Source organism: Talpa occidentalis, unplaced genomic scaffold (assembly GCF_014898055.3).
Source record: "Talpa occidentalis isolate TD23 unplaced genomic scaffold, MPIMG_talOcc4v2.1 talOcc4.13, whole genome shotgun sequence".
NCBI classification, from domain to species: Eukaryota; Metazoa; Chordata; class Mammalia; order Eulipotyphla; family Talpidae; genus Talpa; species Talpa occidentalis.
Window position 1 is genome coordinate 98,169,719 of NW_023601322.1, and position 503,059 is coordinate 98,672,777.

Genomic DNA, 503,059 nt, shown 5'->3' on the forward strand with positions numbered 1-503,059 from the left:
TGAAAGGGGCCAGTCCAGGAGGCAGAGAGCTAGCTAGGCTCCTCGCCTTTACTTCAGGTCTGCACTGCCAAGGAAAAGCAATAGGGCTGGCAGGGCCTCCCAAGGACAGCTGGAGCTTCCCGGAGCCCCCATGGCTAGTGCTAAGTCTCCATTCCCAGGGCCTGAGGCACCAAGGTGGCAGTGTGCTTTCCTGACGCGTGTCACGGGCCCTGTTACACACAGCCAGGGGTCGCCCCTACCCGCGAGGCCAGACGTCAGCTTCCTCATCAATTTACCCCAGTGGGCTGCAAGCGCCTGCGGACCTTGACTAGTTAAATTTGTTGAAACTAAATAGATTATTTTCAGCTCTTGAGGATCTTTGTTTCAGATAACTGTTTTAGGACAGTGGACTTCGAGTAATGAGAGAATTTTTTTCTGAAAGACTGTAGCAAAAATGTATTTGAAATATAACAGGCTAAAGAGGTAGGCCGCAGAAGGACAGAATGGATATTGAGAGGAGGAAAAGTGATAATTTTTAAAAGCTGAGAGTGGTTTGTGTCTAGATAGAATCAGCCAGTTGTGGCTGGATGACATGGCTGGCTTTCCTTTGCTGAGCAATAAAAGATCTCTAGTCCCAGGAGCCAAATCCTGCATGAGAAGTTACATCTTCTCACGCAGTAACTACCCAGTGGTAAAGGAAAGACAAAGGCCTGGGCTACCAGGGGCACCTGGACTGCACGTGTAACAGTGTAGCCTCCATGAAAGGGAAGGTTCCAGGTTCCCTGCCCACCCAAGGAAGGGCTGAGCTGAGCAGCAGGAGGGAAGGAAGGTGAGCAAGGAGACTTGGAGGAGGCATACGGAGCAGAGACACATGTAAAGAAGCAGCTGCGCTTGCTTCTCAGCCTTGGACCGGTACCAGGAAAGCGAAGAAGTGGCAGGAGACATTTGAAAGAGACGTGGGTGAGACACCCGTGGGGAGGCTGCCAATGCAGCCTCTATCCTGACTTGTACTTTGATTTTGTGCTTTTCCTTCCAGACTTGCCTGCCCGCTTCTGCCCCTTTCCTCTGGGCCCCACCAGAAGCCGTAGACTTGTGGCAGGCCTTGAGCCTCAGTGGTCCTGCTTTGGGCCACCCATTTGGCTGGGTATCCCCACAAGGGGATGAGTAACTTCGGGAGTTTTATGGGGAAACTTTTATATTCTATCTCTTTTCTCTACTGCACACTTAATTGTATTAAAGGTCTTTCCTACTGAAGGTCTTACACACAAAAGTATGTTTCGTATTAATGTGATGGATAGTACAACCGATTTAGAGTGGGCAGGTTTGGGGGTTTCAGGGTACCCCTCATTCTTCCCAATAACAGACTGGAGTCAAATGTGCCAACAGATTGTCATCCGACTGCTCCCTTTCATTCATTCTTACCTTCTCTTTTTTTTTTTTCAACCAATTGTGAGTGAGATGACAAAAAAGATCCCCTTCCTTACAGTCTACTGAGTGGAGACAGGTCATCAACCACATATATTATAGGGCACCTGTTGGATGCTGGCGGAAGCCAAGGACAGCAGTCAAGTGAGGGCTGGGGAGGGCAGTGTGAGAGCAGGTGCAGGGGCGGATCAGGAGCGCAGGGAGACCTGGATGAGAAAGCGTCAGTGGGGTCCAGATGTGAAAGAGGTGAAGCTGGGTACCTGGGAAAAGGAATTCCAGGAAGGGAACAGCAAGGTCCCAGATCTGTGGGTGGAGCACACTGCACCACGGGACACCAGCTGCAGGCGGGGCCTGGCTGGAGGGAGGCGAGGTCACCTGGAGAAGGGAAGCCAACCCAACTCAGCTGTGCATAGATGATTACAGCAATAATTCCAAAAGTGTTTGAATTTTTAAAATCTGAAGCAGGCGAGCGCCCTGGTCTGTTCTGGAAGGGCCCATCTCCAGACGGCTCACTGAAGGCATTCATTCACAGTCTGGGTTTCTGCTTGATCTGGCAGTTTTACATAATCATAGCCTACAGCTTCATTCATTATTAATTATCCCAGTGAGAATGATGCCACGTAGCTGCTGCTGTGTTCTAAATGCCCTTTTTGCCTTTAGTTAAGGAACAGGCTTACTGTGGAGTATATATATGCTCAAAGAGTAGAAAAAGCAGACATGGCTCTAGGTTTGGCTAAGCCGAAGCTGGGGCAGGACTGAGACCTCTTTGGGAGGCATCTGGAGAGTAAGATCCAACCAGGCAGAGCACGGCCGCCTTTATCGGATTCACATGGTTCCAAATATGACCCCTGGTTCTTCGAAAGTCAGATGCTTAAGAAACATGGACAACCGTGCAAACATGCACACACAGGTGTTTCCTTAAGAAACACCTGACTCTGTATGTGGCCCAACTGTGGGTCCCTTGGGCATGGGCCTGGCTGACTTCCACCCCGAGGAGCTGTGTGCTCTTCAAAGGTGAGCAGCCGTGCTGCTGCACCCGAGCTCTGGACACATCCGCCAAAACGCATGCAGATTCCCAGTGAGTAGGAAGTGGGTACCTTTCATCAGAGCAAAATAATGTGCAGCTATAAAACTCAGAGCACTCAAGAGCAAGTCAACAAAAAATTTAAACCCCAGACAAATTCTGAGTTCAACAAGCACTGTCAAAACCCCAGGGGTATGTCAGTCTTTTCTTTTTTGAACATTTCCACGATAACCACATCAAGGCCAGCGGTTGAGGGAGTGAATAAATCAGAATATAAAATAGATAATTAAGCATCCACACATTCTTCTGTCTTCAGTTCAAAAAGAGGAGAGACAGAACAGCCAGTAGTCTCACACAGGCCTTATAAATAAGACTAAGTTGTCAAAACCCGGGCCATGGAAAGCAGGACCGCCCAACCCAGTTGGTGGAAAAAAGACTAAAGAACGCTGGTGGTGCCATAGACGAGGAGACTGGAGGGAGGAGGGCCCGGGGGCAGCTGTCATCTGGATGTGGAGCCAGGAAGAGGGCGCAAAGGGCTGATCCAAAGTCAACGGAGTCTTGATGGAAGACGGGCTTCTGCAGGCATTTCCCGTGAAAACCTTCCAGGACCTGATTAGCCTCATCGGCCGAGGTGTCATCTAAACACAGCTGGTGCTCACACCTAGACTCTCAGGGTAGAACCCCTGCCAGATGCAGGCAGCTGAAAAGGAATGTGCCCAGAGAAAAGGCTGAGCGGAGGGCGCCACCAATGGCTTCCTGACGCCAGCCCTGTGCTTTCCCGTCTCCTCCGCTGCTCCCACGGCGCTGCTTGCTCACAGCTTGGTTCCCGTACTGGCCTGTGCACACACGTGTGTCGAGTGTCAACGACGCCACTGCCCTATGGGAACATTACCATGTCTGATTCCACCATGAGGACCTAAATGCAGGCAGGTGCAGAGCTTGGTGCTGGCCCTGCAGCCGCCAGTGCGGAGCTGAATGCACCCCCCAGTGTGCCAGCCGTAGTTCTGTCTGGGTTTGCTGAATTCAAAAGATGACAAATGACAAAAACATGGGGTCGGGGGCAGTTACAAAAAGACAAAGAGAAAAAAAAAAAAAAAAGAACCACACCATTTGTGGTAATAAGGAAGGGACCAGACCAGCAGGAGTCCTGTGCATGTGTGGGTGTGGACGTGTGTGCATGTTTGCACGGTTGTCCACGAATATGTCTGCTGTGCATTACTCGAGGGTGTGTGTATGTGGGTTCCTGGGTTTGTGGTGTGTGGAGCTGTGTAATTGTATGGGTGTAAGTGTGTATGTGTGCTCGTGTACATGTTGTATATGCTCATGGTGTTATGTCTATGTGAGCATGTGTTGTGCATGTATGTGGCTTTGTCTTCACATGTGAGCACATGTGTCTGTGTTCGTGTGTGGTTGTGTTCATGTGTGTGTGTGATAAAAGGGCGACCGAGCACCGTGTGAGGCCCTGCCTTGGTTAGCGGCATGGACAGGCTGAAGGGACGACGTCAGGCACTGCTGACCTTGGTCTCTGGGACAAGGAAGCTGGAGGACTCCGTGTCACCTGTGAAACTCTCACCCAGAAACCAACAGGCCCCGCGACACTGATGATGTTAGTGGCACAGTGCTACCCAATTCTCAGAGAACAGAGGAGTCTGTTATTTGTATTTGAAGTGAGAGCAGTCCTGGGTTGAATCATGACGTCCCCCCACTTCCCTCTGGGTGTGGCCTCATCTGAAAACAGCCATCGAGGATGTCACTGGTTGGCCAAGGCACACAGGTGGGGGCTGGGCCCCTCTGTTACAGGAGGAAAAGGAGGGGACGTCCTGAGATGATCTCCGCAGAGAGGGTGAGCACTCTAAGCCAAGGAAGGCGAGGAAGAGGGGCAGAACTGACACCCCCGGAACTCCCAGAAGGAACCAACCCCCAACACTCCGATGCACACTTCTGGCCTCCAGACTGGAAGCCACATATTTCTGCTGCTGTGAGACACCGACTATCTAACACGAGAAACACGCACTTCTGAGACAAAACACTGAGGTCCTGCCTGGGAGACCAAGGTGCGTCCTAACACTTACTGGGGCTACCCTAACAACCCAATGTGCTAAGGGCCAGCACCCCCATTTCTCTGATGAGGAAACTGAGGCACGGGGGGGGTAGATAACTTGCTAAGAGGAACCACACTGTCTGGGCCCAGCTTCTGCTCCCAGGACCTCCGACGCCCTGCCATCCCTAGGCACCATCTAAGACACAGCCTCATGCCCCAGGCACTGGGGATCTGCGTTACATCACCTCCCAGTGACGAGAGACTCATTTCTGCCCTCCACAGCCTTCTGGCGAATGTTTCTCTTCCCAGTGAAAGTGAGTACCAAACTTTAATGGGCCCCTTTTATCTGCCCAGATCAATCCTCAGAGCTCTGTGTGAACCTTCTTCATGCCTATGAATGAGCTCTGTGACTTGGTCATTATCACTAGACTGCAGCAATAAAACAAGAGGTCCTGGAGATTCAATACATGGTTCACAGTTCAAAGTCAGCCAGGATATAGCCTCCCATTCAAACCCCGGTCTCCACCACTGGGAGATACTGTTTTCCCTGGAGGTGCAAAGAAATCTCGGTAGAAACTTGGCAGAAATGGAGGTGAGGTCATAACAGCATTTAAACAAGATCTTTTTGGCAAGGGTTTTTCAAAAATAGTATCACATTTAATGCCCGAAACACTGTGTAGTCGCCCTGACTGTTATCTGTCTTATGAGAGAGAGGACTCAGCTCCGGGAGGTTAAGACCTAGTCCTAGAGTCACAACTAGGCCTGGAAATGCTGGACGTCAAACAAGGTCCACCGACGACAAAGTGCCCACTGTCCCCTCCATACACCCTCCTGCGTGACACCTTCTGGCTACATCCCCCTCTACTGTTCTCAGGCTCTCACCTATTCTGCAAAACCCCATGTTCACACTGCCTCTGTCTGAGAAAAGGGCCAGGTGAGGGCACATATGCAGTACTCGGTGCCGAATGCCACACACAGAGCAGACGCCAGCATAGCAGGCATTCGCTGAATGGGGCAAGGCTGATCCATGTACTGCCCAACAGAGCAGGCCTCCACAGCCCCCAACTCCTGTGTGTGTGCTCAGCCTCTCCTCCAGCTCATCCGGTCTCGTTCTCCAGAAGCCCAGAGCCCTGGGGGCTCCCTTGGCAATGCCCGCTGGCTCTAGGGGGCCCCAGCGCAAGCGATAATCATGTGGCACTGGCAGGAGTGTGTCCGTGGTGCCATCCTGCCTGTGGACAGGCAGAAGTCACACCAGCCTCCTGACTCGGTGAACAGCTCCCAATATTGTTACAATAAGACAGAATAGAGCAGAGGGTGATTAGCTGTGTGGGAGACTCATGCGAGGCTGCACAAGTCAGCACAAGTCAGCTGAAGTGAAGGGCAGAGCTGCGCCCTTTGGAGGCTGCCGGTTCTCTTTCACAGCCGTGGACCTTTCCTTCGTTAATAACAAGGATGGATACTCCCTCCCCTGAGGGCCCACAGCAGCCCCTCCAGGAGAGGTCAGGACCCAGAGCCTGCCTCCCAGGCCTGAGCTAGGCCTGCTTCGGGGTGGCGCACTCCCCCGAGCCCCAACAACTTTCCAAGAATCCACCAGATTCTCCAAAAGAAATAACGCCGTGAAGCTGAGGAAAGGAAGGCAGAGAGAATGGAGCAAGGCAATTACACTCTGCCTGGAGACCGGCTGCCTCCAAGCGGAGTCCGCAGCCGCAGGAAGGAGGGAGAAGGAGCCAGTGGAAGCGTCCCCGACTGCAAGGTCCAGCAGGTCACAGCTCCCTTGACTTTCAATTCTCTGCTTTCTCACCTCCTCTGTCAACCTATACCAAAGGCAGGTCACGAGCCAGACGAAATTTGAAGTCCACACTGTGGGGAAGCTCTACTTGTGGTACATGAGAATGTCCAATTTGAAGAACAGTGAACAGTTTGCCACTCTTGCTGATTTCAACCAGAAACCAGGCAGCTTCACAGCCTGAACGTGGAAGCCTTGGACGGAACACACAGCTGGGCGGGCAGGAGGAGAGGACAGCAGTGAGTGAGAAACAGCCTCTGAGGTGACAGAACTCAACCCAAGCATCGCAGAAGCTCCTCGGGTCCCACTCATTTCCAAAGCCAGGGGCTGACTCCCTGAAACATGCCACTGGGTCTCCCATGGAAACGCCCCTAACAGGTGCACCTGGGCTCGCCGGCAGCTGCTCCCATGCGTCCACCCTCTGCGCACTGACACCACTGCTATGCCTAACACGTCTCTCCCTCATATTGTCACACTTACGAACAAATACGCCGGGTGGTGGTCTCATAATCATCACAGCACGAGTGGAGAACAGCTGGAGAGGCCGTCCCAGCAAAGACAGCCCCTGTCGGGGCAGAATCAGTTCTTTTCCGGTACAATAACCCAGCTATTTCTTTCGGCTAAGCCGACTGTCCTATCTGCCCTTATCAAAGATCCCCGAGCGTGGGGTTCTAGCCAAAGACCAACCTTCAGAGCTAGTGGCCGGCCGGCGTCTGCTCTGGAGGGGCCTCTAGCGGCTCCATGCTTCCTTCCTCCCACTGACCTGCGTCGCTCAGTGGTCCTCTGGCCACGTCTGCGCGTGCACTTGGTCCGTGAAGGACCCACCCAATTAGGATCTACTTCCATACAAGACTCACTTATTATTTTCACTGCTTACTTATTTGGGAAGAATCATTTCTCCCAAATAAGATTTGGGAAAACTAATTCAGGGCTCCTAATCAGACTAGGCTGGAGATTATGGCTCCAAATATTTGCTTCTAAAATGAGTGAACTCATTAAAGTAAATTGCATCATACAGGAAACATTTTAGACATATGGGGAGCAGAATATTGTGAAAAAATAGATGATATGTGTGAAAATGGTTATTCAGTTTGGCAATCAAAATTGTACCTCTGGTAGGGAAGGTATGAAGCACATCAAACTGTCAAAATTTCTGGCACCCCTTTTATTATCTATCCTAAAGTGGGTCAAATGTAAAGTAAAACAAAATGCAGAAAACTTAAAATCAATAAACATAATGAAGGGCAGTACGATGTCCTAAATGCACAGTGATTTAGAGCTCCAGAGAAGTTCAGAAATTATCTCAGCAGGGAGCCTTGTTTTTGTTTTTGTTTTTTTTCCCAAAAAGAACTGAAGTTCAGAACAGTCAGGGTCTTGCCTATGGTTATAAGCCAGTTGAGGAGACAGCCAGAGTCCTTACACTTCTCAGTCCAGTGCCTTCTCCCACACCCACTGATGCCAGCGATGGCGGAGGACCAGCCTGTAACCTGAAGTGGAACGAGCACTGTGGCACCTACGGCCAGTCCGCCTCTGTCCTTTCCTCTCTGCCTCTCCCCTACCTCAGCCAAACCCGAGGAGAAAGAAACAGACTTCGCAGCGAAGGCGTCTGTCCTTTCTCAGAGCTGCGGCTGCAACTCCAGGCTGAAGAGCAGCAGCCGCCTTGGTGGGCGGCAGGGGTCACGCGGGAGGGGCGGCGACAGCGGAAAGCATGCTGCCTTTGCTTCCCTACTACCTCATTCCGTGCAAGGGGCGCAAATCACACGCAGTAAGAGCTGGCTGTGGCAACACTAAAAGAAAGAAGTCCTAGAGGAAGAACTTCACACATCAACAGAACGGGAAAGCACATGAACCCACAAAGCACGAGCTGCCCTCTGGCAAAGCGAGACCCATGCACTGAAGACAAGCGTGGGACAGAGCACAAAGGATGAAGGCTGCCCAATGGGTTCAAGGACACCGATGTCCTTGACACGCATCATTTTGACTGAGCAGTGTGGAAAAACTGACTGGGCCATGTGCAGCACTGAAGGAAACATCCAGAACAATGTTTGAGTACCGTGGTCTGGGTACCGTGGCCCAGTTAAAGGTCAAAATTAACCAATACAAACGGGAAGGAGGAAAGTGGAGTGTTAACGTTAATGGGGAGTAAGAAAAGAAAAAGGTTTTCAGATGGTAGAAACCAAAGCATCTTGGCTGACTGATCAAACGATCAAGTAGAGGCAAAATGTGAGAAAGACGACTATCCAATATCCCCGGGTAGACAAAAGGGGTGTAAATGGATGTACAGGGAGAGGGACGAACCTTCACGAGGAGGCGGGAGAGTGCTGAGTACCAGGAGGGGAAGCAGAGACCTCAGGCAGCGGGAGGTTAGAGCCACATCATTAAGTTTTGTGGTGCTGAAAACTTCTTTTTTTTTTTTTTTAAAGATTTATTTATTTATTTATACAAGCACTGGGTACAGTCAGAAGCGTGGGAGGGTGAGAGGATTCACCAGAGACAGAGCGGGAAGCAGAACAGACAGACCGACGAAATACACTGCTGAGGGGAACAGCGGGCGGCAGGAGGGGTCTGCGCGCCCTGTGGGGCCCTCGCTGGCGGCCGGGGATTGAACCAGCGCTGCAGAGACTGCGGGCAGCTTCGCAGCCCAGCGCTCAACTGCTGCGCCACGGGGGAGGCCCTGAAAACTTCTTGTGGAAATTCTCTTGATTACTCAGGAGCTGTTCTTCAGTTGCTTTAAAACGGCAGGAAGTTCTTCTATACCATGGAATATTACTCAGCATTCAAAAAAGATAAACACATGCAATTTGCTGCAACATGGATGGCGCTGGAAGGGATCATGCTCAGCGAAATAAGCCAAAAAGAAAAAGAAAAATACCGGATGGTCTCACTCATAGCAGGAATCTAGAAAACTTAAATAATGGACCAGGAAAATGAAAAACTATAAGAAAGTGAAAATCAAAATCAACAAAAAACTATGAACCAGAGACACTTTTAGGGGGGCGGGGGCGGGAGGGGAGGGATTGGGGTCAGAATGGGGGGCGGCAATTGTATGGGGAATATAACAATAAAATTTATAAAAAAAAAAAAAAAAAAAAGAGCTTCACAGTGCATAGAAATAAAAGTAATAAAACTATTCAAATTAAAAAAAAAAAAAAAAACGGCAGGAATGCTGTTGGCGTGTCAGTAGCCTGGGGCTGAAGTGAGCGGAGGCACCGGACAGGGGGCGAGGCGGCTGAAGCTGACGACATGTGCTACAACGATGCGTTAGACTGTGTGTGTTTGAGTAGGAGGCTGGGAAGGGAGGTCTGGAGCCAGCAGTAACAAGTCAGGAGGGTCCTCCATGTGTGGGGCGAACGCCAAGGAAGACACCGGTCACCATGTAAGAGCAGATGGTGAGAGCGAAGACAGCAAGGGGAGACTTGGTTTCGGTCACAGCAGAAGAGAAAGGGAGAACACAGGGATACGTGCACAGCACAGAGGTCTTGGATGACAGGTGGGTGCTGTCGGAGTGAGCTTGGAGAAGGGAGTCACAGATGTTTCCCAGTGCCCCTTGGAGGCCTCTGCCAGGAACAGTTCGCCTCTCAATCTCCCCACGCTCCCTTCTCCTACACCAGCTGACCCGACTTCCGGTTCCCCTCCCGCCTGTGGTGCTGCCATTCAGATGGCACTGCCCTTGCACAGAAGCACGGTCTCTGAGCCCACTCAGTGAAGTGAAAGTGGACCAGGGCCTCCTCCTCTGCGCTCACCTTCTGAACCATGCCCTCAGGACGCTGTGCCTGACAGCAGAGCCCCCGCAGGCGACCCCGGGCAGGTCACAAGGGAGCAGCGGTGAGACAGGGACGAACTGCCCACAATGGGACGAGAGTACTGGGTCACACTTGAGGGTGACATGCACCTGGGGACAGGAAGGAGGAGAACCTCTTTAGGATAAGTGGGATTTCTGGTTTGGGTGACAGGGCAGGTGGAAAAACTGTTCACTGACCTAAGGAGGACATTACGAAGTGATGGCTGGTTTTGTTTTCCCTTTGGAGGCAGTGAAATGGAGAGATGCTCTGTTGTGCTTTTGCAGGGGCCACACACTCCCAGAACGCAGAGAAGACGCTGGGCCCTGGCCCTGGCAGAGCTGTGCCAGCCTATACAAGGAGCAAGAGCCGTGGGCTGCCAGAGAGCAGCCCAGGAGACCTAGCATCCCACCCTTGACTTCTGTGGTTATGGGTCACTGGCGTGTCCAAAGAGAAGGTCCACGCAGTCCTTGACTAGCCCTGGCATGGGCTGCATGGCTGCGGGACGGAGAGCTGTCCGCAAGCACTCCCTTCCCAGCTCGGGGCCTTTCCTGCCTCTTCTGTCTAGTTTGCAAACAGAAGTTCCTTTCACAGTGTGTTTTACAGCCTAAGGTGATTGACTTCTGATAAGGGAAGGTCTCTGGCAGCAGCTCCTAAGGAACCTTTATCCATTCCCAAATGCTCCATGGTGGTGGATGGGGGGGCCAACCCAGCAGAAAGACTGAGAGGAACCAGGTCAGAAGTTGAGAGCTATTCCCTCTGCGGAGAGATTAGGAATGATGGTTAGCCCCAGTATTTATTTTCTACTTTTCTATATATTTCTAAAATGCACCTAATAAATAGTCATTGCTTTACTAATCAGAGAAAATAGTTTTAATGAAGTCAGTCTATCAAAAACATCCAAATGAGCCTAAGGCTCTGGCACAGTCGACTGAAAGGGGGTTTTATGGAAATCACAGTGGGAAATGCTCAGCCCAAAATTACTGGATGGATGAAGAAGACTAAATCAGAGGCCATCGTCAGCCAGCGAATGTGCTCGGGATCCTGCTGTTGTCTCAGGAAAAATGGTCTAGACCTCCCAGAAGAGCTTGCAACAAACACAGCCTCCAAGCCTCGGGCTGCATGCTCTAATGGTTTCCGCAGGGAGCAAGCACAAGTCCGTCCTCTGCAGAAGTAATTTTCTGGGGGGCAGCTTACATTTGTGAGCCTGTGTCGGGCTCCCAAGGCAGGAGCTCTGAGTCAGCCAAGAGGAGAGACGAGCTCAGGAGCGCTGCACGCCCTCATGCACGCCCTCAAGCAGCCGCGGGCCCTATAGGCGCCCTTCCTGGGGAGAGATTCAGCGCCATTTCCCAGCGCATGTGGTCAGGCCGATTAGGGGCCAGATGGCCGGAGAGCAGCGGTTTGGACTGGCCTGCAGGCCTCAGCGACAGTGTGGAGCAAGGCACAACAACCGCTATTTCCATGGGTTTCCTCAGAATTATTAGAATAAAAGAATCATTGCCCTTTTGTTAAAACTCCTTCTGAAACACAGCACAACATCAGTTCTCAAGTTAAAATGAAGTGTGACACTTCAATAAAAAGAAAGCTATGGAAGCCAAGTCCTGGGCCCTCAGCACACAGCGCAGGGAGTCGCCTACAGATGGAAGGGAAATAACAAACTCTTTTGCCTATATTTGCCAAAAAGCAAAGAAAATCAAAACCATCAACCACTTACATACCATGTCTAGTATTTAATACAATATTTACACATAGCAATAGAATAAGTAAAAACACAATTTTGTGTATGCTGGTGATTATGCAAAACAGCACATTTCCATCCGCTCATCAGATGCCCAAGTCCACGGGATTCTGCCATCACGTAAACCAGGATGTGGTTTTGTTTTGACAACCAACAAGCTCCTAACAAGTGTCTTGACTTCCAAGGAAGATTTTGTTTGAATACCAGACATGGCTGTTGAAAAACCAGCTTTTACAAAGAAAAGTAGGTTTGCTTTTTCTCTCTGAAGCAATCCATTATTATAAATGTTAGAAGGGGTCTTGATTTTTTCCATTGATGGAGAATGGATTGTAATTGAGGAGGCATTCCTTTCCGCAGACGCATCTCTTCATCCTCTTTAAGCTGTACCTCGAGAGCTGGGCAGGGCAGTCCCGGACACCTGTGTGGACACACCCTGTCTGTCTCACTGTCAGGCTCCTCATTTTAGTTCAGCTACAGGTTTAGCCCGGGGCCTGTGTGTTACTCTGTTCACATTCCAAGATATACGTAAAGCTTACTGGGATTCACTTCAAGCCCTGATAAGAACAGATAAAATTAAGTGCAAAGGTTTGGAGAAAGAAGGAAGAAGAAATAATTGAAGAAAATCAGAAGATAATTCTTGGAAGCGGTGGCTTGAAAGACAGTTGAACAGAGACACCTCACAAGCGGGGAAGGCGTCACCACGTGAGTGTGCTAAATGCCACTGATTTCGTGGGTCAGGAAATCAGTTTTCATGGGATCAGCTTTTTTAAATTAAAATAATTGCAAGCCTGCACAAAGAATCAAAGAAATGTGGTGACCCAGAAGTGAGCCTGAGGTGGGAAGGGGCTGGTGCTGCAGTCCGCGAGAGTGGAGACCCCAGTAGCCTGGGGACATCAGTGAGGGTGAAGGAGGGTGAAGCCTTAGCTGTGCGGCTCAGCTATCCTGAGATGAAAATCTGTGAAAGGCCTGGATGAAGAGATTTTAAAGACACAAATTGAATCCAGGGAGTGATGCTGGCCATGGGCGAGGCTGCTGTGCATGTGGGGTGGAGAGTTCATGGGGATCTCTGACCCTTCCACTCCCTATTGTTGTAAAGGCAAAACTGCTCTCAAAAAATAAGTCTCAAAAAATAAAAAAATAAAAATAAATGATTGAGATAATTTGCAAGCAGCTTAACTGTTCGGCAGAACAAAGCCCAACACCCCTTAAAGACAAGAAGATATGGTCACATGATAATGTAACATTGAGAGTGCCCAGTCCTATTAAAGGGTTCAACTGTGGGGTGCTGGATGGAAACCAGAATTCTCATGGTGAACACAGTGTAATATGGATAGATGTTGACTTGTAAATCTACCCTTGAAATCTAGATAGTGCTCTAGTGTTATAAGCCAATGTTCTTTCAACAAGAAAATCAATAATGTCCAGTATCTAATCCAAAATCCTTGATACTCCAAGAGCAGATCAATGTGATCCATAAACCAGGAGAAAATTCAGCCAATAAAAACTGTCTCAGAAACTGCAAAATTAGCAGACAAGAACTCAAAGAAGCTATAATAAATATTCAAGGCCCTATAGAAAAACAGAAATGAGAGAAACAAAAATGGAAATTTTTAAAACTGAATTTTAAATTTTAAAACTGAACAGCACAATCAGAAATGATGGTTTCACTGGATGAGTTTAAAAACAGATTTGATGCTGCAGAAGAAAAGTTCAGTGAATTGGAAGTTACAATGGGACTGGTCAAAACAGAAGCACAAAAAGATAAAACTTTAAACACAAGAATATATGTGGTCAATATTTTTACAAGTCTGTTTTTCTTAAAAAAAAAAAAATCAAGAAAAAAAAGTCACAGAGTAGAAGAAAGATCTTCAATGCACACATTTGACAAGGAATTACTACCCAGAACATCTAACAGCTTATAGGACTTAATAAGAAATTAAGCAACATATTAAAAATAGGCAAGTGAGCTGAAAAGAAACCTCATAAATACAGATATACAAATGGCCAATGGGCACAGGAAAAGATGTCATCATTGCTAATTAGCAATTAAAATGACAATTAAAAACCAACATGAGACTAAAGTTTAAAGATCAATAATACCAAGTGTTAGGATGTGAAGCAACTAGCACTTTCCTAAATTGCTGGCAGGATTGTAAAATGGCAAAAAATTTTAGAAAAATGGTTTTGCAGTGTGCTTCAAAATGAAAGCACCCACCTACCATATAGTCTGACAATTGTATCCTCGTATGTTTACCCAAAAACAACACACACACACACACACACACAGAGCCACATAAAGATATCGCACATGCATGTTCAGAGCAGGCAAAACCTGCAGATAACACAAGTGTCTACCATAAAGTGTGGGAAAGTTCATATATGGAATACTACTCAGCAGTGAAAAGGAACTCATACTGACACGCATGACTTGAATGACTTTCAACAGCATTGTGCTAAATGAAAGAAGCAAACCCCATCCCCCAGATATATTCTTTATCATTCCTTTTATATGAAAAGTCTAAAAAAAGGCAAATCTAGAGTGAGAAGGAAGCATGTCAGTGGTGTCTAAGCCAGGAGTGGGCGGGGGTATTAACTACAGGGATTCTAGGGAACTTTTTAGGATGACAGCAATTTTCTTTATTTTGATGGTGGTGGTGGATAGAGATTAATACATGCATCAACCACATGTACACTAGAAACAGATACGTTTTACTGTATGTAAATTATATAACCATAGCTCAATAAAATTGATTTAAAATACACATTAAAACACATATCAGCATAATGAACGAATATTTTTTTTCTAAAACATCTGCAGACTAGGAGGTGGTTAAGTGAATACTTATTTTGAGGTTGCTGTGTCATTCCTATTACTTTTAATTCAACAAATAAGAAGGCAATTAGCTATGCTAACTGAAAGTTTTTCTATAATCCACAAAATATTTCTCAAATGACCTTGGTATCATTATTATGGCCCCTTCACTCTTATCAAGAGGAATTATTAGTATTGTATATAGAAAATTGAGGCAAAATAATTGGGATGAATTAATTCCGAAAGTAAACTGAAAGGAAGCTATAGTGAAGCTATATAACAAAGTATGTACCTATATTTTGCCAACATTTTATTTATGAGAGCTCACTGATTACACTCCAAATCTATTGGAATTCTGGGATTTACTGGTGCTGAAATTAATGTAGAAAATGGTCAAATAATTGTTTTTGGAATATTAACCATTGTGGCTGATATTATTTTGATTATGTCAAATCAAAATAATCACTGTTCTCAAATCAAATAAATCACTGTTCTCAAATCACTGTTCTCAAATCAAATAATGTGTTTTTTTAAGTATACTTGATTGACAATGTTCTCAAAGAAAACAAAGTGTAAAAGTTTACAAACATAAAAAAACCCAGCATTTTTCGCATGTAAAAGCATATCCTATCTATATATATCTTGGTGGCTTTGTTTTCTGTCTCATAATTTTTTGCTTATTAAACAGTTACGTGCTGTATTCACTCTTAGCAAATACAATGCAGAGAAGTGACATAAAGACATCCTTTTTAACTGCGGGATTAACACCATATCTTATCCAGATCTACACTTTAAAGACAGAATCAACTTCCAAAAGGGGCTTTTCAAACTGCTTATCTTCAGGTTCCATTCATTATATCATCAATTCCTTTACATTTTCTGGGACAACACAGTGTGGCAGGGTTATCTGTATATGATACAGCCAACCCTACTGAGACAAGGATCCATAGCTTCAGGCCTCGGAGCTCATGGAAGACACCTCTAAAGGGAGCACATTCTGCCTTTGCTCTGGAATGCTCTCTGGATACTTAAATACTGACAATAAACTACTTGAAAAGGTTACAGAAACTCAAGCTTGTTCTCTTTCTTCTGTGATTCCATTCAAGTTCAATTTGTACGCATCCATTGGAAAAGGACTAAAATGACCCAGGAACATGTTGTGAGTTACAATAAAATAAATGAGCACCAGAAAGATTTATTCTATTTCAAATTCTCTCCTCGTGCAACCCATCCATCAGTATGTGGATCTTGATTTACAGGTCTTATTAAACAATGACTTGCCCACTCCATAAATATTAGTGCTATAGTATGTGTCTCTCTGTCCACTGTGAGTGGAAATAGATGAGGTGAGTTAGATTTCTGCTTCCTTCTTTGCATATCACCTCACAGTTTCGCTTAATCACCGAGGAGTGACCTATCTCATAACCAAAAATACAATCACAATAAGGCAGCAGTACAAAGCAACAGTCCAATTTAGCAGCCAAGGAAAACATCTGTACTGAAGACAGAAAAATTAGTCTCCATTCTCATGCAAAGATGGCTAAAATCAAACTCGGGCATTAATAATTAATCCAGGATGTCTCAGAACTCCATGACCCTTAGCCGTCAAAAGTCACCGCTACAATAAAAATGCCAGAAATTGTGGTTGTATTGATGGAATGGGGGTGGGGAGGAGTCCAAGGTAATTTGGCAAATATATGAAAGGATTGAAAAACTGGAACTGAAGAATCTGTACAAAAACTAAGCCGAAACATACCAACTGAATTATTTTTTTTATTGGCAAGGCACTTAACTAATTGTTCTGCTTTTAAAATAGGAAGGAAACACTGATAATTGAAGGGGCATAAGATATTTGTACTTTGGGGATGGCATAAAGTCCACCCACAAGAAAATCTACCAAGGGCTTTAAAAAGCAAAATGGGCAAGGAGAATTTCTGGAAGGTCGTTTGGTGAGTCCTGAGGGTCCCTTCCTGCTTTTCCAAATGTCACATGACAGAATTGTTCTTAAAATCTTCACAGAATGTTCTTTGGACACAGCTGAGGATATTTCAGAGGTGATATTTTTATAATTCCTTCACAAAGAGACAAGCAACCAAGGCAATTTATTCTAGTTTTGAGACAGCATGATTACATAATAAAAATATAATCTAACATCTGCACACTTCAAACACTATCTGCTTGGTTGGCTTGTCCCTGGGGGAGGAAACCTCTCTCTCTGAAACACTCTTCCTGTCTTCCCTATCACAGATCTCACCATCCTCCCTCTGCAGCCCCATCACACCTTCCTTGTTTTACTCTAGTGGGGATGTCTTTTCCCAAAATGCTTTAGTTCAAAATATAATAATAGCCATCTGGGTCATTACAAGTTAAAATGAAAAGAGAAAATCCTTTCTTTTGCAAATATTTTTTTCCAGAATCGTTTTTTTCTGCTGGCCTTCAGTTTTAATAGCTAACACTTGCCAAAATGTTCTGTCTACCTGGCATTGTCCTAACACTCTGACATACAACAATGCATCTCGTTCTCACAATAACCTGAGGAGGTGTTATTATAACTCCATCTACGGATGAAGAAACGGAGGCCCAGAGAACTCAAGGGCCTTACTCACCGTACGTGTGAGAGTCAGGGTATCAATGTGGGTGTTGTGACTCAAGAGCTAGTGTGCCTGAACAATATGCTTGAACAACAAGGAAATCAGAGAAATATTAGTTGTTGGAGAAAAAAACTATCATCTCAGCTGCATTGACATGTGTTAGCCAGTCTTTGGGCTTGGATGGGATCTGAGATTTGCATTTCTAGCAATTTTCCATGTGAAATGCAATGGTTTTAACAAAATGCTAAGGAGGATCACGTGAGGCTAGGGAGGAGTAAGAATTCCTTCCCCAGTCAGGGTTCTCAAGAGATGCAGAGGCAATGGGCTGTGGAGAGGCGGACACAGAGATGGAGACAAGACTGGTTACAGGAACTGGCTCATAGGCTTGGCAGCCAAAATGTTGCACAGTCTCTCCGATGGTCACGGAAGACTGAGTGTGAGTCTGAGAAGCAGACACACCAGGATACGAACAGGAGAGGGTGAATGTGCCAGGTCAAGAAAAGAGAACTGGAATTTCCTCTGCTTTCTTTGTTGTGCTCCAGGCCAATGATGGATTGGAGGTGTGTGAGCCGCCTCAGTGAGGGCAGGGCCACTCAACTCTGCTACTGATTCGGAGTTAATCACTGCCCCAAACACCCTCACACGCACCCATTAATAAGGCTTTGCAGCTACCTGGGCATCCTTCACCTAGTCAAGTTGACATAAAATTAACCATCACGGTATCTGAAGCAATACGTGTATGTGTGCGTGTTGGGCAAGAAATAGAAACCCATCCAAACTACGTCAGGTAAGAGACTCCCATAGACTGTGCCAGAGACAAAGGGTTACAAAAGTGTAGCTGAACCAAAGCTGGAAACTTCTGGTACAAAAGCTCCTCTCTGCGCCTTTCTGGACCCACAGGCTGGTCCTTCGAGGCCCCTCGCTCTGTGCAGGGTTCATGCTCCATCACGTGTGAAGATGACGGCTCAGCTCGATCCACTTTCCCACTGGACACATGATCCCCAGGCCCAGCCAGTCCCTCCCCAGCACATGGGGCCCTCTGACACCTCCACTAATTTCCTCGCACTCTTTCCGCTGCTAAGTCCCAATGTCCCCTTGTTTCTGTTGGGTGAAGAAGTATCATAGTTAGGAGTCAAAGCCACCACCCCCTCCAAGTTTATCCAAATCTCCCTGATTAAGGTTAATTTTCCCTTCCCTGCCTCTTCTATGTCAGTCTATCTCTACATATAAACACAGATTGGTCTCCCAGAGAAAAAGCACCAAGAAAATAATTCAACAGAATGTCAAGAGGCTTTGAAAGCCCAAGAAAAGGGACCCACACTCAAAATCCCACCCCAAACCCAAGCCTGTCCTGTGGAGAGAACAGCTACTAAGTGCCTTCCACGCACAGCTTTCCATAGCCTCGTATCATTTTAGCACAAGATTCTAACTAGGAGGACCAGCTCAACTAAAACCGGAAGTAAATATCTTCTTCCATCAACTCCCACCCAGATTGGGGGAACATTCATACCGTTGAGTTCCGTTCCCCATAGCTCATGGTTAGAAAGTTAAAGGAGGACGACGACCATCAGTTCAGGCTGCAGCTCAGCGCCCAGTCGTCACCCCTGTCGAGGGCTGCCTATGTCACAGCCTTCAAGTCCAGCCCTGTGGATCCCATCAGGAAATCCCAAGGTGTTGGAAGAGAAAACACAATCAAAACAGGATATGGGCACATGCTTTTGCGCTCAAACATACAAGAGAAACTGGAGGCAGCTTCTGTAGTAAAAAATGACTGGGACTCTCCCGGTGTCACTAAACGATGTGTCAGGTCTCTGCAACGAACAGAGCCAGGCTGAGATCACCAAGGCATTCCCAGGATATCTCCTTTTGACCCATTTGTTCAGATAGATCTCCATTATCTCCACACACTCAGAGCTGCCCCACGCAGGTGTGTAGGGCTGCGTCCGCGGAGACTCGCGGATGTTGCTCTAATGACACAACTTGCTCTACTGAAATACAACAACCACGGGTTGATTTTCTCTGTCCACTGGAACATATGCTATGCTTCTGCTATATGGAAGTTGAATTATCATCCCTTTCCTTTTCATATCTTCTGTATTTAGAAAAGATAATTATCACTCACCCATTATAATGGGTTCCTGAACTGCTTGTTTTGAAGAGTGTTGTGAAACACCTCAGTGACACATCACTAACAAAAGCATCAACTGTCACCTAGTACAGCATCCCTCATATATCTGACACAGCAAGGAGATGGTGATATTCCCATTTTTCCAGAGGTGGAAACTGAGGCTCACAGAAATTAAACTACTTTGACAAAGCCACACTCTGAGGTACTGTCTCCCAAATGTGAGTGAGCACCACTAACCCCTTATAGAAACAAACACCACAGTTTCTGCTTTGGTGGGTCATAGTAAGCTATGAAAATGTGCATTTCTAACCTTTTCCCTGGTACAATGCTAGCGGCTGTAACAAAACACCCTGAGAACATGAAAGCAGGTGGATTCCTTCCCACAGCCAGGGGAGGGAAAACAGCATTTGCAGAAGTTGTGATATGGGAGCTGGACCCCAGAGGTCTGGCTGGAGGTCACCATGCAGGAAAAGACCCCTCAGGCCGGGTCACAGAAAGGATCCAGAGGCACAAGCGCTCCAAACACATTGTTTGGGAGTTGACTAGGAGGGCCCATGACAGATTGTCCTCAAGTGATGGGATCAATTTATTCAGTTCCATCCTTGAGAGAGGAGAGCAGGAGAATATGATGACTAAAGAAAATCAGAGAACGAGGAAGGGGAAGCTGAAGTAATTCATACCCAGTAAAATCCAAGCTGCCAATCCGAATGTCGAAGATCAAGAAAGAAAATGCTTGTGGACTATTCTTACAAGTACCTCCTCATTGCTGGGCTTTTTTTTTTTTTTTTTTTCAACATCACTACCTGACACCAAGGAACATCCACCTTTACATGTGTCCGTACACGTGCTTCGCGCATCTCCTGCAACCTTCTTAACACTTTACCTCCTCACCTGCTTGTCGCTTACTGTGTACAAGGAACCCCCTAACAACCCTCACGGAGCTGGATCCCATGCACAGAAACGAGGTTGACACCGAGCCCCAGCACAGACAGCGGTGTTCACTCTTGTCTGATATGAGCACTTTTTTAGAGAGAATCTATATTGGTTGTTAAAAATTGATGTTTATTAGTAAAGACAGTTAAATTTCAAGAACTGTCACAATCTAATGCTGCGGTCTTTGCGGTTGTTTTGGAGAGCAGTGCAAGCACATTGCACAATGCAAACCCCAGCTGCTTGTCTTTCCTGTGCAATGAAGGATAATTCTTTGGGAAGCCGGATATCTGGTTATTAGTATATAGCCATGCTCCGGTTCTACTCTCTCAAATAAAGTCTTTGTCTGACAGATGTTGTGCAATCTTCTTCAGACCATAACCACATCTGGCACACAAAGAAGGTCATGTCAATATTCCAAAGAGCCATTATGTTTGCCCTAAATATCCTCTCATTTCATCATAGTCTTGCCTGAGACAAAAGTTGAGACGCTTCTTAGCGCAGAAAATATTTCCAGGGTACTATTTCTCTGGGGGAAAAAAAAGAATTATTGGAGTTTCCAGTCATTATGCCACTGTCTATTTGAGTAAATAAATATCAATGTGACCTGGAGCAAATCACTTAGCTTCTCTGTGCCCCAGTTTCCCAACCAATAAGGATAGAAATGATACCTGCTTCACACAATGACCAAAAATATAGTTTTTAATTTTTTTAATTGAAGTAACATTGGTTTAAAACCAAGGTACACTGCATTATAATTCTACATCTACATCTACAACATTATGATTACCACCAAAAGCATAGCCTTCATCCACCACCACACAATTGGCCCCTTTCATACAACTTACTCTTCCCACCTCTCCTGCCCCCTCAGGTAGCCACCATTTTGTTCTTTTCTTTTGCTTTTATTTTGAAGATTTGTTTTACTTATTTATGTATACAAGAGCTGGGGTGTAGACCAAAGGTGCGGGGGTGAGAGGATTCACCAAAGACAGAGTGGGGAACAGAACAGGCAAATTGACTGAAATACACTGCTGAGGGGAGCAGCAAGGAGACAGGAGAGGTCTGCTGTGCCATGTGGGTCAGCTCCCTGGCCAGGGATCAGGGTATTGAACTCATGCTGCAAAGGCTGCCAATAGCTTGATAGTGCTGAGACTTAACCCCTTATGGCACCAGGGAGGCCCTCTTTTCTTTTTCTTAATTGGAGTAACATTGGTTTACAATAACGTACATGACTTGTCGGTACACACCTCTTCAGATGAATGTTACCATGCCATACCCACCACCAAGGCATTTTTCTCTTACAATCTATATAAATCTACAGTTTGTTTTTATTTGGCCTAGTATTTTTTTTTCTTTTTGTTCGATTGATGCATGAAATCATGCAGTATTTGTCTTTTTCTATTTGACTTATCTCACTAATCATAATATCCTAAAAGCACTAAACTTAACACACTAAATATAACATTTGTTGTTGCAAATTTTTGTTATTTTTTTAAGCAGAGTTGTATTCCATGAGTGTATATACCACCCCTTTTTCATGCACTCACCTATGGATCCTTATGGACATTTAGGTTGTTCTAACCTCCTGCCACAGTGGGCACTGCTGCTATAAATGTGGGGGTGCGTAAATCTGCTTAAATCAGTGTTTGTGTATTCTTAAGGTAAATACCCAGAAGTGGAGTAGCTAGATTGAATGGCATTTCCATTCTTAATTTTTTTGAGCACTGTCCATGTTGTTTACCATATTGGCTACAGCAGTCTCCATCACCACCAACAGCATAAGAGGGTTCCCTTTCTCCACACCCTCACCAACACTTGTGTCTTATCATTCTGAGAACAGCCATTCTTACAGGTGTGAGATTCTATCTCATTGTGGTTTTGATTTGCATTTCCCTGATATGTGTCAAGGAACTTTTTTTTCATGTGCCTGTTGACTATCTGTATGTCCTTTTTGGAGAAGTGTCTATTCAGATACTTTACTCAATTCTAATTGTTTTTTTTGTTCTTGAGTTGTATGAATTCTCTATATATTTTGGATATTAATCCCTTGTCAATTGTGTGAGTTACAACTATCTTTGATAGGCTGCCTTTTCATTTTGATGATTGCTCCTTTCTTTGTACAGAAGCTTTTAAGATTGTTTATTTGTGCTTCTTTTCCCTTCCCATTGGCATCAAATCCTCAAAGTCATGTCTAAGGCCAATATAAATGAACCTATCAGCTATGTTTTCTTCTATGTATTTCATGGTTTTATTCTTACATATGAGTCTTTAACCCATTTTAGCCGAATTCTATGTATGACATAAGACAGTGATTGTCTTATTCTTTTGTATGTGGCTGTCATGTTTGCCCAATACCATTCATTGAAGAGACTTTGCCTCAAAATCAGTTGTTATGACAATTAAATCCATTAAAATATGTAAAGCACAGACCAGTGACTGGTCTTCAGTGTGACATCTCCATTTTTTCCACCATTTGTTGAGATCTATTGTTACCAAAAAAGACACAGTAAATTTATTTAGTTCATTGTTTTCCAAAATTAGAAAAAAAATGCTTACTGTAGAACATTTGTATTGCACCAATTTGGGTGTGGTTTCACAAGGTTAAGAAACAACTTGAACTTGTACAGGATGTACATTTGTTTCCATTTTGGTTAGCTGGTCTTCTGGGAATGTCAGATTTGAGGGTAGTGGTTGGGGGAGAAATATGGTCCCTGGAGTTTATAATTTACCAGGAAAAATGAGGAAGTTTTACATGAAAAGTTGGGAACACTATTTTGGAAGTGAAAATTATTTATTTTATGAATTTAGATGAATAATGCTAAATTATATTCTGGGTGTGTCTACATCTTTGTACTTGGATTTTAAAAAATCTTGCCAAGATTTCTCTCTTCCAGACTTATACAGCCTTAAATTAAGTACATAAGTATGGCTCTGAAATGATTTTGTGTGACCAAAAACAAGATTATTTTATTAAAATGTGGCAATTGGTGCTAGTGAAGTTATCTTGTAGAGTAAGCTATCCTGTATACATCTGTCAAAACCAACAGAACCTCAGAGCACAAAAAGTGGACCTTCATATATCCAGATAACAAAATAATTTAGGAAGTCACTGTAAGTGCCAAAGAGGCACAGAGCTAAACAAAAGCTGGATCAATCCAAGCATCATACAGTGTTAGATACTTGCCCAAAATATAAAACAAGTTTCCATAACTCCATATTGAGAGAAGAGAATAATTCAATACATAAACACATGGGGGATAAGAGAAATTCACCCCTCCAAATGTATGTAACTACTCTACCCTTAAGAGGAGGAATATAACTCCCCATTTCTTAGGTGTCAGCTGTGCACAGGAATGGGTAGGACAGAAAGGGGGAGAAAGGGCAGGAGCTTCACAGGGGAGAATCGTAAGCCCCACCTCTTACCAGGTGATTAAGTTAGGGAGGACAGACCCAGTTCACCACAAAGGTCCTTAAATGTCATGATGAGGACGTCACCACTTCTGTCTTTACCCAAAACCCACATAATTACTGTCTAATTCTGAAAAAGAACATCAGCCTAATTCCAAGAGAGGGGAATCCTACAAAAGACCTGACCTGGGGCCTCCCCTGGTGGCACAGTGATAGAGCGCTGGGCTATGAAGTTGTCCGCAGCCTCTGCAGCGCTGGTTCGATCCGGCTGGCCAGCGAGGGTCCCATATGGTGCAGCAGACCTCTCCTGTCTCACCCACTGCTCCCTCAGCAGTGTATTTCATCAGTCTGCCTGTTCTGTTCCTGCTCTGTCTCTGGTGAATCCTCTCACCCTCCCGCGAATCTGACCTGTACCCCGGTTCTTGTATAAATAAATAAATAAAATCTAAAAAAAAAAAGACCTGACCTGTACGCCAGCCTGCCAACCCCACTAGGAACAAAGCAAGTCTGAGAAAGCACCACAGCCCGCAGGAATCCCGGGAGCACGCGGTGTTCTAGCTGAAATCCTGAAACAGAAAAGGCACTACGTGGAAACTAAGGACATCTGAATAAAATGTGAAATTTTTTAATGAATTCAGACCGATGTATTATGCCAACGTAAGTAACACTCATGAAAGTAAGAGGGAAAACATTCATGCAGGGTAGACGGGAACTCTCTGTACCAGCTTCTCAATTTCTCTGTAAATCTAAAATTGCTTTTGAAACAACAGGAAGTTTATTTTTCACAAGTGATCATGGGTACCAGAAACTGTGATAGGGTGCAGTGCCCCTGAGGTCTGGGGCTGGCATGGTTCAACTGCATGGCAGGGCACAAAGGGCAACAGCTGCAGCAGCTTTGGGGTGACTGGTCCTGTCTAGGGGTCACATCCACCCTGCAGGAAGGGAAGGGCGTGGCTCTGATATGGTGGTGTCTGCAGCACTGCAGCTGACTCAGTGAGCCAGCTACATTTCTTTTTATTATTTCCACTTTTTTGAGATGCAACTGACATACGCATTGTTACTAAGGTATTTAAAGAGCATGTCCTGGTGACTTGCTGGACGGATCCATCAAGAGCGTGTCTGACACAGGGCGCTGGTGCAGGGGCTCAGAGGCACCTCTCTTAACTAAAGGAGGTTGGGTATGTCCATATGACTGCTTATCAAGCAGACTCCCCAGTTGCTGCACCACTGGTGCTGTCTCAGCCTGGTTGTTTTCCCACCAGGACGCCTCTGAGTCAGCGCTGGAGGAGGGGTATGGAAAGCAAATGAGAAATGACCTGAAGAAACGACTAAAACCTTGGCGCCCACGACAGCAAGGCCAGCGTGAAGGATCCGCTGTGAAGCTAGTGGAGCTTAGCTTAAGGGACGCCTCACTGGCATGAGCCCTCTAAAAGTGTGTGTACTTAAATATCTGTACGTTCTTCACTTTCATGTTTGTTTTCTAAAAGAAAGTCTGTTAAGTGGTAGGAGTTCCAGGCCGATGACACCCAGGGAGCCATCTGCAAGTCATATCATGAAAACAAGGCCTATCAAAGATATTCTGAAATCTAGAAATAAAGTCTTAAATTAATCAAATAAATTCAACACTTACACCAGCCTCATCTGTGGCAGAATGGATAACTAGCAAATGAAGTCATAGCCTACCTGCTACTCCCCGACACATTCCCCTGAGTGCACCAAGGAGCACTGATGAAAACAAATGGAAGGAGCAGACCAGACGGGGCCTTTTTATAGGCTAACTATCTGCCGTTACGCATTAACAATCCCTTGATAATTTCATTTTACACGTGATATGTGGGTGTTATTAACTCACCATGCCTGAGAATTCTCACTGATTTCTGTTAACCTGAATCTGCAATGTAGGTTAGAATATCACAGTCCTATTGAGTCCTTCAGTGGCTTAAAGCTGTTCTCAGAGAATGTTTCCCTTGTGTTGTAGGACAATGGGAACTTATTACCCTAATCCACTCCCGAGCACATCATCCTGTCTTACTGAAAAATCAGAGAATGAGGGGAGGCCGCTTTCAAAGGACCATCCCCGTCCTTCAGGCCATTTCATTGGGTGTGTCAGACACTAAGCTGTGCAGATGCTGGGGTCCAGAACACCCCTGAGCTGACATGGCTCACCAGCGGGGGACGGGAGGAGGGACACCATGGTCGGCTAGCCCACATGGTGACAGAACACTGCAGGAACACAGTGGGACAGACGGCACACGCAAGCGGAACATTACCTGGCTGGAGCTGGTGACCCCTGAGAACAGGAAAATGTTTACTATTGTCATCTATTATGAAGTTTGCTGTCAGGGAGCATCAGGGTTATGAAGAACTGAGGCTGGGAAGTCAAACAGCCAGGATTGCGGATAAACTTCACAAAAAATGAGAAGGAATGGGACTTATCTTGCAAATGGTAAGTAGCTGAGCAATTTGAAAGGTGTAGTTGGTGGTGCCAGCATTTTAATTAGATCATTCTGAAGGCTGTGTATCACAGGGATTGTGAGTCAAAGATTAGAGGCAGGAAGGTAAACGACGAGACTGTTGGATCTGATGAGGCTTTGGTCATGGGATTGGTGGAAAGAGAAAGGACGCAACAAATATGAGAAGATAAATCAATCGGCTGAATGCAGCAGGTAAAAAGAGGGACTGTCGGGGGAGAATTCCCAGACTTTCGGCTCCAACACTGATTCCAAGATTACTGCCAGCAAAGAATACTGAAGGGGAAACTAGTTGAAAAAGGAAGGTTCATTGCAGTCCCAAATAAATTAGACACTTTTTTTTTCTATTTCTGTGAAGAAAAGAATTCATGGGATTTCCCTAGGAACTGCATCGAGTCTGCATATTGCTTTAGACTACAAGTACAAAATAGTGGTTTCCAGAATGGAAGGGGGTAAGCAGTAAATTGGGTAAAGGGACCAAGTATATGGTGGTGGTGGAAACTAGAATTCTGGATATAATGCAGTACAGATGTTGGCTTATAAATTTGTCCACATGAAACCTGTATAATGTTACAAGCCAACGATATTTCGATAAAAATGAATAAACAGGGTGGGAGGTTGTGGGGTCAACATTGGATTTTTTTTGTTTGTTTGTTTGAAGTGCTTTTGGCTCATTCATGTGAAAATGTTGTGAGCAGCAAGCTGAGGTTCTAGGTAGTGATGTGGCTATATGTCCTCTCTGATTAACCCGACCAGACCAGACGGGTGTTCCCTGCACAGAGAGTCTCCACCACACTCATGAGGGTGTCCGGGCCAGCCGGGCAGATCAACGCGGTACCCGGGGGAGGAAGCAGGGGCTTGGTATAGGACAGGGGTACACGAGGAGTGGAGACAAAGCCAGGATCATCGCCAGTCTCATTTATTCAGGAATGTGTACAATGTTATATAGGGTTCAGAGGAGGAGGTCTCTCGTTATCTCTAGCAAGGAGAGACCACCAATACAAACAAGCCACAGTAGCAAGCAGGGGGAAAGGTTCAATCGTCACAATAGGAAACTTGAAACCTTCACTCGAGCTAACATTCAGTACCTGCTTCAGGCAAGAACCCGGATGTTCAGGTCTGGGCCCCAGGTCTGGGCCCCGACATGAGGGAAGTGAGCACAGCTCCTATGACAGGACTCTAACCCTGTCCCCCGACTTACTCCCGGTGCCTCTACTGTACATGCCCATGTTGGCGGCTGCCTTGACAGAAGCAAGTCTCACGTGTGTGTACTCTTACCCAAAAGGCCCAATGGATGTTTTACACACAGAAGATGTAGGAGGCACATAACCCTGCTCATATTTTTTGAATGAATGAATAAAAATAAATTGAGTTGATGTTAATTACAAATAATAAATATGCAAGTTATACAGGCTTTGCTAATTACATTTCCACTTGAAAACACAGACTGCTTTACATGAGCATTTGACTCTTTTACTAAAGATTAACACATCCCAGCTACCTTAATAACCACTGCCGTTTTCCCTAATGTCATGTTAGCAGAGTCAGAAGGCCCACGAGTGAGGGAGAGAGGGGCGCCAGCACCCACACTGCTGGGGCGTCTGCCCTTCCCAGGTGTGCGTAGATCCCTGGCTCTTGGCACCGTCACTGGCATATGGACTTGTTAGCGCAATGATGCTATCCCAGCAGCGAATTCTCTGGAGACCATTCTCTTGGGAACTATAAAGTGATAAGGTCTGATATGAAGAGCCATATAAAAATTTTAAAGTACTTTTTTTGTAAGGTACTTTGTTCATGTATGTTATTTCCTAAATACCTGGAGTGGAGAGTATACAGAGTAAATTTGTGTAAATTTATGGGGACATTTTAATCATTGCTATGAAATAATAGAACAATTTTGTTTAAAGGAATGCTGAAGTTCCTAGGGAAAAGCTAACTCGCTCTTGTAGGTTGGACTTTACAGACCACCCCTTAAAGAGAAATAAACAAACAGGATTGGGATTTAATTTGAGGATCTAGCTTAACTGATCCCAGATGTGGGCAAACTCATTGGAGCCAAGAGCATGACGCCATGTCAGTGACCCGCCCCTTCAGCTCGCGGTTTTCTGGCTACTATTAAGTCTTTTGGTTCATTGTTTAATGCCTACTACTGAACCCATGGTTTCAATGAAGCTCAATTTATTTTTAGAAGACAATCGTCTCCATGCGTGCTCCTCTTGCATATACTGATATGCAAGTGTAGGTGACCCATGATACAAGTGTGAAGGCTAGAAGGATGAACGAACAAACGTTAGCCCAAGGCCTGCTCGGAACCCAGGGAAAACGGGCAGACTGTGTTTGTAGCTGACACTGGTAATGCATCTTTCCCTCATACTGCTCCTGCTCAAGCATGGGGATGATGGAGATGGAGGTGAAATACCAACATAGGATTTTACTCCATTTTATACCTACGGCTATTTTTCAAGAAAGAGGGGTAAATGGGCCACACATCTGGCTGGAAAGAGCTCTCCCCCATGTGTTCCTGCACCTCTTCCCCAGCCCAAGGCAGCCTCTGGGCCTCTGGGGTTTCCTTGCTTCCTGCACAAAGGCTTTTACCAACAGGTACTTTCTGCACATTCTCTCAGGACTGGTGCTAGGTCCTGAAGACACCTAAGTAAAAGGCCCTATCTCGAGCTCATAAAGACCCGAGAAACTGCAGAAACGTAAGCTGAGAAATAAATCTAGCTGCCTGGTTACTGTGAGAAAGGTGTGCTGGTTGTGTTTGTGTACAAACGAGGTAAGAGGAAAATGACTTAGAAAGTTCTCTGAGGGGTGACAAATGAGCTGACTTAGAGATTAAAATTTTCCCCCTGGTTTGGGCTACCCCTACAATCACTAGTATACGACTGATCAAACAACATAAACATAAAGCAGATTTTAGTAATTCTCAACTCTTACAATACTGAGTTAGAAACAGAGCCCAAGACATTGTTCTCCTGAAGTTTATGTACTTACACACTGGTTATAGACTTTTCTAGACCAGAACATGGTTCAGCATCAGTTCTGTTGCTACTTTCATTTTTGTATAAATAAAGCGAGATACAGTCTTACAAGTTAAGTAGATGGAAACAGAGAGCATTTTAACAACAATCATACCCTTGGGCCCCTCCAGGCCTTTGGGTCCCATGCCAGTATCACCTAATTATCTGTCATGAAATATAAATCATAACGAGATATCAGCTGATAATTCAGTATATTCTTCAAATTTGCTGAGAGCACAGAATGGGAAGCCACCTGCCTTTTAAAAAAAGGATTCACCAGAGACACTCTATGGGGGTGGGGAGGGGAGCGATTGGGGTCAAAATAAGGGGGTCGCAATTGTATGGGGAATATAAAAATAAAATTTATAATAAAAAAATAAATTAAAAAAAAAAGGATTCAGAATAATGTACTTGCAGTCACGACCTTGCGGGAAACACTTCTGCACAGAAAGGGCTTTCTGAATACACGACCCACCGCCATCAGGATGACTGGATGGCAAACAACCCTTCCCAGTCAGCTGGAGGCTGCAGAGACAGCAGCAGCCACTCCCTGGGAGAGGTCCGTGTTCCAGGGGTGGCAGGACTCCCACTGCCCCAGAGAAGATGTCCTGGCATCTGCAGCAAGGTCCCTGTCTCTGGAGGGAGGAGGGCCAACTGTGCCAGCTGCCCATACAAGCATCTCCATTTATAGCCTCAGGGTCTCTCCCACAGTACAAAACCCGCCTGGTGCTCAGAGAACATCTGTGACAGCCGCATCCCCCGCAGAGAGCTGTGGAAGGAGAAAGTGATGCAGGAATTTTCTATAAGTCTGCATCTGGTCCTGAGGGCTTGTGGCTGTACGTGTGTGTGTTGCACGGATAGATACATAGCAGTGTGTAAGTGGAGTAACAGCTCAGACCCTTCACAGTTTCAGACTCAACAGAGACTGACTCACTGCCTCAAGCCCAGTATTACCAACTGTCCCTGTTCTGAACTACTGAAGGTTTCGGCGCTGCGGGGTAGGGTAAGGACAGGAGAGTCTTTCTTCTGTAAAAGGAGAAGGAATTGTTGTAAAAGTGGAGATGGGAAAGTAACATCGAAAACTCTGCGGCTCTGGGCCTCCCGGTTGGCGCAGCGGTTGAGCGCTGGGTTGCGAAGCTGCCCACAGCCTCTGCAGTGCTGGTTCGATCCCCGGCTGCTCCCCAGCCACTGGAGGAGGGTCCCACATGGCGCGCAGACCTCTCCTGCCACCCGCTGCTCCCCTCAGCAGTGTGCTTCGGTCCTTCTGCCTGCTCTGCTCCCCGCTCTGGCTCTGGTGAATTCTCTCACCCTCCTGCGCTTCTGACTGTACCCAGTGATTGTATAAATAAATGAATACAAATAAATAAATAAATAAAACTTAAAAAAAAAAAAAAAAGAAAGAAAACTCTGCAGCTCTGCAGCAGGTGCCGCCTGTGCCAGGACGCCCTCGGCACGCCGAGGGGCCACTGAGCTGGCACCCATGGGGAAAAGCTGCAGAGGGAAACACTGAGCACGATGCCACTCAGACAAACTGAAACTTACAAAAGTGGGTATTTTATTTTCAGAGTCGCATATGTCTACTAAGAAAATAAGGAAGTGATCAAAATTCAGCACAGTGACTGACCACTCTTTGAGGGAAAAGGACAGTTATGGGTGGCTAAAGCAGGAAGGCTTCCAAGAGATGGGTAACATTTCATGTCTATGCATTTCGTTACTTCTGTAAGCTACACGGACATTATTTTACACCTTTAAGTATGGAATATTTTGTGATCATTTTTAATCAATTATTTTAACTGTTGATGTCACAGCTGAGCAAAGATTGAGAGGAGCACAGTAACACACGTCCGGTGATAGAAGGCAGCCACAGAGAGTATTTTACTCACTTCATTCATCCTACAAATGTCTGCTGAGCACCTGCCTGGGCCACCGTTCTAGGTGCTGGTGCAATTGTTCGTGAAGCCAGTGGGATGAAGAGGAGTAGCGACATGGCCATTACAGCCAGCCGGGGCGGGGGGGGGGGCGGTGGCTATGACAAGGGGAATAGAGGTGGTAAGTCACCCAATACCAGTTATAATTGAAATGTGGAACCAACGTGTTTTCTGAGAGTTTAGAGAGAGGTTGCACGAGAAAAAAAGAGTTTAGTACAACTCTAAGGTTTGGATGTACGCGACTAGAAAGATGGAATTCCCGTGACATCAAGACAGGTGAGAGCATGGATGAAGCAGGTTTGACAAGAAAGGAACACCCTCTTCATCAGATGCCAAGTGGCACTGGATGTGGAGGTCTAGAGTTCAAGGGAGAAGAGCTCCAGGACCAGATGTGCAGCTTAGCAAGTCTGTCAACAAAAAGTATCTTATTCTTACTCGAAATTTTCGTTTGTGTTTTTTCTTCATGACAACCCAGTTAACATTACTGAAAGCTTCTCTTCACTCAAAACTACTAATAATAAAAGGTAGCTTTTAATGGTGAAACTAACTTCAGCACAAATACATGTATGTGCATATATATGCATGTGTGTGCACGTGTGTTTAATAAGCTACATTGCTACTATGGTTTTGGTGCCGACTTTCGAACTGTGAACTGAAACTTGAAAATAAAGACAGAGATTAAGTGCACACAGAAGCTGGGCTGGGCCTGACACCAGTACTGGGTTTTGAACAGCAGAGTAAGCCAAGGGTTGATAACAATGTGTAAGAGTTAAACCTGATACTTCTGAATTAGGCAGAGCTAGGAGGAGGAGACTGAAGTCCCCATTCTGCGCTACCACCAAGAAGTTAAAACAAATCGTCTGTGGAGAAAGTTAATAAAAATTTAGAACCCCAGGATTCCCACTAACCAAGTTCAATTACACAAGGAACTAAACAGCACAAGTCAAGAGATCACCCTATGAAAAAATTCAGATAACAGAACTGCTGAGTCTTTAAAAGACATGTTTAAAAATCTTCAATGACATGTAAGAAGAAATTTTAAAATAGAAAATAAACATGGCTATCAAAAATTATTAAGAATGGGCCTCCCTGGTGGCGCAGGCAGTTGAGCACAGTGCTGTTAAGCTGTCTGCAGCCTCTGCAGTGCGGGTTCGATCCCAGATGGTGGGGGAGATACCCACAAGGTGCATTAGAGCTCTCCTGTCTCGCCCACTGCTCCCCTCAGCAGTGTATTTCATCAGTCTGCCTGTTCTATTCGCCACTCTGTCTCTGATGAATCCTCTCACCCTCCCGCACATCTGCCCTATACCCCGGTTCTAGTATACATGACGAAATAAATCTTTTAAAAAATATATTAGGAATATTTAACAATTAAACAATTCAAAAGAGGGCCTCTCTAGTGGCGCAAGGGGTTAAGACGCAACCTGTGAAGCTATCCACAGCCACTGCAACATGAGTTCAATCCCCCGCCAGGGAGCAACCCACGTGGTGCAGCTCCTGACTCGCCCACTGCTCCCCTCAGAAGTGTATTTCAGTCAATCTGCTTGTTCTGTTCCCCACTCTGTCTCTGGTGAATCCTCTCACCCCCCACACTTCTGGCCTGTACCCCAGTTCTGGTATGCATAAACAAAATAAATCTTTAAAAATAATAAAATAAACAATTCAAAAGAGTCTGAGAAAAAAGATATGATAGTTTAAAATTTTTATATAAATATATTCAATGAATTGGTTAAAAATAGGTGAAACACTGTCAAAAAAGAGAATTTGTGGATTGGAATAAGATCTGAACAAATTATCGAAAATGAGTGACTGTGAATCAAAACGATGAACACATTAAAAAGGATTTTAGAGAAGTGTAAGATAGCATGAGAGGGCCTCCCCGGTGGCGCAGCGGTTGAGCGCTGGGTTGCGATGCCGGTTTGATCCCAGGCTGCTCCCCAGCCACCGGAGGAGGGTCCCACATGGCGCGCAGACCTCTCCTGCCGCCCGCTGCTCCCCTCAGCAGTGTACTTCGGTCCTTCTGCCTGCTCTGCTCCCAGGTGGCTCTGGTGAATTCTCTCACCCTCCCGCGCTTCTGACTGTACCCAGTGCTTGTATAAATAAATAAAATAAAATAAAAATAAATCTTTAAAAAAAAAAAAGATAGCATGAGAAATTTTAACATATGGCTAATTAAAATAACAGGATAAAAGAACAGAAAGAAAGGAGATGATATAATTCTAATGTGACAACAGAGAACTTTTAAGAATTGATAAAAAGCACGACTCTACATGTACAAAAAGTTACAACATGAAGCAAGAAGGATAGATAAAAATAAATCTGTACCTATACATACTGCAGATAGAATAAAATAAAAAAATTCAAAATGAACTATCCAAACTGACTCAATTTCTTGACATGGACAAATAATAGGAAACAGATTTACTCCCCATTATTGTGAGCAATTGGAAAGAGGAAGAACTATTTTCAGATATTGGACAACCAAGAGTTCAGGATTGTGATCCCTGAATAAAGAGAAATGAACAGAATGGACTTATGATTGTCTCAGATGCCTTTATGAGATCACATTCTAGAACACAGTGGAGAGGAAGGAATCCTAAGTCAAGCACGGACATTTCATTCAATTTCCTTTTCTGAGGTCAGGAATCTGAGGTGAATGGAGTTATGAGTGAGAGTTTCCAAAAGGAGCTATTGACAGAAAAAGATATTTCAGAAGTACTCATAGAGGTCTCCTGATTTTTTTATTGAATAATAAACCACTCCATGGTGAAATTCTGAGAGACTGGGCAAAGATATAGCTGAGAAGTGAAAAACAACCAATTCAAGAGTTTTTGCAGAGCTGGGAGATATTCAAACTCCGGCTCATGAAAGCAGAGATTCACCACTGGACATTGAAAACATTCTGCAGATGGAAGACAGCTCAGCATAAAAAGGGTAACTACCACTAGGCCAGTCTAAGTCTGCTTTACAATTCTTAAAAATAAACCTCAGTAGGTTTTAGCTAATTTGCAAGTAACTTTACCACTAGAAAGCTAATAAGCCAGAACAAAATCCAGACAGTCAACAATGTGACACTCACTAGACAAGAACTATACCATCAGCTTCCCTGGACATTCAGCTCACTGACAGAAAATTATGGGACTTAGGGGCATTTACCATCACATGAATCAATTCCTATAATGAATCTCTTCTTTCATCCACCTATCGAGCCATTTATCTTGCTACCTATCTATCTACCTATCTTCAATCACCTGCTCTCTTACATCTATCTACTTTATCATCTATCATCCATCAATCATCTATCATTTATTATCCGTCCATCCATCCATCCATCATCCATCCACCCTAACGGTTTGAAGAACCCTAACTCATCTACAAAAAGAAAAAAAGATAATAATGATCATAGTTTTCTCATTATAAAATATTCACTACAGATGGAAATCAAACTTTTTTTAAATATTTAAAAAACTTTCATCCAGAGAAAATAGCCTCAAAAATAAAGATAGGGCCTCCCTGGTGGCACAAGGTTAAGACGCAGCCTACAAAGCAATCCGCAACCACTGCAGCATGAGTTCGATTCCCGGCCAGCCAGGGAGCAACCCACATGGCGCGGCAGACCTCTCCTGTCTCGCCCGCTGTCCCTCAGCAGTGTATTTCAGTCGGTCTGCCTGTCCTGCTCCCCACTCTGTCTCTGGTGAATGCTCTCACCCCCCACACCTCTGACCTGTACCCCAGCTCTTGTATGCATAAATAAATAAATCTTTAAAAATAAAATAAAATAAAATAAAGATAAAGAAAACCCCTTCCTGTGGCAAACAAAAACAGAAAGAACATGATATCAACATTACAGAAAATTTTAAAGCAGAAGAAAAATAGCAGATGAAACCTTGGAACTCTATAAAAGTATAAATAGTGTGGGACATGGTAAATATGCAGGAAAACAAAAAAGGGTTTTCCTGTTTTAAATTATAGTTGGCTGATTGATGTAATAATAATAATGATGATGATGATGATGATGATGATGTATTGTAAGACTTAGGGAAAATATAGAATAAAACGCACGACAACAAGATCACCTAACATGACAAAAGGTAGTCGAAATACACGTTTGCAAAAAGTGACATAATTCTGGATGATAGATTGTAATGAGATAAAGACAGAACTTTAAAATCAAAGCAATCATTTAAAAAAATAAAATTAATCAATATTAATCTCAAACATTAAAATTTCAAATAACTTAAAAGAAGAAAGTAAAGTAGTAAAAGAAAAAAGAACAGGTGGGATAAATAGAAAATAAATAGCAAGATGGTAGATTTAAATCCAACCAAACTGATATTCACTTTAAATGTATATACATGTTCTAAATATTCCAAGCAAAATACAAATATTGGAAGACATAATACAAAGGCAATACCCAACAATATACTGTCACTTGAAATCTATTTAAATATACTTAATTATGTAACAGCAAGTTGCTGGAAAATAGAGACTATGCAAACATTAATCCTAAGTAAGGGTTACATTAAGGAGTTTGAATTTTATCCTATAGGTCATGGCTCTAAAGGTATGTATAAAAGATGACCCTTTGGTATGTATAAAGAATGCATTAGAATTTCTATTTTTACTTTCTTTTAAAATGGCGAAGAATTGCGGTTTCAATTACAATAAACCTAGATTTTTGGATCCCTAATCCATGCTGTATGAGGTGACCAAAATGCCCCCTATGGTATCCTGAGGGAAGAATAGGAAAGCTTCCCAAATAAGAAGTTTTTATGTGTGCTTTCTGAGTATTTCCAAATAATGCACTGTTTATGTGCTCAGTTAACTGCACACAAACTCATGAATTATAAACTGCACATACAAATCATGAATTACACTTCTAATTTTATCAATGCTAATTATACTTTTAGCCAAACTGATCTCCACAACATAGACAAGTGGTTTATAAAAAACCAGTTCTCTGAATATAGCACTAATAATGCCACATAGCAGTGAGGGCACAATGGCTTGGCATTTCATCACTTCTGTGATGTCAGAAGTTATGATGATTTAAGAAAATCTGACATGAAGGCAAAACAAATTGAAATTAATACAGTTATTTGAAATATAGATCTACAGCCACTATAATTTGTGGCTCATCTAAATTTAATTTGTCTTGAAATACCAGCTGGTAAGAGCAGCAGAGCACTTAAAAATAGTTTTTGCGCTTTAATTTTTACCCTTTCATTTTCCTATTTGGAAGTACACTTAGCTCATTGATAAACAGGGCTGTGCAATCAGAAAGGTATGGAAATACAGGCATAAGCACTGCAGAGCCATTGAGAAGTTTTCAACAAGACTGTAGGATGCTATATTTTCACTCAGAAAATTGAGAGTGGAATAAAGTCCAGGCAAAAAGTTAATGTTAGAGGAATTGGTAGTAACTCAGACAAGAGATGATTAGAACCTGAAATAACAGTAGTAAGAACAGAGGCAGGAAGACTAGTTTGTGAGCAATCCAGGCCACAGAATAAAGAACTGTGCTGACTGACGGACACTAGGCTGGGCAGTGCTGGCCCCTGGTGGCACAGGGAGGCCCGCCGGCCCCCAGGGGTGTGGAAAGAGACGTGTTTTAGGGAGTTGGGGAAAGCTCTCAAACTCCTTCATAGGCAGCTTAGAGCACTTTATACGTTGCTAATGCTCTTCTTCATACGGAGTTACTGTAATTACACACATACTATAAAACTCAAGGGATAATTATATAGCAGTGTATCTGTGACTGTCAAATCAATGTCGTCTAATCTACACGTACTATGTAGAGAATCTCTGTTCATCAGCTCGGTACTGAAATGCCAGAGATGCCTCCCGCCCGGGTTCCCATCATGCATGACAACGGGCGTGCCAGCTGCACTGCCGCCCCCTGTGCATTCACAGCAGGTGGCCGCCCACCATTCCACTTGAAAACTGTCATATCGTAAGGAACAGATATGAAAAAAGGCTACTTTAACCAGAGGAACTGTAGTCTTAAAAATTTCTGGACAATATCTTCACCGTTTTCTGTATTCTGCAGTGCTGCCACGTTGCGTTTTGGACATTTTTGCCTGCCTTTTCTCACAGCCTCTCTCCGAGAGTGGAAAAAGCTAGAGTTATTAATGATACAATAAGTGAGTCTGAAAAGTAAAATGAACTCTAAGCCAAAAGAAGTGAAAAATTACAATATGGCTGCCAGTGAAAATCACAGACTAAAAATATATTAACTGCACGGCTGAATGAGAAAAACAGAGAGAAGGGGATCGAGTGAGAGCAAAACGGGGCAGCGGGAAGAGAGGCGGCACGCGCCGCCAAGCGTAAACACAGGCTCCTCGTCCTCCCGGGCTCTGGCAGTGACCTTGGCGAAGTTATTGCAACCCTTGTCAGAAATTACGTAACAGACGGTTCTGATAGGGGGAGTAAGTTAATGCATGTGCCTTTACAGCGACATAAGAAAACACAAGATTTTATTATATTTGAACAATACCTGGAGCATATCTACTGGAAACACGCAGAGCATAAACAAGCCGCCTGCAAGCATTTAACAAAGAGAAGAACACTGGGAAAGTTTGTTTCCCCATCTTCCCTTTTTCGCTCCTAATTGCTTTAGAATTCCTGACACTATTAATTAGGCAAAAATAAAATGCAAAAGGAATTCCAACTGGCATTTGGCAATATAAATACTGTGTGTACAGGGATGATGTTTTGTTAACATTCTGCAATCCCTGTTTTCAATTTCCTCCGTTCTTTTATATAATACAGTTTCAGTTATGACTCCGGATGCAGGATAAATTAGGCAAAGTTTAAAGCCCTGTCTTCCTAATTACTCTTCTTGTAAAATACCCTAAAAGTCCACCTAATTGGTTCCTTCAGCAGTTTAAGTAGAAGGGCACTAACACATTTACATGTGATGAAATGTTTGACATGAGACTCAGAAACATCACAATTATGGGATACCTGTCTGTTCCGTCTGAGATTACCCACCCTCTGACCTACGGGGACATTTAGACTCCAGTTTTCCCTGATTCAGAATCCTAATGACCCAAAAGGAGAGACTGCAACTTTCAGACTAGTCCTGATTTTCAGTCTTCCTTAAACTTTATGACAGAATGACATATTCTGTCACAGTTTAATATTCCCTTATTCACAGTTTATTATCTATGTATTAAAGTCAACTGAAATGCTAGCTTAAAAAGAGTGACAAACGCATAAACAACATGTGATAGGTGGATAGGTGACTGACAGACAGACAGACAGACAGGTGGATATAGGCAGGCAGATGTGAGAGAGAGAGCATACTATTCAGCCTGAAAAGGAGGGCAGTGTTAACATCTGGTCACAACGAGGATGTGCCATGAAGACACAACATAGCAGCACGGGACATGCCGACTGACACGGGCCAATCACAGCCCGTGAGCTGTTTCCACATAGGTGAGCTGTTTCCACATAGGTGAGGTACCCAAAGGAGGGTCAAATTCACAGAAGCATAGAGAAGAATGAAGGCTGCCAGGGGCTGGGGCGGAAGAGAGGGGACTCAGCCTTCAGTGGGTACAGACACCACGTCCTGGACACAGACGTGCTGAGGGCTGCGCACCAGGGAAATGGACTTCACGACGCTGCACCGTGCACTGACATGGTCAACATGGCCAGCTGGCTGCTATGTGAATTTTACCATATTTAAACACAGTTTTTAAAAAGATTTACGTCTTCTTGACTTTACTTGCCATTCATTTAACAGGACCGTTTTCTTTTAAGAGATTCAAACAAGGCAGAACTCGATAGGGTCATACAAATTCCTCCTCAGTTTATACTCAACTTCTCCCCCTGCTGAGGTCACAGGTTCTGTTGTCTACGGGACCGATATTCTTCGATCTATAAAACATTCACATGTGTGGGTTTCTTAACTAATGGTGGCATTTCCTATCCATAGTTCTCTGACTTCCTTTTTTCAGTTAATACGTCTTAGAGATGCTTCCAGCTCACAGCATTCCTCTGTATGACAGTGATGTCATTTGTTTAATCATTTCTCTATTGATGAGATGCTGAAGTAGTTTCTTCTTTTTTTTTCAAAGGTCTTACCATGATCAAGAGCCATATAATGTTGAAACCCTTGCATGGAAGTGTTCCCAGACCGACCATAGTCCCTAGTATGTATGTCCAAGTTAAATCACCTCGTAGATTTAGGTCCTTGAGGTGACGGCCTTCACTTCTATTCTTGGCATGTTAGACAGTAAAGGAGATGGATGTGCAGGTATGCATGCCAAGTGTACAAATGAATGGTTATAACACATCAGAGCACAATTACTAAGAAACTAGAGATGCGGTATCCAGAGGAATTGCTTTGCCAGTGACAAAACTATTTTGCTAAAATTACTGTTTCCCTAAACAAAATACTTAATGCAAATCCAGGGCTTGCTGCAGTAAAATAAGGAACTTGAATAGCTTCTTTCCTTCCCCTAATTCCTTCCCTCCCAGCCACAGAGGGTATTTCAAAACACTTTGTTCATCTTTCTAACACTTCATTTTTTTTTCCTAAAGGGAATATAATATGGAAGCAGGCTGTGCTCTGGGCCACTGAAGCTGAGATAAAACTAAAATCACTCTAGGGCCTCCCTGGTGGCGCAAGGGGTTAAGCACCGCACTGTGAAGCAATCTACAGCCTCTGTAGCACAAGTTCAATCTCCAGGCAGCCAGGGAGAAACCCACATGGTGAGGTAGACTGCTCCCCTCAGCAGTGTATTTCCGTCAGTCTGCCTGTTCAGCCTGTCTCTGGTGGTCCTCTCACCCCCCACATCTCTGGCCTGTACCCCAAGTCTTGTATGCATAAAAAAACCCTAAAATCACTCTAAAGAAGACAGTCCATAAAGACTATTGATCCACTATAAAGGCACTTGAGCCTTCAACCCAAGGCAATATAAAAGTTTAAGGTTATTACTACATTAATATAAAAACTACAGTTCTTTGTATGCTTACCCGGGGCTTACTAAGAACATGATCTATCTATGAGAGAGAATTGATACCAACACCCCTACTACAGATACCAGCACCTCTACTTTGCGGCAGTGGACACTGTCATTTCAAGTGGTCAGCGACCTCCCAGGTCTTGTGGTTTGGAAGCAGTGCTTATGCCTAAGTCTGTGTGACTGAATCCCACCACACTCCAAGCACATTGCACCAGTGACCACAGCCTCACAACATCTAGGGAATTGTTTTCAAGATTTGACCATGAGATTGGCAGAACCACTGGGTTTCAGTATGCTTACATGCTAGATTCTTTGGAAACAGATGAAAGACAACAAAAAATTACAGCAAATGGAATCTTCTGACCCTCCTTCTCCCTTCTCAAAATTAAAAAAAAAAAAGACAATGCAAGACCAACTATGAAAATCCATCTCTGCAATACTTTATGATGATCAAGCACTGTTTGTGGTGGTTACTGCTGCTATATTCCAAATCCCTGAACAACAACCCACGTTCTACCCGAGACACACTCCCTTCCTGGGAAACATACCTTGTGGAGCAGAGCACTGGCTCCCCTGATGCTCCTGAGGAAACGCAGGTGAGGAGTCCCAGTTGGCTGCTGAGGGGCTTCTCTTTGGGTGCACAGCGGCGCAGGGGAAGTGAGCCCTGTAACACACAAAAACTTCTACCTGAGCAACGGTAACCCTATTTGTAGTTTCACAACATAAAATAAGATGTGACGGCAAGACATTTTTATCTAAGTGTTTTACTTTTCTCAGCTCAACTAGGACAATGCATGTTCCCAGCAAGGGAGTATGTGGCTCTCCTATAAACTACACCCGCAATATGGGGAAGAATCAGCAACTGAAAAGGTAAGTAAATAAACAAACAAATATTTTCATCAACACCAAAAAAAAAAATAAACAGCCAGAGAAATTCCTCAAATCTCTCATTTAAAATTGTGTTTCTTACCCATAGGAAACTCACCTTATAGTTATAGGCATATCATTCAAAAAAGTAAAAAAAAATAAATAAAAATACAAGTCATAGAGGCGAGAAATTACAAAACCAAGCAACCTGAAGTGACTGGATATAAAACAAAATCAGATAATATGATCATACTATTTTATCATTTTATGGCTCATTAGTTGCTATTCATGATAGACCTGAGATAGTAAGAAAATGTCTACCAGATACCCTTTTCTCTGAAAAGGCTAAAGAAATGTGCAGACATATTTTTCAAATGAGTCTTATAAATAAAATTTTAAATTTTAGCAAAGATAGACTATCTGGAAGAATCATGTCCACGGAACCTTCCACACACACCTAAAACACAAGGGGTCCACCCTTACTTGTGTGGAACATTTTTTCAATGGATCACTTAATCTTTTCTTGAGACTCTGGAAGACAATGACTCTTGCATTTTAACATCTAAAGAAATCACCAGCTTTTCTCTTTCATAAATTCATGACTAGAATCAAAAACATCCACCCCTCTCTGCCTCTCCCCCGAGCCTGTTAACCAAGTTGTTCTGCGTCCAGAGAGCTTATGAAAGGTTTTTTTCCCCCTACATATGTTACATTGGCTGCCACCTAATCTCCCAAACCTCTGAAATAAATAATAAAGAACTGAAATAAATATGATAAGGCATTCCAAGATAGAAATTATAAAACAAAAATTCTTGACATTCAAGGATAGTCTGTTCGTCGTCAGTCACTACTCAGAGGAGGTGAGAGAATTTTCCATCGCAGCTTTATCTTCAGCTCCAGCAAAGTCTGATCTGAGCAGCAATGGGTTGGATGTAGAATTGTAACTTTATTAAGATTAGAAAGAAAGTACCTCCTTAGAACTACAGAATGCTAGTGAGGGTTAGTTTCCAGCACAAGTGTTCTTTCTATCATGTGACTTTAACCCCAGAGCCAGGAGAACAAACGGGAAACATAGCAGGACAAGGGGAAGGATCAGGTCTTCAGCCTCGGTCCTTACTGGGCAAGAGGTCCCTGGAGTGGGGATTAAGTCAGAACAAAACCTGTAACACCCACACTCGATAATCCCGACATTCATCTTAGCAACAAACTATCTTCCTAGAAATTGTCCTGTTGACCACAGATGAAGCCATCCAAGTGGTTCTTCCTTATAAGAGGTTCGAGTTGAATCTCCACGCTCAAACCGGGGCTCTGGAATCTTCCTTGACTGTTGCTCATTTGCATCCCTTCAACCAACAAAACAACAAGCCTGTAGCCACCGTCACAGTATCAGTACGAGACTGTCATCTGCTGCTGAGGTTTCCGAGGCCGCAGGGCAGATGGCCCCCCACGCCGCTGCACTGACCCCACCTCCAGGACAGAAGCAATGCTCCCACTCATAGTCACTGCTTTTTGCAGGTAAGTGACTGCTAAAATGCAAACACACCTGCTTAAAGCTCTCCCATACACAGGGTCCAGCTGGCCCAGGATGAACCCCAAATTCTGTCACATAAACTACGAGACTCCTCAGTTAAATCCCTTCACACCTTTTTGTGCCAGGAAGGTTTATTTGGGATCTATATCCATGAAAGGGCAAAGAATTAAGACGGGGCAGAGGAAAACGGTGAACTTGATGTGGCTCTCACACAGGGCTTGGTCAGCCTGGAGGCACATGTGGAGCTAATCTTGCCCATTAGAGCCAACCCTCCTGGACATGCCTATCTGTCTCCGCAGCCAGCTGCCCGGGACAGGCGTGGACGCGAGGGCGCAGCTCCGAGCTGCAGAGGCGGGGCGGGAGCAGACCTGTGCGCCTGTGCTCACACATGCCCACGCTGAGCGTCAGGCTCCCTGGAGGAGAATGTGGGTGGTGGGGGCCCTGATCTACCACAGTCCCATCTCTCACGAGACTCAGGTGGAGTCCTCCATATATATTTGGGAAGCAGTTTCATCTGGATTTCTGGGGGCCTCCCTTCCAGAGGGAAAAGTTAGAAGAAAGTTTAGGGGAATGTGTGACAGTCTTGGCTTCTATAGGGACTCAGGCCCAACAGCAGTCATCATCTCTCTTCCCCGCAGTGTATTCTAGATGTCCTTCCCACTTAGCTTCTACCTCTTCTGGCCCTGGCGGTTTGCCTGGTGCCATAACCAAGTCCGCATGCTGGTGCACCCTGGTTTCCTGGCCACTGTGCATTCCTCAGGTGAGTGGCCGTGACCCTCCGTTCGCAATAGCACTGGAGACAGGCAGTGCCCCCAGGCCCCGGCAGTCATCACTGGAGTTTCCCATACTCCTCCAGGTCTCACTGAGCAGCACAGGCCCACTTCCTCCTCACTATTAGAGTCAGCTACCCCTGCCAAGATGCTGACACGCATGTTATCCTGGTCCTGGAATGCAAGGAGTCCAAAGTGTGTAGCAGAAGATGCAGTGACATCTTTACTATGTCCCCAGCTAAACGCATGCCCTTCTGGAAGAGTAGGCCCTCTAAGCTCTAACCATTGGAGTCCAGAGTTGTAAGAACATGAATCACAAAATCCCCCAGGGGGTTATGGGAAGTGATGGTACATGGGGTCATTTTCCTTCCCTAATGGGGGTGCAGTGCCATAGAAGGTCTTTGATTTGATGCATATGCCTTGGAAAATGCATGCCATGCCTGCAGCATCAGGCCCCAACAGGCAGTTCCAACATTCTGCTCTGGCTACCAGGCTCCAGGTAGTACAATACCTGATGTAACCAGGTGATCCCATGGCCATGGGTTCATTCTCACATCCCCTATCTTGACAGAAAGTACACCCCCTTTTCTGAAGCATTGTGATGGGGGATCTCACAGCAGTGGGCCAAACACTTAAACATCTAGATGTGGTACTGGCTAAGGTCCTGTGGACTGAAAGGCAAACCCACGCCTAGAATATGTGCACACTCTTGTTAGAGTGAACCACCAGCCCTTCCAGGATGGAAAGGGCCAATAATATAATCAGCATATCAACAAGGGGTGGATTTACCTCCTTGAGAAATGACACCAAGGGGAGTTCGGCACTTGTCTTGCCGCTGGCAGACTAGACACATCCAGCAAGGCAGCAGCTAGGTGAGCCTTGTTAAGTGGGAGTGTATGACACTGGGCTCGTGTTTGACCTCCATCTCTGCCCCTGGTTCTTAGCTGCTAATCGTGTCAGCACTGAGAAGACACCCACAGAGACTGGCTGATGTCAAACTGGCTGAGCCCTATTGTCCACTTGGTCACTGTGTGCCTCCTCTGTATCGATGCCCTCTGGTGGGCATGGAATAACGATATGAAGATCTTTCTGTGTGTGCCCATCTGTGTTTATTCACATGCTTCTACCCCAGACACCTTGTCGCCAGTCTTCCGTTCTTTTTCCTTCCAACCTCCTGCGAGGTCATTTGTCTCTTTTCATAATTCATATCTACTCTAAGCAGGTGCACAGCCCCAAACTCTGCCTGTTGGAAAATGCGAGATCACTACTATTTTCTAGTGCTACCCCGAGTGAGGCTGCTCAGGGTGCATTTTGCGTCAGTGCATTTTTGATGGGTTCATTCATTAAATTTTAATAGAAACATCTACTCGGTATCAATTACTTTTCTAGGGCTCGGGAATTGAAGAAGAGTAAGACACCATCTTTGCTTATGAGTTCACAGTCTAATGAAAGATAGGGAAGAAAAATACAACTTGTTAAGTAACACAAGCAGCATTAATAGCATGTTGTCAAGGAAACAGATATAAGTGTTAGATGCTTCAAAGATGGACATTACCAAATAAGCAAAAGAATAGCTGCAGACAATACACACAGCTTTGCAGGATTATGGCTGTAAGTAAAAAGAACTCATACACAGCCTGCAAATGCGATTACCAGTCACAGAGACAGAGTTCAGGGCACACTTTGGGGAAGCTGGCAAATTTGTCGCTGGTTAGCACTAAATGTAGCACACCAAGCTCTGAACTGATGTCATTCCTCTTCTTCACACACGTGGCTCCAGGAAGCTCTCCGGCGCCATCATTGTCTGCCAGCACTGGATGGATTGCCACCTTGGGAAGGTGACCGGGGAGAGTGCCAGAGGAGTCAGAGAGAGGATGGGGTGGGCAGAAATAAAGATGAAGTACCAGGAACAAAGTGTTCCTAAATAACTTATTACAGCTCAGAGTCCATGTGGTTTCTGGCACAACCCCTCAAAACAAGTCAATTAGACAGAGACAGAGGCAAATGTTCTCAGCATTGCAGAGTGAATGGTCAAAAGCCCAGGAAGGAAAGTATACTTCGACTGAGATTCTGAAATAAAAAATTCCAGCTACTCCAAAAGGAAGTGGGCCAACAGATACTCTGAAAGAAGGTGCTGCTCACCCCCAATTCAAGATTATCAGTCAAAGTCTTTAGGTGGGAATAAGGGAACTCAACCTAGGAGACAACTCCTGTCAACAACAGTCACAGAGTGAACCTTACCCCCAACCAGATACTAAACACAATTCTGAGGAATGTTTCCTGTATGCAAGTGATAAAAAGGAAGAGAGAAAACATTGGTAAATTCCCCAAACACTAACAGAACAGACTTTGAAAGATACAGATCGTTGCTCAGGTCTTTCAAAAGTCCAAATATTCTTAAGAATGCTGGTCATCTAGATCATGGGAAATATATGGAATTATGATATTGCCAGAACTTGCATTTAATCATAAAGTCCCTCAGGCCTCCTGCATGATGCAGCACACTGAAGATGAGTATGAAAATCAAAGGCTACTCTTGGTGGATATGGCTATTGTATTTGAGTAAATGACAACAGACAAGTCTAGATTAATTGCTATGGCTTCCCATGCATCAATGGCGAGGGGTGAGGCTGAGCAACTGGAAACCTTAAATTAAGCTGTTTCTTTTCATAGAATAAGGTTTAGAGATAACCAAAAGGTAACAGTAAATGCCCAATAAATAAAAATTAAATCAATGGCGATAAATCTTTCAAGAATAAATAAGCTTCAGTATTTAAAAGTAAACAATTGTGAAAAATCAAGTCAAATTCTCATTTGCAACTAAGGAAACTAAAGTGTATGAGAGTTAGAAACTAAAGTGTAAGAGAGTTGAAATTGTTCAAGATCATATAAGAAATCAGCACAAGGCAGAGCTGCTAAGACCTCCTGGATTCTGGCGTTGTCTCAACTCCAGCCACTAGGGCAATGCTCTGTGTGGTGCCGTCTCTAGGTATCAAGACAGACCAGCTATGATTCTTTAAAAAGAACATGAAAATCATTATTGCCAATTGTACAAAATGCTCTCCTGTCAGCACGAGCAAGGGGAATCAAGCACACCCCTGCTTTTTTAGCATCCTGTAACAACTGGTGACTGCACTACTAGAACTGGCTCCAATAACAGATCACCTGCCTCATGCCAGGCGCTGCACCGGACGCTTTGCAGTCACTACCTCTAGTTGACCCAACGCCCTAAAAGGGAACTCTTATTTTCCCTTTTGAGGTGAACTGAAGTTCCCAAACTTGATGTTACCTGCTAGAGATGTGATTCTGGGGTAAGGATTAAAACCCCAGTTTGTTTCAATTTTAAAGTTCCTTCAACCTACTAACATTCCTCAAAAGGTGCTTAAATAAATTCCTGCTCGATAATCCATTTAAAAAATCCTAGTTTGAATATACTTGGAAAATACTGTGCTTTGCATCCCTCCCTGGACGATTGAAAATGTCAATGTCAAACTTAAAAATATGGGAAATCCTACAAAAATAGAAATTTACCCAATTCTGTTCAACACAGTATTTGCTGGTGTTCACAGATTAAACTTCCTTCACACGATATACGATGACCTATGGAGACACCAGGAGCCAAGGCAGCAAAAGCACTCTGAGACGCTGAGGGTTCTGTACTGCCAAGGAAACCAACCTGTCTTTGACTGCTTGAGTCTCCACGCAGTCCATGGGTGCTCAGACCTACCTGAACCGGGAGTAGGCTGCAAAATCTGAGCAAGTCCCAGCAAGCATATCCCCAAAGCCCACTAGAGGTGAGGCCACCAAAGACAACAAGCAGGCAGAACACACACACACACAGACAAGGAGAGACGAAGGTCATCTAGAATCTAGACCTGCCAGAGCAGAGGCCCCTGGAGATCATCACTGCTGTCTGTCACATGCTGCCTTGCCCATCCCTTTCCATACCCAAAGCTGCTGGTCTGGCTCTGCGTCACTGTCACATGTTAGGGACAGAGACTGAAGTGAGCAGACAAGCTGTCATTTCCGAGTCTCTGCATGACCAGAAGCTACCGCTAGAGCTTCTTGACAACGAGGCAAATCACCGGGGTTTCAGACTCACTGAATGGGAGGAGACAGGGCAGGTCAGTAAAGCGAGTACTAAGAAGAGCATAATGGCTAACTGGTGACTAGAACAGCAAGGGGCTGTTCCAGGGAGAGCCTGTTTGCTTTGCCCCAGGGCACATTTCTAAGACCTCTTTGCATCCAGGTGAGTCACACACAGAGGCCATGCGTGAAGAGATGCATAGCACATTCGTGGGTAGTCCAGGCCACTAACAGTCTCCCTAGATGCTCATGTTGAAGTCCTGACTCCCGTTCCTCAGAAAGTGACTGTATTAGCAGACAGGGCCCTGGCAGGAGGGAATGAGTTAAATATGAGGTCACGGGGGTGGGGCCTAAAGCAATATGACTGGGTCCTTAATAGAGGAACTCTAGACACACAAAGAGGCCCCAGGGATGCGTGTGCACAGAGGTCGCATAAGGACAAATGGAGAAGGCGTCTATCTGCAAGCAAAAGAGGAAGACCCACAAGAAACTGTGTCTGCTGACACCTTGATCATGGACTTTTCACCTCCAGAACCGTGAGAAAATGAACTCGAGTTGTCTAAGCCACCTAGTCTGTACTCTTTTGTCATGGCAACCCAACCAAACCAAGCCAGCCCAGAAAGCCTCCCGAGGGCAGTCCTCTGGCTAGCTACAGTGGAGTGGACGCCCCGGGATATGGCGGGAAGTCACGTGCTCAAAATGGCAGCCTTACAAGCTGGCAAGAGTTCCCTGGAAGAAAAACCTTCCAATCAGGAACTCCCACACTGTTCAGCTACATGAGTGAAAAATGAAATTTCGTTTTACTCTGAAATATATGGGTTTGTTAGCTAGCATCACTTAAGTAACACTCCCTGCTAGGCTGAGGGTCCTCTCTTCCCTCTTCTTAGTCACTGTTGGCAGGGGGTGGGATGTACTTTTCACCTCTTAACAAGTGCTGTGGGGATATGCTAAGCTTCCATTACACAACGCCTTTCAAAGGAGGGTACCTAGTGCCTCTTAGCTACAATTCTTTTACCTGGTTCTTCTGCAGTGTTTAGTGAGTGAGTGGATGAGGGAGGTTCTTCGTGTGTTCAATCTGGTGAGGTCATTAAAAGAAGGATGGGAGTAAGGGTCAGGTTACCATTGCTTCACAGGAGACCATAAAAATGACTCAGGAGAAAATGTCACATATGTTAATTTTTCACCTTTAGGGCAGGTCAGAATTGATAACCAGATGGCCTGTGTGATTAAAAACAATTACTGTTACTTATACTGAACAATTTCTTATAAACCGTAAGGTCAGAGACTATATACTGAAGTATTTTTTTTTTTCCCCTTCATAAGCAAATTCTCTTCCTTATGTACTTTGTCAGTAAGGCTATCTCTCACATTTACCATGAATGCCTTGAGACAGTAAACTCCAACTAATTCAATAAAGAAGATCTGATCATAGTGATTACATAATTACAAAATCACAAAGTTATAGCTTGAAGACAATGGGAGCACTAAATTTCTAAAGCAAATTAAAAAGAATAGAAGTTTCTGTGTCCTTTGGGTAAGTACCTAGGAGTGGAATTGCTGGATCCTATGGAAGCTCTATGTTTAGTAGGTCAAGAAATCTCCACACAGCTCTCCATAGTGGTTGGACCAATTTGCACTCGCACCAACAGTGCAGGTGTTTACAATAGCTAAGCTTTGGAAACAACCCAAATGCCCAAAAATAGATGACTGGATCAAGAAGATGTGGTACATATACATCATGGAATATTACTCAGCATTCAAAAAAGATAAACACATGCAATTTGCAGCAACATGGATGGCGCTGGAAGGGATCATGCTCAGCGAAATAAGCCAGAAAGAAAAAGAAAAATACTGGATGGTCTCACTCATAGCAGGAATCTAGAAAACCTAAATAAGGGACCAGGAAAAAGAATAACTATAAGAAAGTAAAAATCAAAATCAACAAACAATTATCAACCAGAGACACTCTATGGGGAGTGGAGGGTGGGGAGGGGAGGGATTGGGGTCAAAATAAGGGGGTCGCAATTGTATGGGCAATATAAAAATAAAAAAAATTCATATAAAAAAAAAAAGAAAGGAAAAGAAAGGAAAAAAAAAAAAAAAAGAATAGAAGTTTGTCTCTCCAGAAAGAAAAAAGGAACCTCTTGTACAGATGGGACATAAAATTTGAATGAAATCATTAAATGTGCAGGAGTTCCAGGTATTGGCAATGTTCTATACTTTATATTTTGATATTGGACAAGGTTTCAAGTCTTGGCTTTAAAATGATATGCAGCCAACCATAGCAATGTCAGAAACTCTGGAAAGAACCAGGTTATCTTGCGAACTAGATTGGCAATGCAGACAAGTCTTTCCAGATCAGCAGATGTTAGGACATGGGATGCAAGGAATATGCCTGGAGTGACGCAAATCAAAGCCCTCTGGGTGGTTAGCTGTATGGACAGACAAACCTACGAAAGGAGGAGATAATGGCGCTGCCTCTAAACAGCTGTTTCCAGTGGAAGCTGGAGAAGATGTTGAACGCACAGGGAGGTGAAGGATGACAAGGATTTTAGAGCAAAAATTATAAACGATCCCAGAGAGAAAGCAAAAGCAACATTATCTGACTAAAAAGGTTAGGGATGAATTTGTGGGTCATTGGATCACACCAAATTTCCCCCTTGTCAATTTCCTCTTGGTCTTCCACCCCTCACTACAGAAAACAGGATTTATAACCCGAGCCAGAAAGTGAGAGCTCACAGTTCTGACGCAAATCACAAATGAGGCTATAAGATGATAAAAGTAGCAGTTCCCAAGACAGAGGCTGACAGTGACTGCTGCTGATAGCGTTTGCTTTCAGAAGATGAGTGTAAGGAAATCTTAGTGAGACCCAAGAGGAAATCTAATCGCCTTCGGTTACATCATCCACCTCATTTCTAACCCTGGAACAGTGATATCTGCCCGAACTAGGGAGAGAAGGGAATCATCTCCTGCCAGAGCCAGAGAGAGAAATACCAGCAATATCCCTGGAAAAAGAGAAAAGGGTTTCACAATTATTCGACTTTACCCAACTTCAGTTCCCTCCCTGAGCTCTTGGCTTTTTTTCATTTTGTTCAACATTGCAGACAGGCTGGCACCATTACGTGAAGCCAAGCTAGGGACCGTGGCAAATGCTGTTAGTTCAAGAATGTGAAGTTCACGCCTGGGAAATAAGGCCGGAGGATGTGAGGCAACCTTCAGACCAGCAGCCACGGAAATCTGAGCCAGGGCTGTGCAACGGTCCCACCTGCAGGCTCCCCCGACGTTCAGGCTCAAGCAGCTCACGTCACTTCGGGGCAGGAGTCTCCACCAGTGCTCTGCCCTCCCACCCTCACAGACCCCTGGTTGCCTTCCAAGGCATCTCAACTGCTCTCTCTCCTGGTTTTCTGCTGTCCTCCTCCTGTGCACAGAGCCTCTGTATACAGATTCTGCTGGGGCTCAAGTCCAGAGCAAGTGTCCCCCGACTCCTGCAATGCGCTTCTCACATGGGGTTATTTTCCTATCATCAAACTGCGATTTACATGGATGGTGATGGAAATGATAAAATCCCCACTTATTTTATTTGTTCTATAAATGTTTAGGCCAATATTCTAGAGTGCTGGGAAGAAGTAACCTTTTACCTATACCTCTCAGAACCCACCTTGCCAACCATGGTTCCTAGAACCCTTGTTACATTGGCCCAAAGGAAAGGAAAGTCTTGCTCCCATGAGGATTACACTCTACCAGAAGAAAACAGATGAGCACCAAATAAATGAGAAAGAATGAACAAATAAAGAGTAAAAACTAAGGCAGACCTACAAAAGGCCTGTGAAAAAGTGAATTCAACCAACTCTTCCAACAGACTGAATACAAACACAGGGAGAGACCTCCAGTGACCCATATCTCCGCCTGCCTCTCCAGACATCTTGCCGAGATGTCCAGCTATAGAATTTCTTTCCTTTAGCTACATCCAGATCTGCCCTGGGAGAGTTGCAAGTGATGGATCTTCTTTGTGCTGGGACGGCTTCTGCTAATGAAGTTCTTGAAGGCGAACGTCACTAACACAAATCAAGGCTGGGTCTCTCTGTGTAACCTTGGAGTTGATAACTCTCCAAACGTCCATCTTCATTCAATTATTTTACAATCTAGTCTCTTTCAACCATAAATTTTCCTCTCACTTTATGTGTAACTGGATCACACAGCAACTGACATGATGCCCAGCATGGGAAGGACTTGCAGTGTGAGCTCTCGCCCTCACGCACTCCCATTGGGGAGGCACTCTGCCCAGGCTGCCCTTCACCATCCTGGGGGCCACATCCGGAGTAGCCAGGGCAGACCGTGCCATGTGGACAGAGCATAACTCCATTTCCCCAGGGACTAGGAAAAGGAAACCCCCCATGTGCTAAAATGCTTCCTGATATCGAGATGGGTATTTTAAATGATGAACAGAGAGGCGTCTAATGCAGGATTTCCTGGCAGAACTTTTAGGGGCATATTTTTCAAACTGTATAAACAACATGTGATATTTCTTCCCAGGATGTGTTTTGTGCTCTGTGTCGGAGCATATGATAGCATATGATCTTGAGAGCAGGAGGAATTCACAGGGAAGCTGCCAGAGGTCCGCTGTCTTCCTTAGTGTGTGTGATTCTGCACAGCAGGATGTGAGGGCCATCACTTCCTCAGCATCGGGGTCAGGAATAATAATCCACAATTCCAACTTAAATTTTATGGTCCAAATATAATGAGCTCTGTGCCCCCAACCTGTCTAAATTCCTTTATCTCCATGACTACACATGGCCCTTAGTCCTGTCCACACCACCTAAGCCCCTTTCGGTAGGGTCTTGTTCCTAATGAGAACACCTATCACAAAGGTCCTTTTATAAATAAACAAGTGAAAAGAGCAATCAGTAATTTCTCACGCAGTTATAGATGGATTTGCTGGCCCCATATAAACATATCTTATAATATGAATGACATTCTTTTATTACAAGAATTTCACCCAGTCTACTTTTCATAAAGCAAACAGATACCATGGGTGGGGTGGTTGGGGAGAGGTTCTTTGTGCTGTGCTGACAACCTATCCTCTATCTGTGAGAGGGGATGGCCACTCCCGACAGGACCCAGCAGTGACCACGGACCCTGTAGGCAGAGATGGGGGCTGGAGAGAGCATGGGGCTTTGGCGCTAGAGGCGTCAGATCTATGTTATCATCACACTTGTCAAGTCTGTGCACTGGGCCTCAGTGCCACATCTAGTCATGGACACACGTCATAGGTTAGCTATGAGGTCTAGAGGAGAAAATATTTGTGGCTGTTTACCATGATGCCTGGCGGACGACCACTACTCAATGAAGACTGTAGGTAGTTAGAATGTGTCATGAACAATGTGGCAACTGCAGCTTGGAGATGCTGGGAAAACTAAGTGTGGTCAGGGACTGGTTTTGTTGTCAGGGACTGGAACATTTTGATTTTTAGTCCTGCATTAATTACTATAAATTATTGGGATTCCCATAAGAAAGTAAATGCGGGGCATCCCTGGTGGCACAAGAGGTTAAGCACCGCACTATGAAGCAATCCGCAGCCTCTGCAGCATGAGTTCGATTCCCGGCCGGCCAGGGAGCCACCAATATGGCGCAGCAGACTCTCCTGTCTCGCCTGCTGCTCCCCCCAGCAGTGTATTTCAGTCAGTCTGCCTGCTCTGTTCCCCACTCTGTCTGGTAAATCCTCTCACCCCACCCCCACATCTCTGGCCTAAATAAATCCATAAAAAGGAAGGAAGGAAGGAAGGAAGGAAGGAAGGAAGGAAGGAAGGAAGGAAGGAAGGAAGGAAGGAAGGAAGGAAGGAAGGAAGGAAGGAAGGAAGGAAGGAAGGAAGGAAGGAAGGAAGGAAGGAAGGAAGGAAGGAAGGAAGGAAGGAAGGAAGGAAGGAAGGAAGGAAGGAAGGAAGGAAGGAAGGAAGGAAGGAAGGAAGGAAGGAAGGAAGGCAGAAGGGAAGGAAGGAGGGAGGGAAAGAGGGAGGGAAAGAGGGAGGGAAGGAAGGAAAAATAAATGCAACTTCATGGTTGAAAACTTCAGTTCCAACTCACCTTTTTGCACTGAAAAAAACTATTTTATAATATGGCTTTTTCTGATATGAAAGGTTCTCGGGAATGCAACTAAGAGTTTGCAGCTTAAGATTAAGCACATAGGGTCTCCCCTGGCGGTGCAGGCAGTTGAGCACCACGCTATAAAGCTGTCCGGCGCAGCCTCTGCAGCACAGGTTTGATCTCATTGGCTGGCGAGATACCCACACGGCGTGGCAGACCTCTCCTGTCTCACCCGCTGCTCCCCTCAGCAGTGTCTTTGGCCCCTCTGCCTGCTCTGCTCCCTGCTCTGTCTCTGGCTAATCCTCTCACCCTTCCGCACATCTGGCCTGTACCCCAGTTCTTGTACAATAAATCTCTAAAAAAAAAATGAAGAAAAAAGGTAATAAAATTAAAAAAAAAAAAGATTAAGCACATAGCCTTATATCCAAGGTGCTGATATAGTTGAGGAACAAAACAAAAGGATACTGAAGATTAAAGATTTCAGAGAAAAGCATTTAGTACTAGATGGACAACTCAAGCCAGAAATTACATCCACCAATGCTTTCAACACTCTTGAAAATTTCCCCCACAAAAGATCGGGGCCAATTGGTGTGATATTACACATAGATCAACACATTAACTCTCAAAGTTTTAAAAAGCACAATATTTCCCATCCAGTTAGAATTCCTCTGATCAGGAAGACAAAAAGGAGCAGATCAAAGGCAGATCATGTGAGTGAACCCAGCTGGAAAGTCACTACAATCCATTTCACAGAAACAGTCTAGATGATGATGGTGACATGCATACATGCACGGGCAGATACAGAGAGAGAAAAATTAAGGGGGGGGCAAAAATCACTTTAAATCCTGCTACAGAGCAGCAACCTTATCCTCTTCAGTTTCCAAGTCATAGGTCAATATCCCTGGCCCTGACTAGCTAAATGAAACTCCAACTGATGTCATGAATGTACACATCGAGCTGGTACTTGGTCCGAGCACTTGGCAGTAAGCTTGAACGACTTCTTCTTAGGAAAAAGTTCCTGGAACATCTTCTCTAAGCAGGTCTCTCTGGTTAAGGTCCATCATGTCCCCCATTTGTTTGTTTCACGTCTGCTTGCTGTCTGCCACACAGCTCCGTGAGCACTGGTGCCATTTGTGTTTGGTTCACCTCCAAACACCAAGGATGTACTTTAGCACCCTACTCATGGCAGGCACTCAAGCTGCCTGAGTGGGTGAAAGGAATAGGGATCCCAGTTACACAAAGATAAACCCCACAGTTCAACCAGCATCCGCTCCACAAACCGGTGTCTCACCCACGGCTGGGTGAAAGGGGAGCAGCAAGTCTAGAAGTGCAGTTGTTGGAGTCCATCCTGTCCTGGTGTTTGTGTTCCACCATTTTTTTCTTCTTTTTTGCTCCTCACTGTTTCTTTTATCTTCTCTTGTTAATACAGAATTTTTAAAAATGGAATGATAGTGCCTTATACAATAATTTTTGTAAGATGCATTACAAAATGACTTCCAAAAAGCATTTCCTCACTAGCTACGGGGAGGAGACATCGAAGTCATGAATGAGAGGATAGACTGGCATCTTTGCCTACCTGCCCGGCTCATGAATAATGCGTTCTCCAGTGAGCCCATGAGATGTGGGGTTGAAGTATTTACTGAAACAAGTATTGGTTGAATCTTAATCACAGTGAAAGCTCTTTCATCAGAGTAAAACAGGCCTTTATTGGAATTCATATTTCAAGGCAGAATAGATGTTTGTGCCTTTTTAATTCCTAACATGATAAAATATTCACTAAGTAAACTAACTTCAGCTGTTTGTATCCAATTACTGAAATTGAGCAAAAAGAAATACAGCTTGTGAGGAAACAAAATGGACATATATATGAGTCCCAAATCCAAAAACGTATGCCACAATAACTTCTTGGTGGCTTGCAAAATATCCCCACAGGTCTTTCTTGTGACCAGAGGTTATACAGTCACGGGCAGAGGTGGTCCTTAGGGGTGTGTGTCAAGTTTTAAGAAGTCATCTTAGGTTCAATGAATTACTTCCTAAATATCAACTTCCAAGCCATTTGCCTATGTATTTTGTGAAAATATTGCAATAATAATTGATGAGTAAAATATGAGCAGTTATAGAAAGTTGACTTTTTTCCAAGAATTTTATGTTCCTATAGAGAAGGATCCCCGAGGACATTTTTGGTACTAATCTTACAATGCTATACTGCCTGGGAGTGGGGAAATTGATGCTTGGTGGATTGATGTTTCAGTTTTTCCCCCCTCAATTCAATTTCCTCCAATTCCCTAGGGAAATCAGAGAATCTATTATGTTATTCCTTTCATGAGTGAATACCTTTTTGACATCTTAGATGAGTCATGACAAAGAAGTCTGCAGTTTCCTTTGACTACTTTATCATACCAAGAAGGATTTTATGCAACATAAATAAAACTCAAAACAGAATTTAATTTGAAATAATAAATCATACAGCTATTGGCAGGGTTGACAGCTAAAGCTGACATTTAAGGAGATACTTAGGACTCAGAGTCACACATAGTCTATTGTTCTGTTTAATTTGTTTTACATCATTTTTCTTCCTCTGAAATGGTCTCATTTACTTATTAGTTAATTGTCTTGTCTGTGGTATCCCTCTCTTCGCCCCTAACAATCATGATACTAAGTCCAAGAACATGAAGGTTGCTCTGTTATACACTAGATCCTGGACACCGTTGAGGTTCTCAATGAATCTGCTGAATTAATGAATTCAGTGGAATGAAACAGGCCTTGACTGAGAACATGAAGAAAATATCTTGACTATTAAACTATTTAATTCACTCAGGTCTATATGGGCTTAACAGCCCCCACCCCCAAAAGTATATCCAAGGCCTAACTTCTAGTACGTGGAAATGTCAACCTTTTTTGGAAATTGGGTCCTAGTAGACGTGATGAGGTGAAGAGTCTTGGGCTGAGACCATCCTAGATGTAAGGTGGGGCCTGAATGTGCTGCCTGTTATTCTTGGAAGAGAAAGAAGAGGTAGTTTTGCGATTCAGAGATCATTTGGGGAAAAACGGCTCTAAGAAGTTGGAGCAAAGACTGAAGATAGGCATCACCAGACGAGAAACACCCCAGGAGACCCAGCAGTCCCCAGGAGCCAGGCGTGGACACACCCTATGGCCTGCAGGAGGATGTACCCAGCCACCCTCTGTGCATTTATGGTCTCTGGAACTGGAAGAGAATAAATGTGTGTGGCTTTAAGTTACTAGGTTTGTGGTAATTTGTTGCATGATCCCTAGGAAAGTAAGACAAGAATACACTGAAATCAACATTTAACCTTTTTTGTCTTCTACTGGCAGAAAAGGAAGGAAAGATAAGAGCTTAACTGGCCATTCATCAGTGTGTGATGATATGAGGTGATATAAGAAGCTTTCACTTATAACATTTTTTAATAAACAGTAATGAAAAATCACAAAGCACTGGAAGCAGCGGTTTGATGAGCTAATAACTGAGTGGAGCTGTAGGAGGTAGTTGGGTCAAACTTTTGCTTTCGAATCTGAGGTCCCGGGCTCAGTACGCGACCTCGGACAATCTATTTCACCACTTCTGGAAAATGAGGGTAACCACAGTATTTGCCTCCTACAGTGTGTGTGTGTGTGGAGTAATACAAGTCAAACTCTTCAGCAGGGCCTGAAATTCAGGACATGCTGGTGATTATTCATGAACTTCCTAATGATTGCTTAGAGCTCAGTTATGCTAATAGATCATGGGATTAACAATAGTCAAAGACAGCATAAAGGGAGATACCAATAAATATGTTCCTGATTTTAAAAGCTTTCCAAATTAAAAACACAGCTTTCAAAACCGTGAGGGTTAGGCTCTCATCCCCCTTTCCGCTCTCATTCTCTTGCTAACAAACAGTTCTATCTGGAAAAGAAAGGGGGAAGGGTGAGGCTGCCTCACCTTCTTTCTTCAAGGTTCTCCTTCAGCATCCTAATGTTCTTGCAAAAAGGACCATTTGGGAGCCAGTAAGTGTGGAAACCTCAGCCCCCTTCCTCCTGCAATGTTGATGGCAAAGATTAGGAATATTGCATTTGAGAACCAGAAGTTTCTTTCAAAACCATCAACTCCATTGCTTAAAGATATCCAGGGAGTTTATGAAACTCATTCAAGACTACCTAGTTCTGTGACGACAAACTGATTCCTCTATTAACTCTATGAACATGCATGCTTCCAGACAGGCCTGGCAAATCAAAAGATAAATGAATGACTCACCAGTGATGGGAGCCGTCACCACTGGTATTGCATTAGTTTCACATCTCTTATGTGAGAAAATAAAATGCATGATAATATAGTGGAAGATAAATATACTGACATGCTCAAAAGTATTTAACTTTGATTTCTTTTTATATTGGAGAGATGGATGAGCCCTGATTTCACTGAAAATGGATTACCACCTCACCAGAATCCACACAAATTGCCTAAGTCTAGAGCCCCTTATAAATACGGAATGTATCCTTCCCTATCCCTTTCTTGCTCTACAAGTTTTCTCTCAAGGGTCTATTAGCAGAATACCACATACTTCCATAGTGGTTGGACCAGTTTGCACTCCCACCAACAGTGCAGGAGAGTTCCTTTTTCTCCACAACCTCGCCAACATTTGTTGTTGCTAGTTTTTTTAATATGTGCCATTCTCACTGGTGTGAGATGGTATCTCATGGTAGTTTTGATTTGCATTTCCCTGATTGCAAGTGATGTTGAACATTTTTTCATATGCCTGTTGGCCATTCGCATTTCCTCTTCAGAGAAGTTTCTTTTTAGCTCCTCTGTCCATTTTTTGACTGGACTATTTTCTTTGTTGTTGTTGAGTCTCATCAGCTCTTTGCAGATTTTTGTGATCAGTCCTTTATCATTAGTGTTGTGTGCAAAAATTTTCTCCCAGTTGGTGGGGTTTCTCTTTGTTTTTGTTATTGTCTCTTTTGCTGTGCAGAAGCTCTTTAATTTGATGTAGTCCCAGCTGTTGATCTTTGCCTTCACTATCACTGCTTTGGGTGATGTGTCTGTAAAGATGTCTTTGATATGCGAGAGCTGTGTGGAGATTTCTGGACCTACTAAACATAGAGCTTCCACAGGATCCAGCAATTCCACTCCTAGGTATTTACCCAAAGGACACAGAAACATCAATTCCAAAGAACACCTGCACCCCTATGTTTATAGCAGCACTATTTATAATAGCTAAGCTTTGGAAACAGCCCAAATGCCCAAAAATAGATGACTGGATCAAGAAGATGTGGTACATATATACCATGGAATATTACTCAGCATTCAAAAAAGATAAACACATGCAATTTGCAGCAACATGGATGGCGCTGGAAGGGATCATGCTCAGTGAAATAAGCCAAAAAGAAAAAGAAAAATACCGGATGGTCTCACTCATAGCAGGAATCTAGAAAACTTAAATAAGGGACCAGGAAAATGAATAACTATAAGAAAGTGAAAATCAAAATCAACAAAAACTATGAACCAGAGACACTTTTTGGGGGGTGGGGGGACGGGAGGGGAGGGATTGGGGTCAGAATGGGGGGATTGCAAATGTATGAGGAATATAAAAATAAAATTTATTAATTAAAAAAAAAATACCACATACTTCCAAAAACACCTGACCCCTTTTGATCCCACCTGCAAGACACATGCAGCCATCTCCTCTGCCTTTCAGAGGGAGTCAGCCTGTGTCCCTATTCCAGAAAGTCAGCCAAGGCCAGCCATTTCAACTGCTTTGTTGCCTGCTGTGCAAGTGGGGTGACACAGACCTTAGTTCCCAGGCTCTGCCACCAGCGCGCACTTCCCATAGTTCCTCAGCTGGGGCATTGACCCCTGGCAAGGAGCACTGTGAGGGTTGCAATCTCTTGCAGGAGTGCTGCTACTGACACCCCCCAAAGGACATTGAGGAAAACTAGGCAAACTGACCATAGTAAGCTTAAAACACTCTTCTGCTCTTTCTCACTTCATCTGACCTCTGCCTCACTACGAAAGCACCTTAGACACATCTCCAATTTAATAGCATCCTGTGAACGGAGGCCTTTTATGTCGGGGTCAAGTGCAGTGATTGGGGAAAGCGTTAGGCATCTACATAGAAAACGTCACTAAGATACATGAGCACTAAAGGATTCGCTCCACGTTTTGTACTTAATTTACTCCAGAGGAAGAATGACTTTCATTTGAACCAATACGATCTCAGGTTTCCCAGTACACTGCCAGGGGACACTCCGTGAAGAAGCTTCAGAGTAAGAGAAATACAGACTTAGGAACATTTTCTTTTCACCAAGAGCTACATTAAGTGGCCTGGTATTCCTTCCTTCACACTTCCAGAATGGAAACTCCTTTTTAAAAATGATGTTTTCCTTTTATATTCTGAGGTCTATTTATTTATTCAGTTTATTTATTTATTGAGGGGGAATTTAATTCACTAGCCAAAAGATAATTGTTCTACTCTGACCAAGTAATCAGCGGGTCACAAGCCCAGGCAGGTTTCTCAGAGAGACTTTTCCTTACAGGTTAGAGCCAGAAAGTAACACCTTTATAAGCAGATGTAGCCATAGCTCAGCTATTGTTAACAGCACTGCAGTGAACACAGCATGTGTATTTCTCTTCAGATGAGTGTTTTGGAAGTCTTCGGGCAGATAGCTGGGAGAGACTGCTGGGCCACGTGGTAGATCTACTTTTAATCCTTCAACCCGCCACACTGTCTTCGGCAGGGGCTAGGCGGTCTGCATTCCCCCACAGGTTTAGGCTCCTTCTCCACATCCTTACCAGCACTGTTGTTCCTGGTCTTCTCGATGCTGGCCATCCTTACAGGTGTGAGGTGGTATCTCATTGTGGTTCTGAGTCACATTTCCCTGATGATACTGATGAGCATTTTGTCCCATGCCTGTTGGCCATCTCTATGTCTTCTTGGAGAAGTGCCTGTATAACTCTTCGGTTCATTTTATGATTGGATTATTTTCTTTTTGCTGAGTTCTATGAGTTCTTTGTAGACCTTGGCTAGTAGCCCTTTGTTGGTGTTCGGTGTGTAAAAATCTTCTCCCATTCAGTAAAGGGTTTTTTCATTTTAATGATAGTTTCTTTTGCTGGACAGAAGCTTTTTAATTTGATATAGCCCTGACTGTATATTTTTCCATTGGTTTCTTTTGCCACAGTGGCCAAGGCCCCAGAGCTATCCCTGAATTACTATAAATCAATGTGACCCTAATAACCAAATTTTTTTTAAAAAGTAGGGGTAAGTTTTTTAGCACATGGGCACCAGCAGTTTGCTATGAGGCTCATCACCAAACCAACAATTCTTTGGCCCTGTTGTGTGTTCCCATCCTTCTCTTAGGCTTGGACTGAGTGTAAAGTATAAGTAGTAGGACAGGTGAGAATTGTCGCCGGTTGCTGGAGACAGCCTTCATGACATCACTAACGCTGTCTCCCTTTACACCAGGTGAGTGTCTGTGAGGGGAGGGGTAGATTCCCCTGCATAAGACATGCTGGTATCTTGACCTCTCCCGCACTGAGACTGTGAAAGAAACTTTACCTCCAGTTGTAGCTTCTTCTCTGAGAAGTTTAAATGCTTACCACCAGCGTGCCACGTCTGAGAGTTGCTTTGCTTTCTTTCTACAGGATTGACACACATACGCCTTCCTTATTATTTACCTCTTGACCAGTTCTTTGGAATAACAAACCTAAAGAAAAGACTAACCGGGAATAAATGTCCTTTTTTAAAACAAAGACTAAGCCCTGTGTGTAGAAAGAATAACACCACCTATGGCAGGGCAGCTTTGGGTTACTCTGATCAAAGACCTGGCCAGGGCATTCTGCCTGGCAGCTCCAGTGACACACACCCCCACTTCCTATTGCAGGCCAGCCGGAGAGGACGTGCACTTTTGGTAGTGCTAAGGTTCTAATTTCCAGAGCTGTTTTTTCTCTTCAGGTTGACTTAATAGAAAACTTAAGTAGTTGGTTATTATGAGGAAGACTGAATGTATTACCAGATCTTTTTCAAAGTCCATTTAAAAGATCAGTCATACCTCAAAACATCTGTGAGAGGCGATGCAGCAGTCGGGGACCTCACTTCACTGATTTGGTTCTCGCATCAGTGAAATGAAGGGCTTAGCTTCAAGGTCCCGTCCAAACCTAAAAGCCTGTTAAGAGCTGAATATTTTGTTCCCGGGGGGTCCATAGGTTCTGAGAAGCTTCCAAACACAGGAGTTGTGTCAGAATCCCAAACTACATCTCTAAGCCCCCTCAAGTCAGATACGTCCTCTGCCATCCTTGCGAAGCCAAGCAGGCCTGCACAACGAGCTGCCAATTCACCGAAACGCCTTCTTCTTGGACCTCCACTCACTTTGCTCAACTGAGCTCCTGAAGCCTGAGAGAGCACTCTCACGATCTACTCTGAGATAAAGGCAGAAAGGTGAATAGAGGTCCTTAAAGAACCCTTCAAAATCAAACTAAGGTGGGTCTAGACATGGACGACTATAGCAAATAAATCACAAATACAAAAGAAAAGAAGCTACTGAATACTGAATTTGCTTCCAAAACATTAATCTATGAAATTAAAACTAGTAACACTGACATTTTAGCAACAAAAGAAGAAAATCCCTCCTCTGGAGTTAAATGCACCTCTGCTCCTTACTGCCAACATTCCAATGACACGAGAAATAAATAACTATACAAATGGAGAGCTTTTGCCTGTATCTCTGAAATTTTATTGCAAGTGACTAAAGAAACCTTAAAAGCATTCCTACTGGTTAATGAACACAATGTGAGGCAGAACTCTGCTGAAGAACACAGTATTTGTCAGGAAGGTTTGCTGGTTCCTCATCTCTGCTGTAAGTTTTCCAGAAATGTACTTAGCATGTGACCTTTATGTGGTCACATTTTCCCAACTGTTTTCATAGCTCATAAAATGCTTGGGAAGTGTTTATAAAAATTGCCCAGAGAAATTGGGCCACCAAGAACTTGAGTTTCATAGATCTCAATGGCCCAGCTTTAATTTCGTTTTCAAGGGAGGAATATTTTTAAAGCGAATGCATTGGTAACATCTGCCTTGCAGGGGTCTCTTGGAAGAGCAAGTAAGAAGTGGTTCTGCCCAGTGTGTATTACTTGGCTGCGACGCTGAAATGCGTGCTGCTCCAGTTCCTCTCCTCATGAAATCATGCACACAAAGGGACCCTCCCTCTCGTAGCATCACCCTCCTTCGGTTGGTCACTTTCAGTTATCTGACTATGCCGAAAAGACATTATGTCATAAAGAGCATAATAACATCTGCAAAGAATCCCTCTGGAACCCGCTGCATGAGCTGTTAAAACCGAAGTGTGCTCTTGGATCTGAAGCTCACTACTTAGAAGGGCCAACCTTTAGCCCTATAACATTTGAATTTTTTTCTCTTTTTTCATATAGGTTGCTGCAGGATGCATGGCCAGTGAGGCATCACTAGCAAGATCTCAGTTTATAGCTCTCTGGAGAATGGCTGAATCAAGTAACGGCACAAGTTAAATGTGTCGGCTTGCCTTTTCTATGTGGTGTGGGTGTTTTACAGGACAAAGGGTGGTACTGGAGGGCCTGAGTTTAATTGAATGTGTGGTCTCTGCTCGGAAATGATGTTTGGAGCTCTATGTTCGAATATTATGCTGAACTTTACATGATAGAACTGCCATCAATGCAGACTAATAAATAGACCAGATATTAGGTGTGCAGGCATGGATTCATGTAGGAACTGCAGTGGAAGCTGACAGACTCACCCTCAGCCTTGAGGCCACACACCTAGCAGCAGTCCCAGACAGAAAAGAATGTTCAGCCTCTCCTCTTCAATTCTATCAGCTTTTATAACGTGTACATTTCCCTTTAGCCATGCTGACTCAATAATTTGGGGATAGAATGAAAAGATAGTCATACAGAATAACACCATAACTTCACTTGACAATTCGAGCATGAAAACGGGCTTCTGACCCTCCGCATTCACATAGCTAGCCCAAAGGATTCCAAAGTTGCTTCTTTGGAAAGAAGAAATGAACCCCACTGACACATGGGCGGTGTCTGCCTTCTCAGCTGCTGTGCTTTTAAGGAACTGAACAACTCAGGGAGGATGGGGCGCCAGTGCTGGGGCCATAGGCTCCTCTGCCCCACTCTGCAGATGAGGTGACTGCAGCGCATGTTGCCTGGATGCGGTCACGGCTCATTACCACGAGTCTGCTGCAACCTTCCCCATAGGGAAAGGATTTTTCAAGATCTTGTCAAGCACGTGGTGTATTTCTGCCTCCTGAGAAAAAGTGAATCCAGCCTGCTCCTCACTCCCAAGGCCTCAAACCCTGACCACTGTAACACTATAAGCCAACTTTAGAGACTGTGGGGAGGAAGGGAGAGGGGCGATACCCAGATTGTAGTGGGGCATAGAAGTGAAATGTGCAACCAAGGAGGCCTAGCCATAAAACTTAAGAGAAAAGAGAAGTGTGAACTCAATCTGTGATAGAAGAAAATTATTTAATTTATGAAATGAACTCCCAGTTAACTGTTGCAGCATTCAGCTCTATGATAACTGAGGTGCTATGAGATTTCACACACCTCGCTGCCTGTAAACAAGCAAAAGCAGGTCTAAAGCCAAAAGCGTTTCCAACTCTCGGGTGCGGAAGAAAGGTTTGCCAAACACACAACGCAAATGCAAACCGAAACCCTTTCAAGCACTTTTCCTGGTCTGGGGCTTCTCCTGGGGTACCACTGCCAGGACCAAGAAGAGCCCCAGAGCCTGACCCCACAGGAGCCGTCAGCAGGCACCACACTCACTGGGTGTCCTGGCTGCTGCTCTGGCTGAGACACAGACACAGCAGGACTGATGCAGTGCTGGGAAAGGACACAAGAGAAATACTCCACCTCCTGAGCCTGAAGTTGATTTTGCCAACTAGGAATAAGTTGAATAAGGAGCAAGTCTTATTTTTGAGAAAAGAAGAAGGCTCCGGGATGCGGCCGGGGACCACATGAGCTCGCCGGGCATCTTGGCCATGGTGAGTACCTAAGGGGAACGAGGAGGAGAAAGACTGCGTGCAGGCCCACTCACCAGCCCCAGGCTGTCTTAGGAAGACGCTTTCATGTCTTTGGAAGGCACAGCAGCTTCCAGAGGGGGATGCTGGCCCCCACAGGCAACCACACAGTTCCTTCTGCTCAGGGGTTACGCTGAAGCCCACCCACCAGCTGGTGACCAGCCCCGGGACCAAGGGGAGAAAGTAAACTGTGCAAGGGCGGCCCTGTGGCACACACACGCTGACGCAGGCACGCTACTTCAATGTGATGCTAAGTGCCCATGAGGCCACATGGTGATTGAGTGAGCAGAGTCGAGAGTATTCAAGAAACCACTAGGGTCAGTGTGAGTTCAACTGGGTAACCTTCCCACTGCAGATGCTCACAAGGGGGTGAAGAGTGAGCAGACTAAGATGCAGGAATCAAGATCCAGGTCTGGGAAGGAAACTGGCAAAACACAAGCTCTGCTGTTCTATTTGAGCTTTGCAGCTGGTCCCCAATTTTACAGGAAATGTAGCAAAAGCGAGAGGTGGGTCACATGCATGAAACCAAGATACAAGCAGGTCCACGTGGAGGGCCAGTATGTGAAGGAGAAGGCTGCTGGGAGGGGAGGCTACATTTTCTCATACATAAAATATGTGGCAAATGTGACTGATGTAATTTTTTTTTTTTTTATAAATTTTATTGTTATATTCCCCATACAATTGCAGCCCCCCCATTCTGACACCAATCCCTCCCCTCCCGCCCCCGCCCCCCTAAAAGTGTCTCTGGTTCATAGTTTTTTGTTGATTTTGATTTTCACTTTCTTATAGTTATTCATTTTCCTGGTCCCTTATTTAAGTTTTCTAGATTCCTGCTATGAGTGAGACCATCCGGTATTTTTCTTTTTCTTTTTGGCTTATTTCGCTGAGCATGATCCCTTCCAGCGCCATCCATGTTGCTGCAAATTGCATGTGTTTATCTTTTTTGAATGCTGAGTAATATTCCATGGTATATATGTACCACATCTTCTTGATCCAGTCATCTATTTTTGGGCATTTGGGTTGTTTCCAAAGCTTAGCTATTGTAAACAGTGCTGCTATAAACATAGGGGTGCAGGTGTTCTTTGGAATTGATGTTTCTGTGTCCTTTGGGTAAATACCTAGGAGTGGAATTGCTGGATCATATGGAAGCTCTATGTTTAGTAGGTCCAGAAATCTCCACACAGCTCTCCACAGTGGTTGGACCAGTTTGCACTCCCACCAACAGTGCAGAAGAGTTCCTTTTTCTCCACACCCTCGCCAGCATTTGTTGTTGCTAGTTTTTTTAATATGTGCCATTCTCACTGGTGTAAGATGGTATCTCATGGTAGTTTTGATTTGCATTTCCCTGATGGCAAGTGATGTTGAACATTTTTTCATATGCCTGTTGGCCATTTGCATTTCCTCTTCAGAGAAGTTTCTTTTTAGCTCTTCTGCCCATTTTTTGACTGGATTATTTTCTTTGTTGTTGCTGAGTCGCATCAGCTCTTTGCAGATTTTTGTGATCAGTCCTTTATCATTAGTGTTGGGTGCAAAAATGTTCTCCCAGTTGGTGGGGTTTCTCTTTGTTTTTGTTATTGTCTCTTTTGCTGTGCAGAAGCTCTTTAATTTGATGTAGTCCCAGCTGTTTATCTTTGCCTTCACTATCACTGCTTTGGGTGATGTGTCTGTAAAGATGTCTTTGATGTGCAGATCACGTAGTGTTTCGCCTATATTTCCTTCTATATATTTTATGGTTTCAGGTCTTATGTCTAGTTCTTTAATCCATTTTGAGTTGATTTTTGTGTATGGTGTGAGGTAGTGGTCAAGCTTCATTCTTTTGCATGTAGCGACCCAGTTTTCCCAGCACCATTTATTGAACAAACTTTCTTTGCTCCAATGCATAGTCTTTGCTCCTTTGTCAAAGATTAGTTGACCATAAATCTGTGGATTTATTTCTGGATTTTCTATTCGATTCCATTGGTCTGTATGTCTGTTCTTGTTCCAATACCATGCAGTTTTGATGATTATGGCTTTGTAGTATAGTTTGAAGTCTGGGAGTGTAATGCCTCCATTCCCTTTTTTTTTTTTCAGGAGAGCTTTGGCTATTCGGGGTTTTTTGTGATTCCATATGAATTTCATCAATAATTGTTCTATTTCTTTGAAGAATGACATTGAAATTTTGATTGGAATAGCATTGAATCTGTATATTGCTTTTGGAAGGATGGCCATTTTAATAATGTTTATTCTTCCAATCCACGAGCAGGGGATGTCTCTCCATTTCTTTGTGTCTTCTTCTATTTCTTTTAACAGTGTTTTATAGTTTTCTTTGTATAGGTCCTTTATCTCTTTTGTTAGATTTATTCCCAAATATTTGATTTTTTTTGTTTCAATAACAAAAGGGATGGTTTTTTTGATTTCTTCTTCTTCAGATTTATTGTTTGTGTATAGGAAGGCTACTGACTTTTGCGTGTTGATTTTGTATCCTGCCACTTTACTGAACTGATTGATGAGTTGAATTAGCTTTTCTGTGGAGTTTTTGGGGTTCTCTATGTATAATATCATATCGTCTGCAAATAGTGATAGTTTGACTTCTTCTTTTCCTATTTGGATTCCTTGGATGTCTTTCTCTTGTCTTATTGCCCTGGCTAGGACTTCCAGTATTATATTGAAAAGCAGTGGTGAGAGTGGACATCCTTGTCTTGTTCCAGATCTTAATGGAATTGCTTTCAGCTTTTCACCATTGAGAATGATGCTGGCTGTTGGCTTGTCATAGATGGCCTTTATGATGTTGAGGTATGTTCCTTGTATCCCAAGAATTTCAAGGGATTTTATCATGAATGGGTGTTGCACTTTGTCGAAAGCTTTCTCAGCATCTATTGATATTATCATATGGTTTTTATATTTCTTTTTGTTGATGTGTTGGATAACGTTGATTGATTTTCGGATGTTAAACCATCCTTGTGCCCCTGGAATGAATCCTACTTGGTCGTGGTGAATTATCTTATGGATACATTGTTGGATTCTGATGGCTAAAATTTTATTGAGGATTTTTGCATCAGTGTTCATTAGGGAGATTGGCCTGTAGTTTTCCTTTTTAGTGTTGTCCTTGTTCGGTTTTGGTATTAGTGTAATGTTGGCTTCATAGAACGTGTTTGGTATTGTCCCTTCCTTCTCAATTTTTTGGAAGAGTTTGTGAAGGATAGGCACTAATTCGTCTCTGAATGTTTGGTAGAATTCATTTGTAAATCCATCAGGTCCTGGGCTTTTGTTTTTGGGGAGGTTTTTGATTACCATTTCAATTTCGCTAATTGTAATTGGTCTGTTTAGGTGTTCTATTTCTTCTTTATCTAGCTTTGGGTGATTGTAGAGTTGTAGGAATTTGTCCATCTCCTCTAGATTATTAAACTTATTTCCATATAACTGTTCATAATAGTTACTGATTATTCTTTTGATTTCTGCTGTGTCCGTTGTGATTTCTCCTCTTTCATTGATGATCCTGTTTATTTGTGCTTTCTCCCTTTTTTCCTTTGTGAGCCTGGCTAGGGGTTTGTCTATTTTATTGATTTTTTCAAAGAACCAGCTCTTGGTTTCATTGATCTTTTGGATTGTTTTTTTAGTTTCAATTTCATTTATTTCTGCTTTGGTTTTTATTATTTCTTTTCTTCTACTGGTTTTGGAGTTTTTTTGTTGTTCTTTTTCTAGATCTTTGAGCTTCGAGATTAGGTTGTTTCTTTGAGTTCTTTCTTGTTTCTTGATGTGAGCTTCTATTGCTATATATTTTCCTCTTATTACTGCTTTTGCTGCATCCCATACATTTAGGATATTGGTGTCCTCCTTGTCGTTCAATTCAAAAAATTTTTTAATTTCTTCTTTGATCTCCTCATTAGTCCAGTGGTCTTCCAGTAGTGTGGTTTTTAATCTCCATGAGGTAGGATAGTTCCTTGCCTTCTTTTTATGGTTTAGTTCTAGTTTGATGCCTTCATGGTCAGAAAAGATGGTTGGTATGATTTCAATCTTGGTGTATCTGTTGATGTTTGTCTTGTGCCCCAGTATGTGATCGATCCTGGAGAATGATCCGTGTGCGCTTGAGAAAAATGTGTACTCCGTTTTTTTGGGGTTTAGTGTTCTATAGATGTCTGTTAAGCCCAATTGCTCTAGGTCCTTATTTAGAGCTTTGGTTTCTTTACTTATTTTTTGTCTTGTTGATCTATCCATTGTTGATAGTGGTGTGTTGAAGTCTCCCACTACGTATGTGTTTTCTCTGATGTCTGTTTTCAGAGAAGACAACAGTTGTCTGATATATTTTGGTGCTCCTTCGTTTGGTGAGTATATGTTAATGAGTGTTATTTCTTCTTGAAGTATTGTCCCCTTGATCATAATGTAGTGACCATTGGGGTCTCTTTTTATCTTTTTTAGTTTGAAATCTGTTTTATCTGATATAAGTATAGCTGTTCCTGCTTTCTTTTTTGGCCCATTTGCTTGTAGGATTGTTTTCCATCCTTTGACTTTGAGCCTATTTTTATCTTTTGTAGCTAAATGTGTTTCCTGGAGACAGCAAAAGGTTGGGTTTTGTTTCTTAATCCAGGCTGCAACTCTGTGTCTTTTTATTGAAGAGTTTAGTCCATTTACATTTAGAGTTAATATTGATATGTTAACATCTGTATTTGCCATTGTGTTTGTCTTTCCTTTGATTTTATTTATTTATTCTTTTAATAACTTTTTTTTTTTTGGCCTTCTTTCATTGTTATTCGTCCCTCTGAGGTTCTGGCTTTAGGACTCCTTGTAGTATTTTTTGGAGTGGGGGTTTAGTTGCAATGAAATTCCGGAGTTTCTGTTTGTCTGGGAAGGTCCATATTCTTTCTTCAAAGAGGAAGGAGAGCTTTGCGGGATAGAGTATTCTTGGTTGGCATCTGTTTTCTTGGAGTCTGTTGACTATGTCCCTCCACTCTCTCCTTGCCCGTAGTGTTTCTTCGGAGAAGTCTGATGTCAGCCTGATTGGCTTTCCTTTGAATGTTATCTGTTTCTTCCCTCTTGCCAGCTTCATTATTTTTTCCTTGTCCTGGATTCTTGGGAGCTTTACTATTATGTGTCTTGCTGTATTTTTTCTTTCGTCGTGGAAGTTTGGTGTTCTTCTTGCTTCTTGTATATCAATTTTCAGCTCCTTCTTCACATTTGGGAAGTTCTCTTCAATTATCTCTTTGAATATTTTCTCTGTTCCTACTTCTCTCTCCTCTCCTTCTGGTATTCCTATAACTCTTATATTTCCTTTCCTCATGGAGTCAGATAGTTCCCGAAGTCTTTCTTCATTCTTTTTCCTTCGTACTTCTCTTTCCTTTTCTGTTTTGGTTCTTTTTATTTCTGTGTCTTCAAGAGCACTTATTCGTTCTTCCATTTCATCAATTCTGCTTTCATTGCTTTTCCCAGAATTCTTTAGTTCTTCCACTAATTCTTTGATCTCCTGCATTTCTTTTACTTCCCTCTTTAGGGACTCAATTTCATTCTTCTGATCGTTGATTATTTTTCCCTTATCATTGTTTTCCTTTATGACTTCTGTCAGTTTTTTAATCACGGCAATTTTAAATTCTCTTTCTGGAAGGCTCAGAAGTTCTTCCAAGTTACTGTCGTTGCAATCTGGGGGCTGGTTTTCTTTTTGTGGTGTGCTTTTTCTCTGGAGAGTTGCTAGGTTGCGTGTGGTTCTTCTCCTCCCTACTGTCTGTTTTCTAATTTGCCGTATGCGTTGGGACACTGTGTTGTTGGGACTGGCCGGCATCTTGGGTGGGCTTCTCTTCTCCCCTCTGGTTCCTCCTGGAGTCATCTGTCAGTTTCAAGCAGTCTTTATTGGAGAAAGGTCCCTGTCCTAAAATGTCGATGTGGGGACACACTCCCCTGTGCGCCTGGTCTGCCCCGGCGGTGGGTTCCTGCTCCCCCTCTGGGCTTGGACTGCAGGCCAGAGGGGGTCTGGCGTGGGCGAACTTCCCCCGCTCACCTCTGGCTCCTGAGGAAGCCTTCTGCAGGTAGTCTTTACTGAAGAAATGTCCCTGTTCTAAAATGGTGATGTGGGACACACTCCCTGCGCGTCCGGTGTCAGGCACACTCTTCTGCGCGCCTGGTCTGCCCTGGCTGTGGGTGCTCGCTCTCCCTGTGGGCTCAGACTACTTGTTCGGAAGGGGCCGGGTGTGGGCTAACTCCCCAGCTGGCCACTAGCTCCTTCAGGAGCCTGTGCTGTCTACAAGTCGCTAGGTGGCGCCAAAGATCTCTCCTAGAGCCCTTGGGGAGCTGATTTTCCACCCCGTGGGACAGGGAGCAGAGCGGGGATGGTAGGGTACACCTCAACGGCTTTGGGGTGCTGTGTCTGCCTTGTGCCCCACCGTCGTGGGGAACCCACGCCCCTAATTTCGTGCCCCAGGTCTCAGTTCCAAAGCCCTCAGTTCCAGGACGCGGGCTGTAGCCCAGTTCAGTGGCGCGGGAAGGGCGCCTTTTGCACCGCTCCCGTGCCTGGGCGCCTGGTTCCTGCTTACTCAGGGAGGGACCTTCACCTCAGTGAGGACCTCCGCGCCTCCCCGCAAGCCTAGGTCGTCTCCCAAGCCTAGGTCGCAGGCGCGTGGACCTGGGCAGCCGCGATCCTGGTCTGCACTTGCTTTTCAAGCGCGCCGAGCGCGCCGCTATCCGCGCCAGCTTACCAGCAGCCCGGGCTGTGTGCGCGTCTCCCGGGGTCTTTGTTCTTCTCTAATGGCGCCCGGAGCCGTTCGCTCACCGATGCGGCGAATCCTGCAGGGTTCGCCTCAGCTCCCGTTCACGGGGTGTGGTGGCTGAAATAGTTCCTTTCCACTCACAGTCCCGCTTGCTGCGTCCGTTTTTCTTGTTGGCCGTTTTGGTTTGTTGTTTCCTCCCCTCTGCCGGTCGGAGACTCGTGACTGATGTAATTTAAAACTATAACTCAAGAAACTTTCCCAGATTTATAATTTTTTTTTCCTTTTGCTACTTTCCTTCAGAAACACCTCCACCTCTATTGCTTTTCTGACTCACTGTCACCTTTTTGATTATGTCCTCATCATTCTATGAGATCCTGAGTGTTGACTGCATTGTTTCTGATGCTCAAATTCCTGGACTTAGCCAGCACTGCAGAGCTGACATTTCCAGGGTACTGAAGGCATCAGTAACATGAACAGTAAGACATGGCACTCATGTTTCCTTTTTTTTTTTCACAAATACAATTGTCCTCCTCTGACCTAATGAGGTGAAAAGCACAGAAAGTACCAACCTTCATGCCTTAAGGGATGACCCACGCCCCTTCCCTGGCGTCTGAGACACACACCTCCTTCTCTATGTGTCCCTAGAGGAGCCACCCATCATGACCCCCTCCTTGCATGTGATCACCTGGATCCAGCTGTGATACAACAGCCGCCAACACACTTGAGGGGTTGGCACAGACCAAGGACCCAAATTGGATTGATCAGAGTCCTCTTGGGCTCTGTGCCACAGCTGTGGCAAAACTCTTCTGTGTGGATCACAAGATCTAAGACGTTCACCGGGGATGACCTTTCTGCCAGGTGATGCACGTCTATCCACACAGGAGAAAAAGACCAGCTCACACGTACAAGCAGTGAGAAGTAGGACCAAGAAATGGAGAGAGCTCCGGTCATGAAAGCATCTTTTGAGTCCCAATACCAATCTTGCCCAGCCAGATAGATGAGCCAAAATATACTATACTTTGCTTAAGCTAGGTTAAATTGGGTTCCAGTCACTTACAAGTAAAAGAACCTTGGGCTTTATAAATGTCAAACACTATTAACAGCAACACAGCTGACAGTAATACAAAGTTCACACAGTTTAATGATAAATGACTAATGTATGCTGTTCCGATTTCCCAAAAAATGTTGACGCCCTCTGTCAAAGTTGTCGTAAATGCTCATAAGGCCAGAGGACATTTCAGTTTCTGTGGTTTATATAAGAATTTCCAGGTCAGTGACCTCCTGATGAGCTGCTATTTTAAACAGCAAGTTGGAGCACAGACTTTGAATTTAGGATGGCACGGATCTTCTTGCCTCCTGGATGCTAAACAATAGTGGAAGTGAAGTGGTTAAACAGTAAAAGATTGCATTCTGCTGGAGCCAGAGGTAAAATCTAACAGTCACACATGAGAAGTATCTTTCTGTATCTTCTCTCTACTGAGAGAAATCTCTTTGCATTCAGATTCGATCTAGAAGTTATTCTCATGCTCATATATAAATATGGTGAATGTAAAGCACCATCCTCTCCCCACTGTATTTCCAATATCAAGTGGGCTTATCCACTGAAACAGCATTTATCGATGTCCTACTGTGTACCAGGCAGTATACTGCAGGTGGCCCATGGCAGCCGGGAGGATATAGCTCAGGCCAGTGGTGAAGTTGGGTGATAAACTCATAAACAATTAATTTTGAGTAGTAATAAAGGTAAAGACAACTAAGTCAGAGAAGTGATTTGGTACAGGCAGGCCTTCCTGAGGAAGTGGCATTTAAGAAGACACTGAAAGGATTTAAAGGAGTAGTACGGAGGACAGTGAAAACTGGAAACTGGGAGGTCTCAGGGAGGGAAGGGGCTCAGCACATTCAAGAAGTGACGAGAAGACCAGCCTGAAAGAGGCAGCCTGACAAAGCCCTAGAAGCCTGGGTAAGATGTGTGGGCTATGTTCCAAGTTGGTAAGCAGAGTGAGGTGTGTCCTCTGCAGGTTACCTGGGGTGGGCAGACGGCCACGACTGCAGAAGCAGGGAGTGTCTAGAGGCCTGAGAAGGAGCCAGTGCTGAGAGCCAAGTGAGAGCCCATGCTGGGTTGGGTTAAGTTGGCGGCAATGGAGTCCAGCAATGAGTCGCTTAGGGGTGAAGCAATGAGTTGCTTAGGGGTGAATGACAATAAAGGCATAGACAAGACATGGCCCTGCCTCACCGCTCCTGGAAATGCTGAAATATTGCCTGCTCTGTCTGGAGAACCTAGACAAGGCTTTGGAATCACGTGAAAAGACCCAGGCGGAGTGAGAGTCATCAGACATGTACTAAGTCAGTGGCCACGACCTGCCTCCAATCTGGACATGTGCATGTCCTGTAGGGCTGCGGGCAGGGGACATGGGGAACCCAAAGCAAAGAGAGGGGTCAGTGAAGGATGTGAGAGCTGAGCACAAACCTACTCCTTCATCACATTCGACCAAGGGTCCCAGCAATTTCTATGGAGGGTAAAAGCCAGGACCAACCTCTGGGATAAATGCACTGACTCAACGCCTGGAACATAAAATATTTTTACAGATAAATTTTAAATTGTGTTATCTTATTGAGGTAGGTTTACAACATTATAAACCAAGACACCTGCTCAGATGGATGTCACCACACCACGCTCAGCACCAAAGCACCCAAAGCCCTCCACCACAGTCCACTGGACGCCTCCCCACATAACTCCCCTCCACCACCTTCCCCCTCTGGTAGCCTCAATTGTGGAGTCAATTATAGCTGATATTTTAGAGACCCAGTCTGAACACTATAGTGAACAGTACAATTTAAAATCCTAATAGAAGTTTGGTTATCCCTAATTAACTCATTTTATGAAAACACAACTTCAAAAGAAACATTCAGGTATTGCTACATCATGCATGGGGGGGGCATGTGCACCCCAAGTGACAAAGAATGCCATGATGCTGGTACTCAGCATCTCAGATAAGTCATACCATCTACTAAATGTCATCTCAACGAGGTTCACACATGCCACAAAGGCAGGGATTTCTTTGGAGAGCTGGATGGTGATGTGTCTGGTGTCACACTGCATCAAGCAGTCCGCACTGTCTCTGGATTCCCACTGGTGCATTCAGCAACCATGAGCTCGCATCTGTGTTCATTATGAGGAATGACCATCGATCCAGATGTGAGTTATGATGAAGGGGGAGATATCATCATTTTGGTAAGCAATGATATAGAACTGATGCTTTTTAATTCTTCAGTATAAACACATATATCACTGGCATAGAAACATGCTTAAGACTTAAGAACTACTCACAAATTTGATGAATTGTTCCAGGAATGACCCAAAGTATAGGGTGGTGACATCAGGAGCTATGGCTTTTCACTGCTCTGTCTTCAATTATTCTCTAATATCAGATGACATGGGGCTCTCTGAGACGGAGGATGGCTGTTTTGTGAGCTTATGTTTTCATGACTCCATGTTCCATTTCCATAATGTGCAGAATCAAAGACAAAGCCATAAAACACAATATCTCTCTCCAGAAGGAAAGGGAAAATTCCAGGGATAGCAGACATTCCAAACTGAAGGTGATTTTTGTGAAAAATATTTAGGTGACAGGCTGGTATTTGATAGCTGCAATAACACCACTGACCACCAGCTGAGGAGGATGAACCTGAACTATGTCAAGTTTTCCAAAGGTTTTCCACAATAGAAGCCCCCAAAATATTTTTTTCAAGAAATATGGGTGCAATTCTAGAGCCTTTGTGCCTAGTGCATTGGTAGTTGGCACAAAATGTTGCTATATGAAATGATAATGTGGGACAGTTACCATGAAATCCACACTGAATCGCAAATTACTTTTTGTCTATATGTTTAAGCCATTTTTATTTTTTTTTAAAAAAGATTTATTTATATATTTATTTATTTATTTATTTATTTATTTATTTATTTATTTATACACGCACTGGGTACAGTCAGAAGTGCGAGAGGGTGAGAGATTTCACCAGAGCCAGAGCGGGGAGCAGAGCAGGCAGAAGGAGCGAAGTACACTGCTGAGGGGAGCAGTGGGCGGCAGGAGAGGTCTGCGCGCCATGTGGGACCCTCCTCTGGTGGCCGGGAGCAGCCAGGGATCGAACCGGCGCTGCAGAGGATGCGGGCAGTTTCATAACCCAGAGCTCAACCACTGCACCACCGGGGAGGCCCTGTTTAAGCCATTTTTAATGTGTATTCCTTTAAAAACATGAAATGTTCCAAGTGTTGATATCAAACTAGTGGAACACCTAGACCCCCCTGGCAGAACACTGTAATTCCCAAGAAAGTTCCCACTCCCTCTGAAAATAGCTTTAGAAAATCGAATATCTGTAACTTCTGAAACAAGTGTCCATGGTGGTTTAAATCACTTTGGTGCAAGTCTTCCAGCAAAACATTTAAAAGTCACCTTATTGATTGAAAGCATACCCAGGATTGTTTATGTCTGCCTGCCCAGCAACCCCTCATTCTAGCTGAAACTGAGTGCAGTTCAGCTTTTGAAAATTACCTTTTCCCCCAATTCAAATGACTTCAATAAAACCATAAGTGATATCTCCATGGTCTTTTCTCATACGTGTCCCAGCTGAAGGAAGGGAGCTGGATCCATCTGTCCCAAGGCCTAGCTGCTCTTCTTTAGATTCCAGCGACTATCCCATAATCTTCCCATAATTTCATTTTAAACTTAGCCGAGTAATTCCAGCTGACCAAACACACAATTATTACTCTATTGACTCAAGTTCATTCCTGGCCATTTGCGAGGTATGTCATGGGTGCCACAGAATCTGAACCGTGCTGTCTGTGTGCAGGTGACTGGAAGGGTGTCCCTGAGCTGACTGCGTCAGGTGCTGAAACGCACACATTGTTGTATTCTGCTCTCCTTAGGTGCTACAATAATGGTATTATCAAAAATTCTCATTTGTCCTCAATGTGGTGAAAATCTCACTTGCAAGAGCATTTCTTAGGGCTACTATGAATATTAAAATTTGTTCAGTCAAGAGTCATTGTAATAATAATGCCTTCCATTGTACAACACTTCATATTGTATAAGAAAATTTGGAATATATCTTTTAGCTTGTTGTTGAGATCACACAAATGGGAAAATGGAGACATCGGAGGCTGAACTTTCCACTCGTATAGTTGATAAAGGTCAGAATTGGGATGAGACTCAAAATCCAAAGTTCATGTATTTATATTGTACTGGGTCTGCCTAGAAGATCTCACTGTAAATGTTACGTGACTGGTGCTCTAAATGTGACGTTTAGAAGCACCCCCATCTAGGAGCTGGTACAGAATGTATGTGGCAAAAATTCAATCAAGATGTCACTGTGTTTGGGATGAAAACATTTCTGTTTAAAAGCCTAAATGTGTGAAGAATGATTCAAGATAAGGGTTAGAAGTTTGCTTTTAAATTTTTCACAGTTTCATGGGAACATTTTATATTTTTGCCTATTCTGTGTCTGTGAGAGAATAAAAACCTCTCAGCCTGCACATGGTAGATGGTCCCCATCTGGCCAGCATGTCTGTGAGGAAGAATCTCAGTCTGGGGATTTGAGATGAAACCTCTTAGTCTCAGCGTGTGGCTATCGCAGGGATCCACAGAAACAAAAATGAAGCCAAGCCCTGGATTCATGGTGCTCATACACCAGTGAATGGAAACTGGACGCTGTTACTCGCGGGCACCGTCACGGATACTACCTGTTTTCCCATGTTTGAAACAGGAGTCCTACGTTCATCTCGAAGGTGCAGTTTTGGGTGACAGTAAACACTAGGTGAAGGACCAACAAGCTTCTACAAACTGTCCATTTGCTAGAGCCAAAACTAGTCTGGGTGACCTCACGTTAATTCAGAAAAATGTACTTCAACAAAATTTTCTTTCACAATTCAGGAACGCTAACATGGAACCTCAGCCAAAATGGAATTTCTTTCATGTAGTTCTGCTTCTCTAGCGTGGTCAGGCTGAAACGTGCTTAAGACCCAGAAACCAAAGCCAGAAAATACCAAAAGCCTAGGGCCTGACATGTGATGTTTTCAAAGACTTCTTTCTTGATTGTTATATTTATTTTATATAATTTAATCTTGCTGCTTTTAAAATCATGTCATTTACCATGCTTGTTATCAGTTACCTAAAACTTCACAGATTACAACAATCACCACTGACGCAGCTCAAGATTCTGCAGGTCGGCAGTTTGGGCTGGGCCACCTGCCCATGACCATCCTGGTCTCAGCGAGGCCACGCCCAGGCTTCTGGACCACCAATAACATGGGCTGCTTCTTTCTGGAATCCAGGGGGGCAGCTGGGATGGGGCTCTCACTGTCCCACTGACCAGCGCAGCTCTGTGCACAACACAGGGGCAAGGCCTTTCTCAACCCAGCCCGCATCTCTCTTCACTGTCTAGCTGGACAAAGCAAGTGGCAAGACCAGGCCAAGATCTGCAGGAGGCACTTCTAATGGGTGAGGAAGAAGCTTGTTTGTAGTGGTCCTTGCAGCCCAACACAGCTCAGTTATGTGGTGCTAGATGATTTTCAAAGCCAAGCCAGCTTAGATATGTATGTTCTATGTGACACAAGATATTCCACTTTCATATAATTTTCATTAAATTTGAAAATCAGGAAAGTGGGCCTCCCTGGTGGCGCAAGGGGTAAGCACAGCACTGTGAAGATATCCGCAGCCTCTGCGGCACGAGTTCCATCCCTGCCCGCCAGGGACCTACCCACATGGCGCAGCAGACCTCTCCTGACTCGCCCGCTGCTCCCCTCAGCAGTGTATTTCAGTCAGTCTGCCTGCTCTGGTCCCCACTCTGTCTCTGGTGAATCCTCTCACCCTGCCCCTCACCTCCGGCCTGCACCCCAGTTCTTGTATGCATCAATAAATAAATCCTTTTTTTAAAAAAAAAGAAAATCAGGAAAGTTAGGTTACATCTTTTTAAATTATCCATTTAAATTCCTAGTCAATTGAAAATGAAGTGGATAGACACAAAGGTCTTCCAGATTCTCCAAGTCTGTTAAGTACAACATGCCTTGACCATGTCTTCCGGAAAATACCACGTGCATGCTTCACTCTTTGCAGCACAGAGTAGGCAGACTTCCAAACATTCCTTTTTTCAGTTTATCCAAAATCTCTGTTGTTTTGGCTAGAAGGGGCAGTCTCTCAGACCTCCTCCCTGTCACTGTCATCATGACGACCAGTCCCTGGTCTTCTTTGCTGGGCCACTTTTACACATACAGGTTGGTGTCTCTCTCTCACACACAATCACTTCAACTATTTCAAGGAATATGAGTGGAGAGAAGATGAATCATAAGGCCATGAAGAAGCAGGAGATCTTGAGACTCAGGCGCTGCTCGATGCGGTCTCCTGCCGAGGCGGCCCCTCCAAGCCCACAAGGCACCTCAGCAGAGCCACCAGGTTTCTTGGGGCCCCATGCAGACCTGGCCCCTAGTATGGGAATATGAAGCCCTCAAATGCCTGGATCCTTCACTATCTCACTCCTCATCGTCAGTAAAATGGCTGAAATTGTAAGTGCATCTTAGTATATGGGTCGATGCAGATGCCGGTGCATTTTTCAATAGAACTTGTATTACCTCACCCACAACTTGTTTTTGAAAAGTTATGGCCATTTTGGGCCTCCCCAGTGGCGCAGCGGTTGAGCGCTGGGTTGCGAAGCTGCCCGCAAACCTCTGCAGTGCCGGTTCGATCCCCGGCTGCTCCCCGGCCACCGGAGGAGGGTCCCGCATGGCGCGCAGACCTCTCCTGCCGCCCGCTGCTCCCCTCAGCAGTGTACTTCGCTCCTTCTGCCTGCTCTGCTCCCCGCTCTGGCTCTGGTGAATTCTCTCACCCTCCCGCGCTTCTGACTGTACACAGTGCTTGTATAAACAAATAAATAAATAAATGAAAATAAATCTTAAAAAAAAAAAAAGTTATGGCCATTTTATCTGAAACCTCTCAATATGTTACATTTAGAAGGAATTTAGTTCTCCAAACTATCACCAAAGACATGATCTGTAGACAAGGGAGTCCTGTCTTCCCCAGACCCCAGAGCCCAGCAGCGGGAGCGACCCTCACACAGGCGTCCACATGGCCTGGTGCCCCAGGACTCAGCATTCTGCAAGGGTGCTGACAGCCTCCGCTGACAGTGGCTCTGTGGCCTGGTACACCTCTACCCAACAGTACCCCACAGTTAAACAAATAAGAGGAGCTATGAAATGCGTCAGCATAAAATTTGATGAATTTTTTTTCTTCCACACACCGAAAAAAAAAAATCTGTCTCAACCACCAAACAAAAACGAGACTATGGCAGCAAGAGAGGGGATATGGTGGCCAGCAGAGGAGTCCCAGGGGGAACGTCTGGGAAGACATTTTGATCTCTGCTGGATGTGCCCAGCACGGTTAGCGGGAGATGCTTCCCTCTTTGCATAGAGCCAGGACTCTGGAAACTGCCACATGCTCACTGATGCTGCCTGGAAATGAGAGGTAAGGGGACTGCACTTCCTTTTGCTGCCACACCGCACAGTGGGCAGCTTGCAGCGTCCCTGATGCCCTGTCCTTTCTCCAGAAGTTCAGTGCATCCTCTGAGAAGCTTCCTGAATTGTGATCCTGTACTGTTGTTCTAGAAAGGCAATAAAGGAACACTGTAGCATGCTCTATTTGGACAGCCTTCTCATGAGGCAAAACAGATGTCAAGAGAGGAGGAAGTTCAATCTAAAGCTGAAGCAAGAGGATAAAATCAAGACCAAAACTGCAAAATAAATCATTCACTAGGGAGGCAGCAGAAGACAGAGAGGGGCGGTAGCCTCCGGGCAAGGTTCAAGATCCCGTTTGAGAACCGAGGGCACTCGGGGCACCACTCTCCACTTTTTAAACAAGATCATCTCTGGGTCCACAAAGGACTCGCAGGAGGTAGGGATTTTTATTAAAACAATCACAGGACCCCACTGCTATCTTTGGACAGGCAGGTCCGAAAGCTGGTGATGAGTCTATAATCAGCACCAGCTCTAGGGTGTCTTCCCGAGGCGTCAGCTGCCAGCACCGTGTTGGCACTCTCCACACACATGTGCAACCACCACCCTGCGGTTCTCTCTGCGCTGCCCGCCACCTCCCCCACCGTGGATGCAAGGATGTAGGTACGTATGCCCATGTGTAGGTGTGCACACGTGCATGTGTGTCTATCCATGCAGAGAAAGGATGAGGAGATGAGGGCAGCCCCAATGGTGGAGCCCTGGGACAGATGTGGAGCACAAGAGGCAGGGCCCATGTAAGGTAGCTGAGGTACAAACTTGTCTGAAACTGAAAAAACTGACTCACTGCTCTGCCTTTGGTGGCAAGTCTTTTTTTTTTTTTTGGTGGGACCCTCGCCAGCGGCCGGGGAACAAACCGGTGATGCAGAGACTGAGGGCAGCCTCGCAGCCCAGCGCTCAACCTCTGCGCCATTTGGTGGCAAGTCTTACAGATGTGACTCCAGTCAGGAGAACCTCCTCTTTCCCCAAAGGACAGGGAGCAGCAGGATCTGCAGGGCTTGGGTCTCCTTTCCAAAACGCACCCCCGCGTGCTCAAATCACAGGGTGGCTGCTGAGAAATGCTCTTGCTCTGTCCGATGACTCACGAGCTTTAGACTACTTCTACAAAACATCACGGAAAATATGGATGTAATAGAAGATATACAATGAAAAACAAGTGTTTTCAAATGTTTTCAGAAGAAAAATGCCAAGATCCTGCTTGGCAGAGACATGTGTCTTTATTCGATTTCAATGGCACTTCAAGAGGGATGCCAGAGCCAGAAGTTAATATTTAAAAAACAGAGGAAAACACAGCAAATCAACACTTTGTTTTCGTAAGTTCTATATTTTGGCACGAGAGAATATTGCTGGGGCAGGATTCTTGATTCTGTGACACATGATTGGAAGATTCATAGCCCTCAGGCATGGCAACCATGTATTCAGTCAATGTCCAGAAAGCTGTGGTTACACAAAGAATCCATCTGGTCTAATCAAATTAGTGCTTAGGAGATAACCAGGGCGAAAACAGTGATGCGGGGGAGACAGGACATTATCCAGTTCTCTAAGGAGATGAAGTTCCCACAGAGAAATGAATTCCTTCAGGGAAAGAGGAGATTCCTGTGACTAGAGCCCCACTTATAAGACTTGCCAGCCAAGACAGAGGACTAAGTGAAACACCGCCTTTTCAGTTTCAGGCCAGATGGCGCCTCAACTGCACCTCACACGGGCCCTGCCTCTGCTACGGCACATCCACCCCACCGCCCCGCCGCCAGATTTCCTTCATTCTTTACCCACAGGAGAAATGCCTTCTCTCGAGGTCGCTGGCCTGAGAATTTCAAGTTCCTGCACCAAGAAGTTCCTGCTATCTCTATAGCCTGTTTGAAGTCAGGCCCCTTCGGCCTTCCAGCCTAAACACAACGCACGGAGACGCCCGTGAGCCATCTGAAAATAATAAAGGTCATTTCAGGAAGACCTAGAATAAGACCCCTTCTAATTAAGAGTGAGCCAATAAAAGAATAAGGAAATGCCTCAGCGCACAGGTCAAAGGAACACAATTCCTTTTTCTTCAGTTTTAGATAATACAGGAATTCACTTAGGCAGCATGCCGGCTTTAAATATTGATGTCATCTCCCGAGACGAGACGGCAGAACGCCTTTCTGGGGGCTGTGGGGAGTGTAAGTTTAATCAACAGCGAAGCGACAACTCCAGATAATGCGAAACAGGTACTTCATCCCCAGGCCTGTGGAGAGGTCGGGAAAGTCGCGGAGCCACAGAACAAGCACCTCTGGCCCGAGTGCCGGCTGTAAAGCTGCGCGTGTTGGGGGAGCGCTGAACAGGACTGGATGCCCAGGGCTCTCGCCACCGCAGTGTGAGCTCAGCTTGGACAAGGGCCTTTGCCCCAGGAAGAGAGTGAAAGGGAGTGAGATGTCATCTCTGCGAAGCCAGGTGGGTGGCCCAGGGACAACTCATGGAAGCAAGACGCTACACCAAGGAAATCAAAGTTCCCTTTACGATTTGGGAAACGGGTTTCAGCTGCAAATTCTTCCCTGTTCTGAAGGACAAGAGGAGGAAAGTGGGTGAATGCTGTGCAAGTCCTGGGGGTCTCCTCAACCCGACTTCCTGGGCACATTTTTCTGCTCTGGTGTCAGACTGATGGGCTAAACGGACAAGAGCATTTTCACCCCATCACCCAGTTAATTACATGGAAGTATGTATGATCCCTGGTGTCCTGTGAGGCGGGAAACTTCACTCCTTGTGGGGACAGGAATTCTCTTTGCCCAGTAAACAGTTTTGTACTTTACAATCAATATGGATATATTTCACATAAGCTCTGAAATCATGGTTAGTTGAGAAAACTGTTTTAAAAATGTTGGCGCAAGGGATTAAGTCTCAGCACTATGAAGGTATCGGCAGCCACTTCAGCGCAAGTTCGATCCTTGGCCAGGGAGCTACCCACATGGCGCAGCAGACCTCTCCTGTCTCGCCTGCTGCTCCCCTCAGCAGTGGATTTCAGTCAATCTGCTTGTTCTGCTCCCTGCTCTGTCTCTGATGAATCCTCTCACCCCACCACCCTGCATCTCTGGCCTATACCCCAGCTCTTATATACATAAATAAATAATTCTTAAAAAAAATTATAAAGGCCCAGAAATGAAAATTTGTCTACTTTAATAAAGTAATGTTTGAAAATTTGCTCTGTCCCCAAAACTCTTTTTTAAAAAATAGATTTTTAATATTTTTAAGTTTTTGGCTTTTCCAAATAAGCTTCCCTAACATTTTTTTAATGTATTGGAAAATTTTGCATATATGGCTATTCTGTTTTTAAATGGTCAAATTGTGACTTAAAATAGACTAAACAGGGGCCTCCCTGGTGGCACAAGGGATTAAGCACTGCACTATGAAGCAATCTGAAGCCTCTCCAGCACGAGTTCAATCCCCGACCGGCCAGAGAGCAACCCACATGGCGCAGCAGACCTCTCCTGTCTCGCCTGCTGCTCTCCTCAGCAGTGTATTTCAATCAGTCTGCCTGTTCTGTTCCCCACTCTGTCTCTGGTGAGTCCTCTCACCCCCCCACATCTCTGGCCTGTACCCCAGCTCTTGTATGCATAAATAAATAAAACTTTAAAAAAATAGACTAAACATAAGGAACTTTTTTAGTATTTGCATTGTCTTTCACATTTTTTCATTTTTACTTTAAATACAAATGTTTTCTATATATTTAGCTATATGTCATTATAAAAAGGAAATATTCAGAAAATGGAAAGACAACTTTAATATGTCTCAAAGGTGAAATGCAAAAATGTCTATTACACTGGCTCTGTTTTGGTTCTCACATAAATCTTTTTGTTTATAACCAACAACAACAAAAAAGGGATAATAAAAATAAAGCAGATTTATGAAACTTTCATTTCAATTGAAAACACACTGAAATGTGGCTGCGTAAAAGTCCAACCTCAGTTCTAGAAGCACATTCCCTAACGCCCAGGCTGGGTAGGTCCACTGTTGGTTCTAGTGATTTGAAAAGAGAATTTGAAGCCTGTGGAGTTGTTTTCACGGGTTTTATTTATTTTATTATTATTTAAAAAAAATTTTTTACACAATATTTGCTTCCCCCCACCCCCTCAGGTTGAGTCCCCATAGAATTTCCTTCCTCAAGGCACCTGTGCACCATCACCTCAGTCCCCTGTGCTCCTCCCTCCCTCCCTCCCTCTGATCCCTCTCCCTCCTCCTCCCCTGCAGGATGTCTCTGGTTTATAATTGTCTGTTTTTGCTTTGTTGTGTTTTAGACTGTTATTTTTTTTGCACTGATGTCTAATTTGGTTCCCCTGTATTCCTGTTATAAGTAAAACCATCAGATATTTTTCTTTAAAGACCATCACCCAAAGCAGTGATATTGAAGGCAAAGATAAACACCTGGGACTACATCAAACTGAAAAGCTTCTGTACAGCAAAACAGAGAGACATCCCATTGATTGGGAAAAAATCTGCACTCCATTCAACTGATAAGGGACTGATCGCAAAGATGTCCAAAGAACTCACATGGCTCAACAAAAACAAAATAAACAGTCCAGACAAGAAATGGGCAGAAGAACTTAAAAGACATTTCTCCAAAGAGGAAATGCAAATGGCCAACAGGCATATGAAAAAATGTTTGTTTTCACGGGTTTTAATGGTAAGCAGGGGAAACTAGCCAGCAGGAAGACAGCAACTTGAGCCCCCTGTGAATCTCTATAGGCTCTTTCTCTTAGCTTTCTCTGATGTTCTCTCCTTCTCTCATGGTCTCTTCCTCTCTCTGTCTCTGAGTAAACCCACCCTTATAGCCCTGACCTCTAAGGTCAGGTGTGCACACACCCAAGCTCAGGTGAACATGGTCAGCCACGAGTGCCCCCCACACACCCACTCGCCTTCTACTTAACAAAATCAAGGCAAATAATAGCCAAAGAGGCTTAAAAGCCTGCCCACTTCATTTACACACCCATTGTGGATAATCTGCACAGTAGTCACTTACTCACAGACTCCAAGAAACACAGTGAGGTTAGAAAAAGAAAGCCATAAATACAATCATTACCAGTAGGTTTTATATGCCGAGTTGTAACACTTATTAGATCAGCGACTCACTTACTTTGGAATGTGAAAAGCTTTCCTGCTTCTAAAACACTATCAGCTAGTACCTAAATGATGTGCTCTTTTTTCCTGAGTCAAATTTAACTGCACTGCTTTCTCACTCACCAGGTAAATACTATACTATTCTAATAAGTGAAAATATGACTGCATGCTCGAATGATTAGCTATGAGTTTTTTAAAGTAATACTGTTAAAAAAAAATTTGGTCCTATATTTTTGTACACTTTTTGTAACACATGCCTGGAAATATATTCCTCATCAAATTATAGCGGGATTTCAGGGACTGAGGCTAAAAAGTGATACTTTTTAGAACTATTTTAATATTATACTTAGTACTGGTTTACCCTGTAGAAAGGAAAAACATATTCTACAAGGCAATAGTAAATTAGTGACCAAAAACTGTGGCAGAGACCACATGAAAGCACACAATTGCCAGATATATCGCATGTTGATGATGAAAAAATAGTCATCAGATTAGTTTTCCAAAGCTTAACAGTTTGTATCAAAGGTGACTTTTCCCAGCACATTAACAACGTCACAACAGTTAGTCTGATATTTGAAAGTTGCAATTAAAATAAGGAAGGGGTCATCCTGGTGCCCCTAAAATCTTCAAAAGGAATCATTCAAACAGCAAGTAAAAAGCAAAGAATTATAACAGCTTTCCAGTGACCCTAGGTTTCAATAAGAATTTTTGTTGTTGTTGTTAAAACATGAAATGCTGAGGGAAGGTATTTAAGTAACTTGCAACTTAAGGTTTATAAAGAGGATAATTTCTATGCAGAATGGGAACTTAGTATTTCCTTTGGAAATCAGAATACATTATACATTTTCCACTCATTGTATCTTCAGGGTCCATCAAAGAGCCATGTCTGGCCCAGTCCCCGATCTATAATTTTCTCTATTTTTAGTATAAAATCCTTAGTAAATGCCTTTGGCCACTTCATGGGCTTGGTCATGCAGGGTCTCAGTTGGACCCCATGCTCAATGTACATAAATATATTCAAAAGATGAGTGTTGCAGCAAACTGTCTAACTCTTAGCCATGGCAACTCAATGGCGTGCATGGAGACACTTACTTTCCATCTAGACCCAGATGGATCCCACTAAATCAGTACCTACTGATATTTGAAAGGATCAGTTTGCCAGCTAGATGGCAGAGACTTCCTCAACCTTTACCCAAGGATCACAAATCTGACCAGAAAACACTCGCCACAATTTGAAAGAATTATTTCACTGGAGATGGATTAAACTAGAAAACTCCTGGCCATGCAGGAGAGTGGTGGAGTTCAGTATGAAAAGCCTGGTCCCTGCATGACCACTTGGAGGAGATTCTCTGCCCTTTCACCTGCACTGAACTTCAACAAAAGCAGAACACAGGCTTTTATGTGGCAGGCTTCCTCCAGCTTAGAGACTATTTACTGGAGCATTTAGCCTACCCTGCTTAATAAACTACACCTTCCACAAATGAGTATCACAGTAAATATAAATGAGCTACCCTTTAGATTTCTAAGTACATACATATATGTATATGTAAATATATATATATATCTCCCCCTATAGTGGAAGGCATCTACCATGGCCAAGGCAGTAGGAGCTTTACAAAGCGTCTCTCAGCTGGAGTTATTCTTTGCATCTTCCTAACTCATGACTCATCCAAAGACTGTTCTAAAACCATTTCCTTGTTTGCTACTATAATTCACTTGCAAAGATGGAGCGGTTCCTACAGTAGGATAATGACCTTGGATTCCACTGAGAGGCTAGCGGTACAAAACGGAGATGAGATCACCTTGTGCTGAACTTTATAACTATGATTTCAGAATCACAGAAGTGTTAAATCATGTTAGGCCACTACCTTTGGTCTTGCTGGAAATGTTCATTGCTCTACAACATAATAAACTATTCCACAAAGCAGAGATAAGTGGAGAAAGACACACATTCAAGTAGCTGAGTGGAATTAGCCTTATCTTGTAGATACTGCAGAATTTCCTACATTTAATATTTGTGAGCGGTCTGCTACAATTCTTTGGGGATGAAAAACACAGGGAACACGTTAGAAACTTAAATTCCACTGTTTAACACACTGGAATTTTCAACCATTGTTTTCAGCTGGAAAAGAATGAAATAATAAACTTAGATGTTCTAAGTGTGGCCTTTGGAACTTGCTTTGTTGATGCTATCATGAACACACATATTAAAAGTGAAATGGAAGATGAATAGTTTACAGGAGAAAGAAATATTTTCCATCTTCACCATCTATGGTTTCAGGGCTCCCCTAAGACCTTAAAATGAAGTCTACTTGGTGGTCTCAACTCTAACCCCTGGAGAATGTACTGCACTCTCCAACACAGAACACCTGACTCTGCGGAATTTGACACTTTGCTGCAGCCTCCACACAGAAGAAACGGAGGACTTGACATGCATGGAAATTAAATTATCTTCCACCCCTAGAGACGTGCTGTCCTCCCAGGTCAGGGTTACCTTAAGGTCAAACGAAGGAACTCAAATTTCAACCAATTCCGCCCTAGCTGTGAATGGACAGAAAACACATCCTTTTGAGTTCTTGACAATCTGCTGCATTGTATGTGATCCATCAAAAATAGGAATAGCATAAACACACCAAGTAAATCACCTTAAAGGAAAAATGGTTTTGTGTTATCACACAAGGCGATTACTTTAAAAGTCCAGAGTTGCCTCAGCAGTGTGAGTTTCCCACACATTTGCAAACGCAAAAATTCTGAGATAGTTATAAAAATTCAGCTTGTGTTGGCCAAGACTTAGCCTAACTTCAGTGTAACCTTCACAGAAACCTAGCATCGGTCACTTGGTTTTGCTGATTAGAAATTCATGACCCAAAGTTAATCCGGATGACTTAGACATTCAAAACAGAGACCATAGAACCCATTGTGAAGGACTTAAACAAAATATAGAGGGTCTTAAATATGCCACAAAATCCTTTTCATCAGAATTAATTATGGGAATTTATGGATGTATGTTCAATGCATAATTACATTTACCTAATTTATATATCATATATTTTCAAAGACAATTCTCATCGAGGAAAGTGGACTGTGCAGCTTCCATTCAACACCTTCTGAGCTGACAGGTCTGGTGGTCTATTGGCTGAAACACAATAAACCTCAGCCAAACCAATAAAATAAAAAAAAAAAATACATAACCCTAGCACCATAGAGTTTTCCAGCTCATTGAAAAACATTACAATTCCCACCCAAAGTTTGGAGCATTTCATGAATTTATGCGATGACATCTAGAAATGCGGGTTCATTTCCAGTCCCTGAAGACACCCAGACTTTGAATGCAAGAGCTCTACGGTCTTCTGAATTTCCAAAGTCACCTCCTCAAGATCACCTATTCCCCTCTCCTGTACTCTGTGGGCTGCTTCGTCCAGGTCCCAGTTATCACACGAGAAGAAAGTCAAGAAAGGAGATTTTCTTCACTAGGGTTTACAGCAAGAATAATCTATTCACGTGTTCTCCACTGAGAACCAATGACTTGACTGTGCCACCCCATGGGGAGCAGCAGGAGAAACCACAAGACATGTAAACAGTTAGAACTGGGGTCACTCTTTCCAAATGTTGGGGGGACCTCCAAACTGTGAACTCGTCACCACGCTCCTGGCCCCACGCATGTTTTAATCGTCCTGCACTACATCAAAGTGTTCAACAAGAATTTCATGTCACCGGCTGCCCAGCAAGGGCACAGGGCTAGGCAACTCCTTCACTTTCTGAATTCAAGAGGTGGAGAGATGGGGATGGGATCTGGGAGGTAGGGGTGGGAGCTGGGGGAGTGGGGGCTGTGAGGGCTGAAGGGGTGTTGGGGGGACGCCTTAGAACTGGGCCACGAAAGCAGGACACGCCGTGCCACAGAGGGATGACCCAGAGAACATAAAGCCAAAGGACCCAGCTACGCCTCACCTGAGCCTGCCTACGAATGCAGTCTCTTGTAATAATCTACCCATATATTCACCTTTTTAAACCGGCACAGGAAACCAAGTGCACACGGCACGCAGGTGGGGTGATAAGAAATGCAGCAGCAGCAGGTCCCTGGCGACGAGCCCTCGGGCTTCCCCCTCGTGGCCCCTCGGCCCCCGGCTCTGCCGCACAGGCCACGCCTCACCTTCTCCGGGTCTCTGCGGGCCGCACAGTTGAGGAGACGGCTCCTGGCAGGCCAGTCCCCCACCGGTCCCCGGCCTGGCGCTGCGGGCCTGCACGCTGGGAACTCTCGGCGTCCTGCATGCACCTCTGCAGAGCGCCCGGAGCCCCGTGAGGCTGCCAGCGCCTGCACACCTGCGTCGCCTGCACACCTGCGTCCTCGCCAGAGACACAAAGCGCGTAGCGTCACGTGGGCATCACGTGGGCGCTGCACCTGCGGGATGGGGGCTCATCCGCCCGAGTGCTCTCCAGGCTGTCAGGGCCTCCCCTAATACAGCCCAGCCTTCCTCCTTGGGGCCGGTTCCCGTGCCCAGGTGACCTGGTAGGTGACACCTGGGTGAATGCAGAGTCACCGCGGCCGCACTGTGCTCCCACTCAGCCTCACAAGGGTTTCCTGGAAACCCACTTCCGATATCGGGGAAACCCTCATGCCCAAAGGTATACAAGATGAAAGCATTCTTTCTGCTTAAAATTGCCACATTCCCCTGAGAGGCAGTAAAAACGTGCTCACTAGACATAAGCACCCACCTGCAAGGTGAGTTGAGGCCTAGTCGCAGCACCTTGTGGGAGGCAGCACCCCAGAAGTCTACTGGCTGGGAGTACCCCCACTCAGTGGTCACACAAGGACACCGGGACTGATCTGGCCAAAGCACAAAAATCTTGAAAGCTCCTATTCCCAAAAGGTAGATATGTATTTTCCATGTAAAACCTTTAATGCTCATGTAAAAATCTTTAATTCGGAAGGAGAAACAGTAATATATGCTGATTTTAGAGCATGCACAGATACATACATTCATCCATAGATTTCACCTGTCTCCAGCACCACAGCACTGACCAGAGGTGACCCTCACATACTATTTTCTACGCATTTTTACAACAGGTACTATAATTATCAACAGTTTACAGGGGAAAAAAGCTGAGGCGCAGAGAAATTAGGTGATTTGCCCATGTTGCACAGCCAGTAAGTGACCCAGCTGGGATTTGAATCCACTTTTATGCGTGTTTTAACACCATGCAATATTACGCCTCAATAGCTCTAGGGTGATGGCCATGGTGTGCAGGGAGAGGTAGCAGCAAGATGGCTCTCTAAGGTCTTAGCAACAGAGATGGAGGTCCGCAGAGGTGTGGGAGTAGAGCAGGCAGGGACACAGATGTGGTTCAAGATGGTTTGTGTTATTTTCTTACATTAATAGGATCATTCTCTGCATATTCTGGGATTTTCTTTTCCTTAATTCTGGTTATTGAGGCATAACCTACACACAATTGTTTTTATGGTACAGTTCTGTGAATTTAGTCTACTATTGTATAATCACTAACACAGGAAAAATATGGAATGTTTCCATCATCCCAAAGAGTTTCCTTATGCCACTTTAAAGTCAGTCTTTCCCCAGCCCACAGGCCACAGCAACCATCAATCTGCTCTCTCTGAGATTTGCCTTTGAATGTAACAATATAGGTTGGAATTTATAGAATAGTAAAGGTGGAATGAATTCCAGAGATTTTGCAAGATACAATCTACATTAGATAACTGTGACCAATGTTTCATATGTTTATAACGGAGTTTTCACAGTACATTGGAAATGGGATCACAGAATCAATTTATACATTAGACCTTTTATATCCTTCCATTTCAAAATCTACAACAAATGCTAAATGAAAGCAGTGTGCATGCCACAACTTTTCTGGGAAAAAATCACCAAGCGTTAGAAAGAAATAACAGTTGTCAATTTACTCTCCTTCCGCTCGCTGCAAAGCTAAGAAACAGGATAATGGGAATTGGTAGAGAGCAGGGAGAAAATGAAAGAATCCTCAAAAACATGGCAAAGTAGTTTGCCTATTTTTAAAATGACTTCACTATGTTTACTATGTGGGATGGAGTCAAAACAAATTGAAGCGTATCTCTGGGCTTGCTCTCCAGCAAGCTGAAAATAGAAGAAAACAGCCAGGGGACAAAGGACTTGGAAGATTCTTGAAGGGATTTTCATCCTCATATACTCCTATTGCCAAAAAATAGAAGAGGTTTTGAATAATTTCTTCAGCACAGCACGACCATGACCCTCAAATATCAGATTTAATATTCTCATTTAGTATTTCATATGCTTCCATAAGGTTCCAACGCAGAACAAGTACATTTTTTTTCCCCTCCAGATTAATTTTGTTTGGCAAACTAAAATGTGCCCAGAGGATTCCACAAGCCATATTCATTCACACATGCATGGAGCGAAGGCTGAGCTTATTCACTAACAGGTTGATAAATTGTAACCCAGCCAGCAGCTGGTTTTCCTGGAATTGCTTTGTCGTGTATTGAAATGACAGGCACAAAATGCCTGCACTTTCTCTGTGTGTATTGCATCTAGTAGAGTATAAGATTACAGAAAATAATGCTATCTGACTTAGAAAAAAAAAATGGTTATACTTGTTTTGTGTATTCAGTTGGACTTGTTGGCTTAAGCAAGTGTAAGCTGATGGCAGACATGTCACCTGGACGTCCCTGGGAGGGATAGCAGCACCGCGGCCTCACGGATCAGCTGCAGGACAGCGTTCTGGAAGTGCATGATGAGAAAATGCAAGCATGTTGTTCGGTAATTCAGTCTCTGTTAAGAGGTACTTGAGAGCCAAAGATTCTGAGTCTGTCATTGACAGGGTGCGCTCTAAAGAGGGCACATATGAACCCAAGAAATCTAACTGTGGAATTGAGGCTGCCAGGTTTTTTAATAGGTTTTGTAATTTTGCCTCTATTATAAGAGGGTAGGTTAGAGATTAAACTGGGGAGCTAGCATTTCTCAATTTGGAAAACAGATGCCATTGAAGAGATGACTTTAAAATACTGATCTCAAGACTCAAGTAGGAACTAGATTTTGATACAGTGACTATTTGTAACAGAGGTTAACAAAGCAACAGGCTCTCTTGCTTTCTTTTTAGTTGAGGTAGTGTTTTTTTAATTTGCCATTCATTTTTAAAAGACAAATAATAGCAGTTGCCCAGAGTTCATTTTGACCACTCTACACAATTAACTCTCTAAACAGCCACAGCAGTTTATGCTCTTACTTTATATGGTATACGTGAGTCCCAGGGAGGTTCGCCGTCCAGCCGAAGAATGAGCAATTTTTTTTTAAAGATTTATTTACTTTATTTATGCTTATGAGAACTGGGGTACAGGCCAGATGTGCAGGAGGGTGAGAGGATTCACCAGAGACAGAGTGGGGAAGAGAACAGGCAGACTGAAATACACTGCTGAGGGGAGCAGCGGGCGTGACAGGAGAGGTCTGCCCCGCCATTTGGGCATCTCCCCGGCCGGCAGGGACCAAACCTGCGCTGCAGAGGTTGTGGACAGCTTCACAGCGCTGCGCTCAACCCACTGTGCTACCAGGTAGGCCCTGAATAAGCAATTTTTAAGTGAGATTACTGGAGCTAGAACCCAGGTTGTAGGTGAGCTAGTCCAGTGACATTCCATTATGCCACAGTTGTATCCTAGGTCACTTAGTCCCCGAAGGAAAATATGGCAAAAGTTACATGGAGTGAATTAAGGAGAAAGTTGGAATTTGTGAGACCCTAATGATTTCTAAAACTAGGTATTAAAAATGTTCTCTACAATACTGAAGCCATTAATGAATTGATTTATTAATACTGGACTCCCTTTATCTTGCCTTAAATCCCCCAGGTTGAGTCATGCAGAATGTCCCAGAACCTGAAACAGGATCTTTCTCAGTCGGTAAGAACCAGAAGATGGGAATGAGAAATGAGACCTTGCCTGTTGCCGAGACGGAGATCTCAAGGCTTTTGTTAGGCCCTGGGGATAATCTGGTTCCTGGCATTAAAATCGCTCATTGAAAAGAATTGAACTTTTTAAAAGAAAATAGTAGTTTTCTCTACATATTTATTAGGGATTGTGACATAGATCAATAGTTAAAATTCCCATCAATTAAATCAACCCTCAAGCACAGGGTCAGAAGAGAATTGGACTGGTTTCCAAAAGCAAACAAACCAAATATGTAGTCCTCAAGCCAAATGACATTTTGTGGCTCTAATAATTACTTGCTCTTTATCAAAGAAAGTATTTTTAGTATTCTGCACTTCAGTCCTAAGTATATTTATGGAACAATCTGACACACTTGCTGTTTGAGAGTATTTAAGATAGTGTTGGTAAAGTGGATTAGGCAAAGATATTTATGTCTTCTAATGAAAAAATTTGTATTTTGGCCTGACCAAACAATAAAAATTCCTTTCGTCAACATTTAATATTTCTCAATTTTATTAGCTTGATAAAATAAAACGTTGCTTTTGCATGTTAATGGCTGGCCCTCTCTTTAAATTGGTCTTGTATAATTTCACAGTGAAGCAATATTTATTATTATAATAGTTTGGTCTAGAATATCTGAACATGCATATAGATGAACACAGAAAAGTTCACAGATATTCTTAAGACAGATTTTTTAAAATATTGAATAGTGTATGGGAAGAAGTTTTTTTTTTTTTAACTTCATTTTGACCAACATTATATGCAAAACTCTCATTTGAAATCAGCTTTATAACTAAGATGGCGCTTTAATTCTTTCTTTCCAAATTGTCATGGCAACTTTTAATTTTGTTTGCAGTAGCTGCAGCAATGCTGCTGACCGGCTTATTTCACTGTTTAGCTTAACCCTGTAAGACCTGAAGATGCACAGACAAGCAAGATGCTCTCATCAAACAGCCACTCTGATAAAAGTTGGTCCCTGCTCAGGTGCCGGCCTCGCCACCAGCAGCGCACGGCCTGGAGTTCATTACGTATGCACAGTTAACCTCATAGCCCCTACATATCCTTCTCCAGAGCTTCACACCACTGAAATCTAAACAGCCTGGAGACCAAATCGCTTCTTTCTTTCACTAACCCCAAAACCACCTAACAGAGGTTTCTATTCTGGGATGGCAATTAAACATCTGTTAGGTAGATTTGGTGAATACATTCTGATATTTTCTACCTGATTTCAATAAAACAGATCTCAGCCAGAAGTGCAGGGAATGTAGCCATCTTCAGAGTCACTGGGTTATGACAAGCAGCACATGGAATCCCAAATGCTGCAGCCCTCCTGACACTCCATCTTTTGGCAACTTCACCTTTTGGTGAGAGTAAGTCAGCGTGATCGATGGTCATAAACAGGAGTTATGTGATCTCTGGCCTTAGTGTGATACAAAACATTTTTTGGAAAAACACTGTCTTGTATAATCCATCATGAAACAATCTTTCCATTGATCTGTTGTGACTCCAGTCCTCCCGCACCAGCAGAAATGTGCTTCGGATCATGTTATCCCAGCTCAGATGAAATTCTGCATTTGGCAACCTACCGCCCATTGCCAGCTGGAACGCGGTCTCCTTTCAGCTAACAACACACATTTCAAATCCAGGACCAAATACAGGCCGAGGCATTTGCTGACCGCGGAGCGTGCGTGTGAGCACACAGATGTGGACATGCCGCTACAGACACAGGGGCGCTGGCAGGCAGGACGAGGTGGGGGGCTCACGCTGGCTGCCACGCTGGGTTCCAGAGGTGGTCCAATCATCTCTGTCCCACCAGCAAATGCAAAAGCTGTCACTTGCAGTGTCAAAGTTAGAGTTCTGTTTGGCTTTTATTTTTGGTGGTTGTTTTTTTTTTTTTTTTTTTTTTTCAGTAGCCACATCACTCATCAAGAAATCATTTTCTTACAATGTTTGTGCAGGTGAAAACCAGCAGGAGAAGGAACTTGGCAATTCAGAAAAGAGAAAACCAGCTACTGCCCCTTGAATTGCTTTTTGGCAGAGTAAAATGCGCTCATTGGGCTGTGGATTCACAACCTTGGAGAAGGCAACTGTGGGTGTGCAACTACTTTGATTATTTAAAATACAGATTGGTCTACCCTTTCCTCTTTCTCTCCCTCCCTCTCTCCCAGTTTCCAATTGCATACAGTGAACAATCTGTTTGCAATAATAATAGGCATAAAAATTCCCCCACATCCTACCCCCCGCCCCAGCTAAATGAATGCTGATAGTAGATCTGCAGTGTTTACTCTGCACCTGAATTCCACTGTGGTGAGTATTTGGGAGTTCCATATTCCAAGAGAAGATTCCAAATGGCATTCTGGCAGATGACAAAGAATACAAGCGTAGTTCGTTTTTATATTAATTTATAGGCAGCCATGTCCTAAGCCCCGAGGGCATCTTAGAAAAATCAGAAAAAAGAAAAATAACTACAAACACATCCAAGAGAAACATATTCAAATAACAAAGATCAAGAGCTCAAAATAAATAGTTCTGTAACAAATACCACAAACTACACAAAAAAAAAGCAAAACTTTAAATTACTCAGAACCCTTGAGACTGAAGATGTGACTAACCAATTAACAGTTGCAAAGTATTTTGGAGCTATAAAGTTTTAAGTCAACGAGATTTTTATGAGTTTGTAATAATGATTCACAAGAAGGAATCCTCCCCACAGACCCTCTCCTGGTTGCAGCCAGCAGGGATCACTCCAAAGCTGAAGCTTTTCCCAGCAACTGAGTCAGGACCAAGAGCACAGTGTCCATCACTTGATTTATTCCACACATGTTTCAAAATAAACAACAAAAAAATCAAAAGACAGCTTCTACCAAGCAAACTGAAGGATTTCTTCCTTAATACAAAGAAATAACTGGTCTTTTAAAAGGGGGAATTTAAAGAATAAAGGTCACATTAGATGAAGAGAAGATTTTTTTAAATCTATTGAATTTAATCTGTTGAGGTTTTTAACTTATTTTTTAATCTATTGAGTTTATTAGATAGTTAACCACATTACTGATATCCCTGAGAAGGGTAGGGAGGCACTTTGCAATGGTATAAATCATCCTAATCCCAGAATATGCCTACATGGAATATTAGATTCAAACTCAATTTGTGGTGTTAATGCCTGGATTTAAATGTTTGGGTTCTGTACAAAGTCAAAGAAAACTTCAGCAAATAAATGACTAACAGTTTTGATGTATGGTTACATTATGAAAATAGCTGATTCTGTCTTCTCATACATCTGGGTTCTGAAACCAGGACAGTCTAAAAAGAAGTTTAGAAATCAGAAAATGGGGTATAGGGTGGACCCCAGAAGTTGGCTCTGTCATCTGTACCACACCTGAGGCACACCTGGGAACTATAGCTGAGACAAATTTTAGGTTACACCTAGAGTCAGATACTGAGACCTTTATCCAGGGGCAACCACCATGTGCAGACCATACAGCGACTATTTTAACAAGCTTCACCTTCTTTGCATGACTGAAATCTGAAGGTGAGAGTAAGAGGGAAATAAAACTGTGGCATCAGCAAATATGTTCAATATTTTAACTGAAATGACCAGGATCTCTGCCAATACTGAGAAACATATTCAGATTTTTATCCTCTTTAAATTTAACTTTAATTATCACATACTTATAAATGACATTGTCAAAAAAAAAAAAAATGACGTCCTCAAAATTGTTCTCGAACTTATATTTAAGCAGAAGAGTGATGTTTGCAACATTCTTTTTCATGAACTCAAGCAAAATGTCAGAATTTTCTCTCTCACACAGATAAAAATGGAACTGGCCTTAGGGAAGCAAGACCAAGGGCCTAGGGTTCGCTGCTTCTGCCTACTCTTCCTCATATCATATCATGATTTTTGTTTACTTATTTTAGTCCCCCCTTACCAACACAGGCTCCGTGAAGGCAGAAACTATGCCTACCACATTTCTTCTCATATGCTGACTACCAGACCAGGTGCCTGACCACAGTTATAATAAATAAACTTGGAAGAAAAAAGGGAGGGAGGACGAGAGTGGGAAGCAGCAAGAGAAAATAACCAGAAGTTTAGAACTTAAAAAGTACGTCACAGTCAACAAGAAATAAGAAGAAACATGGAGCTCTTTGAGCCTGGGTAAGTAGCAGAGTCTGGTGGTTACTGAAAAGCAGGCGCCAGGCACATCCAAACAGAAGCTGGCCGCTCCTGTCCACCTCCAGGGAAGAACGGCAAGAAAAAGGCAAGCACCACAGGGCACAGGGAGTGAAACCAGTCACAGCTTGACAAACTCTTTGTTTAATTTGCACTTTATTGCACCACTTGTGACTCTGTTGACTTTTACCCAATTTGCAGAGCAGACCTGAGTGAGACCCCCATCACTTTCGTATGTATTAGAAGCCCTCCCAACTCCAGGCAGCCTGGAAGGAGTTCAAGGACTTCTTGAGTCTGCGTCTCCCAGGCTGCTGTCCTAAGCCCCTACATACCTTTTCTCTGTTCCAGTTCCTGGGCTAACATCACACAGGGGTATTATTAGTATTTGTGTCAGGTGTTCTGGGCAGTAAAAGGCATAAGTTGTGCCTAGGGTGTGCTTTTATTAGGCAAGAGTGAAGAAAGGCCTACAAAGGTGCTTCATAAGCCCTCGCCCCCCCTTTCTAGATTAGGACATCCAGCACATTTTACTTCATTGTCTCAGCATATGAGCACCCTCTCAGAGGTCACAGCACCTCACAGTCACAACACCTCAAAAGTGATGGCGCTTTCTTATGTAAATGTGCATCCTTGACACTTTGCACAGTGTTTAGGACATAGTAAGCACTCAAGAAATACTTGTTGAATGAGTGATCTTTTTATGTACTTATAGGGACCTTTGTGGAAAAGATAATATTTAACTACAATTTTTAATCTGGGAATTTATCAGTGTATACTTTGATTCTCCTTGTACAGGAAAGCATGATTAGCAAATTTGATATTAAATAGGTTAAACATGTCTTTCGTTTAATGTAGTAACATGTGCATTGGAATCAAAATACCCTTACTCTTTCAAAAATACTTACTGCACAATTTCCTATAATTGTAGGAAATTGGAAGATAGCCAAATGTCAAAAAATTGGACAGTGGTCAATTGGAAACTAGTACCTATCTTCTTGATGAAAATACATATCTATTTAGAGGGATAACTTTGAAAGCCATTTAGAAATACTTAAAACAGTTAAGATACTTTTTTTTAAGGAATATATACTCGAATATCTGATGATACAATATTTGTATGACTTTGGCTATAGCATAAGATTTCTGATTGTTGGCTTAGCAATAGAACGTGAGGTACTATCATTTTTCCAGTGGTATAAACATATTTATATATCAAAACTAATTTTATTCTGACAGTCTATAAATTGAGTTATTCAAGATATTTTAACTTATGCCTTTTAAGAACACCTATTTCTTCTTCATAGGGATTAAATAGCACTTGCTTTTTATTCAGAGCATGAAAAGGGAAGGAAATGATTGATTTTGAACACAGTGCTGTGAAAAGTATTTTGTTTTTATAGCATTTGATTATATCTACTCCTCTTTGCTCATTCTTTGGTATGGGACAAGAGAGTGGTGAACAAAATCACCAGGAAAAGAACCTCACCAGCCTTTAGACCCTGGCTGAAGTCACTGGTAGGCCTCACCGTGTGCTCACCAGTGAGCTGGGGTGACTTAGAAATCATACCTACCACATCTTGGAGTGGGATCAACATGCAAAAGTAAGACAGATGCCTCGTTATTTTGAAAACAGAATTGTAGCCTAAAATGATCTTCACAAATGTAAATAAGAGCTAACAATACTTGTCAGCAAGGCAGTCAAGAGAGAAAGGCAGATGCACACATGAGTTGGGGAGAGGAAGGAAGGGGTTCCAGGAGCTGAGAGGTGAATCTAAGTGACCCTGGTCAGCAGCACACATCAGGGTTTCAAAAACCAGTGAGCTAGAGGAATGCTCTGACAGAACAAGACATTAGGCACCAGGAAGCGTCGTCCCATGGGGAACGGGAGGCCTTAGTAGAGCCTGTGTCTACTCTGAACTCCATCCAGAAAGGTGTCTACTCTGAACCTAGAGAAAGGTGAGGATTATTGGACGGGAATGAGAGAAAAGCAAAAGAAAAGATTAAAAGTTCAAGACCAGGGGCTAGGAGGAACTGGAATTCACACAGAACGGCCTGTGCAAGAGGGACCTTTTGTGGAGCTAAATGGCTTTTCCATAAAATTTTCAATTGTATAGGCAGTTTTGGATTTTTCCCTTTGCCTCTTATAGCCTTTTAATCATGGATTAAAACAGTATTTAAGTTGGCAGTCATAAGGTGAGATGGAAATATTGGATATCGTATCTGTTTATTAAAAAAAAATCGCACCATCATCTGCAGAACATATGTTATGGATACCTGACTTAACAAAGTGAATTTCCTGTGTCAAAGCTGTCGTTCTTCTCACATCCCCGATCTAATTCCATGGTATCACTGTGCACCTGGATGCCCAAGACTGATCAGGAGCCACCTTTTATCTTTCTGGCTCCCTTGCCAAACACTTCTAGTTCATCATGAATTACCATCGACTCGACTCACTAATAATTCTGACTTGACCCCTGTCCTCTCCGTCACTACTGCTGTTATTCCAGACCTCACACTCTCTGACTTGGACTAGGCTCCATGGGTTCCCAACTGTATATCCTCACAATCAAGCTCACTGTCCGCACTATCATCCTAAAGAATCCCTATTTTAGCACATCCCAGCTCTACCTGAGATTTCAACTGGCTTTATGCTGCTTAAGAGATAAAACCTAAGCTTTGCATCAGGAACTGAAACATGTTTCACGTCCCCAGCGAGCAGCTGGTCTAATACTCCCTGACCACGCTCTCATTGCCTCTCCTGTCTTCGAGACTTTGCAACGATATTCTGCTTTGCCTGAAAGGTCTCCATCCTCTTTATGATCTCCAGAACTCCTGTGAGTCTTCATTTTTTCAAAATTTGTGTAAGATGTTACATCTACCTGAGAATCCCCACAAAACCCCAGCCCCAAAGCTAGGTGAAACTCCTGACGCAAGTGCGGCCTTGCACTCTGCACTCTGCTACAATATCTGCCAGGTTATAGCTGCTCCAAGTGGTGAACCCCTGAAAACAGAACACACACATTTTGCTCTTGTGGCCTCTGCACTGCTGTCTCTATTTTTGTCCTTATACTAACAATGCCTGACACATAACAGTCAAATATGTTCCCCCTCAAAAAATTCTCCCCAGAGACTTTGATCATCTTCAATGTACATATTGTCTTAATCAGCTTTGAATTTGATTGAATGAAACTTGAAAAATTAGACAGTTTAGTATCAATCAGTGGCCACACTTGTAAGCTTTTTAGCTCTTTCATAGGTTCCTATTTGTAAGCTGATATTAAAATTCACTGATAGCATGCAGGTTGGGGTTTGAAATAAACGCCAGCATACCTGAGAAAGAAGATCTAATTTCCACTGCTTCTCACCTGGATCGTGGGAACTGAACCTAGGAAAATTGGCATCAACTCAATCACATCTGTGGAGCTGGCAGAAGCTACTCAAAGAATAACTAGCTACATAAAATATATGCAACTCTCTCCTTATCAAAAAAAAAAAAAAAAAAAAACAATTCTAGTGAATACTGGCCACAGTTCCAGTTCCAGCTGCCAGCTAACCTAAGAAAATATAAAATATGTACTCTTTCAACCACTGATACATAGAAAATAAATAACATATTCCTAAATTTGTTCACAGAGATTCAAATTCTACATCTATATCGATATTAGTACATAATGAGAAAATGCATTAAAATTACAGAACTGAATTTAAAAAAATCTACAAAATTAAAATGAAATATTTTTATAAACACCACTTAGGAAAAAGGGGCTTTAAGTTATTAAACTATATGTTTACAATAACTAAGTCTATTTTAATTACACAGTGGCCTAAATTACAATTTACTAGAAATTCTAAAATATTAAAAGACTGGTAACCTGTGCAACAGTTTTATTTATTGCCAATTTAATTCTTTTTTAATAATACTAGCTGAATAACTTAATTTAGATATCAATGTCTCCTACACATCTGTCCAACTTGAGAGATAGCACATGCTTAGTAGATCTTAGAAAAAACTGTTGCCCTCCTGTCTGCATGTCTTCTAAGTAACATCCATGAAGAAACAATTTCTTGAATATTTGAGATTAAATATAATGTTTCTAAATTGAGTTTAAATGTGTGCACATTGCTTTTCATTGTAGCCACTGTTCAAAGTGTTACTGTTGTTGTTAGTTGAAGTATCCTTGAGAACACAGTCCTAGCTCAGTTCCATGAGTCCTGAGAAATAATCACCTAGTAAAATGACATTTCGAACAAGGTCTGAACAGTTGTATCACCCCAGTCAGTCCCTCTGGTCTCACACTGGTCAATGCCAGAGGCAACGTTCCAATGCCTATCCCTGAAAGTGGGGGGTATAATTCATTTCCAGTCCAGAGGCCTGAGAAGGGGTTGGGGGATTAGCCTTCCTTTCTGAGTCCCAAAACCCGAGAACCAGCAGTAACAACGCTATCTGAAGGTATGGGAAGAGGCTGTCTCAGCTCAAGAAGAAAGCAAATTCTCCCTTCCCTCCCTTCTGTCCTGGTCACTTCCTAAGCAGATTGTTGGAAGCCCAGTCATGTGGGTGCAGGGGTCTCCCTTACTCAGCCTACTGCTCAAATGGCAATCTCTTCTGGAAACACCCTTACAGACACATGCAGAAGTAATGTTTTACCAGCTACCTGGGCATCTCTTAGCCCAGTCAAATTTTTACATTAAATCAACCATCATACCACATGTCCACAATTTTCTGAGAAAATGATATTTAAGCTTCTATTCTTAGCTTTGCTTTGAGAAGGCAAGAAAAAAGTTACTAAAATAAATACTGAGTACAGATTATATCACGCCTTACACTTTGTGTAATGGAAGTTTTCCTTTGCTGAAAGATAACAAATCTTACAAAGTAAAGGAGATCTTACACAAACTAACGAAAAGACAGGATGCAATGGGATAGGTATGTGAAAGACATACGGGGCACATAAGCACTCAGAAAGAGACAACAAATCATCACAATAACATCCAGCACTAAATATATGCCAAACTTTACTCTAAGTGCTTTATAACTGCTACCTCATTTAATCATCACAATAACCCACTGAGATAGTATTCCTCCCATTTTTTTTTTTTCAGTGAGTACACTGAGACACAGAAAGGTTAAGTAATGTCCAAGATCACACAACTACAAGTTGCTGGAACAGGAAAACAGAACAATAAGAATTCACTATAGAAAATCAAGTAAAACCCATAAACTTATAAGTCAATTTAGACACAATAAAGAGCCAGTCCCATTAACCTCTAAAAACATAATGCTGAGAATTTCCAAAAGTCTCCTTCTACTCATTTTTCACAAATTGCACATAAATATCCTCAAATACAACTGCTCTAGATTAAATACAGATTCTTATTCAATTTTATTTTTCCATTCTTTCATCATTGTTTTTTGCAGTGGTTTTGATTTTTACTTTTTTTTTCCCTTTGTAATCAGAAGTATTTCAGACAATGGGTAAAGCAGACTTTTATAGGTCATATAATAATCTAACAATCAGATCTCTAAAAACCAATTTACAAATGGCATTCGAAACAGAACTTCCTTGTGCGCTGAGAATGTCTGAATACATAGAGAAATGCACAGACACACACGCACACAGAGAGCTGTACACATAGATACATACATGGTATATGTGTTTCATTAGTATGTGCTGGATACTGGGCACTGGGCCGAGTAGGCAGGGATACAAAGACCAACTCGGAACAGATACTGCCCTTTTAGAGGTTTTGAATGTCATCACTCATACAGACACCATTCTCTAAGAGTTTCTAGTACTGAGGAGGAAATATGTAAACACAGAGTTATAATTCTAAATAGTGAACTAAAGCCATCAAAGAGAAACACAAAAATTACCAAGTCAACTTGGGAAAATGTTGTGTTGAACATTGGTTATTAGTGAAGACCTTTGGATTTATGACAACAAACTAGTCAAACACTTCTGTGAATACTGGGCATCATTGGTCAACTATCCCTGCCATTAAATCACTGACACAGATCGCATTGAAGTAACAAGAAAGAGGAAATAGATGTCAAAAAAAACCAACCAAAACAAACCAAACAGCACAAATACTAGGAGACCACACACACAGCAGGAACGGCGGCACGGAGCTTCAGTGCAGAGTCCTTTCCAGCTGGGTAAGGAGTCTGGGCCCCCTGACCTCTCCCATCTCCTCCTACCGTACAGAGTACCATGCACCCCTATACACACAGTTGAACTTCAGAAAATTCCATATTTACTGAGTAAATAATAATGTTTAAGAGTCTTCATTTATCTCCAGAAATCAAAGGTGCACATATTAAAAGCACATTTTTCATAAAGTTTATTTCTAAAAGAAGCATTTAAAATGCAATAATCAGATCATAATGCCAGTATTTTAAATGATTACATCCTGAAAATTCATATTCTATCACAAAGAAATGAATAGATTGTAGATAAAAACTATTTTTAGTTGACTTCAATGGATTTTGTAGTTCCCAGCAATTAGCTACCTTATTAAGAATCATTTATAGCTCTTGCTTATTATCAATAAAGGAATCACTATATTGAGATAAAAGATAATTTTCTACCCACAGTTGCCATTTATAATTTGACATGAGAGATTTTTTACCCTTGATTACCAAGCCAAACATCACTTTAAAAGGCAGCTTTGAAGCAATTCTTTGGAGATAACATGGGAATTACCAGAAACTTGTGATTTGGAAACTGAATGAATTTAATCAAAATATCATTTTACAGTAAGAATTAACAGGCAAATATATATCTCCCCCAAGACTTTCATTACTTATAATTGTAGCAATTCCAGTTTAAAAGTTACTTGTACTTCCACATTAAATCACCTTGAATTAAATTTTATTTACTATGATTACAATAAGTACTACCTACTATTTTGATGAAGAATAACATTAGAGGCTATAAGTTTCATAAAACTTCTATCACCTTACCCCCTGAACTTGGAGAGTAATGAAAACTTCTCCTTCTAAGTCATTGTTTTTCAGAGGAAATTTGATTTTGAACATTTCTCTGGGTAAAATTAAGCCTCTTCTAAAGCAAACATCAGAGTTATTCTAAGAAATTTGGGGAATAAAGTTCTTTTGATGCAGCATTTCAGAGTTTGAACTCTGACAGCAATGTGGAATGAGGAACTCGGTGAATTTAATTTATAGCTCACAATTTTCTGTTGGATTCTAAATTTAAGACATGGGCTCCTCCCTTTTGGAATTTAAATCTGATATCTTGATAAGTGCTTTCTGGACAAAGGAACACTTAAAGTGCTTGCAATCAGAACACTAGGAGACTTGGCTACTGTATTCATGCAGATTTATTTCCAGAAAGTGTTTGAAGAACTGAAAAAACAATGGGCCTTTAATTATAATTCAATTACACTAGTGAGACTTAAAGAAAAATTCAGGCTGAATAATTTCCCCCACGGTAATAAAGGGAAGATTTGGGGGAAAGCATTAATTAGTGAAGCCACCATTTAGCATTTACTGTTCCCTTTGAGATGTCTGCTTTTTTAAGTATGGAATTTGATTTATTTTGCCACTATAAAACTAAAATAGACTTTTTGTGATTAATGATTTTCTAAATTATAAATAACCATGATTTCTCAAATTGGTCTCTCAAGTAGCAAAACCAGAGTGTACAAAAGGCTCCGTCTCTGTAAAAAACCAGATACTGAACAGTGTTTCACAATCCTGTTTCCAAAAATGTAACGTATTTTTCCAAAAGTACTTCTTTAGCAAGACTCAGAATGATATTTTTCAAATTTTACTTTTTTTTTGTTGAAGCATAATATATACTCATACTCCAAAGAACACAAATGTCATTTTAAATGTTAGTGATTAATTTCCAAACATTCCTGGATTTCCTAGCTAATTTTTAATTTCTAGCTTAATTCTACTGGGTAAGAGAAAATACTTCATATAATTTCAAGCCTTTGAAATTTATGGAGTCTTTTAATGAATCAGTATATTTTGGTAAATGATACATTTGCACTTGAAACAAATTCTGCCAGTGCTTGTTATAATTTCATTAACAAGGAAATCTGTAATAAAAAGAAAATAAGAAAAAAACCCAAATTAAGAACCTAATTGGGCTTACTAGCAGATCATATTCAAGAATGAAGGATTGTTGAATTAGAATAAAGATCAGTTTAAAAAAAAAGAAAAATCCAGTTTAAAAGGAAAAGACAAAATAAAAGGGCAGAAAATGTAGGAAAGAGCTAGACTGGGCATAGTCGGAATATCTAGCATATATCTAATTGCACTACCAGAATCAGAGGAGGAAAGACAACATAGAGTGGAAGCAATACTCAACGAGAGAGAGGTCACTAATTTTTTGAAAGCTGTAAAAAAGAATCAAGTGACAAATTTTAGAAGCTCTATAAGCATCAAAGAGTAGAGATAAACACATCAGAGTAAAATGCTGAAAAGGAGGAACAATAATACTTTATCAATAGAAAATTGGAAATGGTAAAATAAATTGATTATATCAAGTTAGAGGAAAGAAATGATTAACCTGATCTCTACACCCAGCAAAAAAGCCACTAAAAATTAAAGTGAAATGGTATTTACACACTGAGGGGAAAAAAAAGAAAGAAAAGAAAACCTATCACAGCAATGTACATTAAAAGGAATAGTAGAGGGACAGTAATGAGGTCACAAAAAGCAGGGAGGGAAAAAAGATCAGGGAAAAGTGTAAATGTCTAAGGAAATACTAACTCATAATACAAGCAAAAGTAATACTATCTTAATAGTATGTCTAAAATATATGCAGAATTAAATTTCATCTCAGCATCTGACCAGAGGTAAAAGACCTAATTAATGCAGACATAATAACACAAGAATAAACAGTCACTGGGGGAACCACTGAAATAGCAGAAGAAAAGTAACAATTACAAGCTAGTAACTGGCACAGTGTTACATGCATGCCTTACTTAGATTATATATTTTCTATAAGGTTTGCGAACTTAAAAGGTCTTTAGTTTCTTTTTGTTTTTCTATTCTACATTTCTTACCTGAGATGAGCACTTCTGACTATTTGGGAGAAATGCTAAAAGGTGGAAGAACAAATAAGTACAGAGATCTGCAAGCACATTTGATAACATTTCAAAAACTGTTACCTTATCCCATTTGCTTGCACATGTTTTCTTGTAAGACAAAGGCAAAAACTTCTTTTAATTAATTAATTAATTAATTTATTATTATTATTATTTTAATTTTATATATTTTTACATCATTTTTCATTTTTGCACAATGCATGCAGTTTCATCTTGGTTATAGTCCCCATACAATTCCCACCCCCCCTTGTTTTGCTCCTACTTCCTCCTCCCCGCCCCTGTAGTGTGTCTCTGGTTTATAGTTGCTTGTTGGTTTGGAATATTACTCGGCACTCAAAAAGATAAACTCATGCAATTTGCAGCAACATGGATGGAGCTGGAATGGATCATGCTCAGCAAAATAAGCCAGAAAGAAAAAGAAAAATACCAGAAGGCCTCACTCATACCAGGAATTTAGAAAACCTAAATAAGGGACCAGGAAAAAGACTAATTATAATAAAGTAATAATAAAAATCAAAAACCTCTTTGAAAATAATTACATGGTCTATGTTTTATAAGTTTTGGAGTCAAGAGAGGGGTTAGATCAGTTTGGACAGAAAAATAGTGAGCTGGTAAGGATTCAGTCTAGCACAGATGTGACCTGACACTGTTCATGGGGGACAGTTAAGAAGACCAGGGTAACTCTCTGGATCAGAAAGCAGACCGATATGGCTTCTTTTACATATACCATGTCCCTCACTTTTTTCTCCTAGATCCTTGAAATGAGCACGACAGCATAGTCTGAGGGTATACATAAGAGCTATCTTCGTGACTTTCCATTTCAAAAATTGGCATTGGAAGATTAAAGTCAAATCAGGAATATGAGCATTCATAGAGGCCCATTAATACCAAAATTCAGAACTGGTTTTGAGTGGCTAGGAGATTTCAAATCAGAGTCCTCCCTCGTACCTCTTTTTACTGAAGAATGTGAACTAGTGATAGCATATTCATCATTTTTGGTTCCCTTTTCTAAATGTTCTCAACAATTCACAGCTTCTTCTAACCTCCATAACCTTAGAAGAGGATAATAAATCAATATGAATGTGAGCTCAATATTAGTTATTTCACTTCCCAAAGAGACAAAGGAAATGTCACACAGAGCATTCGAAATAAAAGGAACGACCCTCACCTCACACTATTCCAAAAGGAGGATTCATTTAAATACATCTGTTCATCTTTCTCACAAAGACAAATTTTGCAAAAGCCGGCCAAGGAAGGACAGACAATACAGCATGGAAATCCCCTACACACTAGCATGTTTCTCTGGAGCATGCTTATTGTTAATTTATGACTTTGCACCTTTCACAAAAACTATTGGGAAGAAATTCTTCTAGGCACCTTTATTCTTTTGAATGTATGTTCATAAATAAGATAATAGATGGCAGGAAAATTTGGGGGCCACTATGTATTACTTTCATTAACCCCTGAATTCTCACTGACTTCAGAAAAGAAAAAAGTATATGATGAGCACAGCAAGAGCTGCAGAATCAGCTCTCTGCAATCCCCCTTAAAAGTGCTACAGGAATCCAGAGGCCAAACACTAACAGGAAGTTAAAGTATATCTATACACTAGCACTGAACTAAGGGGCTCCTGAGATGCAGAATACCTGTTTCACTAAGTGCTTATAACCTCTTATACATCAAAAGAGGCCTTTTATCCACAAATGATGTGTGTTAAAATAACATGTAATATAAGGTGATCCTTGACTAGGGAAGAATACTAGATTTTTATTTATTTTCTGTCTATTTAATGAAAACGACATCATCAAAACCTGACAGAGTCTGTGGCACAGGCTTTGCACATTAGGTCAGCAATGGGAGGCCACAGCCATCCAACTTTGCAATTTGAGAAAAGACTCCCTGTTCCATCTTAAACAAGTTCAAGCAGAGTGACATTCAGAAGGGAACCATGTTTGCCTTTTAAGTGCTCCATGAATCTTGATACATACAGTATATTATTTAGTCACTCAATGATTAGGTTAATAAGTGGCTAATAATACAGAACCTGAAATCCTATCTGGCACATGATATCCTATCACTGATTTAAATAGACTGACTGGCTAAAGAGACAAATGTGCTTTTGGAGCAAATAAATCTCTCAAGCCCAATGCCTTCACTTCGTGGCTGTATGGATCCAAACAAAGAGCATGTTTGGCCAGAAGTTTCCTCATCTGTAAGACAGGGACAAAATCATCTAAACTGTAAGAATGTTGCAAGTAGCTAATATGTGTGTAAAACATATTGGCTGAGTTACCAACTCAGAGTCTGTGTAGGCCAAGCACTGGGCCCCTCTCATCTATTTTTCCCTTTTCTGTCATTAAATATGAAAGGCAAGTTGAGAAGACGGAAGCAAAAAACAAAGATGCCCCACCATTCAGCTCTAACATCTACTGGGAAACATCCAGTTAGCCCAGGTTGCTTAGAATATAGGGTCTGAGAATAGCTTCAGTACTGGCACATGGCAGAACAGCAAAAATGAAAACAAAGCACAGACGTGATGCACCAGGCAGGTCCTTGCTTCATGAGGACACAATCTTCCTCTGCCACTTGCAACCTTAACAGAGAGGCACAGAGAAACACTGTGCTCCATGTGGGCACAGGATGAGCAATAGAGAGGGACTTACTGCATCGTCGGCTTCTGCCATCTTCTGCAGGTCAGTGCTCACCCCTGGGGAGTTCAATTCACAGTTGCCTGCCCAGCTGAGCTGGCAGTGGATCCTCGGCAGCTGCTGGAGCTGGGTGAAGGGTCAGGATAAACTGAGGCACCGTGGCAGCACCTGTGAGATGTCAAATAGTACAAACATGGTCCTCAACTCCCGTGCAGTCTCACTAAACACTATTTCCTATTCTAAAACAAAAACATCACCGTTATCTGTATTTAAATGTAACAGAACTAAGAATGAAGGAAAAGTAAGGAAATTACAGTACTGTTCATTGTCTCTAACCAACAGCTCTTTTTTTTTTTAAGTAATTTTTATTTATTTATTTTTTTAAAGATTTATTTATTTATTTATTTATTTATACAAGCACTGGGTACAGTCAGAAGCACGGGAGGGTGAGAGAATTCACCAGAGCCAGAGCGGGGAGCGGAGCAGGCAGAAGGACCGAAGTACACTGCTGAGGGGAGCAGCGGGCGGCAGGAGAGGTCTGCGCGCCATGTGGGACCCTCCTGTGGTGGCCGGGGAGCAGCCGGGGATCGAACTGGCGCTGCAGAGGCTACGGGCAGCTTCGCAACCCAGCGCTCAACTGCTGTGCCACTGGGGAGGCCCTCTAACCAACAGATCTTAAAGGATCTTCTGAGATTGACTCAACACGATAAAGACCATTATAAGATTAGAGTCATTTGATTATTTTAACTATTTTTTTTTCTTTGAAATATTATTAACTGTTTCCACGATTTGGAAGATAAAAAAGTAAAACAGTATCTTTTGCCATCTTCCCTCCCCATGACACTTTGAAAGTTTATCAATTATTTTGTATTTTTGAGGTTTGTAACACTTGTAGTCTTCTCTTAAATTATCATTCCCACATTTCGAAACAAATATGTGTGTTCTATATTTAAAAAAGAACATGTTCCAGCAGTTCTGCATTGTTATTTTGGCTTGGTTTTGTTATTTTTGCTATTATTGCTATTTGGTCTGTAGTTTTAAAGCTCGGTTGAAGTGTGACTCCTTGGTTTCAATTCACCTCTTGCATTGCCTGGGTTTCGTCACCAAAGGAACTTTTTTCAAGAAGAGCTCAAATATGCTTTATTCTTTGTGCCTGCCTGAGATGTTGGTGTCTTGCCTTTATTCTCAGAACACAGCTTGGCTTGGTATAAAATTCTTGAGTCTGGTTCACATTCTTCTAGCAAAGCTTTTATATCCATTGCTTCCTTTGACCAGCACTGGGCTCTGCCTGAGTCCAACCTTGCCTTCTTCCACTCACCCTAGTGGCCTGGATTTCATCAGAATTCTGTTTTCAAGGTTTCTAAAGGCTTCCACTCCTTTGAGTTCTTCCTGTTGAGGAATATCTGCCAGTTGTTGGGAGGGGTTGCGGAGGGGTGGGTGGCAAGACTGCTCCATTTATCTATTTGTTTTTTATTGAGGCGACATTGGTTTTCAACACTGTGTCTAAAGGTACAGGACACTTATCAGGCTTGTGGGGGCCTTCAGCTCACTTCTTGCTCCGTGGGGAGCCTTCTGCCGATTTCAAGCAGTCTTTATTGAAGGATGGTCCCTGTTCTAAAATGGCAAGTCGGATACTCAAATTTCCTGCAAACTTGTCCAACCACTATGGAGGGCTGTGTGGAGATTTCTCAACCTACTAAAGATGGAGCTTCCATAGGATCCAGCAATTCCACTCCTAGGTATTTACCCAAAGGACACAGAAACATCAATTCCAAAGAGCACCTGCACCCCTATGTTTATAGCAGCACTATTTACAATAGCTAAGCTTTGGAAACAACCCAAATGCCCAAAAATAGATGACTGGATCAAGAAGATGTGGTACATATACACCATGGAATATTACTCAGCATTCAAAAAAGATAAACACATGCAGTTTTCAGCAACATGGATGGAGCTAGAAAGGATCATGCTCAGTGAATTAAGTCAGAAAGAAAAAGAAAAATATCAGATGGTCTCGCTCATAGCAGGAATTTAGAAAACCTAAATAAGGAACCAGGAAAAAGACTAATTAATACAAAGTAAAAATCAAAATCAACAAGCAACTATGGACCAGAGACACACCACTTGGGCGGGGGTGGGGGGGAAGAGAGGAAGGATTAGGGTCAAAATAAGAGGGGGGTGCAATTGTATAGGGAATATAACCAAAATGATAATGCATACATTGTGCAAAAATGAAAAATGAGGTAAGAATTATATAAAATAAAATATTAATTAAAAAACAAACAAACAACAAAAAAATAAAGGTACAGGATCCCACCTCTTCAGGTGTACGTGACCACGTCACACCTACCACCACCACACCTACAGTCCTCCCCCACAGTCCATTGGGCCTCCTCACCACTCTGCTCTCCCCCTCCCCCTTACCCTCTAGTAGCCTCAACTCTACAGTCCGATTTCTGGGGTTTGCTATTGGTTTGGTTTTATGTGACTGTTTTGCTTCAAGTGTGCCATGTATAACTGAAACCATGCGGTATTTGTCATTCTCCTTCTGACTTACTTCCCTTACCATAATCCACTCCAGTTCCATCCACGTTGTCACCAATTCTGCCAGTTATTTTTAAACCCAAGCAACAAGCTGGGAATCAGGAAAGGATCCCAGAAAAGGGCGTCAGAGAGTGGGCCAGGATTCATGAGCGTAACAGGACAACTCCTGGGTTATACAGTGAAGGGAGAATTCAGAGGCCAGAGTATAGCCGGGGTCTCTGGTGACCCATGGACAATGAGAAATCCAAGGAATCATGGCAATGCCAGCTGGGTCCTGGGGGTCAGTAGCTCAAGTCTGACTTTTCATTCACTCCCATTCAATCCATCAAGGGAAACCTTCCGTCCCTTTACCTTTCAGAACTGGCTCTTAGAAAACAGTTTTCGGGACGGTGTGTCGGCTAGTCATGCGAGCCTAAAACCGGAATGGCAGGGATGGACGAAAGTCATTTCAGATTTTAGAGAGAATATTCCCCACTTAGAAGGCCAAGATTTGGGTCCACTAAAGGCACAGGATAGAGGTGCCACACAGGTTGCCCCTAAAGCTTATCAATTCCACAAGATTTCACCTTGCCCTGAGGTTTTACCTCAAGCACAATTGCAACAACCCAGTGACTTGTGTGATGTGTTTACAGACATCTCTCTATTTTCACTTAGCATGATCCCCTCAAGTGAAATAAGTCAGGAGAAAGACAATGGATGACTTCGTTCCTATGTGGAACACAGAGAAACAAAGCAAAGGAACAGATAAAACTAAACCAGAACAAACTCTAGAAATCTGACTGCAGAACTGAGGCCACCAAAGTGGAGGGTTTTGCCAGGGGACAAAGTGAGGAGAGGCCCCAGTGGGCCGTGGTGGAGAATTACTGGGGCTGAGGTGGTGGGGGTGGTGTGGCGACATATACCTGAAAGGTGTGAGCCTCCACCTCTGAATCATATGCATTCTTGTCAACCAACACTACTTCTATTAAAAATAATACAATTAAAGCCTCCCTAGTGGCGCAGGCAGTTGAGCACAGCACTATGAAGCTGTCCGCAGCCTCTGCAGCGCAGGTTCAATCCCAGCCGTCCGGGGAGAAAGCCACATGGCGCAGTAGACCTTTCCTGTCTCACCCGCTGCTCACCTCAGCAGTGTATTTCGTCAATCTGCCTGTTCTGTTCCCCACTCTGTCTCTGGTGAATCTGCTCACCCTTCCGCACATCTGGCCTGTACCCTGGTTCTTGTATAAATAAATAAATCTTTTAAAAAAATTAATAAATAGGGCCTCCCCAGTGGCACAGCGGTTGAGCGCTGGGTTGAGAAGTTGACTGCAGCCTCTGCAGCACCCGTTGATCCCTGGCGGCTGGGCGAAGGTCCCACATGGCGCACAGACCTCTCCTGCCGCCCGCTGTTCCCCTCAGCAGTGTACTTCGTCAGTCTGCTTATTCTGCTCTCCGCTCTGGCTCTGGAGAATTCTCTCACCCTCCCGCGCTTCTGACTGTACCCAGTGCTTGTATAAATAAATAAATCTTTAAAAAAAATAAAAAATAGTAATACAATTTAAAAAATCAAACATTATAAATAAGAGTCTAGCTCACTAAAAAAACATTTGATTAAATATGAGTACGAGAGTCAGTTTCTCTTTAGAATTTCCTTGCCTATCACTATTATTTCTTGTCCTCTCTCCCAGGAAAAGTGACATTTAAAATTTTTTTTGCATAAATTGCTACACTGGAATTATATTGTTTTATCTTGTAAAATTTTAATTACTTGGCAGATTGGCTAACATTTCCCTGAGCTCCGGCTGTCTGACCGTGTATGTGTTTTAGACATCAATTCCTACTAGAGCAGTCCTTTCCAAAGAAGTTTTGGGGTAGCCACTTATTTATGATGGCAAGTGGAAAATTCTTTGTGAAAAGGGCTCTATTACATATTCCCAACACAGTTTCCAAAAATATCCTCTGTGTATTCACTGCAATAAAAAAAAAAAACACTTTTTTAAAGAAGTACTTAGCTGTAGAATACCTTTTAGTATTTTGAAATCTTAACAAGAGTTTTCCTTTTGCCTATTTGCACACAAAAAAATGTTGGTACACTTTGTGGTCTAATTTTGCAAGTATTCTTAAATTTCTCAGTTTTAATTTCCTATACAGTATAAATTTCTGAGGTGTGAAATAATTTTAAGAGTGCAAAGGGATCCTGAGACAAGAAGTCTGATAAGAATCAATCTAAACAAACTTCACGCCTGAACATGGAGATCTCTGGGGAGCACACTTAAAAAATGAAACAAAATGTATTAAGAGAGGACCATAGCCAAAGAGGAATCCATAAAGTCATACAAAAGCAGAGTTAGGAGCCAAAAATGTTAAACTCAAGATCAAATCCTTGTTTAATCGTTTCAGAAAAAAATAAACATTCTAAGGAGGAAGATGGTCTAAAGGTAAATGGAGACATAGAAGAGTGGTTCCAATATTACTTATACAGTGGAAAACAAGCACATCTGTGTCCAGTGGATTTATTCTGGACTAAAGAAAATAAATTTGTGCACTGTTTCCTTTTTGTTATTGCAGAAAGGTATAGGTATGGAATATCACATCCCCTCTTTAGAGTGGGTGGGCAGAAGACAGAACCTTGCGCAGACAGAAGGCAGGTATGGGCTCGAGTGAGCGGTTAGTGGCTATGTTGGAAAAAGGCAGTTGATACATTTTTTTTAATTATGTGTAAAACTCTACCAAATGCAACTTACCTTTAAACTAAGGGTTCTTAATACATCTTTTATGATTAGATGTCACAGGATCTATGAACATTTCACTAAAGTGCCTAAAAAATGCTTATATGATCATTTCTCTGGAAAGATGAGCCCAAACTTTCTTAAGAAAGTTTGAGTCTCAGAAGATTCTTAAAACACAAGCTATGACTAAGTTTTAAAATAACATTCAATGGAAATGGCTAAGCACGTCAGTGCAGCAATTTTTAAAAGAATGTCTTTGTCATCAGCATCATTGTAATGAGGTCCAAATTTAAGAATGGTTCTTTTTTCCTTATTTATAATTTACAAATATATGAGGCTATGGAAATTTAATCATAAATGTCTTCTATAATTCACTTTAAAGAATGTTTGATTTTTCAGAGAGTTGTCAATGTTTCCAACATAAACAAGGTAAGTGAATAGTATATATTGTTTAATTGGGGAAAACTCACATTCTTTTCATGTTTACCTTACAAGAAAATGTTTCAAGACAATATGGAAAGCAGCTGATTAAATGAGTAAGATTTATGATGATGTGCATTTCATTAAGCCTTAGTGTTCTTTGCTTAAGCTCTGTGTCTTCTAAGACTAAAATGGGGAATTTCCTGTCTATTTTAACTTTGGGCTTAGTCAAACTTTCCTCTATTTTTTATTCAAATGGAAAAATTATTAAACTGAAATGCACAGAAAGACATTTTGAAGACATTTTGAACACATGGAGAAGACTCGGATGTTACTAACAAAAAATGGATGTATTAGGACTATAGTTATTAGTCAAACTAAAAATAATGACCACATATCTTTATTTTAGTCAGTCCAGCTACAGCTGTTGTAATGAGGTTAAAAAAAAATTACAAAGTTTCAAAGGCAACTTTTTCGATAGTAGCTTCATCACTGTAGAGCCTAACATTTTCAACAGTAGGGACTTCCTGTGACAGAAATCCAGAGCGATTCGGAACCCAAGACTAATGAACTGACCTCACAGAACTCAGCTCTTTCAGCTGTGCTCCCCACGGCTATTCCCAGGGTGCAGTTCTTGCCTCAAGTTCCAAGGGGGCAGCAGGATGATAAATTTAAAAAGGCCCCTCTCCTCCTGGCGAGGAACATTCCCAGAGTCCTACAGTCTGCTCATGAGCCAGAAGGCCGTGACCACCATTTGAGATAGAGAGAATGGCTCCCTCAAAATGTCACCCAAGCCCTGGAAGTTGCAAAAACATTAAATCGCATGGGCAAACAGGACTTTGAAGGTGTAATCAAGGTTACAGATCTGCAAACTGCTAAACTCTAACCCAGATTATCCAAGTGCAGGCAACTGAATTATAGGATTTCTTAAAAGCAGAGACCTTTCTCCAGCTGGAGGCAGAAGAGGCAGAGGCCCAAGAGTAAGTGGGAGGGACTGCAAGCAGGAGTGGACACACACCTGTCCTGCCCAGGACAGGGGGACCATTGGCTGGGATGTCAGGAGGCCTCTAGGCATGAGGGCAGCCTGCAGCTGACAGCAAGCAGGAACCAGAGTCCAAGAAATTCAAAGAGCTGAATTCTGCCGACCCCCCAAGTAAGTGTGCAAATGGGTTCCTCCTGGACTCTCCCAGTAAAGAAGTCTCCTTGAGTCTGGCTTTGTGCAATCTGGAATACAGAAACATGTGCTATTCTAAGCTGCAGATGTGCTGACTGTTACAGCAGCCACAGACAGGTGATTATCCTGAACACACAGCAGCAATGGAGGCTGGGAAATGCTATCCTTCTTCCAATGCATGGCACTATATGTGGCTGAGAACTCATTTGAACAAGAATGTGGAGGATGTGTGTTAACAGCCAGTCTTTGACAAAGAAGGGAGGTCTGGAATAGTGTAAGTATAATGTGGGTTAAGTATCTTTTAACATTAAATGGAATAGAAGCAAAGTTAATGAAGGTAGTTGTCAAAGAGGTTCAGAAATTAAGGACCTTTCAATATATCAAACTCATTACTTTCAATTTTGCCACAGAGTGTCCAAGCCTCCTACCATCAAGGCTGTCTCTCATGGATGAAAGTGGCAATGGGTCAGTTCATAATTTTTTTTTAAGTCTGCTACATTTGGAAAACAAAATACTACATGCACACCTAATGGAGAGACAAATGTACATCTGTTGGCCCATTATTTTTATGCAGTCTGACCTTTCTTTAAATGTCTGGAAAGTCATGGTTTGCATGCTTTATAAGATGTCCAGTTTGAGTTTCTCTGAAACAGAGCAAAGACTTAAACCCACAATGCCATCCAAGTGCTTAATCTTTTCCAGTTTCTTGATTCCTTCCCACTACTCGCCTCTTCTACAACCACTTCATCACCTGTCCTTTCACCTGCATACCTTTATGTTTTTCAAAAGATTCACCTTCACTCCCTACAACTGCCACTCACCTCACCCCCCTACTTGACCATGTACTTTGGCTTTTATTAAACTCAATGGTCCCAAAAATGAGTTCTAGGTGCATGGCCAGATCTGACTGTCGATGAATGTGAGGGGTATACTTGAGGGGACCTAGAGCTTGGATTTGGGGTGCAGTAGATGGGAATCAGCATAGCTTAACTGCATGGAACCATTCAAAAGAGGAGGAACAGAGGACTTACCAGGTTCACCACACCAATAGGAGACGGGTGAAAAGAAATGATCTCTCTTCTTATGCACTTGGTTCCTGCTGTCATTGAGACCTCTGAGCTTGTTCTCTCTCCGTCATGTTGAATCATCAGTCACTTCTCACACACCACAGACTGTGATACCCAGAAAAAAAAAAGAAAGAAAACTCAGACACTATTTCCTTCTTCTTTTGGAAAGATCTCATTCCTTTGTGAGGCATGTCTGAGAGGAAAGGGGATGTGAGGGAGACCCCACAGGGACCAGCACACACAGGATGTGGGAGCAGGCAGGCACCCAAGGCGCTGCACCCCTCGTTTCTGACACAGCCACCTTAACGAGAATTTCCAGGGAGAAGAACATTAGTTTCTAGTCAAACAATTTCAAAAGTTCACCTTTAGGCACTAAACTCGATCTGCTATAGAACTTGTTAGGTCCTGACTTCCCAGACTGATTCTTATTATAATTTTCATTTGAGAATGGTTTCTTTCTGGCACTGAGCTTTAAGGTTCTCTTACTGGATTCATCAAGCAGCTTTAATTTATCTAATTGAACTTATGAAAAATATTATCGACAACATTTCAATACTGGAAAAGATTTTTCAAGAAAAAAAATGAACCAGGTCTCTGAGCATTCCAAGGAAACTGTTTTCCTTTTAAATTCTCTTCCAGGGTTTTGTCTCTATGCATGCAGAGTTTTGACATAATTGTAAACACTGTGTACACTTATATTACATTATACTTTCTACATCTGACATGATATGATAAACATCCTTCCATGTTTGTTAAGGAGTTCTCACAATTACCATTTGGAGGATTCCTTTCCAAACTAACATATGCTTCATTTTAGGATGAGATTCTCTGTGCCATAGCCTTAATTTTCTTACTGCAACACGCAGATGCATGATCATTACCTATATGCTAGCGTTGACTGCACGGTGAAGAGCTTGGCTTCGGAATCACAAAGCTTCCCAGTGAGTTCAGGCTCTGTGGGACTTTGGGTAGACATCGTGATCCACTCTCTGAGGTTGTCATCTGCAATTTGGGGGCAAAAGAGTACTTAAGCCATGGGAAAATTGCCAAAATAAAATAACGCATATAATACAGTTGCACCCAGCACCTGACACATACTTAGTGAATGGTAGTTGTTATGAGAGAATACTCATTCTGCATAAGCTCGCAATGCCTTTCAACCCTCACACTCAGAATATCTCACAATTTTCAAGTGAGGATTAAGAGGGAAGGAAAGTCAATAGAATTGAGTTGCCCTCAGATACGGCCCCCAGCCATATCAGCTCTGGACCAGCACCCACGGCCCTCCCAGCTGGGTCACCTGCTCTAATGGGCCTGGCCCTGGCTCCTCGGTAACAGATCAGCTCCCCAGGCAGCTTTGGGCCTCTGGGGGCTCAATACCAAAATGTCATCACTTTCACCCGCTATGTCCCCAAAGCAGCCTCATGTGTCCACACTGGCCTGGACACTGGCCTTGCTTCCAGTGTGGCTCACCTCCTCACACATTCTAACTGGGCTTTACTGTTTCAGCTCATCTTCCTTGGCCTGGGTTTACACAGCTTCAAAATTAATGTTAAGAACATTTGGATTTCAAAAAGAGATTGTGGTGGAAGAAAATGTCGCTTTGGGTGGAGAAGAGTCTTCCAAGTACTAAAGTGAATAAATAAATTTGAACCGTTTGTTTAAACTTGTTTTCCATTGTATTTATTTACTGTTACAAATCCTTTACTGAAGCAGCCTTAAATACAAACACATTTGAAACAAGAGCGTTTTTAAACATATGCACAGGCATTATCCAAATATATATATAATAAGCCCTTGCCCCAGCGTCAGCCAATTTCGTTCAGTTTGGCAGGTTTCAGAACCAATTCTTCAGGAGAGGGGCCCGGTGCGATCACAAACCTCATCATATTTGACAGGTTTATCACCCAGGCCCCCACAAACCAACCTGCGCTGACACAAGGATTGAAGGAAACCCATTTCGACCACCACAGAAAAGGCAAATGAAATTGAGACGGGCCCTCCTCTGCACGCTGGTGTCTGCAACTGCAAAAGCACCATCTGTCAAAGCCCATGCTGGCCGTGGGCTCCGTTAGCCACATCCTAGTCTGCGGGTGCCAAGTCCAAAGTTATGACTTTGGACTCTCTGGGTCCTTCTCACACCACAGCATACAATAGGGGATTGACCGCCATTCAGGACGAGAGGCAGAGAATACAAACTGAGGAGGGTTGAATGGGGATCGTGTGACATCACAGGATCATTTTAAACCCAATTACACTGATGAGCTATCGGTGGTTTCTAAACTGGTGAAAGCTTTATTTGCGGCATTTAGAGGTTGCTTGGGATAAAAATAATATCTGATTAAAATTGAATTTGTAAAACTCAACCTCATAAACTTATGCTATGGTAAACCACAGACCAAAGCAATTCTCTGAAATGAAGTCTCCTTGTGTTTTCAGGGCAAAATATAAGAGATACCCAACTGGGGCATTGTGAGGGAGGGACATGAGCTGCCGGGGATCCCAGACCCACTGCAGCCATTGTTAGTTAGGGAGCCCTTGCTCAGAATTAGCATCAGTGAAAGGTCTGGTCAATGAATGAGAGATGTTATAAATGGGGGAGAGGCTGATTATAAAGGAGAAATTACAGAAAGATTATTTCCAGAAAGAGTGGGGTCTTCCCTGGGGTCTTAATCCTAGTCCCTAGGATTAAGTGGTTTGGGTTTTAGACTTCTCTGCTTCTCTCCTGCTCGATCCTACCTTTGTGTCCAACAAGCACTTAGGCCACCTCGTCTGGAAATCTTCCCCGGGGAGCCACACCACGGTCTCCTGAGACAGGGCCCTATGCCCTGCCCGCTCCAGCGGAACAGGAGGACTTTTTACAGGGACCTCGCCCAGGTGCCCAGTACAACCAGGTCTCCGCACTGACCGTTGCCACGCAGCAGGTGGCAGCAGTGCCGCCGCCAGCAGAGCAGGAGGCTGGGATCCATTCTGCCCTTGGCCCTGCATTTGCTCCTTTTTCCTCCCTCCACCATTGAGAGCTCGGCCCTGGACAGGCATTCTGAGCGGTGCGCAGGCCCACAGCTGATGCACCTCCGAGTTGCAACTCTCTGTGTGCTTATCTGGAAAACGGAATCATGCCCTTCCTTCTTCCCCCTATCACAATTTGAAACACGTGGCATAACTGCTGTTCACATGGCAGAACATGTATGTGATGTGTAAAGCGTGTTCTTGGGCGGCAGGAGCATGCATAAGCCATCCTCCCGTCTCCAGCTAGGAGGCTTTCGCTGGAGAGAAGCCTGTCCACACGGACTTACACCTCCCTGGGGGTTTCCTCTGTCTCCCTTTCCGGAGTCATCTATCCAAGGGCCCCGCCTTCCGGAGGGCTCTTGGTCAAGTGGAAAACATGGGGACCCCGTGGGAGAGTTGCACTTTGACAAAGCAAGGGTACGGTGACCACTGGTTAGGAGGGGTTGAGATTGCTTATCTATGGCACAATCATCAGACCAGATTGTGGTTAATAACAAAGCTGGCATTTTGATCTCCATCTATCTGATTCCTTAGTTCATATTTAAAAAGAGGAGGGCATTTTACTTGGGCGCCCCCCAAGCCCCACAAGTGGCATTCAGAACTTCCCTGTTTTAAAGCTCAATAAAAAGAATACGAAATGTACTCTTCTGTTTTATCGTACCTAAATATGTTCTCTTGTTCTACAGCCAACATGTAAACTACACACATTAGGGTTTCTTACTTCAATCATTTGCTGCTTCAGCAAAGGCTGAAATTAAATAATATTTTTTGAAAAAGTACTCAAACTCTTGCTTTTACTGCAAATAACTGGCATGAGAATATGGCATCAGGCTACAAAAATTGGCATCAAAATGAAGTGATTATAATCTGTACCAAAGAATAATTTAATTTGGACTCGGCCTTTTATGGGTCCTCTCCATGCCCCAAGTGGGGAAGTTTTCACTCTTTCCAAAGTAGTCGGCCATATTTCCAACACTGAGTTAACCAACTGAAGCAAAACACAGTTATTTAACTCATTGAATAAAAAGCTGAAGCGTATTTTGCTTTCTTGACTAGCCAAGTCTTATAGCTTTGTATATGTTCTATTTCTTAATGACATCTTAAGCAACTAATTATTTCAAGGCCCTAGGATAATCTTCGATATTCTCAAAATAAACCTTGACATATTTAGTTGCTAACAAGCTACAGCCAAAGGGAAATTTCAGAAGTGTTAATGGGATGGGTCAATGATGTGTACTTTTACATTTTGAGGCCAAAAATTCCTCCTTTTAATCCTAAATTAGCATAATGCTTGGCCAATCTTAAATTAAAATTCAAACAGCATCATCTGTGGCCTCATCTTCACTCCTTTCCCAAGATCATTTAATCAGTAGGGAGATCCATAAACTAAGAATACCAAGTTTATGCCAAGCTGCTTCTTATCCTGATAGTCGTCCTTTTCACCCTGGTTCTTTGTTTTGTTATTAATTTTGAAAATCTCAGCTGCATCCCATCACCACAATCTATGACTCATGCCATAGTCTCATCGTTGGTGTATTCAAGGGTTGGTTTTACTTATTATTTACTTACTATTTTAATTATAACTTTTATCAGCGGGGTAACAACCTATAATTCCACCTCTGATAATGAAGATCTTTGTCCTCAGGGATAGTCAAGCATTATACTCTAGTGGGAGAAAAGAAATTAAATAACAAGCATATTTTTAAGTAAACTGTGTTCAAAGATTTAAAAAATGCTATAAAACACACACACACACGCAAGTAGGATAAGAGAAGCAGGAAATGACGGGAAAGAAAGGTTATAGTACTAAATGAGTTGGTCAGGATAGGCTTCCTTCAGAAAGAAGACAGTCAAACACTTCAAAGAGATGAAAATTTTATCCAAGCAGGTATCAGGGAAAAGATTACCCCAGGTAAAAGGAGTGTCCTGAGGGAAGACCTCATGGTGGGAGAGTCCTGGCATATACATCCTGTTGCAACAGGATGGGAGGAAATCTAAGAGAGTGTGTTATTCTGGAAAGCAGGTGAAGAAGTTTATTAAGGAAAAGGGAGAGATCAAATTTCCTTCCACTGCTTATGCTAATCTCCCAAGAATTGTAAGGAGTAGAAATGAGGATAAAATTCAAAATCTAATCAAGTTGAACCTTTTTAGAAGACCGTAAGATTAAAGTTGGTAATGATAAGAGGTTATTTACAAAATTCATTTGAGAATTTTGGGAGGACTTCACTTCCATGTTATTCATATTTTTGACTGCCAAAACGTTTTCGAGTTTCATGTCTGCAACTTAGAAATCGTTTTAAAAAAGAACAGATTTGGTGGAAACCTGGGACCTCTGGCATAGCTAAAGAGATTTCAGTTATTAATTACAATAAACAACTGGGTACATAATGACATAGTTTACAATGAAGCACATTTCCTCTTGTGAAAATAATTGATTGCCTGAAGACTTGCCCGTGCAATAGAATATTATGTAGGCGTTAAGAGAGAAGTGTCTGTATTCCTTCTTGTAAACAATTTTCCAATATGCTCCCACTGAAACAGGCTGGTTAGAATAACATGCCTAATTATTATGTCAACATAAACTTAGAGAAAAAGTCAGATGACACTCCTAAGAGAATATTAAATAATACAAAAATATTCAATAATACAAGCCCTTCTTGTACTGCTGAGAATTCAAGTGATTATCTTATCTCCTATTCTTTTCTGCATTGCTTAAATTATATCTAGTATGCATTTTATAATTAGAAAAAGTGTAACAAAGCCATTCTTATTTTGACTCATAAGAGAGGCAACAATCAAGAAAATAACGAAGTTATAACACAAATATATAATGTTAGTGAGCAGTTCCTGTGAGCAGCCCAGAAGCACACTTAGAATGGGAAATTTGAACCTTCATTTGTCACTCTTTTGTTTGTGTGGCTTCAAGCAAATAATAAGGTCATTTGCATGACTGCTGTCTCATTGCAAAAAAAAAAAAAAAAGATAATAAAGAGTGATTACACCAGGGTGTGGTGGATTAACTAATCAGGGCTTGAAAGCAACTTTGGAAAAGTGATGTCAATAATTTTGAAGATTTTTTTTTTTTTAATTCATAGAGGAAGGTCTGTGCTTTTCCAAGAAAAAAATTCAGAGTTCCCCGAGGCTTTCAGCTCCAAAGGCCAAACTCTGCCCTCAGTTATGTGTGTGCAATTAGCTACATGTACATAATTGAGGGCAGAATTTGGCCCATAAAATTTGAAATAATCTGGAAATTTTTGAAATCTGGAAAAAATTAAATCTGTTTGATAAAATAAATTATGATGTGACCCAATTCAAATGAGCTTTGATGTGTTTTAGAAATGGTGTTTTCACTTATGTGAGAAAATAAAAATTTCATTTAGCCCAATCTAGAACAGACAATTCTGGAGGATAAGAGGAAAGAAAATATCACCACTTATTTTTCTCCAGGGATACCAAGACAAGCCTATAAGAAGGGAGGTTGTGTTCTGTTACGATTAATGAATTCCTCCCACAATAGAAGAAGCAGGAGAGGGGAGAGAGATGAAGGGTCTGTGTGGGAACACTCTGGAACTGTCCAGGGAATCCCCGTGAGGGGCTTGCACAGGCATCTGGCTACTTGTGTCCTCTCCAAACCCCGCTGCCCCGCTGCCTCACTCCCTGCACTCCGTTCCCCTGAGCTCCCCTGCGCAGAGCTCCTTCCCAAGGTCATCAGCCAAGTCTAAGACCAGACCAGCCCGCCAGCCAGCTTTCTTTCCAGCTTTTGTTTCTACTTCAATTTTCCTTTCACATGTCATCTAAAGGGGACCACCAAAGAAAGTGTTTGCTTCTAATAATTCCTGAAGCCACTTTCAATCTGTCCTTTTAAAACAGAAATTAGAAAAAAATAAAAGACAATTAAGCTCCCTACCTACACCTTTATCTCAGTCTAAACTTTTTTTTTCGATGTAACATGTTAAATTCAGACATGTGCTCCTTACCCTTGCCCTGTTGCCCAGCGAGGGGTCGGGGTGGGGACAGAAACCCTGAGTCCAGCTGCTGTCCCCAGCTCTGCCTTAAAAAAAAAAAAAGTCTGCCAAGTTAGCTGTGCAGCGCTGATCCTTCTGGCGTTGTGCGTTGAGCTATTTATCAGCCCACGATGTATGATCTGTTACTCCTTTATGGCCCTTTCAACAGACAAAAAAAATATTGGCATTGCTCCTCCCTACCCCTCCAGAGAGACGTCTGGTTCGTAACCGCACGACCTGCGGGATTAAACCACTTGTAAAGGAGTGGAGTCTTCTGCATTTGGGTCTTGAAATTTTGAAAACAATCTTAAGCTAGCTGCCTAAAAACAGTAAAAGGGGCATTTTTGTGTGCTCGTCAGGCATCTTTACAAGTTCTTGTGAAAGGATAAACATGACTAGTTTGAATTTTATATGTTCATTACCTCAAAAGCGCCTCACCAATCACCATAGATATGGTTATAAAATCGGGAGGTGAAGGGCCAAAGTCTTTCTAAATGGTCTTTTTCCTTTTCTTGCTCTAGACACCAAAGGCAAGATATTTCACAACTAAATCTCTGCCCGCAGCTTCAATCAAGACCCACTGAGGCGTCAGCACCCAGGAAGACAGGATACCTGCTCTTCCTGTCACTTTCAAGAGGCAGGTCTGGCCTGTCAGCAGCTAACAGTGTTTGTCTCGCCCATGCAATCTAGAAATTCTGCCTAATGGCAGAAAGAATTTTATCCTCTTTGAAGCATGTTCCTTTTTCATAGTCTATCCTGGCTCGGGCTGCCCGGACAAAATACCAGCCCGGAAAGGCAAAAGCACACAAGTTGATTTTCTCACACTTTTAGGGGGCTGGAGCCCCACATCAAGACTTGGGCAGGGTCTGTTTCTCCTGAGGCCCCTTAGCTGGGCCCCATCATGTGGCAGTCCCCTTGCACGAGTCCCTGAGGTCTATCTCCTCCTATAAGGACACCAGTCGTGCTGAACTAGTGCCTTATCCATAGGGCCTCATTGTAACTTAATCTCCTCTTATTTCCTTAATCAACCTTATCTCCAAATCCAGTACACTTTAGGGTTTGCGATTTCAACAAATGAATTCAGGTGAGGACAGGACACAATTCTGCCCAAACACAAAATTTAACTTCCTTAATTCCTGCTACAAACATGCAAGAATTTGTATGTTATTGACGAATAGCACTTTGGAAATATTTTCACCAATGTATAGATTTTGTGTCTTGAGCAATATATGAAATCAAGAATTAGTTGATAAAGAATCATGAGCTAATGAATGAAACAACAAGGCAAGTAGATGAACTGGTTTCCAACAGCAACACCCCACCCTGCCAGGGGTCACGTGTGACCCTACAACTAAATGTGCCTCTACTAATTCTAGCAGCATGGAAATTTATTTATTACAAATACATCTCTAACAATTTTGTAGTCCAGAGTAAATTTGGTTTGGGGTAATTTTTTTTTTTATCCTCACTATTAAGTGTCATAGATTGATTCAGGGAGTCCTGGGCTAAGTCAGTAGACATTTCGAGCAATCACACAGCCCACCTGCCCTCCCTTGAGGCACTTGCAGCGTCCTGGCCTTCAGCTGCTCCCTTCTCAGCTCCCCCTAAACACTTTGCTGGGTTCTTCCCATGATTTCACTCTCACCTTTCCAGAGATGACGCATGCACCTCACATGGAAAGCATCTTCTAAAAACATGACAACCATAAAAGGTGGTGATACCGTGACATCATCAGAAATGTATATTTGGTCTTCATTCCTGGCTCTTGGCATACCTCTTATAAAACTCTTGTAATTTCCCAAGTGGTAAGGGTGAAAGGAGCATCCTTTATTATTTGTAACAGTACCTGAGTTATGAAATGAGGGGATTCTTGGAAGGTGAGGGGGTTACCACTGGAACCAGTCCTGTGATCAGAGCTTGGAACCCCAACCTCCAGGTGCGGCAGAGGAGGTGGGGAGCATGTGAATTGCCAATAATGATTAATCAGTCTTGCCTGAGTAATGACAATTTCAGAAAGAAAAAAGAAAAAAAATTCATTGGTGAATATGTATGTGCCAGAGGGGGACGCATCCCAAACTCTACAGGACAGAGCTCCTTGCACCCAGGACCCTGCCAGACCTTGCCCTGTATACCTCTTTCACTGATTGTTCATTTATAACCTTTAAAATATCCTTTGGGCCTCCCTGCTGGTGCAAGGGGTTAAGATACAACTATGAAGCTATCCACAGCCACTACAGCACGAGTTCCATACCCGGCCAGGGAGCAACCCACATGGCACAGCAGACCTCTCCTGTCTCGCCCGCTGCTCCCCTCAGCAGTGTATTTCAGCCAGTCTGCCTGTTCTGTTCCCCACTCTGTCTCTGGTGACTCCTCTCATCCCTCTCACTTCTGGCCTGTACCCCAGCTCTTGTATAAATGAATAAATAAATCTTTTTAAAAAAAATAAAATATCCTTTATGATAAACCAGTGAGTATAGCACTTCCCTGAGTCCTGGGAGCCATTCTAATAATGTCCAGACCTGAGGAGGTCCTCCCCCATTCTGCAGCCATGTCAGACAGAAGTATGAGAGTCCTGGAGCCCCACTGTTTGTGGCTTGCATTTGAAGACCGAGTCCTTAACCTGTGGGGGCTGTGCTAAGTCTGGATGGTGAATTTCAGTATGAGTTAAATTGTAGAGTGCCCAGTTGGCAGCGGCTGAGAAGTGGGGGTTTTCTGGGGATTTCATTTGGTGTGAGACGTGTTGTGAGCTCAGACAATTTCCCTTTAGAGACCAAGAACGTGGTCTTCCAAAATCACGGCCATGTGGGTTCCAACCCAAGCACCACACTCACTATTTGGTGATCTTCAGCAAGTGACTCAAGCCCTCTGGGCCTGGAGGTCAATAATTGATCAAGCAATCATTAATGACAGTCAGCATCCTTCACGGGACATTGTGAAGAGTAAATGAAAAAGATTAGACTGAAAAATGTTATGCTTAGCATGTGCTCCACAAATTAGCATGGCGCGAAACTGAGGAAAGGAAGGGAGGGAGGAGGGGGGAGAGCAGCAAGGGAAGGGGGTTGTGGGGGGAAAGGAGAGAGAGAAAAGAAAGGAATGGGGAAGAGGGAGAAAGAAAAGAAGGACGGTGAGATTTTGATATATGCACATATATTAACTTGACCGATGGAAATGTCATTCTCCCAATTTACATGATTAGAAGTTTTGTCAAAACTTCTCTCTTCCTCAACATCCACATCTAGTCAATAATAAAAATCTGTTGATTCCACCTCTAAAATAGGTCCCTAATACGTCTCTCTCTTCTGTGCTGCCTGAGCACTTCAGTTCAGACTCCTGTCCCTCTTCAGCTGGATCGGGTACCAGGCCAAATTTTCTCCTCTTTTTCCTCCCTCCAGCCTTCCCCGTTATCAGTCCCCAGGCTTTCCTTTACACTGCTCACACACACCCGTTACCCTTTCAGTATCTGGCCATATGGATTAAAAATCTCCCATGGTTCTTTCTTGTGCAGAATATCAGTCACATTTGTTTCCACTCTATTTCAATTTTTTTCCACTATAATGCTTCCAGAAGCATGCAAAGCTCCAGCCACAGAAAACATGTTCACAAACACACCCTGCAGAAGGCGTCACTACCCTGTTCACTTTTATGTACGATGGCCCTGCAGCTGGAACACCTCTCTCCATCATCATCTGCCAAGTCACCACTCTTCTGATGGGACAATGATCTTTCCTCCCAACTCGGCGTGCCCCTCCCTGTGCTGAACTGACTGAGAGTAAATACAGCGATTCCTCAAGCACGCGTTTAGTGAGATAGTATTTAGACATTTTCAAAATATTGGGTTTTTCACGGGTAATTAAACCAGTAATGTTGGTAATAACATCGGTAATATTGGATTAAAGAGTACGGCATCTCAGTGATCAGATTTAGTCTTTTTTTTTTTTTTCACGCTCTTTCCCCAAATCTATGGATGAAGACTATTCCTCCAAAGCAGCTGAGGTCTTCAGAACAGAAACCATGTCTAGAATCCCTCCCACACTTGGAGCTGGGGCCCCGTGGTGAAGCTTCCAGAGATGGCCCTGGAATGCAGGCCCTAGACCAACCGCCTTCACAGATGAGAAGCCCAGGGAGAAGCACACTCCTCCAGAAAAAACAATCCCAAGGGGGTCGGGGTACCCTCAGGTCAGGAAAGTATGGTGACCCTCTTCTTGTTTCACCAATCCATTGGCCAGTCATATTGGGGGCAGGAGGAGGAGCTAAGCACATGGAAGAAAGGGTAAAAGCTTCTCATTCATTATGGAAGGGTCAGAGCTTCTACCTCTTGAGTGCAAGGAGGGCAGGTATTACAGCAGAAGAAGGAAAATGAGGCATTAACCAATGTGCAGCATTTTGGGGGTGAACTCTGAAGTCTCAGAGGACGTAAGTTGCTATGCCTAGGAATCACACGCAGTGTCATAAACCAACATTAGCTCGATAAGAAGAAGGGATAAAAATTAAATAATTTGTGCGAAAGTTGAAGTTACAACTCAACATAGACCCTGTTTTAAAAAGTATGACTAAAGGCCTCCCCGGTGGCGCAGTGGTTGAGCGCTGGGTTGCGAAGCTGCCCGCAGCCTCTGCAGTGCCGGTTCGATCCCCGGCTGCTCCCCGGCCACCAGAGGAGGGTCCCACATGGCGCGCAGACCTCTCCTGCTGCCCGCTGCTCCCCTCAGCAGTGTACCTCAGTCCTTCTGCCTGCTCTGCTCCCCGCTCTGGCTCTAGTGAATTCTCTCACCCTCCCGTGCTTCTGACTGTGCCCAGTGCTTGTATAAATAAATAAAAAATAAATCTTTAAAAAAAAAAATAAAAAGTATGACTACTTAAATGAGACAAGAGGTGACAGGAGGAAAAAAGTTGAAACAACAGGCTGGCCAAGATGGGAGTAAGAAAGAACAAAAACATACCTAAACTTTAGTTTGTGATTTATTAAGGTGCATGCAGCCAACAAAGTTAAAGAGAAAAGTTTGTAAACGTTTAAATACATTTGCATTCCTCTTCCCTCTGTGGTGGGTAACATCATAGGGCCGATTTGTGTTTTATTTAGCTGCATTGTTTAAATTTCCTGAGAGGAAAAGCAAAGACTGCCTGACATGAATAAAAAGATTTTGGGCCTTTTCCCAACATACTATAAATGTGGGATTATAAAATTCAGCTTGGTTTTACTGCTGACAGTACTATAGTGTCATGTGTAATTGTGGTGGAGAAAGCACTTGAATAAATATCTGAAAACAGGTACTTGAGTTTTTCTCATAAGGAAGAAAATCTGTGTATATATGTATTAATATAAACATAAGTATAGACACATGTACATACATATCTTTAAGGCTGAAATTTCTCATGCTCATTTTTCATTCCAAAGGTAAATTTTTTCTTTGAAAACATAAAAGACTTCCACTCAATCATGTGTGATTTATCTAAGTATTTGTAAACCGTACTTTTTACATTAAAAATAGATTTGATGTGTATTTTGTGTGCTCAGATGAGTGCAAGCTTTGCTTTTGAAAGGGAACTTTGAATTTGACATGGATTAAAAGTCTCTTTGATATATTAAGGGGGAAATGCACCTACAATTATAAATAGCCAAGTCAAAAACTTCAAAGTTGTGTTCAAATTACCTCAAATATTGAATTTTCCACTATAGCTAAAGTTAAACTCAAGAAAATGCAGTATTCCAAATTCTTAAGGTAGCAAACAGGCAAGAGTCTTCACATTAAATCATTAAGAGGTGATGTAAAGGAGTCAAGATTCACTTACTCATTATTCAAAAAAAATGCATTTGCTGTCCACCCTGGGTCAAGCACAGATTTTTTTGGTTTGTTTTGTTTGAACAAAGAACAAAAAATAAAAGACTTAAAATTCCAGCTCTGATTGAGCTGGTGTTAGGGGACAGAGACAGATTATAAATCAGAGAAGCAAAATGCATAGCATGTGACAGCTGAGTGCGGAGGCCCAAACTGCGGAGCAGGGGAGGGGAGGAGAAGCATTTGGGGGAGGAGACCTTGGTGACTGGGCTAAAAGCTTAGCCAGTGCTCCCAGGACAGTGAGTGGGCATCTGGGGCTGGCCCAGCCTTGGGCCCAAGAGGAAGGCTTCCCACCACCTGAGCCTGGAATTGGTTGGACGCTGTGGGATCCGCCCATCAGAAGAGGCACTAATGAGGCACCCCAGGGAAGTGAGAGCTGAACAGGGCACCTCCGGGTACTGGCCTCTGGGGAGTCAGATCTATTCTTCATCTTCTAAACCACCAACCAGGCCCCAAGGGGCTAAAAGCAAGATTATTCAGTTGAGTTCGTGGCAGACAAGTGCCACGAACGAGTCAGTGGCAAGAGCCGTCCGAAGAGCAGCTCCCTGACAGTGGCTGGGCCTTAGTTGTTTTCACCCCTCCTCAACGGGAGAAGGCAGAATTTAAGAGAAAAAAACAACACATTGAAACTTCTGCAGCAACTCGAGAGATGTTTTCTATCTATCTTAACAAGTAATAAAAAGAGTTACCGCTCAGGTTTTTGTTTTGTCTTTACATTTTATTTTCTGGTATTCTTTTTTTTTTTTTGTATTTTATAAAAGACTGACTACAGTGTCAAAAAAACAAACTAGTTTTTCTCCACAGTTAGCTGGAAAATACTGATTCCTCCACTCAACATCACTCCCAAACAATCACAGACCAGCGTCAGGGCGGCCCACGTGCCAGGCGCCAGGTAGGGGGTGCGGGTGCACCACCTGGAGCAGAAAGCCAAGCAAACACACAGGACTCCAGGAGGCCCTTGCTTCCACTCCAAACTACCAGCCCCAGCGGGCCCCCTGAAACAAAAGCTTGGGTCCGATGACGACCCACCGCCACCAGCTGGACTCACCCTCGCAACAGCAGTCCTCACTGCCCATGCCTAACCCCTGGTGAATCTGTATTTTTTTTCAATAGGTTTATTTGGTGAATAAATCTGCCTGTGTGAAGGAATAGGGGTTTGAAGAATAAGATTGAGGCATTTTTTTTTTATAAGCTGCCTTCAGTCCCACTCCCGTGGGTGTATTCTGAATTGTGAACAGGAATGCACATAATTAAGGGTCAGTCAAAATCAAATCACTAATAAATTTTTCAGATCTGACTGGGAAACTGAGGCAACTGGAGAGTAAGGGGAGGCAGGGTGGGAGCTGCTGAGGGAGGGGGCCCAGTGCAGTATGGGGGAGGATTATGGGGCCCCTGGTGGCAGGCAGAGTGTGGAAATACCAATTAGAAGAGGTTCAAACCTATAACCCCCAAAGATACAATGGCGTAAACCAACTTTACTCAATAAACATAACTAAAAGAAATAAGTAAAGTAAACAAAATGTAGTGAAAAGGGTATTCTCTGCAACCTGCCCCCCGCCCCAATACGGTCATCCTTCTGCTTTTGTCTGCCAAGAAGTTGTGACTTTCCATCAGCCTGTGGCTTCAGCCTTGTGGCAAAGTCTGGTAAGCAGACTTTTCATTTTTATCCTAACCTCAGTTTGTTTTCTTTAAATAGTAAGTAAAGTTGATCACTAGAATAAAACGTTCTTTCAGAGGTAGAAGAAGAAATTCTGGGAGTCTCTGAGGATTCCAGCCTTGAGCCCACCTCAGACTTAGGAGGTTAGCCTGGGTGGTACTCACTTTGTTTTTTTACTACTACTCTTCATTTTAGTCAGTGGCTTTACACATAACAATGATGGAAAGAAAGAGATTAGGAGGAGGTAGGTGAGATGTTGTGAGAGATTTTTGCAATATCTGTCCAGTGGTCTCTGGTGAAGGACACTGAAATTCAACATTCATCTAGAATAAAAATATCAGTGCTGATTGCTACCATCTACAAAAATAGGAGATCTGTTTGAGGAGGGATTTAACTTGGTGGGTGGGGGAGAGAAAACTGTTCAGTTGAATGGGGTGAACAACAGATAGTGAAAGGCACCCAATATTTTTCAGGCACAATGGCAAGAACGATAATCGTGGCTCAGCTCTCCAAGAGGCTGCTGAGATCCTCTAGTCATTCAAGGCTGCTCCATTCTTCGAGAGGAAGAGCGCCTGATAAATTTGCGACTTGCATTGAAAATTCAATCTCTTGAAAAGTGGATGAAGCAATGAGAAAAAAATCCAACCCATAGGACCTGATTGTTTGCAAAGGGAAATCACAGCTATAAACATGTCACTTCCCAGCTCCAAAACCTTCAAAGACCAAGAGTTGTTGGCTGAGTAAAATACTAATAGCAAGGTCCCTCTGCAATTTGGCTGGAGTTTCCTTTCCAGGCTGAGCTCCCACAATTCACTTAGGAGAAAAGGGATGGGAAGTGTGAAGAAGAGCATGAAGTTGAGGACATGCTCCCAGCCAAGCCCAGCATCCTGTAATTCCACTTTATCCTCACAGCCTTCACATCAGAATTCTTGTGAGGGTTGAATAAGGTCATGAATGTTAAGTGTCTTGCACAGGTATTTAAATTAACAGGATTAATGTGCTTAGAACAGTGTCGAAAGCATGATAGGTCTTCAATGAATGTCAGCGCTTGCTATGAATAGCTTAGAAGAACAGAGGGAAAGAGAAAATCAGCATCTCCCTTTGAGTATGGAGAAACTGATGATACTAAGTGGCGTCCTTTAGAAGCTGATTCCCACAGTGCCGGCGGTGCCAGGGCTTCCCATGACTCACGGTACCTGTTCTCCCTGCTCTGCCAACCTTTCTCCACTACCACACTCTATTCTTCAGCTAAGCTGGACTGAGCTTCCCCAGCCCTTTACCTCTGCTCATGCTTTTGAACTCTGTTACCATGTTGCTGACCTTATATCATCTAAACATAGTCGACGAACTGGAACTAAGTGTCCCTTCCACACTCTGCAATCCATGCGTTTGCCAACCGCCTGCTGGTACCAACACAGAGCAAACGTGTTCACGAGTCAACCTGGCTCGTTTATTTTCCTCCCGCATTATGACTCTATTATTTGTGAGCTTCGAAGGACCTTCTCCTTTAAAGTCTCCCACACTCCTCTCTCATAGCATACAAAGACATCTCAATACAAAGACATCTCAATCTGGGAGACTTGCTGTCACTTCTCTAGACGAGATGCTAAGTTTGCTTTGACAAGGCCCATCAACGTGCTGTTGGAATCTCCCAGACATGCTTCCTCGGAGACTTAAGAGATGGAGCTCTTTATAAACTCCTTTTGGCATTCCATCCTCACATTGCTGATCATCTTCCCAGGTCCTCAAAGTCAAGGACATGTGATTAATTGGAAGCGTACTTGGCTATTAACGTTCTTCCCCTTTTGCACTACCATGTGTTTCATCACAAGACCAAGGCCCTCGGTCCAAAGACTCACAGTGCACCCCTACCACATGTGCCCCCAGGGCTCGCCCCCATCACAGACTGCCTGCTTCTGGGTACTAAGTACACTTGATTACTTTCTATGGGTTGTTAAATTGCTTCACTTTAGAAGGAAATTGTCTGGCCACTAAGTGCAGAGTGTTGGGTGTTAATCGAGCCATCTGGGTTTATTTGGCGAGCTCCTGAGGCAGGTTGTTTTTTTAAACTGGATGTGTATTTCTAACACCATTCAAGTAATGAGTTGAAACTTCCCTTTGAAAACTATGATCCAGGGTTTACAGTTGCCCTGCCATAGTTCAAAGCTGGGAGAAGAGTTTCTCCCCGCCAAGTTTAAATGAATCAATTGAGGGTTCTGGGCTAGGTTCCTACAACCTGTCCCCTCTGGTCAAGTAGGGGAATCAGCAGACACTGTCAGATGGAGAGGGGAGGCCGGCTTCCAGGCTGTTCCAACACACCTTCAGAACAATGTTCCTCAATCATCTCACATTCACACACCCCAAAGGCTGCCACTGCCATAGAATAAAGGGCAGTCTCCCCACCATGCCTGAAGACCCCATACCTCAAAGCCCCAGAGGGGCTCACATCTCTCCCTTTCCCACTGCACCCAGCCATGCTCCTACATCATAGCCACTAACGTGTCTTTCCTCATAGTAGAATATTCTTCCTTCAGAGCTTCAAGTGGCTGCTTTCTTCTCACCTCAGTCTTGGCTCTGATGGGATGTCTTCAGAAAAGCCCTTGCTGAGGCTCTGTGGGGATCCCTGGCAAACCTCTTCCCCCATCACACTTTACCCCATCACCCTATTTCACAGCACATCATCCTATTTCAGAGCACATCACCCTATTTCAGAGCACATCATGATATCTTAAATATTCTCTGCTTTGTTTTACTAATAGTCTGTCTCTCCACCAGCAAGTCGTTGCCACAAACAAGGACTCCCTCATCTGGAGCTCTCTCACCAACACTCAGAGCAGTGCCTGCCAAGGTAGGTGCTAAATAAATATTTGGTGAGTCAGTAAACAATAGTTATTTATGAGGGGCTGAGTGCTGCATGTGGTAAGATCAAAGAATGAAGGGAGTCCGTGGCAGCTGTGGTCTCCACCCTGCTGTTCTGAGAAATTAAGCAATGCCCTGCTGGGCAGGCCTCAGGGAGGGCGAACCTGGCCCACCCCTCCTGGCAGCAGGATTTGGTGCTAAGGAAGCCATGGAAGGGTCTCACCTTCCCCACCCAAGTGACTTAGCAATGGTTTCTTCCTAACCACTTGCAGTATCATCTGTGCCAGGACTCCTGCTATGTAACACTCTCCACACCAATGCACTTCCAGTGATGCTTCAGCAGCTCATACGACTGTCACCGGGTTTCTCCCAAGTTTGGCAGATTTCCAACACAGCATTCAGGGACATAGACTGCCACCCCCTCCTACAGCCTCCAGGAGGCTCGTTCATTCATTCACTCACTCCATGTGTACTTATGGAGCAGAAAACACTCTGTTCCACCTTTCTAGCCACTGAAGATAATTCCTAAAACATTCTTTGCTCTCCTGTAACTCACATTCCAGTAGAAGCAATCAGACAATCAGCAAAATAATTTCAGGGCCTCCCTGGTGGCAAAATGGGTTAAGACACAGCATTATGAAGCTGTCCACAGCCACTGCAGCACGAGTTTGATCCCCGACTAGAGAGCTACCCACATGGCGCAGCAGACCTCGCATGTCTCCCCTCAGCAGCGTATTTCAGTCAAGTTGCCTGTTCTGTTCCCTGCTCTGTCTCTGGTGAATCCTCTCACTCCCCACACCTTGGCCTTTACCCCAGTTCTCGTCTGCATAAATAAATAAATCTTTAAAAAATAATAATAATTTCAATTACATGATATGGTGAGAGTTCTAAATCCTGGAGTAAAGCATAACAGGGTCTGGGGCTAGGGAATGCAGCAGGGGAAGGGTCATGACTCTGACAGTACTGTTACAGAATCCCTTACTAAAAAGTGGAAATGTAAAGCCGAAGGCTATGAGGAAGCAAATCACGAGACTGTCAGGAGCAACGATGACTGTGAAGGAACAGCAAACAGGCTGGCGTGGCTGGAGTAGAAGGACAGAGAGGTGGAGATAAAAGAGGGTTCAGAGAAATGAGAGGGGCCAGATCCCAGGCCAGGCGGGCTCTGCTGTAAGGGCCACAGCTATCCTGCTGAGAGAGTCGGGAGTCCTCGGGGCACTTTGCACCAGGGAGAGCTCTGATTTGCCTCTGTTTAAGGGTGCCCTCTGACTGCTGATTAACAGCGGGCTGGAGGAGGACAAGGACCGGCGGAGAAGACCTAGCCAAGAGCTATGGCAATAATCCAGGAAGGAGGTGATAGACTTTGGACAAGGGTGGTAACATCTGGTGCGAGGACGTATTTGGATTCTGGATAACCGATGTTTACTAACAGCCTGCTCCAGCTCCCAGAGGAGAGACCAGCGCGTGGGAGACCAGTGGCATCGTTTGGTGCATGGACTTGTTTGGCACTGCAGCACGTAACCATAGTTCTGTCATGTGGGTGCACCACATCCATTGACCCATTTATCTGCGGAGGAGCATCTGGGTTGTCTCCACCTTTGGCTCTGCCCTTGCAGCCCCCATTCTTGCAGGGGCACTCAAGTGTCAGCCCCAAGGAGGCCTTTGTCCAAAGGTGGTGGTGGCATTCATAGTAACAGAGTGGTGTGGTGGAAAGATTGCCAGGTTTGATGCCAAGACAACCTGGACTACTGATTTCCTTCTCTCTGAGCTGCTTGACCTTAGAAAATAACTTCTCCCTTGCAGGGATGATGAGCCTAGAATGGGAGTTAACACAGGAGATGCTCCACAATTGTGAATTCCTACTCTCCTGTCCTTCCTCTATGAACTCCTAGTCTTCTCTGTGATAAACTCAGAACCTCTTATAAGCACCCCCAAATGTTGAGCCAGCACTCCCCACATTCATGTGGACAGTTGTGCAAGATGGTGAGGAAAGTGGGGGTCTCTCCATGTGTTGTCTGGAGGAAGTCACTTCTCTGCCTCTCTCTTTTCTGACTGGTCAGTAAGTCAGAGCGTCTGATCTCAGCCGTGCTGGCTGGAAGCTTCCACCTTCTCTTCTAGACCACGTGCTCCTCTCCAGGAGGGGCAGTGAGGTGTCTGCGGGATTGCTGAAGCGTCTGCTCTTCATGGGCCAGGATTTCCCCAGCAGTCAGGGTGAGCATGGAAAGTCACCACGCACACAGGAAGCCTTCCTCTGGGGCCCCGGTTGCAGCTTCCTGGCGCAACTTGGTGAGGCATCACTGGTTGGATCAGTTACTGCTCTGGAGGTCTTGCCACTCAAGCAAATTCAAATGTAATTCTAGAAGAACATATGAAATGCCAGCTAGGCCACACTCAAGCCACATTTGCCAATCTAGCTTTACCTTCAACAAAGCTGACATTACAGTTTTCTGATTCCTGGGCCATTTTATGGGGCAGAGGATGTGATTCATTCCCTCAGGTCCACATACAGAGGCTGTTTGTCTCTTTCTGAAGACAGTGATGGGTACGTATTTGCGCATACGGATTTGGGAGTCTCTCTTCTTCCATGTGTGGAAGACTCTTAAGGACTAACCACCAGCGATGTGATGTTATTATCCTATCATTTAACACAAGTGTATCCATTCCCTCTTGGGTTTCCCAAAAGAATTTGTTAGCTTTCCTTCTCTGAAGTAGCAAATTACAGTGTGAGCCTGCCTCATTGACCACATCAATCACTGTTCAATCCCTGGGATTGCTAAATGATTGACCCAGTTGGGTCGCTTCAGCTGTCCAATCATTTGGATTTGGGGTGTCAAAATGACTGAAGTGGTCTGACTACTTAGACTTAAAATTCCTGACAAACCATGGTGAAGGCTGAAACATCCAATTTAACTGGAAAACAAACAAAGTTTTGGAATCTTTTAGTTGAGTCCACATGTGAGCCAGGCACGGGGCAGCCCACAGGTCCCCTTCTTTCTCTCCTGGCACTGCCTGCTTCTGCCCTCCACTCTCTGCTCTCATCTCATGTTTGTCTACCTCCACCTTGATCTCTTTGTGTCTTTACTCCTTCGTAGAGTTAGCGAATGTTCATAGTGGTGGTGAAATGTACAGTTTGGAGTGGCCGTGCTTCCTCCCATTTCAAATAACATAAGAATCTAAGAAAGGCTAACAAGAAATGGCTGTGCTTGTTTTCTTGAGGATTGGGATGAGTCAGAGAACTGGTTCATACTGCACAGAAAGAAACAATTTGATTTTGGCAGAGGGGGTTGAGATACAAGGAACAGCCCGGTTATGATAGCAGGTCCCAGCTAATTATTACAAAGACAGGGCAAACCTCCCCGTAGTCCTTAAAATTTTCTAAATCTGGTCCCTTATTTAGGTTTTCTAAATTCCTGCTATGAGTGAGGCCATATGATATTTTTCTTTTTTTTTCTGGCTTATTTCACTGAGCATGATCCCTTCCAGCTCCATCCATGTTGCTGCAAATTGCATGAGTTTATCTTTTTTGATTGCTGAGTAATTTTCCACTTTGTATATATACATCACATCTTCTTGATCCAGTCATCTATCCCTGGGCATTTGGGTTGTTTACATAGTTTACCTATTGTAAATAGGGCTGCTGTAAACATAGGGGTGCAGGTGCCCGTTTGAATTGTTTCTGTGTCCTTTGGGTAAAAATCAAAATCAACAAGCAACTATAAACCAGGGACACACTACAAGCAGGGAGGGGAGGAGGGAGCAGGATCAAAACAAGGAGGGTGGGAATTGTATGGGGACTATAACCAAGATGAAAATGCATACATTGTGCAAAAATGAAAAATGATGTAAAAAATGTATAAAATAAAATTTAAAAAAATGTATTAAAAAAACAAAAAACTTTCTAAATCTTTAGAACAACAGCTTGAAGGTTGCCCTGCTTATTTACAATCCAGTGTTAACCACTTGGCAGGCTTCCTGATCCTTAGCCTCTCTTCACCTCTGAGTGCTCTTGGCCGTGGCTGTGTGGCCGGAGTCCCTCCGAGAGCGGTAAATCACTAGCTCTGTGAAGATGCAGGCCCCAGCTGTGATCACTGAAGCAGGATAAAAGCTGAACAATTAGGAAGTAGCAGGAGACACACAACACTTCCAGCAGAGGAAGGTCATCACCATCTGGGCTTCAAGTTAGCCTCTGCAACCACGAGCTTGTCCTTTGAGCCTAGAAGGTTACAATCCCAAGGTCCCAGCAGGTAAACATCCCGGCAGCACTGAGACTTGAGCTGGGCCGTCCCCAGAGGGGCCACACCTTTACGGTGGCACTGCAGCAAGCCTGAGGAAGCCAAGCAGCTGTCTGACAACTCCCTTTGAAGACAACTCTCAAGGACTGGGCTTTTGAAACCTTGGCTCGTCAAAGCATGTTACCCTCGGCACTACTGAAAATAACAGTGTTCGACCTAAGGACTTGACCTAAGAAGCATTCTTGCTAATGCATGTAAAAGGAAGAGCACAAGGAGTAATCAAATACTGTGATATCTGGAAAACACTTTTCAGTTACACAACAGATCACTCATCACAGCAAATGTTTGTGTGTGTGAGAAACGTGGAATAATTTAATCATGAGTTCATTAATGCACTGCAAATTGATCTTTGTTTCAGTTCCTATTTGATTTCTTTTAAAATAAGCTGACAATTTTCCTGCTGTCAAGACTTATTCTGAAACACCATATGTTTTGAATATTGTATTCTGGATTATACTTTGACCTGAAAAACTAAACAGAGACTTGGAGATGGGAAAGCTTTTATTCCAATTTACTCAATTGGAACCTTTTATTTTAATGTCTATCGATAGCAGTTATCAAGTACACAATGTTAAGGAATAAGATAGCACAGAAAATTTAACATTGATGGTACTTTATAAATGCTGAGAAATGACATTTGGGCCTTAAATTTATTCACAATCTTTATGGATTCTGTATCTATAAATATCAAATGTTTGGGCCGATGTTTTCATTCTTCATATATCTACTGGAAACAATTTCACATATGAGGAGGTCATAGAATTATCTTTACAGTTTAACTCTGCCATAAAAATGTTCTTTCTGTTTAACATTTAAATGTGACAAATTATGTGGTGACAATATGTTAAGTAAACAACAACCCTGGGACCAGCATTTTCATTCTATGTTCAGGACTGACCAATGTGAGTAATTCTCTTCCCAAGGAAGACATCGGGGAGGAAAATACATGCTGCCTGGGAGATAGACACTCTGTAAGCGAGCTGGGAGTCGGCAGACCGGCGATTGGAGTGGCTATGGCTCACGGGCAGATATTTGCTCATTCCTTATTCTAATACATACTTTTTCATTATTAATCTTTAATATGGAAACTTACAGAGAATAAAAGAATAGCCTGTATCCACCGTACAAAGGCTAACACGGGTTAACAGTTAAATGGATTTACTTCATCTTTTGATGTTGATGTACATCTTTTTGTCGGTTGTTTATTTGATAATTCTTACTGGGAACTAACACCCTACTGATAAGGTAGAGATTTCATTGCACCCTCACGATTCCCTCCATCGCCACAGGACAGATCTATCTTATATTTAGTGTAAATCCTTGTACGTGTTTTTATTCCTTCTCTCCATGGAACCAGAGATGACAGCGATAACCAAATCCAACATACAGGACTACTTTATCAAAATATATGTGTGCTCCTTAATTTTTAATCAATAGGTTTTGTTGTTGTTGTTGTTTTTGCTCTATCAGTGTCAATACCTACAGGTATAGTTCCTTTCCTTTAGTCTAGCTCATTAGTACATACACCACAATTTATTTCTTCACTCCTCTACAGATAAATTTTTAGGTTTCTGCTGGCTTCACTATTAAGCATAGTGCACACGTCCAGAGTTCTCTTGGTAACATGAGAACTGCTGGGCTGTGCGTTTTTTATGTTATCACTGTCAAGTCACTTTCCAAAACTGACACTCCCACCATTACCGTGTGAGGGGCCTATATTTTGAAGTCCTCACTTAACATTCGCAGACTTTAAACATTTAAAAATTTTCAGTTTTTTAAATTATTGCTAGTAAATGACTATGAAATCGTACTGTACTATAATTTTGACTTGCATTTTATTTATTATTAAACTTTCCAACACTGCCTCCCCATATGAGTCTCCTCTTTCCTAGACTTCATCTTCATACACTGGGACCATTGTAATGGGGCTGAGAAGGAGTTTATTTGGACAATGGGTTGGGTCTATGAACCAACTGGCAGTAATCGATTGTTATAAATAAGTTAAACATGCTTGGAGTTATCTGCTAAATTTTAACATGCATATTCTTAACCTAATTGTGACCAAATGCCTCCAGTAACTTTGTTTTTCTGACTCATCCAAAAACAGATTGCAGGATTCTAAGACTGAGTGATTTCAGATACAGATTTCCATGTATTCTAACAATAGCTCTGTATTACATTCTTAGAGCAAAGTAAACCATTTCTTTGTTCACAGAAATATGTAAGCTTTCTTGTATCCTGTCCAAAAAAGTAAGTAGGCACTTGTTCCCAATTCTTCCTTTATTGAATTCTTTCCCCTGTTTTTTTGTTTGAGATCTATAGTTGTGGATGTGTATTCACATACACACACACACACCCCTATATTCTAGATATTAACTTTTCTCTATCTTTGGCTGTTTAAAATTTATAATTTCAATATTATTAGATGCATAATTATACATATTAATTTCAATGTAATGAATATATTCATTATATTTGTCAAAAAGTTCTAGATTTTTTTCATCAGCTAGAATTACATATATGTATATCTTTTTTCCCATTTTGATATGCAGTTGTTCCAATATCTATTTATTATAGTTTGACATATTGTTAATGATACTTCTCTCATGAAGAGAAATCCCGCATGGTTTTGTCACCTTTGTCCTTTTAATGTTCTTGTCCTACCTGAGCTAAACCGCAGTGATTGACATTCTATAAATAAATAGGTCCTGATAACAGGTATGGCAGGTGTTAGAATTAACTCAGCTCTTTTTGGACTTATACTCTTCTGTATTAATCTTACATCAACTCCCCAAATCCCATAAAAAACACTGTTGAATATTTTATGGAAAGCATACTGGATTTATAGATAAACCTTTATGATGCAGACCCTTTCCATCTATGAACACAGTATACTTTTCCAGTTAAACCTATTAAATGCTTCAAAACAATTTCACAATTTTATCCATATAAAATCTGTATCTGCTTTCAATTTATTCTTAGATATCCTATATGTTTGGTAACATTGCAAATGTTTTTTTTAAACATTTATAACATTTTCAAAGTGTTTTCTTACATAGGAGAAGGGTTACAGATTTTCTATATAAATCTTTTCTCCATCACTCCACTGAACTTTTCTTATTATTTCTACTAGTTGACCTGGAGATTCTTTTGCATATTTTTTTTTGAAAAAAAAAATCATAGTCTTAAAATTACAATTTTGTCTTCTTATACTAATTCATACATCTCTCATGTTCTTTCCTTTTTTTATTGTAATGACGGAAGTGACCAACCAACATGGGTGGCACTGGTGACAACAGTGATTTTTGAGGAAGATCAATCATGTCCCCTGTCCATTCCTGGTTTGCTAACAGGTTTTATTATTAAAGGGTGGAGAATTTTATATCATGCTTTTCTTGCATTTATTGCAATAGTTGTTAAATTATCCCAATTAATTTTATCACTTAATGTGCTGATTGCATTAGTATTTTCTCTGGTTGAATAAAGCATCTATACTGAAATAAACACTATTTGGTCTTTTTGCTGGTAGATTCAATTTACCTAAAAATTCTCTAGCAAGACTAACCCAGGGAAAGGGTTAGTTTTGGACATCAAGATAATAAAATTATTCTATACTAGATTTTTAAAAAACTGACTAAGTCGCTTTCCCCCTTCTATTCTCTGAAACATGTTGTAAAATCACGATTATCTGTAGCTCAGGTTTCTCAAAGTAAAATGCTCAAACTCTCTGAGCTTCGGTATTTGGTGTCTTTGTGGGTGAAAGGTCAGTGAGTGTGAATTGTGATCACCAAAGAAGTGTCTCATGATTGTTGGTTTTCCAGGTCTACTTTCTTTTTCTTCAATCAATTTTCATAAATTTAATTTTAATCAATCCAATTTATTTAAGTCATAAAAATGATTTACAATATTCATTTTAGATTTGGAAGATTAAAAAAGATGGTACCTGTAATTTTCACTCCATCTTCCTGAGAGGTGCTGTTGTTATTTATTTTTGCCTTTCTCTTTTTTTCACTGGATTGGTTTTTCTTATCTAATTTATTACTACTTTTTTCTTTGAGTGACTTATTGCTTGTCAAAATTATTTCCTATTTATTTAATCCTGCTCTTACTTTTTAATATTTCCTTCTTCCTACACTATTGGGATCAGAGTGGTTTTCTTTAACTAGGTCCTACAGAAAAAGCTTGCTTCGTTAACTTTCAATCTTCTCATTTTACTATATAAACACTACTAAACTACCATTTCACAAATTTTTTCAAAGAGATGCTTTAGGTACAGCTCAAAAGTTTCTTCAGTGCCTTAAAAAACTTGGTTTCCTCTTTAACCAATTAGTTCTTCAGAAGTTTGTTTTTGTTTTCTAAACACAGGGGAGTTTCACTTTTTATTGTTTTATTGCATGATGCCCAGAAAATGAGAGTTTCATTTTATCTATTTGGAATTCATCAAAAATTTCTGTTAAGCTGGATTTAAGACCAAACTTTGTAAATTTGTCCCGTAGTTCTGAAAAAATTGGATCCACTGTTCTGTGTGACTACAGTGTGTATAATCCCTATAGCATGGCTATGACATTTATAAGGAGTAAATAATATTTGTAACTATTTATTTTTATAAAACACAATTTAAGAAGATGGTTAGTTATATCTTAAAACTCAGATTATTCAATACCAAACCTATTTAGTTTGTGAGGAAGATGTACTGAGTCAACACTTTCATATAAACATGATTATTTTTTTTTTTAATTTTTTTAAAGATTTATTTTTATTTTTATTTATACAAGCACTGGGTACAGTCAGAAGTGCGGGAGGGTGAGGGAATTCACCAGAGCCAGAGCGGGGAACAGAACAGGCAGACTGACGAAATACACTGCTGAGGGGAGCAGCGGGCGGCAGGAGAGGTCTGCGCGCCATGTGGGACCCTCCTCCAGTGGCCGGGGAGCAGCCGGGGACCGAACCGGCACTGCAGAGGCTGCGGGCAGCTTCGCAACCCAGCGCTCAACCGCTGCGCCACCGGGGAGGCCCCTATAAACATGATTATTAAGTACCAGAAAGAAAACAGAAAATATTACACAAGCCCTGCTGTAACCACGTGTTTAACACAGTTGTCATTTTAGTGACCATAATAACCTTAGGAGCTACTAATATTAACAACAGTGACTCAGTTGGACCTAGTTTTTATTGTGTGCCTCTAAACCGTTCATAGCACTGAAATGTCCTAACTAATTTAATCCTCGCAACAAGGTGAATTGCTAAGTTAGTTTGCTCAAGCACATTGCTGGGAAGGAGCAGAGCTTTGAGTTTCTCTGAACTCAAAATATGGAATATTAGTCTTTTTTTCTTAGCTACAGATGCTTTGCCACAATTCTGAGAAAACAGGACACCCCACTGGGTCCTCACACCACTCAGGCATAATATTGTGATTTACATCGATCTTATCACAGCTGTGATCTTTATTGTAAATCACTACTGCTAAAGAGAAAAGAAACTTTCTTTACCCTAAATTTGCACCATGTTTACATGCTCCTCACGGAAATGAAAAAAAAAAAAAAAAAAAACAGTGACCACTAAATTCACTTTTCAGTCTTTTAAAATTCTGACATACTAGTTCATTCAAATTTATCTCAAATAATCCCGTTCTTTGAAAAACCCAAAACTCTTACTAACTTTTAGTGAAGATTATAAAAGATCCTCTGTTTATATTAGGAAACCAAAGTCCTAGGAGGCTGTAGAAGTCTACAGTTCAAAGTCTCTTGGACAGTCAGATGTGGAATTGTTCTTCCACAGGATTTCTAAGTAAGCTCCCTCTTTGACCTTCCATAAAATGCAGATGGAGATCCAATACCTCAGTGATATTAGAGATTAGCTTAACTAATGTTTATCAAGCAAGACAATAATATCCTTTCTTCAAAGAGAAGTTAAACTAACATAGGTTTTTGGTTTGTTTTTTTTTATAGTCATAATTTGAGTCCTTATATAGCAAAACAGAGCTTTAATTTGAGAATAGGTAGAAATCCAGTAAAATAAGTCCTAAAAAACTCAGTTAAGTTTTATCCTCTTAAATCTTATCATTCTCTTAGTTGATGTCTCATTTTGTTTACACATATTTTGTGGGCTCTTCTTTCAAACTGTGTTGTGGGATCTCTTTGCTATGTAACACAGAAGCCCTTGGGGCTAACCAAGGAGCATAGATCAAAAGGAGACTCAGCGGCTGAAGATACAGGAAACTACCCCTTCCTCTCTCTATCTGCAGCAGCTTTATTTTTGATCTGTGATAGACAAGTACTGATGGATAAGAATACATTAAAAAACAGTTCTATCAAAACCAGTCCAAAAAATGCCATAAGAAAAGAAAATTTTTCTTAAGCTAAAATCCCCAAGGAACACAGATGCAAAAATCCTCAACAAAATACTAGCAAACTGAATTCAACTATACATTAAAATGATCACACATAATCATTTTATAGACATATACATATATTATATACATAATCAAGTGGGATTTCTTCCAAGGATGCAAGAATGATTGAAAATCCACAAATCAATCACTGTGACACATCATGTCAACAAAATAATGGATAAAAAATATATTGCCTCAATAGATGCAGAAAAGCATTTGACAAAATTCAACATCCGTTGTGAGAAAAACTTTCAAGAAAGTTGGCATAGAGAGCATATAGCACGACCTAACAAAGGCCACACATGACAAGTCTGCAGCTAATATTAGGCTCAATGGTAGAAACTAAAAGCCTGTCCTCTAAGATCAAGAACACGACTGGGAAGCCCACTCTGGTCACTTTTGTTCAACACAGCATTGGATGTCCTACCCAGGTCAGTTAGGCAAGAAAAAAGAAATCCAAGTCATCCAAATTGGAAAGGAATAAGTAAAAATGTCACTATTGGCAGATGACAAGATTTTATATATATATATATATATATATATATATAATATATATAACATATATATCCCTAAAGATTCCACCAAAAAGCTGCTAGAATTAACAAATTCAAAAAAGTTGCAGGCTACAAAATCAACATGCAAAAATCTGTTGTATTTCTATAAACTAGTAACACATTATAAGAAGAAGAAATTTAGAAAATAATAACATTAACAATTACACCAAAAAGGATAAAATATCTAGGAATAAATGTTTTCACCAATGAGGTAAAATACCTGTGCCCTGAAAACCATATAAAATTGCTGTGAGAAATCAAGAAAGACAAAAATAAGTGAAAAGATAGTCTGTGTTCATGGATTGGAAGAATTAATATTGCTAAAATGTCCATATTAACCAAAGCAAGCTACCAGTTCCATGCAACCCCTATCAAAGTTCCAAAGGCATTTTCCCCATAAGTAGGACAAGCAATTCTAAAATTTTTATGGTACCACAAAAGACCCCAAGGAGTCAAAAAGTAGTCAAAGCAATCATCAGAAAGAACACAGCTGAGGGCTTCCCCGGTGGCGCGCGGTTGAGCGCGGGGTTGCGAAGCTGCCCGCAGCCTCTGCAGTGCCGGTTCGATCCCCGGCTGTTCCCCGGCCACCAGAGGAGAGTCCCACATGGCGCGCAGACCTCTCCTGCCGCCCGCTGCTCCCCTCAGCAGTGTTCTTCGGTCCTTCTGCCTGTTCTGCATCCTGCTCTGACTCTGGTGAATTCTCTCACCCTCCCGCGCTTCTGCCTGTACCCAGTGCTTGTATGAATAAATAAATAAATAAATAAATAAATAAATCTTTAAAAAAAAAAAAAAAGAACACAGCTGAAGGGGTCATACTCCCAATTTTTCAAAATATTATAAAACTATAATAATCAAAAGAAAATTTTATTGGCATAGAAACAGATAAATATCTGTATCTCTATCTACAGGCAAGAATAAATAACTGTAGGAAAAATGGGTTAAAATGGTCAAAAGGTTGAGACTGCCAGTTATAAAATAAATATGTCCTGGAGGTGTCATGGACAGCATGGGGACCATAGTTAATAACATTGTATTTGCATATTTTGAAAGTTGCTGAGAGAATAAATCTTAAAAGTTCTCATCACAAGAAGAAAAATGTTTTGTAATTATGAGTTGTGACAGCTGTCAACCAGACACTGTGGTGACCATTCCTCAAAATTGCAAATAGAGAATCATTGTTATATGTCAATTACAACTCAATAAAAAATAAAATAGGAAGACTTAGTTTGAAATCTATTGTTTCAGACCATCTATTCAGTTGAAATGTCTGTTTAACTAACCATACACCTTTTCTTATAAGTCTGTTATTACAGATTGAATCAGCTAAGAAGCAACTGACTACGATCTCATGTCAAATATAAAGGATTTACTTTTCAAAAAGAAAACCATTTCTCAGACAGTGCTGATTTAGATTATGCAGTGCTGCATTTATTTATTTGATGACTTACATAGAGTTCAGTGCCTTGAGTGCCGTACTGGAAACATCCTCTATCAATACCCTAGAGTACCCTAAAGAATTGGTGTAATTCATCCTGAGCTTTTAGTTATTTCTGGCATCTTCAATGTGCTTGGCTTTGGTCCTGATACTTAATACTTGGTTCTATTTCTGGCTGACACAAACAATATATAAACACTCATAAACACAAAAATTATTTTAAATCCACACCAGGCCTGTAAATCAGTTCAACAAAAGCAGGCCTCTTGATGCTTTTGCTGTGCCATATATTAAAACATCTAGCATTCATCTAACATGTGTATTCAGAGTGGAACCCTCCTGGTAATGATGCCAAGGGTAGAGTTGAAGAGGTGTGGACATGCGCTGTGGAGCCTGAACCTTTGCTCTTCCACTTCCTCACTGTGAGACCCTGGGCAAGCAAGTAAACTCTCCTGCACCTGAGAGATACAGGACGATGCCTGTTTCCCTGGCGCCCTGAGGACCCGACAGGAAGGCACACCAACCCCACGCACATGCCCTGGCGCAGCTGCAGAGTCAAGGTCAGTCAGCACAGAGCTGGGTGCATCACTGATACCCTGTCCCTGTTCCTAGTTCCTAGAGTGGAGCAATAATTTACCTGCAATATTAATAACCAAATCTATGCGGGACTACCTTTTAGTTTATAGACACAAATGGCCTAGATGGGCCTAGATCAACTTAAGAAACACTAACGAGTGACCATTAAAACTTCTGTTTTTTTTGAGTGAACCTTTTTGTTAGTCTTTGCTTTTTAAAACCTCGGAGTTATTTTTATCTCTATTGTTTTCTGGGGCTGGACCTCCCCATTTGGTGTTTTCTCCTCTTCAAACATTAGCAAGATTCAAGCCCCTCCTCCTGGGTTGCCAGTTAGTTTGCTTTCCTCTGCAGGCCGCCTCACATTACAAACTAAAAATTGAAAAGGAAACCTAAAAGAACAGGCATGCAGTTTGGATCTGCTCATCAGATTTTACAAAGCAGAGCAGAACATGTCTTCATCAGGCCCTCCATACGCTCATCAATTCTTCCTTTCTGGGACCGCTGACTCCCTGCCTGGGTCATTATCATCTATCATCCTTGCTTTGCAGTGAACACATTTTTGAGGAATTATGCCACCTACGGAAAGGCTCTCTCCCTCATCTGGCAAGTGCCAAGAAAGGGTCTGGAATTAGATGGGATCACTGCAGAGAAAGGAGGAAGAAAGAGTTGCTGTTGCTGATAAATAACCATCAAATCAGCAGAACACAAGAACATACAAGTGGCATCAGGGGTTGGCCTCCTCCAGAAGGAAACAATACTTATCAAGTGGCACGTCAGATTGTTTGAGTTTTCATCTACCATGGGATGATTATAAAATAATTTGAGAAAGCACAACCACCCACAGAACAGGCAGTGAGGCCAGAATGTTTGGCAAACTGAGCTGCCTCATGTCTGCCTTGCCATCACTTGTGGTTTCAAAAACTGGCTGATCCCTTACAGAAGAACAAGGATGATAGATGCTAATGACCCTAATTTTACTTAACCTTCAAGTAGGGGTGGTTAGGCCCTGGCCTTCATGCTTGGGGCCCGTACCCACAGCAGAGTGTGAAGAGGTCTTCCGGGCCTCAGTAACGTGACCTCACCAATCTCAGTCAAGACTGACAATTCAGCACATGCTCCTGGGTCCCAACTGAGTTCATCCTTCCCAAGTTGTAGCACTCAGGGGTGGGGTCTTAGCTTATTATTTACTACATTCTGCACTTGGTAAGCAGGGCAGTTTATATTGATGAGCATGTCATCTGCTGAAGACCTGGTCCTAACATAATCATTTAAAATGACCCTTTTCTTCTTCAAATGCATCCCAGTATGGGTGAAATATTAGATGGCTGCTATGAGCACCTAATAGTTAGGAGATAGTCTATGCAGTTTACGTATATTGATACATTTCCTCTTCACCGTATCTCAGTAAGGTAAGAGCTTGTTGTCATCCCACTTTACAGAGAAGGAAATCCTGGCAGAGAGTGGTTAGGAAAACTGTCCAAATTCCAACAGGAAAACAGAGATGGTGGATATTGAACCCACTCTGCAGTCTTAGCCCCGTGCCTTTTTATACTCCTTTCCCCTTTGAAGTGACACTGGGACATGAGGACAACCTTGTGTGCACAAACCTTGTGTGCACAAACAATTAATGCACAGAGGCCCTGGGGTATGTTTTGATCCAACCCTCCAGAATCCAGCATCTGACTAAGGATTTTGGAGGATGCGAGAAAGCAGAGAAGGAAGAAGGAAGGCCCAAATCCTATCATCAGACACCTGTCTAGGAAATAAGGCAGTATTTCCCCCGGGGCCGTGCGCAGACCAGCACGCTGGGAAGGAGAGGAGGTGAGCACCATCTGGAATCTGGAGATGACTGCACTGCACAAAAGCGAGAAAGACAGATTGTCATGTGCGTGCAAAGGCTATGAAGTCTGAGTTAGGAGACATTCACTGCAGGAAGATACTTGATAGGAGTGACTTTGAGCAAAGGGAGCAAGCTCAGCTCCCACTCCCAGTGTGGGCGCGAAGGCTGTATTTCTCAGCCGCTGCCAAAACCCGCCTACAGGTGTCAGGTCTGACATCTTCAATCACTTAAACCTGCCGTAGAAAGACAGATTCACATCCAGGGACTCGTGTTAACAGGACGCTTCAGTTTCTTTCAACTCGGTCCAAAGAAGAATGACTGCTATTCTATTTCACTGAAATTTTTATCTCAGTCATTCCAGCTCACACTTTCAGACAGCTTTGGAAGTTTTTCCAAGGAGATTCAAATTCCAAGAAGGATATGGGGTCTTGTGTTTTTCACCAAGTTATGTCTCACCTATTCCCATTAAACTGCTGGAATTGAAAGTGGTCCCAATTAATGTCAGCAAAATCACCACAATTATGTCCTCAGCATTTTGCATTTTAGACAGAATGTGTGTGTGTGTGTGTGTATATATATATATATATAGTTTTTCAGTTTCATTTTAAAAAATTATATTTTTTACAATTTTGAATAAACATTTTTCTTGCCAGATGATAACTGCTAGTAATATGCCAGTATATGGAGATTCAATAGGAAGTTAAAGCTGTTTCCCAGCTTTTTACTTCGTATTACCCTTTCAACATAATGATGAGGTGTGTTGGCATCCCCAGAGCTCCCCTGGGTTTGATGATTTGCTAGAGGGGTCCCAGAAGCCAGCATATCATCTGTCTCAAGCTCTGACTTATTACAACAAAAGGAGACAAAGCAAAATCAGCAAAAGGAAAAGCTATCGGGGAGAAACCAGTACGAGCTTCCAGATCTTGTCCTGGTGGAATCACACAGGACCCGCCTAACCCACCACCCCCACCCCCTGAAAGAGTTGGGACAACAAATGAAAAATGCTGTCTTCCAGGAAAGCTGCTGAGACTCAGCACTGGAGTTAGTATTTGGGGCCAGTCTTGTAGGCACCCCTTGCCTGGCACAGACACAAATTCCAGATGCCCAGTAGGAAAAGCAGGTGTTCAACATCAGCCATATTGTTTCTATGAGCACTTCTGGCCCCTGTTAAGAAGGAATGGTGGAAACTCCTGAAATCCAAGTTCCCAGCTACCAGCCAAGGGCCAGCCTTGTCAGCAGACCTTTCTAAGGAGAGCAGTCAGACTTGCTATGTTTGCACATATTTCAGAGCTAGATTTTCCATAAAAACAACTTAAAGAAGTCAAATTCTTTTCTCATAATCATGAGTTTTTGGTTGGGCCAAAACCCAGTTATCCCAACTCCCTTGCCAATATTCTTTCCAGTAGATTATACAGCTGTTCAAAAAAGCATCTGATATCTAAGCAACAAAGACTGATTCAAACAAATTGAAGTGATTAATATTAAGGATGCAGTTAGAACATTTTGCCCTTTGTACACAAACTGACAATCCTAATAGATTAGCACTGTCCATCACGACTTTGTGCAATGCTGTTAATCTACAATCTGGACCACCTGCTAGTGTCTTCACTCTTGACCTGTGACTACTGAGCACTCAAAGTGTGACTAATGTTGTTCAGGCACTAAATATCTAGTTTTGTTTCATTTTAATTAAATTAGCTGATATTGTTAGTGAGCACACCTTGCAAGCACGGTCCAGAGAAGTTCAGATGTACTCTATTCCAGCAAACTACTGAGAGATAACAGACTAAGAAGGCCCTGGAACACCAGAGTTCCCTTTGCATTTCTGGAGGAAGCCCAAGACACCATGTGGCCCCTTAAAGGTCTTGAATTCTTGTGATCTTAATGCAACTGAAAAGACTTTATCCAGAATGAAGAATACTCCAACACCACCAACTCGACTTTCTATTTTAAAAAATAACCAAGTGTCGAGATCTCCACAGTATACGACTGACAGCCTCCAGGAAAAGGAAGAGCAGGAGCAGGCCTAGACTAACAAAAACCAGTGAATCGTAATGTGTGAAGATCAGGTCACTATCTTTAGAGTTTCCTGGCATTTATGCTGGAAAATAGGGAAGGGAGAAAAAGCAAGAGCAATCATTTTCTCCTAAAGAAAAAATTCTAAAGCAATAGATAATAACTTTAAACTTATACCAAATATGGTAATGTTGGGAAAACACACCTTCTGGATAATATGTACCAAAAATCCCACAGCAATAATTTTTGAGTATTTGCAAAATAAAATAAAGATGATAGCAAATAAAGTAAACAATACCTTGTTTGAAAGATAGTCAAAACTCTATTTTCGTTTTCCTTGACTGGATAAAATCCACATATTTTTCCTTCGAGTTGGAAACAAATGAGTGCCACCTTGTGGTGGCATCCACCGCTCCTACGTGACTTGGTGAGTTGACCCACTGTCCCAAACAGGTTTTCCGACCCCAGAAGAAATACTTCTGACCTCAGCCTTAGGCACATGCTCAGATTTGGGCTCCGATCCAGTTTCAGAATGGAGAAAAGAAAAATAAAAACCAAACCGAGTTCCCAGAGGAAGAAGGAAGGGATCAAGATTATTCACCTCTAGAGAAATGAACACCAGAGTGAAAAAAAGATTTCTATGAAAAAATGAAAGATATTTGAGTATAAAAAATGACTTTGAAAATTAACAAAGTGAACTGGCCGCCTAGGGAGAAAACTTAAGTCTATATTATGCAAAATCCTTTTAAGAGAAAAGAAAAAACTACATAAAGTAATCTTTACCCTACTGGCACTAAGACTGCTGATAGAACTAAAGGGGAAAAGCTGGTTCAATGTATTTCATTCTGCCTTAAAAAAAAAAAAAATCTGCAGGGCCTCCCTGGTGGCACAAGGGGTTAAGCACAGCACTATGAAGCCTCTTCAGCACGAGTTTGATGCCCGGCTGGCCAGGGAGCTACCCCCATGGCACGGCAGACCTCTCCGGTCTCACCGCTGCTCCCCTCAGCAGAGTATTTCAGTCAGTCTGCCTGTTCTGTTCTCCACTCTGTCTCTGGTGAATCCTCTCACCCCCCCACACACCTCTGGCCTGTACCCCAGCTTTTGTATGCATAAATAAATAAATCTTTTTTAAAAAGCTGCAAAACAATATTACTAACATGAAAGGTACTTCCTTACTAATAAATACATAAAATCTTTTGGGATAGAAAGTGCTATTCAAAAATAGAATGCTTGATTGTCGAGAGAGTCAAATGGGATTTACCAATAAATGTAGCACAACAGGGTTCGGTGCTAAAACATGATGATCCCACACAAATGTTAAGAAAGCTATGGTTAAAAGTAAAGATTTCTTTATGCAACATTATTTGGAATCTTTAATATCTTCACGTGTGAATACTCAAGAGAGAAATTTGAGATTCACCATTTTGTAAGCTGTTATAGGTAAAGAGCCATTTTTTTTTTCCTTTGGAGTATATCCAAGGGCAAATGTTCTATAAAGACATTTTGGGAAACAATGCTCTCATTCAATAGTTCCAAATTATTTTCATTGAAGAAACCCTTCAGCGTCCTTCCTCCCTTGTTGTACTTAGATATGTTACCACGAAGAAATGTTCACACATAAGTAAGTAAGGCACTTATTTCTAAACGAGTACCTGCCATATTGATTTTGTGCCGGCCATTACTAAATGCTCCAACTCAGCCCGTGTTTTCTTTCAAAAACTCTGCTTGTAGCTGTGGACTAAGAATCCCAAATAGAGACTTTGGAGAGCTGACAACTGTTCTCCAGGACAACTAACAGCATCAGGACAGATGGCAGTAACATGACAAAATGACCAGCAGTGATATGGACAAGCTATGTGAAGAGGTCTTGGTGGACAAACAATGTGTGCTGCAGACTGGGTAGCTGTTCATCAAGTTATTTCACTTTTCTCCTTGTCACAAAACTAGGGCCCATTTCCAGTCTCCTTTATTTCTGAGTGTTATCATCCAACTAATGTCCGACCAATGAAACGTGGGTGAGATGATGTACATAACTCCCACGCTTGGCCACAGATACCCTCTACATGATCATATATGCCTCTCTTTTTCCCAGAAAGACCTGGGATCCTGGGGGTGGACATGAGTCCTCCTTAGTTGGGTCCCAGAATGACTAGCTGCAAAGAGGTAGCCCTCTACCACGACCCTAACTGCACCTGACACAGACAAGAAAGAATTGCATCAGGTCATCTAGATAACAGGCCTACTTTGCTCATCACCTCGAGCACAGCTTTATACCAAAGGCAGACGTGGTATTGTTTGCGACCTGCTAAACTGGTTAACTTTATTTTGAATGTTATAACAGTACTTTGACTTATTCTTTTTCATGGTGTTCCATATCTTGTTTATTTATTTTTATTAAAGTTGGAGGGCCAATGAGAAAAAAAGTAAAGCACGTGAAATCAAAAACTTGCTTTTAATTCCACTACTTTGCAGCATTGTAATGTTGAGTATGTCACTTACATTTCCCTGTCTCTGAATAAACTGACTCTTTGATTCTCTTTTCTGAAACACACTAGCTCCACTCCACACACTCCCCTAATACAGCATATACTTGTGCCTTTTTTGACCTAGATTTTTCTTATCCTGCCTTTCTCGCATGCCAGTTTCTACTTCTAAATTCTGGTGATATAACTTCATTGTGTAATTATATTTTCCCTCTTTAGCTTACTCCTTTAAATCACTTGTTGACCCAAAATTCCTAATGGTTCTCCAGCATCTTCTTTATCTGGCTCAATGTTTGGGTCAGACACATCCAAGGCAGTTCCTCTTAACTGAGGTGTGACTATGTTCCCAACACCCCATTAGGATGACTTCAAGATGTGACACCAGGACTCAAGTCCAGGTCTTCTGTTACCAAGACAGACCATATCCTGGGCTATAAACTAGCCACAATAACTCTCAAAAGAATTTAAATGGAACAGAATGTGTTCCCTGGCCATAACAGAATCACCCTAGAAATCAATAACTAAAAGCCAGCAGGAAAATGTCCATATATGTGGAAATTAAATGAGTAAGCTACATAAAAATAATCCATTGGTCAAAGAGAAAGTATCAAAAGAAAAATTAAAATGCATAGCACTGACCAAATGAAAATTGTGTAGGGTATAACTAAAATGGCAGTACAGAAAAAGACCATTCTAATGGCAAATGCTTACATTAGAAACATGCAAGGCCATAAGTCAATGATCTAAGTTCCTAACTCAAAAATACAGAAAAAGGAAAATAAAGTTGAAACAAGCAGAAGTATAAAAATATTAAAGATAAGTCAATGAAACTGAAAATAAGTAGAACATTACAAACCCCTCATTGATGAAACAAAAAAAAAACTATTTTTTAGTCAAGAAAATTGATAAAACTCTAGAAAGACTGACAAAAAGAAAAGATAAGGAACAACAATATAACAAATGAAATAAGGGCTGTCACTGCTGAACCCGCAGTTGCTAAAGGGACAATACGGGAACACAAAAGGGCTTTGTCCACAGAAATTTGACAACTTTGAAGAAATAGGCCCATTTCTTGAAAACCACAAACCACCAAAAACTTATCCAAGATAAAATACATAATCTAAATAGTCATGTAACCATTAGATAAATAAACTGTATTTGTAATTTAAAAGCTTTCAAGAAAGTAAACTCGGGTACAGATGGTCTTGCTAGAGAATTCTACCAAATATTTAAAGAACAATTAACATCAATTGTACCCAATATCTGCTACAAAACAGAAGAGGTGAGAATACTTTCCAACTCACTTTATGAGGGCAGCATAGCCATGATACATATTAAAGCAAATAAATAAATAACAATTACCAATATCTTGTGAACTTGACGTAAAATTTTTAAATTACATTTTGGCAAACTGCATCCAATAATTTATAGAAAGAATTATACAGCACGATCAAATAGAATTTTTCCAGATACTTAAGGCTGATTCAATTAAAAGCAAACAAAAAATAATCAATGAACTCCACTATGACAACAAGTAAGAAAAGTCTTATGATCATATCAATTGATGTTGAAAAAGCATTTGACAAAATGTCCAGTCATCACAAAAATTCCCAGCAAGTCAGAAATAAAGGAAAACTCCTTTAACTTGTTAAAAAAAAAAAAATCCCAAAAACCTAAATCAGATTTAATGGTGAAAGGTTGAAGTCTTGCCCCTAAAATCAGGACTAGATTAAGGATGTTGTTTTGCTACTCTTATTTAGCATTATACTGCAAATTCTACTCACTTGAATAGAATCAAGAATTCGATCAAGAATCTGAACAAGGGCCCACCCGGTTGCGCGGTGGGTTGAGCTCAGCACTGTGAAACTGTCCGCAGCCTCTGCAGCACCAGTTTGATTCACGGCCAGCCAGGGAGATACCCACATGGTGCGGCAGACCTTTCCTGTCTCGCCCACTGCTCCCCTCAGCAGTGTATTTTGGTCCTTCTGCCTTTCTCCTCCTTGCTCTGTCTCTGGTGAATTCTCTCAACCTCCCGCACCTATGGTCTGTGCCCAAGTTCTTGTATAAATAAATAAAAATAAAAGAATCTGAATAAGACTAGTGGATTGTATCAACACTCAGGTTATAATATGACTTTGGAAGATATTAACAGGGATAAAAAGTTCAGGGATCCACTCTATTATTTCTTACAACTGTGTATAAATTTCCTGTGGCACTTTCACTTTTAAAACAGGGACAGTCTCTGTATAAAAAACTAAAGATGGCATACACACACACATACGCACACACTCACACACACACACACCCCTGTTAGAATTCAAAAAACAAATTCAGCAGGTCACAATATTAATATTAATCAGTTCCATTTTTATACACTAACAATGAACTATCCAAAAAGAAATTAAGAAAAGAAATCCATTTATAATAGCATTAAAAAGTATAAAATAGTGAAGAACAAATCTAACCAAGGGGGTGAAAAACTTGTACACTAAAAATGACAAATGTTGCTGAAATATAGAAGGCACATATAAATAGGAAGAATCCCACATTCATGAATTGGAAGATTTCATATTTTTAAGATGTTCATACTATCCAAAGCCCTCTACAGATTCAACACAATTCCTAACAAAACTCCAACAAAACTTTTTGCAGAAATAGAAAAAACAGCAAAATGTTAGTAATGATTTCTTGCATATGTAACCAAAAGCATATGCAACAAAAGCAAAAATAGCTTCGTTGCTTTAAAAAAGATAAATAATAGATGATAGGTAGATATTTGTAGGAAGGTAGGTAGATTAGATAGATAGATAGATAGATAGATAGATAGATAGATAGATAGATAGATAGACAGGCAGACAGCCTGACAGGCAGACAGGCAGACAGACATACAAATATATCTTTGTATCTTCACTGGTTAATGAACTGTTAGAGGGAGATTATTTTTTGTTACATTTTTATTCCTGGCTCAAAAACTGATTGCTGTATGAATGAAAATATTAAATCAAGAGACAATTTGGAACCAAAGATTTAAAGATGAGTGAAATTTTCTTCATAAAGTTTTCTCCACATCTATCTCTAGATTAAAAAAAAAAAAGTTCCTAAGTCCTCTCTTACAGGTTACATAACAAATAACATTAATTTCTGTGCCTCTCAGAGCAGATTTTCCACATGCACCCCCAAAGAACAGCACAGGGCTGGACATAGGTGAGTGAACACACAGACTCTCCCCACTACACACACACCCTGTGAGAGATTACAGTGCCTTCTCCTTTGCCTGGATTTTCCTCCCACATACCTTAAAATAATTGCACCATAATATGCAATAATCACTTTGCAAATTTCCTTTTCTTAAAATGAAAGAATGGTTTTAATTAGAAAGAACAAAAGAAAACACAAAGATTTTTTCATTCTTTCATAAGCTGAATATGACTTAGGAATTCCTTATGGTCACATTCTGCAAGGAAGAAAACTGATTCCTGCGGGCTGCATTCTGTGCCCCAGAATCAGATTAGGATTGAAGGGTAGTGTTTTTCCTTAACACTATGGAATCATTCTTTTAAAAAGGAAATGCTATTATAACCCAGCTAGCAAGATTCCAGGCAGGTACTTTTGAAATTTCACGTCCTTGATAATGAAACAATCGCAAAGAAAGCATCAACTTGGAAAATAATTTATTAAAATTCCCAATAAGACGTATAAAGATGGTAAAAACTTCATAATGCACCATGATTTTTTCAGAAATATATTACAGTGAATATATCAAGTTCAGTGGTGTCAGAGAAGTCTGATTCCAAACCCCAAAACTACACTGAACCCCAAATGTGCAAATCCCAAATCTAGCACTTATTAAATGGTAACCACAGGTAATTCATTGAGCCTATTTGAGTCTCCATTTCTTTATAAATAAAATTTATTTGATAATAGTCTTTGTAATTTTATTGCAAAAACTAAATGTCATAATAGATATAAAGTGCAGTACCTAGCACAACTGATGTGTATTAACTATCATTTCCCTTTCTCTGTTAATACCTCTTGAGGCACTAAATTTAAATGAAAATTTTTCTAAAATTCATAATCTGAGAATAAAATATCCCAATAAGAAACAGAAATAAACTTGGTCAACAGCTGACACAGGAATAAATATTTTATTTGCCATTTTTCTTTCCTTGTCTTGATATGTACTGGCTGAAATGGTGCCATGCAGTCAATACTAATTTTTTTTATTACCACTCCTTTAAAAATAACTGACAGAATATTGTAGCTTACATGTCAAGAGGAAAGAGTCAACTGGCTTTTCAATGTGAATGTCATGCTTCTAATCCACATTTTTTTTTTAATTTTTTTTTTCTTTTTTATAGAGGCATGTTTTATTTATTTATTTATTTATTTGTTCGTTTGTTTTGTTTATACATGCACTGGGTACAGTCAGAAGCGCGGGAGGGTGAGAGAATTCACCAGAGCCAGAGCAGGGAGCAGAGCAGGCAGAAGGACCGAAGTACACTGCTGAGGGGAGCAGCGGGCGGCAGGAGAGGTCTGCGCGCCATGTGGGAACCTCCTCCGGTGGCCGGGGAGCAGCCGGGAATCGAACCGGCGCCGCAGAGGCCGCGGGCCGCCTTGCAACCCAGCGCTCAACCTCTGCGCCACCAGGGAGGGCCCCCTAATCCACATTTTTAAAGCCTGTCCGATTTGAATTTGCATTTTATTTATTTTGCTTTATAGCAGGAAAAAAAAGCCTTAATAAAATCAGTAACAACTTTCCTTTTGAGCCAACAATTACTGTGCTTTATTTCTTTTATTATAGGAAAAGCTTATTAACTTTCCAGATCCTTGAATGTGGTGTGTATTACCAATATCGACCTCAAAAAATTATCTGCTTCAGCGTGCACTACAATAGCAAGTCACGGTGATAAATCAGGAGAGAGAGAGAGAGAGAGAGAGAGAGAGAATGACACAGAGGAATACCATGGTTTTCTTGACCTTATTTTGGCAACTTGAAAAGAAAATCACTAAGATCTGAGGTTATTGTTGTTCCAGAGGAATATGTTCAGAAAATTTGGGAATTGTCATGGTAAGACAACTATGAAAAATAATAAAAATAAACGAAAAGAAATGACAATTCAACTACATGAGACCATATTTACTATTCATTGTTTATGAGAGTTAGTGAAATGACCTTGAAAAGCAATCATACATTAGAATACTTTTCACAAAGAATTCTACACCCTCTATGCTAAGTGAAGTAGGGCAGGAGGTGAAAGACATATGCTGTTACGGTTTCACTCCTTTGTGGAATATAAAGACAAAACAACTCCCCCCACCCCCACATACACACACTGGCATCAGAATGGTGGTTGTTAGGAGGGCAGGTGGGAGGGTGACTGGATACATGGCTGCAGGAGTGGTGAGAAAAATGTTGCATTGGGGAGTACACAATGTTGTCAACTATTGTTACCTCAACATACAGACACACATACAAACAGGAATTCTACATCCTCATCCTTTCAGAGAAGTTAGGATAAGTCAAGTGACCAGTTGGAGTCTAATATCTAAAAAAGTGCTATATAACTTGGTGGTGATGCTTCATAGGGGGAGGGATCCTAATGTTACTTCAATCAAAATAAATGATGATAATAAGAACTGAAAACATGTTTCAAAAAATAAAATAACAAACTAAAAAGTGCTATTTAAATGCAGACTGTAGGGGCTGATTAGTTAGTGATGGTCCCACTTTTCTGACATGAGGTTCTCCGTTTTCTGGCAGTAAGGAAAAAACAGCAAGGAAAAAAACATACACAAGACTAGGATTCTGTCATTACCCACGAGTAGATCTGAGACACTCACATGAGTATGTTTTCCATCTTGCGTCTGGCCGATGGGTCTGAATCCCTAGTGAGTTAAAAGGGTGTGTAACAAGGGACACACACAACCCCCCCCCCAAAGTAAGCCGACAACCCCCACATCATACCCCCATTCTGTTGCAGCTCCCTGCTGACTCTCCTTCAGCTCAAACCCCAGGCTAGTCATGCATCTCATTCCATTTTGCTCGAAAGCCAGCTGTGGCCATCCTGACCCCAGCCCTGCTGTGAGGGGTCTGTGCAGTCCCATGACATGCCGGGCGTCTACCAGCTAAATGTGTCCAAATACTCCAAAAAGCAATGACCCTTTTCTCATTTCACATTGCTCACATAGAATTTTCTCGGTGTTTAGTTGTCTTCAGCTTTTTTCTGATATGCCTTCGGAGCCTCTTATTTTTCAACTGTGCTTTCCCCACCACACTGATCTCCTTAGTGGTTCCTGTAACTGCTTTTATATTCCTTTGTCTAAAATATTCCTTTCTCCTTTCTTATCGCCCCATCTTTCCTCGTCTAGCAAAACCCTTTCCATCCTGCAAGAAGAACAGATGATATCTCATCCTGGCCTCTGGTCCTGATGTGCCCTTTATGCCACCAAGCTTAACTGGCAGATCCTCCTCAGGTGTTTTCACTGACTACCTGCTGACTGTGGTTTTCCACAGGTGACAGAATCAAGCCCGCTCCAGAGGCATGGTCTCCACATGCCCTGACAGCTAGCCCTCACTCAATAGGGTGACATCGCGGGCTGATGAGATCTTTATTGAATGCCATGACAGGCGCTAAAGAATACAAAATAATGGAAGAAGCTGCAGAAAAGTCTTAAAGCCAAACTTGGAAAGAGTTATTGCCCTCATTCATCCGGTTTTCACTCCATGGACGCATTTAATTGTTATTTTTGTTGTGTACACAAATAGTACAATTATTTTCCCCTCTTTTGCTTGAGGAAAAAATCTTTCAGGTTTAAAACACAATTTTCTGAAATTCAACCACAAAGCCACTACCCCCATTCATTTCCTAGTTTCCCTCCATCACAAACTCCATCCTGGGTATATCTCTTTCTGATTCAAGCTTTTCCTATAGCTGAAAGAACTAATGAGACACATTGAACCATAAAACCTGTCCCTTCTTATGAGAAGACATTCTCATTCTTGGCCTCAAAGGCTGCAAAGACCTTTGAAGAACAGGCTTGTAGGGAAAGCCTAGGTGTTGGCTCACATGAGGTCATTATCAGAAGTGGGAGATACATGATCCCATCACCTCTGCCCCTCCAGGACATAGATTTCAAGAACCTATCCACAGTGCAGATCTGCATGGAAGTATACCTTAAATAAAGTACATGATATCACTCATTGTATCTCTGGGGAAAAGTTTATTTAAAATTCAGTTTTTCTACAAGAGCCTAGAAAACTCTCTGTAGTTATTGTGTAAAGAAAGACTTCTACTCTGGTGCCCTTTTAGTTGACATTTATGATGGCCATTAATGTCGCTTATTTAATATATGCAAAAAGATGCCCAAAAAGGTCTAGGAAAGTTAGAAGCAGGGGTGGAGACGATGATGGGAGTGATGACAAGGACACCAGTTGATTGGGGTAAGGACTGTGGTGATGAGCTGTGGTGATGGGAGTGTCGGCTGTCACCAGTGGCGATGGTGATGTGGTAATGGTAATGATTGTGGTATGGTGGTACAGTGGTATAAGGGTGGTGGTGGGAATGGTATTCATGGTTGGCTTGTAGTGTCAGTGGTGGTGATGGTGATGGTGACGATAGTAGTGGCGATATGGTGTGTGTTTGAATTTAGTGGCAACAGTAATGGTGGTAGTAGGGAGGCAGTGCTTTCTTTTCAGGATTTTAGAAACTTAGTTTAAGGTTAAGAGAGGTGACTTTTGAATAAGTCACTGACAAGTCTTCTCCACTGATATCTGAGAGAAAATCAACTAACACAAATAATCAACTAATACAAGGAAAAATTCTTCCTGTTACATTTCGGCAAATGGTGCCCAGAAATGAGGCTCAGATGCTAAGATTCATCTTTCCTGAGTTCCATCTGGTTTTTGTCCCTCACCCCCAACCCCCAGGCCCTCTGACTACACCTTCACTTACTCCTTTCATCATTTACATACAGAACTCAACCAGTTGTCATTTCCTCTGAGAAAACTCCCCTGACACCAACCCCACCATAGTTTCACGGTTTCCACTCACCAAGTATTTATCACAGTTTTAAACTATTTAGCTATCTCTCCAGTAAGTAAAAAAGATCCTTTAAGACAAGCAAAAACTATTTTTTTTTCATTTTTGTATTCCCAGCATCAACCGAGGATGTGAAGAAAATATTTGTTGAATTCTGCATGCAAGAAACAGTGAATTTGGACGGCTCATGTCTTTCTCATCTGAGTGGTTCTGTCTATCTTCCAAAGGTTTCTAAATACTGGGTTCTATCTAAAAACGAGGTAAAAATGAATCTAATACATACCTTGAATATTCATTTGACCCACAAAACAACACTAAAATAGGCACAGTCCAAGGTCCCTCCCGTTCCTAAGAATCAGTAGCAGCACGGGGTTGGTGAGGGGTAACTGCAGGTCAGATGCCTACTCCAGTCACTCAGGCCTTATCACTGCCTGTCTAACTCTCTCCTCACAAAATCACATGAACTTATAACTAACTCTTTTCTTTCTTTTGAATTTTTTAATACCTGCTAAAACAGTCCTCCTCCACTAAGGCACGAAGTTAATAGTAGCTATATTCTTTCTGTCTGTAGGACCCACCCCCGCTCCAGTCATAGCACAGGCAGTCACCTAGGAAAATAACACCTGCAAAGAAAGAAGGAACTGATCTGGTCCATATGGTCATGCTTGGCAATTGCCAACAGATTCACTCGGCCAGCGCTTCAGGCCAAGGAATTCCATCACACCTTTGCTTGGAGATGGGCTGAAAACAAAAACAAGGCCAATTCCCTGGGTCATTACAGTTTCTTTGATGTAGACGTGCACCCATTAGGGACCAGGTCTGGGAAGAGAGATCAAAACAAGTGGTCTCTATTATCCTTTCTTGTTCCCTCTGACTCAGCTAGCTCAAAGAAAAGGAGGTGAAGGATTTCCAACTTGGGTTCAGCCCTCCAGAGAGGCCTGTGGTTTCCTGAGTCTGAAAACAGTACAATCATTCCCAAGGCGCCTTTGTCCAAGAGTGTTCATAGGATCCCCTGCTCCCAGAGCAGAGCTCTAAAACCCATTCCTTCCAAGTCAGCCAGTTCAACCAGCAGCCAAGAGTCAACCTTGATAAATACGATTTTAATAAGTGCTGGAAAATCAGGAAATTGCAGGCTCTTGGCTCTTGTGATTTTTATCATACCGAGTTCCCTGCAGAGAGCTGAAGAGGAGCCAGTAATGTGTCATCCTTTCCATCACAGTCCTGCAAAAAGTCAGTGTGGAAGAGACATTTTCCTGTCAGGTACTACTGTATATCAAGTGTATCCACCTCGTGGAGAAAAAGATGAAATTAACTGGAAAACAAAGAGAAGAGTCTGTAGCAACACTGGCAGAGGACAAGGTTTATAAGCCGACCCAAGGGGACTCCAAATCTACCATAAGGGAAACATCTGACAGAGAAAAATGTGTGCTGGCAACTTGTTTGATTGTAATTTCAATGAGAAATTGAAACCATACTTTCATGGGATTAGCCTCCCCTCATTCACCAGAAGGAGGTTCCTGTTAACAAATATGGACCATGTTAGCATCCCCCGTCCTTCTCCTTGCAGGCTGCTTGCCCACAAGTATCCATCGCGAGCTCTGTCTGCCTCGAGATGGAAGAAACATGCTCAGCGTGGCCAGAGGTGGTGGGTGGGTTTTTACTATGTCGAGGACTCGAGTGGCTGCAATGGTGGCGGCAAGTGGCCATATGCCTTGCAGATGAAACATTAATTAGGGGAATAAATAAGTCCAAAGGGTTTCCCTTCCAGAGAGCAAATAAGGCTCTCTTGATAGTGTGCAAAGGAAGCCCCTCATTTACCCACCATAGTGTAAGATGCTGAGTGGAGGGAAGACACTTTAATTTATTTTCCCCAAGGGAATTTTTGTCATACACAGGAGAAAGATATAAGGAAAATGATCTTGCTTGTGGTTTGCAAAAGAACAAATGTTTGGTAAGGTAAAGCAATGTACTTGAACCCAAGGGTCCTTCACCGTATGTGTTTGCAAAGAAGACCAGAACTGTTTACAGCATGTAAATAAATCCCACAGAGAACGTCGAAGCCGTGATAATTAATGTGTTTAAAGATTAATGAACATAAGGCCAGTATGTGGTGAATACAGCTGACAGTTTAGCAAATGCAAGGGCTGGAAGAAGGAACTGCTTTGCCTGTGTTTATATTGGATTCTTTCTGCCAGGACTGTAGCAGGCCTTGTGCGAGGGTCTCCACTTGCCTCTGTCACAGCCCTCTGATCGTCTGCAGAAACACAGATATTGACCTTCTGTGACTAGGTGTTTCAGAGAAAAATCAACCTTTGGGGACAGAGCAAGGATTCTCTACTCCAATGAAGTTATTTCACTATATTGAATGATTTGGGTGTGCTTGGAAGAGAAACACATCTGGGATGAGGAGTATGCATCTGAAGGTTAATCCCTTATGAAAGGGCCTCAGCCAAAGAAACTTCTATAGAGTGTGTGATGAAATACACTCTCCCCAGGTAGCTCTAATTATGTAGCAAAAAATGTCTGCCTTTGCCCGTCCTTGTCCCCATTTTACAATAAGTTCTGGAGGGCAGGAGGCATGTCTTTTAAACAATGACTCTATTATCTGCCTTTGATTGATGCTCAGTTAATAAAGTCAATAAAATGTCCTTGATAGAAAGTCTGCTTTTATGCAATGCTGAAGAAAGCATGTACAAATCAGAAGCTCAGATCTTTCCAATACAGAAATCAATAAGATTTGCTATAACAAAAGAACAAGCAGGTGGTTCTCAGTTATCCCATCCAACTTTACCAGAAGCGGGCCACCCTATTTGCTAGGCGCTCCCCCAGTGCTGAAGAGACTAGCATTAAGGCCTGAACTATCACTCGATCTCCGGTGAGACTGCAGCGTTTGTAGGCAAATGGAGAGTGGAAACTCCATCACCTTATATAGTTAACACTGACAGAAAAGAGCAGTTTTACCAAATTCCTGTCCTTCCAGTGTACCAACTGGCAAATTGGAACTATGGAAGCAACCAGAAACCCACAGAACATGTCATTGCAAAGTGTGGATGCTGGATGAACAGCCGCAGCACCCCTGGGACACCAGCTGGAAAAGCATGTCCTTGGGCCTCTTCCAGCCCCACCGGGAGCTCTTGAGAAGCAACTCGCACACAATCACAGCCTCTGGATGATTCTGGAACTTGCTAAGGTTGAAGAATCACTGCTGTGGACTAAGGGCACATGCAGAAGAAGGGGTGGCTGGGGAACAAAACTGCTTGCCAGATGGAGAAGAGCTGAGGAATGGAAGCAGCCAGCAGACAGACAGTACACATGGCAGCAGACGGGCTGACGGAGTGAGTTGTGGAGACCGACCTTCTACACATACTCAACCTGCTCTTATTGCTCGGGACTTTTGAACTAATCCTCTGATACTAAGGTCTAAAACTTTAGAATTGAGAGGAAATGTGACATTTTACTTACTTAGGGACCATATCTTAATAAGTTTCAAGCCTTAGAAACAAAATAAAGACCAAGGGACCTAACAGACAGCTTTGGGATGATTCAAGGAAGATTTTTAGTTCTAAAATAGAAAAAGGGACCTCAGTTAAGTTATTTAGCAAAAGGACAAGGTGAAAATCTTCCATTTTTAAGATCATAAAGCAATTCTTATCTTTTGAAATGGTTTACAAGCAAGCTAATTAAAAGGCAAGGAGATATTGGGCCTTTAAGTTAATCTTCTATACTCAGGCTATGGACTCGAAAATAACATTTTTATTAAAAGATGGATTTTCCCATGTAAGCTGATAAATAGGCTTTTCTTTCTGAAGTGAACCCAAAAAGCATAAGATGGTTGCTGAGAGGTCAAGCATTTAAGAGACAATATGCGAGGGAGACACAACTAAAGAGGTTTAATGTCTTCTGTACTTAAAATAGAAGATTTAAGTCTTACACCTTGTTTCTTCCTCGCTGTGTCTTATAATAAATCCCTTAATCTTTTGGAGACACATTCCTTACATTTAATATGAAAGAAATGAGATCTTTCTCAACATATTTTGACTTTAAAAGGCATAAAGTAAAGTCTGTATAGTGTTAAGAAAATCTAGAACATACACAGGCTCTAAAACTTGTTCTTAAAGAATCGTTTAGCACAATCAGAATTTTTAAAGTATATTGCTAAAATATGCACTATTACTTGAGGAATTTTTTTTTTGTGAGTAAATTTAAAATGTTCACTCTCTGTTTAATACAGCAGCTAACCTGTTTCTTCTGAACTACTCTGCAAAAACTTTTTTGCTTACATATTAAGTTTATTGGATTGAAATTGTCATTTCATTATGACAAACCAAAAATGACCTCGGTAAGCATTAATTTGACTTGTGCTAATAGAGGGAGCAATTATAAGGAGAACTCTTTGTCCTCATATGCAACACTTAGCAATTTATGACCCAAAACAGAGATGCTCCAAGAGCTGTTTTGCAATCTCCCTGTCCTTCCCATATGCGGAAAGGCCAGGACGATGAGGCCTCTGGGACAAGAAGACATTTTGGGAGCTGTAAACAGAACAGCAGCCTAAATACTCAGGTGACCTGGAACCACAGACAGACCATCGCACATGGGTTTTAAGACACAAACACAGCTGAGAAATGAGTTGATCTGATGAACTTTCGTATCATTTACGGTCAGAATACAGTGAAATACAAGGAGACCTGAGAGATTCGTTGAGATCCTATTAAACCGTTCCACTCTGTCATCCCCAGAGAATCAAGTGATCTGAAAAATGTGATGTGTATTCTGGCTCATACAACCTTTCAATGTGATCCCAAGTTGTAGGAGGACCTGGCCCCTACCCCATTTTACTGGTGGCAGTATCTGATGAAATGTTCTATGTAAGGGTGATGTCCTGGAGGAGGGTAATTCTCCTCAAATTATCTAACATTTCTGTGAAATCCTGGCTTTGCAGTCTATGCTCTTGAATTTTACAGGGAAGAGGCTTTTCTGCACTGGGAGAAACTCCAAAATACAAAGGCTTGGGAATAGGACTGGCTTCGTGTTAAGGGACCACGGAGGAGTGTCACATTTGCTGAGCATGTACTTTCTGAAGTGTTTACACATGGCTCGCATCTGTTCCTCTCTGGAGCTCCCTTACCTTCAGCATTTCGTGGCCCAGTGAGGTTTCCACTGGTTTCACTTATGGAAGAAAAGCACATTTCCAACATGGAAACTGGTGAGCTGTCAGCCCTGCGTCCTTGGCCGAGGAGTCAAAATGGTGCTGTTTATTTATGTGCCCTATGTAGAAGCAATGCAGGGTGTAGAGCAGGAAGCCCGGTTCGAGTCACAGTTCTGCCATTGCATGATTTCAGACAAATCTCTTAACCTCTGAGGTCTCAGGCACCCCTCTGAGTAAAGTGAAACTGGCCTGAAAAATGACGATGGGTCCCCTTTTAGAATTAGGGCTGTGGGGACTAGTCTAGTATAATCCGAAAGCTCTGTCTCCGGGGGCAGTTACGCTACTGACAACTCCTCTCTGATATCTGGATTTCTGTGTTCACTGACGGAGAGGAGATATGGTTCACTTGGGGTAAACCCCACAGTCATAGACACAGAAATTGCTTTCATCATAAACTATGACAGCTCCTTCCTCTATGTTCAATGTCAACTCAGCCTCTCACCTGAAGGTTAACTGTTCCGGGGTCTAGCTGTCAGCTGAGCAGTCTGGTCGGGGCCCTACGACTGGCTCTGGCTGTCGGCGGAGAAACCAGTTAGACGATATTTGGAGTCTGGACATTGACTTCGGGGCTTTATGATCCAGAGGGAGGTATCAAATATTATGTGGATCAGGCACTAAAGCCCTTCCCAGCATAGTCAGGTTTCCCCTGCCATAGTGACCCTATAAACTGGATAGAGCCACCTCAGTGTGGTGGGCCTCCACAGAGAAGTCTGAAATGGTCCAAAGGGCCCCGGGGAGCCAACTTTTGAGTCCCTCCCAAACGTGAAGCTCGCAGCTGCCCCCCACCCCCAGCCCGGCTGCTCATAGCTGTTTGCAGCCTGCCTACCCTGCATAGAACTTTTCCTGACGTGGACTTAATCACCTGCTCTTGGATTTGCAGGTCCAGAGGGAAATAGAGAAGGGGCCGGAGAGGTGAGGGAGAGGGAAGCGGCCTGCGTGCCCTGTGTCCTCCAGGGACTGACATCTGGAGGTCATGTGACTGGAGGCAGGTCGGCTACCTGGCCACGGCCCCTGGCAGGAGCTCCATCTAGCAATCTCTCCTTGCCTCTCACAGAGCCTCTCTGGCCCTACACCCCAGGGCCCTTTCTCACCCCTTAGAACCCTTCCTGAGGGACTGTCCCTTGTCTCCCTTTGACTCACAGTGTGTCTTGTGTCTGTCTGTCTATCTCTGTGCCGTCACTGGGCCTTTCTACTCTCGGTATGTGTCTAAGTCTTTCCTGATTTTCACTCTCTTGGTCTGTGACTATGTGTTTCTCGTTCTGTTTCCATCTCTCTCCCTGCTCTTCCCCAAACCATTCCTGATCAGGTAGAAAGGACAATAAATTTCAAGTCCCTAAAACATATCAACCACTGATATAGTAATTACAGAACCACTTACAATACCTCTACATTTATTCATTTGACCATTTGGAATATGATTAATTAATCTGGGCAAGGAACTACAATAAGCAGAGGGGAGACACATTTAAAGTGAACCTGGACATGATCAACAGGAATTTACAGTCAAATAGAAAACACAGGAGGTCAAGGGCCTCCGTTGGTGGCACAGTGGTTGAGCGCTGGGTTGTGAAGCTGCCCGCAGCCTCTGCAGCGCCAGCTCGATCCCCGGCCGCGGGCGAGGGTCCCACATGGTGTGCAGACCTCTCCTGCTGCGCCCACTGCTCCCCTCAGCAGTGTTCTTCCACATTCTGCCTGTTCTGTTCCCTGCTCTGGCTCTGGTGAATTCTCTCACCCTCCCACGCTTCTGACTGTACCCAGTGCTTCATAAATAAATTAAAAAAAAAAGTTTAAAAAAAAAAGAATAAAGAAAAAAAGAAAGAAAACACAGGTCAAGCTTCCCCCAAGAAAAAAATCACACAGAAAAAAACACAAATCAAATATATAATTATCAATTATAGTAAGTGCCATAGATAAAAAGAAATTCTAAGAATGAATACAGTGGAAAGGGCCTTACTTCAAAGGTAGGAATGGGGTGCTTCTTGGTTCTCATTAGTATTAAACATCCTGCCATGCCCATTCTTACCTTTCAAGTCAGAAACGCTTGCTATGCAAAATGTTGTTTTGTCAGAGATTCCTTAATACATTGGAAATTTAACTTTTAAATTTAACTTATAACCTTTTATAACCATGTTGATTTGGTCTTCCTAAAAGACTGAAACAGACAATGGGCACTGCTGGTGGCATTATGAGTTCTACTTTAGGTGAAGACCCAGGTTTGCACATGTGAGTGACGAGATGAGAGAAAGAAGTGTTTCATCATTGGTTTGTTACTTAACTTTAGGAAGTTGGATTCATCCTTCAGTGAAATGATTTATCCTCTCATGTTCAGAATAGTGATGCTTCAAGTAACCAAAACAGTAGCTAGCTCACTGTTCATTATAACCACGTTACAAATTACTTTCTGCGTAGGTTGCTATGTTCACCTTCATTTCACATCTTAACGCTGAAACATGAAATTTTGGTGTGGGAACAAACATCTCTCCTTATGCTGGGTCAAATCACAAATGGACCCAGCAGTCCTACAGGAAATAGAGGTAGAACATAGGAAAAAGGAAATTCCCTACGTCACTTTACCATAAAATTTGCAATAATGGCTCTAAAGCTGTCTGAGTAACTTCAGATGTCTGAGCTCATTGAGAAGTTAGCTATTCATTTTTTGTCACATCATCACATTATCAAACGCCAAAATGAGTTTTCTAGGAAACAACAGTGGGGGAAATATGTTTCTTTTTTGGAAAGAGAGTTGGATGACCTGGGTGAGGATTTGACTGAAACATTTTTTTTTACATCATTGTTCATTTTTAAAAAATATTTGCTTTGATTGAAACATTTTTTTACTATGACAGATTTGCAAGCTGAAATGCCCCCCTCAATATGAATGATACTATTTGAATCATCACTGGAATGGATGAGCTACAGCCAATCTATTTTTTTAAGTTCTCTTCCATAAAAATTTGTTGAGAAACTTTTCTTCTCCTCCTCTCCCATCTTTTTCTATGAGGCTTGGACTATTTTGAACATTGCAAACAAAAGAGTGAAATTAATGATGCTCTTCAAGGTAGAAGAGACAACAGAAACTCTCTTGACATCATCCTGAATGGAACTTATAAAAGCCCACTGGGGCGAGGAGCCTTTACTCCTTGTAGACCAGTAGGCCATTTGGGGGAGACCACTTTTGCTGGAGAGCTTACTGTTGAGCAGGTCGTGTGATACTACCTAGTCAACTGTTTGACATCTTAACTGTTAGCACTTATGATGTAAACTAGTCAAAAGGGGAGAGAACAGAAGGAAACAAGTAGGTAGGCTGAATTCAGGTGATATGATTAGACTATTCACAGATATGCATTTTTTAAAAATGGGGAAATTAATCATTCAAAATGGCTAACTACAAGCTGCCAGTCATCTGTAGACTCAAAACTGAGTCCACAATTTTCTTTGAAGAGTCTACACTTTTTTTTTGAATCTCACTTCAGAATCCACCACTCACACCAGTGTACTAATGTCAAGGTGTTTGAATCAGTTGATATCCAAGTGGTTTGACACCATAAAAAGTCAAATGCTAGTGCACGCATGAGTCCAAAGCTCATGTTCCTGGCCAAAAGTTTTCCAGGCTCTCTCCTTTAGAGACTCATGGATCTAGGTCATCAGTGCCCTCTCCTCTCGAAAACAGGGAAGTACAGTAGTATTTGGGAGCATTCCACTGGATAGAAGTTATTTATAAGGCCATATCCAACCACAAGGAAAGCTGGGAAGAAAAAAGGGAACAAGTAGATTCTGCTACAATTAGTAATGCTTCCAGGTACCCAAATACGTTTATATTGTTTGAACTCTCAGACAAATTCAAGGCTGTGAAGAAGCACTCCTTACAGCACTCATCTCTTGGCTTCTGTGATACCGCACTCTAAGAGCCCTTCTACCTCTCTATCCAACTACTGGGTCTTCTTTGCTAGCTCTTTTGCTACCTAATCGGGAAATGTTGCTTTGATTCCAGGACTCATTCAATGCCTTTGTTGCCTTTATATACATCCTTCTTAGGTGATTTTTTTTTTTCAGTCCTATAGCTCCAAATACAATTCACATCCAAATGACTTCCAAAACTATGAATCTGGACCTGACCTCTCTATTATCTTCCAGATTCTTTATCTATTCATTTTGCCACTTTACTTAAATGTCTAGTAGAGGGCCTTCCCGGTGGTGCAGCGGTTGAGCGCTGGGTTGCGAAGCTGCCCGCGGCCTCTGCAAAGCCGGTTCGATCCCCGGCTGCTCCCCGGCCACCGGAGGAGGGTCCCACATGGCGCGCAGACCTCTCCTGCCGCCCGCTGCTCCCCTCAGCAGTGTACTTTGGTCCTTCTGCCTGCTCTGTTCCCTGCTCTGGCTCTGGTGAATTCTCTCACCCTCCCGTGCTTCTGACTGTACCCAGTGCATGTATAAACAAACCATCAAACAAATAAATAAATAAATAAATAAATAAATAAATAAATAAATAAAACATGCCTCTATAAAAAAAATAAAATTAAAAAATTAAAAAAAATGTCTAGTAGATATGCTGCATATAGCATCTATCACAAATAATCTCCTTGTGTGGATAAGATTTTGTGTCCTTTGTTAATAATTAAGGAATTCAATCCAGCCTTCACAACACAACTTATGTGTATGTGTGGGGGTGTATGTGTGGGAGTGTTACATATTTCTGTCTGTAACATCAGAAAGACTGACCAAATCTGACGGTAATAAACATAAAGATGATAGAATTTAGGGGGGTATTAAAACTACAAGAGCAATTTTGGAAATTATCAGAAGAATACAGAAGAGTTAAGAATAGCCACGTGAGTTACAAGTGAGTTAACCAAGTGACAGATTATATTAATGACCATTAAAGTATATATGTTAAACACAGTATAGATTACATTTAAGATACCACTTCAGAATCTTGGCGCTATAAAATATACCCTCCAAAAAGAGGTCTGGGAACAAAAATGTTTAGAAAAGCTACTGAAAAAAAAAAAACTACTCAAAAAAATCTGTAATATACATTTATCTAATAAAACTTTTGAAGACCAGTTGTTTGAGAAATGACTGTATAATAGGATGGATGGATGGATGAATGGATGAATGGATGGATGGATGGACTGGATGGGACTATTGTTTAAAGTAAACAAAATATAGTGCTCTGTAGCTCACCCACATACAGCTAACCCTTCCAAAGTTCAAGCTTCAATGAAAGGGGAGGAACAAAGTAAGCAAATGGCACAGTCTGTGCCTGGGACAACTATAAAAGAAATTTTACTTGATATTCTTCTAGTAAGCACTGAAGCTTGTGTAACATTCCAAGTTAACTTTACAACTTCTACCAAGAAGTTCAAAGCAAATTTTAATGCTTACTGAAATCATTCACTAGTGACTTATTGGTTCACTTGCTCATACATTCAATGAATCACCATCTATCTCATGGTTCACATATGCTAAACTCTAGCTAATAAGACAGTGTCTTGAAGATCTCAGCCAAGGTGACTGTGAAAAATAAATATTTGATTTTTTTGTACAAGACAGAAATAATCTAAAGAGTTTTTTTACTATTTCATAAAACTATATCTTCAATGGATATTAGTGAAAAATTAAAACTTGAAAAGATGCGATGTATTATTTCAGTACAAAGAAAGGTTAACCTAACCTCAATACATACTTCTTAAAGGTCAAAAACTTTCTTTCTCAGATATCACTAACACATAAACTCTAATTTTCTTTTGAATTGATGAATTTTAAATGTGATTTTATTTTTAATCATTTTTGAATGGCAAAATAATTAGACATTCTCAAAGTATATAAAATCATTAGCTAAGAGAGTTTGTGGCAACATTGCAAAAAGAAAAACCATTTTGCTTATATGGTCTAACAAATCATATCATGAATCTGGACTATAAAGAGAGCTGGGCTATTTGAAGAGTTCTAATTTTACCTCACCACATATTTTCAGTCTAGCTAATTTATAAATTTTAATGGTATTTAATTAGCATCCTTTTTTTCCTCATCTAGGATTTGGAAAAATAATCAAAATTGCGCCAATAAACCAGGCAACTCAACCAAGTGTAACTAGGTTAACAAAAGGAGTAAATAGCATCATCATCACTTTAAAAACTTAAAGTGGGAAAGCTTGATTTGCCATCACTTTTAAAATTTAACAATTGGGAAATCCTTTTGGAAAGTGCAGCTCTTCAAGCTGGAAAGGCCACAGGGTATCAAGAAGAGAGTTCCTTGATTTGTGTCAGAATGAGGGCTCAGGGGAATCTGACCCAGATGCCCAAGGGAGGGGGAGTGAATGTCTCCATTTGGTAACTTGAAATCACCAGCAAAAACGTCGTGGGACATTTTTGAGAAAAAATAAATTTATTTTGAGCAAAATAAATCTGCTCAACGTCACCAGTGGAAATATTTAATTATTTGTGGATCTGACTTGGAGTAATTTCCCCAGTATTTAAGAATGCATCAGTTGTTACCATCTTTATATTCAAACTTTTCAAAGAGAGGATTTATATAAAAAGAAATCCTAAAACTTTAATTATAGGTAGTATAGGAATACACCAAAAATATAAAATGTGGTTTTTAAAAATATTTTAGAATTATCTCACAACTTGTATTATGTATTTTTTTAATTTTCAAATTTTATATATTTTTACATCATTTTTCATTTTTGCACAATGTATGCATTTTCATCTTGGTTATAGTCCCCATACAATTCGCACCACCCTTGTTCTGATCCTACTCCCTCCCCCACCCCCCATAGCATGTCTCTGGTGTGTAGTTGCTTGTTGATTTTGATTTTTACTTTATTACAATTAGTCTTTTTCCTGGTCCCTTATTTAGGTTTTCTAAATTCCTGCTATGAGTGAGACCATCCGGTATTTTTCTTTTTCTTTCTGACTTATTTCACTGAGCATGATCCCTTCTATCTCCATCCACGTTGCTGCAAATTGCATGAGGTTATCTTTTTTGATTGCTGAGTAATATTCCATGGTGTATATGTACCACATCTTCTTGATCCAGTCATCTATTTTGGGGCATTTGGGTTGTTTACATAGCTTACCTATTGTAAACAGTGCTGCTATAAACATAGGGGTGCAGGTGCCCTTTTGAATTAATGTTTCTGTGTCCTCTGGGTAAAAACCTAGGAGTGGGGTTGCTGGATCATATGGAAGCTCCATGTTTAGCAGGTTAAGAAATCTCCACACAGCTCTCCATAGTGGTTAGACCAGTATGCACTCCCATCAGCAGTGCAGGAGAGTTCCTTTTTCTCCACAACCTCGCCAATATTTGTTGTTGCTAGTTTTTTTAATATGTGCCTTTCTCACTGGTGTGAGATGGTATCTCATGTAGTTTTGATTTGCATTTCCCTGATTACAAGTGATGTTAAACATTTTTTTATATTCCTGTTGGCCATTTGCATTTCCTTTTTGGAGAAGTTTCTTTTTAGCTCTTCTGCCCATTTTTTGACTGGGTTATTTTCTTTGTTTTTGTTGAGTCTCATCAGCTCTTTGTAGATTTTTGTGATCAGTCCTTTATCATTAGTGTTGTGTGTAAAAATTTTCTTCCAATCTGTGAGGTGTCTCTTCATTTTGGTTACTCTCTCTTTTGCTGTACAGAAGCTCTTTAATTTGATGTAGTCCCAGCAGTTCATCTTTGTCTTCACTATGACTGCTTTGGGTGATGTGTCTTTAAAGATGTTACTGAGGTGTATGTCATGTAGTGCTTTGCCTATATTTCCTTCTATATATTTTATGGTTTCAGGTCTTATGTCTAGTTCTTTAATCCATTTTTGAGTTGGTTTTTGTGCATGGTGTGAGGTAGTAGTCAAGCTTCATTCTTTTGCATGCAGCTACCCAGTTTTCCCAGCACCATTTACTGAACAAACTTTCTTTGCTCCATTGTATATTCTTTTTTCCTTTGTCAAAGATTAGTTGATTGTAATGTATTATTATGTATTTCTTAGTCACACTTGACTACAGAATTATCTAGTTGTTTTCTGATTGACCAAACTTTCTATAACTCCTTCAGCTCTGTGCTTCTACAATCCAAAATAAAATGATACTTCTTGAAGTACATTTTTTTTTCCATCAGAATGTTTTATTTAATCTGGTCAAGGAGAGATAATGTATGTCAGGAGAAATATAAATCAAAATTTCATTTATTCAACAAACACTAATTGAGCTAAGTACTGCTCTAAGACATTGAAGTGTAATAGTGAATGATGATCTAAAAATTCTTAATTTGACTAAGACCTCTGTGATAGTTACTTTTGTGTGCCAACTTGGTTAGCTTTGGTTACCAGCTGCTGGGAAAGCATTTGCTATGAAGATGTTGCTGGGAAAGTAATCTTAAAGGTGATTACATTTACATAGGTGGATTTTGAGTAGATTATCCTCCATAATGAGAATGGGCTTCATCCAAATAATCAAAGCACTTAAAAGAAAAGTCTGAGTCACTGCAAAAGAAGGAATTCTACCTCCAAATTGCCTTTCAACTCCACACTGCAACATCAACTCTTTCGCGAATCTCCAACATGTAGATTCTTGACTTGCCAGCCCCCACAATTGTGGGAACCAATATCTTAAAATAGAGAGAGAGATAGACAGGTAGACAGGTAGGTAAGTAGATTCTACTAGTTCTGTTCTCTGGCAAGTCTTGATACTATAATCTTCATGCTATCAAATTCAATGGTCAGAGCTCATCTTCTGTGAGAGCCTATCAGCAGCATTTGACTTAGCTGATAATTTAATTTAATATGCTTTCTTCAATTTCAAAACAAAACTTGCTTGATTTTCCTCCTACATCACTTATGTTCTATTCAGACTCCTTTATCTGGTTGTTTCTTTTTTTTTTTTTTTAAGATTTATTTATTTATTTATACAAGCACTGGGTACAGTCAGAAGCACAGGAGGGTGAGAGAATTCACCAGAGCCAGAGCAGGGAACAGAACAGGCAGAGTGACGAAATAAACTGCTGAGGGGAGCAGTGGGCGCGGCAGGAGAGGTCTGCGCGCCATGTGGGACCCTTGCTGGTTGCCGGGGATCGAACTGGCGCTGTAGAGGCTGTGGGCAGTTTCGCAACCCAGCGCTCAACCGCTGTGCCACCTGGGAGGCCCTCTGGTTGTTTCTTATCTTGGTTTCTTAGTGTTGGGGTCCATCTGGGTTACTTTAGCTCACTTTCCTTTCTCTATTTAACTCTCCTTTGATGATCTCATCCAATTTCATAACTAGAAAAGCCATCTATACATCAGTGACTCCTGACTCCTAAATTTAATTTTCCAATCTAAATGTACTGTGTAACTGCAGATTTGTATATTAACAGTATCTCATGTCCCATCTAGCTATCTAAAACATATTCTCACTACTAACATGTTCCTATCTGAACTTCTGTTATTCCATCACCAATGCACCCCACTCCATTTTTCAAAATGGAAAAATGGTGTCAGAGGAGGTTCCCCACTTTGTTCCTCAGAGAATAAACTAGAATAGCCCAGGCAGGCACTAGACTTGGAGGATGCTGTGACATGGGGTGAAACCAGAGCACCTCCTGAACATCTGAGCGCCCTGCTGACAGGGAAGGACACTCAACTCCAGGCAACAAAAGGGGTGTGGACAGTGTTTGCCTGGTGGAAACAGTGGTTCACGCCCATGCCTAGGGAGGGCAGAACTGCTGGTTTTGGACATCACCATGGGAGATACAGGGGAGAATGCTGGATGAGCTAGGGAGACAGGTGAAGTTGTGAGGAAGGCAAAGCTCAGAAAGGCAAGATTCCCCCCAACTTCCCTCGGATCAGGCAGACATGAAACTGATACAGATAGACTGAGTGGAAAGTGCCGGGAAGGTGTATGAAAAGCATGGCCCAAAGACTGCAGAGAAGTGATTGCAAAGGACTGAAACTAGCCCACTATCTCACACCACACACAAAAATTAACTCAAAGTGGATAAAAGACTTGGATGTGAGGCTGAAGCTACAGGTACAGAAAACAGGCAAAACATTCCATCACATAAACTTCAGAGATGTCTTTGTGGATTCATCTCCAGCAACGAGGAAAACAAACAACAAAAAAAATGTAAACAACTGGGACTACATCAAATGGCATCTGCACAGGGAAAGAAACTGTCACAAAACCAAAAAGATACCCTACTGACTGAATGGGGGAAAAATATTTGCACACCATTCATCTGACAAGGGGCTGATACCCAAGACATACAAAGAACTCATACAATTCAACAACAAAAAAAAAACAATGAGCCCAGTCAAAGAATGGGCAGAAGTGCTAAATAGTCACTTCTCCAAAGAAGATATCCTCGCGGCAAACAGGCACATGAAAAAATGCTCACCTTCACTTATTATCAGGGAAATGTACATCAAAACCACAACGAGCTACCGCCTCCCACCCAAAAGAATGACCCATGTCAAAAAGCCCAGAAACAGTAAGTGTTGTCGGGGTATGGGGGAAAAGGGAACCCTATTAAACTGTTGCTGGGAACATAGACGGGTCCAGCCCTCTATGGAAAACAGTCTAGAGTTTCTCAAAATATTAAAGATGTGTCTACCAGACGGCCCAGCAATTCCACCTCTTGGTAGAATTCAAAAATTTGAAGGGAAATAGGCACTCCATGTTCATTGCAGCGCTACTGACTGTAGCCAAACTATGGGAACAACCTAAAATGCCAAAGACAGATGAGTGGATCAGGAATATGTGGTTATATTCATATCAAGATATGGAACTAAAGTTATCATCTGTTTCAGAAAATCAATCAATCCAAGCACTCTTAAAGCACAAATTATTGCCACAAAAGCTAAACATATATTCAATGTCTCAATTTGATGTGATTTCTTAGGGAAGTTTACCAAAAAATCAGTTTATCTAAGAGGAACTGATTATAACCACCCAGAGCGAGAGTTCAGGGTAACATTACTCCCAAGGTCAGGAAGGGGTGAGTGGCGGGGAGACTGTACCTGCTATTGCTCTCTCAGCCATCCCCCGGCTCTTCACCCTCCAAATGTAGTGTCATAACAACATAGAATAAGATGATGGTAACTAACCTGCTTAGCTGTAGCTCGAATATCCTGGCCCTTTTAGAACATTATTTGAGTTGGCCTATATGTCTATGTGCCTTGTTGGACACAGGGCATGACCATTCTATGTAATCACTGTAATGTAGTCTAACTCACAACAATGCATTCATATTTACTTCTAGATTTAGCATACTGTCTCTCATGAACATTTGAACCATCTAGGGCAAACCACAGATCACTCTCCACCTAGTATTATGTTTCTAAACAGAACATGTTATATAGAATGATGTCTATTTGTTGGTGAGTCACTTAATTATTTGAGAGCTTATGACTTTCAGAATATTATCCTAGAAGGAATCAGTTATTAACACAAGTTGAAGGTATCATACTCAATAATGTAACATATGCAGAACATAATAGTGTTGTTAGTTATATCACCATCATATCCCAGAAAACGCTTTTTGAAGCATTAAAATCAATCACCTGTATGTAAATATTTTATTTCTTTAGTCCCCACATAGTAAATAAGTAAGATATTTCTCTATATAGCAGTTAATACTATACCAGACAGTGATAACCCAGTGGAAGAGGAGAGTAATAGAACATAACAGCAATGCCATGACTGCATACCTTTATTGTATTTTTAATGAAGTTAAGAGCTGAGTGTAGGGCCTCCCTGGTGGTGCAGGCAGTGGAGCACAGCTCTGAGAAGCCATCTACAGCCTCTGTAGCATAGGTTCGATCCCAGCTGGTAGCGGAGATACCCACATGGCGGGGCAGATCCCTCCTGTCTTCCCTGCTGCTCCCCTCAGCAGTATTTTTTCAGTCAGTCTGCCTGTTCTGTTCCCCGCTCTGTCTCTGGTGAGTCCTCTCACCCTCCCACACATCTGGCCTGTACCCCGGTTCTTGTATGCATAAATAAATAAATCTTTAAAAAAGAAAAAAAGAAGTCCTGAGTGTAGCAGGAAAGAGTGTGCTAAACCTACAAAAACTGAGTCCTTCATTCATCAAAGCAATCTTGAAGTCATAAGGTTTGAGACATAATTCTCAGTACTTAGTTCTTTTTGTAATCTACTACAGAGGAAAAATTTTATAATAATCCCCTTGCAGAAAAAACGATCCCTGCTCTTTTCATAAGAGGGAGAGGGAATATACAACTGATTTGTGTGATTTTATACACTGTCTATATAGGATGGTTACAGAACATTTGAAAAAACAGGTTTTATTTCTTTAATAAATTCTTTTAAAACACACAATTAAAATTAATAAGAGAAATACAATCTAACCTTAAATGAGAGCTTATATATGACATTCCTTACAACAGCTGCTTCTATTTCACTTTAAATTAGCCAAGCTTTATGTAGTCTTTGGAGCTGACCTTATAGAACAGCAATACTATTAGCCCTAAAGCACATGTTTCTGATTTTGTGTAACTGAAATAACATTTCTTATAATATTCGAGAAATGAGACTGCATTGTGCCTGAGAGGTAAAAAAAATATATATATGTATCTTTTAAAATACACAGAAATCGTTACCCACCAAGGGCACAGAGAACTTCAGACTTTATTTCACTCTTGCTTAATCTACCATTTTCACTTTCTAGAGAAAACTAATTTGCAAAATAAAAGTAAGTCCTCAATTTTGACTTCTAAAATTGATAGAGTAAACATGGTAATGAAAGATATTCTGTTAACTTCTATTCCCAGTGAAATTGTGTGTCTATGTATAATAACTTTCTTCTATGGAGCTTTAAGAATTTTATGTACAATAATTGGTGAATCCTTTTAACAACCTTATGAAATAGGCAGGAAATTCCTGTTGGGCAAGACATGAATGAAAACAAAGTGATGCTTTATTATTAACCATGGAAAAGGAAATCGAATGAATTGTTGCACAGAAACCATTAATTAGCCATTCTCCTCTGTTGAGAACCAAACAAAAGGAAATTGATTATAAATGCTCTTAAATTACAGTAGGGAAGAATATAAGATAGCAATATGAAAGTCTTTCTTATGGGTGAGAGTGAAAATAAGACTGGGTGAGGTTGCTTAGCCCACAGCAAGTGCCTGAAAAGAGCAAGATGACAAGCAAGGTCAGCATCTTTACCTCACCTACATCTCTGCTGCCCGGCTCCTGCCCTTGCACTTGAATTACTCTACCATCACCTCCCCAGTCTTCAGAAAACTGTTCTGTGCCAGGGGTTAACCCAGGCAGGCACTGGAGTGCTACCATATTGTAAATCATTGTTTTTTATTTGCAAGAAGGTAAGTAAAGATATTTTTCAGAGGTAATTTTTCACATTTGTTAATACACAGAGGAAAGCAATTAGTGTTCATTTGGAACTCTTGCAAACTCAAGAACTTCCTATCATTGAAGACTACATAGAAGCAGTTTTTGGATCAATGTAAGAAAAAGAGAGTTATCAAGCACAGTCCTCTTATAAGGATAGTGGCCAAGAGATTATTGACTGAATGGGCAACCCAAGTACGTTTACTCTATGGTGCTGTGGGGTCCTGAAAATTTTTAAAAATTAATTATTTATGGTCTCAACTACACTCAATGAACAACCATGACTTTGAACCCCAGATAATTTACTCATCCTTTTTATTAATCTTTCCCAAACGTGCTATCATTTGCATAAATGGTTCAGAGCATCTGCATTAGAAGTCCCACCACCAAAGCAAGTCTTCATTGACTTCATACAATTCAGTTACATAATTTTTCACAACTACTACTTGTAATTTTTTATATATTTTAGAGACATTGGTCAAATACATAAATAATTCCAGGGGCCCAGGGGAGATGTACTGATCCAACACCATTTTACCTTTTGCGATTTTTAAAAAGTATTAGCAGCGGCCTACAAACATTTTCAAAGTTTTGCATTTTAATCCTAATAATCTCACGTTCTGTGAATATCAGAGGTAGGTAAGTAGGCAGATATATGATATGTACATGTATAGATAAATGATAAAGATATATACGGATAAAATCTCTACAAAATAGTCACAGATATCCTATATGATAGGAATCATCAATGAGATTAAATTTATTGGCTTAATTTAAAGAATGATGATCTTCAGAATTTAATGTATTCTTCTAAAAAATATAATTTTGGGTCCAAATTTTAATTAGAAGTTCTTCCAGACACAACACCTTGCCTTATTTTTCACATTTTCGAGTTTGGCCTAACTGGTATTTTGTAAAAGAAAATGACTAATGAACACTGAATTTTCATCTACATATTTAGCTCATTAATTTATTCATTTTCTTTAATGAATAAGTTATACCTTTTATATAAACTTATTTCAAGAATATTCCTTTACATTAGGAGATCCATGAAATACAAACATTATTATTCCGATGTCTCAGGCATTGCTAAGATGGCCTATTCATTTCAAATTATTTAATGATTTAATTATTTGTACTAGTTCTATATCCTTTTGGGAAGCCACACCTAAAAGTAAAATCACACATTCCAGTGTTCTTCAGGCAAAATGAGGGGTCTTCATAAAAAACACCTTTCGGTCATGCTTGGATTTTTTTGTTGTTGTTGTTCTAACATTAAAAATGAAAGTATTATTTCTCCCATACACTTTTCTATTTTTCCCCTTTCGGGAGCCAGACATAACAGACTAGGACATTCAAAATATAACCGCATATACAAGAAAAATTAGAAAGTCACCAGTCATAACCAGGGGAAGGAACAGCCTGGGAGGACCTTAAGTTTATACCTGAGGCTCATCATTGGCATGTAGCCAGCCTATGGCAACCAAAAGGAAAATGGAAACCAAAACAAACAGCAAACCAAGGGGTGGTTCTGGTTACCGGAGGGGGAAGTTCCATTTCCAGAGTTACCACATTATTAGATTTAAATGTCCAGTTTTCAACAAAAAACGATAGGGCATACAAAGAAATAGGAAAGTATGGCCCATGCACTGTAAAAAATACGATAATGGTAATAATGTTTATAAATCCACTTTCTTTTACATTATCTAGGAGACTAATATGTTTAGAAAGTGATTAGTCTAAAAGCTAGCTAGCATCGGCATAACTTTCGTTTGTAGCTCCATATATTGTTTTCTACACAATTTAAGAAACTAATGCATCAAAACCAATTTTTATGTTTTTGGACACATGGTGCACAAAGATATAATTTTGTGACATCAGCAATTGAAAGTGGTGGGGACTACAAGTGAGTGGAGTTCCTGTATGTTATTGAAGCCAATCTGGTATAAATTCAAGTGACAGTGTTATAAATTTGGGATGTAATCCCCAAGGTAATCCAAAGAAAGAGAGTTCTAGAACATACACAAAAGGAAAAGAGGGGAATTAAAACATTTCTTCCAAAAAAGTTTATCTTTATACAAAAAAGAACAGAGTGGGTCTCAGAGATATATGCATAAATGGAGAAATACAGAAACAATCCAAATGTCCATCAATGGATGAATGCATTAAAAAAAAGTGTGTGTGTGTGTGTGTGTGTGTGTGCGTGAATGCACTGTTACAGAATGGCATATTATTCATCCTTACAAAGGAAGGAAATTCTAACATAACCACGACATGAAAGAACTTGGAGGACATTATGCTCAGTGACATAAGCCAATTACAAAAAGACAAAAATTATTTGCGGTACTTTGAGTAGTTGGAATCATTGAGACAAAAAGTAGAATGGTGGTGGCCAGGCATGGTGAAAGGGGAAAGAGTTATTTTTTTAATGGGTATAGACTTTCAATTTTGCAGGATGAAAAGAATTCTGGAAATGGATGGTGGTAAATATTGCACAATAAAATGTACTTAATATCGTTGAACTTTACACAAAAATATGGTTAAGTTGGTAAATTGTATGTGTATTTTACCACAATAAAAAAATTAAAGAAGAATAGACTTTCCCTCAAGGACTTTAAACATCAACAAGTTTTCGAAGAGGTTGCTATGATTAATTAGCCTCTAAGTTTAAGCAGGCCTAAAAGTCAAACCACAATAAAGCACATATCATATTAGTTTTCAGAGGAGAGCGTGGAAAAGGGAATCAAAGTCATTCAAAATAATTTCACATTTAGATTATATTTAAAGTTAAAAGACGCATTTTTATAGTATGCAAAATATAAATTAGCAATCTCATTGCTTTTCATTTGCTTTAGGGAAATATGGAGACAGAAGAAAAAATGCAAGCCCAAGTAAGTGATATTTTGTGTGCATTTTTTGGACTTTGGAAGCACAGCTTGTTTCAAATCTGAGCCCTGTCATGAAAAAAAAAAAAAAACTAAGATCCAATGAACCATAGCAAAGACTCAAACTTCATGTATGTGCACATTTGGTGGAGGATAATACAGTGAGTCAGAGTTACAGAGTTACACACACACACACACACACACACACGCACGGACGCGCGCGCACATCACCCTTTAATTTTTCCAAATGGTTTCATTTGTTCATTTCACTAAAATAGAGAACACACCCAAAAAGTGTTTTTATATTACTTCATCATATGTTTTGACTTCAGATATTCACATCATTCAAGTAAGTCATTTCTAACAGAAAAAATAAGATCATTCAAAATAAGATCTTCAAATTAAGATCATTTGTAAAGCAAAATTTTCTTGGGAAGCGTGATTAAAATACAGAGAGGGAGTGTGCTCAGGTCTCCTTTGCTTACTTTGCCTTCCATTGCCATGCAAATGACTGTACAGAAATAATCACTAATCGGAGCAAAATTTTTTTTTGAGAGGGAAAATTAATGAGTACACAGAAACCTACCATATTCTCTCTGAGAAATTTTATCCCTATGGATTATGAAATTCTTGGTTTTGGTTTTGTGAATTTCTAACTAGAGTTTTCTTCCTGTAAACTGTGTGAGTTTATCAGAATGGCATAAAGTTACACACTGTATGCTCTCTGGAGAAAAGAAGGAATAATCTCTCCAATGAAGACAAGAGTGATAATGAAAATCGAATGTGAAGTAATCAAACCCCTGGCAGTGCATTTTCAAGGGAAATGTTTCATTATTTAAGTTAAAACCTTATCTAATGAACTGTCAGGGTAGTGATTTAGCATATAACAGAATTTGTTCTTGGATGTCTTTTCGGTAATAAAATATCTGAGCTTTTCACTGTCCCACTTCTTAACATAGAACCATTTCACTCGTTTGTCATTCAAACACCATCTGTTGAGTGCCTATGACCTTGCCAGGTCCTTGCCCTCAAGGAGCTCGGGGCAAGAGAGGGATGGGCTGGAAGACCAAGGGCAGCAAAGTCATAGGTGCTTTGAGGAGTTCATGCAGAGGAAGGGAATGTGGACTGGCTGGAGTACAGGCAAAAAGACGTGAGAAAGTTAGTCTCACGAGAGGTTACTGTGCCAGCCGCAGAAGAGAAAGGAAGACTTTCAGGCCGCAGGACAAAGAATGAACAGAGTAGAGAGGTATATCAGAAGGTGAAATACCATTTGGTAATCAGACGTGGGAGGTAAGACGGAAGAAGGCTAGATAAAGGGAAACAAAATCATCTCATTTTCCCCCTGAAATGTGTAACTTAATTAGCGCTTTCTATTTGCCAGGCCAAATACTAGTTAGGCCCTAAGGAGAATACAATTACAAAAAACATACAGTCACTGTCCTTAATAACTTCAAGTTTAGTAATCCTTTAAAGCTAACTAGAGAACTAGAGCATCTAGAGGGGGCGTAGGCACGGAGAGCAGAGAACAAAGTGGAGAGCAAGTGCTGTAGACTGGGGGTGTTTCAGTGGTGGGTGTGCTATAGTTACTACACCTGAAGGGGGAATCCTAAAACTTCCAAAATGCCAGCTACAATGTAAACTGACATTACTGTGTCAAAAAAAAAAAAAGATTAAAAATTAAAGCAAAACTTCAAGTTTACTTAGTGCTGACGCCATGGAGGTAGAGTGCAGAAGACTTTCTAAAAGCAAGTGCGTCGGTATTACTGTGATGTATGATAAGCAGCATACATTTGGTCTTTGCCCCGTTTCTGGCACAGAGCTCCTAAGACATCAACATTTCCTAAGTCAAGAGAGAGGGATGTTAGGTGAATGAGATGACTTTGGAGGAACACCTATGGATGGGGGTGTGGAGTCAATGGAGTCAGCCAAGCTATTAGAACATTGGAACTTCCAATCCCACCCATCCCACCTCCAAGGAGGAGATGGGGGCTGGAGATTGAATTCAGTCACCCCTGGCCAATGATGTCCTCAATCACATCTATGTAATGAAGCTTCCACAAAGACCCCAAAGGATAGGGTGTAGAGAGCTCCTGGGTTGATGGCCACATGGGACAGAAGGCGTGATGGTTCTGTGTCCTCTCCTCATGACTTGCCGTGTGCTTCTTTTGTATCAGGCTGTTCCTGAGTCATATATAAGCTGTTATAATAAACCAGCAATGCAAAAAGTAAAATGTTTCTCTTAGTTCTGTGAGTTGTTCTGGCAAAGTAATTGAACCCAAGGAGGGGTTATTTGGAACCTCCCATCTATTATCCTTCAGTCAGAATCCAAGTGACAACCTGAACTTGTTCATGATGCCCACGGGGCAGGGGGATGGAGAGTGTGTGTGTGGGGGGGAAGACAAGGGCAGTGTTGTAGGTCTGAGGCTTCCCTTGCAGGATCTGATGCCACCTCCAGGTAGACAGTGTCAGAATTTAGTTCACCCTCACTGGAACTGGGTGCCAGAACCTGTTAGCAGTGAATTTGGCCTGGTGGAATTTCAGAGTAACGAGGTGATATACAAAGGAGGACTGGACCTATTCCATCTGGCTACGAAGAAGGGGCTGTACAATTGTTGAGTCAAGGTGCCATCCCCTCCCTTCCCACAGCCAGATCCAAAGAGCTCAGAGCGTCCTTCCCCACCAAGGCCAGGTTCACGGCTCCACAGTCCCCTAAGCACCCATAGCCAGTCACAACCTGCACACGTATATGCTGTTTTCTCACCAGCAGGCAGCTCTTTCAAGGAAGAGAAAGCAAGGTGCGAGTTAAAGGTCAGAAAACAGATGAGGAGAATCCCTGAGGTAAAGATGGAGCCTGCTTCTCCGGCCTAACTAGAGAGAGGAGCAGCAGGGCAGTAGGGCCTTCACAGGGCATGAGTGCTTGCCTCGGTCCATGCCACCCTGCACAACTGTCCTCTGGGAGAAAATCCCAAGGGCTCCGAGCCCAGGCGTCTTCATCCTATAGCACACACCAGAGATGGAGGGGAAGACAGAGATGTTCTGCAAACCAGAGAAAGGGGCCACAGGGAAAGGTTTATGGCGCCTAAGTGGGGATAAAGGAGAAGGTGAATTACAAAATTATTATGAATGGCAGCAGAGGCCAGTGGGACCTCATGGGGAAGGAAGCCAGGCTTCCTTGTTCCTCAATATAAAACAATTCCAGCATTGCACTGGAAAGAGAATGGAATGCTCATCAATTATATTAAAAGTAGATTGACTTTTTAAAAATGCAGCAGTGTTTGCCAAAAGCAGATGGAAAACAGAAATTCAAAACAAGGAGAGGTCATTTGCAAACCCCCAGCCTTGCCACTAAATCCCCAAGGTGGACAGTTCTCCTTCATCAGCGCGGTGCTGATGTGAGAAGGGTGGGAAGGAGGAGGCCATGTGTGGGAGGGGGCCGAAAACCCAAGAAATGGTTTGTAGGCTCTTCCCCTCCATCACTTTTCAATATGGAGAAAGACATCTCCCTGTCCCCCTCTGTGTAACAGGCACTGGTATCAACTTGGAGTCCATGAATAGCTAAGTTACATCCTTGTGGGAGTCAGGATTTCCCCCACATCCCTACCCTAGATACACACTCATTAATCGTGGACAGTGCAATTTATTACAGCTAAAACCAGCCAAACACTGGTGATTTCTGAGCTTGAACTTGGACAATCACCCCCTTTTATAATATTGGAATTGTAATTCTCAAGTTTGAAATAACTCTAGAAATATCCACTCCATCTTTCTCCAGTTCCCTATTGGGAAAGTCAAATTCAGAAACATCGGCTGATTTGCCTGAGTCTGCAGAGCATGTTAGTAGCAATAGCAGGGCTAAAATCCAGGACTCCTGGCAGTTGTTACATTACAAAATTGAAGAAAATGAATGACTCTGGCTTTGAATAATTAGTTCAAGAACCAGGTTTATAATGCAGCCAGTGGATATTCTAACAACATTTAGTTATTATATTGTTTTAATAAGATCTAGGAAGTGCTGATGTAACGAAAATAGCAGGAATGATAAGCATACAGAAACATTAATCATGATTCAAATGTTTTAGGGTGCCATAAAAAAGCTTTAAAATATCCTCAGAACTCTTGCCATAATGAAGTCTTACTTTATTTGAAACAAACAATGGGAAGGAGGGGGACTAAAGCTTTCCCACCTATTTCTGGGGGAATCAGAAAAAACTAGTGTGACCGGCAGAGTTTGCTAAGGTCAGATTAAATTAAAAGAACGTGGGCCCCCGTTACTTTAATCATCAACAACATGGAAATGTTTTTGACAATAACTGTCAATTTGCACATTAAGTCACTACTCAATTATCCAAATTTGAAACACAAAACTCTGATTTCTTCTACAGTGGAATTAAAAATTAAGACGTTACAAATTATGGGAAGTTGACTGTAATCAGTTCCTCTTACAATTTCTTTTCTTCTTTCTTTCTTTTAAATGAGTTCTTCAAATTAGGACATACAAAACATGGATTCCAGAAGACAGATGTGAGGGAGTCTAGAAACAGTTAGAAAAATAGAGAAAATAACCAAATGATTTTAGATACTAGAATCCTGGCTGGTGTTAGAGAATAGTGGGCTTCTGAAAATAAAGAAAGAAATAAATAAAATTGAGATTTCTTTTTAAGAAGTTCAGTTCTTCCAGGTCACTGTGACTTCTGTTGTGCATTGCCAACCTCAGCATTACCCAATGTCTCAGCTTCTTTTGTTAAGAAATGGAAAATGACATGTACCTCTCAGGTTTTTAGGAGAGTGAATGTCTGAATAGTTCTTTTTTTTTTTTTAAGACTTATTTATTTATTTATTTATTTATTTATTTATACAAGCACTGGGTATAGTCAGAAGTGCGGGAGGGTGAGAGAATTCACCAGAGCCAAAGTGGGGAGCAGAACAGGCAGACTGACGAAGTACAATGCTGAGAGGAGCAGCGGGCGGCAGGAGAGGTCTGTTGTGCCATGTGGGACCCCCCACCGGGGGCTGGGGATTGAACCGGCACTGCAGAGGCTGTGGGCAGCTTCGCAGCCCAGCGCTCAACCGCTGCACCACCAGGGAAGGCCCCTGTCTGAATAGTTCTTAAGTGAATTTCTGTGAGAAATTTGAGATGTTTCACTTTGTTCTGTAACTCCCAGTGTCAACAGTTGGCAGTGCCTTGTGGTCAGAGTCATCTAAGTGAGTTAACTCAGCAGATGGGGCAGGATAGGGAAGGGAAAGGACAGTGATCATGGGTAGGAGAGAACACAGCCCTCAGCGCTCTGCTCTGCTTCCTTTACATTCTCACTGAGAGGACGCATCTCCTCTCACCCAATAATGTGGCAGCTCCAACATGCACCTCTAAGCATGCTCCTGCCTTTCTATGAATATATTTGTGTGATCTGTGACTACAGTGAAACCATTACATCCCACAGTGATACCACCAATCCACAAACACAAAGAGCCAACACAGTGGGAACTGCAGAGAGGAAAGATGGAAAGGAAGATGGCACCCCAATGACATGATTCTGAAATGCTGACATCCAGACTTCCTCAAGTGTGAGACCACTAGACGTCATCAATGCCTAAGCCACTGTGGGTTGAGGGGGCTGTTGTTTACATCTTTTCTTTTCAGGCTTTGTGGATCAAACCTTTTCTCAGTAGAAGAGTCCAAAGAAAGCATCCCGCACACTATCTACCACTGCTCATCGCGGGAATAATGGCACGTTATCCCATAGCTTCTGTGTCCTTCTACTCTGTCCCTCTCTGATTGCCAAATGGTGACCATTAAGCACCTCTTTAATGGACTCCCTTGGTTGCAGGCTTCCAGTCTGTTTCACACAACGGGATTTACCAGCAAAAGAGAAGAGGGTGGGAAGAGCATGAGTCATCTTGGGTCAGGATTTTCTTCATCCTTCTACTGGAAGCCACAGTTCCTGTCAGGGCTCATCTATTCTCTCTGAGTTCTAAGGACCACTTTCGTCCTCAACCCTCTAGGCAGGGAGCCTTCCCCTGCCACTAGCCCCAGGATCCAAGCCCATTTTTTTTGCTTCCTCTCATCAAGGCCCACGCTGTCATGAATAGTTTGCTTATTAAGCTCTTCAGTCCCCCTGTCATTTGTTTCCTGCTGGATTCAGACCAAATGAAGTAGAAAGGACATGGGATTTTGCTGATAAACTAAGGGTACAAGTAAAAACTTACTAACTAAACTGAAACAAGTTACAGAAGCAAGAGCGCTCCACTTTTGCAAGTGGAAAATAAGACCTACTCCAGAGGGTTGATGTGAGGGCTAGAGGTGAAATGCCCTAAGTGCCTGGCACATGGTAGACACTTAATGAAGGCAGCTTCCTGCCCCAGTCCCTTCATTCCAACTCTTCCCTAAATGACTGCATAAGAATCCGTTGATTCCAAAGGCACTGATTTTATGTGAAGGACCCAAGGCCTAGGTAGGAAGAGAAAGGCCTAAGATGGAAGAGAAAGAAATGCCCTCGTCACCACAGCCAATGCAAACACTAGTCACTTTCTGTAGGACCTCTTCTCTCTGAGCTTTCAGGTGATCTTGGAATCCTGAAGGAAGTCCTCTAAGAAACCATTTCTTCCTCTCCTCTTTATCTGACATCACTTCTAATCATTCCAGGAACATGGAAGTCCCAAACCAGATTGTGAATTAATAAGAGTAATTGATAAGAGTCAATTGATAAGAGTAATTGATAAGAGTCCATGTTTTCATAATTATCTCTGGTATCCTCAAGCAGCTAAGGCTTGGAGCCTGTTTCTTGAGTGGCTGAACAATGAATTATAGATTCATCTCCTGGCATAATTCTGTCATCTGGGGTGCAACTTGAAATAAACACACAAGCAAGTAAGGGAACAAAATCAGAAGCCTGAGATCTTTTTTCTTAAGGAGGGGTTAAATGATCCACTTACATAAAAAAGCTGATTGTGACATGAAACATTTCTACACAGCATTCAAGACACTCACTGCATTATTGTTTATTATGCGACTGAACTTCCAAAAGGAAAGAAAACTGAAAAGATACTGTTGTGGATAATGTTTTTTGAGCAGTTTGTAAATTAGAACTGAGATAATGAAACATGCTAAAACTTTGATGTATCATATAGAAGGCAAAGGTGTATTTCCTTGCTTACAATTGAAAAGCAAATCTAAATGACTAGTGTACTTGATAAGCGCGCGTGTGTGTGTGTGTGTGTGTGTGTGTGTTGGTGTATATGCCCACTAGCCCTCAAGAAGCATTACCTCAAGTAAGGTATCTGTGAGTATGTACTATATCCAAACAACCTATAACTACATGTAAAGGCATTAACCTAAGCTCCTTACAGAATAAACTAATTGAACTGCAGTAGCATGGCATGATAAAGAATGTATTGTTATTATCTCCATTTTATAGATGAGAAAATCAAGGTCCAAAAATGTTATGTAAATTATCTAAAGTGCCAGAGCTTCTAAGTGGCAGAATCAACAGTCAAAGACAGGACTTTTATTCAAAAGTCAATGATCTTCAAAAATTATTACACTCTCGGGCCTCCTCGGTGGCACAGCGGGTTGAGCGCAGGGCTGTGAAGCTGTCAGCAGCCTCTGCAGCGCGGGTTCGATTCCTGGCCAGCCAAGGAGCAACTCACATGGCAAGGCAGACCTCTCCTGCCTCGCCCGCTGCTCCCCTCAGCAGTGTACTTCCGTCAAACTGCCTGTTCTGCTCCCACTGTCTCTAGAGAATCATCTCACCCCCCACACCTCTGGCCTGAACCCCAGCTCTTGTATAAAAATAAATAAATCTTTAAAAAAATTATTACACTATTTCATGTAGCACCAATAATCACAAAAATAAGCCAATAAATACCCACTGCACATTGTAAATGAAAGTAAAGTTATAACATATTACCTACATCTATCTAAAGTTAAAAAGCACAGTTATTTAATGTAATAAAGGTTCATAATGAATGATCAAATATATCAAGGACAGAACCGCCCTGGTGACGCAGGGGTTAGTTAAAGTCTCAGCGCTATCAAGCTATCACCAGCCACTGCGGCCTGAGTTCAAACTCTGGCAGAGGGAACTGACCCACATGGCACAGCAGACCTCTCCTGTCTCCCTGCTGCTCCCCTCAGCAGTGTATTTCGGTAGATCTGCCTGTTCTGTTACCCGCTCTGTCGCTGATGAATCCTCTCACCCCCCGCTCCTCTGGCCTGTACCCCGGCTCTTCTATGCATAAATAAATAAAAAAATAAATCTTAAAAAAATATATATAAAAGACACAATGGAAAAGGACTAATAGTTAAGTGAACAGAAAAAGGAAGGATGGAAATTAATGTTTGACATTTAACAAACATTTGTCAAGTCACCAGTAGGTTCTGGGCCCCATGTTCAATGTAGAAATGCAAGAATCCATAACCCACCTGCCCTACCTTTATAGAGAGGTTCAGGTCAAACAGAGAGATGTGGATGTATAAATAACTTCAATATGTTATTCCAAAAGAAATGAGAAAATTGCTCCCAGGCACAGTGAGGGCACACCAAAAAAGCTGTTGTCATTAAGACATCTGGTGGGGGGGGGGTCAGAGGGAGGTTGGAAAAGGAGGGGGAAGACTCTATTGAGAAGGTAACTAGAGACTGTAGTAAATAGGAAAAATAATTTTTTTAAGTTTCTATTTTGTAAATACCAATTTATTGAAATAGAATTCATCTACCACTGAATTCACCTTTTTAGAATAAGCAATTGCATGTTCTTCAGTATGCTCAAAATCTGTCTAATTTTAGGATATATTCATCACATCAAAGAAACCCCAAACCCATGCCTATTAGTAATCAGTATCCATTTTCCCAATCACCTACCCCCCTGGAAATGACTACTCTATTTTCCATCTCTGGATTTGCTTATTTTGGACATTTCATGAAAAGGAATCACATGACACGCAGCCCAGCGGGACTGGCTTCTTTCTCCCAGCAGCGTGTTTTCAAAGTAGCACATAGCAGCACTTCATGTGCTCTGTTGTAGGAACAGACAATATTTTATTTATCCAGTAATTAGTTAATGGACATTTGGGCTGTTTACACTTTTTGGCTATTATGACTAATGTCACTATGAATAGCCATGTACAAGTTTTCACATGGACATGTTTTCCTTCCTCTTGAGTACAGATGTAGGAATGATCTGTGAATCTGTCAAATTAGCACCTGTTAAGTGGGACGCCAGTGCCAGGTGGTGAGAGGAGGTTCAACAGCAGACCACAAGAGCAACAGAACGAGAGAAGTTCACTACTCACAAGTCCTGAAGGAGGGTCCACACATACCTTAAAGGGCTGCACAGAGAGGCCATTGTCAAACACAGACAGTGACAGGGTACATGTCCATGGGTGGTGTATTTGAGATGACTGGTCAATTCAAACCAAAAAGTCAGGGTGTGGGTAAGTCCCACCTTGCCTCATCTAGGGGCACCCAAAGGTAAGGCCTTGTGAAGCACAGAAGAGTACCACAAGTATATTGGGGAACCACATCAGGAACTCACATTTGCTTGTGACCCTGTGGGCTTCCTCCAGAGTGTGCACCTGCATGAGGGCATCATGTCAGTCTAAGCCTCCCGAGGGACGCTGGTCAAAACAAGTGGACATCGAGCCACAGTACCATGGAGTGGCTTAGCTAAACTCTCACCAAGTAGAACTTCTGAGTCATAAACTATTCAGTTGAACATTTCCTGGACCTCCCAAAGTGGCTGTATCACCAGCAATGTAATGAGAGTTCCAATTTTTGCAATCGTGAGAGGCACTTTTTGTTTCAGTCATCCTAGTGGGTGTGAAGTGACATTGCATTTTAGATTTGATTTGTATTTCCCTGATGACTTTATGATAACCAGCATCTTTTCGTGTGTCACTGGCCATCTGTAGATTTTCTTTGGGGAAATGTCTATTCAAATCGATTGTCCATTGTACAATTGGTTTGTCTTTGATTATTGAGTTCTAAGAGTTTTCATTAATGTGTACTCTTAGTTTAAGTCCTTGGCAGATATAAGAGTTGCAAATGTTTTCTCCCATTCTGTGAGATGTCTTTTCACTTTCTTGATAATGTTATTTGAAGCACAAAGGTTAAAATGTCAAATTTACCTATTTTTTCCCTTGTCATTTTATGCTTTTGGTGTCATATCATAAAAAAAAAAATAGCCCTAGTCAAAGTCATAAAGATTTATTACTATGTTTTCTTCTGAAAGTTGTAGAGTGTTAGCTGTTTTATTTAGTCTGTGGTCTAGTCTGAATTAGTTTTTGTATATGATGTGAGGCAGGGGTCCATTTCATTTCTTGCTTATGGATAACCAGTTGTCTCAGCACCATTTGTTAAATAGATTTTTTTTTTAATCTTTGAATTGTCTTGAAACTATTTTTGACCATAAACGTAAGGATTTTTTTCTGGATTCAGTTTTATTCCATAATTTTATATGGAAAAACTCAAGACTTTTTGAATCTTAAAAGATAAATGGGAATTTGTCAGCCAGGGTTCAAGTGAGGTAGGAGTAGGAGGCAGAGGCATTCTGGCCAGAGGTAAATGCATGGGTAGACCTGGGGAGGGGAAGACCATGGGCACATTAGTGAAAACAAGGGGGAGCTCTGGCAACAGCATTAACAGCTAGGGCAGTGAGAACAGTCAGATGTAGGAGTTGGACATCTGACCTTTACCCCACAGAAACATGGAGGTTGTAAAGACTTGCACTTGATCATATTTGACGGTGGAAAGCTCTTTCTGGAAGGAACAGGAAAAATGAACTAGAAGACTGAAAGGAAGACAGAGACCACTTCAGAAGTTATCTTGTGTGGATCACAATGAGTTGATCAGAAGGTAGTACAGCGGGGCCAGGAAGAGGGCTGGGGGCATAAAGATGTGTAAGGGGAAGAATCGCTGCTATTTCTTCACCAGTTCAATGAGTTAGGTTAAGGTAAGCGGAAAAGTTGTTGTTTTACATGTAACATTTAATTTTAATGTATATGCATTCTATCACTCGCTCTGTCAGGTCTTATTGATTTCATCTACAGAAGACAAAGTGACATCTCAGAGAAAATACAAAATACCCATTTTATATGACTAGTTATTAATGGAGCAGACATTTAAAACCAGACCTAAAGCTTTTAAATATCTATAACAATTGAAGGTAATTTGAATGATTATATTTCAACCTATTTCAATCACAGTGGCGATAATAAAATTATACTACTTGTAAGCTCAAAACAAAACTCCTACCTACTCTTCACTACTCTCACCTTTCTCTGCTGGAATGACTTTAAATTTTCACCACTGTCATTTTATAAAGAAAAAACCCCACAAAAACAAACTGTGATAGGGTGCATATTAAAAAAGAATTGTATTTAAAAATATGCCTTATTGTAAAGACAAATTTAAATTCAATTGATATTTATTAAACATCTACTACACTAGGATACTTTGTGTAAGAAAAAAAAAAAAAAGCCACTAATGTAAATCTACTCATTTTATAAAGATATACCCTATTCTCAAAGATTATATTGACTTTTAATCCAGTTCTTTCTACTTTATTTGGTTTCTCCTTATCATGCATTCATATAAAAATATTCAGCAGCCAATTATTGAAAGACAGCAACTGTTCTTCTAGGTGCTAATACAAGGTGATCGAGCCTTCTGGCTTTATAACAATGATCTGGAGCTTTGGTGTGCCCAGATTCTGAATCTTTGAATCTCTGAATACTTCCTGTATGACGTGAGATCTAAATAAATACATCTATTAATTCTGTAGAATTCACATAGTTATTTTACCAAGCTCCTCGTTTCTGGAAAAAAATGATGTACCTAGCACACAGAAGTTAATCAATAATATGTATGGAATTTACTAATTAATTCACTATCTTTGGGCTTGACTTAAGTAAGCTTCTTTAACATCTATAGTACTGGCATACATTTTAACAGACACATGTCCATGCCATTTTATTTAAAAAAAAATTCTTTTTAAAAATTACCTTCATCTTAAATAATAGTAACACACTTTATCTTCAATGTCATAAAAAGAAAGCATGTGTTATAATTACCATTCATAGTCTCTTACTGCCTCCCTGGATTGTGATAATGCATCTATGTACTTACTTAGCATAACATCTCCAAACACTATCTTTTGCCCTAAGATTATAATGTAAATCTGTGTACACCACAGAATTTTAAATTACTCTAAAGAATATCTGGCTGAGTTCTCCAAAACAAAGTATTATAACCCGGGAATGAAAAGAAAATCACTATCACAAAGGACCACCTTGGCCATGGAGCCGTTTCACTGAGTGAGTATGCAATCTCTGTCTTGCCATTTCTTTTGCCAAATTAAGCTTACTATTAGACAATGTAAACATGATCTTTATTTTATTTTGTAATATCCTGTATACCTTCCCAAATTGGCCAGAAGACCAAATTCAACTCTTCCACCACATCTAAGCTTCCTTACAACAATATGTTTCAGACAAACGTCTCCAAGTACTGCGGGCCTACAGTTTGTGTTTCAGCCCAGCAATTTTATAGCAATGCTGTAAAGCGATGACTTCAATTTCATATAATCATGCTTGGCACAGATAGTGGCTCTTATCCAGACCTATTTAATTTCACCTTTTAGGAATTATGTAAATATCATATGTCTCTTTTTGAAATTTACCACTACAGGGTTACATTACTGACCTCATCTCTCACAGACCACACAACGGATCAAGCTTAGCATTTGTCTTTTTTGCACTTAGCTCATGTGGTGAGCACCTGAAAACCATTCCTAAAACTTACCACCCACTTGCTAGCCTGCTCTGCCTCTGACTTTTAAATCATGTTTGTTAATTTCTGTGGAGACTTAGCTGACAAGCAGGAAGTGATGTACCATGCAGGCCATGATCACAGAGGTACAACAGCAGGTCGGTGTAAGGTTTTAACAACCTGGTTATTTGTGATAGTTATTGGGTATAACAAAAATTAAGAGGAACATAAGCGAAAGACTTTCTAAAGCACTTAACGCTTTATTTACTTTTGCATCCATATCCATTTTGTGGTATGATGGATAAGCTTATGGTCTTTGTTCTCAATTAGAGTTGGGTTAGAATTCCCCTCTGCTCCTCCTAAGCTGTGTGACATTGGGGGGATTCTTTTCTGAGGCTCACTTGGCCCATTGGGAAAGTGGTCATAATTGTGCCTACCACCCAGATGCATTATGAGGATTATATGAAAAATTTCACATAAAGCACAAAGCACCTGCATGCTTGACAGCATCTGCCCACAAAGCACAGCTGTCATCATTGTTATAGTTGTTGCTATTATTGGTTCGGTCTTCAGGGGTATCTTTATGATTAAAATGGCCTGGATCAATGAGATTGGGTCTCCAAATGTAGTAAAGTACATTACTGCCAAATTTCAACTAATTCTGGACAACTTTAACTTTTCCTTTAGAAAATCCATCATTTCTTGATTTTGTTTTAAATGTTTTTCCAAAACATTTTTGTGAAAATAAGCATAAATCTGAAGTGCAGTAAGTCCTCACTCAATGTGAGGTCTTGGAAACTGCAGCTTTAAGCAAAATGACATAGAACAAAACCAAGTCGACTAATTGATACAATGAAGGCTTAAGCTAATTGACACAATGAAGACTTAAGTTCCTATGGTCGAATTCTGGTGACAAAAATGTCACCAAACCACTTCTAATAGTCAAGAATCATTTCTATCCATCCATTCATTCACTTTCTGACCCACTTAATGCAGGTGGCATCCTGGGTGGGGGGCAGGTGGGAACCTCTCCAGCAGCTCAGGGTCAGGATGGGACCACTCTGGACAGGATGTCCTTCCATCTCAGGGTGCATCACTCTCAGCCCCTGCTGCTCCAACTGGGACCTTTAAGACACCCAATGAATCTCCCCTGCACATCTATAGGATGTGGGAGGAATTAAAGAAGAGAAAAATGAAGAAAACCATGCAGACATGGAAAGACAGTGACAGTGGTCCAGAATTGAATTTTTTGTCACATTAAAACAACACTAAATGAAGTCATGTCTTTTGGGACCCAATATAGCATTTCACATCTACTAATAAATTGTACTTCACATGTCTCCTTGATTTCTCTGGTGTGCCTTCTCCCCTTCTCTACACGCTGGCATGTGACCTACTGTTCTGACCAAGAGCTGCAGCTAAAATGAAGCTGGTTGAAAAAAGAGTAGCCCAATTCAGCCATGTAAGTCACTTTACCCTGGATGTCCTTTAAGATAAGGCAACAGCACTCCCCAACTCAGAGGGCTGTGTGAGTTGCAACTAGAGTGAAGCATCTAGAACAGTGCCTGGCACACTGTGTAGAAGCCTGAGCTGGCTGTGACTATTCACTGAATGCCTCATTAGTATCAGCGCACAGACATACCAACACAAAGCTGACATTTCCTTTCCTGGGTCACCAACTACTTTCTAAGGTGGGTCCTTAGGCCAATCTGCACTGTATGAAAATCTACAAAGGGAGGTTCTATGCCTCTGGGTAGCTCAGGCATCCCTCAGCATCCGTAGGGTTTTGGCCATCTCAATTCCCTACTTTGAGGTACAAAAGTACCTCTAGTGCTCTACTGTATATTTTTTAACTTGTAAGGCTAAAGGATTGTAATACAGTAAAACTTTGCATCCAATATTTTATTCCCTGAAACCACTCAGGACCGGAATTCAGTAACAATATCTCTACCACCCATGTAGTTGACAATTCTTGATAGGAGTCTGATGAAACTGCCCCACTGTCATCTACTGCATAGCTTAGTTGATGACTGCAGTCCACCATTGGGCCAGGAAAACACACACACACACACACACACACACACACACACACACACCCCTACCTAACCACAATATGGAATGGGAAGATACCAAGGGAGTAGTTTCTGACCTGTCTATAGTAATAAGCAGTATCTTTCATTGTCCATAGTGTTTCAGACATTTTGGAATCAGCAGATTCTACTGACAATACCTGAGAAGATGGCTCTACATCACAGCTATTGCTAGGGGGAGAAAAGTTTACATTTTCTTGGCAAGGAAAGGCTAGGCATGCTAGGATGATTATAAATGCAGTAGGTGAGTTACAATGGTTATATAGGACTTGTTTTTCTTGACTTGAGATTTCTATTAAATTGAGAAAAAAGAAAAGAAAACGAGCAAAAAATGGGAGATTTTGTGGCATCAAGTCCAGGAGGAGGAGGAATCAGGCATTGCTATCCAAGGCCACACTTTATGTCTAGCTGCTGTGGCATTCACAATGCTTTGTATCATGACAAGGGAAGTTTCCAGTGCTCGCCAGAAGAATGTATGACTCCCCTAGAATTTTTTGGTGTTCCCCTAGAAGAATGTATGACTCACAATAATGTACATGAAATGAATAATGTACATGAATGAATGAATAATGTACATGACAAAGCTGGGGTATCTAATGTCTAAGAGGTTGAAGCCTATTGCCTGTCTCAGGGGCTCCAGGGTCAATAGCTTTATTAATCATTAGTAGACCCTCTGCTTCTGTGCATTTGGCCAATAAAATATACTTATCCACATAGTTTAAGTGCATGTGATTCCTAGGTGAGAAGACTAAAACATAACATCTTTGACACATAAAGTTATTTTTATGTAAATATATGTCTGATGATATCCTTTATTATACTATGGTACCTAATTTCTCAACAGTGCTTAAGAAAGGTCATTTATCAAAGACGATATAAATTATGGTAACAGAATTAAGCAGAAGTGTCTCAGAATAAAGCTTGGGATCTAACAAATTTTGACATGTTTTAAGGATCTGAATTAAGCATTTTTGTTTCAGGGCAATATTTTTCTCAGTATTTTATTTTCCTTTAGATAACAGAGGGTGAAAATCACTGACTTTTTTTTTTTTAATTTTTTTTTAAGACTTATTTATTTATTTATACAAGCACTGGGTACAGTCAGAGGTACGGGAGGGTGACAGAATTCACCAGAGCCAGAGCAGGGAGCAGAGTAGGCAGAAGGACCGAAGTACACTGCTGAGGGGAGCAGCGGGCGGCAGGAGAGGTCTGCGCGCCATGTGGGACCCTCCTCCGGTGGCCGGGGAGCAGTTGGGGATCGAACCGGTGCCGCAGAGGCCGCGGGCAGCTTCACAACCCAGTGCTCAACCTCTGAGCCACTGGGGAGACCCTAAAATCATTGACTTTTATCTTGGTTTCAAAGTAGTATTCATTTCTTTGATACATGTTTTTATGATAACTCACTATGTTGTAACTGTAAAAGATATTTGAATATACCTGCTCTTCCCACTCCTCTCTTCCCTCCATCCTTTGCGGTCTCTACTCTTCTCTTGGCTCATCCCCCATTGACAGCAGTTGGCTACCATGTTTCATGAATTTGGCTCATGATCTCAGGATTCCATTTTCTCAAGTAATGAATCAAAACTATTTCCTCAACCACAGTTCCTGCCTAAGAGAAATTCTGGAATTGACTGCTAAAGGATAATGCAGTTTTATCCCTTCTAAGTTATATTTAGCCAAGTTACTGAAAAAAGTGAATTTTTCAAATTGTTTTTTTAAGCTCATTCAAAAGAATTTACATCAATCATTCTATATCAATACATCACCCATCTTTCAGACCTCTAAGTCAACTCAGATCTAATACCTCATTACACAACTGTTGGAGATTATTTTGAATACTGCAGTCCCACTGGAACTTTGAACCACACATATGAACTCTGAACCTTATTTTTCAAATGGTCAACTGTGGCATTCAACAAATGATTCAAACTACGATTCCAAAGTGGAGGGTTTGAAAACTAAGAACCTTGTACACTTTCCATGCTCTATAAGAAACACAGTAAAGGGGCCTTCCCTGGTGGCGCAACGGTTGAGCGCTGGGTTGCGAAGCTGCCCGCAGCCTCTGCAGCACTGGTTCGATCCCCGGCCACCGGTGTGGGTCCTACATGGCGCGCAGACCTCTCCTGCCACCCGCTGCTCCCCTCAGCAGTGTACTTCGGTCCTTCTGCCTGCTCTGCTCCCCGCTCTGGCTCTGGTGAATTCTCTCACCCTCCCGCGCTTCTGACTGTACCCAGTGCTTGTATAAATAAATAAAATAAATCTTAAAAAAAAAAGAAAAGAATGGGCGGAGCAACATGGCAGCGAGGAGACGCTGCGAGTAAGATCTCCCATTAAAAAAAGTTAATAGGGAGGAAAAGCGGCAGGTCCCAGTGAGAACCGGGACACGGAAGATAAACGGGGGACGCCAGCAAACTGCCCGAAGAAGAAAGTGGCCATAAAAGAGGACCAGAAGGGAGGGAGGAAAGCGCAGAACCCTGCGCCCCTCCCCCGCCCACAGAGTCGGCACTCTCCGACCAGCAGAGAGGAGGAAAAAAAAAAAAAAAACTAAAAGGACCAACAAGAACAAACTACGCAGCAAGCGGGACTGTGAGTGGAAAGGAACTATTTCAGCCACCACACCCGTGAACGGGAGCTGTGGAGAACCCCGCAGGATCAGCCACAGGGGTGAGCTCCAGGCGCCATTGAAGAGAGACCCCGCCCAGGAGGAGACCAGCACCAGCACACAGCCCCGGGCTGCCCGGTAAGCTTGCAAGGAAAAGAGGCGCGCTGGAAAAACAGACGCGGATTGGGATCGGGATTGCGCGGAAAAGCGGCGCAGACCGGAATCGGGATCACGTGGAAAAGCAGTGCGGGTGAAAAGCAAGCGCAGGTCCCCCCGCCTGCGACCTAGGCTTGCGGGGAGACACGCGGAGGCCCTCACTGAGTGAGCAGGAACCAGGCGCCCAGGCACGGGAGCGGGATTCAAAAGGCGCCATTCCCGCGCCACTGAACTGGGCTACAGCCCAAGTCCTGGAACTGAGGGCTTTGGAACTGAGACCTTGGGCACGAAATTAGGGACGTGGGTTCCCCACGACGGTGGGGCACAGGCAGACACAGCACCCCAAAGCCGTTGAGGTTTACCCTACCATTCCCGCTCTGTTCCCTGTCCCACGGGGTGGAAAATCAGCTCCCCAAGGGCTCTAGGAGAGATCTCTGGCGCCACCTAGCGACTTGAAGCCAGCAGAGGCTCCTGGAGGAGCCAGTGGCCAGCTGGGGAGTTAGCCCACGCCGGACCCCTTCCGACCAGTAGTCTGAGCCCACAGGGGGAGCGAGCACCCACAGCCGGGGCAGACCAGGCGCGCAGAAAAGTGTGCCTGAGACCGGACGCACAGGGAGTGTGTCCCACATCACCATTTTAGAACAGGGACATTTCTTCAGTAAAGACTACATTTCTTCAGTAAAGAAGGCTTCCTCAGGAGCCAGAGGTGAGCGGGGGAAGTTCGCCCACGCCAGACCCCCTCTGGCCTGCAGTCCAAGCCCAGAGGGGGAGCAGGAACCCACCACCGGGGAAGACCAGGCGCACAGGGGAGTGTGTCCCCACATCAGCAATTTAGAACAGGGACCTTGCTCCAGTAAAGACTGCTTGAAACTGACATATGGCTCCCGGAGGAACCAGAGGGGAGCAGAGAAGCTCACCCAAGATGCCAGCCAGTCCCAACAACACAGTGTCCCAACGCATACGGCAAATTAGAAAACAGACAGTAGGGAGAGAAGAACCACATGCAACCTAGCAACTCCCCAGGGAAAAAGCACACCACAAAAAGAAAACCAGCCCCCAGATTGCAACGACAGTAACTTGGAAGAACTTCTGAGCCTTCCAGAAAGAGAATTTAAAATTGCCGTGATTAAAAACTGACAGAAGTCATAAAGGAAAACAATGATAAGGGAAAAATAATCAAAGATCAGAAGAATGCAATTGAGTCCCTAGAGAGGGAAAGCAATGGTCAGAAGAATGAAATTGAGTCCCTAAAGAGGGAAGTAAAAGAAATGCAGGAGATCAAAGAATTAATGGAAGAACTGAAGAATTCTGGGAAAAGCAATGAAAGCAGAATAGATGAAATGGAAGAACGAATAAGTACTATGGAAGACACAGAAATAAAAAGAACCAAAACAGAAAAGGAAAGAGAAGTACGAAGGAAAAAGAACGAAGAAAGACTTCGGGAACTATCTGACTCCATGAGGAAAGGAAATATAAGAGTTATAGGAATACCAGAAGGAGAGGAGAGAGATGTAGGAACAGAGAAAATATTCAAAGAGATAATTGAAGAGAACTTCCCAAATGTGAAGAAGGAGCTGAAAATTGATTTACAAGAAGCAAGAAGAACACCAAACTTCCACGACGAAAGGAAAAATACAGCAAGACACATAATAGTAAAGCTCCCAAGAATCCAGGACAAGGAAAAAATAATGAAGCTGGCAAGAGGGAAGAAACAGATAACATTCAAAGGAAAGCCAATCAGGCTGACATCAGACTTCTCCGAAGAAACACTACGGGCAAGGAGAGAATGGAGGGACATAGTCAACAGACTCCAAGAAAACAGATACCAACCAAGAATTCTCTATCCCGCAAAGCTCTCCTTCCTCTTTGAAGAAAGAATATGGACCTTCCCAGACAAACAGAAACTCCGGAATTTCATTGCAACTAAACCCCCACTCCAAAAAATACTACAAGGAGTCCTAAAGCCAGAACCTCAGAGGGACGAATAACAATGAAAGAAGGCCAAAAAAAAAAAAGTTATTAAAAGAATAAATAAATAAAATCAAAGGAAAGACAAACACAATGGCAAATACAGATGCTAACATATCAATATTAACTCTAAATGTAAATGGACTAAACTCTTCAATAAAAAGACACAGAGTTGCAGCCTGGATTAAGAAACAAAACCAAACCTTTTGCTGTCTCCAGGAAACACATTTAGCTACAAAAGATAAAAATAGGCTCAAAGTTAAAGGATGGAAAACAATCCTACAAGCAAATGGACCAAAAAAGAAAGCAGGAACAGCTATACTTATATCAGATAAAACAGATTTCAAACTCAAAAAGATAAAAAGAGACCCCAATGGTCACTACATTATGATCAAGGGGACAATACTTCAAGAAGAAATAACACTCATTAACATATACTCACCAAACGAAGGAGCACCAAAATATATCAGGCAACTGTTATCCTCTCTGAAAACAGACATCAGAGAAAACACATACGTAGTGGGAGACTTCAACACACCACTATCAACAATGGATAGATCAACAAGACAAAAAATAAGTAAAGAAACCAAAGCTCTAAATAAGGACCTAGAGCAATTGGGCTTAACAGACATCTATAGAACACTAAACCCCAAAAAAACGGAGTACACATTCTTCTCAAGCGCACACGGATCATTCTCCAGGATCGATCACATACTGGGGCACAAGACAAACATCAACAGATACACCAAGATTGAAATCATATCAACCATCTTTTCTGACCATGAAGGCATCAAACTAGAAAAAAACCATAAAAAGAAGGCAAGGAACTTTCCTACCTCATGGAGATTAAAAACCACACTACTGGAAGACCACTGGACTAATGAGGAGATCAAACAAGAAATTAAAAAATTCTTTGAATTGAACAAGGAGGACACCAATATCCTAAATGTATGGGATGCAGCAAAAGCAGTAATAAGAGGAAAATATATAGCAATAGAAGCTCACATCAAGAAACAAGAAAGAACTCAAAGAAACAACCTAATCTCGAAGCTCAAAGATCTAGAAAAAGAACAACAAAAAAACCCCAAAACCAGTAGAAGAAAAGAAATAATAAAAACAAAAGCAGAAATAAATGAAATTGAAACTAAAAAACAATCCAAAAGATCAATGAAACCAAGAGCTGGTTTTTGAAAAAATCAATAAAATAGACAAACCCCTAGCCAGGCTCACAAAGGAAAAAAGGGAGAAAGCACAAATAAACAGGATCAGAAATGAAAGAGGAGAAATCACAACGGACACAGCAGAAATCAAAAGAATAATCAGTAACTACTATGAACAGTTATATGGAAACAAGTTTAACAATCTAGAGGAGATGGACAAATTCCTACAACTCTACAAGCACCCAAAGCTAGATAAAGAAGAAATAGAACACCTAAACAGACCAATTACAATTAGCGAAATTGAAATGGTAATCAAAAACCTCCCCAAAAACAAAAGCCCAGGACCTGATGGATTTACAAATGAATTCTACCAAACATTCAGAGACGAATTAGTGCCTATCCTTCACAAACTCTTCCAAAAAATTGAGAAGGAAGGGAAAATACCAAACACGTTCTATGAAGCCAACATTACACTAATACCAAAACCGAACAAGGACAACACAAAAAAGGAAAACTATAGACCAATCTCCCTAATGAACACTGATGCAAAAATCCTCAATAAAATTTTAGCTATCAGAATCCAACAGTGTATCCATAAGATAATTCACCACGACCAAGTAGGATTCATTCCAGGGACACAGGGATGGTTTAACATCCGAAAATCAATCAACGTTATCCAACACATCAACAAAAAGAAATATAAAAACCACATGATAATATCAATAGATGCTGAAAATGCTTTCGACAAAGTGCAACACCCATTCATGATAAAAGCCCTTGAAATTCTTGGGATACAAGGAACATACCTCAACATCATAAAGGCCATCTATGACAAGCCAACAGCCAGTATCATTCTCAATGGTGAAAAGCTGAAAGCAATTCCATTAAGATCTGGAACAAGACAAGGATGTCCACTCTCACCACTGCTTTTCAATATAATACTGGAAGTCCTAACCAGAGCAATAAGACAAGAGAAAGACATCCAAAGAATCCAAATAGGAAAAGAAGAAGTCAAGCTATCACTATTTGCAGATGATATGATAATATACATAGAGAACCCCAAAAACTCCACAGAAAAACTAATTCAACTCATCAATCAGTTCAGTAAAGTGGCAGGATACAAAATCAACACGCAAAAGTCAGTAGCCTTCCTATACACAACAAATAAATCTGAAGAAGAAGAAGAATCAAAAAAACCATCCCTTTTTTATTGAAACAAAAAAAATCAAATATTTGGGAATAAATCTAACAAAAGAGGTAAAGGACCTATACAAAGAAAACTATAAAACACTGTTAAAAGAAATAGAAGAAGACACAAAGAAATGGAAAGACATCCCCTGCTCATGGATTGGAAGAATAAACATTATTAAAATGGCCATCCTTCCAAAAGCAATATACAGATTCAATGCTATTCCAATCAAAATTTCAATGTCATTCTTCAAAGAAATAGAACAATTATTGATGAAATTCATATGGAATCACAAAAAACCCCGAATAGCCAAAGCTCTCCTGAAAAAAAAAGAAGGGAATGGAGGCATCACATTCCCAGACTTCAAACTATACTACAAAGCCATAATCATCAAAACTGCATGGTATTGGAACAAGAACAGACATACAGACCAATGGAATCGAATAGAAAATCCAGAAATAAACCCACAGATTTATGGTCAACTAATCTTTGACAAAGGAGCAAAGACTATGCATTGGAGCAAAGAAAGTTTGTTCAATAAATGGTGCTGGGAAAACTGGGTCGCTACATGCAAAAGAATGAAGCTTGACCACTACCTCACACCATACACAAAAATCAACTCAAAATGGATTAAAGAACTAGACATAAGACCTGAAACCATAAAATATATAGAAGGAAATATAGGCGAAACACTACGTGATTTGCACATCAAAGACATCTTTACAGACACATCACCCAAAGCAGTGATAGTGAAGGCAAAGATAAACAGCTGGGACTACATCAAATTAAAGAGCTTCTGCACAGCAAAAGAGACAATAACAAAAACAAAGAGAAACCCCACCAACTGGGAGAACATTTTTGCACCCAACACTAATGATAAAGGACTGATCACAATAATCTGCAAAGAGCTGATGAGACTCAACAACAACAAAGAAAATTATCCAGTCAAAAAATGGGCAGAAGAGCTAAAAAGAAACTTCTCTGAAGAGGAAATGCAAATGGCCAACAGGCATATGAAAAAATGTTCAACATCACTTGTCATCAGGGAAATGCAAATCAAAACTACCATGAGATACCATCTTACACCAGTGAGAATGGCACATATTAAAAAAACTAGCAACAACAAATGTTGGCGAGGGTGTGGAGAAAAAGGAACTCTCCTGCACTGTTGGTGGGAGTGCAAACTGGTCCAACCACTGTGGAGAGCTGTGTGGAGATTTCTGGACCTACTAAACATAGAGCTTCCATAGGATCCAGCAATTCCACTCCTAGGTATTTACCCAAAGGACACAGAAACATCCATTCCAAAGAACACCTGCACCCCTATGTTTATAGCAGCACTGTTTACAATAGCTAAGCTTTGGAAACAACCCAAATGCCCAAAATAGATGACTGGATCAAGAAGATGTGGTACATATATACCATGGAATATTACTCAGCATTCAAAAAAGATAAACACATGCAATTTGCAGCAACATGGATGGCACTGGAGGGGCTCATGCTCAGCGAAATAAGCCAGAAAGAAAAAGAAAAATACGGATGGTCTCACTCATAGCAGGAATCTAGAAAACTTAAATAAGGGACCAGGAAAATGAATAACTATAAGAAAGTGAAAATCAAAATCAACAAAAAACTATGAACCAGAGACACTTTAGGGGGGCAGGGGCGGGAGGGGAGGATTGGGGTCAGAATGGGGGGGGCTGCAATTGTATGGGGAATATAAAAATAAAATTTATTATTTAAAAAAATAAAAAATAAAAAATAAAATCAACTTGCTAATTTAAAAAAAAAATAAAATAAAATGTCATATTTGCAACTATCATTAAAAAAAAAAAGAAAGAAAAGAAACGGAGGAAAGAAGCCTTCTATATTCAAAACATTGCCTACACAATTAATACATGCTGATATAGAGTGTCCAGCTGAAAAATGCCAATTTACGGTTTCAGGAAGAAAATGAAAATAAATTCTGGTTCAAAAATTAATTTTTAGGAAATAGGCAGCTACTGCCACCTGGGGGAGGCTCTGTCTGTTTCATCCACGAAAGCCGATGTGCTGGTCAACTCTCTGCCCGTGAAATCACAGACATCCCAGACATCTCCCAATTTCCTTCACATAGGAATACATACTTTACAGAACTTTTGAGATGTCCAGAAGATTAACCAGAAGAAGATTTCTACATCTTATACACCCAGACACTCTTGGAAAGCATGGGTTCCAAACTAAGAAGTGGAAAAAAATTAAATTTAAGCTTTTGAGAACAAAATAAAACCCCAGTTTTTTTAAGCAACATTTAGTTGTACTCTTTTTCTTATATATGCTATCATTAACTTATGAGGAAAATGCATATACTGATATACTCACACTAGTGATTACATTAACAGGGATAAGATCACAGATTTGGATTATGCAGAAATAGCCAACAGAGCTTTCTTAGAAAAGTTTTGAATTTATGAACTAAATGCTGTTATAAATTCAGTATCTATTTATTGTACATGTATCAAATATCTATTTATTGAAACTTTCCATGAAGCAATGAAGTAATGATAGGGTATTCATCAATTACAATGAGCAAAATTGTTAATGTTGCTTTTACAAGTCTAGATTCTGTTTAACATCTGCTCATCTTGCATTTATTTATCATCTGGATAAATTGCTCCCTTATTAGCAGTGTCCTAAAATAAACAACTTACTCCTGGAAAGAGAAGTTTCAGGAAGTAGCTATTAAAATTATAAGTGTGTCAGGTGACATAAAAAAGTCAGTGCTGATTAGACAGACAACTAATCATTTATCAAGAGGATCCTGGTAATAGATTAACTAAAGGAAATGCACACAGTGTCAGCCCCAGAGTGGTACAATAATACACCAGAAGGTTAAGGTTCATAGGAAAGAACAACTGTACCAGCTGGAGGGAAGCTTTTGTGAAGAAAGCACTTTCACGTTTGGAAAAGGTATGTGATATTTAGCAAACGGATTGGGATTCCATCATTAAACTTTTTAATCATACATCTGATTTGAAAATAATAAGAAATCTTATTGACTGAAGTGCAGCCGATACAGCTGAATGAGTGGCGTGAGCTAGGGTCCCCATGAGAGACTCCAGGAAGAAGTATCTTTGTATAGGGCTGTGAGGTTCCTTCAAGGTATTCATATTAGAATTAGACAGGGGAGAAGGGCACTAGAAAAAAAAGAAAGATCAGAGGTATATGAAACTGTGAAATAGTATTAATCATAATAAAAGTAACTTATTAACTAGCTTTATTTCTGAATCAACAGAGAAAGCACAACTGGCAACTGGCAGAAGTGTTGTCTTATCAATCTAATGAAATGGTTGATGGCCTTAAAATATTATGAGGGGCTTACACTATGCAGAAAATACTAAGGACAATTCACAGGCATCGCCAATGGGGCGACTTTCCCCAGGATTCCTTCCTCCTGGATGAGCTACGCAATGTGGTGGCTTCTTTATTAAAGAGCCAAGCTGTCCTGTGTCGGCCACGGAGGTGATTTATGGTGATTTAGCTATTTCATAACAGAAAACAAATAGTTCACCTTTTTTTTCAGAAAGTTGCCTGGTTATAAAAACATTTTTAGTCAACAGAAATAGAAATCTTCCTTAATACTATTCATGTCTCATAGGAGAGAAGCATTCAGGAAGTGGGGGGAGGTGACTTTTGGCAGATGCCACGTGTGTATTCAGGGAGTGAGGAGGTGGGGAGATGGGGACGTTACACATGCCAGAAGGGCCATTCTCTCTACTGTTCAATTCCTACTACTCCTTGAGTGAACGCATCTCAAACACTGCAGCCAGCTTTGTTCCTAACGTCAGGAACCTCAGAACAGGTTCTCCCATCAACTCACTCACCACACTGATGAGGTGACCTATTTCTCCTGCACCTGCTTAACATTATCTATTCAGGTGATTTGGGATTTTCCCCTTATATTCCTACCATGATTGCTTCTTCCTCTTCTCCTAATCCACACTTGAACTCTCTCTCCTCTGCAAACTATTGATAATATTCAGTCTCCCTCTGTCGCTGCCTATCTCCACTGTACAGGCTCACCCTTCCATGCTGTGGTCTCCACAGAGGAGGGACACGTGTAGTGCTCCAGGCCAGCTCAGAAGCCTTACCTGGGTAGGGGATGGAAGCCTAACGCCTGTGCCTGTCCACCCACAGCCATGACCCAGACCAACAAAGTGACCATCAACGTGGCCCTCTTTGGCATGACTCAGAGTGGAAAAAGTTCTGCTGGGAACATTCTGCTGGGAAGCACTGACTTCCACAGCAGCTTTGCTGCATGCTCTGTGACCAGAGATTGCAGCCTGAGCCGCAGTTGTCACCTCCACAACTTCATGCGTCGTGGGGGACAAGAGACAACCCTGCAGGTCCAGGTGTTGGACACTCCAGGCTATCCACACAGCAGGCTGAGTAAGCACCAGGTGAAACAGGAGGTCAAGGAGGCCCTGGCCCATCACTTCGGACAGGAGGGCCTCCACCTTGCACTGCTAGTCCAGAGGGCAGACGTGCCTCTGTGTGGACAGGAAGCGCTGGCCCCCATCCAGATGATCCAGGTAATATAAAGAGGCAATTACACTAACACCATTACTCCCTGATGGAGGACATTATCCTAGTAAGAGAGAACCATGAAGCGTTAATTCAAAAAGTACAGTGATATAGGAACAGTCAGTAAAAATAACTTAATTTTCCCACTAGGTCACTTTTACCATTTCCTTTGCAAGAACCAGACATTTTACAATTGGGTCATAGATATAAAATGAGATGCTGCAATTCAGAGCTTAACTATGTCTCAGACCCTTAAGAACTGGGCACCCTACTAAAAAAGCTCAAGAGTGGAGCCTGCATACCTGCATTTTCAGAAGCTTCTGTATCTTTCTTAACATAATGAAGCTTCAGAATCACTGGACTAAAGTATTGGCTTCCATTCAACATTGAGGGGCCAATCTCTTCTAGTTCTCCAATAAATGGGGGTCCGTTCACCAATGCAGTTATTAAACACTGGATTGAGTCCCTGCACGGAGTTTGATGACTGGTGAGTAACTGCCTGCCCTTGACAAGCAGTTAGTCTACAAGAGACAAGGAAATAAGAATAAGACGATGTATGTAATGTCAGTGTAGTGTGATAGACGGGTGGGGAGAAGGAGGCTTCAGAGACTCACATTACGCTAAATATTCAGGGGAAATTGATGATTCGTTTCGAGGAAAGAAATTAGCACTTTCAGATGCTTTTCTCATTCTGAAGGATTAAAAATGCTCCATTCCAGCTATGAGAAGACCACGGGGGATGCAGGGTGAACATGAGAAACAAGTACTTCTGCCCACTGGTCCATGGCCATGTTTCATTTAAGTTCAGTCAGTCTACAAGAGGCGCTGGGGGGAGGCCTGTATAGGCCACAGCTAGGGGTTGCAGGGAGGAATGCCTGCACACAGCACAGACTACACCCACAATTCCTGGAGACTGCTCATGGAGTTCTCCATCCTATTCAATCTCTGATTCTCTAGTCTGTGGCCACCCAAATTTAACTAGGCCTTGACTAGTGTTACTCAAGATCCTCATTAAACCACTGAGCACAGAGAATTCAATTGTACTAGGAGTTCCAGTTTAACGAAATGGAGAACAGAGAACAGATATTGTCCATTACAGAATAATCTGCATAAATATTACTCTTCTTTTGGTTCATCCTCTGATCATTGTGATTCAGGGTTTTTGATACTTAGTATACTTTGTTTTAAAGAAGAGTTTTTCTTTTTCCTGGTAAAGGCATAATGTTCCCAATGACAGACACAAGTTTTGTTTCTCAGTAACTGTGCATATTTTTAAAAATGAAAAAAAAAAAAAGGCCATATGTGTAATCACAAGAAACTAGCGGAAAAAATTAGGGTGACAAGAGTACAAAGAATAGTCCTCATCATCCAACTCCTGAAAAATCAAGGACATGTTGTACAAAAGCAAAGAAGAGAGGATGATGGCAATTAAGAAACAATGTGGAATCTAAGAGAACCCACAAACCTCCCCCAAACTACTAAAGCCTGCATTTCAAACAGTATTTCTGGTAGAAATCAAGGGGTGGGGGGGAACTGCATCCATTCCATCAATGTAATTTTTAAACCACTTTTAAAATTCATTTAAAGCTGCTATTAAATAAACTAGTAGCTCAAGCTATCAGAGGATGTAATTCAGTAAATGCATAAATATTTTCTCAAATACTAACCTGACTCTCTCCATATGGCTCCAAATTTTTGTCTTTGCTGGTTCTTGGCGAAGCCAAAAAGGATACTTTAAAAGACTTACATTTTTGGAAATAGATTTTTCCAGTTTAGGGTAGAGAACAATATGGTAATTCCTTTATTTTTTCTTATACAAGTGAATTCAATTCATACATGTCTCTAATCATGTTAAATGGTATCTGGCACACAGCCCTCTCCTCCCGTGGATGTCTTCCTTAAGTCAGTGCCCAATTCAGGGGTTGAAGGCACAGAGGAGATGGCTGGGGCAAAGCTCGGGTCCAGAGTACTTATATTTCAGAATGAATAACTTCTCTCTCCCAGGATAACTCTGTAGCCAAGCCCGAACAATCCTCAAAGGGGCGGGGGGACCCCTAGAGGAGCAGGGGGACCCCTGGGAGGCACTGCCGCCCTGTCCTGGGATCCCACCGTGGAAAGTGCCTGTGTATAGGCTGGCCATGTGCAACCTTCTTTCTGAAGGTGCCTGGGAGGCTGGTGGCAGACATCTGGATGCGCTCACAGACTGGGAGCAGCTGCAGAATGTCTGGATACTCGGCAGGCCCGGCAGCTGCTAGCAAGGAGCAAGGAGCTGTTGAGGTCCTCTGGTTTCAGGCACGCCCTGGGTTTCTCTTTTCCCCTGGCTCATACAAAATGGGAAAGGAACACTGCCTTCTCCCTTTCCCGTCCTCCTTCCCAGGGCGCTGATGACGGCCACAGAAGGAGCCTGCAAGGCTAACTCCTCTCCTGTACCTCCCTGTTGTCCCTTTAAATCTCTCTCAATTTGTGCTCTAATATTTTACACAGGGGTTAGAGCCAGCCAGCTGTGACCACTGAACATTTCCCCAAATGTTCCCTTTTTCTTTATTTATATTAGACCATCACTGATTTACAGCAAAATGAAGGCGATGTCAGTGAGTCATAGCCCTAAAATTGGGAAATAAAGGGAATGATTCATCAGAATGTTATCTGAATGTCACTTGAAAGCCTAAAAGGTCCGTAAGTAATGGGTCATAATAGATATGACCGTCACCTAAGGAAAGGGCTAGCATGAGCCCAGCTGCACTAGGAACTGCATGCAAGTGGCCTGGAGCCTGCGTGCTGCTGCATCACTATGGCACCAGGTATTACTCCTGGGCACACTCAGGCTTATAATCAACTCCTCAATTGTTGACGTTTTAAGTGGGAGTGTATACAAATGCAGGGTCTGAAAATACTAAGATACAAAGATAAAATAAAAATACAAAGATCCTGGACTTAGTAGTGAGATTGAATTTAATCGAAAAATAAATTCTAGGTATATGAGTGTAAATGTCACTAAGACTTTCCTGGCTTCAGTGCCTCGCGTGTAAAATGGGATCATTTTAAAGAGCTCTGAAGATTAGCGCTAACAAGTGCAAGGTGCTCAGTATTGGGCCTGATTTGTGGTAAGCGAAAATAGTAAATGAGCACAATTATCATTCTTGCTTTGATCGTAATCATCACCGCCCCGGCTGTGACGGGTACATGCTCCATGAACTACTAGAATAGCATGTAATGGGGGCTGAGAGCAGGGATCTGGAGAAGCTCCTCTGTGGCTACTTCCTTGCTGTATGGCCTTGCACATGATTTCCCTGAACTTCAATCTCTTCATTGGTGAACTGGGCAAGACAATAGTGGCTACTTCACTGGGTTACTTTTGAGATCAATATATCTTATTAACGTAACAGTACATTCACTCAGACCCTGGCACACAGGAAGTGCACAATAAACCTTAGCCATGTCGTTATCATCTGTTATCATCACTCTTCAATTAGGACATCTTACTTGCAGACTTCTTCCTAGGGTTATCCCAACAGGCTTCAGAAGAAAGTAAGAGTGAAATCAAACTTACACGGCTCTGATGTAGAACGATAACAACTTCCTTATTAACTTAGAACACTGGTAAGAAAGGTCACCGGCGTGGTAAGGTTAAACTGTGTAGCCCAGTTTAGCAGGAAGGACATGCCTGGCAGCCAGGGACCTCCAGCCCAGCCCCAGCCTGCCAACAAGCAGCTGTGAGGCTTTGGCCAAGACGTTTAACATCACAAGGCTGGATATCCTTCTCTGTAAGATCAGGCAATTTGGAAGGATGATCTCGGAGGCTGAATACTCTGAATCTAATCTAAAGCGGCATTATCATTTAGCTTTGGCTCTCTGGGAAGGAAAATGTGCTGCTTTAAGTGGGATGAGAGTAAGGGAATAGCATGAAATATAAAGAACGGTCCTTATTGTCCTTCTGTTCCATGGTCATTTTTTTCCTCAGTTGATGTAATAGTTGGCTTTTTTTAAAGTTTCCCCCTAAAAAGTCCAGATGCTATGATTTCATCAACCACAAACAAATGGGGCAGGGCTGGTGAGGTCCTGGGAAAATGAACATAATTCCTGGAAAACAAAGTTTATATCCCAACTAGTTGTCCCAAAAGGACTAGATGGACTCATACCCATTAACACTCTGCAACCAAAGAGTTCATGACTGACTGTAAAATCTCCATCTAGCTTAGTAGTATATTTAAATTATTAACACCAGATAACTTACATTAACTTATCTTGCTCTTGCATTTTTTCTGTGAGGTATCAATCAACTATGATTACTCTTTCTTGGGTCCACAGAGAACACATTTGGCCACTAACACCAAGTGACACTACTTTCAAATATTCAACCGTTTTCCAGCCAAAAATCAATCTAAAGATTATAAGCTAAACCAACCATTCTCTTGTATTTTTGGCAGTAATTCAAAAGTGCAATTTCTCTCACAGTCTAGGACATGAGCATCCTTTCACAAATAATTATCAACATATAAAAACTTCCCAGTGGCTGAACACATGGGCTCCTAAGTGGTGTTGAGCTTACAAATCTATTATCCTTAGGTGCTCTAGCTAATTTTCCCTGAATGACATTATGGCTTAAAGTATAGGAAATGTCTGGGGGAGACACAGAGGGAGCGTGTTAATGTTACACTACAATCCAATGGAGGAAATCAGTCACTGAAGACATACTGTGAATGTTATACCATTTAATGCAGTAAGTACTAAATAGCAAGATAAGAATTCTATGAGCTCAGATTTGACAGAAACTCAGGAAAAGAGTTAACTGAGCCAAACAGCTTATTTAGCATGAACTTCTATTATGGTGATGTTTTAAAAATATGTAATGACAAATATTTAATGACAATATCTAGGGGCTAGATTTGGGAGTAGCATTCAGTGGTAAGAGCAGTAACTATTTATGAACTGGCATTAAAATTAAACATTTCAGTGCTACGAAAATCAAAATAAACACATCAGTAATGTGCAGGCTGAGTATCAGGTCTGGGTCAAAACAGAAGACTGGAAAGACAAGAGTGATGAAGGATTAATACTTGCACTTGTATGAAGAGAACCCTAATACTCTACAATACCCAGTAATGCGCCAACGCTCTCCTAACTTGCAATGTCTTTTCCACCCAACAATTGACTTGTTAGTGACAATACTCAAGGCATCATCACATACCAGAAGCTTTTCCTAATTCTCCCCCTTTACCCCTAATTCCCACCTCACATCCCACCCCAGCCCAACTGCACTGGAAGTACAGAGGCTAAAAGCCCGTATCTAAAGCACAGGTGTCTTTTCTATCACAATACTTGCAATTGCAACAAATCGAAAGTCTTTTTTTCCTTTGTCCCTCATTCTCAGTTCTTCCCTAGAACAAAATAGACCCTCAATAAACATTTGTAGAGTGCTTTTAAAAATTCAAATTCTCAGGCACCATTCCTAGAGATACTTATATAAATGGCCCAGGAATCTTTCTACTCCTGGAACCTAGATGTATGTAGCACTTCATTACTTTTCAACCATTTGTATTAATTTGCTAGGACTGCCATAACAAACTACCACAACTGGGTGGTTCAGGAAAAAATTATTGTGTGGGTTCTGGAGGTTGAAAAGTTTTAAAAAGAAGTTAGCAGGGTTGTTTCCTTGAGGGGCAGTGAGCCAAGGGCCTGCTAAGGATTTATTTGCTGCTGGTTTGTGGATGGATGTTCACATGGCCTTCTCTCTGTATTCATTCTTCATGCAAATAGCCCCTTTTTAGGAGAGCAGACGACACAGCCAATCATACTGGATCAGAGCCCACCTTAATGACCCCATTTTAACTAATCAGACCTGCAGCAACCCTACTTCCAAATCAAGTCACATTCTGAGGTGTCGGAAGTTAGTACTGCAACGTAGGAATTTGCAAGGAGGAAGGAGGGAACACATTTCAGTCAAACACCACTGTCTGCTTATTTTGAAGCTCTGACTCCTGTCCCACAGGAGATGTGAGAGTATGCTGACTATATGGTATGCTCTGCTAATGTGCTACATCCCTATTAGCAAAAATCTGATTTTGACATTACATGTACTTAGACATATGCAAGAGCTATTTTTTTAAATTGAGGTTAATTAAGGTTTTGCTAACGTGTGTTTTTAAAGGCGCATAATAGGACAAAGTGCTCTTTGAAAAATTATTTTGTAAAGTCTAGAAACTTTGCTAGAATACTTTATTCCGTAAGGTATTTATCTTGAAACAGCAATTCAGATTTTCTTGAGCAGGGCATTTTGAGGAGAACTAGAAATTGACAAGTATTTCATGGTATGGGCAAATTTGGCACATATATGAGGAAAAATTTAGATCTAGTCCTTAAAAGACTTCCTCTGACTACAAAAAAAAAAATTGCAAATCCATGATAATGATTTACACAACAAAAGAGAAGCTCTACAGAAAAGTACAACTTTGTGTCCCAGAGATTAACTGAATATCAGGACGAAATACAAAAATAAATAAAACCCTAAGTCTTTTATTTGAGATGATAGTAAGAGGCTGGGTTCCAACTGAATCAACAGACACTGCGTTTACAACGTGCACTGAGCTTGGACTAGTAAAGACCTTGTCTTCAAAGAGCTCAGGGTCAAGTTATAGAGATGAACATGTAGAGGGGTCTCACAAAAGTGAGACTGGATTAGCAGTTAAAACTGGTAACCATGGTCTCAAGGTGTTTCCAATTTCAAATATTTTCTGTATTTTCATAGTAGATTTGCATATCCCGATTCTTTCTGCCTTTCCTCCCTCTCATTTTCTCCCCCAGTACTGTATTTTCATATTAGATTTGCATACCCCGATTCTCTCTGCCTTTCCTACCTCTCACTTTCTCCCCTTCTTTATTCCTTTTTCAATTTCTTCCTTTCATTATTTCTAGTCATTAATATTATAACTATATAAATAAAAACTATTTATCTGGGACAAAATGTTAGCTGTTCCTACTTCTTTCTTCTGATTACTCAAGGTCCTGGGTATTTCTTGCTCTGCTTATTCCTAAGCATTTTCTATTTTTCTTGCTATAATAAACTAGTAGCAGCTTTGGAGATATTTTGGTAATGGGAGTGTTTGGAATGGAGGAATGTTATTTTACTGTCACAATGTCATTACTTCATGTAACTTTGGAAGTATTCAAAAAAGTTAAATGGTGATTTCTAGATGCCTTTCATATTGCGTGAACAATTTGCCACATGCTGTTACTTCTGCTTTTTATCAGCTTACTTTCACTAATCAAACAAGAATTTATTACATAACCAACTTCCAAATATTACTAAACAAAGGCACACCAGCCTTCAATGTTTTTCCACAGCATGAGAGGAAGTCATCCGATAAATTGGGTTTGATTCTAGGCAAATCACAGTAATATTTTGTAGTTGTTCCAAATCACCGAATGTATTTTGACCTTAACTTTTCCATTACATGTCATCTGATTAATCAATAGATTGTAACCAGATTATATAATTACAAGTCCTCAGAAGATGTTTTTAGCAATGACTATAACCACATTCCTACAAGACAAGATATGGCAATTCTGTTGGCCCAAAGTTCCCTAACTTAACGGGTCTCAGTGCTTCTAACAGACTCAGACTGACAAATGGTGTAAATGTGACCATGGCATACACTGCATTGATTATACACAGTTTGGGGGCAATGAGTAAATAAATTACAGCAGCAGAGTAATAGAGAATTAGAGCTTTTTTTAAAAAGCCCTTGATTTGATTATATTATTTGACCAGCCTTCACTGCCCTTTGCCTACATCACCTTTTAGAAACATAATGACATGCACATCTGTTGACTGTCTATGTTGGACCATAAAAACTCCTTTGCTTATTTATGAGGAATATAGTCTAAGTTAAATAGCCATCTCACAACTTCTCTCTTTCAGGAACTTCTGGGACAGGCTTGGATGAATCACACTGCCATTCTTTTCACCCATGCTGAAAAAATAGAAGAGGCTGGGCTTGATGAAGACAAATACTTACACGAGGCCTCTGATACACTGTTAACCCTACTAAATTCCATTCAGCACAGATATGTTTTCCAGTATAAAAAAGGAAACTCACATAATGAACAAAGAAGAAAAATCTTAGGAAGACTCATGGAATTTATAAAAGAAAATAGGTACCAAGTTCTGACCTTTAAATAAAATTTAGAGAAGAGGAAACAAATCATTGGGTTTTGGAGTCAGAAGTTTCTGGCATGGATGTGGACAGTCAGAAATCCCCCACGCTGCCAGTCAGGATCTACACGGGAATAACCACTCTGGAAAATGCAGTTAAAAAGAATATAAAGGAGGGCCTCCCCGGTGGCACAGCGGTTGAGCACTGGGCTGCGAAGCTGCGGGCAGCATCTGCAGCACCGGTTCGATTCCCGGCCGCCAGGGAGGGTCCCACCTGGCACGCAGACCTCTCCTGCCGCACCTGCTGCTCCCCTCAGCAGAGTGTTTCATCAGTCTACCTGTTCTGCTCCCCGCTCTGGCTCTGGTGTATTCTCTCACCCTCCTGCGCTTCTGACTATACCCAGTGCTTGTATAAATAAATAAATCTTAAAAAAAAAATAACATAAATGAATCAAATTTTCTTATGAAAATTCTATGACACAACCTTTACAGTCCAAGGTGTATATTTAAGAGAAATGTGTACATTTATGCACTGAAAGACAACTATGCACAAGAATGTTCATAGCAGCTAAAAGCTGTAAACGATCAAGCAGACTAGATGTCCACCAGCAGCAGACGAGATAAGCTAACTGTGCTATGTTCACAGTGGAATATCACACAGTGACAAGAATGAGCAAACTACAATGGCAGGCAGCTGGATTCGTGCAGAGCCTAAACATGATGCTAGAGAAAACATTCAGACATAAATACATACGCTCTGATGCCACTTGTATAAGGTTCAAAAACAACTGAAACAAGTCATCTAATTCCTGATACTGGAAGTGCTAAAGTCGGGGAGTGACCTTAGTGGGAGGGGCCATGAGTGAGGGGATGCCCGCAGCTCTTAGGCCTGGCAGTGTTGTTCCTACCTGGAATCTGATTTCATGGGCCATGCTCACTTCCTGAAGAGTCAACAACACTTGTGATTGTGAACTACCTAGTATATGCTATCCTTATCTGAAAGTTTAAAATTAATATCATATTTAAAAAGCTAACTCCACTGCACACTTGATACCAGGCCAGGAGAGTTAGTGAACCTCATCAGAGTCTGTTCCTCCGTTGGAACCTAATTTGTGGTTACTGTAATGATCAAACAACTTGGCATGAGGTCATGCTCAGTCGATATTAACTTTCTTTTCCACTTTCTCATAACCTGTGCTTCCGATTAGGGGTTCAGAAGTTAAAAACTCAGAGCTAAGCCTTGCAGGAGAAATAGGTGTAAAAAGTGCAAGAATATGAATAAAGGCTCCCTCTACCTTGAAAGGTCAGTCACTTTGGTTCAGCAAACTCCAGTTAGCAGTGAGGCTCAAAGGAAAATTAGTCTACTCATTTGTAACAGGAAAGTCTACCACGAAGTCAAATCAGATCACTTTCATATTTAACACAAATACATGAGCTTTATAATTTACAAAGTTTTTCACTAAGATTGTTAGTCCCCAGTTTACAAACAGGTTGTTTTTATAAAGTTAATTTGTACATGGCTTTTTCCTGTGTGTGTGCACTACTTCGTATGTTCTATTAGAAACGGGATTAGAGCTGGTAGTTATTCCCCCAGCCTAGTCCTCAAGAGTCGACTTATGCGCAATGTGACCTGAACTCTGGCACAAAGATACCAGAAAGCCAATAACCAAAACTTACAAATTTTCGGTGGGAAAGCATAGTACAAATTTCAACTTGATACATCTCCCAATCATTGCAAGCCACGGACCCACCCAACCTCCTACGGCTGAGGGTCCAGGATGGTGCAGTGAGATGCTCCAAAGGCTGTACTGGGGGCCTCGCGGAGGAACTGATACTTTCCAATGGACTGGTGGCCCTGTTTCAGAGGAGATCTGAGGCTGGGAAGCTAAAACTACAGTGAATGGTGGAAAGCAGAATGGAAAAGTGGATTTCAAGTCTTTCCTATGCCCATTCATGGGATGTTGGCTTACTAGCCTAGTCAAAACAAGAACCAGTGAGCACAGAGATGTGCACAGCATTGGGTTCCAGAAGCCTGAGGCAGGCTGAGTGGTAATGACTGAGAGGAAAGTCATTACCAGATGCAAAGAGGACGACTTCTTTGCTGCTCTCCCCTGAATTATTTCTTTTTAGATATACATATGTATTTTTTACAAAAATCCCTAAATGTGATCATGTTACATCTTTGACTTTTGCTGCTGGGTTCACCGTGACATCTTGCTCCTCCTGCCACTCCACTTCTCACAAACCGGCCCGCTACAGACGACTTTTGCCAATATCAAGTGTGGCATGCAGCACTCACATTCTCTGCAGGCCCCGGTAACCCCACACACGGCACACACATGACACACACACACACACACACACACACACACAGGATTTTGTCTTTTTAAAGAACATACTCATGTTATGTTCTCTATAGTATCTTTTTCTCCTCCTGCTTAATACCACCTCATATAGAAATTCCTCTAAATTGGAACTCCAGGGCCTCCCCGGTGGCGCAGCGGTTGAGCGCTGGGTTGCGAAGCTGCCCGCAGCCTCTGCAGCGCCGGTTCGATCCCCGGCTGCTCCCCTGCCACCGGAGGAGGGTCCCACATGGCGCGCAGACCTCTCCTGCCGCCCGCTGCTCCCCTCAGCAGTGTGCTTCGGTCCTTCTGCCTGCTCTGCTCCCCGCTCTGGCTCTGGTGAATTCTCTCACCCTCCCGCGCTTCTGACTGTACCCAGTGCTTGCATAAATAAATAAATAAATAATAAATAAATAAAATAAAATAAATCTTAAAAAAAAAAATAAATTGGAACTCCAAATTTGACTTAAATTCACCCTTTTTAAAAGGTGCATAACACCTCTTGGTGTATAGGTAACATTCTTTATTGATGCACATTCTCGTCTTTTGTCACCCTAAGTCATGTACAATTCTTCTTGCCCATGTATTTTTTTATATGAATGGACTTTCCTTTTGACCTACATTCTCAAGAGTGGGGTTTCTGGCATAAAGACCCTGTAATTTTAATGTATCTTACTCAATTTCTTTCCAGAAATGTTGTAACAAACTTGATTCTCATAAAAAATATTATGACTTTGTCCTTTTGGCCATTTTTCCATTATATTACTTTTACATTCTTTACTTGACCAAACTTCAGTTAGGCTCTGGAGACTTCTACATCCATGTACTTCCCTGTGCCAGTTTTTGCAACAACCCCACTAAAGTCCCTTCAACTAGAACTCTACACTCTCGATGGCTTACCAGGCTCCCCATGCACTGCATTCTGCCAAGTGGTGTCTAGATATTCTGGCCTCTCGCAGCGAAGACAGCAATCTGCAGTTAGGGGACACTAGCCCAACCTCATCCCTCCCCTGCCCCCCCAGCAAACCCTGTTGTTTGTCACAGTACTCTTCCCCCCACTGACCACCACCCTGTTCCCCCGACAATAAATCCTCACTTGTCCACGTTATATTCTAAATTGAGGTCAATCTCTCCCGGATGATAAAGCCCCACTGCAGTGGTACCTATAGGTGCTGAGGCACTCCTGAATGACATCTGTTTACCATCCTTGACAGGATCATGGGGTGGGTACCTGTGTCTTCAACACTCCCAGGTTGGCAAACTGAAAGAGTTCTATGCACATTATAATATTAGCCTTCTCTCCGTCCTTCAAGTTGCAAATTATATTTTTTCAGTTTAATGACTTAGCCTTTAAATTTGTTTATGGTCACTTTTGCCAAACGAATATTGTTAATTTTCCTATAATCATGCATTTCTAAGTACACAATCTAAGGTTTTTAGTTTCATTTCATTTTTATATTACTGCCATTCTTAATAAATTCATCCTTTCATTAATGAACAAAGGTAAAGAGTAAGGTGGGTAGGTAGGTAAATAGGTCTTTTTTTTGTTCTATGTCTAGATCTAATCTAGATTCTTAATTCTTTTCTATTATCTATTTTTATATTACTGTCAATACCAGAATAATTAAAATGATTTTTTACCCTTTGTTGTCACGAGAGGACAAGTTTCTCCAGATTTTTTTTCTCAAAATATACTCTGGCAATAGAGGGCAACGGCGGGGAACAGAGTGTGGAGGAGTATGGATGTCTTAGTGTTGAGCCTGGTGTGATAACATACATCTGAAGAGGTATGACCTAACCTCTAAATCCAGTACAGTGTTGTATACCAAAGTTATTGCAATAAAAAGGAGCACATTTTTAAAAAGTCAAAATATTCTCTGCCTCCTCCCAGGCATTTGTTCACATCTATTTCCAAATCTTATTTTTCTAATTAAAAAAAAATTCCTTCATAGTGTTTTTTGACAAATGACATTCTGTGCTATTAAAACCTCCCATGCACAAATACAGGATGTTTCTCCACCTTATTTTATTATTTATTTTATATTACATGTTTCTTACATTTTTTCTTAGTTTTGCTGATCTCATAAAGTTGCCATTCAGTTTTTCTCCATGATAATGTCCAAGTTCTACTCTAACGCATACCCATCGAAGATTACTTGCCAGTCCAGAATTCAGAATCAAGTACATGCCTCTCTATTATAGAATAATGACAATTAGTTCTCTGATCAAGAACTTTCTATGCCCAATGTATCCTCTCAACTATTCAAATAGACCCTAGAACACTATCATTCCTCTCCTGCCTGCTCCTCCTTCCCCTGTCCACCTCAGGGAACAGAGATCTTAAAGATGTCTTTCTTTCCCCCATATTACCAGATCCTCGTCAAAGAGCTAATTATTTCAGGACTTCCCCTTCTTGACTGCCCTTCTATTTCAGAAATCCTGTTACCATTTACACTGCACCTCCCCCATCTTTTGGGTTAGTGTGTTTTCTTAATGTACTCCAAATTCTACCATACTATCCAAGAGGTATTGAATTCCAGACATGCTCCACAATGCACAGCATTCCCGACTCATGGGAATAGTCAGTGTTAATGGATGTAGGGAGGTAACTGGGTTCGTAATAGGGCAGCTGAATCAGATGAATGGTAAGGCACTAAGCAAACACGTTGCTGCTGTGTTCCACATGAAGTTGGGCTCAGCTTTTTCTGTGAGTGAAACTGTGGTTAACTCACCATCACAAGGAATACTTTAAGCCTGTCTTCACAAAAACAACAGACTATGACAATTAGAATGAGTCATACAGCCCACACTCGACCCCTGACTGGGAACCAAGAGGACGGAGAAAGGAACCACCTGGATGGCATTCCAGAAGCAAGAGGCCTAACCACCAGGAAGAGCTGGGCATCTGGAAATATGGGCGAGGTGGTGTTTTTTTTTTTAAAGATTTATTTATTTATGAATACAAGAGCTGGGGTACAGGCCAGAGGTAAGGGGGAGGGGTGAGAGGATTCACCAGAGACAGAGTGGGGAACAGAACAAGTAAACGGACCTAAAACACTGCTGAGGGGAGCAGTGGGCAAGACAGGAGAGGTCTGCTGCGCCATGTGGGTTGCTCCCTGGCTGGCCGGGGATCAAACTCGTGCTGCAGAGGCTGAGGATTGCTTCATAGTGCGGTGCTTAACCCCTTGAGCCACAGGGAGGTCCATGGGCAAGTTTTTAACCAATAGACTTCTGGCAAGTCTATATTCCTTTGCCCTTTGCCCAACCTCTAGCCAAGAAAACTTAAGTCCTCTGTTCTTCCCCACACTTTCAAAAACCAATATAAGCCTCTTCTCTTTCATGGGCAGAAGATTTGAGTTTTAACTCCTTTTTGCCAGCCGATTCACAAACAAACCTGTTGTCCTTTCAAAATGCTGGTATCATAAAGTTGGCTTTATGTACATCAGGCAGTGGGCCCCTTGGCTTGGAATCAAACACAAATGTGTGTCCCTTGAGTAAACTTCCCATTACTGGAGATAATCTCAACTTGCAGCAAAAGAACAATGTGATCAGAGTTATATCGAGGTAAATTAACGTGTCCAGAAATTTCGCCTCTGGTTATTTTTGCTGCCACCTTGTCTATTAGCCTATAATTTGCAATTTCTCCTCATTTCCCTCCAGATGCACAATCTATAGGTAATTCTCATCTGGAATCTAAACATTTCCACTAAACTTAGTTAAGTTTTAACATTTTAGTTGGAGTTGGAGTCTCACAGTACATTACCTGTTGGGACATTAGTGATTTACCCCAATACTTAATTGCTCTGACCCTTACTTTGTTATTCTTCTGGTGATATCACCTCAATTAACAATATCATGTTTTAATTACGCTAATCTTTACTCTGCCTTTTTTTACATAAAGAACTTGCTTAGAATTTCATTTCTGTTGATTTTCAGAAATATCACAATTCTTTTACATAAGGCTCAAGTTATTAGGTGACACTGCTATTTTCCAGATTCTCAAACTACTTTAAAAAATCTCCTAGGGCCTCCCCTGGTGGCGCAGTGGTTGAGCACTGGGCTGCGAAGCTGCCTGCAGTCTCTGTAGTGCCGGTTCGATTCTCGGCTGCCAGCGAGGGTCCCACATGGCGCACAGACCTCTCCTGTCGTGCCTGCTGCTCCCCTCAGCAGCGAACTTCGTCAGTCTGCCTGTTCTGTTCCCTGCTCTGTCTCTGGTGAATCCTCTCACTCTCCTGCGTTTCTGACTGTACCCAGTGCTTGTATAAATAAATAAATAAATCTTTAAAAAAAACAAAAAACAAAAAAAAAAAAATAAAAATCTCCTTCCATAGGCATCTGAAGCTTTTGTTTTCAATACACATGCTTTTTTAAGAGAAAAGGTTCTCCTTTAATATGAAAACTGAAATTCATGCAAAAAAACTATTTCTACCAAAGTCACTCTCTTTTTCTAAACCTACTCAAAGTGAATTTTAGTTTGCCTTTTCCATTAATATTTTTCAAAGAGAAATCAAGTTGTGGTGTTGATTTTGGATGAGTCCTGCAATATTCTTTCCAAATACCCCAGATGTGAAAAGTTGAGTAGGCTTTAAATTAATAAGTATCAGCCAAACATGTAATCATAGGGCTAGAGTTAAGTAGATGCATATACTGATAATACTTCTCTACTGGGAGGTATAATATTTTAATGAGGCAATTTTCAAAAATTGTACATTTATACAGCTTTTTCAGACCAGTCTTAATATGAAGACTCATCACTTGAATTGTAGAAGTGAACAGACATCAACAGTTGCTATTTTGAAGAATTCCCTAAGCAGTATGCAGCAAGAGAAAAGGCAAGAAGAGTAGTTAGCACTTTCATTGAAAAGGATTATTTCTTTTTTCTTGCAATTATGAGACAAGGGCTTGTTTCTGCGGGCTGTTGCTAAGGACACTAGTCTGCCAGATAGAAAATGATATTGCTATAAACAAAAAGTAACACATATTTTACTCAAAATCTCTGACAATTGGGAATAATATATGCTAGGGGTTGGGAGGAAGGAAAGGAAGGGAAAAAACAAACAAGGGAATAGATAAGTGTGAAAAAATAAAATATACAATAATTAATTCACATTCTGAAATTCCAGTTGGCTCACTTTCAAACCAACAAATATTTCATTTTTTTGGGCTCTTTCTCCAATTTTTTTTTCATTTATACGCCAATGAATTTTCACTGCCAAGACTTATCCAAAGAAAAACCATAACTATATAAAGTGCAATAGGTGAGAATATCTAAGTGAATGACTCTTTTTTATTCCAACAAATTGGTATCTGAAGAAGGTCTGGTTTTAAACAGAGACATATTAGCTATCAGCAACTATCCCACTTTTCATCAGTATTGCAAATACTGATGATTATCATCTAAGTGGCAGTAGAAACTGGGTAAACCTACAAGATGTTCCTAGCTTCAATCCTTATCTATCAGTCTACCTACCCATCACCTACCTATAGATTTGGAACTTAGAGACTTCCATATAGGTTATCTTGGGGATAGATAGTCTAGAACAGCTATAGTTGCCAGCAGCAGCAGCTGGCTTTTGCCTCCAAATTCCTCCCTCCTCTGAACTCTTCCACACCAAAAAAAAAAACCAGTTGATTAAATTCTCTTTGTAACCACTTCAGAGGGATGTTTCATGACCTCAGCTCTCCTTTTGAAAACCGCTTAAGTACTCCACTAAAGGAGCCACCTTAATGTCCTGACAAGACTAGTCAGGTTTACTTTTTTTTTTACTTTTCACTATGCTTCCTTACAGTTTAACTTATCTTTAAAATAAAAGAATCCATATGACTACTTAACTAACATGCAAGAAAGGATTGGGATCGAGAAGAACACAAAGATTAGTAAGAGTTGGAAGAAGATTGGGATTTATTTATTTATTTTTTTGATAACATGACTACATCTCTATGGAGTTTTAAAAAAAAAAAAACTGGTGGGCCTCCCCGGTGGCGCAGCGGTTGAGCTCTGGGTTGCGAAGCTGCCCGCAGCCTCTGCAGCGCCAGTTCGATCCCCAGCCTCTGGACAAGGGTCCCACATGGCGTGCAGACCTCTCCTGCCGCCCGCTGCTCCCCTCAGCAGTGCATTTCATCGGTCTGCCTGTTCTGTTCCCCTCTCTGGCTCTAGTGAATACTCTCACCCTCCCGAGCTTCTGACTGTACCCTAGTGCTCGTATAAATAAATAAATAAATCTTTAAAAAAAATAAAAAAAAACAAACCCTGGTGGGCCTCCCCTGGTGGCACAGGCAGTTGAGCACAGTACTGTGAAGCTGCCTGCAGCCTCTGCAGCTTGGGTTCAATCCCAGCCAGCAGGCCTGGGAGATACCCACATGGCACGGCAGACCTCTCCCGTCTCAGCCGCTGCTCCCCTCAGCGTGTATTTCGTCAGTCTGCCCGTTCTGTTCCCTGCTCTGTCTCTGGTGAATCCTCTCACCCTCCCACACATCTGGCCTGTACCCCGGTTCTTATATGCATGGATAAATCTTTAAAAAAAAAAAACAAAACAAAACTGGTAAAACGTGAGAGCACTTTGTAAGCTATAAAGTAAATCGCCTGAAGATAATTCTACACTCAAATGCATAATAGGTATCATGAACACTCCCTAATTTCTGAAAGAGAAGGGTGTAGTTATTCCCTAAGTAAAATTCTAAAGGGCAAAAAACTTTCTTCACAACAGCAACGTGCAATATTATCATCAGGGTGACATTAATTTGCCTACCTGGTGGTCACTTTGTAGCCTGGTTGTGAAGTTTAGTCCCACACAGTTAGACAGCGTTCAGAAGCAGGACTTACGTCACCATTTAAGTAGCTAAAGTTCATGGCTTTGGATATTTTTATATTTTTAAAGGTACAACACAAAAATTTGTAGAAAAATCGAGGAGATATACCCACGCCCATGTCCTTTCAATGCCCCTGTGAGAAGCAACAGGTACCCATCAAGAACCTGAAAGGATTGCTTCTGTTTACGCTACACTAACGTTAGTTAGATATACTGTTCTCTTAGTCTATGAGAATTGCAAAACTATTTGAAACTTTATCAATAACACGAAATCAGAGAACAGACATCAATTAATAGGGCTAGCTTGGCACTTAAAAATCTAAAAATGGCATTTCAGAGGGAATGCAGAGAGGAGAGAGAAAGTTTCAATAAGGAACATCTGTAGGGGGTTAAAGATACATCTGGTATCTTTTGGGGAACACCCATGGCCACTACTTTCAGGAAATAGTCCTTAACATACTGTTCTTTTCATATCTACCAAGTAATCTTGTCATTACTTTGTAATCAGAATTCAACAAGAATTCAACTTCTCAGGAAACATGATACCAGGAAAGGGAACAGAAGAGAAACACTAGTTTCCAGGAAGAAAGACCCCTTTTTGTAAACTTATATCAACAGGATATACATCTGTTATATTCCAGGCACGGTTTTAAGTACCATGTGGGTACTGACTCATACAATCTTCACAATTCTGCAAGGTAGGTACTATTAGTACAGCCCTCCTCACAAGGAAGGTATAGAAAAGGTAAACAGCTGCCTAAGATCACACCTGCATTTAGAACCAAGGATCAAAAGCAGGTAATCTGGCTTCAAAACCAAGACTTCGTACGAAGTACTATGAATTTAGCATCTTTGAGAGTCATGTACAAACACAGGTTTGGGCATCCTGGTCTCCAATTAGCTTCACTAATGTTGCTCCGTGAGGCAGGCTCCTGTTACCTACCAGCTCCCCAATCCACACCCTCTACATGGTAGACATGCTTCTAGCTATATTTCCATGAGTTACTCTGAATATTTTATATACAGTCTATTGTACCTTTATGTATTTTTTAAAAAGCAAAACAAATTACCTGTTTGGTGAGCACTTAATGTTCTTCTACCCACAGAACACTTAGTTGTCTTGGTAGAAGTAAGGTAAGGAAAAATGTTCCAGTTTTATATTAAAATCAACACGTCTTAAAAAGGACTCATCCTCAACAGAATACACAGGGAACATCTTTACAAAAGAAAAGCCAGTCCGGCCAACGTCACTTTAAGAGAGTAGACCAACCCTGCAATGGGAGGGGAACTTTTTCCCTCTGGCTTAGTCGACAGCACATAAACAGAGGTCTAGAAATACATCTTGTCCTTCTGACACCCTTACAGAGCTATGACCAGCCAGAGGGTTCCATCCAATTCACTAATAAAAGTCATTTTCTTTGTTAATTCTGACTGCTTGTTCATTCCAACACAAATAGAACAATTAAATTTTCTGTAAAACAAAAACTAAGTGGGGCAACACTGATAGCTCATTGAGTAATGATTTCTATAGAGCCTGGAAATTTGCTCCTTATTAACTCCCCAACTTCTTCCTCTTCAGCACTCTTTAACATAGACTTTCATGTACTGAAGATTTGGGGCAATACAGAGGGAAGCATGGTGTTTTGGTAACAGTAACAAGGTATAATTTTGAGAAGGGGTAAAGGAAATTTTGTAATGTACTCCTTTGTGGTAAAAATTCATAAAGTTCAGTCATTAATCAATTACTGGCAATGCTACATCATGGGCTTTAGCAAAAGAACAAACTAGCATTTCTGGTTCTATATATGATATAATCATTAATTTTGGTTTCACTATCAAAACTTCAGGTAATTTATTCTACACCAGTATATTTCACTTTTTAATTGAGAATATTTCAACTAAATAGATTAAACATCCTTTAAATTACTTTACTTTCATAAAGAAATTTAATATAATTGGGAAAAATTATATAACATAGAATCACAAAAGACTGCCATAGTCTTTACTCCCCAAATAACATTAATTTGAGTTCATAATAACTACTAAAATTTAGCTAACTGTTTACCTGTCAACAGAGATTAATGATGCTCTGTTGATATTCATATTTTCACAAAGAAGACTACACTTCATAATAGTACCAAGCCCTGGCCTACTAGAATTCCATGAATTTAAATGTACTTTTACTGTACATCTTAAATTTGGCATGCAGAACTGTTCAAAAAACATTTTTTCTTTCCTTTTCTTATTTTGCTTTTCCTTATTAGATACCATAAACAGCTACAGTGCTAAAATATTCTATGTTTGGGTTTTCTTTTGAACATAGCTATACTCCTACCTCCAAGGATGCATTTCTCTTTTGGAAGCTCAAATCATCAGTCATCATGTGTAGGCTGGTGAACTTGAAGCTCATAATTCCTAAATTATTTTTCACTGTTCCTACAATATCTGTAAGATGAGTGAAAATAGGTATTTTACATCTTAATATACATGTCTGTTAAGTTTATGGCTATAATTACTTTAAAATTGACAATATTAGGGTACATGGAAAAGCAAAATATCTTGATCTTAAATGCTCTTCTAAAGATAATAAACTATAATATTTTTTAGGTACCCAAAGAATCTGTAAATCAGCTATAGTGAAAAATACAAACTGCTATTTTCACTGTCAATTCACTGGAAATGTCACTGGCAACACCAGGCAGTGCATTTATGCCATTGTCATAATTCATTACTAATTACTTTGCTAAATGGAAAGAAAAAGTTCAACGCACAGTTGGAAACTTAAGTGCTGTGGAAAGGTCACCCTACATATAAATGCCTGGATGACTCTGGCAACAAGAGCAATAAAGTTCACATGCCATGTCTTCTAGTTTCTAGGATGTCTGGCTCTCTAGACTCAATACCTGGTCATTTTCAATGCTATTAAAACATGACTAATTAATAAACCTGATCAAATTCTAACTTGTCATTGTTGAAGAGGATAGGGCATTTATAATACAGATACACACTGTACTAAAAATCCAAAGGCTTGACATTTCATGCATCATATGCCTACAAATGAGACACTAAATGCTTACCTACTTCAAGCTATCTAAATGTAAAAAGAAAAAATACAATCTGTTAATCTACACCCATGCTAAGAAATAAATCATCTTAAAAAAGGCAATTTCCTCCCAAATGAGAAAGGTGAAAATGTAGTGTTTCTCCAATCAGTTGAAAACAACAAATACCAGGTTTGAAAGGTTAGTCAAGTCTAGAAGAGAAATAACACAAAATGAGCCAGTTATATCTTAGGTTAACAATTGACCAGCATATTTCTTTTTATTATTATTTCAGTAGCTGAAGTATTTTACTTTATTTTATTCCACTGTTGTTCATAGTCTGAGCCCTGCACACTCCCTTCCCTTTCACCTCGAAGGGCGCTCCCTTGTATGTAGCCACACAGTCATCATTAGTGTGAAGATCAGGCTGGATCTGCTCCCAGATCTTCTTCTTAGGATTCAGCTCCTTGTCAGGCTCTCCTGTAGGGGGAAAAATTACATAGCTAACATATTAAATAAAATGTCCACAGAGATTTCCAGTGAATTATCTTAGCAGTACTTTCTGATCTGTGAACTGGTCAGAATTTTAGCACTTACTTTTTATGATGCCAGTTTATATTCTTGATTGGTGAAACAAAATAGTGTGTCACTTCCTAGCAAATGTTAAAGATACTATTTTTTAAAATTTTTTAATTTTTTTTTAAAGATTTATTTATTTATTAATACAAGAGCTGGTGTACAGGCCAGATGTGTGGGAGGGTGAGAAGATTCACCAGAGATATAGTGGGGAACAGAACAGGCAGACTGACGAAATACACTGCTGAGGGGAGCAACAGGCAAGACAGGAGAGGTCTGCCATGCCATGTGGGACCCTCGCCAGTGGGCTGGGATCGAACCAGCGCTGGAGAGGCTGCGGACAGCTTCACAGCATGGCGCTCAACCGCCTGTGCCACCAGGGGAGGCACTAAAGATACTATTTTCTACTCTCATAATAAATATTCTTGCAGGAAATATAGTACAATGAATTTATTCTCCCAGTCATTAAAGCAAAAATATATGTGGTAGTACATAAAGAAAAATTGTGGGGCCTCCCCGGTGGCGCAGCGGTTGAGCGCTGGGTTGCGAAGCTGCGCGCGGCCTCTGCGGCGCCGGTTCGATCCCCGGCTGCTCCCCGGCCACCGGAGGAGGGTCCCACATGGCGCGCAGACCTCTCCTGCCGCCCGCTGCTCCCCTCCGCAGTGTACTTCGGTCCTTCTGCCTGCTCTGCTCCCCGCTCTGGCTCTGGTGAATTCTCTCGCCCTCCCGCGCTTCTGACTGTACCCAGTGCATGTATAAACAAAACAAAACAAAGAAACCAGCAAACAAATAAATAAAGCATGCCTCTATAAAAAAAAAAAAAAAAAAAAAAAAAGAAAAATTGTGAAGGGCAGCTTATGCTTCCTTATAGGTTTCAATATACAAAATAACTGACTAAATTGCTGCAGAACTGCTTAAAAGTTACCTGTCAATACTAGAGAAGAGCTCAAATGCTGGGGCTTACCAGTTAAACAGGGTAACTTTTTAGATTTCATCTGGTGCCCAGCCCATTTGGTGAGATGGAAAGAGACAGAGAACAACAGTGAGGAGACAAGAATTCACACAACCCTAACTCCAACTTTAAACATAAAGAGACTGGGGCCAGAGAAGATAAGATGCACAGTTAAAAGTGGAGCCAAGGTTTGACAGCAGCGTCCATGTTTGGCTAGACCCTGTCTACTGACAAACTATATACGACAAAGAAGCAAATCACCCTCTTATGTGTAGATGATAACCTACCCCTCCTTACAATAAAATGCACACTGTAAAATTCACTACCAATACAAGAACAAGAAAGTTATAGAAAATATCTGGTCTAGACTTAAAGGCAGCCAATATATCAAGCAATTTTTCTACTTAGTAATAAGGAAGTAGAGAATAAAGCTTAACAAAACATCACTTAGTAGCTGATGATGTTCAGTAACAAGTGGGGTAAAAAATTGCTTCAGAAAATAATTTTCCAATAGGTAATAAAGAGAATAAAATTATACAAAAGTATAATTCAGTAACGATAAGAAGACTGTATTTCTAAGTGGCCCCCAATTGTCTCTTAGAATTACTTGCAAAAAAAGCCTTTAAATATTACTGGGACTAATCGTATTCCATATTCTATAACATCTTATTACTTAAACTGTTTATTTTCTACTCATACATATATAGGAATAAAAAAGATAAGTAAATTTGTTGCCCATGGTAGTTTTCTTCTTTATTAATTCTTCAAAACTGCCACAAGACTGGCAAGAACAGAAAAAATTGTCCTGTTACAAAGGCCTTCAAAGATGATGGAAGAGTTCACGAAGCACTGTATGTACTACAGAAGACTACACGAGACTAAATCTGAATGACTGCTAAGTATAAAATATGAGAAATTTCCTCCATTCTGAGTATCTGAAGAGACAAGAAACTAATAAACAGAATAGAAATCTGTAAAACTTTGATTTTTCATCTAAACTATTTCTCAGTAGAAAAGTACAAACCCACTCTGCTGGACACAGACCTTGCAGGGAGTGAGCACTCCAGAATTCGGAAAAGCCAACAGCAGAGACACTGTTCAGGAAGCATTGAGTAATCAATCCTCTGGGAAAAATGGCTGAATGATAATGCGCTAGTTCACGGAGCAGAGCACAGCAGATTTGTGTAAAAGCTTCACAGTGAGAACACAGATTGTGTGGGCAACTTGTTGCTGAATGCAAACCTAAATGAGTCCCTAGAAAAAAAAGCCACAGAACTGAGCTTCTTAGGTCCAGGAAGATACTGCCATGTATGGGAAACCACGTCCAGAATCACACGGAAGACTTACAGCGTGCTCACCCCTGCAGTCACTGCACTAAAGCGCACCTGTATTTATTCTTCCCAGTACATGAAATAAATGTGATTAACTCAACTCAGTTTTACAGATGAGGACATTGGGCTCAAAATTTGAAGCTAAGAAACTAAAATACCAGACAGTTGGCTAAGCGTTTCAAAAGTTAAAGCTCCCAAATCCCACAAGTGAGAGATACCTACAGGAAAACCTCTGCTTCTGGATGAAAAGGCTGAGGCTGAGCAAGGCTCCCAGGCCACCAGCACTCATGGGAGTCAAGAGAAGATTTTTAAATTACACACAATGAACTAGAACTAGTGACTATCAAGAGGAACCTCCAAAGCTCAACTCCAAAGCCATTTTTTAATACCACAGACTCAATACCCAAATACTCTGAATATAGTTCCAAGACTTCAACAGCGATTCAGATGAAACTGTTCAAAATTTTACTCAACAGTGTACTAATTGTAGGGTAAAAAGCTAGTTTTAACTGAGAGTTTACGTTACCTCTGTGAAAAACATAGCTAATAGTTTAAAGAGTTTCTTTTTAAATGAATTATATTTTCCAAAGACGCCTTTCATCATTCCTGTGTGGTATGAGCTTCTTCTATGAATTATTTTCTGAATTCTCTTTCTCTCTCCCCTCCTCTGTTTTTGGCATGGCAACCCAAAGAAGTCAACTGATGATATCAATAAAAAGTTCCTAAAGCTAAAACCTGCAAAGTCCCTGAAATCACTAGACAAACACCAATAATCACCACTGGGAAATGGTTATACATATTGAAAGAGACTAATCATTCAGAGATTATTTTAGGACAGTTCATTCTGAACCACACAGGTAATAAGAAATAGATCAGAGGAGTTTGCACAGATATGACAAGCTCTGACCACCTTCCCAGCATTTAAAACCTAGATAACAATAAATACAAATTCCAGAATCCTTGGCATTTGTATGTGTGGAATAAGAACCAGAAATGTCATCTTCAGTAGGCCTTTCTCAATAAACATTCATTGATCATCAGCTTTTGTTTGATATCTGCCATGGCCATAAAAAGCCTAGCACTAACTTAATTATTTTACATTTGATTAACTGAGTTTTTGAATAACTGTAACTATTGCCATTTACAGTACAAAAACAAAAGTAAAACTTTGCCAAAGGGGAGGCAGTTAATTTTACAAAGCCAACCAATAAAAATAAAATGTGGGGGATCTTGGCAACAATGAAGACTGATATTCATGTCTGTTCTCCAAATATTATATGCTTGTGGATTTGTTTTTTTAATTATTATTACCAAGTTTCCTTCCACTTATTCATTAACCAATTTACTGAATTTTTACTCTATTACAGTCATTTTTCTAGATGATAGGAATACAACAGTGAATAACAACAAAATCTTGGGTTTCATGGTGCTTACATTTCCATGTGGGCGGACAATAAGCTATGCAGTGGACATAGATGCTAAGTGTTTGGAGAAGAAAAAAGCAAAGGAGGTGGCATGCAGCTAGCTGGAGGAAGAGCCAGTGAGTAGCTCAACCAGAATGATGGAGGAAGAGTCAAGCATGCATAAGGTTAATGAGATAATGGAGGCTGTTGTGAGGACTTGGGTTTATATTCTTGGTCAAAAGAAACACCAAGTTTTGAGCAGAGAAGTAATGTAATCAGACCCACATTGCTCTGCCTGCTATAACAGAACATACAGACAAAACAAGGGCCAGGAAAAGAAGGAAGATCAGCAAAAGGCTTCTGTATTTTTGACAAGAGTTGTTGGCAATAGGACCAAAGTAGTAGTGGTGGTGGAGATACTGAAAATGATTCCAGATAAGTTCAGAAGGCACCACTACTAGGATTTTCTGAAGGGGAAGATATATGAGGAAACAAAATAAGTTAAACAACTAGAAGAATGGAGCTGCTGTCCAAACATATGGGGAAAAAAAACACAAAAAAAGGGAATTCTAGGGCCTCCCAGGTGGTGCAGTGGGTTGAGCATAACGCTGTGAAGCTGTCCACAGCCTCTGCAACACAGGTTCGATTCCCGGCTGGCCAGGAAGCAACCCACATGGCGTGGCAGGCCTCTCCTGTCTCGCCCACTGCTCCCTTCAGCAGCGCGTTCAGTCAGTCTGCCTGTTCTGCTCCCTGCTCTGTCTCTGGTGAATTCTCTCACTCTCCCGTGCCTCTGGCCTATGCCCCAGCTCTCATATAAAATAAATCTTTTTTCAAAAAAAGGGAATTTTAGGGTACAGAGTGGGATGTATATTCTTCTTCCACAGGATGTATTAATGATAAAGTCTAGTGGACACCTGGATAAATGATGGAGAAAATAACCAAGGAAATGAACATGGAAAGAAAAAGAGAAAGTCAAGGACACTCCAAAGTTAAGAGATCAGGGAGGTACGGAAGAGTCAGCTTAGTAGAAAAGAAGAGCAGCCACTGATGCAAGGGAGAGCACCAGAAAAGTGTGGGTGCAGAAACTAAATAGTGAAAAGGACTGAAAACCAGTCATGCATTAGCTACATGGAGCACCTGACAATCTTGACCACAGCATTTCTGGTGACTAAAATGGGTTTCAGAGACGATAGTCAAATAGGGCCAAGTTTTCATTTACTTTACAGAAAGAACAGATCCAAAAGTTAAACACTCTTACATCTCATTATGCTTTGTGATTAACCATTAACCTGTATTTATTAATAAGACTCAGTATCAACAAAAATAGGAATGCTGGAAGTTAAACAAGAAGCTTAAAAAGTCTGAATACAAATTCTCATTCTTTATTAGACCGAAAAACAGTATATTCTCCTATCTACATTATTATTTTCAAGTTGTTTTTGCTTTAGGGAGCAGTGACCATACCTAAATGCTAAAATTTATAGCTTCACACATTTAAGATTTTAAAAAGCATTGGGTGGGGAGGAGTTTTAGCCATTGTTATAGAAATATTTGTGGCATCTTCTTAAACTATGTGGAACTTTTTGGTTTTGTAGTTGGAGAAAATGGTTGTTAGGTGTAAAAGTCTTTTTAAGGCGTAACAGCAACTCTAAGGGCTGAGCCCCAATTTCAATTTCTGTACGACACTTAATATATAGCACACGAAATGAAAATCTCAAGACAATAAGCACATCCAGTGAACATCAAAATGTACCAGCAGATACCTTAAGGATTACAATATAAAACAGATGTGGAAAAATAAAGCACTGATAAAACATGGTTCTCTCTGGGAAAAGAAAAAAAAACAAACAGTAAGACTAATGGTCTGTTGTGTTGTATTAGCTGTTATTTCCTTTCAGATTTACTGCTACAGAAGCAGTAACTGATGTGGAAGAACAAGCGAGATGAGTACTAACAGACTGCATGTCCCAAAATATATTAATTATTTGATGCTGTTCCACTGGGTTAGGCAAATTTTAAGTGCTGAGAGTAATTCAAACTCATGGGAAACTTTAAAGTAAAGCTTCCCTTCTTTCATTTACAAATATTTTTGTACCTTATCCCCATACTTATGTACTAATGCACAAAACAGTCAAGTGCCCAAGGACAGATGAGTAGACTAAGATGTGCTGTATACACACACACACATAGGAATACTAGCCAGCTATTTACAAAAGAAAAGGTGAACTTTAGCCCTTTGTGACAACATGGATAGAACAGGAGGGGAAAATGCTAAGGGAAACAAGTCAGAAGCAAGAGATAGTTTCACACATATGTGAAAACACTGGGAAACAAAACAAAGGTTCACATAGAACAAACCAGTAACAAACCCTAGAAATCTGACTGTAGAACTGAGGTCAAGAGAAGGGAAGGGGGAAAGAGGAGGCATGAGCAGAATATGGAGGGGGTGCAATCCACCATGGTAGAGGACTCTGGGTGCCTTGTTGGTAGGTGTAATGTGATCTGAAGAACTGAGATCCTATACCTCTAAATCATCTACAGTGTTGCAAGCCAATGTTACTCCACTGGGCAACTAAAAAGACTTTCTTTCATTTTATTAAACAGTAACATCCAGATAACAACAGATTCAAGAGCTGAAATATTTATTTACATATTAATTCTACGAGATAAGAAAATGAAGCTGTCACAGAAAGGAAAGAATTGTATTCCTTCAATAATGAAAGTCCATATAAAATTGTAGCAAAGAACAATCAAACAAAACAGCTCAGAGTAGAGATTCAGCAAAAGACACACATTGTTTCCTCTTTTTCCTAAATTCTAGATAATCTTTACTAAGCAAGTAACTGAATTTTGGTGGGTCTCAGCTTCCAAATTTGCAAACTATTGAATCAAAAGTAGATGATTTCTTTTAGTAACAAAGAATTGACTCAAATTTATTGAAAAAAAAAATGCACTAAAACATTTTAAATAAAAAAGAAGGCAAATATTAATAGGGCAGTAAACCAAACTTTTTTTTTTTTTTCTTCAATGTGTGCTGAAACTTAAAAGTTTACTTTGACTGTCAGTCTATTCCAATCCAGTGAGTAAGACTTCTTCATAAAACTTCATGTTTGCTAGGTACAGGTTGGCCCAAAACATGAGGTTTGGGCAGTGTTTGGTGGTTTGGTTGGAGTGGCAAACATATGGCCCCAGAACCTACCGACTTCATGCTGCTTTGGAGAAAGGAGTTGGTTGATTCAAGTTTGGGAATTTTCCCAAAACTAGCCTGATTTTCAATCTACCAAGGTTCAAGATAAATACATGGCTTCAAAGATACAATTATGTTCTTTAGGTTCATCCATTTTTAATTAGAAATGGAGAGCTGCTTTTCAAGGAAATTAACCCACACTTTCATACATATTTTCTATTATTACTCAAAAGTTAAAACATTATTGATTTAACACAGGATCAAGAAACAGGCCTTAAATAATTACAGCAGCTTTTATATTCCACTAAAATTGTTTCGGGGGCCTCCCTGGTGGTGCAAGGGGTTAAGACACAACCTATGAAGCTATCAGCAGCCACTGCGGCACCAGTTCGATCCCCAAATGAGAGGAGACCCACATGGCACAGCAGACCTCTCCTGACTCGCCCGCTGTTCCCCTTAGCAGTGTATTTCAGTCAATCTGCCTATTCTGTTTCCCGCTCTGTCTCTGGTGAATCCTCTCATTCCCCACACCTCTGGCCTGTACCCCAGTTCTTGTATGCATAAATAAATCTTTAAAAAAAAATGCAGTTGTTTCTACAAATATGCCTCCAAATCAATTCTGACTTTTAAAACTAATTCTACTTGTTACCCTAATTAATTTGTTTTTCCCATTACTCTAGTCATATGAATATCCTTTAAGTAAACAGAGTCTTCTAATTTCTGTTACTCTTTTGAGGTCCTCGCTATATATGAAATATTTATTCTACATATGCCAAGCATCCATTCTCATCCGTCTCAAAGACCTACTTGAAGAAAATTTCACACGCATTATGATGCTTCATCTGTCTGGCCAGCATTTTAGCAGAGAAAACAAGCAATGCACAATGAAATTTCCATTTATAGTATTAAAATAAATGGCTTTGAACTCAGAGATTTTCTCTGTATCTTTAAATCAAGTGAAAGCACATACAAGTATAAGATGGACTTTGAGAATGAACCACATCTGATCTTTGAATTTTTTCATCTCTGTTACCTTCTGAGTATTAACTGGTTCTGACAGTGATTCTGCAGCACATTCTGTCAGTATCTCACCTTCCACTTTGCAAGTATAAACATTTGTATTTTACCCAGGGCAAAAGATGGGGTTGATCTGACACTTCACTATTACGAGCATTGCTTTGATGACAATAATTCCAACGCTACCTTAAATAATGACTAATGAATACTTACCAGGGAAAGCATCAAAAGTAATTCTGTCTCCAGGGACAGCCCCATGAGGAGGGGCCAAGATTTCCACTTTCTCTGGGGAACTAGCACACATCACCATTGCTTGAGAAAGCACTCCCCTCATTTTCGCAGGTTTCAAGTTACAAAGTAAAACCACCATCCGATTTTGCATCTGTATGAAATATAAGTTGGTAATTAAAGATGTACCAGAACTCAGGAACTAGAATACATTAAGGTACAACAAATATGCTAAATATCAAATGTCCTGTTTTTGTGGCCGTATCTTCACAAGTTCAAAATCTTGTTATTCCTATGAAGTCTTATGTAAAAATGAAAAAAAAAAAGCTCAACAAATGGACAGTGCATTATTGTGGAGAGAGCAGAGGCAAGGCCTTTCAATTAAATTGTTACTGAACAAATGAATAAGTGACTTAGAATCTAATTTGGTTTGAACTTCAGCAGCCATCAACTAGCAATAAGACCGTGCAGCTATTGTCCCTGTTTCCTCACAAAATGAGCGGCATGATACTGGACTTCAAAAGGTGTCACAAGGATTAAATCCTAACAGATATGAAAAGTATTGAGCTAAGTCCTAGTATTAAAATAACTGCACAATCATTTTTCTTTCCACAATTGGTCATTTTCAATAGTATGTAAGATTCAATTTCTTAATCAAAGATATTGGCCATTTATTCAAGCATTACACATACTGCAATTAATATTTAGAGCTTCTCCTACAATTTGTTATAGAACAGACATTTCTTTGATCCTCAAAAGTTAAAGTGTCTTAAATTTTCCTCAACTAGCAAAAATGAGGCACAAAGTTATCTAAACTCTTCTAATGGAAGAAATTTAACTTAAAATAACAGATGAGAACTACCACTGCCAGAAAAAAGTAAATGCATTCTAGATAGTTTTATAAATATTATGTGCAAAAATACCCCAAAATTCTAAGATTAAAAAAATTCCGAAAGTCCCCTTTTAAGTTCTTCATGAATAAGACTGTGTCAAACAAGTAACCTTAAAATGTCACATATATGAGCATTTAAAAAAAGGTACAGAGCCTCCCCGGTGGCACAGTGAGTTGAGCGCAGCACTGTGAAGCCTTTGGGCGCTGGTTCGACTCCTGGCCTGCCGGGGAAATTCCCACACAGTGCAGCAGACCTCTCCTGTCGCGCCCGCTGCTCCCCTCGGCAGTGAATTTCCATCATCTGCCTGTTCTGTTCCCCACCTGTCTCTGGTGTATCCTTTCACTCTCCCGAGCCTCTGGCCTGTACCCCAGCTCTTGTACAAAAATAAATAAATCTTTCTGGCTTATTTCGCTGAGCATGATCCCTGCCAGTGCCATCCATGTTGCTCCAAATTGCATGTGTTTATCTTTTTTGAATGCTGAGTAATATTCCATGGTGTATATGTACCACATCTTCTTGATCCAGTCATCTATTTTTGGGCATTTGGGTGGTACAAAGAATATATATAAGAAAAACTATAGGATTGGAGAGATGTAATCTTTTAAAGATCCAATAACTCTGTGGACCTTTACCTTAGAAAAATACATAAACCTTCAAAAGCTGGCAAGCAACTTGAGGAACTAATAGAATGCTTTATAAAATGTTTACTAGTACTGCCTTGATTGGTTAGACACAGATGTGTATATAGATATTTTTGTTTGAAATAGCTGTGAATTACAGTTTTTGGAAGAGCAGAAATAGTATAAAATTATAAGGAGGGAAACGACAAAGCCCCAATAATGAGTTTTTTCAATTTGACCTGGCTCAAGATCAGTTCTTTCCTCCAAGGCGCCTTATGAGAGCCTAAACAGATGAATTATAAAAAGCAAAAAAAAAAAAAAAAAAAAAAGCCGCATGTATGTGTCAGGTCTGTTTTTCATAGAAAAAAACTTCTTCACTTACCTCTTTACTCCATCTCTCGCCCCTTAAAAGAGCAACCCCAATGATCACATTAATGTGAGGTAGACCCGCTACTCCTCAGCTCAAAAAACCCTCCAAGGACTTTCATCTCACCCTGAATCAAAGCCAGCGGGCATTTCACATGATCTCTGTCACTTGGAACCCTTATCTCTGACTTCTTTTGCCTGAATTCCCCCTTGCACATTTTGCTACAAACACACCAGCCACTGTGTTGGTCTTCACTGAAGACCCCAAGATGACATGTGACATGGGCTGCTGAAATGCTCTACTGCCATGTTGACATCTGACTGGTTTTCTGTCTTTCTTCTATCTTTACTTAAAGGTCCCTTTCTTTATAAAGTGTTCCCTGGCCGCTTTATATGAAATGATACAGTGGTAGCTTCAATATTCCTTAGGTTCTTTGCCTACTTCATTTTTCTCTTGAATTATCACCATTTAAAACACTAGATATTATAATTTCCTGACTTGCCCATAGAAATATGTCACAAAGATACTTAAAAAAAAAAAAAAACAACAAAAACTTATGTATCTGTCTGTATTGAGTCATTACTATATTCCCTTTTCTAAAATAGGTCCTGCTATATTTCAGGTGTCAATAATTATTTGCATCTAGAAATATGAATGAATGTAGGACTTTGTCCAAGTTCACAAAGCTAATAAGCACCAGAGGTGACAATGAACAAGCAGCAATTTCAGCTGTACAGGTTACCTGTTCAAGAGGAACATGATTCACCAGACCACTGACGACTGTTCTTGGGGCTGTTTCTCCAACATCCACTTCTTCTACATACAAAGAATCTGCATCAGGGTGCTTTTTGGCAGTGATGATACAACCAATGCGAAGATCCAGACGAGAAACATCTACTGGCTTAGTGTCAGCACTTCCTGCTACTGACTGCTGTTTTTTCTCCTTTTTCTCTCCTAAAAAATATTGAATGAACACATCAGAAGTTAAAACAAAAATACACTATGAAAAACTCCTTAGCATCAGTACTGATAAGATTAAAATAATGTGTTATTTAATCTACCTTCACTTAAATAATAACAAAGAGTTATTCAATAATTTGAAAAATTTAATGCCTTCAAAGCCTAACATTAACTAAATGGCCCTTTGCAGAACAAGTGTATCAGTCCCTAAAACAGCTGTAGACTGTGACTCTTAGTGTGAGAAACCTGATACTAAAAAACAATACCAAAATTGGTAGCTAACCAATGAAATGAATTAAGTGAACATTAGTTTCACTGGTGAAATGTTTCTCTCACCAGTTAAGCACACTGGTAAGTAAATGATGAATTCTCTATTTCTTAGATTTCCCTGAAGATTGATGAAATTGTAGGTTTATCTATAGCAACTGTATGAGAACATTTTATTGGAATTGTATTTTAACAATCAATCCTAATTTTATTTATAAACTAACAGTGTAACTCATTCTTACATAATATTATTTAATGAGCCAAAATGCAACCTATAATGAGAGTTCATAGTCCCCAAGTTTATATTAGTTTCTCCAGCAGAAGAGAGTATGAAACCAAATAAATCTGTAATGATCTTTCAACCAAAAGAGGTAAGAGAAACTACTATGGTTTGGAAGCCATTCCTTCTCAACTATGCCTATGTTTAATCTTTGAACAAATATTTACTGAGATTTAAGGCACTGGAAAGTATAAGGTGAGTGGTCCATGCATCATGGCACACAAAAATCTCCTTTAAGGAAAACTGACATCTACATGATGAATATGTGGTAAACATCACACACAAAGAAATACAGAAACAAAGGAGGCTAATTCAGGCTGCAGTGGGAAAGGAAGTTATGTAAAGGTTATTCACAATTTATAGTTCTAAAAAAGGAGGCAGAATTATCATCTAAAATACTTGACAATTTTAATCTCATTAGCTAATTTGTAAAAATACCACTTTTCAAGTAACAAGTTAACAAAGACTTTTTAATGGTAAAAATGCCAAATGATATATATATGTATATAAAATTGCTAGAAAAAAATACAGCAAAAAATCTTAAGAGCAGATATCTTTAAGTCATAAACTATAGATTTTTTTTTATAAACTACATATAACAGTATACTATATCTATATCCATATGTTTTTAACATTTTTTTAAGAATGTATTTTTACTTATTTATACATACAAGAACTGGGGTATAAATCAGAGGTATGGGGGGAGGGGGGTGAGAGGATTCAACAGAGACAGAGTAGGGAGCAGCAACAGGCAAATCTCCTGAAATAAACTGCTGAGGGGAGCAGTGGGTGAGACAAGAGAGGTCTACTGTGCCATATGTGGGATTGCTCCCTGGCTGGGGACCAAACTCAGGCCACAGCAGTAATAGCATGATAGTGCTGAGACTTAACCCCTATGCCACCAAGGAGGCCCTGTTTTTAACTTGAATCCATTTCCCAGACATTTGAACTACTTTGCCAGGCATGTGGAGTATCTAATCACCACACTTCAGAGGTCACTACAAATACTAAAATCTATACCAAGAACTTTGTTAGTCTTCACAAAGGATTTTAGGAATGTCTGACTGAAAATAAGTGATGCTTATAGGCATGTATGAAGACTTATGGGCACCACAGACCTTGTAGGAAAAGAATTTTGCTATGACAATGTAGCAGAAAAACACTCTGGAATGATCCTGTTTATCAGCAATACCCAAAATCCCAACAACTCAATGTCAGTGACAAGGAGTTGTTTACATTTAAATGAAAAATAATTAAAAATTCCGTTCTATAGAACACCAGACAAATATCAAATGCTCAATTGCCACATGTGGCTCTTGGCTGCTGTTGGGTGATAGAGAGGAACAGCATTTCCATCATCACACAGAGCTCCAATTGACAGGAGTTCTAAACCTAGAGATCCATGTGGTCCTGTGTGCCCCTCCCCACCCAAAGGAAGATTTTTGTCTCATTTGACTCAGGCTAACTGACCCTTTGGTGGGAATAACAGCAGACTTTGTCTAGGGAACTGAGCATAGATCTCACCAAACTTATAAGAACAAGTTATATGATTGTTTTGAGGACATTTCTCAATAAATTTTACAAAGTGGAAGAAATGCACTGAGTTGCTTTCATTGTAACCATACCACCAAGTGGTGAAGTGATACAGATGAGGCTGTACAGCCCTGTCTAACTTAAATGAACAGAAGTGACTCATGTTTACCAAAAGGAGTTGACAAGTTCTAGATGCAGAACTGGCTTAGGTGAGCTCACAAACCCTCAGCTATTTTATAGTTTAAAAAAAAAAAGGTAAATGAGTGTAAGTACTATGAGAGGTATGTATAAGGAATTATATACGCATTATTTTAGACATATCTGGATCAATGAAGTGTAACAGGAGTAAAGGAGTATGTAATAAAAAGGAGTCAGATTTATGCTTAGAAAAAAGAGCATGAACAGCAAGCTAAATATAAACTACCAAAGATAATGCTTTTGGAGAGAGATCAGAAGAACTCAAACTAAGGTAGCACCAAATAAAAAAAGAAGCTGAGGTGGAGTCTACGTATACTTTGTTAATGGGATTTATAGGACCTAAGATTTCCAAAATCATTCATAATTTTAAACTAGTTCCTAAAGGTCTGAACTTGAGATGTGAACACATTCCCCTCAATAATTTACTATTTCCTAAACTAATATTTCCTCAATGAAAAAACAACAAAATCACAATCTGGCGCGGTCAAAATGTTGATATTGTCTCAAAAAAGAGTCAAATAAGATTTAACATAAAAAATACCTTTCTTTTCAGTTTTCTCTTTCACCTTCTTTTCTTCTCCTCTTCCTCCTCCTTTTATCTGTTCTTTGGTACCAGCAGATATGGTTGTTACTGGAACAGACTGCATTACATTTGTAGAAGCCATAGAACTAGCTTGCATTGGAGTATCAGATGGGAATGGTATTTGTTTCACTGAAACAAAAATGAAACAGATAATGACATTCATATTAAATCAGCAATAAAGATGAAAACTATGAAATTGTGAATCACAAAAAGGAACACTGTTTCAAAATAGAAACTCACTATATATGATTATTAAGCCTCTACTGTAAGAGATTGTACAAAGGCTACCAAAAAATTAAGGATATATTAATCATAATAAAAGAATAAATGAATTATTCTCATTTAGCTACGAATGACTGAAGTGAATTACAAATAATAGCAATTACAAAAAAATTACAAATAGCAATAATACCTGATATTTATTATGGACTTACTATGTTCCAGGTATTTTATAAAATGCTTTCAATGAACTACATTGTACAATTCAAAAGTACCCTGAGCAGGAAGTTCTAACCATATTCCCATGTACAGATGATTGGCCTGAGTTCTACAAAGTGAAGACACTGGCTCACCATACAGAGAGTGGGTGGGGAGTAAGAACCTATACTCAAATATTCTGTTCACAGAAACTCGATCTCACACTGTATAAGATGGCATGTTTTCCACTGAGACTTTCTCTTATATTAAACGATCACCTCAGAAAGTTAATTTCTTTATCAGAATTAATGAAGAGAGAGCATTACTTGCCCATGATTTTATTTCAAGAAACAAGAAAATAAAATTCCATCAGCAACGTCAGCAACATTCTCACAGCTCAACCAACATGGAGATATAATAATCTAGGGAGGGATTTTGATGTGGTTTAGATTCTGGCCAATGTTCAGATGAGTTTTCTGAGATATTTTTAAATCTCTGGAGTTTAACCGCTTCTTTCAAGAACATCAAGCTGTATCCCTATTTTATGTTTCTTCATTAGAAAAATTCAATACTTTACTTCAAACCACTGGTTTATTTTACCATCTCATAGATCAAAGTTGAAAAGTTTAATGTTTGTTGGGCAATTTTCTAGAAATGGAAGAAATAAAAAGCAGTTTTAAGTGCTACAATATTAACTGCTGGTTTAATTCTTTATCTATGTTCCAAATCACCTAGTATTGGAATTATCAACTAGTCTCAAATTTCCCACTGACAAATATTCTCTTTAGTTGATAGTTTTCAACATAACTATTGATTTTTTTTGAAGATTTATTTATTTATTTATACAAGAACCGGGGTACAGTCAGAAGTGCGGGAGGGTGAGAGAATTTACCAGAGCCAGAGAAAGGAGCAGAACTGGCAGAAGGACCGAAGAACACTGCTGAGGTGAGCAGTGGGCGGCAGGAGAGGTCTGCGCGCCTTGTGGGACCCTTGTGGGCAGGGGCAGCTGGGGATCGAACCGGCACTGCAGACGTTGCGGGCAGCCTCGCAGCCCAGCACTCAACTGCTGCGCCACCAGGGGAGGCCCGTAACTACTGATTTTTCCATACTTCATTTTATCTATATAAGGGTAGAGTTTATACGCTAGCATTTAAAAAAATTCAATGGCAGAATAATTCACTGGCCAAAAATGAAGTAGAAAGACACTCTTTCACTAGATTTGGGGCCCCTTAACTGATAGTGGAAGGATTTTTAATATAGTTAATAACATTTCATTGTAATATTTTGAAATTGTAATAGAACTATTATTGTTATATCATAATAATACAATTTTATCTGAAACTCTTTAAAATAACAAATTTTTAATTTTCTTTACAACACAATAGTTGAAATGATAATGATTTGCTGACTTGAATATGATTTTGGATAAATTAGGGTAAAATGCTTGATGCATATGAAGTTCTGGGTGCACAGTAAAACCTAATGTTAAAAAATGACTATGCCTTAGTGTCCGTAACTGTTCAATATGGAACTGTGATGATCAAGTTGAAGTAGAATAGACAGATGAAAAGCACAAGTTTTTAAAACACAGGTTTGCCATTTTCTGTGTGCCCTCAGGCAGTATCATTTCTCAGTGTCCACTTTCTTTTCTACAAAGAAGATGAATGCAGGGGAAAGGCTGCTGTGAGGAAAAGATCAGAAATCAAGCATAATACCTAATAATAAATGGTATAATTATTATAATTCAAAGCAAATGATCATTTCTATATTTAATCACCTCCATTTTGAATTTCTGCCTGAATTAGCTCTTGTTTTAATTCTTCAATTTCTTTCTTCAATTTGGCATTTTCAACTCGAAGTTTCTTCTCTTCTCTCAAAGTTGCCTGCAAGACTATTATCAAGAAAATCCAGTTTACCAATAGGGAAAAAAAATCAATTTTATGAATGGAAAGAATTCTGGGGAAAACAGTAAGAAAAATCCTTTATCACTTTTAAGAAAAATAATCTTAAAATGATATAAAACACTACGAAAAGTAATAACTACAACAGTATTTTTAAATTATTTAAAAAATGAATTGATAAAGAGAACATTTTTTGAAGAGTAAAGGTAGGATTCTGTAAGCTACTCAACCTTATGTAGCAGAGAAAAGCATTTGTTTCTGTTAGGAACGGCAAAAGACTCAATATTAACATAGGCTATTGAGAAATTAAATATATTTAAATGAATTAAACCAAAATCTTTCACTTTCATTTCCACACACAGGAAATTAAAAATCATCTCAAATTCTGAAGCAGAAATTCAAATCTGATATTTTTGTATATATGACAGAAATTTCTTGGTAAAACCTAAAAGAAATATTGTAAAAATATAAAAATCATTTCAGAAAATACCTCCATAAAAAGTATTATGAAAGTATACATTCTTTTATATAAGACTGAGGAGATCCCATTTGATTTCACCCAATTTTCTTTATCTCTAACTCCATTCCAACTTATCTTAAAATCAATCTTCCTTTAAAGTCTTGAAATAATATACTGCTTTCTCTGCATACCATACATTCACTATATGCCAATTCTAATTTATCTTAACCCTAGAATATTATTTAACTCAAAATTAAAATATTAAAGAATCTAAAAATTACCATTAAATGATTGAGTAATAATTTATGTGGTAAACAACCTTTTTGTGTTGGCAATGTATGAATTCATTTTACCTTTCTCCTTAGAAAATTTTTAATTTGCTTACTTGCTTTCTCCTTAAGAAGAGCAACTTGCTGTTTAAGAAATTCAATAATTTGATCTGCCTCTGCACCCTTCTGCTCCAGTCTCTTCAGAACAGCATCACTGGTTGCCATTTTTGCAAAGAAACGGCAGAAAATCCTAAATGAAAAAATAAAAGTGATAAATTATATCATACAAGGAAAAAAGTTATTGTACAGGAGACTGAAAAAGCAGACTTAAAGGACATTTTCAACTGTAACGGAATAGCACTCTTCCTATATAGAGGAGTAAACCAAAAATGCAAATGTAGTAAAAAGACTAATCCTTGAATCTGTCAGGAAATCAATTTGTTTTCTCAAAGCAATAAATGACCTTTGTGACTATATTTAAGTGTCAAGGTTTTAAAGAAAATTTCAAAATAGTGACAAGGAAGGAAGGGCCATCACATATGCCCAAGAAAAGAGAACTGCTGCATCTCTTCTTCGTTATTTTTTTTTTTTAAGATTTATTTATTTATCCAAGAGCTGGAGCACAAGCCAGAGCCATGGGAGGGTGAGAGGATTCACCAGAGACAGAGCAGGGAACAGAACAGGCAGACGGACCAAAGACACTGCTGAGGGGAGCAGCAGGCAAGACAGGGAAGGCCTGCCACACCATGTGGGAATCTCCCTGGCCAGCCAGGAATCAAACTGGTGCTGCCAGCGGACAGTTTCACAGCGCTGCGCAACCGCGCCACCAGGGAGGCCCTTCTTTGTTACTTTGTTGTAGGGAATGTTTCTACTCTGTAATGATTTAAAATTTTAAGAAGGAACATGGAAAATAGCAAAGACAATAAAGAAAAAGATCAATTAGGAAAACATCATGTCAATCATATGGCTACTCTGAAATGATAGTATATATGTTGTGCCTTTTATGAAAAAAAAAAAAAAAAGGAATTTTAATTTTATAATAACTCCCAGAAACTGGAAAACACCCGGCCAACATACAGAAAATACACATAAACAAACATTTGGAGATTAATTCATCATGTTAAAGTTTAAACTGCCAAATATTAAGAGAGATACTCACATTGACAAAAAGGTTAATCGTTAAACCAACATCGCTCTTTTCTTACCTGATTTAACATTAATTTGTAACTTAAAGCATAACAACTATATAAATACAGCTGAAATAATCTAATTTTAAATAAATAATGTATGTGCAAAAATTAGTGAAATTTTTTGAAAAAGAAAAATTTAAAAAAATGGTTAAAATGGAAAAATGATTTAAAATTCTAATTATGCAATATCCATCCTATATAAAGAACATTCTGAAATGCTGACCCTTTGAAGCAACTATAAACCAGAGACACAGGGGGGTGAGGGGGGTGGAGGAGAGGCGGGATTAGAGTCAAAATAAGGGAGGTGGGAATTGTATGGAGAATATAACCAAGATGAAAATGCATACATTGTGCAAAAAATGAAAAATGATGAAAAAAATATATAAAATAAATTTTTTAAATTAAAAATAAATAAAAGAAATCTACCTCTAAAAACCTTGTTAAAATTAACAATTTATGATGTAAGAGCAATTATAAAAACTCTGAAAATTAAGTTGATAATAAAATAAGAAAATATAGATAGAAAGTTAATCTGGAGAAGCCATAGTAAACTGCTTGTTTTCTGAACAGACTATGTTTAACAGTTTAGAAAAATACAGTGGAAAAAAAAAAGGCGAAATACTGAACGAAGACATCACCTTATAAATACTGCCATTGTCTACTACAGTGAACACAGAATAGCTTGTTGCTGCTCCTTCAAATTGCAGTCAGAATTTTACAGAAAAAATACAAATGGACAAATACAAATGAAAATATGATTACTTTCTTCTGAAATTTTCAGTATCCTACTGAAGCACTTGTCTAGATCTACTTTAGTCTAACATAAAATCAACATTCAATAGATGAAAAAAGATTATCACAAACAAGCAAAATAATGAGCATTTGACCTGATAGAATTTGAAACTCCACTTTCTTGACAAAAAAAATTTGATGAGTAATACTAAGGTGAATGTGAAATTAGTTCCACTTTAGAAGAACCCTAGCAAACTACTCTCTAAACTGATATGAAACAAATAGATTTAAGTAAAGTTTTTTTTTTTTAATTCACTAACAGGTCCAAAAAATCATCTCATAAATAGTAGCCAGTCTACTAAAAACAAAAAACAAAGATGTGAAACTCATGTCTTCACTTAGACAAAAAGTTTCAATTCAATCAGCTACCTGAAAAATAGTTACAAAAGTTAATCAAATATGACTCTTGTAACATACTGAAGCACTGAAGTTTAGGAAGAGCACCTGTTTCAAAACACAGACACACAAAGACTCAACTATTAAGTACATACATACAAGCGCAAATGAAACAGTGTGATAAAGAGAAGATTTTCAATGAAAAAATTTCAATGAAAAAAAATAAAGGAAAAGCTTTTTACTAAAAAAAAAAACTTTCAATGATACTGGTCAAAAAAACACAACACACAACACAGAATATTCAACATCATTATGTAAAGGTGTTAAGATTAGGAAATATAAAATGACAAGACTTGTCATCCCAGTTTTTGTGAAACCCAAATGTTACTATCACCAACTGAAAACACAAAAAGTATTACAACCAGTCATGACTATAATAATTCCAGTTTGGCAGGGAATGGCTTAAAACCCAGCTACCAAATTTAGTTTGAATATTTTTATAAGAAAACTATATGAAATTTTTTTTAAATAAAATGCCACTAAAAAAGCCTATCTCACCTACATATAAAAGGACATGATAGATTATTGAAGATTAAGTCAAACCTTATACATTTATTTATCTTCACATGTCTTCTAAATTTTAGATAATTTTAACTTTAACGATAAATACCACAGTATAATAAAAATAATAAAACAATATAGCAATGACTATAAAACGCATTAGCTGTTAAACTATCTCTATATTTTCTCTACTCCTAGATAACTGATTATCTCAGAAATTTTATTCAAGATATCAACATTAAAAATTTCCCAATCTTGTGAGATACTTTGGACTAGCTTCTAGTCACTATGTGTTGATAACTTTTCACAAACGCTAAACGTGATGAATTATTTTTAGAATCAGATGCACTATTAAAAAAGTCTAGTACTCACTGATTGTAACGTAAGTTTTTCAAAAATATAAACAGATGCCCAAGTTTATCTCAATGTTTTCTAGTAAGCTGCAGATAATTTTCACTAACACTGGCAGAAGAACACAGACTTTGTATACCCAGTATTTACTACAGCTAACAAATCTTTGTTGACTCACATACTTAACAGGTTGTGTGACCTTGGTGAAGTTACTTAGCTTCTCTATGCTACATTTTCTGAGTTTATTAAATGAAGATCCCTCCTACATTCTTGGCCTTTCCTTCTAGTGTTCTTTTTTCTTGACTTTTCTCTTTAACGTTGTTTTTCAGAATTTGGTCCTGATCTCCAGTCTTTTATACAGATTACAAACTGTCATCACATAGATTAGGGCTGCCTGTACTCCAAGTTAACACTGTTTGAATGAGAATGTCTTTAAGTAAAGAGAAATGGACTTCACCACACCCTGCTGTCTGCCATCTTCCCTCCCACGATCCCCAAAATAACTCCAAGATCCTTCTTTTACTTATAGTCTCTGAGTTTAAGCCATGTGGTGGGATTATAGCAGAGAGCAAAAATAAACATGTTCTTTATGCCCACTAAGCTTTCAGACAAGAGAGAGAAACAGTAAATCAGAGAAATTTTTTTCAAATATAGTTATGTTTAGGGCAACAGTGTTGAACCACAATGCCTGAAACTCAGACATATCTTCCACTACTCAGCTTGGTGCTCATTTCATTATTCTGTGCTAACTGCTACATTTTGTTTTTTAATTTTATATTTAGTTGCAGGTGAATTTCAAAAAATTTTCAAGGTTTTTAGTCTCCTCAAACCCTTGCATAGGGTTTCTCACAGATGATAACCTTAATAAGAAAAGGATAACATTTGGCAGAGCATTTTTTTAATAGACTGGCTAAATGCTTTATATAGATCTTCTATGAACACTGTAATTATCTCCATTACATCTAGAACAAAGCATGAGTCAAAATGAATGTCTCAAGTCATATAGTTATTTTGTCTTGTCTTTTTTTCACACGTTATCTTTTAATCTTCACAATCGAGTGAGATAACATTTCCATTTTATAAACTTGGAACTCATGATTTGACAATAAATTATTCCATTCAAATAGCAAATGGGAAATCCATGATTTTAACCTATGTTTTTCACTCTGAAACTCACACTACAATTCATTTTTAAAGTATGTCCTAAGCCCAATAAAGAAAATTAAAATCACCATCCATTAATATTCTTACATACCTAAATTAAGAGCATTAAGAATCTCACACAGGGGACTGAGGTGATGGTGCACGGGTGCACTGGTGAAGGAAACTCTATAGGGACTACTCTAGGGGGTGGGGGGAAGCAAATATTGTTTAAAAATGAACAATGATGTAAAAAATATTTTCAATTAATTAAAAAAAATTTAAAGACTGGAAAAGATGAACACCTAGGATTACATCAAACTGAAAAGCTTCTGTGCAGCAAAAGAGACATTAACCAAAACAGAAAGACACCCCACTGATTGGGAAAATACCTTTAATACTTTTAAGAATGATTTTTAATTAAAAAAAAAAAAACAGCTTTAAGAATCTCTTTGGCCATTTCCAAACACCCCTAGTGAAGCCACCATCATGACACCTCTGGACAAAGGCATGTAAAAGCCTCCTAACTTGTCTTTCTCCTACTCTTTCCTCCAGTCTATTCTAGATAGCAGTCTGGAGACTGCTTAAAAGTTTAAAAGTCAGGTCTTTATCACTCTGCTGTTCAAAACCACCCAAGGGTTTAAATACCCCTAAGTTCCTCTTATGGCCTCTTCCTGCTCTCTGATTTTTGTCTTCAATTTAACCTTTGCACTCAACTCTCATGCACGTTTCTTTGCTGTCCAGGCGAGTTTCTGCTTCGCAGCTTTTGTAAAGGCTGGTTCACCGGCGTTACTGCATTTCCCGGAGATAAGGATATGGTGAATTCTCTCACTTCTGTTAGTTCTTAACTACAAAGTAATTTCTTCAGGGAGAACTTCCCTGGCCACCAAATTTCAACCTATAATCTCCTTCCCTGTTTATTTATTTTTATCTTCAGTCCTTATTACAATCTAAAATGTGACCCAGAGGGAAACAGAAATTTCTGTTCTGTTCACTGCTCTTTATACAATCCCTACAACCGTGTCCGGAATGCAGTGGGCGTTTAATGATAATTACTGAATGAATTAATTCCTGTCACCCGTGCTCCCGCCTGCCTGGCCCCCGCCCCCCCACCCCACACACACATTTGTGAATTTTTTCGTTTCCAGGGACATTCTTTCTTTCCCTTAACCCACACATCTCATTCGTCAAACTTGGTTCCCTCAAAGTGCCCCAAGCTCTCCCCTACTTTCCCAGAGCCCAACACTACTGCTGGCGCGAGCAGACCCCAGACAAGCAGCCGCAGGCCAGGCCCAGGCTCCCCGACTCGACTGAAGGGAAGGAGGCTGAGACACTCGTCCTCCGCCTACCCCAGGCCCCTCGACGAGCGTCACTCACATGAAGCGCAGCACAGGTACTCGCCGGCTACCGCCTCAGCCCACAGCAGGCAGTGTGGGCCTCGCACACGCGACGAAGGTGAAAGAGGACCCGCAGGGCTGCCCCACCAAGCGCCTGAGCGCGCCACAGAGGCCACGCCAAATTCCGTTACCCCGTTTCTGTGCGCAGCACATCACGCTCCCAGTTTTCCACGCCCTTAGTCGATAATGTCAACCCACCTGCACCTCCTCTTCGCTACATTTGGTCATCAGTTTGGGCACAGCGATCGACGCCCAGGTCGGGGGCTTTGCCCACTGTTGCGTCGCGGGACTGTGACGTCAGAGGAGACGGCCTGACTGAACCGAGCGTGAGGGAAAGCGCCGGCACCTGTCAGTGAAGTGGGTCGGGCGCTTGCTCCAGGCCATGGTCTCAGCTGGGAGTTGTGGCTGATTTAGTTCGCCTGTCAAGGGCAGGCTCTGCGCTCCCCGCGCCTCAGGAGCCGACCCATTGCAGACGTCCCTGAAATGCAGGGCCTGCTGCCCTAAGCTGTGGCGGCAGTCACAGTCGCAGCGACAGCGCTGAGGCCCTGGGGAGAAGCTCCGTCCCCTTGTCTGTGGGCCCGCCTGCACCCCCCGCCTCAGAGGCAGGTATTTGGGGGCCCCAGTTTTCGTGTCGAGTGCGTGGGGCCGGTGGGAGGTGGCGGAATAGCAGGCGCGGCGAGTGGCTCCCGCCTTTCCGCTGTGAGGGATGGAGCCGGTCTGTGGAGCTGTTTGCCGCCGAGCCTGTGTCCTTCGCGGGCGACACCCTCCCACCCCCCTAAAGTCATCCGACACCCGACTCCTTGGGAAATTGGAGGTGAAGCTTTGAAAGTGACCGACGCGTCACTGGTTGAAGGTTTAAAGAGATTAGAAAGTGAGAACATGCCTCTCCGTTACTCACCTTCGAGCAAACTCATTATTTGTCTTAGTTTTCAAAGATTAGGCAGTTGTCACAATGCCACACTCCCTGTGGAGTGGGAGGACGTCACGTAGTGAAAGGGAGTTGTTTTCGAATTGTCAGTGACTGGTTTTCAAGGCTTCTTGCTCCTTTATTTGTGACAGAATTTTTGAGGGAAGGCCTATGACATAAGTGAACTAGTTTTACTTGCCTGTTGAAGAAACGTGTAAACTGTTCATACGGGGTGAAACATTTTGTCCTTGGTGGGACCTTCCCCCTCACCCACACCCCTTTTGAGTCTTTCCATTCCAAGTCCTTGGAGGACAGAGAATGTGTTGTTTTTCATTGTGTTAGCCCATGAGCTGGGAGACACCTGACTTAAAATGTGAGCGTCAAGGTACTTGTTGAGTGAATGAACCTTGAAACCCAACTACTTCCATTGTTGTTTTTCCTCAACAAGCATTTCACATCACATTTTTCCCTGCTATTTTCTTCCCACTCACCAATTGTAGCTAGTGTGTGTATTTTTCGTGTGTGAGCCTTTTTTACGTGTTGCCATCGAAGACTTAGTTGAAGCACAACACCCATGAATGTTTCATCTTTTTGAATCATTAGTGTTTTCTTTATTTGGTTCTTTGATTTTTAGTTGTCTTAAGTGCTAGAAATGGCTAATTGAAAATCAAGTAGAATACTACAATGTAGTGAGATTGCATAATAAAAAGTAACAGTACAGAATCTCCCCTTCTACCATCAGTCCTGTTCTTCAGGAGCAACCCCGTTTAACCTTTTCTAATTTTAGGTCGATATGTTTAATAATAAATGTCTCACTCTTTTTTTAAATTAATGCTTTAAGATAGCCCACATCACCCACAACTTATTTTCTCCAAATTTTTGAAGTTATCACAGTTTTAGTTTTCTTGATGTTTAGTTTTTAATTCCAAATGATATATATAAACTATGTTTTTCACATCAATTTATGAATATATATATGCGGTTATGTTGGTTTACTGCATTGTACATGAGTCAGAGGCTTATGTTCACACCTTTTCAGGTGTGTGCTACCACACCATGCCCTCAACCAAGACATCCATAGTCCCACCATAGTCCTGATAGGGGTTATAGGCAACATTGGACCCCCTTCTTTTGCTCCCCACCCCTCCCCTGCCCACTCTTTTAGCCTCAATTTTACAGATTTCTAGCATTTGTTCTTGGTTTGTATTTTCTTACCCATTGTTTTGTTTCTCTGTATTCCACATGTACATGAAGCCCTCTGGTATTTGTCTTTATCATCTGGCTTATTTTACTTAGTATAATCCCCTCCAGTTCATCCATGTTGTCAAAAATGACAAGAGTGTATCTTTATTTCATGCTGAGTAGTTTTCCATTGTGTATATATACACCACATCTTCCTAATCCACTCATCTGTAGTTGAGCACCCAGGTTGTTAATCTGAATTGGCTATTGTAAATAGTGCTACAATGACCAGAAGGTTGCGTATGTCCTCTCAAATGAGTGTTTTTGCAGTCTTCAGGTAGATACTTAGGAGTGGGATTGCTGGATCATGTAATAGATTTATATTTAATATTTTAGGACCCTTTACTGTTTTCCATAAGGGCTATTCCTGTCTACATTCTCAGCAACAGTGTACAAAAATTACTTTTTCTCTCCATCCTCGCCAACATTTGTTGCCTCTGGTCTTTTTCATATGAGCCAGTCTCACAGGTATGAGATGATATCTCAAGGGGATTTGATTTGTAGTCTGGACATTTTAGTTGCTTCCAGTTTAGGGGTATCAGCAACAGTAACACCCTGATGTATCCACTGCCTGTGTGTGGTAGCTTCTGCAGGAATGGAATAGAAAACAGTGGCAGACTGTTCTCCAAAGTGATAGTGTGAATTTAATTTATGTTTTCACTTAAAATGAAGGTGAAATTTTGTATTTCCATGTCCTCTTAACACTATGGTTTGTCTATTTTCCTAATTTTTACTATCTTATGTGCCAGATTCTAATGTGGTTTTAATGAACTTTTCTTGAAATATATATGTCATTTCTCTTTATTCTTATGTGAAATGTATTTTTCCTAGGCTTCTATTTTATTCAATAGGTATAATATCTCCTCAAATCTTTCGAAGTATATTATAGATGGTTTTTCCTTAGTTTGCATAAATTATATCATTTGTTCCAGGGCAGAGTTTTTTGTTTCTTACTTTATTCCTCACCCTTTATGCTGTAGTCTTGCCTCACTTATGTTATGATTGCTGGGTAGTTATTATTTAAGAATAATAAAGTTTTTTAATAATAAAAAGTTTTATTATTTAAGAGTTAACGACGCTGTCTGGAGGCTCAGCATAAATGAATAAGCTTTATTGACTGACATACTTGGTTTTAGGATGGCTGGGTGGACAGCCAGATCTTAATTGATGTCCTACAAATTCCAGATTTAGGAGGCACTTGTCAGCAGTGCCAATAAAAGCAGTGTTATTCTCAGAGTTGGCTTAATTTCTTCAAAGAACCTTGCCTTCTTTTGCTTTCAGGGTAGTAACTGTACAGAATTAGATCTTCCCCCTCTTCCCCCCGACTCTGTGAGAAGGGAAGTTTGTGGAGGTCTATGGGTTATTTAAGTTTTGGATGAAGAGAACAGTCTTATTGATTAGAATATGCACTATAAACCTCCATTACTTTCTTAAAACAGGTGTTATTAAAGATAGAATGCATTATCTTTTCCTTTTTATTCCATTGCAAATCTTTGCTTTTTATTTATTTATTTTACATCTGTAATATAAATGTGTGATGGAGTTTTCCTCTTCAATATTTTATTGGAATATTTTAACTTCGATTTTTTTAATTTATTTTTTTATTTTTATATGTTTTTTTTAAGTGTGAAATTTTCCAGTTGATGTTTCCCTCCAAGTTATTTATTATTTATGGTGAGAAAATGCTGACTTAATGTTTGGTTGATCTTTCATAAGATTCTCTTTTCTTCTAGATTATCCTGGAAGATTTAAGACCCTGAAAATGTTTCCTTTGAAGGATGCTGAAATGGGTGCCTTTACCTTCTTTGCCTCTGCTCTGCCACATGATGTGTGTGGAAGCAATGGACTTCCTCTCACACCAAATTCCATCAAGATTTTGGGGCGCTTTCAAATCCTAAAGACCATTACCCATCCCAGATTGTGCCAGTATGTGGATATTTCTAGAGGAAAGCATGGTGAGTTGAATTTTTTCCCTCCTGTTCTCTAGTGTATCATCACAGTTTGGTTATAAATATGTAGTAAATATTGTACATGCACACACACATTTTCATACTTTCTCATTTATGTATATATCTGCCAAGAGAAATACAAACTCCTTAGCAGGGTGTGGGTTGCAAGCACCTTCCTAACCTAGCCTCATTGTATTCTTTAGGTATATTTCTGTGGTTACTGCCACCTTCTTTCTTCACTCCAAGCTGAGCCATGTGAGTTTTCCTGATTTCTGTCACCCTTCACATATCTTTGTTTTCATACTTCACTATTTTCTCTCATGGGTTTTGCTATGGCCAATTCCTTATAATTTGAGCTCATTCCTTTTCTTTGATACTTTTATAGTTTTTATCATATATTTATTTTTACTTAAATTGTCTCTTCTGAGGATTCTTAGTTCTTGGAGATAAGAATTCAATAAATTTTAACTCACCCCATTAGATAATGCTGTGGTACCACACCTAGATGCAGGGAGCATGCAACACGTGTTTGTTTGAATGAATGAATGAATGAACAGTCATATCTGAGTGATTCATATTGTTCAGATTTGGGAATCAAGGCTCTTAGTTTTCTCTTTTAGGGAAACCACCTGTCCATGGGTATTTCTTCACCTCTATAAGAAGTAAATAAAAGTTCTGATGTTAGAAACTGAAGAATTTTTTTACTGGAATGTATTTTGTGAATGAAAATAGTAATTTGTGCTAACTCTCTGAATGCAAAGGAAGTCAGTAAATTTTATTTAGTATTTTTGAATAGGACTCCACTTAGAGAACTGAGGGGACAACTTGACCCCTATCGGTTAAATAGTCAGTGTTTCACTAGCACTTTGTTTGCTGCTTTTTCGTAATGCAGTTGAGTTTTTGCATTTCATATCCTCATCTATTTGGGCTGCTTTTAAAAACCACTTTAAACTGAGTGGCGTATAAACAACAAACATTCATTTCTCATAGTTCTGGAGGTCAGAAGTCCTAGATTAGGGTGACAACAGATTTGGTGTCTGGCCAGGCATGCTTGCTCATTGACAGCCTTCTCACTGTGCCCTCACATAGTGGAAGGGCCAAGAGAGGTCTTGGGCCACTTTTATAAGGCGCTAGTCATGTTCATGAGAACGTACCACCTACAAAAAGTCTTGTTTACAAACATCATCACATTAGGGATTAATTGGATTAGGGGTCATGGTGGGGCACAAACATTCAATCTGTAGCACCTCACTAAAGATTCTTATGATGGCCATCCTTAATTATTTTAAAATTATTTTTGGAAATTTAATTGCATGCTGAGATTCTATATCTTAAAATTATTTTAAATGCATCTCAGTGAAATGTGCTTAATTTTCTAATATAAAATAATTTGTTAACACTACACACTTGCTGATGTTGAAATGTTTTTTCCTATATACATGGTGATTTCATGTTTCAGCCTAATATTAAAGACTGAAGAAAATGCATTTTCTTTATTGTTTTGCTGAAAAATAGACTAAACAGTACTTTCAAGTAGTCTGGGTTGTTTCTCTTAAAAATATTTGCTCTGAGCATAATTTTGTTTTAGAAACTTTGAGTATAAAGAGCTCTTTTGTAATGAATGTTATTAATGACTAATATTTATTGAATGCTTATTAAATATTAGGCAGTATTCTAAGTGCTTTATGTATTTTGATTAGCTTCATTCTCATAACATTACCAGGAGGTAGGAACCGTCACTAATCTCATTTTACAGATAAGAAAACTGGGGTATAGAGCAACTAGTTAATTAATCCAAAGTCTCACAAGTAGTAAGTAAAGAAATTTGGGATAATAATACATTTTCTCATGTGCTGAAAAATTTTAAAACTGAGATGTGTCTTAATACAAATATTGACATGCTCTTAATTAGTACTATACAGTGCCTTAGATAATTGGTACTCTATCACATCCTAGACCCTTGAACATTAGCTATACCAGGAAGCTGGGAAGAGATGTGGGAAAGATGATGGTAAAGTAATTGTCTCACAGATGATAAAAGTGCTTTATTTTTCATATTCATATGTGCCCTTACACACATGTGGAACTCTGTGTCATTCTACTGGAGCTTCTTTTACTGTGCAAGGTTGCCTTTGATCAATCTTCTCAGCAAATAATAGTAATTACTTAGGTTTAGTCTAACCTCTCACGTGGTTGGGGGCCATTTTGAAGCCATAAGTCAATCCCTCTCTAAAACAAGCAAACATGTAGGGCAGAGCTAATTGATAGCTAAAATTAAAGCAAAAGTTAAAAAGATGCTGATGAGTTAAAATTTTGTTTAGGAAGCAGTCTTTCCTGTTCATTGTAATATTTCTTACTGTGTGTTTTTGCCTATATAACCTCAGTCCATTGGGGTTATAATCTTTTAACAAACTCTTATCCGATGCCAAGTTCCTTCTTGTGCTAGGTATCAGATAAATGAAGATGACATGATCCCAGTTCCTGAGTTAGTTCAGAAGTAGTAGAGAAGAAAAATATAAACAAGATTATAATATAATAACAGTTGTTACAATATTTGATTTACAGTGTGCTCTGCAATACCAGGTTAAATTTTTCAATGAAGAATGTTATTTATCAAACTTCTGTATATAAATTTTTGGCGTCGCTAGGGAGTCTAGAACAAAGATGTTTGCCTCTTCTGTCTCTGCAGTTTCATATACTTACATTCGTTTGTTTTAGTGGTACTGGAGATCCAAAAGGATTAATGATTTTCAAAAGACGTACTGACCTTTTATGGCCAACATATTCATAAGAAACCAAATCTAGGGCCTCCCTGGTGGCGCAGCGGTTGAGCGCTGGGTTTCAAAGCTGCCCGAAGCCTCCGCGGTGATGGTTCCGTCCCCGGCTGCTCCCCGGCCACCAGAGGAGGGTCCCACATGGCGCGCAGACCTCTCCTGCCACCCGCTGCTCCCCTCAGCAGTGTACTTTGGTCCTTCTGCCTGCTCTGCTCCCTGTTCTGACTCTGGTGAATTCTCTCACCCTCCCGCGCTTCTGACTGTACCCAGTGCCTGTATAAATAAATAAATGAATCTTGAAAAAAAAAAAAAAAGAAAGAAACCAAATCTAAACATTAGTTTCACCCTTAATCATTCTTACTCTTTTTGAGGGAAATCATATTTCTCAATAATAATCTTACTGTTTTCAAAAAAATTTCAGAGAAGTGAGAAGCTTACATATAATGTTTTATAAAGATAGTACATGAAAAAAATGGAATCAAGATGGAGAAAGGAGGAAAGTTCAAGCGAGATGTAAGGTTAGTGATATTAATATGCAGTTCCTTTGTGTGGACTTAAATTTTTATTTAAATTTCTGGTAGTCAGGACAAAGTAGGAGATCCAGCTGCTTCAAATTATTTTTATAATGAGGCGATATATTAAGAATTAATCTTTAGGTATTTCCCTAAAACTGGAAATAGGGGGCCTCCCTGGTGGTGCAGGCGGTTGAGCACAGCACTCTGAACCTATCTGCAAGTCTCTGAAGTGCCTGTTCGATCCCTGCCGGCCTCAGAGCAACCCACATAGCGAGCAGACTTCTCCTTTCTCACCCGCTGCTCCCCTCAGCAGTGTATTTCTTCAGTCTGCCTGTTCTATTACCCGCTCTGTCACTGGTGAATCCTCTCACCCACCTGCGCATCTGGACAGTACCCCTGTCCTTGTATAAATGAAAATAAATCTTTAAAAAAAGAAAAAAACTGGAAATAGGATCTTTTGCAAGCTTTGTAATTTCACACAACCTTTTGTCCAGGTGAAGTGTGGAGACATTGGTGGAGAGACTATTTTGGAGGAATTGAGATCTCCTATGTGTGTTGTTATAGGCAGTATTCTGAACACATCTGGTTAAGTTGGCTTTATTGTTCTTTTGGGTGTGGATCTCTGAGTTGGGAAGTCTGTAGTTATGGGATGAACATCTAAGGAAGCTAAATTTGACAGTTTAAAATAGCAACTCTTAACTCAGGAGCTGCAGGGCCTAGAAATGGGCATTAGAAGTCTGTGACTCTTCTGAAATTATATATAAAAGTGTGGGGGGGACCTCCCCGGTGGCACAGCAGGTTGAGCACAGCTCTGTGAAGCTGTCCACAGCCTCTGCAGCACAGGTTCAATTCCCGGCCGGCCAGGTAGATACCCCCATGGCACGGCAGACCTCTCCTGTCTTGCTGCTCCCCTCAGTGGTGTGTTTCAGTCAATCTGCATGTTCTGCTCCACACTCTATCTCTGGTGAATCTTTTCACCCTCCCGTGCTTCTGGCCTGTACCCCAACTCTTGTATAAAAAAGGGGGAAAAAGTGTGTGTGTGTGTGTGTGTATTCATTTTCTGGATATTGACTCTATCATTTCATCAGATTCTCAAATAGGGTCCTAATGTAAAAAAAGGATTTAAAAGCACTTACTCAAGGGCTGTGGATAAAATTTATCTTCTTTATTAAAGAAAAACTTGAGAACTTCTAATGTAAGGTCACAGACCTTCCAAAGTTGATTTGACCTGTTCCTAGGTTTCTGTGTTACATATCACATACTTAACAATGTAGACAGCCACAATCAGTCCCACTATATTGAGTTTTGCAGTTTGTACACTCCCTGAAAGCTTCCGACTAATGGAATAAGTGGTACTGGAAGTTGGATTCTCTAATTCATTCTGGAGGAGGGGAGTCCTTCTAATTTGTTTCAAGTTAATCGTGAAGACTAGTGGTAACTACAATACACCTTAAGATAGCTCAGCCATTTGCAAAAGATTAAAAAGCAACTTTTGGCAGGTTTGTTGCTGTTAAGAATATTTTTTATTTTATTTTTTTATTTAAATTTTATTTTTATATTCCCCATACAATTACAACCCCCTTATTTTGACCCCAAGCCCTTCTTTCTGGCTTATTTCGCTGAGCATGATCCCTTCCAGCTCCATCCATGTTGCTGCAAATTGCATGTGTTTATCTTTTTTGAATGCTGAGTAATATTCCATGGTGTATATGTACCACATCTTCTTGATCCAGTCATCTATTTTTGGGCATTTGGGTTGTTTCCAAAGATTAGCTATTGTAAACAGTGCTGCTATAAACACAGGGGTGCAGGTGCTCTTTGGAATTGATGTTTCTGTGTCCTTTGGGTAAATATCTAGGAGTGGAATTGCTGGATCCTATGGAAGCTCTATGTTTAGTAGGTCAAGAAATCTCCACACAACTCTCCATAGTGGTTGGACCAGTTTGCACTCCCACCAACAGAGCTGCTTGTAATTGGTCTGTTTAGGTGTTCTATTTCTTCTTTATCTAGCTTTGGGTGATTGTAGCATTGTAGGAATTTGTCTATCTCCTGTAGATTGTTGAACTTGTTTCCATATAACTGTTCATAGTAGTTTCTGATTATTCTTTTGATTTCTGCTGTGTCCTTTGTGATTTCTCCTCTTTCATTTATGATCCTGTTTATTTGTGCTTTCTCCCTTTTTTTCCTTTGTGAGCCTGGTTAGGGGTTTGTCTATTTTATTTATTTTTTTGAAGAACCAGGTTTGGTTTCATTGATCTTTTGGATTTTTTTTAATTCAATTTAATTTATTTCTGTTTGGTTTTTATTATTTCTTTTCTTCTACTAGTTTTGAGGTTTTTTTGTTGTTCTTTTTCTAGATCTTTGAGCTTCGAGGTTAGGTTGTTTCTTTGAGTTCCTTCTTGTTTCTTGATGTGAGCCTCTATTGCTATATATTTTCCTCTTGTTACTGCTTTTGCTGCATCCCATACATTTAGGAAATTGGTGTCCTCCTTGTCATTCAATTCAAAGAATTTTTTAATTTCTTCTTTGATCTCCTCATTAGTCCTGTGGACTTCCAGTAGTGTGGGTTTCAATCTCCATGAGGTAGGAGAGTTCCTTGCCTTCTTTTTATGGTTTATTTCTAGTTTGATGCCTTCGTGGTCAGAAAAGATGGCTAGTATGATTTCAATCTTGGTGTATCTGTTGATGTTTGTCTTGGGTCCCAGTATGTGATCAATCCTGGAGAATGATCCGTGTGCACTTGAGAAAAATGTGTGCTCAGATTTTTTTGGGTTTAGTGTTCTATATATGTCTGTTAAGCCCAAGTGCTCTAGATCCTTATTTAGAGCTTTAGTGTCTTTACTTATTTTTTGTCTCGTTGATCTATCCATTGTTGGTAGTGGTGTGTTGAAGTCTCCCACTACGTATGTGTTTTCTCTGATGTCTGTTTTCAAAGATGATAATAGTTGTCTGATATATTTTGGTGCTCCTTCATTTGGTGAATATATGTTAATGAGTGTTATTTCTTCTTGAAGTATTGTCCCCTTGATCATAATGTAGTGACCATTGGGGTCTCTTTTTACCTTTTTGAGTTTGAAATCTGTTTTATCTGATATAAGTATAGCTGTTCCTGCTTTCTTTTTTGGCCCATTTGCTTGTAGGATTGTTTTCCATCCTTTAACTTCGAGTCTATTTTTGTCTTTGTAGCTAAATGTGTTTCCTGGAGACAGCAAAAGGTTGGGTTTTGTTTCTTAATCCAGCCTGCGACTCTGTGTCTTTTTATAAGGATATTTTTTTAAACCAAACTTTTGTTGAAATGTTTTATTTGGTAATTCATTTTGGTGAAATTAACTACAAGTTTGTGAATTATGTGATTACTGGGGCTTTTTCATCACCAATTATAGATATTTTCAATTTCTGACAATATGTCAAATACACCCTCATATCCAATTACATATTCTAAAGAAATTCTTCTTACTGGGTTGTCCCAGTTTCAAATAACTCCCAGCAAAGCTTGGCAGTATAGTATATCCTCATTATCACCTAGTGATTATAGTCTTACTGTTTAATGTCCGCAAATTTGTGGTATGCCTCTTGCTTTTGTACTCTTCTGAGAAGGTCTTCATTCTCGCATCCTAAAGCATTCTTGCCTCTTTCACTGTGCTGGAAGCTCATTTGGAGCTTCACTTCACATGACTCGGGTCTTGCCTCTGTTCAGGTTTCCTCGGGATTTCTTTTCTTAAAATAATTGATTCAATAATTCTCGATATGTCTTAAATTCCATGTTTTCCTCCCTCTACCGAAATAAAATAAGCCCCCATAAATACCAAAGTAGCAAAATCCTTATAATTCTTTTGCAGGACAGAACTGCCAACTCCACACGCAAGCCTTCTTTGTAGTTCTCAACATAGGAACTGATCCCCTTAGACACGGTTAGAGTCTGTTAGTATTGAAACAAGCTCAATAGTCTCAGTAGATTCATGAAACACATCCACCATATTGCTGGTTACTCTGTTCCCCCTCTTTCCCCTGCTCCTACATCTCAACAGCCCTCTCTACTAAAGCATGACATGTCATGGACATCTGTAAAATTCATATATGTTAAGTTTGACTGCCTGAAATAAAAATATTCAATGATTGTCAAAAAGTTACAGAATTTAATTATATTGTTTATGTTGGCATTACTCTCTCCTGAAAAGTTGTAAGTATAAGTAGTAAATAGCTGGATTAGAATAAGTATTTATGTAATGGTCTGTTTGTTCCAAAACATCACAGTCATTTTAGTTGTATGTAGTTTGGAAAACTTAAAGTTTCTGCTCAACAGTCTCCTAAGTGAACACCTCATTTCTCAATGATGTAACACTGTATGATTTGGGCTTGGTTTCCATTTAATTGTATCCTCAAAGAAGGTTGATTCCTTTTCGTCTTGTTCTTGCTATGCATATACCTCACATCTTGTCACTGCCTTACTTGGAGTTACATGTGACATGTGGTCTATTTTACTAACATTATGTTTTCACATGATAAGTTAGCTCACTAGTTAGGCTTTCCCTTTTTTATATAGATTATTCAAAATGATTCAAGATGATATTAGCTTCTTATTAAATCAGCAGGATGAGGTGTTAAATCTCAAGAATATTTACTGGACTTTCAGGATTCGTTTATTAATTGAAAGGTTGAAGAAAATATATTTAAGAGGAAAAAAAAGCCAAAAGACTGCAAAAATACTTGACAACTTAATCTACTTTTAAACTTGAAATCTCAGCAGTATTGAGCAGCAGAGTGAAGATTATAAATGACAGAGTGTCCTAGTTTATTGGTGTTGATTACCCACAAATATTTAACTGAATTTCTTTAAAAAAAAGATTATGCATACAAGAGTTGGGGTACAGGCCAGAGGCATGGGGGGCGAGAGGATTAACCAGAGACAGAGCGGGGAACAGAACAGGCAGACTGACTGAAATACACTGCTGAGGGGAGCAGCAGGCGAGACAGGAGAGATCTGTTGCGCCATGTGGGTTGCTCCCTGGCTGGCCGGGGATCGAACTCGTGCTGCAGAGGCTGCAGATCACTTCATAGTGCAGTGCTTAACCTCCTGGACCACGAGGGAGGCCCCTCTTTTTATTGAATTATTCTAGTCTAGAAACTAGACCTTTTATTTCATGATTTTCTTTACTTTTACTCCATTTCCTTCTTTTGCTTCATTAAGTATTCTTTCAAATTTAATTTTCTTTAAGTTTCTATTTAGAGCACTGGGTATCATTCATGCCACTACCTCAGATCATTTCAACTTCCAAGATACAGCCTAGCAACCTCCTGGCTTATCCTCACGTGTCCACCTCACCATTGTCCTTCATCTCTAACCCCACACCCCAATACCATACCTTGAACCAGTCAGTGCTAAGAGTTAACTCCTTTTACTGGATCTCCTACTCTGAAATTCCCTTTTACCATCTTTTGCTCATTTTCCTACCTTTGCTATTTCTCATTCTCTCTTTGCAGTAATCACTATTCCCAAGTTCTCTGCACCCCACTTCTTTATCATCTCAGTCTACTAAGTTTTGTGTTAGCCTCCTCCTTAATCTAATTTAGAACCCATTTTGCATAGATAGTCCACTATGTCAATTTCTTTTAAGCCCATGATCATCTCATGAGGTAACCTTATCAATCCCCCCACTACCTTTAAGCCCAGTTTTACTTTACTTTTTTCCTCATTCCTCTTATACTCATTCATTTAAAAAAAAAAAAAAAAAAAAAAAAAGGTACTGCTCTGCTACCATGTTGCTCAATCTGTTAGTTACTAGGGATAATTGATGGGGAAAAAATCAAACCACATGGGCTGACCCTCAGAATAGTGCTGACTTGTTCTTTGACAGTTGATCTGTTAGAAAATTAAACTTATTATATTGATTGTCCCCACCACCATTTTCCCCCCTACCCTCCCTTCCCCCTTCCCTCCCATGGCATGACTAGCAATCCAATGTAGATTTCCTGTTCTTTCTCCAGAATTATGATTCAGGGCATGGTAGGTTTTCTCCAGTTTCTGAACTCAGTTTCAAAAACCTTGTGTCTGACTAGACTGTCAAGCCAGTCTGCCCCTAGTTCCGCATTTCCCCTTGATTTCAAGATTTCTTTATATTTTCATTGAGGCTTTTCCTTCTCCTATTCGATGTCAAAATGAGAAACCCTCCTTTTTTCCTGAATGTAAGCTTTTCCATTTGTTTTTCCAGATAAACTCTAGATAAAAACACAGGATGATAAGACATTGTTGTTTAATGTACATGTATTGTTTTATTACATGTTTACTCATGTGTTTGGTAATTATGTAGGTGACATTGAATTTGCAAAGCTCTTTTAAAATATTATTTGTAGTCTATGTTAATATCTTTAGTGGAGCATCTATTCTGTTACTAAAATGTGTCTATCGAAACTGAAGTGGATTTGTTCTGTTTTACTCAGAGAGACTGGTGGTGGTGGCTGAACACTGTGAACAGAGTCTGGAAGACCTTCTTCGAGAAAGGAAGCCCGTGAGGTACTGTAGAATATCAACACAATTACATGGAAAGCAGACATTGGCAAACAAAAGGGCAAAAAGGCATTTTAACTAGAAATTACAGGGCTTTAGTTTCTTCTGTTACTTGTTTAATGATAAAATCCAGGTACAAATTTTCTTCTTAAGCGATCTAATTCACTTAACTCTATATTGACATTGTCCGGTGTTCAACTTTGTGAGGTAGGTATTCTCGAAAGTACTTGACATAAAAATTCCTAAAGAGGATATGTATGGAAATATGTCATCTTTTTAGTACTAAGCATTTCATTAACTGAGGTTAAAAGTGTTTTCCTGAGAGGAGCACACGGTAACTCCTCACAGGATGCTCATGTTCCTAGGGGTGCAGAGACCAGTGTAAGGTAAATGCCACTGAGGCTAGAGAGAGAATGATCACAGTTTGAGTGGAATCTGATGATCTGGTTTAAATTCAGTTATTTCAGTGACTCAGTAAATTTACTTTCTATCTCAGTAAACCCTATGGTCAAAACTTTTACAAATATATTATTATATATATTTCACCATTTTTTCTGAAATTACCTTAAAATCATCAGATGTATTTATTTAATGAATAAAGAAAATTGTATTCATTCAATGAAAAATGCTTGCCATGATTCTATAATGTAATTATCTGCTCCATTTTAAAGAAATATTTTATTTTCATTGGCTCATACTTTTCTATCACAGACACATTTTAAATGAAAATAAATATTTTTCAAGAGACAAAAAATGTGTATCTTACTGAATAGTAGTAATTTGATGAAAGCAAAACAAATAAATTAAGTAAAGGTACATTCCTTACTGCTTAAATTGCTTTGGTGTTAGTTGTTTCTGGAATGAAACATGGAGATAGCAAGTGTTCTGTTGCCTTCCTTAGCGAAGTCGAATCTGACCTTAGGTAATAAAAGTGACTTTTCTCTGTATGTAGAAATAGCTTAACCTTGTTTAGTGAATGGTTTTAATAATTGTAATTTCAGTATGTCACAACTCTTGTATTTTTTTTAAACATTTTACTCTGTTCACCCTTTTAAATTTCCACTTTGACTTGAATGAAATCAGTTTTCTGGGAAAATTAGTTGACTTTAAAATTAAAATTGTAGCTGCAACTTTAGGAAAAAAACACTTTATATTAATTCAACCTGAGTTTAATTTGTATAGATATTGAAAGCCAGTGATAGCTACATCTTTCTCTAGGAATTTTAACTAAGTCTGGCTTAAATTTGTATAGAGATTTACAACGCACTGTGAGTGACGAAAAGGTCACATACAGCTAAGCAGGCGCGGACAACTAACCATCCTCCTCATCTGTAAAACAAGTTTTACTTAATCTAGGGACCATTCTGAAGAATATTATTCTCACTTAGTGTATTATTTTATATGTATCTGATAATAATTTATTGATCAATTGCCCTGTAAGTGTGTATTTTTATGTTTTCCTTTACCAGTATATTAATCCTTCCTTTGGTAGGTTAACAAATTTCAAAGGTTTAAATGGTAGCTCTCTTGACAGAAAAATCCATGACAAATTTTAAGTGTTAAGTTTCAGTGCTATGTTTTGAAAGGCTAAGTTATTATAGGAACGTCTACTTTATGATCCAGCAACCCTACTCTGAAATACTGGATCCTCTTCAGTTTTGTGCCCAATTCACCTCACATGCACCTCACACTAGTCCAGCCCTGCCTTGGTATTTAACCAAAGAAAGGAAAAATCCACTCCCATCTGAATGTTGCTCACAAATGTTTTCAAAGACGTTACTCATAGCAGCCCCACACTGGGGAGAGCTTAAATGCCCATCGCTGGGAGAGTGTATAACCAAGCCATGGAATGTTAGTCAACAATAAAAAGCAGTGAGCTACTGATTCAACATCATGGATAGACCCAGCCTGAGCAAAAGTCACTAGACCCAAAAGATTACCTCCTCTATGTGAAGATCTAGAGCAGTGAAAACTCCTCTGTGGTGATAGTAAAAAAATAGTAAAAATAGTGCTTGACTCTGATTGGGATTTGGGGTGGGTTATGGAGGAACTTACTTAAAATATCCCTTAAGGAACTCTCTGGAATTATGGGAAATTTCTGCCTCTTGATCAAGGTATTATTTTCATGGCACATGCTCTTGGAAAACTTGTGAAAACATGCTGAAATGTATGTTTGAGGTATATGCATTTTATCTGTGTCAGTTATATCTCAATTTGAAAAAAAAGTCTGTTTAATTACTTACCTGGTTTGACTTGGGAATCTCTCATATAGCAATAATAGTATGTTAGTAAAGATATTTGATTGGCATAATTGTTTCTATAAGAAATAGTATGAAATTATTTATGGCTGCTTAACCAATTACCTCAACACTAGGCAACTTAAAACAACTATGAGCATTTATTTTGTCATTAATTTCTCTGGATTAGGAATTCAGGAATGGCATAGCTGAGTGAGTCTAGCTCAGGAGCTCAGGGTGTCAGTCATTGTCTAAAAATTTGACTGGGATGGGTGACCTGTTCCTAAGATAGCACATGCATTTGGTTCCAACTGTGGGCAGAAGGCTTCAGTTCCTCCCTACCACTTGAGGACCTTCGTTAGGCTCTTGTCTGTCCTCACAGCCTCACTTGGTTTTCTCAGGGAGTACAGAAAACAAGCTAGAAGCTGAAATGCCTTCATGACCTAGCCTCAGGAGCACACTGCAACATCTGCCTGCCTACAGCGATCAGCCATGAAGTCTATGCAGTGTAGGAGTTAGGGTCACTGGGCATCATTGTAGAGGCAGGCTATCACAGCATCTCAGAGATCATGCACATTCTATAAAAACAAACACAAAACGGGGCCTCCCCTGGTGGTGCAGGTGGTTGAGCGCAGTGCTGTGAAGCTGTCCACAGCCTCTGCAGCGCAGATTCCATCCTGGCCAGCGGCAAGATGCCCATCTGGTGCAGCAGACCTCTCTTGTCTCACCCGCTGCTCCCCTCAGCAGTGTATTTCAGTCAGTCTGCCTGTTCTATTCCCCACTCTGTCTCTGGTGAATCCTCTCACTGTCCCGCACATCTGGCCTATACCTCAGTTCTTGTATGCATGAATAAATAAATCTTTAAAAAAAAAAAAAACACAAAACAAGAGTGAAATACTAAACCAACATTGGACTAACTGGAAAATAACTCAAATTCTTAAAAGTATTCAGTACTCACTGGGATGTATGGAACAGAACAGAGGAGAGCCTTGTACTGTGACGAGAAGGTAGAGTGTTAAGGGAACATGCCAGAGGTGGAATGGGTGTACACAGACATAGCTATGCTATCGTCTCTTCTCTCTATACCCTAAAAGTGAGTGCTGTCCATGGGCTTGTGCTCATAGCCACTGCAGAGGACCCTGTACCCACATTAGAGTAGTTCTCTGGCCAGTGGATGGTCGTGATAGTAGAATGTTCCTTCTGATCTCCACATTTCCCTCTCTGCCCATACATGTCTTCTGTTTCTTACTGAGATAACAAGCAGAAGACAGAAGCTGGTGTTGTTTTTTTTTTAACTTTCAATTTTACATATGGATACACTCAATATTGCTTTGCCAATAAAATGAGATCCATTAGCTCATAAAATGTTTGACACTTCTGTGCTGGTCGTGCTTCATCCTTCTAGCGATGATAAATCCTGGGAACGTAGTGGTTTTTCGGATGTGAAGGTGTGAAGGAGCCTCCTTTCGGCTATGCCTTTGTGTTGTCTTCATAACAACAAAACATTATAGATGGAGGCATTTTCTTTAAGTAGAGAGATGGACAACAATAGACTAAATGCTAATATCACATGGTCTTTTATGCGATTTATATTTTCTTATAGTCTTTTTCATTTTTTTAAAATAGAAATTTTAGTACTTTTATGAATGTTTGTGACCTTTTCAAGTAAGACACTGAAACATTTATATAAGTAAAGTACTGTTTTTTAATCATTCTGGTAATAGACTCAAATTCAATATTTTCCTTGTACATTTTGGGAAATAACACTGAATACTTACCGCCTTTGAGTGAAAGACTCAGGCAGGTTCGTTCCAAGTTGTTATCTGATCCATCCATCTAAATTAACTTTGTTGAAAAACTATTTGACTTTCCACATATTTGGATTACATTAGTCTCCAATAACAGAGCAGATTCATGTGTACAATTGATGTGCTGCAGTTTTAATTAATTCTGTAACCTGTTTATGGAAAGTGAGACGATGTTCTTATGGCTCATAAATCAGTTCTTTCCCCGACTGCTGAAAGTGAGCACCCTGCACCTGTAAGAGAGGCTGATGCAAAGTAAACAGGAAATCTGTTTAGATGGGTTGCCATTTGAGACCCATGGTTTTCCTTGTGCATTTGTCTCTCACTGTTGTAATACTCTAAGCTGCCAGTTGTCTGGTAGTTATTTGTAATGACTGTCTAAACTTAAGCATCATTCAAGCCATATATCTTAGTGGATCTGCATTTTGAAAAAGATGTAAAAATTTTTTCGGCCTCCCCTGGTGGCGCAGCAGTTGAGCGCTGGGCTGCGAAGCTGCCCGCAGCCTCTGCAGCGCCAGTTCAATCCCCCGCCACAGGCGAGGCTCCCACATGGCGTGCAGACCTCTCCTGTCTCACCCGCTGTGCTCCTCAGCAGTGTATTTCGTGGGTCTGCCTGATCTGTTCCCTGCTCTGGCTCTGGTGACTCCTCTCACCCTCCCGCGCTTCTGACTATACCCAGTGCTTGTATAAATAAATATTTAAAAAAAAAAATTTTTTTTTAAACTTGTTGGGCAGAGAGAAGTAGAATGAAAGAGTAAATTTAGAGAATATGCTTGTTACTATTTACTAACTTTTTCAAGACAAATTTATTATTGGATAAGCAAAATTGTACTGAAACATTATACTTATAATTTACATTGCAACTATAACTCAAGATTATCTTGAGGTTTCATATCCCACAAGGAAATTAAGCACTTTTTCTCTTTATAGTTTTGATGGCCATAAAACCCTCTCCAGAATTCATGTGTTTTTCAAACAGAAAATGGTGATTTTCGGCTTTGTCCTGGAGGTATTATCAAGGCAGTCTTTCATAAGATAATGTTATTTGTATAGATACCTGATTTGAAAGAGAAAACATCCCTCCATTTTCCTAAGAGCCTATCCAAGTCCAATATAAGGAATTAACTTTTGGAGAATGCTACTCTCTTTTCAGTGGCTTTTATATATTACTTGTGCCAGATTTCCTTCTTGCCAACATTTCTCTCCAGTTTCAGTTAAGTGATCAAAATTATTTGTTGGAAACATTGAGACTTGGAATTCAATTAAACTCCTATAACCATTTGGTTTCAAGGAAAAAAGCACACCATTTGGAAGATCTGTTTGAAGTCATCTCATATTTGGTGCCTGTGAATCTGCTTAATTGCTAGCCTGAAGCCAAATTCAAATTGGAGGAATTTAAATCTCCATTCCTTTCTGAAAAATTTCCAAAGAATGTTAAAAAAGAGATACACCTTCGTCACTCCTGTGAAAGCAAGCATGAGGAAATGGTTTGCCTTTCAAGCCTAGTGCTCTTTGGAAAGTATTTCCCTTTTGTGTTAGTGTTATTCACAGCATGTACTTTTTCTTAATCTATAAAAGTGCCAGCAAGTGTAGCTCAGAGACAGATACTCAGCAGAGTCTTGGCACTTGCCGTGGAGTTTCAGCATTGTCCTTAAATTTGCAAGTGAAGGCAGGGTGAGTAGTGCAGGCATGTTTCTTTAATAAAATGTAGTTTGTCATATGTTTTTAGGGTTATGGTTTTGAAAATTTACCAGAGAACCATCGGCTTGCAGTGGTTATACATGGAGACTTTGATGGGAACCAGGCTGTGTCTGCAGCTGTTCCTGGGCTTGATGGAAAACATGATCTGACTTACTCGGATGAGTAAGTTTTATTTGCCCTTAGTAAAAGATTGCCTACTCACTGGATTATATACTCCAAAAACCTTTGGACACATTCTAGAATGCAGTCTAGAGTTGGTTAATGAGCCACAGGACATAGTCATCAGAAATAGATAGTAGATAGTCTTTTTAGAACATAATCTGATGGTGGAAGTTGAGGCCATCCTACATTTTCTGCCTGCAAAGGCCATATTTTCAAAAGAACGTGAAACTATCAACAGTGTAGTCAAGTAAATTAGGGACTTGTATCACTGATGTATATTTTTCTTCCTATTTCACTTGTTTTATTTAAAGATGGAAAAAAATACCAAAGTTCTAAAGGTGCTCTTACTCAGAGTTGAGCTCTTGAAGTTGTGTTTTGTTTGCTCCTTTCTGGTACCCTACATATATCCTGTTAGTTGTTGTGTAGCATTGATACAGCCCTGCTGATATTTCTCACATCACAGCTTGACTATTGGATTGCAATATTCTCTGACTGATCTTCCTGCCTTTAGTCTTTCCACACACAGTCACTCCTGTTTTTTGCTGCTAGATTGATATTTTTCAAGAGCAGCCCATTCCCTGCTGGAAAACATACAACATTCCCCATTTGTGTGTGTGTGTGTGTATGTGTGTGTGTGAAGGAAATGCATTTAAGAAGCATAGGCCCTCACTTCCTTCTAATTCTCCAAATTATTTCCAAGTCATGTCTAAATTGTGCAAGTAATTCCATTGTTGAGGAGAATGAATGCCAGAGAACTGAAATGCACCACAGAGGCTGAGCCCTCTGCTGTCTGTTTGCCTAACAATGCATCTCCTCCATCTGCTCCATACCCTCCCACTGAACTAAGGCAGAAACTCTACTTTCTTCTCCGGATCCCCCCTGTATTACATCCTATCCCCCGGTCATGTAAGATAGAATGTCTACATTATCATTGTTTTCCCACAATTACAGAATTAAGGAAAGTACAGCTTAACTTCCCTAACCAGACATTTTTTGACATGCCTACTGTAATTTTTCATTTTTCTTTCTCATAACATTTCCAGGATAAGATTTTCAGTGTAGTTGACATGTTGGTAAATGAACTATTATGAACTAATTATGTTTTTAGTTTAGTCATGCACTTTGGATTTTGTTTCCCTGTTATTTTCCTTTTAATCATGTGCCATAATTTTAATACCAAAACAAATGAGCTTTGATGAAAGTATGATGTACATACTATCTTAGTAATTCATTTTACTTTTTTTTGAAATATTGTTTTAAAACTGGAATGATCAGAGGAATCAAATTGTCAACTTCCCTTCTTCTCTTGACTTTTGGGAGAAATCTACTTCTAAGCTCTTTCAAGTTGTTGTTAGAATTCAGTTCCTTGCAGTTGTAGAACTGAGTTCCCCATTTCCTTGATTGCTGTCACCCAGGGGCTGCTCTCAGTTCCTTAAGGCCTTCTGCACTCCTTGTCACTTGCCCCAAAGCCAGCAGTAGAGGCTGTCCCCCTGGTCAGCCTGCACATGTCTGGAATCTCTTACTTCTGCTCTAGATCTAGATTTCAGGGAGTCATGTGACAAGGACAGGCCCACTGGACAGTCGCCCTTTCTTGCAGTCTGCTGCACCATGTAGTATATATGTGATTATGGGTCTAAAATCCATCACATTCATGGTCTTGCGAGTTAGGCAAGGCATGTGCATGAGGGAGCCTGGGTTTTGGCAGCCATCTTGGACTGTCGCTTGCCACAGTTTGACTAGTGAAGATTTGGAATTAGGATTCTTACATGAAATTTCTGAATTTGTAAGCATTTTCAAGTATTTGAAACACCATAACCCAGACAAAACAAAGCAATGAGCTAAATTTCATCAATGAACAATCTGATCTAAGAATCTAGGAGTTATTGGTGGAAGGAAGATAATATTCTATGCTTTATCTTACTTGAATGAATAGCATCATTGTGAAAAGGAATGAAAAGTAGTAACTTTTAAAAACCATTAACTTATTTTAACATATTAGAAAAAAAAGGTGAAATTCTGCATTTTGTAATTTTAGTGAGGTGAGAAATGATATACTTTCGAAGGACTAATTTTAAAAAATATGATGTTCTAAGAATGATGGAGTTATCTGTGTTGGAGCTTATTTTCAACTATGAAAACTTTCTAAAAAAAAATTAATCACCTGTGGGCCTCCCCTGTGGCACAGCAGGTTGAGCACAGTGCTGTGAAGCTGTCCGCAGCCTCTGCAGTGGGGGTTCAATTCCCAGCTGGGCAGGGAGATACCCACATGGCACCATAGACTTCTCCTGTCACGCCCGCTGCTCCCCTCAGCAGTGTTTTCAGTCTATCTGCCTGTTCTGCTCCCTACTCTGTCTCTGGTGAGTCCTCTTACCCTCCCGCGCCTATGGCCTGTACCCCAGCTATTGTATAAATAAAAAATAAATCTTTAAAAAAAAAATCACCTGTGTATAGTCTCATAGATCAGCTGTCACAGAGTTTTATTCGTTTACTCATTTTTTTTTTTTTGGTTTTGCATCTGATGAAACAAATCAGTTCCCTCAGTCCATGAAAACACTTGAACAGGCAAGGCAGGTGGAAGATCTGTGCTTAGGAGTTGCAGTGATTTCAAAGGGACACAGGATTTCATTCTGTGCAATTGTCTATACCCATAAAAGACAAACGAGGGATGAAATATTAATGATATTCATCAGCACACTTTCCTATTGGGAAATGTTTGAAAAGCAGAAACTACTAGTTGATAAATTACAAAGTTCAACACATAAAAGAATAAAAGGATTATGATGAAATAAGCAATAGGAGTCAGGCTACATGAGGTTCAGAGATGTCATTTTCTTTCATTTTTGTTTCTTAGAAATGCATTTTTTGAAGTGAATAGGTAGGGATGAAAGTGTGTATCCTTAATTTATCATAGGCTTCCGTGAGTCCATATTTTGCCAATTTACACAGAATGTTAGCATCTTAAAACAATGTACTTCTGTTACCTTTGTCCCATCCTCTGGTATTGTCATAGATTTTATAATCTATATTTACTTTCACATATATTATAAATCTTACCATATGTTGTTATTGCTTTGTGCTTTAGACAATTTCTATAAAGAGATGAGAAAAAAATTCTGCTGCATTTAACTTACCATTTCCTGAGGCCTTTAATCCTTTGTTTTGATCCCAGTTTCCATCTGGTATCATTTTCCTTCAACCTGAAAAGCTTCCATTAAAATTTCTTTTAGTGCAAGTCTCATGCTGACAGATTGTTATAAATTTTGGTCATCTTAAATGTCTTTTTATCACCTTAATTTTTTTTCAAGGCTAGCATTTTATCATAAAAAAAATTTAAGCATGCCAAAGTTGTATGAACTATACATTACAGTTGTATTCTACAATTAGCATTTTGCTGAGTTTTGCTTTATCACATATCTGTACGTACCTTTGTCTACTCCTTTACCCATCTTATTATCTTGACGAATGGCAAAGTAAGTTGAACATGTGAGTACCCTATGTCACTAAGTGTTTTCAGCATGTACATGTTACGGAGTGTTCAGAAAGCAGTTATGTTTTGTTTTTAGGTGATACTTAGAAGTACAGAAATATGCGCATCGTTTGATGAATTTTGACAGATATGTGTACCTGTGGAAGCCCAATGCTCATCAAGACTAAATCACTGTCAGGCCTCCCCGGTGGCGCAGCGGTTGAGCGCCGGGTTGCGAAGCTGCCCGCAGCCTCTGCAGCGCTGGCTCGATCCCCGGCTGCTCCCAGGCCACCGGAGGAGGGTCCCACATGGCGCGCAGACCTCTCCTGCCGCCAGCTGCTCCCCTCAGCGGTGTACTTCGGTCCTTCTGCCTGCTCTGCTCCCCGCTCTGGCTCTGGTGAATTCTCTCACCCTCCTACACTTCTGACTGTACCCAGTGCTTGTAAAATAAATAAATAAAATAAATCTTTAAAAAAAAAAAAAAGACTAAATCACTGGCATCATCTTAGAAATTTCCCTTGCTCCCCTCTTTGCCTCTCACCACAACCTCCCCCACCCCCTGCCCCAGCTCCCAGAGGCAGCAGCTTTTCTAATTTTTTTTTTTTTAACCTAAGATTGGGTTTGCTTATCTAGGCCTTTATTTGTAGGATTTATATAGGAGGTACTTCCTTGCATAGGCTTCCTTACTCAGCCTCATATTCCTAAGTCTTTTGTGTGGTTTCATGTATTATGGCTCTTTCTTTTTATTGCTGAGGTGTTTTCCATTTTGTGACTAGGTCACAGTTTGCTTAGCAATTTCTGTTTATGAACCCCTGAAAGGTTTCCAGGGTTTTGGTTATTATATCTAAAGATGTGAATGGTCTTAATCTTTTTTGTGGATATATATTTTGCTGTCTCTGGGTAAATAGCAGTAGAATTGATGTCCTATAGGGTATGTATATGTTTAATATTATTAGAAATCACCAGGAATTTTCCCAAAGTACTGTACCTTATACTTTTCTACTAGCAGTGTATGGGAGTTCTAGTTCCTCTATATCTTTGCCAGCAGTTTGTGTTTTCATTCATTTACCTTTAGCTATTATAGCTAGTATAAGGTGATATCTCCTTGTAGATTTAACTTGCATTTCCTTGACAAATTAAAATGAACTCTCGTCATATACTTGCAATATACTAGATTTTTAAACTAATTTCTTTAAATGTATTATTTTTTTAAAATGAACTCTCGTCATATACTTGCAATATACTAGATTTTTAAACTAATTTCTTTAAATGTATTATTTTTATTGAAGTGATATTGATTGACAATACTATGTGTGTTTTAGGGGTATAGGTTCATGCCTGTTCAAATATGTTTTACCGTGCCACACCCATCCCCTAAACAACACATCATCTATCATAGTTCATTGGACCCCTTTCCCCTTTGCTCCCTGTCCCCCACCCTCGCCTTCTTCTAGCTTCAGATATGCAGTCAGGTTTCTAGTGTTTGGTTTGGTTTGTTTCTTTGTTGTTTTCTTTATAGTTCACATATGAATGGAATCATTCAGTATTTGTCTTCCTCCTTCTGACTTACTCTGTTCTACATAAACCCTTCCAGTTCCATCCATGTTTTTGTAGCTGACCAGATTTCAACTCTTTTTCGTAGCTGGGTAGTATTGCTTTGTGTGTATCAGTAATACATCTTTATCCACTCATCTGACGTTGGGCACACAGCTTGTTTCCATGCCTTGGCTGTTGTAGACGGTGCTGCAGAGACTGCAGGAGTGCATATATCCCTTCAAATTAGTGGTTTTATCTTTTTCAAGTAGATGCTTATGGGTGAAATTGCTAGATCATATGGTAAATCTATTTTTAATAATTCAAGAAACCTCCATACTATTTTCTATATGGACTGGACTAGTCTATATTCCCACCAACAGTATACAAGGAAACTATCACTAAAACAAAAGTAGAAGATCTTTTGGAATCTATGAAAGAACCGTTTGAATTCATAAGTGAGTTTAGTAAGGTCACAGGCCAATATTAAAATATCAGCAATAAGCTATTGGAATAGATTACTCACTTAGCAATAAACCACAACCTGTTTAGCACCTCTTTATCTTGCATGTATTTGATTAAGTCTCCCTCTTTGAAGATGCACTATTAAGACAGGGAGCAGATTCACCAGCTTGTAGTCTCTAGAACTTACATGTAAAACTGTTTTAGCTAGACAGGTGCCAGAAATCACCAAGTGGGCTTTGTGCTACAGACAAGTGACTTGACAGTTTCTGCCCAGTGGTCATCTCAGGTACATAGTTGGGAAGCCAGTGTTATCAGGGATGACACATGCACCCCAATGTGGTAGCTGTACCAGATATTCTGCCTGGCTGGAGAGCAATTCTGTCTCTTCATGGATGGGCTACAGCCACAGATGCCAGCAGGCACCAAACATTTCTCAGAGAGTAAGACTGAGTCTGCTGAGATGCATGAGGGAGTACTTGATTTGAACCCCAGGAACAGCAACATAAAACAGAAGAGAAATTATCTTTGAAAACAGAATTGACAGTGGAAGTTGTCAAATGTCCTCTATCATAGAATAAGCCAAATGTATCCCTCATAAAATGATAAAATTTGAGCCAGTCTGCACAGTGAACTTGTCAAAATAGCCAGACAATACCCCAGCTATCTAAATTTGTTACGTTGCTAAAAGGCAATCTTTAAAATGATTCATCTGGATGTCACTATGCTTTCCAAAACAACTTCATTGTTGGCAAAATTAAAGATTTGACGTTCTTTCAAACACTAATTGTCCAAAATTTCTTGAAACTCTTTCTGGGCAGAGGGTTATATCAACTGTATATGAAGTACTTCTCTGTACATCTTCTTCACCGAAAAGCCATTCAAGCCAAAAGTCTCCTTGTCTATCCCTCAAATCAGGGGTAGGTTTTTGTACTGATAGAGGGCTGTAGTTCCTTGTTTTCCCTTGTGTCTTATACCTTATAATAGTCCCTTTAAAGGCTTTTTGAGGAATGTGAAAAAGCCTTGAGCCAATATTTGTGTTTTAAATATTTGGCATATTAGTGATCATCATCTAAGGAATCAAAGCAGATGACATGACAAAAATTCTACCAAAAGATTTATTAACAGAGACCGACTGACTTTGATAGAAACTAAGTGAGACAACAGTGATATGATAGTCAAGACTTTTCATTTACTCTGGTTAAATTTTGACCTTAAAAAACTATGTCTATGATTGACAACATTCTTTAAGAGCTCTCTTTTCTAAACTTTTTTCTACATTTTTAATGGAATGTACCACACATTTGGTATATAAGAGGGATTCATAGATAAGGAGTTAAATATGAAAAGACATAGGCAACAATTTTAAGAGCTTTGGGACTTTGCTTAACTAGGGCACTTTTAAACTGAAGACATTTAATCATGTCAGCTTAAGAAAAGGGGCAAAAGAAAGGCTGGGATGCAGTATTGCTAAGCACATGCTATGTTCCAGTGACTTTGCTAAGTGTTTTTCATAAATATTGCCAAGCTTGATGGTCCTGGCTAGTGAGTGGTGAAAGGTTTGCAGACCATCAGATGTCTTCTCCTGTCAGGAACCATGAGCTCCTGTAACATAAACAGTGAACTGGGCCTCACAGGCTCCTCTCACTGTGACCGCCCTTGGATTAGCAGTGCTCCCGAGTCTACCTTTGTGAGCATGCTTCTAAGAAGTACCCCGTCTCTAAGTGCTGAGCTGTTGTCAGTTTTCGGATTCAGTGAGACCTGGGTTATTGGACTATCTTGCTGGCTTTGTATGGGAGTATCTTTGTTTTATCCTAAATTTTATTCTAAATCATTCAGAACCTCAAAGAGGACAGACAACCCCTTGGTAGCTGAGAACTGAAACACCCCTGAGGGGAAGAATAAAGACAATGGACTGTGGTGGTGGTGTGCTAATACCTGATGGGGATACCCAAATATTGCCTCAATTAAAAATAAAATAGTAAGATAAAAAGAGGAAGGACTTAACAAAAACAATGATGATGATAACAGAAATATAATTGCCAACACTTTGTGTAATGGCTGTGCTGAACATTTTCTTATGCTCCCTCTAATGATTATCTTCCTTCCTTCCTGTGGGAGCTTTATGTCATAGTTTTCTACTATTACTTCCACTTGATATGTGAGGAAATACAGGCTTCTATGAGGGATCTCAAAAAGTCAAGTCCATTTTCCCCTGGTCATACAACTAATAAGTTGTGAGAGCTCCAGGTTCCCCCTCAATGACAGCAGGATGATGGTGCTCCCCCTCTTACAGGAAGAACGAGCCATTTGTATTGGTTGTTGTGTAAGTCCTGACATCTTCAAGCAGTTGCTGTGACCAAGGGAATATGATTGACAAAGGCCTGAGCCACGTTTCAACTCTTAAGGCAGGACCTAAATACAGTTGGGGAGGATGGAACCGGAGACACAAATTGCAAGTTACTAGGGCTGGAAAGGGGCGCCAATGCGAGGGAGGAAAACTGAACTTGTCTACTGCATTACAAAGATATGGCAACTGAGGCGGAGGGCAGTTACTTTACCTCCACCCTTCCTAGTGGCAGTCCTCTCTCTTGACTTCACCCACGAGGTGTCCATGCCGTCAGCACTGAGCAGCAGTGTAGTGTAGTGGCCAGAGACTGAATGGCAGGCTGGTCTGACACCAGCCTGTCAGATTGAATCTCAACTCTCCCATTTATTCATTGGGTAAGATATTTAAACCTTCTGTGGCTTAATTTTGTCATCTTCTAGAACAATAGGAGAATTAGGGAACTAAAGGATGGGGTTTTAATAACTGAAGGATGTGATTGACAATAGTATATATCAGTGTTTGCTATAAGGTTCTATGATAGTAATAGTGTTCTTGTTATAACTACTGATATATTAAGTGGTTATTGGATATTATTATCAATAAGCATTGCCCTTGGAACACTTACAGTCCTTTTTTTATGATGACCAGTCATGACTTAAGTTATGATATATTTATTCAAGAATCACTCCAGACTTCATTAAGCGCAAGTATTTTCAAACACTGGTAGGTGGTGGTGAGTCCAAAGATGGAAGTATAAGCTCCCAGCCTTTGGAGAGACTGGTGGGAGTGAGTGGACAGTGTTCTAACAAACATTCCATCTCCGCATTTTTTGATAAGTACATACACGGAGTATATGCAGATTATTTTGGTACACAGAATATAGCACAGCCAGGAGAATCCAGAAAAGTTTCACTCAGGAAACGATTCTGGTATGGAATTGTAAAGGATGATAGGTATCAGCCAAGCAGACCAGGTAGAAAGACAGACAAAATAGCATGTGCAAAAAGGCATTGCTATGCAAGCATATAAATAAAACAGAGGATTCTTGGGAGGAAAAGAGATGAACTGAGAGATATAAATAGTAAAAACCCCACCAGTCAGCAATGAGAGTGCTCTGTTTTCCCTTACTTTGGGTAAAGCAGTTTGGAGGTAGCACAGGGCACTCTTGTTTAAGATTTGGAGGCTACTAATTCAGACAGTCCTATGAAGAATGACTAATACCCTTCGTAGGTGTTCCTCCCCATGCCCCAGAAGAGAGGCAGTGACTCTGCCTTTGTCATCTGAATCAGTGAAGGTACCTGCTGCCTTGTACACGCAGTCTAGCCAGCGCACCTGACCTGAGCAGGCGCCTGGTTTCCTACTGTCCATTCACCACTCATGCTGGTGAGCCCTGAGCTAGCTGTTTCGTCTGTTGTCCACATTGTCTTGGGGATAAGCTGTAAAAAAACAACAGTGCTACTTTGTTTTTTACAGCAATTACCTCTGTCAAATGCACATTAATTGCTTCAAATTAGTATGATAATGACTGTACATCCCAGATATGACATATCTTAGACAAAAACCAGATCCTAATCTCCAAACTTCAATCTGCCTGCTTAACAGTTTACACCCACAAATTTTCATTTGTTCTCCATACTGACAGTTTTAAGACTAAGATACCTGAAAATCTAGGAATCTCAATGTTTTTTATTTCCTTGGGAATTTTTTTTTTTTTTAAAGATTTATCCATTTACACACACAAGAACCAGGGTACAGGCCTGGAGGGTGAGAGGATTCACCAGAGACAGAGTGGGGAACAGAACAGGCAGACTGACGTAATATGCTGCTGAGGGGAGCAGCGGGTGACACAGGAGAGGTCTGCTTCGCCATGTGGGATTCTTGCTGTCCAGCCGGGATCGAACCGGTGCTGCAGAGGCTGCGGACAGCTTCACAGCGCTGTGCTCAACCGCCTGTGCCACTAGGGGAGGCCCTCCTTGGGAAATTTTATCTTAAATTTGCCCATGGCTTTCCTGACAAAATACTGTACTGTGTTTAGCTTTAAAAGTCTGTGGGAGGAAACGTCCTTCCACACAGAAATGGACAAAGAAATTATAGTAAGTCCTCTCTGTGAAATACTACTCAGCAATAAATGAAGTGATAATGCAGGCGACACCTAGAGGAATTCTCAAACATCAGGCTGGGCAAAGAATTAGACCAAATAGTGATGCCATTCCAGTTACCTGAAATTCCCGAAAAGACACACTTAACCTGTAGGAATGAAAATCAGGTCAGTGGTTGCTTAGAGTCAGGGGTAGGAGATGGGTCTGACTGGCAAAGGGAATAAGAGTTGTTTTGCTTGATGGTAGTGTTCTCTATCTTGACTGTGATGGTGGGGATACTGATGTATCCATTAGTCAAAAGTTCTCAGATGGGGCCTCCCCTGGTGGCACAGGCAGTTTAGCACAGCTCTGTGAAGCTGTCCGCAGACTCTGCAGTGTGGGTTCGTTCCCAACCAGCTGGGAAGATACCCACATGGCCCAACAGACCTCTCCTGTCTAGCCTGCTGCTCCCCTCAGCAGTGTATTTCGTCAGTCTGCCTGTTCTGTTCCCCACTCTGTCTCTGGTGAATCTCTCACCCTCCCGCACATCTGGCCTATACCCCAGTTCTTGTATGCATGAATAAATAAATCTTGGAAAAAAAGGTCTTAGATGGAAATAATTGGAAAGCCTGTTTACAATATTTGTTAATTTGTGGAATATATGCATCTTTCCATACCTGTATCTCTTAGGTCATACAGACAGATCTATAGATAAAATGTATGTATGTATACTGGTAGATCGATGGTATAATAAAATGGTATTCTATATTACAAAGATCCTGCAATGTTTGTTTTGGAAGAGATCTTTGACTTTTTGTCTGATTGCTTTGTTGATGGTCAGGATTCTGTGCAAGACCATTAGCTCATTCATCTCCACTTAACCCCTGTTTGGTGTTACATTTCCCACTTTATAAATTTGCAAACTGAGGCAGCGTGAAGTTGGAACGCTCCCCAAGCGAAGCAAATCAGCGCCGGAGTCTCCAGGCTTTCTGTCTGAACCTCAAACCGCTAGACTATGTTTTCCATATGTATTTTGATCTTATCAAATTTATTTTCTGCTGAGAAGGAAAGTTATCTAGTATTTAAGTTGGAAAGTTAATTTCCCAGTGTATTGTATCCCACTGAGAATTAGTCACATTCCAGACTCACAGTTTTCAACTTTGATTGTTTTGGAGTGAGAATTGAATTATAAAATATGCACCATTCTCACACCTTAGGGACAGATGGACTTTTTTCCCTCAGAACTGTTAGAAAACACTGTTTATGTAAGCAGTTAATGAATTCTTAAATCTAGCATGGATGGATGTCCTCCTAGTAGTGAAATGAGTTATTTCCTCTTACAATTCTAGAAACTTTAATTTTTTTCTTTAGAAAAAATTTCTGTTAAATATTATGATTTTTTTAACAGAAAATCAACATTTAGTAAGTGATAAGTGGCAAATTAAGATCTTCAAAGATATTAACTCATCAATGAAAATATCCCCTTTCCAAATTCTGAAATTATAAATCAGTGAATCACTAAAAGTTACATACTCTTTGGGCTCTTTTGTTTTGAAGTTATGTGAGAGTTTAGGTTAAAGACAACACAAGATTATACAGTTATATTAGCTGAGCATTAATCATTAGCATTTTATTTTTCCTCTCCATTTCATAAATCACACAGTAGCTAACTATGTCTCATCTGTGTTTCCTCTCTCATAACATTTTGCCGTGACTGATACCAAATAAGGAAAGTTTTAGACCAAAAGGAAAATTTCTGCGGAATGATCAGGTTTTATAAGGTGAAGGAACATCTTGAAGTCATCGAATCCAGAAGTGTGTTTCCTCCCTTGATTCGCTGACAGTGTGGGTATTTTGGCTTGTGGAGTGGCCCTTAGAATGATCATGGATCCTGGCTCTGAGGAAATAGCATGTGTGGTTTTAGTTACCACCTATACATGAATGGCTTCCAACTCTCTCCCCAGCAATGACCTTTCATTCTCTCGCTTGGCCTCTATTTCTTACAATCTGAATAACATCTCTTCTTGGAAACACTGCAAAAAAAAAAAAAAAACAAAAAAACAAAAAAACCCTGATCGTTTAAGGCTGGGAGGAATTCCTTCCACTCATGAAACCATCACCACAATTAAGGTAATAGACATATCTGTCACCTCTAAAGTTTTCCTTATGTCCTTTTAATTTGTGTGTGTGTGTTAAAACTACTTAACATAAGCTCCAGTCTCAAATCTTTAAGTTTAGCTGTAGACACAATGTATAACTTATCTCTCAAGCTTACTCATTTTGCATAACTAAAACTTTTTATCAGTTAAATTCCCATTGTCCTCTCTCCCCAGCCCCTGTAACCACCATTTTATTCTCTGTTTTTATGAGATTGACTATCTTAGATCACTCATGTAAGTGAAATCACGCAGTATTTGGCAGTGTCTGCATCTGGCTTATCTCACATAGCATAATGTCCTCCAGGTTCATCCGTGTTGTTGCAAATGGTAGGATTTCTTTGTTTTTAAAGGGTAATAATATTCGTGTGTGTGTCTGCATGTTTGTGTGTGATCTCACATTTTCTTTACCCTCAGTCAATGGAACTTTGGGTTGTAAAAGATAATTTTTGCAACGTGTTTTAAATTTAACAGAATTAGTCCCCCTCATTGACTTTTTCCCATATATTTTTTGTATACTTCTGTAATATTTTGTATTTTTCCCCAAACTATGTTTTTGATTATTATTTATTCTTACCCCCCACACATGAGAAACCTGTGGGGGTAATGAATGTGTCTATCACCATCCTTATTGTGGTTTTATGAGTGTCTATGTGTCCATACTCATCAAATTGAATACATAAAGTATGTGCAGTTATTGTATAGTATGCCTCAATGAAAATGTTAAAAATTAATGCAAGTTCACTAAAATAGACTTGAACAAATGGAAATATGTTTTTTGTTAAGAAATTCATAAAGATAAGTCTCAGTATTAATGTTAACTCAATGTAAATACCAAATACGAACACATATTTGTTGGTATTTTTGAGCTAGACAAGTTGATTGTAATATCTCTTAACAGCTTATTGTAATTCACAGTTCTAGCCACATTTTAATGAGATTATCTTATCATCCACTATACCATGGTTCTATTTTTTTTTTTTTCAGTAAATTAAAAAGAGACTAGAAGGGACTAGTCTAGATTAAAAAGAGACTAGATGTATTTTCAGCAAATGAGTACATTTTTGGACAACCATTGTGTGAAATTCAACAGTTTGTTTTCTTGGCTTACTGAAGGATCAGATACTGTCCTATAAAAGAATCTAGCATTTTTCACTCATTGCTATTATAATATACTCTCTGAACTGTTATTTCATTAGTGATGAGAAATTTAATCTTGTTATCTGTACCCTATTGTACTGTGATGTGATATCATGGTGTAAATTTATTGAACACTTATTACTTGCTTCATATTTGTTGAATGCATATCTTATAGGCACTGTAATAGCCATGGGGACCCCAAGTTGAATAAACTAATGACTGTCTCAGGGGAGACAAACCTATATATAAATGTTTACCATAAGATTAATAAGCTCAAACTGTACTGTCAGAAATGTACTTCTAGTGGGGAGAAGCAGTAAATGAGACGTCAGTGAGGACATGCTAGCAATAAAATACTAAGATAACTGGACATATCTAGAATAAACCTCAATTTAAAAAAAAAAAATTAAAGAAGGATGTCAAAAGGGCCAGGTTGAGATAGCAAGAGGCTTAAGGTTTCAAGGGGTTGATAAGATTAAAGAGCAGGTCCTCAGGAATAAGAACAGAAAAATATAGAGATTGCAGCTGAAAATCGGGGTGTTTTCAGTAAATAGAGGTTGAGCAGTGTCCCTTTGTGACAAACTATCTCTATCTGGGGGTGTTGACTGGTATTAAATGAAAGTCTGTAGCTATGAACATGTAAGCCCAACCAATTTTTATAGATAGTAAGCCCTTAGTCTTGGCCTGTTTTAACCAACTATGCTAAACAGCTACAGAGAGTTTAAAGGTGATTGAGTCAGAAACATGCAGGATAAATTTCCTTTGAAGTACATCTGGAAAGGGATAAACAAACATACATGGATTATACAATGAATTTGAAATTCATTAAACCATGTTCAAATCCAAGCACAACCAGGTTGACTCATGCCTAAAAATTATCAGCATTCCTTCTTGGTGGTGGTGGTAGGAATTATACTTTCTTTTAGTTTTTAATCTTACTTTCCCAAGACTTAAAATTTTTGTAAATCAGCTCTGGTCTCTCCAATGTAATAAATAAATTTTCATGTTTTCTTTTCCTTTTAAGATAGAAAGGATGATTTTCATCTTCTAACTTAATTGTTGAGTTACAGTTGTATTGAAATCCTGTTGAATTTGATTGTATTAAAATGATCAGCTCATACATCTGTTTTCCACCTATATTGTAGGCTTCTTGATTGTGGAGATCAAGGCTTCCTCTGGACTAATATGTGGTGCCCAGCAGCAAATAGCCACTGCATTGTGTTTGGGTATAAATGAAAGTATCTCCAGATGTCATCTTGCTTTATTGGAATTATTGCTCATATTATTATGAAAGTTATCTTTTGGTTACATTTATGTTTTTTATGATCAGCAAGGATTCGTATACTTATTCAGCTTTTCAGAGCGTAAGAGACAGGGATGACAAAGTAAATGCTACCTTTCCAGTCTCTGGGCATAACTGTAGTGACAGTAAATTTCAAAAAGAAGAGAATATTTTGTGACTTGCATTTTCCTTTACGCTTTCCACATTAGGGATAGGTTTCTCTGTTAAAATATGGCATAGGAAGTGTGTAGCATAAAGTCTTGATATCACCTCACAACTTGTTTTAAAAATTATGTAACCCCTTTGCTCTTAATCCTAATTGTGTTCCAGAGTCCATTTTAATGGACTGTAACATACTACCTGTTACTGGACATAAGATTTTTTTACATTGCCATTGCATTATAATCACAGCTACTTTACAGTAATTTTTAAAAGATTTCATGATCTAATATATTGGCAGTATTAAAGACTATAGCTTTGAAAACATATAAGTGTATAAACTTCCACACGTACTCCTTTATACGTATATTTTAAAATAAATTTTAAAAATTAAATCCTACAAGTATAAAAGGGCAGAAAAGCAAATCTGATTCACTCTGATTTAAACTGAGAAGTATTGAGTCCATTAATTGTAAATCATGTGTAGTCTCAAACAATAGCTTAGAAAAGGTGTATTTCAATTTTGTTCAAATTTAAAAGAATTATTTCAGTGTATAAACTAATCAACTTGATAATAACATGAATGTGCTTTTTGACATGCAAGTGTTTTCCAGTTCTATCATAGAATCTATTAGCAAAAGCACATAAAGAAAAGAGAAAATGCAGTTTTCTTTGTCAGCTGTTTCAGAAACGGCTAGTGGAAATATGGCTTTAAACACTTGACTTTAAATTCACGAGAAAGACGATTGTACTCAAGTAGCGTGCAGCTGAGGTCCTCTAGTGTCATGGTTGGATATGGCAACAGTTTTTAAGATTTTGTGAAGTATGTGTGTTTGTGTGAGAGTGATGAAGTGGGGTAGGGAGAGAACATTGACAAGAGATCATTACTTTAAAGTTCATTCATAGCTCAGAAAATGAGCTAAGAAAACTAGGTTTTTATGTCTTATTTATCAAACGATCTCAAGGAAAGGTTTTTTTTCCTAAGGATTTACATCTTTCATATGTACGTATTAGTATAATAGTGGATGTTTTCAAGTTTGGTTTATTTTTTTAAGATATTTTTGAAAACTGTTAATTCCAAATTGTTCTTGTTTCACACATTCCCTACTTCCTAAGACTGGCTGTTGTGCCATTTTAATATGGGAGCAGCTGTTTGATAAAGGGAAGTAGTTTGCAGGTCACTTTAAATAAACATTCTGTATATAGAGAGAGTAACCTTTATTGTTTGCTGTTTGCAGACTTCATGGAGAATGTCAGCTTACTGCTTTATTTTAGTATATACCTGACAGCAACAGATTAGCAGACACTTGAAAAAATAGTTTGAAACAGAAACAAGGGAGAAAACAAACTGTTAGCTAGAACAAATGAAGATACACACATTTTTGTTTCCTGAATTAAAAAAATTCTAATAACTGCCCTAAGAGAAGCTCAAAAGAATACTGTATCCATTTCCAAAGAACAGGATGGACTGAAAAGGAGCAACTAGAGAGAGAACCAAGGAGCAGTCCCAGGAATGAAGTAATAGAATCGAGACAGGACTAAGGAAACAAAACTGACAAGTGACATAAAGAACAGATTTCCTTTTCATGTGCCCACTAAGAATTCCTACTTAAAGAAGAACGTAGCCTTACACATGGTCAGCCAAGTTTGCCTTAGTCGTATTTCTGTGTTAACGTGAGTCTTCATCTTCCTGGGACACACTTGGTACTACTAAGAGATGCAGAAATACCCACATGTTGGGTTCCAATTTTATAACTCTAAGGAGAAAGTAAAAAAAAAAAAAAATTGCAGAAAGTTTCCAGAGAGACTAATCATATATCTGTAGCAAAATAAAGAACACTGAAGGCAGCAGAGAGAGCCTTCTTAGTTGAAAGGCAAGAATGAGATACTCAAAAGACAAGCCATGCTTTAAAATGTCATACTCATGCTGCTCTTAGGAGACATGTTTATGTGGATATTTACAGCTAAATGTAAAAACAAAAAAAAAAGCAAAATAAAATTATACATGAAGTATATTAAGTGATGGGCGGCTGATGATGATGACCTTTATGAATAGTTATAATTATAAAAATTGTAGCACTCATTAAATCCTGATGACAGACATTTTCTCTTGAAGGCCCCGGGCTAAGTGGCTCAGGCTTACATTTCCTTCTCTGCATGGTACAGCCTCGGCCACCACCTTCGGTCTCTGCCAGAGGGAAAGCCCAAGCTCTTGCAGTGGCTGCAAGGCTGGCAGGCTCTGCTTCCTTGCTGCCTCTCAGTTCCCCTCTCCACACTTCACCTTTTGCTCACTCTGCTGCTGGCACAGGGCTGACCTGCTGAGCCCTCTCCCAGCTCAGGGCCTGCTGACTGTGCCTCTGCGAGAATCACCCCTTCCCCCAGAGAGCTGCACCTCCTTTAGATTTCTGCACAAATGTCACCTCACCTCGATCACGTTGATATACAGCAGCAACTTCCTATCCACATTCTCTCTCCTTTTCCTGCTTTTTATCCTCAGCACTTAATCACTATATATCTTATTGTATTGGGTATTTACTTGTTAATTTGCTGGGGAGAGGGGAAGGAAAGAAGGAAGGAGAGGGGGGAAGATAAGAATGGTAGGGAAGGAAAAAGGTGTAGATTGAAATGGAAAGTAAGCTCAGGTCTAGCTACCAAAAAATACACTATAGCTGTTTTTCAGGGACTTGGGTATTGAGCAGGACAGGTGGTTTTCATGGCTTCGTTCTACCAACACCAAACACACCACCAAAATTAATCTTCCTGAAATGACAAATGCTCCAAATGCTTTTGGGAAACCATAGACTCTTTTTTAGATCAGCTCTGTCACAGTGGGAAAATCCAAAATATGTACCAGTGGTTATTTTAGAAAAATGTATAAATTCTACTTTCTCTGAATAGAGAAGTAACAATAAGAATGTAAGTTTTTCACTGAATTTTATGACTAAACTTCATTTCATTCCTTAATACAGGTCATATACCTTCTTTGTACTTGCTCTATAGTCATCTGTGACCTTTTGTTTTCTCCGTAGCTGTTCAAAGGTATTGTGTATTGCCTTTGAGGTACTTCAGGGCTTGCAGTACATGAATAAACACGGCATAGTACACCGGGCACTGTCTCCTCACAATATCCTTTTGGACAGAAAGGTAATTGTCACTTAATGTTTTAAACATTTGCATGTTACTTTAGATGGATGCTCTGAATTCAAGCCCACTCAACTAATCAGAGGGACTATAGGGCAAGAGTGTATATTAAGAAAATCCATAGTGGGGCCTCCCCAGGTGGCGCAGCGGTTGAGCGCTAGGCTGCGAAGCTGCCTGCAACCTCTGCAGTGCCAGTTCTATCCCCGGCCGCCGGCGAGGGTCCCACATGGCGCGACAGACCTCTCCTGCTGAGCCCACTGCTCCCCTCAGCAGTGTACTTCGTCGGTCTGCCTGTTCTGTTTCCCACTCTGGCTCTGGTGAATTCTCTCACCCTCCCATGCTTCTGACTGTACATAGTGCTTGTATAAATAAATAAATCTTTAAAAAAAAAAAAAAGAAAATCCATAGTGACAAGACTGTGAAAGTGGTATACATTCAGTTGTTAGGAAAAAAAAAAATCTTTTAAATATTTAAATTCATGTTTTTCATGTGCATTTTCTTTTTACCCCCAAGACTGATTTTCTAACTTCTTGTCTTATTTGTTTCTTTCACTCATTTTGCAAAATACTCATTGTAACTTCCCAAACTACCCCCACCCCAAATTAGTTTAAATCTTAAAAAAACTTCTATAATTATTTACATAAATTAGTCCCATAGCACAGCTGCATTGTATTTTCTTTCCTTTATTCTTCTTCCCTGTTCCCTCATCTTTATCTTATTCTCCATTTATATTCCTCTCCTTTATTTACCATGTATTCATATTAGCTTCTTGTTTTATTAAATGTTGCTGCTTGCTTGAAAATCGTATGTGGGATTAATAAGAAGCTTGTCAACCCTTGAAGAGAATCTTGGGTAGCAAGGTGTTGTATTTTAAGGTATAATTGTAATTTCATTCTGAGAGATGTGTGTAGTTTCCATTTGCCTTTTACTAAGAACTGTATTTCTCTGGTAATTATGGTCACTCTGGAAACAGTATCAAAATATTGTTAGCACTCTAGCAGATTCATTAATTTCTAGATTTGTGAAATGTCATCAGGATTAAATTACAACACTGTAGATGAATTTAAACCTGCCTGAGAAAAATTCTTTGGTGAAAATGACCACAAAATTACTTCTATGTAAGTATCCAAGACAAAGAGAACATTTTTGCTTTTTTTTTTTTTTGCTATGTCAGAAAGTCTGTAAAATATAAATAAATAATAAAAAGTTTAAAGTGATAGTTATCATTCTGACATATAAATATTAATTATGTGAGTATTCCTATATACATCCGTATATGTATATATAGATATACACACACATGTACATGTAATGAGCATAAAGCAGAATTCTAACATTGGCAAATATTGTTTAATAAAATATGTTAAATTAAAATATAATTTTTCATAATATGTCTAACCATATCATGTTTTCCTTATTTATAAAATGCATAACATTTTCTGCCAGTAACGTTAAATATTTCATGGTGATTTTTTTTCCTTTTCTTATTATAGGGACACGTTAAATTGGCTAAATTTGGACTTTATCACATGACAGCTCATGGTGATGATGTTGATTTTCCAATTGGGTGAGAATATTTTTGTTCCTGTGTTCTGTATTAAACTTTGTAATCTTTGATAAGATATATATGTATTTTGTTTATAAGTTCACATTCAGTTTTACACATACAAAACTGTGGTTATGCACAACAAACGGTTGTTTTCACAAGCACAAAACAATAAATTACAAAAATAGCCTACGCTTATTTGTTTTAAAAAATCCTTTTGAATATAAACATAAATTCCTAGTAAAGCTCTTTTCACCTCCCAAACTTTTCACCTCCCAAAATATCATCTTTAGGTTTGATGTGCTGGAAATTAGGACTAAAATTGAACAGTTTGCCTTCTACATGTATAAGAATATAATTCAAATGTGTAGATCAGAGAACTCATTGTGCAAATTAAAAGAAGATGTCAATATATTTGTCATATGTGATAATTGACTCTTGAAGTAACTTTTAATCAGCTATAGTCAATGTGATTGCTGCTGCTGCTCCATTTTGTCTAAATTGACTTATGGAAAAGAGAATTCCAAAACATAACACAAACAAAAATTAATTTTTTACCTTTTCCTTAAAGGTGCTTTAGGTTTCAGTGATGAAACCAAAGAAAAGAAGTGATTTTTCTTAAAGCATTTCAAGCTTTTTGAAGAACTACGTTTGAATTTAAAATGCCTGGTTGGATTGGCCTTGTGTTACCATTTGGTCTGGCTTACTTTGAAGTCTTAGACCCATAGGGCCTTAACAGCCACTTTCAAAGAGCAAAATGTAAAACATCAGCCAGGAAAAATAAAGCTATCAAACAGCTAAGGCATGAAAGAAAATATTTACACCAGGAGAAGCTTGCAGTTGATTCAAAAGACAAATATCAAGTAACAACAAAGTAAAATGTTAACATCTGTTTCAAAATATCATAAAGAGTTAGAAATTGGACATTCACTTTAGTTGGCCAGTAGCTTAATACCTTGTAAAAACATCAAACAGATGATGAAAGCCACTTATTTTTACCTCACTAGTCATAAGGCAAAGTTTGGGTAATGTTCTCTGAGTGTTAAAATGCTATGGTGAAGAAGAGACACTTGTTGAAAGGAGATAATTTATGTGGGGAAAAAAAATAATCCTAGATCTTGTTGTTGTTTTGTATTACTAATTTAATCAATCCTTGGTTAGGAGGGAGGTTGGCCTTTCTGGAGCAAGAGTCCCCTCCATACTTCTAAAGATCACCAGTCAGCTATGTTGTGGCAATTCACCTATAGAATTGCTTAACTTTTCACCTCCCAAAATATCATCTTTGGGTTTGATATGCTAGAAATCAAGATTAAAATTGAACAGTTTGCCTTCTACATGTATAAGAACATAATTCAAATGTGTAGATCAGAGAACTCATTGAGCAAATTAAAAGAAGATGTCAATATCACCATCCTCATTGTATTAAAATGAATAGGTATTACATTGCGCAGCAGACCATTCCTAACTCACCCGCTGCTTCCCTCAGCAGTGTATTTCAGTAGATCTGCCTGTTCTGTTCCCCACTCTGTCTCTGGCAAATCCTCTCACGACCCAAAACTCTGGCCTGTACCCCAGTTCTTGTATGTATGAATAAATAAATCTTTTTTTAAAGAAAAAAAAAGACCTTAAGTGAGCCATTTGAATTGTAGTCATATTCCCTAGCTTAACTGATTTGTATTTTACTTGTCAGTAATAAGTGCTGGTGATCATAGTGTGAGGAAGTGGCCATAGATGATAACACAGGAAGAGAAATGAGTTATTTGTATGCCTGTATCACATGTCACATAGATGCCACACCCGCTTCACTGCATTTCCATTAGTAGCTCTCACAGGGTGGCGGTGGTAATCTAATGTCACTTCATGAAGTGAAGAATCCCTGCCTGTGTGCTTATGAGGTACCTACTGGTGAGGAAAGTGATGCCCAGCAGTGAGGAGGGCGCCCCTCAGTTTTCATTTCTCTAAGCAGTGGAATTCAAATTTAGTAATTGGCACCATGCCTGTTACTTACATACTGTCTGCATTTATTTTCTTTAATTTTTATTTATTTTTTAAACTAATTTTATTTACTGTCTGCTTTTAATTTGTTGTCTATAAGGAGTACTAACTGGCATTATCAGCAGGAAAGTACCATTGGTAGTTGCTGATCATTTACAAAAATGAGTAAGATATCCAGATGCCCATGGGGACTTCCAAAAAATATTTAAGGGAGAAAGTAAATTGTTGTATATTAAGTATTATAAGCATAAACACACAAGCCGTAACAATGTATAGTATTACATATAGTGCATATTCTAGTTGATAAAATACAGAACAATAAAATAAGTCTCTTCTAGTTACTAGAGAACCATAAGAAAGATCACCTAGGGCCTCCCCTGGTGGCGCAGCGGTTGAGCGCTGGGCTGCGAAGCTGCCCACAGCCTCTGCAGCGCCAGTTCGATCCCCGGCCACCGGTGAGGGTCCCGCATGGTGCAACAGATCTCTCCTGCCATGCCCGCTGCTCCCCTCAGCAATGTATTTCGTCAGTCTGCCTGTTCTGTTCCCCACTCTGGCGCTGGTGAATTCTCTCAACCTTCCGCGCTTCTGACTGTACCCAGTACTTGTATAAATAAATAAATAAATCTTTAAAAAAAAAGAAAAGAAAGAAAGATCACCTACAACACCACGGATGGTCACTGAGAGGAGAAAATATTTACTTCCCAACAGATCAACTTAAGGTTTCATAGAATTATTCATAAAATGAATTTATCACAAAATTAAAATTAGGAGTTTGACTCAGCACATAGAATATACTAGTCATTTTTTCTTTTTGATTTTTCATTACTAAAGTACTTTATGAGTTTAGAAGACAAGATAGTAAATGTACTTCAGTGGGGTAGATTTTTTGGTGTGTAATATGATTTTCTTACCAATTGGCATGAAAGACAGCTATGTTTTAAAAAAAAGAAGACAGGAAAGCAAAGAAATGACCTTGTGCTACAGAGAGACATGATGATTTTAAAACTGTTTGACAAATATCTATTTGCTCTTGATTCCCAGACATAAGGGCCTATATTAAGATGGTTAGTTTAGAATCCTCCCTAGCAAGAGGTATTTACCTACATCTTGTCATTCTCAAGGTAAAAATGGACTGCTGCTTCATCTCCTCTTTAGGTTTCATAGTAATTATTCATTTTAAAAAATATCTCATTGTAGATATCCTTCATACTTGGCACCTGAGGTAATTGCACAAGGGATTTGCAAAGCCACTGATCATGTGCCAAGTGAAAAACCATTGCCTTCTGGACCCAAATCAGACGTATGGTCTCTTGGAATCATTTTATTTGAGCTTTGTGTGGTATGTATAAAGAAATATTAAGCTAATAAAAAGAAATTGTGTGTTTTGGGGATAATTTTTTTTAATCGAAAGCTAGTGATAATATGTCTGTTTTGAAAATCTATCAACTAGATCTGAGAAAAGGGGCTTAATTTTCAATTGAGCTTTTAAATTATCTCATTTGATAATTAATTTGCAAATTATTTTAGCATTTTCAGAAATGTTTATGCTTTTATTAAGTGTAAAAACATTTACGCTATACTAAAGTATAAAACTTTAAACATTTTTGGAAATGTTTATACTACAGTTGCTGACATACTTTGACATGCCATGCTCTCCCTCGCTTCTGTGGTGTTCTTTCCTCCTTAAGTGTCTTCTTCCATCTTGTTCTGTTAGGTTTCCTATGGGACTCACTTAGTAGGTTGGCTTTTTATGAGGCCTTGCCAAGATGCCCTCTATATGTCTATTAGGGTGAAGACTAAGTTGCTATTACAAAGGTGTTAAAGATGCAGTAGCTTAAAGAAAGAGGGGCAGTGTTCATCTGTCCTGGAGTGCCATGCAGGAGTCTAGGTTCCATTCTCAACATCTGATTTCCACAATTGTTTCTTTCTCACCTCTGTCAGTCATTAGGAAGGGCAAGGAGTAATTCGTGGTAACTGTCTTTAGGAAGATGAACTAAATGTTTCAGCTATCATATCTGTGTATTTCTCCATGTGACAGAATACTGATGTAGCCACCGATTGCTACAAGTGTGACTGGGAAATGCAGCCTTTAATTCAGCAACTAAATATTGAGGAAGAATGTGAAAATAGAGATAGGGACAAAAGTCTATCAGGTCCAAGATGAGAATGATTTTGGAGGGACAACTAACAGTCTCTCAATCCTACCTCCAAATACCTGCCAGAATTAGGTCCCCATCTTTGCTCTTCTATATAGGATTTGTCACATTTGTCTAATCTACTTGGACTATGAGATCTTTGGAGGCATGAATTTTTATTATTCATCTGTTATTTTTCTATTTTCCAAAGGATTTTCAAAAATTTTTTAAAACAATGACTCATTGATATATACCATATCAAAGAATTAAGAATTTCTTCATATTCCATATTTTAGAATGAACTCAGCAGCAGAGGCAGCAAAGCATAATAGTACAGAGGCAAGCTTCTGTAGTCAGAGAGAACTGGGTTTGAATTCTGCTGCTGCAGAGTATAGCTGTGTGACTTAGTGTCGTTAAACTGACTTCAAAATTTGTGTTCCACTTCTATAAAGAATAACAGTATCTAAATTGTAAAGTCAGCAGAAAATTAAATGAAATAATATATTTGAAGTGCTTCATAGAGTTCTTCCTAGCAAGGGTTCAAACCTGTATTTTCAGAAAATTGATGGTAGTGGTATACAAGATTGAGAAGAGGACAGGCAACTTACTTTCAGTGACTTACCCCTGTAGTGCAAATTTCCTAAGTCCTTAGCAAAGTTTTTCCTCTGCATAAAGAAAGGAACTTCATCTTAAATCTTCTAAGTCTCTTTATAGAACCATACAAGTTCAATTGTTTATTAATAAACATAGTATGTATAAAACACTTCTGTGTGAAAAAAACACTAAGCATTTTTTATACATTATATAACTCTCACTGCAATCTGTGTAATGTGTACAGTTAATATTTCAAATATAAAGACAAGCAAAGTGAGCCTCGAAGGTAGTTAAGTAATTTGCCCAAGTTATACAGCTGGTAGTAGAAGGTCCAGCTTGGCAAACAATAGTCACTCAACACTCTCTGAAGGTATAAGTCTTTAATTCCATTCCTTGAAGCCTCCTGAAGCCAAACTGATAATGAAACAATCAATATGATGTATGTCTTAAATAATCTGCCAGGTACTGTGGGAGTGCAAAGCATGGGGGAGGAAGCAGGATGTCACGGAATGTCCTGGGTAGACAAGCAGACAGACTGGATGGTGACGTGTAAGTCAGAATTATCTGGTAGATGGAAGGGTAGTAGGGGTCTTTCCCAGAAGGCATCTTATCTTCTAGTCAAATAGGACTTCTGTGGCCTGAGATGCTTCTAGGCGTTGAGATGTCTGTGGGTCTTGAAAGTTACAAGGTAGAATATAATGACCTGTAGGTACATAAGATGTTTACATGTCACTGAAGTTTTTTTCTTAGTATAGCTAACTTTAAAAATCTGATAAAACCTCTGAAGAGAAATGGAGGTATCCAGGAAAATCATTTTCTTCTCTGAGAAAAACGAGTTGTAAATATTAACAAGAATTTCTTTTTCCATTTAGGGAAGAAAACTATTTCAGAGCTTGGATATCTCTGAAAGACTAAAATTTTTGCTTACATTAGGTACGTATCCTGTAATTTATAATCTTTTCAACTCTCAGAATAATCTTTTTTTTAAAAGATTCATTTATGTATATAAGAGCTGGGGTACAGGCCAGAGATGTGGGGGGTGAGAGGATTCACCAGAGACACAGTGGGGAGCAGAACAGGCAGATTGACTGAAGTACACTGCTGAGGGGAGGAACGGGCGAGACAGGAGAGGTCTGCTGCGCCATGTGGGTTGCTCCCTGGCTGGCCTGGCATTGAACTCATGCTGCAGAGGCTGCGATTGCTTCATAGTGCAGTGCTTAACCCCTTACGCCACCAGGGAGGCCCTAAGAATAATCTTTAATGACTGTTAATGCTTATATATATTGAGGATATATCCTTCTAAAACAGTGTATACTAAAAAAAAAAAAAAAAAACCTGAAATAACCTCTTTATTTTCCTAGTGATCAGTGATAAGCATTATCAGGATAACTTAAATTAAGCTTAAGCTTAATTTTTTACATTCAAAAATTATAGTAGTGCTTTCCTGATTTCCTAAGGAAATATAACATGGGTGGATACACTCTCTGCTTGATGATATAGTAAGTAAACTGTGAAATCAAAGTATAAGAATATGAGGTTGCATGAATATATCAGTTTACCTTCAGACAAAGGTATCTAAGGGAAAGATCAGGCTTTCTATTTCATAAATCTTATATAAATAAGGGCTGAAGAAGAATGTTTATTTTTCTTGAAAACAAGCTCTTATATTTTACATATATGCCCAAACATTTTTAATTTCAATTTATAAAAATGTGTGTAGTCCATATTTGAGTGGAATAAATTAAGCAAGTGTAGTAAAAAAAAGAAGCGAAAAACAGTGCTATTGAGCACATTATGGGAAAGAGTGACAGTTAAGGTTCAAGTTGATACAGTCTATAAATAAGACTATGTGCTGAATAGTACCAATAAATATTAAATAATGATTATAAATAAGTTGTATAAAATTCTACCTTATTTGCCCCATTTGATATCAAAGTTTGATAATACAGCTGTAAGGAGTCTTAAAGATATCTAAATGTGTGCATACTAAATGTATGCTTTAAATACTCAGAGAAATGTGTATACATGCTGCAAAATGTAAATAATGAATTATTCTTATAACCAAGAAAAGATAATAAAGCATTTTTAAAGAGTAATAAGAATATATGTAAGAAGGTCTCCCCTGTGGCATAGCAGGTTGAGCGCAAAGCTGTGAAGCTGTCCACAGCCTCTGCAGGGCAGGTTCAATTCCCTGCTGGCCAGGGAGATACCCACATGGCACGGCAGACCTCTCCTGCCTCGCCTGCTGCTACCCTCAGCAGTGTCTTTGGTTCGTCTGCCTGTTCTGCTCCCTACTCTGTCTCTGGTGAATCCTCTCATGTTCCCAAGCCTCTGGCCTGTATCCCAGCTCTTGTATAAATAAAAAAAAAAAAAAAATCTTTAAAAAAAAAAAAAGAATATGTAAGAGAGAATCTTTACCTCCTGAATCATTGCTTTATTTCATTATATAAGGTGCAATCAATATCTGTGACTCTATGTTAATGTTTGAAAACTTTTTTTAATTAAAATACATAAGGACAGTTAATAAAGCTTAATATTCTAAATTCCAATGCCGCATTACACATTTTTAAAAATTTTGGAGTTCAGTTCACAGCATGGCAGTTTAGAAAAGCAATGGTAATGTTATAATTTTTCTGTCTTACAGATTGCGTGGATGATACTATTATAGTTCTGGCTGAAGAGCATGGTTGTCTGGACATTATAAAGGTTTGTCATTATCTCTTATTGACTATTTATGTAATTTGCATATCTGTGATCTAATAGCAAGCTATTCTAAAACTGTGTTTCTCTTTAGATACTTATTTTTTCAGTGACAGACTAATATAAATTTGTACAAAGCCCAAATAAAGACTTTTTTAAAAAATCAAAATGGTCTTGAGTAGCAAACATTTGCTTAAAGTATATTTTTGAAATGGCTCCTTTAAAAATGTTTTTTTCTCCCTTTACTTACCAGGAGCTTCCTGAAAATGTGATAGATCTTTTGAAGAAGTGCCTCACCTTCCACCCTTCTAAAAGGTTGATATTGTTAAGAGTGTGGGGTTACACTGTGTTCATTAACATATCAGAGTTGGTCTTATATTCTTCCTAGTTTATAATACTGACATATATCAAATAGCATAATTGACATCATTGTCATAATATATGGTATTAATGTCTTTTCATAAAAGAAGAAAAAAACCATGGTCAGAAAGCTGGCATATACCAAAAGTTTCTGCATCATTTTCTAGCCTCTAATTAGGAAATCAACTATATTATGGAGTATATATATTCCTAGACACAAATGATAAAAGAGGAGTGAGAACAATAGTTTATTGGTGGTATGTATTATAACAAAAACTTGAATAATTGATGAGGTAAACTAACAATTGTTGATAATGTAAAAGGGCTTCTTAGAAGCTTTATTTCTCTTCATCTGATTGTGTCACTATTAGCCACACAGTTTTCCCTAAACTCTTAAATGTATAATATTTGATAATTGTATTATGATTTGTTTTTAGAAAATGTCTCTATATAGAGATGTTTGGAAGAGACATGTGGTATTAAAAGCATAGTTTTGGGTGGATATGCTATATTAAAGTAAGAATAGGAAGAAAATAGGAGATATTTTTTACAATTCTTTAATTTAATTAAGATATCGAGTAAAGCACATTTACGTTAGTCAAACTAAAAGTAAAAAATGGAGACACTCATTTATAATAATTTTTTATAGATCATAAGGTACAAAAAGTACAACAAAGGTAAAAAATTCAGCATTTACTCAATTACTTGATTGTTACATAAAGATAAATATCTGAAATGATTTTCATTCATGCTCTGTATTTTACATATGTTTCTCAAGGCCAACACCAGGTGAACTAATGCAGGACAAGGTTTTCAGTGAGGTATCATCTTTATACACTCCCTTTACCAGACCTGCTAGTCTGTTTTCATCCTGTCTGAGATGTGCTGATTTAACTCTGCCTGAGGATATTAGTCAGCTGTGTAAAGGTAATGATAAATAAAATCATACACAGTGATATAAACCTGTTTTTAAAGGAAGTACCCTTGCTTTAGTTTCAGTTTTTACTTTATTAAACAAGTCTTTGTAGCTACTTTATCATGCAATTAAGAGATAATTCTGGAAGTACTTAAATATAAGTAACTTAACATTTTTAATCCTTTAAATTTAAATTGCTTTGGAGCAATAGCCTTAAGAATTAAGGAGAATAAATAAATGGCAGGAAAAAAAGAAAAGATACTTTGTCAAACAAAGTCCCATTTTCATTTCATTTCTTTTTTTTTTTTTATTTCTTTTTTTTTAAAGATTTATTTATTTATGCACGCAAGAGCTGGAGCCCAGGCCAGAGATGTGGGGGATGAAAAGACTCACCAGAGACAGAGCAGGGAGCAGAACAGGCAGACTGACTGAGATACACTGCTGAGGGCAGTAGTAGGTGAGATAGGAGAGGTCTGCTGCGCCATGTGGGTTGCTCCCTGGCTAGTCCGGGATTGAACTCATGCTGCAGAGGCTGCAGATTGCTTCATAGTGCGGTGCTTAACCACCAGGGAGGCCCTTCATTTCATTTCTTAATGCTAAAATCAGGTCTTCTAATTCCCAATAGATTTTTCACTGTTATCAACATTTATATACCGTATTACTTAAAATTTACTATAAAGTGGTTTCTAGAAATCATTTCACTCATAGTTACTAGACATTCTTTCGATCAAAAATTTATTGAGTTCCTATATATTCCACACACTATGTGTTCCAGAAACATCATACCAAATAGCCAGACAGAGAAACATTTGCTCACACATTTACTCCTGTTAGTGCAGGTCAGTATGAACATAGCACAGGTGAAGCATGGCTTGTCTTAGGTATCATGAAAGACTTCTTGGAAGAGGCAACCATTGTGTCAAGGCATAAGGGATGGGATAATATGTGTGGGTGGCCTATCCTAGAGCTTTTATCTGCCCTGTTATGTTCCTATAGAGTCTGATATATATGACATAGGTATCTCTGTATGTTTGATAGAGAGGGCAAAAATCACTTTTCTCAAAGAAACTGAATGCTTATCCAATATGTATGTCTGAATTTCACCCTCTGTGCCTTTTTGTAGTATGAGTATTCTACAGGGAATCTTACTATGTTCAATTTTTACTTGTTTTTGGAATGTCAGCTATTATTGTCTCTTGGTTTAATAAAAACAAAGTGTGATGATTCTTTTTAATTTGCTCGAATAGATATAAACAGTGATTACCTGGCCGAAAGATCTCTGGAAGAAGTATATTACCTCTGGTGTTTAGCTGGAGGTGACTTGGAGAAAGAGCTTGTTAACAAGGAAATCATTCGCTCCAAACCCCCTATCTGCACACTCCCCAAGTAAGGAAAGAAGATTTCTCTTGGAAATGAGCAGAATCTAGTAATAACATTAATATTAATAACATTTTAATAACATTGATGTTTCTAATTGCAATTTCTAGCAACATTTTTATTATTTTTGAATAATAGTGTTTTCATAATAATTTGTTTTATGATCTACTTGAAGTGAACTTGTTGCTATAAGGCATCTTACATAATTGTTATTCAATAAATGAAAACTGTAAAAGTCAGAGAAAAGTAACAAAGAAGTTAAGATCTAGGCGAGTATGTCTTTTTTTAAAATAATGATTTATTCTTTTAATTGTGATAATAATAGGCTACTATGTCTTTTATAAGAAACTATTTTCTGTGTTCAATTATATTTGTAAATGTAAATGTGCTCTGTGGCTCACTGCTTGTTTGTCCTAGCCATCAACAAGTGCTAAGTCACGGTTGAGAAAAATCAGAGCTGCTGAAGATCTTGGACATTGTCCTATAGTTAGACTGGAATTTAAGTAGTAATACATTCCCAAAGCCCAATGCCTTAAATTTTTAGTATTGGATTTTAGGAGTAGATTTGATCATTGTAGGTTATTGTATTTATAGTATGCTAGTTATTTTTTTTTTCCTCTTGTCAAATTTTTTGGTTAATCGTTTGAATATATCACTGTTCTGGTTTGTTTCCCCCTTCTTATCTGATTTTTGAATATTAACTTCAACTATTCCATTCATGCATTGAATTAAATAGAAAAACAGGAAATAAATAGAATTTCCCAGAATAAATGGTTTGAAGAATATATAAATTCTCAAAAATAATTCTCTGAAATTCTAAACAAACCAGATGCATTTAATAAATGTTTATTAATGTGCATATTAATGTATATATCAATATCAGTCATTATTTTTCCTAAGGTGCTACCATCATTATGAGTTTTCGCTTTCCTTTGATCATTTTTCACCCTTGAAAACGTTCTTACAAGTGCATTAATATAGCGTCAGGAGAGTAATTTTAGCTTTGAATCTCTGTATGAAAAAGGAATGTAAATCATACTCTTGTAATCCTAGTATGTATTGTATTGATACACTATATTCAGACCAACCAATGTATGTTTAAAAATGAGAGATGTTTGTAGAAATTTCAACCATTAGTTAATTTTTTTATTACCCTTTTCGGTTAAAAATCTCTTTCTTCAATGAAGGAATTGATGATTTAGAATATTTTTTTCTTTTTTGTACTTTTTATTCAACCAACATTGCAGTATAACATTATGTAAGTGTTATGTTTTCATCATTGAGAATTAGCATGTGTATCTACTACATTAAGGTCATCTCTAAACATTCAATGCTAAGAAATAATAAATCAGATTTTGTGTGTTAGGTAATATATTTTTAAATCTCTTTTCAGTTTTCTCTTTGAAGATGGTGAAAGCTTTGGACAAGGTCGTGATAGGAGCTCACTGTTAGATGACACCACCGTGACACTGTCATTATGCCAGCTACGAAATGTATGGAGAATGTTTGGGCACATTTCTATTAGATCATTTTTTTTTTAATAAGACCTTACACATATATATGAAGCCTCCCACATCTGGTAAAATATGTGAGCTTTTCTTTAAGATTTGTGCCAAAGAGTAGCATTGTTAGAAAACAACATCTGTTCATCGGCTCTTGTACATATTCTTGATCATTCATGAAGGTCGTTTTATCAGTTTGTCTTCTACCTTCACTGGACACATTTTTCTACATACTTGGTAACATGGTTTTATCAGTCTTATTGTTCTGGGCCTCCCTGGGTGGCACAAGGGGTTAAGATGCAACCCATGAAGCTATTCGCAACCACTGCAGTTTATGAGTTCAATCCCTGGACAGGGAGTTACCCACATGGTGCAGCAGACCTCTGCTGATTCACCTGCTGCTCACCTCAGCAGTGTATTTCAGTCAATCTGCCTGTTCTGCTCCCCACTCTGTCTCTGGTGAGTCCTCTCACCCCCACCCTCTGACCTCTGGCCTGTACCCCAGTCTTGTATGCATAAATAAATAAATCTTAAAAAAAAAAAGTTATTGTTCTGAACACTATAGGGTGATATTTTAATATAGTGATTTTTAATTGCCAGTTTTGAGTCTTTTTATATTTTTTACTCTATTTGCTTATGTGCATATTACTAGTTCCTATCTTTTGCCAGTATTTCTATCCAGTGATATCATATTGAATTGAGCATTTTTAAAAATGTATAATAGAAGTGAAGTTTTTGTTAATTATAGCTGATAGAAAATTCTTCAACTCTGTGGCTTTTCCTTTTTGTTTTCCCCCCTTTATAATAGTGACTTTTAATTAATAGTATTCTTAATTTCATCAGTGTTTTCCTTTAAAGTAAAATAGATTTTATCTGTTATATTTTGCTGATTGTAACTTATTTAAAGTTATGACAATGTTATGAAGATATTTATAACTATATTTGTAAGAGATTTAAAGCCTCTCCTCCTCCCCATTTAACCCATTGGACCACTTGGAATTTTTTTTCTTTCAAGAAGATGCAAGGTAGTTCTTCAATACAGTGCAATAATTCCTTGTCTTAGCATCCCTGACATCTTACTTTTCTTTTTGATTTAAAGTTCGTTAAGTTTAAGATAAAAATATTCATAAAATTTTATTGGAAATGTATTGAATTTGTAGGTTAATTTGTAGGGAAATGATACCTTTAACATGTGGAGTCCTGTTCCTTGAACATGTTGTATTTATGCCATTTTTTAAAGTCCTATTTTATATCACAATTTTTTTTTAATATCTGCATATCAGATTCTTAATATTTTTATTGTTCTTGTAAGTAGAATATGTATATATGTGTGTATGATTTTTCTTGCTGCAAAGTGAGTTTTGTTTGAAAGTTAATATAGCTATTTTAGTTCTCTTAATTGCTTTACCATAGTATCATTACCTGATGCCATCTTAGTGTAGTCTCCTTCATATAATTTAAACTATTTTATCAGGCTTCCCTGGTGACCTAGAGATTAAGTCTCAGCACCATCACTGCTATGGCCTGAGTTCAGTCCCTGGCCAGGGAGCTGACCCACATATGGCACAGCAGACCTCTCGTATCTCCCCTCGCTGCTCCCCTGAACAGTGTATTTCAGTAAATTTGGATGTTCTGCTCCCCACTCTGTCTCTGGTCAATCTTTTCACCACCATCCCCACCTCTGGCCTACACCCCAGCTCTTCTATGCAAATAAAATAAAATATGCTTTTGTTAAATTTTATAATAACTTTACTAATTCTGAATTGTGTATGGGAATATGGCATAATCAAAATATCATAATCTTGCATCAAACATTTACAGGAAACACCTGAAGGTAAAAAATGAAAAAAAAAACTCTTCTTCACAGATGATCACTAGAGGCATGGTATAATTACATGTTTATGATAGGATAAATTTTAGATTCCATTTTATACTTTTCTTGGTACCTTTATAAATTTATAGTTCATACATTATTTATTCTCTTAAATGCAGATCAGTGTGTTTGTCTCAGATCCTCAACCTTAATATTTTCTCTTCAAATTCACAGAGATTAAAAGATGTTGGTGGGGAAGCATTTTACCCACTGCTTGAAGATGAGTGAGTATCTTTCATACTTATTTTCCTTTTTTATTTCCAGGAAGCTTATATATTTTCTCTGAAAAGTGTTTGTTAAATAAAACACATAAATAGAATATTTGGGTTTTCTTAAATCTTGTATCTTTTGTCAATTTGTATTTGTTTCCCTTTTACAGCCAGGCTAACTTACCTCATTCAAACAGCAGTAATGAGCTGTCTGCAGCTGCAACTCTCCCTTTAATCATCCGGGAGAGGGACACAGAGTATCAACTAAACAGAATTGTTCTCTTTGACAGGCTACTCAAGGTAGGTAGGGTTCTATGGTATGAGGTGTTAGGAGAGCCTATATGCTATTCCTTATTTTTTTGTTTCACTGATAATTCTTAGGGCACCTTGATGTCATGAGAACAAAAATTCTTCTGACCTGTCTTTTCTGATTAACTCTAAAGATAATATATATATATATATTATCTCTATTAACTCTAAAGATAATATATATATTTTCATACTAAATAAAATTAAAAATAAAAAACAAAATATAAGAATCTATGCAAAACAACATTACACTAACAAAAATAGGAAAAAAGTGGGAAAACAGAAATGTGAAAAGAATATAATAGAAATACAACTAGTTAGTAAGTAATCTACTTAAAACATTATCTCCACTATAAATGAAAAAAATATATAGGCTTGTATTACATACTATTAGCAAGTGAGCAAAGGTATGATACTGAAATTCTCATCCTTTTAGAATAAAGTGACTGAAAGAGCTGTAAAAGAATTTGAAAGCATATGTCAGGAGCTATAGAAACAACCAAACCTTTTGTCCAAATAATTATGTTCTAGAAATTTCTCTTAAAGTGTAAGTTTATAAAAAGACAAATTTGTAAGCAAGGTTGTAGAAGTAGCCATAATAATTTACTGAATACTTTCTATATCACCAAGTAATTTGCAAAGAGCTTTACATACGTTATTTAACACATATGGGGCTTATATTCTCGCCATAGGACTCATTCATATTTCCCCTAGAGCACAAAAAGAGGAAAGATTAAAAACAATAGAATCAGTTCCTCTCTTTGATTGTATTATATAAGCTTTAGAGAAGAAAGGGAACTATTCCATTGCAAACTTATATGTATTAATAACATCAGACAGAGTAATTTCACATCCTTAGAAGAATATTACAGGTCACCTCCAACTTTTATCACTGATATATGTGGAACTAGCCAGACTGAAAGATAATACTTGGTAATTTGAGATATCTATTTTCATCTATAGGCTTACCCATATAAGAAAAATCAAATCTGGAAAGAAGCAAGGGTTGACATTCCTCCTCTTATGAGAGGTTTGACCTGGGCTGCTCTCCTGGGAGTGGAGGTAAGAAGGAAAAGAGGTGAGAAGCTGATTAAGAATGCTAAGAAAGAAGGAAAGTACTTTCCAAATAGTATTTTTAAACTATTAGTGAATCATGTCATGAAATATGAACATTAAGAATATTTAGCAATTTTAAGAGAAAAGAATAGAGGAAAAGGATAGATTAGTAAGAAAAGAAAATATAAATGAAAGTTAGATTTATGTTATTTAATATTTCATTTGATGGGGTTGACAGACATCCTGATTATCAATTTTAAAGTCAGTATTTTAAGAACATGTGCATTTAGGAAAAAGGTTGCCTATTGAGAGTTCTGAGTTTGGACAAACTTCATTCCAATTTGAATCTTGTTAGAAGTCATTAACATATTTTTGTGCCTTTTGGTACATATATTTTATCAAAATCATCATGGGCCAAGAGAAATAGCTACTTTTTCTTCTACAGCACTTTCTCGGTGGCAGTAAGGAAAGCAGAGGCATCTCAAATTTATTAGGGTGACTTGCAGTGCTAACAGAGAACTGGAGTGACAGCAGTCATGATAACAGGCCAAATCCTTACCAGGTTTTTCATTTCCTGTCAATTTCTGTGTCATCCTGCCCTCATATATTCTCCCATAGAATATTCTATGGCTATCATCACCCATTTCTTTCTTTCTTTCTTTCTTTTTTTTTTTTTTTGTGGGACCCTCGCCGGTGGCTGGGAAACGAACCGGCGCTGCAGAAGTTGCGGGCAGCCTTGCAGCCCAGCACTCAACCGCTGCGCCACCAGGGGAGGCCCTCATCACCCATTTCTGTGTGTGTAAATTCCCTCCACTATTTTTAGTCCTTTTCAATTCTCTCCTGAAAGAATTGTTTTTTTCCTACCTGATTAGCTTGATGAGAGTTTACAAAGTCTTTGTATTTTTGGTTACTTTATGAAACACCATAGAAATCTGTAAAACTGGGCCTACCAGAGGGGGAGGGCCGACAGTGGACTCTGGTGGAGGACTATGGGTGCCATGGTGGTGGGTGTATGTTAACATTCTCCTGAAGATGTGGGAGCTTATATTTCTGAATCAGATGCAGTGTTTTGAAAACCAGTACTACCTTAATAAGAATAAATAGCAATCAAAAACAATAATGCCTATTTTTCCATAGCACCCATTGCTAGTTAGAAGCATACAATGCTAGACTTCAAGACTATGTTGAGGTCAGGTTGTCCAAATCTCTCATTTAATTGCTGTGCCAGAAAAATTGAGATATGTGTAGTGGCAGACTTTGAACCACAAATTCCTGCCTCTTTCTCTGCCATTACAGTAAATAGGAATCAGTAATAGGAATACAGTACAGTAATACAATACAGTAATAGGAATACAGTACAGTTCAGTAATACAATACAGTAATAGGAATCATTTCATGCTGTTCCTATAGAACATGACCAAAACTTGAAATGACTTATCAATTATTTCTTCTGTAATAATATAACTGAAACATGTAAATGATTCCTTTAGCCCCTTAATGATTTCATAATTACAAGTTTCACTCTTGAATTTATCCTGAAATTCTGCCTCCTGGTGCTAAAGTACCTTTTACCAGTTTCATTTTATTTTTGCTTTCATTAATAACTTTAACATAAAAATTTCTCTTGAGATGCTCCTCCCTCCTCTAATCTCCCCTTTCTCCCCCCTTCCCCAGTTACTCAAAATTTCTCTATGAAACTTTTGAGACAACAATGAATAAAGAACAGTAAGTTATAGGAGGCTGGGATGTTAGCTGCTGTGACTCACCTGACACACTTGCCTTCTTGTGCATGGAATGCAAATGGCAGATAGTCACATATTTTCATCACAGATTGTTGGAGATAGGAGAATTTTTCCAGGGGGGTATATTTTGGTTTGATTGTGCCATTCTATAATTGGGTGTATTTTAAAAAATAGCTGTTTATAAGAAGTAGATTTTGCCTAACTTAATAAAAAATCTGATTTATTAATATATCTTCTCTTACATTTTTCAGGGTGCTATTCAGACCAAATATGATGCCATTGATAAAGATACTCCAATTCCTACAGATAGACAGGTATGATTTAGATTTTCTTAACCTAAGATAATTCTGCCAATCTTTAGATTGTAGAAAGGCTTGAGGAATTTTCTTCCCTTCATGCAGTGTGCGTGATCTCAGAATAAGCATGACTCTGATGCTCTGAAACTCATTCTCATTCCTTTCTCAAAGGAATCAAAGTCAAGGAACTTTTCCTAATAATTGTACTTTTTTATCTGAAGAGTTTGCCTGTCATTTAGACTGGGCTGTGAAGGAAGATTTTTTTGAAAACTATACCAATATAGACACTTTCAAAATTTATCTTCCCACAACTTTTTTTGTATTTCCAAAAGATTAATAAAAAAATCTAAAAACTTCGGACACTAGGATTATGTAAGTGGTGTATTCTGAAATTCAAAATACCACCAGTCCTTTTTCTAATCATGGGGTTTTATTGGTAATCACTCACATATAGTTTTATCGTTTCACAGATAGAAGTGGATATTCCACGGTGCCATCAGTATGATGAGCTGTTATCCTCTCCTGAAGGCCACGCCAAGTTTCGGAGGGTGTTAAAAGCCTGGGTAGTGTCCCATCCCGATCTTGTGTATTGGCAAGGTGACCTTTCTCCAAATTCTTTTTTAAAGTATTATGAGCGTGTTGTATGACTCACAGCTATTAAAAAAAAAAAACAAAATATCAAAACATCCTTAGCTTTGTAAAAAATCAATTCTAAAGTTATAATCCATTTTTTAAAGATTTATTTGCAAATTTTTTAATGTCTAAATGCCTAGTGGATATCATTTAACTGCTTGATATTTAATGAAACAACTTGCTATCATGTTGAATTGGAAAAGTAGGAAGAATATTTTATACTATTTTAACCTTTTAGATCAATATATTCAATGCTTATGCAAATAGCAAAATAATATTATACCATAAATAAATCCTTATGGATCAGTTTTTTAAATACTTATGCAAACAGCAAACTAATTTTATACCATAAAAAATGTTGCACTTCATGTTCTTCAAACTTAATGATTTACAACTTAGGGTAATAAGAATTGAGGGATAGGTTAGTCCTTAAACTGCTCGTTTTATCCTTTATTTCTTAAAGAAATTTTTTCAATATTATATTTCTTGATTTTTTTTAGCTTTTCTTATTATTTCGGTAGTTACTGATAAATTCATAAATATAAAACCCATTCCACTCATTCCTGGTTTTGAATTTATTATAAACAATAGGTTTTAAGATTTTAATTTTTTGTCCATTTCTCATCAGACTTAAAATGAAGCTAATATTATTACTTTTTCATTTAACCTTTTTCCAATTTGGAGTTCTAAATTTTCTTAACAATCATGGGTAGACTTGTGTACATTCTTTCCACATGACTACATATGAACAGCATTACTGTTAATAAAGCGGGGTCATACATTTGTGTTTTACTTCACACTTTTTAAAGGACTTTTTTCATCATCCCAGAGGAACATGTAAGACCAATCTAGATGAGAAAACACACCTGGACATGCTAAGTGGTTGCCAAGATCACACACTCAGAATTAGTGATGGGATAATATCATAAGCATTCTATCATCTTTGCATTTTTCTATTACTTTATTTCTCTGAATTCATAATAATATTGTTATTCCAAATTATTATATGATAATAGCTGATTTGTTTGGGGCATTTATTATATGCCAGCATTATCAATTCCTCCTCACAATAACCAATGAGGCAATAATATATTTCTGTATGGGTAGCACAGTAATACTTAGAGTGCTTAATCTACAAGAATGATCAGAACTGAGTAAGGTGTATATCTGCAAGTTGACTGCATTGTGCTTATTTGAATTCTTTCCCCCAACTTTCCCCACCAGGTCTTGACTCACTTTGTGCTCCATTCCTATATTTAAATTTCAATAACGAAGGTAAGCCTATTTTTCATTTAAATAGTCATTGTGCATATTGTTCTGAAATATTTTATTTAAAAACTAAAGGTTTTTATTGTAAAGTTCTTGCTGTTTGTCAATTTCCAGAATTTCATTTGTAATCAAGCAGTACCTAGAGATTGGAGAGAATCTGACTGACTATTCTAAATGCTACTTTGGTGACTATCTTCATGAAACTTTGGAGAAAATTCTTGCTTCTTTAGAGATTAGTGTTAATCACTATCTATTTTCTAAATAATTTTGTAGAGAAATCAGTTTTGATATTATATCTCCAAAGTCTATCATTTCCACCAGTAGCTTCTTAATGAAGACTTTTCTTATTTTCCCTCCAGGACCCATACAGCACTTGCATGCTCAGAAATGTATCTTATGTTGTTTCATATTCTAGTCATTTATTTACTAATAGTTAACCCTGTTTTGGGTTGCCATAGTTTTTTTGTTTCTTTGCTATCTGCCTATTATAATGGCCTTTTAAATAGTAGGTTTTCCGTAAATATTTGTTTGACTTAGTTAAGTTGGATCCCTAGTATCACTTGTAGAAAATATTGCATGAGTCTCTAGAAGCCTCCTTCTTTGAATCTCAGTCTTCTCAAATTCTACCCCCTTTGTGTCAGAATTTGCTTAGTTTTGTGGAATTGAGTAGAGATAGCATAATCCCAAGTTTCACTGCTTGAACAGTTTTTAAAATGCACTGTCCTCTGATAATCATTATTCATTATTCTAGACCTGAAGTTTTGCTTTTTTGGGGTAGATGTAGTCCATTATCACACATATTGATCTATGAATGGTAAGGAATCTATGTTTGAAATGACAGTTCAAAACTAGTGCTTGTAAATCCTAAATCCCCACCTTTTTTTGTTTGCATTGGCAAAAGTTACAGATTTTGAGATTTCTGTAGCTCAGTAACGATAATACTTTGATAATGCTTTCAATGCCTGATAGAGCTTTGAAATAGTATAAAAGCTTAGGTAATAATGGATTTGTTATTGTGGGATCATGACTACCATGGTAATTGAAAATGAAAAGTTACTAGGATGGCTAAATTGTCCAAAATATTTTCTGTTTTTAAGGGCAGAGGATTTCCCCTGTTCCATTGGTGTTTCTAACAGTTGTGAACATAACTCTTGTGTATCATAGACTAAAGAAGTGCTGAGTGAATGCTGCTGTAGCTAGGCCACATTGACTAATTTGGCATATGCCTTTGCATTACTCTTTTTTAGCCCTGGCTTATGCATGTATGTCTGCCTTTATCCCCAAATACCTGTATAACTTTTTCTTGAAAGACAACTCGCATGTAATACAAGGTAAGCAAATGTATTTCTTTGTCTTTTTACAAAGAAAGTACTTATGTCAAATTACTCAATACTCAATTAGCTGTACCTAAAGAAATATGAGGATATTTGGAGAATCCTCAAAAAAGTAATTAAATACAACTTCTAAATTGGTCATAATATTTACTGGCTGTCTGGTTGGTGCCTGGCTATCTGGCCAGCTCTCTGGGCTCTACTGGAAAGCTTCTATCACATTGATTTCTATTTGTGGCTGCACTGGCTCCTTTTTGAAGATGTATAAGTGGTTTACCACTAATGAATTTCAGTTTTATGGTAACTGTTTGATATCACAGCTGGATATATGTATATATTAATAATGACCTCCCAACTTGAAATGTTGAACTTTAATACTTTTTAACTATAAACTTCTTTAATACATTTTTAGGAAATTTATTATACTGATAAATAAGACAAGATCTTGTTTCATTTATGAAAATACTAAAGAAACTGTAGTGTACATAACATGACTTCAGAGAAACTAGCCAGAAACACCCAAAAGACTTTTACTTAGTTTGATTGATTAATATTATTATGTAAAATGTTACATCTACACTGTTCCAGGAAACAATACGCAAGGTGTTTTAAATCATTTGTTCAATTTTTACACTGATTATACACATTATAAAAGGCATACTTTCAGTTATTCTTCTTTCAGGAAGTAATTGTTCAACTCTGACCCTGTGTGAGGCACTGCTTAAACAACTGGGGTTCTTAAGGTAATCAACTGGCAGTCCTTTTCCAAGGAATTTCATAGCCCAATGTAGGAGATAAATGTAGAAATAACAAATTATAAGTCAATGAAATAGGCATACCTAGTACTATATTATATTAACATAGAAGAAGAAGTAGGAAGAGGTTATTTTGATTTCTTTAACTTTCGGTGACAAAGGCAAGATATGGCATGTCTAGAAAGATTTCCTAAAAAAGGGGCTAGTTATTGATGAATTTTAACCATTAGCAGGAATTTGCTTAGGGAAAGAAGAGAAAGACATTCTTCAGAAAACAGCAGGGAGAGAACTGCAATAAAAATGTACAAAATTGGATTTTGAGACAGCTGAGGTCAAATCTGGTGCTTGGAGTCAGAGAGAGCGGGGGATGAGGGGCTCAGGCAGGACTGAACCTGCCTGGTTGTTGGTTACTAAAGTTTATGGAAGAGCAGTAGCATGCTTGCATTCAAAGTGGATTTTTAGACTTAGAAATAGCTATCATTTTATTGGTTCCCCTCTTTGTTTCTACTCCCCTCTACCTTTGTCTTACCAGTAATGATGGTTTTGATTGACTTAAATGTCACATGCATACTTTTTCCTCACAGGTTTTGGAAAAATTCTGTATTGTATATAAGGTCAATTCAGCAGCTTGTTGTAGAATTACATAATCATTTTGTCCTTTAATTGTCTCTGTGGAAATCCAGATTTTTGTATTCTATAGCAACTTTAAATGTTCTTTGGGGTAAAAATCTTGTTTTAATTATACCCTAATAGAACTTGAATTTTTATCTAAGAACTTTCCATAAGAACAGTATTTAGATACTCATAAATGCTAAATGCTTTGCCTCTTACAGATGAGCAAAATATGATCTGTTTAGTCAGGATTTTTTTTTTAATCCAAGGTCTTCTAACCTGTTACTCATAGAAGTTTTTAAGAAGAGTACTTCTTGCATAAATAAATAAATATTAACATTTTTGTCACTCAAATTATCCTGGTAACATTGTCATTGAGTTGATAAAGTACCAACACTTATTAAAAGTGCCAGCAATTATTAAAAAATAATAAACTGATTATGTAACTCATCTTTGGCCCTCTCCATTATCCAAGATTGTTACCGTCAGGTCAGCTTGTTTGCCCCCAACACACAGCAACAAACACTGAACACCAAGTGTTTCAAACAGGGAGAAAGGTTTGTTACCAGGATGGCTCCACATAAGATGATGGGAGCCCAAACTCAAATCCACTACCCTGAAGAAGGGAACTTAGAGCTTTTATTGGAAAGACACATGCTAAGGTCTGGGAAAGGAATGTTAGTTATTTAGAGGAGTCATGTAAAATCAGCAAGGAGTATCCGAAATATTGGAAAGCAGGCTTATAGCTTGCAGCAAAGGCAGACTTTGGGCTGTTGAAGGAAAAAGCTGCTGTGTAGTTATTAAGGATGGAAACTAATCCTTGGTAGAAAAATCAACTATACCTTAGTGTCATTTTACACTTAAGAAATGAGCAGCCCAGAAAGCCAGCCTGTAAAACTTTTATACTGGTCTTTGAAGTTATTCTATTGTGTATCACTCACTGAAACGACCATGGGAATTTGGGCAAAACATTAAACTTAACACCCAGGCAGATTCCTATTTGGGCCATTGGAGGATGTGGTCTTTACAAATCAGAAAAAGGAGGGGAAATAATCTACAAATCTGGGAAATAAGAGTGGGTAAAAGTTTCCTCAGTTTTCTGTTTCCCTGTTTAAGTTTCTAAAACCTCTGAGGACAGTGTTATCTTCATCACTGTGAAGTCCCAAACATTTAAAATAGTGACACTTGCAGTTAGGATGGCAAAATAACTGAATTGTGATGCTCTTGAGAGTTAAAAGCCCCAGTCACTGAGTCTAGAGGTAGCAACTGGGGCTCTCCCAAGTGAAATAGGAACCTGGGATATGTGGTCACACTACACACAGACATTCAGTAGGTCTTGAAGGAGAGGGAGGAAGACAGATGTGAGAGTCTTAAGAGCAGTTGTCAAAATGAAGTATAACATACACCTGTTTTCTCAACAAACAGTAACAGAGAGGGAGGAGACACAGCTTCGCTCCAGGCTTACAATCTACCAGTGCAGTGCACATCTAAGGCACGTCAGTGACATGAATGACTTTTCTGATGGGCTGTTGGGAGACAGTAGGAAATATATTGAGTGTGTTTCTTCAAGAATTTCTTGCATCATCTGAGTAAGGAGATTTTTCTGAAACAGAAAAAGTTCTGTATTTACTAGAAATAATATGAGAACTATTTGGTGAGTCTGCATGTACATTTGTTACCAGAGCAGGGTATGTGAGCAAAAAAAGGAAATGACTCACAAGTATAGTCCTAAAAATTACATTTCTCTTTTCATTTGGACATAAAAATTTGTGCTTGTTCTTGTGTCTTTAGTCAGTAAGCCAAATTTTGCAGCTGGAGAGCTTTGTAGTGGGAAATAAGCTAATTTGGGTTCATATGCAGTAAAATAACCTTGACTTATTTTGAGTGCTGTGAGTCAAAATGTCACCAAATGGTTTAGTTTGGACATATTTTTGTTGACAAGAGATTTATGACCCTGCATTTTTATCTATACTTATCATCTTCAGGATAAACTAGCAGCCTGATGGAAAACAGCAAGTAGCTGCAGAACTGAGAATGCCACTTTTGATTTGTGAGCAGAAGAAACCTTCTGCTTAAGCCTGTCCCTCATCTTTATCTCCTCTTTCCTCCAAGCTCAGACAGTGAAAAAAGAGCTGCTCAGGACAGAAAAAATAAGAACAGCCATGTATGCAAATTTCATGAATTTTTTTTTTAAAAAAACAAGCACACGACATACTTATTTTTTAAAAAACTACACAAAAAGTATCATAGTGTCATATAGGATCCTTACACTGAATTTTGGTGAGATTGTCCTTTAAAAGTATGTAGTATAAATATATGTATGTAGTACAAATAATATAATAAATATAAATATTTAAATATAAATTATAAATATTTATAATAAGTATAAATAAATAATAAAAAATATAAAGTATGTAGTATAAATAAAGGACGGCAGTAAGAATTTTTAACATAGAGGAATTAGAACAGGAAAGGCGATTTCTTTTTCATTTTATATTTCATTGCAAAAAATTAAAAGCTACAAAATTTCATTAAAATACAAAAAATATATATTAGACGTGGTTTCATTCAGTATTGCTGCATTAAACTTTACTGGGGGGCTAAAGGAAGATTTCACAACTACCTTGATAACTTTTTTAAAAGAATTTGAAAATACTATTTGGAGGCTATTTTATGGCTCTGGATGCATGTATTCATTCATTATTATAAATCCCCAAGCGTGAATGTTTTCAAAGAGTTAGTAGTAATACCCATAGAATTCTTTCTTTTTTTAAAAAAAATTATTTATGGATACAAGAGCTGGGGTACAGGCCAGAGATGCGAGGGGTGAGAGGATTCATCACAGACAGAGTGGGGAATAGAACAGGCAGATCACCTGAAGTACACTGCTGAGGGGAGCAGCAGGCGAGACAGGAGAGGTCTGCTGCACCATGTGGGTTGCTCCCTGCTTCATAGTGCGGTTGCTTCACCCCTTGTGCCACCAAGGAGGCCCTTTATTTTATTTTGACTGCAGGCCTTTTTTTCTGTACTACCTTTAAGTTTTCTCAGGTTGGTTTACAAATCAAAGGATATGTGCATTTCATTTTTTAAACTTTAGGCAACTTAAAAAATGCATTTTTGAAATATAACACGGTGCTGACTTTATCAGCTGTACCATATCCTCCTTCACAGAAATGTTTCTGAATGTGACAGTCCATACTATATCTCAATCTAAAGCCTATCCTGAGTAACCCCATATATGCCAGCTTTCTGGTTTATATTTCCATATACAACATAGTATATAATAACATAAGACAAATGAACACATGTGTTTGTGTCATATATAATGCACATGCACATATATGACACAGTTAAAACAGGTGTCATATATCATACAAATCCTAGCCCTCGGTAATTGGCAGAACACAAGGAAAATGTTTGCGTGATAGATTAGCTTTCTTCAGTAGACCCTTAATTAGCCATGTAATCCCACATAGTAATTATCTTTTATCAGCCTTGAATAAGAATGATATTTAATAAACTGGAGCAACTATGGAGAGTTGCCTGAGGCATAATTTCCTGGTTGAATATGAAGCATGCTTTTTAAAAGTTAGTAACTGCATGCTTTCATCAACACACAGTTGAATGCTTGTGATTGTTGATGTTCCATACCTCTGGCTTCTGGGTAAATGAGGACTATAAACATAACATCCCTAATTGGAAAGAGAAAGAAAACATCAAGACAAGTCAAACCCGGAAGTCTCTGGGGCCTTGGAATCTGTCCTGGATCTTTAATCTATAATTCTTGAAGCTGATGTGCACTGTTCCCTCCTTGTTCTTTGAGGAAAAGCTGAAGCAATGGACAGACAGAATAAATTCTTTTCCAATAAAATAAACATCAAATTAAAGAAAAATGTTAAATACCCACTCTCTAGCTAGCAGCCTTGGCTAAAATTTCACATAAGACCCATAATTTAGCTTTTTCATGGTATTGAGTACAGTACCTCCTCATCTTTGTTTTTGGCCTTGATGTTCCTATTTATAAAGTGTGTGGTAATTATATAGTGTGGTCATTAGAAACCAAGTGTACATTGGGGATATGGGAGAGTGCTACAGATAATATCAGATTGTCAAGGATTGACTACCATGTCTTGAAATGTTAAAAATTAAGAACTTTAAAAACTAAAAAAAAAGGCAGAGATTATTTTTAGAGGTTATTTTCACCAAATAATTGGCTTGAAAAACAGATGTTACTTTATTAAAAGAAAGAGTTGAGGTTATTAATTAAGAGAAACTGTCACTGAATTACCATTTCAATCTCAAAAAGAAAAATCTTGAGCTCTTGGAAATATGTGTTAATTTTGTTTTTAATTAGAAAAATTTGATGGTTATTTGCTTTTGAGTCAGTTGTTGCCAGTATCTTCTTTATATTAATACATAGTAAGTAGATTGACAAGATTAGTAATTTGTTGAAAGAATGGGAAAACTAAGGAAATGATGCTTATATTTGTGCTGAACCTATGAATTAGAGTAGGAATAAAACCAACAGCAGACATTGTAATTGCCTGTTATGTACCTGTTTTCTGATTAACATGATGCAAATTTGTATTCCTGAATATGCCAAATGCAGTCTTAGCTGGAAATGAATCAGAACAGGAACATGTGCCTATATCTGAATATGTAGACAAATTGAGGCATAGCTATTCTATTCTGACTGCTTATATAGTGGTGTTCCTTATTTAAGTATCTGTAACATTTTGAACACAGTATAAATGTGAGACATTCAAGCTCACTAGAGAAGATGTACTCATTAGTATTTGTTTAAAAGGAAAACATCATTCATTGTGTATAATTGTGATTCAAGAAACGAACTGGTAGCTCTGAAGTCAGGAAATGAGTCATGGTGCTACTTCCTAGTAAGCTTGGTGTATTTTCTTCATGGAGAAATTAAATCTGTTGCTAGGTATAGACAAAAGGAACTTGTGTGAATGTGATGTCTTGAAGGTGCTATAGTGAAAATGATGATTGATTGTCATTTCAGAGTATCTGACTGTGTTCTCTCAGATGATTGCCTTCCATGACCCGGAGCTGAGCAACCATCTCAATGAGATTGGATTTATTCCAGATGTAAGTACTTGGTGCAGTAATAGAAAATGAGGTCCAAAAAAAAAAAAGCAGAAATTGGCAATACGGAATGCTGTTTTCAAAGTTTCGTTGTCATAGAAATCTATATCTGGACAAGTTCCTCCTACCAGTTGTAGCCCTCAGTCACTGCCCATAGTCTCACTTTAAGTGATGGGGTATAGCTTAGAGTCTCCGGCCTGTTGAAGAAGTAGAAAATTTGAACTAAATGAATACTTACAGGGCTTCTCCTGAGTTTTGTTTGATACATTACCTTGGACTTTGCAGACCTTGCCTTCCTTCATTAGCTCTCAGTGGTCCACATCCAGCTCAAAGTCAGAGGTCACTCTCACAGGTTAGCCACGTGTGGCTTAGCCTGCATCTCATCCATGATGCGTGACATGGAGACAAGCCTCTTTTAAAAGGGACTTGGCATATGGCATCATAAGGTTTTTGAAAACCTAAAAAAAATTCTTTTTGAGGTAATAATTCTTCCCTTTAACCTTTGTTTCCTGATCATGCCTTTCCTCTAGAGACTTATTTGTAGAGACCAGTATATTAGTGGTCCAGATCGGGGTGAAAATGTTCACATTAACACTCAATTAGTGCATTTAAATTACTAGCAGTAACTCTTACAAGTACTTGAAGTGTGCTTTGAAGTTAAAAATATATTCGTAAACATTATTTCATTTCACTCTCAAAGCAAATATGTAATGTGTATGAAGCAGATAATTTCAACACTTAATAGATAAGAAATTTAGTGCTTGGGAGATAACACTAACATCATATGACAGTTGTTTGCTCCTAACTGGTTCATCTTCTGCTGGGAGAATAGAGACTAAAATGTGGGTGCAGTTCCTCCCCAGTTCGTTGCCCTATAGGCTGTGATCAGGCCTGTAGCCACCATCCTTAACAAGTACCATGTCATCTGCTTCAAGCTTATCCGAGTCCCTGGCTTATTCAATGAGGGCTCCAAAGAGAACATATACAGACTACAACACTAAATGTAATAAAATAACTAGCCTTGACAAACCTTGTAAAAAATAAACCAGTATACATATCATCATATAACTATTTGTTTTTATATAATCTTTCCTATGTCATATTATAAATTTGAAGTATAATATAGAATAATACTCAGTTCAAGCTTATGACTAGAGTTGAAGAAACTAGGGAGGAACTGCTGAGTCCAAATTGATAATTGTGTGAGATTTTTGAGAACAAAAAATATTAATGCCAAGATATAGACTAAATGGAGGAATAATTATTTTCAGAAAATTGTCTTGAAAGCCCCAATTGTACTTATTGCCAAAGAGAAAACTTACATGAGTTCCATCAATGTGAGCTTGACAGAAAACATATATTGGAAAGTATGTATGGGATTATCTAGATAGTCTATTAAATCCTTAGTCATGTTCATGAATATAGATGGTAGTGAGAAAGGAATCACAAGAGGAAAAATAATTTATCTTTGCCTTAGTTAATCAGTAAAATTGAACCCTGTATGAGTATGGTGTCAGAAGCAGTGGTGAGCAAAATCACTTTGTGAAAACATAATACTGTGACCACACATCAGGTGTTTACTGTGTGGCAAGCACTATTCACCCTCTTTAGGTAAGCCAGCTAATCCTCACTAGTTTATAAATCTAATTAAACAATGTCTACCCCATATTTATATATAGTTAATTTGGAAAAGGCTAATAGCAAGATGTATTTCAAATACAATTTGAAATAACAATTACATGAAATGTAAGAGTAGGTGAAAACTCAGATAAATATGTCCAAATGTCACTGCATTCTTGAAGGGAAAGATAAATATGCTCATTATATATAGATACCAAGTCAGGGTTCCTTCGGATCAGGGATTTGATTTGACCCTATTTAATAGCTAATACATGAGCCTGTTCCTCTTGAACAGCTGAAAACGTGAGGCTCCTGGGTCAGAGACACAGGCTTACTCACAGCACAGCAATAGTGTGGATATGAGTATATGTGTGCTGGTTTCCCTTAGCCCCCTGCCCAAGTACCCAGTTTATACCTCCATATGCCATGGGCTGCATTATAGAAGAGGAACCCTGAATTTGGGGAACTTGAATTTTTTTTTTTTTTTTTTAATGGACAATAAGCCTGCCTTTCCTTTGTTCTGGAGAGAAAGAGAAACACTGTCTTATTTCTGCCAAGGCTAAAGATAAAACTGTCCTTTGCTGGAAAGGGAGAGTTTATCTCTATTTTCCAAGGCTTTTTTTTTTATTAATATTAAAAGATAATCTAGAACCAAGGGCAGTCAGTATCTATGTTCAGAAAAAAATGCAAAAGTGCAAGAATACATAAATTTTAATGGTAATCGTGAAAAGAAGAAAAATAAAACGTGTAACGTTTGAATCACTAGAAAGGGTAGAAAAGGGGCCTCCCTGGTGGTGCAGTAGGTTGATCCCAGTGCCGTGAAGCTGTCTGCAGTGCAGGTTCAATTCCTGACCGCCCAGGGAGATTCCCACATAGCGTGGCAGACCTCTCTTGTCTTGCCCGCTGCTCACCTTAGCAATGTATTTCAGTCGTCTGCCTGTTCTGCTCCCCACTCTGTCTCTGGTGAATCCTCTCACCCTCCCACGCCTCTGACCTGTACCCCAGCTCTTGTATAAAAAGTAAATAAATCTGGGCCTCCTCTGATGATGCAGGCAGTTGAGCGCAGCGCCGTGAAGCTGTACGCGGTCTCTGCAGTGTGGGTTCGATCCCGGCTGGCCAGCGAGAATCCCACAAGGTGCAGCAAACCTCTCCTGTCGTGCCCACTGCTCCTCTCAGCTGTGCCTTAGGTCATTCCGCATGTTCTGTTCCCTGCTCTGTCTCTGGTGAATCCTCTCACCCTCCCATGCATCTGGCCTGTACCCCGGTTCTTGTATGCATGAATAAATAAGTCTTTAAAAATAAATAAATAGATAGATAAATAAATAAATCTTAAAAATTAATTAAAAAAAAAGAAAGGGTAGAAAAATTCAACCAATCTTGTAAAACCTGAAAGAACACATAAAGAATGTAGGCTAATTAGATTGCCTAATAAAGAGAAATTTCAGTTATTTAAAAAATCAATCTATATGCTACTTATAGAAGATAATTTAAAGATACTAGTCAAAAGAAGATAATCAAACATGGCAGGCAAATGTTTCCAAAAGGAAATTAATGCAGTGATACTAATGTAAGCTGTAAAACAGAAAACACACAACAGACCCACCCACCTATGGACACCACACTTAATGTGGTGTCTGACAGAGATGACTCTGAAGTCCATTAGAAAGATTATTGAGGGCCTCCCTGGTGGCGCAGGCAATTGAGTGCAGCGCTATGAAACTGTCTGCAGCCTCTGCAGCATGGGTTTGATCCCGGCCAGCTGGGGAGATACCTACACGGTGTGGCAGACCTCTCCTGTCTTGCCTGCTGCTTCCCTCAGCAGTGTATTTCAGTCAGTCTGCCTGTTCTATTCCCCACTCTGTCTCTAGTGAATCCTCTCACCCTCCCATGCATCTGGCCTGTACCCCGGTTCTTGTGTCCTGATACAGTTGGGTAAATACATGAAGGGAGGTGGGAATCAAAGGCTAACCCCACACCATACATAAAAGAACAAAATTTAAGACCTAAATATGAAATGTTATGTTTATAATTTTTATTAAGAAGGAATTGCTACAGAATGTATAGAGTACAAGATCTAAATTTAAAAAAAGAATCATAATCGAGTGATACAAAGGACCTTCCATTCTTTTGTTAATATATGAATTTGATGTAAAATTTTTTCAAAGCAGTTATGGCAAAAGGTGTGTTCAGTCTGGGTGGACAGTACATTGGCCTTGGTTGCATGTGCTGCTACGTGGGGTGAGTTAATTTTCAACAATTTTGAAATCATATTTTCCATTCATGCTTCCCTCTCCATATGATCCCCTCACATAGTTACTGGGGTATTTTTGTATAACTTTTTGTGGGAACCTCAATACCAATATTATTATAAGGGTGGTATTAATGTATGTGGGGTGTGGCTCATCTGGTGCGACATTCATGTGGAAAAGGGGTCAGTTCCAGATGGGGTGACAGCGTTTAGCACATGGCAAATGCTGAGCATCCTCAGCCTGGCCACTGGTAACCCGTGAAGGTCCCTTCATCACTGTGACAACAAAGCGCTTACAAGTGTTTCTGAACAGGGACTATGCGTGCATGTCCAAGCACTCGAGGGCACCGTTCCGTCACCATTGAGAATGCTAGTGTGAACAAAGAAACTGAGGGCACTGAGCATACATCCTCCCCTGAAGAAAATTCCTGTCTAACCTCTTGTCAGAGGGAATGGGCAAAATGAAAGGAACATTAAAAAGAAAGTTAAACTGTTAATAGAAAAATTGTTTTTGAAGTGCTGTGATCTGCTTGTTTGTTATTTTTCTTTTGTTGGCCTGCTTAAGTCTGTGCAGAATATGAAAATCCCAAGGCTATTACTATTAAATTTAAGTTTGCAAACAGATTTGATGTTTTTAATGTTGAAATTGTTGACAATGAATAGTAGCGAGAGGGATGTGATGAAAATGCAGCATTTTTCTTGTTCTATTAATAATCACATATTTTTGTTGCATTTCATTTGTGTGTGCAGAGCATTCTTTTTTCCTCCTCGAATTATTGTCTTCCAACTTCTATCTTTAAAATATTCATTTAGGTGACTTACTGTGGTTCTAACAGTGCAGGCTAGGACTCTGCCAGGGGCGGGCCGTCACTTTCACAATGAAATCCCAAGCTGGGTTTCCTGTCCAGTAACTAATCCTATCACCGCCATCCCTGGTTAATCTCCCGTCACCATCTCGCACAGGCTCCCACTGCAGGAAGATTGACTCCTGGCTCCTTTCCATTTGCTGAGGGTCACAGAACTCTGCATCCTGAGTGATGCTGCAGCCTGAATCATTAGGCGTTGTGTGCACTGATGTGATGCTTCGATTATAGATGTCACGGCAGTTATGTGATTTACATATAAATAGGTTGAGTAATGTGTATTTGACAAATTTGAGGCCAGGGTGATTTTATCATTTTTGTCTTGGTGTATGTTTCCGCTTCTGAATATATGCCAAGCCTACGAAATGAGAGCCAGAAAGTGCCTTCTTCATTCCTAAGGAAACTGTTTTCCTAAAATGCCATGAATAGCTTTCAGCTTGCAAATTATGAAAAGCTGTCAGTTGACCATTAAGAGAAATGATAAGTCGTATCTCAGTACTAGCTGTGCATTGGAACCGGTGATCGCTGCTAAGGATTGAGCTGACACCTTCAGTGATAAGCAAGTATGCAGCCGAAACCACTGTCCTTTCCCTGCAGTCCTTACAGAGGCTGCACTACTCCTGATCTGCTCCTTCCGTAAAGTGTGTCACTATCATCTCAAAATATATATACAGCTGACTTTATATTAACAGAAAGTGTGAATGAATTGCTTAGAAATATTTACTTCTTGATTATTTATTTTTGTTTGTTCATTTGTTTCTTCATTCACCCCTGACTCCTTTTTGTTATTTTAACATAAAGAAATTTTAGATTTTATTCTGAAAAGAGAACTGGCAATGAGCTTTTGCAACTTTATCAAAATGTGGGTCGGGATCAATGACAAAGGTGACCTTATTTAGGATTTCTCCTAACAAGAGACATCACTAGCCTGTCCTAGGCACCTGCACAGTGCTATGGTATGTCCTTGGGTTTGGCTTCTGCTGAAAATACATGCACCCAAGTTAAATGCAATAACTTTGCCTATTTATTAAACTCTCATTTGAATTCCTGCTCCTCTCATCCTATTTTCAATCTAACGAGTCCTTATACTGATTGAGAGACAGGGACATAACGCATCAGTGCTCAAATTTTTTTGGTCTTGGGACCCCTTTACAATCTTAAAATTAATCAGGGATCCCAGACAGTTTCTTATGTGGGCTATATCTATCATTTTTTATTGATGCATATAGGCAATATTTATGTATTAATTTATTTTTAAAGGACAGTAATGAAACCATTACATGTTAACCAAAATAACATATTTGAAAAAACAAAAAAAAAGTATGAATGATGCTGTTTGATACTTTTATTATCTCTATGTAATAGAAACAAGTTGGATCTCCGATCTGCTTCTGAATGTGATCTATGTGGCACGCTGTCTGGTTGGAAGTCTGTACAGAAAAGCTGGTTTGGGTGGGGACCGTTCCAGGCAGTCATAGCATACAGCCTGGTCTCAGTGTACCATCTGAAGCCATGTCCGTGACATTTCCACACTCTGCTACATTGCACATTGGTCATTGAGAAAATGTTGATTCACTGAATTTTGCAGATCTTTCAACTCTGAATCATTTCATTATATAATATCAAAAGAAATCACATTACTATCACCACCTCACTCATCAGAGTTGGGGTGTTACGCAATGGCATGTAGTGTTTCCAAACTTCTGATCTTCACCTGACAGCTAGATTTTTGCTTAAGGTAACAGGCTCACTTCATTCATTTTCAAGAAATGTCTGCCAGATATTGCAAGCGTGAACAAAATCATTGTTGATTTTGTTTATTCTTTCAAGTCGAAATGGTGTTTCTTTAGGAAAGGCATCTGTGACACTCACAGCTCAAAGGATCACGTAGGCGCTGTTCCTCCAGTCATTATGCTTCAGCACTTTGTGCATACTTCATCATGATTCATGAAACATTTAAAAAATAATGAATATAATTAATACTTTTTCTCCTGATTTTGCAGCATTTGTGTAAATGTTAGCAGAGTGGCGATAGCTTTGCTTTGTGGACCCCTGCCGGTCTTGGTTCCCCACACTCTGGGACAGCCCCTTGAGGTTGCTAGTGTGTGGGGCCAGCACGCAGACACTGGTGCCACATGGCCGGGGTTCTTCTCTTCCCTTGTCAGCTTCCTCGCCAAATCCTTAATTGAGTTAGTTTCTCTTAACTTAGCTCTCCTCCTGCTAATGTTGATTATAATAATTCTTGCCTCATAGAATTATTATGGTAATTAAATGAGGTATCACATATAAACTGTTCAATTCTAGGTCCACAGTAAGAGTTAAGGGTTAGCAATTATTGGTGGTGCTGTTTTACTCATTAACATTAGTCTGATCATCTTTCACGATTTTCTTGCTTATATTAATATAATTTACACTTAGAAAAGCAGTATTTACAAGTTGTAGTGGACATTTTTTTGCATTAATTAACAAATACTTTGCCAGAAGACTTATACTAATAACAGTATAGATTTTATTATTTGTTTGAGTTGGTGAGATTGCCACTTTGAATGTTAACCTCTCTTATTTGTTTATTTTTAAAGTACTTTTCTAGCTCACATAAAGAATTACATAGCATGTAATTTTTACTTTAAGCATGTTTTGCTTAAAGTAATTTTGTCTAAAAATTTCAAAAAGTTTTTCTTGTATGTGTTGCTCAATGAGATAATTGAAAGGTACTCTGAAAATACAGCTAATTCTGTAATTATCCAGTGGCTAATGTGCTTCTCAGACCATTAAATGATCCAAATAATTTTATTTTCAGTTTCTACTTTATAACTCTTCAGTTCAGCATTGTAAGACAAGTAAGAATATAGAAAAGTATGTTTATGAAGTTGCTTATTTTTTTTTATTTCATCCTACTTTCAGTATTAATGAAATCATTATCTGCAAAAGATGTTAGTAATATAACCTTTGGTACAAAGGAAAGAAATTTGACTATTTACTATTTGGGTCCAGTGGGTCTTTTTAGTTATTTCTATATGTTTAAATCATTTTTAAAATAATCTTCAGAAATTGAATAAAGGCATAGTTAAAAATAACTATTAAAAATCATTACCCCAACTAAACATGTATCTTTTGTTAGATTGCTTCATGAGGTCACTTCAGAACTTTGAGCTATTAAAATCCTTTCCTATTGTAGTTTCTAGATTGATACTAAGCATGATAATTTTAATTCCTACACTGATGTCTGATACATACCACATCACCTGCCAAGTGTCTTATATCCACTAATTAATTTTCATAAATTTCCTGAAGTTTAAAACACACATGTCACTACCAGATCACAAAATCCAGAGATTCAAGGTTTCAATAAAATATTTGACAGTCTTTACTGCTTTGAAACCCTGCTGTTTTTAGGAATCTCTTTCTGCAATAGCTGGATGAACATTTTTGTAATGCAGAGAATCGTTTCAAGGCATTAAACTGATAGTTTTACAGAGCTGAAGAGAAATATAGGATGCACATAGGATAATAAAGGCAAGTTGAAGAGACTTCCTTTAACAACAGTAATAAATGATAATAATAATAATATAATACAGGGGAGAGAAGCAATATATCTATAAATACAATATCTTCTAGACGAAATTATTTGACAAAAGAGTTTATATTACAAGAAATACTTCCATTTTTATCTTTTTTGTTTTTATACCTTTGTACATTTTGAGACATAATTTTCTGCTCTTTAAGATCAAGTTAATAAGCTCTTTTTCTTTGCTTTTTTTCTACTGATATTTCTTATTTTGACATTACCAAACCCCTGGGAAAGACCTCCTAACATGCTAGCTATTATTATTCTTTCTTGAGATTGCTAGAGGGCAGTATTTACTCAGCTGACTCTTACCAACCTAAATCATAATCACAACATTCATAATTTCCTGATCTGGAAAAAAATAGTTAAGGCATGTGTGATTTCTTTTCATTAGGTTTCAATTTCTAACTTTAAATGAGGAAATACCTAATAATATCTCTGATGTAATAAGGCTAATTTTATATGCTTTAATATTTGCATTAAAATCTTTCATGATCAATTGCTATTTTTTAAAATTAAAACATGATTCAGCCTACCACTCAAAATTATCTTACTGGCTGTCTTAGTTATCTAAGGATCATGCTACATTATAAAGGTGTTCCACTACCTAAGAAATTATTTTAGATGAAAATGTCCATTAAGACTTTTAAAAGGAGGAATTAGAAAGAATAAATGACAGGAATTTCAACCCACAGAATATATTACCTAATTATTTACCTGACTTAATCTAATTGGTAAAAGGTGATGGGTACGGGCAAACATGTAGAAATTGCTATATATTATATTAAAGAAATGTATTCAAGTGGAATTATTACTTTTCAAATATCAGTAAAATAGGCTTCATTGACTTTAATAGCTTATAATTGTCCAAATTTAATAGTTCATAATTGTTGTCCAATTATAGATATATAATTCAGTATTCCTGTTTTAAAGTTTTTCAGTGCTTTCCACTATATTATATGAAGAATTTTTCATATCTTAGTCAAGGGAGATTAGCTAGTGTTCTCATTATGTCATATTTATTGAAAACTTCTCAAGAGAATGTATAATTTTATTACTATTTGATCTTTTAAACTCTCCCTTTTTGTTGCCCCTATTATATGCTTTATTCATTCTTTCAACAATACTCAAAAACCTACTTTGTGCCACGCATTTTAGAAGGCCCTGGTTAGTGCCAGCAAAAAAAAACTACATAGACAAAATCTCTGCCCTTGTTAACTTATATCCTGGTGGAGCATAAACAGTAAGGATGTTAAATATACTATGCAATGTGTTAGGTAGTAAGTGGTAAGTATGAAAAAGAAAAAAAATAATAAAGTTTCGACATGGATGGTCAGTGCTCAGGTGAAGGAAGAATTTAACTTTCAAATGAGTCAGCCTCACAAAAAAGGGAATTGGGGGAAAGAGCACTCCACATGGGGCAACAGCAAGTGCTACAGCCCTGAGGTTGGGGCGCGGGGGTGTTGCAGGAGCAGCCAGAAGACAGTGTGACTGGAGCAGAGCAAACACAGAGAGGTCACAGAGGTTGGGGGCGGATCATGTGCAGTCTCAGGTCATAGGCAGGACTGTAACTTACTGTCCTCTGGTGCTGCTGAGCACAAGAATGACATGTTCTGATCTAAACATCTGAATAAAGATCACTTTGGCTGCCACAGCAAAAAGAAACCCACAGAGGGCAAGAATGGAATCTATCGATTAGTCATGGGTTATTGTAATAATCTAGGCAGGGGAGGATGGTGCCTTGAGTCAGGAATTTGGCAGTAAGAGGTAGTGAGACATTTTCATATTCTGGATGTATTTTGAAGATACACGCAACAGAACTGCTGCTGACAAATGTAACTATAGCATGGGAGAGAGACAAGTCAAGAACGGCACCTAAACACCTAGGAATTAACCTACCCAAGATGGTGAAGGGCTGATAGAATGAAAACTGAAAGATATTGTTAAGGATTTATTTTTTTATTTTTTTTTAATAATAAATTTTATTTTTATATTCCCCATACAATTGCAGCACCCCCATTCTGACCCGAATCCCTCCCCTCCCACCCCCGTCCCCCTAAAAGTGTCTCTGGTTCGTAGTTTTTTGTTGATTTTGATTTTCACTTTCTTATAGTTATTCGTTTTCCTGGTCCCTTATTTAAGTTTTCTAGATTCCTACTATGAGTGAGACCATCCGGTATTTTTCTTTTTCTTTTTGGCTTATTTCGCTGAGCATGATCCCCTCCAGTGCCATCCATGTTGCTGCAAATTGCATGTGTTTATCTTTTTTGAATGCTGAGTAATATTCCATGGTATATATGTACCACATCTTCTTGATCCAGTCATCTATTTTTGGGGTTTGGGTTGTTTCCAAAGCTTAGCTATTGTAAACAGTGCTGCTATAAACATAGGGGTGCAGGTGTTCTTTGGAATGGATGTTTCTGTGTCCTTTGGGTAAATACCTAGGAGTGGAACTGCTGGATCCTATGGAAGCTCTATGTTTAGTAGGTCCAGAAATCTCCACACAGCTCTCCACAGTGGTTGGACCAGTTTGCACTCCCACCAACAGTGCAGAAGAGTTCCTTTTTCTCCACACCCTCGCCAACATTTGTTGTTGCTAGTTTTTTTAATATGTGCCATTCTCACTGGTGTAAGATGGTATCTCATGGTAGTTTTGATTTGCATTTCCCTGATGACAAGTGATGTTGAACATTTTTTCATATGCCTGTTGGCCATTTGCATTTCCTCTTCAGAGAAGTTTCTTTTTAGCTCTTCTGCCCATTTTTTGACTGGATTCTTTTCTTTGTTGTTGTTAAGTCTCATCAGCTCTTTGCAGATTTTTGTGATCAGTCCTTTATCATTAGTGTTGGGTGCAAAAATGTTCTCCCAGTTGGTGGGGTTTCTCTTTGTTTTTGTTATTGTCTCTTTTGCTGTGCAGAAGCTCTTTAATTTGATGTAGTCCCAGCTGTTTATCTTTGCCTTCACTATCACTGCTTTGGGTGATGTGTCTGTAAAGATGTCTTTGATGTGCAAATCACGTAGTGTTTCGCCTATATTTCCTTCTATATATTTTATGGTTTCAGGTCTTATGTCTAGTTCTTTAATCCATTTTGAGTTGATTTTTGTGTATGGTGTGAGGTAGTGGTCAAGCTTCATTCTTTGCATGTAGCGACCCAGTTTTCCCAGCACCATTTTTTTTTTTTATAATAATAAATTTTATTGTTATATTCCCCATACAATTGCAGCCCCCCCATTCTGACCCCAATCCCTCCCCTCGCCGCCCCCCCCAAAAAAGTGTCTCTGGTTCATAGTTTTTTGTTGATTTTGATTTTCACTTTCTTATAGTTATTCATTTTCCTGGTCCCTTATTTAAGTTTTCTAGATTCCTGCTATGAGTGAGACCATCCGGTATTTTTCTTTTTCTTTTTGGCTTATTTCGCTGAGCATGATCCCTTCCAGCACCATCCATGTTGCTGCAAATTGCATGTGTTTATCTTTTTTGAATGCTGAGTAATATTCCATGGTATATGTGTACCACATCTTCTTGATCCAGTCATCTATTTTTGGGCATTTGGGTTGTTTCCAAAGCTTAGCTATTGTAAACAGTGCTGCTATAAACATAGGGGTGCAGGTGTTCTTTGGAATTGATGTTTCTGTGTCCTTTGGGTAAATACCTAGGAGTGGAATTGCTGGATCATATGGAAGCTCTATGTTTAGTAGGTCCAGAAATCTCAACACAGCTCTCCACAGTGGTTGGACCAGTTTGCACTCCCACCAACAGTGCAGAAGAGTTCCTTTTCCTCCACACCCTCGCCAGCATTTGTTGTTGCTAGTTTTTTTAATATGTGCCATTCTCACTGGTGTGAGATGGTATCTCATGGTAGTTTTGATTTGCATTTCCCTGATGGCAAGTGATGTTGAACATTTTTTCATATGTCTGTTGGCCATTTGCATTTCCTCTTCAGAGAAGTTTCTTTTTAGCTCTTCTGCCCATTTTTTGACTGGATTATTTTCTTTGTTGTTGTTGAGTCTCATCAGCTCTTTGCAGATTTTTGTGATCAGTCCTTTATCATTAGTGTTGGGTGCAAAATGTTCTCCCAGTTGGTGGGGTTTCTCTTTGTTTTTGTTATTGTCTCTTTTGCTGTGCAGAAGCTCTTTAATTTGATGTAGTCCCAGCTGTTTATCTTTGCCTTCACTATCACTGCTTTGGGTGATGTGTCTGTAAAGATGTCTTTGATGTGCAAATCACGTAGTGTTTCGCCTATATTTCCTTCTATATATTTTATGGTTTCAGGTCTTATGTCTAGTTCTTTAATCCATTTTGAGTTGATTTTTGTGTATGGTGTGAGGTAGTGGTCAAGCTTCATTCTTTTGCATGTAGCGACCCAGTTTTCCCAGCACCATTTATTGAACAAACTTTCTTTGCTCCAATGCATAGTCTTTGCTCCTTTGTCAAAGATTAGTTGACCATAAATCTGTGGTTTATTTCTGGATTTTCTATTCGATTCCATTGGTCTGTATGTCTGTTCTTGTTCCAATACCCTGCAGTTTTGATGATTATGCTTTGTAGTAGAGTTTGAAGTCTGGGAGTGTGATGCCTCCATTCCCTTTTTTTTCAGGAGAGCTTTGGCTATTCGGGTTTTTTGTGATTCCATATGAATTTCATCAATAATTGTTCTATTTCTTTGAAGAATGACATTGAAATTTTGATTGGAATAGCATTGAATCTGTATATTGCTTTTGGAAGGATGGCCATTTTAATAATGTTTATTCTTCCAATCCATGAGCAGGGGATGTCTTTCCATTTCTTTGTGTCTTCTTCTATTTCTTTTAACAGTGTTTTATAGTTTTCTTTGTATAGGTCTTTTACCTCTTTGTTAGATTTATTCCCAAATATTTGATTTTTTTTGTTTCAATAAAAAAAGGGATGGTTTTTTTGATTTCTTCTTCTTCAGATTTATTGTTTGTGTATAGGAAGGCTACTGACTTTTGCGTGTTGATTTTGTATCCTGCCACTTTATGAACTGATTGATGAGTTGAATTAGTTTTTCTGTGGACTTTTTGGGGTTCTCTATGTATATTATCATATCATCTGCAAATAGTGATAGTTTGACTTCTTCTTTTCCTATTTGGATTCCTTGGATGTCTTTCTCTTGTCTTATTGCTCTGGCTAGGACTTCCAGTATTATATTGAAAAGCAGTGGTGAGAGTGGACATCCTTGTCTTGTTCCAGATCTTAATGGAATTGCTTTCAGCTTTTCACCATTGAGAATGATACTGGCTGTTGGCTTGTCATAGATGGCCTTTATGATGTTGAGGTACGTTCCTTGTATCCCAAGAATTTCAAGGGCTTTTATCATGAATGGGTGTTGCACTTTGTCGAAAGCTTTCTCAGCATCTATTGATATTATCATATGGTTTTTATATTTCTTTTTGTTGATGTGTTGGATAACGTTGATTGATTTTCGGATGTTAAAACATCCTTGTGTCCCTGGAATGAATCCTACTTGGTCGTGGTGAATTATCTTATGGATGCATTGTTGGATTCTGATAGCTAAAATTTTATTGAGGATTTTTGCATCAGTGTTCATTAGGGAGATTGGCCTGTAGTTTTCCTTTTTTGTGTTGTCCTTGTTTGGTTTTGGTATTAGTGTAATGTTGGCTTCATAGAACGTGTTTGGTATTGTCCCTTCCTTCTCAATTTTTTGGAAGAGTTTGTGAAGGATAGGCACTAATTCGTCTCTGAATCTTTGGTAGAATTCATTTGTAAATCCATCAGGTCCTGGGCTTTTGTTTTTGGGGAGGTTTTTGATTACCATTTCAATTTCGCTGCTTGTAATTGGTCTGTTTAGGTATTCTATTTCTTCTTTATCTAGCTTTGGGTGATTGTAGAGTTGTAGGAATTTGTCCATCTCCTCTAGATTGTTAAACTTGTTTCCATATAACTGTTCATAGTAGTTACTGATTATTCTTTTGATTCTGCTGTGTCCGTTGTGATTTCTCCTCTTTCATTGATGATCCTGTGTATTTGTGCTTTCTCCCTTTTTTCCTTTGTGAGCCTGGCTAGGGGTTTGTCTATTTTATTGATTTTTTCAAAGAACCAGCTCTTGGTTTCATTGATCTTTTGGATTGTTTTTTTAGTTTCAATTTCATTTATTTCTGCTTTTGTTTTTATTATTTCTTTTCTTCTACTGGTTTTGGGGTTTTTTTGTTGTTCTTTTTCTAGATCTTTGAGCTTCGAGATTAGGTTGTTTCTTTGAGTTCTTTCTTGTTTCTTGATGTGAGCTTCTATTGCTATATATTTTCCTCTTATTACTGCTTTTGCTGCATCCCATACATTTAGGATATTGGTGTCCTCCTTGTTCAATTCAAAGAATTTTTTAATTTCTTGTTTGATCTCCTCATTAGTCCAGTGGTCTTCCAGTAGTGTGGTTTTTAATCTCCATGAGGTAGGAAAGTTCCTTGCCTTCTTTTTATGGTTTATTTCTAGTTTGATGCCTTCATGGTCAGAAAAGATGGTTGATATGATTTCAATCTTGGTGTATCTGTTGATGTTTGTCTTGTGCCCCAGTATGTGATCGATCCTGGAGAATGATCCGTGTGCGCTTGAGAAGAATGTGTACTCCGTTTTTTTGGGGTTTAGTGTTCTATAGATGTCTGTTAAGCCCAATTGCTCTAGGTCCTTATTTAGAGCTTTGGTTTCTTTACTTATTTTTTGTCTTGTTGATCTATCCATTGTTGATAGTGGTGTGTTGAAGTCTCCCACTACGTATGTGTTTTCTCTGATGTCTGTTTTCAGAGAGGATAACAGTTGTCTGATATATTTTGGTGCTCCTTCGTTTGGTGAGTATATGTTAATGAGTGTTATTTCTTCTTGAAGTATTGTCCCCTTGATCATAATGTAGTGACCATTGGGGTCTCTTTTTATCTTTTTGAGTTTGAAATCTGTTTTATCTGATATAAGTATAGCTGTTCCTGCTTTCTTTTTTGGTCCATTTGCTTGTAGGATTGTTTTCCATCCTTTAACTTTGAGCCTATTTTTATCTTTTGTAGCTAAATGTGTTTCCTGGAGACAGCAAAAGGTTGGGTTTTGTTTCTTAATCCAGGCTGCAACTCTGTGTCTTTTTATTGAAGAGTTTAGTCCATTTACATTTAGAGTTAATATTGATATGTTAGCATCTGTATTTGCCATTGTGTTTGTCTTTCCTTTGATTTTATTTATTTATTCTTTTAATAACTTTTTTTTTTTTTGGCCTTCTTTCATTGTTATTCGTCCCTCTGAGGTTCTGGCTTTAGGACTCCTTGTAGTATTTTTTGGAGTGGGGGTTTAGTTGCAATGAAATTCTGGAGTTTCTGTTTGTCTGGGAAGGTCCATATTCTTTCTTCAAAGAGAAAGGAGAGCTTTGCGGGATAGAGAATTCTTGGTTGGCATCTGTTTTCTTGGAGTCTGTTGACTATGTCCCTCCATTCTCTCCTTGCCCGTAGTGTTTCTTCGGAGAAGTCTGATGTCAGCCTGATTGGCTTTCCTTTGAATGTTATCTGTTTCTTCCCTCTTGCCAGCTTCATTATTTTTTCCTTGTCCTGGATTCTTGGGAGCTTTACTATTATGTGTCTTGCTGTATTTTTCCTTTCGTCGTGGAAGTTTGGTGTTCTTCTTGCTTCTTGTATATCAATTTTCAGCTCCTTCTTCACATTTGGGAAGTTCTCTTCAATTATCTCTTTGAATATTTTCTCTGTTCCTACATCTCTCTCCTCTCCTTCTGGTATTCCTATAACTCTTATATTTCCTTTCCTCATGGAGTCAGATAGTTCCCAAAGTCTTTCTTCGTTCTTTTTCCTTCGTACTTCTCTTTCCTTTTCTGTTTTGGTTCTTTTTATTTCTGTGTCTTCCATAGTACTTATTCGTTCTTCCATTTCATCTATTCTGCTTTCATTGCTTTTCCCAGAATTCTTCAGTTCTTCCATTAATTCTTTGCTCTCTTGCATTTCTTTTACTTCCCTCTTTAGGGACTCCATTTCATTCTTCTGACCATTGTTTTCCCTCTCTAGGGACTCAATTGCATTCTTCTGATCGTTGATTATTTTTCCCTTATCATTGTTTTCCTTTATGACTTCTGTCAGTTTTTTAATCACGGCAATTTTAAATTCTCTTTCTGGAAGGCTCAGAAGTTCTTCCAAGTTACTGTCGTTGCAATCTGGGGGCTGGTTTTCTTTTTGTGGTGTGCTTTTTCCCTGGGGAGTTGCTAGGTTGCGTGTGGTTCTTCTACTCCCTACTGTCTGTTTTCTAATTTGCCGTATGCGTTGGGACACTGTGTAGTTGGGACTGGCCGGCATCTTGGGTGAGCTTCTCTGCTCTCCTCTGGTTCCTCCAGGAGTCATCTGTCAGTTTCAAGCAGTCTTTACTGGAGAAAGGTCCCTGTTCTAAAATGCCGATGTGGGGACACACTCCCCTGTGCGCCTGGTCTGCCCCGGTGGTGGGTTCCTGCTCCTCCTCTGGGCTTGGACTGCAGGCCAGAGGGGGTCTGGCGTGGGCGAACTTCCCCCGCTCACCTCTGGCTCCTGAGGAAGCCTTCTGCAGGTAGTCTTTACTGAAGAAATGTCCCTGTTCTAAGATGGTGATGTGGGACACACTCCCTGTGCGTCCGGTCTCAGTCACACTCTTCTGCGCACCTGGTCTGCCCCGGCTGTGGGTGCTCGCTCCCCCTGTGGGCTCAGACTACTGGTCGGAAGGGGCCCGGCGTGGGCTAACTCCCCAGCTGGCCACTGGCTCCTCTAGGCGCCTCTGCTGGCTTCAAGTCGCTAGGTGGCGCCAGAGATCTCTCCTGGAGCCCTTGGGGAGCTGATTTTCCACCCCGTGGGACAGGGAATAGAGCGGGAATGGTAGGGTAAACCTCAACCGCTTTGGGGTGCTGTGTCTGCCTTGTGCCCCACCATCGTGGGGAACCCACGCCCCTAGTTTCGTGCCCTGGGTGTCAGTTCCAAAGCCCTCAGTTCCAGGACTCAGGCTGTAGCCCAGTTCAGTGGCGCGGGGATGGCGCCTTTTGAATCCCGCTCCCGTGCCTGGGCGCCTGGGCCTGCTCACTCAGTGAGGGCCTCCGCGCGTCTCCCCGCAAGCCTAGGTCGCAGGCGCAGGGACCTGGGCAGCTGCGATCTGGATCCGCGTTTGCTTTTCAACTGCACTGCTTTTCCGCGCACGATCCCGATTCCGATCCGCCCTTGACCGCGATCCATGCCTGTTTTTCCAGCGCGCCGCCTTTCCGGGTTGCCGGGCGGCCGGGGCTGTGTGCTGGTGCTGTTCTCCTCCCCGGCGGCGGGGTCTCTCTTCAATGGCGCCCGGAGCCGTTTGCTCACCTCCGCGGCGGATCCTGCGGGGTTCTCCACAGCTCCCGTTCACGGGGTGTGGTGGCTGAAATAGTTCCTTTCCACTCACAGTCCCGCTTGCTGCGTCGTTTGTTCTTGTGGGTCGTTTTAGTTTGTTGTTTCCCTCCTCTCTGCCGGTCGGAGAGTGCTGCCTCTGTGGGCGGGGGAGGGGAGCAGGGTTCTGCGCTTCCCTCCCTTCTGGTCCTCTTTTATGGCCACTTTCTTCTTCGGGCAGTTTACTGGCGTCCCCCGTTTATCTTCCGTGTCCCGGTTCTCACTGGGACCTGCCGCTTTTCCTCCCTATTAACTTTTTTTAATGGGAGATCTTACTCGCAGCGTCTCCTCGCCGCCATGTTGCTCCGCCCCCCCTTGTTAAGGATTTAGATGATGACATAGGAGAAGGGAAGGTATTCATGCTCATGAATAAGAAGAATCATATTACTCAAAATACTTTTACACCAATAGTATGAAGTAAAATAAAGTTAGAGCTTTTTCAGATGTTTTAATGAATTGTTGTTGGTTTTTGCTTCCTATTGATAAAGGAGATTTTATTCTACCTTTAGAAGTTAAGAATGATTTAAAATTTTCAAACTCTCAAGAAATTAATTGAAAGTATGTGTGTTTTCATTCCTAAACAGTAAATTTAGGAAAATAAATTTGTCACTCAGCTAAAGAATCAAGCTATTGCATTCCTAGATCATGTCACTTTTGGTCTCATATGAATATTCCTCTTAATTTAGAAAGTGGTAGCAGAAAGCATATGCTTCATAACACCTTTTTATGATATTTTTTCAAGTACCTGCTGATTGGTTTTCAAAGGATAAGGATAACTCCACATTTATGAGGACAAATAAAATTTCAGGGATATTCTTGTATGAACTGAAAAGTACACCCTGGAAATTAGTAGCAAGTATTGTGTTTGGATTAGGAATGGGTGTTGAGTATATACTTCAGTGGAATGAAAACATCTGTGAAATAATCCTTAGCAAAAGGGTCATCTGTAGCATTTGTAATAGACATTTATTTGAATATTTGTGATAATGTAACTATCTACATTGTCTTTCATTTTAATCAGTGGGGTAGACCAACACATAGAACATATTTTTACTATTCAGTGTATTGGCAGTTATTCTGACCATCTCTTTTCTTTTCTCTTTACCCAACCCGTCTACCCCTTTTTCTACTCCTAGCTCTATGCCATCCCTTGGTTTCTCACTATGTTCACTCGTAAGTATCATTTTCCTTTTTCTTTTAATATTGTGCAAACAAAATAGCAGCTCCTTTTCCCCAGTTGGTTATATTTATATTAATATATTTATATTAATATATTTACATTAATATAAAGCAGATTTCATTACATATGCACCTTATATAATTCTAATATAATGGAGTTGGGTAAAAAATAATTTATCAGTACTTGTCTGACTGATGAGTGTTTTTTTTTTTTAAATGTGTATGATGGAAGCAGTCTTAGATGTAGTGACATTCATCAAATCTCTGCCTTCTGCTGCTAAATTAACATTATTTACAAGAAATTTTGTATTTCTTATGTTTTTGTATTTCTAGTATTTACAAGAAATTTTGCAAAGCAACATTTATAACCAAATCAGTCTTAACTTTTAGAGATTGTCTGATAACTAAGTTTTGTTATTCCCTAAGCTAGAATTCCTCCACAAAGCAATCAGATTACATGAAAGTGTGATACTTTAATCAGTGTCAAATGTTAGTACAGTGGACATCTTGCTTGAACATGATCATGATCTGATAAATGGAGTGTCATGTTCAGAGTAGATCTGTGTACACTGACTTGGAAAGATGGCCACAGTATTGTTAAATGAAAGAGAAAGTTGCAAAAAATACAAAATTGCTAATTGATTTTTATAGGCATTTAATATAGCATTTATTTAAGGTACATAATGAAATAATACTAAATCCAAAACAATATTGCAGTTCATCTATTGAGAATAATGTAGCTTATGAGAATAATGTAACTGAAAAGTTCTAGGAAGAAATGCAGTGAGTAGAACAACTGTATATCAAGGTTGAGAATAGAAGATAGAAAATGTCACCTGTTTGACCAATATGCTTATCAATTCTTTTAAGGTAACTTAGGAAGCAATCAATCTACACATCCAAATAGACAGTTTAAAAAACAGTTTAGTGTATTTGTCCTTAGACAGTAGTTTTTACCATAATGTAATCATCATATGTCAGTAAAGCAGTTGGTTATTGCTTTATGTTATTTTGTTTTTTAATTATAATTAATATTTTATCATTTTGCAGATGTATTTCCCTTGCACAAAATCTTTCACCTCTGGGATACCTTGCTACTTGGGAATTCCTCTTTCCCTTTCTGCATTGGAGTGGCAATTCTTCAGCAGCTACGGGACCGGCTTTTGGCTAATGGCTTTAATGAGTGCATTCTTCTCTTCTCTGATTTACCAGGTATGGACATAAATAAATGGAGTCATTCAGTGAAATTTAATTATTACATAGCGAGACATTCGTCTAACAGTTTGCAAGCATAATCATCCAAGACTTTGGAACCTCTTGCTTCAGCCTCTTCGCTCCTCTCTGAATTCTTTCCCTTGTATCCTGTTTCTTCTGCTGTCACCATATTCGACATACAAAAGTGGGTCATACTAGCTCAGTGCAGTTAACTTTCATGTCAACAATGCCACCAAGAGGATAAAAGAGCTGGGAAATGACATTTACATCTTTTTGCTTGGGATAGGCTTATTTATCTTAAGCTGATAGACAGTAAATAGAAGCCACTTGGGAAGGTGTTTGAGAATCTCTATCCAGAGATGCAAATCACTAGAAACTTTCCTCTCTTCTATCCATACTTGCTTGCTAACAATCTGGCAGTTTGAGGAGAGGAAGCAGTGTCCTCTGGGAGGACAAATCCACCGCAAGTAAATGCACAGTGCAATGTAGGTTAGTAAGCTAAGCTATTCACAAGTGACATGTCTAGATCAGTGTGCAAGTGTGCACATGTGTAATGCAGCTGTGTTCTCTGCTTGACTATGGTTTGACGATGGCTAAAAAGATGAAACTAACATTTTTGCAGAAACCAAAATGTGTTGCAAATACAAAACTGTACTTTGTTCACAGCATTCCCTGGCTGTATTCCTTATGCTGTGTTTATGGCTGGTCTCCATATTTTCAGGCAGGCACAAGTGAGTGCTGATAATAAATGCACTTAAATATATCCAAGAGGTAAATTTACCTGAAAACAAAGATCAAAAGAAAGGTACCCTAAGATGATGTACTTAGTAAGCATTCTCAAGGGGAATAAGAAACTTGGTGCCAACTCCAATTTCTGTTTTTAGTGAGTGATCTATGCCTGGAGCACTGCCATCTCTCTGTTGTTGAAAATCATCATCCTTTCTAAGAAAATAATAACAAAAATCCTTTGATTTATTTAAAACTTCTCCTCTCTATTTGTCTCCAAATTAAAGGTATCTCCACCTAATTTATCAAACTTTAATTAAAGTAAAATATTTCTTTTTTTTTTTTTAAAGATTTATTTATTTATTTATTTATACAAGCACTGGGTACAGTCATAAGCGCGGGAGGGTGAGAGAATTCACCAGAGTCAGAGAGGAGAGCAGAGCAGGCAGACTGACGAAGTATACTGCTGAGGGGAGCAGCAGGCAGCAGGAGGGACCCTCCTGCACCCCATATGGGACCCTCACCCAGTGGCCGGGATTCGAACTGGCGCTGCAGAGGCTGTGGGCAGCTTCACAACCCAGTGCTCAACCACTGTGCCACCAGGGAGGCCCGAAAGTAAAATATTTCTTTTTTTTTTTTTTTTTAAAGATTTATTCATTTATTTATTTATACAAGCACTGGGTACAGTCATAAGTGCGGGAGGGTGAGAGAATTCACCAGAGTCAGAGCAGGGAGCAGAGCAGGCAGAAGGACCGAAGTACACTGCTGAGGGGAGCAGCGGGCGGCAGGAGAGGTCTGCGCGCCATGTGGGACCCTCCTGGGGCGGCCGGGGAGCAGCCGGGGAACGAACCGTTGCTGCAGAGGCCGCGGGCAGCGTCGCAACCCAGCACTCAACTGCTGTGCCACCGGGGAGGCCCAGTAAAATATTTCTTATATGAACAAATAATAGTTTTCTCTGGGAGATTCTTTATGGAAATCAAGTTATCTTTTTTTTTTTTTTTTTTTTTTTTTTTTTGGTGTTCCCTGATGTCACACAGTTGTAACTGGAGACACCATGATCTAAACCTGATCTGGCTCTGCATTCCACGACCTTAACCACTAAGCTACCGGAACTTTTTGTAGAAAGAAATAACTAGAAAAACCACTGGGGAAAATAAAATGAAAGACTATTTTATTCAAAAGATTACCAACTGGGTAGTGTTTCCATCCTAGTACTGTCCACAGATACTTTAAACAATGAATTTATCCATCTGCTCAGTTGGCTTGATTTAATTAAGTTGTTCTGATTATTTACTAATGCTTTTTTTTCTTTGTTTTGTTGATACATCCCTTTTGTGCAATTGAAAATTCAATGTCTGTGTCATTATATATGGTTGAAATAAATTCTAGACAGCATACCTATATCTGTCAGATAATTACAAATGTGTCTTAGGGGTTTCTAAGAAGGTAAGAATATTTAGAAGCAGAAAAGAAATTTTTCACAGAGAACCTATAGAAATCTGGCAATCTGTGTGGAAGAATACTTAATTTATTCTCCGAGATTAGAATAGTTAAAATTTTAACATTAAGGGAAAGAAATGTGTGTGTGTGTATGTGTGTGTGTGTTTGTAAACACACATATATATATAATATTTCAGAAGGAAATACTAAGTATAGTGAAGGAACTTTGCCGTATGAAAAATTTCAAATCATGTTTTCAGGAAGAAATTAGATTTGGCTAAAAAAAAAACTTTGTAACATGATATATATATTTTATTACAGAACCTTAATTGAAAGGAAGAGTTTTAAATAAAATTTGGAAAGATTTCATTTTAGTATTACCTACGTAATTTACATAGGATTTTCCACACATGGAAAATACTTATTAGGGAGCACTTTATTGCTTCCTGAAAATACTGCATTAGTGTGTTAAGAAGCTTGGAAAAGGTATTCATCACTTCTGACTTAAATCACCTTGGTAATGCAATCTTTCTCAGTATTTAGCACAGCATGTAATATTTCATGAAATCAATATATATTTTTGAGCAGCATAGCTATATGCCAGGCTGCCAGATCTATAATAAGCAGTGGAGACCATTTTTATCTTCAAATTGCATCCAAATATGTTGATACTGAAACAATTAAGAATCACGTTATAAAAACTCAGAAAAATAGCAAAGTACTAAAATAGACCAACTCTTTAAAACCTTTTCTCATAGTTTTTCTGGCTATCACTAAGATGGAATTAGAAATGAATGAGGATGAGAAAGTAAAGTAGAAAGTGGGCAAGAAGAGCAGTGAGATGTGTTTTGGGTTTTCAGTGATGAGTTTCTTGCTTTCACTTAGGGATAAATACAAATGAACCAGGGTTACCAAAATATTTATGTGTAATCTCCCGGTTGTAAGCAGTGGTTCAGATTTTTTAAAACTACAAAAGCTGAGCCAAGTTTAGCAGGTTCTTGCCAGTAGGCTGCTACTTTGTGACCTTATTAGAGAAATGGTTTAATGGAGATGAATGCTATAGAAAATTCTAGGTGTTTATAACAGACACTATCAGGTCTGGGGAGTTAGAAGCCCTTCCCTCTGTAAGCTATGTTTAAGGAAATATCTGAAATTAGTGACACTGTGGAGTCGCAAGTGGAGAGAGGGGAGAATCTTCTAGATAAAGGAGAGAAATGCTCAAACACCCCAGAGCATTCAAGGAATTGGAGTGGAGTGCATCGAGCAAAAGGGAAAGTGGCTGGAAGCAAAGACCAAGGAGAGATAGACACAGTGCTCATGCAGGATCTCGTAGGCTGCATTGGGGATTTTTGAAAATATGTCTTTGTCTAGGTATATTCTTTATTTTCAGTGTTTTTGAAAGAATAAAAAGTATCCTTGTCAATAACATCAGGTACCAAAATATGAAGGCCACGTTGATATTTGTCGAGCATCCCTGTCCCTGCATTCCCTTCAAGGAACTCTATCACAGCAAAGAAAGGACAAGTGCCTCCAGTCATCATCCATCATTCATTCGTTGAGCATGTAGAGGACAGGATAGAGAGCTCATTTGGTGAGGAGTAGAGCAACTTAATGAAACATGATTGTTCACTGCAGGTTTCATATCATCAAGGTAGTAAGATTTGATACTCATTTTGCCTGAAGCTGAGAACCCATTAGTATTCACCTTTTCTGCTTATGCACATAATATTAATGCATGTTTATCTCTAAATGCAACTTTGGCCAGTCACAAAAGGACAATCATAATGGAAATTAAATGTGGCAGTTTTAGCACTGATCCCCTCTCACCACCATACCTGTAAAAAATTACATAATGACATTAATTTTTAGATGGAATATTAAATTCTTATGAGTTTAAAACTGGTTAAGAATATATAAGAGGGCCTCCCCGGTGGCGCAGCAGTTGAGCGTTGGGTTGCGAAGCTGCCCGCGGCCTCTGCGGCGCCGGTTCGATCCCCTGCTGCTCCCCTACCACCGGAGGAGGGTCCCACATGGCGCGCAGACCTCTCCTGCCGCCCGCTGCTCCCCTCAGCAGTGTACTTCGGTCCTTCTGCCTGCTCTGCTCCCCGCTCTGGCTCTGGTGAATTCTCTCACCCTCCTGTGCTTCTGACTGTACCCAGTGCATGTATAAACAAAACAAACAAGCAAATAAATAAAACATGCCTCTATAAATAAATAAATAAATAAATCTTAAAAAAAAAAAGAATATATAAGAGTAATTACTTTTGTTGATATGATTATATAATCACTGAAATAAAAACTAAAAATTTATTTTCAAATACTACATATTATATTTGGAAAATGGAAAACTTTGAAAACATGTTAGAATACATGACTTACAAGCTGAAAATAAATGTTCATGAAAAACACAAAGCAAGCAGAATAACTGGAAAAGAGTCAAATTATGAGTTGATTCTAGAATGCAGGAAGAATTCTCCTAACACTGATGGAGTTGTTGCTTTTAAAGTATACCACTAATATTGCAATATATAACTTGTTTGTAAGCTGAAAGGGAAAATTTCCTTTGTGTGGGAACTGTAATGAAAAATAAAGTTGGGTTGATCACGATTTTAATTCACTTGAAAAAAACAGTAGCTAGTGCTAGTGCAGCTTAAACCTGGTCCCAAGCTTCAAGAAGCTAATGGGAAGGCTCTTCTCTATAGGAGAGCTTCTTGTGGGATTGACAAGGGTTTCTGCTTTTTGAAAATTTTTTTTGATAAGTCTAAAATTAGTCTTATTGTTTTTTTAAGGATTTATTTATTTATGCATACAAGAACTGGGGTACAGGCTGAGTGGATTTACCAGAGACAGAGTAGGGAAAAGAACAGGCAGATCCACTGAAATACACTGCTGAGGGGAGCAGTGGTTTAAGACAGAGAGGTCTGCTGTGCCATGTGGATAGCTCGCTGGAAGGCTGGGGATCGAACTCATGCTGCAGAGGTTGGAGATAGCGTCATAGTGCTGTGATTAGCCCCTTGTGCTGCCAGGGACCCTAGTCTTACAGTTTAATTAGATCAGTTGCTGTTAAACATATTTTCTATCAAGACACCAGTGATGATTTGTTGATGTTTATTTTACTACTGAGTGTTTGTATGTAACTCAGATTTCATAACATTTAAAATAGGCAAAGAGGGCCTCCCCGGTGGCAGGGCGGTTGAGCGCTGGGTTGCGAAGCTGCCCGCAGCCTCTGCAGTGCCGGTTCGATCCCCAGCCACGGGGCGAGGGTCCCACCTGGCACACAGACCTCTCCTGCTGCTCCCCTCAGCAGTGTGCTTCGGTCCTTCTGCCTGCTCTGCTCCCCACTCTGGCTCTGGTGAATCCTCTCACCCTCCTGCGTTTCTGACTGTACCCAGTGCTTGTATAAATAAATAAATAAATCTTTAAAAAAAAATAGGCAGGGCCTCCCTGGGGGTGCAGCGGTTGAGCACGGGGCTGCAAAGCTGCCCGCAGCCTCTGCAGCGCCGGTTCGATCGCGGCCACCGGGGAGGGTACCACGTGGCGTGCAGACCTCTCCTGCTGCCAGCTGCTCCCCTCAGCAGTGTACTTCCTCACTCTGTCTGTTCTGCTCCCCACTCTGGGGAATTCTCTCACCCTTTCGTGCTTCTGACTGTACCCAGTTATAAATAAATAAATAAATCTTTAAAAAAAGAAAAAGAAAAAGAAATTTAAAAAAAAAAATAGGCAGAGAACTTTGCACCTTCAAAGCATATTAAATGTAATCAACCTGGAAAACCTTTAAGTCAGAAACTGTGTTTAAAACTTCCTGGCAGATGTGCTGATGGAGAATGTAAGGAAGGAAGGAAAGTCCAAAATGTAACGCTCTTAATTTGCTAACATTTTAGCAATACTGGCCAGTGTGTTTGTGTTTAATAACAATGTAACTCTAAGGGCCCACTCTAGTCCCTCTTCTATCTAACCCTGTCTCTACCCACAAATGAAAGTGTCCTCAGGGGCTGCTTATCTTAAGTGGTGATCTTCAGTGGAACAGAAAATAACTTCTTACCACTTGGCTTCTCTGTGTGCAGGGAGTGTGTGAGGTAAAGCAAATAGAACAAAAGACAAACTGGGAGTAGATTAGAGAAAAAGAAGAATACTATGCCAGTGTGCTTATAGGCTGGATGTTTAATGTTATGTAATATTGAAAAAATAACTAGAATTTCCCTTAATTACAAGAAACTACATTTAACTACCTTGAAAATTTAAACCAGTTAAATCCTTCAGTACAAATTATTATCAGTCATATGAAGAATGCTTATTGAACTTGAAGGTTCTAGTTGCCAAAAAAAATCAGACTTCTGTTTTGTTTCGGATTCACTACTCAGTGTAAAAAAAAAAAAGAGAGAAAATGCCATCAGCTACTGAGCTGGTGCTAAATCATCCAAGCACTGCTCTGATCCATTATCAACACCAGCTGCTTTGCCTCATAGTAGCTACCTACTCAGCTGCCAGATTATAAAGACAATTATGTTAAGAATAGAAAACAGCTTAAATATCCATATGTCTGTCACGCTCATTGCATTTCCTATTTATTTCTCACTTCATTGTAGGCATTAAGCAACAGAGATGATAGATGCTTAGGAAAAGTGCCAGTAGCTACATGCAAGTATCATGGATTTGAAAGGCAGAGTTGACTAAAGTAGGCACCCAGTGACAATGGATCAGCCTTTCCCCTTAGGCCTCATAACCCAGATTATTTTTTTTTAATTTATTCATTTAGTCAGTCAACAAATATATGTTGACTTCTTACTAGGAATGGGTGTATATATACACGAGTGTTTGTGTATATATGTATGTGTATAATTAATAATTAATATTATTACTGGTTTATAATTTCTTTCCACTGGCCCAGAGCATTCTTGCATAATTATTTAAAGGTGACCAAATGATACCCGTAACTGTAGCTGACACTCTTAATTATATGCAGCATTACCTCCTGGTGCCAGTAAGTTACATGACTGACTTGTGCCTATGAGCCTTAATTTTTCAGGAGGGGATTCAGCTTCCCCCTCAGAACTACTCTATAGAATCGATAGAATTTGGAATCCAGTGGGACATTAGGTATGTGGGTGCATTCCTGTACTTTCTCTAAGGTGGGGTGTGAGAACAAACTAGGGATTGGTGAGTGGGCGTGGTGCTACCCACCGTAATATACTGCACCCAACACATTCAGTGGTGCTAGAGGTCCCAGTAATGTCCTTACAGTTTGCCTTGCAGAGAATGCTGCCTAATATTCATATTTTACCCATGTACCTGTTTTTCTGTTGGTAAGTGTAGGGTCAGGACTGGACACAGTTCAGGTATTCTATGATCCAGCAGACTGGGTAAAGGAGGAGTCAAAGTCCTCAGTGGTCTTGCAGGTTTTTATTGGGATTACCAGGTACACGGCAGGCAGGGGCACTGGGGGGCCAGTAGGCTGGCAGGCCTCCCAGCCCCCAGCAGGTCTTCACTCTGGGCTCTCCGGCCTTCTCTCGGCTTCTGCTTCTCTTGCTTCTCTCTCGGCTTTTGCTGGCGTCCCTGTGACACCGCCCTCAAAAGCCCAGTCGAATCCCATCTACCTATGCCCACACCCTATTCCAGGTGCCCGCCATCAGGCATGCATTCAGGACCGCAGGGTTCCGTCATCTATCCTGATGGCAGGAGGGCAGAAAAGCCTGATACCTTTTACCTTACCCTACAGTAAGGTAAGCAACTTTATACTTTTCTCACTGTTTCAGCAGTGAGTGTTCCTTTGTATTATTTTTGGGCTGTTTTTTATAATGATAGAACAGTAATTAGAATACCTAGAATCGGGGCCTCCCCTGGTGGCACAGCGGTTGAATGCTGGCCTGCGAAGCTGCCCACACACTCTGCAGTGCCGGTTCGATCCCCGGCAGCCGGCGAGGGTCCCACATGGTGAGCAGACCTCTCCTGCCACGCCCGCTGCTCCCCTCAGCAGTGTATTTCATCACTCTGCCTGTTCTGTACTCCACTCTGGCTCTGGTGAATTCTCTCACCCTCCCGTGCTTCTGACTGTACCCAGTGCTTATATAAATAAATAAATAAATCTTAAAAAAAAGATATATATAGCATAAATTAAAAATAAGAATACCTAGAATCAATAGTATCAATACCAATATCTACAATCAATAGAATACCTAGAATCAATAGAATCAATACAAATCAATATTTGTCATACTCTTTTTGTAAATAAGTTCTCTGTGTCAAAAAAAATAGTTGTTGAGGAGAGTAGGTTAACAGGTTTCAGATCTCCTTTATGGTTTTGGACATTAATGACTTTATTCAAATGTTCTAAAGTTTTTATTAGTGTAAAAATGATACCATGTAATTGAGCAATTAACATGTGACTCCACACTACCCTACCAGAATAAGGGAGTTTCCCTCTTTTCCTAGTTTACTAAGTTTCTGTGAAGAATAGATATTGAACTTTGTCACCTTTTGTCAGCATCTATTATGATACTTATATGGTATTTCTCTCTTATCTGTTACTGTGAAGAATGCTTTATTACCTACATTTTGTTCTTAAAATAACTGAGACAAAGTGAGTTTTGAATTGCTCATGATTTTATGTGAGTAACTGGCATTTGGACCAAATCCTGATTGTTTTTGTTTTTTTTTTTTTTTTACTATACAAATGAAGGTGTTATTTGTTTAGAAAAGCAGATTTTTGTGGGTGAAGCAATTGAATGTCTTAGTTTCAAAGGGTTCAACCTAGTAGCTTCAGCAATTCAGTTCTGACGTCCTAGGAAGCTCAATTTTAGTTAGAATTGGGACAAATCCTGCTGTCAGACCAAACCCTAAGGTGAAATGTTGGCCATTTCTTTACTTTCCACATGTGTCAGCCCTTTCTCAGTGAACAGTGAATAAGAACTTGACTTTTTAAAAATTTGAACCTGTCTTAAATATAAAACATTATCTCAGCATCTTGTCTTCAATCATTTAAGCAAGCTATGTCTTGTGGTTATGGTTTGGATACACAAACCACTTATTTGTGTCCTGTTGTCCCCCTACTTACTCCTCACCTACCTCCCAGAAACAACTGGGAACTTCAGGAGAGATGGCCCCTCAACCTTTTGTCGCCCAAAGGGAACATTAGATGTGTTTTATCATTTTGAAAATAGTTAAATATATCTGAGAGCTATGATAATAATGGATGTGAATAAAGAAACTGAGATTTAGAGATATTTATTCTCTTAGAGTCACAAAGTACCACAGAGAGCCTGGAGTCCAACCTGGTAGACCATAATCCAGGGCACATGCTTTATTTCCAAAACTTTATATATCAAAATTCTCGTGCAAGCTAGAAGACAGCCAGGCCCTAGGAAGAGAGATTACTTTTTAAGAATTATTGCATATTTTAACATACAGTTTGTGAAATACTTTAGCATAATATTTTGGTTATGATGAAGTGCTTAGGAGGGATTTTGAGATGGAGAGGTGACACGGGTCAAGTGAATGGAGAATGGGAAATCTGCCAGTACCAATCATCAGGGTGGAATGGGGTGGACGCCAGAACATTCTCAAGATCATTGTCAGCCTTTTATGGTATTAGTGGGTTGTTTTGGAAGCAGATACAGTGATTAAAGAACTTGACTACCACCTCTGATCTGGATCATTGACTTGACTTCAAGCTTCTCCTGGATGACAGTGTGTCAGACCAATTTGAACACTCCAGCTGCAAAACCTATGGCTCAAAATTCTTTTCCTTTGGAAATTAAACAGTGTTAAGTGGATAAACTTTTTTAGGAAGGCAGGGTTTTCCCTCTTTAACTGAAAATGTTTATCTTAACGCTATTAATTTGATATTTTCTAAAACAAATCGAAAATATCTCTTCCTTCTGAAGCAGAATAGACGAGCTTAGACTTGATTCTTCTGCTGGTTTGTGTTCCTCTATGTATGAAATACCAAGTTTATAATGGCATAGAGCTTTTTAAAAAACATATTCCACTACATTGACCATTGCTTAGATAAATAGACCTACATCTCAAAACTTAACTCTGTTTCATAGATTTTATGTTAGGAATGGAATAGGGAGTGATGAAATCTGACCTCTGTATAGCCATGGAAATAACCAGCTGTAAAACTGACAAACATCACTAAAAGCAGATAAAGGAATGCTTATTTGAGTAACCGGTCTTTCCAGACCTGCTGGCCATATCCCAAATCTAAATGAATTATGTAATGAAAGACCCCTTATAACCCTTTAGAAATTTCAGACACTGCTCCTAAGAGCACACGTAACATATTAAGTCACGTAGCTCCCTTATGTCTTAATTTCATCTTCAACAAAACAAGAATGATTTTGAAACCTGTCTGCAAGAATCATTGTAAAAATTAATGGGGCTAATTGAAAGTACACAATGCCTGTCACGTAATAGATGCTCATTAACTATCCATTCCCCTTCCCTTCTCCAAGGGTTTTCTACCTTTTAAAAGCAGACAGATCTAAACCCATTGACTTGACTTCAGTGGCTGTTTCCTTTTCCTTAGATACAGTGCCTCGTTTAATAAAGAAAGGGGAATTTTATCCCTTTTTTATTTATAGCATATTTTATATTATTCTCCTTTGTATCTCTGAGCTGACACACTGAGATTTTTATAGAGGAAATGAAAGTATCTGCCATTTACTGATCTTAGGAGTATTGCAAGAGAAAAGCTATTCTGTGCTCAACTCCTTCATCCAAGGCAACAGTTTATATTTCTGCTGTCTCTCTGCGGTCTCCACATTCCCCAGGCAGGAGCTGCTCACGCACCACAGGAAATGTTGAGCTCCTACAGATCTATAGTCCAATAAAACACACAAAAATAATTGGGAGTTGTAATAACCTTCCTATGTATATCACTCTATCAAAGGTGCTTAAATTTCAAATTTGAGAAAAGAAAGAAAACTATAAAAATGTTTCTTATTTTATGATTTTAATCAAGTGATTGTAATTTTAATCTCTCCCTTTCTGAAGCGTAATTTAAACCTTCTTCATTTAACTCAAGATAGGTGTAACACGAAGGATTTTAAGGGCAATTCAATTTATGTTTGACTTTTATTAATATTCTGTCTAGAAATTGACATAGAACGCTGTGTGCGAGAATCAATCAACCTGTTTTGTTGGACTCCTAAAAGTGCTACTTACAGACAGCATGCCCAGCCTCCAAAACCACCTTCTGACAGCAGCGGAGGCAGAAGTTCCACTCCTTATTTCTCTACTGAGTGTCCAGATCTTCCAAAGACAGATCTGGTATGTATTTGCAGATTTCATTTACAGACTCCTAAAGAACTATACCATAACATATTGCTTATTATATGTCTTTTTAACATAGCTGTTTACTAATATCTAATTGTATTAATGCAAGTATTTCAGAAAGATATGTATTTGATTTTAGTAAGGAAGATTGTTTTGATGTATTACTCAAGGGAGCAAGTTGCCTCTTTCTCTGTACTTTCATATCAGTCTGTGTAACAACTTGTTATATACTAAGAGGATTCTAGAAACAGAGAAAATTAAAAAAATAAAGTCTGAGAGTTGTTAACAGAATAAGAATGTGCAATTTTTTTGATTGTAAATTGATGAATGAAATAGAATTTTGAAAACTATGCTATTCAGGTTTTTCAATACTGTCATTATTTCTAAACTTTGGGCTTTCTATGAATGGTTTACTAAACTTGGAGCTTTAATTCACATATTTCAGATTTCCCAATATTAATATAACACATTATTTCCATGAAGTTGAATTTCAACTAGTATGTGTATAGTTTTTTTTATATTTTAATAAATTAATAAACTAGACTCTAAGTTGTAAAAAGTAATATTTTAATGATAGAACTTTTTGCAATTTTATTTCATGTATGTTAAAAGTAGATTTTGCAGCTAGATATTTTTTGTAATTAGGTATGTTTGCAAGACTTCGCAATTCTCACTCCTTGGCACCTTCTGTGATTCTTTTTTCCAAATATATGAAGGCATCCACATTTTCCCATCATGATCAAGTTGTATGTACTAAAAACACTTGTAAATATGATAGTAGGTGAACACAAACTATTTTAATAATTACAGTCTCTGCCTCTAGACATACAGGTAGAGGAAAACAGCTACCTAATTATATATATATTGAGAAACCTCTATACTGCTTTCCACAAGGGCTGGACCAGTCTCAATTCCCACCAGCAGTGTAGGAGGCCTCCCTCTTCTCCCAGCCCTCGCCGGCTCTTCTTGTTTCTGGTCTTTTCACTGTGGGCCGTTCGCACAGGTGTGAGATGGTATCTTCTTGTGGTCTTGATTTGCATTTTTCTGATGATCAGTGATGGTGAACATTTTTTCATGTGCTTGTTTGCAGTCTGTATGTCCTCTTTGGAGAAATGTCTGTTTATTTTTTCTACTGACTTTTTTATTATTGTTGTCTTCTTTTTGTTGGGTATCAGTCCTTAGTCAGATGTCTGGTATCCTGTTGCACCCAGCTGCTAAACTAGCCGTCCTACTGTCACTACAAATAGCAACGGTAGGAAAGCAGAGGGAGGCTGGCTTCCCAAAGAAGGAATCTTTCTGGCAGCTTTTACCTCAGTAATTTCAGTTTAAGATTTCACTTTGACCTTTACTTCTTGGTTTTAATACTATTTTCATCCCGAAACTACTAAAGAATTGCCAAAAGAGTTATTTCATCTAGTGCCAATATCTTTTTCATCTACTTTTCCTTAAATAGCTAAGACTCTGCTTGAAAATTCTGACCACAACTAATTTTTTTAAGGAAAAAAATAAAGGTATGTAACTGATGAATAGAAAAAAAATGGATTTTTTTTAAAATGAATGTGTTTTGGAAACAGAGTGTGGTCAACAATGAATTTCTTTATTAAACTTTGATCACCATGTTTATCTACTGACACTGGGATAACTTAGTTGCATGCATGCCATGAATACGCAAGAGTTTTCATGTTCTTGATTGTGAACACATGTACTAGCCCAGGATTTTATGAAATAATTCAGATTTTTATTTATATCATGTTAACTGCTTATATACACTATTATCATGAAGTAAGCAACTGTTTATTGAATTATCCTCAATTTACAGAGTATGCGTTAAATATGGATTAAATGAGTTTAATGTAGATAAAATCTTTAAAATACATTTTTATACATTTGAAAGTCAAATATAAATGCCAGGTTACAAAGCTTCATCTCAATAACAACACTGCTTTTTTTTTTTTTTTAAGATTATTTATTTATTTATTTATACAAGATTGATTGATTGATTTATACAATCACTGGGTACAGTCAGAAGCGCGGGAGGGTGAGAGAATTCACCAGAGCCAGAGCGGGGAGCAGAGCAGGCAGAAGGACCGAAGTACACTGCTGAGGGGAGCAGCGGGCGGCAGGAGAGGTCTGCGCGCCATGTGGGACCCTCCTCCGGTGGCCGGGGAGCAGCCGGGGATCGAACCGGCACTGCAGAGGCTGCGGGCAGCTTCGCAACCCAGCGCTCAACTGCTGCGCCACCGGGGAGGCCCTCAATAACAACACTGCTTTATATAGTTTAAACAATTTTGAATTAATACCACAGTACATTTTAGTTTCCGGGTATTCAGCTACATTTTATTGCCTCTAAACCCATCTCTGACACAAGTATTTTTATCCCTTTACTAGAGTTAAGGAAACTCAGAAGTCTATTTTATAAAGCCAGTTAACTTGAAAATTGCTGTTTTTCCAGGTATATAAATGCTATGTCTGTCTTAGTCATTGAAGCATATATATTAACAAATGCCTTACTCTATGTAGTTTTTCAAGTTTTATTTTGTAATTTTCTCCTATTTCCTAGTGCCTATGTTTAGATACACTTATGCAATCACTACATACCTGCTCTTCAATAAATTTAATTGTTTTTATGATAAAGGAGAAAGAAAAGCACAGTTACGTGACCTTTTTTTTTTTTTTTTTAAAGATTTTTTTATTTATACAAGCCCTGAGTACAGTCAGAAGCGCGGGAGGGTGAGAGAATTCACCAGAGCCAGAGCGGGGATCAGAACTGGCAGACGGACTAAATACACTGCTGAGGGGAGCAGAGGACGAGGCAGGAGAGGTCTACGCACCCTGTGGGACCCTCGCCGGTGGCCGGGGATTGAACCGCGCCGCAGAGGCTGCAGGCAGCTTTGCAGCCCAGCGCTCAACCGCTGCGCCACCAGGGGAGGCCCTATGTGACCTTCTCAACAAATTATGTTGAGAAGAGAATCTAAATCTGAAAGTAAACTAAACAGTGTCTGATGAAATTATTTAAAGCAGCAAATTAATTGAGTAGATGCTTAGCTTTGCATCTATTGTCTTTACTGCTTCTGTTGTAATTGTTTAATGACCTCTCTGTAAGCAGTCTGGAATTATGGAATAGTCATAGTAGGTACAATTTCAATGAAAGATCAGTATAATGTAGCTGAATATTTTCTCTACATATAATTTACCTCTGTTTGTAATTTATAATAGTCTTATTATATTTTAATATCTTTACCATAATCATGAGGATATCAGATTACTCAGCTTGCTATTCATATGCAAGAGCTGCATTAGAATTCCTCAACAAATTCTTAAATTCTTTGTGATAAGCATCCTACATCCTAAAAAAAGGAGTGACTACAAGAATATCACATTACTGTCTCAATTACATGTAGACTGAAGATAGAGAAGATCACCGTTGTACAATACTTTGTATTCATGTGACTAAATTATCCTATTACCAGAATATTCGGATCTTACCCTTGAACACCCACCTTATTCTTGGCCTCACTACACTTTTTCTTCTTTCTTCCCCTGACAAAATTCCCAGATGACTCTTTCAGTCCGGATCTCACATGATCTCTAATCAGCTTTCAAAACACTTATAAAAGTGGAAGCAGATCTTAATCAATAGAATGACTTGCAGCACTGACGTTTTCAAGGCAAAATAAATCAGCAGGAAGTTTACCCCAAAAAAATCTTTGTTCCAGGCCTCCCCGGTGGCACAGTGGGTTGAGCACAGCAGCACAGCGCTGTGAAGCTGTCCACAGCCTCTGCAGTGCGGGTTCGATTCCCGGCTGGCCAGGGAGATTCCCACAGGGCACGGCAGACCTCTCCTGTTGCACCCGCTGCTCCCCTCCACAGTGCTTTCAGTCCGTCTGCCTGTCCTGCTCCCCACTCTGTCTCTGGTGAATCATCTCACCCTCTGCGCCTCTGGCCTGTTCCGCAGCTGTTGTATAAATAAAAAATAAATCTTTTAAGAAAAAAAACTTTGTTCCCTCCTAAATGTCAAGATTTTTTTTTTCCATTGAAATCAGTAAAAGATCGACTCAGAACGTCTGCAGCAACCAAGTGTAGTTGCAGGTGTGCGCGAGTATCAGCATGGCATGTAGGGTGTAGGAGTGCGCGAGCATCAGCATGGCTGCAGGCACTGTGGCTGCAGCAGGAGCTGAGAGTGTCACTCTTCTCCATCCTGAAACTTAAAGATGTAAGCAACTTTGCTTCAAAAGAAGCTATGGGAAGGAGTGAAAGAAATGTCGGGAGAGATTAAGAAAAACCCAAGAGAAAGATAATTTTTTAAAAAACGTATTTAGTTTTACTTTTCATATCCTTTTAAAAAGAATTTGACTGTTTCACTCACTTATCAGGCACTGATTGAGCACCTGCACCTTGTGGGCACGGGCTAGTGGAGCTCCTTCGGGGGTGCAGAGTGGGGCTTCCCCAGCCCCCGGGTCACAGCAGAGTGGGCTGCATCGTCCCACATGCCTTGCTGACTGAAGTGCATGAGCAAAGGTCACCGTGAACAGATCTGTGATTCAGATGAAGAGAAAAGATCACCAGTGTCCCTTTCTGTCCCCGTTACCACCACGCAGTTTATTTTCTAGTCTCGGTTGTTACTTAAAACAGACCCCTTCAAGGGCGGCATAAAAAGATCATTATCATTTTATATAAACTTCCTCTCCCACAGCATATTAGTTCCAAATTTTGGGTGTAATTTAATTCAACACAGCAGAAAACTATTTTGGCACATGAAAATAATGTATTCGGAAGAGATGGAACACGTATTGACTTGTTTGGAAGAGTATGCTGAAGCAAAAATCCATTGCAAAATAAAACTATAAGTAAAGAAATGTAACAAATGAACTCAAGGAAAATTCTTTATTTCCAGGTCATGAAGAATTTTAAATTAGTGATGCGTGTTTATCATTGCTTTTTCTCATGACCCGTTTTCTCATTCATTTTAAAAAATTTAATTGTTTTTGCTGCAGCAGTCTGAGGCTGGAAATATCTCCACATTATATATCCCATCACTATCTTTTATAGCATTTACTTTTATCCTTTTTGTGAAGTTGCCCTGGTAAATCAGATTTCATAGTTGTACTCATGGTTTCTGTGTTATAGAAATTCCTGGTCTTTCATCATAAAATGAAAGATTAATAAATGCCACTTTCTGAAGGCACAGATTGCAGTGCACACCATCTCTTCTGAGTGGAGAGGTGCCATGTAGACGCAGTGAGTGAAACAGGGCAGAAAAAAGCCCACAGTCAGACAAGAGTCCAGAATGACTAACACTGCATGATTTCTAGAGTGTATTGTATTGAGCACAATGGGGGAGGAGTGGTAGTTTGGAGAAGAAGAGGCAAGGCTTGGGTGGGAGGTTGCAATTAGAAGGGGGATTCTAGGAATGTCACTTTTTTTTTTAAGATTTATTTATTTACTTACTTACTTATTTATACTAGCACTGGGTACAGTCAGAAGCGGGAGGGTGAGAGAATTCACCAGAGCCAGAGTGGGGAGCAGAGAAGGCAGAAGGACCGAAGTACACTGCTGAGGGGAGCAGTGGGCGGCAGGAGAGGTCTGCATGCCAGGATGTCATTCTTGATGGAAACACAAAAGGAGAAAGTAAATCTGATTTGTGGCCATCTTTGGTGAAAACAGCAGTTGCATGCTACAGGGTACAGTGTCCTGCTAAGGACTGGCCCCAGCCCACGGTTGCACCCTCCAGGGATGCGCCCACACCCCGCAGGCACCAGGGCTGCGCTTTGACACAGGATGAGCATATCCATTGGCTGCCAGAGTTATGCTGGGGCGAATTTTATTCCTTTGCAACCTGATTTAATTCGTTATTCATTTGGTACAGCTCCTGTGGCAATATTTTTCTACCACTAAGTCTATAAAACATTTTCTTCATGAAAAGTGATGGGCATGGATAGTGTGATTCCAGCTTAGAGTAACCATCTAGGATCTTACACAGAGATCTTCTTTCTGCAGCCTCAAAGTTCAGGAATGTCATTTCATGTATCCATGACATTCCAGGGTATTTAAAGAGAAAGGATTCTGGCACAGTTCTGCAGAAAGGCTGCAACAGGGACACAGTTGTTAGATGTGGGATTCAGTGAATGTGATGATTTTCACCATCCCAGTATAAATGATTATTTATATAATTTTAAAAATGTGTTAACTATTTCTAGTCATCTAGACATCAAGTTCATATATAGTTTTTTGTTTTGTTGATTTCCCCCAAAATATCAACTCTAGTATTTGTCTATTTTCCTTCATTAGTATATTTATTATTACTAAATTATGTAGCCTGATTTCCTAATATTGGTTTGTTTTACTTCTATTTTGTGTTTTCTTTATATTCACACAACTCTTCCAATTCATTAGAGTGCATTTTACAGACTTTAGGTAGCAGCAAATATCTTCAGTTTTTCATATTGATGAAAAGAAAGATGAGTAGTAACTAGAAAGGCATTGGAATTTCATTTTATCAATGTCTATAAGCCATGGGGGTGTTTTTAATAATAAAAGTTGTATGATCAGAGTTTATTTTCAACTCAAAAGGCATTTCAAGATGGATTAAAAAGGATGACTTTAGATGAAGAGTGAGCAGAGAAAAACAGAGTAGAGTGAAAGACACCAGCTTCCCTACATCATGAACAAGAGAGAACCTGAGAGAAGGCCATGAGTCAGGGAACTCATTCAGGAGACATTATGGTGGAACTTGACAATTGGCTAGATGGACATCAGGAATAAGAGAGAATGAAGAGTCTACAGTGACTTCCCGATTTCTGTCTTGGCTCACTAGCTTGAAGTTAGTGCCAGAATTCATGACAAAAAGATATAGGAAGAGGGCTTCCCTGGTGGCGCAAGGGGTTAAGCACAGCACTATGAAGCCATCTGCAGCCACTGCAGCACGAATTTGATCCCCGGCCAGCCAGGGAGCTACCCACATGGCACAGCAGACCTCTCCTGACTCGCTCACTGCTCCTCTTAGCAGTGTATTTCAGTCTGCCTGTTCTGTTCCCCACCTCTGGCCTGTACCCCAGTTCTTGTATGCAAAAATAAATAAATCTTTAAAAAAAAGAATACAGGAAGAGTGTTCTAGACACTCATAGTTGAACTGCTATGGTGGTTATGTAGGAGCTGCTACCTGTGAGATCAGACAGTACAGGGTGAAACCCTCTTAGTTGCAGGTCCCATGTGCAGCATAAGACTATGCAGGAGTCCTCGCATTAGAACGTGGGCATCTCAGGCTCAGGTGGCGTCGCAGAGCCATCCTCCCGGGAGCTGGGCAGACCCAGCAAAATGCCTGTCTTGTGACCAGGTTTAGTAGTAGAATTAATACTCCCAGATAGACTTTTCAGAGGGACACAGTATATTGAAACGTGATCTTTACCACTAATACTGCTAAATAAATTCTCAGCCTAGGTAGGGAATAGAACACAAATTTTTTTAAGTAGTTCTCAGGCAAATTGTTTTCTGGAATTTAAACAGCGAAGTTTAATATACATTTTATATGCAGGCTCTTGGGCAGAACTGGGCAAGACATTTCCAGAGCTATTCTGTAGTTGTCCTAAATTTTTGTCCATTGTCCATAACAATTGTCCATGAATTTATAACCTCAGTCACACAGGAAAATGCCAATGTCAGCGATAAGTACAACAAAAGTTGTACTGTGGGAGATTTATGGGTATGCCTTTATGTGGAAATTAGACAATGAATGATAATAATCATGTAGAAAACACAGTTTCACAAGGGAAAAGCTAGATTCTGTGTTTTAATCATTAAACAAAGTAATAACTTACTAATCTCTTAAAATTAATTTGCAGAACTGGCATGCATGCCATTAAAGTCTTTACTGATACATGATCACAAAAGTTCAGAAAGTTATAGATTTGTGAGTGGTTCCTGTCTCCTTGTTCTTACCATTTCACCCGGCAATTGCTATTTCCTCTGAAAAGCTCCTCACATTTGATGTATTTGATTGGGGCCAATGCCAAGGTCAAGTCTTCTTCATCAGGCAGGGCACACCTGTCATTCAGATAAAACCTCTGCTTGGAATGCCACTTTCATCACGAAAAGCAGAAGTAATCAAAGTTCTTTATTTTATCTTCATAAATGTGCAACCTCATGTGGAAGCTGGGAAAAATACCTGCAGAGATTGCAATCTAGTGAAAAGGAGATGGAAGCGTTGATTGTATGGCTTGCTGATTGTAAAGCTCTCTAATCTTCCTGCAGCGCTTTTCATTCCAGGATGTTTAAGTAGCTTTAATTCCTAATATTAGAAAATTAAAATTCCTAATGCCTATTTTTTATTAAGAACCATAAATCCATAAAGCTTAGCAATTTCCATTTCTATTTAAAAGCTAATGAAGTAAGAGAACAAGTGCTTTACTACTAAAGAATTTGGGGTGCAGGGAAACCCAGAGATGAGAGCTGACATTCATGTTCCAGTTGAAAACAAGTGTTTCTCAGAATAAGTCTGTCAGATAAGTGATACATATACTTTATTCTTACTAGTCTAGAAATTCTAATTAGAAATTCTAAGTAGGTAATTCCACAGTGGAATTAAGAGAATAAATGGGATAATAATTAGGCTCAATTTTGAAAAATTATTAAGCATATAAATGACATGTTTCTTTTGAATCTGTGTGTTTGCAATCAAACGAATTTTAAAAGTTCTTAAATTCTCAAGATATACTAAAAAGGTTTTCAAGAGAGACTACTAATGAACACTGCTTAATATATTTTTTTAATTGAGTGGTATCGCGTTCTCCTTGGGACCATGACGGAAAATGAGTGTAAACAGCCCTCAGTCTGAATCAGTTTTACAACCATAGGCCAATGCACTGGTTTGATTGTTTGGAGTTTGGTTTTATCTACTTTAAGGTTGCTACATTGTCAATTTGGTTTCCTGTTAAAGATTGGCAATATTTTGCTCTCAGTCATCTCTGAGAATGTAATTTCCACTTAACCATGCATCTGTAACATAAGTTATAAGAGCCCCATGCATGTTTCAGAACCAGATTCTTTAATTGGTATGTGTACCGAGTTACACAGCAGTTTCTCACATTACCAGCATTGTAATTAATGTGATTCACAAGAGTAATTATCCTTGAAGAAAAGTGAAATGTGCCCCCCAGGAGCTGTTTTTAAAGATCCAGTGTACCTGTAAGGAACAATCTGCCTTGACACTATCACATTTGAGTCAGGAGCTTATCCTGGGCAGGACAGTGCTTCCTACACGGTGGCCTCTAAGAACGTAAAGCTCAGTATTAGAAGGGCTCCATTACACAACAGACTGCCGGGAGGCCGTGTTCTCTGAGGCTACCCTACACGGCCTGTCGTCTTTCTCTGTCATATTCTCAGCATTTGTGTTGCTTGTACATTTTTTTCAGCCAAGAGAATCCATCCCATTAAATGACCTCAAGTCCGAAGTATCACCCCGGATTTCGGCAGAGGACCTGATTGACTTGTGTGAACTCTCAGTGACCGGCCACTTCAAAGCACCCACCAAGAAGACCAAGTCCAGCAAGCCAAAGCTCCTGGTGGTGGACATCCGTAACAGTGAGGAGTATCCTTCATAGCTCGGCCTCTTGGGGGCACTCTTGTTCATAATGCTTGCTTCCTTGCTTTGTCTTAAGGGCGTGTGGTGAAAGCAATGAGCTTATCTGGGCTTCCTCTGAATTCAGTAGCTCTCAAGCTGGATGCCAGAGTGCACTTGCATGTTGTTTCCTGAGATACTATTACATACCAGAGACCTTAAAATGTTTTCCAAACATCAGAATTTCTGGTTCTTTTCTTAGTTTTTGTGTTCCTCTGGTGTATATTGCTGTTCTTGAGGGCATTTAAATCCTTCCTATGTAGATAAAGTATGGGCCAAGATGACGACTAGTTACACACTTGGTCTTCCTCACAGCCTAGAGCAAGAACTTGCTAAATCCTAACAGTAAACTGTGCTTATTTCAATTTTTAGATTACTGGTTTATAGAGAACACGTTAAAATATTTTTCACTGACATTTTACTATTAAATGTGCCATAACTTCTGATTTTTTGGGCATCAAAGTATGAACACTTACAAAATATGAATAGTTTGGTCTTCCCCCTTACATTTTCATCATCTGTCAAATTCTCAGAGAGCATGCCTAATTATACTGTAGGGAAATGATTCCAGACTTTGACAGAGCAACTCCCTTGTAAAATAAAATCTTTCTTAGAAATACAGTATATGGATAATGGATTTTGGCCTAGTTAATTTTCTTCATAAATTGACACAATATTTGCTAACTAAAGCAAGGACTAGTGGGTTTAGGGTCTCTAACAAGCTCTTACTAGCATAGGTAAGCTTTCACTTACACATTTTCAACCATAAGTTTTGAAATGCAGTTTTTAAATATTTACAAAATCTGTGAAATAATCCACAGAATCTTAGATTACTGAAAATAAAATTTGAGAGCTTGCTATTTCAAATGTTACATCCTCATCTTTTGATAGAAAATTACTATTCCTATCTCTGATTGTTAGTGTACCAGAAGTTACTTGGCACAGTAGGTAAGTAGACTCCCCAGAGAAGCTTACTATTCCAGGTTACTGGGGATCCCCATGTTCTAGAAGTTTTTGGTTCGTTTTTTTTTTTTTAATGTTACTTCAAGTTTAAAATTCTTAAAAATTTTTCACTTCTTGTTTCTTTTTTTTTTTTTATTAAATAATAAATTTTATTTTTATACTCCCCCATACAACTGCACATGCCCCATTCTGACCCCAATCCCTCCCCTCCCGGCCCCCACCCCCCAAAAAGTGTCTCGGGTTCATAGTTTTTTGTTGATTTTGATTTTCACTTTCTTATAGTTATTCTTTTTCCTGATCCCTTATTTAAGTTTTCTAGATTCCTGCTATGAGTGAGACCATCCGGTATTTTTCTTTTTCTTTTTGGCTTATTTCGCTGAGCATGATCCCTTCCAGCGCCATCCATGTTGCTGCAAATTGCATGTGTTTATCTTTTTTGAATGCTGAGTAATATTCCATGGTATATATGGACCACATCTTCTTGATCCAGTCATCTATTTTTGGGCATTTGGGCTGTTTCCAAAGCTTAGCTATTGTAAATAGTGCTGCTATAAACATAGGGGTGCAGGTGTTCTTTGGAATGGATGTTTCTGTGTCCTTTGGGTAAATACCTAGGAGTGGAATTGCTGGATCCTATGGAAGCTCTATGTTTAGTAGGTCCAGAAATCTCCACACAGCTCTCCATAGTGGTTGGACCAGTTTGCATTCCCACCAACAGTGCAGAAGAGTTCCTTTTTCTCCACAACCTCGCCAACATTTGTTGTTGCTAGTTTTTTTAATATGTGCCATTCTCACTGGTGTAAGATGGTATCTCATGGTAGTTTTGATTTGCATTTCCCTGATGACAAGTGATGTTGAACATTTTTTCATATGTCTGTTGGCCATTTGCATTTCCTCTTCAGAGAAGTTTCTTTTCAGCTCTTCTGCCCATTTTTTGACTGGAGTATTTTCTTTGTTGTTGTTGAGTTTCATCAGCTCTTTGCAGATTTTTGTGATCAGTCCTTTATCATTAGTGTTGGGTGCAAAAATGTTCTCCCAGTTGGTGGGGTTTCTCTTTGTTTTTGTTATTGTCTCTTTTGCTGTGCAGAAGCTCTTTAATTTGATGTAGTCCCATCTGTTTATCTTTGCCTTCACTATCACTGCTTTGGGTGATGTGTCTGTAAAGATGTCTTTGATATGCAAATCACGTAGTGTTTCACCTATATTTCCTTCTATGTATTTTATGGTTTCAGGTCTTATGTCTAGTTCTTTAATCCATTTTGAGTTGATGTATGGTGTATGGTGTGAGGTAGTGGTCAAGCTTCATTCTTTTGCATGTAGCAATCCAGTTTTCCCAGCACCATTTATTGAACAAACTTTCTTTGCTCCAATGCATAGTCTTTGCTCCGTTGTCAAAGATTAGTTGACCATAAATCTGTGGGTTTATTTCTGGATTTTCTATTCGATTCCATTGGTCTGTATGTCTGTTCTTGTTCCAGTACCATGCAGTTTTGATGATTATGGCTTTGTAGTATAGTTTGAAGTCTGGGAGTGTGATGCCTCCATTCCCTTCTTTTTTTTTCAGTAGAGCTTTGGCTATTCGGGGTTTTTTGTGATTCCATATGAATTTCATCAATAATTGTTCTATTTCTTTGAAGAATGACATTGAAATTTTGATTGGAATAGCATTGAATCGGTATATTGCTTTTGGTAGGATGGCCATTTTAATAATGTTTATTCTTCCAATCCATGAGCAGGGGATGTCTTTCCATTTCTTTGTGTCTTCTTCTATTTCTTTTAACAGTGTTTTATAATTTTCTTTGTATAGGTCCTTTACCTCTTTTGTTAGATTTATTCCCAAATATTTGATTTTTTTTGTTTCGATAATGAAAGGGATGGTTTTTTTGATTTCTTCTTCTTCAGATTTATTGTTTGTGTATAGGAAGGCTACTGACTTTTGCGTGTTGATTCTGTATCCTGCCACTTTACTGAATTGATTGATAAGTTGAATTAGTTTTTCTGTGGGGTTTTTGGGGTTCTCTATGTATATTATCATATCATCTGCAAATAGTGATAGTTTGACTTCTTCTTTTCCTATTTGGATTCCTTGGATGTCTTTCTCTTGTCTTATTGCTCTGGCTAGGACTTCCAGTATTATGTTGAAAAGCAGTGGTGAGAGTGGACATCCTTGTCTTGTTCCAGATCTTAATGGAATTGCTTTCAGCTTTTCACCATTGAGGATGATACTGGCTGTTGGCTTGTCATAGATGGCCTTTATGATGTTGAGGTACATTCCTTGTATCCCAAGAATTTCAAGGGCTTTTATCATGAATGGGTGTTGCACTTTGTCGAAAGCTTTCTCAGCATCTATTGATATTATCATATGGTTTTTATATTTCTTTTTGTTGATGTGTTGGATAACGTTGATTGATTTTCGGATGTTAAACCATCCTTGTGTCCCTGGAATGAATCCTACTTGGTCGTGGTGAATTATCTTATGGATACATTGTTGGATTCTGATAGCTAAAATTTTATTGAGGATTTTTGCATCAGTGTTCATTAGGGAGATTGGCCTGTAGTTTTCCTTTTTTGTGTTGTCCTTATTCAGTTTTGGTATTAGTGTAATGTCGGCTTCATAGAACGTGTTTGGTATTGTCCCTTCCTTCTCAATTTTTTGGAAGAGTTTGTGAAGGATAGGCACTAATTCGTCTCTGAATCTTTGGTAGAATTCATTTGTAAATCCATCAGGTCCTGGGCTTTTATTTTTGGGAAGGTTTTTGATTACCATTTCAATTTCGCTGCTTGTAATTGGTCTGTTTAGGTGTTCTATTTCTTCTTTATCTAGCTTTGGGTGATTGTAGAGTTGTAGGAATTTGTCCATCTCCTCTAGATTGTTGAACTTGTTTCCATATAACTGTTCATAGTAGTTACTGATTATTCTTTTGATTTCTGCTGTGTCCGTTGTGATTTCTCCTCTTTCATTGATGATCCTGTGTATTTGTGCTTTCTCCCTTTTTTCCTTTGTGAGCCTGGCTAGGGGTTTGTCTATTTTATTGATTTTTTCAAAGAACCAGCTCTTGGTTTCATTGATCTTTTGGATTGTTTTTTTAGTTTCAATTTCATTTATTTCTGCTTTGGTTTTTATTATTTCTTTTCTTCTACTGGTTTTGGGGTTTTTTTGTTGTTCTTTTTCTAGACCTCTGAGCTTCGAGATTAGGTTGTTTCTTTGAGTTCTTTCTTGTTTTTTGATGTGAGATTCTATTGCTATATATTTTCCTCTTATTACTGCTTTTGCTGCATCCCATACATTTAGGATATTAGTGTCCTCCTTGTCATTCAATTCAAAGAATTTTTTAATTTCTTCTTTGATCTCCTCGTTAGTCCAGTGGTCTTCCAGTAGTGTGGTTTTTAATCTCATGAGGTAGGATAGTTCCTTGCCTTCTTTTTATGGTTTATTTCTAGTTTGATGCCTTCATGGTCAGAAAAAATGGTTGGTATGATTTCAATCTTGGTGTATCTGTTGATGTTTGTCTTGTGCCCCAGTATGTGATCGATCCTGGAGAATGATCCGTGTGCGCTTGAGAAAAATGTGTACTCCGTTTTTTTTGGGTTTAGTGTTCTATAGATGTCTGTTAAGCCCAAATGCTCTAGGTCCTTATTTAGAGCTTTAGTTTCTTTACTTATTTTTTGTCTTGTTGATCTATCCATTATTGATAGTGGTGTGTTGAAGTCTCCCACTACGTATGTGTTTTCTCTGATGTCTGTTTTCAGAGAGGACAACAGTTGTCTGATATATTTTGGTGCTCCTTCGTTTGGTGAGTATATGTTAATGAGTGTTATTTCTTCTTGAAGTATTGTCCCCTTGATCATAATGTAGTGACCACTGGGGTCTCTTTATTTTTTTGAGTTTGAAGTCTGTTTTATCTGATATAAGTATAGCTGTTCCTGCTTTCTTTTTTGGTCCATTTGCTTGTAGGATTGTTTTCCATCCTTTAACTTTAAGCCTATTTTTATCTTTTGTAGCTAAATGTGTTTCCTGGAGACAGCAAAAGGTTGGGTTTTGTTTCTTAATCCAGGCTGCAACTCTGTGTCTTTTTATTGAAGAGTTTAGTCCATTTACATTTAGAGTTAATATTGATATGTTAGCATCTGTATTTGCCATTGTGTTTGTCTTTCCTTTGATTTTATTTATTTATTCTTTAATAACTTTTTTTTTTTTTTTTTGGTCTTCTTTCGTTGTTATTCATCCCTCTGAGGTTCTGGCTTTAGGATTCCTTGTAATATTTTTTGGAGTGGGGGTTTAGTCGTAATGAAATTCCGGAGTTTCTCTTTGTCTGGGAAGGTCCATATTCTTTCTTCAAAGAGGAAGGAGAGCTTTGCGGGATAGAGTATTCTTGGTTGGCATCTGTTTTCTTGGAGTCTGTTGACTATGTCCCTCCACTCTCTCCTTGCCCGTAGTGTTTCTTCAGAGAAGTCTGATGTCAGCCTGATTGGTTTTCCTTTGAATGTTATCTGTTTCTTCCCTCTTGCCAGCTTCATTATTTTTTCCTTGTCCTGGATTCTTGGGAGCTTTACTATTATGTGTCTTGCTGTATTTTTCCTTTCGTCGTGGAAGTTTGGTGTTCTTCTTGCTTCTTGTATATCAATTTTCAGCTCCTTCTTCGCATTTGGGAAGTTCTCTGCAATTATCTCCTGGAATATTTTCTCTGTTCCTACATCTCTCTCCTCTCCTTCTGGAATTCCTATAACTCTTATATTTCCTTTCCTCATGGAGTCAGATAGTTCCCGAAGTCTTTCTTCGTTCTTTTTCCTTCGTACTTCTCTTTCCCTTTCTGTTTTGGTTCTTTTTATTTCTGTGTCTTCAAGAGTACTTATTCGTTCTTCCATTTCATCTATTCTGCTTTCATTGCTTTTCCCAGAGTTCTTTAGTTCCTCTATTAATTCTTTGATCTCTTGCATTTCTTTTACTTCCCTCTTTAGGGACTCCATTTCATTCTTCTGACCATTGTTTTCCCTCTTTAGGGACTCAATTTCCTTCTTCTGATCATTGTTTTCCTTTATGACTTCTGCCACTTTTTTAATCAGGGCAATTTTAAATTCTCTTTCTGGAAGGCTCAGAAGTTCTTCCATGTTACTGTCGTTGCAATCTGGAGGGTGGTTTTCTTTTTGTGGTGTGCTTCTTTCCTGAGGCGTTGTTAGGTTGCGTGTGGTTCTTCTACTCCCTACTGTCTGTTTTCTAATTTGTCGTATGCATTGGGACACTGTGTTGCTCGGACTGGCCGTCATCTTGGGTGAACTTCTCCGCTCCCCTCTGGCTCCTCCAGGAACCATCTCTGGCTTCTGGGGGGGCTTTCTGCTGGTTTCAGGAAGTCTTTACTGAAGAAATGTCCCTTTTCTAAACTGGTGAAGCGGGACGCAGTCCCTGTATATCCGGTCTCAGGCACACACTTCTGTGTGCCCGGTCTGCCCCGGACGTGGGTGCCTGCTCCCTCTGTGGGCTCCGACTGCTGGTTGGAAGGGGCCTGGCGTGGGCTAACTTCCCAGCTGGCCACTGGGTCCTCCAGAAGCCTTCTGCCCTTTTCAAGAAGTCTTAAGAAATTTCCCTGCTCTATGGGGTGTTAGTGACTTTTTTCTGTTCGCTAGGTGGCGCCAGAGACCTCTCCTATTGTCCTTGGGGGGCTGTTTTTCAACCCCCCACCCCCGTGAGACAGGGAACAGAGAGCAAAAATGGTAGGGTAAACCTCAACAGCTTTGGGGTGCTGTGTCTGCCTTGTGCCCCACCGTCGTGGAGAACCCACGCCCAGAATTTCGTGCCCTGGGTCTCAGTTCAAAGCCCTCAGGTCCAGGACGCGGGCTGTAGCCCAGTTCAGTGGCGCGGGAATGGCGCCTTTTGCACCCAGCTCCCGTGCCTGGGCGCCTGGTTCCTGTTCACTCAGGGAGGGACTTTCACCCCCGTGAGGGCCTCCGCGCATCTCCCCGCAAGCCTAGATCGCAGGCGCGGGGACCTGGGCAGCCGGGATCCCGGTCCGCGTTTGCTTTTCAAGCGCGCCAAGTGCGCCGCTTTCCCGCGCAAGCTTACCGGCAGCCCGGGCTGTGTGCAGGTCTCCCGGGGTCTTCATTCTTCTCTAATGGCACCCGGAGCCGTTCGCTCACCGCCGCGGCGGATCCTGCAGGGTTCTCCACAGCTCCCGTTCACGGGGTGTGTTGGCTGCAATAGTTCCTTTCCACTCACAGTCCCGCTTGCTGCGTCGTTTGTTCTTGTTGGCTGTTTTGGTTTGTTGTTTTCCTCCTCTCTGCGGGTCGGAGAGTGCCGCCTCTGTGGGCGGGGGAGGGGAGCAGGGTTCTGCGCTTCCCTCCCTTCTAGTCCTCTTTTATGGCCACTTTCTTCTTCGGGCAGTTTGCTGGCGTCACCCGTTTATCTTCCGTGTCCCACTTTTCACTGGGACCTGCCGCTTTTCCTCCCTATTAACTTTTTTTAATGGGAGATCTTACTCGCAGCGTCTCCTCGCCGCCATTCACTTCTTGTTTCTTTCCCCCCCTCCCCCAGTTATGTTTATTAAGGTTGTACAAACCTTGCATTTGTAACCTTGCATTTGTCCTAGGGGTTATAGGTTTGAACCTGTATAAATGTATGCTTTCACACCCTGCCCACCACCAGTGCCCCGGTAACTCTCCACCATGCTCCACTAGGCCACTCCTACCCCTCTCCCAACCTGCTCTCCCCTTCTGCTTTTCAGTCAACTATCCAGGATTTGTTATGCATTTGGTTTTGTCTGGCTCTTTGTTTTGTTTCTCTGTATTCCACATTATAAGTGAAACCATCCAGTATATTTGTCTTTCTCCTTCTGAGCTATTTTGCTTATCATTCAGTTAGTTTTTGGTTGAACCATTCATCATAGTCTCTCATAAAACTATCAAAAACATATAGCATTATAAGGCCCTATTTTAATTTTAAAGTCTGTTGCTAAAATGGTGTATGAACATACCACTCTTCTGATACATCCTTCCAAATAGTTTAACTAAATATTTAAAATTTAAATATTCATACAATTTGAAAGTGACAGTAAATCCAAGTGTTTCCGGATCTCATAGTCTGTTATTTTTCACTGATATTCTCCTTTACTTTCTGCAGCATAAATATAAGTAAAACCACAGAAAAAACAGTTAATGTAATATAAAGAATATAAAATATTTAAAACATTAAGATATTTTATGTGAAAAAATAAATGAAGAGTAAAGACAGTATTTATTAAGTACCAAATGGTACAACATTTTGCATTTAATACTTATTAAGTAGGGTAAACAGAAAACACAATGGCAAGGAAGTAATCTATGGGTGAGGGAAGCAAAACAGGAGTCAGATTCATGCCCTTTTTAATCTCTGTAACCCTAGCACCAGCTTTGGCACCTGACAGTACCCAAATACTCAGAAAATATTTATATGTGGAAAAAGGCAGATGAGAGACATAAAGTCCCACAGCCTCTTACATCCTCTGAAAAGTTATGAAACAGCAATAGACAAGTGATCCATACTGATCAGTCATTGATCCCCCCGTGACTTCTGAGGTCTCACTCAGAAGGACTCAAATGAGACTTCATATCGTAAAATTAGCGCAGGCTGGCCATTGTCCTTTGTAGCTTTTAGTTTTGATTTTCAAAGGACAGAATCTTTTGATTCTCAACTTACATCAGATAGCCATGTTCCCCATCCCAGCCACGATCCTGTTCGTCAAGGTTATGGCACGTCATCTAATACAGACATAGCAATTGAAGGCCCCCTCTCATCACCAACCCAGTGAGGTCCTTTGAGGCAATAGCATGGGGGTGGACCTGCTTTTGATACTAGAAAAGCACTAGAAAGCCATGTTCCCAGTTGATAAGGGCTGTTTGATAAATACAGAAACTCTGGCCACTGGTTCATACTGACAGATGCAGGTACTTTTGCTGAGAACATTTAATTTGTTAGGTGCTTAGCTTGTGATATCAAAAAGATTCATTGTAAGGTATGTGCTTACTGAAAATAAAAGTGCTCTGAGGGTAACTGAGAATCCTGAATCAGTGTAAATGTTTGAGAAGGTCACACTCACGAAATCTGCCTATGATCATAAATTTTCTGTCCATTCTGGAAGACTTACCAGACAATGTTCAGTGTTAGTGTTTATTCTGTATTCACTTTTTAGAAATTTTCATTGTAATTAAACAATATTACCATGAAATGCTTTCATTTAAAGAAAAAGAAATGATGAAGCAATACCTGACTAGAACATTTCTAAGGTAAGATGTGTTGTCTGCTATCATCCTTGAAGAGCAGAAACTTCAAATTTCTCTGGTTTCCTTTAATAAGAGAGACAGACAGACAGACAGAAGTAGGTTTTTGAAAGATGAACCTATAATTTGGGACAACTGAGAAATTTTCATGTCAGTAAAGAATTATCTCGCGCACACACTCAAGTCTGCACAAGGATGTTTTCCTTAAACTTTCCTTCTCAGTTTTGTCCGGGGCCACATTTCAGGCAGCGTCAATATTCCATTCAGTGCAGCGTTCACGGCAGAAGGGGAGCTGGCGCAGGGCCCCTACGCTTCTCTGCTCCAGAGCTTCAGGGGCAAGGTCATTGTCATCGTGGGCCTCGTGGCAAAGCACATGGCAGAGGTGAGTACAGAGCACCCAGTTACCTGCCTGACACATGCATGTCTTTATTTCTCCAGGAGTTGGTCACAAGCCAAGTAAGTTTTAAATACCTTTCCTGATAAAGATTTTAAGTTTTCTTCCGAGTGTTCATCACCAGGGTAATAGTAAACCTAGAAAATCCAGGCGATAGCCTTAGTTATTTATCATTTTTGATGTTTTTTTAATTGATTCCTGAAGTTGCAAGGGGTAGCTTCAATTTGGCCTTGATTGGAGGCTGTGAACACTGGTCATGATGGAGTTTTTTAGATTTTGGGGGGCTTGTTTACTATGCACCCAAAGCTTTGTGTCCTGTCTTACTGGCAGATCCCCTGTGTTCCTTTGCTCACCTCCCACACCTTTGTTATTAGTCTTCTCAGACATTAACCACCTCTAGTCAGCCTGAGGGCTTGTTGCGACCTTGTCTGTGCAAAGATGCTGTATAAATGCAGGGTCTTTTCAGTCTACCTGCCTCAGGTGCTCTGTTCTGTTCCTACTAGCTGTTTTAATTTGGGCAGATTATTTAGCCTCTAAAATCAACAATTATTCATTTATTATATGGGTAAATATCAATAATACCTACCTCTTAGCATCACTGTGAGGATTTCAGTATATAAAGATTTCGGTGTATAAAGTTCAATGCAGAGCCTGATACTCGTAAGCACTCAATTAAATTCAGCTTTTTTATTCTAGTACTAGTATTTGATAGATGTGAATTTAGTAAACACTATTTGATGTGTGGCGATGCTTTAGATGCAGGACAGAGCAGGCAGCTCTCCTTCCTGCTCCTCCACAAGCAGAAACTGAGCAGTGCTGGGTTCGGGAGGTGAAAGCACCATCACTGTCTTCCTCCTGGCTGGGGGAGACCAGCTTCCTGTGGTTCTCCTTGAGTTTCACATTAGCTGGGTTTCTTCATGTTCAGCTTTTGTGATATGGAGGAAATCCTCCTCTTTTCCAGGTTCGAGTGTTTTTTCATGATTGGATATCAAATTTTGTCACATGCCTTATGTGTATCAATCGAGGTGCTTATATGTATTTCCCTGCTTTCCATGAGTGTGTTGTATATTATACTGATTGATTTTCATATGTTGAACTACTCTTGCATGCCTGGTGTAAATTATACTTAGCCATGGTATATAATATTTTTGATATGATACTGGATTTAGCTTGCTAGCATTTTGTGGAAGATTTTTGCATTGGTATATATCAGGTATGTGTGTTTGTAGGTTTCTTTTTTTATAGTGTCTATGGGTGGCTTAGATATAAGTGTAGGATTTGACATAAGTGTGCTTTCCTCTTCAATTGTTGCACAATTTTGAGGAGGATCAGTGTTAACTAGCCAGAAAAATTAGGCAAGAAAAAGAAAACTTATACAAATTAGAGTGAGAACTAGTTTCCCAGGAATGCCATTGAAAGTACCACCAACTGGGTTACTTGAAACAATAGAAGTTGTTGTTTCAGCGTGGAGACTGGACATGTCACATCCAGGTGGAGTTGTCCACCTCCCACCCCCACCCCGAGACTCTTGGAGGGAAACTTCCCTGCTCTTTTCCCAACTTCAGGATGTAGCCGGCAGTCTTTTCTATTCCTTTATTTGTGGCCGCATCGGCTTCCACCTCTGTCGTCACTGTATGTCCTCCCATGTGTGTCTATCTCTTTGTCTCTTCCCTTCTTGTAAGGATGCCACTCCCAGTAGGTTAAGGGACCACTCTACTCCACTGTGGCCTCATTATAGGTACCTACCTACCCTCTTTCCAAATAAGTTCCCTTTCTAAGGTTCTGTGTAGAAAGAAAGAAACTATTTCAATCTGCAGTTGGTGTTACCTTATCTCTAAATCATCCTAAGAATTCACACACACGCGCACACACACACACACACACACATAATAAATGAATTGGCAAAATTGTAGGATATGAAATCCACACACAAAATCCATTTTATACACTAACAGTGAAAATTCCAAACAGGAAATAAAGCAGTTCCAGTTACACTAACATCCAAAAGAATAAAATACTGAGGAAACAACTAAGGAGTGAGACTTGTACACTAAAAAGTATAAAACGTGGCTTATATGTTGACATGGAAAAACATTCTATGTTCATGATCAGAGGATTTAATAGTAACATGACAGTACTACCTAAAGTAGTGTGCAGATTCAGTGCAATCCCTGTCAAAATAGCAGTACCATTTTTTGCACAGAAAAACTCACCTAAACTTCCTATCAAATTTCAAGGGGCCCAGAATAGCTTAAACAATCCCCCAAAAAAATAGAATTTGAGAAGTTACCTTTTCAGATTTCAGAACTTAACTACCAAGCTACAGTAATCAAACAGCATAATATGGGCATAAGGATAGATACACAGACCTTTGGAATTAAATTGAGAGCTTAAAATAAACTCTCACATTGATGATCATTTGAATTTTGACAACAGCACCAAGACCATACAATGTGAACAAAGTAGTCTCTTTGGTACATGGTGCTAAAACAACAATATTGACATGCACAAGAATGAAATTCAGTCTTGCCTTACATTATCTACAAAAATTAACTCAAAGTAGGGCCTCCCCGGTGGCGCAGCGGTTGAGCACTGGGTTGCGAAGCTGCCCGCAACCTCTGCAGCGCAGATTCGATCCCCAGCTGCTCCCCAGCCACTGGAGGAGGGTCCCCCATGGCACGCAGACCTCTCCTGCCACCCGCTGCTCCCCTCAGCAGTGTACTTCGGTCCTTCTGCCTGCTCTGCTCCCCCTCTGGCTCTGGTGAATTCTCTCACCCTCCCGTGCTTCTGACTGTACCCAGTGCTTGTATAAATAAATAAATAAATCTTTAAAAAAAAATTAACTCAAAGTGGACCAAAGATCTAAAATAAGGAGCTAAAATTACAACATTTACATAAAAGAAAACAGGGACAAATCTCCATGTCCTTGGATCTGGCATCTCAACAGAGAGAGAATCAAATTTAAAAATGGACAAATGACTTCAATAGATATTTCTATATGCTAATAGATACTACCACTCTACACTCAAATGTTGGCAAGGATGTGGAGAAATTGGGACTCTGGTGCATTGCTAGGGGGAATATAAAATGATGTGGCTTCTGTAGAAGACCTTTAGAAGACATTCAAAAAGAAAACAGAATTACCATATGACCAGCAATTCTACTCCTTTCGTATGTACCCAAAAGAAATGAAACAAGACTTCAAACAGATAACTGGTACACAGGGTTGAAAGCAGCATTGTTCACTGCTAACAGGTAAAAACAACCCAAGAGTTCACTGATGGATGCTCGGGTGAACAAAACGCTCTCATTATACAATGGAATATCATACAGCCACAAAAAGGAATAAAGTTCGAATACATGCTGTGATGTGGGTGAACCCTGAAATAAACCAAACACAAGAGAATTGACATTCTGTGACTCTGCATATATAAAATTTCTAGAATAGGCAAATTCACAGAGACAGAAAGTATTCTGTGCTACCAGGTACTGGAGGAAGGATGAATGAGAATGTTTATTTCTGTTTGGGGGGGAAAAAAAGGAAATATCTGTTATGATGGTTGCACAGCATTGTGAATATGCTCAATGCCATTGAATTGTGCATTTTAAATTGTTAAAATGGCAGATTTTATGTCCTATATGCTTCACCTCAATGAAAAAACAAGTTCTAGGGCTTTATGTGTTCAGATATCCACTATCCCCAGTTCACAAGAGCCCTGCAATTTTTGGTGAAATGCTAGTGGAGAATCTTTCATAAGTGCTGTTCTGATCAGGTCTCATCCTTTTCCTATGTGAAAAAAAAAAAATGAACTAAAGAGCGCATAAGCCAAGTAATAGCTATTCTTCCAAGTTGAAGCCAGGGCACTGCAGCTGGCAGCTGGCAGAGTCCTGTTTTGAACAGATGAAGACAAGCACAGTTAAAAGCTGTGAGAAGAAAGCATAGGTGCCAATTCTAGTCAGGGCTGTTAGAAATTATCTTAGCAAATGTTATAATTTTTATGTCAAACCCATATTTGCGGACGTTTTGTTTGCAAAACAGTAGACAATGATTATAATTTTCTAGCTTTACATCCACTGATAAGATCTGGTAAAAGAGTCAGATGGAAAATCCAACAAATGAAGGTAATAAATGAAATAGAATATTACTCAATTTAAGAAAAAGGCTCTCAATATTGAATTTAACAAGTAGTAAAATATCATTGAACAACTCCACGAAAGTAAACGAACCACTTGTCTGGTTTGTGGCAGTATTGAAGCCACTTAGTTGACACACAAATAGCCAGAGTGTCTTTTGTATAATACAAGGTGAGGGAATTTCTCTACAACAACCTAGTTTATCAAATATATTCTCTAAAGTCACATAGAAGACAGACAGGTCTGAGAAATACTGCTCGTTAATATATCTCAATAACTATAATCAAAAGATATATGGCATTTTAATTATGTATTATTTCCTGCTATTACAATTGATTAGCAGTTTATTGCTATGAAATAGTTTCTTTACAATTACCACTTCATAAGCCTTTCGTTTTTGGCCTTGCCTGCCCAATAAACACATCAGGAAATCTTTAGAACCTGCCATTTCTTATCTAAAGAAAATATTGCTTTTCCAGAATGGTGAGGGGCTGGTGGGGGAGTGGGTTAAAGGGAGACTACAAAAATGTTAGTTTAATTAAGGCCCCTTCTAGAGGCTTCTGTGTACTTCTAGTAAATTTCACCTGTCAGTTAATCTTTAATTCTCTTTTACCTACGGGTTAAATAAAGCAGTGAACTATTATGTAACCAAGAACATCCAGATATTTGGTGAACAGCTATATGTCAGCCTCAGGGAAGTCAGGTAGTCTCACGATGGTGAAGTGGACACTGTGGGACGCATTCTCCCGCTCCAAGGTGGCTGTGTTTATTTCACAAGCCGAGCAAGCATATCTGTTTGCAGAGTTTATAGAAATAGGAAAACCTTTGTGTCAAAATAAGAGCAAAGTCAGTTGAAGCTTTCATAATATCACACTGGAAAAATGGCCAGATCGCACTCCCGTCTCATCGCAGAGATAGTCATCTTTTTAAGACTCATATGAGAAACTGTATCTTTGACTGTTAAACTAGAATTAGGTTTCCTGGGTATCTAAGGAAAACAAATAGGTGTATACAAATAGCACCATAAAAGATACCACTTATAAAACTGAAACATGCTGAATTAGTCTCAGAGATCGAGTGCATAAATCTGAGAATTAAGGCAGTAACTATTCAGAACAATAGGGGGCAGTGGAGATTGGCTACCATCCATTAAATGAACACTCCCAAATGGACATGGCTGATATTCTTGAGCAGATTGCTCAGATTTACAGGATATTTTGACTTTTAATACTAATCAAACATTGCCACAGGAGATAAGTATGGTTTGTTCTGAGGCCTGGAGCAACCATTATCTGCAATGTTCTACTCCAACCTGAGGTCAGTTTCATGTACCGCAGTTTGCCAAAACATGGTGGATCCACCTTTTTCCTAGAAGTAAATTATGTCTAGGAAGAATGATGACTTAATCCAATAGCATGCTTTAATGTGTGACTGGATTTTTTTTTTTTCTCCTTCTGAGAAATGAATGTAGTGGGATTCAACTCCAGAGCGCATGATGGGCCTCAGACTCAAAAAATGCCAACATGGACCACAGCAAAATGAAACTCAAGCTGGTGTTTCTCTGCTTTAGTGAGTCCTTAAGGAAAACTGTAAAGATTATATTGCTGTTAATCACAGAACCTTGTATGGCTTTAAAAATAATTCTCTTCCTAGATTGTATTCTGTGGTTATGTGGCCACTCAGGTTTCATCCCTACCTAGTGCATCACATTCAACACATTACTGAAGAAAGTAATTGAAGAATTCTTTGCATTTCAGCTTTTTCTTGAGAATGGTGGGAAATATTTGGAACCTAGTAGGAAAATAGTAGGCACCACTCATCCTTTTATTTTTGACATAAAACTTGTGCTTTTTTTCTTGTCATCAAAAGAAACATTCATCTCAAGCAATTCAATAGAAAAAAAATAAGCAACACAACTTAAAAATGGGCAGAGGATATGAATAAACACCTTTTTACAAAGACATCCAGATGGCAAACAGGTACATGAAAAGATGCTCAACATCACGAATCATCATGGAAATACAAATCAAAACCACAGTGAAATACTGCCCCGTACCTGCCAGAATGGCTGTTATCAAAGAGAAGAAGTAATAAGTGGATGAGGATGTGGAGAAAAGAGAATCCTTGTGCACTACTGGTAGGGAAGTAAATTAGGGCAGTCATTAGGAGAAATAGTATGGAGGTTCCTCAAGTAATTAAACTAGAACTTTCATGCGATCCAGCAATTTTGCATCTAGATATGTACCCAAAGAAAAAGTAAACACTAATTCAAAAAGATACTTGCACCCACATGTTCATTGCAGCATTATTTACAGTAGCCGAAATATGGAAAAAGCCTGTGTGTTCATTGATGAATGACTGGATACAGAAGGCAGGGTGTGTATATGCAAAGGGAATATTATTCAGCCATAAAAAAGAATCAATGCCATTTGTGACATGAATGGACCTTGAGGACATTATTCCAAGTGGAATAAATCAGACAGAGAAAGACAAATACCATATAATCTCACTTACATGTAGAATCTTAAAAACAACTGCAACAACAAACGTGAACTCATAGATAACAGAGAATACATTGGTGGCTGCAATAAGTGGAGATTGGAGGAGTAGGAAAGGTGGTCAAAAGTTACAAACTTCCAGTTATAAAATAAGCGTGAAAGGGATGTAATGGTAGTAATGTGTGGTGACTATGGTGCTATATTGAAAATTTGAAACTTACTGAAAGTAGATCTTAAAGTTAGCATAAGAAAAAATTGTAACTGTGAGGTAATGGCTGTTTACTAGACTTACATTAACTAAATCAGTCCACAATATAGACACATATCAAATCATTCTGTTGTACACCTGACATTAAAATAATGGTATATGTCAGCTCTGACCCAATTTTTCAGCTGTAGTCCAAATTAAGGTCAAAAGTCATAGGCACCACTTTCAAAGTAATTAGAACCTAATGTTGGGAAAAGGTATACACTCAAAATATATAAAGCAAAACAAAAGCAACACATGGCAAACATGGTATGAACAAGACATCAGAGCCATGGAGGCCTTAGGCAGAGAAGACACCATGAGGATTAGCTGCAGACTGTGTTACAGATAAAATGTAGACACAAAAGTTTCGACTCCAGACTGTTCAGTCAGCCATGAAAAAGGAGTGCATAAAGTTCCTCTTAATTCAGCTTTGTCTCTTTGTGCCTCAAATTTTCAAACTTATGGGATAAAATATAGGACTCCAATTTTGCCTCAAATGTTAACATGTAATATATATCAGAATTAGATCTTTCAAGAACTCAGATACTGGAATATTCAAATTCATAGTATAAGAATTATGTTTATGGGCCTTCGTGGTGGCACAAGGGATTAAGATGCAAGCTATGAAGATGTCTGCAGCCATTGCAGCACGAGTTCGATCCCAGGCCAGGGTGCTACCCACATGGCGCAGCAGACCTCTCCTGACTTGCCCGCTGCTCCCCTCAGCAGTGTATTTCAGTCAGTTTGTCTGTTCTGTTCCCCACTCTGTCTCTGGTGAATCCTCTCACCCTCCCACACACACACCTCTGGCCTGTACCCTGATTCTTGTATACATAAATAAATAAATCTTTTTTTTTAAATTTTTTTAAAAAAGAGTTACGTTTACTGTGTTTAAGGCAATAAAGGGCAAATATTTTATATTGGCAGGAAACTGAAAACTATAGGAAGTGTCATCACAGAATTAAAAAACAACTATATAGAAATTTTAGAAAAGAAAGTGACTAAAGTTTAGAATTTAATGACTGAGTTTGTGAGCGAATTACAAGCAGATAAAGAGAGGTTAGAGGGCCTCCCCAGTGGCGCATCGGGTGAGCTGTGAAGCTGTCTGCAGCCTCTGCAGCACGAGTTCTATCCTGGCCGGCCAGAGAGCAACCCACATGTCATGGCAGTACTCTCCTGTCTCGCCCGCTGTTCCCCTCAGCAGTGTCTTTGGTCCGTCTGCCTGTTCTGTTCCCTGCTCTGTCTCTGGTGAATTCTCTCACCCTCCTGTGCCTCTGACTGTACCCCGGTTCTTATATAAATAAATAAATCTTTAAAAAAAAGAGAGAAAGGTCAGAATATCCAGGGTGCAAAGGTATAAATATATGGAAAATCCCAAAGAAGAGTAAAAAGAGGAAGAGCAGAAAGAGGTAATCTGATTACCCCAAACATTATTAAGGGCATGAAGAAACTGGAGCAATCATTCACTCGTGCTGGATGTTAAAGTTGGCACAACCACTTTGGAAGACATTTTGGCAATCTTAGTAGAGAATGAAGATATTTATATGCAGGTTAATTTGGCCTGCTTTTGAATGTCAGATATTTGCCTAGTATGAAAATATCTATAGCTACATCCTGGTGATTTCTTTCCTTGTTTATGAGCACTGGAGATTATTGGATACCACAATACATAGCAAATAATATTTATAGCAGCATTGTTTGTCATAGTCCAAATTTGGAAATAATCTAAAAATTCAAAAGTCCAGCAACATAGAAAAGATAAATATGTTGTGGATGATGCAATGTAATACAAGAAAGAAGAAGAAGAAGAAAAAGAAAAAGAAAAACATTCATCTGAGAACAAGGCAGTTGTGATAAGCTGTGTGTGCGTACTCTTTTCTTTAAGATAAAACAAAAACATTTGAAAAGAGCTAAATGCATATATTTTGAACAACATTTAATTGAGAAATTTAGACAAGAGAGGATATTTCTCCCAACTCTGTGACTACAGTGTGAGTCACTGATGACCCTACTTATGGTATGCAAGGAATCAATTTAAAATATGGCCTCTATTTTCAATGGAAGATAATCAGACTTATAATAAGTAAAGCATGCCATTGCAGCTATTTTTAAAATAAGATAATAGTCCAGTTGTGTTCATTTACATTCCCCTGGAGGCCAAGGTTACTTGACCTTTGGATGTTAGACTGGAAATTAATTTGTCCTGTGGTAACATGAGGCTTCTCCCTCGCTTCCCACCCCATCACTTCTGGATCCCTTAGCTGAGCTAAATATAGCAAATTTTATGGCACTGTGATGACCCTTTGTCAGGCCCTTCTCTATTGAGCTCTTCTCCTTCCTCTCTTTGCTCAACATTCCTGGCCTCTGGTCTCGGGCATCTGATATTATCCTCCTCCAGTGGAGACCAGATGACGCCCAGAAGACTTCAGACCCATCTAGCATGTATGTTCTGTGTAGTGAAGCCCCTGAATCCAGATCGTATCTGCCTTCTTCTCGAGATTGCTGTGACACTCCTAAGCCTCTGTGTGCAGGATCTTTTCTCGCTTAGAACATATTTTAGGCCTCTGCTTTATAGTTGTACCTTGCATTGTGATAAGGAATGGGAAGTAAGTCTCCTTTATGAGTTCCAAGTATGCAAGGAATTCCTCCTTGGTCTTGTTAGACCTACAAGCTCTGCTGCGGTTAAACTCAGATTTATTCTTGACTTTTCCCCTGCCTTCTTGTCAGCAAATGTTTTGGTCTGTGGGTTTATGTCAGATTATAAGGAACCATGTTAGACATGAATGCTGCTGGGATACATAGGGCATCCTCTAAGGCTTACAAGTAACAGTGAACACTCTTAGGTAACTTCGCATGTGTTCAGGACGGAAGATACCTTACTGTCAAAGGCCTGCGAAATAAGGTCTGTCCTGTCCTGTAGAGTTCCTACAGTTGATGCTTTTCCAAAGCTGTGTGAAGTACAAAGCAACGGGCGCGGCACCACAGGGGCCTGAAGACACCCAGGGCAGACGCTGGGGTTTGCTTCAATGTTTGCCAGATGGCTTATGTGATGAAGTACAACCGCTTTTTGAAAAGAGGAGGAGCTCATATCCAACTTGCCGGAAAAAAACTGCCAAATCATCTAAATCTTGCAATCTCTGGCACTCTGTTCATGACCTTTTACAGGAGGAAAGTTGTCTTGTCTCAGGGAGTGTTGTTCTCCGAACCCACCCTGGCCTCCACAGCCCACCATTTAATTAATTGCTCCTTACCACAGGAATGTTTGTGGCCGAAGAAGAAACTAACCAACCATAGTTGCCCTCCCGCTCGACCTACAGGGGTTGGAACTTGGCAGTGATCCGTCACAGCCTGGCTGTGTTTTGAATCTGAATCTTCATTGTATACATTCTCCGCAGAGCTTAGTACCCTCTGGAATGTGATTGGCGGCTTGGACAGAGCATGGTATACTGTTCTCCACTGTCCAGTGTAAACAGAAGTTGATAAATGATCAATGCTGAGATCCTGGTCCCAAATATCACAGATGAAAGGAAAATGGTGTGCAAGACTCATTCAAACTCCTGATACATGAGGGATAAGAGGATGGCATTTTATCAGAGGAGGTTTCTCCTCTAATAGGAGTCATCTTTCACAAGTTTGTTGTTAGAATAAAAACTTGTCACACAGACTTTCATGGCATATATAGAAATCTTCTCTCCTGTTTTCTTGATAACAACTTAAAAAGAGTTGTCCACATCACCATTCCCAGGAGGACTTGTATCAGCTTTTATTAAACACCAGTCTGTAAATCTACAGGAAGATCCCAGTTGCCTTATGCAGAAACACTAGGTCATTATTGCTATCATAATTTTTTTTAATTAAATGCATTGACATAAAGGAAAACTTTTTGACCCTAGAGTCCAGCATGCATTTTAGGAGATCTGTGAAATTATCCGTTCGGTGTTGGACATGCACCATATTTTTTGAAAGAGTAGATCCATGGCTTTCATCTGCTTGCCAGACATATGTGTGACCCAGTGAACCATGAATCACTGGTATGAATTGCTGTTCCATAATGAGCAGCCACCATGGATGCTGGAAAGGCCTACCTTACATCCCATTTGGGGACAAGTCTGCTTTAAGTTGCAATCCGTACAGTTGTTGTAATGGTTCTTCTAATAAAGGATCGATTGGGGAAAGGAATGAGGAGGATAAGAGGAAAGTGGGAAAGTAGCTTATTATTTCTTCTATGATTCAAGCACTTGTACATATGCTCTGTGAGCTAGTCCTTCCAATAACACTCGAATGTGCATTTGAGTATATTATTAGCAAGTGAAAGAATTAAGGTCAAACAAACTTGAGTTACCCAAGACCCCACAGCTGACCAGCTGCAGAAGGTGATTCATGCCCTGGGCTAATGACAAAGTCCCTGCGCTTTCCTGCATACCACCCAGGCTGTGATTAAAGACCAGTTCTCTAACCTTCGTGACTAGTGGCAACAAATCATAGAAAGTTACCATTTGTCTTATCATCACACATTAGCTAGCTCTGAAACTCTCTCATCCCCACTGTCCTCACTCACATCTCCAGCATTTCATGGTCCTGCCTGTTCTGCCCCCGCACTGAGTGAGGCTTTTTAAATGTAAATCTGATCATTGCCAAAGTGTGTCTGTGATTCCCATTGTCTTCCAAATAAAATGCAGACGCTGACCATGGCTTGTAAGATCCTTCATGTTCTGGGCCCTATTTTGTTTTCCAAGCTCACCCCTCACTGCTGTTCCATCACCCTCTTAGGTCAAAGCCACAGTTAATCATGTGTAGTTCCTTATATGTGGTTTAGGTGTGCCTGTCTCTATGTGGAGCAGTCTTCCCACTTCTGTTCCCCTAGGTGCCCCACATTTGTCTTGAAAGCCTGTTTATATAGCATTTCTTCATGGAACTCTTTCTAACTCCTATACTCAGAGGCTAAGTGCTTTCCCAAGTAGTCACAGAAAATCTTTTACTTTCTGTGATACTGGTAGCAGGAACACTATTATCCCGAGAGTTTCTGTGTGCACTGCATGGCACCTGTGCTTCCTGCAGGGTCTCACAGGGCCGTGTGAGGGAACAACACTGGACAGAGAGAGCATGGGCCCATTTCATGCCCACTCACCCTCTTCCAAGTTCGCTCCTGCAGACACAGTTGCCCAGAAATGAAGGATGACTGCATAATGGTGTTGTACCCCCCTATTCACTCACCTGCTTCTCCAACTGAACCCCAAGCTCACTCAGGACAGCAGCTTTACCATGTTTGCTATTGAGTCCCAGCCCCTAGCAGGTGGAAAACACTCAATAATGATGTTCTGGTGGAATTACATTAATGTAAATTAACCTAAGTTAATGAATGAACACTTGAAAAACAATAGTTTTTCATACACCATACATTTGCAGTGATTGGTAAAAAAAAAAATTGAAAGAGAAAAGAATAAATGATATTAGCTACTGATTTAATTCAAGACAACAAACATGGAGTACCTGCATGATAGAAACTATTATGAGGAAATGGAAGTAAGAATGACAGTCCTTCACCCTCAAAAATCTTACAATCTAGTTAAGAAGAGAAGACATGTATGTAACTGATTAAAACTCAAAGAAGAATGCCTCATTTGCTGAGATTTATGATTGACGTTCTAGGAAATCAGTATGAAAGAGGAAAATTTCCTCTGGGTAAGTGGGGCTACTGAGAGCATCATGGAGGTAGTGCTAGACCTCAACCCAGAATTATGGGTGGAATTCCAATAAGGAAAAGCATCTGGAGGCGGGCCACAGTCGGGAGGGCACGTTCAGAGCGAAGGAGATGGCCCGGTGCTGGAAAGCTTCCTCTAAGAACATCTGGCTGCCAGTGAGGCTGAGAATTGGGTTATTGATGACCTTGAGTGCTGTGTTGAGCAGTTTACATTTTAGCAGTGGGAGCTATTAAAAGGTTTTTCAGAAGGAAAGCAACACTGTCAGCTTTATTTCTAGAAATACATTTGAATATCATGTTTACAGTGTCTTTCCTTAACCCATGATCCCAGCAAAAAAGAAACTAAAACTCCAAGAAACAGACCAATTCAAGAATTTCACTCTCCCTCTTTCCCCAGTCCATTTCAATGCCAGGTTCTCAATGCACCTTCCTGCTGACTTCCCCTCTCAAGCCAGCAGCGTCCTGCCGCCAGGTAGCTGGCAGAGCTCACAAGTGGGGGACAGACAACGGAGGGTCTGTCTGAGGCTGATAGTCAGGCCTGTGGCTGCCCAGCGGAGATGGGGAAAGGCCCGCACTGCTCCCAGCTGACTCAGTGTCTGATAACATCCTCTCGCCGGCTTCTCTGACCTTCCTTGAGACCCTAACGCACACTCTTCTCATTAATCTGTAAGTTATACGTGCATGCATTCTTCATAGAAAGAACAAGCAAGCGAACAGCAAGAATATCTTGTATTGTTCAAAGCAAAGAAACTTGAGACTCATTATCAAAATGATCCTTTTGGTAGGACCATTTAGGTAGGTTCCACCTATTTCCTTATTGACTGTAGACAGACCAGCCCTTGAACGGGATGATCCATAGAGATGCTTAAGGATGCCTGCGGAGAAGGAAGAATTCTCTGCACAGCAGGGGCTGAAGTCTCAGCATTTAATGAGGACCTTGTTACCATGTGGGCAGCAGAGAGCCAGGAAAATGGAACAGGATGAACTGAAAGCCCAAGAACCACTTAGGAACTAATCCAAGAGTAACTAGGGTCTAAATAGAGTAGTTGCAGAGCAATGGCAAACAAGGAACAGATCCAAGACAAATCTCAGAGAACTGACAGATTGGGTACAGAGCCAAAGGAGGCTTTTACAAAGTAGTCAAGGGTAACCTTGCAGTTTCCAGGTTGGGTCTTGGGATAGGTTGCTGATACCTTTAATAGGGAAAGGGAAGGGAAGAATGAAGTGGTATGGAGGGAATGCGATAAATTTTGGACAAATATCAAATATCCAGTCAAGCTTTTGGAGGTTCAAACAAAACTCAAGAGTTACAACTGGATGTGTTTATACAGAATCTTTCCATAAACTCTTAGTATTCTACAATATAGAAAAATGATGTAGGGCTTTCTTTCTTCTCAATTAAATTTAAAAGGTCATAAATGCATTATTCCAGAAAGGAAGACAAATTCCAGGTAGAAGCCTCAAAAAGAGATTATCAAAGGACCAGTAAAAGATATAACTTGTCTTTGTTTCAAGAAATTATAAAAAATCCATCCTCTCCATTATAAAGTAGCTAATGAATAAGAAAATTGTGCTTTAGTGCAAAATGGAGGAGATAAGAAAGTAAATGAGATAGAAGAAAAATGAAAGAAGAAGAAAAGGAAAACATTTTGACAGGAGAATCTGTTCTTAGGATTTCAACACGGCAAACAATGGAGAAGTTGCTTTGCCTTCCATGTGCCCAAATATTCTGTGCCTGCCTTTATTTTTTTTTTTAAGATTTATTTATTTATGCATACAAGAGCTGGGGTACGACCAAAGATGTGGGGATTGAGAGGATTCACCAGAGACAGTGGGGAACAGAACAGACAGATTGACTGAAGTACACTGCTGAGGGGAGCGGCGGGCAAGTCAGGAGAGGTCTGCTGCACCATGTGGGTTGCTCCCTGGCCGGCCAGTGATTGAACTCATGCTGCAGAGGCTGCTGATTGCTTTATAGTGCAGTGCTTAACCCCTTGTGCCACTAGGGAGGTATGATTGTGTTAGAAGAATTACATGTAATGAGTAGAGCAGAAGAGACAAATTTAGAATGTGAAAATATTAACTTACCTTTTTTTCACATGCCTCTTGAGTGGCCCAAATCCCTCTGAAAATTGCCAAACTCCGTGAGAGAAAAGGGCCTAAGATAGGCAGGGAGCCCAGCAGAAAGCCAAGTCTCTTGCTGCATCCACCTCACTGTCTTTCATCTACTCCTGTTCCTTGGTGGTGGAAATGACCTGAGGACATTGTCTCTCACCTCACTGCTCTCTGGACATTTGCATTAAAATTGTTGCCTAAGAGTTTGTCACTTCTGCACTTACGAACTTCATCAGTGCTTTTTGTATAAATGTGGGATTTTGTTTGTAGAAATGACTTTTAGAAGACATGTTTTAAATTGATCTTACTTCTCACTTCATACAAGAGTTTCCTGAAGACCCTGGCAGTAAAGGATAAAAGAAATACTGACTCTTACTCAGTAGTTTCCTATTTGATAGACAGCTTCCTCGCTACTTGCCCTAACACCCTTCCTGCCTCCTCCACTGGCAATGAGACCACTTGCCCAGTGCCTCACGGGCAGATGCTCAAAAATCATTTGTTGAATGAATGAAGCAATTATTCAGCAAATAGTAGGGCAAATGCCACATACCAGGCATTCCTCTGAGCACTGGAGAAACCATAAGTAAAACAAAAGCCCCACCTTCATGGAGCTTACAGTACACTGGGAGAGACAGACAGTCGATAGCACAAAATACCAAAGGTTATCAATGATGAAATGAAAAATAAGAATCTTACCATCTTCCTAGGGTGATCAGGCGAGCCGTATTCTGAGTGAGATGGAAAGCCACTGCAACGCAGGGAAATGAGGGTTGTATATGCTCTGACTTGGATTTTTAAAGTCCCATTCTGGTTGCTTTGTAGAAAAAGACTACAGGGTCCAGGAGAGAGGTTGTCAGACAAGAAGTTATTGCCACGATCTAAGTGGTGATGGGGATTTGGACTTGGAGATGCAATGGGAGGGGCTGAGGATGGGGTGGGGGCGGGGCTTGCAGATTTGCAGCTCATGCAGGACCCCCTAGACGGTGATGAAGGCTTTAGTTTTATTCTGAATAAAATGAGAGATCATTAAAGCACTTCGAAAAGAGGTCTGACTTGCATTGTGAAAGGAGCCTCTCTTGACTATCCAGTTGAGATAAAGCTGGAGTGATGTAGGTAAGAAGTACTGGGTTAGTTTGTAGTGAGGACGTGGTGAGAAATGATGAGATTGTGAGCACATTTGGAAAGTTAGAGACATCGTAATTCCTGAGTAGAGGAAATGAGGACACACATACATATCCGAGTTTGTCGCTTAAGCAACTGGAAGAGCAGGGCTGCAGGTTTTTGAAATGAAGACTGCAGGCAGGTACAGATAGGAATCAAGTGTTCCCCTTTGAAACTGTTAAGTTGGAGAACATCTGTAGGCATCCAAGTGAAACTACTAAGGATGCATATTGATGAGTTCAAAGTTCAAGGAAAAGATTAAAGATAGAAATTTAAAATCATCAGTGGCGAGATGGGACTAGAAGAAATCATGGAGGGATGAAGAGAAGCAGTCAGAACACTGGGCCATAGGCAGAGGTCAAGTTGATGAGGAGGCCTGCGGGGGAGGCTAGAAAGATGGAAAGACCTCACTGGTGAGGTGGGAGAAGCAGGGTGGTTAGCATAGCCAAGGCTGAGAGGAGAGTTCTGGAAATAGGAGCAAACGATCAAATGTGTCGGATGATGCTGATGGGTCAAGTCAGATTCAGATTGAGTCTTGAAGATGGGATTTGGCAGTGTGACCAAGTGGAGATGGTTGCTGACTTTCATAAGGGTGTTTTGGGGGAGGAATGGCGCCAAAAGTCTGGTAAGAGAGAATTTCAGAGAGAATCAGCTTCCTGCAAAGAAATGAAAAGAGAGGGCCTCCCTGGTGGCGCAGCGGTTGAGCGCTGGCGTATGAAGCTGACAACAGCCTCCACAATGCCGGTTCCATCCCCAGCCGCCAGCGAGGATCCCACATGGCACACAGACCTCTCCTGCCATGCCCGCTGCTCCCCTCAGTAGTGTCCTCTGTCTGCCTGTTCTGTTCCCCACTCTGGCTCTGGCTCTGGCGATTCTCTCACCCTCCCGCACTTCTGACTGTACCCAGTGCTTGTATAAATAAATAAATCTTTAAAAAAAAAAAAAGAAATGAAAAGAGAGAACAACCTATAGATCAAAAGACATCCATTCACTGTGTGGACCTTGCTTGACTCTGAATGAAAATAAACAGATTGTGGGTATAGGTAAGTGGATGATGGGGACGAGGGTGGCATTTGTGAAGTAGCTGTTGAGTGAGTCCTTTCCTATCATGATCATTTGATCATATTAACGGATGATTGTTAATTTGATCTCGATGTGATAACAGAAGTGTGGTTGTATTTTTTAGTGTATTTCAAAGACATATGTATGTACTAATTGATATGTCAGCATGGTACAAGGGAGCGGAGAGTATGTGGGAGGAGTAAATGAAGTGCACAGCCATGAGTTATAACTGCTGGAGTCAGGTGTTGGGAACCTATGGCTCTTATATCGCTTTTGTCTATTTTTATATATTTTGACACATATCTTTTTTTTAGATTTATTTTTATTTATTTATGCATACAAGAACTAGGGTACAGGCCAGAGGTGTGAGAGGTGAGAGGATTCACCTGAAACAGCGGGGGACAGAACAGGCAGATCCACTGAAATACACTGCTGAGGGGGGCAGCGGGTGAGTCAGGAGAGGTCTGCTGCGCCATGTGGGTAGCTTCCTGGCCAGGGATCGAATTCAGGCCATGGTGGTGATAGCACTGAGCCTAACCCCTGAGCAACCAGGGAGGTCCCTTTGACACATTTCTTAATAAAAAGGTAGAAAGAGAATGGGAAGAGATGAAATAAAGACAGAAACTATAAGCAAAAGAAAATGAAAACAAAAAAAACCCACACTGAGTTAGCACATTGTGATTATTTCTACACCCCCCTATATAACACAAGCCATAAAAATGCTTTTTACAATAAAACCTTTACACTATCAAATTGCCTAATCCCAAAGATCAGTTCCAAAAGGAAGAGTAGACTAGTGCACATCACACATCAGATTCCGGATGTCCCGGACACCACTAGAGTAATCATCCTTAAAATAAGCATGGATCAGAAGCCTGGGCATGAAATGGCTGGTTGTTGGTCAGCTCTCACACTCTCTTCTCATTGCATAACCCTTCTCATTTCCAGCGCAGGACATGCTAGCCTAATCCCTGGAATTACCTGTTCCGCTCCTTCCTTGTCACCTGTCACCGGTGCCTGTGGTGTGTGGGAAACGCTCACTGACCTTGTGTTCACCTTGTGGGCATTGCCCTGTTGCTACTCTCCTGGGAATGGAATAAGAAACGAAGGCAGCCCTGCCTGATTGTTGTTAGATGTTATTACTGTGACAACCCCACCTTTCGTCGTCCTCTTTTTTTCCCAGCGCTGCAGCATAATTGACACATAGGAGCTGTGTTTACTAGAGGAGTACAACTTGACGTCTTGATATATGGGCACATTGTGAAAAGATCACAGCAGTCAAGTCAGTTAACATATCCCCCACCTCCCATAGTTACCATTTCCTTTCTTAGCAAATTTCAAGTACACAACACAGTATTGTCACATTTGCTGGACATTGTAGCTTAGTCACCACAGATCTGCAGAACTTATTCAGCTCACATAGCTGAAACTGCGCATTTTGAGTAATATCTCCTAATTTCCTCCATGCCACCCCTCGCCAGGGCAACCACCATCCTGCTCTCTGCTTCTGAGAACTTGACTTTTTTTTTTAAGATTTTACTTATTTTTGAGTAGAAGAACTGGGGTGCAGGCCAGAGGTGCAAGGGTGAGGGGATTTCCAGAGACAGAGTGGGGAGCAGAACAGGTGGATCTACTGAAATACGCTGCTGAGGGGAGTAGCGGGCGAGATAGGAGAGGTCTGCTGTGCCATGTGGGTTAGCTGGCCATGTGGATCCCTGGCCAGGAATCGAACTCGGGTGGTCTCGGTGATGTTGTATCTGTTGTATCACAGTAGTTGTATCTGTGTGTGTGGCTTGTTTCACTTAACGTAATATTCTCCAGGTTCACCCATATTGCTACAAACAGCAGGATTTCCTTTTGTAGCCTGACTAATATTCCATTGTGTGTTTATATGGCTGTGTTTTTGTGTATCACATTTTCTTTATTCTCTACCACTGGTCACTTAGGTTGTATCCCAAGCACTGCAGTGCACAGGGGAGTGCAGTGATCTCATTAAGATCCAGATTTCATTTCCTTTGGATACATACCCAGAAGTGGGCTTACTGGGTCATATGGTAGTCCCAGTTTTAATTTTTTGAGGGACCTCAGAGTTGTTTTTCATAACAACCACACCAGTACATATTCCCACCAGCCATGTACATGTCACTTACATAGTTTTTTAAGAAAGGTAAACCCATGTAGTATCCTTTTTAAAAATTGTGTTAGTCGTAAATCAGTGTATTAATTATAAAAGATCCAAATACAGAAAGCTAGCAGGAAACAGAACACTTATCTCAGGTATGAGAGAAACATGGTAAGGATTAAAACAGAACAAACAAAAAAAGATGTTTCAAAAATACCCCTGACTAGCAGGGAGGGAAAAGACCAGCAGAGTGTCAGGCACCTCCTCCTCCCTTCTTTCCTGTAATCCTGTCCCAGCTCTTATGATCACTGACAGGGACAGTTTAAATGACCAGGGCCTTTATTAAGGACCCCAAAAGTCTCTTAAATAATCAGAATAATTACAGTCAGTGCAGGGCCTCCCTGGGCTCTCAAGGGGGAAACACCCCGTATCTATTTCTCATCTCAGATACGCTTCTCTGAGTTGTCCAGCCAGACTCTTGGAAACAGGGACATGGCTTGCGGGAAGGATCAGCCCCGGCCACCCACACAGTGCTGGAAATATGAAACGCCACCATATCTTGGCATCCAGAGGGTCGAGAGGACCTGGAAGACTGATAGAGCATCAGCTTCACAGCCATAAAAACAGAAAATAAAATTAGTATAGCTGCTCATTGTAAGCTAATTCCTTCATTCACCTCCACGCCAACCCGATGCTGACTTTTCCTTACCACAAGTCAGCACTATGAGGAGGAAAGGAAGGGATAGAGAAGGTGGAAGAAAGAAGACCTAGGTTTGAGCTTTGCCAGGGTGTTGGTCCGCTTATGCCAGTTGTTCAGTTGCTATCATGAACTTCAGCCTCACAAGACCCAAATTTCACATCCCCAAACACTTGTCCTGCCCTGTGCTGCTCCCCAAATCTCCTGAGTTATAAGCCCAGTCTCCTCAGCATCCTGCTGCTCATGGTTCCGTCAGGACCTGTGTTCTGTGAGAGCCAGGGGAACCACGGGATCCAGTGTGTCTGTCAAATCTCATCGGGTTTGCGTCTCTTGGCCTTGTCCCCTGTGCTGTGGAGCAGGTCCAAACCCCTTTCCTCCACTCATGGCTCCACTACGGCAGAACTTGACTTCCTCTGGACAGGCATGCCAGCCTTCAAGGCCAAGGTGAGCTGCAAGATAATGAGAGTAAACAAGTGGGGAGGCCCCGCCAGCACCTGCGGCTCTCAGACGGTGCTGTTCTGAGGTGTGCCTGCTCCGCCCGTGACAGGAACACCGCCCTGGCGCTGCCTGCCGGAGGAACGGCAGACACGCAGCAGCTCTGCCCTGGTGTGTAGGAGCACGACACGCAGCAGACGCGCTGCCCTGCGGCTACAGCCCGATCCCGCGCCAGCAAATCCCAGCTCCTGCACGTGGAACACCGCCCGCTGGGCAGTCCCTCCACGAGGCACCTGATGTCAGCCCCACAAACACTGGGCAGCCTCTTTTAACGCTGTGACTAGCTCTCCTATGAAAACCGAGGTGTGGGTCCCACACACCTCTGCCTGCACATGAATCCCATTTGCTCACCAAGTGATTCCCAGTGCTGGCTGCATGTTCCTTTCCCTGGGGCTTTAAAAAAAGGCTGATGCTGGAGTTCGTCCCCACAAACTCCATTGTCAGTGCTCGCCAGCAGACCTGGGCATCCCTTTTGTTGGAAGCAGCGGATGATGCTGACGCAGTGTAGCTACTGCTGCGGGACCAGGCCTCAGTAGTCAGTCTGCGCCCTGTGCTTACTGACATGGCCAGGGCCGCCAGGTGCAGAGGGAGGGGTACTGAGACCCCGACGCCCCTGCCTGGCACTGGGCAGGGGCTATACAGAATTTGTGACCACGGACAGACAGACAGATGGTGAAAGGAGCGATTTCTGTGGCAAGCGTGGAAGGATGCAGTCTTGGCCTCCATGACGCCAGCAATTAACATGGATAATCGGAACCAGAGCTAGGAGCAGCACTCACCATCTTTACCTGAAAACTCAGGTAAAGATGACACGCAGCTTGGTTTCTCTTTGAGGCGTCTAAGCATTGGCCTCATTCTCCATTTCTACTCTTCCCCCTCCCCGCCACTGCCCGACCTAGACCTCCCAGAGAGCAGCGCCCTGCTTCCTTGTCTGCCTTTGCCAGCGCAGCAAAGCGCCTGGTGGCTATGCCCTGCTCTCAGCAGCAGCGGGAAGCCTTCCCAGCTCTGTAGCAGTCTCGGGGAGATTAGTTGCGCATACAGTGAGTCCTCCCTTACTCATTTGCTGGCTCCGGCAGTGTTTTGAAAGAAGCGAATGCTAAGACTGCTTATCCACAGGCTTTTGAGTAATGGTGTGTTTATCTCAGAATCCCGGCCTAAGTGGTAATTGTATCACTCCCTGCGGGGGAAGGAAGCCAAGATGCTTGGGGTGGGTGCTGCCTGCCCACCACACAGCGGATGCGCCTGGTGCCGCTGTTCTAAAGCCGGGGGTGTCAGACACACAGCGTGGGGAGAGCTGAGTGAAGACCTGCCCCCACCAGCAAACACTAGAGCGTAATTCCTCCTCAGCGTGAAGGCCTGGTGCTCTGCAGAGCTCAGAGCTGACAGGTGGCTGCTATGTGAGGGTCTGGCCGTGCGCTGCAGGAGGCCAAAAGGAGAGGGGTACTCTGCGACATGGAGAACCCCGTGTGTCACGTGACTGCTTCTCACTGTCAAGGTTTGGTTCCACCCAGCAGGCCTGTCCCGAGTCCTGATGTGTCCTGGGACCAGTGATAGAGAAACAGCAGGCTCCGCAGCCTGAGGGAACCAACAGTCTGTAGACGCAGGCTCTTAACAGGCACTTTAAACACATAGGAGCAACAGAGAGTCAGTCTCACAAGGAGTTTTGGGGGTAGAAAAGAAGGGCCCCTTGTGGAGACTTGGCTTCTAGAGAAAGAGGTGAGCAGGAAGGCAGAGGGTGCACAGAAGCTTGGGGGTGGTTTGAAGAAGATCTAAGGGGGCCAGGAGCCTGTTCCCACCCAGAGAGAGGTAGCCCCCCTCTCACTGACAGGCAGCGAGGACTCTGTATCATAAATGCAGGGTCCCCCCTGTCTGAACGTGGAATCCTATCGGTCAGATTTGGTAGGTTATCTTTTAGGTCTGGGAGTGCTGTCTCTGTTAATTTAGATGGAAATTTTTTTTTTTAATGTTACCAGACCCAAAAAATAGCCTATCAGATCATACCAAGTAGGAATGTTCTGCTTTTGGCAAGCAGGGAGGCCTATACAAGGAAAGCAGAAAGATCCCCAGTGACCCCAAACAGGTGGAGGCGGGCCAAGTGGGGGGAGATAAGTGTAGGTCTTGGTAACTTTTAAGCGTCCATGTGCTGGGCCTCTAAAGGGCTTCCTGGATCCATCCTTCAAAATTCACTAAAGGGCATGGTCTCGTACGGGTCATTGCAGTTGCTCCAAAAACATGTTGCGACAGTTTATGGTTCCTCTCTGGCACACTACATGGAGCCAGACTAACAGTATCCAAAAGTGTGCGCTGTGGATGTGAGGCGCCCTGCCGCCGCTGGAGGGATACTTGAAAAGTGGGAATGTTGATGACCTTGGAGAGGGTGGGCTTCTCCCGAGCACCCCTGGTGCTGTTGGGGCTGGCTGCTGTGCACACTGATTGCATGTCTGTGGCCTGTTCAGACAAGTGCAAAAGACAACTAAGAAGGCACACTCCATGGCATAAAGAAGTTGTTTGTTGGCGTTTGAGTGATTTAAGTTATATTAAATGATTCATTGATATAACGGTGACAGCAAGAATTATATAAAAGCATGAGAAAAAAAGTGAGAATACAGAAGTATAATTTTGTTCTTTCTCATCTATAAATTTGGCCTTGTTTTTCTTTCAGTTTGCTGCTCACCTTGTGAAGATGAAATACCCCAGGGTCTGTATTCTTGATGGTGGCATTAACAAGCTCAAGCCAACAGGCCTGCTCACCGTGCCCTCTCCTCAGATATGAAGAACAAGAGAGTGACAGACACACGGGGGTACCCCATGGCACAGCCCGCCATGGCCTCGCCCCGTTGACAGAACCAGGCACCCAAATTGTTGCATTTCTCTCAACTTTGTCATGAGACACATGTTTAATCCCATGATCCTAATGTTCAGCTATTCAGGCAGCAAACTTGACTGTACATGTACTGCTGAAAGAATTTTCTTAATGGTGAAATCTGATCATGAATTCTCACCACATGGCGACACAACGCTAAAGGAATTCAGCTGACAAGGCAGATTTTGTGTTATCAAGAGATCTCAGTTGCATTGAAAAAGCTGCCTCCCAGGGCACTGAACAGGCAGTCCTGACAAAGGTACTATTTAGAACATAAAATATGGGCCGAAAACCTTCTTTCCATGATAATGAAAGTGAAAAGCTATTCTCAGTACATTCCTATTAAGTAAATGTTAAGTTTAGTAACTCATTTTTGGTCCAGATAAGTTGTCTACCTCCCCAGTACCGCATGTGTGTGCGTGCATGCGTGCGTGTATCTAAGAAGAGGAAAAATTAACCTATTCTGTCCCTTTGAAGAAAACAATAATCATTTATTTCCAGAAAAGAAAAGCCAGAAGCTATTGATGTTGACATATTTATTCATCTCCTGTGGTAAGAAACCCAAAATAAGAGTGACTTTATTTTATTTATTTTTTTTTTTAGAGGCATGGTTTTTTTTTTTTTTTTTATTTGTTTGTTTGTTTTTTGTTTATACATGCACTGGGTACAGTCAGAAGCGCAGGAGGGTGAGAGAATTCACCAGAGCCAGAGCGGGGAGCAGAGCAGGCAGAAGGACCGAAGTACACTGCTGAGGGGAGCAGCGGGCGGCAGGAGAGGTCTGCGCGCCATGTGGGACCCTCCTCCGGTGGCCGGGGAGCAGCCAGGGATCGAACCGGTGCCGCAGAGGCCGCGGGCAGCTTCGCAACCCAGCGCTCAACCGCTGTGCCACCGGGGAGGCCCATAAGAGTGACTTTAAAAGCTAGATTGTACACCTCTCACCCACGCGTGTGTGCGGAGTCAGCCCAGGGCTCCTATCCTGCTTCTGTGACAATTAAAGAGTCAGTTGTCTTTTATCCTCGACACATGGCTTTGACCTCATAGGTCAAGGTGGTTGCTCAGCTCCCACCATGAAGTCTGTGGTTTGGAAGGAAGGGAATGAAGAAAGGAGAGAAGGGTGGAAAGGGGAGGGGAAAGAAATAGAAATAGGAATGACCAAAAAAAAGATAAAATGAAGGAATAAGGAAGGGTGTGCTCCTTCTCCCTAGGGCCAGAACTCAGGCTGTGGCCACACTACAGCGTGCCTTTGTTTGCAAGGCCCTTTACCCAGCCGGAACGTCTCGTCACGTTCTGGAAAGAGAAGAGCACTCATTGAGGAACAGCTAACAGCCTCTGCACATAATTCTAAAAATTAAGTACTGTATTTCACTGACTCTAAAACATATCACAAGTGTATGTGCCTACAAAGAAAGAAAAATACAACCAAATAAACTATGACATCAGCAGTTATACAGAAAAGTGAGAAAGCGTGCATCTTAGAGTTATTGAAGTACAGTACATCTTTTGACTACCTTCAGTCTTGTTTTAACTGAAAAACATTCTTTCTCTTTAGCGTATCCTTCTTCAGGGTGAAAATGACCTGAGTGGAACATTTCAATAAGAGCTTCAATTGCACTTTCTGGGCTATGGTTTCATTGTTGCTGTTTGTTTTGGACTTTTAATCTTTTTTATTAAGATAGCATTTCCAGACCATAAAATTTACCCTTTTAAAAAGTACAATTCAGTGGCTTTTATTTTTTTACAAACTTGTACAGTCATCTACAATGTAATTCCAAGACATTTTGGCCACCCAAAATAGAAATCTATCCCTGCTAGCCGTCACCCCCCAGAAACCTTCCCCCAGGCTCAATTTTTGTACAGGAAGTGAGATAGATACCCAGTTCCAATCCTTCCAATCCAAGTTGTCCTAGGGGGCATGACATTTTGTGTGTTTTGCTCATATATATCCAGTCATTCACTAACTTTATGATTCAGTAGCATGTCCAGCCTTCTTCACTTTGCTGGGCAGCATTGAAAGACTAATTCTAGCAAAGCATTCCAGTCATACTTCTAATAAAAGTCTTATTGCATCATATTGCAATTATCTGTGCACATTTGGGCTCCATACTAGACTATAGACTCCTTTAAGGTCAGAGATCATAATTTATACTGCTTGTTGTCTTCAGCAAACCACCCCACTAGAGATGCTTGATAAATGAAAAAGTAAACTGCAAGTGTTGCATCGGAAGTGCATAGGAAAAAATTTTAACAACCCAGGTAATTTTTTTCAAATGCCAAACTCATCCATTACCTGATATTTAAGAAATTGAAATCTCAATTCACTGAGTGAAGAACCTCCAATGTTCTGCTCAGCATTAAGGTTCTCAAATCCGAGAAGTTGAAACAGGTGACTTCTAACAATAAGCTGATAAGCCTATTGTTATCTAGGCTAATAAGATAAACTAGTTACATCCCCTTTCCAAAACATAAACATGCTAGATTTTAAAAGAATATTAAAAATGGTTAATACTTAACCAAGATTGAGAGAAATAGAATTTGCTTGATGTTAGATATGAAGTGCCTGGGACACTGCCAGGACCATGGAACATTAGAGGTCAACAGAACCATAGAAATGGAGCCTTTAATATGCATATAGGGGTCGAGAACACAGCCACAGCCTTCTGTTAGGGAACTGGTATTCAGAAAACTTTCCAAAGTGACAGACTGAAAGAATTCATGGCTCCATGAAACAATTAGCAATAACTTCCCACCAAATCAGGAAAGTTTGCCATGGCCTGGAATTCTGAGTGAGGAGAGACAATGCTGACATAGGCATTTGGAAGAGTCAATGGAAAGGCTGGGGGATGTTGCCAAATTTGAACTGGCTTTAGGGCACATGTCCATCTGCCTACTTAAAAATGAGAACAGTGTGTTGCATCAGACTTTTGGAATGCATAGATGGTACGAGATCTTTGTTCAACTCCTCTGTTTCCTCCTGCAAATAGTTACCAGAAAATACTTCTTTAGAGATTAATATCAAAAGGAGAGCACAGCCTCTGAGAAGGGTCGTATGCAGGAGTCTCATCCACTGAGATCCACCATCGGAGGAAGACGGTGGTCCCTGCCGTAGGTCATCAGAGGTTTGGCTTTTTCAGAGTCCTAAGTAGTCATCTCGCTGGTATGTGCACCTGCAGGCTCTATATAGGCCTCTTGCTAACCAGATCATGCATTTTTCTTGATACACATTCATGAAACCAGAGTTGAAGCAAAACGATAATCTATGAGGTTTTGTTTGGCTGTTCGTCTCAAGCTCAAACACCCTTCGCAATTGCCGTCTTGGACCTTATGCAGAAAAGTAACAGGGAACTGTTAACAAGCCTGGCCCTTGACCCTGAGCAGCACATGCCGTCACACACAACCTGCAGAGTTCCCAGTCCACTTTTAGCCCATGTAATATTAGAAATAGTCCACATGGTAAATAAGCTATTTTAAAAGGTAGCCACTTTTTTTAAGTTGCATGTATTTATATCTTGTCTGAGAAATTTTCTGGTTGATGTCTTCTAATAAGTGCTTGTCACATGGGGACTAAACTTGGACCTTGGCAAGCCCAGTGTTCCGTGGCTGGACTGTGGTGCCTGCAGCCTCCACTGGACATCCAGGGCATTTGTCCCCTTTGGGCTGACAGTCTTCAGTGTCCCACTTCATCCCTTCCCAAGGGTCTACATGCACCGCGTTGTCTGCGGCATTTTTATTCCTCACCTGAGCAGTGAGCAGAGGGAGCCAAGAGCCGTATCGCCAGCATTCCAGGGTCTTACATGTTAATCCTCGGGGTGGCCGAGGTTAAAACACTGTCCTGCCTGGGCTTAAGACTAATCTTGGTGCTGTAACAAATGCAGTCCAAACATTAGATCAGAATCTAAATGTTGCTTCCTGCCACACTGAAAGATCCAGCTCTTGAAATGTCCCTCTTTGTATGTCTGTGGCTTTTTAAAAAACAGCTCGTGACCTATGCTGTTCTTCTTTAAAACTGCAACAGTGCAATCGCTAGTTAAAGCAATAACTAGACAAGATATACAGCAGAGACATTTTCTCATTAATCCTGGAAACTTATGTTTGTTTCCATCATTATTAACTTTTTCTCACCTCTGTTAGCATACTTTGCAGTCCCTTCAGGTAGAATAACTCAGTATTTTAAGGCCTGTGCTGAGCTGGAACTGGGTCGGCCCTCTGTTGAGAGGGCCAAATGTACCCATTTTGTGCCAAGTCCACATCCGTAGCTGACCACAGCATGCGTATTTACACCATAGAAATTGGCACATGTCACAGAATCATGGCTTTCTTTTTATTCCTTTTCACTTGAAAGTCAGTATTTACCATCAAACCACTGATTTTTGCCATCCCGTGTTGCATGGAGGGAGAAGGAAATTTGAAGAGCATCTAATCCAGACATCATTGTTCAAAACAGTAGGAACAGTGAATGAGTTTACAGAAATCACACAACTAGTAAAAGACAAATCTAAAATTATGTCTCTGCTTTCTCCTGTTTCTGACCCTTTCTCTGTCCATCCCATACAGAAAGAGAAGGTGAAGGACACCGCTGTCAGCCAGGACACATTCATTACAGGGCCAGGTCCTGCGTGGGTCCCTGAAGGTAGTGACTGGACTCTTGCCCCTTGAGGAGTACACGCCACTCACTGTCAGCTCTTGGCAGCTGCACTCACCTTCCTAACCCAGGGCACACATCCAAAAGTAAAGATTTCAAAAGAGAAGGGAAGAATGTCCAGACTGAGGGGATGACACTGTTCTCAGGAGCTCTTGCTACATACAACATTACCCCTTCGCCCCGAGACAACATAACCCATCAGGGTAGAGACTGGCACAGCCCCGACCTCAACATGCAGGGACAAAATGGCCTGTAATATTAGTCTTCTCCATATTCACCAGGGAGCGGGCTGGAAGGACTGGGCAAGCCTGCATCAGCCTCCCACTCACATGTGGAAAGCTGAAAAGGGGGATGGGAAGGAGGCAAGCTAGTTCCTGGGTCTATTAACCACAAAAGAGAAGAAATGGAGATCGTTTTGATCATTTGCTAACTTAAAAGTATTTGTATGCTCTGCTATCAACGATCATGATAGTTTACTTGTCGGATAGCTTGTCTTTTCTAAAACTATATCTCAAACCATTAACATTCCTTTGGCTGTGCGTGTGTCGCCATGAACTCCATGGAGGCCCCTGAGGAGCTGCAGAACAGGTGTCTGACTCCTGTTGCAGGCAGAGGACCCAGAGGGCAGCCTGCACAGGATGTGCCTCCAGGGAGAGCCTTTCTTCTTCAATGGTGAGTAAAGAGCAAACACCATCTCTGTGCTCCGGTTAGCCTTAGTTACTTACACACGGCAGCACAAGGGCCCCGGACCAGACGGCTAACTAATGGCAGGCCCACCATGACCATGTGAACACCATTTCCTGCTCACGAGGATCTCAGAGGTCCGTCCTAGAAGTGTTGTCCTCCCCTATGCCACCCGCCCCCGGCCCCGCACCTGCCCGAGCGGGACTGTGCCCCCAGAAGCCCTGCTGAGACAGCCCTGGATGAAGCCTGGCCTGAGCAACTCGTGTACACAGATGGAATCCACTTCCAGAGGTTTATCCATTACCTCCCTCTAGCAAGGGCGGTGGGGAAGTCAAACCAAAATACAGATTCAGAGCTAGGAGTTTAGTCTGAGTAATTTACTTTCCCAAATTAGCCTGGTAGAGGCTGGCCAATGTTAAAAGTTTCCATCCCTGCAGTATAGGGGACTGTACATTCCCCATAAAGTGTGGTTTCTCTTTAGTTTATAGCAAAATTCGTTTTCATATCAAACTGCCTTGTTGTTAATGTCAGCTGCTCATTTATATTTAAGCGACCGTCTCTCCCCTAAAAGGAGGCAAGACAGGAAAGTTCACTGGTAATGAGGTCATTTCCTTTCAATTCATCTACCTCTTTTTATATTAACTTAATATGAATCCTAAACAGGTTACATCTAGCAGCATCCCAGGTGATAGACTAGTTCCAATTTCAGAAATAACCATTCTCCGTTTATCTGGCTAACTAACATTTTCAATACATTTGACACAGAAAATGAGCCAATGGGGCATTTAAGCACATTCCAAAAGATGGTCACTTATGAGTCAAACAAGTTTTGAAAAAGTGTATATGTTAAGTCAATGAAGTCATTAAAAAGGAGGTAAGTTAGTCAATAATTTTTATCTAAACCCACTTATGTTAATATGAATTCTAGAAATGCCATTTTAACATGAATCCTGTACACCATTTATAACAATATTTAAAATCTCAGCTGTGACTTACAGAAGTTACATAAGGCAGGCTGTTTCCTCTTGTTCAGAAACTGCCTCAGAAGGTGACGATACCTCCAGCGGAAGCTGGCCTTGTTCAATGTCCCATAAATAATTAATTGCATGATGTTCTGAAATGAATTTAAAACAGCCCCTTTTGATTAAGTGAAGTAACATCAAACTTCATTTTAAAGTTCATTATTATCAGCAAGATAAATACTAGTAAATCAAAAAGAATAAATAAATGAAGAAATGAAAGTGTTAGGATTAGTTAATCCTTTTCCTTAGCCTGTCCTGCCCAGGACATTAACTGAGCCTTTTAAAGAGCTGTAGGCAATGATAATAGAGCCTGTTTGAAATTTTATAAGAGATAATTATTGGGTATGTACTTGATTACCAGCTGGAACAAAAAGATGATTTTTAGGATCAGAACAAAGCAATACAGTAACTATCTGGTACAAAGCAGTGGTATGGAAATAACTAAATGAAAAAGTAACATGGAAACGGGTCCCGCTGACCAGCCCTAACACTGCCATTCCCTGCCTGGGCCTCCTCTTGCCATCCGGGCTCCGGCTCAGGATTTCCACAAGTGACTTAGCCATCCCAGGATGGCAGGGGGTCCCCTCCTCCCTGACACCACTTTTGCTAGTGGCATGTGTAGTTTTTGCTACCCCAGCTCTAGGAAGACAGGACTGAGGAAGACCTAAGTGTCCATTGTTTCCTGCTCATGACTCAGAGAGAGAATGAACTTTCTCAAGGATCTTCCATTTCACCCCACTAAAAACCCTTTAGCCCCCCAGGATTTTGTAAATCCAGCTTCTTGCTGCTCTATCAGCACCACTAATAGCTGCCTACAGAGCAGGCCTCGACTCCTGTCACAACTGGAACCTCCAGGCACCTCAGTGCCATGCATTCGGGGTCAACGGTCAGGATGTCACCCTGAGAGAAACAGTGCAGGTTTCAGAAAGAGGAGTGAGAAGCGAGTGGAGTTTCCCTGCTTTAAGGATCACATAGCACAGGATGCTGGCGGGACCAGGGGAGCAGGGGCTGGGCCCCAGGTGCTGCTCTCCCTCTCTCTCACCCTGGAGCACCCCCAGGCCAGCTCTGGCTCTCCCTGTAACTGCAGGGTGGCAGCATCCCCTGCCTGTGTCCGGGCCCTTGGCGGAGCTCACAGAAAAGCATGTGGTGAAAAGAGAAGTGTGAAAGTGGAAGACGTTTACCATTTCACAAAAACCGGAACTGTTCTGTCAAAATACAAGCCAACACGTTTACCGGTATGTTGTTTTAAAGAAAAAATTTTGACACAAGAATGTAAGGGCTCTGCCAATCCACGTGTGCAGTCAGTCCCACTGTGTGACTTCCAAGGGGAGCCTGGACGAGCTGTGTGAAGAGGAGACACCACTCTCTGGCCACTGTTTCATAAAAGCTGCCATTTCTGCTCCATGGATACTTTCCAGGCAAGAGCCCTTTCAGATTTCTCTTTGTTTTATCACCACCCATCCCCTAAACCAGTTTTACCACGTAAAACACCCTCTTTTTACACTGATCTAAATTCGGTCCTGATAAAATCTGGCAGTTTCAGCTTCGCCAATAGCCATCCTGGCCTAGATGAGAGATTGACTTCATTTCGAATCCACTCTTCCCTTCAGTGTTATCTCCCGCTCCTCTTGCTGCTCCCTCCTCAACTTCAAAGCAGCTTTGTGGTTTGCCTCACAGAAAATCAATGGCTGGGAGATGAAAAGGCTCTCTTGTTTATCTGACTGGCCCACTGAAGGTCATTCCGCTCAGGAGCTCCGTGTGCGGGCCATAGCCACCCTCCTTGCAGCGGGGAGGAGGGCTCTGTGCACCGAACCCTTCAGAAGGAGCAGGTGGGCCCAAGCTATGGGCCAGGGGCACAGCAAAGAATCAGCCGAGCTGGGAGGACTGGTGCTTGGAGGATAAACACTAGGTGTTATCAAGTGTGACACTGGCTTTTATTAAAAAGCTATATCTGGACCTCTTCTGAGGTAAAAACTATAAAGCTTGCCACTTTCTCTAATAGGTGCCTGAGAAGTGACTTGCAAGTAATAGGCTTTAAGAATTAGGACGAATAGGGCCTCCCCGGTGGCGCAGCGGTTGAGCGCTGGGTTGCGAAGCTGCCCGCGGCCTCTGCGGCGCCGGTTCGATCCCCGGCTGCTCCCCAGCCACCGGAGGAGGGTCCCACATGGCGCGCAGACCTCTCCTGCCGCCCGCTGCTCCCCTCAGCAGTGTACTTCGGTCCTTCTGCCTGCTCTGCTCCCCGCTCTGGCTCTGGTGAATTCTCTCACCCTCCTGCGCTTCTGACTGTACCCAGTGCATGTATAAACAAACAAACAAATAAAAAAAAAAAAAAAAAAGAATTAGGACGAATAAAGGGCACTAACAAGTGTTCTGCTGGGTAGCTAACTCTAAACAGAGAGTGACATATCTTCCTGCTGCAAATGTGGCCAGGCCTGAGCCAGGCCAGTCACGTGCCCTCCTGAGCTCTCCAGGTTCCTATGGCCCCAGGCCCTTTCCTGAACCAGTGTTGAGAGAAGAAACCAACAAAGCTTGCACTTTCCCCAGTGCCCTCAAGTCCAAGGTGGGCTTTGCAGGAGCCCCTGCATGTTTCCATCCTGTGCCCCCTCCTGTCTCTGGTGTGCAGCCAGCTAGTGATGTCAGGGAGTAAAATGTCCATAATTTTCCAGGGCCAGAAAACGAGTCACCCTCCTCACCACCAAGTTCCCGGGTAAAATTTACATACCAGGGATAACAACAGGTGCAAAATAAAGGACAATTTAGGACTGAGCCAGTGGCCGTGGCCTCAGTTCAGTGTTTGTAAACCTGGGTTAAAGCCCAGAGCTTATACTCCAGGTCTATGCATTATCGTCTGTGCTCTGAGTCAGCATCTAACCCTTGGAACCCTGTGTTCTAGCTTACCACATGACATAGAACTGAAACAAATGACCAGCTGGCTTCAGGAACATGTAAAGGGAGAAGAACAACCCCAAAGAAGATTGCCGGGTAACTCCAGGCCCTAATTCCCGCTACCAGCTGCACCCCTGCAGTGGAACAAAGGAGGCAAGAACCTCTTAAAACGGGCCAGATGTCTTAGAGTTTGCCAGGGAAGCAGAATGTATCTATGCATGTATGCGGTATTTACTTTAATGAACTGGCTCTCATGATTATGGAGGCTGGGAGGCCCCAACCTCTCTGGGGCGGGCTGGCAGTGACAGGCCCGGGGAGCCGATATCCAGCAAGTTCCAGGTTCCAGGTTCACTTCAAATACAAGACAGGAATGGGCCTCTCCGGTGGCGCAGCAGTTGAGCGCTGGGTTGTGAAGCTGCCCTCAGCCTCTGCAGCGCCGGTTCAATCCCCGGCTGCTCCCGGCCACCGGAGGAGGGTCCCACATGGCGCACAGACCTCTCCTGCCGCCCTCTGCTCCCCTCAGCAGTGTACTTCGGTCCTTCTGCCTGTTCTGCTCCCTGCTCTGGCTCTGGTGAATTCTCTCGCCCTCCCGTGCTTCTGACTATACCCAGTGCTTGTATAAATAATAAATAAATAAATCTTTAAAAAAAAAAAACAAATACAAGGCAGGAAAAAGCCAATTTCCCAGCCTGAAGGCGATCAAGCAGGAAGAGTTCTCTCACTTGGGCAGGGTCAGCCTTGTTCTGTATAGGCCTTCAACGCGTGGCCTACCCCTGTTTTGGAGGGCAGTCTGCTTTACTCAGTGCGCTGATCTGATTTTAGTCTCACCAGACATGCCCAGGATAAGGACTGACACATGCCTGCATGCCCTGTGACCCAGTTGAGGGGACACCTAAAATGAACCAGCACACGTGCCCCTCTAGCACTGTGACTCAAGAATATTCTGAAACAGAGCAATGAGTTTAGCGTTCCCTCGTTTTGTGAGTAGGAGTAAAGAGTGGGAACAGGCAAAAGGGCGTGAAGCTGTAGAGGTGGTGTGTGATGGCTGTTGTAAGGGTGGGCACAAACAAAAGGATTAAAAAAAAGAGAAGACCAAAGAAGACATACAGATAGCCCACAGGCACGTGAAAAGATGCTCATCATCAGTTATTATTAGGAAAATGCAAATCAAAACCACATTCAGTATCACCTCACACATTGTGAGAGTGACTCTGACGCAGAAGACATATGCAGAACACGTGTGAGAAAGGATATGGCAAGAAGGGAACCACTGATGATGGGAATGTAAACTGGTATAGCTACTGTGGAAAATAGTATGGAAATTGCTCAAAAAATTACTAATAGAAATTTCACAGTTACCCCATTTCTGGGTGTTTGCCCAATATAAAATGCAAAAACACTCACTTAAAGAGCTATATGCACTCCACATTCACTGCGGCATTATTTACAATGGCTGAGAGCTGGAAACAACCCGAATGGTCTATTGCCTGACAAATAGGTAAAGAAGATGTGGTATGTATCTGTGAGGGAATACTATACAGGTATAAAAAAGGTGAGATCCTGCAATTGACAACAACTTGATGGACCTAGAAGTTACTGTGCTTAATCGAATAAACTGCACCGATAAAGACAAATACCATGTAATTTCATTCATATGTCATATATAGATAAAACCAGCATGAAAGAAAACAAAAAGGTTTTGGATTGTAAAACCAGAAGGAAAGGGAAGGAGTAAATTTGGTGAAAGAAGCCATTTGTATGGGGAAGGATGGAATTGGACTTTAGTGGTGAACTTTATGTGCTATGTATAGACTTACCGATTTTTAATGAACACCTGAAAACTTACAATGCAGTGTGCCTTAATAATAAATAAATAATAGAAGAATAACAAGTGTGTTATACAGGCTACAAATTCTGTGTGCTTAGCAAGAACTGGACTGGAACTTCCCTGAGAAGCAGGGCTGCTCTTAATGAGGCCAATTCTCAGGGCAAGGCTGGAGTTTGGGGGTGGGGGTGGGGTAAAAGCTAAAATTTTGCCACATACTTACTTTGTGACCTGTGAGGCATACAGCACTTAGCACACACAGCACATAAAAATAGAGGGAGATATTTTTATACATTTCGCTCGCTGTTAGCCTAGTAGAGGAGAGCTAATCTCACACACAGCAGATTTCCTAACAACTCCTTGCTTGAGGCCTTTTTCTACCCATAAAGTAGGAATTAAGTAGCCCAGACAGAAAAAGTGCTAAGGTTGGCAGTGGGCATGACGAAGAGCTGGAAAGGAAAAAGGAAAGAGGTTCCTTCCTTTTTGTCCCATCCCGACAAGGAGGGTCACCAGAGGCCCTGGGTACCACCCAGCCATGAGCTGGGTGCTGTGGGACTCTGCAATTCTTGCTGATATTTGGGGAAACAGCACCTATTTGCTTAGGGCTTTTGCCAGATAGCCCAAGAACCCGCCAGCACTGGCCGCTGCTGCCGCCCCGGCCCCTCCGCAGAGAAGCCACTGCACCATGAAAGGGCTGTGCAACTAGGCCCTGCCTCTGGCCCACAAGCCCTCTTCCCTTTGCCCTTCACATGCATCCTGAGCGGGCAGAGTTTACTGCTGCAGGTGGTGAGGGCAGGTTCCCGGGCCCTGGGGAGGCAGTTCATCCTGAGGCGGAATGAGTGAGATTCTGACGCCAAACTCAACACCACCACTTCCTCTGCTGCTTAATAATTGATCTCTGTGATCCATTGTTATTTTAGCTACCTAAGGATTCGGGCTCAGGGAGTCTGGGAGAGATTTTTATTTCAGAACAGTGTTGCTCCCTTTCTGTATCACTCTTGAAGCGGCCTTAATGGCTTAACCTGAAAAACAAGCCAACTAAATGACTACCCTAAAACTCTCTCTCTCTCTCTCTCTCTCTCTCTCTCACACACACACACACACACACACACACAGATGTGCGTGTGCTTTTTTATTGACACTTTCAATTTTAAAAACTGCCTTAATCATCCCTGTTACAAACACTCATGTAAATAAAATCAGAGGTAAAATACAGCAGATTTATGTTTACTCTTGACCTATCTTCTTTCCTGAAGGAAAAGCACCGACTGAGCCTGTGGGCACTTTGCTTCTCAAAGAGTCTCCTCATGTGTTGCAAAGCACCCCTGATGGCTGGACGAGGACTGCATGCACAGGCAGGTGGCCCCAGTTGGCAGAACAGCAGAGGTGCTGCAAGGTGAGGTGCTGCAAGGTGAGCCTTGCGGAGCCTCCGTCTCCCTCTTGGCAAAGCAGTTTCATTAATCTTGTCCTCCCCTGGCTTAGAGTGCAGATCCCTGCAATCTAGTATGTGGGCACAGGGAGGACCCCACCCAGGGGCCTGTGTGTCCTTCATAATGTCAGACCCCACCTGCTCACTGGTGTGTGCTTTTTCTGGGTTCTCCACCACAGGAAGGTGAGCCCTGGTGAGGCTGGGCAAGCATGGCATGCTTCTTGGCTGGAAGAGGTGACTTGCTTTCTTCCTGGTTTGTAGGCCCAGGGTGGACGAGGAATACAGAGGAAATGGGGAGGCCTCCAGTCATGCCCTAAGGTGAGCCCCCAGGCTTTGTCAAGTTGCCTGTTATATGAATGTCCAGTATTTGTGGACAGCACTTGGAGAGCAGGGTTTAGCACGGCGTGGCCGGTCTCTCTAATGGGCTATCATGTCCTGTGCGGTCAGAGGGTGACTCCTGAGGGCTCCTGTGATGGTGACAGCCTGCTGCCGGGCATCCGTCAGCTCCACAGCCTCCCTCATGGTGATCCGTCAGCTTCAGCCCATAAAATAAACGAGCCATTCTAAGGCTTCTGGAAACTTCTCCCAGCAGTGCTTCCTCTCATCCAGTGGTTTGGCAATTGAGGGGGTCTCTCAAGAAAAGGGAATCACATTTCTGCCCACTGTGCCTGTGGTCGACCGCTCCTCCTTTGAAGACGGTTAGTCTGAAATGTCGGCAGCTCCCTCTTCTTCCCCACTGTTTACCCTCTCACAGCTTGAAGGCGGTGAGCCTCACATCACGGCAGCAGCTAGCTGTGGGCTGCAGTTTCCTGGAACAGGAGCAGTGGGGGTGCTGGGCTGGCGCCTCTGGGGCGCTGCTGGTGGGTCGGCTGCGTTTGGCGGGGCCTGGCAGGCAGCCGCCTCCTTCCAGCGATAGCAACTTAATGTTCATATCGTTGCTTTTGAAGCTATGCAGTGTCTGGGCATCTGGCACTCCTGAAATTTCTCTAGAAAGTTAGCTTGGTGTCGGGGAGAGGGCATGTGTTATTTAATTCGCCCCAGACCACCCTTTCAGAGTGAAACCTCCAGGCGTTAGTCGCGGGGCCCCTGGTGTGAGAGGCCCCCACGGGCAGCCAGTGCCAAGGCTTGCGGCACAGGGACTCGACGCACGTGTGCCCAGCTCTGGGTCCACAGGCCCCTGCCTTTGGCCCTCTGCCCCTGTAGGGTGTAACATGAGCCTGGTCTTGCCTACTCTTTCCTCCTCTACCTTGGCGGAACTTCCTGCGCAGCTCGAAGGAACGTCAAACACACAGATGTCTCCATGGCAGGGTCTGTTTATAGCTGGACACCCGAGGCCCTCGGCCTCTGGCACCCACCTCATGCCAGCGGTTCTTGTCAACAGCCCACCTGCTGGAGAATGCGAGGCAAAGCATCTCCTTCCCAACACCTTCCTCTGTCGTGTTGGTGCAGCGCCCCTGGGATGGAGCAGGGGAGGGCAAAGGGGGTGGGTGATGACACACAGGCTGCTCCGGAGGCAGCCAGGCCCAGGGTGACCAGCGAGCCGGGCACCTGGGGCTGGTATGCTCACATCTCTCTGTGTGGTGTGGACTGCTTTCGTTCCACCGTGGAAATAAACCTCTAGCCTGGGATCAGGTGTCTCCTGTGGAGGCCCAAGTGCCGAGCGGGTAACAATGGCTTCTTTAGAGTTCATTCGGGGCCCACAGCAGGGCCGGCCTTTGTGAGAGACAGCCACGCTCCGTCCTCACCTGCTCCTTCCTCCCCTTCTGTGATAAACGCGGGAGCATCTATTGCACCTTGAATGAGCCTCTTATCCTGCATATCCATGTCGCTGACATTTGATTCTGCAGACCACTATCTGCAGTAAACAACTGCCCCTTTTGAAGTCGCCCTAAGAAGATGGGGAGGTGGATCAGCAGGCCCATTGTGGGCAGAGGGGACTGTTGAGCAGGACGTGTTTCCCTGCTGGCTACTGTGGCCAGCACGGGGAGAGAGGCGGCGGCAACAGGACAGGCTTTAAGTCAGCGAGTCTGGTGCCCTCAGCTGAAAGGGCTTTGGCCTCACGTCAGAAATGGTAATGGACTTGGTTCCCTGTCTCTGCTTGTCTTCCTTCCCATCATCATTCTATCCTGCTCATTCAGGATTTTATCACCTACGGGTGAGACGCACACCATCCTGTTTTCCGACAGATAATGGAACTGCTTCTCAAGTAATGGATATTTCCAGCTCCAGCTTCCCTCCCCCCATTTTGTGCAAGTCAGTCTAGAACTTCACCCTGGACAGAGAGCTCGACCCCATGAATACAGGCCCTGAGTCTCAGGGGCCTGAGTTCTATCCCCTGAGCCGTATTTTCAATCACACCTGTTCTAAAATTGAAACTCTACACCCATCCCCTGCTTTATTTTTTTCCATAGCCCTCATCACTGGTGAAGAATAATTAATGGGTTTAGCAACCATCCCCTTGCATTAGCATGTTAGCTCCATGAAGGAAAGGTGGTTTTGTTTAATCCTATGTCTCCATCACATAGTAGGAATTCAGTAAAAATCACTTGTTAAAATGAATTGACAAAGAAGAGGCCCAGAAGGTTTTCCTTTTTCACTTCTTACACCTCTTTGTGTCCAGTCTGTAATCCCCCACCAGACTTTTGCTTTTGGCCAAAATGGAACAAGAGGGCCTAATTCATCCTTACCTCTTGTGACCCGCTGAATAATGACCACATTTACCAGTGAGGCTAGTGAATGTTCCCTCCCCTGGGGAAAGCATCTTTGCAGATGTAGCTTAGCATCTATGAGGAGGTGAGCCTAGATTCTGTGGGTAGACCCTGAGGCCATCCAGTGTCCTCATCAGAGAAGGGCCGAGAGGGCCGACAGACCCCCAGGGGAGACTGATGTGGAGACAGAGGCTGAGGCTGACATGGGGGCCCAGGGCAGGTGAGATGGGCCCTCTGCTTACACCTGTATTCCCCACCTAAGCTTCCAGCACCTTCAGGGGTGTGAAGTACTCTTGACACCTGGACTTAGATTTCTGGCCTCCTGAACTGTGAGAGAATCAATTGCTATGGTTTTAAGCCACCAGGTTGTGCTAACTTTACAATAGTCTTAGGAAACTCACACATGCCTTAATTTAAAAAACTAGACAAACCATGTTCAGAGATGGCCCAACATGCAGTGCAGGTGGTTAAGCCCTCAGAGAGGGAAATGGCATCTCTGCTGGTTTCCTGGTGAGGTTTCAGGCTGTGACAGAGGAGGAGAAATAGTCAGTGGCCGCCCCAACTGAGTGGTCACACTGAGGATGTGGGAGCCCCAGGGGCTGGCATCCACAAACAGAACAGGCGAGAGGAGGGAGCCACACAGAGTGCGATGAGGACCTCCCATGGCCACCTCAGACTACTTTTCAGCCAGGGACTGACCAGCACAACCTTGTGAGAAAGCCTCCAGAGGCAGGAGAACACCACGACAGAGAAACAGGTGGGGAAGTTCCTAGAGCTCATTAGGGTGACAGTTTCTCCCTGGCAGAGAAAAAGTCTTAGTTGTGGGCAAACTACTCAGGTTATTAGCTTAGCAGGAGCCATGTCAGCTGCAGAGGAAAGGCTGCCGGGTGCACGTAATGAGCTGAAGAGCAAGCCTGAAAGGAATAGATCTCCCTGAGTGACTGAAGTCCTAGGACAAAACTCAAAACTGTGCAGAAATACAAAATTTCCTAGCACCCATTAAAGAGGCAAAATCTGCAATGTTTGGCACTCTGTCAAAAATGGCCAGCCATGCAAAAAACAGAATTTATGACCCATATGAAGGAGAAATATCAGTGACTTGAAACTGACCCAAAAATGACATGGATGATGGAATTAGTACACAAGGAAATTAAAGTTGTTATTACTGTAGTTCACCTGTTTAGGAAAGCAGGGGAAAGATAAATGCATTTAGGAAAGATATGGAAGAGGTTAAAAAAAAAAAAACAAATTGAGCTTCTAGGGCTGATAAATACAGCATTTAAGATAAAGCATACCATACAAAAGTAGACACTATATAATAAAACATTAATAACTTTGAAGACAGCATTTAAAACTATCTAAAATGAAATCCAATAAGGAAAAAGACCTGATACACATGTAAATGGAGATTCTAGGAAAAGAGGAGAAAAAATATTTGTAGAAATAAATATTTAAAATTTAAATATTAAAATTTTTAAATTTAATAGAAACCATAAACTCACTAATCCCAGACACTCAACAAAACCAAAACACTGGAAATGTGAAGAGAGCTGCACCAAAACGCATCAGAATCAAAGTGTTTCAAAGTAGTCAAAAGAAAAAAGGTATATTACATGCACAGGACCAGTGAGAATGACAACAAACTTCCCTTTGGAAACAGTGCAAGTCAAAGGCAGTGGGACAGGAGAAAAGACCTGTCAGCCTGGAATTCTATAGTCTGGGTATGTCTTAAAACAGAGGCAAAATAAAGACTTTCAATATATATATAGATCCTGAAAGAATTCATCACTGGCCGACCTGCTCTACAAGACATGCTGCAGGTTTTCTTGCAGGGAAAAGGAAAACAAAACCAGGTAGAAATCTGGATGTAAGTGACAGAATAAAAAGCACTGGATGGTAAAGAAATGGTTAAAATATTTTATACCCAAAGTCTCAAAGATGTTTCCATTCATACCCTCTTGAGCCTTCAAACTAAGTACAATTTTTCTTTAAAAAATGAGATTAACCCAGAAAAATAGGATCCAGTACAGCAGAGAACTGAAACACCTTTCCAGTTCAATATTGAAGGAGACAATTAAATTGAGTGAGGCAAAAGTTTAACAATAGAAAAAAAATCTGACATCACTATTTACAATTTTTCACTGAGAGAATGAAAATAAAATAGTGAGAACTGTATGGAAGCAGATTTTAAAACCAAGAAAATTATTAACTCCAGAGAAAACAAAAGGCTACACAGGACAGTAGATGAAATGAAAGAACAATACATGTTTCTGCCATATATATACATTCATAATAATAAAAGCTCTGACAATGTTATTTTAAATAACTTGTAGAAGATGGTAAAAACAAACATTTATTGAATTTTTCCTGTCAGCACTGTTCTAGGCCCTTTACATTCATTCCCCACAATAAAATGTTGAGGTGGGTAGTTTTGATATGCCTGGTGCAAAGAGAGACAGACTATTACATAATCTTCCCAAAATACTCCCCCTTTTGGCTTGGAATGAATTCAACCCATAAAACATGGGTGGGTTTGTGTGTTCTCTTGTTTCTCCTGATGGTGGCTCTGGTCCTCAGCATAGGGGAGCAATCAAAGTCTTTTTATTTAAAATGGCTAATAGTCATTTAATACCATCAGTGCCCAATTTCCCTGGTTGTCTTATTGTTTATTTTAGGGTTGATACATTCAAGTTAAGATCCAAGTAAGGTCCCTAAATTGCTTTGAACAGATGAGTTCTAAAGTCTCACACTTTCTGGGGTCCCTTCCCATTTTTTTTCTTTCTCATTCAATTTATATATTGAATAAACCCAGTGGTTGGGTCTGGCCATCACCGGCTACATAGTGGGAATGTTTAAACAAATTTCTCTGCTTTCTTTTCTCCCTGCAAACTGTTGCTTAGTTCTGGGGACTTGAGAGACATCGAACAGTTAACTCCTGAAATAATGTCCTTCAGTTAGCATTTTCTTTCGTCTGTGTTTATAGAGAGAATGAGGGTCAGATGTTATTCTCCAGGAGCTGCTGTGGCCTCTGGGATGTAGAGGGGTGCCGAGTGCTAGCTCCAGAGGCCACCCAAGTGCAGGTGCCTGCTGTGGAGTAGGGTCCCCCTCTGATCAGGGCCTGTGCACTGAGCAAGTAGCTGGATGGGCTCTGGTGCAGAGCCACCGCCTGCAGGACAACACAGGACACCCAAGCCCAAGGAAAGACCTGAAACTTGGGAGATCCTGCTGTCTCCTCACTGCGGGATGCCCTGGAGCCCACATGTTCTTCTTTTTTTTTTTTTTTTTTTTTTTTTTTTAATAAATTTTATTGTTATATTCCCCATACAATTGCAGCCCCCCCATTCTGACCCCAATCCCTCCCCTCCCACCCCCGCCCCCCTAAAAGTGTCTCTGGTTCATAGTTTTTTGTTGATTTTGATTTTCACTTTCTTATAGTTATTCATTTTCCTGGTCCCTTATTTAAGTTTTCTAGGTTCCTGCTATGAGTGAGACCTACATGTTCTTCTTTCTTTTACAACTGCGCTTTGTGACACTGCATACTGAGAAGAGGCCTTATGGTCATCCATTAGCATTTATGTGACAAGACCTAAGGAAAGTTTGAGGATGTGGCAGGACTGTCCACAGGCTTGGGAGGACTTGAGTTTGAGAAGCCTGAGACCAGATGACATAGTCCAGGTCACATAGACTAGATCACGGCTGTCCTGATGCCAGTTCCACACTCTTCCCTGGCACTCTGGTCCCTCAGGTCACAGGGGCGGCCCAGGAGCAAAGGGAAGTGGACACTCCAGGCAGGGTTGGAAGGTGTCAGGTAAGACACCTTTGGTGTAGCGAGTAGCCAAATGCAGGGAAATCATTATCCGCTCTGATATGACTAATGGACAACTTCCTGACCCATTTTTATATCACACAGTTCTTTTTTGACCTCAAACTAAAGAGTGAACTCTACAACAGGAATATTTTGGAATCACTGCACCTGGGGCCCAAACTGACTTTTTACTTGCAGATGCCTGGACTCAGACCCACAGCTTCAGAGCAAAACCTGCTGCCCAGGCCCGGACACATCTGGATCCGCTGCAGGCTGACCCCAACCTGTTACACTGCAGCCCTTGTCCACATCTGGAAACATGCAGGAGTGCCCCAGCTTTCCGGTATAGATTCATCTGACATAAACACAACAAGGACCACCCCTGGTAAAGACAGAAAGCAGGTATGTTTAGAAATATCTAGAATCTTCTAGAAAATTTGAACAGGAACACAGACAGCAGAGTACTGGTTTTGAAGACTTGGGGAGGTCATTCTTCACCAGCAGTGAATCGCCGGTGATGGGTGACTTTGTTTGGACTGTGTGATCTGGTCTCAGGCTTCTCAAAGTCAAGTCCACCCAAGCCTTGACATTTATAGTTTTCTTCTACAGTTGAAAAGTAGAGAATAGGAGCACCAGTGTTAATCTGAATTGAGTATGCTTGATTACAGTTGCTTTGATTCTGTGTAGGTCTTTGCCTTTGGCTGGTGAACCTGAAATTTGCATACAAGTGTGTGTTATGGTGTCAGGTGATGGCCTTGTTAGACCTTTTAAAAGGTTTTCTAATGGAATAACTCTGGTATCCTGTGCCTGAACATTTCTACCCACTCAGATAGACTAAGGAAGCCATGAGGTCCTTGAAAACAATAAAGGATTCCAAACATGCTGTGGGACCTGCCTCCTTAATGTTCATTTACTTTGGTTTGTTTTGGGTTTTTTTTTTTATTAACTAGAGCTTGGTTCTATTTCCAAGCTACATTTGGTAGCTGTCCCAAGGACCCTGGTTAATGTTCCCCCAAGCTTCTCCAGAAACAGTTAACCTCATTTGAGAAACACCAACTCTCTAGTCTCAGCCAGGCTCTACCAGTTTGTTCACAAGCAACAGGTTATCAGAGAGGAGCAATCTCCCCTCAGGCTCCCGCCTGCTCTTCCAGGCTGCCTTATCTGATGATCTAGAGAGAAGCCTTTCCTAGTTACAGCAAAACCAGTTTTGGCCAAAGGTCTTAGATTTAGAGATAAATTAGACACTTAACAGAGACTCTTTGGGAAATGTTTTCTGCCTGGAAGTCCATTAGAGAATGGTTTTATTAATGATTTGCTCTACAAGCCACTGTTTGTTCTAGAAGGTCATAGATGTCTCTCTTTGACACAGCCCCCCCATTTTTCCTCACAAAAAAGTGGATAAAATGTAACTATATTATTAACAAATAATTATATAGCAAATACCTACATGACTTCTTGCAGGTCAAGTAATAGAATATTCCAGAAGTTCACAGTGGGCCCTTATCAAACACAGTCCCTCCCCCTATTCTGCCTTTTGTTATAATTACCTTCTTGTTTCTCATGACATTTTCACCACCAGTGGTTTTAAGTATCACTTAATTAATAATTTCTTTGACTTAGTTTTGAACTTTATATACAATGGCAGGGCATGCATCATTTTGAGCTACTTCCTTTGTACATTATATTTCAAAAATCCACATTGCTGCCTATAACTACAATGCATGTTTTGTTCTCATTGTATTGTGTCACATTTTATCCTTTCTAGTTTCCGGGGACATTTGAGTGGATTCTGGCATGGAACATCTAAGGAGCTGCTGCTCCTCCCTGACTTTCAGGGGGCCTGGAGTCTGAGATTTCCTGGGCCAGGAGCCTCAGGGAGGAGCTGCCAGGCAGCCCTCACCTCCACACCCATGTTCCAAAGGGATTCTCACACCAGCCAAGGCCAAGAGCGCTGTAGGTATTTTAGAAGACTTTCCAACTTCAATTCGTTTTTTCTAAACGTTTCCACTTTTGAAATGAAGATCCTGAAGCTTAGTATGATCTCGCTGCGTTCCTGGGCCCGGGCCCAGCAGGCAGGCTGTCCACCAGAGTCTGCCATCTCCGCCCTGCAGAGGGAAGAAGTGGCTGTGTACGCAGTGTCACTGAACATGGCGCCAAGGCTTTTTGCTGTCTGGGGCCTTCTGCGTGCACACCCCTCTGCTCATACCGCCCTTCAGAAGTGGAACTGTCTGCCCCTAATGAGCTGCTGGGTGTGGAGAATCAGGTTCAAGGAGCGACGCCGACGCATGGTGCAGACATGTGAAGATGCAGGCTCCTTGCCAAGAGAGCAGGACTTGCCAGCAGCCTGTCTGCAAGGTGAACGTGATCTGGCCACGTAGCTCTTTCGAAATTCCTGGTTTTCCTTTCCTTCCAGATGAACTGAACACCCTGGGGCTGCAGGTGAGGGGAGTGTGAGGGTGTGTCTACAGGCACAGTGAAGCGGCTCAGTTGCCCTCGCTCACTGTGGGCCCTGGAAGCTCACATATAAGCCTGTCGCTGGGCCTCAGAACAGCACCTGGGAGCAAATGGAGTTAATTCCATCCTGAATCTGGAAACAAAAATGGACAAATACGTACATTCCAAGCGTCCTAAAGTAAGGAGGTTATTAACTGATCCCACTCCCTGGGCAGCCCGAGGTCAGTCCTCCTAGACCGTCTCCTGTAGCCTTCCCAGGATGTGAGATGGAATGTCCCTCCCCGCCAGGCTACGCCTGTTCACCATTCAGCGCCCACCTTGAAAGTGTCTTCCTGCAGGGAGCCTCTGACCCCCAGATCCAGGTGTGCCCCCAAGCCCCAGCATTTCCATCTCGCCCTCTACTTCTCTGTCTTAGAGCTTCCTGAGCCTCATCGCCATCTCTGCTTTAGTCTCTGTCTCTACTAGATTGTCGTTTCCAGGATAACGGGAGCTATTGCCTGTGGAGGGGCCTAACTCAGCATTAGCTCAGAGAAAGGTACAGAACAGAATCCAGAAAGTTTTGTCAAACAATGAATAAGGATCCTCATTTTCAGAGAAAGTGGGAAAGGAAAGCCAGGCTGGGGTCCAGTGTCCAGTCAGCCTGGCCCTGACCGCGTAGGCCCCTTCGAGTCCCAGGCCAGGCTCGCGCTCAGCTCCTACACTGATGCTGCGGCCAGGTCTCTCCCAGGACCCTTTTACAGATGCAGGAGCTGAGGCTCACAGAGCTTCGTGCTTTGCCGGGGTCCCAGGAGCCCTGTCCAGAGCCAGGAGCCCTGCTCCTCCGGCTGCCTCCCCTCCTTCCCCCTAATATCCTCCTCTGGACAAAGTAGCTGCAGGGTTTGGCTCCTGCGAAGACTAGAGAGCGCGCAGTAGGGAGAGGGCTCTGGGATCAGCTGGGATCACGGTCAAATGCTTGTTTTTTGTTTCCTAACAGCTGGCTGTCTCTCCCCAGTGCCTGCTGTGGGCCGTCTCGCCGCAAGCAGCGTCTTAGGGAGATGCGTCGTGTGATGAGACACTGCTCTTTCAGCCACGCGGCTTCGGGTGAGGGATGCCTTTGTTTTGCTCATCTTGAAATGGAAGTGCAGCTACCTCTTAGGCACACGGGCTTGATGGCAGCGGAGGAGTATAAACTGGAAATGATATTGGAAGGCTTGTTTTGACGATGACTCCCTGCAGCAGCCTTGCTAGAGCATCCAGCAAGCTGGGGCTCCCAGGGGTCTCAGTGTGCTGCGTCAGCCTAAAAAATAACTCGGGGGTGCGGATCAGATGGCTGGGTCGGCTGGGTTTGGAGGCTGTTTCTCTTCCGATTTCTCCCGGTCGTCCTAGAGCTTCAAGTCCGTGGTGCCTCATTTTAGGGGTCCAGGCTCCTGTCTGGTTCCTTCTCCGGAAATCTCAGTGTGAGCCGGCCTGGGTGCCAGTGACTAATATTTAACCTGGCAGTGCAGCCGTCAGTCACTGTCAGGGGCTGAATGGACTGACCTGGAACATAAAGGTTGTTTATTCACTGGCTCCCGAAGTGCGGGCTGCCTTACGGTGATGCTGTCTTGCATGAGGGAAGCGGCACGCTCTCGGAGAGGGAGGCCAAAGTCTGATCAGAGTATTCAGTCGGTGATTTTCCACAGCAGCAGAGAACTTAAAAAGTCTGGCCCTGGGAGCTCAGAGCCTTGGCATTACATTTGGTCCTCACTCCCTGAGCCTCCTCCCCTACTCCCTACCCAGTGGATTTGCCAGATCCTTCTCTCTCTTTTTCTATTTAGATGTAATTGATGTGTACAATTTTATTGGTTTCAGGGTATAGAATGAAACTGCTGGATATTGTGAAATGACCCCAGATCCCTTTTTTTTTTTTAAAGGACGTCTCAAGCCCTTCATCTTCTGTCGACCTTCCTTGACCTTTCCGCCCCCTCTGGTAGTCTGTGCCAGGCACGTAGGCACTTTAATCGTGAATTCCCGTCTCTATCACTATGTCATGTGCATTAGCTTTGTTTGCACAAAGAGATAAGTTCTCAAAGGTGAGGGCCGGGTAGGCTGCGCCTGCAGCCCTCAGCCAGAGGAAAGCCCTGAGGAGGGCCTCAGACACTGCTGGGGTTGACTGACTGAGACAGGACCGGCCCTTCCCTTCTGGCTGAAACACCACTCCACAGCAGGTAGTAAGGACCCCTGTGTGCCAGGCTCTAGACAAGTCCCTTCATGGATTAGGGGAGCTCACAGTGTGGTTTGACTTGCCTCCCCCCCACACCATGTGATCTCTGACAAGTAATTCAAGCCTCTGAACTGCAGCCAAATTGTTCACCTGCAGGGTGGTGGTGGGGTCCCTGGATCCCCAAGAAATGAGCTGTTCTCGCAGGGACAGACATAGAAAATCCTGGCTGAATTTTGGAACTGGGGTCTGGAAAAGTGACTGTTTTTTACATATTGAAACTGAAGTAACATATTGAAACTGAAGCAGTCATTGGTGTGATGTGGCTCTGTGAGTGTCAGCTTGTCAAAGTGTGCAGGGATTTTTCTAAAATCAGCAGTCAACAGGGCACAACTGCTTATGAGGACATGAACCCAGGGACCCATCCCAGGAATCCCAAGAGGAGCGAACCCCAAGGTGTCACCCGAATGCCCTGTGCATATAACCCGCCTCCATCATTGTGCTTTTGATTGTCTTGTGTGCACAGGACAGCCCTCCAGACCTGATGGTGCTGGGCCATGTGCCTTAAATGGGTTTCAGAGCCCCGCTGCCGCACCTTCACCCACTCGCTTGCTGTGGGACACTAGTCCTCAGCGCCCATGCTCAGGATGCAGACAAGAGTATTTCTTTAACGGTCACTGACTGGACTGCATGTTGGTCCTTGCGAGCCTCAGGAACAGCATTCTCTGTTGTATTTTAGGGTCTTTCATTTTTCTGTCTTAGCAAGCGTTGGGTGCATTTGCTTCGCCCCTAGATTACCTGAGCTGGGTTCAGACGACATGGAAAGTAGGACTCCTGTCCAACTCCGTGCCTCATCCTGCTGGTTAATTAATGACGTTAGTTTAGAAGCCAGAGGCTTCTGCTCTTCAGGAATCTGGGCCCTGTCAGCCTGGAGGGATTGAACTCCCTGTGCCTTTTGATTCACAGGTGATCTGAGATGCCCAAGAATTCAAAGGTAAACAGGCCCGGGCCAGGTGCACTGGCCTGTGAGTTCTGTGCCCTGGATCTGTTTCCTGAAGAGCATGCTTTGCCTCAGAACAGGTCGCACGGTGCTGTTCCCTCTGACGTGGCTTCCTGCATCTAGAAGACTCCCCAAGGCCTTTGCTGGACTGACCGACGTGGAGGGTAGAGACGGCCGGCCCTGCATGCTAGGACTAGATGACGTCCCCCTAGAAGCCATATGTTGACTCCCATAATGACAATATTGGGGGTAACCAGGTGTAGGAGGTCCTAAGGGTGGGTCCTCACAATGGGCTTAGTGTCCTTGTAAGAAGGGGCGCTCATCCATGGCTGTGGAGGACACAGAAGGTGGCCGTTCTCGGGGGAGGAAGTGGCCCTTTCCAGGGCACCATGGTCTTGGGCTTCCAGCCTCCACTGCTGTGAGACTGAGTTTTGTGGTTGAGACACCTGGACTGTAGCATGTGGCTCCAGCAGCCTAAGCAGAGGAACACAATGGCCCCCACGTGGCTCCCAAGAGGAAGGCACTATGAGAATGGGGATTAAAACCCAAATGCTGCTCTTTCATCCCCCGACTAGTTAGAGGAACAAACGCTCATTGTATGTTGATCCTGTGGCCTTGACCATAGCAGGTATGTTCCAAACAGGAAAGGTGCGTCCTCTGCCCCTAAAAGAACTGCTAGTTTTCCACAGCCCTGCATGTTTGGTGTTGAAAACTGGCGTGTCCATGCACGAACAGGACCTGCAGGCGTAGATGGCAAGCGCCTTACTCCTTGGTGCGCAAAAGCCTGAGTAACGGCAGCGACGACCGTGCGACAGTGATACTGGTTTCTTGCCTCGTGATCGTCTCTGCGGCCACGTGCTAAGTGGAGTAAAATATCATGCTACTCAGATTCACCTGCATGTCAACCCTGAAAGAAGCATTGTATGTCAGATTTTGAGAGGAGGCAGCTGAGGCTCAGAGAGGCTGCCTTGGCCTGCCGCGGACACACAGCCTCGGCGGGCAGGATGGCATCACTGGCTGTGAGGAAGAGGCTGTGACAGTGACAAGGAGGAGCCACTCAGCCCTGCAGCAGGTAGAGGGGAACCCGCCTGTGGTCAGCCCCGGGGCGCGAGCTCCCCTAACACACACAGGCCCGGCACAGGCCCAGACCCGCAGGGGAGGAGCAGCCTGAGACCCAATGCCCAGATGTGGGTCCTGTGCGGGGTCACCAGGACACGGGACAGGGCCTGGCGATGCCACCAGGCTGTGGGCACAGTGGCTGCCCCTCAAAGTCCTCAGGACACACCCTATTTCATTTGAACTTGAGATGTCATCCAGGCAGCACCACCCTTCCCACAGAGAGCCCTATGAAGACTCACTTGTCCCTTCTCGCCTTCCCGGGAAGCGTGGCCAGTGCCCACCACATGAGCCAGAGGGGCTCTTGCTAATGCCAATCCCCTGGGAGCAGAGCAGAGCCCTAGACTGCGTGGGCGCCGGGGCTATCCCGAGTGGGGGGCTGGGCCACCTTCCTAGTCCCTGGGGGCTCCCCCAGCTCTTTTTATTGGAAACTTTGAGTCCCATTGAGAAATATGATCAACTCACTGCATGCATAGGCCAACATGATGTTCATAATTTGAAGAACAGCAATTTGGAGCACATTGTACCTGCTTCAGGGACTCTGGGGACCAGTGGCCACAGCTGCGAGTCACCCCACTCCCCTGAGGCCCGGTGGCCTTCCCTTTCTGTCCGTGTGACTCATGCAGGATGTCCCCTTTGGGCCCTCAGCTGTGCCCAGGGCACTGGCCAGCATGTTCTTGGCAGGTCGCTCAGGCCCGGTTTCCTGCCCATTCTGCGCTAAAGCTCTGACTTCCCTCCCATGATGTGCCCGGGCGCAGGAAGAGCTAATCCTGGCCGGGCGGCCCCCGTGCCAAGTGCCCTCATGTCACAGGACATCCGGCCCTTTGTCTGCTTCCTGCTCAAGCCCTGTGAAGCCGCACACAGCTCGCCGCCCTCAAACCCTTTGTGCCCAGTCTGGAGGAGGCAGGGAGAACAGAGCTGGGTCGACAGCCTCTCTGAGTATTGGGGATCCAGATCCAGAGCACCCCACTCCTCAAGATGTGTGAAAACCACATGGTGGTCAGGTGGAGACCAAACGCCATTTTTCTCTTTCTCGCTGGCAACGCAAGATTTGCAGTGGCAGCTGGGACCTGCAGCCAAGCGGCTCCCGCCATTGAAACTGTGCTTGGCCAGAGCAGCAGTCGGACCATCACCAGCCCTGACTGCCTTCCCCTTCCAGGGACCAGGGCTTTCTGGGCCTTACAAGATGGAGAGGGTCAAGGGTGACTGCAGGGAGGCAGAGCGAGAGGAGGAAGTGGCCCAGCAGCAGGGGCTCCAGGACGGACCCCTCTTACCCCTCTCGCTGCCCTGGGGCACTGGGACTGGGAGAGGAAAAGAGAGAATGCAGCCTCCTGCATGTCCCCTTCAGAGAGGGTGGGACTGTGGCTCTGCGTATGGCTGGTGAGGACCCCATAACCGGCAGCCACCCCACCCCACCCATGGTGAGCCCCACCCCCACAGGGGTCCATGTTGCCATGAAACACAGAGTGAGACTGGGGCAAAGGAGAATGACAAGGATTGAGCAAGTTGCAAAAAAAAAAAGTGCAAGGAATTATGAGAAACTTGAATGATACTGAAGACGAGGTTGAGGGCGCAGGCGCCTGCTGCCCTGTAGACAGCGTTGAAGAGCTGGGGCACTGACCAGCACGCAGGAGAGCTCCAGAGAAAGGAGGAACGGGAAGAACCAACTGCAGACGCAAAAACAGACCTGTCCTGAGTGTTGCCCAGAGTGGAATCTTTCATTAAAACGTGTGTGGAATCACTTCAGTTTATAACATGTCAGAGGTTTCAGGTTTTATTAAGGCAGTAAAGCGTCTCATGGAATAGAAACTACATCATCCCTTCATCATTCAACTATTTCAGGGTTTGAAATGACTAAAATAAGCAGAGGAAGCCATTTTGCACTTTTCCTCTTCCTTCATGCAGGGCGTTCAGAGGTGGCACTGGCAGGTCAAAGGGGCGGCTTGGGCCTTGGACTGAAACACCAGTGATCTCATCTCAGGAGCTGCCGGCCACTCCCACCTATGAGAGAATTTCCTTCATGCCCGAGGAAATCACAGGTTTGTATGTAGGGGAGCAGCAGGGAGGGCACTCGCCTGGCTGGCCTCCCCAGGGATGTTCTAATAGGGCCACAACAACTCTGCAGAAAAAAAAAAAAAAAAGATCTTGTGGAGGACAGCTGGCTAATCCTTTTTGTCTGAATCAAGTTGCACCAACTTAAAAAGATACAGACTTGGTAACAACAGTGGTGCACACGACACAGAATCCCTCATTAATACTATTTTTAAGAATACCTAGAGACTTAACATTTTTACAAAAATAACTCAGTGCTCTTTGCATACAAAGGCAAAATTTATGACAGCTCCGTTCCTCAGCGAGCTCATAAAAATGTGAAGAGAGGCATTTGCTTTGGAGTGCAGGGTAAAAGTCGCACATCAAAGGGAAAACAATTTTGCTAAGTTTTCCTCCCAGGATTAGCACAGCCCTTTGAAAATCTGTCCTGTGCAGAGGGACTTTTTGTGATCTTGGAGGAGAGAGAAGAACGGAAGGGTTGGAGTCCTGGCAGGATGCACAGACACACAGTGTTTGTGGTTTGCACATCAGGCCTGTTCAAATGACCGCTGGATAGCTGCCTGGACGTGACGACCCCGCATAGTGTCAGCCCCCAGCTTGCTGGGTGAGAAGCAAGCAGTCCTCCTGGGCTGCCACGTGACAAGGCCTTGGGAGAAGCCGCCAGGGTTGAGGGCAGCCTCCAGCCGCCATCCAGCAGGAAAAGGAGGCAGACGCACAGGACTGCTCTCTGCCAACAACTACGTGAAGCTGGAAGTGGCCCCTTGTGCAGGCAGGTCTTGGATGAGACCTAGGGGCAGTCTGGTCAGGCACTGAGGCACAGGGTTGGGCCCCCACACCTTGACTCCTAACACCAGAACTGTAAGATCCTACAAGGGTGTGCTTTAAGCAGCTGAGTGTGCAGAATGTTGTTCGACAACAACAGGGAAGGAATACAATCTACGGCCTCCAAGCCAATGACTGGGCGCACTGCTGTCTGAGGACATTTCCGAAGACGTCCAGAAAGAGAAGCGGATGGCAGCGTCAGCCCCTCAGCGCAGTCACTGCAGTGCAAGCGTCCGGCTCAGGCAGGGCCCCTAACCGCTCAGAGCAGGGGACGGCAGGCGCTGGGGAGGCCGCTGCACTGTGCAGCACGGCGGCACTTAGAGACCCAGGAGTCGCTGCCCTAGAGGCCACAGTGGCCGCCTCAGCAGTGCGTGCTCACCAAGATTCGGAATGACATTAGATGTCATCCCCATAAGTATCCCACCACCACGTCTCCATGAACCATCCCCATACTCCCTTGTTTTATTCCCGCCCCTGTTTTGACCCCCCTCCCAACTATGGGGACCACAATGATATAAGAACATAAAGATTTTAAAAATCACGCCCATAAAAACTAGTTATCGCCTGGAGTAACTTCCATAGCAAAATAAAATAAAACGAAATTGGAAAAAGTCCATTTCCCACATAGTTCTTATTAGACCAAAAAGATACCTTTAAATATTAACCATAATGCAGATGCAGAATCAGGGGGTACATCTTCCTCATTCCTTAAAACAAAGAACCGACTTGTTAAAAGAGAGCTCCAAAGGTCACTCTTTTTTCCACTCTGTTAGCAACATAAGGTGATAGGAGGTGATGAGACTAAGTAGAGAAACAGCTTAATGTTTCTCTTTGTCCCTGGCTCTCCAGCAAGACTTCACGGTAACTGCTGCCGCAGTGAGAGGCCCTTGGAGCAGCGCCCTGTGGCTGCAGACAGTTCTGAACAGCGCTGCCCATGGCGAGAGAGACACAGGGACAGAGACAGAGAGAGAGTCTCCTGTGGGAGCACAGATAACCCTGCGGCCTTCCTGGCCTGGGGAGATACGGTACAAAGACTGAGTGCACTCAGTTGCCAGCTGGGAGCCAGGGCCTCTGATGTGCAGAGGCGTGACCTCTTGGAGAAAGCCAGACTGTCATAAGTAACACCGGGGCGGGGGCGGGGTGGGGGGGGCACTTGAGCACGATGGCCTGGGCTGAAGCCTCACAGAGCTTGCAGTGGGCCCCCAGCTCCTGGGGAGCACGTGTAACCGTCTGAGCTGGTTTGGAAACCAAAGGATAAGCTTCCCCACGCCAGGCTCTAGGTCTTGGGTCTGTTCCTGGCCCTGCCGACTGGCAGGACTGCCTAGGGCACAGTGGGGAGGCTGCCGGAAGGAGTGTTGCTCAGGAACACCCTCTGGCACAGACCTAGTGACTCGACTGCGAGCTGGGAGCCCAGGGGCAGTGTGCAGGGGGGTGGGACCACCTCAAAGGAGCCCCTCAGGAGGGTGAAAACACCTTCGTTGTCCAGTGAGCACTTTCGAAGGTAGAAAAGCAGCACTGTAAAGGCCGGACTGGGCACAGTGCAGGTTTTCTGATCCCATGCAGACCGGGTAAAGGAGGAGCCAGAGTCCTCAGTAGTTTTGCAGGTTTTTTATTTGGGGTTCACCAGGCATATGGCAGGCAGGGGTGCTGGCTGGGGGGCTGGGAGGCTGGCAGGCCTCCCAGCCCCCAGCAAGTCTTCACTCTATCTGGGCTCTCTAGCGTTCGTTCTGCTGCTTCTCGGCTTCTCTTTCGGCTTCTGCTTCGGCTTCTGCTGCTGCTACTGGTGCTGCTCCTGCTGCTGCTGCTGGCGTCCCTGTGAAGCCGCCCTTAGAAGCACAGTCTTAACTCAGCTGAATCCCATCTACCTATGCCCACACCCTATTCCAGGTGCCCGCCATCAGGCCTGCATTCAGGACAAGGATCCATCATCTATCCTGATGGCGGGAGGGCAGAAAAGCCTGATATTTTCTTTACCCTACAAGCACCTTTCCCGGTAGAATGAGGCTTGTCTTCACATTTTACCCAGAAGCCTCCAGGCTTGATAAGTTTTCATGAAAACTCTTCCCTGCTTTGAATCCTAAGGGACACAATTCTCAGTACCATTCGGCAGTTTCATTTGCTGCTGGGATGGAAGGTGGATCCACTGAAATACACTGCTGAGGGGAGCAGCGGGGAGACAGGAGAGGTCTGCTATGTGGGTCTGCTCCCCGGCCTGGATCAAGCTCATGCTGCAGTGGCTGCCGATAGCTTGACAGCGCTGCGACTTTAACCCCTTGCACCACCAGGGAGGCCTGTGGAGTTTACTTTTAAAGAAAAGTTGCGGAAAGGATGCAATGAAAATGCAGAGCATCCAGCCATGTTCAGCAAATGTTAAAAGTTTTACCTCGTGCTTTCCTTACTCTAAGAATCCACGTTTTTGTGAATCTTGGGAGAGGACGTGGTGAATTTCATTTTTGACGGGCTGGTCTTTATTAATCTCGATGTCTGACATTTGCTTCCCAAAGCTTAAAAGACACATTTGGCGTGCTCAGCTGCACTGGAAACCCTGCATTCACTTTGCAAACAGCCGGCAGGGGTCTGCCCTGGGGCTCGTGGACTCCAGGACTGGCTGGTCCCATCATGTGAACATTTCTTTAAAGGTCCCTAGAGGCAGGAAGGACACGATGCAGGTTTTCTGATCTCATGCAGACCGGGTAAAGAAGGAGTCGGAATCCTCAATGGTTTTGCAGGTTTTTTATTGGGTTACCAGGTACACGGCAGGCAGGGGTGCTGGGGGGCCGGGAGGCTGGCAGGCCTCCCAGCCCCCAGCAAGTCTTCACTCTATCTGGGCTCTCCGGCCTTCTCTGCTTCTCTCTCGGCTTCTGTTCGTTCTCGGCTTATTGGTTTCTGCTGGCGTCCCCGTGACGCCGTCCTTAGAAGCCCAGTCTCAGCCCAGGTGAATCCCATCTACCTATGCCCACACCCTACTCCAGGGGCCGCCATCAGGCCTGCATTCAGGACCGCAAGGATCCGTCATCTATCCTGATGGTGGGAGGGCAGAAAAGCCTGACATTTTTTCCTTACCCTACACCATATTTTTTTAAAAAAATATTTTATTTTATATAATTCTTACATCATTTTTCATTTTTGCACAATGTATGCATCTTCATTTTGGTTATATTCCCCATACAATTGCACCCCCCTTATTTTGACCCTAATCCTTCCTCTCCCCACCTACCTGCAGCCCCCAAGCCCCCCTACCCCCTACCCCCCCAGTGTGTCTCTGGTTTATAGTTGCTTGTTGATTTTGATTTTAATTTGTATTAATTAGCCTTTTTCCTGGTCCCTTATTTAGGTTCCCTTCATCTTGCTCAAAACCCCGCCAAGCCCGCGGGAGCCGGGGGAGCCTGCTGCCCTGGGTGGGTGCCAGGGTGCCCAGGATCCCCCACTTCTCCACAGCTCTGCGCATCAGAACCACCGCGGGCTGTTCACCAGACTTGAGGGCCCATTCTGGACTCAGCTGGCCCCGATGGCCCGAGAATCTGGTTTCTAGCAGGCTCCGGGTGCTGCTGCTGCAGCTGGTCCAGGCCCACCCTGGAGAAGCGGCCTGGGAGCCGGCAGGGCGCAGATCAGGAGAAAGCCCGCGCTCTGAGGGGCCCCTCCGGGCCCCAGCGCCACCTAACACCGTGGGTGGCTTTCCCGGGCTGCAGGATGTCGCGGCGGGTGGGATGACGGCGTGGGCCTGTTCGCAGGGAGGTAGCCTCGTCCACGGCCTCACGCGCGTCAGGTGTGCGCGCCTCACCTGCGGCCCCGCGGCCACGCCCACCGCCGCGCGCCCGACTCGCCCAGGGATTCGCTTCACTGGCGCGAGCTGGCCCGGGCCCGAGGCCCGAACCCCGCACCCCGCGCTCGACCGGGCTCGAGGCTCGGCTCACCAGGCCCAGCTGCGGCCCCTCGTGCCGCCCCGTGCGCCCGCCGCGCGCCTGGCCCCTTTTTAATCCGCGGCAGCCCAGCCTCCCGCCCTCCGTGCTGCTCTTCGGGACGTCGGGCCCAGCGCAACCCTGCGGGAGCCAGGTTAGCTTTGTTTTATTTTAATTGCCTTGTTTAATAGCGGTATCAAGCCGCTCCCCAAAGCGCATCCTGCGCAAGGGGAGCTGGGGGGACGCCAGGCGGTGCGCAGAGCCCCGCAGGCTGCTGCGCTGCTTCCCGGCGCCCGGGAAGGCAACCCCCGCTCCCGCCTCCAGATTTTTAAAATTTCATGAATTATTTGCCTCTTTGGTGGGTGTGGGCCGAGGTGGAAGTCTGGCATACTGTCACAGTCTGTCAGTCACTTGAATAAATGAAATTTTGAAAGCGGTGGCAGGTGTGGGTTGCCTTCAGAGAAGGGGGGCTGGCAACGGGGAGCTGCCAGTTTGGGGGAGAGGGAGGATTACTAAAAAACTGGGATAAAGACGGTTTGGACTTGGTATGTTTGGGGCACCTTGGTTTTTCGGGGTTTTTTTTTGGTAATTGGCTGGAAATGTGGAAGGGTGGTTTGGGGGAGCCAAGGGTGAAGAGGGTGAGGGTGTGTGTGGCTGTCGGGTGGCCTGTCCGCTGGTGTGGTCACGGGGTGACCTTGAAGCTGTGTCCGCACGCCGTTGGGGCAGAAGTGGGGTGACAGAGTTCAGCGCCGAGGCCTGAGATGGTGGGAGCCAGGGCGGGCTCTGCGGGAACAGGCCTGGCGTACCGCCATGGTGGGGCGGCCCCAGAGCCTGAGAACGGGCAGCCTCACAGGTGGGACTGCTGCTGCCGCTGATGGCGGCCTGGGTGCCACGGTTGTCCGGCAGACCTGGGCAACCTCGGTGCAACCTCAGTGCTGCTGGCGGTGGAGACCGGATACCCGGCGCAAGCTGGCTGGTGCTTCCAGAGGGAGGCCCGAGCGGGTACTGGCTCTGCCCACAGGTGCCAAGAGCACCCCATGCTGTGACAGCCAGATGGAGCCAGGGGTGTGCTCTTCCCGTTAGCAGTTACTCCCCCTGCGCGGCTCCTTAGCCCGCCATGCTGGTGCTGAGTTGCCAAGGACCGTGGCTGCGTGACCGCGCTCTTGGTGACAATGTTTCTGAGGCTTGTCCACAGGGCAGCAGCCTCAGCTGCTTCACCCACGGCTGACAGCCCAGCCTCGGCGTGCAGTGACTGCCTTGCCCTGCCCGTCGCGGGGCGCATGGTGCCGCCCTCTCCTGCGGGACATGTGTGCAGATTCACTGCGGAATGTGCGTCCCAGTGGAATGTCTGGATTACAGGAAACTCTGACGCTTAACTTTTGTTTTTAACCTCGGTAAACATGATTTGGGTGGTCGGTTTATTTTACTGTTACTGAAGTACCGTGATTTCACGTCCGTGCTCGTGTGGTGACGGTGCAGGATCGGCCCCTCCCTGTGTCCTTCCCAGACCCCTCCGGATGCTGAGATCTATGGTCAGTTTTCAAGAGCTGGTTTTAAAGTTTGACTGCTCGTTTGGTGTCTGTATGTCCCACACCTAAGTGACAGCTCCGGTATTTCTGCCTCCTTCTGCTTGTTTTGCTGAGCAGTCACCCCATGGCGGCATTGTTTCCCTTGGTGATGGCCATTTTATGTGGACACCACATCACACCTGTGACTTGATCGTGCCGGTGACCTCCATCTTGGTGCTTTCTGAGTGGGACAACATTGTGGTTTCAATTTGCAGTTTCCTAATAACTAATTATGCTGAACTTTTTAAAAAATGTGTCGATCTTTTATATATATATATGTATATTCTTTGAACTATCCATATTTTGTAGCCACTTTTGTTGGGTGGATTCTCTTGTTGGGGTATAATGTTCTCTACATAGTCTACATGCTGGACTGTCATGAGCTCATCATACATTTTTGCAAACATCTCCCATTCTGGCCTTTTCATTCCACATTGTATCCTTTGCACAAAATGTTTGATTTTTCATTAAATCGTGTGGTTTGTTTTGTTAATTGCGCTGTTGACATCATGTAAGAATTTACTGCCAAATCTGAACATCATGAAAGTTTACCTGGATGTTCTCTTCTCTGAGTATTACAGTTTTAGCTGTCACATGAGATCGCAGATCGGTTCTGAATTCACCTGTGTGGTGTGGGGAGGGTCCTGGGCCCGTGTGTGGTGTGGGGAGGGTCCTGGGCCCGTGTGTGGTGTGGGGAGGGTCCTGGGCCCGTGTGTGGTGTGGGGAGGGTCCTGTGGCACGTGGCTTCCTACAGTTCCCTCCATCTGGTGCAGAGGGTGTCCTCTCCACATTGCAAGGTCTTGGAACCCTGGTCAGAAAGGACTGATCTCACGTACGGGTTTATTTCTGGGCTCTCAATTTTATTTCATAGGTCCATATCTTGTCCTTACATCAGAGCCCCAGTTTTGATTACTGCAGTTTTGAGGGAGGTTTTGTAAATGGGAAATAGAAATCCTCCACCTTTTGCCTCTTGTTCGGGCTTTTCTGTCTGCTCAGGGATCCTTGAGATTGCGTATCAGTTTGAACATTGGTATTTCAATTTCTTTTTTAAAAAGGTCATTGGAATTTTGATAGGGATCGCACTGAGCGTGCAGACCACTGGCCGCAGGATGGCCCGATTACCACTGTCCGCCAGCAAAGACGCCTGACCACTTCCTTAGGTCGTTTTACATTTATTAACAATTTTTTTGATATATATTTTACATCGTTGTTGTACAATGTATACCTTCTCTCATGTGTAGTCCCTGTTGTCATTTTTGGAGTCTGCGGGTTTGGAGTGCGGGGTCCTGGGGTCCGCCCTGAGAAGGGGGTCACCCGACTCCCCTTGCAGCGGCACGCGGCGAGTTCCCCAGGCCAGTTTCTCCGCCGACAGAGACGGTAGTTGCAGCTAAAGAGCAGGTGTGTGAGGGAAAGGGACGGGAGAGTCAGGGACACTCGCGCAGACACCGGCGGGCAGGAGGGGCTGCCCCAGAGGCGCAGGTTTGCGGAGAGAGGCCCGCGGGGCTGCAGGCGGCGGCCTTGAGGAGCGCGGCCTCCGCGGAGGGAGGCCAGTGAGGAGAAGCCCGGGCGGGTCGCGGGCGGGCAGGGGGCTGCTGCCCTGCGGAGGAGAGGGCTGTGAGCAGGGGCACCTGCATGGGCCCGGGCGGGCAGGGGGAGTGCGCCCCGGCCTGTGCGGACCTGCGCCTGTCCGGTCTTCTGGGTGGGAGGGGTCACTGCCCGTGCGCCTCCCCGCGACCTGCTGACTTGGGGTAACTGGAGACTCTGAAAGGGACGGGAGGTTCCACAGTGGGCTCCATCCATCCCGTTACCTTTGGATGCGCCCTCGGATACCTGCTTGGATGTTAGGCTTTGTCATCCAGGCGTCTGGGCCTCAGGATCTTGGTTTCCATAGCTGTGTCAGTGGCTGTTAACCTCTTCTTCCCCCACCTCCTCGAGAGCCAGGTTTCTGGTCTTGTGGCGCACCTCCTTTTCAGTTTTTTTCTATTCTTGTGCTCCATCAGTCCCGTGGAATTCCCGTCACCTAGTCACCATAGTCACTGTGCTCTTCCTGCCCGTTTTGATCCTTCACCTCCTCCTCCCCTACAGAGTATCTGTTGATTTTTGATTTTCACTTTATTATGACTTTTTTTAAAGATTTATTTCCTTATGCATACAAGAGCTGGGGTACAGGCCAGAGGTGTGTGTGGGGGGTGTGTGTGTGTGTGAGAGGATTCACCAGAGACAGAGCAGGGAGCAGAACAGGTAGACTAACTGAAATACACTGCTGAGGGGAGCAGCGGGCGAGACAGGAGAGGTCTGCTGTGCTATGTGAATCAGTTCCCTGGCAAGGGATTGAACTCATGCCACAGTGGCAGGCAATAGCTTGATAGCGGTGAGACTGAACCCCCGTGCCACCAGGGAGACCCTATTGTGATTATTTTTTCCCTGATCCCTTATTTGTTTCCTCCACATTCCTATAAATGAAACCATCTATATTTTTCTTTTTCTTTCTGGCTTATTTCACTGACCATAATCCCTTCCAGCTCCATCCATGTTGCTGCAAATGGCATGAGTTTATCCGTTTTGATGGCTGAATAGTATTCCATTGTGTATAGAGTCCACATCTTCTTGATCCAGTCATCTATTTTGAGCCTTTTGGTTGATCCCATAGCTTACCTGTTGCAAAAAGTGCTGCATTAAACATAGGGGTGCAGGTGTCCTTTTGAATTAATGTTTTTCTGTCCTTTGGGTAGATTCCTAGGAATGGAATTGCTGGGTTGTATGGAAGCTCTATTTTTAATAGTTTGAGGAACCTCCACACAGCTTTCCATAGTGGTTGGACCAGTCTGCACTCCCACCAGCAGTGCAGGAGAGTTCCTTCCCCACAAACTTGCCAACATTTGCTGTTGCCTGTTTTTTTTTTTTTTTTTTTTTGATCGGGACCATTCTTACTGGTATAAGGTGGTGTGTCATTGTGGTTTTGATTTGCATTTCCCTGATTACAAGAGATGTTGAACATTTTTTCATAGGCTTCTTGGCCATTTGCATTTCCTCTTTGGAGTAGTATCTTTTTTACCTCTTCTACCCATTTTTTACTGGATTGTTTGTTTTTGTTGCGTCTCTTCAGCTCTTTGTAGATCTTTGTGATCAGTCCCTTATCAGTAGTATTGTCGGCAAAAATTGTCTCCCAACGAGTGGGGTGTCTCTGTTTTGGTTAATGTCTCTTTGCTGTACAGAAAGCTCTTAAATTTGATGTAGTCCCAGCTGTTCATCTTTTGCTTCACTACCTTTGCTTTGGGTGATGTGTCTTTAAAGGTGTTCCTAGGTGCATGTCATATAGTGTGTTGCCTATATTTTCCTCTATATATTTTATGGTTTCATGTCTTATGTCTAATTCTTTAATCCATTTGTGCATGGTGTGAGGTAGTGATCTAGCTTCATTTTTTTGCATGTAGCTGTCCAGTTTTCCCAAAACCATTTATTGAACAAACTGTCCTTGTCCCCATGTATATTCTTTGCTCCTTTGTCGTCATCTTACATTTTTTCCAATGACGTTTTATAGTTTCTAGTATGACTTTTACCACTGTGCTTAAATTTATTCTTAGTCATTTTGTGCTTTTCAGTGAAATTTTATTTATTTACCTTGCTCATTGCCAGTGCATAGAAACACAATTGAGTTTTAGTGTTATCCTTGCAGCCTACAGCTCTGCTGAATTGGTTCACTCTTTTCTGTTGATTTGCTGGGATTGTCTTTGTGTGGGAGCACGTCACTGCAAATCTGGATACTTGTTTCTTATTCTCCACTGCATTAGCTCAACACTAAGTAAAATGTTGAATGATAGATTTTCTTACCTTGAACCTTATTTTGAACTAACTTATGCCAGTTATTTTGAACTGGCATAAATCCCAGTTAATCATGATGTACAGTCCTTTCGTTTATGCTAGTAGTAGTATTTTGTTGAGAATTTTTGCACTTAGATTTATGAGGGGTGTTGGTGTGTGTTTCCCTTTGACATCTTTATCTCGCTGTGTTATCACTAATACTGGCCTCTTGGAATGAGTTACAAAGTGTTCATCTTCTGTTTCTTGGAAAAGTATGAAAGGATTGATGGAAATTCTTTAAATGTTGGTGATTCACCAGTCTAACACTGGGCTTTGCTTTGCTGGGAGTTTTCATTTACTGCTTCATTCCTTTTCCTTGTCATAGGTTTGCTGAGATTTGTATTTCTTCAAGAATTATTTTTGGTAGGAATTTGTCCATCTCATCTGAGTGTTTTAGCTTCTGGGCTGTAGCTGTTCATATTATTTTCCTATAATCCTCTTTATTTCCTTAAAATTAGTAGTAACCGCCCCAATTTCATTTTAGATTTTCGCTGTTTGAGCTAGCTCCTTATTTGTAGTCTAAAGGTTTTTAATTTCATTGATACTTTCAAAAAAACAGCTTTGTTTTCACCTGTTTTCTCTATTTCATGTCTTCACCACATGCATCTTTATTCTAGTCTCGCTAGCTCTAGGTTTAGCCAGTGGTTGTTTTCCCCATCCCTCGGTGTAAAAGCAGGACACTGACGGGAGATCAGAGTCTCTAATGTTTACTGGTATCTGCTGCTCTAAGTCCCCCGAGCCCTGCCTTTGCCGCATCCTATGTGTTCCTGAAAAGGCAGACCCAGTAAGATGGCAGCAATCTGTCTCCTGGCCTCACAGGGTGAGTTTGGATGGTTTCCTTCCTCCGTATTGTTGAAGAGCTTATGAAAACTCAGTGTTAATTCCTCTCAAGCATTAAGCAGACTTCACGGTTGGAGCTGTCGGGGCACTGGCTTCTGGCTGGAGATTTCCTCTTGCTGACTCAATCTATTGACCTGCTATTGATGTCTTCAGGTTTTGTTTCTTCTTGATTCAGCTTCAGAAGTTTGAGTCTTTCCTAGGACTCTGTCCATGTCATCTAAGTCATCTTATTGGTGTACAGTTGTCCTCAGTATTCCCTTATAATCCTTTATATTTTTAGAATGTCATGGAGATCTCCCCCTTTCATTCTTGATTTGATGAAATCTTTTTTGTTGAGTCTAGTGAGATATTCATAAATATCCAATTTTTCAAAAAGCCAAATGTAATTTTTTTTTAATTTTTCACATCATTGTTCATTTTTTAAAAAGATTTATTTATGCATACAAGAGCCAGGGTACAGGCCAGAGGTGTGGGGGGTGAGAGGATTCACCAGAGACAGAGTGGGGAACAGAACAGGCAGACTGACTGAAATACACTGCTGAGGGGAGCAGCGGGCGAGTCAGGAGAGGTCTGCTGTGTCATGTGGGTAGCTCCCTGGCTGGCCGGGGATCAAACTCATGCTGTAGTGGTTGTGGATTGCTTCATAGGTTGCGTCTTAACCCTTGCACCACCGGGGGGCCCTGATTGTTCATTTTTAAACTATATTTGCTCCCCCTCTCCCCCTCAGGTGTGGTCCCCACAGTTTCCTTCCCCAAGGCACCCGTGTACCATCACCTCAGTCCCTGTGCTCCTCCCTCCCTCCCTCTGGTCCTTCTCCCGCCTCCTCCCCCGCAGTATGTCTCTGATTTATAATTGTCTTTTTCTTTGTACTGTTATTATTTTTTTACACTGATGTCTTATTTGGCTCCTCTATATTCCTGCTTTAAGTGAAACCATCCAATATTTTTCTTTTTCCTTCTGGCTTATTTCACTGAGCATCATTCCTTCTAGCTCCATCCATGTTGCTGCGAATGGCATGAGTTTATCTTTTTTGATTGCTGAATAATATTCCATTGTGTATCTATGCCACATCTTCTTGATCCAGTCATCTATTTTTGGGCATTTGGGTTGTTTCCAGGTTTTACCTATTGTAAATAGTGCTGCAATAAACACAGGTGTACAGGTGTTCTTTTGACTCAATGGTTCTGTCCTTTGGGTAGATCCCTAGGAGTGGAATTGCCAGGTCGTATGGTAGCTCCATTTTTAGTAGACTGAGGAACATCCACACAGCTCTCCACAGTGGTTGGGCCAGTTTGCACTCCCACCAACAGTGCAGGAGAGTTCCTTTTTCACCACATCCTCGCCAACGTTTGTTGTTGCTTGTTTTTTTGATATGTACCATTCTCACTGGTGTAAGGTGGTAACTCAATGTGGTTTTGATTTGCATTTCCTGATGATAAGGGATGTTGAACATATTTTCATATGCCTGTTGGCCATTTGCATTTCCTCTTTGGAGAAATGTCTTTGAAGTTCTTCTGCCCATTTCTTGACTGGATTGTTTGCTTTGTTTTTGTTGTCGTGTGAGTTCTTTGTTTATTTTTGTGATCAGTCACTTACCAATTGTATGGAATGCAAAGATTTTTTTCCCTGATCAGTCAGGTGTCTCTGTTTTGGTTAATGTCTCTTGCTGTACAGAAGCTTTTCAGTTTGATGTAATCCCAGGTATGTAGCTTTTCCTTGACTTTCTTTGTTTTGAGTCTTTAACTATGTTATTGAGATGTATGTCTTGTAGTATTTTACCTATATTTTCTTCCATATATTTTGTGGTTTCAGGTCTTATGTCCAGTTCTTTGATCCATTTGGGTTGATTTTTGTGCATGGTGACTGGTAGTGATCTAGTTACATTTTTTGCATGTGGAGGTCCAGTTTTCCCAGCACCATTTGTTGAACAAACTGTCCATGTTCCATTGCATGTTCTTTGCTCCTTTATCAGAAATCAGCTGTCCATGTAGGTGTGGCTTTATTTCTGGGCTCTCTATTTGGTTCCATTGGTCTGTGTGTCTGTTTTTGTCCCAATATCAAACTGTTTTAATTATTATGGCTTTATAGTATAGCTTGAAGTTTGGAAGTGTGATTCCTCCTTTCTCCTTTGTTTTCATCAGTAGGGCTTTGGCTAGTCATGGTTTTTTTGTGGTTCCATATGAATGTCATCAGTATTTGTTCTATTTCTTTGAAGAATGTCATTGAGATTTTTATTGGAATGGCATTGAATCTGTATATTGCTTTTGGAAGGATGGCCATTTTAATAATGCTAATTCTTCCAATCCATGAGCAGGGGATGTCTTTCCATTTCTTTGTGTCTTCTTCTATTTCTTTTAACAGTGTTTTATAATTTTCTTTGTATAGTTCCTTCACCTCTTTTGTTAGGTTTATTCCCAAGTGTTTGATTTTTTTGTTTGTTTCAATCATAAAAGGGATGGTTTTCTTGATTTCTTCTTCAGATTGTTTGTGTATAGAAAGACTTTTGTGTGTTGATTTTGTGTCCTGCTACTTTACTAAACTGGTTGATTATACTGAGTAGTTTTTCTGTGGAGTTTTTAGGGTTCTCCATATATATTACCGTATTGTTTACAAATAGTGACTGTTTTACTTCTTCTTTCCCTATCTGGATTCCTTGTATGTCTTTCTCTTGTCTTATTGCCCTGGCTAGGACCTCCAGTATTATATTGAAGAGCAGTGGTGAGAGCGGACATCCTTGTTCCAGATCTTAAAGGAAAGGCCTTCAGCTTTTCACCATTGAGAATAATATTGGCAGTGGGTTTGTCGTATATGGCTTTTATCATGTTAAGGTGGGTTCCTTCTATCCCGAGAATTTCAAGGGCCTTCATCATAAATGGATGTTGGACCTTGTCGAATACTTTCTCAGCATCTATTGATGTGATCATATGGTTTTTATGTTTCTTTTTGTTGATGTGTTGGATTATACTTACTGATTTTCATATGTTGAAACATCCTTGTGCCCCTGGGATGAATCCCACTTGATCGTGGTGTACTATCCCTTTGATGCATTGTTGGATTCTGTTGGCAAGGATTTTGTTGAGGATTTTTGCATCAGTGTTCATTAGGGAGACTGGCCTGTAATTTTCTTTTCTTTTTTTTTTTGTGCTGTCTTTGAAAACCAAATGTAATTTGTCTGATTTTTTTTATACTTTTCCTGCAACTTAATTTTTTCACTTAATTTAATTTTTTTTCATTTATGAAGTTGAAGTTTAAATTATTGATTTGAGCTCTTTTCCAATACAGGCATTTATAGATACAAACATAAGCTGTGTCCCTAAATTTTGTCATGGTTGGATTTTTATTAATCCCCAATTTAATTTCCCTGTGACTTCTCTTGGTTACTTAGGAGCATGTTGCTTAATTTCCATCTATTTGTGAATTTCCCTGGTTTTCCTGGTGATTTCTGGCTTCATCCTACTGTGGTGCAGTGACATACTGTGTAACTGCAGTTCTTATATCTGTGTCAAGGCCTGTTTTGTGGCCTTTGAGGTGCCCACAGCATCTCTACACGTGAGGGAAATGTGTTCTTGCCTGGTTGGCTGCAGAGTGCTATAGAGGGAAGTTAGGTCTGATTGATTTATAGGGTTTTTCAAATCTTCTGCTTCCCTCTTGAAAGAGTCCAGTTCTTTTATCCCTATTGAATCTTTACCTCTCAGTCACTGAATGGATAATGTCAACCACTACTGTATCTTTAACGGATGCTTTCCCCTGCCACGTGAAATCTGCTGTGAATATCTTAGTGAATTTTTCACGTTTGTGATCATATTTATTATATCCAGACTTTCTTTTAAAATATTAGCCTATATATTGCTAATCTATTGATTGAGACCCGATATTTGTCTTTTGTAAAAAAGATTTATTTATACATACAAGAACTTGGGTGCAGGCCAGAGGTGTGGGGAGTGAGAGGGTTCACCAGAGCAGAGACAGAGTGGGGAGCAGAACAGGTGGATCTACTGAAACACACTGCTGAGGGGGGCAGCGGGGAGACAGGAGAGGTCTGCTGCACCCTGTGGGTAGCTCCCTGGTTGAGGATAGAACTCGGGCCGCAGTGGCTGGTGATAATAGTGCTGGAATTTAACCCCTATGCCACCAGGGAGGCCTCCCCCTGCATACACACACATATTTTGGGGAAAGAAAATATACACAGGAACCTATTGCATTTGTGTGAATGCAGACCTTGTTACTCAAATCAGGACCCCCAGCAGCATGGGCTCCACTGGGGGCACATTAGGAAAACAGAATCCTAAGCCCCCCTCCAGGCCCCTGAATCAGAGCCTGCACTTTGCAAGGCGCCCAGGGGATTCCCATGCACATCAATCTTGAGAAGCAGCGGGGTAGGTTCCAGAACCCGCCAACTTTGCCAACCCTTAAAGCTCCTACCTCTGTTCAGAGCACAAGTCTGCCTTTCCCCTAGGGCCTCAGTCGCGGCCCATCTCCTTCTCTAGATTTGAGGCCCCAGGGGACGTCTGTGCCCCGTCTCCCCCCAGACTCGCACACCTAGTGACGACTGCTCTAGCAGCTGTAGGTAAAGCAGTGAACCTGACTCCAGAATCTGTACCTGACCTGCCTCCTCCAACCCCAGCTCCAAGGAGGTTTCACCCCTCAGTGAACATATCAGAAAAGGCTGGTTCCTCGGGCCTCCAGGGGACGGCCGGGACGGTCTCCGGGACAAGGCAGCACGCGGCGCCCTGGAGCTTCTGCCTCAAGAATGAGTTCACCCAAGACGCGAATCTCCAGTCGCTGAGGCTTCTTGGCTGTTAGAAAGAAACGGTTCCGTCACCCCCGGGAGGACTACCTTTAAATCTGGCACCCTGTCATAACGCTCATGTAGTTCCTTCCTCGATCTCAAAACAGCCGACGGGGGCATGAGCGAAGTGTCAGAAAAGAGCAAAGTGAACACCCGTGAGAGGCTGTGCACGCACACACGCACTGGCAGTAGCTGAGCCTCCCCGTGCGGGACGGCACCGAGGCAAACGCTCAGGGCCCAAGCAGCGGCGGGGGGAGGTAGCGGGGGTAACCGGGGTGTGCTCCGCGCCGCGCGGGCCTGGTCGGGCTCAGCCCTGTGACCACCTGAAGCGCTCAGCCGCCCTGGCCTGGCCGCGCGGAGAAGGGGGCGCTGGTGCGAGACTCGGGGGGCGTCCCCGCGTCATCTCGGCAGCCTCCCAGTCCATCAGCTCATACCCTCCTAGCTTAAAAAAAGCAGCGATTCAGCGACTGGTATAAGTGTTTTTATTGACAAAGAATTTTTATTTGGCTGTTTTGAAAACCACAAACGTTTTTCACTCTAGAAAACATTAAATAACGAACAGGGTGGCATACAGTACTCTGGATAACGTCTTCCGTCTGCTCAGCGCGACGTGGCGTGGGCACCCACCAGCGGCATTTCGGTGACGCCCTCAGTTGCACGGCTGGAAGGCCAGAAACGGCACGAGCCGTCAACCATGGGTCTAGGGCCTCACTGTGGGCCGCACTCAAAGGCTCGGGCATGGACGTTCCCGCAGCCCTGCCTGCTGGCAGCTGAAGGGGCAGCCACTATCCTAGTGCTTTCCCGGCTGCTGAGGAAACCTTCCCGCTGTGCGGAGCCCGGGGGCCCACCGAGGACAGAGGCAGCCAGACGCGCACTTGCGCGAAGGAAAGGGCCTGCGTGGTTCTCTCTGGCCAGTCAGGCGGTTACTGGCGTCACAGAACACACTAGAAAAACATCTCTCCAAACTGGGCTTCCTGCACACCTGACATGCCGTCCAAGGCGCAGTGAAGCGTCTGCCAGCAAAGGGCACTGGCAACCCCCCAGGTGGGGGCGGCGTGGGGACGGGAGGGTACCCGGGCACTTTCCTTCCTGGCGACTGGGTGTAGCACTGCTGGTTCGCCTCCGAGGGGGAGAGGGTCAGGGAGCTTTCCCGGCCGCGAGGGGAAGGCCTAAGCTAGAGCCTGGGCTCCGGGGGCGGTTTCCCCACACAGGGCAGGGCAGCGCCTCCTGGGCCCGGGACCTGCGGAGGTGAGAACATTTTCACCGCCTCTGCTTGATCTTTTCTCCTCCTACTGCTCCCAAGGGGGAGGGAGGGGAAGCACAGCACCAGGAGGGGCTGACTCGCACTGTCCGGAACAGAGGATTCTAATGGACCCGTCCCTGCCAGCAAGGCCGCTCAGTGCGTGGGCCAGGCTCTGGGGGTTCTAGTCTCCAGGGGTGCAGCGTGTGTGGGGAGCAGCGGCCAGCGCCGCCCTGCGAGCACCCTCACACTCGGAGGCCAGCGGTCCTTCAGCTGGTCACCCTGGATCTTTGTCGCCAACCCTTCGGTCATCTCTCGGTTCCTGGCAGAACATACTCTGATCACTTCATCAGAAATGAAGAAAAGTCTCGGAATAAATTGCCTTTGACCAGTTAAGTATGTTTTAATATAAAGGTAGAATAAGCAGGGAGGAAATACAGGCAGGGGGTCTGGAGCTGCAGGCTCCGGCCTTGTCTGTTGCCTTAGTGTGGGGGACCCCAGTTCCACACAGCAGCACCCCAGACCCGTCCTGACGTGGGCGCATGTGACTTAGGAGCGACAGCTGCGCCAGGTCTGCTGCTGAAAGCGGGTGTGGAAATCTGCGCTGGGGAAATCTGTCCTCCCTGGCCCCTCCCCTGGGCGCCATCATGGACGGGCTCGCAGCTTCCCGCCGACGGCCAGCGCCGCCAGGCCAGGCCAGCTGTGGCTCTGAAAGTGGAGCCCGATGGGGGACGGCCTCGCGCTAACTGCAGCCTCCCGGCCCGCGCTCCAGGTCTCCCCAAAGCCACGGCTTCGCCACCACCCACCCCACCACCCACCCCTGTCCCGAATTTCTCCCGCTGCCCCTACGAGTCGTGGAACTGCACGACACGTCGCCGCACAGCTCGCTGCGGAGAGGAACGCAGGCCGCGGTACCAACAGCCCATCGACGCCAGCAGGACGGGCCCGGGGGCGGCCCCAGCACACACGGTCCCGGACACGCGCAGGGACAGGAATAAATGCGTCTCCTAGCTCACACACCCTGGAGAAGGGGGCAGCAGTCAGTCCGCCTTGGGGCCAGAGGAGACCCCAGCGCAGCGGACACTGCACAGCACCTCGGGGAGGCGAGGCTCCCTGGGGAGCGACGCTGGCCAGCACGGCAGGCCCTGCCACGCTGCTTTGGAAACGCCTCCCGTGGCCTGTGAGCGGGAAGCTGTGACCGGGTCAAGGTGCTGCGGTCACACCCTCGGCCTCCCCGACACGGGAGGCCCGGGGACCCCAGCTGGCGCCATGTGCTGCGCCCCGTGCTGCTCGGAGGGTCCCCCCGCAGGGAACTGCACAAAGGCAGGCCAGCAAGACGCGGGTCCCAGCGGGCTTTCCCCGGCCCTGCCCCGGCTTCTGCAGGCCTGAGGAGGGGGGACAGGACGGGGAGGAGACTGGAGCAGGGGGTGCCGCTCAGGGCTAGTTGGGGTGTGGCTCTTGGTCTCGGGAGCAGGGGCCTCTTCTCAAGCTCACGTCATCCAGGCCGATCTCGCCGGGGTGCCCGCGCCTCTTTTCCCCTCGGAAGATGACCTGGGGAGAGAAGGCCACAGGGGTCACGGGGTCAGGTCTCCACCGCCCCCCGCCCACATCTTAGGCAAAGGCAGGCAGGCCGGCCGCTGCGCTCAGGGCTCGGGTGAGCACTGCCCGGGGAAAGGCGGCAGCGAGGGGCCGGGCCAGGCTGCCCTGCGCAGGGAATTCCATGTGCAGAGAGCCGTGGGGCTCAGAGCCCACACCTGCAGGCGCTCGGAATTAGGGGGGCCGGGAGAAGGGGCTGTACACCCCATCCTCGCTAGGCCGCGCCTTCCCTCGAGCATCCTTGCTCCTAAAACGTGGACTTGGCTAGACACTGACTGGACCAGGGCGCGGCTCTTCTCCCGACAGAAACACACGGGGACGCCGCGGGGACCGCTGCCGGGGCAGCGCGGTCCAGGGCGCGGGCGCGTCACCCTCAGGGGCTGCGCGACCTACTGAGCAGCGCTGGGGGCCACGCCCGGGGCCAGAGCCTCACCCCAAGACTTCCCCGGGGTCACGCGGCGGGAGCTCCAGCTCTCCACGCGCGGCCTCTGCGCCCCGGGCCCTCAGCTGCGCTCTGCGCCGCGGCCCCGCCCGCGCCAGTGCCCAGCCCCCGGGCTGCCCCGCTGGGCTCGCGGGCAAAGGCGACAGAGGGCTCTCAAAGCCCTTTTGGAAAGCCAGCGGGGCTGGGGGCCGGGGCCGGCGCCCGGGGACGGAAAGCCCTGGCGGGCGCCTCTCCACGGGGCTGCGAGCGCTTGCGGGTCCTGCGTTTTGCTCGCATTGAGCTCGGGCCGCGGCCCTGGGGGCCCCGGGTACTCACGCTCCGGACGTCCGCCCCGCGCAGGGTCATCCGCGCGCGCCTCCAGCCGCCGCCGCCGCTCCGGCCCCACAGCGCGGCTCCGGGGGCCCCGTGTTTCCGCACGAGCACCTGCAGCGCGCCGGGGGCGCGCCCCGACACCTTGTGCCGGAAGGACAGGCACAGCGCGCCCGCGCGCAGCAGGTGGCCGACGGGCAGCAGCAGGCGGGCGGCCCTGGCCCCCGGGCCCTTGCCGGCCGACACCATCAGGTACTGGCCGCCTGCGGGGAGAGGAGGGGGGGGAGGGCTGGGTGCGGGCCGGGGCGCCCCGACGGCCCCAGCGCGCCCGGCCCGGCCCGTGTTGATGGCTCCAAGGGGGTGAGCGGGGCCTGGCGTGGCCCGGTGAGTGGGCCCGGGGTCCCAGAGGCACCGGGCGCAGAGTCCGGGGTGCGCCCGCCTGCCTCGGAGCGGAGCGCAGCGGCCCTGGCCCAGCCGGCGCCGGCCCTGTCACCCCACGGGCGCCCCAGGCCGAGCCCGCAGGGGCGTGTCGGCCCCGCCAGCCTCCCCGAGGAACGTGGGGTGCAAGTCCTGGACCTGCCTGGGCGGGAGCCCCACTTGGCAATGGAAAGATGAGCCGTCCTTGTGGGCTGCTCGCAGGCAGGGTGCCCGCAGGGACGCCCCGCCGCTCTGCCACCTCCCCAGCACCCCAGGGGAGCCTGGCCCGTTCTGTGCCAGGAACGTGGGAGGCTCCCAGGGAGTGCCCGTCACCAGGCTGCTCGCTGGGGTGGGAGGGGCCCGGCCCGGGCAGGCTGGGCCTAGGTCAGGGCCCCGAGGCCCCAACCCTCTGCACACGCTGCTCCACGTGGCGCTTTTTCCCTCCCGGGACGCTGCGACCCCTGAGGGCTGAGTCACCCTCTCCCCGCACCCCTATTCCATTCTTAGCACCTGCCAGGAAAAGCCCAGAAAACAGCCAAAGCCTGCCGGGAACAGGTCCCGAGGCTGGCGCTGGGCTCACCCTAACCAACCCCCAATCTCTGCCGCTCCAGCCCCCGCCCCGAGAAACTCACCCAAACAATATTTTGGGCAGAATACCGGTGGATTGTACACGGCGCCCCTAAGTCAGCCTTGGCATCACCACGGCTATTTTGGTGAGACCAAGATAGAAGGTTCTGACGGTGAACCCGCCCGTCTGAGGGAAGCGGGGATCATCTCCAACCCCCGTGGAACGCACTCGATCGTCACTCCCCACCCACCCCAGCAACCCCACCTCCCGGCCGCTACCCGCAGGGCCTGCCTGCCCCCTCTGCTCCCCGAGCCCTGCGGTGACTGTGGCGCCGCCTTCAGCCCTGCCCTGGCGTCCTCGTAATGCGCCGCCGTGTCTCGGGGACGTTTGGTTTCCGGGCATATTATTATAATTACTGTGTTTCGGTAGAAAACACTGCGAAGCTTTACAGGAAGTCTGATAGTTTAATTTATGTATTTTAAAATCCGTACTGCTTTGTGCCTTCACAGCTTGTTTACCCAGGGAGCAACATCGCAATCCCCGTCACTGTGGCCAAGGCTATGAAGGGGCTCGGCCTCCTTCAGTCACAGTGTTCAGCCTGGCAGGGCGCTGCCCTGGGCGGGCACACCGCTGTCTCCTGGCATCAAACTCTCAAATGCAAGAGCACTTGGCAGTAGTGCCAGGGCAGGGCCAAGGGGAACAGAAAAGCAGAAGCGAAACTGAAATCCTGCTCCCTCAGCCCGGAGGCGACTCCCAACATGGTGACGTTCCGAACGCCAACGAGCATTTTCCCAGGTGCGACTTCTTGTCACTGAACGCGAGGGCTCGTGTTCGGGGCTGCCAAGCAGACATTTTTCATAGCCGCAAGGCCGGCAGGCAGGAATGCTTGGGGAAAAGGAAGTGTCCTGGTGTTTTCTCGTGAGCTGGGGACTCCCCAGCAATTCTCAAGCTCTGCTGTGCGCCCCAGGCCCGCGCTGCCCACCACTGTCCGAAGTGGACCCCGGTGTCTCCCGGGGCGCCTGGCTTCCAGCGGAGCAGAGGCTGGCAGGGGCAGCGTTGAGCCCCAGGCCGGCCCAGCACAAGGCCCGGCCCCTGGGCGTCCCGGGCGCCTGGTAGCGGGAAGGGCACCCACGTCCGCGTGTAGGTGCCCCTGGGGCGCCGGTGCACACCCTGGGGCCTGGCCCTCACCCAGTGTGGTTTCCCGGGCGGGGGTCATGGCAGGAGGAGGAAAAGGGGGCAAGGACAAGAAGCCGCCCCCCTGGAGTGTCCTAACTCCCCGCACACACGCCGGTGCGGCTCGAGAGCCCGCAGCAGGGAAGCTGAACCTCACGTCAGTCCCCGAGTCTCCAGGGCAGTCGCGGGGTTGGCACAGGATGTGGCCGTGCCCGCCCCCAACCCCAACACTGCCCAGTGCGTCCTCGGCAGGGGGTGCGGTCCTGGGTCTAAGGGGCTGCCCGGAGGGCCCCGTGGCTCCCCCGCCCCTCCTCGGCCCCCCAGGCCCAGGGCCGCGGACAGGGCGGGGCTTTTCTGGCACGGGGACGGGGTGGCAGGGGCTCGGCGCAGGGCCGGGCCTGAGGCGGGCACCGGGGGCACCTCACCTGCGGGGTCCCGCGCCGGCTCCCAGTGCAGGTCGCTGTCCTTCTCGCGGATCCAGCCGCACAGCCCGTGCTCGAAGTCGCAGCCGTGGACCAGGGCGCCTGCCGCACGCGGGGGTGAACAGAGGCCCCCCCACCCCGCCGGCCCCCGCCCCGCCCGCTCCCCAGGCTGCAGGCCGTGCCCGGGAGGCCGGGTACTACCCGGGGGGCCCCGTACTGCCCGCGCCCTGGGCACAGGGGGTGCCCGCGCCCCGCACCCGCCCCGCGGCCTGGCCTCCCGGGAGCCGGCCGGGAAGGGAAAAGCCTCCGTGTCCCCGCGGGCCCGGCCCGCGCCTACCTGGGTCGTCCCCGGCCTCCTCGTCCGCGCTGACCCCTCGCTCGATCTCGAAGCTCTCGAACAGCTCGTTCGACGGCCGGCGCGGGACTGCAGGCCACACGGAGCAGGTGAGACGGGGACGGGCCAGGCGGGGCGGGCAGAGACGCAGGAATACGGCAGGAGGGGGGGGGGGGGGGGGCGGGACAGACACTGAGCGCAGGAGAGGCGGCGGGAGGGAGGGAGGGACCCGAGGCGCGAGAGGAACCCACGAGAGACACGAGACACAGGGGGAGAGGAAGGGGGGCGCGCAGCGGGAGAGAGCAGGACACGGGACAGAGACAGAGGGTCACACAGAGACAGGAGAGACACAGACAGCTGAGACAGAGACATGAAGAAGAGACACAGTGACAGAGGGAGAGAGAGATGAGAGACAGGGAGAGACAGGAGAGAGAGGAGAGAGTGAGAGAAACAGACACAGAGGAGACACAGAGCAGGTGTGAGGGATAGAGCAGAGACACAGGACAGACTAGAGACAGGAGAGACAGAGACCAACAGGAAGAGAAGAGAGCGGGGGAGAGAGAAAGAGAGACAGAGACAGACAGGAGAAACAGGACAGAGACAACGAGGACAGAGAGAGGAGAGAGAGACGGAGAGAAAGAGACGACAGGGAGACACCAGAAGAGGCAGTGAGAGACAGGGGAGACAGGAGAGACACAGGAGAGACAGAGGACAGACAGTCTATCCTCTCTCTCCTCTGTCTCTCCTCAGACTCTCCTGTGTCTCCCCTCTGTCTCCTCTCTCTCCTCTCTCTGCTCTTTCTCTCCTCAGAGTACATACAGAGGAGAGAAAGAGGAGAGAGAGGAGAGAGAGGAGAGACAGAGGGGAGACTGAGGAGAGACAGAGGAGAGAGACAGAGGAGAGAGACAGGAGAGACATGAGAGACAGAGGAGAGAGAGGAGAGACACAGGAGAGACAGAGAAGACTGAGGAGAGACAGGAGAGACAGGAGAGAAAGAGGAGAGACAGAGGAGAGACACAGTAGAGACAGAAGACTGAGTAAGACTGTCTCCTCAGTCTCTCAGAGAAGACTGTCTCTCCTCAGTCTCTCCTATATCTCACCTCTGTCTCTCCTCTCTCTCCTCTGTCTCTCCTCTCTCTGCTCTGTCTCTCCTCTCTCTCCTCAGAGTAGAGACTGAGGAGAGACAGAGAAGACTGAGGAGAGGACAGAGAGGAGAATCAGAGGAGAGAGAGATGAGACTGAGGAGAGACAAAAGAGAGACAGAGGGGAGTGATGGGAGAGACAGAGTGGAGACTGAGTAGAGATGGAGGAGAGACAGAGGAGAGACACAAGGGAGACACAGTGGAGACACAGGAGATAGAGGAGAGACAGAAAAGAGAGAGGAGAGACAGAGGAGACTGTGGAGAGACTTAGGAGAGAGAGGAGAGGAAGAGGAGAGACAGAGGAGAGAGAGAGGAGACTGAGGAGAGACAAAAGAGAGACAGAGGAGAGCAGAGGAAACTGAGGAGAGACAGAGCAGAGACAGAGGAGACGAGGAGAGACAGAAGAGTGAGAGGAAGGACACAGGAGACTGAGGAGAGACAAAGAGACACAGAGAAGAGACACAGGAGAGACTGAGGAGAGACAGAGGAGACAGACGACAGAGTGGAGAGACAGGAGGGACAAAGGAGAGACAGGAGACTGAGTAGAAACAGAGCAGAGACAGAAGAGACAAAGAGGAGAAGAGGAGAGACAGAGGAGACAGACAGGAGAGACAGAGGAGAGAGAGAGGAGAGAGGAGACTGAGTAGACAGAGGAGAGACAGAGGTGAGACACAGGAGACACAGAGATGAGACTGAGGTGAGACTGAGGAGAGACAGAGGCGAGACTGAGTGAGAACATGAGAAAGAAGAAAGAGGAGAGACACAGGAGAGACAGAGGCGATTGAGGAGCGACTGAGGAGAGACAGGAGAGAGATAGGAGAGACAGAGGAGAGAGAGAAGAGACAGAGGAGAGACAGAGGAGACAGAGGACAGAGGAGAGAGGCAGGAGAGACACTGGACAGACAGAGGGGAGAGAGGAGAGACACAAGAGAGACAGAGGAGAGAGAGGAGAGACAGAGGAGTGACACATGAGAGACACAGGAGAGACAGAGGAGACAGCGGAGAGGCTGAGCAGAGACAGGGGAGAGACAGGAGAGATAGGATAGACGAGAGAGAGGTGAGACAGAGGAGACAGGAGAGACATTCCTCTCCCTCCTCTGTCTCTCCCCTCTGTGCCTCCTCTGTCCCTCTTGTCTCTCTCCTCTGTCTCTCCTCTCTCTCCTCTGTCTTTCCTCACTCTCCTGTGTCTCTCTTCTGTCTCTCCTGTCTCTTTCCTGTGTCTCTCCTCTCTCTCCTCCGAGGAGACTGAGCAGAGACACAGGAGAGAGACAGGAGTGACAGAGGAGAGACACAGGAGAGACCTAGGAGAGAGAGGAGAGACACAGGAGAGACAGAGGTGAGACACAGGAGAGACAGAGGAGAGACAGAGGAGAGAGAGAAGAGACAGAGGTGACTGAGGGGAGAGAGAGGAGAGACAGTGGAGAGACTGAAGAGACAGAGTAGGGACATAGGAGAGACACAAGAGAGAATTACGAGAGACTGTCTCTCTTTTGTCTCTCGTCAGTGTTTCCTGTGTCTCTCCTCTGTTCTCTCTCTCCTCCAAGGAGACTGAGGAGAGACACAGGAGAAACAGAGGAGAGAGAGGGAGAGAGGAGAGAGAAGAGAGAGAGAGGAGAGACAAAGGAGAATGAGGAGACTGAGGAGAGACACAGGAGAGACAGAGGAGACTGAGGAGGGACACAGGAGAGACACAGGAGAGATTGACGAGATGTCTCTCCTCTCTCTCCTCCGCCTCCTGTCAGTCTGTCCAGTGTCTCCTCTCTCTCTTCTCTGTCTCTCCTAATCTCTCCTCCGAGGAGACTGAGGAGAGACACAGGACAGAGGAGACGAGGAGAGACAGAGGAGAGACATAGGAGAGAAAGAGGAGAGACAGAGGAGAGAATGAGGACAGAGGAGGGACAGAGAGACTGAGGAGAGATAGTTTCACCACTGTCCTCTGTCTCTACTCTGAGGAAAGAGGAGAGAGAGGAGAGACACAGGAGAGACCGTCTCTCCAATCTCTCTCTTGTCTCTCCTCCGTCTCTCTTCTGTCTCTCCTGTGTCTCTCCTCTCTCTCCTCCGAGGAGACTGAGGAGAGACACAGGAGACAGAGGAGAGGACCGAGCAGAGACAGAGGAGAGAGACAGGAGAGACCGAGGACAGACAGGAGAGAGAGGAGAGAAAGGAGACAGAGGAGCGACAGAAGAGAGACAGAGGGGAGAAAGAGGAGAGACAGAGGGGACAGAGGAGAGACTAAGGAGAGACGCAGGAGAGACACAGGAGAGAGACAGGAGAGACAGAGGAGACTGAGGAGAGACTGAGGAGAGACTGAGGAGAGACACAGGTGAGACAGAGGCGAGACAGAGGAGAGAGAGTGAGAGAAACAGACACAGAGACAGGCATGTGAGGAATAGTGCAGAGACACAGGACAGACTAGAGACAGGGGAGAGACAGAGACCGACAAGAGAAGACAGAGCGGGGGAGAGAGAAAGAGACAGACAGAGACAGACAGGAGAAACAGGACAGAGACAACGAGGACAGAGAGAGGAGAGAGAGACGGAGAGAGAGGACAGGGAGACACCAGAAGAGGCACTGCTAAATGTTGCTAAATGCACACAGCTAAATGTTGCGCTGCTGGTCACAGCAGGGACACGATGCAGGGAACGCCTTTGTCAAAGACTCACCTGGCCTGCGGCACGTGCCCGGCCCTCTGTAGTCTCCCAGAACTCCAGAGGCCTGGTCTCGGGCACGAGCGGGCATGTCCCGGGCCAGGGCCCAGCAGGGACAGTGGAAGCCTCGCTTGCATGTCTGCAGCAGCCCTGCTTCCGGTTGACACCACCGCGCCCCTCAGGCCGGGCCCACAGGCCACATGCAGACATCTGGCCAAGGGGGGCCTGCCGTGCAGCAGCAGCAGCAGCAAGCAGTGCAGGGTAGAGGCGCCTCTAACTGGCCCTTTTTGGCTGCTGCTGAGAGGCTGGTCAGCGTGGCCAGTCCATCTGCGGCCATTCCTGGCTCTCCAGCCTGGGCTACCCGGAAGACCCCGCTTTTAAAAATGGACCATTTAAATCACCGTGGGCCTCCCTGGTGGCACAAGTGGTGAAGTCTCAGGACTGTGAAGCTGTCCTCAGCCTCTGAAGCACAAGTTCGATCCCCAGCCAGGGAGCTAGCCACAAGGCGCAGCAGACCTCTTCTGGCTCGCCTGCTGCCCCCCTCAGCAGTGTTTCACTCCGCCTGTTCTGTTCCCCACTGTCTCTGGTGGGTCCTCTCATTCCCTGCACCTCTGCCCAGCACCCCAGTTCTTATATGCATAAATTCATAAATCCTTTAAAAGAAAGAAAGCAGCATGGATTGGCTGGAAGGCCTGGGAGATGGAGCAGCCAGGATCTGCCTCAGGCGCTGGCCTCCTGCGGCTCCTTATCACGGGGAATGGCCATTCAGCGCTGGACGCTGGACTCGATAGGGGCTGGGGAGGAAACGCCAGCAGACGTCACGGCGGTGGGGCTCGGTGGGAATGTGGGTGGTGCGGGAACTCTTGGCCACAGACCAGGGATACGCCCCTTCCTGCTGGGCCGCACGCAGGACCCCTGGTCTGCCAGGGTGGGGGCCGCCGGGGGCTACCCGCTCCCCGCTCCCCGGTCACTCTCACACGTCAGGTTATCTAGCAAGGACCCGCTGAGCCGCAGGGAACACTGAGACCCTGGAAGAAACCTGAACACAAAGCATGACAGTGACCAACACGGGGCCCTGTGTTTTGTCATAACGCAAAGGGGGCAGGCGCCAGACAGCCTAGAAGACCCCACACAGGTCACTGCCCAGAGAGGACGTTTCCTGGACCCGTCAGCGCAGGCCCCAACTAAAACAGGAATCAAAATGGTGGCAACTTTCATATTGCAAACCAGCAGATCCCGACCTGCACGTGAGAGGCCGCCCCTTCTTGCCAGGCACCCCCTTGGGGTGTCGCTGTTTGCTGGAAAGCAAACTCATCTGACGGCCTGTCCCCCCTCACAGAAGCCATCTTTTCTCCGCCACCACACACAGTCAGAAGGGGGGGTCCTATTGCCATGGCTCAGAGCCAAGTAGCCACAACAGCCACAGCGCTAAGATCTGCAGGGGGAACAGGTGAGCCCCTGCACGGGCAGGGCCATGTGGGCACGCGGGGGAGAACAGCCGCAAAGAGCATCACAGCCTGTGACCTTGATTCTGCAACCTGTCTCTGGCTCCCGCGACCGATGCAGCACGCTACGTTCTAGCACAGATGTTCCACTGTCAATACCCCCTCTGGCTAATTGTCTCCACTCAAGAGCCGATTCTGCTGGGCTGGAGCTGCCACTGCCCCTCAGAGCCTGCAGCATGTCCCCGAGAGGGGCGGGGTGGGCTGCGCCGTGCCCTGTGACCTTTGAGGGGTCATAGAGCCGCACTGTCGGCCTGCGCTGGACACGGACCAGCTCCCGTGCACAGTAAGGACGGAGCAGCACAGTAGGTCTCTGGAAGGTGAGGGTGACAGCAGCGCTGCAAGGGTTAGGAGCCGCACCTTACTTAAGCACCCGGTGACACGTGCCATGTCACTGGCCACGACTAAGTCCCAGGAGTCCTCGCGGCAACCACACTTCCGGGAGCGGCGAGCACCACACCCCACACTCAGTGGCGAAGAAGATACGGACAGGTTAAACACGGAAAGGCGGGAAATCTTTCACGAATGCTTAAAAAACAGTTTGTTCTAAATAAAATGAACACCATTCAGGGTCAGAATTCCCTGGGGAACCTTTTCAAAAGTCCTAGTTCACTCTCCTATTGGGGTTCCCTTTCCACCAACCCCTCCTTGAAGGGCTCACGGCCACAGGAGCGGCTGTAACGAAGTACAGGCAGGGAGAGAGCAAAGATCACCGCCTAAGGGTGACCCAGGCCATGAGACCCACCCCAAAGAGGCGCCGGACACCCAAGGCCATGCCCACGCATGGCCTTTCTTCCCGACGCCAGCCCTGCAGGCACAGGCAGACACGCGGAGCACCCCTGGCCGGGTCTGATGGGACTGCAGGCGCTGACGTTCTTCCACATAGTGTGTTCCCCAAAATGGGCAGCCCCCCCAGTGCTCCCCCCACGTCGTCCTCGGCTGTGGGTGCACATAAGGCATCTTCCGGCAGGGACGTCTGCCAGGTCAGCCTGCTTTTCTGGCTCTGAGTCTGCCCAGCAGCGCTCGGCCCTCCCCAAATCCCCTGTGGCTCTCCCAGTGTCCACGGCCCGCACGTTGGTCTCAGAAGCCTCCCAGAAGAGGGCTGCTGGGAGACACCTACTGGGTTTCCGGGACCGTCTGGCCCAGCCTGATCCGAGGAGGTCGCAAACACACAGTCCCCCTCTCCAAGGTGAGCACCTGCCCTTGAGCCCGCTCGGAGGCCCTGGGCGAGGGCCTCCCACACTGACGTGGCCTTGGAACGGGAGTTGCTGAAAACGCCTATGGGGAGGCTCTTCCCCAAAACACATGTGACTAGAAGCCATTCACTCCAACTAAAAGGCAGTGGTCACTGAAAGGGAAGTTTTCTTGGACGTGCCCGCTGAATGTACTGGATCACACAAAGGGCTGTTTCCTTAATCACATTAGTTACTCCTAGTCAATGCTGTACTCTTCACGCTAAAGCGTAATCAATGACTTACATACACGTTACTTGTGACATGTCTGCTCTTGGAAACCACTCTGAGAATGGAAAACAAGGAATCTTCCACCCATTTTAAAGAGAGCACGCAGGAGGAGCCACAGTCACGCACGACGGAGGTGAGAACACAGCTCCCCCTCTGAGCCAGATGCTCTAGCTGAGCATCATGAGAACACCTCAGCTTCCTGGGTCTCCACTGCGTCCATGTTTCCTTTCAAAGACACTTGATTGTGTCTCCACCTCATTCTACATTTAAGAAGTGTGTTAGATACACAGTATCCTAGACAAAGTTCCGTTCAATGGCTACCTGACGACTCCTCAGGATAGAAGAGGCCCTAATTGGAAATACCTGGGAAGGCTCAACAGGCAGGTGAGAGGTGCGTGTAGAATGTGAGCCTTGAGGAAGTGGCCAGAAAGCCCCCCCCCCCCCCGCCCCGGGCTCACGTGAAGCAGCTGCGTCTGTGAGGAGAGGGCAGTTGCACCGGCGCGAGTGCGCACAGGCAGCGATGCTATCTGCGGCATGCGCGCCTGGCAGGCCTTCAAGGGAATTCCTCCCCGGGGCCTGGCTCAAGATCACGCTCTCTCAGAACAAGAGCTCTCACACCCTCGGAACTGCGGGCGTCCCATGTTAGCCTGCTGCATTCTAGGGGTGGACCTCAGGGCGGGTGTTTTTAATTCATAAGTGTGTTCGGACAGGAGCGGTGGGAAGAGAGAGCTCATTCTTACACAGAGGCAACATTACGAGACTCGGAACACTGCCGGTATCTACGGGAGAGGTTTTTTAAATATCAAATAGGCAAGTTTTATGACCCTACATTAAGACAGCAGAGTGACAAATGCATTGACTCAAGTACTCAAGAATAAAAATACTTGTGTATGATCAGGGGGAGATAAAAGCAAATAGAAAAGGACAGTAGAGCAAAGGAGAAAAATCACAAGAAGTAAGAGATGGATGTAAAAATGCATTATTAAATCTGTATCACGTTCCTCTGAAAATTATATAAATTGTCCCAAACACACACAATTACATCAGAACTAGAGACCCTCGATCTACGTGGACGATGACCGAAAGGAAAAGCTGAACTGACCGTCCCAAGCAAGAAGCAGCCTTTTCATTCCTGAAAGTCACAGACATCAATATTCTCTTTACCTGGGGTGGGGGGGGGGGGGGGGGAAGCCGTCTCTGAAAAGGACACAAACAATTTACGTCTACGATTGGGCCGTGGGGCCAGAACAGAAGACACAGACCGTCAGAGAGCGGGGGGCAGGGCGGGGAGGCAAAGGCGGCAACACGGAGTGACGCGAGCCCCGAAGCTGCGAGTTTGGTCTGGTATTGAAGGCGCAGCCTCCTCTCCTTCAAGACTTGCTTCTCCCCTCCGGCCTCTCCCACTGGGGCTGCCTCCCCGCCTCATCTGCTCCAGAGTCCTGAACCCCACTGGGCTGCGTCTGACCAGCAGCCTACAGTGAGCACAGGCGTGACTGCCCAGCTTTCCTCAGCAGCCCCCGCTGACCGCACATGCCACACCCCTCTCTGCTGCGTGCCTCTGCACCAGCTACCCTCAGGTCCCTGTCCCCTCAACCCCTCCTCCCCGAGACCCCCCGAGCTCTCCCAGCCCAAAGACTGGCCAGTGCTTCTCCCCTCCCCTCATGTCCTACACAAAGCTGGTTCCCCAATTTGCGGCCCAGCCACCAGATGGTAACCCCTCATGTCCTGCCTCTAAGCCCAACACCGGTGCAGGCCCGGCACCCTCGAGGCACGAAGGAGTTCACTGTCCACATGAACAACCCCCAGGCTCAGAGCTGACCACAGCGCATGCTCCAGTGAGCACCATCCCCAGCAGGTTTCAAGTAACTCGGCTTTCTTACAGTTCTCGCGCTGCGCTGGAGCTGAGGCCGGCAACTTGAGTCTGTGATGGCCCTCCCCTGTGTGCACGCATCCTCACTTGCTCCGCTGGCTGTCTTTCACAAGCTCCTTATGACATTTTGACACGCGTATATGACACGCAATCAATTCCTTTTATGAATTTGATCCTTAGTCAAGGCATTTTGAAATAGCATCATCATCTGTTTAAATGTTCCAAAGCAGAAGACCCCAAAATCATGACGTTTATTTTGAACTAAAAAAGACTATAAATAGCAAAAACAATCCCGAGAAAAAAGAACTAAAATGGAAGTATTGCACACCCCAACTTTGAAGTATACGATGACACAGTAGTAATTAAAATAGCATGGTACTGGAATAAGAACACACAGATCAGTGAACAGACCTGAGAGTCCAGAAATAAAACTCCACATATCCGGACAATTAGTTTATGACACAGAGGCCAAGAGCTTACAGTGGAGCAAGGAAACTCGCTTTTATAAGTAATGTTGAGAAAACTGGACAATCACATGCAAAAGAACGATGTTCCAGGTACCTCCCTGGTGGCGCAAGGGGTTAAGACACAACCTATGAAGCTGTCTATAGCTGCTGCAGTGCAAGTTCGATCCCCAGCCAGAGAGCTTCCCACAAGGCACAGCAGACCTCTCCTGTCTCGCTCACTGCTCCCCTCAGCAGTACATTTTAGTCAGTGTGCCTGTTCTGTTCCCTGCTCTGTCTCTGGTGAATCCTCTCATTCCCCATACCTCTGGCCTGTGCCCCAGTTCTTGTATGGGTAAATAAATCTAAAGAAAGAGAATGATGCTCCATCTCCACATACCAAAACTAATTCAAAAAGGATTTAAGATTTAGACGCTATAACTGAAATCGTAACATATATAGAAGAAAACCTCGGTGGTATACTCTTTGCCACCACCTTAAGAAACGTGCTTGGGGACTGGTCTCCAACAGCAAGAGAAACAAGAGCCAGATAAACGCATGGAACTACATCAAACTAAAGACCTTTTGCGCAACGAAAGAACCGTCATCAAAACAACAAACACTGCTGAATGGAAGACGACATTTGAACATCACAGATCTGACAAAGGCTTAATATCCAAAATAAACAAAGAACTCACAAAACTCATCAACAACAAAACCACCCAATTAAAAACTGGGCAGAGGATCTAACTAGATACTTCTCTGAAGAAGACGTGCAGATGGCCAGCAGGCACACGAGATGTCTGTGGTCTCTTATTAGAGAAATACAAATCAAAACCACAGCAGGTCCCTCCTCACACCTGCGAGGATGGCTATTCTCCAAAAGGCAAGAAACGACGAGTCATGGAGGATGTGGGGAGGTGGGAGCCCCCTGCGCTGTGGGTGGGGATGGAGGCATCCATAGAGGCTGCATCCTGCGTGTGGAGAGCCCTCAAAAAACTAAAGATACAAGTTTCATACAAAGCAGTTATCCCACTTGTGGGTGTTTACCTGAATACAGAAAACACGATCAGAGAGATATCTGCACCCTCATGTTCACTGCAGCGATATTTACAACAGCTGGACACAAACAAAGTGCCCATCAACACACGGCCGACTCAAAGCAACACGGCGCATAAAGCTGCCACCCCGGTGGAGGACCCTGCCATTTACAGCAGCATGGATGGCCCTGGGGGGGTTCTGTGGAGTGAGTGAGTCAGACAGGGAAAGGCAGACGCCCTGTGATTTCACTCACCTGTGGCACAGAAACAGCTAAATTAAAAAGAACAACGATAAACATTTTCTTAGACTCTACAAGCAAGAAATGGTTACCAGAAGGGTAGGGAGCAGAGGGGTGGGCAACTGGGGTAAAGAGGTGAGCCGCAGCGGGGAGGAAGGACCTGGGATTCAGTGGGGGACAGCGCAGTGTTCGTGTACAATGACGCACCTCATGCTCACACACAATGCTGCTTCTCAATTCTAGTCAAATGGGCTGAGTTTCATCACTTACTGAACACATCTCCTCTGGGCTTCTGAGGGTCGGTCTGTATCCTGTTGTCCACCGTCACCACTCTGGGGGCTGTGGTGGTGGCAGGTGCAGCGGTTGTCAGCCCGGTGGTTGGTCGCTCTGGGGTTGCTGGTGGTGGCGGAGGAGTCCTGGGCTCTGTGGGTGGGGGCGGGGGCGGGGTCAGCTGTGGAGTTGGCCTGGGCGTCGGTGGTGGTTGTGTTGTCGGCTGAGTTGTGGGCGTGTTGGTGATAGCAGGAGGAATGTACGGTGTCCTCGGAGGCCACTGGGTACTTCCGGCGTTGGGGATCCAATTACTCTGCCCTCCATCCCCCTTTGTAGAGGTGCCATTTTCCTTTGGTATGTGAACTGGGCCTGAGGGTTCGACCATGACTTTCGGGATAGCTAAAAGATTTGAAAGTTTTCAATCAGAGTGTAACCATCTCTACAAAGAATAACATCGCATTGTGAAAACATACATCAAAATATCTCCTGCAGACTGGGCTTACTTCCACATTTCGGCATCCCCCTACCATATGCCATGCTGCTTTCCAAATAAGACAACCGTGCATACACACCATGCAGGACACAATCACACCGCTGCTTCTGTAAAGAATAGACATTCTTCAAAACACACGAAAGTTAACTATTTTTAAAGTGAAGCAGAGAACTACTGATGAGGTTTGTAATAGGGAAAGACTCCAAGTTTTTCAAAACAGGAGAAATGTCCACTTAAAGACAACGTTAATTTGACACATGCAAAAACAGTTTGATTAAGATGTCCTACTCACTGTTTTATGGTTGGTTTTCCTTCCCCCTTACTAATTTAGACAATTGCTTTTTTAAGAAAAAAATTTCAGAGGTCACCGAGATCATCCAAGGAACCCTCTCCCTTGATTATCTTCACCAAAAGGAATTAATATTTAATCTGCCTGGAATGATACGGTGGAGACTGGGAGCATGTCTACCTGACCCTTCAAAAATCCTTTAATCCCCATGATTTTATGCCCCACGATTTTCAGTAAATATTTCACTCCAGAAATTTAAAAAATTAACTTGCTACATGAAACGTACGCCTAATTATGGCCTCTGGTCTGTGAAACTTTCCTCTTCAATGGCATCTTCTTCATTTTTATCTATTAACCAAAGGCAGTGCTCCAAACAACACTTAAAAAACTGCTCTGCAGGTAGACAAAACTACAGATAGGAGTGATCTTTAATAGAATCGTAGACCTAAGACATCAGCATAGAAAACATAGACTATATTCATGTTCACCCACCATCACACCAGGACCAGCGTTTATTTCTGCTTTTAACAAAATCAGATCCTCTGGGAGGGCGCTATCATCTTCCAGCGGCATAAGGGAAGGCATGCCATTGCCGTGCGGGAAGTGAGGGCTGACATGGAAAGGCATGGCTTCGTCTTTAGCGTGCACCACCCCCAAGCAGGCAGCTATGTTGTTTGGAAAGCACAGGCCAGGATGCACGATGGTGCGAGTCACCCGCTCCTGGGGTACGGGTCTGCCCTGTCCCCCACAGTGACTGGGAGGGCCCTGCACCACCCGCCAAGCTGGGAGACCAAATACTCACGCACACAGGTCCAGCCGTCACCCTCATAGCCCTCCTTGCACTGGCACCTGTAGGAGCCATGCGTGTTGTAGCAATTGGCGAAGCTGCTGCACTGGTGCTGGCCCAGGGAGCATTCGTCGACATCTGCACGGCGAGGGGGGAGGGGGAGCTGACCATGTGCGCACACACAAGAGTTTGGAAACTTTCCCATTGGGAAGGCCGTCACGCAGACAGAAGTCAAGCCCACGTGCGAGAATGATGGGTGGTTAAACCGGCTTGTTCAGTGGCAACCCCTGCCCCAACAATGAAGAGAACGTTCTGGAGGCAGCAGTGGGTGGCTCCTCACCATGACATTGGTATTTGCCTCCAATGTACATGAGGTCGAAGCCTTCGTGGCACTTGCAGATGTAACTCCCGAAAGTGTTGAGACACTGCCTGTATCTGGGGCAGGAGACCCTCCCGCTGGCACATTCATCCACATCTGCAAAGAGAAAGTGGCTGTCTCAGGACAGCAGGTGCCAGCCTGAGGAGGGTGGTCTGCAGATGCCTGAGGCGGCTCTCCATGCCCTCATCCAGCAGCTGCACCCCCCGCACCCCCCCACTGGCTGCGTCCATGGCAACTCCCCACCTTCCCCTCTGCCGGCGCCTGCCTCAGCACCATCTGTCCCCCCTGGCACAGGGTCCTGGCAAGTGCGACTTGAAGCGGAAAATGTAGAGGAAGCCATTTGACCGTCAACTAATCGATGTCAACCAGAGTTATGTTCCCAGAGCGGGTCTCAGGTCTTATCATCATGGCCAAGCTCCTAAATGCAGGCCCCAAACCCTTCTAATACAAAACCATCACAGCATTCATTCATTCTTTCATTCATCCATGTTCCAACCCACTGACATCAGCTCAGGGCCACACGTGCCAGAGCACAGGTCCCAGCTAAATCGGGGGTCAACATGGGACCCGACCCTGGGGAGCTGTCCCTCATTCCAGTGGGGGGCTCTCTCTCTCACTCACTCCGACTGGGACCATGAGACATACCCACGAGCTTCATGGGCACGTCAAACCCACACAGACCAGGCAAGAACGTGGGGCAGGCGCTGCCCGCGCCTCCACTGCCCGTCGCTCTTCTGTCCAGGGCGCATTCACAGAGAGCGCCCGAGTCTGGAAGGCTGGTCACCACCTGCCAGAGCCCATGACCTGTGCTTCCTCCCCAGCCTACGGGCTGCTCCCATATAACTCACCCACGCAGGTCCTCCCGTCCGGGGCCAGCTGCAGCCCGGGAGAGGGACACTGGCAGTGCACCTGGCCCTTGACAACGTCGCAGCCGTACTGGCAGTTGGCCGTGGAGCAGGTCAGCGCACCTGGAAGAGAGAGACGGGTGCTCAGAGGTGCTGTCTCTGCACCCACAGGGACATCCCAGCCCACCGTGAAGGCGGCAGGGGAGACCCCATTACCCAGCAGTCTGAGAAAATCAAAGTGGGGGCTGGGAAGGAGCAAGAAAACACCCCCCAAGAAGAAACGAACCAGCTCTGCTGTCACTGGGGGACAATGAAGAATTAAATGACACACCTAAATCCTTATCTCTCATAGATTACTGGAAATTTTCACAGGCTAAGGGAAACCAAGAATTGAGGGGATTTCCCAGATTACTCATGCAGGTGCTGGTCTTCATAAAACAGCGGAGTAACTGCCTCAACTCTTTCTCTAGGGACAGCAGATCTCCCGCGGCTGCCGTGTCGGGAGAGTCTAGCATCACTGCCTCCTCTCTGTAAACACAAACTCGCTTCATTTCAGAAAGTTCCGTGCAAAACATGCAATGCCAACTAAAGGAAGCTGCCGTTTTATCCAATGCAGCCCAGTGGGAGGTAACGGATAGCGAGCGGGTGTGACTTGTCTCAGTACAAGGATCGCAGCATCAGTTGTTCCACATCATACAAACTCCTGGCTCCGCGTGGAGTGCGGCCACCTTGTAACACATGCAGAGGAGAGCAGCACCCCCATGCGTGCCTTTCTTACAGACACACATGAAAGCTGCTTCTGTGTTTTTTCAGTTGAAGGATTTTGTTTTAAGAAAAAAAAGGTCATACTCAGCACGTAGACTAATTGAGAGGAAGAACTGTGAGCATGGAGAAAGTGGGTGTTTGTGAAGGGCTCGTATTCAATCTGCGGGGTGACGGGCTCTCTACCATCCCCCAGCTTCCTGTCCATCCTGACGGACAGCAAATGGTCACTCACATTCTCCTCTACCCTGACCAGTTCTACACCCAGACAGAAGACACGAAAAACATCAGCAAACACACTTAGTGCTGTGATTCTTATTCTAAATACCATTTCCCGATCAGTGCCAGCCACACTGGCACCAGAGAGAAGCAAGTGCCAGGCCTCTGCTGCAGCTCTGGGCCTATGCTGGGGCAGGAGGCTCACATGGAAACACGTGCTCACATGGGAGGGAGGGAGAGGACAGGCTCACACCCCCATGGCACCCCACCCGCCATGGGGGGCTGGGGGAACACACTCACACCCCCAGGCACTGCCGCACCGGCTGCAGCGCTGGACGTACTTGAGCAGGAGCCATCAGGCATGAGCATGTAGCCGTTGAGACAGTAGCACTTGTAGCTGCCATAGGTGTTCATGCACCTGTGCTTGCAGGGCCGCGGCTTCAGGCCACACTCGTTGAGATCTGCAAGAGGCGGGTGGGAGCAGAACAGTGACCGACTGCAGCCTGGTGGACGCTGCCTCAGTGCTTCCCCAGGGTGGAGGAGGAGGACAGAGGTGCCCAGCAGCGGTGGCACACACCCTGTCTTCCTCTGAATACTGCCTGCGCCCTGGAGGTGGGGACCAGGAGCCTCCCAGCAGAGGTGCCTTATGCATCACCTCAGACCTGGGGTCTCTCCCCCAGGACAGCTGGGGTGAGCGTCCTGCAGAACCTGCCCACCATATCCCACAGAGAGAGTGTCTAGCATCCCGGGGGAGGCGGCTTGTGATCTGGCGCCAGCATCGTCACACACCGCCCTGCTGCAGCCTCATGCCAGTGTGCCGACTCTGGCTCCGTTTGAACAGCCTCTGTGAGCCTGTCTTAGCTGGCAGGCAGGACACTGGTTTTGGCACAGTGCGTGGCTTGGCCCTTCCCACAGGAAGCTGCACCTTCAGAGCTAACACTCCGAGAAGCGGGATGATCCCCTGGCGCTGCTCTCGCTCCGGCTGCTGGAGTCCACACTCATCTCAGGTTAGAGGAGAAATCCTGTTTCCTACTTTCCTGATGCACTCCAGCCACCAGGTTTTTTAAAGACTCTCCAACATACATGCATTCATCTGGCAGGTAAGAAGGGCATGTGAAAAAAGGAATGGACTAGAGTGTAAGTTTCATGCTGATGGGTTTAAATGTCATTCCATAAACTGCATAGGAACAATCTTTCCAGCTCAAGCTGAACACTGCCTGAAGTGAACATAAAACTCAGTGACAAACACTGAACGGGGCATGGTCACAATGCAGACTTCATTAAAAAGAAATGTGGCCACGCGCTTATTTTGTCTGGAACTGCCAGCATCAGCACCTGACTAGCCTACTTTAATTAGCAGCTAATGCATGGAGTCCAATGAGAAACAAAGATTTCTTTCATTAGAAGTTGTTTTCAATTCCAGTCAAGTTTAAATCTCATCTGTTCCATTCTTTAGAAATCTCTATATTTCACTTGAGCAGTCACATAGCATGACTTGTTAATACCACTACTAAGCATTGCATCTAGGTTTTTTTTTCATGTTCTCTCGACTTCCCAACATTATCCTTTTTCTAACCTTCTCCTAACTGTAAGCAGGTCCCCAGCCAGGTGACAGAGCCCTAGCTTCAACTTTCTGCTTTATTCTTTCTTGCCCAATCAAGGGGATTTGAAACATTTTTAATTATTTTAACATTAAATATTTCAAAAAATTTTCCTCAAAGAAGTTTTCAAAATTTAATAGCAGCAAACTTAGATTCCTTCCCCTGTCAAATGAAGTTAAAAATTTAAATCGAGGCAGACAGAAATAGAAATTCCCTTCATTTTTCCTATTCTCCTACCTTGCATTTCAATATTACTAGAAAGTACAGTTGGGGTATCTTGTCTCATGTTCTAAGGAGGGAATTATCATACCTAGTAGCTCCCTGCACATCCACACCAGCGTAGATAAATTCCCACTGATAATGCACTAAGGGACACTTCAAACTGATCCCACGGTTACTTTCCAAATGCAAAGCCTTTCTCCTTGCTAAGGGAGAGCAGAATACAAAGCAAAAGAGTAGGATTGAATTTTGTATCTCCAAGGATGGTTACTGAATGATATAAAATTATTGAGAAAAAACCCTCAGGTTTAAAGAGCCACAGGAACGCCTGGGTTTCCAGAGGGGCTGGTGAGACAGCACGCAAGCCTTGTTGAGGCGCATGGGACTTGCGCCCACCCTCCGTGCAGCCTGCTGCAGGGGGTCCCTGGGGCAGGCAGCTCTGCTGTGGCCAATAAAGGCGATCGCTGTGACGCAGGCTTAGACTCCTGCAATATGCAGTGCAAATCTATCTGTTTGTCCCCACGGGGAGTAGCCTTTTGGGGTTAAGAATTATGAAATGGAAAGGAAATGAAAATTCAGTAAGAAGTTGTAAATTAAAAAAAGTCACCAGCAACACATGGGGATCTCTGTGTAAAATATGGGGGGTAAAACCCACACAGCATTCGGTGGGTAAATGTACAGATATTTGTTGGTGATTTTACTATAATTACGTTGACACGTAAGTATCCAGAGACAGGGGAGGACATGTGAGAAAGGGGTGCCTAGCAGCCTCTGTGGAGGGGGTACCTCTCCTGACAGCTGTCCTGGATGCCCGGGCCTTCATCCACCAGCTGCCACGGGCACAGCTCTCCTGCCAACTCAGCTCCATCCTTGCCAAAACCACCACAGAAGTAATAAAAGGAGATTCTGCAACACTCGTAACTTTTTCTTCAGGAGTTGCGTTCTGTGATTATTATGCCTTAGTTTCCTTTAACCTAATTAATGCCTTATAAATACGTGCTGTTTCCCAGATCTCTTGGATGATGTGACAGTCCTAGCAATGCTTCTGTTACTACCTATTAATTCAGAAAAGTGAAAATGACACATGCAATGTATAGCACACATTTCTACAATAAGGAGAACAGACATGAAAACTTTCATCGCACTTTCTTCTCTCAATCATAGTAGTTGATAAAATTAGAACCTACTAAAAAAGTTTACAATTACTTTAATCCCATTCTTTCTAAGTTTACAATGTACTATCACTATTAAAAATGTGTAATGAGACAGTTTATGAACTTTGCCATGTACCTTTGTCATCATATCCGAGGACAGAACTCTACAGTTCCCCACCACACTCACGTGCTGTCATCGTCACGTGTGCAGCTGTCAGGGAACATGGGTGGTAGGGAGGAGAATATTCACACAGGTAGGAGACTCGGGGGTACGGGGAGGGGGAGAGGGAGAGGAGTTACTCCAGAACAGAGATGCAAGCTGCGCAGCACTGCAATTACTTCAGGAAAAAGAATCAGAAATTTTATCAACATGCAGACACTGAACGCAGATGAAAAACTGGGAAGAGCTGCAGTGACTAAGACAACCCAATGGGCTCCCAAGGAAATAACTTTCAAAATTCATTCCGTGCACCTGGACTTTTCCCTTTGAGGCTGACGCTGTGCACAGCCTCGGGTGTCTAAGCTTCTGCATTTTATGTTAAGTAAACTGGAGGTCACACGAACACGCTGACTGCCGTAACGGCCATGCTACCCTTTAGAGAGTCAAGGGATCTATCTGCAGGGAAGCCAGCCGCCCAGTTCCTGTGCAGGAGACACAGCGGCACCATGCTCCGATTTGGGGGAGAGGGTGACTCCTAATTCCAGCTATTTTAAACCAATCATTCTAAGTTCCTAAATCTCAGAGCAGGTGGGAGATGAAGTCTCACGAAAAGAACCGTGGAGGTGACAGTGCCACCTCGCTTTTCTACAGAGCTCTCCTGCACCAGAAAGACACTGTCAATTTGATGCTTCTGTTTTCACACCGGCCAGCAGGCCCAAAGTGAGGGGTCCTCCCTCGGGACCCCTGGTTGATCTGCTGAGACTCAGACACTAGAGGGGCTTTCTCACATGCGTCCAGCAGCTACTTGAGGCTGGAACCAGGCCTTAGGCTTTCTCAGGCTACAGAATGGCTAACAAGCGCAGGAGACCAAGCATGGTTCCATTCCCAGAAAACCTAATACCCCCCAACTATGGTGGTGGGGAAGGGACTCAAAGCTTCTAAAAGCTGTCAACACCCCTAGCTTGGCTGCAGAATTCCTGTCTTCACCTACAGCCGAGAACGTGTTCCTTTGCTATCTGGTTCTTCGGCGCACTCGCGCCCAGAGCAGAGGAGGAAAGCAGCGGCGCTGGAGGCAGGGGAAGACAGGGCAGGCGCCTGGCTTTGTAGATTCAGAGTCGGCACACGGACAAGCTCAGGGTGCGGGCTGGGCGCCCCAGAGGGGAGTCCTCAGCCTGGGGGCAGGACGGGACGAGAGCACAGGAAGCCGCGCAGGTGGGGCGCAGACCACCTGGGACGATGCACGCTCACCCCTCGCAGGTAAACTCGTGGCTTGAAGATCCAGGGGGTGGACAAGAGGCTGCTCACTGCCTTGGCCAAGAGGAGGTGGAGGTGGGTAGAAGTGTTCGTCTTCAGGCCAGGAAGAAGGCAATAAGAGTCAACTTTGAACGGATGTCATTTTTAGTCCTAAAAAGCCTTATAAGTATATATTAAAACAATTACATAAAGTTGGAGTTCCCAAAAAAAACGCTTCACGCTTTTTCAGTTTCTACTTCCTTTTGAATGCACCACTGCCACCTGCTTCCTGAGATCACACGCGCGCCCAGCTGACAGCCGTCACGCTCATACCAGCGTATCTCCAAAACACCAAACGAAGAGATGCTCATTATGAAAAGCTTGTCAAGTCACTTTAGTTTCTCACAGATGATATAAACACTGACTACATCAGCCGGCTCAGCTTAGGTTCCCAGAGCCAGCTCAAGACTCTCCCTCGGTTACCGTCTGGTCTAATGGTTTCAAGAACTCCAGAACTAAGCACCACTTTAGGGCTTCCATAAAGATCTTATTTAAATAAATGGCAGGATAGAGCATCATGGTTTCATTCCAATGGGAGAATGCATGTTACATTTAATCACACTTCACCGGAACACGGTTGCCCCCGCCCCACCCCGTATCCACAGCGGCCCCAGTGGGTGCCTGAGCCGACAAAGCTGAAATGATAAATGACTCAGTCAGAGCTTCACAGTAGCCATGGTGACGAAGCTACAACTATACGCAATAATGCAAGTTAAGTGAATGTCCTCTCTCCCTCCCTCTCTCACAATACCCAACTGTGTACAGGATTTTCAGACGGTTTCCCAAGGGTCTGAGACCTCGGCAAGCCAAGCGTGGGTGCAGGAGACTACTGTCCCCAGAACTGCAGGCATGGGAGGCCGCTGTACGCACACGAAGCCTCTGCCCAAGCCTCTGGTGACTGTGGCCACAGCAGGCGGGAGACCGAGGTGCAGTCAAAATATCTCAGGGTTCCCGGCCTGCTGAACTCCCAGCCCGACCAATGTGGCTCTGGGGCGGCCTTTCAAAGGCTCGGACCACCTTTCTGTCAGGGCTAGGGTGGGGGCTGCTGGCTCCGCAGGCGCCCCTCTCGGTGCAGCAAGCCCCCCAGGGTTCAGCCTCTGCCCACACACACTGATGCTTTTCTTGGGACAAGAAATCCTACATGTGAACCCAGCCATGTGAAAACATGACTGATATTTATAAACTATTTCTTCTGAAACTATTACAAAGTGCCCTGTGAATTCAAAAGAATGTCATTCAATTCTAAAAACATGCAATGATTTGGCATGTTACCTGCCAAAAATCATTCCCTAATGGGAAAGCGAGGCCAAGATTATTATCTGTGTTTTATTTATGTTTTTTTTTTTTTTTTTGGCTGAGGGGAAGGAGGTGTGTTTGGGTCCAGAGACTCAAGGAGGGGAAAACACACATGCATAAAATTACTGGAGAAAGCAAGGGGGGGTGGTGCTTAAGATTGGAAGAGCTCAAGCTGGAATCCCATTGCTGGGAGAGGGCCCACGTGCCTTCGAGAACAAGAATGATTTCACAGGCAACAGGGTAATAGCAAATCCAGACCACCACAGAGGGACCAGCAAGAACCCCCGCAGATTCACGCTCATTTGTGACAGGGTTGGGGGAACGAGGCCATGTCAGCGGGGTGGCCCTACTCCCCAGCCCCCTAGGCAGCTCTGAAAGCCCCAGGCATTCTCTCCAGGCACTTAGTTCACCCCGCAAGTTTCCAAGGATGATTTCTTTCTTTTTTCCTAAGATTTATTTTTATTTCTTCATGCATACAACATGCGTTTCTTTCTTTTTTTTTTTAAAGATTGATTTACTTATGCATACAAGAGCTGGGGTAGAGGCCAGAGGTGTGGGGGGTGAGAGGATTCACCAGAGACAGAGCGGGGAGCAGGACAGTCAGACTGACCGAAGTACACTGCTGAGGGGAGCAGCGGGCGAGGGCGGGTCAGGAGAGGTCTGCTGCACCATAGCACACGAGTCACAACAAAATTTTAAGCCAGAATCCGCCTTATACTCACACCTACTTCGTAATCAAGAGCTCATTTCCAGCTCAGTGAAAGTCTTTCAGGGGACTTAGCATTTCTCTCCCCAGGAAAAAAGAAACTGGTTTGACCTGCCCCAAGTCTGAGACATGTTCTCTGCTAATGAACAGGTCTGGTCTGGGTCAAAACAGCTGAGCTTCGTGTTCCACAGAGCAGAGAGAGATGGTTTGCCCTGAGCAGATTTCTGGGGGACCCTCCCATGTACCCCACTCTCTCAGCAGCCCTTACCCTGACAGTGCTCTCTGTTCAAGGCTTCAAGAACCCATCCAAGTGGTGCTCTCTTTTAAGTTCCTATGATCAAGCACCGCTGTTTGAGACAGAAACTACGCGATAAAGATCTCATGTGCACTTAGCGTGTGCAAGTCAATGTCCTGATCATTTTCAGGAAGCCATGTCAGAGGCAGTGCAGAGGGCTCCTGCTTGCACAGACCATCAGCCTTCCCATAAAGAGCCTACCACTGCTTCTTCTGGTAAGGAAGGCGATGAAAGAGGTGATTAAAAGATAGGCCCACTGTAAGCTAGAGTTCTATTTTCAAGATTGGACTTGACATTACGGATTTGATGCCAGCATAGCTTTTGCAGGTATAAAATCCCACTTGGTTAACTCCTAAAATCCTTGTCCACCAAAGAAATAGGATTTGGTGGAAGACAAGATTTTAATTTGGGGTATTTCAGCTTCTCTTTGGAGATACAGGTACTTTAAAAGTAGCCGTAAAACTGGCTTTCTGAAAATAAGATGGAGCCCCATTGCAATCAGTTTCAGTGTCTTGGAAGTGTATTAAAAAAGTTGTAGCTCGGGCCTCCCTGGTGGCGCAGCGGTTGAGTGCTGGGTTGCGAAGCTGCCCAAGGTCTCTGCGGCGCCGGTTCGATCCCCTCCCCGGCCACCGGAGGAGGGTCCCACATGGTGCGCAGACCTCTCCTGCCGCCCGCTGCTCCCCTCAGCAGTGTACTTCGGTCCTTCTGCCTGCTCTGCTCCCCGCTCTGGTTCTGGTGAATTCTCTCACCCTCCCGCGCTTCTGACTGTACCCAGTGCTTGTATAAATAAATAAATAAATAAATAAATCTTTAAAAAAAAATAAATAAAAAAGTTGTAGCTCCTGGGAATAAGTGGGCATGAATTTCCCTCCCTTCTTGAGAGTGACTTCTTTTAATTATCTTCTTTGTATAAAATTCCTGGCATCAGGACAACACGGTTGAGTGATGCTGACCTATTAATGAAAAAATTCTGATGCTTTATTTTCATTACTTTTTTAAAAAAGGAGCATGCTGGGGTTCTAAGATGAACACCGATAACCAGGGCCCATGAGGCTGCTAGCTGGTGACCTTAGACGGGGAAACAAAAATCCAGTGATTTTTGAAAGAGTAAACTCAGATAATAGGAATCCTAGTTATTTCCAAAATCAACTACCCAGGTATGTTTGGTAAATTCCAAGCTAAAAAAATATATACTATAGGGCCTCCCCTGGTGGCGCAGCGGTTGAGCGCTGGGTTGCGAGGCTGCCTGCAGCCTCTGCAGCGCCAGTTCGATCCCCGTCCACCGGCGAGGATCCCCCCACACACACACACAAAAAAAAAAAAAAATATATATATATATATATACTATAAAGCAGAAAAGAAGGACTGCAAAAAGCCAGCTGTCCATCAAACAGCACATTCCAAAGTCCACTTTTTACCATGAAGCTTGTGCTGACCACTAGCATGTCCCAGTTTACTGACACGACTCCACCTCACAGCTCAGAAGTTACAAGTACCTGCAAATATCTGTGCTGGACTGAGGAAAAGCCCTGCCTCCAAGTCATGAGATTACATGACCCCCTGCAAGGAACCTGAGATACTGAAGCGTAGATGGTGCTTTCAGTGTGAGATGAGGTGAGTGTATGCGACGGTGGGGCCCCACAATTGTTTCACCTGCTGTTTAAGACAGGGAGAATCGCTTTCAGAAATAAGTGTAAGGGCCCCCCCGGTGGCACAGCGGGTTGAGCGCAGCACTATGAAGCTGTCCACAGCTTCTGCAGCGCGGGTTACCTTCCCACCGGCCAGGGAGATACCCACATGGCGCAGCAGACCTCTCCTGTCATGCCCACTGTTCCCCTCAGCAGTGCTTTCGGTCTGTCTGCCTGTTCTGCTCCCCACTCTGTGTCTGGTGAATCCTCTCACCCTCCTGTGCCTCTGGCCTCTACCCCAGCTCTTGTATAAATAAAAAATAAATCTTTAAAAAAAAAAAAGAAAGAAGTATAAGACTATCTTTATTTTTTCAAGTGAAAGCTAACTCTACCTTCTGTCTACTTCTGGTTTTGTTAGCACCTAGGTTGCAGATGATAGCAGTATCAGGCTATCATGAAATGAGCAAATGGAAACTGGGGCAGGAATACTGCTGGTTGATATGCAGAGATGGTGGTATTGAGAAAAAGAAAAAAAAATGCATGTATTAAAGCTCAACCACATCACAAAAATATTTCACAATCACCTACATTTATCCTCAGATGTGGTATTTAATGTTGAATTAATTTACTCTTTGAAATATTCCAAAATTAAAATGTCACTTAAAGAATAATGAAATGTCAATTTTTTTCTTTACTCATTCCCATTTACCCCCTAAATAAAACGTTTCAAGCTAAAGAAAACAGGAAAGAAGGTTTCTGGTTGAATTAACTGAGAAAACGAGCTTCCCTAGACCTGTCAGTAGGTCTCAGAGGATGCCATTTCCGGGATATTTCCCTCACCCAGAACTCCGTGGGAAGGAAGAGCCTGATTTACACACACAGCAGCTCCAAGCCCACACAGGTCTTCTACCAACTAATTCTGTGACTTGGAACAAGACACTTAATATTCCTGAGGTCTCTAAGTAATGAAAAATGGAAAACGTGTCATTTTAAACAATAAACAACCCTTTGCCTCCTGGTGGTGGTACAATGGTGAAAAGAGGTATGTAAAATACCCGAGGTGCTGCTAGTATTGAATAAATGTTCCCTTTATAGGCAACCTGGTGCCAATTAAAAATACCTTGCTAAGTTCATCAAAATCTTTGTAATGTTCCGAGCGCAGGCCAGTTACACTGAGGGACTTTCATCACAGTACAAAGGGCTGTGAGACGCAGGGCCCACGCCACTGGTGGCCAAACCCCCCACCTGACTCTGTGGGATCCAGGGGTCCCCTCTCACTGGGGTCCAAGGAGGCTGACAATGGTCTGGGCTCCCCATCAGCAGAACACAGAGAAACAGAAGGTATGACATCCCTCCCTGCCCATTTAACCAGTGTCAGTGAACAAGAGGATGAAATCCTTGTAACTAGCCTCGAGGTAACACATTTTAAAAGACTGACTGTTACTTATTTTTATCTTTCAGCAAAACGGCAGCTCACATATTTGGGCACAAGAACCACGGAGAAGTGGAGAGCTGAGCGTGCACCTGAGCAGCAGTGAGGGCGCAGGTGACTGCCTGTGTGCCAGTCCCCTACCTTGATTGCAGGTCTTCCCGGCGTATCCGGCGTGGCACTTGCACTTGTTGGGTCCAATACACTCGCCGTGTTTGCACTGTGGCTGGCACACAGCTGTGAAGAGAGGATGCCGGGTGTTATCTTCAGCGCACACCAACATGTAGTCCTACATCATGTACCAGCTTGATGACAAAACATCACCTGAGAACTGAGTCCCGGGGAGCAGAAATATACACAATCACTGTGTCCTGGAGTGGTGAGCACTGCCTGGATTACACAGGAGCACAAACACAACACACACACACACACACACTCAGACACACGGACACGCACACCACACTGTTGTGTATGTGGTGTGTGTTAAAGAGACAGACAGACAGACGTGGGACTGGGAGACTTGCTGAACTTGAGGACAATATGCAAAGTCAAAGAAAGGGAAAGAAGACGTAAGACTAGGTATAAACACCAGGGATGTTTAGCAAGAGTTACCCCTTCACAATAACTTGCACCGGTGATTTGAGACACATTCTCCTCAATACACTTCAAAAATAATCCTTAATCCAAAAATACTGGTTATGTAATAAATTTCCAGTTAAATAACAACACGCTTATGTTATTGGAAAGGATACCTCCAAGTATGGAATGTTTCAAAATAACTCGGTATTTTTGGACCTTCAACTTAAGCAAGTATCTTGCTGTTTCTCAACTCCAAGCTCAAGTCGAGGCCCACCAGTCTCACAGCCTTTCTGCGGCCAACGCCAGGAAGCGCCATGTTCTATTTTACAGTTACTACCTTCCACCCCTGATGCCTTTCCTTGAGACCCCAGGAAGCTGTAAAATCATCCAATATTCTTGGTCTCCAATGCCTGCCAAGACACAGCTTGGATTTTACTCTCTACCAACAATTCTCCACTGTGGGCATTTCTGCCCTATTGGGATATCTGGCATAAAGGGAGACGTTCTGGAAGGTCAGGCAGGGGGTGAGGGTGCTTCTGGCATCGGGCGTCCGTACAGGAAGGCCACCAGACATTGCCAAGCCTCAGCAGTCCCCCCACACGAGAACCATCCAGCCAAAACACAGAGGGGCGCCACATCTGACACTAGACAGCAGAGGGAGCATCATGAAGCGGGGTCACTGACCCCAGAGCCAACAAACCAGAGGAAGTCACAAGACAGTCTCATGTTTCAACTGGCAACATTAACTTAGGATCACAAGGGAGGCACGGGTGACATTTGTGAAGAAGCCATCACACAAGCCAGCCCCTGTCAATTTGCACAGAAAGCCTCACTGGAGAGCAGAGCTAGGTCCTGGAGCAAAGTGGACAGAAGGGGAAGCCAGAGAAGGAGACATTAAGTGGCAGAAGAGAGCCATCTACTCATAGGTAGTGAGGAAGCGCGAGGCCAGCGAGGTATCAGAGGGCTGAGCAGCAGGCAGTAACAGGTGCTGTGACCAGGAGATGATGTTCCCTAGGTTATAGGAGGAGGAGCACACACTTTCTCTACAGGAAATGGGAAGTTTCTGGAAGTTTATTTTCATGGGGAGAATGACCATGTCCAGTGAAAACTCTGGAGTGTCGCCAGGTGATATGTGCGGGATGACTGGGCAGCCAATGAGGGAAGGCATGGTTCATGGCCCAGAGAGGCAGAGCGGGCTTCAGCAACCATGTGGATGGACACGCCAGGTGCCGGGGTCCACACTAACCCTATGTCCAGCTCGCTGATAACTGTCCCCCGCAAAATGCCCTGCAAACTAACACTCCTGGGAAGCCGACATGCATGCTACTTTTCCTGTTTTCTGCACTTGCTCATGCAACTCTCAAAAGCCTTCCCTTGCCTGGTACTCCCCGGATGAGGTGCCAGTTTTGCCTCCAGACATTCCTGCCCGGCCTCCTGCCCCTGCAGCTGGACCTGCCTCACCATGAGCCCTGGACAGCGCTGCTTCTCGGAGTCAACCAGAAAGCTGGTGGGAAGGTCAGGACATTCCTGGGTAAGCACTGGAATCAGGCTGTAGATGCGGTGTGAGAATCCCAGGGAAGTGCCTTTGTTCAGATCTGGGAGAAGAAATGAGCCTTCCAGGAGGCCCTTCTGCTCCTCTGTGGACACAATCTACGAATGCCATCTTTAGGAATCAAGCCAGTTTGAAAAGGAAAGCAGAGACATCTACAGCCATAAATCTATGCCCAGGTAATAGCCTCCCCGAATAGCTGGAATGTGCAAGAGCTCTACAAATATGCAAAAGTCGTTTAGAAAGCTCCACCTGAAACATGAAAAAGGTCATGTTCATGAAACATTCATGAAACAATTATACTTGAGCCCCAGGCTGCTTTAGCCTCTTGACCCCCACTTAGCTGGATGACCAGGTCTACAGCCTTTCAGGAGTTTTACTGTGCCCTCCTGAGCACCCCAACCTGGCACTCATCAAATGCACACATTCCTAGAGGCGCGACTGCTGATGTTTCTTTTGTGTTCAGGGCCAGTGTTTTCTTCCAACCCGTGTTTGCACTTCTAGCCAACAGCCTATCCCTGAGGTTCCCCGGAGCTTATGTATCTGCCAACGGCTCATCCCCCGTGGGACAGGACGCTCCTGATGCTGATATAACCAAGTATTTTCTCATGCAAAAAAGGAGCACCTTTGGGAAAGTTTTCCTATAATCTTGCCAGCATGGTTCCATAAACAGGTATTGCACATAGGTGACATGTGATGCGTTATCCTAGGCTGGTGGGGGGTGGGGCAGCGTCACAGCAGATATGAACAACTGGAACCAGAATATATTGGCCTGTTGGCTGCAGTCGTGATAGTGGAGATGCAAGAAGGAAGGAGGCAGATGATAACTATGACGGCAGGTCCTGCAAAAGCTGCGTCAGGAAATGTGGCCCTCTAAGGGCTGAGTGATGCTGGGGAGGACACACAAATGCCTTTCAGAATGTGAAGGTGTGGGGGCAGGTACCCTTAGACCTGCAGAGCCTGACAGCACATGCGAGCAATAGGAAGCTGCTGCTGTGCAGCATAAACGGCTTATGTGGCAGAAAATGTGGTGTGCTATCAGTATTTTCCTGTCTTTATTTTCCCTGTCTTTAAAACAGAATGGACTTTTTTTGGAGTAGAGAATGAATTAGTAATCCAAAACTACTTTCCCTATCCTCCCTGGCAGCTAGGTAGCGAGAAACTAAATTCTGGCTAGTTGTATATAAATGAAAGTTCCTGAGTGAGGCTTCTAGAATGCTACTTTAGCAGAGTGCTGACTAGCACATGGCTGCTTTATGACCATGAGGTGAGAATGGAAATGAAGGCAGAGCCAGAAATCATTATAATAACTGTAAGTTGACCCCCTTCCGATTTGGCGCACTGTTCTTCATGCCATCTTACTTGAGGTCAAATACAATTCCCACTGACTCATTGAGCTTTAGGCTTTACTGAGGTGCAGAGCCGAGGGTGGCTGGTGGCTCTGCAGTGTGGCAAGGCATAGCCAGCTCAAACTCAGCTGTTATTGCTGCCTTGAGACTGATCTCTTTAATGGAAAGATTGTCTTCAGCCCCCCAAGAATCATCGGTAACTTCTGCAATCTACATCTAGCACCCCTGAAAGCAGAGCAGAGACCCGAGTCCACCTGGATTGAGTGTTTGGAACAAAGGTGACACAGATCACAGACACAGGCAAGGACAGGCAAGGCGACAAAGGGTCACAACACTGGGCGGCACCTGCGAGCCCTCCTTACATCCCACAGGCTTCTGAGAACTCAGGCAACCCCAGTGAGGAGTATCTTTTTCCAACAACAACTGGCCTTGAAAGAGAGCTAGTGGCTGTATTAACGGAACTCGGAAGGAACAGAGCAGCATTTGATAGGCTCCACTGGCAAGAGCCCCAAAACTTCCCAGGTGTCACAGGTACAACAAAATCTAGCAAAGAATTCTCCAGAGTCTCAGGTCTGCACAGAACAGCTCTCCAGCTTCGCTTGTATCCTGTGTCCTTGGGTGGATGAGTCTGTGTTCAAATCTAAATTCCTGCTGTAGTAGAAACTGAAATAAAAGTGCCTCTGATTGTTATCACTCTAAAAGCCTATTACAAGCATTCTCATGAATGCAGAACTCAAAGCCTGTTTACATGACTGACTAAATTTATCCTTACAACAACCATATAAGGCAGGAGGGAGACAAACATGAGCCTCATTTTACCAGCAGAAAGTGAAAGCACATGAGGTTAAGTGACTTGCCCAATTTCAGTAAAAAGTTCTTATCCCAGTTCCAACATCAACCCACCAGTTCTTCTTAAGTTCAGAAAGAGAGCAGAAAGCCCAGCATTTTGAGTGGATTTGGAGGTGGGGGGGAGTGAGGGTATCACACACAAATATGAGCAAGAAAGGATCAGAGGGGCGAGGATGTCAAATGGGAGGAAAAGCATAAAGATATTTCAGTGATCTTTCCAGGAAGGAGAAGCTGCAGCTCAGAACACAATCTATAATTTCAGAAATTAAAGTAACCCTGCCAGAGTATTTCCACATTAAATATCTTCGATTCTGTTGCTTCTACAGATCCCAGATTATGAAACACTCATAGAATATAGAATTGCTAGCTCTTCAGAAGTATTCCCCATCTGTTTTACTGGCTCATGTCTTATATAACATTATTTTTACTAATGGACTTAAATGCATCATGAACTGCAAATATTGAATCAACCAATGGATAATTTAGAATATGAAATGAAATAAGTTTCTCTGGTTGATCTAATACCATCTCTAAGAGCTGTCTGATAAAAACTTATTTTTGACTTCAGGAACATCCAATTCAAACAAATTTTACAAGGACCTATTTCCTCCCTGTTTAACTTTTCTTTCCTAAAAGAGTCCAGAGAAAATGAGTGCATGTATGTTTTTGTATCTCAAGCCAAATTTCATTTGCCATCATTAAGCATGCTCCCCTCCCACTTGAAAAAACTGTCTTTTAAAGAGAATTGTCATTTTCAGTTTCCTTGGAATTTTAACTTTGCTGTTTTCATTGTGCTATATATAAGAGAGAGATTTAGATGAAAGTCAGATGAGATGGACTCACATGAAATAGACTTGCCAGCTGTGACAACATGGATGGACTGGAGGGGACAGTAAGTTAGAGCCTGATAATAAATCAGAGGAAGACTGCATGAATGGATAAATCTTTGAGAGAAAAAAAAATCAGAGGAAGTCGGACAAATACCGGATGGTGTCATGTCTACGTGGACTATAGAGAAACAGGATCAGACAGAACCAAACCAATAATGAACACGACACTCACTGTAGAACTGGGGCCACTAGAGGAGCCGGAGAAAGAGGATGTGGCAGGGCGCAGGGGATGGTGCTGGAGGACTGTGGGTGCCTTGCTGGTGGGTGGTGGGGACATATGCCTGAAGGGGGACCTGTTATGCCTCTGATCATACAACACTGTAAACCCATATTTTACCTAAAAATATGTAAGAAAGTGTTACTATTTATTGGGAAGTGTAAGTTACTATTTATTGGCAAGTTTTTCTCCATCAATAAAGGTGGCAAAGAGTCTGTTGGCATCTTTGCTTCTAAATGCCATCCTATGTTCCTTAAAGGAATTAGGGCTGGGCAGTGAGGCTGGGCTCTTTTGCTTTGACAGAAAGCAAGGATGTAGCTACAAAATGTCGGTCACAAGTAAAAGGGACATAGGAACTAGCTTGGAGGTGCTTCCCCAGGCCAAATGTGGGGTGACTGGAGCACCAAGAAGAGTAAGAACTACTAATTGATGGCCATTGAATACATGAAAGAATCCAGAAGAGCAAAGAGATTCTAAAAAGGAAGAGGACAGGGCTCCTCTTTACAGAAGAACTTCAGTGAACATGCAGAAGGAATTTGGAAAACAGTTTCCCAACCACCATGGAAAAAATTCATTTGAGCCAAAATTATCCATAAATGTTGAAACTTTCACTGGGTGAAAGTTTGTTAGAGAAGAGGATATTCATATAGTTTCCATGTTACCACCGGACAGATTACTTATTACAAAATGTCACCTTTCAGTGGACAACACCCTGAGTGATCAAAGCTAGCAACATCGACAATGGGAAAAAGTGGGATATGCAGTAGTAACAGCAGAGCACGTGACCCACTGGTAATGTTCCTGCAGAAAAGAGTGAGCATAAATCTAATGGTGAGGAAACTGCAAGATGTTTAGATTGGGGACAAGTCTGCCAAGCTCTTGACCGGGACTCTTCAAAATGTCATTGACAAGAAGCAAAAAAAAAAAAAGGGGGCGGGAGGACCATTTTCAATTTAAGGAGACCAAATGGAGTATCAGCTAGTGCAATATGTGACCCTTGCTTGAGTCTGGATCCCAAAGAAAACAAGGCATAACACTGTGTTTTGGGGTAATTGGGGAAATCTGGGGAAAGCTCAACAGAGGATGCTCATGATGTAATATCATCACGTGTGTTCGGTGCCTTCAGTGTGATAAATGATGTGGTTTTGGCTCAAGGTCTTTGTTCTCAGGAAAGGCAGGGTGAGTGTTGAGGAGTGAAATGGCACTCTATCTGTATTACTTTCAAATGGTTCGACGAAACGGGAGGGCAGAGGGGAATGTATAATGTGTTAATAATCACAAATGAAGAGTGTGTGTGGGTGTTTATTGTTTCTGTACTTTTAACTTTTCAGTGGGTTTCAAAATTTTCAAATACAAAAATGGGGAAAATGTATAAACACGAGGAGGATGATGTTCGTCCCTGACAGCTACTGTTACTTTACTGGCCTATGCTCACTGATCAGTGCCCTTGAGAAGGGGCTGAGAGCTTCAGAGCTGGGGCAGGACAGATATGCCCTATCTGGATCGGTTGGGGGGCGGGGGGCGATGTTCCTTGCTCTGACGTGGAGATCTGAGCTCAGCCAGAGGAAGTCGCCTGCATTGCTTTTTTTTCCACTTAAAAAAACAATAAACACCCCCCGCCCCCATGGGGCATAGAGCCCTTACTCATAGGTTTGTTAGGAGAATGAAGCGAGAAAATCCAAGTACATGGAGCATCCCCCTTCTCATAGGGAGAGCAACAGAGAAGGCTGGTGACGAGGAGGCTGCTGGAACACAAGGACAGCTCCAGAGGCTGGATGCTGGCTCAAGCACTGGGGACATGCAAGTCAGTAAGTGACCAAGACCCCACAAAGCAGATAAGTCCAGGAAGGGGAGAGAGCAGTGAGCAAAGGGGAGAGAGCAGAAGTGATCAATGCACGAGTTCAAGCGAATCAGGAAAGATTTTGGAAAGACAGTGCTAACACACTTCTTTCAAAAAGGAAATTGACAAGACTTATGTTTCCATAATGTAAGAAATCATTAGGTTATGAGTTGAAAATCACCCTATTTGTTTTAGCTGAGATGGTCTGAAGAGAGCGATTATCAGGCAGGTCAGGAAATTGTAATGTAACCGACCTTTCTTCTTTCAGCTACCAAAATGTCTACGTTCCGGGCCTCCCCGGTGGCACAGCAGGTTGAACACAGTGCTGTGAAGCTGTCCACAGCCTCTACAGTGCGGGTTCGATTCCTGGCCGGCCAGGGAGATTCCCACATGGCGCGGCAGACCTCTCCTGCCTTGCCTACTGCTCCCCTCAGCAGTGTCTTGGGTCCGCCTGTCTGTTCTGTTCCCCACTCTGTCTCTGGTGAATCCTCTCACCTTCCCATGCCTCTGGCCTGTACCCCAGTTCTTGTATAAATAAAAATAAATCTTAAAAAAAAATGCCTATGTTTCAAGAGTGTCTGGTAGACACATAGTTGAGCCACAGTAACTAATGAAAAACTATAATTTGTGACTGCATAGACATAGGATGTGAAGTATTTATCCGTTTGACCTCCTGTTTTTTTTCTTTTTTAAAGGAAAACATCAGTTCATAAAAGTTCCAGATTTATCTGATGAGGAACCTTAAACAGACATTTGGAAAGTCTGTAAATGTCCAGCAATCAGGGAGGAAAGGACGACCTTCCTTCCTCCAGTGCACGGGCTCCAATCCAAGCCCAAAGGGCTATTATCCACACCTTGCAAATCCATGATTTCACCGTCCAGTCCCTGCCTGGCCCTTCAGGCTGTCTGCCATGCTGACCTAGCTCACCATGTCAGTTCTGAGTCTTCGCAAGGCATTCGACACCTCATTTCACCACTGGACTCCTGCCCATCCCACCAGCCTCATCTCCAGCCCCGCCCGCGAATGCACTGACCGGAGTTCCCAGGAGGGAACAATCTACACGGCCACACTTCCACATGGAACACCAGCCCCTAGTCGGTTGCAGTGACATCTAGCCAGACTCCAGGACGCACGTACCACCACCATCTCCGATAGCCGCATCAGCCCTCCTCCTAATTTGGAGTCCTCGGTGTGTTCATAAGCTGTGTGCATTCCTCTGTCATAAATTATCTGTATGCTTCTATTCACGTAGATGTATGTCACGCGGCGTGACCCTGGCTATTTTTCTTATCTAGCTCCCCCAGTAGAATGTGAGCTCTTTAGATACACAGTACCTGCTCTGAAATCATGCACAGTCTCCTGACAAACAAGACATGACAAGTATAGAGAGTGTTAAAAGAAGACAGAGAAGGTATCTCTCTGCACAGAGGTGGGAGTTGGGAGGTGGGAATAGGGAAAATGTCAGGGGAGAGCTGAATCTCAGAGGAGGAGAAGGAATTCACCACATGGATGGTGGGTGCGGGAAGAGCAGCTATAAGCACACCAGAGGCAGAGGGTCTGGAAAAGGGCAGCCCCTGAACTGGTCCAGAGAGCAAAACTCATCATTACACGAGAAGGCAGCTGTCAAAGGAGCAGCCTGCTACCCATCACTGCGGATAATCAACGCACTGCAAGCAGTAGCTGCCACAAGCAGATTACAATGCATGTGTTTTCAAGCATGTAAACGGATTTCTTTTTGGAATTTTCATCAGGAGGTAAGATCTATGATACCTAAGAAGGTCACGAGGCAGGCAGACAAATGAAATATGTTCATTTCCCCAGTAAATTGTCTTTCTGAAAACCACAATCTGTTTACTAAGATCATACTCTCCTCATCTTTTTTATCTCTTTGATATAAGAATGTCCGGGCCTCCGCCTGGACCCACCTAGAGCAGGCACCGTAGACGCCGCTGCGCCGTGAGACAGAGGTATGAGAACCAGCCCCCGGCTCCACGGAACCAAGAGCCTAGCAGGACAGTGAAGGTAGACCCACAGCAAGTACCACAACGAGATCCAGAAAAAGGGGCCTTCCGCTGCTGAAGGCAGGACTCAGAGAGGACAGGGGACATTCGGCCCTATGAGGTGGGCTCTTATCTACATTTTACAACAAAAACGTCAGGCACAGTTCTCAAAACAGTCTGTGGGGGCAGCCAGTGCCCCGCCACTGCCCCATGCTTGCTGCATCTCCAGTCACCCTTTCTAACACCTTCAGTCCCGCCCTTCTCTCAGTTCCCATCACCACGACTTAGGACATCGCCTCGTCTATCTTCTAGTTTACACTACCAGCCTCTCGTCCCGAGTTTCAACTAGCTATTCTCTAAATTGTCAATGAGGAAAGTGCTCAGAATTTGGCCTGTGAACGCCCAGTGCCTGCAGGCCCCGGGCGGTGGAGCCCACAGGGGAGGGGACTCAGCCGCTGCCGAGCAGCACAGCCCGAGGGGCCACGGCAATGCACAAGTGCCCGAGTGCCAGCTGCTTGACAGCATGCATGAGCCACGTTTCCTACGGAGCACTGGCAACTCTCAAAAACTACGAAACCCTCTGGGAGCCAGACCAAATCCACCTGTGTGCTGGATGTGAGCCACGAGCACCAGCCCACACCCTCAAAATATCAATCGGATTATGTCATCGCTGCTTGAACTACAGCGTTCCTCCCCAGGCTCTCTACAGTGGGAGCCCGGGTGTCCTGGCCCACCCCCGGTGCCCTCAAGCAGAGGCCCTGATGCCAGGGAGGGTCTCCCATTTCCTGGAATGGGCCACGCACTGAGGCTTCTGCAGCTCTGATGCCTTTTCCTGTCTGACCAGGGTGCCCTCCCCTCCACGTCCCTGGGACGTGGCTGGGCCCCCAGGACACCAGTCCAGGTCTGGGGCACTGCCTGGAGAGATGCCGTGTGTCCAGCAGCAGAGCACACCATCGCGCGCTCAATGTCAGCTGCGGCCTTCGACACCCACAGCAAATGAGGTCGAGGGGAGATCGCGGTCTGACTGGTGTGCTGGCCGGGCCGAGGCCGGGGGAGGCTTCTTACCCATCTGCTGAGTGATGGAATCAAGTGAGTCCACGACCTCTTCCTCTTCCTGTTCTCCACAGCCTCAACTCTTTGCCCCAAATCTCGGCTACTTCAGAATGTGGCAGGAGTACCACCCCTACCAAATCAGCTCCTCGCAAGCAAGCCTGTTTTGCTCGTCTTCGCATCTCTCTCAGCACCCAATGCAGTCCTTGCCCCCAGTAAGAGCTCAAACGTTTGTCAAGTTACAGCAAGTCCAAATGCCATGTTGTCTCAAACAAACGTGCGCCAAGCGGCCGCCCTGTGACTCTACGGGTGATTCCACAGCTCCACCTCTGTGCGTGAGCTCCCTGGCCTCTGGTGAGATAACCCAAGCTCTGCTCCACTCTGAGGGCTACAAACAAATATCAGAGGAATAGCACAGGACGCCTCAGAGGCGCATCAGCTAAGGAACGATTCTACTTTAGAAATAATCAGAGATGTTTTCTAGTCATTGGTCATTTCGCAAGGATGGTCACGCTCAACAAAATGGATTTGAAAACACAATTAGCCTCGCCACGCTGACAGCCCCCGGCGGTGGGGTCAGGGGTGTCGGGCACATACATGGACCACACACACACACACACGGAGCGGACATCTCTCAGGCTGCTCTCCACCAGCGACTCAACAACCCCAGCACCCTCTTGTCAAGCAGGGTTGTAGATCAGGAAACTGTAGCTCAGAAAGGCCCAGGTAATGTGAGTGTCTCATACTGGGAAGTCAGGGGAGCCGTGCAGAACCCAGGTCTCTCTTTGACATAGCCCAGTCCCTCCTCTCCTCCACCCGGGCACCCTGTCCTCGACCCAGCCCTGCCAGCTAATCCTGTGACTGCAGTCATTATGAGGTATGTTCTCTTCCACGAATAAAATCCCATCACTTTTCTTTCCAGCACTGTCAACTTTGTTCCCGAATAGCATTGTTATTTTCCCAAATGTTTTTAGAGTTAAAGTCTCCCCTCAAAAACATGCCCTATGACGTGTGCTAATTATCTGTCAGTTCAATGTCCACTGTCTTTTTGGCACCAACTCCACCAAAGAAAATTTCACCTCAATTTGTCACTGATGTGCCATGATGGTGATTGACTAAGTGATATTTTTCACTTTGCAGAAATATCTTAGACCAGAAATGCTTTATGTATCAAAACAATGGCATGAACACGCACAACTGCTACTATACGAGCTTACATATTTTATATAATAAAAATGTCTTACCTGAGTTTTTCCATGGAGAATTAATGAAAATGAGATCTAATTCCCTCAGGTTAATGATAGGCTGGTGTTAGTAATTTCATTGATGGACTTTGCTTTTTTTTATTGGCTTCTTTAAGTATTAAAAATATAAACTCTCCTTTAGGTTAGAATGAAGGTCAATTTATTAGATTCATAACACAGGAGAAAGCAATTATAAACTGAAAGGGAAAAGTTTAATGTAGTAACTGAAATACAGGTATGAACACAATAAACACAAATCTAAGGAATGTAATTTTTCCCCAAGAGAACAATTCAAAATCACAACTAAAGTTACATTTTACTGATAGTTTTGTAAGTTATGCCTTCCAAGACATATAGATTAGCCAAAATTATTTCAAGAAATATGTTCATCTAACCTTTGAGTTGGCACCTTATCCTGGCTATTCTCTGCCTTAAGACGTAGAAAGCTGCAAAACAAATGTCCAAAAAAAGAAATTCCAGATCTTTTCTCTGTAAGGAGGCTGGACTTGGGTATTTATCAACTTGTTACATTCCGGGAGACTTACACATATTCAACTTTCAGTGCTTTTCTGAAACAAAAAAAAAAAATTCTAGGACATGTTTAAAATAGTAATATTTTAGTCACCATTTTGCCATTACAGAACATTTTGTAACAAAAATATTAACCAATAATTGAAGTGGTGCTAGTCTTTCATAGTCCAAATTCTAAATTAAAACATTTCAGACCTTAGGTGACACAGTGGCTTCCAGTGCAAATTTTCATTCTCAGAACAGTAATTTTAGGGTCAAAGAGACAGTATCCTTTAATTAAATGAGTGTTGGGTAAAATATCTGGAAAACATCAAAATTTTTGATCAACTTTAACCAAGGCTGGTAGTTTCTCAATGGACACATCTTTACTTACCTGTTTCTCACACACTGTATGTCCCCTGATCTCTCCAGATTTGGGGAGGAAATATTGACGTTTTCTCTTTCCTTCCACAGCCTTCTCTTCTTGCATGGTTGCTTTGTTTGTCAATAGCAACAAGAGTTACCGTGAAGCTTGCCCATTTCACTTGAAGATACATAAATAACCCAGCTTAATGACAGTGCCAGGGGGAAACCTGAGACACTGCTGAGCATGGGCAGGGTCCAGCAGGCCCAGGGCCCCAAATATGACCCAGAGCCTTCTCTTTTGGACACATGCCTTTCTTCCCCCTCTAAAGCACTCCATATTCACCTGAATTCTCACTTTCTTCACTGATTTGCATAATTTAAAATTGGGCGGATAGAGCCTTCTTTGGGGAATTATCAGAAGGAAAAAAATCCGAAGACCAATTTGATTGAATGAAAGCAACGATTTAAACTTCTGATCAAAAATGGTGGCTCTGTATTTTTTTTCCCTTGTTGTTTGTTTTAGTAACAAATTAGGTTTTGCTTTTATTGTTGTTAACTTTAAAAGCTCTCACCATATCCTGAGGTGGACATTTTTGTTAGAATAATGAAACATAACCGATACAATCTAAACAAAAAAGCTGAAAATGAATGAAAGAATAAATGGCAAATTATGTCCTGGATCATACATTTAGGAAAACTGCTTGATTGTGGTTCTGTGTAAGAAGGGAAAAATATAAAAGGATACCATTTCTTTAGTAGTCTTTAATTGCCAACTTGGAATAACATACTTTATGGAGGAATATAATTGCAAACAAAGCTTAATAAAGAATAACATCATTATTTTATAACTAGTAATAATAGCACCAAACACAGTTCTGTATACTTTGTTCTTATATTAGATTATCTTAAAATGGGGTCACATTTCCCTTACTTAACCTGCATCAGCCTTAGATTGACACCATAGATTGAAGTAAATTTCATGGTACTGACATGTATACCCATTAAGACTTCCAGCATCAAATTTAAAATTTTAAAATTTTAAAATTTTGCATTTTAAAACTATACAAAACTGCATTTTAAATCAAAGCTAAATTTAACTGCGAATATATTATTTCCGAAGAGTTTCTGGGGTCCAGTCTCTATTGACACACAAGAGAATTTTCATAGGCAGCCATCTTTACAATTTTTGTGAAAGCTGCCAAAAATAAATGTTCTACATACATTTTTTTTTGGTGGCATAAACCCCCTAGTGAGAAGTACTCAAATAAAGGACTCATTAGGAGCACATACTATATTTTCACTTTCTCCCAACAGAAAGTGTTTCTACAGTCACCATCACACAGAGACAGTAGTAAGGCATGCCAATGCTGCAGGGAAGCTACTCAGGTGTGATTTACAATTCTAGAACTTCCTCCTGCTACTCCAGTTCCACAGAGGGTTCTCGATGAGATTACATAGGGATACAAATAATCATCAGTCTGATGGTTTTTATGAAATCATGAATAAAAACAGGACAAACTGAACTATTTTGAGATTCCTTTTTCTTGCCTGCCAAAGACAGGTTTACAGATGCAGTCAACCCTGGGCTTTGGATGAGGAATAGGAAACACTAAGGAACCAAGGCTACTTATTATCCAAGGGTCTGTATGTATTTAACTTTATGTAAAGGATGAGAAAAACCCAAATGTTAGGTGAAGTATATGCTTTAAAAAGAAAATAATAAAGTGGACGCAGTTTCCAGGGAGCCTCCTTACAGGTGACAAATACCTGGTATACCCATGAATGGTGACGTTCCCCTGACACTGTACTTCTCTGAACGCTAATCTTCCGCTGGAAAAGGTAATGACTCTTAAACGCTCTCTATACCCCAACCTTAAACTTCTCTGTATTTCTCATAACCAAAGAAGTTCTTGTTAGCTCAGCAAACTCAATTCACACACAACCTCCAATTCTGCACTTTTATAATATAACCAATATCCGGGACAGCAGGTCCCGGGAATAGGAAAAGCATTATGAAATTGAAAGCCTCCACTTTCAATCCATTCCAATTACAGAATTCATCAGACCACAACAGAAGATTAAATAACAGAATAATTAACACCTTTATAAAGGATTTCTTCAAAGTTAATTTTTTCCCACAAATTTAACTGTTTCAGAAAAGAATCCTGCCTTCACTAGGAATATCTTAATTCCTGGTCACACACAGACACCCAGAGATACGGAACTTTCTAATTCACCTGCGATTTTAAGTCACCAAGACTTTGGAACCACCACTACGTATGTGAAATACCATGAAGTATATATGTGATCATAGGAAGTTGTGGCAATTTACCCAGTAGAAATGGCTACCATATTAAGTATATGCAACAGTAAATCAACCCTAAATATCAATGGATCATTAAAAAAAATACAACTAAGCATGGGCTGCAATTTGTGTTTTCCAGCTAATGATCAATGTTTTTGTTACTTGCCAGCATGCAGACATATGGGAGAGAATTACCAACTAACCCACAAAATCCTAACACTGAAATAAAACAGGAGGGAGAAAAGGCTGTAGAAAATTATTTTCTGTGCCAGGAAGCCTGTATTTGGAATGTCTACGGATGGAGTTCGTTTCTATAAATTTAGTAACACCCACCTTTGACCATTCAGGGATCTTTCAGAGAAACTAAGTTTGAAAATAAGACTAATGATGTTTTAAAAACATTGGTTTTGCCAAAGTAAACATAAACACAGACATTTGCAATTGCTTCTTCCTTTGTATACGTTAGCAAAAATTGAAATTGTGATACATAGTCCCTAAAATTTCAGAAGTCAATGATCTCTACAAAGGCAGTCCTGAGAAAGCAGTGTTAGCCTGGGAAAGCTGACACCACTCGCCTGCAGAATGAGCAAGAGATATTAAGCAAATCAAGTGTTCAGCTTTACAATCTGGCTGACCTGAGTTGATCCACATAGTGCCCTTCATCTCCAGCCGGCTCTCCCCAGCATCTGGAACCTACCTCGGCTGTCTCCAGCCTTCCCTTTAAACATGGCAGAAAAGGGGCACTTCTCAGTAACCCCAGGAAGGGAAAAGGGTGCTTTTGCTCCTAAATCAATTACCACATTCTGAAGCTAAGAGAGCAGTTATTCACATCTCTTTCCTCCCCCATCAGTTAGGATAACTGCTGATTTAACGGTGTTTTGTGAGGTTAAGTCAAACCAGAAATCTTGGGGGAATCCACAGGGAAGGGGGCGGGACAGAGAGATGTTGCTTCTACTTCACCACACACAACATGCAGGCGGTGTTGGACTCCCCGATGCTGGCTTAGTAGGTATTTTTCCAGGAATCCTGTTATAACCTTAATTATGTTGACTAGTGGCAATCAGGTGATGAAAACAGAAAACTTGAAAACCAGCTTCAGAGCAAAATTTCTTTAGATTTAACTTTACTTAATGGAACTATATTTGTGACATGTTAGTTTTTTAGTAACTCAGGGTAGATTTGACAGCACATCCCCTGGTAGGGCCACAGGGACGCATGTCCATCCAGTGAGGCTCATGCCCCTGGGGCTCTCACAGGTTTCAGGCAGTCATTGACATCCCTTGGCAAGTCCTAGGTCAGAAGATTTAGGCCATGCTCCATTATCGCTGGGAAATCATCATCTGTTTGATGAGATCTTGGCCGTGGCAGTAACCAGGTTAAGGGCCACAAGGAAGTCTGAACAGCCACACCCAGAAGCCATGCCCTGCTCACCCCACTCCAGAAAGGCCCCCATGAGAGTCTTTCAGAACGAGCTGTGGGGAAAGCTAGGACTTCCCCCAAATGGTGGGGGTGCTTTTCCCTGTCAAACCCATGAATTCTAGCATCAGCATCACTTTCCTGCTCCTTTGGCTACCAGAAGCTCAGAGCCAGACTCTCAAGTGCCTTCAGAGCCCTGCGTACACACACCAGCATGTCAACAGTTCTCCTCCCAACATCGGACTCTTTACTATGCCTTTCCCCCTTCTTCCCCCGTGTTGTGTTAATTTTACTCTCCTTTCCTACCACGTGCATGCCGGCGAACCTCTTCCCACCCTCCCCCAATAAGGTAGGACCAATCCAACAGAAATAAAGGAATCCATTCTTTTTCTCTTTTATGGTATCTTCTAAGAAATCAAAAATAGAAAGTGACTGAATAGAAGATTTCTATTCTGTAATGTCCATGATTTAACCTTCCCTATGCTACATATATTATAGAAGAAAATGTGTAATAATAACCTGAGGGTCCTGCAGTTATGATGCTTAAGCTGTCTCTGTCATGCCCACGTCTGCACGTGATATGGTGGTGATGGCTAGGAGGCGATAACCACCGCAGCACACTGCAGAAAACAATGTGCAAAACCGCTAAGGAGCAGGCCTGGGGACCTGCAGAACTTAAGTGTGGGGTATCTATGTAATGGCATCCCATAGAGCCACATGAAAGAGGTTACATGAATGCATGGACTGGTCTCTGAGACATAATCTTATACAAAAAAAGAAGACAGGGAATAGTTCTTGCCTCACGTTATTATAGTCTTATGAACAAGGAAAATTTATCAATCTGCAAAATGAATAGGAAAGTGGTTGCTTGTTGGGGCTGGAACTAGTAGAAGGAAAACAGATTAGAATGTTATTTTTGCTGCCTTCTCCAGTCTTTATTTTTTTTTAAAAGATGATTTAAGTATATAGTTGAAATAACTGGAATAATAAGTAAATAATAATAAGTAATAATAATAATAAGTAATAATAAGTAAAACTATTTTAACAGTTGATGAAATTTTTTTTATCACAACAGGACAGGTGTCCCCCAAAACCTTATTCTGATATCAAAATTCTACACGCTCCTCTCTAATACATCAAGTCTAGGGGAAAACCAAATGCAATAGACAAAATTGTAAAATCTAAGGCTGACCTATATATATATATATAATAAAAGGGTCAATGAATTGAGTGATTCCTCAAAGAATGCATGTGCATTTCTCACAAGGAAAAAAGGCCTCACAGCCAAAGGGGAAAGAAACACACTTAGGTGGCAGGAAGCCAGGAGGTGATCCTAGCAGATCTCACCATCCTCCCGGCGTCAGCCAGTGCCCACAGTCCAGGAAAAAACAGGAATAGTGGAGCGGATGGAGCTTCATTTGTCACAGGGACATTTGGGGAAGAGCAGGCATGAGAGCACACCCGAATCAAGCAACAACTCAGATTCTGGATCTCTGACACAGCATCAGATTACTAACATAGATCATGTGACCACTGTCAAAAGTTATCATGCAGAAGAAATACTAGAACCTGATGAAAACTTTCCACTGTATGGTTGAAGTTGCTTATTTGGGAATTGTTTGCATTAGTAAAAGATTATAATCAACATAAATGGCCACCAGGAATAGACTGGTGAACACACCAGGGGGTAGCCACACAGTGGCTGATGGGGTGAGCAGGCCCTGCCTGTGCTGCAGGGCAAAGGCCTCCCGAGATGCATTAGTAAGAAGAGAAGCCAGGTGCACGTAGTAGGACTTCATCTCACAAGAGAGGGTGGGGAGAGAGAGGAAATTGCCTGTATGTATAAATATATTTGTGAGATCACACGGACAACTGGTGCTCTGAGAAGAGGTATTTGAGGAAATGAATGTGCATTCTCTTACAAAAGAAATCTTTTTAAAAGACTGGTAAGGAAAAATTCAAACATGTGCAAAATCTGTGGGAAAGGAACAAAAATACTGGTGTGAGGTAGTGGTTGGGGGTCTGGGAGTGGTAAGGCCCCTTCCTCTCCGGGGCAAACACTGCCCATTACCCCTGAGGGACTCGGCCCTCCGTGTCACCAGACGGCCATCCTAAAAGCATGCAGCTGGCCCAACATGCATGAAATGTGGGCCCCACAGACCCAGAGGCCACCCCACTGGGCGGCACGCACACATGTGAAGAGGGCAGCCGCTACACGTACTGTGCCGTGACTTCACCTCATGATGTCTTGGCACCAGTGCAGGTGTCTGATATCCCTCAAACATGTCTGGGCCCCTGGAACACGGCAGTGTATGTGTGCAATAGTTCATTTCCCAAAATCTACATAAAGAGCGACTGGCTCGGGTAAAGAGTTATTGTCTGACATTTCTCCAAAGAGGAAATGCAAATGGCCAACAGGTATATGGAAAAAGTTCAACATCCCTTATCATCAGGGAAATGCAAATCAAAACCACTTTGAGATACCACCTTACACCAGTGAGAATGGCACATATCAAAAAAACTAGCAACAACAAATGTTGGCGAGGATGTGGTGAAAAAGGAACCCTCCTACATTGCTGGTGGGAGTGCAAACTGGTCCAACCACTATGGAGAGCTGTCTGGAGGCTCCTCAACTTACTAAAAATGGAGCTGCCGTACAACCCAGCAATACCACTACTAGGGATCTACTCAAAGGACCCAAAAACATTGATTCAAAAGAACACCTGTACCCCTATGTTTATTTGCAGCACTATTTTTACAATAGGTAAAACCTGGAAACAACCCAAATGCTCAAAAATAGATGACTGGATCATGAAGATGTGGCATAGATACACAATGGAATATTATTCAGCAATCAAAAAGATAAACTCATGCCATTTGCAGCAACGTGGATGGAGCTAGAAGGAATTATGCTCAGTGAAATAAGCCAGAAGAAAAAAGAAAAATATTGGATGGTTTCACTTAAAGCAGGAATATAGAGGAGCCAAATAAGACATCAGTGTAAAAAAAATAATAACAGTACAAAGAAAAAGACAATTATAAATCAAAGACATACTGCAGGGGAGGAGGAAGGAGAAGGATCAGAGGGAGGGAGGAAGGAGCACAGCGGACTGGGGTGATAGTGCACTGGTGAAGAAAACTCTATGGGGACTATACCTGAGGCGGTGGGGGGAAGCAAATATTGTTTAAAAATGAACAATGATGTGGGCCTCCCCGGTGGCGCAGCGGTTGAGCGCTGGGTTGGGAAGCTGCCCACAGCCTTTACAGTGCCGGTTCGATCCCCGGCCTAAGGTGAGGGTCCCACATGTCGTGCAGACCTCTCCTGCCGCCCGCTGCTCCCCTCAGTCTGCCTGCTCTGCTCTCCACTCTGGTGAATTCTCTCACCCTCCTGTGCTTCTGACTGTGCCCAGTGCTTGTATAAATAAATAAATGTTTTTTAAAAAATGAACAATGATGTAAAAAATAAAAAAAATTAAAAAATTATAAAATATAGGCAAATTTTAGTAAGATAAAAAACTGTCCTTCCAAAGCCAAATCTGCAGACGTTAACTACTATAAATATTTTGTTATTTCCTATATGGGGAAGGGTATATATCTGTAAATTAAACATTTTTAACAAAAAAAAAGTGTTATTATCTGTTTCAGATGTTAGATCTGAAACAGATTTTCAAAACAGCATAAAAAAATTAAAGCGCACATCACTTTCATATGATTACTTGTCCAAGTGAGGATATTTTCATAAACTGGGTTAAAGGAAATCATTATCTTTTAAAAAAAGCATCACACAGATATTCTATCCATTGCAGCCGCCCAAGCAGGGATGGCTGGGACAAGTACAGTCGTCAGAGCTTGTCCCAAACGTCCAGGCAGCAAACACAGGATGGTCCTCAGGCCAGGGCTGTCCCTGGAGCTCCAGGGGCAGGTCCTGAGGTGGGGACCTAGGGTAGCCCTAGCAGCTGGACTTGTAGCTACTGGAATGTTCCCTTAATGTGGTCCGACTTCTGGGCTTGAGAAGTACTAAGATTTCTGAGACACAGAGGTGAAGACCTGGCCAGACACACTTTACAAGGGGATATTAGGAAATGAGTAGCTGTTGATAGTATTATACAGAGATGAGTTGTAGTGGATGACATGAAAGAACAAAGTAATTTCTGTGAAACTCAACTCTGAAGACTACACGTTCTCTCATGGAGTTCTGTCTGGAGAGGTCCCACATCTTCGACACAGTTTACTTTGGAGTCTGCATTCCAAGGCCACTTGACATTACCCCAAGTACATGGTGTCCTTAAATAACCTTTTCCCAGAAAGTGGTGGCTGAGTACCTTAAATCAAAAACTTCACTTCCTAGGGACTGGAGGGCAGGCTTTAATGCTGAGAGCAGTTTGGAGCCTGCACACTGCCTTGCTTTGATTTCTGCCTCAAAAGAGAGCCTGACTCTGCATTCTCCCCCCACAGTTAGAGACAGTGAATCAAGATGAAATCAGGGCTTGTGCTCAGTCTATAAAGCAGCCCCCAGCCCTGCGGAACCTCTCCCCGTGGCTGGAGGCAGCACAAACTGCCCCAGACCCCAGATGTGCCCAGAGGGCACAGGATACATACAGGAATAAAAAAAAAAAATCACTTTCTTGACCAAATACTAATCCACACTTCAGTGGGGGTGCCTCACAGTTGGTCACAAATGGAAGGACAATCACTATGATTGTGGAGATTTCATAAGAGGACTTTTAAGTCAGTCCTCCTACTGCTTACCCACTCCTGATTATTTTCAAGAAATAGTCACAATTGGGCCCCCCTGGTGGCCCAGGGGTTAAGTCTCAGCACTATCACCAGACACTGTGACCTAAGTTCCATCCTGGCCAGGGAGCTAACCCACATTGTGCAGTAGACCTCTCCTGTCTCATCCGCTGCTCCCCTCAGCAGGGTAATTTACTCAATCCTTCTGTTCTGCTCCCCACACCTCTGGCCTACACCCCAGCTCTTCTATGCCAAAAAAAAAAAAAAAAAAAAAGGAAAAAATAGCTTTAAAAAAATTTTCAAAATCTTAAAAAGCCAAGAAAAATATAACCTGTATACCATGTGGCTAGAGACATAAATCAATGGGAGCAAAAATTAGTAAACCATGTTCCATTTATGAAGCTGAATTTCTGAACCCAGATACAAGTAATGAGTGAACTATGAAATTTAACTCTTGACTAGATTAAAAGTCTCTGCCTAAACTAATAGCCTTCCGCATCTGACATACAGAAAATAGTTCAACGATTTGCTTATCTTTCCAGCAGTGTACAATCACTAGCCAGTTACAGACATTATCCAACCAAATATCTTCCGAATGACTGCTTCTCAGTCACTAACTATGTTGCACCCACAGGTAAGGTCCTCGAGCACTGACAAAATTCCCATCTGACATGGCGTTTGCACAGCTTAGCCTTGCTAACTGAGGTTTAACATCTTTGCCAAATCTCCCTAGAGAAAGGAGCCTCGTGGCTCATCGAGATTGCCTTAGCCCTAGGAAGGTCAAGAACCAGAGTTCAAGGCCGGGTCTTGGGAAAAGAATTGCCTGCTTTGGGGATCAATGAGCTTAGGAAGTAAGTAGCTTTGTGGAAGGCCAGGGCCAGTTCTAGTTTGCATTTTGTGCGCACCTCCAGAAAGAGCTTTCACAAGAACATTGTTGCCACAGTCAAATCAGCAAGTCAACAGAAAGGCAACCACATAGGAATATAATATCCAAACACAGCCATGTACCTAGGAAACCCCCCCCACCCCGCATCCCCCCTCTACCCTGTGAAGGAAGGGCAGAGCAGGTGAGGATGTGAAGCAGCTTATCAGGTACAAAGGGCAGGGCCCCCCAGGTACCCAAACTATGTTTGGCTTTTCCTTGTAGCCACAGGACAAGCGGCTTTTACAATGAGGTGGACAGCCCCTGAGAAATCAGTCACAGAAACCCCCACCTGGTAGGAAGACATGGTTAAAAGGAAAATGAAGTGTGCCGTTAACTGACGCAAAAGGAGTGGAATAATTACAGAGCAAGACAGAGATTCTTGTTCTGAACGCAAGAAGAACACGCCACTTGTCAACAAAGAGCCTGTTGACTGTCAATCAAACTAAAGCCCAGGATCAGCAGAAAATCAAAACCTGAACTTTTGGTATGTAGATTGTTTATGAGTCAAGAATACAAAAGAAAGCATCAGAGCAAAGAGAGAAGTCAAGGCCAGAAGGGAATGGAGGCACGACCCGCCCACTTCTGGATCAGTCCTGCTTCCCAGTTGGCCGGTGGGGATGTAGACACAAAGCTGGGTGCAGGGCAGTGGGCGGAGGGCAGCAGGACCGTGCCCAGGCCTGCTGAGGGCCCCGCTGTGATCTTCCCTCTTCAGTGCCGCAGGGAAGACTGGAAGTTGAGCTAAGTGTGGCCTTGTGGCTGCACAGAGTGCACGCTGCCTGCTGGCAGGCCCACAAGTGACATGGAAACGCAGCCCATTGCGTAACCAGGTACATTTGACTCTCATGATCAGCGTGGACACACCCCACAACTGAACGGGAAAACACCCACAGTGTCTCACGGTGTTGACATGATCCACAGGGTGAAGGTGTGAGCCCCCCACACCTTGCGCACACCTAGTGGGTAGGAGGAGGCTGGTACACAGGTGGGAATCGCTTCCTGTCACTGTGCTGTGATGATTCCAAGGAAAGCATCGAGCAAATCACACTGGCAAAAAAGAATGGGGCAGCTTTGCTAAAAGGAGGGAAGAAAAGAAGTGCCTCCTGGGCAGAAAGGCAGACACAATTTTCACACTGAACTTCCCAGAAGCGCTTTCGAATTCGCACAGGTGCCCTATCTGCAGGGGTGGCCACCATGAGAGCAAGGGTTTCCTCGGAGGAGCAGAGCAACAGGTCCTGATTTTACAGGAACTGCCTCTTTTTGATGCTTATCTTTGAACACAGCTCCCCTCATTCCTCTATCTATTCAGAGGACAACCAAGATGGGGGGCTCTGGCTGACAAGAGAGCCTGGACATCAATGGTTCCAAGGAACACAAGGGAACACCTGTCTTTGACCTCACTTTTATAGCTTTGCCATCCATGGCATAATGGGAAGCGTCATCTGGCCACCTGAATTTATTTATTTTTTTTTTTAGAGGCATGTTTTTATTTATTTGTTTGCTTGTTTTTTTTTTTTTTTTGTTTATACAAGCACTGGGTACAGTCAGAAGCTGGGAGGGTGAGAGAATTCACCAGAGCCAGAGCGGGGAGCAGAGCAGGCAGAAGGACCAAAGTACACTGCTGAGGGGAGCAGCGGGCGGCAGGAGAGGTCTGCGCGCCATGTGGGACCCTCCTCCGGTGGCCGGGGAGCAGCCGGGGATTGAACCGGCGCCGCAGAGGCCGCGGGCAGCTTCGCAACCCAGCGCTCTACCGCTGCGCCACCGGGGAGGCCCTTGAATTTAATGGCATTTAATTGCCACAGAGAACCCTGCAACCACATCCTATGTTGGCAGCAGAGAGGCAAAAATTCCTCTATCATGCCTAAAGAAGCAAGAGCCCGAAGCCCCATCCCGCCAACTTTCACTGGTGCTATTTCTTCCTGTTCCTTTGGCTCCCCCAACACACGTCATGTTCACTCTGTGCCAGGAAGACTCTTAACAGCTTTACCAACAGTACCTCACTTATACCTTGTTCCAGTCCTGTGAAGTGCTGGGCTATTTTTGAGAGAGACAAACAAAAGTCCAGAGAGGTTGAATGACTGGATAAGGGTCACACAGCAAATCAGAGGTTGGACTGAATGAAAGTCAGGGAGTCTAGCTCCTGAGTCTACATTCCCCTCCATCATGCTGCCTCTCAAGCCGTCACCAAATCCAGGGGGAGAGAATGTGGAGCTCATGCAGGAACACCTTACACATTCTACACTTGCATTTCAGTAATGAAATGGTACAGCTTCCTCAGATTCTTGAGAATTAACAACAAGATAAAAATGCGATCCAGTACTAGACTGACTACCTGCGTCAGAGCCCTCTGTTTTCTAGGAAAGTTACTCTAAGAAGTGCAATGCCAGGAAATCCCTAGGATGTTTATGTTTTGTGCCGTCACTGCGACTTTGAAAGGTCTCCACACTCAAATTCAGAATTGCCAAGCAGGGTGTACAGAGAAAATGTAATTACGTGGTATGGAGAAAGAGAACAGCCCTGGGGGTTCTTTCCAGGGACTCCACAGGTGATGAGCCTCCAGGAGACAGCAGAGTTTGCTCCCTGGAATTCTTTGTGCACATCTGGTGGAGGGCTTCTGGGGGCACCTCCCCGGCCTCGGGTTCTCAGCGCTGCTCCTAGGCCAGCAGGGTCAATGAATGGATGCACTAGCTGCTTGCCACTACTTCCAGGGCATTCTGCCAGGGGAACAGGTCCTGCGGGGGGTGGGGAGATGTGGGGGGATGAAAGTACCCCACAGTACTTTCACACTCACTCTGGAAATCTCCTAAATCAACAGCAAAGGATCAATCTGCAATCCCGCAAAGAAACTACCCACTGATTACTGGGGAGAGGAATGTGTAAAGGGGTCTGTCAAGGCTGGACCTTCACACCCTTCATATTCCACACCTGGTGCCACTGTGCAAACACTCACAACACTGTGCCCCGAGTGGCAGAAGACCACACCCCTGCACAATTCTGCTCTTTGGTCACCTTCCTTTTAAAACAACATGGACTAGAGTCACCTGGGGTGAAACAGCCCTGCCCCACGCCTCGGTTAGCTGGAAACTGGGTCAGCATCATCTCCCTCTATGGAAACACACAATGGCCCTGGGTGCCAGAAGTCTGGCCAGGGGCTTACAGGAGGGAGACAGAGGACATTTGTCAGTCCCCTTTGTCTTCCCAGCCCCAGCCAGAGATGGTGACCTGTGACTGACCCTTCCCCTCCCTCAGTCAGGTAAGGAGTGACTTCACTGCAATTCTCCATGTTAGAAGAGCACCTGAGGGAAAGCCTGATGGGCAGCCCTTAACTTCACCCTCCTGCCCACACCTCCCCCACCCGTGCCACTCCACTGAGCCCCTTCTTCCAGCAGCCACACGCTGGCTGTGACACCCCCACTTCTCATTAGCCCTGCCAGTCCATCATTGTAGGCCCCCCCTGGAAATTGACTTGATCGCTGATAGATTTTTTCGTAGAAGCGGGATAGAATTTGAGATCCAGATAAAATGTTGGAAATGAATTCCGCAGACTCCTATGAGTTGGCTCCAACTGTTAGCATGAAAGCGTCTACCTGTGATCCTGGAAAAGCAACCAGCGTCCTGACCTGGCACTGACTGCATGAGGTAGGTGCTTACGGGACTTCAACAAGAGGCTTTTTAATTGGGGTTACTGGCTGCAGTGGGGAGGGGTCCATTTAGAACCCCTGCAAAGCAATCTCGCTTCAAAAAAAAAAAAAAAGATTGACAAATAGGCCACTATACACAACAGCCATGGCAAAGGCTCCCTCAGTGCTATCAGGTTCAGAGGTATTTAATGTAAATACAGTCTAGACTCATTATCTTAGCCCCATCTCAGCCCCGAGCAAAGATTAAGTCTGATGAGAAAAAAGGCGCTGGAAAAATCAGCGACAAATGCTAAAATGGGCACCCTAGCCGGTTCTGCGTGAACAGCACACCTGGCCTCTTCCTACAGCTGGTTCCGGGGGGCGGGGGCAAGAGGCACAATGAGAGGCAGTGACTGCACCTGAAGATGCCATGCAGAGTCGCACCTGCAGGCCATGCTGGGCAGCCAGGGCCGGGGACCCCAGCAGACTGACAGGAAAGCCCCTCCCGCCTCCCGGGGAGCCAGGTCCCCAGGCAGGATACTCACGCTGACACTGTCCCCAGGACTGGCGGGCCCAGCCCCAGCAGCAGTCAATCCTCCCGCCATAGCGACACAGGCCAACGGATGACACTATCTGCCTGGGCCACCTACCAAACAGAAAGAGGCAAAGTAAATACAGACACTCTTGCAATTGAAAACAATTTCCTCTTGGTTATTAGGTTAGAAAAAAAGATGCTTCAATCACAGCCAACAGTTTTCTACCAACTCCTTCGTACCAACTTCTACCAACTCCTGCAGAAATTTAAGGATCAAACACCTTCAGGGAAATACTTCTGCTATGATCTATTTTCAAATTTCAGACTTACGAACACCCCACACAGAAGTGGGGGCGGCGGAGCAGGAGTGGGTGGGGGCGAGGATGCTTTCCGAAATGGAAAGAGCAACAGCCACAAAGCAAGGCTTCCCAAGGAGGCCACTCAGGCTCAGAGGGGGTTTTTGAAGCTGGAAATAAACAGGTTCCTCAAAGACCCACACCTGTTACAGGGGGAAGCCAATTTGGGCTGATTCATCAGCAACTGAAAGGCATTAAGGAAAACAAGCCTGCCTTATGCAAAGGGGAGGTGTGGTCAGAGAGGGGGACGCGCCTCAGCATTCAATGAAACACAACCCTTTCTGTGTAGGACTCTGGCTGCAAAAGTCCCCCCCCCCCCGAAAAATGCACCAGAGAAACAAATCTAAATGAAACCAAGGAGCGTTCAAAGTGTGGCTAACATCTCAAGTGTCCTTGTGGTTTGAAACTTCCCTCAATCAGCAATCCCCACTGTGGAAGGTAAATTAGGAATCCAGAGGCGTTCCAGTTGGGGACACCCGTTTATCCTCAGATTCCACCTTATTTGGTCCATCTTTTCCTTGTGTAGGTGCACACCTAAATGACCCCCTCCCCATATTTTTCCTGGCTGTTTGTAGGGTAAGTGAAAAGGTGTCACGTGTTCCCACCCGCCTGTCATTAGCGTTGACGATGGAGCCCCATGGTCCTGCATGCATGCTTGATGGCGGAGACCTGGAGTAGGGTGTGGGCATGCACAGGTGGGCACACCTGGGCTGAGCCGCGGCTTATAAGGGCGTCGTCACAGAGACGCCAGCAGAAGCAGAACCACGAGAGAATGACAGAGAGCCCAGAAAGCGTGAAGCTTCTCCCGGGGCTGGGAGGCCTGCCAGCCTGCTGGACCCCTGCCTGCCCTGTACCTGGAAAAAGCTCACTAAGAGCCTGAAAAGCCACCAGGGGCTCCAGGACTCTCCTTTACCCGTCTGCTGGGATCACAGAGATCCTGCTCTGGGCCCTTCCTGCCTCTACACTGGTGTACACATTTAAAGCTCCACTAGACTTTTAAGGTAATGATGCAAGTCGTTTCCTGTTGCAAATGTGCGTGCACCCCCTCAGCACTCCAAGGTGAACAAAGAAGAGCCTTCCAACTTTTCCGCGTCTTGCCCTGGTGGCTAATCCACCGTTTCTTCAACTCCTAGTCTTTTCAGTTCTCCATTACTTTATCATCCATCATGCCCCCAAGCCCTAGTAACAAAAAAATTCTAGTTCCTCCCACCAGGTGGGAAATCGGCGGCCGCAGCTTTTGCCTGGCGCACCCCGGGCCCCCGCGTCCCCTCCAGGCACGAGAAAGCCAATCAATCGTGGAATCGATTCGTTCCGAGATTGCAGGAGGAACAGGTGCGGCGCTGTTTGGGCTGCGCCGTCCCGGAGGTGCTGGGGCTGGGGGCAGGGCGGCTGCGAGGCGGCGGGGCGACCCGGGTCGCCACCTCTCCCGGGGCTCCAGCCGGTCGCTGCGCGAGCAGCAGCGGCCGGAGCGCGGGGCGCGTGTGGGGTGTCGTGCGCAGAGAGGGGGTGCCCGAGCACGCGCTGCACGCGCCCGGAGCGGGTCCGCGGCCGGGAGACCGCGCGGCCGCCGAGCGGGGCTGAGTGACAGGGAGCCGGCCCGGGCGGCGGGACCTGTCAGAGCACGCCCGCCGCAGGCAGGCTCGCCAGGGCTGGCCGTGCGCGCGCCCTCGCCGGCACCGTCGCACTCGCACACGTGGCGCCCCCCTCTCTCCAAGAAAACCGAGGGGAAAGCGCACAGGTGCGCCCGGGAAGCCCCCGCGCCGGCCCGCCCGCCCCCTTTGTGCGACGGCCCGGGGGCTCCGGTCGGCCCGGGCCCCGGCAGCCGCCCCGCCGGAGCGTCGCGGGGCTGGAGGGGGGCGGGTCCTCGCCCGGGCCAGGCCCCGGCGTGCCCTGGGCTCCGGCGCTGCGCTCGCGCCTCGGAGCCGGTCCCGAGCCCGGGGCTCCAGCCTCCCTTTTGCCCGTGGGGCGCGCCCTCCTGCCGCGCGGGTGGGGAGAGCTGCTCGACGGCCCCGAGGCTCGGGACCCGAGCCGTGCCTCGGACCCAGCCGGCCCCGGGCACAGGGCACCCCAGCACAGCGGGCGTGCGATTCGCGCGGGGGCGGAGGCGCCCCGGAACCCACTCACCTCCCGTCGAACTCGGCGGCCGCCTGCAGGTAGAGCGAGGCCCCGAGCACCAGCACCGGGAGGACACCCATGTCGGCGGCGAGGGCCGAGGGTAAGTCGGGGTGCCGGCGGACGAGCAGGGGCGCGCACGGCTCCCGGGAGCTGCGGCCGCCGCGGCTGCTGCTGCCACTCAGAGGCCGGCGGCGCGGCGCGCGGTCGGCTCAGGTCTGCGCCGCGGCGCCCGGAGCCCCTTCGGCTCCCTCCCCGCGAGGGAGGCGCTGCAGGGGGAGCTGCCGCCCGCGGGGCCGGGAGGGGGCGGGGGGCGGGGGGCGCGCGTGCGCCGGGCTGGGCGCTGGCCGCCCCGGGCGAGGGGTGAGGGCGCCCGGCCCCTGGGCGGGAAGCTTCTGCGGCGGGGCGCTGGGGGAGGCGGTGTCTCTTGGGGGCCAGCCAAGCGGGTGAGCCTCAGGCTGCGAGGAAAGTTGGCAGCCTGGCCTGGGCGAGGGAAAGCGGGGTGCTGCGCAGGCCAGGCGCGGGGGAAGCGGGAGGCCGCGGCGAGGTGCGCGCTCCACGGTTGCCGCCCCAACAGGTGGCGGGCGCGGGCAGCGGCCTTTCGCGGGAGGGTGGGGGCGCCCCAGACGCCAGGGGTTTATGGGGCTGGGGCTGAGCGGCGTCTGCATTTAGCGAAACCACAGCACGACTTGGACAAATTAGCAAAGGCAAACTCCGGGAGTCTGCTGCTCCCGCAGAGTTGGCAAAGGCGTGTTTTTTATTTTGTAACAACCGAAAGAAATGTCTGGCTCCGCAGCGGAGCTGTGAAGAAGAAACGTGGAGAGCGTTGCTACCTCCGCCAGCAGCAACACTCCCCGCACATCAGCCGCACAGTGAAGGTGGCCCCCCAAGGCTTGAGACGCCAAAGAGGGGGGAAGGAGGCCGTTTTTCACAGCAGATTGATGTTGCACAGATCAGCCAGCAACCACTGTGACCAACCTACCCCTGCTGCTGCTGCATGGTCCTCCAAGGCTGTATCACAGGGAAACCCTCAATTGTGCCAAAAGGCATGTTAAAACCAAAGTCCGACTGAGTCACCCCACTTTTCAAATCCCACCCGAACTACACCCCAGTGCAGTCATCTGCCTGCTCCCACACCTCACACTGCAGACATTCCCCTGCTTTCCCTCTCCATGGCCTCCTCCCTGCCTTTCTGGAAGGTTCCAGGCATAGGCCTGCTTTAGGGCTGCTGACTAGCTGTTACTTGGGCTTGAAGCCAGGTATCCGCGGGGCTCACCTCTGGCTACTTTGTCTTTGCTCAAAAGTCAGCTCTTTGAGAGCAATCTGGCTCCCCTATTTAAAATGGCCACCTGCCCCTCCTGGATGACCCTGACTTATCTACTTCGTGTCCTGTCCAGACTGCTCACCTCCCAGTTCACCATATAATTGCCTACTTGGTTGTTTATATAAACTGCTTATATATGATCTATATACTTGCCTATTTATATATTTGTCTTTTATATACACATACACACTTGTATATAATTTGCTTATTTCTTGCTTGTGAACAATGCAATGCCTGGCACATCTGTAGGTGGCTCCGAGCTGTTTATTGACTGTAACATTAGAACGTTTTTCTCTTTTCTTTTTGAGGTTTCTTCACCGTCACAGTTTTAGTGGAAAGTTCCGTGGCAGGATGACCTCACTATCCTGATCTCTTAGTGTCTAGAAAAAGGAATTTTCTACAAGAAAAGGAAAAACTAATGGTTTCAACTTATATGACTCTTTGATTTCCAAGTTGTTTTCTGTTAGCAAAACATGTTTCTATTTTAATCTCAGGAAATATCCATGCCAATGCAGGCTGGAGACATTATTTTAGGCAAACAGCTTGGTGTCATCCATTTCAGATCTTTCTAATGAAGTCCAAAAATGTAGGAGTCAAAATATTTTTCCTGCACAAAATCAAATTTTGTAAGTGTAATGTAGGCTTGGTTCCAGGCTCCAGTGCTATCTGGACCATTTTCTTTGTTTGGTGGCTCCCAGGTTGGATGTGCACATAAGTCCCAGCAGAGCGATGGTTAGGGAGAAGGGGCTAGCCTGCAGGTTAGAACTGGACGTGGAGGGAAGGCAGGAAAAGACATGGAGAACAAAACAGGGCATAGCCGGAGCGAAGAAAAGCGGACTGCCCTCTGCCTGCCACTGTGACTTTTGTCCATGTCTTTTCTTTGGCCCAGAAAACATTCCGTCCTTCTTGTGGCCACGACCTTTGGGGCCAAGCTCCGCTGACACTCACTCCGGGAAGCCTTTCTGACTGAGGGCTGCGCAGATACTCCAGCTGCGTGGGCTTCTATATCGCTCTGAGTCCTGAAGTAACCCTTCAAGCACTGCGCTGTGACTGCTGCTCGTAGCTTGCAGACTGTCATCTCACACAAAGGAGAGCCCGGGCACTCGCTGCAGCATCCCCTGGGCCCAGCACAAAGCGTGGCGCAAGGCTTGAGTTCAGCGAGTATGAAATCAGTTGTACTGGCTTGAACTGAATTTTCCCTGATGACCTTTAGCTTCTCCCTAGAGTAAACTGGGCCTAATTATATCAGTCTTCGTATTCATGGTATGAGCAGACTCTAAAAGAATCCCAAGGTCTAGCTGCTCATTATGCTGCCCTCCTAGCCACCAGTGACCATGCCAAGACAGAGATGGGGCACCGGGGAAAGGCAGCGCGCTGTCCCACTCGCACAAACAAGGAAGAGCCAGATCCTGGCAGCTTGCTTTCTGCAGTGCCTGTACTTTTCCAGGGCTGTCCAGTTTCACCCCAGCATCGATGCCCCTTTGCAAAGGGGCATCCCAGTTTTCTCCACACAAGGAATCATCTGTCACTGCCCACAGCAGGATACCCATGCACAACAGAGCAGAGCCAAGCACAATGGCAAGGATCCGCATTAGAAACTTAGCCTTCTCCCAGCCAGGACTTGCTGTGAACCTATAATATACTGGCTTAATTCTAGGTGCCAGGACTTCAGCTGGGAACAAGGCAAGGTCACGGCTGACAGTTTGCACTGCAGGGGGAGCCAGACAATGAGTGGAGGAGGAGAGGAAGAAGGTGTGAGGGAAGGGAAAGAAAGGCTACGGTGATGGACAGCGATGGAGTGACTCGGTAGGGACCTGAGGTGAGCAGAGCCAGGTGGGAGTGCAGGTGGCAGAGGGGGTACGGGCCCAGAGGCGCGATTTCTCTATTGAGTTCTCACGGTGTCATGCAGCCATCAAGCCAGCCATGGCTGCCCCATCCCGAGGGGGCATGGGATTACTGCTTTAAACACTCCCTTTAAGACAAGAGAAGGTGGTCCATACATGCCCAGCCTACAGTCCCCCACTCTGGCAGCTGACCTAGAGGAAGGGATCTTATTTCACCGTAGACGGAAACAAAGCACTGATGGGTCAGCATGGACGGATCCTGAGACATGATGCTAAGTGAAAAAAGTCAGTCACAAGAGACGACACCCAGCGCGAGCCCTCGGCACCTGGGTGGTGGCCAGCAAGGGTGGCTCTGTGCAGATAGACAGTAGGCTAGGGCCGTCCCAGGCAGTGGAGGAAGGAGGACAGGGACCGTGCCTGCCAATGGTCCAGGGTTTCATTTGGGGGTGAAAATGTCAGGCTAATTGTGAGGGTGCACACACTGTGCACACACACTGTGGTGTGGGTGCACGAAAGACAATTGTACACATCCCCGGGTGAGCTACAGGATATGTACATTCTATTTCAAGCGAACTGTCGATCTGAAGAATGGGGGAACACTACAGGAAGACTCACGCACCCCTATGCTCACAGCAGCATTAGACACAGCAGCCACGTCACGGACCCGACCTAAATGCCCATCGACAGACAACTGGCCCAGGAAACTGTGGGATCCTCAGTGCTACACACTGCTGTGACGCAGCTATGGAAAGAGACAAAACCCTTTGACAACATGGATGAACCTTAAGGTGATGGCGCTAGGCCATGTGAGTGAAAGTGATGGTTGGCGGATATGCTTCTCGTGTGGAGTATAATAAGCAAAGCCAACGAGCTAGCAAAACACAGCAAAAACAACTCTAGACTGAGAAATATGGTGGTTACCCGAGAGGCTCGGAGGGTGGTAGGGAACGAGGGATGATGTGCCAAGGCCAGTCACGAAGACTCAGGGAGGGTGACTGAAGCCCGCGCTCTGTGGAGGTGTGAAGCTGTGTTCAGAAATTGCATAGCTTTGTGGGCAAATGTCAAATCCATAAAGCTTGATTCGAAAAAGAAAAAGGCAAGGATGCGGAACACACTGAATTACTGACACCCTGCGCAGACAGACCTGAGGCCATGGCTCGCAGGCAGCAGAGGGAGTGTTTGGGGGCCAACTGGGACCCCTGTCTGCTTCCTGTCCGCTCATCTCGAACGTCCACCTCAGGGGGTGTGGCTGCTGCGCCTCCCCGGAGGGCTAGACATCATGCACAGCTCTTTTCGATCATCACAAATCTCAAGGCCTGAGCGTTGCTTCAAGGAGATTTGTGGTTTCTGTGGCTACATGATTTCCTTAAAACACTAATAGGCTTCAATCTAATTGCTTCCAGTCAGTTCCTTTTGTAGATAACCATGACCAAAGTCTTCCCTAGGCCACATTCTTTGGCTGCCTGCTTTCTTCCTTTCTGAGGGTCCCGCTCACTCTTTCATCTTCATGGGAACACCTTGGGGCGAGCTGAGCAAGAAGCTTATTTAGGAGGCAACACCCCTCACTGATCCTTGCCATGAGGCATGGGTCCCTTTCTGGGGCAGACAAGCACTTGTCTTTTTCAACCCTGAGATTTCCAGACATTCTCATTTCCTTCCATTTCTACTGGCAACACAGCCAGTTCTTGCCTGAGCTCATCTCTTTCTAAGATAAAGGCAACAAGCAGCAGTGAGATACACGGACATCTTCATTTTTAATGCTGTGCCCTTTAGCTGGACATATGTCGTGCCTTCCAAAAGATCACAGGTTATGGTGTCACGGAACAGCACAGCTGCCAGTGAGTGAAGACTCCCTTGGCCCTTGGCACCGCATTACAGAGTATAAGCAAGCCCCACTCTGCCCTGACTCTCCAACAGCATGTCTGCCTCGCCATTGAGAAAGGAGATTTTTGTTAGGATGTCCTTCCGGCACCAATTTCTATATTAAGGTTAAAATGCAACAACATGGAAGTCCCCAAATACCACAGCTACAAGACAGAAACGGATTCCTTCCTCATGGAGCAGTCTCGTAGGTCCAGGCTGACTCTGACCCTGTAGACTCCGGTGTGTTTAGGCAAACTCTACAAAGTACCTCTTCGAGCCCGTGGTGCCTGGCTCAGCATAACTGCTCTCCTCCCCAACCAAGTGAGGACAGGACAGCTGGGGTGCAGGCAGTTCTCCCTGAGGGTTTTATGTCCACAGAAGGCAACCAGCGTTACCGTGTTCTGCACCTGAACACTTCAGATGTGTGTTCTTATCTAGGCTGAGCTCTTATCAAAGTCCTGGAGCAAATTCAGAGGGGCCTAAGATCCTCTGCATCCCACTGCACAGGGGCCAGGGATGAGTTATCAACCTACTCTTCTTCTGAGACACAGATCAGGTCTCAAGCTGCAGGGAAGATTAGTTTGCTAGGCGAAACTTTACTGCTTCCCAAAGTCCCCCCTACAGGCTATTTATGGAAGTCAGTCTAGATAGGGGTGTGTCCTGTTAACGCCTCTGGATTTCCCAGATACTAACCTTGGATCAGGAGAGCCCCCTGGGACTCTACATGGGGAATTCTTCCCTTTCTGAGTTGGGCTTCCAGCTGTTAGGGTACCGCTGAGTGGGAGCGGCGCTGACACGTCTCTGGGAGGGCACTGTGGACGTTCTCCTGTGCATCCCCCTTCATGCCAGGTAACTAGCTTCTCACAGATTGAGGACCCTGAAAAAAATATGTAGTCTCTTCTGAAGAAACTTGTCCTGTATTTTCTGACAAACACTTCCTGTATCAAATTTCCCTTTTAAAAGTGGCTGCCAGAAAACTATGCCAACATTACAGCGATGATGTCTGCCAGAAATTAATGAGGAGAGAAAGGTCAATGGGAAGAGCACAGGGGTTTTGAGGCAGGGAAACTCTCCTACGATGCCAGATCTGTGCAAACCCTTTGGATGTTGAACACAGGAGGGAACCCTCATGTGAACCATGGACACTGGCTGATCTTGATGTGTCAAACATAGGCTCAGCTAAGGTAACAAATGTACCCCTTGGGGGGCATGGATAATGGGGGGGTCTGTGCATATGGGGGGCACATTTTGGGGAGAGGCTGTGCATATGGGAAATCTCTACTTTCTGCTCAATTTTACTGTGAACCTGTAATTGCTCTAAAAATAAAATGTTTTTAAAGAAACATACATCTTGCCTTTATTTTTCCCCAATAATTTAAATTTTATATGGCAGCCATGTTTAATGTTATTTGCTTAAAATGGACCATCACAATTCTTACACAGACTTGGAAGAACACTGAAGGCAAGAAAGAAGGAAAGGGAAAGGGAGGGAGGGAGGGAAGTTTGTTAAAAGCAGGTGCTAGCAAGCTCTGCTCAGGAGCTCCCAGGGTTGCTTAGCAGAGTGTTTTTCTGTTTGCACTGGCTCTGATTTCTCTGTTTTATAACCTGAGCTGTGGTGATATAATGGAAGTATGTTTTTGGTCTTTGCCCGGGTTTCTGACACCCATTTCCTAAAACCCTTATAAGTTCCTGAATGGGAAGGGTCAAAGGAAGTCTTCTGCTTTCCTAACATGCTCAACCACACCTTAGTTTGAGGCTCTTGCTGGGAGATGGGGGGCTCGCATGGGTGCTGGTGGCCAGAGCAGCCTCCAAGCTGAGGCTGGAACTTCCAGCCCCTCCGTGACCTCCCAGGAGGGGAGAGGGCCAAGGTGGGGTCAATCACCAATGGCTAGTGACTTCGTCATGCGTAAGGGAACCTCCATCAAGACCCTAAAGGTCTGGGCTCCAGAGACGCGGGTTGCTGGAGGCACCCACAGGCCAGGTGTGCTGGGCCCCGAGGAGACCTGGAGTCCTGCACCCCTTCCCACACACAGTGCCCTGTGCCCTCTTCATCTGGCTGAGCCTGGGTTGCATCCCCTATAAACTGATGGTAGTAAGGAAAGTATTTCCCTGAGTTCCATGTTCCAGTATTGCACCCAAGGAGAGGGTTTTGGAAACCCCTCACTAGTACTTGTGATCATATGAATAGCATTCCAGGACCCCTCTTTGGTTTTGCAGAGCACTGGAGAATTGCTAGGTATGAGAAACCCACTCATTTGAAATCAAAAGGGTTGTGAGTAGGAAGACCTACTCACAATTAACTCCTAATTAACTTGGGAAAGAAGCTGGACTAAGAGTCATCAAATGAAAATATAAAAATATAGCCTCCCAGCTATTTACACTTAGGCTTGCTCTCACGCCTGTAGGTGACTAGTTTCAGTATTTCCCACTGAATTTTCTTTGCTTCTAATACTGAGCTATGTTCTTCAGGAAAAAAATCTCCAAATTCCTACCTGCTTTATGATCTCTCAATAAGTAGTTCACATTTTATACATCAGTTCCTATATGCTCCCTCTGTTCACACAATAAAATCTGTCTTTCCCTAGTAAGAGTAAAATACAGATCCAAGAGCTCAGTCTTTGGTGGAAAATCCCTACTGTTCTGTCCCAGGTGGGAGAAGCCAAGGCTGCACTCACACACTGACGGTGGCTGCACAACTCACTCTGATTCCCAGTTCAAAATTC

General features: G+C 42.4%; 4 protein-coding genes and 3 long non-coding RNA genes across 14 annotated transcripts; 4 read left to right on the forward strand and 3 right to left on the reverse strand.

The window, feature by feature from the left end:
- Positions 1–33,659: 33,659 nt before the first annotated feature.
- Positions 33,660–43,185, forward strand: LOC119242770 (uncharacterized). Of its 2 annotated transcripts, none has more exons than XR_005124569.2 (4): positions 33,660–33,997; positions 40,813–40,905; positions 42,122–42,417; positions 43,072–43,185. It is a non-coding gene; the product is annotated as an uncharacterized LOC119242770 (long non-coding RNA). The 2 variants fall into 2 exon arrangements; XR_008551564.1 differs by lacking the exon at positions 33,660–33,997 and adding an exon at positions 40,299–40,631.
- Positions 40,588–229,231, reverse strand: LOC119242771 (uncharacterized). Its single transcript, XR_005124570.2, has 5 exons — positions 228,997–229,231; positions 117,336–117,456; positions 116,419–116,559; positions 108,557–108,709; positions 40,588–40,699 (listed from the first exon to the last, which is right to left on the reverse strand). It is a non-coding gene; the product is annotated as an uncharacterized LOC119242771 (long non-coding RNA).
- On the forward strand, positions 89,148–92,649 carry LOC129145659 (uncharacterized). Its single transcript, XR_008551565.1, has 3 exons — positions 89,148–89,349; positions 91,345–91,493; positions 92,573–92,649. It is a non-coding gene; the product is annotated as an uncharacterized LOC129145659 (long non-coding RNA).
- GIMD1 (GIMAP family P-loop NTPase domain containing 1) lies at positions 208,974–217,537 on the forward strand. Its single transcript, XM_037509587.1, has 2 exons — positions 208,974–209,366; positions 217,277–217,537. Exons 1-2 carry the CDS (start codon positions 208,974–208,976, stop codon positions 217,535–217,537), a joined length of 654 nt encoding a protein of 217 aa, XP_037365484.1.
- A 36-nt stretch (positions 229,232–229,267) lies between the features above and the next one.
- Positions 229,268–253,132, reverse strand: AIMP1 (aminoacyl tRNA synthetase complex interacting multifunctional protein 1). 2 transcript variants are annotated; one of them, XM_054694578.1, is made up of 7 exons: positions 253,110–253,132; positions 247,261–247,394; positions 246,292–246,405; positions 244,056–244,226; positions 241,019–241,230; positions 238,382–238,550; positions 229,268–230,182 (listed from the first exon to the last, which is right to left on the reverse strand). In XM_054694578.1, the coding sequence occupies exons 2-7, from the start codon at positions 247,367–247,369 to the stop codon at positions 230,016–230,018; spliced, it is 942 nt and encodes a 313-aa protein (XP_054550553.1). In that variant the 5' UTR covers positions 247,370–247,394; positions 253,110–253,132; the 3' UTR covers positions 229,268–230,015. The 2 variants fall into 2 exon arrangements, with proteins under 2 accessions (XP_054550553.1, XP_037365485.1); XM_037509588.2 differs by lacking the exon at positions 253,110–253,132 and adding an exon at positions 252,892–252,970.
- A 74-nt stretch (positions 253,133–253,206) lies between these two features.
- TBCK (TBC1 domain containing kinase) lies at positions 253,207–401,001 on the forward strand. Of its 3 annotated transcripts, XR_008551562.1 has the most exons (27): positions 253,207–253,517; positions 256,794–257,015; positions 266,737–266,809; positions 290,343–290,457; positions 291,948–292,021; positions 295,193–295,334; positions 297,597–297,657; positions 299,369–299,430; positions 299,678–299,739; positions 300,563–300,711; positions 301,948–302,086; positions 303,471–303,570; positions 305,627–305,676; positions 305,832–305,961; positions 306,934–307,032; positions 309,020–309,082; positions 309,535–309,661; positions 310,922–310,972; positions 312,214–312,297; positions 318,685–318,770; positions 337,596–337,632; positions 338,689–338,850; positions 350,114–350,289; positions 359,703–359,878; positions 369,341–369,500; positions 392,410–393,162; positions 394,160–401,001. XR_008551562.1 is itself a non-coding variant. In XM_037509583.2 (26 exons), the coding sequence occupies exons 2-26, from the start codon at positions 256,823–256,825 to the stop codon at positions 392,518–392,520; spliced, it is 2,682 nt and encodes an 893-aa protein (XP_037365480.1). In that variant the 5' UTR covers positions 253,207–253,517; positions 256,794–256,822; the 3' UTR covers positions 392,521–393,232. The 3 variants fall into 3 exon arrangements, 2 of the variants coding, with proteins under 2 accessions (XP_037365480.1, XP_037365481.1); XM_037509583.2 differs by lacking the exon at positions 394,160–401,001 and having other exon boundaries at positions 392,410–393,232; XM_037509584.2 differs by lacking the exon at positions 394,160–401,001 and having other exon boundaries at positions 253,207–253,513; positions 392,410–393,232.
- Positions 401,002–438,253: 37,252 nt separating this feature from the next.
- On the reverse strand, positions 438,254–495,440 carry NPNT (nephronectin). Of its 4 annotated transcripts, XM_054694587.1 has the most exons (14): positions 495,318–495,440; positions 492,848–492,948; positions 478,825–478,875; positions 467,006–467,098; positions 461,463–461,561; positions 457,422–457,541; positions 456,103–456,222; positions 455,216–455,350; positions 454,891–455,013; positions 453,307–453,705; positions 442,693–442,779; positions 442,359–442,457; positions 439,782–440,038; positions 438,254–438,979 (listed from the first exon to the last, which is right to left on the reverse strand). In XM_054694587.1, the coding sequence occupies exons 1-14, from the start codon at positions 495,386–495,388 to the stop codon at positions 438,869–438,871; spliced, it is 1,866 nt and encodes a 621-aa protein (XP_054550562.1). In that variant the 5' UTR covers positions 495,389–495,440; the 3' UTR covers positions 438,254–438,868. The 4 variants fall into 4 exon arrangements, with proteins under 4 accessions (XP_054550562.1, XP_054550563.1, XP_037365488.1 ...); XM_054694588.1 differs by lacking the exon at positions 478,825–478,875; XM_037509591.1 differs by lacking the exon at positions 461,463–461,561.
- Positions 495,441–503,059: the final 7,619 nt, after the last annotated feature.

Excerpts from the sequence above, each read along its gene's own strand:
- NPNT (XM_054694587.1), bottom strand. The coding sequence starts at position 495,388 with ATGGGTGTCCTCCCGGTGCTGGTGCTCGGGGCCTCGCTCTACCTGCAG. Across the intron at positions 467,099-478,824 it reads GATAAGGTGCCAACTCAAAG|CTGTGTGCCAGCCACAGTGC; the intron begins GTTAGATGAACA and ends CTCTCTTCACAG. Across the intron at positions 455,351-456,102 it reads GGACGGGAGGACCTGCGTGG|ATGTGGATGAATGTGCCAGC; the intron begins GTGAGTTATATG and ends TTCTCTTTGCAG.
- GIMD1 (XM_037509587.1), top strand. The coding sequence starts at position 208,974 with ATGACCCAGACCAACAAAGTGACCATCAACGTGGCCCTCTTTGGCATG. Across the intron at positions 209,367-217,276 it reads CCCCCATCCAGATGATCCAG|GAACTTCTGGGACAGGCTTG; the intron begins GTAATATAAAGA and ends TCTCTCTTTCAG.
- TBCK (XM_037509583.2), top strand. The coding sequence starts at position 256,823 with ATGTTTCCTTTGAAGGATGCTGAAATGGGTGCCTTTACCTTCTTTGCC. Across the intron at positions 292,022-295,192 it reads GATGTTGATTTTCCAATTGG|ATATCCTTCATACTTGGCAC; the intron begins GTGAGAATATTT and ends ATCTCATTGTAG. Across the intron at positions 310,973-312,213 it reads TTTAAATTTCAATAACGAAG|CCCTGGCTTATGCATGTATG; the intron begins GTAAGCCTATTT and ends ACTCTTTTTTAG.
- AIMP1 (XM_037509588.2), bottom strand. Across the intron at positions 244,227-246,291 it reads GGCAGAAATTCAAAATGGAG|TGAAACAAATACCATTCCCA; the intron begins GTGATTAAATAT and ends TTTTTGTTTCAG. Across the intron at positions 230,183-238,381 it reads TACTTTTGATGCTTTCCCTG|GAGAGCCTGACAAGGAGCTG; the intron begins GTAAGTATTCAT and ends TTCCCCCTACAG.